At 39.4% G+C, this 576,716-nt stretch overlaps 4 protein-coding genes and 1 non-coding gene across 8 annotated transcripts; 3 read left to right on the forward strand and 2 right to left on the reverse strand.

Moving 5' to 3' along the window:
- Positions 1-75,859: 75,859 nt before the first annotated feature.
- On the reverse strand, positions 75,860-79,084 carry TIGD2 (tigger transposable element derived 2). The gene is made up of 2 exons (XM_068975314.1): positions 78,838-79,084; positions 75,860-78,656 (listed from the first exon to the last, which is right to left on the reverse strand). Exon 2 carries the CDS (start codon positions 77,725-77,727, stop codon positions 76,153-76,155), a length of 1,575 nt encoding a protein of 524 aa, XP_068831415.1. The 5' UTR covers positions 77,728-78,656; positions 78,838-79,084; the 3' UTR covers positions 75,860-76,152.
- A 675-nt stretch (positions 79,085-79,759) lies between these two features.
- On the forward strand, positions 79,760-414,247 carry FAM13A (family with sequence similarity 13 member A). Its single transcript, XM_068974938.1, has 24 exons — positions 79,760-79,849; positions 117,776-117,965; positions 125,560-125,769; positions 144,193-144,370; positions 205,287-205,440; positions 244,570-244,644; positions 290,505-290,668; positions 330,313-330,354; positions 348,967-349,008; positions 351,950-352,126; positions 358,258-358,444; positions 370,253-370,329; positions 370,690-370,732; positions 380,481-380,628; positions 389,423-389,636; positions 390,105-390,243; positions 390,975-391,056; positions 391,915-392,135; positions 392,786-392,869; positions 401,783-401,878; positions 403,216-403,299; positions 408,423-408,619; positions 409,148-409,249; positions 411,574-414,247. Exons 1-24 carry the CDS (start codon positions 79,760-79,762, stop codon positions 411,698-411,700), a joined length of 3,123 nt encoding a protein of 1,040 aa, XP_068831039.1. The 3' UTR covers positions 411,701-414,247.
- A 21,828-nt stretch (positions 414,248-436,075) lies between these two features.
- HERC3 (HECT and RLD domain containing E3 ubiquitin protein ligase 3) lies at positions 436,076-559,590 on the reverse strand. 4 transcript variants are annotated; one of them, XM_068975363.1, is made up of 24 exons: positions 559,365-559,590; positions 524,203-524,362; positions 518,848-518,924; positions 517,779-518,000; positions 516,111-516,202; positions 514,439-514,569; positions 513,706-513,866; positions 511,304-511,380; positions 504,772-504,896; positions 503,168-503,227; positions 496,586-496,697; positions 495,996-496,185; positions 494,043-494,206; positions 493,797-493,910; positions 483,978-483,998; positions 483,797-483,886; positions 482,478-482,648; positions 480,427-480,570; positions 479,009-479,175; positions 476,531-476,597; positions 475,122-475,204; positions 440,339-440,522; positions 440,015-440,117; positions 436,076-437,551 (listed from the first exon to the last, which is right to left on the reverse strand). In XM_068975363.1, the coding sequence occupies exons 1-24, from the start codon at positions 559,588-559,590 to the stop codon at positions 437,343-437,345; spliced, it is 3,150 nt and encodes a 1,049-aa protein (XP_068831464.1). In that variant the 3' UTR covers positions 436,076-437,342. The 4 variants fall into 4 exon arrangements, with proteins under 4 accessions (XP_068831464.1, XP_068831463.1, XP_068831465.1 ...); XM_068975362.1 differs by having other exon boundaries at positions 483,978-484,001; XM_068975364.1 differs by lacking the exon at positions 483,978-483,998.
- Positions 442,707-442,778, forward strand: TRNAQ-CUG (transfer RNA glutamine (anticodon CUG)). Its single transcript has one exon. It is a non-coding gene; the product is annotated as a tRNA-Gln (tRNA).
- Positions 458,332-460,094, forward strand: NAP1L5 (nucleosome assembly protein 1 like 5). The gene has a single exon (XM_068975519.1). The coding sequence runs from the start codon at positions 458,407-458,409 to the stop codon at positions 458,980-458,982; it is 576 nt and encodes a 191-aa protein (XP_068831620.1). The 5' UTR covers positions 458,332-458,406; the 3' UTR covers positions 458,983-460,094.
- Positions 559,591-576,716: the final 17,126 nt, after the last annotated feature.

The raw sequence follows: 576,716 nt of genomic DNA on the forward strand, positions 1-576,716 counted from the left end.
AGCTGCAGTCCATGGAGTCACAAAGAGTCGGACACAACTGACGTGGCTGAGCCCACGGCACGCACACCAAGATGTGAACAGGGTAGCTGTCCTGAGCCCTGTCACCGTCCGAGGAAACTGTCCTGCTGCTGTATCCCACCCTTGCCACAGAAATAGAGGGACTCGGGCACCGCAGAGAGGAAGAGGAAAGGAGGGGGAGGGCGATGGGGGGCCGAAAGGAAGAGGAAGGAATAAACAGTAAGGGTTCCTTCCTGCTGATTTCTATACCATAAGGAGAACAGCTATAAATTAGTGTCTTATGCCCTGTATCTCATTTAAGATTCACAGTAACCCTATGAGACAGGTGCGTTGTAATGTTCACTCTACAAATGAGCCAGCTGAGCCTTAAACAGTCTGTGTCCTGCTCTAGGTTGTACAATTAGTAAATGATGAAGCCTGAATTAAAAACCAGCTCCACCTGATTCTAGAGGGTAGTTTATTAACCACAAGAAATACACCTCTTTAGCACAAACATCATATCATTCTGTGACTACAGCAGTGTATCTATCCAACTCCTAGAAGGGACTCAATAAGCATTTACCAGCCGAGCAACACGTAGGCTGTAGTTTCTTAACACAATTTCATTTTCCTAAAATGTATTTGCCCTCAATGTGATTTCCAAAAACAGTTTACCCAAAGTAATATTTTGTCAGAGAACACACCTTTTCCTAAAATTTGAGCACTTTTATCACCATCAACTAAGGGTCAAAAGATTGTCCTGTATATTCTTTTTGTCTGCTGAAAAGGGCACCAAAAAAGTAGTCATTTGCCAGAGGTCACTGCAAAGTTGGCCAGAATGAAAGCAGAATTGAGTTCAAAGCTATATTTACCTGTGCACTATGCGATGAAGTGAGGATTTTGTTTATTCAGAGAGAGAATGGTTCCTCTCTTGTGATAGCTACGATATGGTTCCATAGCTATGGATATGGAATGGTTCCAGACTTATGGTAGCTAATTTCTTTATTCCTTGTTTAATAGGGCTAAAAGGAAACTTGATAATTTTATGTATTAAAAAAGGTAAGGACTGAAAGGAAAAGTAGACCCTTGCTGTTTGAATTTTCTGTTAATTTGTACTGTCTTGGGAGAAAGTAAGAAACATAAATTTATGCTGTTCATCGGTTGTTACTCCTTTCTATGAATTGAGTGCCTGTCCAAGCAGGAAGATTCCTTCTCCCTTGGCTCTACTGAGACCACTAAAGTCCAGGTGGTACTCGGGACAGTCGGTCATCATTTCAGTGGCCACTCCTGATGTGTAAGCAAAGTCTGAAATTGTTAAATGTAGGTAAATTTACAAGGCATAGCCTACAAATTTCTCAGAAATTCTCAGTACATATTCCAAGAGTTGCTGTGTCAGACACATTCAGAGGATCATATTTGGTCCTGCCAATACTGTGCAGCACTTAAACCAAAGTGCTTAGCACCTTCTGTAGCACTTTTTAAATTTCAGTCTTGCTTTCAGCAAAAGATGGAAACCAAGTACAAAATGTTAATAAGAGCTCACTAGTTTTCAAGACAACTCTGGGGCTTAAGCCTAAACTTATGCAAGAAAGGAATTAGCAATAATCTACCCTTTGAGAAAGGAGTTTGGGGGTTTTGTTGTGTTGGCTATCTAGATTGAGAGAATTCACTCCGATTTTTTTAAAATTAATACTTATCAAATAGTTAACACACCACAGTAACACAGATTATAGTGCTGCCATATTCAGTTAGCTCCAGCCAGAGCTAAAATTTATCCTTAATTAATCTGATATTCTTCAAGTTACTATAAAAAAATTAGAATGACCATTAGAATTACTGAATGGACCATGACCTTTATGCAATTTATTATTATATCGATTTTGAATATGTTTTAGGCTGTGTACTATAAAGCACTAAGAAAGCAGTGTAGTTCTGGTATTAATTTCCAGTCTTGTGTCATAAGGATGTTGGAGGAATCCTTTGAGACCAAGTTTAGGAGATTTATGTCTATCTCTGATTCCTGTATTCGTCCATGTAGTCATGGCTGCTGATATAGATCCAGATCCAGATTTGGAGACATAGTTGGTGATGTTTTTTGTTTTACTGTCCTACGGTATTTTACTGATCTTCTCGTGACTCTTGTTCATAGAACCTGATGCCTATTTTGGATTATTATTTCTTTGCATCTCTCTGATAGCAGTTTCTCAAAGTTCAGTTTATCAACCTTACCTCCAAAAGTGCTTGATTTCCTTTTTTTTTAATAGTCCAGTTATTACTGTTACCCGGGAATTCTCACTCTGTCTCAGCTGTGATGAAGTTATAAAAGGCCTATGTGGGGAAACAGTAATTGTCCAAACACCCAAGAATTATGCCTACTACTCAAAATCACTGGAGTCTAATTTACACTATTAGAAAGTTAGATTGGTTGAAGATCCTGGGTTTTTAACTGGTTAACTGTTTCATATTACTTTTGTAGGTTGCATGTGTTAACACATATTTTAATTCTTGTTATTTAAGATTAAAAAAAAACAAAATTAAGAATTACTCTATTTCCTTCTATGCATAGTAGGACTCCACTATTGACAATTTTTCTCCTAGTTTTGAGAAAGCTGTGAAATTGGGGATTCATGGAATATGGTTTATATAGTTTTTAAGAAGCAAGGAGAAGAAATATGGCAGTGGTTTGTTTTCATTCCAGTGATGAAAATCCCATTGCCAGAATTCTCAAAGCTCTTTCTAAACATATCTTACTAAGCAATTCAATTTCCATTCTCCAAATATTGTACCAAGCACAGTACCAGGGACTTGTAAAAGAAAAATGAATAAGACTCAGTTCTTCTCTTCAAGGAGATAAGAATCTAATAAAAGAGAAAACACATCAATAATAAAAGATCACTTATCTCGGAAAAATTAATGTGTAAGGGAGTATTTCTAGAAAGAGTTATATTTTATTATATATGAACATATTTATAAAACAAAAATGACTTATTTTCAATTTCTTCAAAGCTTTGCGCACATGAGGCCTACATTGACCCCTCTATTTAAGAACAGCATCTCCCTCATGTTTTATGCTGCCCTAATTGTTCTGCTTTCCAATAGCACTTGTTACCTTCTGCCATACGATGTAATTTGGTCTTTTCTTTTGCTTGTTTATCATCTCCTTCTACTAAAATACAAGCTCCATTAGACAAGGTTTTTTATTTGTTCCTTGATGCATCTCAAAAACCTAGACACAACCTGTGTTTTGTAGTGTTCAATAAGTGATTATTGAATGATTGAATAAGCTTGTGATTTGGATTATACAACGTATTTATATTGGAGAAGGCAATGGCAACCCACTCCAGTATTCTTGCCTGGTGAATCCCCTGGACAGAGGAGCCTAGAAAGCTACAGTCCACAGGGTCACAAAGAGTCGGACACAACTGAAGCGACTTAGCATGAATGCATCCATGTATTTATATAAATGACTAGCATATATATGAGTATATATGACTAGTTTATGATTTGGATTAGATAATTCATCTGTTATATATTAATTGCCAAGTATTCATCATAAATTCTTATATGATTCTATATTATAAAACTAGTTTGTTTCCTGGTTCAGATTTTCTCAGGAATTAAAAAACTGAGAAAAGCTCTATCAGAAGGATAAAAATGAAATAGATGTATTTTCAGGCAAGTAAAGGCTAATTTTTCATGTATTAAATGGAATCAGGATATTATGTTCAAATTATTGCTAATTTGAATTAGGTATCAAAATTAATTTTAATGTGAATAGAGCTAGGTATCCATTGCTACTGATAGTAATAATAATCTTATGAAGTAATTAATCAGTTGGTAGTTGTGACTCTTCAGGAAGAGTTTAAGATTTCCACTAAAATATTGTACCTTTAAGTTTCTTTTTTTTAATAAGAAATTTGGATTATTGAATTTTAAAGTTGCTACATAACCTGGATTGTTTGTAACCTGGTTAAATTTTTAGAAGTCAAAAGTCTAAATTTTATATCACGTTACTCTTTGTATATATCACCAATCTGAAGAAGCTGTATGTTTTCCTGAATCATCCTGGTTTTGTTTTATTTTGATTTTATTAGAATGAGACAAAGAAATGTATTTTTAGGAACTTTCGGAACATATTAGTAGATGCAGCCTATATAAATAAATAGTTTAACAAATTTGGCATTTGAAAGAAACATAAAAGGCATATTGGTCTTTGTGAGATATCATATATGGTATAAGAAAAAAACTAGAAAATAATGAAAATCTTCCACCTTTAAAGATAATATAATAAGCAAAGACTTTAAAAATACTATTCATACTGAGAAAATAATTTTTGAGATAATGTAAAAGTATTCTAAGTGCATGAAGATAGGATGTTAAATTGAAAATTTAACATTGGAATTGTGCCTTTTTATATAGTGTTTTGATATGTCTATACATTGCAAAATGATCACCATGATAAGTCTGGTACCATCAGTCACCATACAAAGATTTTACAATATAATTAATTGGGTGTACATTTCATCCTCATGACTCATTTATTTTGTAACTAGAGGTTTGTACCTCTTATATCCCTTGCCCATTTCATGTATCTCCTCTCCCCACCCCTCCCCTACTCCCCCTCCCAGCAACCACCTATTTGTTCTTTTTAGTTATGTTTGTCCATTTGTTTTATTTTTTTAGATTACACATATAAGTGAAATTCTGTGGTATTTATCTTTGGCTTTGCATCTTTGAATTAAGATTCTATATAGAAGATAGTAGGTTGTATGGTTTTGGTCAAGGTAGGGTGTTGTGGGTTTATTTTTTACCTTTGGTCAACTTGTTTTCCTTTTTTAAAAAGAAAATTATTTTAAAATAACTCTTGATAAGAGAGTTAGTATGACCAAATACAAAATTACTATGGGGATTGTCAAATGTTCATGTGCCTAAGAATCTGCTATGGAGCTGGTTTCAAATGCAGATCCCTAGACAGGCATTGCTAAGGATGTATGAAATGAGGCCTAACTTCCTAACAGGCTCCCCAAATGAGTCAGAGGATATGCTGAGAAATATGGGTTCAGTTAAAAAATAATCATAAGCCTGAGACCAATGACATGAACTTATATTGATTTTGTCTAGTTTAAGTGATATAATCCAAATTCTCAATATTTAGTTACATACTAAATATAATATATATATATAATTTATAAATAAATAGGCCTATATGTTGATTGGCATATTTCATTTATTAAATGGTTATTTAATTATTTTTATATCTGAAATAATAGAGCATAGGAGTCTGACAGAGCTTGGTTCAAACCTTGGTTTCGTTGCTTAATTAAGTAAATAATTTGGGGAAAATTATTTAATCTCTCTGATCCTTTTCTGTTTTGTATGATAATTGTGCCTAAATCTTTGCTGAGAATAAAAGAATTAGTGGATAGAAAGTAATTAACTTAGTATCTGAAGCAGTAAAATACTGGAAGACATTCAACTGGGCTATGATAATTCTCTTTTATGAAGTGTTTCATTAAATACCCCTACTCTGGCTAAAGAAGCCTTTTTTTTTTTTTGTATTTTTGAGAACTATTTTGTAATTTTTAGCTTTATTGAGATATAATTGACAAATATATACTAAGATTTTTAAAGTACACACTGTGAGCAATTTGATATATATTTTGAAAAGATCCCCCCATCTAGTTAATTAAGACATCCTTCACCTCACATATTTATCTATTTTTGTGTGTGTGAGAACATTTAAGTGCCACACTCTTAGCAAATTTCAGTTTTATAATGTTATCAGCTATCGTCACCATGTCTTACATTAGGTCCTCAGATCTTAATTATCTTACAGCCGGCAGTTCATACTATTTACCAACCTCTCCCTGGTGGCTCAGATGGTAAAGAATCCGCCTGCAATGCAGGAGACTGGGATTTGATCCCTGGGTTGGGAAGATCCCTTGGAGAAGGGAACAGCTACTCACTTCAGTATCCTTGCCTGGAAAAATCCCATGGACAGAGGAGCCTGGCAGGCTACCGTTCATGGGGTCACGAAGAGTCGTACATGACTGAGGGACTCACTGTCACTTTCCCTATTTCCCCACTATACCATAGGATCCAGCGATCCCACCTCTGGGTGTTTATCACCAAAGGGAATGGAAACATTATATCAAAGAGATATCTGTACTCCCACATTCATTGCAAAGTTATTCACAGTAGCCAAGATATAGAAAGAAATAAGTGTTCTGATAATGGATAAATTGATAAAGAAGATTTGATAGATTTTTCAGCCATGGAAAAGAAGGAAATCTTGCCATTTGCAACAAATGAATGGACCTTGAAGGCATTCTGTTAAGTGAAATAATCCTGATAGATAAAGACAAAAAAACTGTAAGGTATCACTTGTATATGCAATCTGGAAGAAAGAAAAAGTCAGATTCATAGAAACAGACTATATTATGTGTTTCAGCTGAGAAACTGCTTTGTGCTATGACTTTGCCAGTCATACCTATTTGCTCTCAGATCTTTTCGCCTTCCCTCCCAAGCTCTGTTCTGAGCAAAGGGAGTTAACCCCTGCAAACAGTTTCCTAGAACCCCTTGCTACCCGGCTTCTTCAGACTGTGAGAGACACTAAAGGCAGATTGAAAGAAGAGAGAGGGGAGATAGGGAGATGGCAGTTTTTGCAGGATCTCCTCTGGGCGCCAGCTTCTGAGACTGCTGGTCTGGGTTCTGGTAGAATACCTCTTCCCAGTCCCCTCACCCCTACAGGCTGCCTCACCTTTCCCTATGTACTCTTTCCAGTTTAATAGACTAAAGTGTTTCTACTATAAATTATTCTGATTTGGGGACTCAGAAGTACATTTAAAATTTTAAAGTAGCTTTTTAATAGTAATCAAGTTTTCCACATATAATGTTTTGTCCTATTATGATTTCAAAAATAAATCATTCTTTAAGACAGAGAAAGTCTTTATAGGCACAGTCACTCCAATCCCTCAAATCAAACTTTGGTTTTCCATCACATGAGATGGTATAGTCTTTGTTTTAATGTAGAAATAAAACACTAGACAAATAATTTTCTAACTTCATATACTATAATCTTTTAAGCATATGTAGGGGGAGGTTTGGGAGAAGGAAATGGCAACCCACTCCAGTATTCTTGCCTAAAGAATCCTGTGGACAGAAGAGCCTGGTAGGCTGCCATCTATGGGGTCGCACGGAGCCGGACATGACTGAAGCGACTTAGCAGCAGCAGCAGCAGGAGTAGGTTTAAAAAGATACAAAATTGAATAGATATATCTTGCATGCTCAGTCACTCAGTTATGTCTGACTCTGTATTCCCATGAACTGCGGCCCCCCAGGCTTCTCCATCCATGGGACTTTTCAGGCAAGAATACTAGAGTGGGTCGCCCTTTCCTACTTCAGGGGATCTTCCTGACTCAGGGATCAAATCCTTGTCTTTTATGTCTCCTACGATGACAGGTGGATTCTTTACCACCAAGCTACCTGGGAAGCCCACATAAATATATCATCATAATGTTGATTAGATTATGCTGATTTTTCAAACTTGTGCACTCTGTACAGTCTTGGAAGTTTTATATCACTTTCTGGCTGCCAGACTTAGCTTACGGATTGTGTATTGAACTGCAGCCAAGACTGCTATCTACTGAGTTGCCTTCCATTGTGGCATCCAAACACTCACAGTTTGATCCTTGTATCGTTGTTGTTGTTGTTTAGTCACTAAGTCGTGTCTGACTCTTTGCAACCCCATGGACTGCAACACACCAGCCTTCCTTTTCCTTCACTATCTCCTGGAGTTTGCTCAAACTCATCTCAGTTGAGTCAGTGATGCCATCCAACCATCTTATCCTCTGTCGTCCCCTTCTCCTGTCCTCAATCTTTCCCACCATCAGGGTCTTTTCCAGTGCGTTGGCTCTTTGTATCAGGTGGCCAAAGTATTGGAGCTTTAGCTTCAGGATCAGTTCTTCCAATGAATATTCAGGATTGATTTCCTTTAGGATTGACTGGTTGGATCTCCTTGCAGTCCAAGGGACTCTCAAGAGTCTTCTCCAGCACCACACTTTGAAAGCATCAATTCTTCAGCACTCAGCCTTCTTTATGGTCCAACTTGCATTAGCCCAGTTTTAACTGAAATTGCTACTATCCAGATTTGAGATGAAATTTCCAATATTTTAGAACATTTGAAAAGTAACCCAACATATTCAAGAAGGAAAGTAAACATACTTCCCATAAACTTGTCCTGCAAAAAGCATTATAGGTTCCAAACCAAGACTCCTGATGAATTTTTCATAAATTTTCATAATTTCATAGTTAACTAATATTAAGAAAAAAACAAAAATAAAATAAGCATTTACACTACCCCAATAGTTTGAAAACCTGTGAACTTATATAATTTCATAAAGTAGGTATTCTTATTCACGTTTTTAAATGAAATAGTTTAGAGAATTTAATTAACTTGGTTGTCACACTATTTGTAAAAGGAGTAAAGATATAAATTTAGATCTCTGAAGGAATTCATGCTTTTTATCACTATATGGTTTCTGGTACAGTAAATTCCCTTAAAAAAATACGTTAGCATTGCCTAAGTCAAGATCATCCACCCTGGTCCTGGTGTCACCAAGGTTTTTGCTGAAGGCTCTAATAGGTTAGGTTTTCTCTGAGTTCAGACCTCTTGTCACTGCTTCCACTGTTTCCCCTTCTATTTGCTATGAAGTGATAGGACCGGATACCATGATCTTAGTTTTTTAAATATTGAGTGTCAAGCCAGCTTTTTCACTCTCCTTTTTCACCCTTATCAAGAGGCTCTTTAGTTCCTCTTAACTTTCTGCCATCTGCATATCTGAGAATGTTGATATTTCTCCCAGTAATCTTGATTCCTTCTTGTGATTTATCCAGCCTGGCATTACACATGATGTACTTTGCATATGAATTAAATAAGCAAGGTGACAATATACAGCCTTGTCGTGCTCCTTTCTCAATTTTGAACCAATCTGTGTTTCATGTCAGGTTCTAACTGTTGCTTCTTGACCCACATACAGGTTTCTCAGCATATAAGTAAGGGAGTCTGGTACTCTTAGATCTTTAAGACTTTTCCACTGTTTGTCATGATTCAGAGTCGAACAGTTTAGCGTAGTCAGTAAAGCAGAAGTAGATGTTTTTCTGGAATTCTCTTACTTTTTCTATGATCCAAATGATGCTGGAAATTTAATCTCTGGTTCCTCCCTCTTTGAAACCCAGCTTATACATCTGAAAGTTCTTGGTTCACATAGTGCTGAGGCCTAGCCTGAAGGATTTCCAGCATAACCATGCTAACATGTGAAATGAGTGCAAATGTATAGTAGTTTGAATGTTCCTTGGCATTGCCCTTTTTTGAGATTGGAATGAAAACTGACCTTTTCCTGTGCCCACTGCTGAGTTTTCCAAATTTGCTGGCATATTGAGTGCAGCACGTTCACAGCATCATCTTTTAGGATTTGAAATAGCTCAGCTGGAATTCCATCACCTCCACTAGCTTTGTTCATAGTAATGTTTCCTAAGGCCCACTTGACTTCACACTCCAGGATGTCTGGCTTTAGGTGAGTTAACACACCATCATGGTTATCTGGGTCATTAAGACCTTTTTTGTACAGTTCTTCCGTGTATTCTTGCCACCTCTTCTTAATCTCTTGTGCTTCTGTTAGGTCTTCGCCGTTTCTGTCCTTTATCATGCCCATCCTTACATGAAATGCTCCCTTGCTATCTCCGGTTTTCCTGAAGAGATGTCTGGTCTTCCCGTTCTATTGTTTTCTTGTATTTCTTTTCAGTGTTCATTTACTAAAATGTTCTTATCCTCCTTGCTATTCTGGAACTCTGTATTCAGTTGAGTGTGTCTTCCTTTCTCCCTTGCCTTTTGCTTCTCTTCTTTCCTCAGCTATTTGTAAAGCCTCTTCAGACAACCACTTTGCCTTCTTGCATTTCTTTTTCTTTGGGATGGTTTTGGTCACTGCCTCCTATACAATGTTGTGAACCTCCATCCATAGTTCATCAGGCACCCGGTCTATCAGATCTAATCCCATGAATCTATTTGTCACCCTCACTGTATAATCATGAGGGATTTGATTTAAGTCATACCTTAATGGCCTAGTGGTTTTCCCTCCTTTCTTCAATTTAAGCCTGAAATTTGCATTAAGGAACTCATGATCTGAACCACAATCAGCTCCAGGTCTTGTTTTTACTGACTATGTAGAACTTCTCCATCTTCAGCTGCAAAGAGCATAATCAGTTGGATTTTGATATTGACCATCTGGGGATGTCCATGTGTCGAGCCGTCTCTTGGGTTGTTGGAAAAGGGTGTTTGCTATGACCCATGTGTTCTCTCTTTATAAAACTCTGTTAGCCTTTGCCCTACTTCATTTTGTACTCTGAGGCTAACCTTGCCTGTTATTCCAGGTATCTCTTGCTCTCCTACTTTTGTATTCCAGTCCTTTATGATGAAAAGGACATCTTTTTTTCAGTGTTAGTTCTAGAAGGTGTTTTAGAACAACCCTTCTGAGAACAACAGTAATCCAAAACTAACAACATCAAATGCCAGCAAGACTGTAGAGCAACAGGAACTCTTTGTTCATTGCCAGAAGAAGTGTAAAATGGCACAGCCACTTTGGAAGACAATATGTCAGATTCTTACAAAACTAATATTTAACCTTACAAAACTAACATATAATCCAGGAATCACACTCCTTGATATTTACCCAATGAATTTAAAATTTTTATCTCCACAAAAAATTGTGCATGGATATTTATAGCCATTTTGTTCATAATTGTTAAAACTTGGAAGCAACCAAGATACCCTTAAATGCATATCAATAAGTGAAAGATGCAAATCTGAAAAGACTACATATTATATGATTGCAGCTATATGGCATTCTGATGGCAAAACTATGGAGACAATGAAAAGGTCATTGGTTGCTATGGGAAGTGGGGGAAAGTATAAATAGGTGAAGCACAGAGGATTTTTAGGGCAGAACTACTCTGTATGATATTATAATTGTAACTACATGTGAAAACCTAGAAAATGGACAACTCCAAGAGTAAACCTTGGTGTAAAATATAGATTCTGGGTGATAATGAAGTGTCAATTTAGATTCATTGATTAAAACAAATGCACCACTCTGGTGGGATATCAATGGTGGGAGAGACGGTGCCTATATGATGACAGTGGGTATATGTAGACTCTATACTTTCTGCTTAGTTTTGCTGTGAACTTAAAACTACTCTAAAAACTAAATTCTGTTGATTTTTATACATAAGAATGCAGTGCTAAGTTGCTTCAGTCATATCTGACTATTTGTGACCCCATGGACTATAGCCCATCAGTCTCCTCTGTCCATGGGATTCTCCAGGCAAGAATACTGGAATAGGTTGCCATTTCCTTCTCCAGGGGATCTTCCCAACCCAGAGACAGAACCCATATCTCCTATATCTGCTGAATTGGCAGGCAGGTTCTTTACCACTTGCCATCTGGGAAGATATATATGTGTGTGTGTATACACACACACACACACACACACATGCTAGAGAAGCCAAATCAAATGAAAGGAAATATTTGAAGCTCTTATTTTGAAATAGGAAAACAGACCAAAGTTATGTTGCATAGGAAGAGAAAGAAATTAACCCTTATGAAAATCTGCTTACATAATAACTCTCTGTACTATTTTTACAACCTTTCTGTAAGTATTCAGTTCAGTTGCTCAGTCATGTCCAACTCTTTGCAACCCCATGGGCTGCAGCATGCCAGGTTTCCCTGTCCATCACCAACTCCCAGAACTTGCTCAGACTCATGTGCATTGATTCAGTGATGCCATCCAACTATTTCATCTGTCATCCTCTTCTCCTCCCACCTTCAATCTTCCCCAGCATCAGGGTCTTTTCAAATGAGTCAGTTCTTCACATCAGGTGGCCAAAGTATTGGAGTTTCAGCTTCAGCATCAGTCCTTCCAATGAACACTCAGGACTGATTTCCTTTAGGATTGACTGGTTTGATCTCCTTGAAGTCCAAGGGACTCTCAAGAGTCTTCTCCAATACCTCAGTTCAAAAGCATCAATTCAGCATTCAGCTTTCTTTATAGCCCAGGTCTCACATCCATACGTGAATACTGGAAAAAGCATAGCTTTGACTAGATGGACTTTTGTTGACAAAGTAATGTCATGACTTTTTAATATGCTGTCTAGACTGGTCATAGCTTTTTTCCCAAGGAGTAAGTGTCTTTTAATTTCATGGCTGTGGTCACCATCTGCAGTGATTTTGGAGCCCAAGAAAATAAAGTCTGTCACTGTTTCCATTGTTTCCCCATCTATTTGCCATGAAGTGATGGGACCGGATGCCATGATCTTCGTTTTTTGAATGTTGAGTTTTAAGCCAGCTTTTTCACTCTCCTCTTTCACTTTCATCAAGAGGCTTTTTAGTTCCTCTTTGCTTTCTGCTGTAAGGATGGTGTCATTTGCATTTCTGAGGTTATTGATATTTCTCCCAGCAGTCTTGATGCCAGTCTAATATTAGTTCAAAATAAAAAGCTTTCAAAAATCTGCATGCTAGGTAATGCATGTAATAAGTCTATGGTCTAAATATTATTCCCATTTACAAAGAGTCATGGAGGCCTAGCCGGTTGCTTAACACACCTGAGGCCTGCTGGTAAATGGCTGGGCCAGAACTGCAGCTATGATGTCTACTGCTGAAGCCACAGTTCTCTCCCCTAGACTACACCATGATCTTAAAGCAGCATCATAGACACCGCGCTGAAAACTGTGGGAGCCTGGGAAAGAGGTAATGGAGTTTCTGTTTTCATGTTTATCTCTTTTCTTTCTCATTCAGATAGCTGATCAATAGAAAAAGAAAACGTTCTAAAAGTGTTCATAGAATTTCATGCTCTGTTGAACAGACATCATGAAAATATGGGCCCAGTACCTTGAATCCCAGAAAGCTGCATATCATGGGCATTTTATGTGAGTGGGCATCAAGTTGTTCTCTAAAGATAAAACTTCCCTGGTGGCTCAGTTGGTAAAGAAACCGCCTGCAATGCAGGAATCTTGGGTTCAATCCCTGGGTCAGGAAGATCCCCTGGAGAAGGAAATGGCAACACAATCCAGTATTCTTGCCTGGAGAATTCCATGGACAGGGGAGCCTGACAGGCTATAGTCCATGCTGTCACAAAGCATCAGACATGACTGAGCAACTAACACTTTCACTTTCTAAAGATAAAACAGATTTATGTATCTTTTCAGAAACATTGAGCCCAAAGATATATATGTAAAAGATATGAATATGAAAATCTTCCATTTATTTTATCTATAAAGCAAAAAATCTACTTTCATCTTCAACATTTCTTAACCTACTTATGCAGAATTAGAGTATACATTAATTACATCCTCTTTATTAATATGTGTCCAATTTGAAGTGTCTTTTATGACAACCATTAACTGTGAATACTCCTCCTTTTGTATCTCAAATGTTACCTTTGACCTAATCCAGTAACTTTTTCCCTATTATCTCTAAACTAAATCTGTCAAACTTTAACAAATTCATTCAAATACTATTCTGTGAACCCTACTGAGGGTAAAGCATGGTATGTTTCATACTTCTTAAAATAACCACCAAGCTACTTCATGTATCTAACAGTTTGAATGATACCAAGCCCTCTCCAAATTTTTAGATGGTTGATAATAAAGTAGATACAAGAAAAGGAGTCAACAGAAGAGGCTCTTCCAAGATTTGTGAATGTTAAAAGGATTGGCAGTTGAGTATTTCAAGAAATCTTCATTTCAGTAGACAATCCATTACAGAAGAATGATGTATCTTTGAAGGCACAATGAGTTACTCAAAGAATGCTCCAGTGACTGAAGAGTATGCTTGCTTGTGTGGAGGAAGGTCCCTGGGGAAATTCTGGAGCCTGTTTCAACATTTGGTATAAAAGCCAACAGTGCCTTCCATGATGTGGGTGTTCAGTAATCAGAGTCAGAATCTTACAGATACAAAGAACTTTTGAGATCAAAGTAACTAATTATGATTGACATTCCCTCCTGAAAACACACTGAGAGCACATATTAGCAACATGAGTTTTCACACATTTTTACTATCAGAGTAAAATCTGCTTTGGGACACAGAGCAGTGGTTTTCAGGATATTCCTGTAATTCAAAAAAAATGAAGCCTCTTCATTTCATGGTCCATTAACTGGAATCTATTTTGCACAAGTCTAGCATCACTTTCTATAACTTTAGCTAATGCATACAGATAAGTTATATCACAGAAGATACTTGACTTTTTAATCTGTACTATGAATCTCCATCTCCCTGAAATCACTGTTAAAATCTCTCATTTCACTAATCAGAGATACTCAAATTTAATGTTCTTCACCGAAAGACTTATATTGTATGGAAAAAGACCTAACATTTTGTTCTAACTCAACCATAAAACAAGATCAGATAATGAGGTATAGATCTCTGCTGGCTTGTGTGAGTCACATATTTTCCAGTAAATGGAAAATCAAGAGCATTTCTGAAGAGATGCAGACGGGAAAGGGCAGAACTTCATTGTAAAAGCCCTGAGCTCAAAGACTATATGTGAAATGTCACAAAATTCATTTGCTATAATATTTCAGTTATTATTTTATTAGCACAAAGGCAGCTAATTTCATCTCATAGTTTCATGTCATGCTGGAAAGAATGCATACTAATCAGAGATAAAATTCACCAGCCAGGAGTTCAGAGCCAGTTACCACTGACTCCTTGGAGGATGTAGTGTCTAAAGAGACACCATTGCCCCCACCCACAAATTGATGACATTTGAGTGCCTGTAAAAGACAAATACTTGTGTGAATGAGTTTAAACAGAAGATGCTTAAAGTAATTACACTTTAGGCTGCTAATTTTAAAAAAAATTTTGTTTGCTTAAATATGTTCCGGCTCCAGCTTCCAATTAGTAGTTGATCTGAGTATTTTATTTAGCATCTCCCTCAAACTGGATATTGTTTTAAGTGTTTTCAATGTTAACTATTTTACACCTCCCAAGGATTCCCCTAAGAATGGCTAAGAAACGACAGAGAAGAATTTGAACCCGAGAAGTCTTGCTCTGGAGTCCATGCACTTACCCGTTGCTGCTGCTACTGCTGCTAAGTCACTTCAGTCATGTCCGACTCTGTGTGACCCCAGAGACAGCAGCCCACCAGGCTCCCCCGTCCCTGAGATTCTCCAGGCAAGAATACTGGAGTGGGTTGCCATTTCCTTCTCCAATGCATGAAAGTGAAAAGTGAAAGTGAAGTCACTCAGTCATGCCCGACTCATAGCAACCCCGTGAACTGCAGCCTTATGCCAACTCTTTCAAACAGTTTGCCTATTATAGATGCAATTGTAGAATGCCGTGGAGAAGGAAATGGCAACCCACTCCAGTATTCTGGCCTGGAGAATCCCATTTGCGAAGGGACCTGGCAGGATACAGTCCGTGGGGTCGCAAGAGTCATACGACTTGGTGACTAAACCGCCACCACCTTAACTGGGCTTCCCTGATGGCTCAGACTGCAAAGAATCTGCCTGCAATGTGGGAGACCCAGGTTCAATCCCTGGGTCAGGAAGATCCTCTGGAGAAGGGAATGGCTACCCACTCCAGTATTCTGGCCTGGAGAAGTCCATGGACAGAGGAATCTGGTGGGCTACAGTCCATGGGGTTGCAAAGAATATGACTGAGTGACTAACACGCATAAAATGCCTACTAATCAGAGATAAAATTCACCAGCCAGGAGTTTAGAGCCAGTTACCACTGACTTAAGGAGCTCCACTGACTCATTAGAGGATGAAGTGTCTAAATGACATTTCAGCGCCTGTAGAAGACAAATGTTTGTGTAAAAGAGTTGACATAGTTTATAAAGTTTATAATAATTTATACGGTTTATAATATATCACTTCTGTACTCATTGAGTGTCAGGTGCTGTGCTGAGCTCTTTATGTGATTAATAGCTTTTTATTCCTCTATCAACCCTATGGGATAAGACTACATTTAACTGATGAGGAAGTGAGCCCAGAGAGGCATGGTCCTTTGTTGATCATCACACTGCCAGGGAGTGACAGAAATGAGACCAATCCCAGGGCTGGCTGTGGCCGAAGTCCACAGTGTAACTAACAAGTTCTGCTGGTTATCTTTAAGAAAGGGGCCAAGGAAGCCCTTGAGGAAATTTGGACAGGAAAAATGCCAGAATTTTAGGCTAATTGTGCTTTTACAATACTTTCTGTATAAATCTTGACAGTGAAGTAATTCTAGAGCAGGAAGGACTTTGATAATATCTAAGCTTCAGGCCCCTCCTTTTATTGATGAGGGCCTTAGACTCAAGAACTCTTGCAAAGTCACAGAAATACAAAGCTAGAACCACATATAGCAATTTGGATTATAAGTGGAAACATCTATATCTAATTCCAAACTATTACTTCTATTATCTGTGTGGAGCTCAATAAACCTTCCTTTGCTGAAATTATCCTTTGGGGCTGTATTATGATAGCTTAAAGGTCACTTATTCATGCTTGCTGAAACATTTTCAATGATTGGATGAAAATATTTATGCTTACACCGTTTCCTGATTTTTAATGTATCCTTTGGGTTTAAAAAAAATTCACTTGTCATCCTGTTTGTCTTTAAAGATACTGTTTTTTTAAAGGGAAAAAAGAGATGTACTTCTTAAAAGCCTATAAATCCTCCATGCTTTTAGTTGTGATTATTACTGTAACAAAAGAAAGACAAGAGCTTTTAACCTGAGACAATGATTTCTGTGCCAATTCCCTGCACACCTCTGAAGTCTCTACTTCCTGCTTATATCCTTTGTGAGTCTGAGGTTGTCGCCTCCTTGTTCCCAGTCGTTTCTGGGCCCTCTGCCATGTTCTTCCTTACCTTGACCTGGTGTTCTTGCCTAGGTGGAGAGAGTGGATGTGGGGAGCAGCGTGCTCCTTTTCTCAGTGTGGAGATTTCTCAAGTCCTTCAGCACTAAACAAAGATAGAGGCAACAATGATGGAAATGCTAGGGCTACTGTAAAAAGAGACAGAATCCTCCCAGGTCCACTGCCTGACCACTTAGCTGGTTTTCTTAAGATTTAAAAATATAGACCGGTGCTCCCTTTGTGGAAATTTGGTTTATTATGAGTGACACAGTGGAGTTTAAGTTTCTAGATTAAAGAAGTTATAGTCTGAGCCCAGGTGGTATATCACCATTTAAAACCCCCAGATGTCAAAATGACACATAACTGGAGGTGGGTGGGAAGGTGAGGTTGAGAAAAGGGGTCGGTGCATAAACAGGAACAGTTTCCTCAGGGCAAATGACTCAGTTATTAAGACCTCCAGAAGTTTTCTGGACAGAAAAGAGAGAAATTGAAGGAGAGGTTGCTCAAGGGGAAAGAGGTGGGGTGAGGGGAGAGGGCACCGCATCACTTGTGCTCACTTAGTCATGTCCCACTGTTTGGGACCCCATGGACTGTAACCCACCAGGCTCCTCTGTCCATGGAATTTTCCAGGCTAGAATACTGGAGAGGGTTGCCATCTCCTCCTCCGGGGAATTCTTCTGTCCCAGGGTTCGAACCCGCATCTCTTGCACCTCCTGCATTGGCAGGTGGGTTCTTTACCACTGCGCCAGCAGGGAAGGCGTCACATCACTACTCGAGGCGAATGTGGTCCTATCTGCTTCTGTGCCTACAGTGTACCTGGGGAGCTCACTGGTGTCTCCCATCAGTGGCCAGTCTCAGGGAGAGGGTGCTTCTGTTCTGGGCCCCTTGCAGCACCAGTGGAAAAGGAGCTGGAGGGCATGGGAGGTTCTGTTCCCTTTGTTATTTCATAAGTGAACTTGGGTTTGGATGACACTGTCTTCTGTGCATCTCTGACTGCCTGAAGTGGGAGAGGTGGGGCCATCAGTCAGATGGCACTTGTCATTGTCACCAGTTACCAGCGCAGTGGCTCACAAGAGGAGCTTCCTGTTCCCTCTGGAGAGGTGTCCCCGTTTAGGAAATGTGAACTGAAGTAACCTCGCATGATAAAGTTCTCACATAAAACAGATATTTGATCCTTTTTTCCTTTGGAAAACTTCAGGGAAATTTTTTTATCCTTCACATATTCTTATCTATTACTAAGTAAGTGAGACTTTTGAAATGTCATTGTCAGCATTTTCAGGCTATGATTTTCCTGTCTGATTAACAAAGGCCTCTTGTACTTTCTCTCCCTGCTTTCAGAAAGGTGAGTGCACTTGATTTATTCATGATGTTCACAGGGAGCTTGCAGTCTCAGCCTCCTACTGCTGACTTTCTGAACTTGACCTTGGGATGGTCCAGAAATTACATGTATCTATTTAGATAAGGTAGTGATAAGTACCTTTATGGTGTGTTGGTTTTATTGAGCACATTCATATACAAGCTGGATAATTTCTCCTACATTCTTTATTTTATTTTATTTTGAAAGCAACTCTCCATCACCCTTCAGCGTTGACATATATTGACATTCACCAAATGGTTTTCTTGCTTTAGTTTGGAGCTAAAACACTGGCAAGGAATAGCCAGCAACTGAAAATTTCAACTAAAGCTAGTGTATGGGATACTTATAAAAAAGGAAATGGCAACTCACTCTAGTATTCTTGCCTGGAGAATTCCATGGAAGAGGAGCCTGGCAGGCTACAGTCCATGCAGTCACATAGAATCAGACACGACTGAGTGACTAACACACACATGGAATAGTTTACAATAATCACAGCTCACTTCTTTGAGTACTTACTATTCAAAGTCAGTGAAATCACGTTTTACATATATTATCCCAGTTAATCCTCACAACACCATGAGGTGGGTAGCCCATTTTACAGGTGAAAAACTGAAGCTCATGGACTATTTTTGGTTCATCATAGTCTCACAAGTAATATGTGAGGGAATAAGACTCAAATTTAAAACTGATTCCAAAGCGTTTTACTGCCAAACACTTGATTCTACCTCAAGTAGAATGTAGTTAAATAATATTTTAGGATTATAAAAAGGCAATTCAGTAGTTAAATGTGTCCTTTCTTCACACAGCAATACTTCCTTTCAGAGGAGAAAAATTAAAAAGCAAATTGGCAAGATTTCCCGATTTGTTGAACATGAGTCTCCGATTAGAGAACTATATAAAATCACTTTGAAAATTCAGTCTCTCCTTGGTATTACGTAGATATTCCAGAGCAGCATCAAGAGCCATGGGAACTAAAGACTTTTCCATTAACAAAATACTTCCTCTTTCTGTCCAGCTTGATTTAGCCTGTGTAGAAAATGCCAAAGCTGAAGGAAAGGCACTTCCCCTGTTAGACCCACTTTTTTCTTTGCTTTTTCCCCCTCGACTTCTAAGAAAGCCGTATGAGTGTGTCTCGTGAGAGTGAGTGCGGGTGTGCCACTGGAACGGGATGAGAGAGGGCAAGCGGGGTTCATCAGCATCCACCTTGTACTGAGCACTGTTTCTCTTGTGGGCATGCTAAGTTGCTTCAGTTGTGTTGGACTCTTTGTGACCTAAGGGACTGTAGCCCACGAGGCTCCTCTGTCACTGGGATTCTCCAGGCAAGAACAGTGGCGTGGGTTACCATGCCCCCTCCAGGGGATCTTCCCAGCCCAGGGAGCAAAACTCCATCTCTCATGTGTCCTGCATTGGCAGGCAGGTTCTTTACCACTAGCGCCACATGGGAAGCCCTACATTTTCTCAGTTAAACTCTGCATCAGCCCCATGAGCTAAGTGATGTTCCTATTTTATAGCTGAAGAAACTCAGGCTCAGAGAAGTCTCATAGCTTCTAAGTGTCAGCACTGGAAATCAAACCTAGGGTTAATCTGATGCTGATCAAATAAATAAGTAAATACAAAATGTGGTTTATGACATACAATTTTAGATCAGTAATTACACAAGACTTTCAGAATGAAGGATCTATAATATCAGGCAAGATGTCATAGACTTTTATTATCTGACATATGGAGGCCATAATTATTTTTTTTTACAATTCATTACCTGGTTTTCTAATATAATGCTTTACTATTAAGGCTCTGAAGACCCTTGCTTAAGCTTTAATTAAGCAGTTTACTTGAAATATGAGTATAAGACTTTAAGCTTGGCACAGAATAATACAAATTGAAATACCACTCAATATGTCATTATAAACCAGGCTGTTTGTTTTGGAGTGATGTTGATATTTATAAACCACTTGCCGAAAAAAAGAAAGACTGTTTTATGTGAAAACATTGAAATATGTGCAATCGAGATTTCTACTCTAATTGTCTATTTCCAGTAAATGAAAGGCTCTGTTCATTTATTCATGCTTGATAGTTGCAGAAAAAAGTCATTCCCATCCAACTCTCAAGCAACACAGCGACAGAATAATTGCCAGTTTCAAGAACAAAAGAGCAGTTTGAAACCATCTGTTTGAGAGTGGACTTGCTGTATCAAAGATTTCCTACTGGACAAATTTCTAGACAAGACAAAGCCTCCAGAAGGAGATAGAAAGTATGTATTTTGCATTAATACATCATTCCAAAATTTGTCCTTAGGCCTTGAAAAGTAACAAAAGCTGATTTTTCTATTGCTGTTTTTTGTTATCTCTGACTTATAGGAAGCAATTTTGCTATTTCTGGGGTTATTTCTTTTGAGTTCTCCTCAGCTATATTATACACAGATATGAGAATAAATGTGGCAAGACAGAAAAGCTCAGGCCTGAAGGTGCGAAGACAGTTGTAATCTTAGATTTTTGTGAAATTTCAAATGTAAGACATTCTGTTTCCTTAGGTATCAACTCAGACTTCTTCCTTCCCCAGTTTCAAGTAAAGAAGAAACCAGAAAAAGTATTTTCATAGGAAGAAGAGTTAGGTATTCTTTACTCTTTTTTTCCAAACATATTAAATGATCTGTCTAAGGTCCTAGAGTTATGAAAGAGTTAAAGAAAACTTACCTGATTTCAGTATCCTTACATTTTCCCCATTAAATTATCCTCCATCTCTTAAGATTTTAGTATGTGAGAGGTTTCAATTGTGCCTCTTTTTAGCCATGGACTAGATTTGCTGTAAATCATAGAAATTTTAGAGCTGGAATAATTTGTGTTGTAAATTTGAGATGGAAAGAAACCCGTGAAGCTGTGTTAGATCTTGGATACTCATTTCTGCATCAAGGACAGAACTGAAAAAACACGAACACTGAAACTTTGCTTCTTCAATAATTGGGCAAAGTTACTTGTGGTATATCCACATTTGTTTTTCCAACCTAATCTGAGTTTCTTCCATTCTGTAACTGGAGAGTTTGGCTGGTTAGTTTGACTCCTCACTGCAAAGCAAAAAAATGGACTTTGGGAATCACGCAAGACTAGGAGTGACGTTGAAGCTGAAACTCCAATACTTTGGCCAGCTAATGGGAAGAGCTGACTCATTTGAAAAAATTCTGATGCTGGGAAAGATTGGGGGAGGGAGGAGAAAGGGATGACAGAGGATGAGATGGTTGGATGGCATCACCGACTCAATGGACATGGGTTTGGGTAAACTTCGGGAGTTGGTGATGGACAGGGAGGCCTGGCGTGCTGCAGTTCATGGGGCTGCAAAGAGTTGGACACGACCGAGTGACTGAACTGAACTGAACTGAGGCCCAAGACTAGGTGTGATAGGAGCAACCAGCCTAATCTGTTTGAGAGATGTTAATACCTACTTCATAGTTGTTGAGAGAGATTAATACCTACTTCATAGTTGTTGAGATATTAATACCTACATCATAGTTACATTTAGTGATGTAATACTTGTCAAAAATCTAGCATAGGGTTCTGGGTCATTCTAGGCACATCTGTTACTAACTCCCTTTCTTATTTCTCCTGAGTATGAAACAAATCTATCATTTAATCTGTTTGCATTTGTTTACCTCTGTCTTTGTTTTTGAGGCTTCTCTTATCATGTGAGTGTTTTATATCTCAGCTCACTGGGAGCTCCCACTCTTTAAGGGCAGGAACCACGACTCTCTCATTGAGCCGTAAGGTCTCTGGATATGAGGGTTGTTTTTTTCTGAAAGAAAGGGTGGGGCTTGTAGTAATATCAGGTGGTAACTATCTGAATGTTCCTGTCTTGTCCTCCAATAAACTCTTTTTTTGGTAGTATCTGCTATAAGAGCTGTATTAAGAAGGATTCTGAAGTCATTGGAAAGACTCTCTGGTCCACTGTTGCCATTGGCACAAAGGGTAAAGGCAAAGATGGCACTCTTGTCATGAATGAGTCATCCTTGTTATGAACCCGCGGGGGAAGGCAGTTGGGCTAAGTTAGTCTCTGAAGTCCTGTCCCTGCACCAATAGCTACTGGAGGCCTTCATATGCAGTAGGTCCTCAATCTGTATTTCTTCACTTCATGTATAAATAAATACAAAGCAAACAGTATGTGCCTGAAAGTGATGAACCAATAAGAAAAATCTAGACAAAAGTGAATACAAATGCTTTAAAGCCATTATCTGTCAAGTGGATCAGCAAAATTCAAGTATTTAAAGAGAAAGGAATACCTGTGTGATTTTCTTTAAAATGTGTTGGACTGGGAACTCCCTCTTCTAGTAACACAGGAACACAATGTTAAATCATGCATTGCATAAAATGCCGTTTATGTGTGGCATTAATTCCTCCCACTGTGATGCAGATCACTTCCATTTGTTATGTCCAAGTTGAAATATTAACTCTGAGAATATGTTCCCTATAGTAATCCTTCCAGGATACTCCCAACTACATCTCCTGGTACTGCTTTAGTGATGGGATAATGTGTGGGGATGTAATAGGACCACATAAAATTTAAGAACTCTCTAGAAGTGTTCTCCTAAATGAGCTATTCAGATCAGCCAACTAAGGAAAATCAGGTGGATATTTGTTATTGAAAAGACTCTGTACATAAATAGGGAGAAAGGAAATGGGGGAAGGAATAAAAATATTCCTTTGTTTTGTTCTTGAATAGAACTTTGGTGTATCACAATATGAATTTTCTGTAACCTGAGGTTATGCAGTGTAAAGGGTCTTTTTTTTTTTTTAAGTTGTCTCAGTGGGTGGCATACATGAGTCGATTAGAATCCATGTGGAAAATTCCATGTCGATTCTAATCTAGTTGATTAGAAAATCTTCACCTGATGTTCTCTGTCTGCCCTTTCACTTTGGCACAGCCAAAAACAATAGTATGCTGTTTGTGTCCATGGGGACTTAACTCTGTGATATAACTGTTTTTGGCCAGAGTTTCAAAACCGAGCTTCTATACACATGTTGAGTAACACAAGAGTGCCACCTATAAACTGATAATAAATTACATGAATACCTGTGATTCTTATTCTTTCAGGATCATACATTTAAGGAATCTATAGTCCAATTAACATCAACAAGGAAAACTTGGTTATTGCAGTCACTTATCACAGGTACAGGTAGTTAGTGGAAAAGAAGGACTGGAATCCACATATCCTCAGTTCAGTTCAGTTCAGTCACTCAGTCGTGTCCAGCTCTTTGCAACGCCATGAACCGCAGCACGCCAGGCCTCCTTGTCCATCACCAAATCCCGGAGTCCACCCAAACTCATGTCCATTGAGTCAGTGATGCCATCCAACCATGTCATACTCTGTCGTCCCCTTCTCCTTCTGCCTTCAATCTTTCCCAGCCTCAGGGTCTTTTCTAATGAGTCAGTTCTTTGCATCAGGTGGCCAAAGTATTGGAGTTTCAGCTTCAACATCATTCCTTCAATGAATATCCAGGGCTGATCTCCTTTAGTATGGTCTGGTTGGATCTCTTTGCAGTCCAAGGAACTCTCAAGAGTCTTCTCCAACACCACAGTTCAAAAGCATCAGTTCGATGCTCAGCTTTCTTTATAATCCAAGTTTCACATCCATACATGACTATTGGAAAAACCATAGACTTGACTAGACAGAACTTTGTTGATAATGTCTCTGCTTTTTAATATGCTGTCTACGTTGGTCATAACATTCCTTACAAGGAGTAAGCGTCTTTTAATTTCATGGCTGCAATCACCGTCTGCAGTGATTTTGGAGCCTCCCAAAAATAGAGTCAGCCACTGTTTCCACTGTTTCCCCATCTATTTGCCATGAAGTGATAGGACCAGATGCCATGATCTTAGTTTTCTGAATGTTGAGCTTTAAGTCAACATTTTCACTGTCCTCTTTCTCTTTCATCAAGAGGTTCTTTAGTTCTTCTTCACTTTCTGCCATGAGGGTAGTGTCATCTGCATATCTGAGGTTTTTTATATTTCTCCCAGCAATCTTGATTTCAGCTTGTGCTTCATCCAGCCCAGCGTTTCTCACGATGTACTCTGCATATAAATTAAATAAGCAGGGTGACAGTATACAGCCTTGACATACTCCTTTTCCTATTTGGAACCAGTCTGTTGTTCCATGTCTGGTTCTAACTGTTGCTTCCTGACCTGCATACAGGTTTCTCAAGAGGCAGGTCAGGCGGTCTGGTATTCCCATCTCTTTCAGAATTTTCCACAGTTTATTGTGAGCCACACAGTCAAAGGCTTTAGATAGTCAATAAAGCAGAAATAGATGTTTTTCTGGAACTCTCTTGCTTTTTCAATGATCCAGCAGATGTTGGCAATTTGATCTCTGGTTCCTCTGCCCACATATCCTAACACCTGACAAACTCAATTTAGACCATCTCTATCTCTCTGCCTATTTACTCTGTGTGAACTTACTCAAAGCTTTTCTGAACCTGTTTCTTTATATGTGTCATTATGAATGATAAAATCATTGATCTCATATCTCAAGATGCTATATAATTTAGAAATGTTATCTTAAATACTTATTTTTGTGCCCAGCACAAATTAGACACTCAAAAAATAATAGTAGCTATTGTGCTTTTATCATCATTATTATTCTTTCTCAGTCAAGTAGGAACAAAATGTTAATAGTTGTATAGGATTTGTCTTTCAGGACTGTATTTTGAAGCAATAATTCATACTTTTCAAAGTTAGGTAAGAGTCATTTAAAAATGGTATGGTAGCCAGCCTCCAGAATGGTCCCCAGTGATCCCAATCTGCTGATATTCACATGCATAAGTAATCTCCTCCTGCATTGTACCAGGGTTAGTCTGTGTGCCCACTATAATATAGCAAAAGGGATGGTATGTATGGTAGGTGGACTGCTGGCTCCTGAAATACATCTACACCCTAACTCCCACATCCCAAACCCATGACCATATTGAATAAATTACCTTACATGGAAAAAGGGGCTTTGCAGAGGTGATTAATTCAAAGAAATTTGAGATGCAATTATCCTGGATTATCTGGGAGGGTCCAATGTAATGAAAAAGATTCTTACAAGATAAAAGAGGCAGTCAGAGATTTGAGGATGCTATGTTGAGGACTTTGAAGATAGAGAAAGGGCTATGAGCTAAGGAGTGCAGATGGCCTCTAGAAGCTGAAACAAGGCAAGGCCAAGAAGTGGATTCTCCTCTCAAAGGAACACAGACCTTGTCCACACCTTGATTTTCACTCAGAGAAACTCATTTCGGGCTTCTGGTCTCCAGAACTGTAATATCATAAATTTTGTGTTGTTTAAGTGACTGCTGCTGCTGCTGCTGCTGTTGCTAAGTCGCTTAGTCGTGTCCAACTCTGTGTGACCCCATAGACCGCAGCCCACCATGCTCCCCAGTCCCTGGGATTCTCCAGGTAAGAACATTGGAGTGGGTTGCCATTTCCTTCTCCAATGCATGAAAGTGAAAAGTGAAAGTGAAGTCACTCAGTCGTGTCCGACTCTTCGCGACCTCATGGACTGCAGCCTACCAGGCTCCGCCGTCCATGGGATTTTCCAGGCAAGAGTACTGGAGTGGGGTGCCATTGCCTTCTCCTTAAGCGACTGAGTTTGCGGTAATTTGTCACAGCCACAATAGGAAACTAATACAGTACGTCACTTCCAAGATTAGGTCATAAAAGACTATGGCTTCCATCTTGGGTTCCATCTGTCTGTCTTTGGCATGGCTCACTCTGGGGGAAACCAGTACAGTGTCGTAAGGACACCTAGGTAGCCTCAGGAGAGGCCCACATGCAAGGAAATGAAACCTACCCACGATCAGAAGCAGATTCTCGAGTCTAACCTCAGATGACTGCAACCCCAGGAGACAGCTTCATGAGACACTGAGTCAGAACCACCCAGTTCAACTACTCCTATATTCCTGATCTATAGAAACTGTGAATAATGAATGCTTACTGCTTTAAACTGCCAATTTTCAGGGTAATTTTTACTACTTCAACAGATAACTAATACAATATCCTATGTAGTTGCCTCCCACACACAATCAGGTTGCCTCGTGTGACCAGTAGACGACTGCAGAAGTGATGGTGTGAGACTTCTGAAGAACAGCTTCTAAAAATGAGTGCAACTTCTTTAAACCTATGGAGAGTCAATTCTCGGGAAAGACAGATGCTATGTCATGAGGATACTCATGCAGCCCATGGAGGAACCAGCTCTCCCACACCACCTTGTCACCATCTGAGAGCCAACTAGGAAGTATATCCTCCGGCTTTCAAAGATTCCAGCCCTTCTGTCTTTAAGTCTTTGATCCGAGGCCTCAGACATTGCTGAGCAGAGAGCAGACACACCAGCTGTGCCCTCACTGAATTCTGGACCCACAGAAACTATGAGATAGGAAATGTTGTTTTAACCCAATTTGTTTTGAGTGCTTTGTTATGTAGCAATGGATACCTAGTACACTTATATTAAATATTTAATATTTCCCACTGCATTTTGGGCTTCCCTTGTGGCTCAGCTGGTAAAGAATCTGCCTGCAATGTGGGAGACCTGGGTTCAATCCCTGGGTTGCGAAGACCCTCTGGAGAAGGGAAAGACTACCCAGTCCAGTGTTCTGGCCTGAAGTCCATGGGGTCACAAAGAGTCGGACATGACTGAGCAACTTTCGCCTCACCTCACTGCATTTTGGGATTCTTTCGTGACTCAGATGGTAAAGAATCTGCCTGCAATGCTGAAGACCTGAGTTCGATTCCTGGGTCTGGAAGATCCCCTGGGGGAAGAAATGGCCACCCACTCCAGTATTGTTGCCTGAAGCCTGGCCAGAGGAGCTATATGGACAGAGGAGCCTGGTGGGCTATAGTCCATGGGGTCACAAAGAGTCAGATATGACTGAGTGACTAACACTTTCACTCTTTCACTGCATTTTAGAAAAATACTTTTTCATGTCTATAATGTAAGTATATAAGTACCTTTTCAAAATGGCAAATTAGATGTGCAGACAACTATTCTCACACTCCTTTTCCTATAATCAGAATCTCTATTGATATTGTGTAAGGTGGAAGTGAAAGAGAAGGAGTGAAAAAGTTGGCTTGAAAGCTCAACATTCAGAAAACTAAGATCATGGCATTCGGTCCCATCACTTCATGGGAAATAGATGGGGAAACAGTGGAAACAGTGTCAGACTTTATTTTGGGGGGCTCCAGAATCACTGCAGATGGTGATTGCAGCCATGAAATTAAAATATGCTTACTCCTTGGAAGGAAAGTTATGACCACCCTAGATAGCATATTCAGACGCAGAGACATTACTTTGCCAACAAAGATCCATCTAGTCAAGGCTATGGTTTTTCCTGTGGTCATGTATGCATGTGAGAGTTGGACTGTGAAGAAAGCTGAGCACCAAAGAATTGATGCTTTTGAACTGTGGAGTTGGAGAAGACTCTTGAGAGTCCCTTGGACTGCAAGGAGACCCAACCAGTCCATTCTGAAGGAGATCAGTCCTGAGTGTTCTTTGGAAGGACTGATGCTAAAGCTGAAATTCCAATACTTTGGCCACCTCATGCAAAGAATTGACTCATTGGAAAAGACTCTGATGCTGGGAGGAATTGGGGACAGGAGGAGAAGGGGACAACAGAGGATGAGATGGCTGGATGGCATCACTGACTCGATGGACGTGAGTTTAAGTGAACTCCAGGAGTTGGTGATGGACAGGGAGGCCTGGCGTGCTGCGATTCATGGGGTCGCAAAGAGTCAGACACGACTGAGCAACTGAACTGAACTGAACTGAAGGTGGATATCAGAACTGATAACATGTAGCAGAATCGATTCTTGCTATATGTTTTGGACATATAACAGCTTTATTTTTATAGCCACAACTCACAAAGGCAGAAATTTCCATAGCTGATTTCACTTTGCTCACATATTCCTTATTTCACGTGATTTCGATGTGTTGAAGGGATGCAAGAAATGAGGCTTATTGACAGTAGCTAATTAAAAACAATGTTTAAGCATAAGTCCTGCTCTCTTGGGAATTCAGTTGGTCTATTTAAACTCCAAACTTCATTTCTAGACAGCAGCCCTTTTACATGTTTTCTCTTTCCCTCATTCTCCCAAGAAGAGAGGCTGGACCCTTTCCCTCATTCTCCCAAGAAGAGGGGCTGGACCCTTTCCCTCATTCTCCCAAGAGGAAGAAGCTTATTTAATGTCTTGAAATGGGGCTGAGGAGACCCATCTGATCTGTGCATTGGCCTCTTGTCTTTACTCATCTTCTCTAAGCTGCAGTTCGTCCAGCCTCACCTTGGGATGTTCTCTGTTCTCATTTCACTGGCTGCTGAAAATTCTGAGGCTAATGTAGCTACACAATAATAGCTACAACTGCCTCTTCCACAGGCAGTTCATGGTCTTCCCACTTTCCACACTGTCCCCACCTTGCTCTTGCCCCTGACTTATGTTAGAGCTGCTAATCCACTGAAACTTTGCCATATTATCAAGTCACCCTGCAATCTCACAAACAGCATCTACTTTCTCCCCGGAATAGAGACCCTCAAGCAGGCACAGTGGCTCTCAATTCTCAGAACCTCCTCAGGCATCACAGTGAGTATGGGAATTGACCCGTTCTTCTTTCTATATGCTCTGGGACCGAGGGTCACTGGGGGGATGGGAACTAATTTTCTCAGTGAGCCTAGCTTCTCCAGCTGCTCTGTCAGAGTGCTACAGAATTTTATCATGCCTTCTTACTTACATGAAGACAGGAACAACTCTTTATCTGTCTGGCCAAGAGGAAGCCTGGGAAATTGTTGTTGTTGTTGTTGTTTTTACATGCTCTATGTAACCAATTAAATATGGGAGACCTAATCATCAGCAAGTTAATCTTCTAACTTTTAGGTAGAATTAACATGAGTGATTTGTAAATTCATTCTATATGTATTCAACATGGAGCAATGCTAGATAAATGCATTTAAAGACCTTCTTATTCATGCCTACATGTGTCCATAGAATTTTGTTTTATTATAGTAAACATGCCTATTCATACCTTCCACAAAACAGCATGCTGTATGGGGCACTGTGTCGTGTACCAGACCACACATCATTTATCATCAAGTCTAGCAAGACTGACATGATCCTGTTTCAACCCAAGGGCAGCTTTTGGTGTTAAGGGCCAAGGAGTCCTAAAAAAATTTAGCAATTTAGTCTATAAAAACAACAGAAGAAGAGAATGGGGAACATAATTATGTGTGCATCTCCATAAACAAGGTCTCACACTGGGCTGGGCCTCCGTGGATACCCAGCCTTAAGCTGTATCTCTCAGGGGTAAACTCTCAGTCAGGAAAAGCCTGGGAGACAAGAGTTTCTGACCTCTATCACTGAGCTCATCCTATAAACCGCTTTATCTTGCCCCTTTCTTTCCCTGCCTTCACTTGCCACTGCTTATGCCTTCTTAGCAGTATAAAGAATGACAACGATTAAGAGCACAGCTTCTAGAGACAGACATCTTGATTCCAGTTCCAGCTTGACCGCTTATTAGCTATGAGAACTGGTCATGTTACTTAGTTTTCCTTTGTGTTTTCTCATCTGTGAATAAAATGAGGATGCTATCCACCCCATTGGGCTATTGTGGGGGACTAAGTAAAATCCATATGTTAAGTCCTAATGCTGGGAAACAATAATTATTACTTATCATTATTTTCCCTCTATTTTGTCTTCCCACTCTCTATTAGTTAGCTCAGCTACCAGAACAAAACACCGCAGGCTTGGTGGCTTAAACAATAGACATTTACTTCTCATAGTTCTGGAGGCTGGAAGTCTAAGATCATGGTGTCAGCAGGGTAGGTTTCATTCTGAAGTGCTTTCTCTTGTCTTGTCAGCAGCTGGTCTTGTGTGTTTTCCCATGACCTCTTCTTTGCGTGCACACTGGGTCAAGTGAGAAAGTGATTGATCCCTGATATTTCTCCTTATAGACAGTCCTATGAGAGCACCACCCTTATGACCTCATTTAACTGTAATTGGTTCCTGAGAGGCCTTCTCTCCAAGACAGACACACTGGTGTTAGAGTGTCAACATATGGATTTGAGGGGCACACAAACATTCATATATAACTATTCCTCCCCATGTCCACACTCAATTTCTTCGTTTACCCCCACTTCCTATACCTAAAGTCACAACTAATTTACTAAACGGCTAGAAACTCTTGGTAAAAATTACACAGGTCAAAATCTCTGATGCAATAGAAAGCTAGGTATTTCACAGTTTCTACCTTTTGTTAAAAGATGTCCTCTGGGTTGGTCATGAGCTTGTGTCTAGTTAGTAATGAAGAATCGTTAGCAACACTTACCTATTTTGCAAACAACGCTGCCTAAAACACTACCCCAAAACTCAGTGGCTACAAATGATAAGTGTGTCTTGTTCATACAGCTGGAATCAGGTACAGCTCAGAGACTTAGCCCGTGTGATTCTCCTGGCCTCAACTGGCCTCTCTTTTCTGCCTGGGAGTAGATTGCCTCTTGGCTGGGGTGTCTTTCTGGGCTTCATCTGGCTGGAGCAACTCATCTCTCCAGGTCTCATTTTCCATGTCTCTCACATCCTCCCAGCAGGTTTCCCCAGACATTTTCTTCCCGGAGGTGCAGCAGTAAGCCCATCTCCAGTCCTGGGGACAGACAACAGAAGGAAACACTTGCCGTGTCCTGGGAAGAATGAGGCATTATAGCCATTTTGCAACCAACCCCACCAGAGAGCATTTCACTACCTCTACCACTCTGCTCCTTTTCACTTTAAAAATTCACAAGTTTACATTAGAGAGGGTATGTGATTACACATCGTGTGTGTTGGTGGAAAAAGTTTTATGTAACTCACCAATTACCTTTTGAACACATAGACCGTATTTTTGTAAATGAGACCATGGTGCCTATAAGAAAAAAGTCTTTCTTCATAAGGGTCGTGTGTATTTTGGATCTTTGAGTTTGGGTGGGTTTTTTTGTTAGGAAACATATTTAGAGAAAGAGAATAATTTAACTTCATTTCTTACTGTTTCTCAAACTGAGAAACTTTTTTCTGTATGCTGTATATCTCACAGAAGAGAGTATACGAATATATATTATATGGCTGAAAAGTATCAAAAGCTCTTCTTGATGTATTATTAATACATTCTAATTATCTTCTAGTTTAACTTAGTATCCAGTTGTGGCTGTGAGGGAATATGATTTGGGGAAATTGAACTGTGAGGTGCTGCCACCTTGTGTGCTGTGCCTATCAGCATCGTTAGTTCCCATTCTCATCTCTAGAATACTAACCGGAAAAAAAAATAAATACTGCAATGGAGACATATTGTCCTTTTTAAAGGAGGGGTTTTTTAATTCTTTTTGTGCTCGTGGGACTCTTCAGGAACCTATGGACCTCTCTTTAGAATAATGTTTTTAAATTATGAAATAAAATAATAGACTTAGAAACTCTAAATATAGGATTAATGAAAAATGTGTAATAAACTAGCATGTATACTTCATTAATAGGGCTTCCGTGGTGGCTCAGACGGTAAAGAATCTGCCAGCAATGCCGAAGACCCAGGTTTGATCCCTGGGTCAGGAAGATCATAGTAACCAGAAGATTTATATGGCAAAACCAATACAATATTATAAAGTAATTAGCCTCCAATTAAAATAAATAAATTTAAACTTTAAAAAATAAATAAATAAAATAAATGCTCCCACGAAGTAAAAAAAAGAGAAAGAAAATGACAAATGTACCATAAACCAGCATGTATACTTCTTCATTAATAAGTAAATCTAGTGGCCAGTCTAATAACTACTGTGATCTCAAATAAGTAAATAGAGTAAATATATTTGAGATATTGACAACATGTAATGTGATTTGAAAATGTGTGTCACAGGCTAATGCTATTATGGTTTGTTGCTTGTATTCATACTTGAAGGAAATGCTAAACTATAGTTAAAAATTATTAGAAAAATATTTTTATTTTTTCCTAAGTTGACAGACCACTTGAGTTCAAGCCATGGCCCGTTTTGGGATACAGAGACCCCAAATTAATCATTCCTGACTCTTAATACAGTTAATATTTGATCACTAAATAAGGAAATATTAGACATCAAAACTTCCAAAAACAAATTTTCATTAAGAACCTACAAGTCTATAGAAGTCTTCTTTGAATAAGGTATTTTTAAAGAACAAAGCGTTATTTTTTTCCTCATAAGTATTATTTTCCTACACCATGCTATAATCCACATTTATATGGTATAGGATATTTCTAATACTTTTATGCATGCAGTTGTGTCTGATTCTTTGTGACCCTATGGACTGTAGCCTGCCAGGTTCCTCTGTCCATGGGATTTTTCAGGCAGGAATACTAGAGTTGGATGCTATTTCCTCATCCAGGGCATCTTCCCGACCCAGGAATCGAACCTGTGTCTCCCACTTCTCCTGCATTACAGGTGGATTCTTTTCCTATAGGTCTACAAAATAGATGCTAGGTTTTATTTGATTTCGTAAGAAACTGACTACCTGGATTCTGATCCAAGACTTGTCTTTAATTGATTCAATGACCTTGCGCATTTCTCTCCTTTGCCTCCCTCTTTCCTTCCTCCATTCCTCCCTTTCTTGTTCTCTGCTACCTTCCTTCCTTCCTTTTTTCTTCCCTCCTTACTTTTCCCTGTTTCTTTGCTCATCTCTCCCTCCTCCCTCTTCCTTTTTCTTTCTCTCTCCTCTTTATTTTGCCTTCAACGAACTTTTAATAAGAGACAAACAGGTGCTAAGAATTGGGCTAAGCAGTGTGTGATGATCTAAGGGGCTTCACAGTTAATTATAACAGAGCATGATCCAGAGACAGATTAACCACACACCTAAAGCAGCTTACGCTTCCGTGTACAGCCACTCTCCTCTATATCTGCAAGGTCTGCGTCTGTAGATTGAACTCAGAGCAGATTGAAAATATTCAGGAGAAAAGTCTCTTCAGAACGTTCCAAAAAGCATAACTTGAATTTGCCATACTCTGCCAACTAATGATATAGTATTTGCAATCTATTTACAAGTATTTACATGGTATTTATATTTCATTAGGTATTATAAATAATCTGGAGATGATTTAAAGTATACAGGAGGATGTGTGCAGGTTATATGCAAATGCTACACCATTTTATATAAGGAACTTGAGCGTCTGTGGATTTTGGCATCTGTCAGGGGTTCTATAATTTGTCCCCCTCAGACACAGAAGGATGGCTGTCCTACTTTCATGGTTCCAAGGAGACTTGGCAGTGATTTTACATGTTTCTATAGTTTTATAAAATTTATAAAGTGAGAAATTTAAACCACAATCAGTTAAGACCACTGTCTCTTTGAATCTCTACTTCCACTCATGTTCATTGCTTTTAGAGTGCCTAGGCATTCTGAGATCCTGTTAAGCAGAAGCTGAGCAAGGGATACATTTAGATTGGGCTTAGTGAGATACATTTATGTGGTTCATACTCATTTTCATGTACAGGGAAGATTCCCAAGGGTACTGTCAGTCAATACCTAAGAATTTTATCTAGTCAGTTTCTTCTGTTTAATTAGTTTTTGCATACTTATGAAGAAGTCTACATATAATTTGTTATTTTAACCCTCAAGAAGGAGGTAGCCAGGTCTGTGTGGCTATGAAGGTTAACATTACAAAGGCCTTTCCTCACCAAGATGAAGTGATATTTGATCTGTTTTTGCCCACTTGAAACACTAGACTCAAGTAGAATAGTTAGAATCTATTCCATTTAGTGTCTCTCTGTAAATACTTTCTCTAAGACAGTTTTTGGTTGTTTTAACACATGGTTCCATGAAGTTAACCAAAGATTGTTGCCTATGACCAAAACACCATTTCCTAACGAGACTGCTGCTTTTGCAATGTGCCAGCTTGGCTGGGCTAAACTCTTTTTCCTAGAACTCTCTTTCTTCTGTGTCTGGTTCAGCCCTCAGAAGATTCTTGTGTGAGACTTGAAGGATGGAAGTGAAGCCACAGACATTTTTATAACTCACACACATTGTCATTTATCTGCTTTTTTGCCTCGTTGGTGGAAAGCAGCTGCTCCGTCTTTTCCAGGACCCTCTTCATTACTTCCAGAGAAGGCAATGGCACCCCACTCCAGTACTCTTGCCTGGAAAATCCCATGGACGAAAGAGCCTGGTAGGCTACAGTCCATGGGGTTGTGAAGAGTTAGACATGACTGAGCGGCTTCACTTTCACTTTTCATTTTCATGCATTGGAGAAGGAAATGGCAACCCACTCCAGTGTTCTTGCCAGGAGAATCCCAGGGACGAGGGAGCCTGGTGGGCTGCCGTCTGTGGCGTCGCACAGAGTTGGACATGATGAAGCGACTTAGCAGCAGCAGCAGCTCCATTACTTCCAGCTCCTAGGCCTGGAGTGTTTTTATAATAGCTGCGTGATGAAGGCTCCTAGCTTCTGCAAGACTCCCATCCCCCCAACATCAGACATGAAACACAGGTTTTGGTCTCTCCTCCTGAACTCCAGCTCTTGCTCATGGGTCAAGCTTGTTCTCTCGCTCCCCCACTTACCATCCATCTTCTCCTCCCAATGACCTGCCCCATGAACTTGAAACTCCAGCAACAAGAATGATAGCTTTACAGAAACTGTTTTACCAGCTCCCACCATTGCATAAAATCCAGTCCCTATCACAAATGACTGGTTGTCACAGATCTATTTCCTAATGGTTCTGCTTCTCTGACTGAACCTTGACTGATACAAAGACATACACATATTTACATAAATATACTGTTGTGGCTAATTAACTCCCAATCTTTCTCACTGAAGGAGCTGATGGCTGTGCTTAACCAGCATAGCTCAAGCGTAGGCACTGTTCTGATTCTGTCTGGACCCCTCAGCCCACCCCAGGATTCCCGTGTCCCCATGCTCCAGTCCTGCGGTGTCTGTGCTGGAAGGTCATCAGAGACAGTGATGCTCAGTGCTCTCAGCCTTAGCCCACCACTCTTTTGTTCTCCTGATCCACATTCTCTGGGGTGTTATCCACATTCTCTCAAGCAGTAGTGTCGGGAGGGTCACTTAAAAGCCTAGAAGTGTCACACTGAGGATGGAGCCACCCTCTCTGCAGCCTTGGACCTTCTCTGTATGTGTTATACCATTCATCATGGCCTGGCAGCAGGAGCTTGGAAATGTGTAGGCTTTACTATTTAATCTCTTCATGTCCATCATCCTTTGAGTTATAGTAGTGCTAGTTGTTACCTTAGCATTTCCTCCAAAAAACTATACACTAGGCCAAGTTGGGCTTCCTTGGCAGTGCAGAGGTAAAGAATCCACCTGCAGTGTAGCAGATGCGGGTTAGATTCCTGCATTGGAAAGATCCACTGGAGAAGGCAATGGCAGCCCACTCCAGTACTCTTGCCTGGGAAATCCCAGGGACGGAGGAGCCTGGTGGGCTGCAGTCCATGGGGTCGTGAAGAGTCAGACACAATTGAGCGACTTCACTTTCACTTTTCACTTTCGTGCACTGGAGAAGGCAATGGCAACCCACTCCAGTGTTCTTGCCTGGAGAATCCCAGGGATAGAGAAGCCTGGCGGGCTGCCGTCTATGGGGTCGCACAGAGTCGGACACGACTGACGTGACTTAGCAGGAGCAGCCAGTATTTTTGCCTGGGAAATACTATGGATACTGGAGCATGGCGGGCTACAGTCCATGGCGTGGCAAAGAGCTGGACATAACTTAGCAACTAAACAACAACAACACAGCCAAGTTACATCCCTAAAGTTCAGTTTATGGCTCTAGAATAGTATTCAGCGGACATAGATTCCCAAGGGAGTGGCTATAGCATGTTGGGTTGCCTCAGAGTCATTCCCAAATTTACTTATTCAGACATCAGAAGAGATTAAGCCTTTTATTTCATATTTTGCACACTTTTCACATCCTTTAAAAATAGCTTTTAAATGTAATAGCTCAACTATCAACTTTTATTTGAGGTCTTCCTGAATTCCTCCAGACAGAGCTAATATCTTCTTTGTATGATTATAGCAAAACTCACATTGTATAGTGATCAGATATTTGTCCAGCTTATCCACAAGTCTACAATCATTTAAGGTTAAAAAAAAAATCACACTTTTTTCACCTTTGCCTAACTAGTGCCTAGCATATTAATGAATTTTATTAAAATTTTGATAAATGAATACTTAAGTTTTTGTCATCTCTAAATTTAGTCTACTCTATATTAGGAAAAATAACTCTTAATTACTTTTTAATGTTACCAAATATCTGGATGTATCAATATATTAATAAGCTATCTTAAAATTAAAATGTTACTACTACTTATGACCCTCTGCAGCAGTGTTATCCAGTAGAACTTTCTGCAATGGTGGCAGAAATTTCCTTCTGCAGTTATGAACTTGAAATGTGGCCAGCACAGCTCTGGATATTTGAAAATATATAGGCATTTCTACAAAGATAATCTATATTATAATTTTGAGTCTTTTAAAAATGCTACAAAGTTCTATTGGTTTCCTCCCTCTGAGAGTCAGTTTTTTGAACTTGAACTCACTGTAGATATAAAAGGGAAATATATCATGTGAGAATAAATATTGATAAGATAATCTTTTCCTCCCAAAATGGTCTTTCAGTTGAATAACATCTTTGATTTTTAGCTGTTATTGATAACTTTCAAAATGTTTCCTATTCACTCATGATATTTTCTGTTCAATTTTTTAAAGATTTTTTTTTTAATTCTTAAAGAATCCAGCAGCGTAAAAGATAAGCCTGTCAGACCAATGTCATCTGTGTTATGAGCTCGCAGCGGTTTTTCAAGGAGATGTATGACTATGAGTAGACAGCCGTTTGGGGCTTCCCTCGTGCCTGAGTAGTGAGGAGTCTGGCTGCCAGTGCGGGAGACGTGGATCAGGTCGAGACAATCCCGTAGAGAAGGAAATGACAACCTACTCCAATATTCTTGCCTGGAAAATCCCATAGACAGAGGAGCCTGGTGGGCCACAGTGTGTGGAGTGACAAAGAGTGGGACACGGCTTAACGACTGAACAACTGAGGCCCATTTTATGCAGTACATATTTTTACTGTAAAATGAATATACTATTGTTGGCCAATAATCTGCATTTTAATCTCTGATTAAAAAAAATTTTCCCTGAAATTATAGAACCATTCTGTCAAAATAACTATGCATAGTTTACTAAATGTTTTTATATAGAGCTGTCTATTAAACACAAGTATTGAGCTCAGAAGTTTTGATTTGGGGTTGGGGAGGGGCATTTTTGCTCTTTACTTCAAAAAGAGACGACAGAAAAAAAACAAAATCTATAAAAATTATTAATTCATTCAGTATTCTTGGATTAAATACATACAAAAGACACTTAACAGCCGTAAGAAGGTTTCAACTGGTAAAGTTTATAAGAGAGGACTATAAAATTGATGATATATCTGAAGTTTTATCATATATGTGTAATGTATTTATATTTATCAAGGAATCCAAAAGACAAATGGCATGTGAACATTTTTTTTAAATGGCTTTTATTCAGAGATTGTATTAATTTAAACCAAGGATCTCAAAAGAATTAGCTAACCAACTAGACTCACAATTGCTAAATTTAAAAAATTCACATTTACAAAGCATTGCATCTATTATTTAACTGTAGAATTTTTTTAAGTAAAATGAGATCCACTTTTCAAAAGCATCAAGTGATGCTGCAAGTGTGAAGGCCATTTAAGATTCAAAGGAATTGCAGGATAGGAAATACAAAAAATGAAATCTATTCCTTACATAATACTCAGGATGTGTATTTATATACTACATTTTTGAGAATCGATGCATTTGTTTATACAGACCTGGGTTTAGATATAGGCTCATCACTTAGTGTTCTTGAACAGATTCTGTGCTTCAATTTCTCCATCAGGAAACTGTAGATAATCATTATCATGACTTTTATATAAGAAGCATTTAGAAATTAAGTACTCAATAAATATTAGTCCCAGAAAAGGCAAAGTTGGCTAATAGAAGTGCTTTTTCTGAAATTCCACATATTCAGGTCTCTCATCTTTAGTTTATTTCTTAAAATGTAAATTTTCATAATATAATCTTCAATAATGCTTTTTATTATCTTTCAAGTATAAGCTATAGCAAGATAAATCAGGGCAGTTGTAAGCCTGCAGAAAGAGCAAAGGTTAAGAAATTGCAAATGAGTCAAACTAAAATTCTACATACTGCCTTTTTAGTGTCTAAGACCATATGTGAAAATAATTATGAATAGTAAATTTAACAGCAGTAGCAAAAGTAACCTTTTGCAAGTGAATCACAGAAACAGTTGTATATCATTACATTACAACTTGAAGTTGCTAGTGGGATTCTCAATCTTTTTGAAAAAAATCAGAAGTAACAGAGAGGGGGAAAAAAAGCAATCTTTATTCTATTCCAGAATTCTAGTACGAGATGAATCACAAGAGGGTGAATCAGTAGTGACAGCTGGGGAAAAAAGAAAAGTAAGCAGATCAAATCCCTAGGGCCTGAAAGAAGAAAAGATTATACTGAAAACTGACCTCAGATGAAGAGATGACCCAGTGCTTAACCAGCAGGAAGGCCCATATGCTACCTAGCAGCAGGGAGACGGGAAAGATGCCCAGTCAGGGATTCTATCAAGCCTCTGATTAGATAATGAATGGAAATATCACTGGAGTTAGATCTAAGTCTAAATCTTGGCTCAGTTGTTTGTTAGCGATGCAGCGTTAGGCAAGTTGTTTAAACTCTCTAAGCCTCATTTTCATTCCTGTAAGATGAGGATAATATTTGTAGTTTCTTACAGTTTTATTGCATTAAAAAACACAACATCTGTGAAGCAATTAGCATGATTTCTGGTAGAAAGTAACTTTGATAATATTATTTGAAGATGAAGCAAGATCCCTAAGTAACTGTAGACTACTAGATATCACACTATTAACCACCAGGTTGGGTCTTTGAGCTATGAATTGACTGATAGCTCTACACTAAGTTTTTTATTAAAGATGTTATGTCTTTTTTCAATTTGGGAAGTTTTTCTTAGGTTATTTTATGTTTTGGATTGTTGATCTTTCTCATGACCTCCTAACCCAGTGCTTCCAAAGTCAGCTATAATGGGATATGAGGTCAGACCAAAAATGTCTCTATGCTTCTGAAAGTCAGAACCAGTCTTGTTATCTCATTTAGAAATATTCCTACTGAATTAACCACCCTAAGGAAGGCTTCTGTGTTTAGAAAACAGTATAGACCTCACATGTACTGGCTTCAAGGTGTTACACCTATCACAAAGACAGGGAAGGCATATATAAGCATGTTTTATATAACTATTAATAGTATGTTGAATTGGTTATTTTGAAATATAAAAAATATCATTGAGGTAAAACAATTCTATTAGCTGGAATTTAACTTTTATTTCAGATGTAAGTTTATTCAGATGTTTATTTCAGATGTAGCAGCAATGTTAAAATCAACAAGTTTAATCTTAACTGCACCAAATAAACAGCTATTTAAGTAGTTTTAAAATTATTCCCTCCAAAAAGCTTTTCTTTCTAACCAACATACCACAGTTTTCCAATAGTTCTATTTTTGAAGGATTTTCAGTTGATGAATAAACTGCTTTGGGGATATTTTAAAACTTCTTTCCTCGAAAGAAAAGTAATCTGGACAAATTATATATTGCATAGATTTCCCTGCAGATTCTTTTCTTTAGAACCTAAATGTAATTACCATACAATATAATTTTTACCTATTTACCCTACAGAAAAAAAAAAAAAACTGAATGCCCTAAAATATACAATGGATATATCCTGTGATCTTCCAGCTAATAGAATTGTGGATAATGAAGTCACAAAGTTTTCTGGACATCAAGGTAAGAATTTTTCTCAAAATATATCTGGATTCAGAATCACGCTAATTTAATAGTGCTATTTCCTAGACTGAAACTTAAAGGAGTTATTAGGACTATTTTTAAAGTGCCCAGTTTTATATCAACTTTATCACTTCAGTTCAGTCGCTCAGTCGTGTCCGACTCTTTGTGACCGCATGAATCGTAGCATGCCACGCCTCCCTGTCCATCACTATCTCCCAGAGTTCACTCAAACTCACGTCCATAGAGTCAGTGATGGCATCCAGCCATCTCATCCTCTGTCGTCCCCTTCTCCTCCTGCCCCCAATCCCTCCCAGCATCGGAGTTTTTTCCAATGAGTCAACTCTTCGCATGAGGTGGCCAAAGTATTGGAGTTTCAGCTTTAGCATCATTCCTTCCAAAGAACACCCAGGGCTGATCTCCTTTAGAATGGACTGGTTGGATCTCCTTGCAGTCCAAGGGACTCTCAAGAGTCTTCTCCAACACCACACTTCAAAAGCATCAATTCTTCAGCGCTCAGCTTTCTTCACAGTCCAACTCTCACATCCATACATGACCACTAGAAAAACTAAAGCCTTGACTAGACAGACCTTTGTTGGCAAAGTAATGTCTCCGCTTTTCAATATGCTATTTAGGTTGGCATAGCTTTTCTTCCAAGGAGTAAGTGTCGTTTAATTTCATGGCTGCAATCACCATCTGCAGTGGTTTTGGAGCCCCAAAAAATAAAGTCTGACACTGTTTCCACTGTTTCCCCATCTATTTCCCATGAAGTGATGGGACCAGATGCCATGATCTTAGTTTTCTGAATGTTGAGCTTTCAGCCAACTTTTTCACTCTCCTCTTTCACTTTCATCAAGTGGCTTTTGAATTCCTCTTCACTTTCTGCCATAAGGGTGGTGTCATCTGCATTTCTGAGGTTATTGTTATTTCTCCCAGCAATCTTGATTCCAGCTTGTGTTTTACCAGCCCATCGTTTCTCATGATGTACTCTGCATAGAAGTTAAATAAGCAGGGTGACAATGTACAGCCTTGACGTACTCCTTTTCCTATTTGGAACCAGTCTGTTGTTCCATGTCCAGTTCTAACTGTTGCTTCCTGACCTGCATACAGATTTCTCAAGAGGTAGGTCAGGTGGTCTAGTATTCCCATCTCTTTCAGAATTTTCCACAGTTTATTGTGGTCCACACAGTCAAAGGCTTTGGCATAGTCACTATAGCAGAAATAGATGTTTTTCTGGAACTCTTGCTTTTTCGATGATCCAGCGGATGTTGGCAATTTGATCTCTGGTTCCTCTGCCTTTTCTAAAACCAGCTTGAACATCTGGAAGTTCACGGTTCATGGTTCAACTTTATAATGCCTTATATTTATCCATACTAATGAAAACCATTTTGCACACTAGCAATCTATTCTAAAACTACTTACCTAAAAATGTGAGTGCCTTCCCTGACAGTCCAGTGGTTAAGACTTCACCTTCCAGTGCAGGGGTTGCAGGTTCAATCCCTAGTCAGGTAACTAAGAATCCACGTGTCTTGGGGCCAAAAACCCAAAGCATAAAACAGAAGTAATATTGTAACAAATTCAATAAACACTTGAAAAATGGTCCATATGAAAAAAATCTTTAAAAATCCTAAATCTGCCCATGATGATCATATTATTACTAATTTTCTCACTTAATAATAGCCTTTCCTCCCTTCTTCCATATCGGGTCCAACATTACTTTAAGATTTAAGTTTATGTTTTCAGACTATATTTGCTATCAGATATAGAAAAATGAAAGACCCCAAACCTCAAGTGATATTCAGACCAGCTATCATGTGTAATGAACACATTTTTATAAGCTGGCCTTTATATATTTCTAGCTGACAGAAAACTGTTTTATGAAAAAAAATCAATAATTTAAAAATAGTTTAATCTACATGAAGGCTTGTATAATAATCCTATATTGTGATTACCTCATACTGTTACTGTTAATGAAACAGGATGATTTTTCCTGAAATAAAATAGCACTTGTTTGGGAATCAAGTAATAAAGGTATTTCACTCAGGAAATCACTAACTGGCTTAACTGGGTTAATATACAATGATCAGTTTCATTATGTAATACTTTTTTGACACATATACATGTTTTAATGTCAGAAATATAATAATAAAATAACGATAATGAGCTATTGAAAAAAATCAGAGTGCACTGTGAGGTATATCCTTTGAGTATAATTCAGAACGCACGTGTGGACTTAAAATATTGCTTCTCTAAAAGTATTCCTCAGCATGCATATTTAGTTAGAAAAAAATATTATAAATCGTTTGGCGATTTTGACACTTGACAGTTCCTAAAAGTGGTATCTGGCAGTAATGTCCTGGTGCCTTCAAGGACAAGGGCCATCGAAGATTTCTCTCTTCACCTACAGCATCACTGTTGCATGTAAAATTTAACTATCATCCACTTATGGATATTACTTTTTACACATGAATTATCATTGCTTATGAAACATATATGGAAAAAATTCCATTAAAGTGAAAAGTTAAACAACACTTACCATAGAATAAACAATGAAATTAAAAGATTAGCACAATTAAATTTAATCTAGTTCAGTCCAGTTCAGTTCAGTCACTCAGTTGTGTCTGACTCTTTGCGACCCCATGAATTGCAGCACGCCAGGCCTCCCTGTCCATCACCAACTCCTGGAGTTCACTCAAACTCATGTCCATCAAGTCGGGGATGCCATCCAGCCATCTCATCCTCAGTCGTCCCTTTCTACTCCTGCCCCCAATCCCTCCCAGCAGAGTCTTTTCCAATGAGTCAACTCGTCACATGAGGTGGCCAAAGAATTGGAGCTTCAGTTTCAGCATCAGTCCTTCCTAAGGACTGCTTAAAATTTAGCAGTTTGCAAAGCAATATGGTAATTCATTGCTTTTGGGACTCTCAGTTCTAGACTCAGATAGAACCTTTAAACATATGGGCTAAAAATTGATCCTAACATCATAAGTGCTAAGGATTTTTCTATCTTAACATGTTTTTGTTCAATTTTAAAATAAGGGCCCAATTGTAAACAAACAAGCTCAACAGAGTTGTGACCAAAATTTTAAGATTTAATAACTATTTAAAGTATTGACATTAAAATGACACATCCATTTTTTAAAGGCCTCTTAAAAGGGCTATTTAAATCAACAAATAGTGATGTTTATGCTAAAAGTATATAAATATTTTTAAAATAATTAAAAACTGTTTATTGAGGGGATATTGGTCTATAACATTACATATATTTCATGCGTACAACATTGTATATTTTAACTTTGGTATACACCACAGCATATACCACATTCACCACTAAAAGTTTAGTTTTCATCTGTTACCATGCTACTGCTAAGTCACTTCAATCGTGTCCAATTCTGTGCGACCCCATAGACAGCAGCCCACCAGGCTCCCCTGTCCCTGGGACTCTCCAGGCAAGAACACTGGAGTGGGTTGCCATTTCCTTCTCCAGTGCATGAAAGTGAAAAGTGAAAGTGAAGTCTCTCAGTCGTGTCCGACCCTTAGCGACCCCATGGACTGCAGCCTACCAGGCTCCTCCATCCATGGGATTTCCCAGGCAAGAGTACTGGAGTGGGGTGCCATTGCCTTCTCCGTCTGTTACCATACAGTTACCTATTTGGTCTTCTCATTCCCTTCCCTCCCCTCTGGTAACCACTACTCTTTTCTCTGCAACTATGTGTTTGGTTTGGTTTGTTCACATCTTATTTACTTATTTTCCATATATGAGTGAAATCAGATGGTATTTGTCTTTCTCCACATTGTCTTTATGCATTCATCTGTAGATGGACTTTTAGCAAGGACAATAGCCAGGAAATCCATATCCTGGCTATTGTAAATAATACTGAGATGAACATATGGGTACATATAGTTTTTTAAAACTTATTGTTTTTAAATAACTACCTGGAAGTGGAATAGCTGGATCACATGGCAGTTCTATTCTTAACTTTTTGAGGCATCTGTATACTGTTCTCGTCATGTATGGATGTGAGAGTTGAACTATAAAGAAAGCTGAGCACTGAAGAATTGATGCTTTTGAACTGTGGTGTTAGAGAAGATTCTTGAGAGTCCCTTGAACTTCAAGGAGATCAAACCAGTCAATCCTAAAGGAAATAAATCTTGAATATTCATTGGAAGGACCGATGCTGAAGTTGAAACTCCAGTACCACCTGATGCGAAGAACTGACTCAATGTAACAGACCCTGATGCTGGGAAAGATTGAAGGCAGGAGGAGAAGGGGACAACAGAGGATGAGAGGGTTGGATGGCATCACTGACTCAAGGGACATGAGTTTAAGTGGGCTCTAGGAGTTGGTAATGGAGAGGGAAGCCAGGAAGGCTGCAGTCCATGGAGTCACAAAGAGTCAGACACAACTTAGTGACTGAACTGAACTGAGTGACTTAGTAGCTTCACAGCAAGGTACTTGGGCCTAAATTTTTCTTCATTTTATACTGATATACTCTCCAATGGATATCTTTGTTAATAAGCGTTTTTTAAAAATTACCACTGCTATCTTCTAAGTTGATTTATATTCTGGAGACACATGTAGCTATTAAGTAAACTGTCTTTAACTCCTCAAGTGGCCATCACAGTCAGAATCACAATGTGGTTGATTTAGCAGGGAATTAGATCAGGTAGTTGAACTGCTTTATCTCTCAGAGGTGGAAACTGATGTCAAGTGCGGTTAAGTAACTCAGACTTCTGATGCATAGTCTAAAGGTTATATTACAACCTTTCTTCTGCTTCACATCACTACTCAATTTAAATCACATTTAAAAGGTCAGATTTTTCTGGATCAGTTTTATATCCTCTTAATAACCTATAGCATTCATAGCCTACTAAGGAGGAAGTTGTTGTTCAGTCATTAAGTCGTGTCCAACTCTTTGAGATCCCATGGAATGCACCATGCCAGGCTTCCCTGTCCTTCACTATCTTCTGGAGTTTGCTCAAATTCATCTTCATTGAGTTGGTGATGGTATCTAACCATATCATCCTTTGCCACCCTCTTTTCCCTTTTGCCTTCAATCTTTCCCAGCATCAGTCTTTTCCAATGAGTCAGCTGTTCACATCAGGTGGCCTAAGTATTGGGGCTTCAGCTTCAGCATCAGCCCTTCCAATGAATATTCAGGGTTGATTTCCTTTAGGATTGACTGATTTGTTCTCCCTGCCATCCAAGGGACTCTCAAGAGTCTTCTCCAGCACCACAATTCGAAAGCATCAACTCTTGGGCACTCAGAGTTCTTATGGTTCAACTATCACATCCATACAAATGCTGTTTATTAGGGCAAATACTTATTTGCCAATTATCTTGAATCTGTAAACAAACTTGCTATTTTTTTTAACCAGAACATCACATGTAACAGCAGATTTTTTTTCTCCCCTAAATCTGTAAAGTCTAGTTTTATAATGCCTTTGAACATGAATTTTGTCTTAATAACCTTGCAAAATTTTGTAGTCCCTCTAGGACTCAACTCTTGTCTTTTAACTCTGCAGTACAGCTAGACATTAGCATAGCCTTTATAAATCACATGAAGGGAGAGGAAATAGGAAATGGCATTTAGGATGACTTCTGTGTTGGCAAGAATTTGGACTCAGCTACTTTGAGCTGCAAAGTGGGAGCAAAGTATTTCAGCTTCAACACAAAATACAACACACAGAGGATCAAGGAATAAAATGAATTGAGTTGAAGCCTGTCAGAAGTAGGCTAGAGTACTTGTTTTTACTCTGTTTACCCCAGAGGAATTCTTGAAATAATTTTCAAGTCTCAAGGAATTTCCACATAAATACTCTTATACCTACAAATCACAGAATGTTAACGTGATCACAGAATTATAGATTTTATTATTTAGTCACTAAGTCATGTCTGACTCTTTTGTGACCCTATGGACTGTAGCCCACCAGGCTTTTCTGTTCATGGGGTTTCCCAGGCAAGAATACTGGTGTCAGTTGCCATTTCCTTCTCCAGGGGATCTTTCCAACACAGGGATCGAACCTGCATCTCCTGTAGTGACAGGCGGATTCTTTACCACTGAGCCACACCAGGGAAGTCCTAATTTATAGTAATCCAAAAATGATTGTCAATCATTTGACTACTGGGGATATTTATTAGCCAAAGTGTGTTTCTCTCTCTCCACAAAAGACACCAACTCTAATGTAAGTTGTTAGTGTAGGCAGAGAAATTTAGCTTCCTTTTTATTTCATACCTGATTTTTAAACCATATCCAGTGTATTAGTGCAAGTTCTCTAAGACACCAAGACAGGATTCAACATGCAAGGATTTTATGAGAGAAATACCTTCGAGGGAAAGAGCCTGAGAAGACTAGGAGAGCCATCGGGCCATGAAGGCACACACGAGCTTGCATGAAGGCGAGAGGAAGGAAGGCTGGGTGGAAATGGTCTCCATGGCTGTGAAGTCCAACGAAGGGTCTGCAATGCTCTCAGCAAGTCTCTGAAGCAGAGTCAGCTTTCAGAAGGGTCTGATGCTATCAAGGTATAGGCCTGCCACTGTGCTTCTGTCTGGGGTGTGACCTTAGCACCAACACAGCCACGGAGTTCAGAGCCCAGCAGCTGGGGTCTTGGTCAATTAGGTTCCCTGTAGCTAAAGGTCTGCAAAGCACATTCTCATGGCCATCACACCTAAGATGGCCAAAACCTTTGTCATAAATGTCCACTCTAAAGTAGCTAATGAGATTTAGACTATGTGATTCCTCCCCCCGCCCCGTTTAAAACTAAAATGACTATTTACCAAACTTTCTTGAAAAAGAAGTTACAGTTAGCTTACTTTTCCTGAAATTAACACCTTTCCTTTTCATAATTTTTTATAGTAGGTCCTTGTTGGTTACCTATTTTAAATATAGCAGTATATGTATGTCAAGAACCATATAAAACAAACATAATAAATTTCCATTAAATAGTTGGTTTATACCAAAAAATGTGATTTATTTTTCTTAAGATAGACTTAGTTGATTTAAATTTATAGATTGATTTAGCCAATGTTATTTGCAACTTGAAAATTATTGACAGTACAATCAGTATAGCTACTAAACCATAAGATAAGAGAATATGAATAAAAGTATCTCTTAAGATAGTTTTTTAGACAAAACTTTGAAACAATTATTTTTTTCCTGAGTAACACTTATTAGGTGCCTAGGCCTAGCAGTTATGAAATTATTATACATATATGTTAGCTTTTAAAATCCTCTTTTATATACGTACTTATGCATAAAATGGTCATTTTTGAAACTAGGAGTATACAATAAAATAAACGAAACTTCTACCTGTTTTTCTAATGCACAGTTACTCACTTCTGGAGTTAACAAGGAAAACACATGTGGATTTAATTTTCAACTAAAAGGAGATGATTTTAATCCCTGCTCATAATGATTGTTACACAATCCAAAGCTTGCTCACATATGTAATGAGTAGAAAACTGCAACAAAATGTTCTCTGCCTTCCTATGAATGACAGAATACTCTTCTTTCCCAGAAATCCAGAACTTGTCTAGGGGAAGATCAGTAAGCCTCATCTTGACTGCATGATCAGACCACAGCTTACCAAGCTCTTACTCTTCTCTCAAAGTCAAGTTCTCAAGCTGAGCAAAAGATTCAAAGAAAGGGTCTCTCTCCCCATTGGAAGAAAGAGATAATACTGTTCCATTTTGTTCTGTGGTTCTTCCGTGCTAAGTCGCTTCAGTCATGTCCACCTCTGTGTGACCCAAAGGACTTACCCCACCAGGCTCCTCTGTCCATGGGATTCTCCAGGCAGGAATACTGGGGTAGGTAGCCATTTCCTTCTCCAGGGGATGTTCCTTACCCAGGGATCTAACCCATGTCTCTTATGTTTCCTTCATTGGCAAGCAAATTCTTTGTAACTAGCGTCACTTGGAAAGCCCCATGGTTCTTCTGGGTGATTTCAGTGCCTCAGACAGTAAAGAGTCTGCCTGCAGTGCAGGAGACCCAGGTTAAATCCCAGGGTTGGGAAGATCCCCTGGAGAAGGAAATGGCAGCCCACTTCAGTATCCTTGCCTGGAAAATCCCATGGACGGAGGAGCCTAGCAGGCTACAGTCCCTGGGGTCGCAGAGTCAGACACAACTAAGTGACTTCACTTTCACTTTAAGTCTGGCTAATAATCGCTACTCTCAAACCCCAGCAGCAGTGAGAGAATTTCAAAATTTCCTATTGCACTATAATTTTTCCAGAGATTCAGATTGTTTTAAATCAAAGAATCTTGTTACTTGAAACAAAACTTTATTTGTGGGTCTTGTGACTACTTGTTCAGCAGGTTCATGTGACGAAAAATGCCTGCTAAGTAGCTAGTTGCTGTAACCTCCCTTCATCAAAACACCCCACATAATCTGGCTTACTGTTTCTTGAAAACCCTCCTATAATTCACATTTTAGCTAAAACACACATTTCAAACTCTTCCTCTGCTTAGTCACATATTTTTATATATAATAGGTCTATGTGATCCTCTTAGATATGATAACACAATTTTAAGATATTTTGGAATGAGATGATCTTTAATAAAATTAATCATTTTGTACCATCATTTGGAAAATTTTCATTTCATCTATAAGAGTTTTTTGACATTAGTCCCTCTCTGAAGAAAGCCCTGTGTTGTAATAACTTCAGATCCAAGAAACTCAACAAACCCAAGCACAAGAACTAAGAAGAAAATTATGTCAAGGTACATCAGACTTCTCCAAACTGGTGGTAAACAAAAGATCCTAGCAACTAGAGAAAAGGCTTGTTAGATACAGAGAAACAAAGGTACATATGACATTAGATTTCTCATCAGAAACTATACAAGTGAGAAGTGAGTAGAGTAAAATCTTTAAAGCAGGGAAAGAAAAAGCCATCAGAATACTATAGCTCCCAAAATATCTTTTAAAAATGAAGACAAAACACTTTTCACATGTATAAAAACCAACCAATTGCATCAGTAACAGGACCACATTACAAGAAATGGTAAAGGAAGTTCTTTGGCCAGAAGGAAAATGATATCAGACAGACATATGAATCTATACAAAGAAATAGAGTATTAGAAAATGTAACTCTGTGTTTAAACATATAAGAATTTTTTCTTTTAATTAAATGTTCTTATTGTTAAAATCTGTAATTAAAACTAATTACAAAGTAACGTGGTTTATAACATTGGTGAAAGTAAACTATATTACAACAATAAGTACAAAGGTAGAGAAGGGAGAAATGGAAGTAAACTATTGAAATGTTCTTATACTATACATGAGGTGGGATAACATCATTTGAAGATATACTGTGATAAATTAAAAATACATATGTATACCCTAAAGCAAAAACTAACCTAACAGAACAGTTATAGCTTAAGAGCAACCAATGAGATAAAATAGAATCAGAAAAGGTCTAATCTAAAAAAAATCAGGAAAAGCAGAAAAGGTAAAAAAAAAAAAAAAAGTTCTTGTTAGAAAACAAATAGCAAAATTATATGTTTAAACTTAACCACATTAATAAACACATTAAATGAAAATGATCTCAATACCCCAATTAAAAAATACAGATATATTGATTTTGAAAATACTATCCAATTATATGCTACTTATAAGAAGTCTACTTCAAATATAAAGACACAAGTAAAGAAAAAGAGATACCGTGCTAACACTAATCAAAAGAAAGTATCAGAGAAAACAAATTTAGGGGCAGAGAATACTACTAGAGATAAAAAGGTCATTTCCTATGGATAATGGGGTCAGTTCATCAAGATCACATAGCAATCCTAACTGTTTTTGTATACAATAACAGAACTTTGATTACATGGAGCAAAACTTGACAGAACTGAACAGATAAATCAACAAATCCAGAGTTATTATGAGAGATTTCAGTATGTCTTTTTGAATTATTGAGAGACCAAGTCGATAGAAAATCAGTAAAGATATAGAAAATGTGGACAGTACTATCAAACAGCTTGACATTTATAAAACACTCTACCCAACAGAAAAATAGATATTATTTTCAAGTGCACACAGAACATCTACCAAGACATACCATATTCTGGGCTAGAAAACAAGTCTCAATAAGGTTTGTTATTTAGTCATAAAGTTGTGTCCGACTCTTTTGTGACCCCATGGACTATAGGCCACCAAGCTCCTCTGTCCACGGGGAAAAATACTGGAGTGGGTTGCCATTTCCTTCTCTAGGGTATCTCCCTGACCCAGAGATTGAACCCACATATCCTGCATTAGCAGGCGAGTTCTTTACCACTGAGCCATAAGATGAATCAATTCATTCAAAGCAAGTTTTTTGAACAAAATAGAATTAAATTAGAAATCAATAGCAGAAAAATCTGCAAAATCACCAAGTATTTTGAAATTAAGTAATATACTCCAAGATGACTCGTGGATCTGGAGAAGGAAATGGCAACCCACTCCAGTACTCTTGCCTGGAGAATCCCACGGACGGGGGCGCCCTGGTGGGCTGCTGTCTATGGGGTCGCACAGAGTCAGACATGACTGAAGCAACTTAGCAGCAGCAGCAGCAACTCATGGATCAAGAATAAAAATTCAGAATAAAGTTAGAAAGTAGTTTAAATGAAATGAAAATTGAAAACATAAAAATTTCTGGGATGCCACTAAAGTGGTGCCTAGGCAAAACACAGTGCTAAATGCTTATATTAGAAAAGAAGGTCTCAAATCAATAACCTCAGTTTCCACATTAAGAAAACAGAAAAAGAAAAGCAAATTAAGCCCCAAGTAAGTAGAAGAAAGGGAATAATAAAGATCAAGGTGGAAGTCAATGAAGTAGAAAAACAATAGAAAAAAAAATTCCATAAGACTAAAAGCTAGGTTTTTGAGATCAATAAAATTGATAAACCTCTAATCAGACTGATAACAAAAAGTAAGCACAAACTGGCAGTTACAGGAATGGAAGGAGTGACATTATTAGGGATTTTACAGATATGTAAAGGAAAATGAGAGAATATTATTGACAACTTTATGCGTAAATTTAACACATTAGAAAAAACACCTTGCAAGACATAAGTTACAAGGCTCAGTCAAAAAGGAATAGCTTAGGTGAAAGGCCATAAATCTACTTTTTAAATTAAATTTCTAGTTAAAAACCTTCCCACAAAGAAAATCCCAGGCCCAGATGGCTTCTGGAGTGAATTCTACCAAATGTTTAAGGAAGAAATAATATCAAGTCTACACATATTCTTCCAGAAATTGAAAAATAGGGACTATTTCCCAACTCATTCTATGAAGCCAGCATTAATCTGAGATAAAAACTAGACAAAGACATTAAAGGAAAACAAAACTATGGCCTGATGGTCCTCTTGAACACAGGTGAAGAAATTCTAAACAAACCTTTAGCAAACCAAATACAAAATATATAAAGGATAATACATAATGACCAAATGGATTTTATCTCATCCTCTAGGATGCTTTCTCCACTTGAGACTATGTTCTCAACGTCACATGCAGGCAATCCAGTTGACAGACCATCTGAGCACCTAGCCAAAGGGCAACATTAACTGTCAGCCAAGGGAGTTAACTAGTTTAGACTCCAGCCCAAATGAGCCACATTAGAACCGTATTCCAACTGATACCTAACTGCAAATGCATGAGATACCCCATTTGAAAACTGCCCAACTGAGCTTATCCTGAATTATTGACCACAAAAGTGCTCAAGAATTAAAAATAAAATAATATTATCATTTTAACCCACAAAAACAGGAAGAGAAATAGAGAGCTTTCAGTGAAACAGCTTTTTGCCTGAAGAATTCTATGGACAGAGGACCCTGGTGGGCTACAGTCCATGGGATCACAAAGAGCTGGATATGACTGAGTGACTTTCACTTTCTCTAACCTAAACAAGTAAAGTTCTCCTAGGGATAAACCTACTCATTTAGATAATGCTTCCTCACAGATTTTTGGGATTTCACTCTTAAATATAAATGTCTAGCCAAAGACGATAAAACAATAAAATGAGGAAAACAAACCAGAAGAGAACCCCCTAAATCAGAGACAATGTGAATAATAGGTAAATTCAGTTCAGTTTATTTCAGTTCAGTCGCTCAGTCGTGTCCGACTCTTTGCGATCCCATGAATCGCAGCACGCCAGGCCTCCCTGTCCATCACCAACTCCTGGAGTTCACTCAGACTCACGTCCATCGAGTCCGTGATGCTATCCAACCATCTCATCCTCTGTCGTCCCCTTCTCCTCCTGCCCCCAATCCCTGCCAGCATCAGAGTCTTTTCCAATGAGTCAACTCTTCGCATGAGGTGTCCAAAGTACTGGAGCTTCAGCTTCAGCATCATTCCTTCCAAAGAACACCCAGGACTGATCTCCTTCAGAATGGATTGGTTGGATCTCCTTGCAGTCCAAGGGACTCTCAAGAGTCTTCTCCAACACCACAGTTCAAAAGCATCAATTCTTCAGTGCTCAGCCTTCTTCACGGTCCAACCCTCACATCCATACATGACCACAGGAAAGTTAATTTATATTAAAAAAAAATCTTCAGAGAGATAAGAGGATACTCAACACATTAAAAAAACAAACAAAGACAGTTCTATGAAAAAAAAAAAAAATAACAGTATGTATGTTTCCTATTGCTGCTAAGACAAATTATCACACCCCTAGTGGTTTCAGTTCAGTTTAGTCTCTCAGTTGTGTTTGACTCTTTGTGACCTCATGAACCACAGCACACCAGGCCTCCCTGTCCATCGTGGAGTTCACCCAACCCCATGTCCATTGAGTCAGTGATGCCATCCAACCATCTCATCCTCTTTTGTCGCCTTCTCCTCCTGCCCTCAATCTTTCCCAGCATCAGGGTCTTTTCAAATAAGTCAGCTCTTCACATCAGGTGGCCAAAGTATTGGAGTTTCAGCTTCAACATCAGTCCTTCCAGTGAACACCCAGGACTGATCTCCTTTAGGATGGACTGGTTGGATCTCCTTGCAGTCCAAGGGACTCTCAAGAGTCTTCTCCAACACCACAGTTCAAAAGCATCAATTCTTCAGTGCTCAGCCTTCTTCACGGTCCAACCCTCACATCCATACATGACCACAGGAAAGTTAACTTATATTAAAAAAAAATCTTCAGAGAGATAAGAGGATACTCAACACATTAAAAAAACAAACAAAGACAGTTCTATGAAAAAAAAAAAAATAACAGTATGTATGTTTCCTATTGCTGCTAAGACAAATTATCACACCCCTAGTGGTTTCAGTTCAGTTTAGTCTCTCAGTTGTGTTTGACTCTTTGTGACCTCATGAACCACAGCACACCAGGCCTCCCTGTCCATCGTGGAGTTCACCCAACCCCATGTCCATTGAGTCAGTGATGCCATCCAACCATCTCATCCTCTTTTGTCGCCTTCTCCTCCTGCCCTCAATCTTTCCCAGCATCAGGGTCTTTTCAAATAAGTCAGCTCTTCACATCAGGTGGCCAAAGTATTGGAGTTTCAGCTTCAACATCAGTCCTTCCAGTGAACACCCAGGACTGATCTCCTTTAGGATGGACTGGTTGGATCTCCTTGCAGTCCAAGGGACTCTCAAGAGTCTTCTCCAACACCACAGTTCAAAAGCATCAATTCTTCAGTGCTCAGCTTTCTTTATAGTCCAACTCTCACATCCATACATGACCACTGGAAAAACTATAGCCTTGACTAGATGAACCTTTGTTGGCAAAGTAATGTCTCTGCTTTTTAATATGCTGTCTAGGTTGGTCATAACTTTCCTTCCAAGAAGTAAGTGTCTTTTAATTTCTTGGCTGCAGTCACCATCTGCAGTGATTTTGGAACCCAAAAAAATAAAGTCTGACACTGTTTCCACTGTTTCCCTGTCTATTTGCCATGAAATGATGGGACCAGATGCCATGATCTTAGTTTTCTGAATGTTGAGCTTCAAGCCAACTTTTTCACTCTGCTCTTTCACTTTCATCAAGAGGCTTTTTAGTTCTTCTTCACTTTCTGCCGTAAGGGTGGTGTCATCTGCATATCTGAGGTTATTGATATTTCTCCCGGCAATCTTGATTCCGGCTTGTGCTTCTTCCAGCCCAGCATTTCTCATGATGTACTCTGCATATAAATTAAATAAGCAGGGTGACAATGTACAGCCTTGACGTACTCCTTTTCCTATTTGGAACCAGTCTGTTGTTCCATGTCCAGTTCTAACTGTTGTTTCCTGACTTGCATATAGGTTTCTCAAGAGGCAGGTCAGGTGGTCTGGTATTCCCATCCCTTTCAGAATTTTCCATAGTTTATTGTGATCCACACAGTCAAAGGCAAAGTGGCTTAAAACAACACAAATATATGAGCTCATTGTTCTGGAGGTCAGAAGTTCAAAATCAGTCTGACTGGGCTGAAGTCAAGGTGTCAGAAGGGCTGCATCTTCCAGGAGGCTCCGTGGAGAGAATTCATTTCCTTGCCTTTTTCACCATGTAAAAAACACTACATTCTTTGGCTCATGACCCCTTCCTTGCATCACCCCAACCTCTTGCTTCTGTCATTGCATTTCCTACTACTGACTCTGATTCCCCTACCTACCTTTTATACGGCCTCTTGTGATTATATCACTAGACCCATTCAGGTAGCCCAGGACAATCTTCCCATCTGAGAAACCGAACCTTAGAATCTACAAGTCCCTTTTACCATGTAAGGTCACATGTTCACAAGTTCCAGAAATTAGGTTGTGGATATCTTTGAATGTGGAGATAATATTTGAAACCACATAAAAAGTATTGAAAATAATTGTTGGGTCTGGGGATAGAGACTTAGGGATAGGAAAGGGATTTGCTGTTACTAATCTTATAGTATTCTTTGACTTTAAAACTATGCCCATTTTTCGTTTGTATCAGTATATATTATTTCATGAATAAATTTTTTTAAGTATTAAATGTATATATACCAAAATGTTAACTATGGTTTTCATTACATACTTTTCTTAATTTTGTCTTTATTATTATCCAAAGTTTTATAATAAGCACACAATTAATTTATAATGGGAAAAATCAACCATTTAAAATTTATATAATTTTTAACTTTTCAAAGTAAATTAAGTTTATGATGTAAATGAATAGCCACATGTTGATATCTGCCATATAAAAGGTACTTTAAAAGCTGAGGTAGCTATGACTACTAGACTATGTTTTTCTTTTTTAATTTTTTCTTTTTTTTGGCCTTGCTACAAAGCATGTGGGATCTGAGTTCCCCTAAAGTGGAAGCATGGTATGTTTTTTATATTTCTTGAGAGAAGATTTTTTTTTTAAATTTTAGTGTTTCCAGTGAAGGATATGACTGATAGTATCAATTGTTAGAAATAACTATTGATCAAGGCATAAAGAATTATTAGAAGTTAGAGTTTTAAAAGACTTGTGAAGAAGAGATACTTTATTCCAATAAAAAGGAATTTACTTTCCTACAAAGTAAGCAAAACAAATGAAAAACCCTTTCATAAATTCTTTTCTCTCTCTTATGGAAAGTGCATGCTTAATAGTACCATGGAGTAAAAAGATCACTGGATGATGAAGAAATGACTTTAGTTATTTTGATTAATTTGCCACAAACACTTTGTTGTTGTAGTAGGTCCAATCAGGAACTCAAAATTTAGAGAATTTTTTTAAAAATTTATTTTGGATCAGAATTGGCCAATTGTCCTTCAGGAATGGCCCTTTTTGCAATGCAGGAGACCTACATTAGATCCCTGGGTTGGGAAGATCCCCTGGAGGAGGGCATGGCAACCCATTCCAGTATTCTTGCTGCAGAATCCCATGGACAAAGGAGCCTAGTGGGCTATAGTCCATGTGGTCTCAAAGAGTCAACACGACTGAGCGACCAAGCACTGCATGGCACAGCAATGGCTTTTATGGGGTTTATTCTGGGTCACAAAATGAAACTGCAAAGCCAGGACAGATGAGTGACTCTGTTAGAATGGATTGAGTGTCTGTGTGCAGAGCACTTGAGGCGCCTCTCAACTAAAAGTGGGAAAAATACTTTCTCAAGGAACTGGTCTCAGAAGAGTTTACCAAGCCCATTTTCACACAGAAGCTTGCATAATATTGACAACCAACTTCCTTTAAGAGGAAAAATATTATGTGGAAACCTTTTCATGCTTTGTTGTTGTTCAGTTGCTCAGTCATGACTGACTCTTTGTGACCCCATGGACTGCTGCACGCCAGGCTTCCCTGTCCTTCACCATCTCCTGGAGCTTGCTCAAAATCCTGGCCATTGAGTCACTGACGCCATCCAACCATCTCATCCTCTGTCATCGCCTTCTCCTTCTGCCTTCAATCTTTCCCAGCATGAGGGTCTTTTCTAATGAGTCAGCTCTTTGCATCAGGTGGCCAAAGTACTGGAGTTTCAGCTTCAGCATCAGTCCTTCCAGTTAATATTCAGGACTGATTTCCTTTCAGATTGACTCATTTGATCTTCTTGCAGGCCAAGGGACTTCAGCACCACAGTTTAAAAGCATCAATTCTTCAATGCTCAGCTTTCTATATAGTCCAACTCTCACATCCATACATGACCACTGGAAAAACCATAGCTTTGACTAGACGAACTTTATCAGCATAGAAATGTCTCTGCTTTTTAATATTCTGTCTAGGTTGGTCATAGCTTTTCTTCCAAGGAGCAAGCATCTTGTAATTTCGTGGCTGCATTCAATATCTGCAATGATTTGGAGCCCAAGAAAAAAAAGTCTGTCATTGTTTCCGTTGTTTCCCTGTCTGTTTGCCATGAAGTGGTGGGACTGGAGGCCATGATCTTAGTTTTTTGAATGTTGAGTTTTAAGCCAGTTTTTTCACTCTCCTATTTCACCTTCATCAAGAGGCTCTTTAGTTCCTCTTTGCTTTCTGTCATAAGGGTGGTGTCATCTGCCTGAGGTTATTGATATTTCTCCCAATCTTGATTCTAGCTTGGGCTTCATCCAGCCAAGCATTTTGCATGATATACTCTGCATGTAAGTTAAATAAGCAGAGTAACAATATACAACCTTGATATACTCCTTTCCCTATTTGGAACCAGTCTATTGTTCCATGTGTGGTTCTGACTGTTGCTTCTTGACCTGCATACAGGTTTCTCAGGAGGCAGATAAGGTGATCTAGTATTTCCATTTCTTGAAGAATTTTCCACAGTTTGTTGTGATCCACACTGTCAAAGGTTTTAGCATAGTCAATGAAGCAGAAATAGATGTTTTTCTGGAATTCTCTTGCTTTTTCAATGATCGAACAGATGTTGGCAATTTGATCTCTGGTTCCTCTGCCTTTTCTAAATCCAGATTGAACATCTGGAAGTTCTTGGATCATCTTGAAGCCTGGCTTGGAGAGTTTTGAGCATTTCTTTGCTAGTGTGTGAGATAAGTGCAATTGTGCAGTAATTTGAACGTTGTTTGGCATTGCTCTTCTTTGGGACTGGAATTAAAACTGACCTTTTCCAGTCCTGTGGCCACTACTGAGTATTTCATATTTGCTGGCATACTGAGTGCAGCACTTTCATAGCATCATCTTTTAGGATTTGAAATAGCTCAGCTGGAATTCCAGCACATCCACTAGCTTTGTTCCTAGTGATGCTTCCTAAGGCCGACTTGACTTTGCACTCCAAGAAGTATGGCTCTAGATGAGTTATCATACCATCACGGTTATCTGGATGATTAAGATTTTTCTGTATGGTTCCTCCATGTATTCTCGCCACCTCTTCTTAATATCTTTTTTTTCTGTTAGGTCAATACCGTTTTGTCCTTTATTGTGCCTGTGTTTGCATGAAATGTTCCCTTGGTATCTCTAATTTTCTTGAAGAGATCTTTAGTCTTTCCTACTCTATTGTTTTCCTCTATTTCTTTGGATTGTTCACTTAGGAAGGCTTTCTTCTGTCTCCTTGCTATTCTTTCGAACTCTGCATTCAGATGCTTATATCTTTCCTTTTCTCCTTTGCTTTTCAATTCTCTTTTCTCAGCTATTTGTAAAGTCTCCTTAGACAGTCTTTTTGCATTTCTTCTTCTTGAGGATGGTATTGATCACTGCCTCCTGTACAATGTTATGAACCTCTGTCCATAGTTCTTCAGGCACTCTGTTGAATCTCATCCCTTCAATCTATTTGTAACTTCCACTGTATAATCATAAGGGATTTGATTTAGGTCAAACCTGAATGGTCCAGTGGTTTTCCCTACTTTCTTCCAATCTGATTTCAGTATTAACCATCTGGTAATGTCCACGTGTAGAGTCATCACTTGTGTTGTTGGAAGAGGGTGTTTGCTATGACCAGTGCATTCTCTTGGCAAAACTCTGTTAGCCTTTGCCCTGCTTCATTGTATATAAGGCCAAACTTGCCTGTTAATTGCAAGTATCTTTTGACTTCCTACTTTGGCATGCTAGTCCCCTATGATGTAAAGGACATCTTTTTTGGTGTCCTTGCATCCTTAGGCTTTAGCAAAGCAAAAGCAGAGTATATTGGATTAGATTTCTTTCTTATTCAGTTCAGTTCAGCTCAGTCACTCAGTCCAACTCTTTGCGACCCCATGAATTGCAGCACGCCAGGCCTCCCTGTCCATCACCAACTCCTGGAGTTCACTCAAACCCACGTCCATCAATTCGGTGATGCCATCCAGCCATCTCATCCTCTGTCATCCCCTTCTCCTCCTGCCCCCAATCCCTCCCAGCATCAGAGTCTTTTCCAATGAGTCAACTCTTCCCATGAGGTGGCCAAAGTACTGGAGTTTCAACTTTAGCATCATTCCTTCCAAAGAACACCCAGGGCTGATCTCCTTTAGAATGGACTGGTTGGATCTCCTTGCAGTCCAAGGGACTCTCAAGAGTCTTCTCCAACACCACACTTCAAAAGCATCAATTCTTTGGTGGTCAGCCTTCTTCACAGTCCAACTCTCACATCCATACATGAGCACAGGAAAAACCATAGCCTTGACTAGACAGACCTTTGTGGGCAAAGTAATGTCTCTGCTTTTGAATATGCTGTCTAGGTTGGTCATAACTTTTCTTCCAAGGAGTAAGTGTCTTTTAATTTCATGGCTGCAGTCAACATCTGCAGTGATTTTGGAGCCCCCCAAAAATAAAGTCTCACACTGTTTCCACTGTTTCCCCATCTATTTCCCATGAAGTGATGGGATCAGATGCCATGATCTTAGTTTTCTGAATGTTGAGCTTTAAGACAACTTTTTCACTCTCCTCTTTCACTTTCATCAAGAGGCTTTTTAGTTCCTCTTCACTTTCTGCCATAATTAACATCAATTTTTAACAAATGTTCACTTTATATAGAATTAACCTAGTTACACAATAAAAATATGTAGTTATATAATAAGAACTTTGAGTGGTCACAATATAAATGTATTTAAAGGATATGCTATACATCAGGCAACTCTTTATTAGAAGTTTCAGATTTAACATAATAACTTTGTGTGAGTTATAGTTATTATGTTGAAGATAAAAATTAAAATTGATCAACTCTAAATATTTTCAGAATTTGGTGAATAATTTTATTTATAAAGGAGATTATTAAATTTACTTGTTAAATAGGCATTTTCTTATCATGTGCATTATTTAATATTCATGAAAAGGAGAAATGTAATATTAAAACTATTTTTGGAAGCAGCTTTCTGTTTTGGTGTTGCATAGGAACAGATTGAAATATAAGATAAGATCTGTCAAATTAGAGCATAGTTATATTCTCACATTAAATATTGAATTCAAATTTGTTAAACTTTTTTACTCCAGTGAAAACTAAATATTTTTGTTAAAGACTTCTTGGAATATTTAAAGGGCAATATTTTGCATACAGTGTGGCTTCAAATGAGTTTACATCATGTCATTGTGTTACTGGGAGAGGATATTATTAAAATGTAAAGTTATTGCTAAACAAGAAGACAAAGTAATCGTCTTTAGACTTTTAAAGAAATAGTGGTGACTTCCATTATTATACTTACAAGAGGATGAAATTCAGAGTGATTCCAGGACTTCCACAAGGTCATGTACCTCGTTGTGGGTTAAAGCAGGTATATGATGTATGCCTCCTATTTAGAGGCCAGAGTTGTTTCTCGTACAGCATTCTTTGTGAGCATGAATGCAGGAAGATCACGTACTACTAGCATTTTGAGCATTTCAGTTTGTGATCTGCAGGACTCTCTCCCTCTTTGCAATCTGTCTAGCATTCCAATACCAAGCCCATTAAATGCTAGTAGCACCTCCACATTCCCCTAGCTTTACATAGATGTAATTGATAGATAACACTATGGCAAGTTTATAGTACCTGTGCTGTGCTAAGTCACTTCAGTCATATCTAACTCTTTGAGACCCCATGGACAGTAGCCTGGCAGGCTCGTCTGTCCTCTGTCCATGGGATTCTCCAGGCAAGAATACTGGAGTGGGTTGCCATTTCCTACTTCATTATTTCCAACTCCATTATAGTATCTGCACATTCTTAAGTGCTTCTCCTAAAACAGTCCTGCCCTGGCTAAGAAATACTGCATATATCAAAAGCTCATGTATTAGGAGGAAATGATTAATAATAAGACTGCCAGATGTCTTATGAAATTGTTTTACTTTCACTCTGTAATTCCTTAAGTGTGCAGTGGCTCTTCTTGAAGCCTAGTGGAAGAGCTTCTGATCTTTATACTTCCATTGCCAATGTGTGTTCAGAAATGAACAATGAACACCACTAGGAGCTATAACTAGAAGTGAGACCTTTTTACACCTCTTTGGTTTTCACCTTGTGGATTTTTATACCTATTGTGGATTTGTTGAGAAATGCACACAAAGATGACATTATTTATCACCTATTAAATATAATCCAATCCCAAAGAATTCCAATCCCAAAGAATGGCAATGCCAAAGAATGCTCAAACTACCGCACAATTGCACTTATCTCACACGCTAGTAAAGTAATGCTCAAAATTCTCCAAGCCAGGCTTCAGCAATACGTGAACCATGAACTTCCAAATGTTCAAGCTGGTTTTAGAAAAGGCAGAGGAACCAGAGATCAAATTGCCAACATCCGCTGGATCATCGAAAAAGCAAGAGTTCCAGAAAAACATCTATTTCTGCTTTATTGACTATGCCAAAGCCTCTGACTGTGCGGATCACAATAAACTGTGGAAAATTCTGAAACAGATGGGAATGCCAGACCACCTGACCTGCCTCTTGAGAAATCTGTATGCAGGCCAGGAAGCGACAGTTAGAACTGGACATGGAACAACAGACTGGTTCCAAATAGGAAAAGGAGTACGCCAAGGCTTATTAAAGTTTTATGCAGAGTACATCATGAGAAACGCTGGGCTGGAAGAAGCACAAGCTGGAATCAAGATTGCCGGGAGAAATGTCAATAGCCTCAGATATGCAGATGACACCACCCTTATGGCAGAAAGTGAAGAGGAACTAAAAAGCCTCTTGATGAAAGTGAAAGAGGAGAGTGACAAAGTTGGCTGAAAGCTCAACATTCAGAAAACGAAGATCATGGTATCCAGTCCCATTACTTCATGGGAAATAGATGGGGAAACAGTGGAAACAGTCAGACTTTATTTTTTGGGGCTCCAAAATCACTGCAGATGTTGACTGCAGCCATGAAATTAAAAGACACTTACTCCTTGGAAGAAAAGTTATGACCAACCTAGATAGCATATTCAAAAGCAGAGACATTACTTTGCCAACAAAGGTCCGTCTAGGCAAGGCTATGGTTTTTCCAGTGGTCATGTATGGATGTGAGAGTTGGACTGTGAAGAAGGCTGAGCACTGAAGAACTGATGCTTTTGAAGTGTGGTGTTGGAGAAGACTCTTGAGAGTCCCTTGGACTGCAAGAGGACCCAACCAGTCCATTCTAAAGGAGATCAGCCCTGGGTGTTCTTTGGAAGGAATGATGCTAAAGCTGAAACTCCAGTACTTTGGCCACCTCATACGAAGAGTTGACTCATTGGAAAAAGACTCTGATGCTGGGAGGGATTGGGGGCAGGAGGAGAAGGGGACGACCGAGGATGAGATGGCTGGATGGCATCACGGACTCGATGGAAGTGAGTTTGAGAGAATTCCAGGAGATGGTGATGGACAGGGAGGCCTGGTGTGTTGCGATTCATGGGGTCGCAAAGAGTCGGACACAACTGAGCAACTGAAATGAACTGAACTGAAATATAATCCGGACATGAATTTGACCAAACTCTTGGAGACAGTGGAGGACAGAGGAGTGTGGTGTGCTGCAGTCCATAAGGTTGCAAAAAGTGGGACACGACTTAGTGATTGAACAACAATGACCATTAATATAAATACATTTAATGGTTCTGATAAGAGATCTTAAGTGGAAGAGTTGGAAAATTCATTTGTATGTTAGATATCCCATGTTATCCTTTGACAGTCCTCGGTGAATAAGCTAAGTCAAGTAAGAAAATGTTTCTTTATAGTTATATAAGGGTATTGTAAAGTCATAATCCCAGTTTTATTACACAAAATGTGAGAAATTACTGTATATGTGAGTGTGTTTATTTAACCAAATACCTACCACCTTCTATGTGCTAGGCATTGTTCTAAGCACTTTACACATATTTATTCAGCTAATCCTCACAGCATCCTAAGGTAGATCTAGTCCCCAAATAAGATCTGTTTCCTCATCTATAAAATGAGGAAACAGAAATGGAGAGTGAAATCACACAGCCAGCATACAACAGAGTAAGAATTCCCACCCAGGTAGGCAGGACCCATAGTCATTTTCTTCACCACCTCATTATTATTCTGCTTCTCTACAACACAGGGATAACAAGGAAACAGAACACTGTGAAAACCAAGTTTAGGATTTGGGCCAACCAGAAAAAAACCCAAAGCTGCCACTTGCAAATCAGATGTTGTTTTGCTGCATCTGAAACAACAAGGCTTCTCAACATCTTTTTGTAGGAATTTCATGAAAATCTCGTTTTCCCAGGCCCTGGTTTTATAACCTAAATATCCAAGAGAAAAAATATATTAGTCAAAAGAGCTATATATTTGCCTTTTCTTTTTTATTAATATAAGATGGTCTCACATATGTGAATTTTAACAGTTAAGCTTAAACAATAAGTAATAGCAAAGTTAGAATTTTTTTCTTTCAACAAACCTGTTCCACATTTTAGGAAAACCCTGTTTAGAGGTGCCATATCCTCTTTATCAACCAGTGGTTTGAGCAGCTTCACTAGGAATAGAGAATGGTGATGGAGAAAACTAAGAATACCATTCTAGTCCCAAACAGAAAAATTTTCCTTTCAGATTGAGATTTTATGTGTGTAAATAAAATTAGTTCCTTCTCCTGGAAGCCAGAATATTACCCTTGCTATACTGGAAATGATAGCAATTTTATGTTCATTTTCATATCTGTAACTCCTCTTTCCTTATAATCCATCAAAACAAAATTACTTTTATTGTGGGTATATGACTGGGATTCCACTGTGAGTGATATAATAGAGCATTTAACCTTGTATTCCCAGTTCCTAAAAGAGTACCTGGAATTTAGGAAGTACTTGATTTATGTGCTGAATAAATAAATTATAGGAAAATGGCAAAAAAAGGGAAAATATGTCTTGATCAAAATATAGAAGTAAAATATGCTTGGATACTTATTATATTTATCATTTAAACTGGTTTATATAAAAATAAAATTCTTATTGGTGACATTAGATTTCACATTTCAATTTTCTATTTTGGTGGATAGGAATGAGCATGAAAAGATCATCCCAATTTATAACTGATAAATAATTAAAGCTGTTTTGTTCTCTAACATTTTATATTGAGTAACATTTTACTTAAGTCAGCATTATTCTACATAGACCTTACATTTAATACTTTCTTCTTCTAAAATTTTAGGGTCAATTACTGACTGACAATATATTTGCCATTGTAGGTTGATGTCAAATATATATGAACAATGAGCCTTGCTTTAGAAAGCAAGGTCTTGCTATGCAAGAGTAAAGTAATAACTGAACATGGAGGGGAAGGGTGTGAATGTGGAAAATCTCAAAATGAGAGAAAATATCAAAGTTTACTTTTTCAATATTTTTTTCAGAGCAAACTTTAGCATCCATTCCTCCTCCTAAAATATCAAGTTAATTGTCATCCCAGTTTTATTTGAAAATCATCTCTCTTCCACACTTAGCAATGCTATTTAGAAAGGACAGTCCCTGCCCTAAGCTTGAGAGATGTGGGCACTGATTGGGTTAAGCCAGGCAGTGGGGCCCTTCTGTTGGCCACAGTTCAAGCTTAGGCACACACCATAAGCTATCAGAGACAATTAGGGATGCGGAGACATTTGCTGGAGGTGGATTTGATGCTATGAGAGCATGGGTCTTGGAGCTCAACAACAGGTTTCTGTGATGAGAGAAGCTATCACAGAAATGGGGGTGAAGCTGACTTACAGGATGCTGATCACAAAGATGGACACTATGAACATGGGTAGAGTCCTTAATCAAGCCACATCTAAAGCCAAGCTCCCCCCTGGACTTTCAAATCTAATACCTAATAACCTACTGCATTCCTCCTTTTAAACCAGTATGGGTTGAATTATGACGCTTGCATTATGAAGAGTCATAAGGAATATAACAATGCAAGTCAGGCTACTTTTCAGGCAGAAGCACAATATGGAGAAAATGTGATGGTCATTCTAAAGTACTTTGTAAAATAAAGTGGGAGAATGATCATCCAAATTGAGAAATATTGCTTCTAATTTTAGTTATATTGTTATCTTTTTATTTGAAAAATGCTTTGACTTGCTGTTTTGTAAAGAATTGAAATGGACATATCTGTTTGATTTGTCTAACAATTGTTGTGCTTTTCAATATTGTTGTTTAGTTGTTAAGTCAAGTCCAACTCTGTGCAACACCATGGATTGTAGCCTGCCAGGCTCCTCTGTCCATGGGATTTTCTAAGCAAGAATACTGGAGTTGGTTACCACTTCCTTCTCCAGGGGGTCTTCCCGACCCGGGAATCAAACTTGTGTCTTCTGCATATTCTTTACCACTGAGCCACCTGGGAAGCCCTGTTTCAATATTACCTGACTTTAAACTACATTCAAAGTAGTTGGAGAGAATAAATGTTTAATCCTTTGCCCTACAAAATCAAGAAGATGAATTGTTTCGATAGATCTATGAACTCTAACAGTGGGCTTCCTCTCTTTCCCCTCACCCTAGGCCTGCCTCTGAGAGACACAAAGTGTAGTGTTTTAAAACAAAAAAAAAAAAGGAAAAGTAATTTATGTTGACAACTGAATGTCCTACTTTACGCTTTTTATTTTTAAGAGGTAGGGATGTTTCAAGGTTTGCAGAGTGGAGCTAGTCACTTTCAGTTAGGTTCAAATCCAGCATAGTAGGCTGAAAAGGAAATTTAGATTAGCATTAACATTTTTAAGTGAAATTTATGATTTACAGTGGTAAAAACTGTCCTAATGTTAATTTTCAAGGCAGTCGCTTTAGAATGTGCTTCACATGTTCCTCACGTCTTCCACAACTTTGGAGACATTGTCACGAAGTCCAGCACCGGGCCAAGGGGCTCACTCGGTGTGGCCACATGGGTCTCGCCTTCCTGCATATACCCCTCAATTCCCTTTTGTTTTCATTCCTATTCTTTTTCCCCTTTCCCTCATCTTTTCGTTCTTCCTCCCTTTTGACCAACTCCCATTTTCCTTTAGTTAAAAAGAAGGAAATAGACTTGGTATCTGGGAATAATGAGATATACTGATGGAGGAAGAGATTCCCCTCCTCACCATCAGTGTTCTGCCACCACTGAAAGATACTGGAATTAGTTTGTACTTACCATTCTAATTTTTCTTCTCTCATTATCACCTATTTAATGTTTTTAAACTGTAAAATATCACACACACACAGAAAATCACGTGTGTATGTTTGCTCAGTCATTTCCAACTGTTTGCCACCCCATGGATGGTAGCCCACCAGGCTCCTCTGTCCATGGGATTCTCCAGGCAAGAATACTGCAGTGGGTTGCCATTTTCTTCACTAGTGTATCTTCCTTACCCAGGGATTGAACTCTCTTCTCCTCCATCTCCTGCACTGATTGGCAAGTGGATTCTTTACCACTGAGCCACCTGGAAGCCCCACATAACACATTTACTGTGTTACTGGATTCTGCCTCCATCCCTCAGTGATCCTGCTCTGCTAAGGGTAACCATGACTTACCTGTAAATATTATATTGATAACTATATTTTAGTTTTCAAAGTTCTCTTTAGTTCCTTTCCAAATCTGCTTGATCTTTAAGTCTCCTATTTCTTGCTCATAGTTTAAAGCCTCTCTTTGTATAAGCTAAAGTTTGCTATGTTTGCATTCTATAGTGATTCCCATAAGTAGAGTCTCAGTGAGTCTGCTGCTGGCCTTGGTTGTTTCTGCTGGCTCTTACTTAAAAGTGCCTTGTGAGATCTTGTTCTTTGGAACTTTATCCATGGAAATTTTTTGAGGATGGTGTTAAAGTTGTATCCCTTCAGAGGGGATTTATGTTCATTCCTACCAACATTCTGCAACCCACACTACCTAAATTAAATTGTCAGCTGGATGGTCTAGATAGACAGAGTAAATTCATACTGGAAACCTACACAAAGTCAGGCTCATGTTTATAGATTCTCAGAAAAGATATTTCTGTTCCTCTCACCCAGTAACAGGGTCAGCGCAGGAGAGTTTTCTTGTTGCTCCTCCTGTGCCACAAAGTGAAAAGTGAACGTGAAAGTTGTGCAGTCGTGTCTGACTTTTTGCGACCCCATGGACTATACAGTCCATGAAATTCTCTAGGCCAGAATACTGGGTTGCCTTTCCCTTCTCTAGGGGATCTTCCCAACCCAGGGATTGAATCTGTCTTCTGCATTGCAGGTGGATTCTTTACCAGTTGAGCCACAATGGAAGCCCCCTGTGCCACAAGTTTATTTCTAATTTCTTTTCACTGAAGATGTAAGTCTTTTGTAGTCCCAACTTTATGGGACCTTTTCTCCTCTCTCTCTGGCTTTTATTAAATAATTTTTTTACCGTAGTTATTTGAGTGGATGATGCTGCCCCATATCTTTATTGTGAAATGCTCGAGAACAGAACTTTTATCTTAATCATAAGTATAGTGCTCTGTATGGTATTGATTCATTCTTTCAGCCAATCTTTATTGAACACTTTCATGCCAGGACTGTTTTGTATTCTGGATATACAAAAATTGTCAAGGCTTTCAAAGTCCTTGCTGTCCTGGAGCTTAAAGTTGTTAGGTTTCATTGGAGGTGTTACAGAAAAAGCACTAGTGAAACAAATTATCCAGTGATGAGTAGTAAGAGGAAAGAAGATATAACTGTCAGCCACAAAAGAGGGTAAGGTTACATTTACAGAAATAGCAGCAAAAAGGACCGAGAGAGTTAAAATCAGCTACCTAAGGAGGCATTCTAGAACCAAATTTAGATTCAGAGTGTCGGGTAGGGCTCAAAAGGAGAACAAACTGGCTTAACTGGAATAGAAAAGTCTGCAAGTCGAAAGCTAAGCAATAGCCCAACACCACTTGTAGTGTTCTTGAATGTCTTGCTTTTTACCACAGCTCTGCCATGTATACATACACCATTTAAGAGCACTTGCAAATAAGATGATGACAATGGTTCTGAGGGGTACCTCCTTCTCCAAGCTTCTCCCTCAAAAGACGGGGACCTGCTCATCTCTGCCTGCATTTCAGTCCCCTATTTTTAGTCTTACTCCTTCAAACATTTACACGTGCTTCTCTACTTTTGTGTGTCTTTTCATTCTCTATTTTTCCTCTATTCTTTTAGATTTCCTAATTATTCTAAAGAGATGACTCTTTGGGGGCCCCTAGATAGCTTCAGGGTGGGGGTTGCTTTTATTAGCAGCTTGGGACTTTCAGACCCATCTCCCAACCTTGGGGTAAATGAAGGCACTGGAGATTAAATTAATCATCTATGGTCACTGATTTAACCAGCCATGCCTGTTTATAGGATTAAAGCTCCATTGAAAGCCCCTAAGCAACAGGGTTTAGGAAGCTTTCAACCTGGGAACACATCCATGTACCAGGAGGGTGGCCCACCCACCTCCACAGGGACAGAGGCCCCTATTCTTAGGACCCTTCTGGACCTGACCCTACTTGTCACTACATCTGACTGTTCATTTGTATCCTTTAAAATAAAGTGTAATAGTACTTGGGGGCTTGTGGGAACCCCCAGTTTTGTAGTCAAGTCAGACAGAAGTGAGAGTAACCTGGGGTCCTGATACTTGCCACTAACATCATAAGTGAGGGCAGTCTTGTGGAGCTGAGCCCTTAACCCTGTGGGGTCTGGCTCCATTAGTTAGGTCAGAACTGCAGGACATCTAGTTAGTGTCAGTTATTTTGGTTTCAGGAGGGGAAAATACCCTCCAGGCCCCTACCAAACTTGATACCAATACTGTAATCACACCTTTAATAAACATCATGTTGGAATCATATTCATTTGTTACTAGAAGGTAATCTGCATTCCTCGTATTTATTCCCCCAATCCCACTGAAGACTCAACTAACTGTTTCAATGGCAAGAACCCTTCCCAGTCCTCATCAGAATTTATCTTTCTCTCATATTTTATTTCTCTATAATTTATCTTTAATCAGACACTTTTACAATCTGCTTTGTGTTAGAATAGGAAAGGAATGCACAAAGAACAACAAATTATGGAATAGGTACAGGGTATAGGGACAGCATACAACATACCTGATCACTACTCCTCAAAACTGTCAATGTCATCAAAACAAGTACATTCTGAGAAACTGTTACAGCCAAAAGGAGCCTAGAGAGATATGAAAACTAAATGTAATGTGATGAGATCCAGGAATAGAAAACAATATTAGGTTAAAACTAAGGAAATATGAATTAGTTACAGAAAAACAAACAAAAACCTATTAAGTTACATGGATAGAACATATAAACAAACAAAATGTGTTATTCTTAAATAATGTATAAATTTAACATAATTAATTCACATATAAATTAATTTTTAAATGATTTATTTTTATATATTTTTAAAATACATAAATTTTATATAATTTAATCTTTAAATGATTAATTCACATATAAATCACTAGAAGTTTGACCAGTAAAAATCACTATTTGGCTACACTCTGATAGCTCTACAATTTACTTAAATGAAATAAACAAAATAAAGTAGTATGCATTTAAAAAACATGCAATAGTGAAAAGGATTACCCTATCTTTACTCCTAACTTAGTAAAACACAAGTCTATGCAAGAGCAATCAACAGCATTATGAAAAAAACATTTCTAAAGTTAGATTACCTTTTAAATATCTAACTTTTGTATGTTCATATGCTTTTATAAAAACATATCTATTAATGGCAGTTTTTATGTACACCATTAGCTCTAGTTCTATTTTCCAAAAAAAAGGCGATTTACAAAAAAATTTGTATTTCATACAACCTAAAAGATATAATTATTTTACATACCACTAAGAAAGACAAATGCTGTCAACTAACTGTAAGACATGATTGATTGTAAGAAGTATCCCAGTTTTGCAGGTATTAAAATGTTCATCTTTAGAATCAGTGAAATACAGTAGTTTTTCTCATGGTGGAAACATTTTTATTACATATTGTGCCAATTTAATTGGAGAGTATAGTTTATGGTACTGAATATTTGTGTAGTGCAGGAGAAAACCCTTCATTCTCTAGTTTTTATAGAAAAGTAATTTAGGTATTTCATATGGTAAGGTAAAATATCTTATTAATGCAATGAGGGGAGACACAAACTCCCCTAACACTAAAATAAGTTAGCAAATGGCCCCCAAAATCTGATTTTTGGGGAAATAAAAATCAAAAAATGGAAATACTGTTCCCTACAAATTGTCCAACAATAACATAATTTAAAAAAAAAAACAACTTTGTGAGTTAGCTTTGTGTCATGATTATTACACTGAAACAGCTTACAATATGTTAGTTTGGATTAGATCACATAGATTATCAACACTCCTAATGAATTCATCTTTTAAGTTACATTTTTAAAGCCAAAAAAGTAATCTAAAAAATCTGGGTTCTCCATCAAAATAAATTAACACAGCAAGTGTATATGCATTTCTCATTTAGAAAAAAAGAGTATCTTTAAGATTTTATTCTGTTATATGACTTTTTTTAAAAAATCAATTGCTTCAATGGATTGAAAAAAAAGAACTTTTTCTTAGGCTTTCTTTTCTTAGGTTCCAAGGTAATTGTGTTTTCTTGGTAAGTAAGTTCCAGATGATCAACATATTCTGAAATGTAGGAAAGAATTGGGTATCTGTTGGTCTTAGAAGAAATTACACATGATTTGGTTTTAAGTTCAGCTATTAAGGTTTCTCTTGAGAATAAAAGCACTCTTGATAGTTACTTCACACATTAATGAGGCTGAGTGTTACAGGCAATTTTTTCTCTTCAAGAAAAAAGTTAAATGTTCCAAAATTTCACTGATTTCTTTAATATCTGTATAGTAAGTCTAATATATCATATCCCCCAGTGATTTAATTAGCTACAGTGATATTAGCCATTCATTACAGAGTCACTATGGACATACAAACACCCAAACTTCTATGTTTGAAGTTCGAGGGATATTCATAAATTACACCTAAAATTCCACAAAGGAATTACACTAAGTATGTTCACATCCATCTTTAGGATAACCAAAAAATGTGGAAGACAGTATGCCTTACACATTTCATTATGCATTTATAGCACCTTTTGTTTCTGACTTTCTAAATATCCTAAACAAGTACTCTCTTGACATGGGTACACAAACCAGACAAGTTTGGGGCAACCTAGACCAGGAGGAAGAGTAGAGTCAGGAACAAGGATGGGCTCCAGTGCCCTCCACCCCCAGTGATTTCCATGTAGAAAGGATGTTGGCCACCCTGGTAACAAGAGGAAGGAGGCATGGTTGGACCTACTTCTTCCCCCAGATCTGATCTTTTGGTCAGAAGAAAATTTAAAAGATGCCCTCATGATGACTGTGCCTGTCAGTTGCATGGAGCTACACTGAAGGATTTTTCTGAGCCTGATAGATTTACAGTGATATGCAGCTGCCTGGGGACTGATGCTGGTGGATGCATTCTCTGGAATGACACACACTCAGTTAAAGGTGGTTTTAAGGAAGACCTTGGCAGAGAGCCTCATAGATTCCTGCAATCTGCATATCCGAGGGGGTAGGGGGGTGTAAAGAGGACCTCCACTTCCTGCAAGTGCTGTGATCCCTGTCCTTGTCTCAGATAGCAGTGTTTGGTTGGGTCTCTGCCAGCTTCCTGTGGGAACTCCCTCTGAAAGGGGTATTATACATCCCCAAATTGGTATTAAGGATCACACATGCCTGGTACATAGTAGACATTCAGGACATGAACTGGGAATACTCCTGTCCTCCAGGAGACAGAATCTCAGTAAGGGTCCTCCCACCTGTATCAAGCAAGCAGGTGCTGGGTTGGACTCCAGCACGGAGTGGGATTGGGATTGCCATCCAGCCCTCGGAGGTGCAGTCTGGAGGAAGCCCCTACCTGTGGCCACTAGGCCACACTGTCGGAGCTAAGAGAAGCAGCTTCTACTTCCTTCTTGGCCGCCTAGTGACTGTGTGACCTGGGGCAGATGAAAACCCCTTCTCAGGGTCTTGGTAGGGAAACCATCTAATTTCTCTTCTAAGCTGGGACATTTGAGAGTAAAAAGGGCATTGTAACACACCGGACAATCACATAAACCAGGGATGCTGCTGAGCAAAGCAGGCCCGGTGACCTTGGACTCATCGTTACATGGGGAACTGTGCTGATAATGCTGCTTCCTGACCGGGTGCCACTCTGCTCCTCCAGTTCCCCCCCATTTACACAAGCATTTTGCATTTCTGCCTTTAGCATACAAGCTCATCATCTCACAAGGATGCCTTCAGCTGCCTGGAAGAACCCGTTTCTCTGTGAGCCCTGTTATCCCAGAACACTGCTAAAGCAGGGACTCCCCCGCCACCCCCATGTTTTGACTGCTGGATAAGGCCTTATGGTGACTGATGGCACACACTGTATTTTTAAGGTTCTGAGGAATTCAGCACTGCCCTCTCACTTGTGCAGGCACCCCACTGAACATTCCCCGTGATAAGGCAGTGCCCTAGACCTCAACAAGGATGCTCAGGCCTCCTGGAGGTCTGCACAGAGCCACCATTCTCCAGGCCAAGCCTCAAGACCAGGGGTTGTCAATGAACAGCCCTAGGTGCCTAATAGTGATGTTTATGCATGCTTGGAGTGTGCCCATTTAACCTGCAACCCTTTTACATATGAAGAAACTTGGGGTTCAGAGAGGTCTGGAAGTTGTCAAGGTTATCTAAGGAGAAGACAGAGAAGCTGGTATTTGGACAGAAGACCCTGGTGGGCTACACAGTCCATGGGGTCACAGTCGGACACAACTTAGCTACTGTGTAACAACAATCACCCTCATTCTGCTTGGCCAGAGTTTCACAGTTGTTGTTGCTCAGTCGCTAAGTCATATCTAATTCTTTGCGACCCCATGGACTGTAGCCCACCAGGCTCCTCTGTCCATGGGATTTCCCAGGCAAGGATACTGAGGTGCGTTGCCATTTCCTTCTCCAGGGAATCTTCCTGGATCAGGGATGGAACCCACATCTCCTTCAGTGGCAGAAGATTCTTTACCACTGAGCCACCAGGGAAGCTCTTCACAAAGTGTGCCAATGATATATATAAGATAATCTGGGGTTACAGATGGTTATTTTTTTAAAAGTTTATATTTATCTGAACTAGAAAGAAACTGCAACTGACACATAAGACCTATGATTTTGCTTAGGATGGAGCTAAAGCATATGTTTAAATGAGAAAAGGTCAACTTTGTGAAAGTATTAGTAAGTGGACCTAGTATTCCTGAAGGCAGGCTAAATTTGGAATGCAGGTCCTAGCTTTGATTTGTAGTATGTTGTGTGGCTCTGGCCACAGCACTGGAGGCAGAGGGTCTCTGAGATCGTGACCTAAATAGCTGTGCCCTGCTTCATGTCTGGAGAAGGTAATGGCACCCCGCTCCAGTACTCTTGCCTGGAAAATCCCATGGACAGAGAAGCCTGGTAGGCTACAGTCCGTGGGGTTGCGAAGAGTCGGACACGACTGAGCGACTACACTTTCACTTTCCACTTGCATGCACTGGAGAAGGAAATGGCAACCCACTCCAGTGTTCTTGCCTGGAGAATCCCAGGGACGGCAGAGCCTGGTGGGCTGCCATCTATGGGGTCGCACAGAGTCAGACACGACTGAAGCGACTTAGCAGCAGCAGCAGCAGCAGCAGCTTCATGTCTGCTGTGCCACTTAGTCCATGATCTTACTAAGCCGGGAAATGCATAATGAAGTGACCAGAGAGTTCAGTCTGAAGCTAGATTGAAAACAAAAAAGAATCCCAGAACAAGAGTGCCATTATAATCCTATAATTCTGCTTGAATTGACTGTGGCACTGATCTGGGTCTTGCCAACTCTATTATATTTACCGAGCACTCAAAGGTTTCCCGTCAACTCCTATATTATTCTCTGAAATTGAATTATGAAATAGTAAATATTACCACTACACAATTTTTTTTAAAGTATACTCACAGTTGCCAAACACTTTCCATTTGGTCTGAGTTCTGTTAGTCTTACAAATCCTCTAAAAAAATAAGCACTTTTATAAATGGAAAATATATCAACTTCCATTTATAAATTTATTTTAAAATAAATTTGTGGATATTTTTCTTTACAGAGCACAAAGTCAAACGAGAGCACATTATTTCTGGGCTTCTTAAACTAGGATACATATTAGGAGCAAGGGGTGAACCAAGATAACACAATGTGTTGTCCTAGAGGATATAATTAATACAACAATACCTGCTAAAGGAAAAACTTTTTTGAATTACAATTAATTATGGAATTAGAATGTACCATTTATATCATTATTATGATAAAACAGAATTAAACCATTTCAATGTCATGACTGAAAGAAGTTTGAGAAGTTTTTGTTAGCAAAAAAGCTGTGTGTGTGAAAAATGCAAAGCAGTATTCAAACATGTCATTTCCAGGTTTCAGAATCTGTTCGCCTCCACGAAGACAAACAGCTTCAGGGCTTATCTGCATAAAGTTTCATTTCCTCAGGCCTTTTTAGAAGATGAAATATGTATTAATAATAATGTATGAATTCTCTCAAAGAAAATATCTTCTTAGAGGTTTTCTGAAAAGGCTTCTCTCGAACTTAAAATTTCTGCTTTGTCAAAAGGCAGAATTCTGAGCTCTAACAGTCCTCATGACGGACTGTCAGAGCTTCTAAAATCTCAAATCAATCACAACAAACCTCCCTACATATGGCTGAACCTGATTACTGTAAAGTCTCCTGTGACATTTCTTTTGCTCTGATGTTCTACTGATCTGCTAGGTTAGTTTGATATTTTAAGTCTTCTGCTAACTGCTATTTTATCTGCTTTAGAGATATTTTATTACTTCAGTGAATGAGGCCAGTATTAGTAACAGATTCTATGAACAAAACCACTATGTATGTTATTAGCAGGCCTGGAGCAAAGAAACTATAATTCCATTCCCATTTCCTTTTATAATTCAAACTAAGATGTCTTAAATATGCCTGCATACCCCATTGTGCCTAGCAGTAGATGGTCAGGAAATGACTTCTAAATTGGATTAACCTTCCAGTTTTCACTGAAATACATTATGATTGTATTTCACCTGAATCTAGTCACTTGCATCTCTTTAACTCACCTCTTTAAAATGTAGCTACATTGACATGAATCCGCCACGAGTGTATACGAGCATCAAATCAATGTATGGCAAAACCAATACAGTATTGTAAAGAAAAATAAAGTAAAAATAAAATTAAAAATAATAATCAAAATAAAAAAATGTAGCTACATAAGGGATCCGCTGAGCACACTTCTGAAACTCATTTTTTCTGCAACTCAGTAACAGTAGCTAACACTCCGAGAACTTATTCTGAGCCAGGTTCTTTTCTAAGTCTCTATGACTTTAAAATCCATTTATTAACTCATGGACTCCTCACAAAAACTCCTGCAGGCAGGTATTATTCCTGTTTTACAGATGGGTTAAGTAACTTGCCCATGGTCCCTCAGCAGTGTAGGCTGTTTCTCAGGTTTGATTTAATGTCAATCCATTGTTCATGTGATGGTCCCACAAATGCGATGTTTGCTTATATTCCCAGTATTAATTCTTATGGGGAATGTAAATGATGTACTGGGAAGCTTTAAAGTGTTATATCAAATAGCTTATTAAAAACTACTGCCATATCTCTAATAAAGGATCAAAATGACAGCTAATACAATTTAACCCTCACTCTCTCCTAATAGCAATGATTTTGAAAATGAAATCTATTTTTCTGGAAGAGTGATGGCATTCTTTCCACAACTATGAAGGAACTCTCCCTACTGTCACATGAAATGAAAGTGAAGTGCAAGCCCTTTCCCTGAGGATGTTTTAACCTGATTTTCTTCTTCCCTCATTACATTCAGAGACAGCTAATCTGAACTGCTGGCTGTCCAAATACTGTCGGTACAGAATGCCATATTTCAGGCTTTAAACTATTTTCCTTAAGTTCTCTGCTTTCATAGTGAAATACATGTACTTCAAGTATAATCTTTGCTGAGTTCTACAATTTTCAGCAGGTAGAAAAAAATCATAGACATGGAAACTTACCCCCCACACACACAACGTATTTCAGTTTGGAAACTGAAGTTCAGAGAAAGTCATAAAAATTCAATTTAAGAAAGATTTATTGATTGCCTATAGTGTGAGAGGTCCTCTATTAGACAATGACATTCAGGCACAAAACAGACACAGGCGCCCTGGCCTCAGGTACCTTATGATCTAAATTAGTACAATACAGATTAGGAACAGTAGACAAACAAGGTACATGTCAACTTCCTAGAATCGACATTCAAGTGCAGTAATTTATGTAATCCAAAATGGCATCTAATTCTAAAGTCATTTATAAAATGCATTTGGCTTTGAAATCCACAGCACTTCAAATAAGAAATTAAGTTCCACTGCAGATAAAGTCACAAAGATGCAAATACATGGAAACTCTTAAGAGCCTTATTAATGACTTTTGTTATTCTGGATCTTCTGTTTTCTTCTTATTATGGTTCGAAGCCTTCGCAATACCAGTTTATCAGACAGAAGCATGTCATCTTGTTGTTCTAAATAATCTAGTAAATTTTCGGTCCATTCAAGTGCAGCTTTATGGCTAATATGCTTCTCTGGATTCAGTTCTGTTTTTCTAGTCTTACTGGAAGGCTTGGTCTCAGCAGGCCTGGCCTGGTCCTCCACACCTTCACTGTCAGTTAGGACCTGACAGCTTGAATCATTACTCCGAGAGTCAAACCACTGATCAATATTTTCAAGGTCAACATGTTCACAGTCTTCTGTGTTCTGTAAAACTGTTGCTAAGTTAGCTGCTAAAATGGCTCCTTCATCAATGTTCATGCCTGAATTCTCTTCAGTGCCAGGGAAAAGTTTTTTCCACGCTTTGGTTATGGTACTTGACTTTATCATGTTCCAAGCTCTTGACACTTCATAAATTGCATCTAACACTGTCAAGTTCTTCCAGAACATTCTGGGGTCAATTCCTTCATCCATGTATTTCTGGAGAAGTCCTGCTCGGTAGTATCTTTTTACTGTGGCTAGAACTCCTTGGCTCATAGGTTGAATGAGACTTGTGACATTTGGTGGTAAATATTTCACAATTATTCTGCCATCATTTGAACTCAACAATTCTTCATTTGGATGTGCTGGAGGAAAGTCCAAAAGGAGCACTGCTTTTTCTAGAAGCCCCTTGGATTTCAAATGCTTCTGTACCTGTGGCACAAAGTATTTTTCAAACCACTGTCTGAAAACAGAATGTTCTATCCATGCACTTTTTTGACTGAAATAAGTGACAGGAAGGTTTGAAAGGTCAGCTCCTTTGAATGCACGAGGTTTTTTTGCTTTTCCCACAACACAAAGATTAAGTTTGTGTAAACCAGTGGCATTTGCACAACACATAATGATGATTCTCTCTCTGCTTGATCTATAACCAGAACTCTGCTCAGTTTCAAGAGCTAATGTCCTTGATGGCAGACATTTCCAGAACAATCCAGTTTGATCAGCACCATAAATTTGTTCTGGTTGTAGATTCTCTCTCTCAACGAATGCCTGAAAGTTACCACAAAACTCACTGGCAGCAGTTTCATCTCCTTTTAATTTTGTTCCTTTACCAGCTGCCTTTGGAATACCATGGCGCTGCTTGAATCGAGTCAGCCAGCCAGAGGATGCATTAAAATCACCTTCCATCCCCAGAGCATCAAAAAAGAACTTGGCTTGTTTTGCACAAATCGTTCCTGACACTGGAATTCCATCTGTTTTCTGTTGGTTAAACCACTCTATCATAACTCTGTCAAGTTCTTCATATGTGGATGACTTCATAGATTTACGTTTGGATACCCCACTTGTAGGATCTGAACTGTTGGCATAGTTTATTATCCTTTCTTTGTTCTTTTTAATATCACGAACTGTGGATTCACCAATTCCATATACCACAGAAAGCTTTTTGAAAGAGATGCCCTCCTCCAATTTCTTAATAATGTCAAGCTTGTCCTTAATTGTCAACACCACACGCTTTCGTTTCCCCAACATTGTATCTAATATTTTAGAGGATTACTACAAGATCTTTAACAAGTTAGATTTGGACACAATGAGATTTAAAAAATGGTGTTTTAAGATCCCTTTCCTGCCCCACTAGGACCTAGATGGACAGTATGTTGGCCAATTTCCAGGCCAAGCCTATGCGACTCTCTTCAGTTTGCTCTTTTAAAATTTACAAACTTAAAACAACAAAGACTAGCTCCAATTAATCCTATCTTCTATCTTGCTTCTCCTAAGTTTAAGATCTTTTCATGAACTGTGATCTCAATGGTGATGACAAGCCATACTGTATCAGCAAGGTCTCTAAAACAGTCCTATTGTGTACCTAATTGTTTTTGCCATCCTATGGGTGAGACTCTATGTTAAAGGAACTAAGACACTGGTGGACGAATTTGGAGAAACGTGCTAGGGAACAAAGTTTTTAAGACAGGACTTGCAAACTTAATAAGAAATTATAATGGGAAAACTCACCCCCTGACTGCTGTCCTTGTCAGGCAGTGCACTGTATGGAATGCTGCCTCCCCGGGCAAGGACTGCTACAGGTTACGCAAGAGAGTGATTATGGAAATCATAGGCAAGCAGGAGAAGGCAAGCTGAACAGAAGTGAGCAGTGCAAACAAGGCTGAGAGTGGACAAGCAAGAAACTCTGTACTTTAACAGGACACAAACTTCTACCTAATGTGTTTGGCAACTGAAAAGGGAAAAGGCTGACCAGAAGTGGTGTCACATGATTAAAACAGAAAGCATTAAAAAAAAAAAAAAAAAACAACTTCATTGGCAGAAGCCAGGACTCATGGTAGAGTATGGGGTGGAAGGCTCAGTGAAGATGTTACGATAATCCTGGTGAAAGATGATCCTCGATGGGCCAACAGAAGCAGTTCCTGTCGGGGGCTGTATAGGCATTCCAAGTCTCCGAAAACCTAAAGGAAAATACCAAAAACATTTTTCGTTCAATATCAGGGTCTGTGGCATTACCCACACCTATCTTGCAACTGTGTTGAGAAAATTAACGCCTCCTACGAATGTGATAGCTAAATACAACAAACACTGCTTTGGGGCATTACACACACAGTGTCAAGGAGCGGGACCTGAATTGCCTACCTCCTGAAATTAAGAGGTCAGAGAGCAGCCGTGTTAGCGAGGGCCTTTCCCCGCAGAAACGCGGGACGTCTTTGCTCATGGAGAGGGAGCCCGGATTCCTCCGTGGTCGCCAGCAACCAGGATGTCACCACCGAAGCCAGCCAGCGAGGGAGAAGGCGCTTGGCCCGGGGGACACCAGTCCGCGGGCCGGGGGCATCGCTCTCCGCCTGAGACCAGACCAATCTGGGAGCAAATGGAGTCTCCCGAGGGAGGCTGACACCGGCAGCGCGGCGGCGGCAAGCAGCGAGCGTCGCCGCCGGAGCCGGAAGGCGGGGGATTAGGGGGCACGCGCGCGCCCCCGCAGGAACGTTGTGTCGGCGAGGAGGCGGGGCCTGCGCGAGCGAGCGCGCGCGGCCCGGGGGCGGGGTCTCAGGGGGCGGGGTCTCGGGCGGGCGGGTGGGAGGAGGCGGGCCCAACCTCCTCGGAGTCTCAGGGCGTCGCGTGGCTTCTGCTAAGGGCCGGGCTGCTCCAACCTGCAGACTGCTTCGCCCGCCAGCAGGGAGCGGTGCAAGCTCACCTTGTCTTAGCCCTTTTCCCAGTGTCCCGGCTCTGTGGGCGAGGCTTCCCCCCACTCTTACGGGGAATAAAAATCGCACCCTCGGAGGGCTCGCGGGAAAGCTGCGCCGCCTCGGGTGCCTTGAGCGGGATGCGAATGGGGCAGGGCGAGCGCACGTGGAGCTTGTTTACAAATAGCGACCCGGGCGTCCGCGCCTCGCAGCGGACTCCCGAGAGTCCCCAGCCTGCCCTCCAGGACAGGACGAGCCGGAGCAAGAATCCCGAGTCAAGGTATAAGCGGGGGGACGCGGCTGCTGGCCGAAGGCAGGGAGGCTGGCTCCCCGTGGGGAAAGGGGTCAGGCGAGGACGTAGGGCTTAGCTCGGCAACATGCATCCGAGCGAGCCCCGGAGAGGTGGGGCCGCCGCCGAGGGCGGTCAAACTGCGTATCGGGTCCCCTTCCTGCTGGGTTGCTCGTGGGTGCTCAGTCTCTGTAGAAGCGACTCTGTGCGAAGCTGACGCAGCTCGGGAGACGCGAGAGCCTGTGGGAAGCTCCCTTGTGAATTTCATGCCGCTCCCTTCACTCTCTCTGCTTCTAGGTAGTAGTAAGAGAATCGCAATTTAACAAAGACTCCCTTGGTTGGTTTGAATCCGAGATACACTTCGTTTCTATTTGGGCGTTTTAAATGGATCAGTTGCGGGCACCTGTGCCGTTATAACCGCTGCGAGGGACCATGCCTTGCCGGACTCGCTTCCCCGCAGGGCCGGTAGCCTTCCCTAGAGAAGTGAGCAGCTACACAATGCTGCAGCACCTGTTTACCGAGAGCACGCCTGTAGTCTGTCCTTTACTACTCTTTTTTTGTACAAATTTGAAAAAAATGCAAGTCTTTTAGTTAAGCCTCTCGAATTTCTGAACATAAATGTCTAATCTTTTTCGTTAACATAAAGTAACATAGTAATTAGTCATTTATTTGCAAAGGCCACTTTGTTGCCAGAATATTTCAAAAGGGATCTGACCTGAGCGGTCTTACTGCGGAGATGATTTTAAGGCTTCTAACTCTCTGACTTCCTCGCCCAAACTGCTCATTTTCCTTCCTCAAAATCACAGCTTTGCCCCATCTGACATGTTGGAGAATCTTTGATCTCCTAGTTATACTGAAGTTGTAAGTGGTTTTTGACAAATGTCTGCTTTTCCTCCCCCTCTCCACATCAACCAGTCTTGGTCCACTATATTGGATAAAATGAAACATCGTGCTAGTTTAGTATCATTTTAAAAAGTTAGCCTCTTTTCTGTGATAGTTGTGGTGGAGGTGTTTTAATCACTAAGTCGTGTCCGACTCTTGCGACCCCATGGACTAGACTGTAGCCTTGCCAGGTTTCTCTGTCCATGGGATCCCCCAGGGTAGAGTGCTGGAGTGGGTTGTCATTCCCTTCTCCAGTGATAGTTATAAGAAGAGTTTCCGAAAACAGGTTAATGAAACGTTATTCATTCCTCAGAAGGAAAGGGAGCTGACATTACATGTAGCCAGAAGTTAGCCTGGTTTTTCCCCCTCACAGCCTACTGGTCCCATAATATTCAAATAAAATGAACTCTGCCTTTTACCTCTATCCCCCTCTATCTCTGGGGTTTCATTTCCTTCCAGACACCTCTGGGATCGTCTCTGTTTCTGCTGAATTCTCCAGCTTGCTGGTTTCTTATCTCTCATAACTGTTCCCTTTTCATCACCTTGTGTAAGTTCAAACTTGGAACATAGCCCACATTTCTTGTTTTCCTCAAAACATTACTTCATAGGAGACCCTTGTCTGCCCAAGACAGCTTTAGACAAGATTTTTTTCATCCAACAGACTTGTTCCTTTTTGTTGGGGGGAAGGGCCACTAATTGCAGCAGATACATCAATACATTAGCTATAAGAGTAGGGAGACCTTAAAATAGAAAGCATGCTAGCCTTGTTTTATTAAGCGACTGGCTGGCCACAGGGACCTTCTTACTGCCACTTCTTTCCATTGGGTGTCACAGCCTTGCTCTGTCTTGCTGTGTCGTCCTTCCCTTTTCTCTCCAGCGTTTCTCTGCCTCAGGGTCCCTTCTGTCCTTCGCTCTCAGCCACCTGTGAAATCAATTCTTCTTCCTTTATTACACAGAGCAATTTTATATTCTGTATCTGTTTTCCAGTTGTCCCTTACTCTAATCAAAAGACATGTCACTCCTTGTGGAATTTTGCCACCAGTATTTCTTCCTTCTGCATATATGCAGTCTCTCCTAAATCCTTCTGATAGTACTTCTAATAGTAAAGTTTGTGTTACCTCTGTTTTATGTACAAGGATGCAAAGCCTAAAGAAATATATGAATGTATCAAATGTAGGTTGTTGAATGGAGGTTAATCTGACTTTGAAGTGTGTTCTGCCCACACTATCACAATTGAAGTATTAACTCAAACACATGAAAAGAGGAAAGTATACCGGTGGGTTTTTTTTTTTTTTGAAAAATTAAAGTCTCAGTTTATTAAAATGAAACTTTTGACAATAACCTACCAAAAAGGCATTCTTGCTTGAGAGTACTTCTAAGTGTGCAACTGAGTTCATCAGACACAGCATTTGGTTTATGGAATGTGACTTTTCTTAAAACTACTCCAAATCACCTGAAAGTGGCTTATGTTTCTGACCATTTACAAGCCCTAAATTTATTCGTTATGCATAATAGTATTGCAGTGGAATAGGAAACCTCTAGAGTAAATTCTTGATTTTATAGAAACTGCATTTTAGGTTTCCATTTAGTTCATCGCTAACCTTGTGCACTTGGAAGTTTTTGTTTGATACCTGAAATTAACTACTCCAGTAAGCTTAGGATGAGGACATGTTAACATCCTTCCATGTGTATTAAACTGATTTAATATCAAGTAGTATTTCTCTGTTAATTGAAAATTTTACTGCCAATGGGACATCTGTCACTTAAAAAAAATGTACTGTTACCTATTTTAAGGGACATAAAATATTAAGGGGAATTTTCAGCTAAAAAATAATTTAGGGGTATGTTTTAGTGCTAACAAGCAGTGAAACAAGCTCAAGCTGGGAGTCAGGTAGAGCCTATTATAGGATTTGGGTAAGATGATTTTTAGAGACATTTAAAGAAAGCGAAGGGTCTGTTCTTGGTTGGGTGCTGTGAGAAAGCAGAGGCAATTTGGCTATTAGACATCTTCATTTTTACCCCAAAAGCCAGAGGAACAGGCTAGAGTCCTCATTGAAGAAGCAGTCATCAATAAAATGAAAGTTTGTACTTTGAAGTCTCTTTTAGCTATAAAGTTATTTTACTGTATATTTTAGACAAAAGCTTAAATTATTCATTTTGATTATAAACGTTTTCTTTTAAATAGTTAAAGGTGGGAACACTTTCCCACTTAAATTTCTTGACACAAGTGTGAGGTCAGATTGCTCATCGGAAAGTCCTTTTCCTTAAAAAAAAGAAAAGGTTATGATCTTGAAAGGTGACTTATACTCTTGTGTTGTATAGATGCTCAGCAGGCTTTTGTGGCTTCCCTTGTGACTCAGCTGGTAAAGAATCTACCTGCAATGCGGGAGACCTCGGTTCAATCCCTGGGTTGGCCAGATCATCTGGAGAAGGGAAAGGCTACCCACTCCAGTATTCTGGCCTAGAGAATTCCATAGACTATATAGGCATGGGGTCACAAAGAGTCGGACATGACTGAGCGACTTCCACTTTCGAGGGGCTTTTAAACTTAATTTTGTTTTCCATGTTTTTTTTGTTGGCTGGTGGTAGATTTTCAGCTGATAGGCAGGATGGGCACAGATACGAGAATGATTTCCTGGGAGGGTAGAAAAGATTTAATAGGGTCAGAAGAGGGAAGATTGCTGGTGGAAATGTTAAAAGTTAGGAAAACAGGTGGATATAAATTGAAGAACCAGTGAATTGCTGATTGATGTCAACAATGTGGGTGGGGAATTTGAGTGAAATTACATACTGCCCACCTTATGTTTCCAAACTTGCCCAGTGTCCAGCTGTTTGTAAAGGAGCCCACAGTTTTGTCACGTGGATCAAAATCAGGTTTACTGAGAGCATCTGGTGCCTCCCTCTCCCTCTCCCTGGCAAATGAAGCTTCATGGTTTCAGGCTCCTCATTCTCCTTCTTTAGCCTACGTAGTCTTCTCCTTCTTCTGTTAATCTGTACATCTTTCAAGTTCTAGTTTGTCCCCAAAGCTGAGTTTTTCAAGGTTCCTCAGACCTTATGAATGAGAATCACCTGGTGTGTGACTTATAAATTCTGGCGCCCACTCCAAGGATGAAGCTCGGGAATCCTTATTTTCAGTGAGCATCACAAGTGTTTGTAATAGGCTAAAGATTGAAAGCCTTATACATTGACAACCACTGTGAATGAGATTCCTCTCTTAAAACATTCTTTTGGGAGAGTTTTTCTTTTCTCTTCCCCTCCTACCTTCTTAAATTATGTGCAATATTTGAAGGAAAATATAAAATACAGAAAAACAAAAAGGGAAACAGTCATACCAATATTCAGAAATAACTACACTTAATATTGTGGTGTGTATCCATCCTCTTTTATCAGTGTAATATTATATATGTAATGTGTGTATGTGTATGCATATTTTAGTAAGAATTTCAGTAAATTATATACATGTGTTTATTAACACATTGTAAATATTTTAGATATGTTGATTCTAATCAACCAAATACCATCAGAAACATATCTTTGCCCATTTGGGCTTACTACTGAACAGAGAGTCTCAGAAAAGAGGGACTCAGGTAGAGCTTATTATAGGATTTGGGTAAGGTGATTTTTAGAGAGGTTTAAAGGAATTGAGGGTTTGTTTTTGGATGGGTGCTGTTAGAAAGCAGAGGCCATTTGGCTATTAGGCATCTTAATTTTTACTCCAGAAGCCAGAGGAACTGGCGAGAGTCCTTGGAGAAGAAGCGCTAGTCACTCTTGCTAACCTGGAGAGGAGGGTGTTTGGTCGTTTTTGTGGTCACATAGCTTTCCCCTTCTTTCCTGGTAAGATTTTCTGTTCAGGCAGAGTTAAAGAGTGATCTTGTTTTTGTCTTGTTTGATTGCAGTCATAGAGAATCCTTCTCTCATGTCTATGAAATTAATTACATTCCTTACGGTAACACCATACTTACCTTGTTCAAAGCTTTCAACACATACTTGAAGGCTCCAAGATTCAAAAAAGTTTAACTAATAATTATTAATTCGTTCAACCTTGAAGCTATCCCTAACACAACTGGGTAGTCATTGCAGTTCCACCTTATGAGACTCCCTGATGCTTGAAGATGATGGTTATTAACGCCTCGTGATGGTGTTCCTGAAACTCAGTTTTGATCAATTCTAGAAGTTTTTATCACCCAAAAAGGATGCCCCCTTTCCCTCCATCCCTCTGTCCTCTTCCTCAGCCCTTGGCAACCACTCGTCTTTATGGATTTGCCTATTCTAGGTATTTCATATAAATGGAATCATACAGTATGTGTCCTTTGTGACTGGCTTCTTTTCCTTTAACCAAATGTTTGCAAGTTTAATCCTGTTGTAGCGTGCATCACTACATCAACTTCTTACTAATTGTTATATGGATACACTATGTTTCATCTCTCTATCAATTGACGGGCATTTAGCTTGTTTCCACTGTTTGACTATTATGAATAATGCTGTTGTGAGCATCCAAGTACAAGTTTCTGTGTGCACATATGTATTCATTTCTCTGAGGTGTACCACAGACTGGAGTTGCTAGTTCATGTGGTAACTTTATGTATAACCCTTTGAGGAGCTATTTTCTAAAGCAATTCACCATCTTATAGTATGTGAGGACTCAATCTTATTCAGACTGCTATAACAAAGTACCACAGATCAGGTAGCTTATACACAACAGAAAGTTATTTCTCACAGTTGTGGAGGCTGAGAGGTCTCGAACCATGGTGCCAGCAGATTTGGCCTGATGGCTGGTTGGGACCGACTTCCTGGCTGACAGACGCCTTCTTGTCATGTCACCACTTGGTGGAAGGGGTGGGGAATCTCTGTGGGTCTCTTCTATTAGAACCTATTAGTGAGAGCTCCACCCTCACAACCTAAGCACACCCTGAAGGTCTTGCCACTCAGGCTGTAACGTTGGGCATTAGGATTTCAGCGTAGGAATTATGAAGGGACGTGGACCATCACACCACAGCAGGTTCCAGTGTCTCCACGTCTTCACCAACACTTGGTACTGTCTTTTCTGTTCTCAGCATCCCAGCAGATGTAAAGTGGTATCCGGTTGTGGAATTGCCTTGTATTTCCCTTATGGCTCATTGGAGCATCACTTGATGAGCTTATTTACCAATTTGTATCTTTTTTTTGCAGTGCCATCTATTCAGATCCTTAGTTCAGTTTTTTATTAAATCATAATAGAGTTACAATAATAAGTTTAAAGTGTTACAATTTACTGTTCTTCCACTGGCTTTCCTGGTTGTCCTTAGTCGCTCAGTCGTGTCTGACTCTCTGTGAGTCCATGGACTGTAGCCCTCCAGCCTCCTCTGTCCATAGGATTCCTCAGGCAAGAATACTGGAGTGGGTTGCCAGGCCCTTCTCCAGGGGATCTTCCCAACCCAGGAATCGAACCCAGCTCTCCAACATTGCAGGTGGATTCTTTACCATCTGAGCCCCCAGGGAAGCCCATGAATACTGGAGTGGGTAACCTATCCCTTCTCCAGGGGATCTTCCTGACCCAATAATCGAACCTGGATCTCCTGCATTGCAGGTGGATTCTTTACTAGCTGAGCTACCAAGGAAACCTGGCTTTCCTAGAGGGGAGAATTAAAACACTTGCTGAGGAACATCTCTATATATAGCCCAACTGATGTGGACAATATTTCTCATGATATGCAGTCACTTAAGGATTCTTGTGATAAATTCTGGCCATCTAGTCAGAAGAAAAAATTATGACTTCTGGAAGAAATTAGGCGTCCTTTTATCTGACACAAGAACTAGATATGTCCATTTCAGCATTGACTTAAACAAATCTATGAGCTTTGGTTTGTGCTAAATTGCTATGGCTAACTCCTTTTGAATTTCTTGTATTTTTCTTTCTCTTATTCATTCATTGTGTTCTTTTTAGTTTTGTTTCAGTGGTAACTCTTTCTATATTACAGTTATCTCAAACATTGTTTTAGAAGCATGTAAACAATAAAATTAAGAGATCAGACAGGCAGTACATCTTAGTGGTAAACCTTATGTATTCTGGAAACAGTCTCTGGTTTGCCCCCTACCAGTCCTGGAATCTCCAGCTGGTTATGTATAGGTTCTTTCACGTATGCAAAATAAGACTAAAAATCATACTGCCTTTGGTTTTTTTGTAAGCATGAACTGAAATAGAAATTGCTTTGCAAAGTATCACACTGTGCACTAAGCACTAAGTATCAATACTAGCTGTGATTTTATTATTTCTTAAATCTTTTGACTAAAAGGAAATACTTGCACTCTTTTAACTTCTTAAGAGACTTTGAAAGAAACTAAAAGACAGCAACAGTGCAAAAGGCCAAATTAATTTGTACACATAGAATGATATTGTAAAATATTTGCAAGAGTGGATTGTGTCTCTATGATTGTCATTATAAGGGGATTCACAAAACTACTGTTCATGAAAATTCTCATTTCATGAATCTAAACAGTTGTACATTTTCTTTCTTTGATTTAATCCTATTGAATAAATCACAGCATATACTACGTTTTGGGCAGATTTTTAGCCTGATTCTAGTTATCTGAAGGGTGTGGTAAACATATATTAATAAAATGTGGGTATGGTGCAATTGACAGTCTTCAAAGAGTCATCCTTTTGGCGATCTGTTTGAAATATACTTTATTATTATCTTTTTCTCCTTTGTGAAATAGTGGCAGAGCCTAACTCTGCCCTTCCTATTAATATTTATTTTATCTCTCAACTTAAACCCTGACACTAACATTCTGAAAGGTGTTGATAGGTGATAATTATCTCTTTTCCTTGGCTTTTCATATTTTTCCTTTTTTGCTTTGTTTCATATGGGTGTGTATTCACATATATCAATTTATATATGTGTGTGTGTATATGTATATATTTTTCCCTACCCTTTTCTTTATAATGATGCTTGTAGATCTCACAAATTTCTGTTTCCCCCTTTTTCTTTATCGTCTACCTTGTGTTCTTTTCCTTTGGGGATGTAATAGTGAAACTAGCTAACAATTTGGAAAGCCCCTGTCAACAGTGTGCTGAATTGATGTGCAATTATATGATTGCTTCTTTTAGAAAAAATTTATGGATTTATTAAATCTATCATTATAATGCTGACTGGACTTTTAAAATTTCTCACTTCAATTGGTAGTTTGTTTCCAGTCATGTTGAAAAGAAACAGGCTGATAAATTTAACAATAATCTCTGTTACCATAACACAGGAATTATTTTGCACTGACCTTGTTCTGAAGTTGTTGGAATTTTTTTTTGTAACCAGTAGACAACTTTAATTTATTTTTGCTACAGTCCCTGAAGAGCAAGTTTTTAGGTAGTTTTTTCTGACGTACCTTTCATATGCAGTATTGAGACTTCAACCTACCAAGTTTCCTCCCTCCCTCCCTTCCTTACACTTTTTATCTTTTTACTTTTGAGTAGAAGGATTCCCTTTTGCATATTTTGAGAGTCTTTGCACATGACTATGAAATTGATTTTTCTCAGTTCAGTGGCTCAGTAGTGTTCAACTCTTGCAACTCCATGGACTGCAGCACACCAGGCTCCCCTGTCCATCACCAACTCCCAGAGCTTACTCAAACTCACTTCCATCGAGGTGGTGATGCCATCCAACCATCTCATCCTCTGTCATTCCCTTCTCCTCCCGCCTTCAATCCCTCCCAGCATCAGGGTCTTTTCCAGTGAGTCAGTTCTTCACATCAGGTGCCAAAGTTTCAGAGTTTCAGCTTCAGCATCAGTCCTTCCAGTGAATATGCAGGACTGATCTCCTTTAGGATTGACTGGTTGGATCTCCTTGCACTCCAAGGGACTCTCAAGAGTCTTCTCCAACACCACAGTTCAAAAGCATCAATTCTTCAGTGCTCAGCTTTCTTTATAGTCCAACTCTCACATCCATACATGACTACTGGAAAAACTATAGCTTTGACTAGATGGATCTTTGTTGGCAAAGTAATGTCTCTGCTTTTTAATATGCTGTCTAGGTTGGTCATAGCTTTTCTTCCAAGGAGCAAGTGTCTTTTAATTTCAAGGCTGCAGTCACCATCTGCAGTGATTTATCTCACCACTGACAGAATGTGGTCCACTGGAGAAGGGAATGGCAAGCCACTTCAGTATTCTTGCCTTGAGAACCCCATGAACAGTAGGAAAAGGCAAAATGATAGGATACCAAAAGAGGAACTCCCCAGGTCATTAGGTGCCCAATATGCTACTGGAGATCAGTGGAGAAATAACTCCAGAAAGAATGAAGGGATGGAGCCAAAGCAAAAACAATACCCAGTTGTGGATGTGACTGGTGATAGAAGCAAGATCCGATGCTGTAAAGAGCAATATTGCATAGGAACCTGGAATGTCAGGTCCATGAATCAAGGCAAATTGGAAGTGGTCAAACAAGAGATGGCAAGGGTGAATGTTGACATTCTAGGAATCAGCAAACTAAAATGGACTGGAATGGGTGAATTTAACTCAGATGACCATTACGTCTACTACTGCAGGCAGGAATCCCTCAGAAGAAATGGAGTAGCCATCATGGTCAACAAAAGAGTCCGAAATGCAATACTTGGATGCAATCTCAAAAATGACAATGATCTCTGTTCGTCTCCAAGGCAAACCATTCAATATCACAGTAATCCAAGTCTATGCCCCAACCAGTAACGCTGAAGAAGCTGAAGTTGAACGGTTTTATGAAGACTTACAAGATCTTTTAGAACTAACACCCAAAAAAGATGTCCTTTTCATTATAGGGGACTGGAATGCAAAAGTAGGAACTCAAGAAACACCTGGAGTAACAGGCAAATTTGGCCTTGGAATGCAGAATGAAGCAGGGCAAAGACTAATAGAGTTTTGCCAAGAAAATGCACTGGTCATAGCAAACACCCTCTTCCAACAACACAAGAGAAGACTCTACACGTGGACATCACCAGATGGTCAACACCGAAATCAGCTTGATTATATTCTTTGCAGCCAAAGATGGAGAAGCGCTTTATAGTCAACAAAAACAAGACCAGGAGCTGACTGTGGCTCAGATCATGAACTCCTTATTGCCAAATTCAGACTTAAATTGAAGAAAGCAGGGAAAACCGCTAGACCATTCAGGTATGACCTAAATCAAATCCCTTATGATTATACAGTGGAAGTGAGAAATAGATTTAAGGATTTAGATCTATTAAAATCTGATTCCTAGAATGTCTAGATCTGATAGATAGAGTGCCCGATGAACTATGGAATGAGGTTTGTGACATTGTACAGGAGACAGGGATCAAGACCATCCCCATGGAAAAGAAAGGCAAAAAAGCAAAATGGCTGTCTGGGGAGGCATTACAAATAGCTGTGAAAATAAGAGAGGCGAAAAGCAAAGGAGAAAAGGAAAGATATAAGCATCTGAATGCAGAGTTCCAAAGAATAGCAAGAAGAGATAAGAAAGCCTTCTTCAGCGATCAATGCAAAGAAATGGAGGAAAAGAACAGAATGGGAAAGACTAGAGATCTCTTCAAGAAAATTAGAGCTACCAAGGGAACATTTCATGCAAAGATGGGCTCGATAAAGGACAGAAATGGTCTGGACCTAACAGAAGCAGAAGATATTAAGAAGAGGTGGCAAGAATACATGGAAGAACTGTACAAAAAAGATCTTCATGACCCAGATAATCATGATGATGTGATCACTAATCTAGAGCCAGACATCTTGGAATGTGAAGTCAAGTGGGCCTTAGAAAGCATCACTACCAACAAAGCTAGTGGAGGTGATGGCATTCCAGTTGAGCTATTTCAAATCCTGAAAGATGATGCTGTGAAAGTGCTCCACTCAATATGTCAGCAAGTTTGGAAAACTCAGCAGTGGCCACAGGACTGGAAAAGGTCAGTTTTCATTCCAATGCCAAAGAATGCTCAAACTACCGCACAATTGCACTCATCTCACATGCTAGTAAAGTAATGCTCAAAATTCTCCAAGCCAGACTTCAGCAATACATGAACTGTGAACTCCCTGATGTTCAAGCTGGTTTTAGAAAAGGCAGAGGAACCAGAGATCACATTGCCAACATCTGCTGGATCATTGAAAAAGCAAGAGTTCCAGAAAAACATCTATTTCTGCTATAGTGACTATGCCAAAGCATTTGACTGTGTGGATCACAATAAACTGTGGAAAATTCCAAGAGAGAGGAATACCAGACCACCTGACCTGCCTCTTGAGAAATCTGTATGGAGGTCAGGAAGCAACAGTTAGAACTGGACATGGAACAACAGACTGGTTCCAAATAGGAAAAGGAGTACGTCAAGGCTGTGCATTGTCACCCTGCTTATTTAACTTCTATGCAGAGTACATCATGAGAAACGCTGGACTGGAAGAAACACAAGCTGGAATCAAGATTGCTGGGAGAAATATCAATAACCTCAGATATGCAGGTGACACCACCCTTATGGCAGAATGTGAAGAGGAGGTAAAAAGCCTCTTGATGAAAGTGAAAGAGGAGAGTGAAAAAGTTGGCTTAAAGCTCAACATTCAGAAAATGAAGATCATGGCATCTGGTCCCATCGCTTCATGGGAAATAGATGAGGAAACAGTAGAAACAGTGTCAGACTTTATTTTGGGGGGGCTCCAAAATCACTGCAGATGGTGACTGCAGCCATGAAATTAAAAGACGCTTACTCCTTGGAAGAAAAGTTATGACCAACCTAGATAGTGTATTCAAAAGCAGGGACATTACTTTTCTGACAAAGGTCCCTCTAGTCAAGGCTATGGTTTTTCCTGTGGTCATGTATGGATGTGAGAGTTTGACTGGAAGAAGGCTGAGCGATGAAGAATTGATGCTTTTGAAGTGTGGTGTTGGAGAAGACTCTTGAGGGTCCCATGGACTGCAAGGAGATCCAACTAGTCCATTCTGAAGGAGATCAACCCTGGGATTTCTTTGGAAGGAATGATGCTAAAGCTGAACCTCTAGTACTTTGGCCACCTCATGCGAAGAGTAGACTCATTGGAAAAGACTCTGATGCTGGGAGAAATTGGGAGCAGGAGGAGAAAGGAATGACCCAGGATGAGATGGCTGGATGGCATCACGAACTCGATAGACGTGAGTCTGGGTGAACTCCGGGAGATGGTGATGGACAGGGAGGCCTGGCGTGCTGCGATTCATGGGGTCGCAAAGAGTCAGACATGACTGAGCGACTAAACTGAACTGACAGCAGTTAATTGCTTGACCACTAGGCATTTTGTGCTCAGTCACTAAATTGTGTCCAACTCTTTGTGACCCCATGGACGATAGCCCATGTGTCCATGGGATTCTCCAGGCAAGAATACTGGAGTGGGTTGCCATTTCCTCTTCCAGGGGATCTTCCCAACCCAGGGACTGAACCCACATCTCTTAAGTCTTCTACATTGGCAGGTGGATTTTTTTTTTTTTAATCACTAGTGCCACCTGGGAAGTCCACTAGGCATTTTACCATATTCCAGTGAAGGGAAACACACATTGTTATATATAAAGTGGGGATTTAATAGCAATTCATATCTGTAAATAGTGATTAAATTTTTGTTGTGGTTATTTTAATCACTAAGTTGTGTCTCACTCTCCTGCGTCCCCATGGACTGTAACCCGCCAGGCTCCTCTGTCCATGGGATTTCCCAGGCAAAAATATTGGAGCAGGTTGCCATTTTCTTCTCCAGAGGATCTTCTCAACCCAGGAATCAAACCAGCGTCTCCTGCATTGCCAGACAGATTCTTTACCTCTAAGCCACCCAGGAAGCCAAAACAAACAAATAGAGCTATAGTATTGTGAGATATTCCTACTGAACAGTTACCTGCCACATGAATGTACAATAATCTTATAGTAATGCTCTTTCCGTCTTTCCTAACAGTCCATAATAGTCTAGCATATTCATGCATTTTAATGCTTTATAATTATAAATTATATCCATAAAAAGTCCACTGTTTGCAATAATGTTTTCTTAGCAATTACCTTATTGTTAAATAAGTGACATTTTGAGCTTCAATTCTGTTTGTACATCTTTCCAGCAGTGGTTGGGCAAGTAATTTGATTTCTGAGTTTCAAATATTTTTTCATTATAAAATGGGAATGATGGCATTTGCATCCTATGTTTTTTTTATGTTGGTTGGATGAGATAATACAGGTAAATACGCTTAGTAATTTTTTAAAATCTCTTTTGCTTTAGTATTTCTCAGTTGGAATATTGGTTTACTGTTTATTCCTTGTAATTAGCAATAATATTCATAATACACCTTTACTGTTAGTCTTGTCACAACTGGAAATCAGATGTGTTCTAAAAAGGGATTTTCTGATTGTAATTTATTGCATTTGTGAGAACACTAATCTCAGAGAAGCCTAGGTTTGAAATGTAGCTTTGTCCATTGTTGGCTGTGTAAGTCTGAACCTTTGTTGATCTTCAGTCTCTCATTAGATAAACATGCATATTACCTATATTGTGGAATTGTTACAGTAACCAAATGAGAGCATGTGTGAAAGACTTTGGCAATAAACAGACATTAGTGATTGTTTCGGAGAAGGCAATGGCTCCCCACTCCAGTACTGTTGCCTGGAAAATCCCATGGACGGAGGAGCCTGGTGGGCTGCAGTCCATGGGGTCGCTGAGTCACACATGACTGAAGCGACTTAGCTGGAGCAGCAGCAGTGATTGTTCCCTATACCCCCTCACAAGTTAAAACAACCTTTAATTCTAGTTCTGGGAGTTATTATTCAGTTGATATTTTCTTACTAGCATGTCATTTATTTTTTTACTTTTCTGGATTTTTAAAAATATTTATTTATACCATGTTATTTATTATAGTCTCACAATGAGTTAGGTACTGTGCTGGCCACAGGTCATATATTTTAAAACATTTTTAATAAAAAAGGTGTTTAGGTAACTAAATTCTTATTTTTTAAAAAATCTGAAGTTACTGCTTTAAGGATTTTAACTTAAGGGTTAAGATTTGAAAAATTCAGTGGAATCTTCCTGATTGAGGTTGAAAATGAGGAACTCAGATATTAAAGACCACAAACATATTTTCCATAAGCACTGTACTCCTTGTTTCTTCTGTTAGAGATTTTATATGCTTGCAGATATAATTATAGAACATAATTTTATGTTCTAATTTTTTATAAAAAGATAAGTATTATTTTTCCCGTGGTCTTGAGATATAAACGATGTAAACATTGTGTAAGTTTAAAGTACACAGCTTGATGACTTGATATAGGGGTATATTGTCGAATGGTCACCACAGTAAGTTGAGCCATCATCACCTCACATAGTTGCATTTTTTTTTCTTGTGATGAGGACTTTTAAGATCTACTTTCTAGAAATTTTCAAATATGCAACAATATTACAACTAAAGTTGCCATTGCTATATATTACATCCCCAGGACTTACTTATCTCACAACTGAAAGTTTGCACCTTCTAACTACCTGTTTACTTCATCACATATTTATTATTCTTGACTCTTTTTCCTCCTTCAGATCTCCAAACTTTTTCTCTGAAATCCCTTAGAAGCTGTATTCATGTTCACACTTTTCAGTTCTTTGTCTGATGACTCTCACGTAATCCCTATTTCTTTCAACTTTTAAATGATCCCAGAGTGCTTGCAGGGGCAACCCAAGATTTTGCTACACATTTAATACATTAATTGTGCAAATATTTATGTTATGAAACTTAACAGGAAATTGAATAAGATAATACCCTATCCCTCAAGGAGTTCTCAATCTGGAAAAATATGTTTGCAAACAAGGGCAATGTCATGTGTAAATGTTATACTAGTGGTTGAAATCAGACATGGGTCCACCAAAGTGATAACTTTCATCAGGAATGCTAATGACACTGGTGCCAGGCATTGAAGTGTGTGTGTTACTTCCCCAAGTGGAAAGAGGAGACAAGGACGTTCTGGAGAACAAAGGTTCTGAAGTAGGAAAATATAAGCCTTACTTAATTCCTGGGCAACAATGTATTCGTTTCCTATTGCTGCTGTGACAAACTACCACCAATTTAGTGACTTAACATAATTTTATTTACTGTTCAAAAGGTCCGAGGTCTGCAGTGAGTTTCACTGGGTTAAAATCAAGGTCATTCCTGTCCCTCTAGAGGCCACCTTCCTTCCTTGGCTGTGGCCTCTTCCTCTCTCTGCAAGCCAGTACCTTCAAATCTGAGTACAGTTCCTCCAGCTCTGACCCTCCTGTCTTTTTGTAACTCATGTTATTAGAGGTGTCACAGTGGTAAAGAATCTGCCCATGATGCGGGAGATGTAGGTTCAATCCCTGGGTGGGGATCCTCTGGAGAAGGGCATGGCAACCCACTCCACTATTCTGGCCTGGAGAATTCCACAGACAGAGGAGCCTGGTGGGCTACAGTCCATGGGGTTGCAAAGAGTTGGACATGACTGAGTGACTAACACTGCCACTACCACCTTGCGATTAGGTGATGCAGGATAACCTTCTCCCCATCTCAAGATCCTGAATTTAATTACATCTGCAAAATCCTTTGCCATGCAAGGTTACATATTCACAGTGGGTATTAGGATGTGAACATGTTTGGGTGGTTATTATCCAGCCTACCATGATCACTAGACTAAGGTATATAATAGCAATAGCAATTTAAAAAAGAAAAATGGCAATTGAAAAAAAAGTAAATGGCAATCCACTCCAGTATTCTTGCCTGGAGAATTCCATGGACAGAGGAGGCTGGCAGGCTACAGTCTATGGGGTCACAAAGAGTTGGAAACGACTGAGAATTTAATTTTGAAAAACCTTGAAGTTGTATTAAGGAGTTTGGCATTTCATCTATAGGCCTGCATTTTTTATTCTTACAAAAGTTAAAAGTATTGGATGCTCACTTCACTGTGTACACACTCAGAATCCAAATACAATTAGATGGATGAACACAGAACCCTTGAACCCCATCTGTGGAGCCCTTAGACCTAAAAAGAAGAAGCAGGAGAGGAACGCAGTAAAGCCTGTTTCAGAAGTATAGGGATGTAGTTGTACCAGAGGGATACTGATGAGATCCACTTTTAAAATATTTAAATTTTTTAAATGGTTGTTGGAACAGAGGAAATTGATTTGAAAAACTTTGAAGAGGTAGAATAAATAGACTGTGGAGATTTTCTAGGGAGGGATTAAAAGAAGCCAGAGAAGGCTGAAGCAACCTTTGAGATGTTTATGAAAATGATCCTACTGAACATTTCCTGCTGAAATTTTTTCCTACTTCTTGCTGACTTCTGGAGTCTACCTGAAATCTAATGCAACTTTCTGTTCAAACATGTTGTTTGCCAGGTAATTAATATCTCCTTTTAGTAGGGTCACTGTATAACAAATAGTCCCAACTAGGACAATGATTTTTAGAACCATTTTTAAAATATTAAGTCAAACTTACTTTAAAACACCAAGCTAAAATTTTTTATTTCTTTATAGCTTCCGAGGCCAAAGGTATAATTCGCTTCACTAATACAGTTACTTAAACCAAAGGTGAGAAAGAATTCAAAATTACTTTTGAAGAGAGACAAAAAGCCTCAAGTTTCTTGTGGTTCTGGATTTATACAGCAAATTTGAAGACTGAATCAACACTGGCAGTGACTCACATTATTTTCAGTGCATGGAGATGATGAAAGAAAATTCAGCACATGAGAGGAAGATAAGAAAACCCCCTTCATGGACAGACAGTTTTTTCTTACTGCTACTTAAGGCTGTAGTCCAGAAAGTCCCCCGGTAGATGGAGTGTGCTGGGGTGGTCAACAAAGCCCTCCTTAATTCCCATTTCATGAATTGGCCCATGGTACTTTGCCCTGGTGTTAGTGCAGAGGGAAGTGAAAAGATCTTTTCCAGTGCAAGACAGACTTTGGTGGGTCTGGGTTCTTAGGACCCTCGGGGAGAGGATCCTTCTGATACCCTGGCAATAGGCTTTGCTGGTACCTCCCTTAGCCTCAGCTTTCCCAGAGCACTTTTAAGAGTAAAAGAGGATCTGATTAATAATTACATTAAGTCAGCAAACATAAATTGAAACTCTCCCAGGCAAACTGGAGTACCCACATTATTAGGTACTGCTCCAGTGTCCTGGAAAACAAAACTTTTAAATCATTTTTCATACCTCTCTTGACTAGGATGATATGTTTTTTGCCTCTTAAGTTAATTATCCATGGTGGCTCAGAGGTTAAAGCATCTGCCCGCAGTGCGGAAGACCTGGGTTCGATCCCTGGGTTGGGAAGATCCCCTGGAGAAGGAAATGGCAACCCACTCCAGTATTCTTGCCTGGAGAATCCCATGGATGGAGGAGCCTGGTGGGCTACAGTCCACAGGGTTGCAAAGAGTCGGACACGACTGAGCGACTTCACTCACTTCACTTAATTATCCATCTTAAGAGTTCTTTCTACAAAATTCATGTGACTTATCCTTCACTACATGAATTCAAGACCTGTTCATCTCAGCTGGATTATCACTAACAGAGTCCATTTATCTGTAAGGAGTCTCCTTCCTATCCTAGCACCTTCTCATCAGATGTGCAGGTGAACATGACACTAGGTGAATAGCCACCCTGGTGGCTCCGATGGTAAAGAATCCACCTGCAGGAGACCTGGGTTCGATCCCTGGGTTGGGAAGATCCCCTGGAGGATGGCCTGGCAACCCACTCCGGTATTCTTGCCTGGAGAATCCCCATGGACAGAGGAGCCTGTGGGCTACAGTCCATAGGGTCACAAAGAGTGTGACATGACACAAGTTTACTCAAGCTACTCATTCTACTTAAGAGCTTAGAGTAGTTTCTCATCATTTATGAGGTCAGGCCAATGTTTCTTTGCTTTTCCGGTTAGTGTCAGTTCCCCTGCTCATCACACAGACCCACGTTAGATGCTATCTCTTTCCCCTTCCATCCTAGTTAGTGACCTGTGTTTAAGTCAGCTCAACACCTGCCTTCTTGATGGTCTAGCTCCAATCACTTTCGTCCAACCCATCTTTTTCTGTCTTCCAATTTTAGACTTTTCTCAAAGACTAAGTGCTCACATTTCAAATTTGATTATACAATTTAGTGTATTATATTTGGTAATTGAAGAATTAAGACTCAAGTGCCTTCAGGAGCCATGAAATAGTTGTAAACTGAAGCTGGCAGAATGATGGACAGTAGGTATTGAGTGCCTGGATAATCCTATGGGTAGAGAAGCCTGGCAAACTACAGTCTGTGGGGTCGCAAAGAGTTGGACACAACTGAGCAACTGAGCATGCACACACATGTTGATTGCTAGCAATAGTAATGTTCACCCATGTACAGGTCCATGGCCTTTCAAATCACTATGGAAGTGATACAAAATGGTCAAACAGAATACCTTCACAAATTGTGCAATTGATGTCCTAAATATTTTTACATATACTTCATAGTTCAAGTAATACACCATTTCCTGTACATCTCTTTAGCCATAATTCCTAGAATATTAATAAGGTACACATTGTGCATTGTATATACATGCTTGTGAAATTGAAAAGGTAAATTATGGCTTTAACAAATTTATTGGGAAAGTAAAACTTTTCCAAAAAATTGAGTATTAAATAAAGAAGCTATGAGGATATATTGTACAACACAGGGAATATAGCCAATATTTCATAGTAGCTATAAATGGAGTACAACCTTTAGAGTTGTGAATCATTTTGTTGTACACTTGAAACATATAATGTCGTAAATCATCTATACCTCAATTTAAAAGAAAATGTGACTTGTTTCCCAGGTCTGAGGCTTGGAAGATTACCATAGATATTTAGTGCTTCCTGTTCCCAAATCAGCCCTCTTGTCAACTTCGTAGCGGGCTAGGCCCTGACTTTCTCCTGCTATGGATATTGGTGTGGTGGATCTGCTTTGGCTTCCAGGCAAGAAGGAAATTATGTCAAGCAGTCTAGCCTCAGCCAAGAGGCATGCTGAGAGTTGCAGCAGAGCTATAAATAGGACTAGAAGAAGGGGCAGTAGGAAGCTAGTGAGGAAGTAATAGAAATGCAGGTCAAACAATGCAGCTTAAAGAATGACCCCCAGATTCGGGGTTTCTAAACTTTGGGTTGCGTCCAAGAGTAATGAGATCAATACTCAAAACCTGAAAAGACAGCTGAATTTTTTACTATTGTAGTAAGGGAAGCTATGCTGGTCAGGCAGTCTTGTGAGCAGAGCAGACTGCTATCTTACTTAAGAAGTGTGGAATTAGAATTGGTGCAGTTTTGGGGGGTGTTGGCATCATCCGAAGGAGAGTGGTTATTCCAATAAGGTGTTTATTGATTGGTTGGCACTCAGAGGCATGTTTATTAGAACTTTCTTCGTTGGCCAGAAGTGATGGATTGGCTTAAAAAACCAGTTTACTGAAGCAGGTTACCAGTTGCTGCTGCTGCTGCTAAGTCACTTCTGTCGTGTCCGACTCTGTGCGACCCCATAGACGGCAGCCCACCAGGCTCCCCTGTCCCTGGGATTCTCCAGGCAAGAACACTGGAGTGGGTTGCCATTTCCTTCTCCAATGCATGAAAGTGAAAAGTGAAAGGGAAGCCGCTCAGTCGTGTCCGACTCCTAGTGACCCCATGGACTGCAGCCTACCAGGCTCCTCCGTCCATGGGATTTTCCAGGCAAGAGTACTGGAGTGGGGTGCCAGTGCCTTCTCTGGGTTACCAGTTGAACAGGTTTAAATTGGTTGTTTTGGTTATTGGTTTCCCTGGCTACAAAGTAATCAATCTTTTCCTAGGACCATGGTAATTTTTTTTCTCCTGAAGTGGAATGGAAATGCATCTAAATTCAGAACAGAGAGGAGATCATCAACTTTAAACTGGTCTTTTTTCAGGGAAACCTTTCAGAAAATACATAGGAGAAGGTCCAAGGTCTGATCCCACATAATGTAGCTGTTGTCACAAAGCAGATTAACTCACCCAATAAAGACTGCATTCCTGCTGTTTTGTAAGGAACCAGAGTCCATAGACTGGTCTTTCAGTAGGTATATGAGGACTGTAATGCCCAGTAATGAGCAAGGGTCAGTGAACTTTATAAAGGGTCAGATGTAAATATTTTAGGCTTTTGGGTCATGTGTTCTGTGTTCAGCTACTCAGTTCTGCCGCTGTACTGCTACTGCCCGAGTATCCATATGCATATGTAAACAGATGCGTGTGCCCAGATTTGGTCTAGAGTAGCTGCATTTGGCAGGGCTTTCCTGGTGGCTCAGTGGTAAAGAATCCACCTGCCAGTGCAATAAACTCAGGAGACACAGGTTCAATCACCGGAAGAAGGAAATGGCAACCCACTCCAGTATTCTTGCCTGGGAAATCCCACGGATAGGAGCTGGGCAGGCTACAGTCCTTGGGCTCACGAAAGAGTTGGACACAGTTTAGCAACTAAACAATGACAACAACAAAGCTGTATTTGGCACTCAGGCTAGTTTGCTGACCCTGATATAGAGCAAGTGCATCCACTCTGAGGGATCCAAACACCAAAATATCTGAACCCTTCTGTCTGACAGAGAGTATTTAAAGACGAAATAGTAGCTGACTGGCTGACTTCTGATATCCTGTCTAGCTGAATGTCATTGATTCTGGGCCAGGTTGGGAGTCTCATTGAGAAATAGCTGGGATAGGGCAGGAGCTGGAGTAACGACTCCAGCTTGGAGTCTTTTTGGACCCCAAAAAAGTCTCCACTGTCCCACCTCTAATGGGCCACCAGTGCTTCATGCTACAGTTGCCAGCTACCACCACAAGCCACCCTGATATTTGCTGGTCTCTGCTACATGGCTGATGGTACTGTGTCTACAGGCTACTGCTCTTCTTCTGGCATCTGTTATAGCTACTACCGGTAAAGAGATTGTGCCCTTTGATATCCATTAGCTCTGCCATCTGACATTAGAGGGATTGGCTTCAAAGCATTTTTTTACATGTTGTGGAGGCTGGAGGATGACCTGGTCCTTTTAACTTCATGAATCTTCCTGGGTCAAAGGGTGATTTAAATGACAGTGTCCAAAGGGCCTGACCATCCATTGTGAAATAACCTTGACATCTTTCTCCAGAGTGCCCAGGGATCTTCCTGCAAATAGGACATCTTTTGTCCTGGCCGTGCTCTTTCAGCATTTTTGGAAGTCGTCATGGAGGTAGCCCACCAGAGCAGACTCTTCAGTAAAGCACTTTAAAAAATCCCTCTGTCCTTTCTAGGGAGAATCAGTAATTCATATAAGCAAATCTCTTGACTGTGGCTTGTGTATCTTAAGTTCTTTTTAAATCGATAATCAGGAATATACATATATGACAGCTCAGAGAGCTTTCTGGAGTTAATTGAACTCTACTATTGCTTTCATTCATTTGAGGGCCAGGAAAATAGTAGTATTTCAGGCTATGATAACAGATATATTCCACGAAGAAACAAACTTTGTAGTCAAGAGAGTCTTCTGGTGCTTTTTGTTAAATGGCCTATTCAGGGTTTCTTTTAACAAATGATATCTAGTCACTGCAGGAAAATAAGGATAAAAATCTGTTATCACAGTACCAATTTTACTTTATAATGGTATTTAAGAAGTTATGGAAATTAGGAGTAAATTTTTTCCCTCCTTACATCGTCCTTCTATAGTATTATCCAAAAATAGAAAAAAGATAAACATATACCTATTAGAAACAATAACAGGAAGTATAATTTTTGATCTGATATTGCAGAATGCTTTTGAAATTCATCATTAAAAATTGGAAGAAGAGCAATAATTTTGAAAGAGATGGAGAATGAAAAAAGACTATTTTTGTTTGCTATTTAAATCAACTATAAAGTTAAATTATTCAAATATTATAAAAGGGATATAGAACTAGGATAAATAACTAGATAGAATATACTAGCCTGAAAAATACACCCTAGTATGTACATGTATATGTGTGTGTGTGTGTTTATGAATTTAATATTAGTATACATAGTATCACAAGTGGGAAATGAAAAATTTGCCCAATAAATGGGACTGAGTCCTTTTATTGAGTATATGAGTTAGGCTAAAGACAAACTTGTTTTATATACATACATGTATATTCACATATAGGACTTTCAAATATAGTATCTTACCAGGAGTCTTATTCCATCCCCACTTAAATTTTATTTGGTCTAGTCTTATATGAATGCTGTACTCCTCAAGGCCATTCAAACCCTAGGTCCTTCCCAGGGTGTGTTCCATCAAGTTACTCTGTCATCTTCTGGGACATCGTCCGTCTTCTCCGTGGTCGAAGCTAGGTTTCTGGTGCATCCTCATTCCAGCTGGTGATGAAGGGGAGGGGATTTGTGATGAAAGGGAGGGAGGGTAAATGTGAAGCAAGGGATTTCCTATTAAGCACAGGACCCAGAAGGTGCACATATCCTATTCGTACACATTCTGCTGATGCAAATCTGATCCCTTGGCCCTGTCTACCTGTGTGAATGGTTAGGAAATGTAGTCTCCAGCTGGGTAGCTGTGGGCTCAGCCACAACTCGGGAGAAGAAAGAGCGCCAATATTATTAGGAAGAGAGATTATATATTGGAAAGAGTTAACAATCTGGACCATAGTAGTTATATGAAAATAAAACATCAATTTAGATCCTCATCTTTTACCATACTTTGAAATAATTCCAAGTAGATATATATAGTCAAACCATATGATAAGCATCCAAAATTGTTAGCATAGCGTATAACCGGGCAAATGGTAATAAAAATAAGTGCTTTTTATGGAGTATATCATTGATCTTTACAGTGACCCTATAAAAGAGACTACAATGGAAAAGGCTCCATTTGGTAAACAAAACAGATCAAAGAGAGTTCACAGAATAAGAAGTGCAAATGACTAATAAGGATTTTTCATATCTTTAATGTTATGATAGAAATGTAAGTTTGAAAATGAGAAATCATTTTCACTAAATTAGGAAATACTTCACAAAATATTCAGACCTTGGATAGGGTAAGTTGAAGAATATAAACTGCCAGAGCCAGTGTGTGTCAGGAGCCTTGATACTTGTTCATATTCTCTGTGATCCAGAAACTTCATTTTCAGGAGTCTTTACCAGAAAGAAAAAAATCAGACTGAGAACAATGCATTATTTAAAATCATACACACATAAAATTGGAAACCATATAAATGTCTAAAAACATTTTAGGAAAAGTGACTGAATGGTTATATGTATAGAATATAGTATTATGCATGATTAAAATAGTTTATAGCACTAACAATATGGGATCTGATGAGATGTTAAGTAAAAATATTAGGATTTAAAATGATCAGAAATTGTATTTAAGTTACATTTTTTAAGAAGCATAGAAAAGATCCTGGAAGTAAATGTTAAATGTTTCTGGGTGTCCTCTGTTATTCTTTGGCTACATCTTGGCTTCTTTATTAGCATTTATTAATTTATTAATAAATTTATTAATCATTTATTAATCAAAAGGTTTCTTTACTTACTCCTCCCTCCCACCGTTGGATGACCTAGGAGAAAAGGTACATACATTGTCGGTAAGGTATATAGCGCCTGGCCCAGTGTAGGTAATGCATATTGATTGGGTAACATTGGATGAGGGGCCTTGAGATGACCTAATTTTTTTATTTTTCCCCATGGACCAGCAATATTTATATAATCAGAAAAGAAGACAAATTTTGTGTTAGAAGAAGTTTATGTTACGATTTTCTTTAGTAATCAGCCTAGTTTTCTAATGGTTGAACAGGAAGCAGAGTGATTAAAATCTAGATTAATGTAGAAGTGAAAAAAAAATGTATTCTGTGCAATAGAGAGGATTCTGTCCATTGTCCCACTGCCATTCCCTTGTATGGCCTTGGGACTGTGTTGCTCTGCCTTGTGAAAGTAGAATCTGTGCAGGGTTACATGTGCACCTATGGAAATAAAACATAGTTGGTCAAATCTTATGGATTGCTTAATACGATTTGCTATCTTGGCTCCTCTGCAGGTACTCTTGGTTGGCTGCTGTTAAACAATACTATATTTGGAGAAAAGAATTGTAATGGGATCTGATTTCATTTTTCCCTTTTCCTCCCACCTCCTCCCCTTAAGAGTAAATATTAATATGTTTTGTAGTTGGGGGCAATTAAAGTCTTTTAAAGTTGGGTCAGGTGAAACTTCCCATGTAATATTTGTTACCATTCTCTTAAATGTGCCAGTTTAAAAGATTTGACAGAAAAGCAGTAATTAAAAAAAAAAAATTAGAAGCAGTATGTAACAGTTAAATAGAGCGTTCTCATTTGGAACAATGCTGACAGAATAAAGGTGGAAGGAAGAAAATTTTGATAAACTGATTCTGCCTTAGAAAAGTGAGGAATATGCCTTCAGATTTAATCCTGAGTGTAAATAGGTGAATTTTTCTTAGAGATGAGTATCGATGGAAGCAAATACGCCTTTGCTTTCCGCACTTAGTTAAATCCGTTAATGAATGAACGCCACCTGTTAAGGTAATTGGTGTTTTCTGAACCGAAGAAGCCTGTGTGTGGCATCTAACAAGTCAGGTTTAAGAAAAAGATGTCAGCGACTTAAGACCCAGGTCACGTGACTCGGTCAGTCACCAGTCCTAGAAGCTGTGGGTCCGATTTCAACTCCAGGCAGTCCTCCCAGCCACGTGGGTTTAGCCAAATTAGAAGCAAACCCACACTTCCGAAAATGTTAGGAGCTGCCCTGGGCTCTCTGTGGGGCCTCTGGACCTGGAGCTGTGTTTTACATCAGAGCATATCGACCAAATGGAATTTTAGTGTTTTGCTGCTCTTTTGATCGTTTCATCCAGTCTTCGTCAGATCTGCCAGGCGAGATGGGGGCGGGAGCTCTCGCCATCTGTGTGAGTACAGGCCGCCTCTCTCGGTGGACGCTGCCAGGGCCCAGGAGAGGCCTCTGCCCTCCTGGTTTGGAGGAGATGTCTGTGTGACTTTGTTTTTCCTTCTTAGGAGGTGTGGGGAGATTTGTTCAGTTAAATTCCTAACTATTCACATGGACATTCAGCAGTATTCGGGGTGGTATTCCATATTATCGTCCAGTTTCCTTTTCCACATGAAGGAAGATGTATGCTGAGTTTACTCAGTTAAGTAAACTTACATACTGTATGTAAATCACTCTCCAGTGTTTTAGACTTTCTTGTTCTGAGTTAGGTATGAGTTAAATTGTAGTTATTGGAAATGTCTTGTACTTAGATTGAGAGCAAATTAAAAGAATTAAAATAACCATCAATTTCTTTGCTTCCAAGAATGTGTGTAACAAATTTTTGTTTCACATTTTTGTTTTCATTTAGTAATTCTAGAAGTTTTGTTTTAGCATGGTTGCTAAAAGTGATGGTGAAAGAGCTAAGTTGATAAACATGTTTAAATCCTTAACCAACCATACAAACTTCTGGTTATAATACAGTAGCACTAATAAATAAAATCCACGGAGAAAGGTGTGTATTTCTAGGGCTGAAATTCATGAATTTTCAAAAAAAGCAATTCTCTTGGTGCTTACATGTAACCTTTTGCAGTAAACCAAGTATATCTACAATTACATAAATTATAGAGTGCTGTAATTACATATTTTTAAATAATACACAGAAAATACATCTATCTCAAATTGGCACTGTATTCCAAGAGGCATTTTATTTGTCCTGGAGGTTTACTAAATGAGAAATATCTTACTCTGTATTATCATCTTTAACTGCTCTCTAGTGTTTCATCACATTTTGATCAGATCCTGTGAAGTGTCAGAATGAACTGTGTTTTTGTTGGAGTTCTGGTGGCATCCTAAATTATCTAGAAACATCTGGGAAATTTTTGACACGTAGGCCCAGAATGGCCACCAGATGGTGCACTAGCCCCACAGATTGAATTTTCTTAGTAAAACTGTAGGATAACTCCTTGGTTTTCAGCTCAGAACTTCTCAGCATCCTGTGTTCCTGTCTTCCTAACTCTTTTCCTTTCACCCCGATGCTTGGATGCCTGTAGCATCTAGGTGTGCAGCCGGTAGTCTTTTTTATCACTCCAAAGAGTTTCCTTCAAGATTCCTATTTTTCTTTGTGGAAAATACCGAGCTTATATTTGACCACACAGGTATACATTTTTCCAGCTTTATGAAAGAAAGACTTTAGAGCTGGAAATGTGTAAAGCAGCAGATTGACCTATTAGTCCTGACTTTTGCAAACATCTGATTGTTTGATTGGATCTTTGCTACTTGCTCTTAGTCTGCATATATTGGTCTCTACCTTGACTAAAATGCAGAGTAACCCATGTATGAAGTTCCATATTTTTCCTTAATTTATATCCAGTATATACAAAATTTCATTTAAGGTTGATATAGAAATCGTACAATTTAAGAGATTATTTGCTCCCAGGAGAAATAATTCTTAATCATTCCTACTCTTTAACTTTAGCTTGGTCTTTGATTGTGCTGTGTCCCAATTTTACTGTAGGAGGAAGCACATGTTTAGGAATCGAAGCATAATATTTCTGGAAATACAGCTATTGAAGATCAAAACACTTTATGTTTCTGACAGAAAAGTGAGAACTTCAAGTAAACATAAATGAATGCATGTGGGCTCATAAACTTAATCGTTTGGAACTTTGCTACTTAGACATATGTGTAGTAACTGCTCAGTATCCTGTTACTGAAGATAGTTGTTCTTCAGACAAAATAATTGAGTACCAAATGTTTGTAAAGTGTGTGTATGGGTGTGTGTGCATGAATTCTTGAAGTGGGAAGAGAGGTTTAAAGATTTTAAATTCCTGGTTCCTTTGACTTTCCCGTCCTCGTTTCCTGTTGATATCTTCTGTTTCCCAAATTGCCAGTGCTGTTAGTAAAACTGTAATGGACTCACAAACTTACTTAAATTACATAGAAGAGGTTGAGTATTTACTGGGGCATACTTACTTTTCCTCAGTAATCACCCCCAGGCAGAACAGGAAACTTATACTTGCCAACTGGCATTATCTTAGTTTCTTCTAGTTTTTAATACACTTTTGGATGATGACTCAGGCCTTCTCAGGTGAATCCTGAGTCTTTCAGATTCCCTGCCCTTCCAGTTCTTCTGTCCAAGGTGCCATGTGGTCATTTTGAGGTTAGGTGGGCTGAGACTAGGGAGTGGATGTTCTAATGGATGAATAAAGGAGGGACCTTGAGTGCCTATGTGTAGGTTCTTATACTCTTGACTGTTCTGCTGTGTGAGTGAGTTTAGGGACTGAGTCAGTGACTGGTGAATTTGGGGCTCAGTTCCCTTGGTATTGTCAGGCCCCAGCTATCATTCTGTCCTGACTTAGCCCCAACTCTTGGTGGTGCTGGCTACAATTTGAGGGGTATCCCAGGCTTTATAGCCTTTGTCCCTAATGTGAGCACATCCACTCCTGTAGCTTCACCATCTGGTGCTATCAGCTACCTTATTATACACATAGCACAGACAGGCCACAGTACAAAAAGGCTCGCAGACCAAATCAGGATACTCTTGTAGATTTATTGCACCAACCTAAGACACCACTCACAGAGAAGGTGATGACACCCCACTCCAGTATTCTTGCCTGGAAAATCCTATGGAGGGAGGAGCCTGGTGGGCTGCAGTCCATGGGATCACTAAGAGTCGGACACGACTGAGCGAGTTCACTTTCACTTTTCACTTTCATGCACTGGAGAAGGAAATGGCAGCCTACTCCAGTGTTCTTGCCTGGAGAATCCTAGGGACTGCAGAGCCTGGTGGGCTGCCTGCCGTCGCACAGAGTCGGATACAAATGCAGCGACTTAGCAGCAACAGCAAGACACCGCACACAGAGATGGCGATGGCACCTGACTCCAGTATTCTTGCCTGGAAAATCCCATGGAGGGAGGAGCCTGGTAGGCTGCAGTCCATGAGGTTGTGAAGAGTTGGACAGGACTGAGCGACTTCCCTTTCACTTTTCACTTTCATTCATTGGAGAAGGAAATGGCAACCCACTCCAGTGTTCTTGCCTGGAGAATCCCAGGGATGGGGGAGCCGGATGGGCTGCCGTCTATGGGGTTGCACAGAGTCGGACACGACTGAAGTGACTTAGCAGCAGCAGCAGCAGCAAGACACCGCACAAAGTAAGGGGGAAATGATGAGGTAGGTTTACCTACTTGGAAAGGGTTTAAATGGGACAAAAAGACCACCCTCCCCATGTTACATAATGTTCATCTTTCCTGTCTTTCTTGCCTTCTTGGCCGTATCAACCTTCTTTGATCGTGTTACATTTTTGAAGACCAGTATTGAGTGTGAGCTGGCTCAGCAGATGGAGTGTATCTGGAGCCAGCACAACTTGCTCTGTCGTCAGGGGCAAGTGTGCCTAGGTGTAAGTGTAACTTACTAAGACACCACTGCACAGCTATGAATTTTTATGTGCATATCTCAGGCAGAAAGCGCATGGGGCCAGAACGGGTAAAATCAATGGGCGACTTAGTAAAGACATAAATATTTGGTGTCTCATAAATGTCTGGTGCTTAACTTGGTTCTTTCATCTCTTTTTAATCATCTTCATCTTTTTCTTTGTAGAATATGTCTACCAAGCTAGCCTATGTCCTTATGTACTGTCAATACTTAGTTCTATCTGTTCTCCTTACAGTTTCTCTTGTTCTCAATTTAGCTGAACCAAATCTTCCTAAATAATACAGCAAACAAATATTATGTAAGAGCAGAGTTTCGAGACCATCAGAGATATCCTCTTGGTAGTTTCTAGTTTGATTATTTGGTACCAATTTCCTCCCATGCAGACTACATTTAGGTTTTTTAAATGCCATAATGAATTTAATTTCTTTAAGCTTTATTTGAGATTTTTGAAAAGCATGGGCTTTGTTTGGAGCCTGGCATACCTGAGTTTAAATATTGGTTATGTTACTATACTCTGATCTCAGACATTATTGAGCAGTATGCTACCTTGATAGTAGATTTTGGGGACTATTTGACCATCTGTTTAACTTCTTAGCATAATTTCTGTCATCTAGTAGGCAACCCTGGTGGCTCAGATGGTAAAGAATCTGCCTGCAATCCAGGAGACCTGCGTTTGGTCCCTGGGTTGGGAAAATCCCCTGGAGGTGGGCATAGCAACCCATTCCAGTATTCTTGCCTGGAGAATCCTCACAAACAGAGGAACCTGGTGGGCTACAGTCCAGGGGGTCTCAAAGAGCTGGACACAACTGAGCAACTAAGCACAGCACACAGCACAGTACATAGCAGTTTGGACAGAAGGGATCATGTCTTATTTGCATTACTTGCTTTTTGCTCAGGACTGGGCAGTAGTAGTTGTTCAGTAAACATTTGCACAGACAGGTCAGTCATGGCCTAGGTTTTGCAGTTCCCTGGGTATATTTTATTTTTGAACATCTTCCAGAATCTGAGAGTGTATCTGCAAAGGCATCTGTCTTCTTGGTGGTGTCTTTTTGTGTAAATGCACAGTTTTCTATTAACAAGAATTAGCAGGACAATTATAAATGTTTTGTACTTTTAACTGTTTGAGTCTCCAATTGAATATCTCAGGAATTCTTACTGTGAAGTTACATGTAGTGAAAAGATCTCACACATCCATTCCATCTCAGATGATGTTCAGTCTGGTCAATGCATAGCTTTCCCTCAGGTGGGCATGTAATCTGCTTCGATCAAGGTAACTAGCACTGCATGTTCCAGTAGATAAACCTTGAAATCTCAGTAGGTTGAGGCATGAAAATTAAACGACTCAGAGTCTCATGCAAGTTGTCAGAACCTCTCTCCCATCTGGTGGCTCTGGTATGTAGGCTTCCTCCATTCTGTGATCTATTAATTATCTTAGCATATTAGCATGTATCCCCTAAGTTATATCAGGGAAAGAAATGGAGGAGTCACACATGCTTTTTATCTGTCTCACTCTGGACGCGACTCATTACTCTTCTCATGATTCATTGCTTTGAACTAGTCACATGTTCCCACCTAAATGCAAAGATAGTTGGGACATGTGTAAACAAAAAGTCTCCCTGGCCGTAACCTAAATTGTTCAAACCAAACAAAGAGAAGGACATATGGTCCATGATTAGGGTAGCAGTCTGAATGTAAACAATGAATTAAGTACACGAAGTGCTGCTGGCAGATACGAAGAGAGGAGGCAGCCTAAAGATCTGCTTTTAGTTAATTGATCAGTAAATGGCAAGTACTGGTGACATTCACAAGCCATTGCATCTACCAAGTTAGGCTTCCATTCCTCTCAACGCCTTAGTAGTAGTTTAATGTGTTAGTAAATGTCATTGTTATTTCAGCTAGTTCAAGCTGGAATTTCAGTTGCTTGCATCAGAAACAACTAATACACCTCATCATTTGGTGGCTTACTGTTCTGTGGTTTGGGGAAGCTCATCATGCGTTGGAATGAGGCAAGATTTGAAAGGCTGGAGATACGGCTTTGAGTCTTGGCTCAGCCACTTCCTGGCTTGCCTAACATGACCCTGAGCAAGATGTTTAACCTCTCACTTTCCATCTGTCACAAGGGGGTATTAGTAGTTGAACTGGGTTGTTGTGAGAAACCAAACAAACACTAATGTGAAAATACATTGTGAATAGCACAGCATCATAAAATATTATCTTTGTTACATGGCTATCTGCTTGCCTTAAGGTGGTTTCCTTAATACTATCATTATCTGTTTTAAATAATACAAAAGGAACTCTATAATCTGAAGGGACTATTTATATTATTGGATTTAGGTCAAATTTCAAACAGGATTAAACATTTAATTTTGTTTTTTTTAAACAATAAACCAAGTACTGAAGAAGACTAGATTAATAGTCAAACAAAGATGTCTCTGTCTTCACATTTAAATTGTGTTGCAAGGAGAATTTTCATCTTTGCCCTTCAGAATCAGAAGTCAAAATAGGTCAATAGCAGAGTGATAGATAAATGTATCTACTCAGTGTGGATAAAGTCAGTAGTATCTAGGTTATTTCAGGTTTGTTTTTTTTTTAAATGGTTGGCTATGTGGATGGGTTTAATTTGTTAATACTTGTGCAGAAGATTTTGGGGAAATTTTAGTTACAGTGGTGGAAAGTGCAAACTAGCATGGAAGAATTAGGCCAGTTAAGTAGGGAAGACTATACTATAATGATAACGTTGATTAACTCTGTTTCATATCTTGAAGCTGTTGTGTCCAGTGGTTTCTGAAATAGAGATCATAAGAAAGCATATTTGAGTTGTTCTCTGTAACGATGAATTGACAATAGTTGATGAAGCGGTAGTATGGCAAGTCATAGCATAATTGTTTATGTGTCATATAACTAAATATAAGTTTATTTATCATATAGGTAACAGGCAGTTTGGAGATTTTTGTTTAAATTTATCATTCAAAATGAGTGTTCTATGGAAAGATTCTATATGACTTTATTTTATGACAATTCTAAAATATTACAGTTACTCCTTTAAGACTAAGTTGGGGGAGTTTAGCGTATCAGATATTAAAATAACAGGAATTAAATCAGTTTAATAGTGACTAGCTACTTGAAGAAAGATAATTGCTGTATTTCTTCCTCTTTCAACTAGAGATGGATCAAAGATAGAAATATCAAAGTAAAATCATAAAAATACTAGAATAACACATGTGTGAATTTAAAGATTAATTTTGGATCAAGGAATGTGTTTCAAAGGAAACCCAGCCCTGAAGAAAAAGATGGGTTAAGTTTTCTGCCAAATAGCCAAAATGTCTGTGCAACACAAATATCATAAGTTAAATGCCAGAAGGAAACTGCTGCTGCTAAGTCACTTCAGTCATGTCTGACTCTGTGCGACCCCATAGACGGCAGCCCACCAGGCTCCCCCGTCCTTGGGATTCTCCAGGCAAGAACACTGGAGTGGGTTGTAGTCTCCTTCTCCAGTGCATGAAAGTGAAAGGAAAGTCACTCAGTCATGTCCGACTCTTCGCGACCCCATGGACTGCAGCCTACCAGGCTCCTCCGCCCATGGGATTTTCCAGGCAAGAGTACTGGAGTGGGGTGCCATTGCCTTCTAGAACAGATATTTAAAACGCACATGACTCAAACAAGATGAATTATTTTAATATAAAAAAATTCCTACAAATCAGTAGGAAAAAGAAAACCACCGAATTAAAATTAGGCAGAGCTTATGATAGGAGGCTCACAAACAAGAAACATAAATGCAAATTCACAAAGAAAATTGCTCAATCTCATTCATAGTTAATTCATGAAATTTTTTAATACTCGTGGTTTATAAAATGGGAAACAGGCACTCTCATATGCTGTGAATCAAGCTGTAAACCATGAAAACATTTTTGTAGGGCAATGTGGCAATACTTATTAAAATTTATGATTTATACAGTAAGTTAAAGGGAAATTTATTTTGCTTTCATATAATCTAGTAGCAGGAAGCTCCTCTTAACTCTTAGAGGTAGTATTAAAAAAATTACAGCTTCATAAGCCTGTCCATCTAGCAATTGTGCCTCTAAGAATTTACCTTATAGGTATCTGTACAATTATGTAGAAATGTTTGTGTGATTGCTTATTGCTGAAATACTTGTAATATCAAGAACTGTAAATAACCTAAACATCAGTAAATAAGATTGGTTAAGTCAGTTATAGTGTCTTTATAGTATAATATTAGCAAATATATGTGCTAATATGGAAAGGCCTCCAAAATAAGCAAAAGCAAGGTAAATATACAAATGGTATAGTTACATTTGCCTTTATATATGTGTGTGTGTGTATATACACACACCCCACATTTTGTTTATTCATCTTTTGACAAGCTTTTGAATGGTAATCTTTACTTTTTGACTGTTGTGAATAATGCTACTATGAACATTGGTCTACAGGTACCTGTTTTAGTTCCTGACTTTACGGTATATACTCGAAGTGTAATTGATGGATCATACAGTAATTCTATATTTAACTTTTTGAGGAACCTCTATTTGCCATAGTGCTATATCATTTTACATCATCACCAGCAATGCATTAAGGGTTCCAATTTTTCTACATCCTATGCCAAAGCCTTTGACTGTGTGGATCACAATAAACTGTGGAAAATTCCGAAAGAGATGGGAATACCAGACCACCTGACCTGTCTCTTGAGAAACCTGTATGCAGGTCAGGAAGCAACAGTTAGAACTGGACATGGAACAACAGACTGGTTCCAGATAGGAAAAGGAGTACGTCAAGGCTGTATATTGTCACCCTGCTTATTTAACCTATATGCAGAGTACATCATGAGAAACACTGGGCTGGATGAAGCACAAGCTGGAATCAGGATTGCCAGAGAAATATCAATAACCTCAGATATGCAGATGACACCACCCTTATGGCAGAAAATGAAGAAGAACTAAAGAACCTCTTGATGACAGTGAAAAAGGAGAGTAAAAAAGTTGGCTTAAAGCTCAACATTCAGAAAACGAAGATCATGGCATCTGGTCCCATCACTTCATGGCAGATAGATGGGGAAACAGTGGAAACAGTGACTGACTTTATTTTTGGGGGCTCCAAAATCCCTGCAGATGGTGATTGTAGCCATGAAATTAAAAGATGCTTACTTCTTGGAAGGAAAGTTATGACCAACCTAGATAGCATATTCAAAAGCAGAGACATTACTTTGCCAACAAGGTCAGTCTAGTCAAGGCTATGGTTTTTCCAGTGGTCATGTATGGATGTGAGAGTTGGACTATAAAGAAAGCTGAGTGCCGAAGAATTGATGCTTTTGAACTGTGGTGTTGGAGAAGACTCTTGAGAGTCCCTTGGACTGCAAGGAGATCCAACCAGTCCATTCTGAAGGAGATCAGCCCTGGGTGTTCATTGGAAGGACTAATGCTGAAGCTGAAACGCCAATACTTTGGCCACCTGATGTGAAGAACTGACTCCTTTGAAAAGACCCTGATGCTGGGAAAGATTGAGGACAGGAGGAGAAGGGGACGACAGAGGATGAGATGGTTGGATGGCATCACTGACTCAATGGACATGGGTTTGGGTGGACTTCAGAAGTTGGTGATGGACAGGGAGGCCTGGCGTGCTGCATTTCATGGGGTTGCACAGAGTTGGAAACGACTGAGTGACTGAACTGAACTGAACCCAGCTCTTTATTTTCTGAATTTTTTGATAGTAACTATCTTAATGGGGGGACTGCGTGGTGGTTCAGGCAGTAAAGGGTCTGTCCACAATGCAGGAGACCCAGATTTAATCCCTGGGTCAGGAGAGTCTCCTGGAGAAGAGAAAGGATGGAGTTGCAAAGACCCAACTGAGCGACTAGCACTTTCACTTTCACTTTTCATCTTGATGGGTGTGAAGTGTATCTAATTGTGGTTCTGATTTGCATATGGTTAGTGAGTAGTGAAATCGAGCCTTTTTTGTGCTTATTAGCCACTTGTCTATCATTTTTGGAGAAGTGTTTATTCATTTTTGAAATGGGTTTGGTTGTGTTGAGCTGTATATGTTCTTAAACATATTTTGGACATTAAACTTGTATCAGATATATGATTTGCTAATCCTTTTTCCTGTTCTGTGGATTGTCTTTTCACTCTGCTGATAGTATCTTTAATGTACAAAAGTTTTTCATTTTAATGAAATAGTTTCTTTGTCTTTGTTACATGTGCTTTTTGGTATCTGTATTAACTTTGGTTATTTTCTTAGGTTACAGCTATTACTTGTTTCTTGGCAACATTTTTCTAATGAGTTATTTCAAGAAAATTGCGATGTTCCTTTATTCTTTTAAAAATACTGTCAGTTTAGTTGCTATGTTCCTTTTTCCTTACTCACATTTCAATGAGATGGATTTTTGTACTTCAGTATGTAGAGGGTCCTGTGGGGTGTAGTGATGAGAGGTCAAGGTAGCTTTTCAAATTTTCAACAGTGAGACACCCTCCTGTATTGCTACCAAAGGACTGTTTTCTTGAATGTGGGCCTTCTATTTGCCCATTGCTCTGCCTTCTCTCAGAAGCTCACCTGGTCAGGAGAGCTCTACTGACTTTTCTTCATAAACTTGCTCTCCAAGGTCATGAACTGACTATTAGGCAGTGAATTTTCCTGGTGCTTCCTGATAACTGCCTCTTGGGATGCCTGTAGATATTTTCTGTACCTTTTTCCTCTATGCAGTTGAGCCCTGTTCAAGCTCCCAGAGTGTGCTCTATCTTTAAAGTAATACATATTTGTAGGAGATTTTAAAGAACGTCCAGTCCTGGGCTCCTACTGATCCTCCCCAGACTCCTCCTAGAGCTGGTGTGATGTCTGCGATGTTTCCCGTCCCATCTTTGCCTTTAGCAGCAATAAGACACAAATTGGACCTTATAGCTTCTCTGTCTTCTGTTGATTTACTTTCCTGCTTAATCTGCTTTGTATGTCTCTGAAAATATAGCTGTTTTGTTTCATAGTGTTTTCTTTAAAACAGTATTTATCTTTTTAAAAGTATTAACCTAAAATAACCAATTAAAAAAGATGAATCAAGTGTTCCTTTATTGCTTTGATTATATATAAACTTGCTGTGTAGTAGGGGTCTATATTGAGTAAACAGCTTAATTTGTAATCAGTTCTTAATGTGTGAGGTTAATTACATGTCTCATCCTTGAAAATATTGAGCTGTAATGCCAAGATTGCCTATTTACACTATCTGTTAATAGACGCAACATACTGACTGTACTGAGTAAAAGACAGAATAAAGAAAAGGACTGTTAGCAGAAAGAATGTTAATTTAGGTTTTAAACATATAGACAGGATTTCTAAGAAAACTTTGAATTTCTAATAAAAATTTTATAAATTTTGATACTAATGTGCAAAATGATTTTGTCTTTATCTTTCAAAAGTCATACCTGTATATTTTAAGAAATTGAGATACTTGGAGAATAATTAGATTATTAGGCTATCTACCAACCACAAGGTTTGACCATGGTGCCTTTTTCAACCTCAGTCGTTAGTTCACACAAACATTTGAGTACAGAAGTGGTTAAGGATCTCTGAATTGTTTTGAGAAGAAATCAGAGTAATTTCCTGGAAGAAGGATGATAATGATGATGACTGTAACAATTGGTACTTACTAAGTGTGCCAGACACTCTTCTCATTCTTACATATATATGAGCTCCTTCCAACTTCATTTATTGCTATATTGCAGGAACTCCTGGTATCCCCATTTCATAGATGGGGAATCTGAGTGTAAGTGACTTGTTCAGGTTTGCATGGCTAATGATATTGGAATGGGATTCAAAACAGAGTCTGGTTCCACAGTCCATGCTCTAAACCAGTATGCTATGTTATGTCTGTAAGAAAATGATAAAATTTGTGTAATCTGATCTCTTTGTCAGCGGTTTTTGATGCTACATTTAAGGCTGCTTTCAAAGTTTCATTATTATAGGTTACTTTTTGGCTGCTTACTCACCAGATAAACCTGGTTGACTGAAATTTTCCATGTATTCTTTTGAAAGATAGTTACAGATTTTTAAACTCACACCAAAATAGTAGTGGTTACAGATCTGACTTAATAACTTCCTTGGTAACAGAAGTGACAGTTCTTGCCCATACTACTCTGTAGTAGCTAACACTATGCCTTATTTAGAATATTAATAGATACTAAATCTATGTTACAACTTTATTGTTGTTCAGTCGCTCAGTCGTGTTTGACTTTTTGCGACCCCATGAAGGGCAGCATGCCAGGCTTCTCAGTCCTTTACTATCTCCTGGAGTTTGCTCAAACTCGTTTATAACTTTATACATTTGCTGAATTTTACTAGGGAAATCTGGCTTTCAAATATGACCTATTAAGAGATGTCTGTGAAAGTGGGTGTGATTCTGTAGACTGTAAGATTCAAAATCAAAATGAAACTACAGAAATCCTACTAAAAATCACAATTGTAGAATTTTCTTTGTGTAGCTGTCATGTGTCACATGTAGTAGTTGTCATAGTTTGTTACTATAATTATATACAAACTACTTTAATGTTAATATAACTTTACATTAAGGAGAGGAACATGGAGTATGGTGAAACTCTTACCAGCTCCATGCTGCTGCTAAGTCACTTCAGTCGTGTCCGACTCTGTGCGACCCCATAGACGGCAGCCCACCAGGCTCTGCCGTCCTTGGGGTTCTCCAGGCAACAACACTGGAGTGGGTTGCCATTTCCTTCTCCAGTGCATGAAAGTGAAAAGTGAAAGTGAAGTTGCTCAGTCGTGTCCGACTCTTAGCGACCCCATGGACTGCAGCCTACCAGGCTCCTCCCTCCATGGGATTTTCCAGGCAAGAGGACTGGAGTGGCTCCATGACGTTTACCAAATCACTTCTTAACTCTTTGATCTTTGTTTCCTCATCTCTATGATGGAGATAGTGTTTCTCTTTTTAGATTGTAAGATCTACGTAAACCTGCACGTACAATATCGACACTTCGGTTAGTTTCATTCATTCTCAAAAGGGTGTATTTCCCCTAATCTGCTTCCCCTGTCCTCAAATAAAATTTTTTGCTTTTTGCCATCTTTTTAGTGTTTAGAGTCACAGATCCATACATTTACATAGGACATATGCTTTATTAAAAACAACCCTCAGTTAATTATGTTAAACCATATTAAAATTTATCTTTTAAATTACTTCCTTGGGGACAATTTTTCTGTTACAAGGAAGAAACAAACCTATATGAGGTTTTCACTGTGATAACGTGAATGAACTGTAAATTGCATTTTTCTTTATAACATGTACAGTCTTGTTGAAATTGCTTAAGTTGTGATTACCTGAAACTTTGCTATTTCAGAGATTATAGCATTTTGAATGTCAAAGAGAATTAGTTGATTTTATGTGCCAATATATCAGTGAGATATTCAGATAAAATCAAATCAGAGAAACAAGTGTTCCTTCTACATATTTATATTTCTAGTCCTTCAAATTAAAGCTGCCTTAAGATGACATCTAGATAAATCTTCATTTTCAGTAGCATCTTACTATTACAGGATCTGCATGGGATTTCAGTGTTCTGACAAATGTTTTATTTTCCTGTTAACCAGGTACTTGTGAGTCACACCCCCGGTTACTGTAGTAATCTGTCTTAGATACTGCCGTGTATTGCTCCCTCTCTTAGTTACGGTTAAGTTGTGGCTTTAGGTTTCTCATTATCTTTCACTTCTTTTAATCATTATATCCGTGTATGCCATTCCTAACACTGAGCAGCATTTGCGAGTTGTTAGGGATTGAGGTTTGAGCTGACATAAAAACAAGTGAAGACCACTCCTCTACAGCCTCCAGTCCTTAGCCTTCAGCTCAGGTGATTGTGTAGTAAGCATGCAGCCTCCTGTGGTAAATATAACTGACTGCTCTTTTTTCTCACGCTATTTTAAGCAAAGTAAAACAGCGGTGCGGCTGAAAGAAGACATGAAAAGGATGGTGGCGGTGCCACTACACGCGCAGAGCAGTCCCACCTACACCAAGCTGTTCGGAGTCAGTCTCCAGGACCTCCACCGGCAGGGGCTGACCGAGAACGGTGTTCCAGCGATCGTGGGGAGCATAGTGGAGTACCTGACCGCGCACGGTAAGTCCAGTCGTGTCGGGTAACTCTGCTATTTTTACAAAAGAACGTTTCAGTGTGAATTCATCATGCATTACCTGAATCTTCCCTAAAACACCTTAATCAGAATATTGAATTATGGCAAAATATACCCTGCCCTTATAAAAGGATGTTGAGAGCATTTGGACTGTTTAACATTATTTGGAAAATACTTCATTCAGCTTACCATGGAGAAATCACTTTAGTTATTGAGGTTTCTAGTTTGGAATGATTCCTAGTGTAAAGTACTGAAAGACACTGTTTTAATATTAATGCTGAATTCTCTTTGACTCATTCCCTCTGAGAGTCAATACTTTTTAATGGAACAGAATACTTTGAGTATCTCTTTCTTGTTTGAGGTCAGTCATGAACTTACTGAATATGTTGATTGCTTTCAAAACTCAGCAGAAATAGCAAAAGAAAGTATTATGTATAGCCTACTGTGGTGTTGGGAGGGGACATAAACTTTTGGAATGATGAAATTGTGTAAAATAATTGCAGACTGCCATAGAACATTGAATGATAAAAAGAAAGCCATATCCTCTCTTTGTTAGTGAGAGCAAGTATGTTTTACAGCTTTTTAAATTATTTTATTTAAAATAGGACTTAAAAACCTGGATGACTTGAGAGAATGTTGTTGTTGCTGTTTAGTCGCTTAGTCCTGTCCGAATTTTTGTGACCCCATGGACTGTAGCACACCAGGGTTCCCTTCCTGCCTGTTTCCCACAGTTTATTCAAACTCATGTCCATCGAGTCGGTGATGCCATCCAACCATCTCATCCTCTGTCGCCCCCTTCTCCTCCTGCCTTCAATCTTTCCCAGCATCAGGGTCTGTTCCAGTGAGTCAGTTCTTCACATCAGGTGGCCAGAGTACTGGAGCTTCAGCTTCAGCATCAGTCCTTCAGTGAATATTCAGGGTTGATTTCCTTTAGGATTGACTGGTTTGACCTCCTTGCTTTCCAAGAGACCCTCAAGAGTTTGAGAGAATGATGCTTATCAAATGAGGGCAGGGTGATGGGAGGGCTCCAAACTATAATAAATATCAGTAAACTTTAAGAGATTTGGAAAGAAGCTGTTCTGAGGGAAGAGCTTTGTAATCTTCATTTTCTATGCTGAAACAAACATTTCTATACTAAAACAAAACTCTTTGCAGAGTAGAATATGAAACTTGTGGATATTTTTAAAGATAAAACTTGAGAGTTGGAAGATAGTCTATACTTTGTGCAGTTTGCGTCCCCTGACTCTTGGCATGATTGTAAGTCAGTTGCCCCTGCCGAGGAGGAGGCTGCAGGGAAATGTTCCACTTTTCCTCTGTAGGAACATGTATGTGCTGTGACAGGGACTGAATGGCAGCAGTTCCGGCCTTAGAAGGAATTTTGTGTTAATTGAAAAACAGCCATTTGCTCAGGTTATTTGGTATGTAGATGAGAAAATATTATAGTATTTTGCTTTGAAAACTGAAGAGCCAGGGACTCACTGCATTCTTACCTCCTAGGAGTTAGTGTTTGGAGAGGAAGATAGCTGCAGGAGGGTGAGATTCTTAGAGAACAGTTCTAGGTTTGTTCGAACACTTGAAGCAGGTTAAACACAACGGTGCTATATGCAGCATGGCAGGAAGATGGGCCCTTGGCCTACAAAATCTTGAAGCCAGGTGTTGTAGTGTTAAAGGTTTGACAGGACTTAGTTACACACTCACTATTGAGCAAAACTGTAACCTCTGACTTAGATACAAGACAATCACTAGATAATTCATTTAATATCTTAAATAGGATTGTTTGGTATTTCTCATTTGGATGCCAAACTGTGACCACCTAAGATAATATTTTCATTATGGCATCACCAATATTCTGACCTTTTACCCAACAATGATTAAGTAATAGCCTTTTGAGGTTACTCTTATGTAAAATTGGGCTTCCCTGGTGGCTCAGATTGTAAATAATCTGCCTGCAATGGGGGAGACCTGGGTTTGATCTCTGGGTCAGGAAGATCCCCTGGAGAACGGAATGTCATCCCACAACAATATTCTTGCCTGGAGAATTCTATGAACAGAGAAGCCTGACTGGCTTCCATGGGGTCACAAAGAGTTGGATACAACTGAGCGATTAACACTTTATGTGAAATCATTTTTATTTTTAATCTTTTAAAACAATATTGAATAACTACTAAATTTATGTGGTTTGAAATTCAGAAAGGTATACAGTGAAAAGTCTCTCCCTCCAAACCCTGTCCCCTGATCATTCATCTTGCCCTCCCCAAAACAATACTACTAAACTATTTTTTGCTATGTTCTTGCAAAGATATTTGAATATATAAGCAAATTTGTGTATTTTCCTTTTCCTTTTTAATGTTAGCACATCATGCACACTGTTTATGAATCTTCTTTAAAAAAAATCACTCAACGGTATATTTTGAAGACTCATTTTGCATAAGGAGCTTTCCTCATTTAATCCTTTATTCCTCTGCATGCTGTTACACTTTATGTATATGTGTGTCACTGTGTTAACTTGTCACATCCTGATCAGCATTGAATTATTCCAGTCTTTCGATGTTTGCAGACAATGATTCAGTGACCGACCTTTACCATGTATCAAGCACTGTGATGTGCCTATAGACTAACCTTCTGAAAGTAGGCTTATGGATCAAAAGATACGTGCACTAATAATCTTAGGAGTTGAGCTAGTTTACCTTCACACCATCAGTGTATGAAAATCTGGGCAAATTTTGAATTAGAGATTGCGTTCTTCTATTTCTCCTTAGTGTACCCTTCATTGTACTTTAATAGGGTGTATTCAGGTAATACAAAACTAAATGTTTTAGTGGGCTCAGTCAGCTATCAAACACATGGCCCCTGCCCTGGAAACACTGCCCTGGAGTCTTAACTACTAGACCACCAGGGAAGTCCTTCAGTCAATCATTCTTAGCCAGGGTTAAGAATACCCTGGTTAAGAATATGTGTTCAAAATACACATTCATTGACAGTACCTCGGATCTACTGAATCAGAGTCTTGACAGGCACCTGCCCTTTATTTTGAAAAGCTATGTAGTTAATTACACTGTAGACAACCAGGAGCCGCCTTCTGTATTTGGAACTATTAGTTAATAAACCATAGGGCCCGTGTAAGTCTGAAGTGTGGTATGGAGTTTGAGGAGCTTCCCTGGTGGCTCAGTGGTTAAGAATTCCATCTGCCAATGCAGGAGACTTGGGTTCAATCCTCAGGTCGAGAAGAACTTCTGGAGAAGGAAATGACAACCCACTCCAGTATTCTTGCCTGGGAAATCCCACGGATAGAGGAGCCTGGTGGGCTACAGTCCATGGGGTCACAAAAGCGTCGGACATGACTTAGTCACTAAACAACAAAAACAAAATGGAGTTTGAGGGCAAGACACTTCAGTTGGTTTTGTTTAACTGTTTTATAGCTTAAGTCAACAAGTATTTATTATGCACCTGTGAGACAGTAGGCACTCTGTCAGATATGGGATTAGGGATGATTGGTTGTATAATTAACTGTATTTAGATATTATGGTCATACTTTGTTGTTTAATGTAAATGTAGATATCTAACAACTTGCTGTGAGGGAAACCTTTTACTATTATCAAGGAATTTTAGAACAGAAAGTGTGTATAAGGCACTCTATTAAGACCTTTTAAATAGACTTTTATTTGGCCACCTAATGCAAAGATGCGACTCATTGGAAAAGACCCTGATGCTGGGAAAGATTGAGGGCAAGAGAAGGGGGCAACAGAGGATGAGATGGTTGGATGGCATCAGCGACTCAGTGGATATGAGTTTGAGCAAACTTCTGGAGATAGTGAAGGACAGGGAAGCCTGGCGTGCTGCAGTCTATGGGGTCGCAAAGAGTCAGACACAACTGAGCAACTGAACAACAAAAATAGACTTTGGATTTTTATAAAAACAAAAAAAAACCACAAAATTTACATGTATTTTTCCATTCAAAGGAAAATCTTGAAGTTATGAGTCATATCATGTTTATACTGATCAGTTATTTTAAAATAACTAATCTTGTTTACTGTGTTACTAGATTGCTTCTACTTGAACATGAAGATGCTGTGCGATATTTAAATAGTGTAGGATTCTCTACTTACCACCAGATGTCAGAATATGCATACATATTGTCATATGACTGTCTGGACCAGTGTGCTAATAAGAAAAATTCTGACTTCTGGCATGTTCGGTTTCTGTTGATGGATTCATACGATCATACATGTATTCATTAGATTTTTAAATAAATACTTCAGTTGTAGCTGTCAGTGCTGTATACTGTTATTTTTTGGCATTGCTAATCCATTAAATTGATGTTTCATTATGATTAATCTACATCTCATGAAATCAAATGTGACAGAATCTCAAATGTACGAGAGTAACTCCATGAAGCTTTCTAAACATCTCCTCCCTCTGAATGTTTCTGTTGTAATCATTTCCTAAAAATTTATAATAGGAAACATTAGAGACTGTATAGTCTGGTAAGTTTCATATGGGTATAGTATATAAGTTCATAAGGGACTTTAAAAAACTATATGGATTCTTTTTGCCAGAGTAAATTAGCCGTGTCCTGATTGGAAAGTCACTAAGTATCCTTCGAGTTGTTTGGGTGAGAAAAGTTCCTGAGGGGAGAGTTCTGCAAATAAGTAGAATCAGGGCAGAAAAAATGGTTGAGAAGCATTGACTTTGGTGATTTCTATTTGTAGCTTCTCTGTCCTTTATTAAGGTCCACAGGGATCAGGAATGTTTAAGACTAAAGCCAGTTCTTGGAGCTGGCTAGTTATTTTTTACTAACTGAAAGTACATTTATTTGAGGAAGGGGTCAGAAAACCTTGTTGGAAGAGGAAACCTCAGGTCAAAGCTAGAAAATTACTGTGAAATCAGATCCAGGGGCATTTGCTGGGCCAAAAGCAGGCTCTCGAGCTGGGTAGATAGAGGACTATATTGTCAAGTTATGTATCTTCAGAATTTGGGCCTTGACCAGGAATGGGATTCTCTTTTTTGGGGCGCTATCTGCTTGATGCCAGAATATGTTTCTGAAGTTATAAATGAAGCTTTGTAGAGGAAACAGACTTTGAAAACTTTAAAAATGACTAAGCTGAAGTCTCCCTGTAGTAACTGATCCTCTGCAGCATTAAAGCAAGTGGCACATCACATGAGTTATCTGTTGGTGCAAAACAGATGACCCCAAAACATAGTAGCTTAAAACTGTTTATTATCCCACAGTTCCTATGGGTTAGAAATTCGGACACAGCTTAGTCATGTCCTCTGTTTTAAGGTCTCTTTTAAGGCTGCAGTCATGGTGTTGGCTGAGGTTACCATTCATATCAGGACTTGACTGGGTAAAAGTTCACGTCCAAGCTCATTCATGTGGCTGTTGGCAGGATCCGGTTCCTTGTGGCCTGTTGACCTGAGGGTCTGGGTTACTCACTGACTTGTCCAGAAACTGCCCTCAGTTCCTTGCCACGTGGACCTTTCTGTAAGGGAGCTCACAAAATAACAGCTGATTCATCATAGTGAGCAAACAAGAACAGTCAGAGAGAGAACGCAAGCAAGCAATGTAGACATCACAGTCTTATAACCTAATCTCAGAAGTGAGGTTGCAACCTCATCACTTTCTCTTGTTCAGAAGCTAATCACTAGGTCCAGACCACACTCGAGGAGGGGAGAGGATTCCACACAGTATGAATACCAAGAGGTGAGGGTCAGTCACTAGGGCCTGTTGAGAAGCTGCCTAGCTCACAAACAGCCTGGTGTCTCCTCTATTACATGGTGGCCTAGCCATACCAATTGTGAAATATTTTAAATATCATCTCCGGTTCCACAAATTTTTGTCAAAATTGAGCTAAAATTCATATCAATTTTTGATACTTGTGTTCTTCGTAATCCAATAATACATGTATATGTAGAAGTACAAAAACATCTTACCAGATGACAAATTCCATAAGGATCCTGGTGGTATTTGAAGTTTTTTTCTCAGAGTTGGTTTTTTGTTTTAGTACCTAACATACTGCAGGGCACTTTGCTGAATTAAAGGATTCATAAATGTCTTATCAAATTACAAAGCAAAATGAAATTAGCTCTCTTTTTCTTTAGAAAGAGAAATACAGTTAGAGGAAAGAGAGACACTAAGGCTGACAGGCACAGACACCTGCCGTCTAAGTAATTCAGACAGGCTTCGGTGCTTAGGTTGTTGGCTGAAATTCACCACTGGACTCTCAGAAAGACAGTGGCGAGTTGAGTCCATGGGTTACTCTTGGATTGTTTCTCACACCTCCAGCATTCCTCCACCATCTGACTCACTTGCTTTCATGGTACTTTGTCTCCTTGAACCCAGCACACTGAGCTGGAAATCATTGTCCTCTACCTCAAACCAGCTGCCACCCTTCCACCACAACCCCCTCCCCACCTCATTCTTTACAGTACTTTTCCCTGAATCCCTAGTTTTCAAATATTAAAGTTCCTTTTCAGCCTTCCCCACATCTCTGTTTTCTTCGTATGTACCAAGTTCCCAAATAATCTTTATTCTCTCCTTGCCACTCCCTTCCCACCATAGTCTCTGTCTTACTGCCTTATGTAGACTGTAGTCACCCTAAGGCAAGCTCTCTGTCCCCTGCGTTCTCTACTACTAGCTAGGTCTTCTTTCAACCTTGTTTATGTTGTCTCCCACAGTCAAGCACACATTTAATGCTCCATTGATAAATTATGATAAAGTCTTTGCCCTTGTCTTGACATGCATTACCCTATACTTACCATTTCTTCCATTTTATTAACCCATGACTCTTTGCCTTAAACACTTCATATTTTCACCTGCCTACCTTTCTCTCCTCCTCTCTCAGCTTCTCTATTCATATATTGGTTTCTCTTTGTCAGGGATCGATTACGTTTTTTGGGGTTGTGAGGCTTAATCCTTTTGTGGCCCTCTTTAAGAGAAAGAATACAGAATTAAGAGTACAGAAAAAGGGTAGAGCACTGGAGAAGGCCCCAATAAATGCGAGGCTTCTCCGTGAAGCCTTCTCGGCTGACCCCAACTAACACTAATAATCACAGATCAATAGGCTAAAGGCCAAGATCTTTTCTTAACTATTTTACAGTCTCTAAGCCTTACAGTTTGTATTTATTGATTACTAAAGAAGTAAGAGTTCTTTATCAAATAATTTCAAAGGTAATCACATACAGGGAAGAAGTTTCTTACATACATGTTATTCTTTTTTACATAGTTGTTCTCAAAATGATAAGCTGTTTTTGGAGCCCAGAGGAAATTTCTGTCGTATACTGTAGAAGATGATATGAATGACATTTCTTTGTAGAGTAGTGTGTGATCTGTGTTTGTTGTGTCCTGACCTTATTTTTAGAGGTCAGCTTTCACAGCAATCATATATGATGTTTCGGGTTGATATATAGTAAATGGGAAAACTTATTATTCTAAGAAAACATTTTTGTAAAATGTGAAAACCTTCCAGTGCTTGATAATTATTCAGGAAATTTTATACTGAGGTTTGATTGTTACTGTCCTTTCGAGTTTGTATTTGTGAGAGACCTCTGTTTATTTTCTGTGTGTCGTCTTGGCTGTTTCAGGACTCACCCAGGAAGGCCTTTTCCGGGTGAATGGCAACGTCAAGGTGGTGGAACAGCTTCGATGGAAGTTTGAGAGCGGGGTGCCCGTGGAGCTAGGGCGAGATGGGGACGTGTGTGCGGCGGCCAGCCTGTTGAAGCTCTTCCTGAGGGAGCTGCCTGAGAGTGTGATCACCTCCACGCTGCAGCCTCGTTTCCTTCAGCTCTTACAGGGTCAGTACACCAAATCCTTCTAGGAATTAAAGCAATTTTATTTTTCACCTAACAGATTTTAAATATTTGCAATTTCTCCATTACTGTCACCTTGTATCTTATTCTAGATCTTTACCTTCTACCCTAAAATAATACTAAATTAATTATGAAATGCTATTATTAAATATAATTTCTAAGACTGTTGGCATATGAATATATAAATAACATAGTAGTTAAAAGCCCTGGTGCTTTTGGGCCAAAGAAATTCTTTTCTGACTAGTGACTGCCATCAAAGTACTAAGACTGAGGCATTAAATTCTGTGTAGGGAATATTGATTAAATTGTGTTTGCTTAGTGTCCTTTGAGACTGAAAAGTCACTAGTGTGCTTTCTCATAAGCAATATTGAGTCCTAAAATAGTATTTGTTTTATATAGTTGAAGTTAAAATTGATTGTTTAGAGGTTCTTAAGCATCTGTTTTTCTTTGAGGTAGCATTCATTTGCAATATTATGTTGGTTTCAGGTATACAACATAGTGATTCAAAATGAAATGTTTATATGTTATACTTCATTTAAAGTTATTATAAAATGTTGGCTATATTCCCTGTGCTGTCCAATATATCCTTGTACCTTGTTTATTTTATCTGTAATAATCTGTGCCTCTTAATCCCCTACCCCCACCTGTCTTGCCCCTTATCTCTTCCTTCTTCTCATTGGTAGCTACTGGGATGTCCTCTATTTCTCCAAGTCTGTTTCTGTTCTGTTATGTGTATTCATTTGTTTTATGTTTTTCAATTTCACATTTAAGTGATAAGACAATATTTGTCTTTTTCTATCTGACTTATTTCACTAAGCATAATATTGTCCAGGCTCATCCATGTTGTTGCAAATGTCAAAATTTCATTTTATGGCTGAGATATGTATATACACACACACACATATATATGTATATACATATTTATCTATCAAAGGACACTTAGTTGGCTTACATATTTTGGCTATAGTAAATAGTGCCACTGTTAACATTGGGCTATATGTTGTGTATTTTCAAATTAGTGTTTACATTTTTTTGGATATACGTATATCTAGAACTGAAATTGCTGGATCATAATGGTAATTCTATTTTTAGTTTTTTGAAAAAACTATACTCTTTTTCGTAGTGGTTGCACCAGTTCTCATCAATATTGTACAAGGCTTCCCTTTTCTCCACATCCTCAGCAACGTTTGTTGTTTGTGGTCTTTTTCATGATAGCCATTATAACAAGTATGAGGTGGTAGCATATTGTGGTTTTGATTTGCACTTCTCTAATGATGAGTGATGTTGAACATCTTTCATATTCCTGTTAGCCATATGTTTGTTTTCTTTGGAAAAATGTCTGTCTATTCAGGTCTTTTTGCCCATTTTTTAAATTGATTTGGTTTTTATTGATAATGAATTGTATGAGCTATTTATATATTGTGGATGTTAACCCCTTACTGGTCATATCTTTTACAGATATTTTATCCCATTTAATAGGTTGTCTTTTCATTTTTTTTCAGTGGTTTGCTTTGCTATGCTGAAGCTTTTACGTTTAATTAGACCCCATTTGTTTGTTTTTTCTTTTATTTCCTTTGCTTTAGGAGATAGATCCAAAACAATACTGCTGCAGTTTGTGTCTTGCCTGTGTTTTCTCCTAGGAGTTTTATGGTTTTGGTCTTAGATTTATGTTTTTAATCAATTTGAGTTTATTTTTTGTATGGTGTGAGAAAATGATCTGATTTTATTCTTCTAGATATAACTGTCTAGATTTCCCAGCACCAGTTATAGAAGCAACCATCCTTTCCCATTACATAGTCTTGCATCTTTTGTCATAGATTAGTTGATAAGTGTGCGAGTTTATTTCTGGGCTCTCTGTTCTGTTACACTGATCTGTGTGTCTGCTCTTGTGCTGATACCATACTGTTTTAATGACTGTAGCTTTGTTATAAAGTCTGAAGTCAGAGAGCCTGATTTCTCCAGCTCCATTTTTCTTTTTCAAGATTTCTGTGGCTATTTGGGGCCTTGTGTTTAGCCATACAGATTTCAAGACTTTTTTGTTCTAGTTCTGTGAAAAATGCCATAATAATTTGATAAGATTGCATTGAATCTGAAGAGGGTCTTGGTACCTTTATGACCTCGTGTAACCTTAATTACCCCTTCCAAATATTGGAGTTTAGGGCTTTCAGTTCAGTTCAGTCACTCAGTCGTGTCCAACTCTTTGCAACCCCATGAATCACAGCACGCCAGGCCTCCCTGTCCATCACCAACTCTTGGAGTTCATTCAGACTCACGTCCATCGAGTCAGTGATGCCATCCAGCCATCACATCCTCTGTCATCCCCTTCTCCTCCTGCCTCCAATCCCTCCCAGCATCAAAGTCTTTTCCAATGAGTCAACTCTTCGCATGAGGTGGCCAAAGTACTGGAGTTTCAGCTTTAGCATCATTCCTTCCAAAGAAATCCCAGGGCTTTAACCTGTGACTTTGTAGGGACAGAATTCAGTCCATAGCACTGCTTTTTAAAAAAAAAAAATTATCACAATTTGGTGTATGTATTATTAAAAATTAATTAGTAAAAAAAATAAAATAAAAATAAAAATTAATTAGTAAAATGCCTACAGAGGATGCTAATTAAATACTGTCTAGAATAGAAATCATTAATTACTATGGAACTGATTTTTTTTTTTCCTTAGAAATCTTTAATGACTAGCAGAGATAGGAATAAGGAATGAGTTTAAAATAAATGATATGCTGTCTAAAAAATACTACTGGGTATTATTTTTTTTGTATAATTTTCCATAAATTATTTGTATTTTAATATTGATTCTCTGTAAGAATTTATTCCTTCTAGTGATGATAGGCGCTAGTTAGTGACTACTCACTGTGTAATACCTAGAAGATACTTTATTTATATAATCCCTTTTGATTCGAGCATCAACTCTAATGAGATACAGAGAAAATAAGATTCATTTTGGAGGAGGAAATTACAGCCTGTGGTTTAGAGCATGGGCTCTGGGTCCATTCTGACTAATTTGCCTGCTGCCAGCTGCATTAGTATGGACGGTTACTTAACCTTTCTGTGTCTTAGTATATTAGGTATCTATTGCTATGTAGCAGTTGTCTGAAAACTGCATTAAACATGTATTTTCTGTCAGGAAGTTGCTCTCAAGAGTTGTCCAAGGGCTGCAGTTATCTGAACGCTTGACTGGAGCTGGAAGATCTGCTTCCGGGGTGGTTTGTTCATATGGCTGACAGTGTAGTGCTGGCTCTTGGTGAGACGCCTCAGTTCTTTTCTCTGTGAGCACCTCCTGATGGCTACTTGAGTGTTCTCGTAACATGTAGCTGGCTTCCCCCAGAGTGTGAGCACATCAGGAGAGATGGAAGCCATCCTTTCTGGGACCTAGCCCCAGAAATCAAATAGCATCATTTGTACTACATTATATTCACTAGGAGCATATTCAGGAGGAGAGGAATTGGGCACCATCTTTTGAAGAAAGAAGTATCAGACTTTGTGGACACTGTAAAAACCACCACACATAGTTTTACTACTATGGAGTGCACTTCCTGAGCTTGTTGTGGATACTGAGTTTATCCACTGAAGCAGTTAAAACAGTGTTGGTCATGTACCATATATTTAATAAACATTAAGTTGTGCGTCTCAATTGTGGCAGCCCATAAGAATTGTCTGGGAAGCTTTGAAAAATCCCAGAGATCACTACATCCTAGACAGATTAAATCATCATCTCTAGAGGTGACACACAGGGATCCAGAGTTTTAATGCGACCTTCCATCCCCATGCTTATGTACCAGTTTATCCTCAGCCCTTGCTCCCACCGCTTGGTTTCCTGGTTATATAAAGATGAACCATTTAGTGTGATTTCCTTCAAGTTTTTAACTTTTAACCTCAAAGTTAACCCCTTTATTCTACTGTCCCTGTTTCCTAAATAAAAAATTACAAAAGTTACAGAAGAGTGAATGCACCTACCTGCCTAATGATTAAGGAGAAGGAAGGAAAGGGGGGAAAGTGAGTTCCAGTTTGGAGTTAAATGAAAATTTCAAAATTCTTGCCCAAATTAATTGAAACTGCTTGAACTTTTGGTTGTTGTTCTGCCTGGTAAATCACACAAAATGGACCAAATCTTCTAGAAATTCATCAGGAATATTTTTGGAATAGCTATCAATTATCAATTTTTATTTTTTGAAATGTTTTATATAATTTTAATGAAAGTGTGAGCCTGCAAATATTGCATATTACAAATAGTACAGGACTCTTTTATATGAAATCAGTGATTAAAAATTTTTTAATCATAAATTGAGGTAAAGGCATTGTTTCCTCCCAGCTGGCACGGTGGTAAAGAATCTGCCTGCTACTGCAGGAGCTGCAGGAGACATAGGCTCGATCCCTAGATCAGGAAGATTCCCTGGAGGAGGAAATGGCAACCCACTCTAGTGCTCTTGTCTGGAAAATCCCATGAACAAGAGGAGCCTGGCAGGCCACAGTCCATGGGGTCTCAAAGAGTCGGACATGACTGAGCAACTGAGCATACACACACGCAAAGGCATTGTTTGATATTTTATTGCTCACATAGAAAAGTAAGATACTGTCTTGTGAACAGTGAGCTTTCAGGTTTATTAGAGGAATAGAGCAGGTACACAGAAAGCCAGGATATAGAAAACAAAGTGAGTTTGAGGGGAAGAATCCTTACTAAATCAGATGATAAGAAGGGTTTATGAAAGAAGGAAGTGATACTTGAACTGGGACTTTTGGAGGGCTGGTAGAATTACCACAAATGATGTGTGCTTTAGGAAGAAAGGATTACAAAAACAAAGGTGTTTGGAAAACAGAGGTACGTGATTGCAACAGTGAACATAGTGTGTGTTAGGGAAGAGGGGGGAATGAGTGGTTAACGCAATGGGTTTGGTGGTTTGTCAGTAACATTTTTAATCAAATACTGAAGTGACACGTTCTTAAGTAATTTTATTACTTGATAAAATTCATCATATTGCTTTTTAACATTTTCCTTTATTTAAAGAAATATTTTTGTCAGACTAATATGTGCATATGGTTTTATTAAAAAATTAAATAAAGGAGAAAGATTTACATAGTAAATCCCTAAACATGCTTTGGCTGCCCTAAATTTTCTTTCCCAGAGGAAATCAGTTTTCACTAGTCTAGCTGTTCTTTTGATATTTCCTTCCATTTGATAATATAATGTTTTATCTTGATTACTTCCAGATGTTATCTCTTTGTTTCTGCTTAAGAAATGTGCAAAATTAGCTGTGTTACTCTGTTATTTACTCCATTATCATTCTACCACAATTTTAGCTGATAATTTTTGTATGTATTTAATTAAGGTATGCCTTGTTAGCACTACATAAGGGTGTGTACTTGTGTGAAGTGTATTGCCTGATGTTAATATCTCTTAGATTTATAGGGAATTGTCTGAATGAAAATAAGCTGCATTTTTTAGATTGTTCCAATGCATCCACCATTGCCTGTTTTTTTCAAAATGTGAAATAATTTGTCAATTGTTTATTTCTGGGGAGATTGCTCTTGGACCCTTTTTCTTCTTCTCTCATCTGAACCCCAGTAGTAGGTGTCACCCTGAGCCTCCTTCCCCGAAATCTTCCCAGACCTGCCCTTCCTGGCAGTCTTTTCTCTCTATTGTGTTGGACACTCAGCAGATCCCTTCAGCCTGGAAAATATTGTCTTTTGGTCTTGGAAATGTACCTGTATTATCTTTTATTTTTCCTGTAGAGGTTTGATTATTGTCTTTAAATTCTGTTTTCTATGAAATTTAATCAATTTTATTTTCTAACTGTATTTTAAAATTTTAGCCTTTGACTTTAATATCGAACATATTCATGCTCTATTATTTTTTCAAAGTACTTTGTTTTTCTTTCTGAGATACAAATAAGGCTTTTGGGGATGTTTGTTTATGTGGCTTTGGCGTGGTCTTCCTCCCCCCTATATTTCTGTTTGCGGGATTTCTTTTTCTCTCTTTACTCAAACATATGAGGATCTTTGGCTGTCGAGATTTAGGAGTAGCATTTTGTACGTGGACCAGTGGGCTTGTCTACTGGTGTACTTCACTTCAGGAGGATTAGATGGTGGGGATAGAGGAAAATCTAGCTGTTTCATTGGGGAACCACAAATGTCAATATGTGCGCATATTTTTCTCTTCAGCTATTGAGTTACTTGAGCAGGAATAGGAGGGAGATGGGAAGTATGCTAATGGGCCTGTTATTTATTAGCACATTTTCACTCATCTTCACGTTTTCAGCTGTTTCCTCACTGTAGACCTTATCTGTTTCAGATGTCCAAGAATCCACTGACGTTATGCAGAGCCTAAACCTCAGCACTCTTGCCTGCTGGCTCACTTGCCTGGGTGCTGGGGTGGTGGAGGCTGCCTGAAGCTTGACAGGCTTTCATGCAGTCTGTTTTCAGTCGCTTGCATTCACTTCCAAATGGCTTTGAAATCTTCTCTCCTTCTGTCTTCTCTGCTGTTCTTTTTTTGCCCATGGGCGCTTACACTTTTTAAGCATCATTTTACTGTCATTTAAGTAGGGTTTTGGGAAGAATATGTGATCAGTTTGTCTCTTTAAATGGACATTCTCCTTTACCTTTCACCCATCCCATGCTTGATTTTAAATGGGGAGAATTTTATAATAGCAGCTGTGTAAACAATGTGTGAGAGTTAAGTGCCTCTGAATTTTAGCTTATGAACTTTGATAATTTAGATTGTATCTGTTTTTCGTAAGAAAACCACTCTAGTAACACTATCTTAATCAGCGTAATGCCTGATTGTAAAGAAAGCTTATTTCATTTGCTGACTTGGTGCTTGAGCCTTTCACTATTTTTTTTTTCCTTACATGAGGAATTCACTAGGTAGGTTTGAGTTAAGGCTGTCTTTTGTCTATTCTATATCATAGTGTCTCTGGCATTGTTTGATGTGAGCTGAATGGTTTTGCCTTGCAAATTATAATGTACTAGTTATTAAGTCATTACCCCTTGGGGTAGTAAGAGCACCATAGGAAAAATGAAATATTTCCTTCCCTAGGTTCATTCCTTCTTACTGAGAAGTTCCTTTCCTTTCAAAATTATTAAACTCACACATTTGTTTCTATGAAAAACAATCATTATATTAAACTCCAAGTCTAAGCCCTTTGCATTTTCAGTGTGTGCCTTTTAGGTTTTCTATAAGCAATGCTAAATATATAAATTATGCATTTTGTCCTGGGTAAAGACCTAAACACAGAGCAGAATTAAAGCATTGCCATCTGCCCAAGCTGCCAGTCACTCAGATGTGTGAAACCTCTACTGGAATAAATTGAAAATGTGGTGCCAGGAAACGCAGGTTTCCACACATGACTTTATACATTTTTATGATATTCCAGTTAGTTCTGCTTCCATCCAGATCCACATGACAGGAAAAAAAGCCTTTCTTATTTGTAATTCCCTGTGATCTCTAAGGTTGTAGATCCTAATAGCTAGATGATTTTTGGTTTACTAAGTACATATAAATATTTTCCTCTTAATGGCCTTTGACATTGTGAGATAGTGTTAAGTAATGCGTGGGATTATGCAAATTTGGAAAGGTCAAGACTGAGCAAAATTATTCTGCATTAGAACAACTGGTCTTGAGGTATGTATGTGTTGTGAATGTGCATGTATGTAAATTTGCTGAAATCTTCATTTACTCTTGTCTTTTCAGCTGTGTTCTCTTTATCCTTGATGACTTACACCTTTAAAAATTTCTGTCATCTTAGCAAGATATGAAGAGGAAAAGTAGATAAACTCATCTTTAATGGAAAGTTCTCTTCTAACCTTTTCCTACACTGGATTTTAAAGTCAATAGAATTGCCTTATTCTTTCTTGAGATACAATGTACATACCATAAAACTGACCTTTTTAACGTGTACAATTTAAAGTGGTATTTAATGTATTCAGAGAGGGCGATCATCACTACTTTCTGGTTTTAAAATATTTTTATCATTTCAAAAGAAACTCCAAGCCTATTAGCATATACTCCCCATTCCTTCCCAACTCCTCCCCTCCTCTCCTACTAGTCATAGGCAAACAGTAATCTACTTTCCACCTATATAGGTTTGTCTGTTATGGCCATTTCTTATAAATGGAATCAGACAATATATTGTCTTTTGTGACTGTCCTCTTTCACTTAGCATAAGTTTCAAAATTCATCCATCTTGGAACGTAAGCAGTGTGTTGTTCTTTTATGGCTAGGTAGTATTTTATTGAATGACTATACTACACTGTATTTATTCATTCACCAATTGATGGGCATTTGGGTTGTTTTCACCTGTTGGCTCATAGGAATAATGCTGCTATGAACGTTTATGTACAAGTTCTTATATGGACATATGTGTTAATTTCTCTGCAGTATCTACCTAGGAGTGAAACTACTGAGCCAAATGGTGACTTTAACATTTTAAGAAACAAGTTTCCAAAGTAGCTGTACGATTTTGCATTCTCATCAGCAATTAATGGAAGTTTCTTTACATCATCAACAATACCTGTTATTGTCTGTGTTTTTCATTTTCATTATCCTCATAGTACAGGCAGTAGTTTTGTAATAACATGAAAATTATAGGCTTGAAGGGGAAAAAGAGATCCAGAAGCTCCAGGGCCATGAAAATAATGTCTGTTGGGGGTTTTGGAAATGAATTATCACAAACTGAGTGAAATCTTCAGTAAATTCTGCACTCTTCGTGAATGCTTTCATGAAGAAGTCTTATTTAGATTGAGCTGGAAGAGGAAAAGAGAGAACAGCCAACAAGAGACTTACTGAAAAAAAAAAAAAAGGGTAAAACAACCTGTATCAATAGAATCAATTCATAAAATGCTGAAAATTTGTTTATTGTTTAAATGGTATCAGTTTGAAGGGATGCCAAGTGACCAGCTTGCTAGCCACCTCCAGCTCTACCTGAACCATGGTAAGCTTTGCCTTGAGCCCCTGCTTTGCTGAGCCCATGAGCATAGTCAACTTTTACACTGAGTCCATAAACAATTTGAAGACTTCAGGGGAAGAAGAGGACATCCAAAACAACCTTAAATAACTGTGGGTAATGGTTTAAGTCACAGGACATTACATAAGTCCAGTCCACTTACAGCTGAGCAATAGTGTCAGCTGGCTCAGTAGTGGGGATTAGGTAGAACAGTAGTAACACTATTTGCACTGAAACTACATACTTACTGTACTTTGCCCACTTACTATAGCACTAGCTTTATGGAGAAAGCCAAGTTTTATTGGCAGCAATATTGCCAGTAGTTTTGAAGATTAGCGTCATTGTGGGAGGCTGCCCTCCTATATTGGAATGATAGCTTTTCCCATTCTCTGGTGTGTAGACGTTCCTACATTATAAAGAAAATCTTCAGCTGTTACACCCTTGTGTCTCACATTTAACCTAGATGTGAGCTCCCAGTTTTGCTATATGGATCGATTATTTAAATGCTTGCTATGTTTTTAATTGATGTCTTCATCCCCACTGACAGGCATTCAGTGAATGTCTGCAGCATAGATTTGCTGATGTACTACTTGGTGTCACTGAGCATTAGTTTTTGGTTATAGGACTGAAATGTAAAGCATCATCTAGTTCTTGTTTTTCCTGTACCCTTTGCCTTTGCTTTCACATGCAGGTCCATTCTGGGAGTGGCAGTGTCAGTCTAGATACAGGCTAATTTAGCAATAAACATAACTCTACATCTTGCAGGAGCTAATCAGAATGATAAGATTTGTAGTTTTATTAATAACGTCTAAGAACAGGTTGTCACTTATTAATTTTTATTAGTTACTTTATCATTCTGCCCTTTGAGAAATTTGTGTGAGGATTTGAGAACTTGGTCATGGGCAAGGGTTGTAAGAGAACTGTAAAAATATAACTTCTCCTTTCACATGGAAAAATACCAATTGCATTAATCATAAGATAGAATTTTGTATATAAACTTCTCATCACTCTAAAAAGACATGGTTCCACTCATGAGAAATGAAATGCAGAGGTAAAACTCAGTCTAGTCCAGGATAGCTGGCATATTATGATAATTTTCCCCATTCTTCTGTATGTTTAGAAAGAAACAGAATTCGTGTTTTGTTTATTCTTAGTTGTTTTATGAAGCATTTTGTGCCCAGAAATTAAGTCTTTTATTAAAATGCTGTTCCCCACATATACCCCGGGACCTAAGATGTTATATTTGATTGTAAATAAATGGAGATTCCTACTCCCAGTAGTAGTTTCCTGCTACTCCTCACCAGTTCTGCTTATTTATTTGTTGATTCAAGAAACATTTGTTAAGTATTGACATATTTGAGACAGTGCTAGGTTCTGTGTGATAGTGATACTCATAAGGGAGCTTTGTAGGCATGCACTGGTCAGACTGTGCTCTGAGGTCAGACTGCCAGGATTTGAGTTGCAGCTTGGCTGCTTGGTAGTTGTATGAACATGGAAAAGTTACTGAATGTCTCTGTTTCAGTCTAGTCATCTCTAGCTGGGGATGTGTGAGATTGCTACTGCTGTTGCTGCTGCTGTGACACATTACCAGAAATATAGTGGCTTAAAACATCACATACTTGCCATCTCATTGTTCTATGAGAACTGTGTAGGCTCAGCTGGTTTCTCTTCTCCAGCTCTCACAAGGTCAAAACCAAGGTGTCAGCCTGAGTTCTTGCTTCCAGGCTCATTGAGTTTTGGGGAGCTTTCAATTCTAAGTGGCTGTGAGGCTGTGGTCCCTGATTTCTTGCTGGCTTCTCTTTCTGGAGGCGGTCCACATTCCTGAGCTAGTGGCCTTTCTCCAGCTTCAGAGTCAGCAGCAACTCACTGTTCTAATAGATTAGCAAATTTTCATAAATCCTTGTGTGAGCATTAATGAGGAAATAAAAAGCTACTGCAATAATCTGGCGCCATGAAGCTAAATATTTTGGTTCTTTTAATAGCTGACCTTCCCATGGCCCTGAGATATATTGTAGTAGAGATTAACATTTTGCCAATTGTTTTTTTTGTTTTTTTTTTCTATTTGAGGCTAAGATTGTATACGGTATATCTTCCTGGCCATCAAAAAGTCAAAGCACATGACAAGCACTTGGATGAATGTCTAGATAAGAGTAGGGTGCCATCCCGTGATTAGGTCCATTATTGCTGATTATGATTGTAATCTCTTTTTAATGAGAGCAAATACTTGTCACATGCTTCAGTGTTTGCTACCTAATCTGGAACAGAAGTTCTGGTTGTACAGTTTTCTTCAGCTGCTGAGTCATTTACCTGTATACCACACATACTGTGTGCTAGTTTTTTGTTCATGGTTTAGCTTAAAAAAAGGGGGGGAGGGTCACATTCAGCCAATAATGAAAATCTTGTAAGAAACATGAAAATTTGAAATGGCACTTTCACTAATAGAAAAAGTTAGTTCTTCTCCTAGGAAAAGATTGATATTAAGGAAAATGATGACTGTTTCAATTATTAACCATTATTCCATGTACAAAGTTTTTTTAAGCTCTTTGGGTTCATAAATTATACACATCCTGATTTTTATTCCAATTTAGTTCTAGAAGTAACCACACTTTTCTGAAATGGTTAAAATATTTTAATATATCTGCATTGTGCAGTGCATAGTCGCTCAGTCGTGTCCCTCTTTCCCCAAATAGAATATGCTTAATGAAAACATGATGTTTATTTTTTTTAGTGCTATATCCCTGGTATTAGAGATAGTCAGACACACAGAAAGCAGGTGATCAACATCACACATAGTATGGATAAGTATACATTAGGAATAAGTGTGCCCAAGATAGAAGCACTGCTCATTCTTATTTATGATGTGAGACCTTGAGACATTGTCATAACCAATATCAATGTAAGGATGTGAATGAATACAATACTCTTTTTTATATTTAGGTATCAGTGAATCAAAAAGTAATGCAAACAATGGTAGTTATTATGAACGTTGTTTCTAGAAAACATCAAAAGGCATCTTCTTAGGCACATTTGCACTCATACTTGCCTACTCAGTGCTAGGTTGGACATTATAAATGTGTGGAGCAGTTATTAATCTTATATGGAGAAAGTCTTATCTGTGGGATAGCTGCAGGTGGGCAGATTTCTGGAAAAGCAGTATAAATTGGAGATTCTCAGTATTATTGTGGGTGCTAAGGTGCTTGAGTCGTGTCTGACTGTAACCTGCCAGGCTCCTCTGTCCACGGCATTCTCTAGGCAAGAATGATCGAGTGGGTTGCCATGCCCTCCTCCAGGGAATCTTCCCAACTCAGGGATCTTAACTCACATCTCATGTAATTATTTGGTATGAAAATAAATGTTATGCTAATAAAGTCTTTACTTCACTGCTGATATGTTTAAACGAAGATTCAGGAGGTAAATTATGACTCTTAAGGTCCAAGTGTGGTGCACTGCTGTCAGAGCCGCTGAAGTAGAGTGAACCAGTGAATCTGTCTTCCATCAGAGGAAGCGGGAATGCTTGTGGGCAGGAGGAGATAGATATATTTTCCCCATCATACTTATTTTTGCTTTTGGAGACCATATTTAGTGATTTTTTTCATTCATGCCATGAAGGATTTCATGGTATTTTGTTAAGTTGGATATTCTCTGAATAGATGTCTCCCTTCCCATTTTTTGGTCAGCTTTATTTCCTGGGAAATTACTCGTTATATTTCAAAATAGTGGAAGTAAATCATCAAAGTACTGCTGCTTTTCAAAGATGTCATAAATTCCTAACTATTTTAAATATATATTTTTTTGATCTAGTGTCTTCACACATTGCCTGCCATAGGGTTTGAAGTTTCATTTCAGAGCCAGAAGGGCGGCCAGATGTCCATTGTCAACACTGTTGGAAAGCCGTTGCTTATACCCTGAAATGCTGGGAATTAATCCACATTTTAGAAAGAGAGCACACACCCATGAAAACATCCAGACTCACTTTGCCTTAGTCACCATAAGGAAAAAAAGGCCAATAGGAGTACATTTTGTGTTAGTTTCTTTTTTAAATTTTATTTTATGTATGTATTTTGACTGTGCTGCCTCTTCCTTGCTATGCAGGCTTTTCTTTAGCTGCAGCCAGCAGGGTCTACTCTCTAGTTGTAGAGCACATGCTTCTTAACGTGGCGGCTGCTTCGTGGATCACAGGCTTTAGGGCATGTGGGCTCCAGTACTGTGGCTCTCGAGCTCTAGAGCCGAGGCTCAGTAGCTGTGGTGCATGGGCTCAGTTGCTCAGCAGCATGTGGAATCTTTCCAGATCAGGGGTCAAACCTGTGTCTCCTACATTGGCAGGTAGATTCTTTACCCTAAACCACCAGGGAAGCGCCTCTTAGTTCATATTTATCTTTATAATATCAAGGTGTGAGAAATGGATAGTTATCAATTTATTTTTAATCACTCCAAACAATTATTTCCATTTCTTATGTATTCCTACTAGGCAAGATCATCAGTCAGCTCAATTCAGTTCAGTCGCTCAGTCGTGTCCAACTCTTTGGGACCCCATGAATGGCAGCACGCCAGGCCTCCCTGTCCATCACCATCTCCCGGAGTTCACTCAGACTCATGTCCATCGAGTCAGTGATGCCATCCAGCCATCTCATCCTCTGTCGTCCCCTTCTCCTCCTCCCCCAATCTCTCCCAGCATCAAAGTCTTTTCCAATGAGTCAATTCTTCCCATGAGGTGGCCAAAGTACTGGAGTTTCAGCTTTAGCATCATTCCTTCCAAAGAAATCCCAGGATTGATCTCCTTCAGAATGGACTGGTTGGATCTCCTTGCAGTCCAAGGGACTCTCAAGAGTCTTCTCCAACACCACACTTCAAAAGCATCAATTCTTTGGTGCTCAGCCTTCTTCACAGTCCAACTCTCACATCCATACATGAGCACAGGAAAAACCATAGCCTTGACTAGATGGAACTTAGTCAGCAAAGTAATGTCTCTGCTTTTGAATATGCTATCTAGGTTGGTCATAACTTTTCTTCCAAGGAGTAAGCATCTTTTAATTTCATGGCTACAGTCACCATCTGCAGTGATTTTGGAGCCCAGAAAAATAAAGTCTGACACTGTTTCCACTGTTTCCCCATCTATTTCCCATGAAGTGATGGGACCAGATGCCATGATCTTCATTTTCTGAATGTTGAGCTTTAAGCCAGCTTTTTCACTCTCCTCTTTCACTTTCATCAAGAGGTTTTTTAGTTCCTCTTCACTTTCTGCCATAAGGGTGGTGTCATCTGCATATCCGAGGTTATTGATATTTCTCCCAGCAAGATCATAGTACAATGGAAAATGACACAATAATATGCAACATACCACATCTTTATGGATTATCAAAATATTTGGATATGATTTTTTTTTAGAAGTATTTTCCCAGTGGTTCAGTATAAAGAATCTGCCTGCCATTGCAGAAGACACAGGTTCAATCCCTGGTCCAGGAAGATTTCACATATCACTGAGCAACTAAGTCCCATGTGCCACAGCTTTTGAGCCTATGCTCTGGAGCCAGGAAGCCACAACTGCTGAGCCCACGTGAAACGGCTACTGAAGCCCTCATGCCCTAGAGCCTGTGCTCTGCAACAAGAGAAACCACTGCAATGAGAAGCCTGAGCACCCCAGTTAGAGAGTAGCCCCTGCTCACTGCAACTAGAGAAAAAAACAGCCAGCACAGCCAAAACACAATTAATATGAGTAATTTCTAGTATCAAGAGATCTGTTTGCCCTGAAATTATAGTTTACTGGATTACATTATTTGTGATCAATAAGAAATAGAGTTATTCCAATTATAAATAGAATGTTCTCCAATATGATTCTACCAAAGATGGAACATCTATACACTTTCAGAATTGCTATTTTTGACAGCATCACTTATTCTAACATTCATAAGGCTCAAATGGGTTCTTATTAAAAGACATTTCATGGAAACCTTACTGTATTCATAAAACCAAGGTAATGAAGGTGAAGCAAAACATTACTTTGCTTATTTAGCAAACACTTAACATAGCACTTAGTATGTGCCACTTACTTTGTTTTAAATACTCTGCAACTGTCAACTCACTTAATCCTCATCACAACCCTGTTTCATAGTTGGTATTACCCTTAAAAATAAGGAAACAGTGCAGTGAAGAGTCTGAGGTCACAAAAGTAGTAGGTAGCAAACCCTGCTTCCTAGCCTGCATTCTTATCCTGTGATCTGCAGCTGCTGTCAGTGGCCATCTATGACTTTCTGTGTTTTCACTTCCTGACATTGACATTACCTATGTATCTGTAACGCTGACACTCCTCTTCCTTTGCATCTTACTTGCCTCACTTTTCTGTCTCTTACACCATTGAATTGCTGGAGCAGCTGGCCTATTTTAATTAAAGAATCCAATGTGTGTTAAATACTCAGTTCAGTTCAGTCGCTCAGTCATGTCTGACTCTTTGCAACCCCATGAACCACAGTATGCCAGGCCTCCCTGTCCATCACCAATTCCCAGAGTCCACGCAAACCCGTGTTCATTGAATCAGTGATGCCATCCAACCATCTCATCCTCTGTTGTCCCCTTGTCCTCCCGCCCTCAATCTTTCCCAGCATCAGGGTCTTTGCCAATGAGTCAGCTCTTCGCATCAGGTGGCCAAAGTATTGGAGTTTCAGCTTCAACATCAGTCCTTCCAATGAACACTCAGGACTGATCTCCTTTAGGATGGACTGGTTGGATCTCCTTGCAGTCCAAGGGACTCTCAAGAGTCTTCTCCAACACCACAGTTCAAAAGCATCAATTCTTCGGCGCTCAGCTTTCTTCACAGTCCAACTCTCACATCCATACATGACCACAGGAAAAACCATAGCCTTGACTAGACGGACCTTAGTCGGCAAAGTAATGTCTCTGCTTTTTAAGAAGCTGGCTAGGTTGGTCATAATTTTCCTTCCAAAGAGTAAGCGTCTTCTAATTTCATGGCTGCAATCACCATCTGCAGTGATTTTGGAGCCCAGAATAATAAAGTCAGCCACTGTTTCCCCATCTATTTCCCATGAAGTGATGAAACCAGATGCCATGATCTTCGTTTTCTGAATGTTGAGCTTTAAGCCAACTTTTTCACTCTCTTCTTTCACTTTCATCAAGAGGCTCTTTAGTTCTTTTCACTTTTTGCCGTAAGGGTGGTATCATCTGCATATCTGAGGTTATTGATATTTCTCCCGGCAATCTTGATTCCAGCTTGTACTTCTTCCAGCCCAGCGTTTCTCATGATGTACTCTGCATATAAGTTAAATAAGCAGGGTGACAATATACAGCCTTGACATTCTCCTTTTCCTATTTGGAACCAGTCTCTTGTTCCATTTCCAGTTCTAACTGTTGCTTCCTGTTCTGCATACAGATTTCTCAAGAGGCAGGTCAGATGGTCTGATATTTCCAGCTCTTTCAGAATTTTCCAGTTTATTGTGATCCACACAATCAAAGGCTTTGGCATAGTCAATAAAGCAGAAATAAATGTTTTTCTGGAACTCTCTTGCTTTTTCGATGATCCAACAGATGTTGACAATTTATCTCTGATAGATTGTCATTATTCCCTGGAAGTATTTTCTGTAAAAAGATTTGTTTGTCCCTCTGATAGAAAGTAGTATACAGAATTACTTAAGATAGCAACTTTACTATTTAAATATCGACAAAACAAATCTCTGAGAATTGAGGGAAACATTTCACATGTCTGCCTGTGAATTTTGGCACATTGCTGGATGTTTTTGGCTTCATACAAGGTTATTGGGGCTTCCCCAGTGGCTTAGTGGGTAAAGAATCTGCCTGCAATGCAGGAGACATAGAAGACTAGGGTTTAATCACTGGGTCAGGGAGATCTCCTGGAGGAGGAAATGGCAACCCATTCCAGTATTCTTGCCTAGAAAATCCTGTAGGTAGAGGATCCTGGCAGGCTACAGTCCAAAGGGTTAAAGAGTCGGATACGCTCAATCCAACTGAGCAACTAGGCACACACAAAGTTATTAGACTTTTGTTTGAAGCATATATCAAATTCTAAACTCTGTGACAAGTGGGTGATTAAAAAGCTGCTTAAAAATTTAAAGATTCTTTCCATTTAGTTTGGTGTCACTCATGGTGATCTGGGTAGGTCTTTTACATCCAGTGTTTTCAACCAAGAGATTCTTGTTTTTAACAGACTTGAACAACAGACTGGTTCCAAATAGGAAAAGGAGTATGTCAAGGCTGTATATTGTCACCCTGCTTATTTAACTTATATGCAGAATACATCATGAGAAACACTGGACTGGAAGAAGCACAAGCTGGAATCAAGATTGCTGGGAGAAATATCAATAACCTCAGTATGCAGATGACACCACCCTTATGGCAGAAAGTGAAGAGGAACTAAAAAGCCTCTTGATGAAAGTGAAAGAGGAGAGTGAAAAAGTTGGCTTAAAGCTCAACATTCAGAAAACTAAAATCATGGCATCCGCTCCCATCACTTCATGGGAAATAGATAGAGAAACAGTAGAAATAGTGTCAGACTTTATTTTTTTGGGCTCCAAAATCACTGCAGATGGTGATTGCAGCCATGAAATTAAATGATGCTTACTCTTTGGAAGAAAAGTTATGACCAACCTAGATAGTATATTCAAAAGCAGAGACATTACTTTGCCGACTAAGGTCCGTCTAGTCAAGGCTATGATTTTTCCTGTGGTCATGTATGGATGTGAGAGTTGGACTGTGAAGAAAGCTGAGCACCGAAGAATTGATGCTTTTGAAGTGTGGTGTTGGAGAAGACTCTTGAGAGTCCCTTGGACTGCAAGGAGATCCAACCAGTCCATTCTGAAGGAGATCAGCCCTGGGATTTCTTTGGAAGGAATGATGTTGAAGCTGAAGCTCCAGTACTTTGGCCACCTCATGGGAAGAATTGACTCATTGGAAAAGACTTTGATGCTGGGAGGGAATGGGGGCAGGAGGAGAAAGGGACAACAGAGGATGAGATGGCTGGATGGCATCACTGACTGAATGGACGTGAGTCCGAGTGAACTCCGGGAGATGGTGATGGACAGGGAGGCCTGGCGTGCTGCGATTCATGGGTTTGCAAAGAGTCGGACATGACTGAACGAATGGACTGAACTGAACTGAAAGCAAAAATGAAATGGAAGATCTGCTATGGATAAAAGTCCAGCCATTATCTTAATTTGTGGCAAGAAAACACAGAATTGAAATAGCAACCTATTTTATTCACTGAATAAAAAGCTTGTGGTTTTTAGGATGTCTTGAATAAGTCAGTTATTCTTGAAAATTAAAATCAAATGCTTGAGGATCAAAGAAAAAGCAGAAATACCTCTTTATAATGTCACATCTCAGTCCCTGGGAATGATTTCTGAATTAAATGTTGGGATGTATTGTACTTGTGTATCTTTTCTACTACTGTAAAATATACCTGAGAACAATTTTTCTTCTTCTTCTTTTTTTTTCCAGATGAGAGAAATGATGCTGAAGAGAGTAATTTAAGAGCCTTAATAGAAGAGCTGCCAGATACCCACTACTGCCTTCTCAAGTACCTTTGCCAGTTCTTGAGTAAAGTAGCCAAGCACCATGTGCAGAACCGCATGAATGTTCACAATCTTGCCACTGTATTTGGGCCAAATTGCTTTCAGTAAGTTGGTGAACTTTTGCTGTTAGTTTCATCACATGTTCCCTTTTCTTTACAACTGCCTAAAATTATTGCGATGTAGAAGCATATTTCGGACTAAGAAGTCAACCAGTTTATATTGGAGAAATAAATACCAGTTTTTGAGAAGGAAGCTATGCCTTTTTACGAAACCATAATTTTTAATGTTTCAAACAACTTTTTTAAAATTCTGGGAATTAGTATTACTTTCACTAAAAACATTTAAAAATCAGTTTTAAAAATTGATTAGAAAAAGAGGGAATTAATTTGATATAGTATGTAATTTTTTATGAATCATTGCTAATGGGTGGAAAGTAACAAGTGGAATATGTCAGTGGCAGAAAAATGTAACTTCAGCTACATTTGTTTTCTAGGAATAGATTAGAAATAAACTAATCTCCTTGGTAGGTGCTATATCACTAGGCACAAGAACTTTTCATAAAGCTTTATATTTTCCCTGTTATTCCTCAAAGGTGTTTAATCATTAATACACGAAATATGATCTTGAAAACCGGAGACTTTGCTTTTAGCTTTCCTATCAGTATTTCTGATATCAAACGCATTTCTTCCACTTATAAGGAAAGAGAAAGAACATTCACAGTTTAAAGCTCTGAGAAACTGTCATCAGGTTTTTTTTTTTTAATAGTATATCTGCTTATCCACTCCATTAATTTACAGACTCATTCAGCTGCGTGGAACTAGTAATAGTACAATCTTCAGAATGACTCTAAATATAAACTAGTTTAGATCATAGTGACTACAGGGTTGCAAGATATTTACAGTCTTCTGTGGAGAAAAGTTCCACCTAAAACAACTATCTCCTTTGTAATGTTAGAGAGTACAGTGTTTATTGAGTATAGTATTAAGTGCTGTACTCATTTATCTGATTGAGTCCAAAGATGCAGAAGTGGTTTGTTTTGAAGTTCCCTTATTTAGGATAAGAAAAAAGTAGTTAGTTCAGTTCCTGTGACCACAGTTAGGTCAGTGACTATAGTCCATAAATGTTAATAAAAATCATTGGTAGAAAGTCTGCCATTTAAGGACAGTTGAAATACTTTTCTTAATAACTTAGGCGAATACAAATGTTTACATTGTATGGTCAGTAGAATGAGATGGTCAGTAGATGAGGAGGATTTTTTTTCCAAAGGGGAAATCCTCATTAAAGGCTGTAAATTTTAGATAAAAGGTGATATTTTTAAGAAATCTACAATCATAAAGCTGGAAGAAAATATACCAGTAATATATGATTGGTGTTCTGGATACTAGACTTCTAGGTGACTCTTAATTACTATGTTTTCACATGTAATTCCAGTTACAGGTTATTAAATTTGGTTGACTAGGTCATATTATCATTGTAAAATACTCAAACAGTATAGAGGTATATTGAATAAAAAATATCCTCCCATTCCAACCTCTTCTCTCTAGAGAGAAAATTAGTAGCCGGGTGTGTATCCTTTTTGAACACAGCCATAAATCTATTTTAAAATATGAATGGGATCAAGGTGTGTATACTGTGAAGCTTGATTGTTTTTATGGTAACACTAGAACTTTTAATGTCAAAAGATCTATATACCTCATTCTTTTAACTGTTAGATAATGGGAATTTATTCTAACTTAGCTCTACCTCAGTTGATGAAGGTTGAGGTTGTCAACTTTTGGTATTTAAACAGAATTATAGTGTACATCCTGAGAGTGATTCTTTATGTACATCTCTCTTACTGCTTTGTGGGAGTTCTTTAGGTCTTCTGGAAAATAATCTTTTGTCTGTTATAAACATTGCAAATGTTTTCTCCTATTCTGTTGTTTGTCATTTAGTTTTATTTATGGTGCTTTATAAATTTTTAAAATTTTAATTTAATGTATCAACTCTTCCTCTTTTTGCTTATTAGGATTTATGTCTTAATAATATTTCTAAATAATATTAATTATGTTCTCTTGCTTAATAGTGATATAGCATAAAAATATTATAACATATTTTTCTTTTGTCACATTTATAGACTTTTTATGCTTAGGTTTTTGCTTTCTCTAGAATTATTTTTGTATGTATTGCGTATGGATCCAGTTTGATTTTTCTTCACATAGATAGCTAATTGTTACCAGATCATTCATTGAGTAGTACATCTCTTTGCTAGCTTACCATACCAACTCAATCACATATTACTTTCCTGCATATATGAGTTTGTTTCTGGTGTTTGTATGGCTCCTTCCTGTTCTCCATATCTATACAGTTACCCTTTAAGAGGAATTTTGGAGTCTCCATGGTAAGTGGTATCTCATTGTGGTTTTGATTTGCATTTCTCTGATGACTAATGACATTGAATATTTTCTTATATGCTTATTGATCATTTGTATATCTTTGGAAAAATGTCTGTTCAGATCCTCAGACCCTTTTTAGTTAGATTTTTGTCTTTATGATTCAACTGTAAGAGTCCTTTGTATATTTTAGATATTAGTCCCTTATCAGATGTGGGATATGCATATATTTTCTCCTATGTTGTCTTCTCATTTTCTTAATTGTATCCTTTCAAACAGAAAATGTTTAATTTTGATAAAGTCCAATATATTTAATTTTTCTATTGTTACATATGCTTTTGGTATTGTATCTAAGGTTTTGCCTAACTTGTTAAGATTTTTTAAAAGAGCTTTATTGTTTTAACTCTTACACTTAAGTCTATGGAGCTAATTTGGAATTAGTTTTTGTGTGGTATAAGGAAGGAGTCCAGTTCCGTTCTTTTGCCTGTGGGTGTGCAGTTGTTTTAGTACCACTTGTTGAAAAGTGAATTGTCTTGGCACTCTTGTCAGAAATTGGTTAACTATATTGTTAGGGCTTATTTATGCACTTACAGTTTTATTCCATTGATATATGTCTATCCTTATGTGGTTACCACTCTGTCTTGATTCCTGTCACTTTTTAGTAAGTTTTGAATTCAAATAGTGTCCATCTTCCAACTTTGTTCTTTTTCAAGATTGCCCCTTTCGTTTCCATAATTGTAGGGTCATATTGTAAATTTCTAAAAAAAAAAAAATTGCCAGCTTGGATTTTGATAGGAATTCTGTTGACTCTGTAGGTCAATTTGGGGAGTATTATTGCTAGGTTCAGAGAAGGCACTGGCGACCCACTCCAGTACCCTTGCCTGGAAAATCCCATGGATGGAGGAGCCTGGTGGCTGCAGTCCATGGGGTCACTAAGAGTCGGACACGACTGAGCAACTTCACTTTCACTTTTCACTTTCATGCCTTGGAGAAGGAAATGGCCAGTGTTCTTGCCTGGAGAATCCCAGGGATGGGGGATCCTGGCGGGCTGCCGTCTGTGGGGTTGCACAGAGTCGGACATGACTGAAGTGACTTAGCATTGCTAGGTTAAGAATATTAAATCATCCAATCCATGAACATGGGATGTCTTTCTTTTTTATTTATTTTAATTGGAGGCTAATTACTTTACAATATTGTAGTAGTTTTTGCCATACATTCACATGAATCAGCCATGGGTGTACATGTGTTCCCCATCTTGATCCTCCCTCCCCTCTCCTTTACCATCCTATCCCTCAGGGTCATCCCAGTGCACCAGCCCTGAGAACCCTGTCTCATGCATCGAACCTGGACTGGCAATCTATTTCACATATGGTAATATACATGTTTCAATGCTATTCTCTTATATCATCCCACCCTGGCCTTCTCCCACAAAGTCCAAAAATCTGTTCTTTACATCTGTGTCTCTTTTCCTGTCTCACATATAGGATCATCGTCACCATCTTTCTAAGTTCCATGTATATGCGTCAATATACTGTATTGATGTTTTTCTTTCTGACTTGCTTTGCTCTGTATAATAGGCTCCAGCTTCATCCACCTCATTAGAACTGATTCTAATGAGTTCTTTTTAATAACTGAGTAATAGTCCATTGTGTAAATGTACCATAGCTTTCTTTTTTTTTTTTTTTTTTGGAGGCTAATTACTTTACAATATTGTAGTGGTTTTTGCCATACATAAACATGAATCAGCCATGGGTTTACATGTGTTCCCCATCCTGAACTCCCCTCCCACCTCCCTCCCCATCCCATCCCTCTGGGATATCCCAGTGCACCAGCCTTGAGCACCCTGTCTCAGGCATCAAACCTAGCCTGGTGATCTGTTTCAGATATCATAATATACATGTTTCAATGCTATTCTCTCAGATTATTGCTTTCTCCCTCAGAGTCCAAAAGACTGTTCTGTACATCTGAGTCTCTTTTGCTGTCTCACATACAGGGTTATCGTTACCCTCTTTCTAAATTCCATATATATGTGTTAGTATACTGTATTGGTGTTTTTCTTTCTGGTTAACTTCACTCTGTAAAATCGGCTCCAGTTTCACCCACCTCATTAGAACTGATCCAAATGTGTTCTTTTTAATGGCTGAGTAATACTCCATTGTGTGTATGTACCACAGCTTTCTTATCCATTCATCTGCTGATGGACATCTAGCTTGCTTCCATGTCCTGGCTATTATAAACAGTGCTGCGATGAACATTGGGGTACACGTGTCTCTTTCAGTTCTCGGTGTGTATGCCCAGAAGTGGGATTGCTGGGTCATACGGCAGTTCTATTTCCAGTTTTTTAAGGAATCTTCACACTGTTCTCCACAGTGGCTGTACTAGTTTGCATTCCCATGAACAGTGTAAGAGGGTTCCCTTTTCTCCACACCCTCTCCAGCATTTATTGTTTGCAGATTTTTGGATGGCAGCCATTCTGACTGGGATGAGATGGTACCTCATCATGGTTTTGACTTGTATTTCTCTGATAATGAGTGATGTTGAGCATCTTTTCATGTGTTTGTTAGCCATCTGTAGGTCTTCTTTGGAGAAATGTCTAAACAGTTCTTTGGGCCATTTTTTGATTGGGTTGTTTATTTTTCTGGAATTGAGCTGCAGGAGTTGCTTGTATATTTTTGAGATTAATTCTTTGTCAGTAGCTTCATTTCCTATTATTTTCTCCCATTTTCACCTTGCTTATAGTTTCCTTCTTGTGCAAAAGCTTTTGAGTTTAATTAGGTCCCATTTGTTTATTTTTGCTTTTATTTCCATTATTCCAGGAGTTGGGTGATAGAGGATCCTGCTATGATACATCAGAGAGTGTTTTGCCTGTTTTCCTATAGGAGTTTTATAGTTTCTGGTCTTATGTTTAGATCTTTAATCCATTTTAAGTTTATTTTTGTGTATGGTGTTAGAAAGTGTTCTAGTTTCATTCTTTTACAAGTGGTTGACCAGTTTTCCCAGCACCACTTGTTAAAGAGATTGTCTTTTCTCCATTGCATATTCTTGCCTTCTTTGTCAAATATAAGGTGTCCATAGGTGCGTGGATTTATCTCTGGGCTTTCTATTTTGTTCTATTGATCTATATTTCTGTCTTTGTGCCAGTACCATACTGTCTTGATGACTGTGGCTTTGTAGTAGAGCCTGAAGTCAAGCAGGTTGATTCCTCCAGTTCCATTCTTCTTTCTCAAGATTGCTTTGGCTATTTGAGGTTTTTTGTATTTCCATACAAATTGTGAAATTGTTTGTTCTAATTCTCTGAAAAATACTGTTGGTAGCTTGATAGGGATTGCATTGAATTTGTAGATTGCTTTGGTAGTATACTCATTTTCACTGTATTGATTCATCCAATCCATGAGCATGGTATATTTCTCTGTCTATTAGTATCCTCTTTGATTTCTTTCATCAGTGTTTTATAGTTTTCTATATATAGGTCTTTTGTTTCTTTAGGCAGAATTATTCCTAAGTATTTTATTCTTTTTGTTACAATGGTGAATGGAATTTTTCCCTTAATTTCTCTTTCTGTTTTTCTCATTGTTAGTGTATAGGAATGCAAGGGATTTCTGTTTGTTAATTTTATATCCTGAAACTTTACTATATTCATTGATTAGCTCTAGTAATTTTCTGGTAGTCTTTAGGGTTTTCTATGTAGAGGATCATGTCATCTGCAAACAGTGAGAGTTTTACTTCTTCTTCTTTTCCAATCTGACTTCCTTTTATTTCTTTATCTTCTCTAATTGCTGTGGCTAAAACTTCGAAAACTATGTTGAATAGTAGTGGTACCCTTGTCTTGTTCCTGACTTCAGGGGAAATGCTTTCAGTTTTTCACCATTGAGGATAATGTTTGCTGTGGGTTTGTCACATATGGCTTTTATTATGTTGAGGTATGTTCCTTCTATTCCTGCTTTCTGGAGGGTTTTTATCTTAAATCGATCTTGAATTTTGTCAAAGGCTTTCTCTGCATCTATTGAGATAATCATATGATTTTTATCTTTCAGTTTGTTAATGTGGTGTATCACATTGATTGATTTGCAAATCTTGAAGATTCGCATCCCTGGGATAAAGCCCACTTGGTCATGACGTATGATCTTTTTAACATGTTGTTGGATTCTGTTTGCTAGAATTTTGTTAAGGATTTTTGCATTTATGTTCATCAGTGATATTGGCCTGTAGTTTTCTCTTTTTTTGGCGTCTTTGTCTGGTTTTGGTATCAGGGTGATGGTGGCCTCATAGAATGAGTTTGGAAGTTTACCTTGCTCTGCAATTTTCTAAGAGTTTGAGTAGGATAGGTGTTGGCTCCTCTCTAAATTTTTGGTAGAATTCATCTGTGAAGCCATCTGGTCCTGGGCTTTTGTTTGCTGGAAGATTTCTGATTACAGTTTCAATTTCTGTGCTTGTCATGGGTCTGTTAAGATTTTCTATTTCTTCCTGGTTCAGTTTTGGAAAGTTGTACTTTTCTAAGTATTTGTCCATTTCTTCCAAGTTGTCCATTTTATTGGCATATAGTTGCTGATAGTAGTCTTTTATGATCCTTTGTATTTCTGTGTTGTCTGTTGTGATCTCTCCATTTTCATTTCTAATTTTGTTGATCTGATTCTCCTCCCTTTGTTTCTTGATAAGTCTGGCTAATGGTTTGTCTATTTTATTTATCTTCTGAAAGAACCAGCTTTAGGCTTTGTTGATTTTGGCTATGGTCTCCTTTGTTTCTTTTGCGTTTATTTCTAACCTATTTTTTAGAATTTCTTTCCTTCTACTAACCCTGGGGTGCTTCATTTCTTCCTTTTCTAGTTGCTTTAGGTGTAGAGTTAGGTTATTTATTTGATTTCTCTCCTGTTTCTTGAGGTAGGCTTATATTGCTATGATCCTTCCCTTAGCACTGCTTTTACTGAATCTATAGGTTTTGGGTTGTTGTGTTTTCATTTTCATTCGTTTCTATACATATTTTGATTTCTTTTTTGATTTCTTCTGTGATTTGTTGGTTATTCAGAAGTGTGTTGTTTAGCCTCCATATGTTGGAATTTTTAATAGTTTTTTTCCTGTAGTTGATATCTAATCTTACTGCATTGTGATAAGAAAAGATGCTTGAGATGATTTCAATTTTTTTGAATTTGCCAAGGCTAGATTTATGGCCCAGGATGTGATCTATCTTGGAGAAGGTTCTGTGTGCACTTCAGAAAAAGGTGAAATTCATTGTTTTAGGGTGAAATGTCCTATGGATATCAATTCAGTCTGACTGGTCCATTGTATCATTTAAAGTTTGTGTTTCCTTGCTAATTTTCTGTTTAGTTGATCTATCCATAGGTGTGAGTGGGGTATTAAAGTCTCCCACTATTATTGTGTTATTGTTAATTTCTCCTTTCATACTTGTCAGCATTTGCCTCACATATTGCGGTGCTCCTATGTTGGGTGCATATATATTTATAATTGTTATATCTTCTTCTTGGAGTGATCCTTTGATCATTATGTAGTGTCCTTCTTTTTCTCTTTTCACAGCCTATATTTCAATGTCTATTTTATCTGATATGGGTATTGCTACTCCTGCTTTCTTTTGGTCTCCATTTGCTTGGAATATCTTTTTCCAGCCCTTCATTTCAGTCCATATGCATCTCTAGGTTTGCGGTGGGTCTCTTGTAGACAACATATAGGGATCTTGTTTTTTGTATCCATTCAGCCAGTCTTTGTCTTTTGGTTGGGGCATTCAACCCATTTACATTTAAGGTAATTATTGATAAGTATGATCCCATTGCCATTTACTTTGTTTTTTGGGGGGTTCAAGTTTATACATCTTTCCTGTGTTTCTTATCTAGAGAAGATCCTTTAAGATTTGTTGAAGAGCTGATTTGGTGGTGCTGAATTCTCTCAACATTTTTTGTCTGTAAAGCTTTTGATTTCTCCTTCATATCTGAGTGAGATCCTTGCTGGGTACAGTAATCTGGGCTGTAGGTTATTTTCTTTCATCACATACTTAAAAGTATGTCCTGCCATTCCCTCCAGGCCTGAAGAGTTTCTATTGAAAGACCAGCTGTTATTCTTATGGGAATCCCTTGTGTGTTATTTGTTGTTTTTCCCTTGCTGCTTTGTTTGATCTTTGTTAATTTAGTTAATATATGTCTTGGGGTGTTTCACCTTGGGTTTATCCTGTTTGGGGCTCTCTGGGTTTCTTGGACTTGGGTGGCTACCTTCCCCATTTTAGGGAAGTTTTCAACTATTATCTCCTCATGTATTTTCTCATGGCCTTTCTTTTTGTCTTCTTCTTCTGGGACTCCTATGATTCAAATGTTGGGGCATTTAACATTGTCCCAGAGGTCTCTGAGGTTGTCCTCATTTCTTTTAATTCTTTTTTCCTCTCTACTTCATTTATTTCCACCATTCTATCTTCTACCTCACTTATCTTATCTTCTGCCTCAGTATTATACTGTTGTTGCCCTCCAGAGTATTTTTAATCTCATTTGTTGCATTATTCGTTATTGATTGACTCTTTTTTATTTCTTCTCGGTCCTTGTTAAACTTTTCCTGCATCTCCTCAATCCTTGTTTCCAAGCTATTTATCTGTAAGTCCATTTTGTTTTCAAGATTTTGGATCATTTCTACTATCGTTATTCTGAATTCTTTTTCAGGTAGACTCCCTATTGCCTCCTCCTTTGTTTGGTTTGGTGGGCATTTATCATGTTCCTTTACCTGCTGAGTATTTCTCTGCCTTTTCATCTTGTTTAGATTTCTGTGTTTGGAGTGGCCTTTCTGTATTCTGGCAGTTTGTGGTTTTTCTTTATTGCGGAGATTCCTCTGTTTGGGTGGGGTTGGATGAGTGGCTTATCAAGGTTTCCTGGTTAGGGAAGCTTGTGTCAGTGTTCTGGTGGGTGGAGCTGGATTTCTTCTCTCTGGAGTGCAATGACGTGTCCAGTAGTGAGTTTTGAGATGTTTAGGGGTTTGGTGTGACTTTGGGCAGCCTGTATATTAAAGCTCAGGGCTATGTTCCTGCTTTGCTGGAAAATTTGCATGGTATGTCTTGCTCTGGAACTTGTTGGCTCTTGAGTGGAGCTTGGTTTCACTGTTAGGTATGGCTGCTTTTGAATGAGCTCTTATCAATTAATGTTCCCTGGAGTCAGGGGCTCTCTGGTTTTCTCAGATTTGGGACTTAAGCCTCCTATCTCTGGTTTTCAGACTTATCCTTACAGTAGCCTCAAGACTTCTCCATCCATACAGCACTGATGATAAAACATCTAGGTTAATGGGCAAAAGATTCTCCACAATGAGGGACACCCAGAAAGGTTTGCTGAGTTACATGGAGAAGAGAAGAGGGAGGAGGGAGATAGAGGTGACCAGGAGGAGAAGAGGGGGAATCAAAAGGGGCGAGAGCCATCTAGCCAGTAATCAAATCCATGTGTGCTCTCCACAGCCTGGAACACCCAGAGAGGTTCATGGAGTTACACAGAGAAAAGAAGAGGGAGGAAGGAGATAGAGGTGACCAGGAGGAGAAGAGGGGGGTCAAAAGGAGAGAGACAGATCTAGTTAGTAATCAGTTACCTAAGTGTTCTCCACAGCCTGGAATACCCAAAGAGATTCACAGAGTTAAGTAGAGAAGAGAAGGGGAGGGAGGAGATAGAGGTGACCTAGGGGAGAAAAAGAAGAGTCAAAAGGGGGAGAGGGCAATCAAGCCAGTAATCACACTCCTAAGTAAAAATGGGTACTGAAGATTGGATTCTTAAAGGTACAAAATTACTAACAAATACCAAAAAATGAAGATTAAAAATCTAAAATTGAGGTTAGACTCTCAAAAATACATTAAAAAACAAAATCACAAAAATTATAAAAGATATATGTGAAGTTTGCTTTTAAAATAGGGTATTTTTTTTGCAAGGTAATAGTAGGTTATAAAAATGAATATTAAAGAAGTAATAGAATACTTAAAAATTTAAAAAGTAAACATTTAAAAAATGATAATAGTAAAAATATACCTATGAATTTCTCTGGAGCTGTTGCAGGCAGTGTGGGATCAGTTCAGTTTCAGATAGTTCCTTGTTCTAGCGTATACTTCTCAAGATCTATAGGCCCCTTCCAATGTACTCAGTGCTAACTACAGGGTTTTAGCTGTTGCACCTGTCACTTCCAAAGCGGTTCCCTCTGTTTATTTTGGCTTCTTCTGTTTGCAAGTCTCTTCAGTGTCTAATTTCCGCACTGACACAAGGGGGCAAAGGTGGTCACTTATTTAGGCTCACTTGTTCAGTCGTGCTATGGGGAGGGAGGAACACAGCAAACAAATATCACTGGCATGTGTGGGGAGTGCTCACAGTGTCTCAGCTACACTGGGTTTGCCCCCAGCGTGTGTGCTTTCCCAGTCTACACTGCTCAGGCTCCAGGTTGCTCTGCCGGGGAACTGTCTATGGCGGGCCCCGGCTTGCGTGCACTTCGCATATCTACGCCACTAAGGTTCAGATTCTCAGGTACTCCAAAGGGCACAGACTTCGTTGGGCCTGCATTTTGTGCCCTTCCCAGGTCCGAGCAGCTCAGGCAGCCAGGTATTTAGCGAGCGCACACTCCCCAGGTGTGGTGTGTCTTATCACCTCCCCTGTCCCAGCTACTCAGTTTCCTGGGAAGGCCATCTCAGGTGTGCCCTGTGTCTCCTCTGGGGAGCTGACCTCTGGCTGCAACCAGAGGGGGGGATGTCAACCGTCCAGGATCCAGGAAGACTTGATTAGCAACTGGGAGCCTGCCTGCAGTTTGGTAGAGGATGCTGTCTCTTGAGGCCCAGATGCCAGTCGCCTGCCTCTCTGCCTCCGGTGGGGCATGGGCCAGTCCCCAGCCAGCTTGCTCTCCTCTGGTATTCGCTCAGTCCTTTGTTCTGTGAGCGGGCCCGGCAGTGCTTTAGGTTAGGGCTTTTTTCGGGAAAGTTCTCTGTCTGTCTCTGTCTGTCTCTGTCTGTCTCTGTCTGTCTCTGTCTGTCTCTGTCTGTCTCTCTGTCTGTCTCTCTGTCTGTCTGTCTCTCTCTCTCTCTCTCCCTCTCTCTCTCTCTCTCTCTCTCTCTCTCTCTCTCTCTCTCTCTCTCTCTCTCTCTCTCTCTCTCTCTCTCAGGTATTTCCATCTCTCTCAGAATTTTCCACAGTTTATTGTGATCCACACAGTCAAAGGCTTTGGCGTAGTCAATAAAGCAGAAATAGATGTTTTTCTGGAACCCTCTTGCTTTTTCAATGATCCAGTGGATGTCGGCAATTTGATCTCTGGTTCCTCTGCCTTTTCTAAATCCAGCTTGAACATCTGGAAGTTCATGGTTAACATACTGTTGAAACCTGGCTTGGAGAATTTTGAGCATTACTTTACTAGTGTGTGAGATGAGCACAACTGTGCAGTAGTTTGAATATTCTTTGGCATTGCCTTTCTTTGGAATTGGAATGAAAACTGACCTTTTCCAGCCCTGTGGCCACTGCTGAGTTTTCCAATTTTGCCGGCATGTTGAGTACACCACTTTCACAGCATCATCTTTTAGGATTTGAAATAGCTCAGCTGTAATTCCATCATCTCCACTAACTTTATAGTGATGCTTCCTAAGGCCCACTTGACTTCGCATCCCAGGATGTCTGGCTCTAGGTGAGTATTGCACCATCATGGTTAGCTGGGTCATGAGAATCTTTTTTGTATACTTCTGTGTATTCTTGCCACCTCTTCTTAATATTGTCTGCTTCTGTTAGGTCCATACTATTTCTGTCCTTTATTGTCCATTTTTGCATGAAATGTTCCTTTGGTATCTCTAATTTTCTTGAAGACATCTCTAGTCTTTCCCGTTTTATTGTTTTCCTCTTTCTTTGCACTGATCACTGAGGAAGGCTTTCTTATCTCTCCTTGCTATTCTTTGGAACTCTGCATTCAAATGTGTATATCTTTCTTTTTCTCCTTTGCTTTTCACTTCTCTTCTTTTCACAGCTATTTGTAAGGCCTCCTCAGACAGCCATTTTGCTTTTTTGTATTTCTTTTTCTTGGGGATGGTCTTGATTCCTCTCTCCTGTACAATGTCACAAACCTCTGTCTATACTTCATCAGGCACTCTGTCTATCAGATCTAATCCCTTGAATCTATTTGTCACTTCCACTGTATAATTGTAAGGGATTTGATACCTGAATGGTCTAATGGTTTTCCCTACTTTCTTCAACTTAAGTCTGAGTTTGGCAATAAGGAGTTAATCATCTAAGCCATAGTCAGCTCCCAGTCTTGTTGATGCTGACTGTATAGAACTTCCCCATCTTTCTGCAAAGAATATAATCAATCTGATTTCAGTATTGACCATCTGGTGATGTCCATGTGTAGAGTCTTCTCTTGTGCCATTGGAAGAGGGTGTTTGCTATGACCAGTGCGTTCTCTTGGCAAAACTCTATTAACCTTTGTCCTGGTGCTTTCTGTACTCCAAGGCCAAATTTGCCTGTTACTCCAGGTATCTCTTGACTTCCTACTTTTGCACTGCAGTTCCCTGTAATGAAAAGCACATCTGTTTGGGGTGTTAATTCTAGAAGGTCTTCATAGAAGTCTTCAACTTCAGCTTCAGCATTACTCGTTGGGGCATAGACTTGGATTACTGTGATATTGAATGGTTTGCCTTGGAAATGAACAGAGATCATTCTGTCATTTTTGAGATTGTATCCAAGTACTGCATTTTGGACTCTTTTGTTGACCATGATGGCTACCCCATTTCTTCTAAGGGGTTCTTGCCCACAGTAGTAGATATAATGGTCATCTGAGTTAAATTCACCCATTCCAGTCCATTTTAGTTCTCTGATTCCTAAAGTGTCAGCATTCGCTCTTGCCATCTCCTGTTTGACCACTTCCAATTTGTCTTGATTCATGGACCCAGCATTCCAGGTTCCTATGTAATACTGCTCTTTACAGCATTGGACTTTGCTTCTATCACCAGTCACATCCACAACTGGGCAGTGTTTTTGCTTTGGCTCCGTCTCTTCATTCTTTTTTGGAGTTATTTTTCCATTGATCTCCAGTAGCATACTGGGGCACCTACCAACCTGGGGAATTCATCTTTCAGTGTCCTATCTTTTTGCCTTTTCATACTGTTCATGGGGTTCTCAAGGCAAGAATGCTGAAGTGGTTTGTCATTCCCTTCTCCAGTGGACCACATTTTGTCAGAACTGTCCACCATGACCTGTCCGTCTTGGGTGGCCCTACAGGGCATGGCTCATAGTTTCATTGAGTTACACAAGGCTGTGTTCCATGTGATCAGATTAGTTAGTTTTCTATGATTGTGATTTTCATTCTGTCTGCCCACTGATGGAGAAGGATAAGAGGCTTATGGCAGCTTCCTGATGGGAGACAATGACTGAGGGGGAAACTGGGTCTTGTTCTGATGGGCAGGGCCATGCTCAGTAAATCTTTAATCCAATTTTCTGTTGATAGTTGGAACTGTGTTCCCTCCCTCCTATTTACCTGGGGCCAAACTATTGGTGGAAGTAATGAAGATAATGGTGACCTCCTTTGAAAGGTCCTATGCATGTAATGCTACACTCAGTACCCCCAACCCTGCAGCAGGCCACCACCGACCCACACCTCCGCCAGAGACTCCTGGACAGTTTCGGGCAAATCTGGGTCAGTCTCTTGTGGGGTCACTGCTCCTTTCTCCTAGGTCCTCATGTGCACAAGCTTTTGTTTGTGCCCTCCAAGAGTCTATTTCCCAGTCCTGTGTAAGTTCTGGCACCTCTATGGTGGGGTTAATGGCAACCTCTTCCAAGACAGCTTATGCCATACCCAAGTCTGCTGTACCCAGAGCCCCTGCCTCTGCAGCAGCCCGCTGCTGACCTGTACCTCAGCAGGAGACACGCAAACACAGGTCTGTCCCACTCTCTGTGGGGACTCTGGGTCCTGGTGTGCAAAAGGTTTGTTTGAGCCCTCTGAACGTCTCTGGCTGGAATGGGGTTTGATTCTAAATGCAAATTGCCCCTCCTACCATCTTGCTGGGGCTTCTCCTTGACCTCTTTCAAATCTTTCAGAAAAATAACACAGTAAGTTAGTGGTACCAAGTCAATAACTCGTAACCTATGGTTACATGATGTGTGTGTGCATATGTGTGTTTAATAGGTATTTGGACTGCATCAATTAATATTATATGAGTTCAGCTAAATTTGTAGACATAAAGAGATAAGCCTAACAATATTGCCACCATCCTATCTTCTACTGCTACTAAGCAACTTTGGTTGGTTGGTGGCCTAAATGTTACTTTTGGGAAATTGGTAATTCGGATTGAAAAATGTAGATAGTTGATCTTTTGAAAAATTAAGCCCAAGCCCTAGTCTTATATATTCATAGCCTGTTAACATATCTGTTTGTAAAATCCAAGCCATTCATATAATTTTTAGCACAATTGTGTATATCATCATCATCTATAAACATGTTTTTTAGCAATTAAAGAGTGGATAATTGGAAAATTTGGTCTTCCTCTGATGAAACCTGAACCTGCCCCTTCCCTGGTTATTTCATTGCCTGAACTTCAGTATTATCAATCCCTCATCACTTCTAATTGTGATAATTAACTTTCCAGTTCCCTTTTTTTCCAAAATGGGTATGTTCATTTTATATTATGAAGGTAACATATATTAGTTAAAAAAAAACTTTTTCATACCCCAAAGCCACAAATACAGGGATGAAAATGAAAATCATCCATAATCTATACCTAGATTCAGTCACTGTTCATACTTTGGTTTACATGCTTCCATATTCTTTTCTCTGCATGCTCACATATGTATTTGTGTTTGGTTAAAGATGGGGTCATATATTAATACTTTATAACCTTTATTTAAAAACTTAATGTCATCTATGGTGGCATTCTTCCATACTTGTAATTTTACCTCATCATTTCTAAGGACCACATAGTGTTCTGATCTTTTGATCAATACGCTTTACTTAAGCCATCCCTATAAATGGCATTTCAGAATTTTTTTCTCAGCAAAAATAATAATAGGTAACATTTATTGAATGCTTACTAAGTTCCTGGCAATGTTCTGGGTGCTTTTTTTTGTTTGCCTATTTTATTCTTAAAATGGTATGAGGCAATTACTATTATTGTTTCTGCTCATGAAGAAACTGAAGCACAGAAAGTTTAACTTGCCGAAGATCACATGGATAGGAAGAGGATTGCGTCAGAAGTCTAAATCCAGACAGTCTGGCTCCTCGATTCCAAGCTCTTAATCACCACTCAGTAACTCTTTCCCCTATAAACAGCATTGCAGAGACTATTCTTGAACATAAATTTTTCACACTTCACTAATTATTTTCTTTGAATGTACTTTTGGAAGTGGACTTGCCTAGTCAAAGAATATTTGTATCTTCAAAATTTTTTTTCATTGAGAGGTTGTACTAGTTCACGCTGGAGCAGCCACCTCCAAATGTGTTCCCATTCCCACACCTTCTCCAATACTGATGTTATTATTCTTTTTCATATTTTTCAATATAATAAGTGAATATTATTTCTCATAAAGACTTTTATGTGTTTATTGTGAGGTTTAACCTATTTAAGCTTGATTCCCCATACAGCTTTTCTTCTGTGAATTGTCTTTTTTTCAGTTTTTATAAGCTAGTGGGAGTTTTCTTTCAGGTAACTGATTTGTAAGAGTTCCTTTTGTAGTACAGCTATTACTCTATTGTTATGTATTAAAAATACTCACACCTTATAATTCACATTTGAACCTCATAATTCTCTTTGCCATAAAGAAGTTTAAAATTTTTATTAATCCTGTATGTCAATTTGTATTGTTTGGGTTTGGTGTTATCCATAAAAGACCTTCTACATCAAAGTTATAAGAATATTTGCTTATATTGTCTCAATATTTTTGCAGTATTGTATTTTCATAATTAAATCTTGAATATATTTGGATATTAGAAATGATATGGTATGGGAATCTAAAGTTATTAAATATTCTCCTATATTTTATCTCAACATATTTATAATTTTTAAGATATTTAGGTACTGAATTTACTTTTAATAGTTAAATGGATGAGTAATATAAACATTTTTAATTTAAAAATGGTATTCTTCCACTTCAGTTTTCTTTTGCAGGATTTTCCTGGGTAATTATAAGCATATATTCTCCCATAATGTCAGAATATTTTTCTAGATTAAGAAATTTCCATTGATTTTTAAGTTTAATCAGGTATAGTTGAGATATTTAATGTTGAGCCATTAATTCAGTAAAGTGACATATCTCCCCATTTAGTCCAATTTTTACTTACATATTTTTTCCTAAAATTGTTGATGCATGGAAAAAATATGTAAAGTTGTCAAATACACAGTGAAAAATCCAGTAATCCCAGGTAAAACCAGAAATGCTAACTTTAAATGTTTTACTTAATTTTCATACCTCTAAAAGAAAATTCAATTTATTAATGCCATAGCTGCTGTCTGTAAGGTTTCAAGTAAAAACTAGTACCATATGTCTTGCTTGAGTATAATCTTAAAAATAACTATTGACCTTTTAAACTTTTGTCATCATCTTTCAGTAATGACAAGCGACAGATTTAGACACACATGCAAAAATATATAAATATCTGCATTGAGGCATATTTCCTAGCTGTTGACAAAATTCAGTGACAAATTTATATTCTCAGCATTACATGTGGGTGTGTGTTTGTACACTTATATAATAATCTCCAGAATTATCTTATACCCCCAAATCTACCTTCTGTATATTCAGGTTCTTTTTTTCCCCTTTAGTCATAGAGGAGCAGAATTCTATGAGTCCCTCTGTTATTAACTTAGCTTTGTGACTTGAAACAGTCATTTAACTTTTCTCACCTTCTATTTGCTATTAGGTGATACATGAATTTCTTTTCAGCATTATGATTTTGTTGTGACTTTAGGTTTCTAGAATTTTTATATATTTGGCAAATTTATTAATTTACCAAATATCTTTGAGTACATACTATGTACTAGCAGACCATGTGCCAGCTCTTGGCAAAACAACATGGTTCAGGCCCTCAGGGAGCTTGTACTCTCTGGGGGAACAGAGAGAGTCCTTAAATAATTATGGAATTACAGTTGTGATAAGTGTTGCAGTGGGGTTTGTAATAGAGATCCCAATCATGTGAATATATGAGTGTGTATGCCAGGGCAGTGGCTTGTGACTCATTCAAATTTAGCTGACTTAGAGTTCTCTCTCCCTTTTAGTGTTCTCAGCATCCTCCACGTTCTCTTCATTTCCTCTTTGACTGATTTTGATAACTTAACTGGTTTTCCTTTTCCCTCTCACTCATACAGTCCAAATCCACACTGTTACTAAATTACCTATTTGAAATATAAATCAGATCCCCTCTCTTATTTCCAAGACTTTAATTCAAGGATATTTCTTTTCTCCACCATGACATTCAGTCTTTAAGTGATTTGGTCCATAATTTCTTGTACAGCCTCTCTTCTTCTCCTACTGCTTCCCAAGAATTATCCATTAGGGATCAAGAACTAAGCAGCTGTAGTTAGATAAGAGTAAAATCTGGGTGAGCTGGAGTTTGGAAGTCATTCATTGTCTTCTTGAAGACAAACTGGACAGACTCTTCAAGAACAGTGGCATGCTGGGAAATTTCTATACTAAATGATGAGAAAAAACATTTTGGAGAGATAAGAGGAATATAAGCTAGTGAAGCATCACCAAAGCCAAAGAAAATGGAATTTCAGGAAATAATGAACTATAGAAAGGGATCAAGGAGAAAGAGAACTGAGAAAAGTATCCTGGATATGCAGATATAGTGATCATTTGCTTCATTCATTGTTTACACATAATGACACTTCTTACTGTTTACAAAAGAACAATCTTCAGAATAACACTATTAAGAAAATATTATGAGAAGCATAAAAATAAGTCTACCTCTGGAATGAAGGGAAAAACCCTCTGTTTGTAGAATGAGTAGTCATTTTAAGATGTATTAATATAAATTATGACCGGCTGAATTTTTCAACTTGGATTTTCAAAATTAAAATTTTTAAGCTTCTCAGCTTTTTACTGTAACTTACAGTCTTTGTTAAATTTGTCATGCCTCCTCTAAAGTTTCTATTAGATAACAAAAGTGGGGGAATGCAGGTAGGTTTGTTGTCAAAGTAGAATGTAAATGATGGAGGACTTAGCTTTTGATGAGTTCTCTAGAATCTGTGATGGGATAACATGTTGATTGGAATGTATTTGTTTCAGATTGAGCTCAGGGAGAATGTCACATCACTTTGGTTTTTAAAGATTTAACAGTTACTGTTGGAAAAAAACAGAGACCCTGTTCATCATTAAAGACCAACTGGTGATATGATATCTCATTCTTCTTAATGTAGCTAGTGAGCAAAAATTTGTCCCTTGGTAAGCCTAAAGAATTATCTTGATGGGTCATGGGAACTATTCTGTGGTAAATCAAGATGCAATAAGACATGGTTCAAGTTTTATGTAATTTGGCATAGAAAGACAGTGTAAGGTGGGAGGAAGGTTCTAGAGAGAGGCATATGTATACCTATGGCCAGTTCACATTGAATGAAGAAACTATCACATGCAAAAACCATCACAATATTATAAAGTAATTAACTTCTAATTAGAAATAAAAATTAAAACGGTGACATAGCCAGAATGTCTTGGTTTAAACTTTTCTTCATTACTTTCTAAAAGTAGGATCTTGGACAAGTTATTTAACCTCTCATTTCTTCTGTTACAAACTAGAAATAATAGTATTAGCTATCTTATTTAGTGGTTGTTAGTATATGTGAATATATATGTATATATAGCTATACATGTATAATGCATATAAAGCTTAAAACAGTTCTTGGAACCTGTTGATATTATATGATTACAGTTTAGTGATTTTCTAGAAAAGCAGATTCTCTTTAGTTTGTAAATTTCCCCATGGTAGGGCTTCAAGTCAATTGACAGTATTGTAGCAGGAAATTTGCCCTAAAAGTAGGAAAAAAGTGTATATTTTGGAAGAAAGAAAAATGTCCAGGGACATATAAAAAGTTGCTGCTGCTGCTGCTGCTAAGTCGCTTCAGTCATGTCTGACTGTGTGTGACCCCATAGACAGCAGCCCACCAGGCTCCCCCATCCCTGGGATTCTCTAGGCAAGAATACTGGAGTGGGTTGCCATTTCCTTCTCCAATGCATGAAAGTGAAAAGTCAAAGTGAAGTCGCTCAGTCGTGTCCAACTCTTAGCGACCCCATGGACTGCAGCCTACCAGACTCCTCCGTCCATGGGATTTTCCAGGCAAGAGTACTGAAGTGGGGTGCCATTGCCTTTTAGGTGCTATTATTTCCTAAATATAATTATGATATTCATTTCTAATATAAACCAATGTAATTTCTTTGTGCATGGATTAATCTAGGGGATTAATCTTACTTTATAGATGTACTTTTAAACATTTTTTAAAATGTTGCTTACATATATTTTAATATATTGCTTTTCTAGACCTTTTTTGTTTTCAAAGAATTTCCTAGGTCTTTTAAACTCCTTTTTAACAGCCCCACACCCCATCACATCAAACATATTAAAATGTACTGACAACCCATACCATTGTACTTTATTTTAAAAATTGATTTCTGTTGAACTCTAATTGAATAATTCATATAATACTATAATCTGTTGAGTTTTCTTTTTGCATTTTGGAATCCTGAGATCTCATACATTTTCATTGTTTCATGAAAACTCATCATCCGTCTGTAGGCTATAGTGGAAATAATGGCCCTATTTCAAATTTTGTAAAGCCCACTGCAACTCAGTTAAATAGTAGCTCATCTTCAGCTCTGCCCTGAGTTCCTTCTTCTTTATATTGTGTAATTAGTTGGATACCTGTTCTCATTCTGTATACATAAAGACAGCTTTTCCTGAAGAAATTAAAGCCAGCAGTAGTGCTTTTCTTATTAGAGTTCATGTGCACCCTGAGACAGGACAGGGTCAGATTTAGTGATAGGAATATACTGATAGTATTGACCATGTGAAGCCTAGTCTGCAGCATTTAGCTTGAGTTTTGCTTAGCTGCACCCTACTGTCTGAACAATAGGAACGTTGGGCGCACTGGGAGGTTCAGTTCAGTCACTCAGTCGTGTCCAACTCTTTGTGGCCCCATGAACTGCAGTACACCAGGCTTCCCTGACCGTCACCAACTCCCAGAGCTTACTCAAACTCATGTCCATCGAGTCGGTGATACCATCCAACCATCTCATCCTCTGTTGTCTCCTTCTCCTTCTGCCCTCAGCAGCTGCCCTTTCCCAGCATCAGGGTTTTTTCTAATGAGTCACTTCCTCACATCAGGCAGCCAAAGTATTAGAGCTTCAGCTTCAGCATTAGTCCTTCCAATGAACATTCAGGACTTATTTCCTTTCAGATTGACCGATTTGATCTGCTTGTAGTCCAAGGGACTCTCAAGAGTCTTCTCCAACACCACAGCTCAAAAGCATCAATTCTTTGGCTTTGGGGAGTTTAAACTGGAAGTTTAAAGACTGAGTTTTTGGTGGGGTTTTTTTTGAGATAGATTGACTTCTTAGTTAGTAAAGAGCTGAAATTCTCACCTAGAAGTATGGTAGCCATTTATATGGCCAGAATTTTTAGAAATAATAACATTATGAATTAGAGGATATAATTTTATTATTTTAAAGAAATCTTTGAACAAATATTCAGCATTAATTCTCATTTTAAAATATTTATTGGAGTATAGTTAACTGCTGTATGAGTTTCTTCTATATTGCAAAGTGAATAAGTTATACATATATCTACTCTTTTTCATTTCTATTCCCATATAGGTCATGACAGAGTATGGAATAGAGTTACCTGTGCTATACAGTAGATTCTTATTAGTTACCTTTTTTTATATAGTGATGTATATATGTCTATCCCAATCTCTCAGTTTATCCCTCCCCACCCTTTCCCCCCCTTGATAACTGTAAGTCTGTTTTCCACATCTGTGACTATTTCTCTTTTGTAAACAGATTCTTTGTATGCTTTTTTTTAGGTTCCACATATAAGCAGTATCATCTGATATTTATCTTTCTGTGTCTGACTTACTTCACTCACTATGACAGTCTCTAGGTTCCTCCATGTCGCCTCAAACAGCACTATGTCATTCCTTTTTATGGCTGAGTAATATTTCATTGTATATGTATGTACCATATCTTTCTTATCCATTCCTCTTTCCATGGACATTTAGGCTGCTTCCATGTCTGGCTATTGTAAATAGTGCTGCAGTAAACATTAGAGTGTGTGTATCTTCAAATTATGATTTTCTTTGGGTATATATCCAGGAGTAGGAATTCTGGATTATATGGTGCTTCTGTTTTAAGTTTTTAAGGAAACTCCATATGGTTGTCCATAGTGCCCATACCAGTTTACATTCCCACCAACAGTATAGAAGTGTTCCCATCACTTCATACCCTTCCAACATTTATTGTTGTATACTTTTTGATGATGGTGATATTGACTAGTGTGAGGATATACCTCATGGTAATTTTGATTTGCATTTCCCTAATACTGTGGAAAATTCTGAAAAAGATGGGAATGCCAGACCACCTGACCTGCCTTTTGAGAAACCTCTATGCAGGTCAGGAAGCAACAGTTAGAACTGGACATGGAACAACAGACTGGTTCCAAATAGGAAAAGCAGTACGTCAAGGCTGTATATTGTCACCCTGCTTATTTAACTTCTATGCAGAGTACATCATGAGAAACGCTGGGCTGGAAGAAGCACAAGCTGGAATCAAGATTGCTGGGAGAAATATCAGTAACCTCAGATATGCAGATGACACCACCCTTATGGCAGAAAGTGAAGAGGAACTAAACAGCCTCTTGATGAAAGTGAAAGAGCAGAGTGAAAAAGTTGGCTTAAAGCTCAACATTCAGAAAAAGAAGATCATGGCATCTGGTCCCATCACTTCATGGCAAATAGATGGGGAACCAGTGGAAACAGTGTCAGACTTTATTTTTCTGGGCTCCAAAATCACTGCAGATGGTGACTATAGCCATGAAATTAAAAGACGCTTACTCCTTGGAAGGAAAGTTATGACCAACCTAGATAGCATATTCAAAAGCAGAGACATTACTTTGCCGACTAAGGTCCGTCTAGTCAAGGCTATGATTTTTCCTTTGGTCATGTATGGATGTGAGAGTTGGACTGTGAAGAAAGCTGAGCGTGAAGAATTGATGCTTTTGAAGTGTGGTGTTGGAGAAGACTCTTGAGCGTCCCTTGGACTGCAAAGAGATCCAACCAGTCCATCCTAAAGAAGATCAGTCCTAGGTGTTCATTGGAAAGACTGATGCTGAAGCTGAAACTCCAATATTTTGGCCACCTCATGTGAAGAGTTGACTCATTGTAAAAGACTCTGATGCTGGGAGGGATTGGGGGCAGGAGGAGAAGGGGATGACAGAGGATGAGATGACTGGATGGCATCACTGACTCGATGGACATGAGTCTGGGTAAACTCCAAGAGTTGGTGATGGACAGGGAGGCCTGGCGTGCTGCGATTCCTGGGGTCACAAAGAGTCGGACACGACTGAGCAACTTCACTTTGACTTTCATGTGCATTTTGACCATCTGTATAAGAATGGCATTGTGTTTTTAACAGCTCTTCTTGAATATAAAAAAGGATGTTGAAATTATTATTTCAAATGTGCTTTGCAACTCCAAAATTCTCATAATGGTAATAAACTTTCTTAATCTTCATTCATTCAGCAAATATTTATTGAGTGCCACAGTGAGTGAATTCAGGTCCAAACTCTGCCATTTACAATTCAATCTATAGCCCATTGGACTGTTTCCTTAACTTTTCTGAGTCTCTGTTTCCCCATCTGTAAAATAGATTTTTTTGGTGACTTATACTTACATATATATATATATATATATATATATATATATGTATGTATGTATATGTACACACACACTTATAGATGCACACATATATATATATACATTTTAGTTTTATTGAAGTATAGTTGATTACAGTGTTGTGTAAATTTCTGCTGTATAGCACAGTGATTTCATTTTACATATATATATTATTAATATCCTTTTCTGTTATGGTTTATCGCAGGGTATTGAATATGTTTCCATGGGGTCGCAAAGAGTCAGACAGGACTGAGCGACTTCACTTTCATGCATTGGAGAAGGAAATCGCAACCCACTCCAGTGTTGTTGCCTGGAGAATCCCAAGGACGGCAGAGCCTGGTGGGCTGCCGCCTATGGGGTCGCACAGAGTCGGACACGACTGAAGCAACTTAGCAGCAGCAGCAGCAGTGCTATATAGTAGGACCTTGTGCTTTATCCATCCTATGTATACTAGTTTGCTGCTAACCCCAAACCTTGGTCCTTGCCTCCCCGACCCCTTCACACTTGGCGTCGTAAGTCTTTTCTCTGTGTCTGTGAGCCTTTCTTTTTCGTAGGTTTGTTCATTTGTTTCACTTTTCAGATTCTACATATCAGTGATTGCATATATTTGTCTTTCCGTCTCTGACCCACTTTACTGAATATGATAATCTCTAGGTCCATCCATGTTGCTGCAAATAGTATTATTTTGTTCTTTCTTTATGGCTGAGTAGTTGAGTAGTATTCCATTATGTAAATTTACCATATCTTCTTTATCCATTTATCTGTCAGTGGACATTTAGGTTGTTTCCATATCTTGGCTATCGTGACTAGTGCTGCTGTGAATATTGAGGTGCATTTATCTTTTCAAATTATAGTTTTTTCAAGATATATCCCCAGATGTGGGGTTTCTGGATCATATGTCAACTCTGTAAAATAGATCTAATATCAAGATTTACCTTACATAGAGATAGGATTGAGTTAAGATACTAACAATGCATGTACATAGCAAGGACTCAGGAAGTGTTATCTATTTTTCCCCCAGTTAAAGGAAATACCTAGTGCAAAGGCTCAAAGATGAGGATAAGGTTGGCATGGTCCAGAAATGGGGAGTAGGTCTTTGTTTCTGGAACACGATAGGAGATGATGACATGAAGGGAAGCTGGGCCAAATTATGTAGAGCTTCCTCTATGTAATTATGTAGAGCTCAGACTGAGTTCTCTGCACAATGGCAGGTAGTTGGGAGGTTCTAAGCAGGGTAGTGGGAGGCTTGTGTGTAGGACTGTAGATGAGCCATCAGAGTGGTTCCAGTGAGGCAGGGATGGTGGTGGAGACAGAGTGCCCAGCAGATTTGAAAATGCTCTGAGCACTCAAAATGATCTGGAGGAGACCCCTGAGGGAGCAGGTGAACCAGGATCAAGAAAAGAAGGTCCAGGCCTAAATCTCCACCACTGGCCTTGCCCCCTCCCTTTCCTGTTTCATTACTGTGTGCCTGATGTTCATTTTTACTTGTCCAGAAATCTAATTTGCCCCCTTGCCCTGCTTCCCAGTCTTCCATCAATTCCTGTTTCTGCCATTCTCTGTTCAGGCACTATATACCTCCTCCTTCCTTAGCAATCCTAATGATAAAAATCAGTTATAATACTGTTCCAATCCTGAACACTACCATACTTAAGTTTTTCCTACCATCACCCTACCTCAGACTCTCATCATCTTCTCTGAACACTACCATACGTAGCAGTTGAAGTCTCTGCCTTAAGACTGTTCCCACTCTCATTCTGCTTGTGTAGCACATTCTGATTTTAAAAGTGCTTTCATGTCTGCTATTCAATTTGAAACTATAAAGAAAGCTTTACATCCCCTCTTCTGATGCAGAAGCTGCGGCAGTGAGGGACTGTGACTTTCAAATCATACAACTAGTAAGTGGTTAAACAGAGATCTGGCCCGGCCTTTAATTCTCTATGCTCCTTCTTCAATATTGCAGTCATTTCTGTTTTCTCCAACATCGATAGTAATACACTTAGAATGCAGTCTTTGTCTTATCATTTATTTGCTCAAAGCCTGATATTGCCTAGGAAAATATGCACCTCTTGTGGGCAAGACTTTCCCCAGTCAGGCTTGGCCTCTACTACTGTGTGTCCCTCTGTTCTTGCCTTGAACCCTCAGCTCAATGTAAACTGTCCCACTGTGTTCCTGCTTATATACGTTGTTCAGACCTTTCTTCCGGTCTTCTTTTCCCATCCCTGCCTTCCACCTGAACCATCCTGTGAGTTTGCTGGGGAGCCGGCTTGTTCCCCAGCATCCTCCAGGAAGCCTTTCCTGGCCACTTGTACCCACAAGCTCTGCATCCTGTGCTAGCAGTTTGGAGCCTGGAGTTAAGCCTGGGGTGGAGACCCATCTCTGCTACTTAAAAACTATGCCTTCTGGATGAGCCATGTAACCTTTCTAATCCACAATTCCCCATATTTAACATAGAACTTATGAAAATTATTGCAGAGACTTGCCATAAGGATAAAATGTAATGAACTCATGTGGAAATGGTATGTCTTTAAATGTTACTACTGTCACTAATAACTTGTGGCATTCAATTATATGACCTCCTTGAAACATATTTTATATTAATAACATTATTTTAATTTCCTCACAAATATTTCTTTTCTCCTTAGTTAAAATGTATGCCGTGTTGATGGAGGAGGTTGGTTATACTTCTTTGTGTGTGTTAGTCACTCAGTCATGTTCAACTCTTTGCGACTCATGGACTGTGGCCCACCAGGCTCCTCTGCCCATGGAATTCTCCAGGAAAGAATGCTGGAGTGGGTAGTCATTCCCTTCTCCAGGGGATCTTCCTGACCCAGGGATTGAACCTGGATCTGCTGCATTGCAAGCAGATTCTTTACCATCTAAGCCATATGTAACCCCAAAGCCCTTAATAGTGTTATTTATAGATTTCTGTTGAATAAATATAGTCCTGTGAAGATGCAGAGGTGAAGTAAATGCCACTGATTCTTTGAAAAAAAAAAAAAACATTAAAGCAATTACTTCACTGGAATTTAAATACTCATTATGCCAGATAGGGTGAAAAGGGCAAGAACAAGAAAAATATGAGAAGAAAAGGGGAAAAGATGGGGACAGAATAAAAGCCTCTAAATACCTTTGGAAATTAAGTCAGTGATTAATCTGCTATTAAGAAAAGTACAGCATATATCCTCTCCTGCATTTAGGGCAGAAAAAGATTGAGAACAAATGTCAAGTGTTCTAAAGTCAAAATGTTTCATTGTGGAATAAGTAATTATTGCATCCTACTTCATCAGAGCTTGATTCCAGGTCAGGGCCAAGAGAAAATCCAAAAGGTTTTTTTTTTTTTAAAGAATCAAATTTACCTTGCTTCTGATCCTACCATTTATATACTTGGTATGTTGGGAACAGTGATTGTCCCCACTTCCCCATTACTTAGAACAGAAGTGGTGTGAAGTTGAAGCTTTAGAAAGGTGTGTCCTGCATGTGTGTTGTTATCAGGTAATGCAGATAATTCTTGTTACCCACCCTTCTTGGCCATTGGAGCCAGACAGCCTCCCACCTTGAGTCAACAAACCTTCAGTCAGTAAGCACAAGCATAATGGCAGGTCCTCTGTGAAAAGGATAAACAGGGAAAGTAAATATGCAGTGGACTTAATTGTGGAGAACAGAGATCTGGCTCTATCACTCAGCCAGTCCCCTCCATTTGGCAGCCTAAAACTCCTGGTAACAACGGAGTATCAGCTAAATTACCGTCTCCAAAGGAATTTTCCTTCCTTCTGCCCCATTACACACCCCCTGCCCACAGTAGAACTCACTGTTGATTGAAGTTTGGTTTGCTTTTCCTAAAGTTATGTTGGCATAATGCTTGTCCCCCTGATTTTTCTTTCCATTGTTCTCTCCCACATCACAAGTCAGATGGAAATGTTTCTCATTTCTATAGTGAGGAAAGAAAAGGCACTCCTTAGGCATCATCTCACACAGGGCTTGTACTATAAATTAAGATAAATATAAAGGTGACAGTTTTTGTAGCTGAACTTCTAGAACAGTTAAAATGCTAACATCAGTTCAGTTCAGTTCAGTCGCTCAGTGGTGTCCAGCTCTTTGCGACCCCATGAATCGCAGCACACCAGGCCTCCCTGTCCATCACCAATTCCCGGAGTCTACTCAAACTCATGTCCATCAAGTCGGTGATGCCATCCAGCCATCTCATCCTCTGTCGTCCCCTTCTCCTGCTGCCCCCAGTCGCTAGCATCAGGGTCTTTTCTGATGAGTCAACTCTTCACACGAGGTGGCCAAAGTAGATTGTACTAATAAAAGCTCCAGTACAGTAATTTGGTACATTCCATCTAAACTGGAGATAATTGCATATGAAATACTGGTAGTATTGGAGAAAGTACCATTAGAAAACCACTTGATTATGGAAGGGAGTGAGATTATTTGTTCTCTCGTGTTTATTGAACAAATTCTCTGTCATGGGCACCATACTATGTATCAGATACACAGTGGGTGAACTGGAGAGGCATGCCTGCTACCCTTAGTGAGCTTATGTTCTTGTGGAAAGAGACAGACAAAACTACTTTACAAATAGATAATAATTACAATACAAATAAATGGTAATTACAATATAAAATAATAATTACAGTAATAGTCACAGTTAGCCGTGTTAAATAGGTGTCAGGCACTGTTCTATCCAATTTGCATATATTAGTTCATTTAATCCTAGCAACAACGCCATAAATTAGGTAATACTCTCCCAAATTTACAAATGAGGAAAGAGACATATGTAGGTTAAGTAACTTTTCTACAGGATCATGGAGCTAGTAATATAAAGAGCCAGGATTTAAACGTGGATACAATGCTCAAAGTCTGAATTCTTGACTTCCACACTGTAACTACAGAACACAAGGGCTCTAGAATGAAAAACAAGATACTGACTTAGAGAATACTGAAGAGAAAGCATGATGATTTTCTAGTAGGTTAAAAGTTTAGATTCTACTTTAAGTAATTGCAGTGTTTAGTTTTGCATATGTTAAGAGATACATCAGTGGTGTTTAATTCAATATAAAATTTCTGATTAACCTTATGAGCATTTTTTCTTTGTAATTCATTGGAAGAAGTACTAATGTGGTTCCTTTTAACATAAAATATGAGGAGTCAGGATGGACTGAAAGTAATGAATATTGTAATTGAATGTCAGAGTCAACTTTAGTTGAATCCTATAATTAATCCTATATCCTGTAATTAATAATAAAGTAGAAAATAAATTAGATGGAAAAAATAGGTTGTTGTTGGGCATATTAAGATATAGCTCAGGTTCTAGGCAGATGGGTTATTCATGGTCCCCCTAATGCTGTAATTCTTTAACAATTACAGGAAAAAGGCCAGATGTGAGAGGGCACAGTGAAAATTTCACTTTTGTCTTGTTTGCTTAGCACACAATGCCCAGTGCCCAACATGTAGTGCTCTCAGTATAAATTTTGTTTCTAATTCTATAGATAAAGGAGGGGAGGAATGGAGCCCACCCAAGTTTAATTATTTGGGGAAAAGTAAGCACCCAGAATTAATCTGAATTGTACTAATAATCTGTTTAACTCAAGTTTAATAACTAGGAGTCCAGTTTGCAAACCACTTGAATTGTCCAAAAGCATACACAGTTTTCAAACTGTTCTTCAAAAGATTAAGAATAAAGTTATCATGTGATCCAGTAATCCCACTTCTAGGTATTTATCTAAACATTGAAAGCAAGGTCTCAAAGAGATATTTGCAAATCCATGTTTATAGCATTATTCACAATAGCCAAGAAATAGAAACAACCCACGTGTCTATTCATGGTATGTGGTATATACATAAAAGGAATATTATCAGCCCTAAAAAGGAAGGAAGTACTGTTACAAGCTTCATACTAAGTGAAGAAAGTCAAAGAAAGACAAATACTATATGATTCAACTTATATGAGGTATCTATTCAAATTCATAGTAGCAAAAGGTAGAAAGGTAGTTGCCAGTGGCTGGCTGATGAGGGAAATGGAGTGCTGTTGTTTAATGGCTATAGAATTTGTTTTGCAAGGTGAAAATGGTTTGACATCTGCTCCACAGCAATGTGAATATGCTTAACCCTACTGAACACTACACTTAAAAATGGTTAAGATAGTCAATTTTATGTGACATGGGTTTTTTTAGCCACAATTTTTTTATGACAGTCTTTACATAAGATAGTTTGTAGAAACTAACAACATTGTAAAGCAAATATATTCCAATTTAAAAATAAGTGATATGGAATATTTTTAAAAGGTAGCTTTCCGTATATTCATCTTCTTTTTTGGTGTTTTAGGTAGCTACAACAAACATTTGCACATTTTTCCTTCATTTGTAATGTTCTAAGAGGATTGCTGTTTACTTTCCATTCTGCCCCAATATCTGATCTTTGTAATGTAGAGAGAGACATTTTGTTTGGGAGAGAAATCTACTGTCTGTCTTTGATAGAGGAATATTCTGAAGATAGAAGCACGGTGTGTGCTCACAAGCGGCCAATTCAGAGTCCACTTTGGATCACCTTGTGGTTCATGAATAATGCGAGACATCTTTCCTTTTTAGGTTTCTCCCTCAGTGAAAGGCCTTGTTTTTCTCCCTGAAGGTGAGGAATGACCTAGGGCTCACCTCATAGAGGAACAGAAATGTTATAGCTGTTCCAATGATAGCGTGAGTTATATAAGGCCAGGTCTAAAGCAAAGAGTCAGACACAACTTAACAGCTGAGCACACACACACAAAGCAGCCTTAGTGTTACTGGTCTGATTGTAACAGCAAGGCAGGTATAGAAGATGCCGAGTTGTACCGTGTTATTCTTTTCCCGTTACGTTAGAGACGACAGTAAGAAAACTGATACCACTATGAGAATACATCTTTCTGGATATTCTGTAAAATATTTTGTTGAAAGCAGAGTGCATGTTAGTTTTGTGGTTCACTGTGCTTACTTGCTGGTGCTTTCTTATTAAAGAGATTCTGGAAGAATGTAGTTGTATTAACTGTGCTACTCAGACTTCAAGGTCTTGTGTCAAATGCTACCTCCCCTAGAAGACCTTTCTGAATAATACTTCTTAGTCCCTAGACAAACCAGTCCCCCAAATACAGGATTCTTCACTCCTGTTTGTACCATATGCCAGCTAGTACCAGTTTGTACATTTCTTATGGAAACATTCTATTAATTATGATAATTACATAATTTTCTTCTCCTTCATCCCATTATATAAGCTTCTTTAGGGCAGGGGCTGTCTTGCCTTTTATCTTGGTCTTATCTGAAGCACTTCCCACCAACAAAGAAAACACTAAGTGCTTAGTAAATATTTGTTGGATCGAACTGAGCTGACTGTTCACATATTCATTCAGTTAACTGTTCTGGGTGTTCTTAGTCGGCTGAAAGATATGCAAGTCCAGTCCATCACTGCCTTCTGTTGCCTAACCTAGGCAGATTGCAGCTACTTTTATTTCTTGTTGACTCTTCAGGAAGTTTTTGTTTGTGTTGAATGGAAGTCAAACCTATCGAGTTTTCTGGTGAACGGAAAGTTGTTTATAGCATCTCTTCTTCAGTGGGACCTGCCCAGAAGTGTACTGTACACCAAACAGTTTACACCCAGCACTCACTTATTAATTAGCTTGTCATCAGATTACTCATCTACTGCTTGTCCCTATTAAGTAAATATGGATGTCTCCATGCTTGAAATACCCTTCATGTCGGTACAGTCTGTTTCAAATAAGTAACCTACCATATTATTTATGAGCTTCCCAAGTGGCGCTAGTGGTAAAGAACCTGCCCACCAGTGCAGGAGATATAACAGACATGGATTTGATCCCTGGGTCGGAAAGATCCCCTGGAGGAAGGTATGGCAACCCACTCCAATATTCTTGCCTGGAAAATCCTGTGGAAAGAGGAGCCTGGTGGGTCCATAGGGTCGCAAAAGTCAGACACAACTGGAGTGACTTAACCCGCATATTATTCATACATTTTTAACATCAACTAACAAGACTGTCTGGTCCCTCAAACATTTAACAAGGAGCTATGAAATATAATTATTATTAAAAACTTTGAAAAATAACCCTGCTCATCGCCTTGTTAGTCTAGGGAAATTTATTATCACCTTACGGAGGTAGAAAGATTACAGTCACCCATCAACATTACTTACTCAGTAGAGAGATATTTTTTAAGGTTAAACATACTGTGTTATGAAACTCTGGTATAAAATTAATTTTCAGTACTATCAGGGAAGTGATTTTAATTCAATTCACCTAAGAATATGCCAGGTAAATATGTTCCAAAAGAGTCACCTTTGGAATGCCATTTGTTACTCATAGGTAGAAGAGGCTTTCTTATCTTTCATTAGTATATTTTTGTTTACTTTTTCATAAAAATTATTTCTGTAAAGTATATAGTTTGATGTTTGATAATGCCTTTTTACTAATGAAATTTGTTTTTGTAAATGTAATACCGAGGTGCAGTTATCTCATCTTTAAGGAAAAGGTTTCAGATGAAACTGTCTGGTGTTAGTAATGTCTTTCTGGGTGGCCAAACTATTGCTGTAGAATAAGGGAACATCTTATTAAATGTTGTTTGTTTGGTCTGGGTGAGGTAACGATACTTTTATCAGATTGCTAACCTTCACTGAAGTGTATACTCTCATCACTTTTAAATGTTTTTAATTAACATTATTCCATTATAATGATACTTGCTCCTTGTTAAGTAACTAAAATAATACCCAAAAGGGCAAAAAGAAAAAGTAAAAATTACCGAGTGACCCACTGCTCTCCACATTTTTCTGAACATCCTTTTAGAAATCTCTACAGAGAAAAATAAAGGCATTGTACGTAAAAGAGTTATTCATGTTTGCTGTTCTGTTACTAACTTTATCATTTGGGTAACATGCCATGAATATCTGTATGTCAGCAAATATTAATCTATATACTAGTTGTAATAGCTATTATAGTATTTCTTTATGCTGCATAATTTGCTGTATTCTCTCTTGATGAATATTGAGGTAGTTTTCAATTTTAGAATAATAGCCACCCATGCTTCAGTTTCCAGAAGAGCCCAGAAAGTTTGTTTACTCTGAGTGACTGGTGCACATCCCATAAATATTTTACTCACTTCTAGCTGTGTCACAAAGTTAAAATCTAGTTTTTCGATAACTCTTTCATGACTTGATACATACAGACATATATATGTATGTACACACACAGTCAAATAAACAACTCTTTGATGATAACAACCCAGTAACCCCTTGTTCCCTCCACTCTGGAGCCTCCCCCAGCAGCCCACCCCCTGCACAGATTGCATCTAAACTCCCTAACTTGGAAATTCTGATTCCCAGTGTTTTTACCACCTCCTTTCTTTCCCCTCTGAAAAGCTGTACAAATGCTGAATTCGTCTTATTCTTCCATTTTCACAGGCAAAAGATTGGTTTGTTGTCCTTTAGAAAATCCTTTGTCTTCTAAATGCCTGTTCCAAATCTTAATCTCTCTCACCCTTTCCTCCTCTCTTCTCCCAGTCACCTCCTTTCCCTGCTTCTCCTCTTCCACTTCTCTCTCCCATCTCTCTTCCTCTTTCCCTAACCTGTTCTTTTCCCCTTCCACTTTCCATGACGTGATAAAATATCTATCATGTGTAAAAGAATAAGGTTCCATAAATTCTGAGGTGGAATTAAGCGTCACTGAAGTAGAAAGCTATATTTACAGCCCTTCAAATGGACCAAATCCAGAAGTTTCCATTTAAATTAGTCCTTCAAGTACCCACATTTGAGACACGATACATCATGCATCATACATTGATCTATTCCTGTGTTCCCCACTGCCTCCTCCCCATACCACTGAAGTTCCACTAAGGCAATAATTTGTTTTTATATTTCTCTTTTCTTGGCAGATACAGGTACAGCTTCTTAAATGAAGGCGTGAGTTTTCTGTAAAACATAACTTACACTCTTTCATTTTTAAACTGGGTGCTTCGTTTTCAAGCTTTCATTCCCACTATGTTGTTTCCTGTTTTTTGGTTTTTCTATTTCAAGTGTATAGTATTATATTTCAAAACTTTTCTGGAGTATATTGGTTGCTCTAGGCTAACTTGGAAAATCACTGCTTGATCACTGTGTTTATCAGAATTATCAGATAATTCTAATTATCAGAAAGTGTCTCCTGAATTCTAAAACTGGCTTACGGTGAACTTTGGAATACAACTTAAGAGGGAGCCTCCTTAAAGAAGTATTAATAATTAGTACAGATGTACTTTTGTGCTACTTAATGAGGTAGTTCATCAGTTTCCATAAGAAGTACAATTTTGTTATAGTTTCTTCATGAGTTTTCTTCTCATTAAATTTGTGTTTTTAAATTAGAAACTGTTCTTTGTGTTACAGTTTGCACAAGCCTTCTGCTTTACAATATAAATTGTTACATATGTGTTCCACAGTAATCCTGTAAATTTTTTCAGAAAGCAGTTTTACAAGAGACAATGCCTCCACTTAGGAAGAGACCCTACACTTGATTGGAGGCTGAAAAGGGAATTTGGAAAGCCATGTTGGGGAAAAAAAATTCAGAAAATCAACAGTGACAGGATCAGAGATAGGTTTGGCCAGGCAACTGATTAAAGAATGTGATAAAATTCAAGATATATCGAGATGAGTATTGTGCTTTTAAGATGTTCTAGTAATCAAGATAAAGAAAATGAATGGAGAACCTTTCTTGTGCTTTTTCCTACCTGTTCTCTCCTTGAGAGTGCTCAGTTAGTCATCTTAGTACCTTTGTTATTGTAGAAAAGAAGTTGTTTATTGTTCTACTCTTTTGTATATTTTCTCTTCCTTTGAAGCAGATGATGTTCAAGGAGTAGAAGCAAAGGATTGTTTCTGATCAGCTGGGCAAACTGGCTTTTATCCCTCTGTTTTTCTCTGCTGTTTTATTTTTGAACTTATTATCTTTTTTTTTTTTTTCAGTTTTGCTTCCACTCAGAACTCGTATAAAATTTTTTAAACTGCCTTTCTCACACAAAAATAAGCCTTGGGATATTGAAAATTATGTTGTTTATTAAAAAAAGAGAGAGACAGAAGGACAGTAGCTGACAGTTTATTTTCCTAAAGGATTTCCTGCAGCATTTTCACTTATGTCCTGCAGAGAAGTGGGAGATAGCACTTGTCTTGTGTAGATACTTCCATGCGTGTGATTCGCAACCATTTTGAATTTGAGATGACCACCCCTAGAACTTTGGGCAGTGAGTATGTTTTTAAGATCCCGGAATCATTTCTCTCTGAGTGTCCAGGGTATTTTGAGGAGACATTTCAGAGCTGTCTTGGGGCCTGCCTGCCTTTACTGTGCTCAGCCAGGGTAGGAATATGGGGCTCAAGCAAGAGGGGACTCAGATGCCTGAGTGTGGATTTGCTTTTAAATCTGCCGGAAAAGTGAGCACAGTGGACAGAAGACCTAGCCCCCCAAAAGGTCCCAATGCTAATCCTGGGGCCCGTGTTTGTGTTGCTTTATATGGGGAAAGGAGAGGTCAGTGTACACAGGGAGAGGCCACCAGCTGAGAGATGCAAGTGGCCTCTAGAAGCTCAAGGGTAAGGAAGCTGATTCTGCCCTGGAAGGAACGCAGCCCTGTGGACGCCTTGATTTTAGCTCAGTGAGACCCATCTTGGACTTCTGGCCTCCAGAACTGTAAGATAATAAATTTGTGTTGTTTTAAACCACTAAGTCTATGGTAATTTGTTACAGCAATAGGAAACTAACATAGTAACCTTGGGAAAATTCCTTAAACTTTAAGCCTATGTTTTTCCATCATTTGTTTTTCTCTATAAGAAAGCTTCTTTGAGGTATATTTTACATTATCATAAAACTCCCCCTTTTCACACATATAATTTAATGATTCTTGGTCATTTTTCTGAGTGGTATAACCATCATCAAATCAGATTTACAGCATGTTTTCACTCCTCCCATGAGACCTTTCATGCCCACTTTACAGTTAACCCAACCTCTAGGCAACCATTAATTCGCTCTCTCTTTAAAAATCTTCCTTTTTTTGACATTCCATATAAATAGAATCATACCGTATGTGCTGTCCTGTGTTTCTTTCACTGTGAATAATATTCCTTGATGTCTGACAGAGATTAGAGCAGTACCCTTCTTCCAGAATTGTTGTGAGGGTAAAATTACATCCTGAATACAAACTGTTTTGCATTCAGTTCAGTTCAGTCGCTTAGTCGTGTCCGACTCTTTGCGACCCCATGAATTGCAGCACGCCAGGCCTCCTTGTCCATCACCAACTCCTGGAGTTCACTCAGACTTATGTCCATCAAGTCGGTGATGCCATCCAGCCATCTCATCCTCTGTCATTCCCTTCTCCTCCTGCCCCCAATCCCTCCCAGCATCAGAGTCTTTTCCAATGAGTCAACTCTTCCCATGAGGTGGCCAAAGTACTGGAGTTTCAGCTTTAGCATCATTCCTTCCAAAGAACACCCAGAGCTGATCTCCTTCAGAATGGACTGGTTGGATCTCCTTGCAGTCCAAGGGACTCTCAAGAGTCTTCTCTAACACTGCAGTTCAAAAGCATCAATTCTTCGGCGCTCAGCTTTCTTCACAGTCCAACTCTCGCATCCACACATGACCACTGGAAAAACCATAGCCTTGACTAGACGGACCTTAGTCGGCAAAGTAATGTCTCTGCTTTTGAATATGCTATCTAGGTTGCTCAAAACTTTTCTTCCAAGGAGTAAGCGTCTTTTAATTTCATGGCTGCAATTACCATGTGCATTGATTTTGGAGCCCCAAAAAATAAAGTCAGCCCCTGTTTTCACTGTTTCCCCATTTATTTCCCATGAAGTGATGGGACCAGATGCCATGATCTTCGTTTTCTGAATGTTGAGCTTTAAGCCAACTTTTTCACTCTTCTCTTTCACTTTCATCAAGAGGCTTTTTAGTTCCTCTTCACTTTCTGCCATGAGGGTGATGTCATCTGCATATCTGAGGTTATTGATATTTCTCCTGGCAATCCTGATTCCAGCTTGTGCTTCTTCCAGCCCCAGCATTTCTCATGATGCACTCTGCATAGAAGTTAAATAAGCAGGGTGACAATATACAGCCTTGACATACTGCTTTTCCTATTTGGAACCAGTCTGTTGTTCCATGTCCAGTTCTAACTGTTGCTTCCTGACCTGCATAGAGGTTTCTCAAGAGGCAGGTTAGGTGGTCTGGTATTCCCATCTCTTTCAGAATTTTCCACAATTTGTGATGATCCACACAGTCAAAGGCTTTGGCATAGTCAATAAAGCAGAAGTAGATGTTTTTCTGGAAGTCTCTTGCTTTTTCCATGATCCAGCGGATGTTGGCAATTTGATCTCTGGTTCCTCTGCCTTTTCTAAGACCAGCTTGAGCATCTGGAAGTTCACGGTTCACGTATTGCTGAAGCCTGGCTTGGGGAGTTTTGAGCATTACTTTACTAGCGTGTGAGATGAGTGCAACTGTGTGGTAGTTTGAGCATTCTTTGGCATTGCCTTTCTTTGGGATTGGAATGAAAACTGACCTTTTCCAGTCCTGTGGCCAGGACTGCTGAGTTTTCCAAATTTGCTGGCATATTGAGTGCAGCACTTTCACAGCATCATCTTTCAGGATTTGAAGTAGCTCAACTGAAATTCCATCACCTCCACTAGCTTTGTTCATAGTGATGCTTTCTAAGGCCCACTTGACTTCACATTCCAGGATGTCTGGCTCTAGGTGAGTGATCACACCATCATGATTATCTGGGTCCTGAAGATCTTTTTTGTACAGTTCTTCTGTGTATTCTTGCCACCTCTAGATGGAGAAGCTCTATACAGTCTGCAAAAACAAGACTGGGAGCTGACTGTGGTGAGCTGCTTATTGCCAAATTCAGACTTAAATTGAAAAAAGTGGGGAAAACCACTAGACCATTCAGATATGACCTAAATCAAATCCCTTATGATTAAGCAGTGGAAGTGAGAAATAGATTTAAGGGACTAGATCTGATAGATAGAGTTGCAGATGAACTATGGACTGAGGTTTGTGACATTGTACAGGAGACAAGGATCAAGACTATCCCCATGGCAAAGAAATGCAAAAAAGCAAAATGGCTGTCTGGGGAGGCCTTACAAATAGCTGTGAAAAGAAGAGAAGTGAAAAGCAAAGGAGAAAAGGAAAGATATAAACATCTGAATGCAGAGTTCCAAAGAATAGCAGGAAGAGATAAGAAAGCCTTCCTCAGTGATCAATGCAAAGAAATAAAGGAAAACAACAGAATGGGAAAGACTAGAGATCTCTTCAAGAAAATTAGAGATACCAAGGGAACATTTCATGCAAAAATGGGCTCGATAAAGGACAGAAATGGTATGGACCTAACAGTAGCAGAAGATATTAAGAAGAGGTGTTTTGCACAGTGTCCAGCATATAGTAAATGTTCAATAAATGTTCTTTTTCTGCTACTTATTATTCTTTTTGTTACTTTTTTCAGATTTCTGAAAAAATTCACAAAAGCATATTTTGACACACAGTACTACTGCTGCTCTTCTAGTCTTATTTATGTTGTGAGTAATGTGAATTTAATTTGTATTAAATTAATTTTGGGGAGTGGCCTAAGAGCTTAAATACCACGCTTACTTTTCTTTCCTTTTGAGATTATGTTCTGTATACTGGGTGACTGATTTACAGTGTGAATTTTTGGAGCAAAATTATTTACTACTTAGGAACTGCCTGTGTTCAGATGGATTATATGAGTATTCTGAACCTACCTTGGATTTGAGAGGTGTTTTAGATGATGCTCTGCTGCCACAAAACTGAAAGGAACGAGAAAGAGTAAGCAGCGTCTGATCTTAAGAAAATCTTTGTGAAAGTCATAAATCTTTGAGGGATATTAAAGAAGCACTTTGGAGTTTCTTGAATTTTGACTGGCAGACCGCGATCCTGATGGGATTCGAATCAAGAAAATAGTCAGAAAAGGTGAAAATGTTGGAGATGGGAAAAGCAAGTAACAGCCTCTGTTCCAGAGTTGTCATAGCCTAAGAAAGTTGTAAAGCCTGAGAAAACTAAAGCGGAAGAGAATTACCTTATACAAATGGCACAATATGGACAACTAAGTGGGAAGGTATCAGAACAAACTTTAATAGAAATTCTCGAAAAAGTAAGCCAACAAACAGAAAAGAAAACAGGTAAATTCAACAGAAGAAAAGTAATGGACTCTGATGAAGATGGTGATTATTGAATTTGTCTAGAGACTGGAACTTAACAAAATAACTCTAGGACAGATAATGCTTGTCAGAAATTAAGATCTGGTGGTGTGTTTACTTTGTTTATTGTCTATATACCTTTTAAAAATAAATTTGTTATGCAAAATGGAAAAAAAAAAACCACAACTGCTTTTGAAAGCAGTTTGAAACTGCTTCTGTTTTGCATCCCATTCTGTTAGTTGTTTAAGCCTATTGAACTTTGCTTCTTCCTGACTCTTCACCCCAGCCCACCTGTAAATGGCCTTAGGGCAGGAATCTGATTTGTCCATCTTAGAAGTGTCACTGACTTGCCTAGCTTCCAATACTTTGATTGCTAATTGGATGAATGGTTGGCTTTATGGATGGGCATCATTCTTATTTTGTTCTTTCTTTCTTGCTATTTAAACCCTTGGTTGCTGCTTAACACTTCTGTATAGAAGGAGGCAAGGCACAATAGCCAACAGGTGGAAGCAACCCAGGTGTCCATTGATGGATGAATGGATAAACAAAATGTGGTGTATACATGCATACAAGGGAACAGTCAGCCTTAAAAAGGAAGGGTGTTCTGTCATTTCTGATAACATGGAATACACATATGGTTACAGTTACATGAGGTACTTAAAATAGTCAAATTTATAGAAATAGAAAGTAGAACATTGGTTACTAAGGGCTGGGGGCACGCACAGGAAGAGAGGAGTTGTTTAATGGCTGTAGAGTTTAGTTTTGCAGGATGAAAGAGTTTGGGAGATCTGTTTCACAATAACGTGAATATGCTTATACTCAACCTCTACACTTAAAAATGATTAACATGGTAAATTTTACATTATCTGTTTTTACCACAATTTAAAAAAAGAAGAGGAAGCAGGGAGCTGAAATTTCAGTTAGTCAGGTTTGCTTCTTGAAGAAAGTTTTCTGGAGTATTCAGTGGGCTAAGGTTTAGAAGAAAGCACACATATCTACACGTGTATGCATGCATGCTAAGTTGCTTCAGTCATGTCCGACTCTGTCCGACCCCATGGACAGCAGCCCACCAGGCTCCTCTGTCCATGGGATTCTCTAGGCAAGAATACTGGAGTAGGTTGCCATTTCCTTCTCCAATATCTGCACATACTGCAGGGTAAAACAAGATGAGGGTGGTCATCATTTCCTCTACTTTTTACCATGTTTTAGCTAAAATTCATGAGACTTTTTGGGGCTTCCCTGGTGACTCATGGGAAAGGAAATGGCAACCCACTCCGGTACTTTTGCCTGGAAAATCCCATGTATGAAGAAGCCCGGTAAACTACAATCCATGGGGTCGCAAAGAGTTGGACAAAACTGAGTGACTTCACTTTCACTTTCTTTCTGGTGATTCAGATGGTAAAGACTCCGCATGCAGTGCAGGAGACCTGGGTTTGATCCCTGGCTGGGGAAGATCCTCTGGAGAAGGAAATGGCTACCCACTTCAGTATTCTTGCCTGAAAAACTCCATGGACAGAGGAGCCTGGCACGCTGAGACAGTCCATGTGGTCGCAAAGACTTGGACACAACTGAGTGACTAACACTTTCTTTCACTTTCGCTGTCATGAGACTTTTGCCAGTTTATAACTAGACAGATACCATGACGCTCAGCAGAAGATGGAAACAGTTTATTTCAAACTATTTTAAAGGTGATTTTGAGACTCTGAGAAGTTTTCTTACTCTTTTGATAATCAAAATTGTGCATCCCTAGTGGGTTCAGAAAATGCCCTGATACTATAGCAACAAAGGATTCAAGTTTCATGTTTCAGTAACATTACAGAATGAGCTCTTGGTAAAGACCATGTGTTTCTTGGTATTTATTTCCCTGTAATCCTTGCCAATGTTTCTTTAGCTTATTTGGAAGCATTCCAGTTCCAGTCCAGGTGTTATCTAAGTCAAAGATGGCTACTTTTGCTATGAGTTGCTGATTTGAGGAGTACCTCTTCTCATAGGAAATGAAATACGTTCTGAATGCTATTTATTCTGATGCTAACAAGAACATTGGGTGTATTCTTTACACTATGTACTATACACTACAAGCATATAGTATACATATACACAAAGAAGAAAATTTTGTGATGCCATTAACACTTTATTTTTGTCAGTTATATTGAGATGTACTGGCATGTAACATTTGTAAATTTAAGATATACAATGTGTTGATTTGATATATTTAAATATTGCAAAATCATTACCACCATAACATTCTTTAATGTGTCTATCATGTCACATAATTCCATTTTTTGTGATGAAAACATTTAAGATCTACTGTCAGCAATATAGTGTATATAGTATAGTATTTTATAATAATAATCACCATGATATACCTTAGATGGAATTCCATTTGAGCTATTTCAAATCCTAAAAGATAATGCTGTGAAAATGCTGCACTCAATATGCCAGCAAATTTGGAAAACTCAGCAGTCCTGGCCACAGGACTGGAAAAGGTCAGTTTTCATTCCAATCCCAAAGAAAGGCAATGCCAAAGAATGTTCAAGCTACCACACAATTGCACTCATCTTACACACTAGCAAAGTAATGCTCACAATTCTCAAGCCAAGCTTAAACAGTACGTGAACCATGAACTTACAGATGTTCAAGCTGGATTTAGAAAAGGCAGAGGAACCAGAGATCAAATTGCCAACATCTGCTGGATCATCGAAAAAGCAAGAGAGTTCCAGAAAAATATCTACTTCTGCTTTATTGACTACACCAAAGCTGTTGACTGTGTGGATCACCACAAATTGTGGAAAATTCTGAAAGAGATGGGAATACCAGACCACCTGACTTGCCTCTTGAGAAACCTGTATGCAGGTCAGGAAGCAACAGTTAGAACTGCACTGGAACAACAGACTGATTCCAGATTGGGAAAGGAGTACATCAAGGCTGCATCTTGTCACCCTGCTTATTTAACTTATATGCAGAGTAGATTATGTGAAATACAGGCTGGATCAAGCCCAGTCAAGATTGCTGGGAGAAATATCAATAACCTCAGATATGCAGATGACACCACCCTTATGGCAGAAAGTGAAGAGGAACTAAAAAGCCTCTTGATGAAAGTGAAAGAGGAGAGTGAGAAAGTTGGCTTAAAGTTCAACATTCAGAAAACTAAGATCATGGCATCTGATCCCATCACTTTGTGGCAAATAGATAGAGAGACAGTGTAAACAATGAAAGACTTTATTTTGAGGGACTCCAAAATCACTGCTAATTTAAAAGATGATTGCTCCTTAATAGCAAAAGCTATGATCAACCTAGACAGCATATTTAAAAAGCAGAGACATTATTTTGCCAACAAAGGTCTATCTAGTCAAAGCTATGATTTTTCCAGTACTCATATATGGATGAGAGAATTGGACTATGAAGAAAGCTGAGCACCAAAGAATTGATGCTTTTGAACTGTGACGTTAGAGAAGACACTTGAGAGTCCCTTGGACTCCAAGGAGATCCAACAAGTCCATCCTAAAGGAAATCAGTCCTGAATATTCATTGAAAGGACTGACACTGAAGCTGAAACTCCAGTACATAGGCCATGTGATGCAAAGAGCTGACTCACTAGAAAAGACCCTGATGCTTGAAGGAAAGATTGAAGGCGGGAGAAGAAGGGGACGACAGAGGATGAGATGTTGGATGGCATCACCAACTAGATGGACATGAGTTTGAGTAGGCTCTGGGAGTTGGTGATGGACTGGGAAGTCTGGCGTGCTACAGTCCATGGGGTTGTAAAGAATCAGACATGAGTGAATGACTGACCTGAACTGATGCATTAGATTCCTGGAACTTATTCATCTTATAACTGAAAGTGGAAAGTAACTTTTAATTAAATTGAAAGTACACTATAAAGATCAGTTCTGCTTCTTGGAGTAGGTAAGAAGCCATGTGTAGTAGTAGTCTCTGTTGGAAATTTAAGATGATTTAGATAACTGCTCACCCTTAAGATATTAGTACTTACAGTCTAATGTAGAGAAATACCTTCATAGCAAATTGAGATATAAAACAGACACTTTTAAGTGTTATAATAGAAGATTAAATGAATTCCTTGAAAATAAGCAGAAGCAGCTAATTTTGATGGGGGTAGAGATACAACTTAGTTGAAACTTGGAAGATAAGTAGATTTACTAGGTGAAAACGGAGAGGAAAGACTCTCCAGGAAAATATATATATATATATATATCATGAATAGAAGCTCTGAGATGGAAAATGTGTTGTTATGTCATAGGACCCTAAGGAGCAGGGGAGAAAATGATGAAAAATGACTAAAAGTGACATGAGGTATTCAAACTACTAACATTCTGATCCTGATCACTTTTAGTTGGTATAAAATTTAATACCAAGCTGAGAACCGAGTGATGTTCTCTGCTAATAATGAGAAGTTTATTAGGTAAGGCATTGAAGTTAATCCTTTAAAGGAAAAATGAGGTTTTCCCCGTCTTCTGCGCTAAAATGAGAACTTGTTGTAAAGTTGAGTTTCTACAAAATCCCCATGTTTTGTTAATGTTGGTAGAACTCCTGTGCATGCCTGTTCTTCTGTTCCACCACTGGCATTCTAAAGCCATCAGGAGTTGACACTCACCTCACCTCACGTCACCAGGGTACCTCTTCAGAAAAGTAGAATTACAGAAATGGAAAGGATCCAAATACCATTAGGACAAAACTCAGTTTGAGAGTGAGGGGGTTTCCACAGTGGTTCAGTGCCCAGGTGACAAGTGTAAAACGGCAGTGGCAGCCCAGGACCGCGGTAGCTCTGACTTTGAGCCGAGGGCTCTTCCCAGCCTCCAGCACAGCAGAGGGGCCGGCAGAGGGCTTCCACCACTGTGCAGGGGCCCCGCTTACCTCCCTGTTCCCTGACGTGTTTTAGCTCTTCTGTCTAAAGCTGGTCATCTGAAATGCAGTGGATACCCTGACTGCTTCTGCTGGCAATTTAATAAGAGCTGAATGGAGTTACTAACCCATCATTCTTAATCTGCTGCTTTAACATCAGCCACATCCTTGTATAAAAATGAGAGTCATGGAAAATTTCCCTCAGATTTTAGATTGGGGCCCCCCTAAAATCTGGGCCCCCCTCTCCACCCAAAATCTATTAGATCTTTTCTGACTGTGAACCTTTCACAGTGTCTTTGAGACACCAGCACTTAATCTCCCTTAATTCTGGTAGAGGTTTGGAAGACGGCATCTACACCTTTGGCTTTACCTCAGTTTTCTCCTTGTGTCCCCACTATAAACAGATTTTCTATAAAATATTTAAGAAGATATTTTGTTTTAGTATAATATGGCAAATTTTTGAGGACTCTTGAAAGTGGCTATAACAGTACCCCAATCTTCATGTTTAAGTATATCAATTCTATCTGAATTTTTCATTGTATATTTAATAATAACTATCTTTAAAAACAGTTACTTATTACTTTTTCACTATTTTAGTTGAAGCCATGTGTATAAAATAGATTGAAACATACCTAGTACAATTTTTTTTTTAATTTTTCACTCTAATGATTGGTAACTGGATTTTGAACATCTGGATATGTTAAAACATCTAAATTCATGTAAAATTTTCTAATTGCTAAAACATTGATTAAATATTATATAGATTTGATTGTGTACAGGTTGATACAGTAGTCTAGAATTTTCATTTAGAAAATTTTATATTCATCTAGTGCTTTAAAGTAGAAAAGATTGAATTATCAATCGGATGAACAGTAAATAATACTGTTTATAAAATCTGCAATATGAGAGGAAAAAACGGAAGCTGAGGTGCATAATATAAATTGAATACCTAGAAACATGAACGTCTTAGTTCTTAAGGGAAACATTCTAGGGAGTGGGTGGAGAAGTTCAGGTACAAGAACAGTAAATTTTGTTTCCATTCAGTTCAGTTCAGTTGCTCAGTCGTGTCCGACTCTTTGCGACCCCATGAATCGCAGCACTCTAGGCCTCCCTGTCCGTCACCAACTCCTGGAGTTTATCAAAACTCATATCCATCGAGTCGGTGATGCCATCCAGCCATCTCATCCTCTGTCGTCCCCTTCTCCTCCTGCCCCCAATCCCTACCAGCATCAGGGTCTTTATCAGTGAGTCAACTCTTTGCATGATGTAGCCAAAATATTGGACTTTCAGCTTCAGCATCATTCTTTCCAATAAACACCCAGGACTGATCTCTTTTAGGATGGACTGGCTGGATCTCCTTGCAGTCCAAGAGACTCTCAAGAGTCTCCAACACCACAGTTCAAAAGCATCAATTCTTTGGCGCTCAGCTTTCTTCACAGTCCAACTCTCGCATCCATACATGACCACTGGAAAAACCATAGCCTCGACTAGATGGACCTTTGTTGGCAAAGAGATGTCTCCTGATTTTCAATATGCTATCTAGGTTTGTCATAATTTTCCTTCCAAGGAGTAAGCGTTTTTTAATTTCATGGCTGCCGTCACCATCTGCAGTGACTTTGGAGCCCAAAAAAATAAAGTCTGACACTGTTTACACTGTTTCCCCATCTATTTCCCATGAAGTGATGGGACCAGATGCCATGACCTTAGTTTTTTGAATGTTGAGCTTTAAGCCAACTTTTTCACTCTCCTCTTTCACTTTCATCAAGAGGCTGCTTAGTTCCTCTTCACTTTCTGCCATAATGGTAGTGTCATCTGCATATCTGAGGTTATTGATATTTCTCCTGGCAATCTTGATTCCAGCTTGTGTTTCTTCCAATCCAGTGTTTCTCATGATGTACTCTGCATATAAGTTAAATAAACAGGGTGACAGTATACAGTCTTGCTGCTACTGCTGCTGCTAAGTCGCTTCAGTCGTGTCCGACTGTGCGACCCCATAGACGGGAGCCCACCAGGCTCCCCCGTCCCTGGGATTCTCCAGGCAAGAACACTGGAGTGGGTTGCCATTTCCTTCTCCAATGCATGAAAGTGAAAAGTGAAAGTGAAGTCGCTCAGATGTATCCAACTCTTAGCGACCCCTTGGACTGCAGCCCACCAGGCTCCTTGGTACATGGGATTTTCCAGGCAAGAGTACTGGAGTGGGGTGCCATTGCCTTCTCCATACGGTCTTGACATACTCCTTTTCCTATCTGGAACCAGTCTGTTGTTCCATGTCCAGTTCTAACTGTTGCTTCCTGACCTGCATAGAGGTTTCTCAAGAGGCAGGTCAGGTGGTCTGGTATTTCCATCTCTTTCAGAATTTTCCACAGTTTATTGTGATCCACACAGTCAAAGGCTTTGGCATAGTCAATAAAGCAGAAATAGATGTTTTTTGGAACTCTCTTGCTTTTTCTATGATCCAGCGGATGTTGGCAATTTGATCTCTGGTTCCTCTGCCTTTTCTAAAACCAGCTTGAACATCAGGAAGTTCACAGTTCACGTATTGCTGAAGCCTGGCTTGGAGAATTTTGAGCATTACTTTACTAGCATGTGAGATGAGTGCAATTGTGTGGTAGTTTGAGCATCCTTTGGCATTGCCTTTCTTTGGAATTGGAACAAAAACTGACCTTTTCCAATCCTGCAGCTACTGCTGAGTTTTCCAAACTTGCTGGCATATTGAGTGCAGCATTTTCACAGCAACATCTTTCAGGATTTGAAATAGCCCATCACCTCCGCTAGCTTTGTTTGTAGTGATGCTTTCTAAGGCCCACTTGACTTCACATTCCAGGATGTCTGGCTCTAGGTGAGTGATCACGCCATCATGATTATCCGGATCATGACGATCTTTTTTGTACAGTTCTTCTGTGTATTCTTGCCACCCGTTCTTAATATCTTCTGCTTCTGTTAGATCCATACCATTTCTGTCCTTTATCGAGCTCATCTTTGCATGAAATGTTCCCTTGGTATCTCTAATTTTCTTGAAGAGATCTCTGCTCTTTCCCATTCTGTTGTTTTCCTCTATTTCTTTGCATTGATCACTGAGGAAGGCTTTCTTGCTGTTCTTTGGAACTCTGCTTTCTCTTTCCTTTTCTCCTTTGCTTTTCACCTCTCTTCTTTTCACAGCTATTTGTAAGGCCTCCTCAGACAGCCATTTTGCTTTTTTGCATTTCTTTTCCATGGGAATGGTCTTGATCTCTGTCTCCTGTACAGTGTCACAAACTTCTGTCTATAGTTCATCAGGAACTCTGTCTATCAGATCCAGTCCCTTAAAGCTATTTCTCACTTCCACTGTATAATCATAAGGGATTTGATTTAGGTCATACCTGAATGGTCTAGTGGTTTTCCCTACTTTCTTCAATTTAAGTCTGACTTTGGCGATTAAGAGTTCATGATCTGAGCCACAGTCAGCTCCCGGTCTTGTTTTTGCTGACTGTATAGAGCTTCTCCATCTTTGGCTGCAAAGAATATAATCAATTTGATTTCAGAGTTGACCATCTGTTGATTTCCATGTGTAGAGTCTTCTCTTGTGTTGTTGGAAGAGGGTGTTTGCTATGACCAGTGCGTTCTCTTGGCAGAACTCTAACCTTTGCCCTGCTTCATTCCGTATTCCAAGGCCAAATTTGCATGTTACTCCAGGTGTTTCTTGACTTCCTACTTTTGCATTCCAGTCCCCTATAATGAAAAGGACATCTTTTTTGGGTGTTAGTTCTAAAAGGTCTCAATAGAACCGTTCAACTTCAGCTTCTTCAGTGTTACTGGTTGAGGCATAGGCTTGGAATACCGTGATATTGAATGGTTTGCCTTGGAAACGAACCGAGATCATTCTGTCGTTTTGTTTCCATTGCCTCACTTCAATTCCAAGGAGCATTATTGAAGTGAAAGTTGTTCAGTTGTGTCTGACTCTTTGTGACCCCATGGGCTATATAGTCCTTGGAATTCTCCAGGCCAGAATTCTGGAGTGGGTAGCCGGTCCCTTCTCCAGGGATCTTCCCAAGAAGCATTAGGAGCTTCATTATTGAATGTGATCTTTTAAAACAGTCTTTCAGCTCTTCATTTATACTAATATTTTATTTGTAGCATGTAAACATAGTACAATCACAGTAGTCATTAATAGGACAGTATTGGAGAAGGAAATGGCAACCCACTCCAGTGTTCTTGTCTGGAGAATCCCAGGGATAGAAGAGCCTGGTGGGCTGCTGTGTGTGGGACCGCACAGAGTTGGACACATTTGAAGCAACTTAGCAGCAGCATACATGGTTATTAGCCCTGACCTCCAGTGATTGCTTTTAATAATAGATTTTTTTAAATAGAAAACTAAATAAGGGGGAATATTATTTATTGCAAAACTATTAGTTGAGGATGTAATATTTGTAGTATATGTGAATGAGATTGGCTGATATGATCTGATGATAATACAATTAGGTACATTCAGCCCTCAGTAAACAATCATATTCTTAGGTTATTCATGAATCAAACAATAAAGGTCCAGAGAGAGTTTACAAATGAAGCATTTCATCACTCACTGCCTCCTTAAGCCATTTGTTAATGACTTAGTTTAAGATATAGAAGACTTTATGCGTATGAAAGTAGTCAATGAAACAAAGCTGAGAAGGATAATTAATTTGTCGACTAGCAAGGCTAAAAATAAAAGATTGAAGACCACTACCAAAATGTTAGATGTTTCTTTCTATCTTATCATAAGTGGAAAAATGGATGGAGACTTAGCAGATTGATACTTAAATTTCTAGTCTGGAACTCTGACTCTCAAATCCGAACTAGAAAGACCTAGTTTAATAGCAATTCCTATGAAAAAGAGTAAAGAATTTTAGGCAACTGCAAGTTCAGTGTAGACCTACACTGTTACTTTGAAAGCTAGAGTGTTACTCTGCATGATAAAAAGCACTGGTATGGTTATTTATAGTTTGCAAGGCACTTAAAATTTTTTTGTATTATTGACATACAATTTATATAGTGTGAAATATCCACTTTGGTATAATGTTCTGAGTTTCAACAAAGTCATACAGTCATATCACCACCCCCACAATTAAGATATGGACCATTTCCTTCGCTGCAGACAGTTCCCTCATGTCCCCTTTAGCCCACCCTTCCCTTTACTCAAGCCTCTAGTAACCACTGATTATTTTCTGACCCCCATAGGTTTGCAAAGCATTTTTCACATCACTTTTTAAAGTTCTCCTAATGTCCCTACAGCATTTAATATTACCAACATGTCTGTTGTAAAAATGAAGTAACTAGGGTTCAGTCAAGTGATTTTCTGAAAGCTGCACTCCATAAATAGTGGACCCAGGACCTGAACCTTCATTTTCTAACTCAGAATCCCAAACACTTCTTTGATCCTTGCATCTAGCCCTTTGCTCCAAGAGTCCCACCCTCCTTTACATTGTTCAGTTACCTCTGTATTGTGCTGTGCTTAGTTAACACTCAGTTGTGTCCAGCTCTTTGTGATCCTGTGGACTGTATCCCGCCTGTCTCCTCTGTCCATGGGGATTCTTCAGGCAAGGATACTGAAGTGGGTTGCCATGCCCTCCTCTAGGGGATCTTCCCAACCCAGGGATCGAACCCAGGTCTTTCCCACTGCAGGCAGTGGCATCTGAACCACGAGGGAAGTCCTTAGTTACCTCTAGGTGGCTCCTATATTAGGAGCCAAGATTTAACATTCACAGTAATGAGCTATGTTTCTCAATCTTTTTTTCATTATCATTCCCATAAGGAGTCTTTTTAGAATTTTTTTCCTAATCACATGTCCTCCACAATTAATTTTTAACATCTTAGATGTACTGTGTATCTATGTGTATACTTAGATGTACTGTGTATCCATGTGTATACTGAAAATGTCTCTGCTTTTTGTGTGTTAGTTGCTCAGTCGTGTCCGACTCTGCGACTCCATGACTGTAACCCACTAGGCTCTTCTGTCCATGGAATTCTCCAGGCAGGAGTACTGGAGTGGGTAGTCATTCTCTTCTCTAGGGAATCTTCCTGACCCAGGGGCCAAACCTGGGTTTCCTGTATTTCAGGGAGATTCTTTACTGTCTGAGCCACACAATTTTTTTTTTTGCGCATCCCTCAAGAACCAGTGTGCCTCACTGGGGACAATATAGCCCCCACTGAGAACGCTCAGACTGAAACTAAACTAAAATGATCTTCAACCATTGTCCCATGTCCCATTGTCCCCTGCATGGCACATGACCCCTGAATGAGTATGAGACACATTCACAGTCACACCCAAATTTTCATCACACTGAAGATTTAGCAAATAGCAGAACAGACTTTTGGCAGGATGTTCATGAAGGTGCCTTAAGAACATGTAGGTAAGTGAAATCAGTCATTAGACATGATCTTCAAATATTATTTAATGTGAAAAGTTAAAATATGGCTAACCTAATTTTTAAAAATAACTTTTTAAATGTTAGCTTTTAACTTAGATCCAGACGTCAGCATATATGTGACAAAGTAGTTCTGCTGAAGAGTAAATATTAATCTTATTTTTATTAAGTGCCCCAGTGGATATAATATATAGCTTTAACATGTTATTAATGTGAATATAATTATTGCAAAATGTATCTTGTGTCATCATTTTATCTGCCTTTCATCATGCATAGCTGAAGAGGAATCTTAGAGGAAAAGCCTTCAGTCTTTCACCACTGAATATGATGTTTGCTGTGGGGTTTTCATATGTGGCTTTTATTGTGTTGAGGTAACTACCTTCCATTCCTAGTTTTTGAGTGGGTCATGAAAAAATGTTGAATTTTGTCAAATTCTTTCTCTGCATCAATTAAGATAATCATGTGGCTTTTTTCCCCCTTCATTCTGTTGATGTGGCATATTATATTGATCAATGTTTCTATGTTGAAACATCTGTGCAAGAATGAATCCTACTTGGTCATGTACAAACCCTTTTAATAGGCTGATGATTTCTGTACCTAATTTCTGATGAGAATTTTTGCATCAGTGTTCATAAGAAATTTAGGTCTATAGTTTTTGGGGGGGATGTTTGTTTGCTTTGGGGTCTGAAGTTTTATTGTAGTCTCTGTCTGGCTTTGGTATTGTTGTAATGCTCCTCTCATACCATGAGTTACAAACTGTTCTCTGTTCAGTTTTTTAAAAATGCTTGAAAAAACAATATTACTAATTTTTCTCTAAATGTTTGATAGAATTCATCAGTGAAGCCATCAGGTTCAGTATTAGTTTTAGGTTTATTAAGATTATCTATTTCTTCATGATTTAGTATTTATAGGTTTTCTGTTCTTAAGAATTTGTCCATTTCATCTAGGTTATTCAGTCTGTTGCTGTTTAAATATTCCTAATATACTCACCCTTTTTATTTCTGTAGCTGCTGCTGCTGCTAAGTCACTTCAGTCGTGTCTGACTCTGTGCGACCCGATAGACGGTAGCCCACCAGGCTCCCCCATCCCTGGGATTCTCCAGGCAAGAACACTGGAGTGGGTTGCCGTTTCCTTCTCCAATGCATGAAAGTGAGAAGTGAAAGTAAAGTCGCTCAGTCGTGTCCAACTCTTAGCGACCCCATGGATTCCAGCCCACCAAGTTCCTCCATCCATGGGATTTTCCAGGCAAGAGTACTGGAGTGGGGTGCCATTGCCTTCTCCGTTATTTCTGTAGAATTGATATTAATATCCCCATTCTCATTTCTGACTTTAGCCATTTGAACCTCCTTTTATTTTTCTTAATCCATCTAGCTGAATATTTGTTAATTTTGTTGATCATTTCAAATAAGCATCTTTTGGTTTCATTGATTTTCTTTTTTGTTTTCTATTCTCTAGTTCATTTCTTCACTGTAAGCTTTATTATTTCCTTCCTTCTGCTAGCTTTGGATTTTTTTTTTAAAATCTTGGGCTGAAAGGAGATCCAACCAGTCCATCCTAAAGGAAATCAGTCCTGGGTGTTCATTGGAAGGACTGATGTTGAAGCTGAAACTCCAATACTTTGGCCACCTGATGCGAAGAGCTGACTCATTTGAAAAGACCCTGATGCTGGGAAAGATTGAAGGCAGGAGGAGAAGGGGACGACAGAGGATTAGATGGTTGGATGGCATCACTGGCTCAATGAACATGAGTTTGGGTGGGTTCCGGAAGTTGGTGATGGACAGGGACACCTGGCGTGCTACAGTTCATGAGGTCGCAAAGAGTGGGATACGACTGAGCAACTGAACTGAACTGAGTTCCTTAAATTGTAAAGTTAGGTTTTGGATTTGAGGTCTTTTTTGTTTTTTAATGTGTTTATAGTTGTTAATAGTTATAAGCTCCCTCCTTAGCTCTACTTTGCTGCATCCCATAAGTTTCAGTTTGTTGTGGTTTGTTTTCATTCACCTCTACGTATTTTCTAATTTTTTTGACAATTTTTCTTTGATCCACTGACTGCTTAAGTATGTGTTGTGTAATCCCACAATTTTGTGAATTTTCCAATTTTCCTTATGTTACTGATTTCTAACTTTATCCCATTACAGTCAGAGAAGGAACATTGTATGATTTCTTTTAAAATGTATGTGGACTTAATTTGTGGCCTAACACATAGTCTATCCTGAAAAACGTCACATAGACACTTCAGAAAAGTGGGCATTCTGTTGTTGGATAGAATATTCTATATACGTCAATAGATCTATTTTATTTGTTTTTTGAGGCCTCTATTTCCTCGTTTCTCTGTGGTTATTCTGTCTGTGGTTCTACATGGGGCATCGAACTCTTTCCAGCTACTATTAAATGATCTATTTCTCCCTTCCGTTCTGTCCATTTGTCCTTCATATACTTTGATGGTCTGTCATTAGAAACATAAATATTTTTAATTATATCTTCTTGCTGAATCGAAGTCTTCATTACTATATGATAACCTTCTTTTTTCTTGAAACCTCTTTTGCTTTAGAGTCTATTATGTCAGATATTTTGCTATTACTGTATGAATGGGATATCTTTTTCCATCCTTTTTATTCCTAACCTGTGTCTTTAGATCTCAAGTCTCTTGTAGACAACATATGGTTGGATCATGTATTTTTATCCATTCTACCAATCTCTATCTTTTGATTGGAGAGTTCAATCCATTTATATTTAAGTACTGATATGGAAGGACTTTCTGTCATTGTGGTGTTTATTTGCTATCCTCCTTATAGCTTTTTTCTTCCAGTGTTACGGAGATGTAATTGACATATAGTGCTGCATAAATTTAAAGTATACAGCATAATGGTTTGACTTATATACTATATACATTATGATTACCATAGTAAGTTTAATAACATTCATCTCATATAGATAAAAAATAAAAATAATTTTTCCTTGAGATAAGAGCTCTTAGGATTTATTCTGTTAAAATATTTTTATATAACACACAGCAGTGTTAATTATATTTAACATGTTTTACATTGGGCTTCCCTTGTGGCTCAAACAGTAAAAAATCTGCCTGCAATGCCAGAGACCTGAGTTCAATCCCTGAGTCAGGAAGATCCCCTGGAGAAGGAAATGGCAACCCACTCCAGTATTCTTGCCTGGAGAATCTCATGGACTGAGGAGCCTGGAGGGCTACACTCCATGGGATCACAGAGAATCAGACATGGCAGAGTGACTAACACTTGAATTTTTGTTGTATATTATATCCCAAGTACTTACATATCTTAGACATGGAAGCTTTTTTTTTTTTAAATTCATTTCCTACATTAGTATTCTCTTTTGTGTTAAGTTGTTGTCTTTTTTTCTTTCTACTGAAATGTCTCAGTTCTTTTCTCATTTCCTTTTTTTGAACATCCTATGGCTCTTTTCCTTGTGGTTGCCATAGGAATTACATTTACTGTCCTAAAGTTTTAATACTCTAATTTGAATAAATACCAGCTTTACTCCAGTAAAATACAAAAGTCTGCTCCTTTACAGCTCCAGTTTTGGTGGAGTCCTTAAGATTTTCTCTATGTGATATCATGTCATCTGCAAAGAGAGACAGCTTTACTTCTCTTCCGTTTCAGTGTCTTTTATTTCTTTTTCTTGACTAATTGTTCTGGTTAAGACTTCCAATACTATTTGAATAAAAGTGGTGAGAGTGGGCATCCTTGTCTTGTTCCTGATCTTAGAGGAAAAATCTTTCAGCTTTTGCCCATTGAATATGTTGTTAACTGCATGCTTATCATATATGGCCTTTCTTATTTTGTGGTACCTTTGCTCTGTGCCCACTTTATTGTGAATTTTTATCATAAATGAATGTTGAATTTTGTCAAATGGTTTATCAGCATCTGTTGAAATGATTGTTATTTTTGTCTTTCATTCTGTTAGCGTGGTGTTTCTCATTGATTTGCAGGTGTTACACCATCTTTCAGTGTCTGGAATAAATCTCATTGTATGATCTTTTTAATGTATTGTTGAATTCAGCTTACAAATACCTTGTTAAAGATTTTTGCATTTATGTTAATCAAGGATATTGGCCTGTAGTTTTCTTTTCTTGTGTCCTTCCTTGTTTTGATATTGGGGTTACTGATAATTCTTTTGAATCACTAGTCTCTTAGGTTTGCAATTACAAACCAAAGTTACAGTAAAAAAACTTTTAAACTAATATTTTTTTTGTACTCTAAGTGTAATTTAAGTCTCTTAAATTAGAAAACAGAAAGTATAGTTCCAGATCATTGTTACAATAACACAAGCTCTTAAAAGTGCCCATGTATTTAGCTTTATTGAAATATTTATTTCTCCATATAGCTCTATTTACTGCCTTGTGTCCTTCCATTTCTCTGTGCAGGATTTTCTTGAGCATTTTTGCAGGGCAGGTTTGTTGGTCACCAACACTCTTAGTCTTTGTTTATCTGGGAATGTCTTAATTTCTCTGTGACTTTTGAAGGATATTTTTGCTACATATAGGTTTACTAGTTGACAGTTTCTTTCTTTAGCATTTTGAGTATATCAGTCTCTGGCCTCCAAAGTTTCTGATGAGATATCTATTGATAATCTAATTGAGGATCTCTTGTATGTGATCATTCACTTCTCTCTCATTGCTTTCTAGATTCTGTCTTTGCCTTTTCAAAGCTTGAGTATAATGTGTCTCTGTAGGTCTTTGAGTCCTTAGCGCTTCTTAGATATTCATATGCATTTCTTTCATCTTGGAATTTTCAGTCATTATTTTTCAAATATTTTCTCTTTTCTTCTCCTGGGACTCTTATGTTGTGTATATTGACCCACTCACTGGTGTCCCATAGGTTTGTTAGGTTCTGTTTGCTTTTCTTAGGTCTTTTTCTTTAATTCCTGTTCCTCAGACTCACTAGTTTACATTGTCCTATCCTCATGTTCACTGATTCTTTGTTCTGCCTACTGAAATCTGCCTTTGAATCCTTTTAGTGAATTTCTCATTGCAGTTACTGTATTTTTCATCCCTAGAATTTCTTTTGGTCTCCTTTTTGGGTTTTCTCTCTCTTTATCGATACTTCCATTTTGTTCACACATTATTTTCTTGACATTTTCGACATCTTCCTTTGGTTTTTTGATCCTCTTTAAGACAGTTGTTTTACAATCTTTATCTAGTATATCTTCCATCAATTCTTTTCCTAGCACATTTTCTGTTGATTTATTTTTTCCTTGAATGAGCCATATTTTCCTGTCTCTGTATACTTTCTGATATTTTTGTTGAACAGAGGTCCTTTAAATCAAATAATGTAGTAACTTTGAAATTCAGATTCTCTTCCTTCCCCAGGTTTGCTGTTTCTAAAGTTCTTGTTGACTGGTTTTTGTTTTTATTGTTACAGACTGTCTTTTTACCAAGATCAACCGTATGTGTGACCTTAAGGTCTTTTCAGGTCTGTTTTGAGCCTTTCCCTGGGCACGCACCATCACTTTCTGATTTCCCCCATATATACGGATGTTTTTGAATGTCCTGATTTTTAATGTCGGATTCCCAAAAGTGTAAAAAGGAAAAAAAAATCTTAAGTGTCAGAAAAAAAGGGTGCAAGCCCTTTAAATCTCCTAGAAGTCACTTCAGCTAAGAAGGAGGGCTTTACAACAAGGGAGAAAGACGCAGCAGCAACAGCTGCCCACGTTTTTGCACCTTAGATGCAACAGTCAACATTCAGAGCACAGATCCCCAGTATTTGGAAGACAAGATCCTTTTTGCTTATCCTGGCTCCCACAATCTATATGCAGGCTGCTTAAGGAATATGAGAATATCTTCCCGCCACATGAATGGGGTGGGGAAGAGTGGCTACTCTGCTAAGAACTAAAATTGACCAGAATTAACTGTAGTTTACTGTCTGCACCTTCCCCAGATGTTGTAAACCTTGAGTTCCAGAAAATCTTGAGTTTCAAAATATTTCATCAGACAAATTCTGCTGGGGTAATTGTTGGTTAGGTAGTGAGACAGATTTCTGGTGCTTTCTACTCCACTATCTTTCCAGAATCCTCCCCTTAACATTTTTTTTCTCATTTGCTTTTGCCTGGGATATTTAAAGACTGGTAAGTGTAAAATTGATAAGCTTTTATCAATGGAAATAACCATATGGCAGAAAGTTATAATTGCCAAAACTATTTCTAACAGACTGGTGCATTATTGGTGCAGAGGGTCTTAAGGAATGCATGTATCCTGTTACTTAACTGAAGCTTTAGCCTTACATCTGACTAAAGAAAAGATACTGCAATAAAATGATTGAGAGTAAGTATATCATATAGAACACCTTGAACCTAATTTCAGAATAAGACAAAATGTGCAAAAGTTTCTTTTGTTGCAACTGATGACTGTCCACTAGCATATCTCAAGACTGGCTGTGACTTTCTGATTGAGAAAGGCATCCTGAGAGGATGAAGTTGAAGAGAGGTTATTTGCCCCAACATGCTTAACATATAATGATGGAACAAACACAGGAGAATAACAATAGATGTTCTGGTTCAAACAGGATAAAATTCAAGATTAAGAATCTAAAAAGTCACTGGCTAATGACATTTCTGATATCCAGCCCAGCCAATATTGGGAATCTAATGACTAAGTTTCAAAGCCTGGGAATACTTCTCCATGGTTTTCAACTTCACGCTCTTGGTTCTTGGTTCTGTTTTCTGAGACATCATTCATTTTTGATGAAAGGCAGCACATGTTTGTAGCTGAGTAACTTATCAGCCTGCTTCCTGCCAACTGAATTTTGGAAATCTAATGGCCTCTTTTCATTTTAGACCCATTTTTTCCCTTTCATTCCAAGTTGGCAGTGTTTTTGCTGAAATAGGTTTCTCAAAAACTTACAAGTCTTCTGTGAATTTCATTGGTATTCACTCTGTTAGAAAAGAGACATATTCTCAGATCTTTCCAAGATAATCCTTTCTCTATTTAAGGCTCATGCTAAAATGACTTGACAGGCAATGCCTTTAAATTCCTGGAGGCTCTCTGGTTTAATTGAAAGGATTGGTGAGACACACCCTTACTCACCTTTGTCTAATGGAATAATCTGAACTTTTCATGTTTCTGAGGTTTTAGCAAAGGTTCTCATCATCACACACTCAGCCTTTTTCATTGAGCTTACTTTCCTGACAGTGAATCTCTTAATTTCAGTGTCTTTTGCCATCTGTGTGGCCTCCCTGGTGGCTCAGATGGTAAAGAGTCTGCCTGCAATGCAGGAGACCCAGGTTTGATCCCTGGATTGGGAAGATATCCTGGAGAAGGGAATGGCAACCCACCCCAATATTCTTGCCTGAAGAATTAATTCCAAGGACAGAGGAGCCTGGCAGGCTACTGTCCATGGAGTCACAAAGAGTTGGACATGACTGAGCGACTAACACTTTCACTTTCTTTGTCATCTGTCAAGTTGATTTTTAAATCCAGCCTTATTTTCTTTTTGGGTTTCCCTTGTGGCTCAGCTGCTAAAGAATCCACCTGCAATGCGGGAGACCTGGGTTCAATCCCTGGGTTGGGAAGATCCCCTGGAGAAGGGAAAGGCTACTCACTCCAGTAGTCTGACCTGGAGAATTCCATGGACTGTGTAGTCCATGGGGTCGCAAACAGTTGGACATGACTGAGCAACTTTCGCTTCACTTCATTTATTTTCTTTTTAGTTGGCAGTTTGCACCTCAGTTTCCCTCCTTTCCCCTGACCCCCTCTTTCCCCTGCCTCTGATTTACCATAAGTGGCAAAGAGAAATCAGGTGGCACTTTTACAGCATCGCTTGGAAATTTCTTGCACTGTCTATACAAACTTGTTGCTCAAAACTGTGCTTCCCACATAACTGCAGAATACAATTAATTGCACTTTGCTTTCTGCCAGCAAGTGAGGATCTCCCTTCCTCCAGTTTCCAATAGCATGTTTCTTATTGTCTTCTGTTAATGGACACAGTGGGTCAGTCCATCATCCCTTAAAGTGCTTAGGCAATGAATACACCAAGTGCTTTTGATTAAAACAGAAGTATTTATTATTTCTGACAAGTTAAGAGACAGAGAGATGGCTCGCAAAACATTGTCTCCCAAAACAGGAAAATGAGTGACATTTACAGCTGTGAGTGCATACATTTTCATGACAGAGTGAGTGTAACCTTCTGTTTACAGGTGGAGTTCTAGATGGGCTTGCACAATGCAACAACATCTCAAACATAGTCACATGTTCAAAAATGGCAGCAATCCCAGCCCTTGAGGTAGAGATTTTAACATTAAAATGAAGCAAAAATCACTCTAGGTTGACAAAATTCAGGTACCTAGTTGAGTGAGGTCATGAGGGTCAGCAGAGGTCACCATCATTCCTTATGCTCCAGTTAATCTGGTGGCTCAGTGCTCGAGGGGATTTGGATCCTACAAAACAGTTCAAGAGTGTGCTTCAGACTCTGATCTGTACCTTTGGAATAGAAATGGTAGTCTTTATGACTAGTTTATTATCTTTCCTGTGATTACTTCTCCTCCTTAATAACAGTCATTTGTTCCTGCCTTCTTTCTTCTACTTAAAAATCATTATTTACCAAGACCTAGCCCTTGTTTCCATATGAAGCCCCAGGAGGCCATAGTTCATCTTTTTCCCAGTCATCAGTAAACAGAACACAAATGGCTTCTAAAATCCATGCTCCAGTTCTCAACCTAAATTTGTCTAGTGTATGTTTCAGCTTCTTTCATTGCCTATTACTTGACCTCACTCCTTCCTTATTACTGTCTGACTAGTACTTCTGAACTCTCACCACCAGTGTCTGTAAAGTCCAGATTTCAATGAAAACTCTGTTGAAGGCATTTAGGCTTTCTCTGTCATGCCAGTCAAATTCTTACAGTCTCCCCTCACTATCCAGTTCCAAAGACATTCCACATTTTAGATATTTGTTATAGCAGCAACCCACTTCCAGGTATCAAACTCTGTATTAGTTTTCAATTGTTGTACAATGAATCACCACAAATGTGGTGTCTTAGAACAACAAAAATTTGCTATCTCATGCTTTCCATGGCTCAGGTGTCCAGGCACAACCTAGCTGGGTCCCCTGCATTTGGTGTCACAAGGCTGAAATCAAGGTAACAGCTGGGCTGCATTTTTATAAGGAGACTTGAGTTTAGGTGGCTTCCCTGGTGGCTCAGACAGTAAAGCGTCTGCCTACAATGCGGGAGACCCAGGTTCGATTCCTGGGTCAGGAGGATCCTCTGGAGAAGGAAATGGCAAGCCACTCTAGTACTCTTGCCTGGAAAAATCCATGGACGGAGGATCCTGGTAGGCCACAGTCCATGGGGTCACAGAGTCTAACATGACTGAGCGACTTCACTTTTCACTGACTTTAGGAAATTACTCACTTTGAAGCTCATGAGAGTTGTTCACAGACTCATTTTCTTGCAGCTGTACAAGGACCCCAGCTTCTTACTGGCTGTGAGCTAGAGGCCTCAGGTCCACATTAGGCCCCTGGTATGTGGCACTCTCACGGGCCCTCTCTGAATGTGCAGCATATTTCTGCAAGAGCAGAGAAGAATCCTCACTCCAGTCTGCTAATATTGAGTCTTAAATAATGTAATGTAATCATGGGAGTGACATGATATGACTTTTGCCATATTCTCTTGGTCAGAGGCAAATCACAGGTACTGCCTACACCTGAGAGGAGTACAAGAGTATGACTCATTGGGAGTCACCTTAGGGTATGTACCCCAAAGGATGTATAGGAGGCTGAACAATGTCCCCTCAAGAGAGCAAGTTTAGAAGCCTTGGAAACTGTGAATGTTACTTTATTGGGGGTAAAAGAGGGAATTTGCAGTTATAATTAAGATAGAGACCTTCGTAGTGTGTGCTCAGCTAGTCATGTCTGATTCTTGCAACTCCATGGACTGTAGCCCACCAGGATACTCTGTTCATGGAATTTCCCAGGCAAGAATACTGAAGTTGGTTGCCATGCCCTCCTCCAGGGAATCTTCCCAAGCCAGGGATCAAACTAGAATCTCCTGAATTTTCTGCATTGGCAGACAGATTCTTTACTACCTGTCACCTCAGAGATCTTCAGATAGAGATTATCCTGTATTATTTATGTGGGCAGTGAGAATCAGACAATACTGAAGTGTCTTAGCCCCAGCCCAAATGCAATCTCATGTATTCTTATAAGGGGGCAGAAAGAGATTGGACATGTACACAGAGGAGAAGGTCATGTAAAGGTGGAGTAAAGAGAAATTTGAAGATGTTGGCCTTGATTAAAGATTAAAGTGATGTGGCCACAGCCAAGTAATGCTGCCAGCCATATTCTCTCCTTGAGCTTCTGTGGAGTGTATGATTTCTTTCCAGTAATACTGATGTTACTCTTCTGGCCTCCAGAACTGTGACAGAATAAATTTCTTTTTCAAGCCACCCAATTGGTCATAGCTTTGTTGCAGCAGCTGTAGGAGATTAATACAGATGGATATTAATTGATACATCTTTGTTGCTTTTTTATGTATTTCACTCAATCAGGTTAAGTATCTTAAGATTCTTGACTGTCCATGTGTTTTCTTCTATATGAGTTTGTCAGTTTGTCTTTTCTCTCTCTTTTTAAAAATAATTATTCATTTTCTTATTGATTAGTAAGAATTCTTTAGATAGTGTACTTACTAAATCCTATACCCATTACCTATGTTACTGAAGAGCTATTTCTTTCAATCTATAGCTTGTCTTTCCTCTCTCTCTCTCTCTATGTATATACATGTATGTATATAGTGTCTTCTGCATTCAGATTTGTATACTTTTTTTTAAATTATGGAAAAATTTAACATACCCCAAAGAAGAGCAAATAGTAATAATACATCTTCCATGTGCATAGTCTTCAACAACTACCAGTAATTTTCCCAGAAGTATCTTATCCTTTCAAGTTTTGTGCCTTTTGTGAATTATCTAAGAAGTCCTTAAATAAAGATCATATTGCTATTATTTGTATAACTGAGTGTTTCTAACATGATAAAACTCATTCTTTTTGTCGTAACACTTATTCTTTCTAGCTTTTGCTTTTTTAAAAAATAAATGTGAATATTTTATGTGTAACAGTTTCTAATATATACAAAGCATTATTGATTGTACCCATGTTAACCTATACCTTCTTCCTGAACAGCATGTACTTTTATTATTCAGCACAAGCTATTAATTCAGATCTTGGAAACTTGCCAGTTGTCCCAACAATACCTGTGTGTCACCACAGAGCTTATTGAAAATCCTATGTGTCCTTTTAAGAAGGCTGATCAATGATTCAGGAAATGTATAAGCATGAGTCAGCTGTGCTGGCATTGTGCTATTATAAAGTAATTGCTCTCAATTTTTTCCCCTTATTTCTAGTGTGCCACCTGGGCTTGAAGGTGTGAAAGAACAAGATCTCTGCAACAAGATAATGGCTAAAATACTAGAAAATTATAATACCCTGTTTGAAGTAGAGTATATGGAAAATGATAACCAGAGGTGTGAAAACCTGGCAAGGCTTATCGTAGTAAAAGTAAGTCAACTTTGATATTTAATTTTTAGTATTGCCAATTTTGAATGGTAATCATTCTGTCATAAAAATTCCTTATGAATATACCTTCAGATGATTATTCCTATGTTTATTGAGTCCTTTTTATGAAATCTGTTCTTTGTATTATTTGTTAAACTGATACATGTTCTTCCAAGACTGAAGAATAATTGTGGTTTGATGTTTCCTTACTGCTGTAAAATCATCTCAAAAGCACTTCCGTGAGCCCAGTGCTGTGGTTAGTTGTGTGCACCAGATTTTTATGGAAGTCTGATGTTACAACAGGGGTACGTGCTTAAGTCTGTATCCACCAGTGTTAGCTTACTGAGTAAGCTGCAGATTCCTGAAGACAATATTATTCTGTATTTTTGTCTCTCTTGTGCCTGGCGCACTTCCAAGTTCAACTTCAGATTGAAAGTCCCATATATATGGTCCTTGGTAACTATCACCAGTACCAAGAGTAGTTTTAAAACTGATAAAGGAATCTTGACAATAGTCTCTAAATCTTTTTATATGTTGGCTGATAATTTATATCTTTTTCACATTAGGTAAATTCATGTAAGTCTCTACAGACTTACTATTGAGAGTCAAAGGATAATCATCCAAGCCAAGTGCTTTAGGTAGGGACTAGAGGGAGGGCATCTTATTTCTTTCTCATTCATACTGAGGTAAATCCTGATGGAACTGATAGGGGAGGTTCCCCAGGAGGTATCCTGAGACTTAGCACATTACAGACCACACTATACTCTTGCTGATTCCCATGGCCTTCAGTGATAAAACTGGAGGCACTTGGTTTGGGCACCGAACGGATATTTTCATCTCTTCTTCCAGCTGAGGCATGACTTTGAAGAAAAAATGAAAAAACAAAGGGTATCATGTGGCACTCAACCAAAACAGCTAAAAGAAGGCCAAAGTGAGCTTTTCTTAACGAGGACTTATGTGTGAATACAACAGACTCCCTGTAAGAAATGGTGTACATATGAGAGGAATGCATTTGATGGGAATCTTGCCAACCTGATAAAGAGAACTTTAAACTGAAATTTATGGGAAGGGAAGAACAGTGCCCAGATACAAGGAGCTGCTTTGGAGAATATCAAGTGTAGCCTAAGATGAAAGTAACACGGTAGCTGAGAAAATATCAGGGATTCACAAAAGAATATTTAAAAAAAATAAAAACCTGTATCAATTTTGCTATGAAAAATAATTTTAAATAGAAAAAAATATACCTCAAATATGTTTCTCTAATTCCAATAATGCTTTCTAGAGGGTCTTTTTTTTAAATATTAAAAAATGATTGACATTGTTTCTGCTGTATCTCTGATAAACACTTTTTAACATACATATGTTTTAACTACAGCTGATAAGATAATATAGTAAACCTAAAATAGAATAAAAATAAATTAGTATGATTTTGTAGGCAAGACAAAATTATTGCTAAGATACCAACAGTCACTAGAATATGTCAACAGGAGCTTAAATGTTGTGTAAATAAAATAACACCTGTTGAGATCTTTGGAAGAGAGCCCTGTTTGGAAATCCTTGAGCTGCTAGGTTTAAATATGAGCACACAAGAAAGATAAACTAATAATACTGAATGACCAAATATGGATATCTCAGGTGGATGAATATGACTGCTACTCTCCTAATACAAGTTTCACATCTGGCCTAGAAGCAGATAAGTGTCCTCGTTGGAAACTCCATGTCTATATGTTGAAGCATCATTCTGTTAAAGCAGAATATTTAATGCGTTTTTTTTGCTGATCTTGCTAATAGTCTTATCTCTCATATGGTAAATAAAGCAACAAGGGAGTGTGGTTTTCTGGACTTAATTATAGCCAATACAGATGTAGTGGAAGTTATGGAAACTAGTTTAATGGGATGGACCAGGGCCATTTTAAGATCCATAACAATAAAGAATACATTAACTATGGTTAGATATGTATACCTGGACATTGTTTAGAAAGCAGATTTTTCTAAAATTCCTAAGATCATAGAAACATTTGGAATAAGCCAAAAAGAAGCTGGATTGAAAAGGGATTGGGAGGTTCAGAGTGGTATCATTAACATACTGGTAAATGGAAGAGCAACAAAGAAAAACAAGGTTTCATTCTCATGAGCGTAGGTTTTAGGATATAGCCAAAAAGAGGAAATGGGCACAGAACAAGTGATAAATACACTGAAGTGAATGAGACATGAAACATCTGAGCTGAAAATAAACTGAGGCTCATGAAAAGTACTGAGACAGAGAAAAGGGTTTTTAAGGAGGAAAAGTACTAAACATACCCACTGACACACTTCTGTGTGCCCCAGGGTAGGACACAAAGTCTTAGATGTTCTCATGTCCCTTGTGGGCTAAATGAAAATGGGGGCCCAGACAAATATAAATTTGGATTCATTTGGACCTGGATGAAGAACTTTTTCTGAATGTTGGAATGTAGATTGCTGTTTTGTTCAGGGGTGGTCTCTATAATTGTTTGTGTCATTCTCAATATTTTAATAATTGGATTGAACAAGTGCATACTTAGCCCTTTTGAGAGTGAAATAAAGCTGGAAGAATAGGTGAGACACTGGATGGCTGGATATGTAGACCAAGAAAGTGTGTGTGTGTGTGTGTGTGTGTGTGTGTGTGTACAGCCCTTCCCCTATTCTTTCTTGCTTAACAAGAAAAAATCACCTGCTTTATTTGAGCCTGCAGCAGGTCAGACAGGCCCCTCCCTCAGCCCCAACTGTTGGATAAATCATAAATGGTTCATAATACTATCCTCTTTAGTCAGTGATTGGCTAAATTGTGTCAACTGTGACACAATTCAGGTCAAAGAGATGAAAGGGAAAGTGTGCTGGGGGCAGATGGCTTCTAAGAAGTATTTTCATCCCTGATTACAGAAAAGAGATTGCCTCTGGGTGGAGTTATCCTGCTTTCAGATGTTCTCATGAGAAGACAGAAAGCAGGGTGCCGTTGCCCCCTCCTTTTCCCCTGATGAATGTGCTGCTGATTCACTGAAGTTGGCAGCTAAAAGAGAAAAAAGCCTCAGTTCCTCATCATTGCTCATCTGCTGAGCCAACCCTCAATACACATACCTCTGAACTTTCAGTTACACGAGGGAAGTAAATGCCCATATAAGATGAACTACTTTTAGTTTACCTGTCTGTCTCTTGCAAGAAAAACATCATGTCTCACGGAATCAGTACAGTTGGACAGTCCTAGGGTTAGTTTCATAGCCAAAAGGAGACCAAAATTTTTATTAATAGTTCAATTAAAAGTCATACATGGATTTTACCTAATGTCTAACACAGTATGAAATGTCAGTATGACATGATTGCCAAAATTTGAAAAACAAAAACCCACAGACTGATTTACTGTATGTACCAATAGTACTTAGAATAAAGAATGTAGGTCTCCTTGAGCTTGGTATACGTCAGGCAGTATCTGTAGTATTAATTTTATTTTGAACACTACATTCACACTGTCCTGACAATCACCACTGGCCATCATTTATCCTCACTAAATACGTATTTGCCATGGTGACTATCGTTTACTTTACTTGTCCTACTGATGACTTCAAAATCATAACTAGCCCCAACCTATCAGAAGAACAATTGAGCCGTATTTCTCACTACCTATAAAACACCATATGGTGCCTGAAGTTTCTCACACCCACAACATCATCTCTAAAACTTTGTCTACATTCTGCCCTCTCCAGCCTTAGTTCCTCAGCCTGTAGCCATCCGAGCTAGAAACCTTAGTTTGCCCTTACTTCCTTTCCCTTTACCATTCCCACAGGGACTAACATTCTGCCTTAGACGTCTCCCTTGAAATGGGTGACTTGTGTCCACCCCCTACCACTGTTTTAGATTAGGCCCTTTTCTTTTTTTTTCCTTTTTTTTGTTAGTCGCTCAGTTGTGTCTGACTCTTTGCGATCCATGGACTGTAGCCCACCAGACTCCTCCGTTCGTGGGATTTTCCAGGCAAGAATACTGGAGTGGGTTGCCATTTCCTCCTCCAGGGGATCTTCCTGGCCCAAGGATCGAACCCAGGTCTCCCGCACTGCAGGCAGGCTCTTCACTGTCTGAGCCACCAAGGAAGCCCCTTGTTACTGCCACACAATTTCAAACTTCTGCCACTTCTAGACTCACCCTCTCCCATCTCCTTTCTACCAGTGATAGAATGATGTTCCCTCAAAACAAATCTTACTATATCATAGTCTTGGCTTAAGTAAATAAACCCTTTGCTATTATTGTTTTGCCCTCCCCCACTTTTGCTGACAGTAGACCATCAAGATTTCTTTACATGGACTTTAGACCCTTTATACTTTGTCCCGAAGTCAAACTTTCCCTGTTAAATGCTTGAGTCAATTTTGAATTTTACTTGTCTTCCTCCTATTTCTCTGACTTCTCTTCCATCTCCTTTGAGAATTCTTCCTTCTCTTAGTCAAAATTAAACATTATTTCCTGAGTTCATCCTTAGGTCTTCAACCTAGAGCTCTCCCTGGCCCACCATGCGTCTATATCTACCTACCTAGTGCTCACCTGTGCCTGCATGCCCCATGGATTGTCTCATCATCTTCTTTGCCTTTGAAGGTCTGAATGCTCCATTTGATGGGCGTAATGAATGGCCTATCCATCCACATAATCACTCCAGGTTGATGTCCATCAGTCACTCAAACTTGTTTATTCTATTGCTTAAGTATCTCATAAATCTCTCCCACCCTCACTGGTGCTTCCTTATTGCCGCTCATCCAGCCAGGAGAATTCTACACCTGGACCATGAGCACATACACCTGGTGACCCAGATTGAGTCAGAAAACTCGTGGCAGGCCTCCAAAATCTGGCATTTTAAAAGGCTTCCTTGACAATTTTAGTACTCAGCCAGATTTGGGAACTGATTCTCAGGAGTCTGCTGCAGTAGCCTCCTTGCTGGTTTTCCTGACTACTCTGCCCCTTGACAGGGTCTTCCCTCTTCTGCTGCCTAAGGCACTTCCTGTCGTGCACATATGACCATGCTGCTTCCCATATCAAAATTCTTCAGTGGATCCTCTTCACCTATCCCTATTCTATACTTCTCAATCTTCGTATAACAAAGCTTTCCTTGACTTGAACCCACCCTGCCTCTCCCCACTGTTTTCCCACCACTCTCACTCATACATTTTATGTGCCGACAGTCATTGGTAGATGAAAATGTAGGAACCATGTCATTTCAGGCCTTGGGCTTGTGAAACTGGTGAGCACAGTGCCTGACACTGAAAACTCCTTGATCGATGACTGGACTCATTATATTACTGAAAATAGTGTCTATGATCATAATTTCTATATAATATGAAAGTAATAACAATGAATGTCTTCAAATCTGAATGAAACTGGGCAGCACGACAGTTCACTGAATACTTCATTATTTTCATATCTAAGAAAAGATCTCAGATACTTCTAAAGTCTTTAGCTGTTCTGGAAGCAACACTGATAATAGGCTTAAAAAGCTTATGTCTGTATCCTGGCTACTTAGCAGTGTGACTGTGTGATTTATAGTATCTCTGTACCTCCCTCCTCTATATAAAATGGTGTGAGTCTTGCAGATTTGCTATGTAATTTAAGCCATTAATGCTTGTGAAAGTATTTTCAAAGCGAGTTAGGTATAATAGGGATGAAAAGTATTGCCCTTTTTTATTTTTGGCTGGAATCAGAGAGGGGGTGGCTTAGGTGAAGTATTACAGACAGGGTGAAGTATTAGAGATGAAGCCATTGGCTTATTTTGAAATGATTTGTGCAGAGATACTTCAGTAAGTATATTGATAAGTTTAGGATACAGAGGTAAGTAAGAATTCTAGTTTTGGAATCACAGTGACTTAGAACTTGGTTGCTGTGACTCTGGGGGAAATTATTTAATCTCTCCTTTAGCACTGGTTTCCTCATCTGTAAAATATGGAAAATATCTCTAATTTAGCTGTTGTTTACTATGATTAAATTAGATAATGATGGCAATGTTTTGATAAATTTTAGCTTTAAAATAAATAATTAGAGTCAGATCACATTACTGCCCTTTGCATTAAAGGAATCAGGCTTGATCATAGAAGGAAAACAGCCAAAAGCAGAAAAATAAGGTTGCCAACTAGATGTGTTACTCATGAGAGAGCACTTGCTACTTCTAGACATTACTTGCTCTTCAGTATTTCTACTTTTATCTGTATGCTTAACTTAGTCTTTGGGAAGCAAGAATCTGCTTGCATCCTAAATGGACAGTTCAGTTCAGTTCAGTCGCTCAGTTGTGTCTGACTCTTTGCAACTCCATGGACCGCAACACGCCAAGACTCCCTGTCCATCACCAATCCCCAGACTTTACCCAAACTCATGTCCATTGAGTCGGTGATGCCATCCACCCATCTCATCCTCTGTTGTCCCCTTCTCCTCCTGCCCTCAATCTTTCCCAGCATCAAGGTCTTTTCAAATGAGTCAGCTCTTCACATCAAGTGGCCAGATTATTGGAGTTCCAGCTTCAGCGTCTGTCCTTCCAATGAACACCCAGGACTGATCTCCTTTAGGATGGACTGGTTGGATATCCTTGCAGTCCAAGGGACTCTCCAGAGTCTTCTCCAGTACCACAGTTCAAAAGCATCAATTCTTCAGCGCTTAGATTTCTTTACAGTCCAACTTTCTCATCCATACATGACCACTGGAAAAACCATAGCCTTGACTAGATGGACTTTGTTGGCAAAGTAATGTCTCTGCTTTTGAATATACTATCTAGGTTGGTCATAACTTCCCTTCCAAGGAGTAAAAGTCTTTTACTTTCATGGCTGCACTCACCATCTGCAGTGATTTTAGAGCCCCCAAAATAAAGTCAGCCCCTGTTTCCACTGTTTCCCCATCTATATGCCATGAAGTGATGGGACCTCATGCCATGATCTTCGTTATCTGAATGTTGAGCTTTAAGTGGACATTTTCACTCTCCTCTTTCACTTTCATCAGGAGGCTCTTTTGTTCTTTGATTTCTGCATATCTGAGGTAATTGATACTTCTCTCAGCAATCTTGATTCCAGCTTGTACTTCATCCAGCCCAGCATTTCTCATTTTGTACTCTGCATTTAAGTTAAATAAGCAGGGTGACAATATACAGCCTTGACGTACTCCTTTTCCTATTTTGAACCAGTCTGTTCCATGTCCAGTTCCACCTGTTGCTTCCTGACCTGCATACAGATTTCTCAAGAGACAGGTCAGGTGATCTGGTATTCCCATCTCTTTCAGAATTTTCCACAGTTTATCATGATCCACATAGTCACATTTAGATGGCATATTAAAAAGCAGAGACATTACTTTGCCAATAAATGTCCATCTAGTCAAGACTATGGTTTTTCCAGTAGTTATGTATGGATGTGAGAGTTGCACTATAAAGAAAGCTGAGCACAGAAGAATTGATACTTTTGAACTGTGGTGTTGGAGAAGACTCTTGAGAGTCCCTTGGACTGCAAGGAGATCCAACCAGTCCATCCTAAAGATCAGTCCTGAGTGTTCACTGGAGGGACTGATGTTGAAGCTGAAACTCTAATACTTTGGCCACCTGACGTGCAGAGCTGGCTCATTTGAAAAGACCCTGCTTTGGGAAAGATTGAGGGCAGGAGGAGAAGGGGACTCAAATGATGAGATGGTTGGATGGCATCTCTGACACAATGGATGTGGGTTTGGGTGGACTCCAGGAGTTGTTGATGGACAGGGAGGCCTGGTGTGCTGTGGTTCATGGTGTCACAAAGAGTTCAACACAACTGAGCGACTGAACTGAACTGATACAGTCAAAGGCTTTGGCATAGTCAGTAAAGCAGAAATAGATGTTTTTCTGGAACTCTCTTGCTTTTTCATTGATCTAGAGGATGTTGGCAATTTGATCTCTGGTTCCTCTGCCTTTTCCAAATCCATCTTGAACATCTGAAGTTCACGGTTCACATACAACTGAAGCCTAGCTTGGAGAGTTTTGAGTATTACTTTGCTACTGTGTGAGATGAATGCAATTGTGAGGTAGTGTGAGCATTTTTTGACATTGCCTTTCTTTGGGATTGGAATGAAAATTGACCTTTTCCAGGCTGATCGTTGCTGCTGAGTTTTCCAAATTTGCTGGCATAGTGAGTGTAGCACTTTCATAGCATCATCTTTCAGGATTTGAAATAGCTCAACTGGAATTCCATCACCTCCACTAGCTTTGTTCATAGTGATGCTTCCTACGGCCCACTTGATTTCACATTCCAGGATATCTGGCTCTAAGTGAGTGATTTTAGTGTTTAAGGTATATCTCCAGATATGCTTTTTTAAAATGAATTATTTCATAAACTAGAGAACTATTTTAAGTGGAGGGTTTTTGATGATTGGGTTATTAAGTGGCCCTGTGAAAAATGACAAGGAATTTCAACAAGTTAGTGGGGAGGGGAAGCAAGGTGGGGAACAGAAGCCCTTCTAGGTAGAAGCATATGCTTTAGGTTGAAGTTTCATGTAGTGGTGACTGGACATTTCAGGCTAGACCATAGGAAGTAGCAGGAGAAAATTAGAGACTAGTGTTAAATTAGGATAGAGTTCAGCTAAGTAGTTAAAACTTGTAGGAGTCAGAGAATAATGAAAGATTTTAAGAACAGGATGAATTTGATCTTAGCTGTTCTTTAGATTTTTATTTTATCCCTTTGACATGAGTAGGAAGTTGACGTGACTCAGTAAGGCATTTTTGTAATAGGCTGTCAGTGCAGTCACCTAATACCTATTTTCTCTCAGCTGACTCTGGTCAAAGCTGACCATGGCTTCTGCAACACTTTCATCAGCCTCACTTCCAGACAGGCTTCCTCTACCAGGAAGTCAAAGCAAAGGTAAGGACAAAGGTTCACCTGCATGCTTCCTCCTTCAATTCCCTTTTCCCTGTCATTCTCTGGAAGTGAACCTTGGGCCCTTCAGGGTTTTTCTAGATTCATTTTTCTTTTAATGGTTTGGCCATGTTCACCAGATCTAGTTACTTCAGTCAAAGGAATTTTGAATAAACCTCTTGGGACTATGATATTTGGAAAAATGTGTAGTCCACTGGAGGTCTGAGAGTTTGTATGTTGGCTGTTGGCCTTTTGGTCCACATTTTGTTGAATCTGATAAGTAGTATTCATGATTGGCTACCTATAGTTACGGCCATTTCTTACTCACGGTGAAGCTTTATTTTCTTCTTCATTATTTTTATTGTGGTTTCTCAAGAAGAACCTAGATGGAAGTCACTTTTTTTTTTGGTATGCTTTATTAGTTAATAAATGCCAAAGCCTTTGAGGGAAACTGGAAAATTCTTAAAGAAATGGGAATACCAGACCATCTGACCTGCCTCTTGAGAAATCTGTATGCAGATCAGGAAGCAACAGTTAGAACTGGACATGGAACAACAGACTGGTTCAAAATAGGAAAAGGAGTACGTCAAGGCTATATATTGTAACCCTGCTTGTTTAACTTATATGCAGAGTACATCATGAGAAACGCTGGGCTGGAAGAAGCACAAGCTGGAATCAAGATTGCTGGGAGAAATATCAATAACCTCAGATGTACAGATGACACCACCCTTATGACAGAAAGTGAAGAAGAACTAAAGAGCCTCTTGATGAAAATGAAAGAGGAGAGTGAAAAAGTTCACTTAAAACTTAACAATCAGAAAACTAAGATCATGGCATCTGGTCCCATCACTTCAGTCAAATAGATGGAGAAACAGTGGAAACAGTGACAGACTTTATCTTTTGGGGTTACAAAAATCACTACAGCTGGTGACTGCAACCATGAAATTTTAAAAATGCTTGCTCCTTGAAAGAAAAGTTATGACCAACCTAGTTCAGTTCAGTTCAGTCGCTCAGTCATGTCTGACTCTTTGAGACCCCATGAACTGCAGCACACCAGGCCTCCCTGTCCATCACCAACTCCCAGAGTTTACCCAAACTCATGTCCATCGAGTTGGTAATGCCATCCTCATCCTTTGTCATCCCATTCCCCTCCTGCCCCCAATCCCTCCCAGCATCAGGGTCTTTTCCAATGAGTCAACTCTTCACATGAGGTGGCCAAAGTATTGGAGTTTCAGCCTTAGCATCAGTCCTTCCAATGAACACCCAGGACTGATCTCCTTTAGGATGGACAGTTGGATCTTCTTGAAGTCCAGCAGATTCTCAAGAGTCTTCTCCAACACCGCAGTTCAAAAGCATCAATTCTTCGGCACTCAGCTTTCTTCACATTCCAACTCTGGCATCCATACATGACCACTGGAAAAACCATAGCCTTGACTAGACGGATCTTTGTTGGCAAAGTAATGTCTCTGCTTTTTAATATGCTATCTATGTTGGTCATAATTTTCCTTCCAAGGAGTAAGAGTCTTTTCATTTCATGGCTGCAATCACCATCTGCACTGATTTCGGAGCCCAAAAAAATAATCTGACACTGTTTCCACTGTCTCCCCATCTATTTCCCATGAAGTGATGAGACCAAATGCCATGATCTTTGTTTTCTGAATGTTGAGCTTTAAGCCAACTTTTTCACTCTCCTCTTTCACTTTCATCAAGAGGCTTTTGAGTTCCTCTTCACTTTCTGCCATAAGGGTGGTGTCATCTGCATATCTGAGGTTATTGATATTTCTCCCAGCAATCTTGATTCCAGCTTGTGCTTCTTCTAGCCCAGCGTTTCTCATGATATACTCTGCACAGAAGTTAACTAAGCAGGATAATATACAGCCTTAACGTACTCCTTTTCCTATTTTGAACCAGCCTGTTGTTCCATGTCCAGTTCTAACTGTTGCTTCCTGACCTGCATATAGGTTTCTCAAGAGGCAGGTCAGGTGGTCTGGTATTCCCATCTCTTTCAAAATCTTTCAGTTTATTTTGAACCACACAGTCAAATGCTTTGGATAGTCAGTAAAGCAGAAATAGATGTTTTTCTGGAACTCTCTTGCTTTTATGATGATCCAGCAGATGTTGGCAATTTGATCTCTGGTTCCTCTGCCTTTTCTAAATCCAGCTTGAATATATGGAAGTTAATGGTTCATGTACTGTTGAAGGCTGGCTTTGAAAATTTTGAGCTTTACTTTGCTAGTGTGTGAGATGAGTGCAATTGTGCGGTAGTTTGAGCATACTTTGGCATTGCCTTTCTTCGGGATTGGAATGAAAACTGACCTTTTCCAGTCCTGTGGCCACGCTGAGTTTTCCAGATTTGCTGGCATATTGAGTGTAGCACTTTCACAGCATCATCTTTCAGGATTTGAAATAGCTCAACTGGAATTCCATCACCTCTACTACCTTTGTTCATAGTGATGCTTTCTAAGGCCCACTTGACTTCACATTCCAGGATGTCTGGCTCTAGGTGAGTGATCACACCATCATGATTATCTTGGTCGTGAAGATCTTTTTTGTACAGTTCTTCTGTGTATTCTTGCCACCTCTTCTTAATATCTTCTGCTTCTGTTAGGTCCATACCATTTCTGTCCTTTATCGAGCCCATCTTTGCATGAAATGTTCCCTTGGTATCTCTAATTTTCTTGAAGAGATCTCTAATCTTTCCCATTTTGTTGTTTTCCTCTATTTTTTTGCATTGAGAACTGAGAAAGGCTTTCTTATCTCTCCTTGCTATTCTTTGCAACTCTGCATTCAAATGCTTATATCTTTCCTTTTCTCCTTTGCTTTTGCTTCCCATCTTTTCACAACTATTTGTAAGGCCTCCTCAGACAGTCATTTTGCTTTTCTGCATTTCTTTTCCATGGGGATGGTCTTGATCCCTGTCTCCTGTACAATGTCACGAAATTCCATCCATAGTTCATCAGACACTCTGTCTATCAGATCTAGCCCCTTAAATCTATTTCTCACTTCTACTGTATAATCATAAGGGATTTGATTTAGGTCATATATGAATGGTCTAATGGTTTTCCCCACTTTCTTCAGTTTAAACCTGAATTTGGCAATAAGGAGTTTATGATCTGAGCCACAGTCAGCTCCTGGTCTTGTTTTTGCTGATTATATAGAGCTTCTCCATCTTTCGCTATGAAGAATATAATCAGTCTGATTTCGGAGTTGACCATCTGTTGATGTTCATGTGTAGAGTCTTCTTTTGTGTTGTTGGACGAGGGTGTTTGCTATGACCAGTGCGTCCTCTTGGCAAAACTCTATTAGACTTTGCCCTGCTTCATTCCGTACTCCAAGGCCAAATTTTCCTGTTACTCCAGGTGTTTCTAGACTTCCTACTTTTGCATTCCAGTCCCCTATAATGAAAAGGACATCTTTTTTGGGTGTTAGTTCTAAAAGGTCTTGTAGATCTTCACAGAACCATTCAACTTCAGCTTCTTCAGCATTACTGGTTGGGGCATAGGCTTGGAATACCATGATATTGAATGGTTTGCCTTGGAATACCATGCTGTGTGGGGCTACCCAAGACGGATGGGTCATGGTGGAGATCTGACAGAAAGTGGTCCACTGGAGAAGGGAATGGCAAACCACTTCAGTATTTTTGCCTTGAGAACCCCATGAACAGTAGGAAAAGGCAAAATGATAGTATACTGAAAGAGGAACTCCCCAGGTCAGAAAGTGCCCAGGATGCTACTGGAGATCAGTGGAGAAATAACTCCAGAAAGAATGAAGCGATGGAGCCAAAGCAATAACAATACCCAGTTGTGGATGTGACTGGTGATAGAAGCAAGGCCTCATGTTGTAAAGAGCAATATTACATAGGAACCTGGAATGTTAGGTCCATGAATCAAGGCAAATTGGAAGTGGTCAAACAGGAGATGGCAAGAGTGAACGTCGACATTCTAGGCATCAGCGAACTAAAATGTCCTGGAATGGGTGAATTTAACTCGGATGATCATTGTATCTATTACTGTGGGCAGGAATCCCTTAAAAGAAATGGAGTAGCCATCATGGTCAACAAAAGAGTCTGAAATGCAGTAGTTGGATGCAATCTCAAAAACGACAGAATGATCTCTGTTCGTTTCCAAGGCAAACCATGACCAACCTAAATAGCATATTAAAGAGCAGAGACATTACTTTGACAACAAAGGTCCACCTAGTCAAGGTATGGTTTTTCCGGTAGTCGTGTATGGATGTGAGAGTTGGACTATAAAGAAAGCTGAGCACCGAAGAATTGTTGATTTTGAATTGTGGTGTTGGAAAAGACTCTTGAGAGTCCCTTGGACTGCAAGGAGATCCAACTAGCCGATCCTAAAGGAGATTAGTCCTGGGTGTTCACTGGAAGGACTGATGTTGAAGTTGAAATTCCAGTATTTTGGCCACCTGGTGTGAAGAACTGCCTCATTGGAAAATACCCTGATCCTGGGAAAGATTGATGGCGGGAGAAGAAGGGGACCACAGAGGATGAGATGATTGAATAGCATCACTGACTCACTAGACATGAGTTTGAGTAGGCTCCAGGAGTTGATGATGGACAGGGAAGCCTGGCATGCTGCAGTCTATGGCATCGCAAAGAGTTGGAGACAACTGAATGACTGAACTGAACTTGAACTGGAAGGTCAAAGCTGTATTTCTGATAAACTGGGTTAAGAGAATCACATCTCTCAAGTAGGCATCTAATAGCCATAGTTTATAAGGGCTTTCCTCGTCGTTCAATGGTAAAGAACCTGCCAGCCAGTGCAGAATACACGGGTTCAATCCTTGATTTAGTTTCTCTAGCTTCAGAAGAATTTTGGAGTTCCCTCATAAGATGATTTAAATCCCAACTTGAATGAAACTTTTCCTTTATTGCCTTCAAGAATTAACTTAATCATCTAGACATTTATATACACAAATTTGGTGGCAAAAAAAATACAGTTGAAATAATAGACCATGAAATCTAAGCATCATTTATTAAATAATCATCAGGTGCCTACCATGTCCAAAGCATTGTTCTAGTAATACGGACTATATCAGTAAGTGAGAGAAAAAAGTCTCTGCCCTTATGAATCTTATATTTTAATGAGAATTCAGTAAACAATGGGCGATACAAAAAATTAAGGGAATGTAGTCTGTCAGATGGTAATATGTCTGTAGGAAAAAAGCAGAGAAAGAGTATAGTGCTGGTGAGGTAGGGGAATGTTATTTGCTCCTTGAAACAGGATGGTCAAAATGTTTCATTGACAAGGAACGTTTGGGCAGAAACTTAAAGGAGGTGAAGGAGTAAACCATGAAGACCCTGGCGAGAACAGTACTGCCTGCAAGAAGAAGAGCAGTTCAGTGTGTCTGTACCATGTTCCGAGTAGCGTTGAGAAGGCTGTGGTTGGATTACAGTTAGCAAGGGGAAAGTGAAAAGAAATGAAGTCACATAGGCAACAAGGGACCAGATCATGTATGCTTTTACAGGTCATTATTAGGACTTTGATCTTTATTCTAACAGTATTTTATTAGATAGTACCGAGCAGGAGAGTTCCCCTACAGGATTTATCTGTTCCAAGAATTACTCTAACTGCTCGGCCAAGAATAGACTCAGTAGACTGTTGAGGACAAGCAGAAGCAGGGAGATCCATTGGGAGTTCACAATAGACACATTAACTAACTATGGTAGCTTAGACCTGGGTAGTAGCAGTGAAGGTGGGGAGAGGAGCTGAAAGGTAAGTTAGGATATAAAAGAGCAATACCATAGGAGGTCCTGGAGACTCCAATTAGGCTGAAGAATGTTTAAAATGAAAGTAGATAAGCAAGCAAGCTAGAAGAGTAGGAGACTGTGAACAGAGTGGGATGTTCGCATTAGTCATTTTCGAGGTGGAGTGATCTGGAGTGATGATAAGGTTTAAGTTGTGTTTATGAGAATGAGTAACTGACATGGAGGAAAGAGACCACTGGGAAAGAGACGGTAGGGATGATTAAGCTGATAGTTTTTCATTGTATTTACCTACGAGGGTGGCCGATACTGAAGTGGACAGGAAAGCTGTGACTTTGGTCTAGCCATATTATTTGTATATTTTGTGCATATATAAATATATATATATTTAACAGGGTTAATGTAGAGCCTCTTATATATACATTCACAAAATAATGTGATTAAAGTGTTACTAAACATCTCTCTAGAAGTAGTTAGATAAATCTCACTATATTCCAAATAAATATCTTGTGAAACTGTCTTTACTAGCCAGTGTTGCTATTACTCAGTATATCTTTGGGAATTTATTTTATTTTACTTATTTATTTTTTAATTTTTATTTTTACTTTATTTTGCTTTACAATACTGTATTGGTTTTGCCATACATTGACATGAATCAGCCACGGGTGAACTGTCTTCAAATATATGTCATTCATGTGTCATGTTTTTCTATGTATTATTAGACTGAGAAATCTTTGTACTTTTAATGTTCATCTGCTTATAGATAATAGTCAGTAGTCCTTTCGAGCTACAGCAGATCACTAAGTTTGGGAGTAGTAATTAAATACCTACTTTTGGTTTTAAAACTGAAATCTGGCTATAAAATATTATGCTCATTTTCCCTTGTGATTCATATGCAAACTCTCAAAGCAATTATTTAAAATGTCATGAGCAAAAGGAAAATCTTAGAACAGCCTTCCAAGATGATTAGTTCAAGGGACTTGCTCACTTATCAATATATGTTTTGGCAGTTTGATTACAAAGTTTATTTCTAAAGAGTCATTTCTCATATAAACTCTTATATTTCTCAAACATCACGTAAACTTCCTAGAATATTTCCCATGTCTTTTCCATGCTCAAAAACATTGCATGTCTCCATTTTTCATTTAGAACTATAATCTAAAATTAGCTTCAATACATGTTTGTTCACTTTTAAAAAAAATCTAATGCCTACCCTGTGTAAAGATCAGGACTATGTGCTGGGCCTCTTCAGAAAATAAATAAGATATATCTCTGTCCCTAAGGGAATTTACAGTCTACAAAACACAAATAAAATCAGTGCAGGAACAGAGGAATGAAAAGAAGGGGGACTTCATGGCAGACACTGTGCTAAGATCTTCTGTACGTATGATCTCATTTACTTCTCAAAGTAATCCTGAAAAGTAAGTGATCGTAATCTTGTTTTGCAGATGAGGAAATCTAAAGAGTAAATTATTCAAGGTGAGTAGCAGTAAATGACAGCTGGATTTTGAATTCAAAGTACTAATCATATGCAAAATATAGAAATAATCAAAATTACAGTTTTTAATTGGAATATCAATACCATGAACATTTATACATTATTCATTCTATACCTATTACAGCAATTTTTTGTCGGGGAGGACTTGAACTCTGTTCTTCTGACTCCAGTTCTACATGTTTTTACTACTTCTAGCCTTTTCTATAGCCCTTCAAGAAAACTCCAAATAGGTAGCAGTCAAGTCATAATAGGAAAAAAAAAAAGTTTTGGTTTTTATGTTGTTATTTGATATTTTGTGTTTAGCTGTGTTGTCTCTTTGTGTAGGTGGACTTACATAGTGAAGATGACCTACCAAAATCTGTAGGTTATCATTGTGAGCAGTAGGAAACTCAGAGGTAGCACTAAATTCATTTGCTCATTTCATCAAATCAAACCTTTCTTTGGATTGTGAGCTATGCCTTCCAAGGTATAGATTGTTTCCAAGTTTGAAGGATAAAAAATATTCAATGATGGTTAATAAAAGCAGAGATAATAGAGCATGACAGAATGTTTGCTTGCATGACTCAAATGGGCGCTTTGCAGGAGTGGAAACTGATTAGATTATCAATACGCATAAAGCCTTAAGTAATAAAAACAGTTTTAAAAGTTATTATTTAGCTTGGCATACTATTATGGCTACAGTTTTTAGATCACAGTCACGTGTTTACAATTCAGATTACTATGAATTTCTTCTCCCCAGACATTTCATTTTATGGAACTCTTACAGAAAAACATTAGAAGGTCATGTCTGCTCAGGAATCATTGGAATAGATTAGATATATGTGTGCCAGGTGTTAAATTCCTTCTTTCCTATTCTGAGGAATGTTTGACAGAAGATAGACTAAGTTGCTTTTGGTTATGAAAACATTATTATACTGGGTAATCTTTAAGCTACTTATAGTGAGACAGCAATACTTTGGCACTGCCACCTCAGAAGTTGCCTACTTTAAATCACTGTATTGTGTGTATTTGGCAAATAGAGGCATTCAATAAATAGCAAGAGAGTATTTGAAGATTTTCAGAGATTACTTGTATTTGCTTTAGAACTGAATTTCTCGTTTTCTTCAGTTGGCCTCCTAGGGATAGAAGCTATTCTTCTGTGGACCAGAAGTGCTTAGAAAGTAATATCCCTCTAGGAGCAACCCTTAACCAATGACTGAGAGATATGGGGGTATAAATTCCCAACTATGTACTCCTTGGTCGGAATAATTCTGGGATGTGTATTTTATAGAGTGTTCTAGAGCTTCTCCCCAGGTTGCAGCTACAGAACCACTGAAAAAGCTCTAGTAGCTTAATAATTGTACCCCCTTGTTGACTCTATTTTCCCTCAGTTATTGTCCCATTCCCCTGCTGGACTACTCGCGTCAACCACCTGCTCTCAATACTTCTTGCAAAGTCTACTTTTGCTTGGGTGAGTGGAGGCCCAACTAAGACATCTCAAATTCTCCTTCTTCTAGGAAACCCTCTCTCATGCTCCAGGTACATTTAATCCCCATCTCTGTTGTCCTAGGGTACTCTCTCTCTCCTTCTGTGAGAACACATCTTACATTCTGCCTGGAACAGTTAGTTTTTTCTCTTATATTACAATGTAGCTTAAGAAAATAGCTCATATTTATCTGTACGTTGGGTTTTCTCTAAAAGTGGAGTAACTCATGTATTCCTGTGTCTTCGAGAGCACTTATTCTAGTCCCTTATGTTTAATCAGCAATATCCATTGAATTGTACCATCTATGTATAAATAAAAGCTGACTCAAATTTATTTCAGGAAAGCCACAGATAGACAACATAATCTGGAAAACAGTACATGGACAAAATGGGAACTTCATCAGAGATAGGAATTATAAAATAAAAGAACTGCATTGAAATTCTGGAGCTGAAGGATACAAGAAATGAAATTTTTAAAAAATGCAATAGAGAGCAACTGCAGACTCAGTCAAGTGGAAGAAAGAATCATCTAACTCATACATAGGTTATTTGAAATGATCCAATCAAAAGAGAAAATAATGAAAGCCTATAGAATTTTATGACATCAACTGAACCATATTTGCATTATGGGAGTCCTAGGAGAAGAGAGAGAAAGGGGCAGAAAGCATTTTTTTTTTTAAAGTAATGACTGAAAACTCCTGGAATCTAATGAGGGAAATAGACATCCAGATTTATGAATGGTCTTAAATACGAGCAAACCAAAGAACACTACACCAAGACACATAATCAAATTGTCAAAAGTCAAAGACAAAGAGAAAAATTTGAAAGTAGGAAGAAGAAAATAACTTACATATATAAGACCCACACTCCCACCTTTCAGGAAGACTGAGTGGATTTCTCAACAGAAACCTTGTAGGCCAGGAGAGAGTGGAATGACATATTTCAAAATGCCAAAGGAAAAAAAAAAGAAAAATCTATGAAATAAGAACATTTTACCTGAAAAAATTATTTAAGAATAAAAGAGAGAAAAGTAAACTGAAAGACAAAACACAAAGTAGGCAAGAAAACAAAAATGAAGGGAGTTTGTCACCTCTACCCCTGCTTTGCAAAAAAAAAAAAAATGCTTAAGGGAGTTCTTCAAATCAAAATTAAAAATATGGTAAACTGCAAGGCAGAACTGTATGAATGCATAGATCTTACTAGTAAAGGAAAAATAGACACAAACAGAGAATAATGTTACACTTGTAATAGTAATATGTAAATTACTTTTCACCCTAATATAAAAGTAAAAGATAAATTGTTAATGGATACACAATTTTAAAAGCAAATTCTGACTACAGAAACACACAGTGTTTGAGTTGGTAAAAAAAAAAAAGTGTGATGGCAGTTGTTATCAACTTAAGTGATTATAACTACAAAATATTTTATGCTCAAGGTAACCACAAAGAAAAAAAACTTATATTCAATATACAAAAGATAAAGAGAAGAGATCCAAAGCAATTCACTTCCAAAAATTATCAAATAACAAAAAGAGCAAGAGAGGAAGATGGGAACAAAAAATGCAAAACAAACAAAACAATGAAAAGCAATGTTAAGTCTTCACCTGCCAGTACTTTAAATGTAAACGCATTGAGCTCTCCAATTAAAAAGGCATAGTATGGCAAATAGGTTAAAAAACAAAATCCAGCTATATGCTGTCTACAAAGGATTCACATTAGATGCAAGGACACACAGAGGCAGAAAGTGAAGGGGTAGGAAAATATAGTCCATGAAAATGGTGACAAGAAAATGGTCCAAGAAAGCAAGTCTGGCTGTGCTAATATCAGGGGGAAAAAAAGTAAACTTTAAGTCAAAAACTGTCTCTAAGACAAAGAACATTATATTATAATGATAAAATGGTCAATCCAATGGGAAGGTTTAACAGTTATATATGTACCCAACATCAGAGAACTTAAATATATCAAGAAATATTTACACATGTGAAGGGGAAAAGTGACAACAGCACAGTAGTTTTCAGTAGTGGATACAACATCCAAACAGAAAATTAATAAACAACCACCTGGAAGAACACTATATACCAAATGAGCCTAAAAGGCATATTCAGGACTTTCAACCCAACAACAAAAGAGTATGCATTCTTAGCTGCACACACAACATTCCCCAGAACAGATCACATCTTAGGTCACAAAACAATCTTACCAATTCAAAATTGAAACCATCTCAAGTATCTTTTTTTTACCTCAGTTGAATGAAACTAGAAATCAGTAGCAGTAAGAAAATGGGAAAATTCACAAATTCATGGAAACTAGTATGTGGAAACTAAACAACTGATTCTTGATCCATTGAGCCAAAAAGAAAATAGAAAATGAGTTTAGAAGGCATCTCAAGAGAAACAAAACAAAACACAGCATATCAAGACTTAAGGAATACTACAAAACCAATATTAAGAGAAAAGTTTATAGAATTTCTCAAACAACCTAACTTTACAACTCAAGGAACAAGAAAAAGAAGAACATATTAAGTCCAAAGTTAACAGAAGGAAAAGAAGTAATAAAGATTAGAACAGAAATAAATCAAGCACAAAACAGAAAAAAAATTTTTTTTAACCTGTGAAAGTTAGCTTTTTGAGATTTTTTCTTTTTAAAAAAGTTATTTATTTTTAATTGAAGGATAATTGCCTTATAGTATTGCATTGGTTTCTACCAAACATCAGCATAAATCAGCTGAGAAGTTTTTAAAATCAACAGGACCTTAACCAGATTTACTAAGAGAAAACTCAATATTAGAAGTAAAGATGAGACATTACAGTAGATACCTTAAAAATAAATAGATCATAAGGGATTATTTTGACCACCTGTGTGTCAAAAAATTGGATAAGCTGGAAGAAATTAATAAATTCCTAGAAACATACAGCCGGCCAGAACTAAATCAAGAAGCAATAGAAAACCAGAACAGACACATAAATAAGTAGATTGAATCAGTAATCAAATATCTTCCAGCAACAAAAAAGCAGGTACATGAGAAAGTGCTCAGCATCACTAATCATCAGAGAAATGCAAATCGAAACTAAGATAAGTGGGACATAGACAAGTATTGTATAATCTCACTTATATATGGAATCTAAAAAAGATGAACTCATGAATGCAGAGAGTAGATCAGTGGTTGGCAGAAACTGGCAAAAGAGGGAATGGAGAGATGTTATTCAAGGGGTACAAAGTTTCAATTTTGCAAAATAAGTTCTGGAAAGCTAATGTATAGCAGTATAACTGTAGTTTAAAATATGTGTTGTATCCTTGAAATTTGCTAGGAGTATACATCTGAAGTGTTCTTATCACACACACAAAAAAGGAAAAAGTAATTATGTGAGGACTGGATATGTTAATTAGCTTGATTTAATGCTCATTTCACAATGAATATGTATTTCAGAACATTAAATTGCCTACCTTTAAATATATGCAGTTTTCATTTGTCAATTATACCTCATTAAAGCTGGAAAATAAAGTAAATAGAGATGACAACTAGACTTCCCATAGAACGTTAATCTAGGCACCCTGCAGTGTAAGAGCAGGACAGTCTGTTCACAGAGCTGCCATTGGGATAAATTAGCTTCAGCTGTTCTCAGTTCTTGAGTCTTTGCATTCCTGGTATGACAAGAAATGAATATCTAATTGATAGTTGGAAATATCTTGGAAGACATGCCCATTTAACTGGAACAGGGAGGCCAACAGGAAAAGGACAGTTTCCTGAAACTCTTTCCCTAAAGAAAGGAGAATGGATACTAGGAATGCCAAAACATCAGTTGTCTACCCTGGTGCTATTGAGACAGGAAAGATTGAAACACTCATTATATTTTTAGAGTCCAGGATGGGAAATGAGACACGTAACTAACACAAGCAACAAGTCATCCAGGTTATATTGTTCATGGGAAGTAAATATGACAGGAAGATGGGTTGAAGGGCTTTGGATAGCAGGATAAGTGCAAATGTAATCTGTCATTGGAGGCGATTAAGACTTTTAGGAAAGGAGTGACTCAGAGTCATAAATTAGAAACATTAATGGGACGTTAATGTGAAGGTAAATTGAAGGAGAAGCAATTTCAAAAGTTTATTTTTTAAAATCAGTCTGATCATTGAACTACCATTGATTTATTTTTTAATTTTATTGAAGTATAGTTGATACACACTGCTGTTTTAATTTCTGCTATACAGCAAAATGATTTACATTATTTTCACAAATTATTGAATATAGTCCCTTGTGCTATGGAATACGACCTTGTTGTTTATCCATCTTATATGGATAAACACCCTACACTCCTTCCCCCTTGGCAACCACAAGTCTGTTCTCTTTATCTGTGAGTCTGTTTCTATTTCATAGATAAGTTCATTTGTGCCATATTTTAGATTTTACATGTAAGTGATATAATATGATATTTTTTTCTTTCTGACTTACTTTGCTTAGTGTGATAATTTCTGGGTCCATCTACACTGCAGCTAATGACATTATTTCATATTTTTACAGCTGAGTAATATTCTACTGAGCTTTCCTGGTGGCTCAGTGGTAAAGAATCTGCCTGCCAGTGCAGAAAATGTGGGTTCATTCTCTGGATCAGGAGGATCCCTGGAAAAGGAAATAGCAACCCCCTCCAGTATTCTTGCCTGGGAAATCCCATGAACAGAGAAGCCTTGTGGGCTATAGTTCATGTGGTTGCAAAGAGTTGATCTTGACTTAGTGACTAAATACCAACAAATATTCCACTGTACATATAAATATACACTTCATCTTCTTTATCCATTCATATGTCAGTGGACATTTAGGTTATTTCCCTGTTTTGGCTATTATAAGTAGTGGTGCTATGGACATAGAGTTGTATGTATTTTTTTGAATTACAGTTTTATTTGGATATATGCCCAGGAGTGGGATTGCTGGAATCTATGGCAACTCTATTTTAGTTTTTTGAGGAACCCCCAAACTGTTTTCCATAATAGCTGCACCAACACACATTCCCACATTCTCCTTACAGTGTAGTAGGATTCTCTTGTCTCCACACCCCTTCCAGCGTTTGTTATTTGTAGACTTTTTAATAATGGACATTCTGACCAGTGTGAGATTCTACCTCATTGTAGTTTTCATTTGCATTTCTCTAATAATTAGGAATATTGAGCATCTTTTCATGTGCCTATTGGTCATCGGTATTTCTTCTTTGGAGACATGTCTATTTAGGCCTTCTGCTTAGCAGCAGCAGCCAGTTATTTTGACTGAGTTGTTTGGTTTTTTTTTTTTCTATTAGTCTTCCCCAGTGATTCAGCAGTAAAGAACCTGCCTGCAATGCAAGAGAAGCAGGAGACCAGGTTCAGTCTCTAGGTTGGGAAGATCCCCTGGAGGAGGGCACAGCAACCCACACCAGTATACTTGCCAGGAAAATCCCATGGACAGAGGAGGCTGACAGGCTACAGTCCATAGGGTGGCAAAGAGCTGGGCATGACTGAAATGACTGAGCAGGAGCACAACACAGAGATGTATGAGCTGTTTGCATATTTTGAAAATTAACCACTTGTCAGTCGCATTAGTTACAAATATCTACTCCCAGTCCATAGGTTGTCTTTTTTTGCTGTTTATGATTTCTTTTGCTGTGCAAAAACTTAAAAATTTGATTAGATACCACTTATTTTTGCTTTTATTTCTGTTGTCTAGGAATACTGACCATAGAAAATACTGATGCAGTTTATGTCCAATAATGATTTGCCTGTGTTCTCTTTTGGGAGCTTTATGGTGTCATGCCTTATATTTAAGTTTTTAAGCCATTTTGAATGGATTTTTATGTATTCTGTAAGGGTGTGTTCTAACTTGATTAATTTGCTTAGAGATCTCTTCAAGAAAATTAGAGATACCAAGGGAACATTTCATGCAAAGATCGGCTTGATAAAGGACAGAAATGGTATGGACCTAACAGAAGCAGAAGATATTAAGAAGAGATGGCAAGAACACACAGAAGAACTGTACAAAAAGAATCTTCACGACCAAGATAATCACGATGGTGTGATCACTCATCTAGAGCCAGACATCCTGGAATGTGAAGTCAAGTGTGCCTTAGAAAGCATCACTATGAACAAAGCTAGTGGAGGTGATGGAATTCCAGTTGAGCTGTTTCGAATCCTAGAAGATGATGCTGTGAAAGTGCTGCACTCAATATGCCAGCAAATCTGGAAAACTCAGCGTGGCCACAGGACTGGAAAAGGTCAGTTTCCATTCCAATCCCAAAGAAAGGCAATGCCAAAGAATGCTCCAACTACCGAACAATTGCCCTCATCTCACACGCTAATAAAGTAATGCTCAAAATTCTCCAAGCCAGGCTTTAGCAATACGTGAACCATGAACTTCCTGATGTTCAAGCTGGTTTTAGAAAAGGCAGAGGAACCAGAGATCAAATTGCCAACATCCACTGGATCATGGAAAAAGCAAGAGAGTTCCAGAAAAACATCTATTTCTGCTCTATTGACTATGCCGAAGCCTTTGACTATGTGGATCACAATAAACTGTGGAAAATTCTGAGAGATGGGAATACGAGACCACCTAACCTGCCTCTTGAGAAATCTGTATGCAGGCCAGGAAGCAACAGGTAGAACTGGACATGGAACAACAGACTGGTTCCAAATAGGAAAAGGAGTATGTCAAGGCTGTATATTGTCACCCTGCTTATTTAACTTATATGCAGAGTACATCATGAGAAACGCTGGACTGGAAGAAACACAAGCTGGAATCAAGATTGCCAGGAAAAATATCAATAACCTCAGATATGCAGATGACACCACCCTTATGGCAGAAAGTGAAGAGGAGCTAAAAAGCCTCTTGATGAAAGTGAAAGAGGAGAGTGACAAAGTTGGCTTAAAGCTCAGCATTCAGAAAACAAAGATCACGGCATCTGGTCCCATCACTCCATGGGAAATAGATGGCGAAACTGTGGAAACAGTGTCAGACTTTATTTTTCGGGGCTCCAAAATCACTGCAGATGGTGACTGCAGCCATGAAATTAAAAGATGCTTACTCCTTGGAAGAAAAGTTATGACCAACCTAGATAGTATATTCAAAAGCAGAGACATTACCTTGCCGACTAAGGTCCACCTAGTCAAGGCTATGGTTTTTCCAGTAGTCATGTATGGATGTGAGAGTTGGACTGTGAAGAAGGCTGAGCACTGAAGAATTGATGCTTTTGAACTGTGGTATTGGAGAAGACTCTTGAGAGTCCTTGGACTGCAAGGAGATCCAACCAGTCCATCCTAAAGGAGATCAGCCCTGGGATTTCTTTGGAAGGAATGATGCTAAAGCTGAAACTCCAGTACTTTGGCCACCTCATGCGAAGAGTTGACTCATTGGAAAAGACTCTGATGCTGGAAGGGATTGGGGGCAAGAAGAGAAGGGGACAACAGAGGATGAGATGGCTGGATGGCATCACGGACTCAATGGACGTGAGTCTGAGTGAACTCCGGGAGATGGTGATGGACAGGGAGGCCTGGTGTGCTGTGATTCATGGGGTCGCAAAGATTCGGACATGACTGAGCAACTGAACTGAAATGAACTTTCCCAACACCACTCGTTGAAGAGACTGTCTTTTTTCCATTTTATATTATTGTCTCCTTTGTCAAACTTCAGTTGACCATAGATGTATGGGTTTACTTCTGGGCTCTCTGTTCTGTTCTGTTGATCCATATGTCTATATTTTTGCCAGTACCATGCTGTTTTGATTACTGTAGTTTTATATTATCTGAAGTCTGGGAGCATTATGCCTCTTACTTTGTCATTTTCCCTCAGGATTGCTTTGGCAATTCTGAGTCTTTCATGGTGCCATATAAATTTTAAGATTATTCGTTCTAGTTCTGTGAAAAATATCATGGGTAATTTAATAGGGATCACATTAAATCTGTAGATTGCTTTGGGTAGCATGGCCATTTAAACAGTATTAATTCTTTCAGTTCAAGACCATGGGACATCTTTCCATTTGTTTAAATTATCTTCAGTTTAATTTTTGTTTTAATTATCTTGCTGTTTTGTAGTTCTCAACATATAAGTCTTTTACCTTTTTGATGAGATTTATTCCTAAGAATTTTTTTCTTGCAATATTAAAAGAATTTCTAATTCAAAGGAAGTTTGATGCAAAATTAAAATAATTTTTGATGCAATTAAAATTGATGTTTATTTATATTCCTTTTCCTGTATGGTATTTCATTGTTAGTGTAAAGAAATGCAGCAAATTTCTTTGTTAATCTTGTACCTGCTACCTTGCTGAATTCTGTATCAGTTCTAGTTGGGTTTGTATGGCGTCTTTATGTTATATATATGTAGTATTGTATCATCTGCATATCATGACAGTTTTATCTCTTCCCTACCAGTTTGAATACCTTTTATTTCTTGTTTGATTGCTGTGGCTAGGACTTCCAGTACTATGTTGAACAGAACTTAAGAGAGTGAGCATCCTTGTCTTGTTCCAAATTTTAGTGGGAAGGCTTTCAGCTTTTCACCATTGAGTTTTATACTGACCATGAATTTGTCATAAATAGCTTTTATTTTGTTGAGGTATATTCCCTCTATACCAACTTTCCTAAGGGTTTTTATCATGAATGAATATTGAATTTTATCAAGTATTTTTTCTGCATCTATTGAGATGATCATATGGTTTTTGGCTTTTTTGTTGTTGATGGAGTGTATCACATTGATGGATTTGTGTATGTTGAATGATCCTTGTGACTCTGGGATGAATCCAATTAAGAGTGCTGTGTATGATCTTTTTATGTGTTGTTAGATTCCATTTGTTAATATTTTTTGAGAATTTTTCTTATTCATCAAAGAGATTAGCCTTTAATTTTTTTTTTTTTTTTGGTGGTATCTTTGTCTGCTTTTGGCATCAGGGTGATGATGTCTTCATAGAATGTCTGTGGGAGTGTTCCTTCCCTTTAAATATTTTGGAAGAGTTTGAGAAGGATCAGGTTTTTCTTTGTATGTTTAGTCAAATTTGCCTACAAAGCTAAGTGATCCTGGACTTTTTTTTGTAAGGAGTTTTTAAGTTACAGATTCTATTTCACTACCAGTGATTGGTCTGTTCAGGTTATCTATTTCTTCTTGATTCAGTTTTGATATGTTTCTAGAAACTTGTCCATTTTTTCTAGGTTATGTAATTTTTTGGCATATAATTGTTGATAGTATCTGTTATGTTTAGGGGGGGATTGGTTGGTTGGTTGTATTTCTGCGATAGCAGGTGTGATTTCTCCTTTTTTCATTTCTCAGTTTATTCATTTGGGTCTTTGCTCTTTTCTTCTTGGTGAGCCTGGCCAGAGGTTTGTCAATTTTGTTTGCTGTTTCAAAGAACCAACTCTTGATTTTATTAATTTTTTTTTCTGCTTTTTAAATCTCTATTCTATTAACATTTATTTCCTCTTGATCTTTATTATTTCCTTCCTTCTGCTGACTTTAAGTTTTCTTTGTTTTTCTTTTTCTAATTGTTTTAGGTGGTAGATTATGTTGGATTGGTTGTTTATTTGAGATTTTTCTTGTTTCTTGAAGGCCTGTATTGCTATGAACTTCCCCCTAAGAATTTATTTTGCTGCACCCATAGATTTTTTTATGCTTATGTTTTCATTGTCATTTGCTTCAAGATATTTTTTAATTTCTTCTTTCATGTTATCATTGATCCATTGGGTATTTTCTTTTTCTTTTTTTGTAGTTTGCTATTTTGTGTTTATGTAATCATTTTTCCTCATTTCTTTTTCTGTGGTTAATTTCTAGTCTCATGCCATTGTGATCAGAAAAGATGCTTGAAATAATTTCTGTACTCTTAAATTTGTTGAGACTTGTTTTGTGCCCTAATATGTGATCAATCCTAGATAATATACCATCTGCACTTGAAAAAAGTCTGTCTTCTGCTTTTTTTTGAATGTAATGTCCTGAAAATATCAATTAAGCCTAATTTGAACTACCATTTATTAAACACCTACTATGTTACAGGCAGTATTCTGTGAACTAGAGCTGTAGGTTTAATTGAAAAAAAAAAAAATCTCTGCCCTCACAGAGTTTGCCTCTTTAGTAAGGGGACACAAACAGTAAACAATTAAGGAAATTAACTTGGTATTTAATGATATAGTCTGTGAAGAAAATTAAACCATGGGAGGGGGGTTCAGGATTGGGAACTCAGGTACACCCATGGCTGATTCATGTCAGTGTATAGCAAAACCAATACAGTATTATAAAGCAAAATAAAGTAAAAATAAAAAATTGTTTTAAATAAATAAAATAAATAAAAACAAAGGTAAACTAAAAATGGAAATAAATGCACATTATCATAATGTGCATTTAATCACTTTTATTGCATGTACTTCCAAATTTAATTGGCAAAAAAAATAAAGATGCTATAGAAAGAACAACAACAAAAAAAGAAAATTAAACCATGATAAGGACTTGAGATTAATGGTGTATGAGAGGAGAGAAGGAAAGTGAAGTCACTATTTTCTATAGAGAATTGAGGGAGACCTCTCTGAGGTGAGTGGAGATCACAGTGATTTGGTGGAGTAAGTCATGTATATAGATATGAGGAAGAAGAGCATAACTTAGGCAGAAAGGCCAGCAAATAAAAAAGGCTTGAGTCTGGGCTTTGCTTGGTCACTTATGACAACAGATTCAAACCCCTGTGCAAATCAGTAAAAAAGTTAGAGCTTCTTCAAGTCAAGACTGTGAAACAATAAAACATGGTGGACTAACTTAACAAAGAAATGCACAGATATTGAGAATAGATCTGAAATATCCAGCATGATATATGGACACACAAACCAATCTTAAACCACAAGGCACCATGACAGAAATAAAGTAAGTTGTGAGTAACTGGGGAGAGCTCTTTTTGATGAGATTATTACAAAAAACTTCTCTATAAGAGATGACAGAGCAAAAGGAAGAGAAAACTATAATGGATTGTAATAATACAATCACAAGTCTAGATTCTAATGTTTAGAGGAAAGAAAACATTAGTCACTCAGTAATGTCTGACTCTGTGAGTCCATGGACTGTATCCTGCCAGGCTCCTCTGTCCATGAGATTTTCCAGGCAAGAATACTGGAATTGGTTGCCATATCATTCTCCAGGGGATCATCCTCATCCAGGGATTGAACTCGGGTCTCCTGCATTGCAGCCAGATTCTTTACTGTGTGAGCTACCAGGGAAGTCCAAATTCTAATGTTTAGTGATGTTTCAATCTTTAATTTCACCATCCCTTGCTATATTCATTCTCATTCCTTTTTCTTTAATTAGAAATGACTGGCTGCCATTCTCTATAAAGCAATTTCCAAGAGACTTAAAAGACAGTTAAGGTTGTACCTGTGAATATTATAGTTGCAGTTTATAAAGTAATGAGTTCAAAATATATCTGAAACTTTATTACTTCTCATCTCCTCCATTTATATTTCCTTGGTCCAAGCCCAAGAACTACAGATTTCTTCCCAAATATTTATATGATGAAAATCTGTTAAATGCTAGTTTAATTCAATTTGCTCCATTTATTTATGTAAAGATAACATCATACTGCTTTTGAGTTTTAATAAAACATCTTGTTCATTTGTTATAGTCAGTCAAATTAACATTCATTTTGCAGATGCAGATGAATTAAAGAGGAGACATTTATGGTATTGTAAGGAATGGTCTGCAATCTGCCAGTGACATTTATTGCATTCTGGTTGTGTGCAAAGTAGCAGTGTTCTTTGTATCTCCTTCCTGTAGGAGGCCTTAGGCTTTGACTGTTATACCCACTTATATCAGCATTGCTGTCTGTCCTCTGATCTCCAAGTCACTAAATTCAACCAAATCACCTGTTGTGGTTTGACCCCAGCCTACCATCTACAGCTCTCTGACAACTGCCTGTCATAACAGTAGCTTCTTTGCCACTTGCCCTCACTCATCATCATATTATCCAAGTAATAAAAAAGTGTATTATTATCTGATTCTCAATATCAAGGAGATTCATCACATTTCTTTAGTGGTTAGAAATTAACACTAAAGGGAAGGGAAATGTAGGAGTTGGCATTGTTCTCTTTATTCATTCAAAAAATATTTATAAAATACTAATGAATACTCAAGACTCCATGCCCTTCTCTAGGGGATCTTCCAACCCAGGAATCGAACCCAGGTCTCCCACATTGCAGGCAGATTCTTTACTGTATGAGCCACCAGGGAAGCTCTACTGAATACTGGGGATACACTAAACAAATCTCTATCCACATGAAACTTTAAAGTCTACTGAAGTTAATATTAACCTGACTTCCTTAGGGTCACTGGTGGTAAAGATCCCATCTACCAGTGCAGGAGACATAAGAGACATGGATTCAATCCCTGGGTCAGGAAAATCCCCTGGAGAAGGGCATGGCAACCCTTTAGTATTCTTGCCTGGAAAATCTCATGGACAGAGAAGCCTGGCCAGGCTATAGTCCATAGGGTCGCAAAGAGTTGTCCATAGGGACACAACTGAAGTGACTTAGCATGCAAGAAATTAGTGTTTGATGCAGGATACAGGATGCTTGGGGCGGGTGCACTGGGATGACCCAAGAGGGATGGTATGGGGAGGGAGGTGGGAGGCGGGTTCAGGATGGGGAACATGTGTACACCCGTGGCAGATTCATGTTGATATAGCAAAACCAATACAATATTATAAAGTTAAAGTGAACAAAAATTTAATACAAACCTCAAATAAAAATAGATAACACCAAAAATAAAAAATAAAAAGAAATTAATGTATGATAAATCAAATATAAAGTAAAATTGTGAATTACAAATTAGAATAAGTACCATGATTGAATTAAAGCAGATTAATGATTAATAAGAGTGTTGGGGCTTCCCTAATATTTCAGTTGGTAAAAGAATCCATCCACCTATAATGCAGGAGACCCCGGTTTGGTTCCTGGATCGGGAAGATCCACTGGAGAAGGGATAGGCTACCCACTCTAGTATTCTTGGGCTTCCCTTATGGCTCAGCTGGTAAAGAATCTGCCTGCAATGAGGGAGATCTGGGTTCAGTCTCTTGGTTGGGAAGATCCCCTGGAGAAGGGAAAGGCTACCCACTCCAGTATTCTGGCCTGGAGAGTTTCATGGACTGTATAGTCCATAGTGTCGCAAAGAGTCAGACATGACTGTGCAACTTTCAGTAAGAGTGTAACCAGGGAAGCCACTTTAAATGAGATTGTTAAAGCAGGCATCTCTGAGGGGATGACATAGGAGCTGAAAAATGAGAATACACCAGCCATGTAAGAAAATGGTGGAGAGGCATTCCAGGAAGAGGGAACATGGGGCAAATGCTTGAAGGCATGAAGGGTCTTGGAGTATTTGAAGGTTGAAAAAGAAGGCCACTATGGCTGAGGAAGGAAGGGGGCAAGTGGTGTGAGTAAGGAAGGGGGCAAGTGGTGTGAATGAGGTCAGAGAAATATGATTGGGCTAGAACTTGCAAGGCTATGTAGATAATGATAAAAAGTTTAGATTTTATTCCAGGAGTAATAGGACATTGCTTGTGGAGTGACCTCGTTTGATTTATGTACGTAAAGTTTGTAGAAGGCAGGATGATTGAAGTAATTTAGGTGAACAATGATGGCTATGACTGAGGTGGCCATGTACATAGAAGTGAATTAATCCCAGTTTACCTTGGAGAGTGCTGACTAGACTTGATGGTATGTTGATGGTGGGAGATATGGGAAAGAAAGGCATCAAAGTCAATACCTAAGACCTTGACTTAAGTCACAGGGTACCATTTGATAATCTGGCAAAGACACTCAGGACTGAAATAATATGTTTTTGCTGATAAATCAAAAGCTCAGGTTTGGACATACTAAATTTAGGTGCTTATTAGACAGCAAGGTGGAGTTGCCAAGTAGACAGAAATAAGTAGCTTAGGAGAAATGTCAAAGATAATGATACAAATTTAGAGCCACTAGATATTGTTTGTATGTAAAAGCAGTTAAAATGCTCTGAGATCATTGTATCATCTGGGAAAAGACTTCTCTGCATCAACCCTTAAGTCACTCCATTTTCATTCAACTATTTATTCAACACATATTTATTGCGCTCCTGCTATATGAGGAACTTTCAGTGGCATGTAGTTTTAATAATAAGTAAGAAAGACCCTAATAGGTGACTCAGACAGTAAAGAATGTGCCTGCAATATGGGAGACCCAGGTTTGATCCCTGGGTGGGGTAGGTCCCCTGGAGAAGGGAATGGCAATCCACTCCAGTATTCTTGCCTGGAGAATTCCATGGACAGAGGAGCTTGGCAGACTACAGTCCATGGGGTCACAAAGAGTCAACACGACTGAGCAACTGAAACACACACATGGGAAAGACAAGTTATTTGCTTTCATGGAACTTCTATTTAGTAGAGGAATGGCTCAAATGGTAAAGAATCTGCCTGCAATGCTGGAGACCATGATTCAGTTCCTGGGTTGGGACAATCGCCTGGAGAAGGAAATGGCAACTCACTCAAGTATTCTTGCCTGGAGAATTCCATGGACAGGGGAGCCTGGCAGTCTATAGTCCGTGGGTCGAAAGAAGTCGGACACAACTGACTGACTAATACACAAAAAACAAACCAATAACTAGTGGGTATGTAACTTTATTGTATAGAGGAGAAGCAGAATCCAAAGAGATCATGTAAAGTTAGTCAGTGAGTTAGGCAACTTTTTTTCCCTACCCGTGATGATGTGGCAGCTATTAGAAGTAGTCACCTGGGTCACATGCTGCCAAGAACCTGAGTAAATGGAGACCAAACTGTGAATGTTTTCAGTACTTTCTGTGGAGTAGTGATTACTTAAAAAATAAAAAATTTAAAAAAATAGAACAACAACAAAACAGATTTGGGGGCATCAAAGCTAAAGAAGTAGAGATCATGAAAACAGCTATTTTGAAGGAATGGGTTATAAAGGAAAGAAAAAAACTTGGAACCACCACTAGTGGAAGAAGTAAGATTAAGGAAGTGAGTTTTGTTTGATTATTTAGGATAATTACGGAGAGTGCCTGTGATTATGGGAATTGTCTAATAGAGAGGGAGTGGGAGGGTAGAATTGGCAGAGTGATGTCCTTGAGAAGATGAGAGGAGATAGGATTGAGGGTGGCATTAAAGGAATGGTTGATTAGGACCAGAATCTTCTATCGTAACTGGAGGAATGGAGAGTGGCTTGTAAATTTGATGGGGGGGGGGGGGGGGTGGAGGGGTTGGGGAGAAGGGTGATGAGAACTTTATATGATGCATCTCTTTTTCCAGTGAAGCAAAAATGGAAGGAAAGGGGTTTGAGAAAAGAGGAGGAGACATGATATAGCACGTTGGAGAATAGAAACCTTACTAAAGAAATATAGCAGGACTGTTGTGAAGATTTATGTTAATACATTTAACATGGCAGTCAACCAATTCTATAATTTTTTTTTCCCCAGCCACTTTCAGTTGCTCCATTCTCAACACAGAGAAGGCATATCACTGGATTCTTCCTTTTATGAGATAAATGCAGTGATTAAAGACCAGAGGAAGGAAATGGAGGGCATTAGAAAAGGAATGAAAGGTCCTGAAGTGTAAGCTGATTAAGGAGGGAATTAAAAACAAGAGGAATGCATAAAAGATTGCAAAAAATTAGAAAGGGATATTGTTCATTGATTTGGTTTACTCATTCACTACACTTGAGCTTCTGCTGTGTGCCAAACTGTACTGGGTCCTGTGAATATATTCATAAGTGATAGGATATAGGTCTTCTCACGTTGTGAGTGATATAGGTCTTCTCATGGAGTAGGGTAAGATGGATAGTGAAGAATTGAAACCACTCAGTATTAAAGTCATATATTGCTGAGTGCAGTGAAGAAATAGACAGCATCAGCAGGTGGGGAGAGCAGTAGTGACACAGAGGAGGTGTTCAGGGAGGGTGTCCTCTCCAGTAAAAACTGAGCAGAGACCTGGGTGAAGTGCAGGCACATGCTGTGAATATCTGGGATCCGTGGGCTCGGCTGAGGGAACAGCAACTGTGTTTATATTTTTTAATGTCATTAATAGGTGAATGGTAAAGCCAACAAAGTCGTGACAAACAAGGTATTGTTTTCTTCCCCTATTGTGTTTTAAAGTGGTGTTTTCATGATACCAAATGACACAGCAGGTTTAAACAACTGATTGTTGCTCAGTCATTAGAATGGGCAATCAGTTCAGTCAGAAGTCTCATTCAAACAGCTGAAATGTTTAAAATAAATATAAATATACCCTGTGTAATATATTCGTGTCTAATTTATCATTCCATCCCCCAGTGACCAGCGTTGGAATGCCACACATAATAGTGTTCAGTTAATATTTGAGAGAATTTCCGTGCACACATATAGTTTAATACTTACAAACAAAAACATTCCCCCTTCAAACCTTTACAAAGAAGTTCTTCTAAGGGGAGAGTTTAAACACAAACCTTCCTTCTCTTTGCCCTGAGAATTGGGGATTAGCTTTAAAAGTCTTGCTTTTTAAATGTAGATACAGTTTAGGTACCATACAGTTCACTTGTTTACAGTGTGCAGTTTATTGAGTTTTAGCATGTTTACAAAGTTGTACAACCATTCAGTTCAGTTCAGTCGCTCAGTCGTGTCCGACTCTGCGACCCCATGAATCGCAGCACGCCAACCATTACCATTACCTAATTCCAGAATATCTTTGTCACTCCCAAGACCCTGACAGCCCCTAATCCACTCCTGTTGCTGTTTGCCTATTCTGGACATTCCATATACGTGGAATCACACAATATGTCTGTCATTTGTATTTGGCTTCTTTCACTTGGCATATTGTTTTCATGATGTTATTAGCAGATATTAGTTCTTTTCCTTTTAATAGCTGGACAATATTCCATTGTGTGACTGCACCATTTTTTAAAATTTGATCATCAGTTGATAGACATTTGGGTTGTTTACATTTATGGATTATTATGAATAATGCTACTGTGAGCACTCATGTAAAAAGTTTTGTGTGGACATATGTTTTTAATTCTCAGGTATATGCCTACAAGTATAAATGGCTTTTTAAAAGCACAAATTTAAAAAGGCTTAATCTTTAAGCTGTTTCTCATAATATATTACTGAGTTTCCATACTATATCTGATTTAAAACAATAAATTAAGTTATTACCAGTTACTGATTTAAGCTACTAGTTGAATTACTTAATTTTTCTTTAGAAATCTGAGTAACACTACCCTGCAGGGAATGTTGCTGGTGTTATATAGCTCACTGCCACTGCTGGGGTGCCCACACCTCTGCAGCATTCTGATGGCACTCTGGGAATGCAGCTCTGAAGAGGACATGGCTTACCTTTTAGTCAAGAAATACTGTTTCCTGGAAGAATCATGAAATCTTGAAATTTAAGACAAGATAGGATTCTTGGAGCACATATAATCAATCCCTTTGTTTTATAGATCTTTAAACTGAGGGAGACATCCAAGAGGTTAAAATGCTTGCCTGGCTTCCTAGAGATGATTAGTTCAAGAACTAGGATGAGAAAACAGATCTCTTGACTGCATTTTGTGCTGTGACTACTAAACTTCACAATGACTCTGTTGTCTGAATTTGAAGTCATAAAACAAAAAATAAAAGAATGTATGTAGGTGGCATTTTCAGTTAAAAGTTTACAGAAAGCACTTTCAGAGTCTTTTAGGGAAAAGCTGACTCTCAGCTTTATATTTATTAATTCACAGGGGCAAGGAGGCAAAATAAGGGTGATACCATCACTTTTAAAGGGAATACCGTCACTTCTAGTTTATGCCTGAGGAAGAAAGAATTATAGGCATTTATAAACCCAGGCAGACATAAACAAAGGTCAGTTATTCCTATTAACTTCCCTTACCAATCAGTCTGTTTTCTTCTCGTCACATTCTAACATTTACGTACTAGCAGTTCCAGTTTAAAAAGAGGTATAAGGATTATACCTAATTATATTACCCAAGTGTAGCCAAATTACACAACAGATTATGCAGCTAATAACTTGGACCTTTTAAATGTCATTCTGGTTATAGTTTATTCCTCTCACAGTGAGTCAGAAACAGGAATGGGTTCATTCACTATTTCCAGTAAACAGCTTCCCACCAGCAGGTGTTGTGACTGGTGGGAATGGGTAGGACTGGAAGGCACACTTACTTGGACATCTCAGAACTGTACCCTTGATCCATACATAGGTCTGTGCATGAGGCCACAGGCAGCTGAGTGTGTTGGCAGCACTGCAGTGACCCTCCCCCCACACCCCCTACTCCAGCTCACAAGAAGCTCTGATCTCCTCCGAGTCTGGGAATACTGCTCCCTACAAAGCAGAGAACAGGTGCCGTGTGCAGACCTGTGGCCCAGGCCCCATGCTCTGTGTGATTTCGGTCACATCACCTCAGGATCCACATCTCTCACTTGTAAAATCAGAGGAGGGTAGCTGAGCACTGGTTCTTTAAAAATTCTCTTGGCTTTCAAATGCTATAGTTCTACAACCTACTCTTTGAAGATGTTGAGTATATTGGATGATAAGTAGTATCTATAGATGATAAGAGCTCAGGCTTTAAAGTAATTGAAAACCATCTTTGAATCCTGTGTGACATTAGGCAATTTACTTAACTTCTGTACACTTTTATTGTGTAATGTTAATAGTTCAAAGGGGAATAATGATAATACAATTATAGTACTTAACTCATAGACTGTTGAGGTGGAAATGGTATTATAAATGCAAAGTCTTTAGCACCATGTCTGATATATCCTATAATTTAGTAATTATTTATTAGTAGTGAGTAGCAGTATTATTTCCTTTAGGGATGTTTTATACTAATAATATACTGTTTTCTTTAGAAACAAAATAATCCCAGCAAATTTTAGAAAGGTATGTTCAGTTCAGTTCAGTTGCTCAGTCGTGTCCGACTCTTTGCGACCCCATGAATCGCAGCACACCAGGCCTCCCTGTCCATCACCAACTCCCAGAGTTCACTCAGACTCACGTCCATCGAGTCAGTGATGCCATCCAGCCATCTCATCCTCTGTCGTCCCCTTCTCCTCCTGCCCCTAATCCCTCCCAGCCTCAGAGTCTTTTCCAATGAGTCAACTCTTCACATGAGGTGGCCAAAGTACTGGAGTTTCAGCTTTAGCATCATTCCTTCCAAAGAAATCCCAGGGTTGATCTCCTTCAGAATGGACTGGTTGGATCTCCTTGCAGTCCAAGGGACTCTCAAGAGTCTTCTCCAACACCACAGTTCAAAAGCATCAATTCTTCAGCGCTCAGCCTTCTTCACAGTCCAACTCTCACATCCATACATGACCACAGGAAAAACCATATTAATAACCTCAGATATGCAGATGACACCACCCTTATGGCAGAAAGTGAAGAGGAACTAAAAAGCCTCTTGATGAAAGTAAAAGTGGAGAGTAAAAAAGTTGGCTTAAAGCTCAACATTCAGAAAACGAAGATCATGGCATCCGGTCTCATCACTTCATGGCAAATAGATGGGGAAACAGTGGAAACAGTGGCAAACTTTATTTTGGGGGGCTCCAAAATCACTGCAGATGGTGATTGCAGCCATGAAATTAAAAGTTGTTTACTCCTTGGAAGGAAAGTTATGACCAACCTAGACAGCATATTCAAAAGCAGAGACATTACTTTGCCGACTAAGGTCTGTCTAGTCAAGGCTATGGTTTTTCCTGTGGTCATGTAGACTGTAGTTTTGTTTAAAAGATGATGATCTTAAAAAAGGATGATAATTACTTAGCTGTGAGATGAACTTGAAAAAAGCTCATTATTTAGGTGATTGAATGGTAGGCATGATGGGAAAAGAAATGAGATGCAGAGGTAAAGGTTATGGAGCGAGTAAAAGAAATCTGACTTATTCTTAGCATTTTTGTCAACTATCATCTTCCTGTTACATAGTTTTGTTCTATCTTAATCTAGAGATAGAATCATCTATGCAAAATTTACTAAACTTAATGGCTATTCAGAAGTGAATTCCTGTATTATTTTTAAAACAACAAGATTATTCTTTTCATGTATTCAGTTCAGTTCAGTTGCTCAGTTGTGTCCGACTCTTTGCAACCCCAACTGCAGCACGCCAGGCCTCTCTGTCCATCGCCAACTCCCGGAGTCCACCCAAACCCATGTCCATGGAGTCGGTGATGCCATCCAACCATCTCATCCTCTGTCATCCCCTTCTCCTCCTGCCCTCAATCTTTCCCAGCATTAGGTCTTTTCAAATGAGTCAGCTCTTTGCATCAGGTGGCCAAATTATTGGAGTTTCAGCTTCAACATCTGTCCTTCCAATGAACACCCAGGACTGATCTCCTTTAGGATGGACTGGTTGGATCTCCTTGAAGTCCAAGGGACCCTCAAGAGTCTTCTCCAACACCACAGTTCAAAAGCATCAGTTCTTTGGCACTCAGCTTTCTTTATAGTCCAACTCTCACATCCATACATGACCACTGGAAAAACCATAGCCTTGACTAGACGGACCTTTGTTGGCAAAGTAATGTCTCTGCTTTTGAATATGCTATCTCAGTTGGTTATAACTTTCCTTCCAAGGAGTAAGTGTCTTTTAATTTCACGCCTGCAATCACCATCTGCCGTGGTTTTGGAGCCCGAAAAAATAAAATCAGCCCCTCTTTCCACTGTTTCCCCATCTATTTGCCATGAAGTGATGGGACTGGATGCCATGATATTCGTTTTCTGAATGTTGAGCTTTAAGCCAACTTTTTCACTCTCCTCTTTCATCAAGAGGCTGTTTAGTTCTTCTTCAATTTTTACCATAAGGGTGGTGTCATCTGCACATCTGAAATTATTGATATTTCTCCCAGCAATCTTGATTCCAGCTTGTGCTTCCTCCAGCCCAGCGATTCTCATGATGTACTCTGCATTTAAGTTAAATAAGCAGGGTGACAATATACAGCCTTGATGTACTCCTTTTCCTATTTGGAACCAGTCTGTTGTTCTGTGTCCAGTTCTAACTGTTGCTTCCTGATCTGCATATAGGTATTATATAGAAATAAATAGTAAATCTATCCAACCCCAAGCAAGCTGCCACCCGTAATCTCTGCTCTTATTTTTGCGTGTACTATATTGACATGAACCAGGGACTTAGAAGCTGAATTATTTTGTAAACAGATACTCTGATATCTTTCTCAGGATTTTGATATTGTCACTATTCAGTAGCAGTTTGCTAGATAATATGAAGGAATTTGTTTTATGATAAAATATTTATAGAATCAGAACCCATTTGTGAAATACTTGGAGAAAGTTGGAAACTCAAAGTTTGGTGTTGATGTCTTGGAAAATTACTCTTTAGTTCTCCAAAGGAGAGATGAGCTATCTGTGAATATGTAAGTGACATGATATATCATCTTAGAATATCTATGTCCTATAGGTACCAAAGTGATTCTGTCACTGTCTTATGTTACTTCACTGTTGTATGTGGTGAAGAAAAGAAATGTTTTGGCTTCTCACTGCAATCTCACTAGCTTCTGGTGTGAACAACTCAATCCAGAAATGATTTTCACTGATTAGGGTAGTGAATTAGGGTAATTTCTGATTCGGGCAGTGTTCTTCCATCTCTAATGTTTCTTTCATACTTCTTTTATAGGAGGCCAATTGTAAGAACATCCTTCTAACAAAAGATTTCGAAAGAGACGCACAAAAGCCATCTCCAAAAACCAAGGTAGGCTATCTCTGCTCTTTATGCAGAAACATTTAGGAATACTCTTTATCTTCTTGTGTTTCCATGTTCTGTTGCTTGTATTTCCCTCAGCACCACCACCCCACCTTATTTGGACCTTGTGGTCTTAAATATAACATATACTTTATATGTCATATTTACTGTGTAATCCAGGATTATAGTCATCTAAAAATGCTCAACACACTCATTATTTAACAGTGATATTTTTATTTTTGTATTGCCCACTATTTTTTTGTATTTTACACTGATGTACAGTTGATTTACAGTGTTGTATTAGTTTCAAATGTGCAGCAAAGTGATTCAGTTGTACCTATACGTACATCTACTATTTTTCCGATTCTTTTTCCAGGTAGATTATTACAGAGTACTGAGTAGAGTTCCCTGTACTATGCAGTAGGTCCTTGCTGATTATCTTTTGTACGTATCGTAGTGTGTATATGTTACCTCCAGCCTCCTTATCCTCACCCCTACCTTTCCCCTTTGGTAGCCATAAGTGGTTTTCTAAGTCTCTGAGTCTGTTTGTGTTCTGTAAATAAATTCATTTGTATCGTTTTTTAGATACCACACATAAGTGATATCACATATTATTTGCCTTTCTGTTGTATGACTTACTTGACTTAGTATGATAAGCTCCACATCCATCCATGTGCTTCAAATGGCAATATTGATGACTAATATTCTGCTGTATGTGTATGTGTATACATACACACACACGTCTTTATTCATTCCCCTGTCAATGGACATTTAGGTTGCTTCTGTGTCTTGGCTGTTGTAAATTGGGGTGCATGTATGTTTTTGAATTATGATTTTCTCCAGACATATGCCCAGGAATGGGAATGCTGAATCATATGATAGCTCTATTTTTAGTTTTTTGAGGAACCTCCATACTGTTCTCTATAATGTCTGTACCAGTTTACATTCCTACCAACAGTGTAGGAGGGTTCCCTTTCCTCCATACCCTCTCCAGCATGTATTGTTTTAAGACTTTTTGATATGAACTATCATACATATGATAGAATAAAGGGTATAATGTGTAAAATTTTGTTTTCCTTATTAAGACAATTTCAAAATGCACATATTTGTTTTGCTACTGAGAAGAAAAACTCATTTGACTGAAAATATATTGCAAGAATTTATTTGATACACCCAGAAGAGTGATTGCATTAATTTTAGAGCCCCTTTCCAAATCTTACATCTTTTAAGTAGAACTTCTTCTATATGCTGGGCTTCCCTGGTGGCTCAGAGGGTAAAGCGTCTGCCTGCAATGTGGGAGACCCAGGTTTGATCCCTGGGTTAGGAAGACCCCCTGGAGAAGGAAATGGCAACCCACTCCAGTATTCTTGCCTGGAGAATCCCATGGACAGAGCAGCCTGGTAGGCTACAGTCCATGGGGTTGCAAAGAGTCAGACACGACTGAGCAACTTCACTCACTCATTCACTCTCGTATATACTAGGTGTATATGATATTCCTAATTGGCCACTGTATATTTTAAATTTTTATCTATTTTTGACTATTTTGGATCTTCTTAGCCGTGCACAGCCTTTCTCTAGTTGTGGTGAGCAGAGTCTACTCTCTAGTTGTGGTCCACAGGCTTCTCACCGCAGTGGCTTGTTTCAGAGCCCAGGCTCTAGAACACATGGGCTTCAGTAGTTGTACACAGGTTCAGCAGCTGTGGTGTGTGGTGCACGGGCTTAGTTACCCTGAGGCATGTGGAATCTTCCCAGATTAAGGATCAAACCTGTGTCCCCTGCATTGGCAGGAGAATTCTTAACCACTGGATCACCAAGGAAGTCCTGTGATATTTATAGAGCTACCTTTTGGTTTTCTCCAATTCTAAGACAAAATTTTCTCCAAATTTTCTTGAGTACATTGTGGGCAAAATTTTATTTTATTTATTATTATTTTTTTCTGAGTGTGTATCTCCCCATTTATTTAGATTTTCTTGATTTTTCACCATTTTGCAATTTTCTTGTCTTCAGTTTTAATTGCACGTTATTATAAAAATGATTTAAAAAAAAGAAAAAAAATGATTTTGACTTTAATTTTAAAGGCAAATCAAGTTAAGTGTGAGTCATTACTTAGCATCTTACAGTAAGAGTCTACAATTTTTTTTTTAATTTTTAAAAAATCTTTCTTATGAAACTTTTTCCACCTTTTTTTCTGGAAAATTGTTTTAATTTTTATGCTTTTCTTTCCAGATCAGACTATTTTAAAAATCTTTTTCATTAATATATTTTCTATACAAACTTACATAACTTCAGTTCTCTAGAAGAAATCTTGTTTACTGTCAAAAATATGCTCACCAAAACAAATGCATTGAAAAATATAGGATTTGAAAAACATTTTTAGGTAACATTTGCTCGTTATCTTCATTTTTATTGATACACCTACTTTTAGGTGAAGAGACCTTAGATGAATCACTTTCTAAACGTAAGATAATCTTGAAACCTGTCATAAAAATTGTTTGAAGGGATTCTTTTATTCTTATGAAATTAATCCAGTTTGGAATATTTCAGGCATATAGAGAATCAGTAGTTAATATGCATTGATTATCCTCTGTGAGTCTCACTGTATTGTTCATGACCAAGCTAATTAAACAGAGAAATTGCTTCATTGGTTAATCTGCAGTTTGTGACTTTAGCTTTTTTGTGGTCTTACATGGGCAAGTTTAAATTTACATGAGCACGCTAATCTTTGCCTAGCGTTGCTTACTTTAGACGTGATTAAAATCCTTGTAGTTTCAAATCCCCAGAAATGAGGCAGAGCATGTGAGCTGCACAAGATTATAAGGCACCAACTCTTTCACCCAGATCGTATTAAAGAACTTTTTTCCAGCAGTTGATCTTTGAAAGCTGAAGCTGAAAACACCTTCAAAATGTAGTTGATATAAAAAACAAAATGTGGATGGTATGTCCTTTCTAGAATGACTTAGGGAGCCGTGAGAATGATGTGTATCCTCGGTACTAATGTTACTTCATTTGGCCTCCATAGCGGTCTTTCTCAGACAGCTCTAGTTACAGCTGTATGTGCCTTGGACAGCTAAATATTTCTGATCCCTATATGGCTGGAGATGTAAAATGGTAATCCAGAAATGGCATGTGTCCCATTGGCTCTGGAGATGTCTCTCTAGTCTAAGCCATCTGTCCCCATCTGTGTTCCCTCTGCTAGCTGTTGTCTCTGCTCTTAGGCAATGGGGAGGATTGTATTTCTCTCCCTTACTTAGGAGAACCTCTTCTTGACCTGAGTCTGCTGGAAAAAATAAATGATACCTTCATTACACAGTGCCATGATACTTCCTGGATGAGCAATGATCACCAGCCCTGTTAGTTCAAGGACATGCTCATATAACCATTTCATGCCCCATACTGGATAGACTACATATGCAAACAAGTAACTGGAATAGATGAATAGAAGAGAACATTAAACAGATTTTTAAAGAGGCGTAAAATGTAAACATAGCTTCTTGTAACCTAGTATGATCATGATTTGAGGAGAAGAGACAAAATCTTCTTCTGCCTAATATAAATGCCAGTGGCTCTAAATAAGCCTCATAGCTCATATTCATTGGTCACAGTATAAACCCTGAAGAGGATCCAGGAACTGAGGGGAAAAAAAAACTCTTTCTTCTCTCTCTCCTTGGTGTATGACCTAGACTTCCCACTTAACTTGCTATGTTCTTGTTGACCTTGGTTAAAAAAAGTTCAGGCCATTGTATAAGAAGGACTATCCAGTTAATTCAGTGCTGGGGGAAGGTATAAAATACAAGATAACCTGTTTCCTTTCTGATTCTCTGATAGCTCAGTTGGTAAAACTAGAATTACAAGCACATAATAGTTTTAGTCACTAAATTCTCCTAGTGCTTTTATAAATGTTTCTTTTAGTAAACCAAGTCATATTAACTATAAAATGTGTGATAAAAATAGTGCAGTTATCAAGTAAACAGTTATGTAGTAGAAGCAACTGTTAAATTATTTTTATTTTCAGAGGTTAATGACTTCAGGGATCATGCATCATTTATGAAGGAGGTTTTATTCAAAAGGAAACCAGTTGTCACATTTGTAGTTTCTTAAATAATTTTTTAAATGCCTATGCCTATTAGCAAAGTAAACTAGAAACTTAGAATAATGTAGAATTTTGGGAAATTTTAGTGACAGTATAATTAAATTTACAAATTAAGTCATTTAATAAACATTTAATTTTACCAAGATTCAAAGTTATTTTAAAGTCACTGTTAATGGATGTGAATGTATTTTGTGGTTGCTTTAATTTATAAAACATTCTAATTAGTATTCTGCTTTTCCACTGAATGTTGTTTCAGTATGTGTTTCCATGTATCAGCTTAGCTTGTGTGCTTATTTAATAAAAGTAATAGTGATGATTGCTAATACTGATCAATGCCAGACACTATAGTTAATATATATATGTTATCTAATAATCATAACATTTCATACATTGTCATACCATATTCAACTATTCTGAAATTTTGAAACTGCTTCTAATTATCATTAATATAAAAAGCCTTACTTGATAAATGTTAACCAAAGAGTAATTTTTAAACACTTTTATTTTTTAGGTTTTATGACCTATAATAGAATTAAAGATAAAAATTGTTTTATGATTAATATACCCTAACATACCATCTCTCCTCCCTGTTTTGAAATTGTTTACAATTTCAACACATTATTATAGATTAATTGAATGCCTGTATGTATATATAATAGATATCATAATTTTGTAGGTTTTACAATTGTATATTAAAATGTAGTCTATCACCTTTTGCAGTTTTCTTTTGCCTGTTCAATAAAATGTGTCCTATCAATATTCACTTTCAGTAAGAATATATAATGCAGTTTACTTAGATATTCTAGATTTTTCTATTTGGGTTGTCTCCAATATTTAGATGACTTCCAGTGTTTTGCTATTACAGATCCATTTTAAGTGAGTAATTTTAACATGATACCTTTTGCACCTATAGAAATAGGATCATATGTAGGTACATCTTTGTCCAGGTATTACAAATGCTCTTAAAATGGGCCAGTTTGCATGTTCAGCGGCTGTGTGTGACTGTTTCCATTTTTCACATTCTCTCAAATCCTTGGTAATATCAGAGTTCTTGTGGTCGTCTCCCCCAGTCAAATGAGTGTAGGAAACAACTTGCTGTTGCCTTAGTTGGAGTTTCTCTAATTACTTGTCATCACAGAGACAATTATTTTTCACTGAATATCCTGCGTTTCTCCATTTCCCAGCCCCACTGCAGGTAGGTGAGGCCAGCCAACTACTTTTGACAGTAGGCTGCGAGCAGTATGACAACTCTCAAAGGCTTTTTCAGCCCTTTTTCATAGCATATTGGAGAAGGCAATGGCACCCCACTCCAGTACTCTTGCCTGGAAAATCCCATGGATGGGAGAGCCTGGTGGGCTGCCGTCTATGGGGTCGCACAGAGTTGGACATGACTGAGCGCCTTCACTTTCACTTTTCACTTTCCTGCATTGGAGAAGGAAATGGCACCCCACTCCAGTGTTCTTGCCTGGAGAATCCCAGGGACGGGGGAGCCTGGTGGGCTGCCGTCTACGGGGTCGCACAGGGTCAGACACGACTGAAGTGACTGAGCATCGTAGCACATTAACTAGACAGTGGAACATACGGCTACGGAGCTGCCTGTCTACTTGCACTGGATCTGGGTCATGATAAACCTCTGGTTTGTTACACCACTGAGATTTCTGAGTTAATTTGTACCTCCACTGTGATATAGCCTACCACATGGGCAGTGTGTTTTTCATGTGTTTATGTTTTCATATGTTTATTAAACTTTGATCATATTTTTGATTATTAATCTATGTGCTGTTTCTCCTACCAATGCAAATTTTGCTATTTGGTTGTTTTAATTTTTTCTTAATGATTTATGAGAGTTTGCTCTCTATTGTCAGTTATATGTATTCCAGATACTTCCACCCAATTTTCTGTTTTTTTTTTTTTTTTCCATATTGAATATAGTGTCGTTTAATGTTTGAAAGCTTTTTATTTCAGTGGACTTAGATTCATCAGTTTTGGAGTTTTGTGCTTTTTTTACATCTTGTTTAAGAAATCCTCACCTACTTTGAGATCAGTTCAAAAATCTTTTTTATTATTTTCCAAAAGTTTTAAAGTTTGCTTTGCATATATATAGGTCTTAGTTCATTTGAAATTGAATTTTGTGTATAGCATAAAGTAAGATCCTCATTTTATAGATGAAAATCAGTCAACTCAGTGTATTTGTTCAACAGTTTCATCTTTTGTCCACTTTTTGAAATAGTATTTCCATTATATGTCAAATGTTTTTATGTCTGTTTCTGTACTGTATTATTTGTTGCTTTTTCTATGTGTTTCTTTTATTTCATTACCCCAATGTCTTAATTAGTGATATCTGGTAGTATATATTTCTTCAACTTTTTCTTCTTGAAAATTATCTTTACCATTCTTGGTCCTTTGCTTTTGCAATTAAATATTGTCAAGTTTTATGAGAAATTTTATTTAGAATTTAAAGTGAATTAATCTCATGAACATGGTGTTCTATCCATGACCATCACGTAACTTTCTATTTACTCAGATCCTCTTTAATGTCTTTGATTTTAAAAAAATTATAATTGTCTTCTAACTATTCCCCAAGTTATAATTTTTATTCTAGATCTCCTTTTTGTAGATATTATAAATGGAGCACTTATTATATCTTCAAACTTTGTTGCTGATGTCTTCAAACTTTGTTGCTGATGTCTTCAAACTTTGTTGCTGATGTTTAGTGTTGAAACTGATTTTTATTGTTGACTTTATATCTGAAAATCTTGTCAAATTTTTATTAGTTCTAATATTTTGTTGAGCAATTCTCTTTGACTTCCTTTGTAGACAATCATATCATCTGGAAATAATGAGAGTGGTTTATTCCCTTTCAAGCCTCTTATCATTTAATTTCTCTTCTCTTGTGCTATGTTCCAGGACTGCCAGTATAAGGTTAAATAGAAATGCTTCTTGCATTGCTTCCTAAGGGAAAGTTTCTACATTTGATTTTTATATATTATCATGGCATTTTTCCTTTTGTTTTGGGGAGGTGAGGGACGGGGGTCATTCTTTCACAATACCAGGCACATAGCAGACCTCTGATAAAATCTTGAAAATGAACATGTAAATTATTTGCTTCTTGTTTTTTGTTTCACATGGAAGTAATTAGTGTCCATATGTTTTCATGTGTTTCTCTTCATACATACAGTCATTAGGTTTATGATGTTTGCTTTCAGTGCTTTGTAGGTATGTTTTATAAACATGTTTTGCTAAGAATTTTATTTTGAGTGAATGTTAAATTTTAGCAAATGTTCCTTCACATCGGTTACAATTATTGCCTGTTTTTTCTCCCATATTCATTTGTTGTGGAGAGCTATATTCATAGATTTTCTAATCTTAAAGCAACAGTGCCTCAGTGGAATAAACCAATTCTGAACCTGACCTTGATACATGTTTTTAAATACCTTGAAAGTTTTGGATAACTGATATTTTACTTAGTATTTTTACATCTAAGTTAATAAAATGTTTTGTTTCATCAATTTTTGGTATAAAGGTTGTGCTAGCCTAATCAAATGGACCAAGGAGAATCTTTTCTATTCTGTGAAACAGTTTAAGATGAGGGTTATCAGTGCCTTCATTATTTGATAGAATATATCTATAAACATGTCTGGGTCTAGTGAGGTTTACTGATTTATCTGTTTTTAATTTTGTTTTGCTTTTTAAATTTGTTTGGCAAGTTGTTTTTTTAGCTGCTTATTCAATTTATTTTGGGCTTGTAGTCCTATTCATGTTTTTGTTAATTCTTAATTATTAGTTTTTTATTAAAATATAGTTGATTTCTAATATTATATTACCTCCAGGTACATAATATAGTAATTCAAAAGTTGTATAGATTGTATTCCATCTGTAAAGTTATAAAATGTTGGCTATATTCCTTGTGCTGAACAAAATATCCTTGTAGTATATTTATTTTATATGTAGTAGTTTGTACCTCTTAATCCCCTATCCACAGCTTTTCTTCTCTCCCTTCCCTCTCCCCACTAGTAACCACTAGTTTGTTCTACAGATCTGTGAGTCTGTTTCCGTTTTGTTGTATTTATTCATTTATTTTTTAGATTCCACATACAAGCGATAAGAGAGTATTTGTCTTTCTCTGTATGACATTTCATTAAGCATAATACTCTTAGGTCCATCCATGTTGTTACAAATGGCAAGATTTCATTCTTTATTATGGTTGAATAGTATTCCATTATAGGTGCGTGTGTGTGTGTGTACACACACCTTCTTTATCCATTCATCTGGTGAAGGGCTCTTAGGTCGTTTCCATGTCTTGGCTGTTGTAAATAATGCTGCTATGAACATTAAGGTGCATGTGTCTTTTCAAATTAGTGTTTTTATTTTCTTAGGGTATATACCCAGAAGTAGAATTGCTGGATCATATAGTAGTTCTATTTTTAATTTTTTGATGTTATACTTTCTAGAAAATAGTCTATTTTAATTAGCATAAAATTTTTAATGTTTCCTCTTATTTTTAAAATATTTATTATAGTCTTTACAAAATCTTTGTCTGTTGTCTTTTTTCATTTTTGCTATTATCTTGGGGCATTTTCTTGTTTGTTTTTGATTAGGATTGCTAGAAATTTGTTTGTTTTCTTAGACTCTGCAGCTTTTAGTTTTGCTCATTCTCTGTTGTATTTGTTTCCCTGATTCATTAACCTCTGCTACTATTTACTCTATATCTATTATTCTTAAGGTAGATCTTTTTTCTTAATGTTTATCACTTTTTCCTCCACAGACATATATTTTAAATACGTTTTCTGTGATGTGATACTGAAGCTTAACGACCAATTCTTTTAAATACATTTGCTTTGCTTATTAACGGCCTCTTCTGATGTGTCGAGTGTCTTTATTACATTAGAGAATTCTTTTAGAATCATGTAATTTTCTTCCTTCCTTTTATTTTGGTAATACTTTCACAATGCCAGGACATAGCAAACCCTAAAGAAATAATCAAGAACAAATAAATCAATCAGTTTTAAAATTTTTATCATATAAAAGCAGTGTCATTTGTGTGTGTGATTATAGAGAATTTGTGCTTGTAAAAATCTAGTAAAATTTAGTACATTTTCCTGTGGAAAGAGTTCAGTAACCACTAAAAACAATTATTTCTGGAATTTAAGATTCTGGGCTTTGTTTCTTTTCCTTATTTGTTCCTTTAGAGCTTTTCATCTAATAATTTCCCATCTGCTTTGTCTGCCCCCGTATGCTTGTACATACAGATATATGTTTATTTCACCAGATAGAAAGTGTGCTATATTTTTCCATCTTCCCTATATAGGTACTAGATAATAAAATTCTCTTTGCCTCTTTCATTATCTTGGGAAATCACTTTGCAAACCTGTCTCTTCAGTGCTAAGTAGTATAAAATTTTGAAAAGTGAATACCTTTGTTCATTTATTACTAATTATATCTATGATTGAATATTTTATTTTTTGCAAGCATATTCTTTATTTAGTTTCATAAGTCATCACTAATCAATTTGAAGAATTCCTGGATCTCTTTATGATTAATGACATATCAGTTCAGTTCAGTGGCTCAGTCGTGTCCAACTCTTTGCAACCCCATGAATCGCAGCACACCAGGTCTACCTGTCCATCACCAACTCCCAGAGTTCACTCAGACTCACATCCATCGAGTCCGTGATGCCATCCAGCCATCTCATCCTCTGTCGTCCCCTTCTCCTCCTGCCCCCAATCCCTCCCAGCATCAGAGTCTTTTCCAATGAGTCAACTCTTCGCATGAGGTGGCCAGAGTACTGGAGTTTCAGCTTTAGCAGCATTCCTTCCAAAGAAATCCCAGGGCTAATCTCCTTCAGAATGGATTGGTTGGATCTCCTTGCAGTCCAAAGGACTCTCAAGAGTCTTCTCCAACACCACAGTTCAAAAGCATCAATTCTTCGGTGCTCAGCCTTTTTCACAGTCCAACTCTCATATCCATACATGACCACAGGAAAAACCATAGATTCAGTTATTTAGGTAGCATTCTCCTATGTTTTATGATATTTTAAAACATATATATGCATGCATGCTAAGTCACATACATATGTTATCAAGTAAAAAATAATACAAAGTTAAATAGTCATTTTAAAAGATAATACAAATACGGTATATCTGGGTGTACCTGCATAATCTCTTAATCTAATAACTCGGCTAACGTAACCTCTATACTTAGCCTCTTTCCATCAGATGTTACAACCTGTTGTGACCCCAGGCCAAGGAATGGAGGGACCTCTGTGAAATGTCTCTTGATTAGCACTGCTGTGGCATGCAGAGCATAGCTGGCCTGGTCTCACTGGTCCTGAGAACCCAGCTTCCTAAGTCTGGGTCTAGATACTTGCTCACCAACTTTCTGCAATCACTTCTCCTCTTGCATATCTGCTCTGCTTTGAGAAACAGCCTGAAGCTCATGCTCAGTTTGGACATTTCATCTCATCTCTTCTGCACTGTGTTCCTGGGATGCAAAGTTGAAAAGACTCTGTTTCTTACCTGAAGGAACTGGAGCCCAGACATATATACTAGCAACTAAATTAAGACATCACTATGCCAGACCGGTTTTCTGATCTCAGATCTATGTTTGAGTTTACTGTCGTATTTGGCAAACAACCAAATCTTAACCTGATTGCCATGATTGCTTATTAGCCCTAAAGATCTCACTGACCTTTTTGTTCCAATATCCCCTGGTTTGTCCTCTTCAATAAGTAAGTATGACCAGTCCAATCACAATCATTAGTGACAACTTTTGTAACAGCCCCATAATATTAATGCCTTCATTTAAAAAGTTTATTTCTCACTCCTGTCACAGTCCAATGCAGCTGGAGGAGGATTTATAGGTAGAAATGTCCAAACAGTGATTCAGGTCTCAGGCTGCTTCCATCTTTCAACTATGTCATCTCAAAGGTGGCTTCTAATCTCAGGAGTGAAAAAGAAAAAAAAGTGTGTGCAGAGTTCATAGATATTTAATTGCCTTAGCAACAGAAGCAACTCTTGTCCCTTCTGCTCACATTCCAGAACTCAGTAACATCTGTGGGAGTCTGTAAATGTAGTTTTCCAGTGTGCCCAGGAAAAGGAAGATGAACTAGGAATTGATGAGTACATAACATTGTTCTTTCTACAGCATGCCCTTCTGTTTGCCAAATACATTTTCTTTCCATTTCTCTTACCCTACAGAAAACACACTCAGCCCTTCTGCATGGATGAAAATCCAAAGAACCAGCCAGTCATTACAACCAACTCAATCTCCAAAATATCTAGGAGACACATCGATGCTCCATCAGTTCTAGGCATGGTTCTCCTTGTTCTGAGACTCTGTGAAATTAAAAGACAAATTGTCCATCCCTCCACACACATCCATCCCATGTACAAACAGTACTGTTTGTACTAAACAGTCTCACTCGCACTCCAGGACACACACATACACGTGCACAGAAGTCATGGAGGCACTTTCTGTGAGGAATTGCGTTTCCTTTTTCTCTCTGAAAGCTGCCTTCACCTTTTAGAATTTCCTCCTTGTCATTACTCCCCTGTTAGTGAGTGCAGTGATTGTATCTTCCTTAAACTACATCTTGCCTCCTGTTCGTGGAAGTTTGGTGTCTCAGGAATTGTTTTACCTCTTGCACAGCAAAGACTTCTTTAGTTTGGCCTGATATTTTTTTGTAGTAATGGTAGTGGTTTGTTGATTCTTTTGCTGTGGTGTGAGGCAAGGTTTATACTAAACTCCCTCCAAATGTAAAAACATGATTAACATCCAATCTGTTTGCTTTCAGTCATTTCCATGAGGCAGTTAAAATCCTCAGAGTATGTTGTTTTCTCCTCTGCCTTCAAAGCTCATGGGAATGCCTCCTCAGAAGAAATTAACCAGAATTCTACTGGCAAGGGATTCTGGGAAATGCCGTTTCCTTTCTTTATGCCCCATGCCATACACAGTTGTCTTATAAAATCACATGAAATTATGTTTCAAATAAGTACAATGGACTGTCTGCAATTAAGTTGATCCCAACTGACTTGTGGAAGAAATAGAGGTTAAGTCAAACTTTTGTGTAACAGAAAGAGGGTTTTAGAACAATAACAAAAAAGGCACATGTATGAACAAAAAGGTAATAATTATTAGAGGGATTTGTTTTGGCCAGGTTTGATGACAAGAGGAGAGTGAGATGACTTTAGAAAGAAACAGATCTTTGGTGTACATGTTACAGAAGCAACTCTTTCACTCAACAGCAGTGTGGCCTGAGGCACATTACAGAAGATTTTACAACCTCAGTATTCTAACTTATAAAAGATAATAATGTATAATAATCATCTTATAGATGTCACTTTTTGAGTATTTACTGTTTGCTGTTGCTAAGTCACTTTAGTAGTGTCTGACTCCTTGTGACCCCAATGGACTGTAGCCTGCCAGGCTTCTCTGTCCATGGGGTTTTCCAGGCAAGAATACTGGAGTGGGTTGCCATTTCCTCCTCCGGAGGATCTTCCCAACCCAGGGATCGAACCAGTGTCTCTTAGTTCTCCTGCATTGGCAGGCAGGTTCTTTACCACTAGAGCCACCTGGGAACCGTTTGCTAGACACTGTGAAAAATACTTCTGATACTACCTTATTAAACCTTCATGACACTATAAGATAAAAATTACCTTTATCAATCTATATTGCCCAGGTTACACTTCAGTAATAAAGCAATCCCATAATCCTAGTGGCTTAAAACTACATTTATTTCTTGCTCATGCTACCCGTCCAATTTAGATTGACAGGTGGGCTCTGTTTACTCTGGTTGCTTGAGGATCTTTTCTGGCAGAGTAACCCATCTCAAATGTGGCCCTTGTGGTGCCAGAGGAAAAAGAGTTCTGTGGGATCTTGCATTGACAGTTAAATGCCTTGCGTGCGTGCATGCTAAGTCACGTCCATGCTAAGTCAGAGTAACCCATCTCAAATGTGGCCATTGTGGTGCCAGAGGAAAAAGAGTTCTGTGGGATCTTGCATTGACAGTTAAATGCCTTGCATGCGTGCACACTAAGTCACAAAGAGTTGTGTCTGACTCTTTGCAATCCCGTGGACTGTAGCCTGCCAGTCTCCTCTTTCCTTGACTCAAAACTATTTCTTCGCTTCTGGTCATAACTCATTTAACCAGAACTAATCATATTGCATCACCCACTGACAATGAAAACAGGAAATACAACTCTATTATGTGCTTGGAAGAAACTTTAACAGTACTTACCAATATCTTCATTTTTCTTCTTTCTTTATAGATGAAGGACTTCCCTATAGCTCAGACGGCAAAAAAATCTGCCTGCAATGCAGGATACCTGGGTTTGACCCCTGGATCAGAAAAACCTTCTGGAGAAGGGAATGGCAATCCACTCCAGTATTCTTGCCTGGAGAATCCTATGGACAGAGGAGACTGGAGGGCAGTTGGTGGGATCAAAAAGAGTCAGATACGAGTAAGTGACCAACATTTCTACTACTAGTTTAATAGTACTTACCCATACCTTCATTTTTCTTCTTTCCTTATACATGAGAAAATGGAAGCTTAAGAGAAGCTAGTTAATTTTCCCAAGGTTGTATGGATAATAAGGGCCAGACATATTTGAACCTAGAGATCAAACTCTTTACCGTCATAGCGCCTCCCCCATTTCTGGAGTCCTGCATGGCGTATTGCATTTTTCTGCCTCCATGGCACAGAAGTTGCGAGAATTAAAGTGTTCTAAGTAATTGATGTACTGCCTAAGACATGGAGTGAGCATGCAGGGCCTTGTGGTTATCTTTCTTCATTTTTTAAAAATTTCTTTACCCATAACTTCAAGTCCTTCTTAACTGCAAAAGCTCTGAACTGTTTTTGTAGTGACTTTATTTTCTCCAGGATGACAGCAGCTCTTCTCAGTTATCCACATTGGACATGTCTTGTGTGTAAAGGTGTCCTGTTGCGCATGACTTCATATTCTCATCACCCATTCTGAAAACCATTCTATATGTCAACTAAACTTTTAGGATACAGGACTTTCTCAGACTGTCCTACCGAACTCTCAATGTAATAAGATAATTCTCAATGTAAAGATAGGCTTTAGAGGGGTATCCTAGGAATCCAACAACTTTACCAATACTGTGGATATTGCTATGGAAGATTATAGGTTAAGTTGCATATTAGGCCACAAAGTTTGGACTTTTTCCTCAATGTGATAAATATGTATTTACTGTTTCACATTATCAGATGCAGATGTAAAATGTACTTGTTTGTTAAGGCCTCTCATACCCAGAATTTATAGGCATTGAATAACTATAAATGCTAAAGAACTTTCTTAAATCCATCACTAAATACTACCTCAGTTCTTATAATCCTGTCCTTAGCTTTACCTAGTTATTATATTGAAAAATCAATATTGAATGTTTGTCTGCTTTGCCTCTTAAAATTTTAATGGAATGAATATTAAATAAGAGAACAAAATTCTAGATGTGAAATGTACCTCAACTCCTTTAAACTGATTAATTGAAGCAACTTTACTTCCTATTTTGATATATATGGTACCTTGGAAATAAAATGAATTACTCTTCTGCCCACAAAATAAAAAAAAAAAATTACTGATGTAGTGATAGTGATACTAGTACAGAGCTTTCTATTTCCACATCAAATAGATTACTGGTTTCATAAACAATCTTTTTATGGGAAGAGAACTTTTCGTAAAAGTTCCACATTGCATCACCTAAAATATATCTCCATCCCACAGAGAGTGGGTCAGGAAATGTTCGAAAAGAAAAAAAAGTGTCTACTCAACTAAGTAAACTTAAAATGAGTACCACTGTTGGACTCACTGGGAAGGAACATGTTAAGGGAGGGATGCAACTAGGGAGTAAGATTCGAGTGAAAGCAGAGGTGAACTGAAGAGGACCTTGAATAGGAGATGGCACTCATAAATTTAACCTTATTAAACAAAGTGGGGAGCCACTGAAGATTTCTTTTGTTAATTTCATTATAAAAGGAAAATTACATTGAAAAAGACAGTAAAGGAAAATAGCAAAAATCTAGCTCTTCCCTTTCTACTTCTATTAATATAATCACTATTAGAATTTTAGTAAATAATTTTTGCCTCTTTTCTTACATATATGTGAATGGATTTGAAAAATATATAAGCAATTTTATTTTCTACTATTTTCCCTTAATATATTTTATAACCATTTTCTTTGTTAGTACAGACTTCATAATAACAGTGATAATCATTCTCACATTATTGTATTTCAGGTTTTCGGTGATTATAAATACTGTGAGTTAAACACTTTCTAGCACAAAGTTTATTTCTTAGCAAGAATTATGTCTTCAGGATAGATTGGTAAACGTGGACTTACCAGTTCAAAAGATAAAAATATTTTTATGGCCCTTAAAACCTATTGCTAAGTTAAATTTTTACTAAAGAGTTATAAAAATTTACACAGCCACTGGAAAATATGAGAGTGCCAATTGCATACAACTTCATCAGCATTAGGTATTATGACTTGGTTTTTGTCTATGAGCCAAAAGGACTAAAACTGAGACTTTGTTCTAAATTGCTTACTTCATATATTGCTAATGAAATTCCATGTATTTCCGCTTGTGTGCATGCCAAGTGGCTTCAGTCATGTGTGACTGTTTGCGATGCTGTGGACTGTAGCTTGACAAGCTCCTCTGTCCATGAGATTCTTCAGGCAAGAACACTGGAGTGGATTGCCATGGCCTCCTCCAGTGGATCTTCTTGACCCAGGGATCGAACTTGTGTCTGTTATGTCTGCTGCATTGGCAGATGGGTACTTCACCACTAGTGCCACCTGGGAATCCCATATTTCTGTATACAGGCTTACTGTTGTTTACATTTCCTCTTTTGGTATCTTTCATTTCAACGTACTTATCCATTTAGCTCTCAGTTGCAATCTTAGTGTCTTTCTTAAGAAGCTTTGAGAATTAATTGTATATTAAAAATACTAGCAGTGAATGTTTGTGATAAAAGAAGTGAGGGGACCAGACATAAGTGTATATTGATTAATCTGCATATGGTCTACTGAATAGATTTTAGAACAGAATCATCAGTGAGAAAAATTCTGTATTATTTTTTTAAATGATGCTGGTCTGACACTAGGCAGAGTTGTTTTTTATTCTCTCATTTCATTCATATTACAGTATGATAATGCTATACTTTTCAAACTATTTTCCCCTTTAAATGTTCATCATTACAGTAAATTTTCATGACATAAGTGTTACCTGTTGTTAGGGAAGAAAGAAGCATAGAGAAATAGTTTCTTTAGATCACAAGCTCAGGATGGAAGCATAAATTTATACTGCCAAAGTCTCAGTTTAATCTTGAGTTCTGAAAATTGGCAGAATCAGAGAGAATGTAAATACATGAATTATGCATATTATTGCAAGTAGTTCTATTTTATCTTGGCCCATAGTGATTTTGCTTACGTATTCTGAGTTTTGCTCACCTTCTGAGGTTAGTCCTTTTGGTCATTTCATGCTGAGTCATGTCTATTGTGATTATTGCTTCTCTTTGTCTTTACCAGACATTTAGCCTCTATTGTTTTGCCTTGCATCATTTACTTATTTCTTTAAAATAATAATTGTCTATATTATGACAGGCACTGAACTAGAAGATAAGCCCTTAGATTTTAAACTTGGTAGTGGAGTTTTCAATCCAGTGAGGAACAGAGACTAACTCTCAAATATTTAGTTGCAAATTGAATGACTTGCTAAGAAGGAAAATAGCCTGCACCGACAGCCTGTAGCTGTTTTAAAGGGATGCATCCAGAGAACTCTTAAAGGAGGTTACATTTCTTCTGAGACCAAGTAGGAGTGAAAGCAGGTGAGGAAGGAAGGAGGTTGGGGGTAGAGAATTTTTAAACATTGTAGCAACATGTGGCAAGGAAGGAGCTGGGGGAGACAACTGAGCCAAGGCTGCCTGAGGGGAGGCTGCCTGAGGGGAGGCTGCAGGCCACTGAGAGCAACCGGGAGCACCTTCACCTGAGGCTGAAGAAGGGTTTTGTAGGCTGTTGAGAATTGGGGCATTTTGCCAAGACAAAATGAGAAACCACTGGAGAGTGACAGTAGCTCGGGCGTGTCTGACCCCATGAGCTGTCGCCTGCCAGGCTCCTCTGTCCACGGAGTTCTCCAAGCAAGAATGCTGGAGTGGGTTGCCCTCTGTCCACGGAGTTCTCCAAGCAAGAATGCTGGAGTGGGTTGCCCTCTGTCCACAGAGTTCTCCAAGCAAGAATGCTGGAGTGGGTTGCCCTCTGTCCACGGAGTTCTCCAAGCAAGAATGCTGGAGTGGGTTGCCCTCTGTCCACGGAGTTCTCCAAGCAAGAATGCTGGAGTGGGTTGCCGTTTCCTGCTCCAGGGGATCATCCTGACCCAGGGATTGAACCCGGGTCTCCCACATTGCAGGCAGATTCTTCACTGTCTGAGTCACAAGAGAAGCTTTAGATAAAGAAAACTGCAACAATATTTATGTTTAGAAAATGTAAATCTGGTTCCTATGTGGTGAATAAAGTCAGGAGAGAGCAAAAATGAAAGTAGGAAAATCAGTCGGGCAGCAGTTGCAGTTATTGGAGCCTGGAATGGCTAGAGATGAGGAAGGCGGACTTACTTGGGATCTTTCTTAATGACCTAACTAGAACTGGGGGATGGATTTGGTGTCAGAAGTGAAGGAAAGGCAATTGGCAAAGATGGCTCTCAGGTCCCTGGTCCGGGGAACCAGCTGCCTGGAGACCATGTACCTGGTGGTTTGAACCCCAGACCTGCTGCATGCTCTGCCAGCTTTCTGCTCTAGCGTCTCAAGCTTCCAAATAGGTCATGGTTGGATATAGGTTTGGAGCTCAGGAGCGGTCTGAACAAAGGTGCAAGATTAAGATTCATTAGCGTAGTTTTGGAATATGGTGCATACATGAGGTGTCAAAAGCCTCCCTCTATAATAATATGAAAACTAAGGAAAGCCTAGTGTGATCAATTTAAAAATTTATTCTTCGCTGAAAATGTCAACACTGCTCTGCCTGTGGTACCGAGTAACCAAGATAGAACTTGGATTGTAAGAGGGTGTGTTGAGCAGAGGCAACAGCACGTACAAAGGGAAGGAGAGAGCATGCATGTTTATAGTCTTGCAGTTTAGAGGATATAGTATGTCTAGGGAAGTGGCAAGAGATGGACGTGCAGAAATAGTTTGCTGCAATTTATATGATGTCAGAGAGTTTGGATTATAGACTATAGGAAGCAGAACGCCATAGAACAGTTTTGTCAGGGAATAGATCAGGTCAACAGAGAGAGAGAATTAAAAAGGAGGAGACTCATGAGGAAGCTACAGTCCAAATGAGAACTGGGAAGGGCCTGACTAATGTGATAGGTAGGGAAGGAAAGTAAATAGATAAAAAGCCTCAGGACTTGGTACAAGGCAAGGAAACAGAGGAATACCTTCCAGATGGACATTTTCTTCCAGATGGACATTTCAAATGGACATTTTCTGCCTTAATCAAGGTGAGAACTGAAAGAAAAGGAGCTTACTTGAGGGCTGGGAAGCTGATGAATTTAGTTTGGGTCTTGTAGAGTTGTGGCTATTTGGGGAAAATGTAGAGGGGTTCTCTCATAAAATGCTAAGACTAACAAAAACATGTTTTGATTGAACATTCATACAGGCCTTGACAGGGCAGATACAAGCATAACATCATGCTTATTGATTAGGCCTTAGCAAAAAATTAAAAGACTGCCTGTGAATTATTTTTTCAAGATCAGGAAATGGAGACAAGACAACCAATTTGGTGTTGGCATTTTAACATACCTGGCAAAATCTATCTTACCTTCTATGTTTGGAAATTTTGAACTGATTCTTGGTACGATAAAATGTAATTATATTCCTTAAAGTTTCAAAAAGTTGGTTTTCCAGAAAATCTCCATTATGTGTTGTCCATTGAGACATCAGTTTTCTTTTCTGTTAACTGTTATGGTTTGTTTTTCACCTGTAGACCCATAATATTGATGGGTGCAGATTAGTAGGTAGCTTATTTTGTTTTTAACATTTTGTCTCATCTACTTTCTCCTTTTTGAAAATAATTTTCATACATCATGTTTTCAACATATATCTCATAAAAACCAAGGACATCTTAATTCCATTATTGCACTGAAGAGACATAGCATTGATAAAATAAATATAGGATAATTTTTAGTCCTTCAAATTTCTTCCGTGGTACCCCAGATGACTTTAAAGGCCACGACCTGATCAAGGAGCCAGCATTGAGTTTATTGTCATATATAGTGTTAGATCCCTTTAATCTAGAACAGTCATCCTGCCTTTTTTTTTTTTTTCTTTCATGATATTGGCATTTTTGAAATTTTTGAAAGACTCTTGAACAGTTGTCATGGGACAGAACAAAGGTGGGCAAACCAGTTCTTTGGTCAAGACCCACCACCTGTTTTTGTAAATAAAGTTGGATTGAACACAGCCACACCAGTTCACACAACAGAAAGGTGCATAGCTGCAACAGAGACTTTATAGCCTGCAAAGCCTAACATGTTTACCATCTGGGCCTGTACAGAAAACATTTGCCAAGTGTTATTGCGGAATGTCCCGTAGTTTAGTTTTATCTCGGTTTCTTCTTCTGGATCGAGGGTAGCCTTTTGGTTGTGTGCTCTCCACTGTGTACCAGAAGCATAGAATGTCTGTTTCGTTATTTGGTGCTGTTTGATCACTTGGTTTAGGTGGTGTCTTGCCAGATCTCAAGCTAATCTGCCAGTTTCATGGTTGCTACTAGGAGACATGAGACTCCTAAGTTTGAGATGAAGGACACCTTCTTATTCCCTGCAGCAGCAATGTTGTTATTGTTCAGTCACTAAGTCTTGTCCAACTCTTTGTGACCCCATATACTGCAGCACGCTTACCTTCCTTGTTTTTCACTATCTGACAGAGTTTGCTCAAACTCATGTCCATTGAGTCCAGTGATGCCATCCAACCATCTCATCCTCTGTCACCCCCTTCCCCTCCTACCCTTAATCTTTCCCAACATCAGGGCCTCTTCCAATGAGAATAGCCAGCATTTTTTTATGCTGTTTACCCAAACTCCAATTCCCACACAGTGATATGAAGAGGTTCAGAGGGATGATACCTTAGCAGTCAACTGTGTTACCAGAGAGGTGTTCTGAATTTAGGGAACCTGACTCTTTTATAACAGGCAGTAAGCATGACTGCCCTTTACTCCAGAGGGAAAAGCTATCTCTGACTTCCAAGGCTTTAAGGAAACCAGCTTTTGATCCAGATGCAAAATCTATCTAATCTTCCAAGACTATTCATTATACAGACACCTTGAAAAGACAGTTTAGAACAAAGGCAGTCAGTGCTTTTGTTTAAGACATGCAGGAACATGAGAGACTTATAGAGAATTCTCTCCTTGCATTACTCTGTTCACTGAAATGAGAGAGAACCTTTTGTTGTAACATTCCCAGGAAAATTCCTGAGGTTCACCGTCATAAATTACTGTGGCTGGAAAATAGGAATATACTAATTGACTCAGTCTAGGTCACATGATTCACCCCAAGCCAGGAGAGAAGTCACCTTCTTGGGAACCCCATGGCACACCAATAGAAATTGGGGACATTGGCAGAGGAGAAATGGGGATATGAGCATTGTAGAGGCAACCCCAAATTACTCATTCCACATACTCTACTGAATATCACAGTTAAAATGTGAAAAAGATATGAATGTAATCTGGGGCATTTTATTATCAGCAAAGGTTAGTGTCTGAAGGAGTTTTGGCCCAACACTGTTTATCACCCAAGTCTTTCTTCCGCCACTGTAGCTGGAATAAGTATTATAAAATGCTTTGTTCAACACTGTGTACTGAATAATAGTCAGACCCTTTAGCACAGTACACATGCCTTTAGCAGTGTGACTTCAACACAGTCCTTCAGCCTCAGCTCTTGCCCCCACTTCTTTGTATGTGCTCCATGCCCAGGCATTTCAGGTTCCTAGTTTTGTACCATTGTTCCTGTTCCTATTACCCTGTGAAAGGCCTTCTCTCCTCACCACTATCTGCCTGATTGTGTGCCCTGTATATACTCTCAAATAATATTGTATATATTATACATCCTTTATAGCTCACGTGATAAAAAAAAATCCGCCTGCAATGCAGGAGACCCCGGTTCAATTCATGGGTCGGAAAGATCTGCTGGAAAAGGGATAGGCTACCCACTCCAGTATTCTCGGGCTGCCCTTGTGACTCAGCTGGTAAAGAATCCGCCTGCAATGTGGGAAACCTGGATTCGATCCCTGGGTTGGGAAGATCCCCTGGAGAAGGGAAAAGCTACCCACTCCATTATGCTGGCCTGGAGAATTCCACGGACTATATATATAGTTCATGGGGTTGCAAAGAGTCGGACACGACTGAGCGACCTTCACTTCACTTCACACAATTTTTTCTAACATTTATCATAGCTCGTATGTATATATTCATGCAGTTATATGATTAGCATTTGTCTTTCCTACTATACCACAAGCTCCAGGGTGCAGAAATAGGTCTGATTTATTCCCCCTCAACTTACAGGTGGTAAGTTGCTCAGTAAATATCTGTTACTATTGTATGTATTTAAAAACATAAGAGGCAGGGTGGCATAATAGTTAAGATTGCTGGCTCCTTTTTAAGACTGCCAGAAATTCAAATCCTAGATTCTTCGCTTTGTTAGCAAGGTGACCTTGCTAATGAATCTTAGCAAGTTTAAGTTCTCTGTATCTCAGTTCTCACCTTGATAACTTGAGAATAACCATACCTAATTCATAGGGTTGTTTTTTAATTTAAAAGGGGAACTATACATGCAGTGCTTAAATATTATGCCTCCTATTCAGTAAACATAGCAGTTAGCTCTTACTGCAGTTATGCTCATTACTGGAGGTAGGAGTCTGTGTGTCTGTCTCCCTGCTAGATACTCCACTTCTTTAAGACAGCAGCCAGCATCACTAATAATGCCAGGACTCAGCCCGAGGCCCAGCATGTTGTAATTGTTCAATAAACACTCACTGAATTGCATTGTTGTCAAATTTGAAGAATGCTATCTGAGATTAAATCACGAGGTTAATTTGGTAATAGTGACATGTTGTCCCAAGTCCTGCAGTCCTTTATTATATCTGGTAATTGTTAAAATTAATAGCTCTCACTTCTCTCATTTATTATGTGCTGATTCTGTTCTCAGCGCTAATGGAATGCGAATTATGTCATTTAATTTCCATCACGTCTTAGGAGGTGTAGGTTTTCGATTATACAGATGAGGCAGTGCAGCTTTGGAAAGTAGACTTACCCCAAATCATGCAGCCAGCAACAGGAAGAAATACGTAGAATTCAAAGCCAGTTTCTTCCCCAGAAATGAATATGATGTAAAAGAAAATACTTATATTTATGACAATGAAAATAGTTTATAATGTATTGAGAATAGGTATTTTACTAAAACCAAACAACCCAGTGACGTCTTACAGTTTGTTGCATTGAGCTGGGCTGTAATGGAGACTTCTTCCAAAAGGAAAGAAACTCCACTGACTAGACCTTGTTATTCCCAGGTGGCTTTGCGGATTAGGGTTCATTAGTTTCAGAGTTTGGCAAAAGGAGTACAAAACATTCCATCAGCTTTCCTTGTTTATAGTAAGAATTCTGTTTAAAGAAAGCTTGGACTACAAAGAGCATTTTTTTTTTATCCCTTTAATCATTTTTTGGCAGTCATGCTCACAACACACATTGACAAATACGTGCAGATAGAAGTTGCTGCCCTGCTCACCAAAACAGCACCTTCAGAAAGAGCCTTAAAAGCAATATTCTATTCCTTCACTGTTTTTGATGTGGGAGGTGCTTTCCCTCCCTTGAAAAATGAACCTTTAATTACGAATTTGGATTGCTCTATAGTTACTGTTCACAGACATGGAAGAAAGAATTATACTAGAAGTTTCCAGAGAAGGAAGCTCATCTGTTGCTGGACAGTATGAGAAGTCTTATAACCAGGTATCCTGCAAATACGTATCTTTCCCTGGGGAGTTAGCTCTCATTTTTTTGGAGACACCTAGGCTGGGTTGGGTTACATGCCCCCATATTTATGCTTAGGAGAATAAGCTAATATTTTTTAACAACTCACCCATGACATTATCAGAAGACATTTTGTGTTTGATTAGTATTTTTGGTGAACTCATCTGATTAGTTTTCAGAAAAGGGACTACTTTTGAAAAGTAACTACTTCCTGAAAATATTACTTTTTTCCATTTAAATATAAAGAACCTATAGGGGAAAACTGTAGTCTTAAATAGTTTATAAGTAAATCTGTCTAACTAATTCATTGGCTGTGTTTCAGAGAGGGAGAATAATCAACAAAATAGTTTATACAATGTTTTCAGAAAGAAAATACTATATTAAACATTTATTATTTATTATATTAGTATATACATATACAATATAATATTATAAACATTAATATTATATTAAACATTTATTAATTACCTATTATATGTCAGAGTTATAGGCAGAGGAGGCAATAGTGTCAAAGACACGCATTCAGGTGTCACTGAAGTAATGAGACTGATAGCAGGTAAAGAAGCTAATATCTGCTTCCTTAAAATCTCAACCCTCTCTGAAATCAGCAGGCTGCTCAGTCCTTACCTACCCCAGCAGCTGAACAGAGCTAGAGAAACCTGCAAAACTAAGCTGATACTTCACTTAATTTTTTGTTGAGATTTGTTGACACATAACACTGTACTAGTTTTAGGTGTACAGCATTATGATTTGAGGTATGTGCTGTTTGACCCTGAACAGCACAGGGTTGAACTGCTCAGGTTCACTTGTCCATGGATTTTTTTTTTCCCAGTAAATACCGACAACAGTACTGCATGACCCACGGTGTGTCGAATAACTCATGCAGTACTGCAGATAGAGAGGGCATATGGTAAAGTAAAACTTGAATTTTCATCAGCATCTCTAATCCTCTGTGTTTGTTTGTTGTTCAAGAGTCAGCTATATGTGTTATGAAATGATTACCACAATAAGTTTAATTAACATCCATCATCACACATAATTACAACTTTTTTTGTTTATTGTGATAAAAACTTTGATCCGGAGGGATGATGTGGGGTGGGAGGTGGGAGGGGGGTTCATGTTTGGGAGCTCATGTACACCCGTGGCGGATTCATGTCAATGTATGCCAAAACCAATACAGTATTGTAAGGTAAAATAAATAAAAATTAAAATTAAAAAAATAAAGTAAAATAAAATCTGCTTTTTTAGCAACATTCAAACATACAGCACAGTATTAACTATTGTCAGCATGTTGCACATAAAATCCTCAGGACTTACTTGTCGTATCCCTGGAAGTTTGTATCTTTGACCACATTAATTAATTTTACCTATTTCACCCACCTGCTTCCCCATTTCTCTGGCAACCAACAGTCTATTCTCGGTTTCTTTTTTTGTGTTTAGATTCCACATGTAAATGAGATCATGTAGTATTTATCTTTCTCTAACTTATTTCACATAGCATAATGCTCTCAAGGGTTCATCCAGTTTGGTGAAAAGGCAAGATTTCCCTTTCTTGGCTGAATAACATTTCATTGTGTGTCTCTGTATCACATTTTATTTATGTGTTTATTTGTCTATGGACACTTGCATTGTTTCCATATCTTAATTTTTAATATTATAAGTAATGTTACAATGAACATGGGTTTGAAGGTATCTTTTTGAAATAGTGACTTCATTCTCTTTGGATACAGGCTCAGCAGTGGAATTGTTAGGTCATATAGTAGTTCTGTTTTTTAGTTTCCTGAGAAACCTTCATATAGTTCTCCATAGCGGCTGTACCAATTTACATTCCCACCAACAATACACAGGGTTCCCTTTTTTCCACATCCTTGAAACTTACTTATTGTTTTTTTGATAATGGTCATTCTAATAGATATGAGATGATATGTTACTTTTGATTTTGATCTGTATTTCTCTGATGATGATTGATATTGAGCACCTTTTCATGTACCTGTTGTGGACCACCTGTCTTCTTTGGAAAAATGCAGATCCTCATTTTCGAACTGGATTCTTTTTTTATTGAGTTGAATGAGTTCTTTAGATAATTTGGATATTAACCTCTTATCAGATACATGACCTGCAAATATTTTTTTCTGTTCAGTAGGTTACTTTTTTATTTTGTTGGAATCCTATGCTATGCAGAAAGCTTTTTAGACTGATATACTCCTACTTGTCTTGTTGTTGTTGCCTTTGCTTTTGATGTCAAATCCAAAAAACATTTTCAAGACTAATGTTCATGTGCTTACCTCCTATTTTCTTCTAGGAGTTTTATGGTTTCAGATCTTACATTCAAGTCTTTTGATGAGTTTTGAATTTATTCTTGTGTATGGGGTAAGATAATGGTCCAGTTTCTTTTCCATGTGGCTGCTCAGTTTTCCCAACACCACTTACTGAAGATACTATTCTTTCCCCATCGTATATTCTTATCTCTCCTTTGTCATAAGTTAATTTACCAGATATGCTTGAGTTTATTTCTGAGTTTTCTATTTTGTTCTATTGATCTGAGTCTGTTTTTTTTCTGCCAATACCATATTATTTTATTTAGCTTTGTAATGTAGTTTGAGTTCAGGAAGTACGATGCCTTCAGCTTTGTTCTTCCTTCTCAAGTTTGCTTTGGCTATTTTGGAGTCTTGTGTGTTTTCATACATATTTTAGGACCGTTTATTCTATTTCTGTGAAAAATGAAAGTGGAATTTTTATAAGAATTGCATTGATCTATTTATTGTTTTGAGTATTATATAGAACATTTTAACAATATTAATTCTTCCAACCCATGAGCATGGAGTATCTTTCTATTTATTTGTTTCTTCTTCAGTTTCTTTCATCACTGTCTCCCAGTGTTCATTGTACATGTCTTTCACTTCCTGGTTAAATTTATACCTAGATATCTTATTCTTTAGATACAATTATACATGGAGTTATTTTCTTAATTTCACTTTCTGATAGTTTATTATTAGTTACAGAAACAACAGATTTTTGAATACTGATTTTAACTGAATCTATTTGTTCTAATAGTTATTTATGGTGGCATCTTTAGGGTTTCCTATACAGAAGACCATGTCATTTGCAAGCAAATGTTCTTCCTTTTTGATTTGTTAACTTTTATTAACAATATGTTAACTTTTATTTTGCCAAATTGAAGGAAAGTTATGACCAACCTAGACAGCATATTAAAAAGCAGAGACATTAGTTGTCAACAAAGGTCTGTCTAGTCAAGGTTATGGTTTTTCCAGTGGTCATGTGTGGATGTGAGAGTTGGACTGTGAAGAAAGCTGAGCACTGAAGAATTGATGCCTTTGAACTGTGGTGTTGGAGAAGACTCTTGAGAGTTCCTTGGACTGCAAGGAGATCCAACCAGTCCATCCTAAAGGAGATCAGTCCTAGGTGTTCATTGGAAGGACTGATGTTGAAGCTGAAACTCCAATACTTTGGCCACCTGATGCAAAGAGCTGACTCATTTGAAAAGACCCTGATGCTGGGAAGTATTGAGGGCAGGAGGAGTAGGGGATGACAGAGGATAAGATGACTGGATGGCATCACCAACTCAATAGGCATGGGTTTCGGTGGACTTCGGGAGTTGGTGATGGACAGGGAGGCCTGGCGTGCTGCGGTTCACGGGGTCGCAGAGTCAGACACGACTGAGCGACTGAACTGAACTGAATTGCTCTGGCAACACTGTGTTGAATAAAAGTCACAGGAGTGGCCATCATTGTCTTTTTCCTGATCTCAGAGGAAAAGCTTTATGCTTTTCACTGTTGAGTATCATGTTAACTGTGGCCTGATCATATATGACATTTATTATGCTGAATTGCATTCTTTCTATACCCATTTTGTTGAAAGGGTCTTTTTTTTTTGTCTTGACTGTAGGTTGAATTTTTGACAAATGCTTTTTCTTTATTGAGAATATTATGATTTTTATCCTTCATTTTGTTAATACAGTGTTTCACATTCATTGATTTTCTGATATTGAACCATCACAGCATCATTGGATTCAATCCCATGTGATTATAGTATGTGATCCTTTTAATGTATTTTTTAATTTAATGTATCATTGCTAATATTTTGTTGAGAGTGTTTACATGTGTGTTCATTAAGCTTCCCAGGTGGCTCAGTGATAAAGAATCTGCGTGCAATGCAGGTGACCCAGGTTTGATCCCTGGGTCAAGATGCCTCAGAGAAGGAAATGGCAAGCCTCTCCACTGTTCTTGCCTGGAAAATCCAATGGACAGAGGAGCCTGATGGGCTGTAGTCCATGGGATCACAAAAGTGTTGGACACAACTTAGCAACTAAATAACAGCAGTGTTCATTAAGGACTTGTTGTTGTTCAGTTGCTCAGTCCTGTCCATCTCTTTGCAACCTCATGAACTGCAGCACACCAGGCTTCCCTGTCCTTCACTGTTTCCTGGATTTTGCTCAAACTCATGTCACTGAATCAGTGATGCCATCCAACCATCTCATGCTGTCTTCCCCTTCTCCTCCTGCCTGCAATCTTTCCTAGCATCAGGGTCTTTTCCAATGAATCGGCTCTTTGCATTAGATAGCCAAATTATTGGAACTTCAGCTTCAGCATCAGTCTTTCCAATGAATATTCAGGATGGATTTCCTTTAGGATAGACTGGTTGGATCTCCCTGAAGTTCAAGGGACTCAAGAATCTTCTCCAACACCACAGTTCAAAAGCATCAGTTGTTCAGCACTCAGCCTTCTTTATGGTCCAGCTCTCACATCTGTATGTGACTACTGGAAAAACCATAGCTTTGCCTATACCAGCCTTTGTCATTAGATACATCTGTCTGGGTTTGTCATAGCTTTTCTTCCAAGGAGAAGGCGTCTTTTAATTTCATAGCTGAAGTCACCAGCCACGGTGATTTTGGAGCCCAAGAAAATAAAGTCTGCCACTGTTTCCATTGTTTCCCCATCTATTTGCCATGAAGTGATGGGGCCAGATGCTGTGAACTTCGTTTTTTGAATGTTGAGTTTTAAACCAACTTTTTTAACTCTCCTCTTTCACCTTCAACAAGAGGCTCTTCAGTTCCTCTTTGTTTCCTACCATTAGGGTTGTGTTTTCTACATATCTGAGGTTATTGATATTTCTCCCAGGAATCTTGTTTCCAGCTTGAGCTTCATCCAGCCTGGCATTTTGCATGATGTACTCTGCATATACATTAAACTATAAATTGTAATTATCATCAAGAATATTGGCCTGTAATTTTCTTTTCTTCTAGTGTCCATATCTGGTTGGTATTAGGGTTTACTGACCTGTAAAATGAGTCTGGAAGTGTTGGCTTCTCTTTTCTCTTTTGTAAGAGTTTGAGATTTAGTATTAATTCTTTGAATGTTTAGTAGACTCCATCAGTGAAACCATCTGATTCTGGACTTTCGTTTGTTCAGAAGATTCTGATTACTGATTCAATCCCCTTACTAGTAACTGGTCTGTTCAGAATGTGTTTCTTCAGTCTTGATTCAGTCTTGAATCAAGTCTTGGTAGATTGTATACTTCTAGGAATTTATCTGTTTCTTCTAGGTTATCCAATTTGTTAGGGTATAACAGTTCTTAGTAACCTATGATATTTCTGTTGTGTCATTTGTAACACTTCCTCCTTCACTTCTGTTTATTTGAATCCTCTCTCTCTTTTTTCATTGTGAATCTAGCTAAAAGTTTGTGTGTTTTGCTTATCTTTTCTAAAATCTAGTTCTTAGTTTCATTTTTAGTTGTCTTTTTAGCCTCTGGTTTATTTAATTCTACCCTGATCTTTGTTGTTACCTTTTGTCTACTAATTCTGGGCCTGATGTCTCACTTTAAATGTGTGACTACCGTCCTCAAATGGGCCTTCATTCTGCTGGCAGTCCAACTGCTTTCTCCGGTCCTTTCACTTTACTCTCTTTTAAACACTGTTGCATACCTTCTTCTTTGTCCTTAACCTGCAACATCCCCCTTCTCGTTGTTCACTCTCGGATGATGACCTTACTTCCATTTGAGAACATCAAAAGAGAGTGTCCACCTGCTCTCACCTGCATCCACTCTCTGCACCTGTGCTGTGTTCTCGCCTGCCTTCCACTCGCAGGAGATGTGCCCTGTTTGCTTCTTTCCTAGAGCAGCCCTCCCCTGTGGCTAAGATCCCATACCCTCTACCCCCTCCTTCTTCCTGGGGTCATCAGTTTTTTTATCTCTCTACCAAATCAATCCCATTAGTGCAGAAATGTGCTGTATTTCCAAACTTAGTTGTGGGGGTGGAGGAGGACCTCTCCTTTTGAGAGCTTCTCTGGTGGCTCAGATGGTAAAGAATCTGCGACTGAGGTTCAATCCCTGGGTCAGGAAGATCCTCTGGAGAAGAGAATGGCTGGCTACCCACTGCAGTATTCTTGCTTGGAGAATCCCATGGACAGAGGAGCCCAGTGGGCTACAGTCCATGGAGTTGCAAAGACTTGGACGTGACTGAGCGACTAACATTTCCAACCTCTTCCTTGACTCCAACATGACCCTCGTCATTTAACCTTCACCCATTTGCTCTGCTGTTTCTCACAACAGAAGTCCTCAGTGACTTATATAAGCTTGCTGTTTCACTTCTTCTCTGTTCTCTTTGTAACTCAAACTAATCTGTCCTGCCAGAATGAAATGGTTTTGTCAAATGATGCCACTTTGCAAAAATCAGTGGCCAGTTCTTAATTTTCATCTTATTCACCCTGTCAGAAGCACTTGATACACTTGGTCACACATTCTTTTTTAAAGATGTGACTTTTTGATGTATAATAGAACTTTTTGAGATATAATTTGTGTACCATAATACGTGAAAGTGAAAGTCACTCAGTCGTGTCTGACTCTTTGCAACCTCATGGACTATACAGTCTGTGGAATTCTCCAGGCCAGAATCCTGGAGTGGGTAGCCTTTCCCTTCTCCAGGGGATCTTCCCAACCCAGGGATCAAATCCAGGTCTTCCGCACTGCAGGAGGATTTTTTACCAGCTGAGCCACAAAGGAAGCCCGAGAATACTGGAGTGAGTAGCCTATCCCTTCTCCAGTGGATCTTCCTGATCCCGGAATTGAACCAGGGTCTCCTGCATTGCAGGCAGATTCTTTACCAACTGAGCTAATTATAAATTTTCAATTCAATGATTTTTAATATATTCACATACGTATGCAATTCCCAGACATTTCATCACTTCAGAAAGTAACCCCATAGTCATTTGCAGTCACTTCCCATCGCTCAGTCCCTTGTAGCCAGTGATTTACTTTTTGTCTCTCCAGATGTGTGTGTTCTGGACATTTTATATAAATGGAATAATCCAGTATATTTCCTTTGCATCTGCCTTCTTTCACTGAATGTGATGTTTTCAAGATTCATCTCTGTTATAGCATGTATCATTGCTTCATCCCTTTTTACTGCTGAGTAATATACCATGATATGGATATACACATTTAGTTGTCCATTCATCTGGTGATGGATATTTGAGTTGTTTCCATTCTTTGACTCTAGTGAGTAATGGTGCTATGAACATTCACATACAAGTCTTTATGTGGACCAGTGTTTTCAAATTGCTGGGTTCTATGGTAACTGAATTTATTCCTTCCCTGTTGATACCCTTTTCCCTTGCCTTTCAGGACACTGTTGGTTTCCCCCTGCTTTACTGTCCACACTGTCTGTCTAACCTTGGAGTGCTCTTGAGGTCAGTTCTTAGTCTTCTTCCCTTCTCTGTCTAGATTCACTCTCTAGGTGATCTCTTCCGATTACTTGGCTTTTGAATACCATCTATATACAGATAATTTCCAAACTTGTATTTGCAGTTCAAGCCTCTCAGCTCTTAACTCCTGTATCTAACTGCCTCCGTGACATCTCTACTTGTCTATCTTATGTGCCTCTCAATTTTAGCATGTCTAGAGCTATAAACTCCTGATTTACCCACCAGAATCTGTACCTCATGCTGTCTTGTCCAGCTCCATGATGGCGGTTCCTTTTTTTCAATGCTCAGGCCAAAACCTTTGGAGTCATCCTTGAATCCTTCCTCCTGTCCATGGCATCAGCAGATCCTGTTGACTCCACATTCAGAGCATGTCCAAAATCTGGTCTTCTCTCAACGTCTCCCTGATCCAATCCACAAACTTCTCAGTTACTTCCTAGCTGGTCTCCTTTAATCACTCTAACCAGTCTTTTCTTGATGTAGCAGTAAGGATCCTTTTAAAATGAAAGACCTGTTTCTTCTCTGTTCAACACTTTATCAAAGTTTTTTCCCCTTAAGGTGAAAACCAAAGTCTCAAAAATGCCCACAGGTCTCCATGATCTGAGCCCTCTGCTGCTTCAGTGACTGCACCTCCTGCCACTTCTCTTCTCACTCCGTTGTCTTCAGCCACAGTGGCCTCCTTGCTGTTCCGCAGACTTGCAAATCATGCTTCCTCCTCAGGATCTTTGCACTGCTCTGCATCTGAAATGCTCCTCCCCAGACAGTCTTCTGAGACCTCACTTTATTTCTTTAGGTCTGTGGTCACGACTGCCAGTGGCCTCTCAATATCTAATCTTCTCTCTCTTGGCTGGGTACATGGATGCACAGCCATAAGACCACTTTCCCTAATTTCCCTGGCAGCTGTGTGTCACCATGAGACTAAATTTTGGCCAATAAAAGTAAGCCGTGGGATTTCTCTTTAAGCTGGGGGGGGGGGGGTGTTGCCCTTCCTTCACTCTCCCTTCACTCTCCCTTCACTCTCCCTTCACTCTCCCTTCACTCTCCCTTCACTCTCCCTTCACTCTCTCTCTATCCCACAGTGTTTGCAACACAAACCAAAGTTTCTGCCCTCATGGAACTTATTTCTGCTTGGGGGAAAAGACAAAAAATTAACAAAAGTAGATACACAATGTGTTTGATGGTACTGGATGCAGTGGAAATAAATAAAGTTCATTTCAAGTCACTCAGTTGTGTCTGATTCTTCGTGACCCCATGGACTGCAGCACACCAGGCTTCCCTGTCCATCACCAACTCCTGGAGCTTACCCAAACTCATGTCCATCGAGTCGGTGATGCCATCCAACCATCTCATCCTCTGTTGTCCCCTTCTCCTCCTGCCCTCAATCTTTCCCAGCATCAGGGTCTTTTCAAATGAGTCAGTTCTTCACATCAGGTGGCCAAATTGGAGTTTCAGCTTCAGCATCAGTCCTTCCAATGAATATTCAGGACTGATTTAATAGGGTCATGTTAATAGGGTGTGGGGCATTTTGCTCTTTATTCTGTACTGTCAGAGATAGCTCCACTGATAAAGCAGAATTTGAGGAAAATCTTACATCAGTTTGGATTAGGTGGTCTTTTTGTTGTTGTTTGTTTGTTTTTTTACATGAAAGACCCTGACGCTGGGAAAGGTTGAAAGCAGGAAGAGAAGGGGACGACAGAGGATGAGATGGTTGGATGGCATCACCAGCTCAATGGACATAGGTTTGAGCAAGCTCTGGGAGTTGGTGATGGACAGGGAAGCCAGGCATGCTGCAGCCCATGGAGTCGCAAAACGCCAGATACGACTGAATGACTGAACTGACTGACTGACTGAAAGAATCTGCCTGCAACATGGGAGACCTGGGTTCAATCCCTGGGTTGGGAAGATATCCTGGAGGAGAGCATGGCAACCCACTCCAGTTTTCTTGCCTGGAGAATCCCCATGAACAGAGGAGCCTGGAGGGTTACAGTCCATGAGGTTGCAAAAAGTTGGACACGACTGAGTGACTAAGCGCACAAACCCCAAACAACATTGACTTTAACAGGATAGAAATGTATTTCAGGACTTCCCTTGCATTCCAGTAGTTAAGACTCTGCATTCCCAATACAGGGAGCATGGGTTCAGTCCCTGGTCAGAGAACTAAGATCCTCCATGCCACACAGCACAGCCAGAAGAAACAGAGCTATAAAAATATATTTCCTTCAAGTAAGCAAAATCTGTAAGTCAGGCTAGGAGGGGTAATGAGGCTGTCGGAGGTCACTACAGAGCCAAGACCCTTTAGCTTACAGCTCCTCAAAGCTGCAGTGCAGGGCTCCCTGCCTAGGTGTTGCCATCTGCTTTCCCACCAGGCCGCAGAAGACGTGTTGCCGCCCTGCACTTACATTAATCATTTAGTTTGCCCTGAATTTGACAGTTCGTTTCTTCATTTCTCACCTTCATTTTGGTCAGGAGAAGGGGGTTTTAATAGTCAAGTTTCCAATTCTCTGTACAATCCTGGACAAATCATTTCAGTTCTGTGAGCCCTGTACATTATTTCTGGGATGATGGGATTAGAACAGACCTCTCATCAGCTTTAAAACTAAGTGATTCTAAAATAGTCATTTAATTTCTGACTATTCCACCTATTTTTCTTGCATGAACATGAAACTTGTGTGACCAGCCATAATCAAGCAATTCAGTTAATGTTAAGTTTATTTTTCCATTTTAACACTTACCTTCAAAACCTTGAAGAGAAATTATTTACTTCTTGATAATTTTTTTAATTCTGAATCAGCATACGTTATTCTAAGGATTTTTTAAAAATTCACCTGCCCAGGATCTTGGAAGTGGGAATGGGAAATGAGGTGGTAGGATGAATTTTGGCAAGTGTACCACTTTTTTAAAATCTCCAAAGGATATTCTGATGTGCACCCCTGGGTAAGAAGCACTGCTTCCTGGCATTCCATCTAGTGTCAGTAGCATCCCTCTGGATCCCTGAGCATCCAGAGAACATTTGTTTTAAGGCCCCATCACCCTGTGTAATCCTGTCCTCTTAAGTTCACAAGAACTTGAGGCCAAAGGATTGCATTTAGGGTTGGATGGTAAACATTGCCATTGATTGATCATTGATTTTGATTATAGATAAATGATCAAAATTTTCAAAGCAGATTTTTATATTACTAATAGAGTGAGATGTTCAAGCTGGTTTTAGAAAAGGCAGAGGAACCAGAGATCAAATTGCCAACACCCGCTGGATCATGGAAAAAGCAAGAGACTTCCAGAAAAACATCTATTTCTGCTTTATTGACTATGCCAAAGCCTTTGACTGTGTGGATCACAATCAACTGTGGAAAATTCTGAAAGAGATGGGAATACCAGACTACCTAACCTGCCTCTTGAGAAACCTGTATGCAGGTCAGGAAGCAACAGTTAGAACTGGACATGGAACAACAGACTGGTTCCAAATAGGAAAAGGAGTACGTTAAGACTGTATATTGTCACCCTGCTTATTTAACTTCTATGCAGAGTACATCATGAGAAACGCTGGACCAGAAGAAATACAAGCTGGAATCAAGATTGCTGGGAGAAATATCAATAACCTCAGATATGCAGATGACACCACCCTTATGGCAGAAAGTGAAGAGGAACTAAAAAGCCTCTTGATGAAAGTGAAAGAGAGCGAAAAAGTTGGCTTAAAGTTCAACATTCAGAAAACAAAGATCATGGCATCTGGTCCCATCACTTCATGGGAAATAGATGGGGAAACAGTGGAAACAGTGTCAGACTTTATTTTTTGGGGCACCAAAATCACTGCAGATGGTGACTGCAGCCATGAAATTAAAAGACGCTTACTCCTTGGAAGAAAAGTTATGACCAACCTAGATAGTATATTGAAAAGCAGGGACATTACTTTGCCGACTAAGGTCCATCTAGTCAAGGCTATGGTTTTTCCTGTGGTCATGTATGGATGTGAGAGCTGGACTGTGAAGAAGGCTGAGCACCAAAGAACTGATGCTTTTGAACTGTGGTGTTGGAGAAGACTCTTGAGAGTCCCCTGGACTGCAAGGAGATCCAACCAATCCATTCTGAAGGAGATCAGCCCTGGGATTTCTTTGGAAGGAATGATGCTAAAGCTGAAACTCCAGTACTTTGGCCACCTCATGGGAAGAGTTGACTCATTGGAAAAGACTCTGATGCTGGGAGGGATTGCGGGCAGGAGGAGAAGGGGACGACAGAGGATGAGATGGCTAGATGGCATCACGGACTCAATGGACGTGAGTCTGAGTGAACTCTGGGAGATGGTGATGGACAGGGAGGCCTGGCGTGCTGCGATTCATGGGGTCGCAAAGAGTCGGACACAACTGAGCAACTGAACTGAACTGAACTGAATAGAATGAGAATTTGTAGAAATCTTACATTTAAATTCCTAAACTACTCAGTTTACACACCTGAATTTTTTTCTGATGAAAGACCTAAAGTCAGAAACTTGAACAAATGACTTTATAATAGCAGATGGAACTGTGTTGATGCTAGTGAGAGGGCTCACCTTATTGCCATGTACAGATTTTTCTATGAGCAGCCCCTAAAAGATGAGACTTGCTTGAGCCTAAGTCCCAGGCCAGATGGCTCTACTACGGGGCTGCTTAGTCCAACTAAATGCAGTTTCCCACTCCTGGTGTTGCATTAATAATCCTCATGCTCTGTAAATTTAGATTCTACCCATTTCTTTACCATAGCTAGTTTTTCAACTGACTTAATTTTGAAACTGAATATAGATGGCACTTTTAAACTAAGAATAATGCTTACACAGTGGAATTAATCTGCTTTATGGTATCAATGTTTGTGAAAGAAAGGTAGATACTATCAGTTCGTTCTGTTATTCATTTATTCATTATAGGAATATTTAACAGTCTTCTACTATTTACCAAGTGCAACTCTAGGATGCAAGGCAACAGCAATTAACAAAACAGACAAAAAATTCTGCTGTGATAGCCTGTAGCTTTTACAGAGGAGAGATGAGGTGTGAGAAGAGTTAACCAAGTTCTAAGAGATGTGTTACTTACTTGAGCCACACTGTGAAACCGTAACTAATCTGATCTATTACATTTCAAGATGAACTTTTTATATTGTGAATTTTTTGTTTTTTCACATATGAGTAATTTTTCTAACCAACTTAGTTAAGATGATTTTATACCAAGTATGGATTCACTCTAAAATTTAGATCAAGACGAGATTTTAATTAGTTATAATTTTACCATTGACCCATTTATACCAAAAAAAAGAGAGAAAAAAAGCAGCTACCTTGCAAATTTTCCTAAAGCATGTTAATAACTTACTTAAAAAAAAAAAAAACACCTGGAACATTAATTAGCTTGCACTGTCAGTTCAGTTCAGTCGCTCAGTCATGTCCGACTCTTTGCGACCCTATGGACTGCAGCACGCCAGGCTTCCCTATCCATCACCAACTCTCAGAGCTTGTTCAAACTCATGTTCATTGAGTTGATGATGCCATCCAACCATCTCATCCTCTGTCATCCCCTTCTCCTCCTGCCTTCAATCTTTCCCAGCATTGGGGTCTTTTCCAGTGAGTTGGTTCTTTGCATCAGGTGGCCAGAGTATTGGAGCTTCAGCTTTACCATCAGTCCTTCCAATGACTATTCAAGACTTATTTCCATTAGGATTAACTGGTTTGATATCCTTGCAGTCCAAGGGACTCTCAACAGACTTCTCCAACATCACAGTTCAAAAGCATCAATTCTTAGGTGCTGAGCTTTCTTTATGGTCCAACTCTCACATCCATACATGACTACTGGAAAAACCATAGCTTTGACTAGATAGATCTTTCTCAGCAAAGTAATGATGTGGTCTGACAAAACATGGTCCACTGGAGAAGGGAATGGCAAACCACTTCAGTATTCTTGCCTTGAGAACCCCATGAACAGTATGAAAAGGCTTGCACTGTAGCTGGCTCATAAAAGATTGATCAAATTATTTACCAGGAGAATTGATAGTTGCTATTTAATAAATCTCACTTCTGAAAAGCAAATTTTAAATCATTTTTGAGCAAAATCAAAGGCTTTAAATTTTTTTCTAATTTAGGAGGCTTTAAAAAATGTTTAAGCTAAAAATGCCTTTTATAAAAAAACTAGAGCAAAGCATCTGTTTCCTGGTACTTATTTCACCATTTCTTCTTCTGAAGGTGCTAAGTTTAATGAACATGAAGAAAAAGGAAGAGGCTTTGTCCTTTTTCAACAAATGACAAGTGCAGGACAGAAAAGGTCAAGGATATTGAGAAGGTCCAGTGAACTTTATTTAGAAAGTCTAAATGTTAAATATTAACTTTTCTGCTTTCATCCTGCTATCACAGTTTTCCTTCATCATTGAGCCTTGAGTGTAATTTTCTGCCCTGTTCTAATCTCCTCTTGAAGTACCTGATGATGGAATGAATAGACTTTTACCATTCCAAAATTCAAGCACAGCACCTGACCAGTGCTTAGAGTGACTCCTAAGACCAAAACATTAAAGTTTGTGAGACTTAAACTTTTAAAAATTAGGCATTAATAATACAGTTTCATAATAGTGTGCCAAATTGTTATAAATTTTTCTACAGTTGACTCACATGCCTATCCCTTTTCTAGCAAGAAGCATAATAATCAGGAAATATTCACCTATAAAAGGAAAGGGGGCTACAAGTTTCAGAGAGATTGGTCCCCGTCCACTAAACTGAGTCCCACCTGTTTCTGAACTCACCTGCCATCGCTCGGTTTCAGAGCGGACGGCTCCTACCCCACACCTGTGCACGGCACAGAGGGCACTGTTGTGTCCTCACGGTGACAGATTTTCTATGGATAAACATCAAGACAAATGTAATTTTTTTCATGTCTTTTCTTTTCAGTCACATCAGTGTTTCAGGGTAAATCAGATTGTGGCATCACAGACTGCATCAGGGGCTGGATTCTTTGTTCAGATTTTTAAAGATTAGACCATGTTAAAAAAACCTTTGTAGTACTGATTAAGGCTGAATTTGGTTTTGGACCTTTGAAATTTATTCATGTATGTTTTATTTTTTGTTTGTTTTTAATTTTGTTAGTACAGTTTATTTACAGCATTGTGTTAATTTCAGGTATACAGCAAAATGATTCAGATATATAGATACTCATTTTCAGTTTCTTTTGCCTTATAGGTTATTACAAAATATTGAGTAGATTTCCCTGTGCTTTACAGTAGGTCCTTGTTATCTATGTTATATGTAGTAGTGTGTATATGTTAATCCCAAATTCCTAATTTATCCATCCTTCCACCATCCCCTTTGGTAACCATAAGTTTATTTCATGTATATTTTAGATATAGTATACCTACATAACACAAGTATTATAGGAGATCCAACCAGTCCATTCTGAAGGAGATCAGCCCTGGGATTTCTTTGGAGGGAATGATGCTGAAGCTGAAACTCCAGTACTTTGGCCACCTCATGCAAAGAGTTGACTCATTGGAAAAGACTCTGATGCTGGGAGGGATTGGGGGCAGGAGGAACAGGGGACGACTGAGGATGAGATGGCTGGATGGCATCACTGACTCGATGGACGTGAGTCTGAGTGAACTCCAGGAGTTGGTGATGGACAGGGAGGCCTGGCGTGCTGCAATTCACAGGGTCACAAAGAATCGGACACGACTGAGCAACTGAACTGAACTGATGCTTGTGTTAAGTCGCTTCAGTCATGTCCGACTCTGCAACCCTATGGACTGTAGCTCACCAGACTTTTCTGTTCATGGGAATTCTCCAGGCTAGAACACTGGAGCAGGTTGCCATGCCCTCCTCCAGGGGATCTTCCTGACACAGGGATCAAGCTCGTGTCCTCGTGTCTCCTGTGGTTCATGCATTGTGGGTGGATTCTTTACCACTGAGCCACAGGGAAACCTATACATATGTGTGTACACACACACACATTTACACACATTTTTATTTGCTAACTCACACTTATATATCATAGCACACTGTATTATCTATCGTAACAAAACTTTTTCACAGTCCCATTAAACCTTTGTAGATATTTTAATGACTAAATATTCTTTCATCATATAAATGGGCCATAATTACCTATTATAGTAATTTGTCTATTTAGAATGATTTTATTTGGAGCGTATTATAAATAAAAATATGATGAACACATTTTCCAAATGGTTTCCTCATATCTGATTTCTTTCCGCTAAGATCATATTGCTAGAATAGTTAAGTGGGTGCCACAGAGATAAATTTAAAGAAAGTTTTAATTATTAATGCCCCTTAAAAAAGAGGAAAATGGGTTGCATTATGGGATATAATGTGACTTTTATCCAAAAATACCTTTTTTTCTTGTAATTTAGCATTTAACGTATGAACAAATATACAGGGTAGTGGTAAGCACAGGCCCTGTGGCCTGGCTCCCTGGGTTATAACTGTGTCTCTGCCACTTCCTCACTGGACAGACAACTCAAAGTATGCCTCAGTTTCCTCAGCTGTGAAATGGTGATAATAATAGTCCCTGCCTCTTTGGGTTGTTGTAAGAATTAAATGGGTTAATTTATGTAAATCTCTTGGAACCATGGTAGCATGGTGTCACTAAATATTTATAACAGTAACAGCAATAGCATCTAAAAATATTTCTTGATTTCACATTTTCAAAGGTTTTTCTTCTATTTCCCTGGCATCTCAAATACTAACATATTTCAAATGACTTCTTAGTTAGATTCTTTCATACCTACAAGTACATGCACAGAATGCGCCTTCCTAAAGATTCCTAGAATTTTTAGTGTTTGAGTTGTAGACATAAATCACGCGGCACATGCCTAGATCCTTATCTCAAACAGCCAATGGCAGAATTCTTAGCAAAATCTTTTTCATAGATGGTTGGGGGGCTTTGATAGTTTCCACCTTCAAGTACAAAAGTTATCACAAAGATCACTAAAAGAAAGGAGCAAAAGTAGTGTGAATTCATGGATATCTTCAATGGAAAAAGAAAGCTGTCTACCCCAGTTAGTATCCCAAACTCTTGGCCATTTTTCTACTGCAGTCACGTGCTCTGAAACTGCAGGTGGGTCTCTTCAAAGGCATTCACTCTATTTATTACAATAAGACATTTATCTTTTATTTTTTGCAGTAAATCTGTGCCCCACAGGGCTTGCCTGAACCTCGTGGAAAGTGAAAGTGAAGATCACTCAGTCATATCCACCTCTTTGCAACCCCATGGACAATACAGTCCATGGAATTGTCCAGGCCAGAATACTGGCGTAGGTAGCCTTTCCCTTCTCCAGAACATCTTCCCAACCCAGGTATCAAACCCAGGTCTCCCACATTGCGGGCAGATTTTTTCGCAGCTGAGCCACAAGGGAAGTCCAGAACCTCACTGAGTCACTAGCAGTTTTTGCATAGATAAGGCAGGGCTGTGTGGCCTCCTTGACCCAATCTTGCTAAGCTCAGAGCTGTTCTTGGCCCGTTATATGATAACATGCCAATGACAAAAAGGGAGGACACAACCAGAAGAAAAGCGTAGAGAAATGGCCTCCATATAGATTTCATCTTCCTGTTCCCTCTGAAGCAGGGTTCCTAAAAGTCAGCTGTAATGATGTTTTGGAGCAGACAACTGTTTCATGGCAGGCTGTCCTGTGCACTGTAGAATGTTTAGTCACGTCTCTGGCTTCTACTCACTAGTTTGCAGTGTCACATACCCTCGCCCCTATCATGTAGTTGCTGGTATCTGAATCCTAGTATGGCCTTCTGTTCTGTTGAGTTCAGTCACTCAGTCATATCTGACTCTTTGTGACCCCATGAACTGCAGCATGCCAGGCCTCCCTGTCCATCACCAACCCCTGGAGGCCACTCAAACCCATGTCCATGGAGTCAGTGATGCCATCCAACCATCTCATCCTCTGTCATCCCCTTCTCCTCCTGCCCTCAATCTGTCCCAGCATCAGGGTCCTTTCAAATGAGTCAGCTCTTCATATCAGGTGGCTAAAGTATTGGAGTTTTAGCTTCAACATCAGTCCTTCCAATGAACACCCAGGACTGATCTCCTTTAGGATGGACTGGTTGGATCTCCTTGAAGTCCAAAGGACTCTCAAGAGTCTCCAACACCACAGTTCAAAAGCATCAATTCTTCAGCGCTCGGCTTTCTTTATAATCCAGCTCTCACATCCATACATGACTACTGGAAAAACCATAGCCTTGACTAGACGGACCTTTGTTGGCAAAGTAATGTCTCTGCTTTTCAATATGCTATCTATGTTGGTCATAACTTTCCTTCCAAGGAGTAAGTGTCTTATAATTTCATGGCTGCAATCACCATCTGCAGTGATTTTGGAGCCCCCCAAAATAAGGTCTGACACTGTTTCCACTGTTTCGCCATCTATTTCCCATGAAGTGATGGGACCAGATGCCATGATCTTATATTTCTGAATGTTGAGCTTTAAACCAACTTTTTCACTCGCCTCTTTCACTTTCTTCAAAGGCTCTTTAGTTCTTCTTCACTTTCTGCCATAAGGGTGGTGTCATCTGCATATCTGAGGTTATTGATATTTCTCCCAGCAATCTTGATTCCAGCTTGTGCTTCCTCCAGCCCAGCGATCCTCATGATGTACTCTGCATTTAAGTTAAATAGGCAGTGACAATATACAGCCTTGACGGACTCCTTTTCCTATTTGGAACCAGTCTGTTATTCCATGTCCAGTTCTAACTGTTGCTTCCTGACCTGCATACAGGTTTCTCAAGAGGCAGGTCAGGTGGTCTGATATTCCCATCTCTTTCAGAATTTTCCACAGTTTATTGTGATCCACATAGTCAAAGGCTTTGGCATAATCAGTAAAGCAGAAATTGGTGTTTTTCTGGAACTCTTTTGCTTTTTCCATGATCCAGCGGATGTTGGCAATTTGATCTCTGGTTCCTCTGCCTTTTCTAAAACCAGCTTGAACATCTGGAAGTTCATGGTTCACGTATTGCTGAAGCCTGGCTTGGAGAATTTTAAGCATTACTTTAATAGCGTGTGAGATGAGTGCAATCGTGTGGTAGTTTGAGCATTGTTTGGCATTGCCTTTCTTTGGGATTGGAATGAAAACTGACCTTTTCCAGTCCTGTGGCCACTGCTGAGTTTTCCAGATTTGCTGGCATCTTGAGTGCAGCACTTTCACAGCATCATCTTTCAGGATTTGAAATAGCTCTACTGGAATTCCATCACCTCCACTAGCTTTGTTCATAGTGATGCTTCCTAAGGGCCACTTGACTTCACATTCCAGGATGTCTGGCTCTAGGTAAGTGATCACACCATTGTGATTATCTGGGTCATGAAGATCTTTTTTGTACAGTTCTTCTGGGTATTCTTGCCACCTCTTCTTAATATCTCCTGCTTCTGTTAGGTCCATACCATTTCTGTCCTTTATTGAGCCCACGTTTGCATGAAATGTTCCCTTGGTATCTCTAATTATTTTGAAGAGATCTTTACTCTTTCCCATTCTGTTGTTTTCCTCTAATTCTTTGCATTGATCTCTGAGCAAGGCTTTCTTATCTCTCCTTGCTATTCTTTGGAACTCTGCATTCAGATGGTTATGTCTTTCCTTTTCTCCTTTGCTTTTTGCTTCCCTTCTTTTCACAGCTATATGCAAGGCCTCCTCAGAGAACCATTTTGCTTTTTTGCATTTCTTTTTCTTGTGGATGGTCTTGATTCCTGTCTCTTGTACAGTGTCACAAACCTCCACCCATAGTTCATCAGGCACTCTGTCTATCAGATCTAGTCCCTTGAATCTATTTCTCACTTCCACTGTATAGTCATAAGGGATTTGAATTAGGTCATACCTGAATGGTCTGTTGGTTTTCTCCACTTTCTTCAATTTAAGTCTGACTTTGGCAATAAGGAGTTCATAACCCAAGCCACAGTCAGCTCCTGGTCTTGTTTTTGCTGACTGTATAGAGCTTCTCCATCTTCAGCTACAAAGAATATAATCAATCTGATTTCAGTGTCGACCACCTGGTGATGTCCATGTGTAGAGTCTTCTCTTGTGTTGTTGGAAGAGGGTGTTTGCTATGTCCTGGGTGTTTTCTTGGCAGAACTCTATTAGCCTTTGCCCTGCTTCATTCTGTACTCCAAGGCCAAATTTGCCTGTTACTCCAGGTGTTTCTTGACTTCCTACTTTTGCATTCCAGTCCCCTATAATGAAAAGGACATCTTTTTTGTGTGTTAGTTCTAGAAGGTCTTGTAGGTCTTCATAGAACTGTTCAGCTTCTTCAGCATTCCTGGTCAGGGCGTAGACTTGAATTACCATGATATTGAATGTTTTGCCTTGGAAACAAACAGAGATCATTCTGCCGTTTTTGAGACTGCCTTTCGGACTCTTTTGTTGACTATAATGGCTACTCCATTTCTTCTAAGGGATTCCTGCCCACAGTAATAGATATAATGGTCATCTGAGTTAAGTTCACCCATTCCAGTCCATCTTATTTCGCTGATTCCTAGAATATCGATATTCACTCTTGTCATCTCCTGTTTGACCACTTCCAATTTGCCTTGATTCATAGACCTAACATTCCAGGTTCCTATGCAATATTGCTCTTTACAGCATCGAACCCTGCTTCCATCACCAGTCCCATTCACAACTGGGTTTTGTTTTTGCTTTGGCTCCGTCCGTTCATTCTTTCTGGAGTTATTTCTTCACTGATCTCCAGTTGCATATTGGGCACCTACCAACCTGGGGAGTTCATCTTTCAGTGTCCTATCTTTTTGCCTTTTCATACTGTTCATTATGTAGTCTATTTTAATGTAAACTGGCAAATGGAATAAGCTGCATGTTACCTTTTTGTACCTTAGAATATTTTTTTTGTATAAATTTTTGAATCAAATTTAGAACCCAAATTTTCACTGAACCTACATTCATTTCAATATTGACAGAAAATACACTACTTTCTCAGTGTTTTTTAACTGATATTTCATGTTTATTCTTAATGAAAAGTCACATGAAAAAGGAGCCCCGTATGAAAAATATAATCACATGTATTTATACTTTTGTATTCTTTTGCTGCTCGCGTATTTCTCTTGAAAGTACATATTGTTGGCTAATACAGCTATGAGTTATAGTTAATTCATAATTTTTTAGAATTTTTCTTTGATTTTCATGAACTTATGAATATTCTGCAGATAAATGCAACTGAAGAGTTGATTGATAATCATCAGATTTGGGAAGATATTACATAACTACTATACTAGTAAAGCCTAGCTTTATTTAGTGTTTATTTTGTGTTAAATGTCACTCTTTGCTAAATTAGTTTCATGTAGTCCTCATAGTGGTATAAATGTATTAAATATTTATGTTCATAATTGTCCCCATGTTATTGTTTTAAACATTAAGCCTAATATTTAATTTTTTATTGGCATATAATTGTTTGCAATGTGCTAATTTCTGCTGTACAACAACATGAATCAGCTGTGTGTACACATGTATTCCGTCCCTCCCTCACACCCCTGTCCCACCCCTCCAGGTCATCAAATCTCTGCGCTGAGTTCCCCTGTGCTATACAGCAGGTTCCCACTAGGTACCTATTTTGCACGTGGTAGTGTATATATATGTCAATGCTGCTCTCCTGTTACTCTTTTTAATTGTCCGTAATCTATCCTCTTGTTCACTCAGTGTCTTGGGAATATCTTGTAGTTGAGTGTTTGTCTGACAATAAGTGTTTATTAATGGGTTCAAAACTTTGCCAGACTTTTTGGTAAAAATGTTGTTGTTCAGTCACGAAGTCATGTCCCACTCTTTTGTGACCCCGTGGACTGCCTGCCAGGCTCCTTTTTCCATGGGATTTTCCCAGGCAAGAATACTAGAGTGGGTTGCCATTTCCTTCTCCATGGCATCTTCCCAACCCAGGGACCAAATTTGTGTCTCCTGCATTGGCAGGAGGATTCTTTACCATTGAGCCACCAAGGAAGCCCAGTAAAAATGTTACAAATAATATAAAGAAGAAGAAGGGGAAATCTGGTTGAGACCATGTGACCTAGAAACTCGAGATAACTAAGATTATGCTATTAGATGACATGCAATGAAGTGTAGTTTGTGTGGTGGTGAGTTAACAGGAATTCAGAATTGGGAAAGGTTATTTAGACCTGACAGTAGTTAGTGAAGCTCTGTGGTCAGTGGATTCTTATCTGAACTTCATAGGAAGTTAAGATTTGGTTTGGTTGGTGATTGGTCAGTGATCATCAGATGACATTCTAGGTGAATGGACAAGCAAGAGACAGTCCTCAAGGCGAGAAAGAGCTTCCAGAGTAACAAATACAATGGATCCAAGTTTTGAAAATTTCCTGCAATTCTGACATGATTTTTACACATTTTTAGGAAAAGAATATTGATCATATTCTCATTTTTTTTCTGACTTAAGACAATGTGAGAGTATTTCTGGGGTTAGAGAGACCTCAGGTATAAAAAGTCTGTACTCTGAGTATTCATTTGGCATTTGTGTTGTCCATGATTCAGGAGACAGAAGAAAAGTAAATCGTATTTATTTCCTTAATTCAAAATTTATTACACCATGCTTTGCCCTACAAAAGATTACAATGGAAACTTGCAAACTGGTGTATATTTTGCTTGTTGATAGTGAATATTTCTGGATAACTTTCCCACACTGGAATTCTTTATTTCACGGGTTCTCAGACTTATTTCCTTCTGCTTCTTTCTAGCTCTTTATTCTCTTCTTCTAGGTTGCTGCCTTATATACTCTCTTAATCTTTCATTACATAGAATAGTTATTCTAAGGAGGCGTTAGGCCTGGGGAAGATTGGTTTGAGAGTCCAGGAGAGGTGTGTGGATCATATATGGTTTGAAAGTTCCCCTCAGAAATACTGGTATCTCCCCTTTACTGTGCCCTTTGCTATAAAAGAAGTTTTATACACATTTTTATTTCTGTATCTCAGTTGATATTTTTCTGGGGTATGATTAATTCATTATTAATGAATTCAAATAAACTGTCTTCAGTGTCTTAACTGGAAAGTTTTTGAAGATTCCTTTCTCTCTCTTTTTAAAATTTTGTATTTTAGATCCGCAAATCCAGTAGTGAGGGATCTATTTGGACCCACGGGGTACCACACCCAGAGCTGTCTGAGGGTGTTCCTCAGGCCAGCCTGCAGCTGAGTCGGAGAAAATCCTGCTGGGATGACATGAGTTCAGTGGAGGATGCTAATGCTGCGAAGTTGCTGTCCAGGTTGGCATGTTTCTTTTGTTTATGTGCCATGTATTGCCATCTGAGCTAATGTAAAAGGCCCTCATATGTAGGTGTGTTTACACCAGGGTCATCAGGATACAGATCAGTAAAACTGTTTAAAATTTACTGTAACTTTTGAAAATGTTCTGATCTTATCACAGAAGCATTCCTGGTTTGTTACATTCTATTTTCTGGATTAAAACAAATTATTTAGTCAGTCAATCTATGCTAGCCTCACATTAAATGTTGGAAGAGTTATTTTGGGGGGATGCCTTTTCATAGTATGTTCAGTGGCCAATATTATCTGCAGTGGGGATTTCACAGTTGTTACTAGAACCAACTCTCACTAACACATTGTGAATATTGCCTTTTAAGCATTAGGTTGCATGCTAACCTAAAAGCAAACTTCGTTGATATACTTGAGGAAAAAGGTATATAATTTTCTTAAAATAGGTAAAATGGAATCTGAATCTTATTTACTCCTAACATATAGAATTTTTCCTTAAAAAAAATTTTTTTTTTTGTAACTTACAAACTATTTCTATAATTTAAAAAAATCATTACAATAAATTTCACTAAAAATAAAATTTAAATCCTTCCTATGTCTTTGTAGTAACAGAATAGATAGTGTGCCAATTTTTATTTCAAAAATGAACTTATGGAGCTGTTTTCATTTGCAGTTGCTTTCTAGAACAAGTTATTGTTTAGTTCATAAATTTGAACCAGGAAAAAATAGTGTGTGTTTTGTACACATACACAGGTTTCTCTAAAATTTTTCTTAGAGAAGTTTCCATTTTTCTCCTTAACAATTTATTGGTTACCTCAGTCTTAACCACAAGGTGTGGCATTGTCTATTAAATATATTGCTTGCCCTTATTCTCTAAATACAGTATTCATTTTGGTTTTCCAACTCTTTTCCAAAGAATTGTCAAGATGCATTTCATCAGGGCTTTTCATAGTATTGATTTATTTTTTAGTTGCTCCTACTAAAGAAAAAAAAAAAAGGCAATTCAGCAAAATCTATTTTTGTCGGCCCTATCTGATAAGCTTGATTGACTTTACAAAGCAGTGAATAAAGTCATTCTGTTTGCACTTATTAAAATCATTGCAACATATTTATACCTAACAGTTTGATTTGCAACAAAATTATAGTATCACTTAACAACAAAGATAACACTAAGAAAGAACCTTTGGTTCTGAAATGTCCAGAATGAGGAAGTGTCCTGTGATTCTTCAGCAATAAGTTTGATTTCTAGAGCTTTGAGAGTTGGTTTTTGGCTAACAGCATGTTCTTGATAACTTGAAATTTTGAGTTTAGACCTTGTTCAGTAGTTTTTCCCAGATTGGCTGACTTTGATCATTTTTCTTCTTAGTTTCAAATCTTAAACATAGCCCCATTGCTTCTTGAGATGTAACAGAAGTGTGAATTTTTGTCAGCAAGAGTTCATTGTTTTTCTACTCTTCAGATAGTGGCAGTAAAAATAAAAGCATAAGGAAATAACACACTTTAAAATGTGATGTTTTGAGAGTTCAGAGAGTTCGCTATCATTTATTGCTTATTGACTGACTTATATCTTGAAAATTTATTTATTTATATGAATAACATTTTTCTGTATTTCTGTAATTGTCTAAAACTGGCTTTGAGGATGTTCAGTTCAGTTCAGTTGCTCAATTGTGTCAGACTCTTTGCAACCCCATGGACTGCAGCATGCCAGGCCTCCCTATCCATCACCAATTCCCAGAGTTTACTCAAACCCATGTCCATTGAGTCAGTGATGCCATCCAACCATCTCATCTTCTGTTGACCCCTCTCCTCCCGCCTTCAATCTTTCCCAGCATCAGGGTCTTTTCAAATGAGTCAGTTCTTCTCACCAGGTGCCAAAGTATTGGAGCTTCAGCATCAATATCAGTCCTTCCAGTGAATATTCAGGGTTGATCTCCTTTAGGATGGACTGGTTGGATCTCCTTGCAGTCCAAGGGACTCTCAAGAGTCTTCTCCAACACAACAGTTCAAATCCTATTAAAAAAAAAAAAAACGATAATTTTTCTAGTCTTCATAGAATTTTTCTCTCAGAATGGCATGAGAAAAGCTTAGAAATAAACTATCTCTTGATTTTGTTAGAGCTCAGTGGAGCTGTTTTGTACTGACTTCCCAGCCAAAGACAGAGGTGCATAGTGATAGGTTCACTTCATTCAGTAAAGACATTTAGCTAGTCCATTTATATCTTCTAAAACTGACAGCAGCAATTCCTAAAATATTGTCAAAAATTCTTTTTTTTTTTTTGGTAATCCAGTTGCTTGCATTAACAAAATTCACAGTAGCCTGAAAGGCATAACCTCTACTCTGACATGCCAACTCTGAAAGAATAAATGTCATCATTCTCCACGTTGTAAGTACAGTGCTTAAATTTGGCAGGTCAGAGGTACACACAGAAATGAGGATGTTATTGGACAGGTGCCTCCCTTAAGCAAGGCTGGAACATTCCAGTTCTTCTCCCTACGTGGTAGTAATCTTATTTTGCTCCTTTTAAAAATATCAAGAACAGTACTTGTTTTGTCATTTACACAAAAACTAAACTATAAGTATTAACTTGTATGTTAGTAAGCAGGCTGTTGAAAAATTCTTCTGGAAGAGAAAGTCACACATCCATCCTAAAAAGAGAAAGGAAAAATACATAGTAAATGTTAAGTTTAAGATGTTAAAATGATTAACATTTCAGGGATAGCTATATTATTATCTATTTCAACATGTGACATAGATAAATGATCATTTTTCATGTTTCTAACACTGTACTATATTATTTTCAGAATTTAATTTTAGAACTTAAGAGGATTAATATTTTTAGTCTTTTAGATGTTTAACAGTATTTATTGTAATGTTTCATTTGAAAGGTTATGCATTTCCTTGAATGTGTGATTTTTCTTAAAGGCCAAAAAAAATTTCTAGTTTTGTTCTGCAAAGTCAAAGTGTAGAGTCAAGAAACTGTATGTATATTGTATGATTCCCTTTATATGAGATGGCCAGAAAAGGCAAATTTATAGAAACAGAGGTAGATTTGTGATTGTCTGGAAGCCAGGAGGGGACTGTGAATGTATAGGAGACTAGCTATACACGCCTGCTGCTGCTGCTAAGTTGCATCAGTCGTGTCCAACTCTTTGCGACCCCATGGACTGTACCCACCAGGCTCCTCTGTCCATGGGATTCTCCAGGCAAGAGTACTGGAGTGGGTTGCCATTAGAGGGGCCTTATTTAAGGCAGTGAAAATGTTCTGAAACTCTTATGCTGATAGCTATACCACTTGGTAAAACAACTAAAAATCACTGAACTGTGTACTTGAAAAGGTAGATTTTAGGATATGTAAAATACACCTCAGTCACATTGTTTTGAAAAATACAAATACAAAAAAAAAAAACGGAGTGAGGAGAAGTGGATGTGTTTTAACAAGAAATGAAACACATGAAAAGATGCTCAATGTTGCTCATTTTTAGAGAAATACAAATCAAAACTACAATGAGGTATCATTGCACACTGGTCAGAATGCCCACCATGGAAAAGTCTACAATCAATGCTGAAGAGGCTTTGGAGAAAAGGGAACCCTCTAACACTGTTGGTTGGAATGCAAACTGATACAGCCACTATGGAGAACAGTGTGAGGATTACTTTAAAAACTAGGAGTAAAACTGCCATATGATCCAGTAATCCCACTACTGGGCATATACCCGAGGAAACCATAATTGAAATGACCTGGCTTTAATTCTGCTTCACTGAAATCCCAGAGGCAATTCTGTCAGCCCAGGAACCCAACAGAAGAATGTGTTTACTTGCCAAAACCAATCTATAAAGACCAGAAGATGTGTTTGCTCCTTCAAATGCACAGATACCAATACATGGCTACACAGATCACAGAGAATCAGGCAAACATATCACAAAAGGAAACTAGTAAAGCCCCGATAACCAAACCAAGTAGATGGAAATAGACAAGTTTTCTAAAAAGAATTTTTAAAATTATGTTTTAAAAGCTTATTGAGATGCAAGAGAACATTGGTAGACAACTAAATAACATTTACAAAACAGTACTTAATAGATCAAGGAGTATAATAGAGAAATAGAAACCATGAAAGGAGTCAAACAGAAATCCTGGAGCTGAAGACTACAATGACAGAACCAAAAATTTGATAGAGAGTTTCAACAGTGCAGACTCAGTTGTGAAGAATAAAGAATCAGCCAACTTGAAAATAGGTTATTTAGCTTTAGTTGTAGGAACAAAAAAAAAAAGAATGCGAAAGAGTGACAAAATCATGCAAGACCTAGAGAACACCATTAAACAAATGAATATACATGACTTAGAAGTCCAAACAGGAGAAAGAAGAAGAAAGAAGAAAACTTGGTTTAAAAATAATGGCTGAAAATTTTCTGAATCTTAAAAAGGATATGGATATCCAGGTGAAGCTAAAAGGACCCCAAACAAGGTTACTTTGGAACATGTTATACAAATTGTCAGAAGTCAAAGGCCAAAAGAGACTCTTGAAAGGAGTATGACAGAAAACAACTGACCACATACAAAGCAACCCATAAGGCTATAAGTGGATTTTTTGGCATGACCCTCTTAGGCAGGGAGGGAATAGGATGATATATTTTTCTTGTGGAAAAAAAAAAAATACCAACCAGGATACTCTGTCTGACAAAACTATCCTTCATAAAAAGGGTTAAAATATTCAGTTATAAGATAAGTAAGTTCTGGGCATCTAATGCTCTGCATGATGATGGTAGTTAACAGTACTGTGTTGTATACTTGAAATTTGCTAAGAGAGTCTCACCAGAAAAGCTAAATTGTAGCCATGAGATGATGGATATGTTAATTTGCCTATTTGTGGTAATCAGCTTACAGTGTATACATATATTAAATCATCACACTTAGATACCGTAAAGATATACAATCTGTATTTGTCGATTATACCTCAGTAATGTTAAAAAAAAAAAAAAAAAACCTTCCTGATGTTCAAGCTGGTTTTAGAAAAGGCAGAGGAACCAGAGATCAAATTGCCAACATCCACTGGATCATGGAAAAAGCAACAGAGTTCCAGAAAAACATCTATTTCTGCTTTATTGACTATGCCAAAGCCTTTGACTGTGTGGATCACAATAAACTGTGGAAAATTCTGAAAGAGATGGGAATACCAGACCACCTGACCTGCCTTTTGATAAATCTGTATGCAGGTCAGGAAGCAACAGTTAGAACTGGACATGGAACAACAGACTGGTTCCAAATAGGAAAAGGAGTACGTCAAGGCTGTATATTGTCACCCTGCTCATTTAACTTCTATGCAGAGTACATCATGAGAAACTCTGGACTAGAAGAAGCACAAATTGGAATCAAGATTGCCAGGAGAAATATCAATAACCTCAGATATGCAGATGACACCACCCTTATGGCGGAAAGTGAAGAGGAACTCAAAAGCCTCCTGATGAAAGTGAAAGTGGAGAGTGAAAAAGTTGGCTTGAAACTCAACATTCAGAAAACGAAGATCATGGCATCCAGTCCCATCACTTCATGGGAAATAGATGGGGAAACAGTGGAAACAGTGTCAGACTTTATTTTTGGGGGCTCCAAAATCACTGCAGATGGTGATTGCAGCCATGAAATTAAAAGACGCTTACTCCTTGGAAGAAAAGTTATAACCAACCTAGATAGCATATTCAAAAGCAGAGACATTACTTTGCCAACTAAGGTCTGTCTAGTCAAGGCTATGGTTTTTCCAGTAGTCATGTATGGATGTGAGAGTTGGACTGTTGAAGAAGGCTGAACGCCAAAGAATTGATGCTTTTGAAGTGTGGTGTTGGAGAAGACTCTTGAGAGTCCCTTGGACTGCAAGGAGATCCAACCACTCCATCCTAAAGGAGATCAACCCTGGGATTTCTTTGGAAGGAATGATGCTAAAGCTGAAGCTCCAGTACTTTGCCACCTCATGCGAAGAGTTGACTCATTGGAAAAGACCCTGATGCTGGGAGGGATTGGGGGAGGAGGAACAGGGAACGACCGAGGATGAGATGGCTGGATGGCATCACTGACTCGATGGACATGAGTCTGAGTGAACTCCGGGAGATGGTGATGGACAGGGAGGCCTGGCGTGCTGCGATTCATGGGGTCGCAAAGAGTTGGACACAACTGAGCGACTGAATTGAACTGAACTGAACATTAGAAAAAATTACATAGCATTCATTGTTACAAGGTGACCTTGTAAAAATATTTCAGGTCTGAAAAGTAACCTTGGATGAAGAAACCATGATTCTGAAAAGGTTGTTCATTTAGCAGGTATTCATTGAGTTAGGTGAATTATTGAAGATCACCTTGTTAGTTGACAGGCTGAGATTAATATATGTCTTCTGATTTTTTTGCAGTCATTTCCCACCTATCTTCTCCCTTGATTTACTTCACCTTTCATGTCTTTATAGTTCTTTCTTCAACCTGATTGTAACTTTCTGAATTAGAGGGACTGAGTCTTATTAGTTTTTTTTTTTTGCATTCATGATGGTACCTACTAGTCATACACTTAGCTGCTCCTGCCATAGTCATTATTCTTATAACATTATTACAGGTGCTCAATTTGAAGTTAAATTCTACTATCTTTATCTTGACTGACTTAAACTTCTCTGAGATTGAGGTCTGATTCTAAAATGGTAGAATTTTATGTGTCAGTTCTTTTTCTTGTGGTCTTTGGAAAGTGTTCCTTGGGAAAGGTTCCCAGGGGAACCCTGTACTGCCCACTCTTGAAGATGCCACAGAATTCCAGACAGCTGTACTTTCTCATCATCCTCACTAACTCTCTGTGCAGTCTTCCCATGGGATGGGTCTCTGACCCTGAGGTTGCATTTCTATCAGTGATGTGCTGCTTATTTATGTACGAGAAGTTCATTGTTTTATGAGTCTCATTACCTCTATGTGCAGCTCTCCACCCTTGTGGCAGAAATTGTGTCTTGTGATGTTTGCTAAATGATTCTTCATATTTTAGTCACGTTACAATAGTAGATTTCATAAGATTCAGATGTCTAATGATTAATAATGAATCAGTATTCAACAATATTCGCTGTACCCATTGTCCTTCAAGATAGCTTATCTATTCTGGCAGTTAGCTATGACTTTCTTCATTTCTGAAGTCCCGCCAGCCCCAGAAAGCAGCCATAATTATCCTGTGTTTGTACTTCATAAAGGGCACTCCAGTTACTTCCTGAATGTCTGTCTGTTCCCTGGAATGTTTCACTCTCTGCTACTTGGAAAAAATGTTTCCAAATTTTTAACTGACAAGTAAGGCTGAAATAAAATTGGGATTCTTAGCTACAAGATTCATAACCATATCATGTACAGTGTAACTTGAAAAACTACCAAATATAAATGTGGGGCTGACTCTGCAAGGTTTCCTGCGGTAAGTCCCATATGAAGAAAGGAAAGTCTAAAAACCACTTTGTGAAAAGCATAGTGGTAAGCCTAACCACACAGTTCACTTACAGAGTTACTATTTTCTGAAGTATTCAGACTCCCTGGCCTTCATAACAAAGCTTTATAGAAAAGTAGGTTTGAAATGTCCCCAAGGTCCCAGGCTGTATTAGAAAAAAATATCTAACTCTATTTCTAAAGATAGTTCCCTAATCTATTCTTTACCGCCACTGGCTCCCATGATAAATATTCCAGGGTCATCTTAGATAAACTCTCTCATATACATTGAATAACTATTAAACATATTTCTAGTATTTTTAATATCCTTTTTTCCTATAATTTAAAATGAAAGTCTCTAATACTTCTCTAGTTATTTTGATGATTAAAAAAGCAATTTATCCATTCACCAAGCCTGCCACTCAATACAGTTGCTCTATTCAAATTTTTGCATTTCACTAGAATGCAAATTTCAATTTGAATTTTTTTTCTTTTTAACTAAACTCTATTTATAGTATGAGTGGTTGGTGAAAGGGAAGGTAAGTAATGGTAAAGAAATTTATTATGATGTTTGCAGATCATTCCCAGTAGCATGTAAATCACCAGAGTATATCAGGACTGCTGAGGTGTTAGTTGAAATTATTTTAGTAATTCAAAGTCTATAAACTTTTATTGGGCACATTCTTTATACTGCATTTTGCACTGGGCCCTGAGAAGTCAAAGAGAACTAGGGAACAGTCTCTATCCTTCAGGGTCTCCTAGTCCATTAAGTGAGGCAACTTATATGTGGTTAACAATGGTATGAAATGCAGGTTTAAAACTGACATAATAGATATGTTATAAAAGCAAAGGGGACTTCTCATTGAATAAATGTCAAGTCATTCAAGGCCTTTAGAAATCTGGCTCATCCTTTCTTCCTGACTTACTCTTTAACAGTTCTTTATTCTACTAAACCCAGGTTACATTGCAACTACATTGACCATATATCCCAGTGGATTTGTATCTTTCTTAATGTGTTCTCTTTATCTGGAGTGTCCTTATTCCACTTTGTCAGTGGTCAATTTTCATCTCCTCTAGGAAGCTCCCATTAACTCTTGCTATTTTGTGTAAGTAGAATCACAGAACACATGCCCTTTTGGATATACCTTGTTTCACTTATCATATGCTTTAGAGGGTCATTCATATGCATGAAATATCAGTATGTCATTCCTTTTATGACTTAAATAATATCCCATTGTATTAATATGTGTAGACCACATTTTCAGTTCATCAGTTGATGGACATTTGGATTGGTTTTACTTTGGGGCTATTACAGATAATGCTAGTATGAATATTTGTGTGCAAGTCTTTCTCTGGACATATTTTCAGTTCTCTTGAGTATATGCCTAGGGATGGGATTTCTGGATCATATGGTAAGTCTGTTTGATTTCTTGAAGAACTGATAAGCAGTTTCTCAAAGTGACTGCTTCATTTTGCATTCCCATCGGCAATGTATGATGTTTCCAGTTTCTTCACATTCTTACCAACACCTGTAATTGTCTTTTTATTGTAATCATTCGGATGGGTGTGGAATGGTCTCTCATTGTGGTTTTGATTTGTGTTTCCCTAATGACTAATGATGTTGAGCACTTTTTTCATGTGTTTGTTAGCCATTTGTATATCTTCTTTGGAGAAATGGCCATTCAAATTCCTTGTCCATTTTTAACAGTTGGGTTATTTGTCATTTTATTGTTGAGTTGGAAAAATTCTTTATATGTTCTGAATACTAACCTTTATCAGATACATGATTTTCAAATATTTTCTCATTCTGTGGGTTGTGTTTTCACTTTTTTGATAGTATCATTTGAAGGACAAAAGTTTTTTTGTCTTTATTGTCCAGTTAATCTGTTTTTTCTTTTGTTGTTTATGATTTTGATGTCCTATCCAAGAAACCATTGCCTAATCCAATAACAAAGATTTACATCTATGATTTCTTCTAAGAGTTTTATAGTTTTGCTGTTATATTTAGGTATTTCATTCCTTTTGAGTTAATTTTTAGATACAGTGTGAAGCACAGGTCCAGTTTCATTATTTCACATGTGGATATTTGTTTGTCCCCACCACCATTTGTTGAAAAGATTATTCCTTTCCCATTAAATTGTCTTTTTGGTTTCTTTGTCAAACATTAAAGTCTGATGTTAGAATAACAAAAAACAAAGCTAAACATAGTAGCTCTTCTCTCACCACATTTGTTTTCTGAAAACATGAATTTCACTTTAGTAGAGAAATAAGCATGGCTTAGATTTATAAAATGTTACAGCACAATCCAAAGATTTTGCCCTATTTCACACAGCAAGACTGTTATCTCATGCCTCCCCAGTCTACCAGTGTATCCATAGCTATACCCTTACACTCTGCCTTCTCTTCTTTCTCAGTGGGTGAACTGAACTTGTACCTCTCTGGGGTCAACCCTGTGCTGGTACTCTGAACCCCACTCTCTCTCACTCACTCAAGGACTAAGTTAGAATAATCACTTCCTTTCTCTATGACATCAATTTCGCCCTTCCAGAGTTTTCCCATCAGCATAGAAGCATTTTATAATAGCTCTCAGTATTTTTTAATCCACCCTAGGAACAATATCCCTCTTCATTTTTAGAGCTCTGGTAAAGGATTATATGTACTTGCTGTCTCCATAGCCTTTCCTCCCATTTCTTTCTTCAGCCCACACACCACTGAAATTGTGCTTGTCAAGAACACCAACGATCTCCATCTTGCCAAGTCCAAAGGTCGGTCCACTGTTCTCATTTTACTCTTATCTCTCAGCAGGATTTGGCCGAACTGATGACTGTTTTGAAGCACTGTCTTCACTTTGCTTCTGCAGTACTACACTGTCCTGACTTTCCTCTGATCTTATTAGACACCCTTTATTAGTCCTGTTTGCAAAATCTGTCTTTTCCAGACCTCTCAAAGTTGGAACACAGAAAGGCTCAGTCCTACGACCTCTTCTCAAGCTATGCTCATTGTGGGTACGTTCATCCAGGCCCACAGTTTTGAATACCATCTTGAGGCCTATGACCTCCAAAATTATACTTCCAGCTCCAGCCTCTCAATATAATTATATTCCAAATTATTATATCCATTTGGTAGGAAAAGCTACTTAACCTTGGGGTACCCCCCAGTGCAAAGCGAAAATGTGGAACCCTCTGTTAAAAAATGTGAATTTTAAGATGGCAGCAGCAAAGCATAAAACCAGATATGGGGCTTTGTGTGCATCGTTCATGAGAAACTGCATATGTCATATGCCCATGAAGTCAGCCCTGCCTATTGGCCACCTGATAAATGTACTTGGATATTGAATGAGCATATCACGCTCAGTCTATATAAAGCAAAACTCCTCGTTTACACTTCTGCCTAAAAAAAGACAATCTCATTTCTACCCAGGTTTTCCCCCATCTTAATAATTTGTACCATTCACCGAGTTGTGATCAGTCGCTTCAGTTGTGTCCAAGTCTTTACAGTCCCATGAACTATAGCCCACCAGGCTCCTCTGACCATGGGATTTTCCAAGCAAGAATACTGGCTTAGATTGCCGTTTCTTCTTCTGGGCGATCTTCCCAACCCCAGGATCAAACCTGTGTCTCTTTTGTCTCCTGCATTGGCAGGCAGGCTCTTTACCACTAGCACTACCTGGGAAGCCCCACTAAATGCATGGTAGACTTTAAAATTATTGTTTAACCGATAAGTTGTATCCGACTCTTTGTGACCCTATGGACTGTAGCCTGCTGGGTTCCACTGTCCATGGGATTATCCAGGCAAGAGCAGTGAAGTAGGTTGCCATTTCCTTCTCCAATTCACCCAGTTACTGAGGCCAAAACTTTGTTATTCCTCTATTTTTCTCAACCAATTCATCAGCAAGTTCTGTTGCCTCTACCTTTGAGGTATATGCTCAAACATCTGGCATCTAAATTTTCAGTCTCAAATCATCATCTCACAGATAATTTTTCATTACAAAGAGAAAACATTCTTTTATAGTGGAAAAATCCAGCAATCACTACTTGAATCAAATGATTAAACTTGTCATTGTGGATAGAAATATAAGAAGCATAAAAATATTTTTGAGGAGTAGAAATGTTATAGAAATATTTGACTGGTTATTAAATGTAATGTTATAAAATAGGACATACTGCATAATCCTTATCTTTTATTGTAAAATTTACCATTTCATCCATTTTTACGTACATGGTTTGCTGGCATTAAATACTTTGCATTGTCCCATCTTTATGTAATTTTATAAATTATATCTAAATAGAGAAAAATGAAAGGACATAGAATCATATTAAATAATGCTTATGTAAGTAATGGGATTGTGTTTGACTTTTATATTCTTTTTTCTCTGTATTTTCTAAATTTTCTGTGTGAGTATAGACTATATAATTTGCAACAAGAAATAATATCTGTTGTATTTTAAATAAAGGATGACAAATGTTTCAAGAGAGATATAGATTGTCAGATATAAATTGTTAGATTTTAGAGAAATGATATAGAGCTACAGCTGAACTGACTTTGGACTTAACAATTATGGCTTCATTCATTTAACAGGATAAAATCCCTTGAGTGGTGGAATTGGAAAGAGCAGTGATGAGAAGCCCAAACAGGCTGAGTTGTATTTGGATTAGTGGATATGGGTTCAGAAGGGGGATTCCAGGCTAAGAGAAATGCCTGAACGGGAACAAATGGACAGCAGAGCACATCTGTGGCCATGTGCAGTTCAGCCAACCTGGACCCGCCATTCATGTGAAGGAGAGGGTAATAATAATATATGTGGATATGGAGAAGCAAAAGGGCCCTCTTGTATCTGTGAATCAGTTCAGTTCAGTCACGCAATCATGTCCGACTCTCTGTGACCCCATGGACTGCAGCACTCCAGGCTTCCCTGCCCATCACCAACTCCTGGAGCTTGCTCAAATTCATGTCCGTTGAGGCAGTGATGCCATCCAACCATCTCATCCTTGTCATACCCTTTTCCTCCTGCCTTCAATCTTTTTAAGCATTGGGATCTTTTCAGTGAGTCAGTTCTTCGCATCAGGTGACCAAAGTATTGGAGTTTCAGCTTCAGCATCAGTCCTTCCAATGAATATTCAGGGTTGATTTCCTTTAGGATTGATTGGTTTGATTTCCTTGCTATCCATGGGACTCTCAAGAGTCTTCTCCAACACCACAGTTCAAAAGCATCAATTCCTTGGCACTCAGCCTTCTTTATGGTCCAACTCTCACATCCATACATGACTACTGGAAAAACCACACCTTTGACTAGACAGACCTTTCTCAGCAAAGTAATGTCTCTGCTTTTGAATATGCTGTCTAAGTTGGTCATAGCTTTTCTTCCAAGGAGTAATCATCTTTTAATTTCATGGCTGCAGTCACCATCCGCAGTGATGTTGGAGCCCCAGGAAATTAAGTCTCTCACCGTTTCCATTGTTTCCCTCTCTATTTGCCATGCAGTGATGGGACCAGATGCCATGATCTTTGTTTTCTGAATGTTGAGTTTTAAGCCAGCTTTTCCACTCTCCTCTCTCACTTTCAGGGCTTCCCTGGTGGCTCAGAGGGTAAAGCATCTGCCTGCAGTGTGGAGACCCAGGTTCGATCGCTGGGTTGGGAAGATCCCCTGGAGAAGGAAATGGCAACCCACTCCAGTACTCTTGCTTGGAAAATTCCATGGATGGAAGAGCCTGGTAGGCTACAGTCCATGGGGTCGCAAAGAGTCGGACACAACTGAGCGACTTCACTTTCACTTTCATCAAGAGTCTCTTCAGTTCCTCTTTACTTTCTGCCATAAGAATGGTGTCATCTGCCTATCTGAGGTTATTAATATTTCTCCTGGCAATTTTGATTCCAGTTTGTGCTTCACCCAGTCTAGCATTTCGCATGATGTACTCTGCATGTAAGTTAAATAAGCAGGGTGACAATATACAGCCTTGACATACTCCTTTCCCAATTTGGAACCGGTCCATTGTTCCATGTCTGGTTCTAGCTGTTGCTTGTTGACCTGAATACAGATTTCTCAGGAGGCAGGTAAGGTGGTCTGGTATTCCCGTATCTTGAAGAATTTTCCACAGTTTGTGTGTGTGAGTAGAATTTCAGTTATACTTTGTTAAGCTATGAAAAGCAGTTAAAGCTTTTTGATATTACAGTAGTGTTTTGGGAAGATCAGTTCTGTATAACAGTTTTTACCTACTGTGAAAGCTGTCATCCAGAGGTTCTGTGTGTGCGTGTTCAGGCAGTCAGTCGTGTCTGACTCTGCAGCCCCATAGACTATAGCCTGCCAGGCTCCTCTGTCCATGGGATTTTACAGGCAAGAATTCTGGAGCAGGTTGCCATTTCCTACTCCAGTGGGTTTTCCCAACCCAAGGCATTGAACAGGATTGAACCTGTGTCTCTGGCATCTCCTGCACTGGCAGGCAGATTCTTTGCTACTAGCACCACCTGGGAAGCCCCCATTCAGAAATTAAGGAATAAAATTTTAACTATGGGGAGGGGTAAGGAGCATGGAAAAGAACAGGTGATGGTAGTAAACTCACCAAAAATGAGAGAGGCAATATTATCTCATTTAAGCTTCTCTTTGTGACAGAATACCCATTCAGTTATCATTTGGTTTGGCCACACTCTACCATTTATCCGTTTCATATAAAGTGATTTGAAGTCTAGGCTAATATTTCTAGAGGTACTCATATTTGTCCAAACGTATTTTACTAGGTTGTTTCCAGACTTTTCAAATTGGATTATTTTACAATTTAGAGTTGTCTTCCTGAAGCAACATTTTGGAAACTTATTATGGAATTAGAACTCACTTTTCAATGCATTTTTTCTTTTTAAATAATGAATTAACTGCATTGCCTATTTGGAGGAGACCGTTGCTTTTATTAACTTTATGTATAGGCCCTAATTTATTTGAAATTTCTTTGTCCAATTATATCTCCATACTAAAATTCAATGAGGAAAAAATTTTTGGATTCATTTATGAATTCTAACAATGCTCTACACATGAATAGAACTAGAAAAAGAAGATATATATGCAGTTATTTAATGCAATGGATCAATTCTCTGAAGTGTTGAATTTAAAATAATTTTTTTTAATCAGATCCTTTAAAATGTTCTAGGGATGTTGACACTTTAGGGCACCACTACTGTGATTTTTTTATTTTATTTTTTTATTAAGGTACAGTTGATTTACAATGTTATACAATTCAAGTGTACAATATAGCAATTCACATCTTTATAGATTATTCTCCATTTAAAGTTATTGTAAAATAGTGGCTATATTCCCTGTGCTGTATAATATTTCCTCCTAACTTATTTCATACCTAACAGTTTGTATCTCTTAATCCCCTACTCCTGTTTTGCCCTTCCCTGCTTTGCTCTCCCCACAGGTAACCACTAATTTGTTCTCTGTATCTGTGAGTCTGTTTCTCTTTTGTTATGTTAATTTGCCTTATTTATGTGATTTTTTTTAATGTGACCTATTATTGGTAAGACAAATGATCTCTATTTCCTTTTATTTTCTTTCTTAATATATTTTTATTTATTCATTTATTGCTTGCTTGAAAGCAAAGCATTCCACTTTATGATAAAATAATTTTGCCAGCTAGTGTATTGCCATTGAGAGATTTTTTTGCTCATGCTCAGTATTTTATGTCCCAGAAAGATGAAGAGTTTATGTCTGAGGGATACAGAATCAGCAGATTACCAATCAGTTACCATATCACAGTAAATAATTTTGGCATTTCTCAAAGGGAGCCCCGCTGAAGTCGGCTTCGCCTCTACAGGAAATATTGTTTAACAGGGTGAAAGGTCACTGGGACAGTCTCAGGCAGCTGATCTCAGGTGTGGTAGCAGCTGTTGTGTGGGGCATGACTTATTTTGTGAGAACAGAAACGCTATTATCGGGCTCCCGAGGGAGATTTGGAGAAAGTCATGCCCAGGGAGTCCCATTCCAGGAAAATGTGCTCAAGCACTTATTTATTGGCAGTGGTCACTAACTGAGATTCCATCTGGCAAAAATATGGATTTTTCCCTGTCCCAGAAAGTTGGAGAACAATTATGTAAGTTGTTTCAAAGAATTTATTTTTAACCACTTTTTATGAAGAGATTGCAGTCCCTCTGTTGTTAGAAGAAATTCACTTTTTTAAAGAAATAGAGCTTATGTATGAATTTCTGTATAATTATGTATTTATATACCATAGATTGCAATTGTCTTTTTTTTATTAATTTTTATACAGTTTTAATGACTGTACTCCATTTTCAGTTTTTATGCAATATTGGCTATATTCCCCTTGAGTAGGTGCTGTAGTTACTTGTCTTTTGATTTGACAGTCTTTCTGGTGAAAGTTTTGATTCTTGTATTGAGAATGCTGGAACCAGTTAGTGAAGTCAAGGTGTCAGTGGGGTGGAAAGGGGAACCCGGAGTGGTGCCTCTGCAGCTGTGGAGGCCTTGCAGCCTTGCCTCACTGTTTGCAGCCTTGTCCTCTACCCACTATGGCAGCTCTACAGGAGCCTAAAACCCAAATAAGTGAGCTGTGTGTGCCACTGTAGGCTCCACCAAGGCCTCAGGTGTGTTTTAATGAAATAACTCCATACACCATTTTAAAAGCAAGGTCTATCATTAGAATTAAAGAGGTGTGTCTTTGGAAAAAGGGGCTTCTCCTGTGGCTCTGTGGTATAGAATCCACCTGCAGTGCAGGAGACGCAGGTTCGATTCTTCGGTCAGAAAGATCCCCTGGAAGAGGAAATGGTGACCCACTCCAGTATTCTTGCCTGGAGAATTCCATGGACAGAGGAGCCTGGCTGGCTATAGCCCATAGGGCTGCAAAGAGTCAGACACAACTGAAGCGACTTGCATGCAACTTGTCTTTGAAAAAACAATTACATAATTTCTATCCCCATGGGATTTTTCCCAGCAATCTTTAATTATATACTAAACAATTCTAATAAGTAATGAAATATTTTAATTATGTTGATTTTATTAATTATTTTTATTTGGGCCTTAAGTAAAGCAAACATCTTTGTTTTCGCTGTAACTAAAGAAAATTAGTTTACCTAACTAGAAATTCCTTATTCCTATTAGCATGAGCCTGTTTTAAATGTCACTGTTTTGTTTTCTAAAGTAAATCTTTTATGAGGCTTTATAATCATTCTTTGAGTTAAGAAATGCTGTGGTTTTTTGTGTTTAACATAAAAACAGTTGATAGTCTACCTGTCATTTCCATGTATTTATTTCTTAGAGGAATACAACTTAAAGTTTAATTTTCCATCTTTTCTGTTTCTTCCTCTTCCCCTCAACACCCCATGCCAACCACTTCCTTCACCTACTGCAACAAAGCTGTCTTTTACCATTACACAACACACACACACACAAACACACATACTCTCCCTCTCTCCCTCTCTCCCTCTCTCCCTCTCTCCCTCTCTCCCTCTCTCCCTCTCTCCCTCTCTCTCTCTCTCTCTCTCTCTCTCTCTCTCTCTCTCTCTCTCTCTCTCATACTCTGTCGACTCAGAGTAGCAAAAGAGGTTTGTTCTGGTCCACTGTCTGTCTTTGGTTCAGACAGCCATTATTAGACTGTATGTTGTTTTTGCTTAGTCACTAAGTCATGTCCGACTCTCTTGTGACCCCAGGGACTGTAGCCCTCCAGGCTCCTCTGTCCATGGTATTTCCCAGGCAAAAATACTGGAGTAGGTTGCTGTTTCCTTCTGCAAGGGATCTTCCCGACTCAGGAATTGAACCTGCGTCTCCTGCATTGCAGGAGGATTCTTTAGCACTGAGCCACCTGGGAACCCCTTATTTAATATATTTGCACTCATCTAAATATAAAACTCAGACCAAAAGAAAGGATTCTTTCTTTCCTGCAGCCAGTTGATAATGTGTGTTATTGATGAGTAAATATAATCCTTTATCATCTTTAAAAGCTTTCATATCATGGAAATGCTGTGGCATTCAGATGCCAGCTTCATATCGGGCGCTTACTATCTGCGTGCTGAAGATAACTTCTTCATTTCCACATCTATTAAAATGAACACAGCATAACTTCTCAGTGCATGCTGATTACCTTCATGCACCACCCCTTCAGTTTCTTCTCTCTTCACTGGCTGTGGTCGATAATAATACTATCTGCTGATGAGCCCTGGACTTCACTAGTGTTCTCACCCCGATTGCTGGAGAGCAAGTTTAGTCCGAATCCTGTGCAGTGGCACCAGTTCAGTTCAGTTCAGTCGCTCAGTCGTGCCCGACTCTTTGCGACCCCCATGAATCGCAGCATGCCAGGCCTCCCTGTCCATCACCATCTCCCGGAGTTCACTCAGACTCACGTCCATCGAGTCCGTGATGCCATCCGGCCATCTCATCCTCTGTCATCCCCTTCTCCTCCTGCCCCCAATCTCTCCCAGCATCAGAATCTTTTCCAATGAGTCAGCTCTTCACATGAGGTGTCCAAAGTACTGGAGCTTCAGCTTTAGCATCATTCCTTCCAAAGTACACCCAGGACTGATCTTCAGAATGGACTGGTTGGATCTCCTTGCAGTCCAAGGGACCCTCAAGAGTCTTCTCTAACACCACAGTTCAAAAGCATCCATTCTTCGGCGCTCAGCTTTCTTCACAGTCCAACTCTCACATCCATACATGACCACTGGAAAAACCATAGCTTTGACTAGACGGATCTTAGTCGGTAAAGTAATGTCTCTGCTTTTGAAAATACTGTCTAGGTTGGTCATAACTTTTCTTCCAAGGAGTAAGCGTCTTTTAATTTCATGGCTGCAGTCACCATCTGCAGTGATTTTGGAGCCCCAAAAAATAAAGTCTGACACTGTTTCCACTGTTTCCCCATCTATTTCCCATGAAGTGATGGGACCTGATGCCATGATCTTCGTTTTCTGAATGTTGAGCTTTAAGCCAACTTTTTCACTCTCCTCTTTCACTTTCATCAAGAGGCTTTTGAGTTCCTCTTCACTTTTTGCCATAAGGATGGTGTCATCTGCATATCTGAGGTTATTGATATTTCTCCCGGCAATCTTGATTCCAGCTTGTGTTTCTTCCAGTCCAGTGTTTCTTCCAGTCCAGTGTTTCTCATGATGTACTCTGCATATAAGTTAAATAAGCAGGGTGACAATATACAGCCTTGACGTACTCCTTTTCCTATCTGGAACCAGTCTGTTGTTCCATGTCCAGTTCTAACTGTTGCTTTCTGACCTGCATACAGATTCCTCAAGAGGCATGTTAGGTGGTCTGGTATTCCCATCTCTTTCAGAATTTTCCACAGTTTATTGTGATCCACACAGTCAAAGGCTTTGGCATAGTCAACAAAGCAGAAGTAGATGTTTTTCTGGAACTCTGTCGCTTTTTCCATGATCCAGCAGATGTTGGCAATTTGATCTCTGCTTCCTCTGCTTTTTCTAAAACCAGCTTGAACATCAGGGAGTTCACGGTTCACGTATTGCTGAAGCCTGGCTTGGAGAATTTTGAGCATTACTTTACTAGCATGTGAGATGAGTGCAATTGTGTGGTAGTTTGAGCATTCTTTGACATTGCCTTTCTTTGGGATTGGAATGAAAACTGACCTTTTCCAGTCCTGTGGCCACTGCTGAATTTTCCAAACTTGCTGGCATATTGAGTGGAGCACTTTCACAGCATCATCTTTCAGGATTTGAAATAGCTCATCTGGAATGCCATCACCTCCACTAGCTTTGTTCGTAGTGATGCTTTCTAAGGCCCACTTGACTTCACATTCCAAGATGTCTGGCTCTAGATTAGTGATCACACCATCATGATTATCTGGGTCATGAAGATCTTTTTTGTATAGTTCTTCCATGTATTCTTGCCACCAGGGTATCTAAATTATATGTACCCTAAAAATCCTGGCTTCATAATTACAAAGACTCCTGTCAGATTTAGTCATTACCATTTTTGAATACTGCGTGAGCATCTTGTGGAAGATTTTGCTCCTTAGTGCAATTTATAAAGATTGATACAAATATGAGGAAGAAACCTTGCCTGAGAAGTACTTTTTTACCAAACCTGTAAGAAAGAAATTATTTCAACATATTTTTTCTTAGGAAGCAAATCAATCTGATGTTAAAACAACATATGAAAACAAAATAATGTGGCCAAGAAATGTTCTCAGTTCTTCAGTTGCTTCAAATTGATGTTGAAATTAAAACAAATGAAGCCACATCATTTTTGGAGCAGTTGTTGCTCTTGATATCACAAGTGCAAACAAACCTATTGCCAAACACTTGGAATCTGCTGAAGAAGTTATGTAAGAAAATTAGAAGTCTGCAAGCCAGCTGAAATGTAGAAAAGGAAATAGACAGCTTGGGAGAGATTGGGTAATGTAAAGTGCTTAAAAGATTTTGAAAGTTTTGGAAAGAATCTTAATTTATGCATCTCTGAAATTGTACACCAGTGTATAACCCCACTAGTTTATTTCTTTAACTAGTTATTGGTTATCATTAACCTTCATTTGAATCTAAAAGAGCTGTCTACTTTATCTCTGATGCAAACCTGGAGAAAGGAAAGGCTACCCACTCCAGTATTCTTGCCCAGAGAGTTCCTTGGACAGAGAAGCCTGGCAGGCTACAGTCCATGGGGTTGCAAAGAGTCGGCCGTGACTGAGTGACTTACAAAAAAAACAAACAAAAAGCCTAAAATAGGAAATGTTTAAAAAGTAGGTAGTATCATTGCTTGATAAGTGAAAATCTAATCAAAGGAGCTATGCTCAGACTCTGAAGAGAGTTTGATATATTAGTTCACTCATCCATTCAGCACTATTGGATGTCTGTTCTGTGTAATGGCTGCAGGAAAAATCCAGTCCTTACCTGGTGAACTTTCTTTCCAATAGGGAGAAAATATTTAAGTTCAAATATTAACGAAACATTGTGGTGGGCAAAGGGCTGTCTGAGTTAAAATGGGTAAGAGATTTGTTTCATCTTGCCTAATTCTGAGAGTGCCCAGAATTTTGCCAGGAGAAAATGGCATGGGAAAATAGTCTAGACAAAGGGTAAATGTTTGACATAGATTCAGAAGAGATTTGAAAATGGTGTCCAGGTAAATCTGGATTGGGTTCCTTAGGTGATATAAGCAGCTCATCTGGAGGAGAGTATTGAGGTTAATCAGCAGTCTTAATCATCATATTAAAAGAATTGGAGTTCATTTAAAAGGAGCTCCTAAAGCTTTTGAGAAGAGCAGTGAGTATCCAGTTCACAACCACAGTAGGAAATTCACTCTAATAGTGACATGTATTCACTGGAGATAGAATGAATGGAGGCAAAAGATCATCTTGAAGGTTGCCATGATACTGTAGATGACCAAGACCCACTGAGTTAAAGAGGCATGACAGAACAATCAACAGATTTGGTTAAGGAGAGGAAAGGGAGGAGTAAAGATGACTCATGCTCTGAGTCTGATTCATAGAGAGAATCATAACATCATTAACAAGAGGGGCCAGGAGGAGGAGAATTTGGGGAATCAGATAATATGAAGCTTTGAACGTGTTGATTAGGGTGATAATTCTAATAATTATTGAGCACTTATTTGCCAGGAACTATTTTACATGTTTTATATGCATGATCTCATTTATTCCTCAGAGCAACTTCAGAGGTTTTAAACAGCTGGCCGAAGTTCACGCTGCCTGTCTGTGGTAGAGCTGGAATCCAATCCCTAGGAGCGTAATTCCAGAGTGCACTTTATTAAACTCTAATGGAGTGCCTGTATTGAAAGATGTGGGGCTGCAAGATGAGGCGGAAAGGGTGCAAGAGAGGAGGGAAGACAGATGAAATAAAAGGAGGATCAGGACACTTGGAGAATGCCCAGGAAAGATCACAGAGAACCAAAGACTTTCAGAAAACTGAAGGTGGCTGTTTCTGTAAAAGTTAAGAGGAGAAAGAGATCTAAGACAAGGCATTTAGATTTAGTGACCAAAAGAGCATTGGTGGCTTCAAAAGCAGTTTCAGAAATGTGGTGACGTCTGAAGTACATCGGTGTGAGGCAGAGGAGTAATTTTGGGGGAAGTGGGAGGAGCAGAAGCAGGTTTTGGGCAGCCTGTCAGTAGGAAGGGGAGGCAAATGGCATTGCATCACCAGAGGGTAGGAATGCTGAGGAGAAGCTTTCAAGGCTAGGGGCACTCGCTAGGGTGCCTGTCGGACTGGGGACAGACTTAAGGTGGGGGAGAAGAGAAAATGATGAGATTCAATACATGGATAAGAAGTTTGAGTCCTGTGTGTGTGGATGTGTTCCCCTACACTAGGAAGACGTCAAAAAGAACCAAGCAAGGTGTACGTGTATGTGTGTGTGTGGATGTGTGTGGATGTGTTCCCCTAGACTAGGAAGACGTCAAAAGGAACCAAGCAAGGGGCATGTGTGTGTGTGTGTTAGGTGTTGGTGGTGGTACTTCAACACTTAATGCAAAAGAGACCAAAGGAATTCACTCATATTTGATTATCTTGACTTTCTTCGTAAATTTAGGAAGCAAAGTACTTAGTGACATAAGAGAGGTTCAGATTTGTAGTACTGGAAATCAGCAGCAGTTTCTTTGGGAAATCAAAGACAGCTACAATCTTGACACATAGTACTGAGGTTCAGGCCAAGATTAAATAGGACTTTTTAATCTGCCCAGTTGCCAGGGTTCTGTGACTTGCTTTTGCAATGTTTAGCAGCCTGGCAGTAGGTCACCCAGCTGGCAGAATGTATACAGGGTGAAGAAGCAGAGGATGCTAGTGAACCTGTTTTGGAAAAACTAAATGCTAAGGACAGCCAGCAACGCATCTTTTTTTAAAGCTGTGTGCTCGTCGGTTTGGGTGCAGGTTGTCCTCTGCAGATGTAGACAAACAGGTGGAGCTGAAGAGAGAGCTCAGGAGGAGGAGGAGGGATGGGGGAAGCCGCGCTATGCTGGTCATGAGAGGTGCGCCTCGTAGGGCGTGGGAGGAAGTGTGGTCTGGGAGTCCAGGTCTGAGAAACTGGCACTGGCAGGGTTCAGAGAGTGGAGCTGCTGCTACCTGACAATGAAGAACTGGCGTGAGGATGAGGGGCGTGGAGTAATAAAGCTGTCCCAGTGATCCAGGACTCTGGTGTGGTTTGAAAGGAGGAGCCGCGGTCCAAGTATAAATTCAAAAATGATCATCTAGTCATGCCCTGAAAATCAACCAAAAGTGAAAGGAGGAATTATTATAAATAAATAATGGAGACTTGAAAGGGCAGGTAATTACTGAGTTACAGTGTTAGGTGATTTTCAGAAATGACCACTGACATCTCACTAGTAATATGGCATGTTAGAGGGATATTGATAGGCAGATTTAATTATCAGGAAATGTATGTGGAATCAGATGTTAAAATTTGAATGTTCCTATTCAGTATTTTACATCTAGTGTGTATTGAATGTAAATTATTATATGATTGAACATATTTTTTGTAATACTGGGTCCTTTATTATTGGTTTCATGTCTCTTTTAGCCATATAGGATTGATATATTCATAAAATTAGAAGATATTGTTTCTATCACCTGAATTTTAACTATTTCTAAAAATATGTTATCCTGTAAATATTTTAAAAACTCATGTAGAATGGATTAAGCACTATGCTATACAGCAGAGATCTGAAGCAGACCTGAGCAATCCTGAAACCAGTTTCTGTTCGGCCACTAACTTTCCATGTGAAGTTTCCAAATTGCTTCATTTTCTAGTACCAAGTTTACTTATCAGTGAAATGATATCATGATATGTAACAGTGATTTCCTATCTCCAGAAATGAAGTGTTAAGCAAGGTATAGAGATGCATTTTTGAAAGGTAAAAAACTTAAGAAATACGTAAAACAAGGTTATTCTTACTGGAGAATGATTAGAATTTCTAAGTCTAGAATCAAAACACTATACTGATACCTTCAATAAAAGTAGGTTCTGAATTTACTTTGAAACACTTAAAACTTCTATTGTTTTAAATGGCTGATTTTAGTTATTGATTCTATCATAATGTCTGAATATAAATTTTAGGATAACTAATCCATCGTCATAAATATGATGGAGCATTTAGTCAGACAGTGAATATTTTTATTAGTAGATATAGCAAAGGAGAGTGGATGCTTACAGTAGGGCTTTGTGTTCTAAATTCAGAATTATGAGTGATCTGTAAGAAATCTGGGGAAAACTACAGGGGAGAAGGATACCTTTTTGGTCATACAAGCCCCCTCTGTTTCTGAATGTTGTGGACTCTGGCCCTCTGCCCTTGTGCTAAAAGCGATGTTCTGGGCTTTGTTGTAACTCTCAGCAAGTCCTATGCTGTGAAGGAAAGCTTAATAAAATATATTTCTAGATTTGTTCTGCAGTGTTTGAAACCTATGGATTAACCGTTATGTTCCTAAAACAACACATTAGTATTCCCCACTGAAGAGGAAAATAAGGGAAAGTTAGGTAACTAACAGGCATTTAGCAGCCTTTATGAGAAATTGATTTGGTGTTACCTGTAAAAAAAAAAAAAAAAAAAAAGATCAATAAATAACCAACCTACCAAAAATATGCTGGTGATATTCTTAGAGGAAAATGGGTATTTAAATAAACACATTCACTTTATAAGGATAAAATGCAGAAATAATAAGTTGAAATATTTCCATGGGAAATAGTCACATTGATCCCTTGAGACCCTGAGCAGTCAGTCTTAGGACGTGTGTTCTCCCCAGAAATGAGCGCTACGTGCCTTGGGAGATGTCACCAGTGACTAGTAGCCACCGCAATGTAAACATCAGCAGGAAATAAATATGGGTAGGGCAGGGCTCTAGAAGAGTGCCTGCGTGCCTTCTAGAAGAGTATTACGCCTTTCAGTGTTAGTGGTTTGATTTTTTTTTCTTTGTTCTTTTTTAAGAAGAAAAGAGACAGGACGCAGCTTATGCCTTCTGTCACAGAAACCTTCAGTTTCAGAGGCAGTGTCTTTCCTTGACAAATGGATTTCCTTGTTGGCAGTCTCAGTACTGAGAGGTCAAGGGGACTCTGCTCTTGCCGCAGTTATTGGTTGTTTCCCCAGACTGACAAGCCCGTCTGTGGAAGGGCTCCGAGGAAAGTTTCGTGTTACCAGAATAAGGCAAGCCCGCTGAGGAGCCAGGGGAGGAGCAGCAGCCGCCGCAAAAGAAGCAGCGCATTTAAGCCCTGCAGCAGCTGCTCCTCTGATTGGCTGGGCGGTTCAGTTGCTTCCCTGGAACAAAGGTCAAAGTGGACTGCGGTGGAAATGTAAGAGAGGCAGCGATCAAATAGCACTGCTGGAGAAGTTTGGAGGCAGAGAGCGGCGGGACGCTGGCAGACTGCAGAGCAAGCTGCTTCTCTGGCGGTGAGGTGCAACCTCCCGCCCCCAGCCTGGCCCAGCCGCTGTGAGCAGCCGGTCCCTGCACAGACGCCCCCACTAGGCGCGGAAGAAACAGTTGTGAGGGTCCCTTGCCAATTTCCAGACAAGGATGGCTTGTGAAATCATGCCTCTGCAAAGGTAGTATTCTTTCCTATTTGGGTTTTTTCTTCCGTATTTTCTGAGTGGTGTAAAACTATATAACTTTGCCAATACTTGGCATCTTTCAGTAATATGCTGCAAACTCAAGACCAGAAAAATGTAAACATATTGCTTCTTATACTGACACTTATGCCCAACTTCTTATCTTCTTCACTGTTCGGTGAAGAAGAATTAAAATAAATATAACAAAATAGCTTTGACATCTGAGGAAAAAAACAGAAACTGAAGAATATATTGAGCAGGTTTAAAATAAAACTGAATTAGAAACTGAATGAGTTTCTAAGTGATGTTATGAAGCTGCAGTGAGCTCTAATCTCATTTTGAAGGATGGCGACAGGAGAAAGACCTTTTAAAAATGCATTTTAGGAGCCCTCTGCGTTGAATTTTATATCTAGACAAGGATTTTCTATCAATAAGTACTTTATAATACATGGACATAGATGCTAAGGATATTATTTCCCCATGAATAATTCTAGATAGGTTGATTACACAGATGACACCTTTAAGCAAACAAACCAAACTGCTCTGTAAGAATGATTGAGCACAAGGCTCTGTTTTGTTCATTAATGATTGTAATATGGATTGGGGGTTGGGGCGGAGGAGTTATACTAAAGCAGAGAAAAGTAAGTTTAAACAAAAGGCATGTCAAAAAGATCACTGTTGGTAAATTAAGTGAATAAGATGTCCCAGAATGTTGAAGCTGGAAGTCACCTCTGAGGTGACGGAGTCCAGCCCTCCAGTTTCACAACTAGAAAATGAGGCTTGGAGTAAATCCTCAGTTGCCCAAGGTCATGTTTTAGGATTTTTAGAATTTCTTTTGCAAATCATGTTATACTATTTCAGCTACAACTGCTATACATGCAGTGACATTTGATTCTATGTAAATGCTTCCTCCAAGAAAACTATAGAGAGTTTTATTAATGGAAGTGATTTTAAAAGTTACATAGTAAATACGGTTTACCCATAAGAGGAAAACCTAGACAAAAAATGAATTTCTTTTTTAAAAACCATTTTACCAGACGGTCATGTTGTAATATGAAAATAAGGTAAACCAAAGTTGAGTGTTCATTTGCAAAATGGTTCCTGCAGATGTACCCTGTGAGATAAAATGGTATAAGTGTTTTTCTTTCACCGTAATGACAGCTGCACTGTAATGGAACTTGATGCGGATGTCCCTGGAATTCCTCTTCTAAAATTGATAACCCAAGGGAGCAGAAAGTGATCAATGGATAGATCTAAAATTTGTCTGTATTAATTCAGTGGGAAGGGCATGCATTTTGAAGACTAAAAACGAATGTACAATTTTTGGACTCTTGATGTGGTTTCCAGCTTTAAAGCTGGGGGCTTATTTTTTCTTATAATGGTGTCAGTTCTTAAGTGTCTTAAGCACATCCTTTCTAGAACTGAACTCTGTAATAAGCTGCACAATGATATAATAACTGTTAAGAAAATAGATCTGTATTCTGCTAAAATATTGTTTAGGGAGTTAAGTTGATGAAAGCTAAAATAGAATCAGCGTAATTTCTTCCAAAATTATTAGTCCTTAGTTCTAAATTATTAGTCCTTATAAATAAACCTATGTAAGAAGAATAATGTGAATTTGCATTCAAGATTGCTGATCACTTTATTCACTGTCTCCCTATGTCTGCGGATTTAATTTGGTTGACTTGCAATCCTCACGTCAGCCTGTGCCTGCCTGTGATCAAACACATCTTGAAGGCAAGGAACAGGTAGGCTTGTGTGGTTCTCTTTGTTAAGGGAAGTTAAGCGCTTGTGTAGAAAGCTTTCTGGTTCCTACACACAACTGCTTCTTCCAAGCCCAGTACAGTGTCTTTGACTAAGGATTTCTGTGACCTCTAGTGGAGATGACTGTTGGCAGCCACCCCCACTGTTATCCTGCCTGGAGCAGGAAAGTTGCAGAGTCTTGAGTTGTGGGCTGAATGCATTGCTCCATTCTATTTAAGAACACTGAGGGGCTAGAAGTTGAATTAACAGTGGATGAGGGAAAGAATAGCTTTAAATACCAGTTAAGAGAAACTCATGCTCACTCATGTTTGCATTGAGCAGAGAGCCCAGTGCTTCTCATACTTTAGCTGCATGAGAATTACCTAGGGAACTTATTTTAAAATCAATGTCTTGTTGCTCCTCTCTTTCCCTAGACTTACTGAATCTGAATCTGGGTGTGACAGGGAAGTATCAACATTCTAACAAGCTTCCTGAAAGTAAATATGGTACAAATGGTCCACACACTCAGAGAAACACTGATCTAAACTCTAGTTAATGATTATAACTTATATAAAGCCATTGACAGCAGGTATATAGAAGATACTAACACTATACTACTCAACATCCCCAAATAACACATTGAATATCAGGACCTTATGTGAAGTGTCTTTGTCTTAACTGATGTTTTCATTTACTAGACTGTCAGTGTTACCTATTAAAAGATACTTACAGTGCTTTTTAATGTTTTCTTTATGACCAAATACTACTCTGTATTGCCAGTGATACTAAGGGAATGAAGACACAGGTCTGCTTCAGAGAGCTCACATGCTAGTGAGGTTGCAGACACATTACCAGACAATTACAATACATGTGGTGAATTTGGTAATGGACATTATAATTAACATAATAATAGAGATGTGCCTGCATGGATAATATTACCCTATGTTTTATTTAACCTCATATAAGTGTATGGTCTTTTTAGAGGGCATGTTTGTTCCCCAATGTCTACTTAGCTTATAATTCCCATGAGGGACTTTTTAGCCTTTCTTAGCATGTTGTGAAAGTGTATAGAAGATAAATTTGTTACTGCAAATCAGTAACTAAGATGAGAATAACAGATTGAAGGCTAAGAATGAAGTAAAATACTTTGGTTCCCTTTAATGTATTTTACTATCTGTTTATAACTTAACATAATTTGCAGACTTTCTCCAGGATGGAAGTGACTATGTTGAAACTCACCATTTTTAGAAAAACTACAAAGGCTGAATGTTTAAAATTTGATCCCCTGTAAAGAACTCAGTTCTTAAAGTTCACTTCAAAATGACTTAGACTAATGATAGAACTTATAATACATCTATTGAGATGGTTAAATTATTCTAGTTATTTTTAGAAATACTAAAATATTTGTACTGTATAGCATTGTATTGAGATTCTTGCCAGCTAAAAAAGTGCTCCCAAGGAAATAGAATAATATTAGAATTAAGTAGAGAAACTATATAAAGAATTGAAAGAAGTTTTTTCTCAGGTACTAAATTTACCTTCAGGGTTTACCTGGTGGCTCAGTGCTAAAGACACTTACCTGGTGAGCTCAGTGGTAAAGAATTCGCCTACCAATGCAGGAGATGCGAGTTCAGTTCCTTGGTTGGGAAGATCCCCTGGAGAAAGAAGTGGCAATCTACTTCAGTATTCTTGCCTGGAAAATCTTCTGGACCGAGGAGCCTGGAAGGCTACAATCCATGGGGTCACAAAAGAATCAGACAAGACTTAGCGACTAAACAACAACAAATTTACTTTCTATCACTAAAGAGATAGTTTATTAGGCTCTAGACTTTACTTATACCTCAACCTCCTTTCATGATTCATATTCCATTGTATTTTTTTCCTTGGATGTTGTGGAGCTGTAGGTGAGGATCTCCATTTTATATGTAGAAGATTTCAATGGGCTAAGAAATAGCCTTTACTCACTCTTATGTCCATGACAAAGCTCTCAACTTTACAGCAGTATTTTGATTTGCTAGGTTAACTTTCAGATAGTCACTAACTCATCTTATGGCCACAAAAACTAATGATGGAAGGTGAAGTTAAGTGCACTAATGACTAGTCTAGATTCCTTTGATTTTAATGCTTTCACATCTCTTTTTCCATTTGATTTATTTATAAAAGTGGGAAACTGAGATGAGTAATGTCAGTATAACTCTCTTTTCATTAGTTCATCAAGCAAATTAAATATGTATTTCATGATGGTGAAACATACCAAATTGCAAATTGCAATGGCTCTTTAAGATTTATAGCGACTGTATTAATTAACATATATTAGTGACCCAGCATGGGAAAATTTCACTGAACCTCTTATCAACAGACTCCATCTGGCCTTTTTAAGTATTGGTTTTTGGAATATTCTTTTGCAAACAAGTAAACGTTGGTCACTTGGGAGGATGGGGGACTTAACCAGGGAACAACCCCGGCAATAATGGGCCAGCTTGTGAATCTCCTGTGTGATGTTAGAGAGCCCTCTACTGTTTGTGGTGGTGACGCCTTAGGTTAATTTATCTGAAAACTCATGCTATTCCAAACTTGTTTGCACTTTGATAGCACTCAGCCTCCCCAACCTTCCCTTCTATGACCCACCTCAGTCTCAGAGGGAGTTAAAAGCTGCCTTACCTCCAGTCTGGGTTAACCCTTCCGGGGTTGAGTATCTGAACTTTGATTTCATCACCAGTGTGGTCTGCATTTGGTAGTAATGAGAACGAGTGAGAACAAGGGAGACCTCCATGGGCTCTGCTGTCATGAGATGGTTGCAGTAGCTCTGAAGTCTAAATATTTGCTGTTTACGCCAAACCAAGAAGCTAGTGTGAATTAAAGTGACGGTTATTCTTAAGTTTTAGAGAGATCACCCTATCTAAAGTACTGGGTAAAAAAGGAGAGGTACTAGAGAGTCACCAGACAACAGTGGGGAAAGCAATGAAAGATAGTAAACGTGCCGTCAAGAAACATATCCAGATATCCAGACACTGACAGTGAGTTAGCCATGTGAATTTGGGCAAGTCATTTTCTTTACCTATGAAGTAGGGGTGATAATGCCTAACATACTTACTTAGAGGGGAAATTTTGTAGTTAAAGAATATTATAGTTCTTTGTAAATGATAAAACTATTCAAATTCATATACTGGAGCTTTAGTCCCTAGGGTGATGGTATGTTAAAGTGGGACCTTTGGGAATAATTAGGTTTGCATGAGCTCATGGATGTGGGACTCCCATGATAGGATCGGTGCCCTTACGAGGAGATAAAGGTACCAGGGCACAGTCTCCCCGTCCACCAACCCCATCCAGGTGGAGGTACAGCAAGAAGATGGCAGTCTGCAAGCCAGAGAGAGCTCTCAGCAGAACCTGACCATGCTGGCACCCTGATCTCAGGCTTCCAATCTCTGGAAATGTGAGAAGTCAGTGTTTCTGTTGTTGAAGCCACCCCATCTGTGGCACCTTGTTATAGCAAGCCATTAAGAATGGTTGTAAAGTGAAAGTGTTAGTTGCTAAGTTGTGTCTGAGTCTTTGCAACCCCATGGGCTGTAGCCTGCCAGGCTCCTCTGTCCTTGGGATTCTCCTGGCAATAATACTAGAGTGGGTAGCCATTCCCTTCTCCAAGGGATCTTCCCAACCCAGGGATTGAACCCAGATCTCCTGCACTGCAGGCAGATTCTTTACCGTCTGAGCTACCAGGGTAATAATTGAAAAAAGTTAGTAAAAAAAAAAAAATTTCCTATTCCCTCTGGCAGGTATCACCTATTCCTTTGCTTTTGTTTCAGAGCCAAAGATTAGGAAATATTTCAATGTGTTTGCTAATGTTCTAAAAATATTCTCTTATCCATTAATATCAACCCACTCAAAAAAGAAACTTACTGTATATTATGTTCTAAATTGCTGCCTCGCAAAGGCGATCTTGCTATATCTATAATAATGATAAACAGCACTTTGCTGAACAAGAATCTCAGAGACAAACGAAAGCTTCCAGCTGCCTTGAAAACAGCTTGGTGACTAAACCAAAAATTTCTTTAAGCTCCACACAAAGCTTTGGGTTTGCAATGAAGTGAAAAAAATTTCTTTTCCTGCTCTCAAGCCAGAACAAACAGATAGAGTATGTGGCAAGCCTGTATTCAAACATTGCCTTGCCCGAACATATCCTTTTCTGGGTTCACAGTACCCTACAGAAAGTGTAGTGTTTACATTACTGGCACAGTGGCAGCACTCCCACCTCTAACTGTGCAGTGGGAGAAAATAAATTCTCTAAATAAGGGTGGGAGAAAGCCCATGGCACAGTTGCAGTTCCATTAAGTTTGGAATAACAGGGAACAAGATAACTTAAAATAATCAACATACAGCTATCTGAGAATGCATCCAGTTGGGAAACTTAATTTTACAAATTATAAACGGGGTATGTTTTCAAAATGCATAATCACACGGTCATGTCAGGATTCAGCATGGTCTGAGCGATGCTGATTTTATTCCTGACAGAATACCCAGAATGTTCTGGGTACCTTGCAAGGTGCTGCAGGGGACAAAGATAAAGAGCAGTCCAGGAGGTGAAGCCAGCTTCCAAACTCTGGAATCTGTGGCATCATGTGCTGGGCACTGGTTTATGGTTGTGGACAGAGTGTCTGGGAAGCTGCATGGAGAAGTCTCTCCCCTCTCCAGGGTGATGGAGATGGCCTCCCAGATTAGATGACATTTGAACTGAGAGATGAAGTATTTACCAGACAGAGAGAGAAGTGCCGGAAGCATTCAAGACAGAGGGAACGGCACGTACAGACAGGGTTACGAAAGTGCAGTGCGAGGTTGATGGAAGCTCGCTGCCCTTGTGTGCCAGGTTCGGACATCTGGACTTCACCCCAAAGACAAAGAGGAAACAGGAGAGGCTTTCAGGTTAGGAAGATAAATCTGATGGGAGTATTAAGGATAAACTGGTCTGGGTGGCAGGGGAAAATGAGTATTGCCACTGTGATGGACTAAAGCAGTGGAAATGGAAAGGAAAGGTCAGATTCAAGAGATTTGTCTCTTTTTGAGATAGAATCAGTGCAGTTTGGTGACCGACCATGAGTAGGAGTGAGGGATTTTTTTTTTTTTTTTTTAAGGAGAGCAGTTGGCTGTTAATGCAACTGAAATTATTATAACAGGAATGAGGACTCTGTCCAGTGACTTCTAAACGCATCTCCAGCCAGGATCCCCTGTAAAGTACGATGTGAGACTCTCAGCTGTGTCAGCCGGTCCACAGGTAGTAATAGTTTCCTTTTGACTTTCTCACTGTAGGAAAAGATTGAAGAGACAGAAGGTAAAGCAGCCCCACCCCTCCCTGCTTAAAAGCTTTGCATCCTGTTGCTGGCAGGCACACACCCTCACCAGTCCCCTCCCGTTCCCTAGAGATTGAACAGTGTTCATTAGAAGGGCATCCAGGGACAGAACTAGCTGGGTAGAGGGACGGAAACAGAGTAAGGTGCTCCCTAGTTCCTTCCAAGTATACTAGTTCTTTGAATCGAAGAGATAGAATATAGGTGATAAAGAATGTCATGGTCATTAGTAATCTCTAGAAGCTCCCAGTTGTGTCTGACTCTTTTCGACCCTATGGACTGTAGACCGCCAGGCTCCTCTGCCCATGGAAGTTTCTAGGCAAGAATACTGGAGTGGGTAGCCATTTCCTACCCCAGGGAATCTTTCCAGCCAAGAAATTGAACTCACATCTCTTGTGTCTTCTGCATTGACAAGTAGATTCTTGACCACTAGCGCAACCTGGGAAGCCCAGGTCAGTGAGGAAGGCGAAATCAAAAAAGACCATGGGTCCCTGAGTCTCCTTCTTGACACCATCCTGTGGTATAAGCAGGAAAAGAATATTGAAGAGACCTGGAAATCCTCTATCAGCTCCCCCATGCTCACCTAGAATGACTTTCTCACATCTATATTGCTAGGTGTATCTGGACCTGCTTTCTCTCTGATTTCCTCTGTGATCCAGGCTCAACAAAATCTGTACTTTGTTTGGCCCAGAGCTGATTCTCACAGTGGAGCAGAGAAGAAAAGAGTGTTTGCTGTCTGTCCTATGAGAATGTTGATATTAATTCAGCAGCATTCATTGTGTATTAATTATGCCTCAAGCCAGGGAGATGTGTTTTTAGCATAACATTTTTCAACTGTGGATCATGACCTTTTGGCGGTCATAAAACCAATTTAGCAGATTGTGACCAGTGTTTTATATAATTTTATATCAGTGAAATATGACAAAATAGAAAATATCCAAAGTAAGAATAATGCTATGAAGTGTTTGTCTCTTTTATGTGTCTGTGTACTGTCACAATGTAAAATGTGTTTCTAACTGGGTCGTGGCCAAAGTTTTTCAAAACACTGACTCTGGAGTGCTTATTGAGGATACTTTATTTGAATGAGAGGTTAGTACAGGCCTGGAAGTCAAATCCCCATGTCAGTGTGGGAAACCGATTCTAGTCTTAGCCATCCTACAAATGAAATTCCAGAGTATAACCTATGTTAAGGTAAGATGGAGACACTTTTGTTAGGCAGGTTCTTAATTCTGGATTTGGGGAGGCGGAATATTTTTAGTAGAATTGTTAGTTTCCCAGCACGGCTGTGACAAAACACCACCAACAGGGTAGCTGAGAAAAACAAAAATTTATTGTCTCAGTGTCCTCAGTTCAGTTCAGTTCAGTCACTCAGTCGTGTCCGACTCTTTGCGACCCCATGAATCGCAGCACGCCAGGCCTCCCTGTCCATCACCAACTCCCAGAGTTCACTCAGACTCACGTCCATCGAGTCAGTGACGCCATCCAGCCATCTCATCCTCTGTCGTCCCCTTCTCCTCCTGCCCCCAATCCCTCTCAGCATCAGAGTCTTTTCCAATGAGTCAACTCTTCGCATGAGGTGGTCAAAGTACTGGAGTTTCAGCTTTAGCATCATTCCTTCCAAAGAAATCCCAGGGCTGATCTCCTTCAGAATGGACTGGTTGGATCTCCTTGCAGTCTCACTGTTCTAGAGGCCAGAAATCCCAAATTAACATGTTGGCAGGGCTGGGCTCCCTCAAAAGACACTGGGAAATGAGTTATCTCTCCTTACTTCCAGGAGTTTTTGGTTGGTGGCAACACAATTCCAGTGTTCACACGGTGTGCTACCTGTGTGTGTATCCACCTCTGTCTGCTCTATAAGGGTGCTGGTTGTATGCGTTAGAGCCCATTATGGTAACTTTAACTTGATCACCTCTGTAAAGGCTATTTTCAAACATGATCATATCCTGAGTTTCTTAGGATTAGGGGATACTGTTTTTGAGGAGATACTATTCAGCCCCAAACAATATATTTCAAATTTGTACTAAGCAATCAAGAAAAAAATTGAATTATTTCCCTACCTTATTGGGGGGAAGGTTGCAAAGTTTTGGAAGCCTTTTGTTTGTTTTGCTTCCAAAGCATAATACCTCTTCATGTTCGCTAAACGAAGTTAGTTCTAGTCTTGTGAACATTAGCAGTTTCAGCTCATTAACAGTTTTTGGATTTACCCATTGGTCAGGAAAACCTATTTGCTCTTGAAGTTAAGTGGTTTGTTTTTATTTCTCCTGGCGGCTAGGTGTTGCTTTCTTAGTTAACAGCATACAAATAATAAAACTGTAAGCGAAGTTGCTTGGGTTTATAATAAAGAAGTATACATATATCTACAAAAATGTCCCCCTGAACTTACAGGGGCAAACAGTTGGCTAGAAGTTGATCTGAAAACTCTTGGCATTTGTTTTCCAAAAGTAACAGGGAGAATGTTTTCTACTGTGTTCCTGAATGGAGCAGAACCAAAAATCTGAGCGGCAGAACACCAGCTGCTCCATCACACCCCAACTGGAGGGTTATAAATGCTAATGCCTGAGACTGTGGATAAATCAAAAAGGCACAAGTATGGCACTTTATTTTTTACAGAAGAAGGAAGAAAAGAAAATGTGCTAATTTTCACTCACCTCATTATCCTTGAAGAAATCTCATCTAAGAAAATTCTTCCATTTAGCACATTTGTTGCAACATGAGGGGGAAAACCTGAATTCCAGAGAAAATGTTTACTTAATACTTTTAATTTTGTCTTTTCACTTGTCCCTCCCTTTTTCTCCTCCTTTGGCTATTTGCATTTTTTAAGCCCCAGTAGATTTTTTTTTCTGATTTTTCAATGAATGGAACTAATCCTTACCTATTTTGCTGTGCTTTTCAATACCCAAGGAACACTTCCAAACTGTTTCGTCTAGCTCAAATCACTTGAAAATGTAGTTAAAGTGTGTAGCTAAATATGCAGATTATGTTAATTTTGGAGGTAGCCAGCCACATTAACCAATTAGTAAGTTGGACTAATTGGAACATTTATCGTGACAGTTCAAAAGGGAATTGAATGGAATGGTGGTTTGATCCAGTAATTGAGGGTCCATTCTGAATACCTCAGTCTGGGAATTCTCCCAACAGTACTTGGTTTTTCTTAGGCATAGAAAGCACCACGCTTTTCGCAGTTTCAGTTAGCTTGCTGTGTAATTAAATCGATAGGCATTGCACTCTGTGGCTTCAGTTTAGAAATGAGTGCAGCTCAGCAAGAGATCTTAAGTCTAGGTGTCATCCATTTATGTGCATTTGCCAATGTTGAGTCACATGAAAAGATAAGTTAGTACAGCACAGGAAACTCGACTCAATATTTTGTAATGATCTTTATGGGAAAGAATCTGAAAAAGAAAGGATATATTTATATGTGTAAATGAATCCCTTTACTGTATATCTGAAACTTACACAACATTGTAAGTCAATTATACTCCAAGATAAACTGAAAATTAAATGTAAAAAAAGGTAAGTTAGATAGGCCCCCACTAAAACCCTTCTATCTTTGTTATTGCCCTTCTCAGCTGTAGCTTCTCAGATTTGGACTATTACTTGGGTCTATTTGATAAATGTTCTTCCCACAGGCAGCTGTTGTAAGAGAATATAACACCACATGTCTAAGGACATTAAGCACTCAATGGCCTGATGAACATGAGATGATTGCTCAAATCTCTCAATGTATTTGAAGTTTTTAAAAAGCAAAGCAATTGGCTGCTTAAACTTGGCTATTATTCAGAGTCAGCAAACAAGAAATAATTAAAATACGGCGTTTTTACTAGTAACCAAGGAAGACATTGAATGAATTCCAAGTTGTTACAGTTTGTCATTGGCCTCATTTCATGACACACACTCCCCTTTTCATTCACAGTACATGTGCTTATTTTTAAAAATTGAAAGTATGTCTGAATTAATTCTCAACCTAAAATTTAGGCAAAAAATTACAACTCAACATCACTGGACATGCCTGAGATTGATGTAAAGCTAGCAACAGGCGTAAATAACTATAAATAGGTGCTTGAGGGCATATAATAATAGTTCAATGTTCCTTTTGCACAGAGGTGGAAATGGTGATCTTTTCAAATGTTTTACATTCCAATGTGTAAATTTTGTGGAAAAGTTTATTTTTTCTGTTCAATTGGAAGAATTGTCCTTGGCCATTTTTCCTTGAACTTGCTTTTAAAATCTGTGCATAAAATTGATTTTTTGAATTAATAGACTTTATCTGAAATCAATGTTTTAGTTGTTTCAGAATTTATACTGTAGTCAAGATTACATTACTTTTATGAAAGGGAAAATAAAAATAGGCTAATTAGCTATCAAAATTAATTATTTTCCTCATTTTCTTTTCAAATTTTATGTTTATTCTTGGGTACTGTGCATAGATTGCTGTCCCACTGACTGCTACTGACTAAGCAAATCTAATATACTGAGTTAATACTGAGTCTGGTTCATTTCATTTAAATAACAGTGCTTAAACACTGCTCAGAATTTAAGGACATATCCAAATTAAGAATTTCTGATTTTGTCTTTCATTGACAAGCTTACCTTGTGCAAATGCAGCCTGAAAAAATAAGTAGAGGTGTGAATGTAGGGAGCGGACATATGGATGGGATGGGGGAGGGAAGGGGGTGATGAATTAGGAGATTGGTGTTGATATATGTGCACTGCTAAGTATAAAATAGATAACTAACGAGAACCTAGTGTCTAGAACAGGGAACTGCACTGTGGTGACCTCGGTAGGTTTAGTCGCTCAGTCTTGCGAACCCATGGACCGTAGCCTGCCAGGCTCCTTTGTCCATTGAATTTTCCAAGCAAGAATTCTGGAGTAGATTGCCATTTCTTTCTCCAGATCTTCCCGGCCCAGGGATCAAACTTAGGTCTCCTGCATTGCAGGCAGACACTTTTTACCAGCTGAGCCACCAGGGAAGCACTGTGGTGACCTAAATGGGAAGGAAATACAAAGAGGGGATATATGTATACATATAGCTGATTCACTATTTTGTACAGCAGAAACTAATACAACATTGTAAAGCAATTATACTCCAAAAAAATAATTTAAAATGTATTTGCTCATGATTTAAAAACTCATGTTTCTGTGAAGAGGCATTCTTGACATAGTACCAATGCATTTTAACAAATTAATCACCTTGTACGTGCTATCAGGCATAAAGCATTATGAGTGGACTTTGACTAAGGTTTGGTGTAGAGTTGCTATAATCAGAAGCGTGGCACAAAGCTTATAAAGTCCACAAGATATTGTGCCAGAATGAGGACATTCATCCCATCATATTTTGATAAATTAAAATTGAAGGCAAAAAGTATGTTTGTTGTTTGCACGTCACTAGCCGTGTGACCTGGGAGAAGGCAATGGCACCCCACTCCAGTACTTTCGCCTCCTCCTCCCAAGGACGGAGGAGCCTGGTAGGCTGCAGTCCATGGGGTCTCAAAGAGTTGGACACAACTGAGTGACTTCACTTTCACTTTTTACTTTCATGCACTGGAGAAGGAAATGGCAACCCACTCCAGTGTTCTTGCCTGGAGAATCTCGGGGACGGGGGAGGGGAGCCTGGTGGGCTGCCGTCTATGGGATCACACAGGGTCGGACACGGCTGAAGCGACTGAGCAGCAGCAGCCGTGTGACCTGGATAAGTTATGTGCCTGCTCTGAGCCTGCTGTTCTCAAGAGAGGGGCAAGTACCAGGGAAGTTTTGGTGAGGATTTACATGAGATAATTAATGTTAAGCACAAGATAGTGCCTCACTGATGAATAGATGTGTGAAGGAGAGAAGATGTAAAGGAGGAAATTTGATTGTGATTGCCTCTTTTGACTACAAGGACATTTTCATGCATGCACACAAAATATTAGCCAAAGCACATGAACAACTATGTTCAGAACTCTGCATCATTAACTTATCTCCCAAGGCACTTCTGAATTTTAAGAAAACCAACCATATTGTTAACTGAATGTTTACTAAAGAAACTTTGTTAATTTCCTTTAATATTTGTTACATGTTAGAGTTAAGGATCTGTTCTGGGCAAAAATGTGTTTAGTACACTGCTCACACGTTCCTATCTTTTCCATAGTGTCAGTTATACTTACTGTTTTTGACACCAAACCCTTGGTTAGGAAACAAACCCAATTCTAACATGTTTATAATTTGTTAAGTGTTTTCAAGGACTATTTTAATGTCAAATATGTAAGCCCCTTGTGTTGGTCTGGCTTAAAGTAATCACTCCTGTAAAGCACGGCTTCAGGGGTTTCTTCCCAAGACGCCAGGAGGTTTCCCAGGTGTTAGTGTCTGTAACTCATCAAGCCTTGCCCTCAGCGCATCAATATTAGAGTCAAGAATAAAGCTGATCTATCCATTTACCTTTCACTTGAGAAGAACTGGCATGATCAATTACAAACAGCAAAATCTTTGACAAGATAAACACTAAGATTCCTAAGTGATATTGACATTGGAAATCAAAATCATGAGAGAGTGAAAAATAATGTCATTTTTTATATGTCATCTTGTAGCCAGACCTTTTCTACTTCCACGGCAGGGTTGATGGGTGTGTGGGTGTGGGTATGGGTGTGTGTGTGGGTGGGTGGGTGGGTGTGTTACACTAGTAATAAGATTTGTGTGTATGTGTCTCTCCTATACTACGACTTGTAATAAGATTTTTGGTGATTGCCAAGATAACATTATGAAGAAAACTTTTCTCTTTTCATCAGTGATGTTTGTCGTGTACCACAAGGGTACAAGAAGATTGATTGTATTAGATTAACTTTATCTAATATATTTATAGTTTTTTCTGTTTAATGCTGAACACATTTAACATAGATACCTAGTCATATATTCAGGGGAATGGCTACTTAAAAGCAAATTTTGCACAAGTGCATAATCAAAACATTTCAAAGACCACTCTAGTAGGCCTGAAGGGGAGAGACTCGTTATTTGTTTTGAGGTCATTTATCAAAAGAGAAAAGCAGGTAAAAGAAAGAAAAAATATTTCACTGTAGTATGCATTTTATATTTTTAATTAAATACTTTTGATTAAGCTTCATGTTGTTTCTGTGTTGTTTGAGGAACTTACACTATTTTTATAGTAGTTTCATTTGTGTCCTTTCATGTTACTTACCTTCATTAATACCTTGGGTGTAGCTGCAGAAGGCAAAGAGCAAGAGTGTTGTGTACTGGTGCCTGGGCATTGCTAGAGTATCATACACTTAGGAATATTTTGTTGACTCTTTCTTATTTTCATATCATGTTAATGAGCTGTAATTAACTTTATTGAGATAATTGAGTTTGTAATCATCTTAAGAGTTTGTGTAATATATGGGCTTGGGCTTTTAGAATGAGGTAGTTAAACACTTCCTCTTGAAAGTATGATGTGAATTACTTTCGCCTTAGGCTAATCTTGAAAGAAACCTCTCTTGGTCTCCCTTGAAGAAGTAATTGGTCTTGGCTGGGTCCAAGGTAGAGTGTACTCTGCTAACTTTACTCCATGGTGAGATTAAATGTGTCAAAACAAAATTTTTGATAGGGGGAATAGAGTTTTAGTAAAACTGAGATGTTATGATGTTAACAGCAATTAATTCAAATTTCATTTTCCTTTTAGTTCGCAGGAAGATGAAAGACCTATGTCACCTTTCTATTTGAGGTATTTATTTGATTCTTATTGGTCTGTTACAGGGAATTGGGGGAGGGTTAAGAATTCTTTGGTTTTGTTTACATTAATTCTTTTCAATAGAATATTCTGTCCTGTAGCCAGACTAAGCTTATTAGAATCCCTTACCATAATGTTCATGCTATATTTTTCCTCTTTTAAGAAATCTTAAAAATGTTTTAATATAGCTGAAAAGACTAAAATAAGATATTTGGTTTTAAATTCAAAGATGTCAAAATAGCCATTTTAATTTTAAAGTCTGCCTAATGATCAGGCTGTAACCTAAATTTTAAAAACTCCGTTCTACACATATATGCAAGTAGGGAGGGCTCTGAGACTAAGGCTCACTTGCTGAAGTAGTCTTGGGTGATATCAGATCATTTTCTATATTGTAGTAAAGTATGAAACTAATATTCGGCAAGCTCATGGAGTTCGGGATTATTTTCTAAAGTTTACGAAGTCAGAATGATAACTCTTGAAACAGGTAAGTTTACATCAAAGTAGATGTTAGATGAGATCACTTCCCTCCAGACTAAAAAGTTTTTGTATTGATGTGATTATCAGTGAACCACTTCATTTAGGTAATGACCTAGAGCCAGGTTTTTCTTACTTTTGCATTTCTTTCCTCACTACCTACTTACTTCAAAGGCTTAGAAAATATCTTTGATTCAGGATTGGGAACACGTGTACACCCGTAGTGGATTCATGTTTATGTATGGCAAAACCAATACAGTATTGTAAAGTAAAATTAAAAAAAGAAAAGAAAACATATTTGAAAAAAATATGACTGTATAAATTCAAGTTTAAATTGCTGAAGTTTTCTTTAACTTTCCCTCAATTTTGAATTCTGCTTTTTAAAAAGTATGAGGATATGACATCCATATTTTGTTTGTTTTTGAATCTAATTTGTTGCAATAGTCTTAGAGTTAGATTTTAATTCAATCATCATAGTTCTGAAATGTGTCGTAGGACATCAGGCTTGGCCAAGTAACTGGTTTACAGTAGTGTTCTGCCCTTCAGAGACTTGAAGCAAGTCACTTTGCGGCAAGAGAGGGAACATTTAGGGTATCAGTTTGAGACAGCATGGTGGTCCATTTGATTCATTCTGGTTTCCTGCCAGTCAAACCAGCACATTCTGGTTTATAAGCTGTCTTGACTGGGCAATTGCTATAAACCCATGAGGAAGTTGCTGGGTACACAGGGATGCTAGTATTCATTATGTAAATATACACAGTAATATCAAGCAAATGATTATCATATATTAATGAAAATTAAGTTCTACACAGTACAGAAGACTGTAGCACCAGATCCTGATGAGTAATGAGAACTATTCTCTGATTTACCTTATTTTTATTACTATGGGTAGCATCAATCTGTGTTTTGCATAGTATTGAATTTTATTTTTTACCACTCTTTTAAAAAGCAGGTGGGGAAAATGGGCTTATAAAAATCATAAGCCCTCAGATACATATTATTGTGTTTTATAGTGTAGGTTTTGTAATTACCTAGAGTAATACTGTAGTCTTGAAAAAGAAATTCTGTAGTGCCAAAACGAAAGCAAAAGAATGTAAAGTTAGCATATTTATTGAACTCATGATTGACCCTATTTGGCCTTTGAATGTTAAGAGTAATAAAAACTAAAATATGATGGAAGTGGGGTGGGGGACATGCGTACTGCCCACATTTACAGTAGAGATAAAGTTGTAGAAAAAGGAAACATTACCAACAGGCCTTCTTTTCACATGAGGGGAATTTAAACTAAGTGGAGATAGTTCATAAATGCAAAACTAGCAATTATTTGGCCCAAAATTAAAATTTTCAAATACAGCTTCCTTTGCTGAAAAACACTACATGGTAATCTTAGAAATTATGTAAGAATTAGATTGGTCCAAGCTAATCTAGATTGTTTTTTGCCTACTTGACATGAAACAGGAAGAATCTGTTGATAAAACATGAGTCTTGTTTTCCAAATTATTTTCATGGCTGGTTTGAGGTTGACTTTTCCTGGGTTACTCTAGCATGCAGAATTCAAGTAGAAAAAATGTTATGTGATTATTAATTATGATTAGGTTCTTCTAGATTTTTGGACTAGAACCATTAACATGTCCAATGATAATTTAATTTATAAATCAATGCACCTTTTTTGGTACTACCTCAAGTAAGAGCAAACGAATGCTTAAATGTTTTAAGTATATTTAAAGAAATTTTTCTAGCGTCCTGTCTTCCATTCCTTTCTCTCCCACTTTATTACAATTCCTTTGCTGCAGTGTTAGGAAAGGGGCGTTATTGTATGACTAATGAATTTCATAAAGATTTGTTAACATGTTGAAAAACAAAATTGGCTCCTTTAAATCCAAAATAATTTTTTCTGTGCCTTTAAAAAGTAAAACATGATTGGTAGTTGCAAAAAGGTGTCTTCCCTGGCTAGGGGTATTAAATACTAAATATTGTATATCAACAGTATTGATTGGTCAGCTTTTTCAGAGGAGGAAAAGGCCAAATCAAGAGATGAGATACATCTAAGATATGTATTCATCAAAAGTTGGTTCAACCACAAGCAGCCTGGTAGCGGGGGATGGGTATTTAATGGTTGGATATTCCATTTGGTGGTTTGTTCTGAAAGGTCTAACGTGAAGTAGAACAGCAGATCTCAGTGGCTGCAAGTTTGGGAGTGGGCAGTCTTCAGGTAGACCAGGTCAGAACAGAGGGAAGATAAGGGCAAAGCAGGCCTCCCATTTCAGAGGAAGGAGAATAGATGATCCATAAAGGAACTCAGATACAAGAGATTAGGTTGGCATTCGGCCATTGCAGTGGACACAAGATGCATTATCTACAACAAGAGAGAATCTAGAATAGAAACGAAGAGCAGATTGAGAGGCTACAGTGCACTAGTGGAGGTTCCAGGACTTCCCTGTGGCTGGGGGAAGGTGATGGAATACAGGGACAGAGAATGAGAGGGGCCGTTTCATTTGCTACCTTGCTCTACCTTTCACCTTGTAGAACTGCAGTTTCTGCAATTGCTCTTCTATCATGGTTAAACCGCTTGTAAATCTACTGGACATTTCCCTTGTCTTCAAGCCTTTCTGTAGTAAGGTAGGGCTTTTATAAATAGACATACACTCAGATATTCTCATTCTGGGTTAATAATTTTCTCTGATAAGAATTGTCTTGTCTAACTCCAGTACTTCTCCAGCCTAACCTAACTCACCATAGAACCATTTGTCCTTTTTTGCCAAAGAAAGAAATAGTAGCTACAAATTTACACCTGTCACTGTCCCATGTGGCAAGTTTATTGCAGCTTGTTGTTATTCACTTGCTAAGTCCTGTCTGACTCTTTGTAACCCCATGGACTATAGCACGCCAGGCTCCTCTGTCCTCCAGTGTCCCCTTGAGTTTGCTCAAATTCATCTCCATTGAATTGATGCTATATAACCATCTCATCCTCTGTTGCCCCCTTCTCCTCCTGCCTTCAATCTTTCCCAGCATCAGTGTCTTTTCCAATGAGTCAGCACTTTGCATCACGTGGCCAAAGTATTGGAGCTTCAGCATCAGTCCTTCCAATGAGTATTCAGGATTGATTTCCTTTAGGATTGACTGGTTTGATCTCCTTGCAGTCCAGGGGACTCTCACGACTCTTCTCTAGCATCACAGTTTGAAAGCATCAATTCTTCAACACTGAGCCTTCTCTATGGTCAAACTCTCAAATCCGTTATGTGACTACCAGAAAAACCATACTTTTTACTATATAGATCTTTGTTGGCAAAATGATGTCTCTGCTTTTCAATATGCTGTCCAAGTTTGTCCTAGCTTTCCTTTCAAGGAGCAAGAGTGTTTTAATTTCATGGTTGCAGTCACCATCTGCAGTGATTTTTTTTTTTTAATTGCAGCTACAGTAGCTCAAACAGTAGGTGTCATTGTTCCCCAGGTGCTTATTAGAGATTACCTGCCCTGTTGAAGTGATTAAGGAAATGAAAGAAAGGGACAGTCTATGCCAAACCCTTAGTGAGATTGCTGCAAAATAAACACAGACCCGTACACTAAAGGTACAGAACATACTTGGCAAAGACACCCGTACCCTGACTTGTTTCCTAGTCTAGGCTGGAATCCCAGAAAAGGAGCTCTTACCTCAACTGCTCAGATTAGTGTGAAAGCAACTTGGAGTAGATGTTCTCTGGGCCACTTGCAGCCTGTTGTTTGAATTCTTTTGGTAACGTCCAGTCCAATCTGATTGGGATCTGTTGGGAGTGCTGTTTATCGAAGTCTTGAGCGTCCACAAGCCCAGGCTTTGATTTCTCTGGTCATTCCCACTAGGAGTAGAGTGCTTGATGTCTGCTTTCTGTTCCTCCTCATCTGTACCTGCTGGCATCCCCCTTCACTGCCTTCGCCTTCCTTAGGGGCTACGGTCAGGTCCTGTCTTCATCCCAACCCGCTCAATTTTGACCCATGAATTCCTTCTTTCTTACAAATTCCTGGATTATGCACATACCTAGAACCCATCTTTGCCTGTGCCTTAGCAAAACCCTGACTATATGGTTCAGATTGCACACCTATAACCAGTCTTATGCAGTGGGATCTAAACAGCTCACCTGGCCTCTAAATGTTGGCTCCTCACTTACCTAACACTTGTTTTTTAGCATCTTGATCCTCCTCTGCTCTCCCCTTCTCATATTGTGCTTCAGTAAAACCCTTAAATTAACAGTTATTATCAAGTTCAGCCCTAGTTTTAATACTCATGGTGCAAATTGAAGCTAAATTACTGTTTTAGCAGATTTGGAATTGCTTAGGGTCAGTTTCAGAATTTCAGATGTTTTCTTGTTTTCCTGAATCAGGAACATCAGTTAGATTTATTTCTAAACTAGTTGTTTGGTATACAAACTCAATATTTAGGATTTTGTTTTTATTCCTAGATTCTAGGAACCATCAGTTTTATGAAAGTCTTTTAACTGCAGAATTTATGTTGAAGAAAAAAATTTAGCTTTGGATAAATTCAGATTTAAATAGACACTGGATGAGATCTGGAAAGTATACCACTCTTATCTTGATATGCGGAAAAATTCTTTCTAACTCACCTTTAATAGCTTCTGGGGGATTACTTTTCCAAACAACTTGTGCTATGCTAGAATTTCAATGTTTGTGATTTGGGGGAGTAACATTTATTAAATTTTTAATCATTTACTTTTCTCCTTAAGCATAATACATGTTTTCTAAATTATCATTTTAAGGTAAAAAGTTCTTATTATTGGGTTTCCTGGGTTGATCATGATAAGGAATCTGCCTGCCAATGCAAGATACATGGGTTTGATCCCCGGGTCAAGATGAACCCCTGAAGAAGGAAATGGCAACCCACAGAGGAGCCTGGTAGGCTACAGTCCATGGGGTTGCAAAAAAAAAAGGATTAAACACAACTTAGTGACTAAACAACAACAGACAGCTTCATGGGGGCTACTTTTCCAGACACCTTATGCTAGAATTCCTGTGTTTGTGATTTTGTAAGGGGGGATGGTGTATGTGGTAATATTTATTAAATTCTTAATAGTTTATTTTTCTAAGCATAATATAGTGCTTAAAATTATCATTATTATCTGGTGTGATAACTTGGCGATATGTATTACCAGACATTGTATTTGTTCATAAGCCTATTTCAGGGTACTAACTAGAAGGTAGAACAAATAAGCAGGCTGTTTATTTAATTATCTGCTTGATATTTTACCCAAGATGATAAAGTCAGCTAGGTATTTTGGGTGTCCTTAGACCCAGATACCTGTATACTTAAAATTGTTTTTTCCTTGTCCTTTTTGACTAGAACAGTATCTCTAAATTGAGGTACATCACCTCTGCTTATGAAGGTTTTTCTTTTTTTTCTTTGTGGTAAAATAGAAATAAAACTTGCCATTTTAACAATGTAAAAGTTTTTAATTGTGATAAAATACACATAATATAAATTTTACCACCTTAAGCATTTTTAAGTACATTTCTACTAGTAATACACAAGAGTACAGTTTTTTCACATTCTTGTCAGCATTTGTTATTTTTCTGTTCTTTAATAATACTATCTTTATAGTATGAAGTATGTGGAACTCATTAGAGATGCCAGGATCTCACTGGCCAAGACCCTGAGTCTCAAGAGGGCTGGTTTTTCATATTTTCAAAAAGTGCCATAGAGTAGTCTTTTCAAAAAATAGTTCTGAGAAAACTGAATATCCACATGAAAAAGCATCAAGCTGAACCCTTACCTAACACTATATACAAAAATTAACTCAAAGTAGATCAAAGATCTACATGTAAGAGTTAAAACTATACAATTCTTAGAAGAAAACATTGGCCAAAAGTTACGTGATATTGGATTTGGCAATGATTTCTTAGATGTAACACCAAAGGCACAGGAAAAAGGAAAAAAATTGACAAATTGGACTTCTTTAAATTTTTTTAATTTTGTGATTTGAAAAACCACACTGTCAACAGAATAAAAAGGCAACTCACAAAATGGGAGGAAATATTTGCAAATCATGTCTCTGATAAGGAATTAATATCTAGAGCAGATAGAGAACTCTTAAAACTCAGCAACAAAAATAACCAAATTAGAAAATGAGTTAAAGACTTGAATAGGCATTTCTCCGAAGCACATACACAAATGGCCAATCGTCACATGAAAAGTTGCTCCACAACATTAATCATCTGCAAAGTAAAAGTGAAAGTCGCTCAGTTGTGCCCAACTCTTTGCAACCCCATAGACTATCAAGTCCATGGAATTCTCCAGGCCAGAATATTGGAGTAAGTAGTCTTTCCCTTCTCCAGGGGATCTTCCCAACCCAGGAATCGAAGTGGGATCTCCTACATTGCAAGCAGATTCTTTACCAACTGAGCTATCAGGGAAGCCCCCAATCATCAGCAAAATACAAATCAAATCTACAGGGAGATGCCACTTCATACCCATTAGGATGGCTACTATAAAAAAAAAATAATAGCCAGTATTGGTGAAGATGACAAGAAACTGAAACACTTGTGCATTCCTGGTTGAAATGTAAAATAGTACAGCCACTACTGAAATTAGTTATGGTGATTCCTCAAAAAATTGAACTTAGAATTACCATATGACCCAGTAGTTCCATTTCTGAGTATATACTCAAAAGAACTGAAGGTAAGGTCCAAAAGTGATGTTTGTGCACTCATAGTCATAGTAGTATTATTCACAATAGCCAAAAGGTAGAAGATAACCAAATGTTCATCAGTGAGTTAATGGATAAACAAAGTGCAGAATATCCTTACAGTGGAGTATTATTCAGCCTTTAAAAAGGAAGGACCTTTTGACACATGCGCAATATGGATTAACCTTGAGGACATTTATATTATGATGGTGCAAATGTAATTGCAGTTTAGGACTGTGGATTTTAAATCATTAAAACTAGGCTCAAGGATATCTTTATTAATCAAAATAGGAACCATTACAATCAACACATTTTTGCCAATGGGAAATAAGTTTGTTTATTCCTGTAGCATAAAAATCCATGATGCTGTGAACTCTTGGAAATCATTTTCTGCATCCTTCTGGTTGTGGAAGCATTTTCCCTGCAGAAAGTTGTCGAGATGCTTGAAGAAGTGGTAGTTGGTAGGCGAAAGGTCAGGTGAATATGGCAGATGAGGTAAAACTTCATAGACCAATTTGTTCAACTTCTGATGTATTACTTGTGCAACTTTCCGTGGGGAGTTGTTTTCCAAAGAATTGGGCCCTTTCTGTTGACCAATGTCAGCTGCGGGCATTGCAGTTTTCAGTGTATCTCATCGATTTGCTGAGCATATTTCTCAGATGTAGTGGTTTCGCTGGGATTCAGAAAGCTGTAGAAGATCAGAATGGCAGCAGACTACCAGACAGTGACCATGATCTTTTTTGGTACAAGTTTGGCTTTGGGAAGTGCTTTGGAGCTGCTTCTTGGTCCAACCACTGAGCTGTCGTTGCCAGTTGTCATATAAAATCCACTTTTCCTTGCATGTCACAATCCAATCAAGAAATGGTTTGTTGTTGTTGCATAGAATAAGAGAAGACAACACTTCAAAATGACAATTCTTTTGATTTTCGGTCAGCTCATAAGGCACCAACTTATTGAGCTTTTCCATCTTTCCAGCTTGCTTCCAATGCCGAATGACCATAGAATGGTCAACATTGAGTCCTTTGGCAACTTCTCATGTAATTGTAAGTGGCTCAGCTTCAGTGATGCTCTCAGTTGTTATTGTTCAGTCACTCAGTTGTGTCTGAATCTTTGAGACCCCATGGACTGCAGCATGCCAGGCTTTTCTGTCACTCCCTATCCCCTGGAGTTTGCTCAAACTCATGTCCATTGAGTTGGTGATGCCATCCAACCATCTCATCCTCTGACATCCCCTTATCCCCCTGCCTTCACTCTTTCCCAGCATCAGGGTCTTTTCTAGTGAGTTGGCTCTTCACTAGGTGGCCTAAGTATTGGAGCTTCAACATCAGTCCTTCCAATGAACATTCTGGGTTGATTTTCTTTAGGATTGATCAGTTAGATCTCCTTGCAATCCAAGGGACTCTCAAGAGTCTTCTCCAACACCACAATTCAAAAGCACCAATTCTTCAATGCTCAGGCTTCTTTATGGTCCAGCTCTCACATCCATACATGACTACTGGAAAAACCATACCTTTGACTAGATAGACCTTTATTGGCAAAGTGATGTCTCTGCTTTTGAATATGTTGTCTAGGTTTGTCATAGCTTTTCTTCCAAGGAGCAACCATCTTTTAATTTCATGGCTGCAATCACCATCTGCAGTGATGTTGGAACCCAAAGAAATAAAGTGTGTCTCTGTTTCCATTATTTTCCTATTTGCCATGAAGTGAACGAACCAGATGCCATGATCTTAATTTTTTGAATGCTGAGTTTTAAGCCAGCTTTTTCACTCTCCTCTTTCATCTTTATCAAGAGGCTCTTTAGTTCATCTTCACTTTCTGCCGTTAGAGTGGTATCATCTGCATATCTGAGGTTATTGATGTTTCTCCTGGCAATCTTGATTCCTGCTTGTGATTGATCCAACCTGGCATTTCCCATGATGTATTCTGCATATAAGTTAAATAAGTAGGGTGATAATATAAAGCTTTGACGTATTCCTTTGCCAATTTCCAACCAGTCCATTGTTCCATGTCTGGTTCTGACTGTTGCTTCTTGACATGCATACAGGCTTCTCAGGTCAGGTATTCCCATCTCCTCAAGAATTTTCCACAGTTTGTTGCGATCCACACAGTCATAGGCTTTAGTGTAGTCAATGAAGCAGAAATAGATGTTTTTCTGGAATTCTCTTGCTTTTTCTATGATGCAATGGATATTGGCAGTTTGATCCCTGGTTCCTCTGCCTTTTCGAAATCTAGGTTGTGCATCTGAAAGTTCTCAATTTACATAATATTGAAGCCTAGCTTGAATGATTTTGAGCATTACCTTACTAGCATGTGAAAAGGGTTCAATTGTGCGGTAGTTTGAACATTGTTTGGCATTGCCTTTCTTTGGGATTGGAATGAAAACTGACCTTTTCCAGTCCTGTGGCCACTGCTGAGTTCCCGAAATTTGCTGGCATATTGAGTGCAGCACTTTCACAGCATCATCTTTTAGGATCTGAAATAGCTCAGCTGGAATTCCATCGCTTCCACTAGCTTTGTTCATAGTGATGCTTCCTAAGACCCATTTGATTTCACACTCCAGGATGTCTGGCTCTAGGTGAGTGATCACACCATCGTGATTATCTGGGTCATTAAGATCTTTTTTGTACAGTTCTTCTGTGTATGCTCTCAGTTGGTCGTTGTCAGCTTCTGATGACCAACCACTACACTCCTCATCTTCAAATGTCTCGTCTCCTTTGCAAAACTTCTTGAACCACCACGGTATTATACATTCAGTAGCAGTTCCTTGGCCAAATGTTGATGTTGCGAGTTGTCTCCACTGCTCTATGACCCATTTTGTACTCAAACAAGAAAATTGCTTGAATTTGCTTTTGGTCTAGCATCATTTCCTGGTCTAAAATAAATATAAACACCAAGTAATAAGTCATTACAAATAATATAAAGCAATAAATACACATTAAAATGATGTATAATATAACCACATTTAAGAATGCATTCCAATATCAAACAACAAAGTTCAACAGTGCAAAACTGCAATTACTTTTGCACCAACCTAAGTATAAAGACCCAAACTAGAGACAGTGTTATAACAATGATAAAGAAGAAAGACATTTGTCAAAGATCACACCATCAATGGGGATGGACTGAGAAATGTTCTCTGGCCTTGCGAGCTTCATATTGCACCATCTGAACAACACAGTGACCACAAAAAGAGAAGGAAGGCAAAAACACTGACTTGGATTCCTTCCAGTGTTTACCGCTGACCAGAAAAGCAAGTGACATTTCCCCCAGCTGAACACAAACTTATTTTCTAAACCATCCAGATCTGAGTTGTGTATTCTTTTTCATCTCCTATTTAGAGACTAGAACATTAAGTCCACAAAACAATAGAGAGGAGGGGGCATCCCCCTGAAGTGCTCAGTTACCTAACAAAGGCATTTGAGAAAGGGAGATTATTGGATTTAATGCATTCTTTCAAATGTACACTGCTCAAAGACAAAGTACAAATTTGTTTCTGATTCTCCAGCTTAATCATAAATTGGACAAGTCCAAACAGCAAGTCCACTCAAATATGCATTGTAGATTGTCCAAGGGTAGACTCATATCCTGGCTTTTAAAGTCTACATCCAAGAGGAGGCATCTGCCCATAGCCAAGGGACAGTGAAGTAAACTCAGAACAATATGCCCAGCCAGGTTTTTGATAAGGGCTCTGCCTGAGTTGATTGTTTCCCCTTACGAACCACTAAGCAGAAGGAACTATTTGGGACCTATTAAGAGAAATTACAAACTAAGGGAAAGGATGATTTGCTCTGAGGACTCAAGAGTAGAAACAGATTTCAGAGAATTGCTTTTTGTGTGATTCAGAGGAAAACTTGGGAAGTAGTATTTGCTACTGCTATTCTCAAAAATGCTCAAGGATATAACCAACCTCTCTGAAACACGAGTAGGAACCTGTACGGGGAGAATAAGTTTAGAATTAAAAGGCTAGAGATACAGAAGAACAGCTGAAATAAGGGAGAGGGTAGCCTAGAAATGTATTTGCAGATATTTTTAAAACTGGAAGGCAGTAAAGAGCAGAGAGTATTTGAAATAAATCAAGTTCATGATGAGAGAGAAACTTGAGAAGTTCTTCCAAAATGAAGAAAAAGATAAAGAAAAAAAACTATGAGAGAAATTATGTTAGATATGAAAATCAGAGATTGGAAAGCCAACCTGAAAATTGTGATTCTAAGAAGGAAACCATACTAATAGAAATAGAAGTTAATATATACTTCTATTATTGGAAGTATATCTGTTCAGGCTCAGCAATATCCGACTCTTCACAACCCCACAGACTGTAGCCCTCCAGGCTCCTCTGCCCATGGAATTTCCCAGGCAAGAATATTGGAGTTGGTTGCCATTTACTTCTCCAGGGGATCTTCCTGACCCAGGGATCAAACCATGAGAAGTATGCATACTTCTATTAATAGAAGTGGAAATCAGTGTCAATATATACCCAGTTACCGGCTTCCCTGGTGGCTCAGCTGGTAAAGAATCTGCCTGCAATGCAGGAGACCCAGGTTCAATTCCTGGTTCGGGAAGATCCCCTGGAGAAGGGAATGGCAATCCACTCCAGTATTCTTGTCTGGGAAATCCCATGAACAGAGGAGCCTGGCAGTCTATACAGTCCATGGAATTGTAGAGAGTTGGGCATGACTGAACAAAAGACATTGTACTATTTATTATATACCTAGCTAAATGCGAGGTGAATCTAAAAAAAATATTTTTTAATTAAGAAGTAGAAACCTGATTATAATCATTAGTGGAGGACCAAAGACAGTAATGAAATTCTCAGTTTCTTGCATGGAAGTTCGGAGAGTAGAAGCAGGAGTCAGGAGTTGTAGGGGGCTTTTCTGGTTGATTGTGGGTTGGGTTTTTGTTTCAGTTTTGATAGTTATAGATGTGTGGGTATGAGAGACAACAACTAAAATTGTGCATAGGACTCCTATATCTCCAATCACCTCAGAAGAGCAGAGACAGAAATCAAAGGAAAAGAGAGCTCCAAAATTATAAAACATAAATCAAAATGCAAAGCTGTAACAAATATTTCAGTTACAACTGTGTAAGTATATCAAATGCTTTGATAATAGCTAAAAATGCTATTTTTAAATGACTACTTGAACTATGTTTTGTTCAAAAGAGTTATACCTAAAACAAAATAGTGCAGGAAGATTAATAATATAGGATTTATTTGATAAATATGAATAGAAAGAAAACAGCAATATCAATATCAAAACAACTAGAATTTAAAGCCAAATCCATTAAATAGGACAAACCTAGACTTACTTTATTGGGTAAAATTCATACTAAAAATATAAAGGTTATAAATAAGTATGTATAAAATAACTTTGCATCGTCATATAATTTTTTTACTTTTTTAATTAATTTATTTTCATTGGAGTCTAATTACTTTACAATATTGTGGTAAGTCATATAAATTTAAACTCTTAACAGATATAAACATGCAAACACGTTTGAAGTATCAAACTTATACATACCACTCTATGTCTATAACAAAACAAAATTTATAACATGGCACTGAGAATTCAATAAAATTAGTAAGATTTAAAATAAAGGAGCATCACATTCACTAAACTTTGCAACCTACAAATAGGGCTTAGGCATTTCTGCTGCTTCCTAAGAAATTACTCAGCTATCTCTAAAGATTCTTGAAAAGTAGAAATACTATCAGTCATATCTTCTAACCACAGTGTAATTAATAACAAAAAGTTTCCAGTCAACCATGAAAACTCTCCAAAGGGAGGAAGAATTTCCAATAGGAAATAAAAATTTTACGTACAAACTGCTTGGGAAAAAAAAGGGGAAATGTACATATTAAAATCTGTGGAATGAGATCTAAGCTCTTTTTAAGAGGTACCTTCTTAAAAAGATTGAAAATAAATGAGCAGCTACACCTTCAGAATAAGAAGTTATAAAAAGGAAGAAACGCAACCTCTTGGAAACCTGAAAGGATTTAATAATAATAAAAGAAAACAAAAAAAGCAGAACTAAAACTTGAATCCAGGAACTTGTTCTTTGAGAGTAAAGATAAAAATGAAAAGAATGAAATAGAAAACCTCTGGTAAACGTGGAAAAAAGAAAACTGAACAATACTAGTAATCAGAAATGAAGTTTGCTGTGAGGGATATGGTAGTTTTTGAAAGATTGTAGAATACTTCATGCCATTTTATGCTAATAAACATGAAAATAGATGAAATTAAAAGTTTTCTGGAGTGCATAAATTTTGAGAAGAAAATTGCCACACGAATCCAAAAAGTATTTTTAGTAGTCTGTTTTAACTCTAAGGAAATAAATAGATGTGTAGTCAAAGATTTATGTGAATAGTAGCATTATTTGAGACTAAGGATTATGTTCTTATTAAGGACATGTCTGAAGCCCATTACATGAGATGGAATCAGAGCTGTGTAAAGTTGAGTGAGGTACTGAACCTCTTGGAATGTCAATTCCCTCATCTGTAAATGGGTATAGAATATATAGTGACCTCTCTTTTCATTTCTTAATTTTGCTTTATAAAAACCTTAGTCTATAAAACTAAAAAAAGAAGAGACTCTTAATTTCTTTTTATACAAAACATGCCAAATATATAAAATGGAAAACCCCAATAATTAGGGCCTGGCAGAAGCTGTACAAAAGGTATTTTGACATTTTGATTGGCTCAGTTTAATATTAGAAAATACTTAATAGAGAGTCAAAATTTGAATTGAATTTTTTCCTTCAAATCAGCCCTAAAATTTAAAGGAATAGGTTGTGTGTGTTTCCATAAAAATATGTGAGGATAAATATTTTCCTTTTCCTGACTCACATCCAGTGACTCAGTAGTATCTTTTCAGCTTATGTTCTATACTGTATGCACAGTATATAATTTTTTTCAATGAGGCTTTAAAAAAATCCTATAACAAAATAGTGATGTGATTTTTGTCAAATCTAAATATCTATAAATGCTCCTTTAAATTTCTGAATATGATAATGATAACTAAAAGTTAAAGCAAAGGGAATAAATATTGAGGATTGAGTGTATTTGTTTTAACATAAGACACTGTAGAAAATTGAATTAAAATCATGGAACTAATTTAGAAATCCATTATACAGTTACGAGGAAATAATGCTGTAATTATCTTATGATGTTGATACTGTGTATCAACTTTTAGTATTTTCAGATGATACTAAAAATACTGTATTCTGTTAAATAAGCAAATTAAAAGTTTCATTTTATTTTGATGACTAGTTACAGGATCTTCATCCTAAGTTGAAACAGACATCACATAATTGTCTTTTAAATTCTTACTCATTAAAAAAAATTGAGAGAATATAAGTATTATCTTCTAGAGGAAAAGGATAATTCTAACATAGTGAAGTTAAAGGGCAGACAGAAAAAGAGAACACGTGCTTATTCAAGATGTCTGGTTTCAGTAGATTTGGAAGTTTTCTTTATTTCAAGTCAAGAGATCTAATTAATCACTTGTCAACAAGCGTTCTGTGCATCTAATCACATGTACATTTTATAGACTGATATTGCTGAGTATAATCATTTCTCAAGAATGTTTTGCTAATAGAAATAAAGAATAAATATATTTAACTATGTCATAGAATATATTTCAGAGTAGACTTACTATCTGTTTTGAATGACCATACCAGGAGAACATTGACTTGCATTATCACTTAAGTAGACTTGGGTAATGAAATTGACCATAATGCTGGATTTGCGCATGTGCTTATTTTTTTAGTTTTGAATAATTCCTTCATCAACATTAGGAAATGAACTCTTCCATATTCACGAATTTATATTGCATAAATAAAAGATTTTCTTAGCAAATCAGTCAAGGGCTCTGAAGAAAATTCATTATTCTTAGCTCTCTGCAGGAGACAAAAAACAAGCTGCATGTAGATGGAAGTCTTTCACTTTAGCTTATTTGCTTATTGCCTTTTTATTAGTGTCTTAAAATTACCTCCGTGAGCCAATGATAACAATGAAAGCAGTCCCTATTTCTGACATTAATATTCTTAGAAATCTTGCTCTTCATAACTTGTTAAGCATATCCCACAGAAACTGTAGATGTGATTGGATACCTGACCAAAGCCATTTTGGAATCTGATAAACCTTAACTGTGACTGACACTGTCATAAAACTAAATATGCAGTTATAACCTTTTGTAATGTTTTAGACTTTGGGGCAATAAACTGTAAATTGAGATCATCTTATTAACTTTTATAGCTCGAAGAAAATCACAGAGATCACTAGCCAAGGCTTTCATGTTCTGTATGAAGAAACCATCCCAAAAGCAGCCAAGCTAACCAATAATCTGACCATGATTGCCACTAATTAACTACAGATTTACGACCGGAACCTCTCTTTTCTGATTCCCAGTGGAAAACATTCTCTTTTCAGAATATGTTCTTTAGAAAAATTCTGTTTTAAAAAAGCCTGGAAATATGGACACGTTAAGTAATATCAAAAATTCCAAAGGCCTATTACAGAAACACAAAAATATAAATTTTTATAAATTTGACCCAAGAGAAGTGTATTAGCAAAAATCAATATGATTTAATTACTAAGTCATTATTGATTTATTCATTTATTTTGCATCCTGAGAAATGCTCTTTAAAACTAATTTAAATGGCTCTGGTCATTTTTCTTTAAGCTCTGAGGAAAATTTTGATGTATGGCCTTTTATTAACAGAGTAAGTTTTCCAAATCGTATCTAAAGCACTTAGAATGTTTAAAAATACATTACCATGTGTAAAATAGATAACCAACGGGAATTTGCTGTATGGCTCAGGAAACTGAAACAGGGGCGCTATATCAACCTAGTGGGGTGAGATGGGGAGGGAGTTTCAAAAGCCTGTATGTATACCTATGGCTGAGTCATGTTGAGGTTTGCCAGAAAACAGAAAAATTCTGTAAAGCAATTATCCTCCAATAAAAAAAATTTTTTTAATTAAAAAAAATTGTGGTTGTGATATCTAGATCATTGAAGTTTTAATGAATTTTAGTTGCAAGGATCTGGAACCGTGCTAATCAATGTCTTCCACAAATCAACAGCATCATGATCACTGGGGAATTTGTTAAAAATGCAAAATCCCAGCTTCGCCTTCCCTCCACCTAGACTTACTGAATGAGAACCTGTGTGTGAGCAGGGTCCGAGGTGATGCTGATGCACATTAGCGTTGAGAAGCACCTACTCAGAGAGTTACGAATCTCAGAACCTGGTCCCGATTGTTGTCATTCCCTTCTCTGTTTCTTCCCCACAATTTTTCATCTTCTTCCAGCTCACCAAACAGGAATATAAAAATGCCATTGTGTGCTTAAATAAGCAAAAAGAAGATCAGATCAAAAGTGTGCAGAAGGAAGGAGAGGAAATGTATCTTCCTTCTGAGACGGCGTGGCTGGCTGACTGGCTGACTGCACTTACATTGTCTGTCGTGTTTTTAGTATCTTAGCAGATCTATGTTCTTTCCCCTCCTCTAGGTTCTCCCAGAGTCATTATTCACACTGGCCACTGCTCCCAAAAGCAAGGTTGCGTAACTGCATGAGAAGTGGAGTACAGGACTAAATTATACAGTGTTTAATTTACAGAGGGTGACCCACAAAGCATCAAAAGTCAGGACTGCCCGTTCCAGCTGAGGACAGAGAGCAGCAAAGGATTTATTATTGGTTATGTAACCTGGAAACCTCTGTGAATAGCAGACATTGTGAGACAGAAATCGTTGTAATTAAAAGCAAAGTTTAAATACCTAAGTCCATGCTTCCATATACGAAGATGACTCTAGTGAGTGTTTCTTCTAGTGAATGATGGATTGAAAGTCTAGTGTAGTGATTAGGAGCTTAGACTCTTAAGCTAAAACTCTTTTGGTTCAAATTCCAGCTCATCTACTTCTTGACTCTGTGACTGTGAGTGAGTTACTTAACCTCTCTAACCTCTTCATTTGAAAACAGGGAAAAGAAAACAACTGTACCTACCTCCTTCATGGGGTTATTGTAAACAGTAAATGAGAAAAGCGGTGTAAACAATACTTAGCACAATGTCTGAAACATAGTGAGCACTCAGTAATCATTAGGGAATGTTTGTTTGTTCATTGATTCATTTATTAATGAAGATTCTTCTCATAAGTTTCTCATAACTACACGATAGCATTTTTTGTGCAGGTTTTCTGGGATTTGGCTGTGGTCTGTGGCCATGACAAAGAGCTACAGCTTTAGCTAAAGGGATTCTCTGAGGCTGAAGAGTGAGTGTCTGTTGATCACCTCTAGGATAATGACTGCTGTATTGGGTATGCTGCTGGTGGTACTTAGTGTCATGACAGAAAATGAGAAATGTTATAGAGTCCCTTAGATTCTAAATGGAAAGAGATGAGACGTATATGGAAGAAGCAGCACATTCATATGCTGAAAATCCTGTAGTATAAATAATGCCTGGAACGATTGAAAGGCAGCCATGAATATTGATCTTGCTATTAGCAGTTTGTATTCTCTCCAGGTGTCTTTTACAAAGAGGAAATTGAAAGTGGGAGAACTATTAGATTTGTTAGGCAAAACGGTAGTTTGGCATGCACAAAAGATTTTTTTTTAATCTGATACCTTTGAATCTTGATTTACAATGCAAGTAAGCACTACAGGGCAGAATGTGAGAAAGTACTGCCTCTGGTGCAGTTAGAACAGCCACCAGCCTGCACCCTCACTGTGCTAAGGTACAAATCAGTATTCTAGCATTTCACTGTTCCATTTTATATTGACTATTTTTTTTTCTTTTACTACTTTTCGATACTTTCAAAGAATTCAGGATTTGGAGAAAATGAGAAAATTGAGGAAGTTTATAAATGCTCGATAGAAGGGCTATAAATTAGGCATTAAGATGAAACGTTATGGAACTCGAGGTGTTTTTTTCATCGTGAGGAACTTAGGCAGAAGAGGTGGCTCAGGTAGAGTCCTGGAGAAAACAGTGTTTGTTCCCTGTTCCCTGCCTCCCCCTCCACCCCTGCCCAATGCTTAGAGCAGTTTTAAGAAGATGCTCCTGTCTGTAGGTCTGAAGGGAACGGGCAAGAGAGATGGACTTGGGCTGGGGGAGCTAAAAACAGAAAAGCAGTCAGCCGCAATTAACATTTAGGAAAGTGGGAAGACCCCGGACTGAGGACCATGGCAGTAGTCTGAGAGGTAGAGATGGTTTTGCCGAGATCGCTTTTGAAACTATCTGTCGTGGACATCTTAAAATGGAGAAAAAAATGCTGTCTGAAACTAACCACCCAGGGCCATCTCTAATCTAGAGACAGGAGAAACCAGCATCTGTCAGTGGGTGATAAAATGTCACATGAGGGCTGCTCAGGGCCTGGCTAATACTTTCAGCCCAGGATCCCCTCATATGTTTGGTTCGCAGGCTCTGGTCCTCTGCTTAATCTGACTTCCTTTCTTTTGCTTCTTTTTCAGCAGTGCCCACGTATCCCAAGTCAGCAGTGTGTCAACAACTGGAGAGTAAGTGGTCCAGCTTGGGCTTTTTTCCCCTCCTTTCACTTACTAAGCAGTAAAAAAAAAAAAAAAAAAAGCTATTCTAATGGTGTGGTGCATTGGAAGATTAATACAGTACATAACCAGTGATGATTTTTTGACTACCCAGAGGAAAAGACTAAATAAGAAATGTTCCTATTTGAGTTTCTGTGTGGGCGTGGGACTGGATCGAGCTTGGCCATGTGAACATCTGAGATTTTCTGTTTATTTCAGTCAAAATAATGTTAGTCAGTTAATATGTGCAAAGCAGTCTTTGTGATTTAAGAAGTGTCTTGCCACTAAAGGTGAAGATATGAACATATATTTTACTTCTTCCTTCATTTGTTTTAATCAGCCTTCATTTATTGACCACCTGCAATACACTAAGCATAGTGTTAGGTGTCTGAGGTTAAATAAGCCTTGGGCACGGTGTTGGGGACTTCCCAGGCTGATAGAGCACAGAAGAGGAAGGAAGTTAGTGATGGCAACAAGTCCTTTTCCCTCTGGGCAGTGGCAGTACTCGGCTATTAATAATTACATCCATTGCATGTCTTTTTCCTTTTAATTCTACTGCTGCTGCTGCTGCTGCTGCTGCTAAGTCACTTCAGTCGTGTCCGACTCTGTGTGACCCCCATAGACGGCAGCCCACCAGGCTCCCCCGTCCCTGAGATTCTCCAGGCAAGAACACTGGAGTGGGTTGCCATTTCCTTCTCCAGTGCATGAAAGTGAAAAGTGAAAGGGAAGTCGCTCAGTCATGTCCAACTCTTCGCGACCCCATGGACCGCAGCCTACCAGGCTCCTCTGTCCATGGGATTTTCCAGGCAAGAGTACTGGAGCGGGGTGCCTAATTCCACTTTAATTCCACTAGTCACGAAAATCTGAATTCCAGTTATCTACCCCCACCTACTACTCTGACCGCACTGTTCACTGTGCCTCAGCCATATGACACTGCTGGGGCCTGGGTGGGCCATTTGGAGCATCTTCATCAGCAAAGATCAGGGGGAGGAGGAGTGGTGTGATATCAGGTGGTATGATAAGGAGGAAGAGAAAAGAATTAGAAGAAGCACTAATTAGCATACATTTGGATCTAATAGGGCTTCCCCGGTGGCTCAGATGGTAAAGAATCTGCCTGCAGTGCAGGAGACCGGGGTTTGATCCCAGGGATGGAAAGATCCCCTGGAGAAGGGAGTAGTTATCCACTCCAGTGTTCTTGCCTGAGACTTTTATTCTCCTCATTAGACAAGGGAGCAATCAGAGGGCAGATTTGATCTCTCTTATCTTTATGAATTTTAAAGAGATTCTAGAGTTATGCCAAGACAGACGTGTTCTTGCCTGTTTGTTTCGTAACAACTTTTACTTCTTATGTGACTTGTATAGTGTTGGAAAAGGTGTGGGTTTTGTATGTGTGTATATATTAATTTATTTAGATCCTTAGGTACCACTATTAGGTCATGTCAAATTGTTGGGATATGGAGTTCAAGATATTAAAGTTCTTACGCCTAAGTCAGACTATACTTGCTTATTGTCTTAAAATAGTTTTAATGAAATTACTGTAAGTCTATTATAAAACTACCTTTGGAAAATCTAAAAGTTCTTAAACTGTTAAATTTTCAAAACTCATTTTATTTAACTAAATGTATTTCTCAGTCTGACCATTTAAAATTATATTTTTTATTTTAACAGTTTTATTGAGGTGTATATACAAAAACTATACGCATATTTAATGGACACAGAAAAGGAAGCAAATTAGTGATGGCAGCAAGTCCAGCTCAATAATTTGTTGAGTTTAGATGTGATTCTTTTTTCAAGTGAAGGAAAGCACGCTTTGAGGACTGTCTGTTTAGAATTCTTCATGCCTGCTTATTCAGAATTAAATAATGAAGTGATAAGAGTTTAGACACATTGCAAGACTATATAGCTTTAAAAAAGATACCTTATCTGTCTCATTATCACTTTTGTCAGCCCCTGTGCTTACCTGTTTTCTGAATAAAATAAATCTGTCCTTCTCTCTTCAGTAGTATATATTGGGATGTTTGCATGAATACATTTTCAATCATATTGGGATGTTTGTATGAATATAGTTTCAATCATTTATATCACAATTTAACTGAATAGAGATTCAGAAAGTTTTACCCTTCTGTTGTTAAGAGTAATTGCTCTGGTGAGTTGTTCTTTTTTAATAGCATTATTTTCTATGTAATTTTATCTTCAAGAGATTCAGATAGTAGGAATCATAAAATTATTTGTGCCAATTTGCTTTGTAAGTCATACTGTCTTCCCCTGCAGAACCGGTATGAAATCTGGAAGATACTTGCCTTTGTAAGAATAGGTTCATTATTATTCTTTGAGGAAAAAAAAATCTTTCCTCATTCTGCCTTGTATTAAATGATCCTTATTTCCTGAATGCCTCCTATAATTGTTGCTGGATCTGCTGTGAGCATTTCAGTAATTCTGGACCCACAAAGATGGAAAACACAATTATCTGATTGGTGGAATATGTTCCATTTAGTTTTGTTTCTCATTCACAGTGCAAATATTGGAGGATTAATTCCTCATACTGTCTTTGCTCATGAAGTGATAGTAGATATTCCATTGGAAATGCTGATATTTCCAATATTATGGGGACTTTTTATTGAAGAATAGTTGATTTACAATGTTGTGTTAATTTATGATTGTACAGGAAAGTGATTCATTCAGGAAAGTGATTCATTTAAATGTTCTTTTCCACTATGGTTTATCATAGGATACTGAATATAGTCCTCTGTGCTGTACAGTAGGACCTTGTTATTTATCCATTCTGTATCTGTTAACCCCAACCTCCCAGTCCATCCCTCCCCCAACCTCCTCCCCACCTGGCAGCTGCCAGTCTGTTCTCTATGTATGGGACCATATTTTTAAACACAGTTATTGATTTTTTTTTTTTAACCAGGCTCTTAGAAAGAACCATCCGGTCAGCTGTAGAACAACATCTTTTTGATGTTAATAGCTCTGGAGGCCAAAGTTCAGAGGACTCGGAATCTGGGGCATCATCATCTTCCTCCACATCCACCAAACAGCGACGACGCCAGGCTAAGGAGCAGGATGAAGTTCGACACAGCAGAGATGTGTGAGTTGGCATTGATACTCTTGTTTGCATTTGCTCTCTTCCTTTAAAAATATACGATACATGTCCAAATTCATGATTGTTATAGCACTCTCATTTCAGTATTCAGGTTAAAACTTTAAAAGTTTTCATTTTGACCTTTCTAAGCTTAGTTAACATTTGGAAATTCACACGTGATTGAATAAATATTTCATTTTCATCTAGATGTTTCGTATGTGATGGGAAGCTACCTCTGGTTTAATACATTTCATGGCTTTCTTGTCCATATCTTATTTAGAAGGATCCTGCACCATTGGAGGAGAAAATTGCCAGATGCCTGTCTAGAGGTGGTTTTTCCCCTTGTTAGACAACATTCAGCTTGCTGTTAGATTTTCTTATGAGCCAGCAGATTCTTCTACTTATATTGACCTGATTAAATACCAGAACATCCCTGGAATGCTCTGACAGTTGATTATGTTTTCGTATAAGAAAGGCTGAGCTCAAGTCTAACAAAAGAGGAAATGCTTGAGTTCTTTATTATTACAATGGCTCATTTTAAAGCATTCTCTTAGCATGAATTTCAAGAAGAGTATTACAATAAACTCTTTTCTCCATTAAAGGATTTGATAAAATACAAATGAATAATTACCATTCGTGTTATTGAATAATCATGATTTAAGTTAAAGAAAATAAATTTATATATACTAGACTATATTCTCATATTTTTCCTGAAAGTTTTGCCTACTGTATCATTTAGTCTCTATAAAGTTATTTTGTACTTCTTATTAAATGTCAAAGGCTAAACCAAACCCTAGTTCCCAACATTTTTTTCACCCAGACTCATAATCTATGTCAAAATGTTTATGGGGAAAAAGAAACTTAACTTTGCTTAAAGAAAGATATAAATAGTACAAGTAAATTCCATGCTACACATGCACATTATTGAGATATTTAAGAGCTATTTTAGCAAATATAATTTTAAAAATGAAAAAGTGTCAGTTATATAACCCACTGACTTTTCATGTGACAATAAGCAACACTTTTTTGAAAACATTTGTTTTGGAGCTCATGGGTAGGAGGGGGTGCTATAACATTTCCTTTTAAAAAATAGGAAAATTATAATATAGGACATATTTACATTTAAAATTAGTTACTGAGTAAGCTTTATAGAAAATGTTTAGGAATATAATTAGTTTGTATACTGCCTATATTGTGTTATTCAGCAAGCACCAGTTATTCATTTAACACTGATCTTAGTCTCTGCTTTATTTTTTGCCACACTGTATGCAACAGCACTGCGTTTTTAAAATTCTTAGTGTGTCACATCATGCTTTCCACTCTTGTTGTTGGGACAGAGAGGAGCATGTTAGCACAAAGCTGGGCAATAGTCCTGGTGGCGGTAGGTGCATTGGGTGGACCAGGGAGGACCTTGGCAGGGGTAAAGTCAAAAGTGAACAGGGTACTAGACAGAAAGAGAAATATGAAACAGAGCATAACCACTCCTGCAGAATTTAAACACAGTTTCCCACATCTGAGGATGTTTCCGTAGAAGTTACCTTGATTGTTCTCCACTATCAACGTCAAGGGAACAAAAGGAAATGGAGAATGGCAGAGACTAAGTAACCATCTTGTTGCAGGAAGGGGGACCCCTTCCAGAGCCCAAAACCAGGCTCTTGTCTAACACTCAGAAATGAATTGTCTGAGGAGACACATGTGCTGACAAAGCAAGAGACTTTATTAGAAAAGGGCACCCAGGTAGAGAGCAGTAGGGTAAGGGAACCCAGGAGAACAGCTCCGCCATGTGGCTCGGCTCACAGTCTCGGGTTTTATGGTAATGGGATTAGTTTCCAGGTTGTCTTTAACCAATCATTCTGACTCAAGAGTCCTTCCTGGTGGTGCAAGCCTTGTTCAGCCAAGATAGATGCCAGAGAGAAGGATTCTGGGAGGTGGTCGGACATGTGGTATCTCCTTTTGACCTTTCCTGAACTCTTCCGGTTGGTGGTGGCTTATTAGTTCCATGTTCCTTACCAGGACCTCCTGTCGTAAAACAGCTCATGCAAATGGTTACTATGGTGCCTGGCCAGGGTGGGCGGCTTCAGTCAGTGTGCTTCCCCTGACAATCTGAAGAGGTGTCCATGAAGCGCTAGCTTTTTCCTCCTCTGGAGTTCCTGTATTGCTCATCCTTCTCACTCATCATGGTCAACTGTGTGTTGAGTGAGAGAATCTTGGCATGCAGACTGTTTATGGCAGGACAACTTAACAGTCTCACCTGATTCATTTCTGTAGTATGTGGTCTGGGCGATCAGAAGGCCCCTTTCCATGCTCCTTGTTAGTTAGCCTCACCCTCCTGGTCACAAGGCCCCTCCTAACCTGTCACCCTGGTCACCATCATGTCTTGAGAGGCCTTCTCCTTTAGCTTTTGGCCAGTACTGAATGGCTGCTCTGAGCTCCCCACGGCTTTGGGGAGCAAGGCCCTACCCCTCAGAGCTCTAGCTCTGCTGCTTTTGCCCCCACCCAGGGGCCTCTTCAGTATGTCCCAAGCGATGCGCTTAAATGGTGTCAGACCTGAAAATGTTAAGAGTCGCTACTATAACCTATAGCAACTATGTTTTTCTCAGTGTTCACCTATACATAATTGATTTGTTATCTAAGATTTCTGTCAAGCTTTGCTTAAAAAATTAGGAAGAATTAAAGCTACACTTCACTATCTTCTGTTGAAAAATCCATGATATGTTATTTTGCCTGCAACCATTTAGAAAAATATCCCCATGTTTCAGGGTGAGGTTGGAGAGTCAATAAAGTCTGTACTAACACCATTATGACATCTTTTAAAATAAGCAATGCAGAAGACAGACTAGAAATACTTTACTGTACATGATTTCTTATTTGTCTCAGTTTATAAGGAAACATGATCAGGCTTGTATTATTATTTATTACACTAAAAATGTAAAAGTTTAAGGAATATATTCATTATGTGAGAGAGCTCAATTTAATTCTCATTTAAAAATTGGCCATCTACCAGGAGCATGAAAATATCATTGAATCTTGGTGGTGGATATACGGAAGTTCATGGTGATAGTCCCTGTATTTTTCTATGTTTGAAAGTTTTGTAATAAATATTTTTTAAAAAGTAAAGCATGGCTATTGAAAATGATTTCAGTTTTCTAAAACACAATGAACTAAAAAATTATACCCATTTTATTATATAAATAGGTTAAATTCCTACTGCAAACTAAAAATTGTGCTATCTTAGAATATTAAAAAGTTTAGTATTGCCAGAACATTACATGCGCATGCATGTAGGGGAAGGAGGAAACTCTGGAAAAAGAAAACCTGAGATGTGGAGAGTGAGAGTGAGAGGCTGCCAGGATCTAAGTTCAGATTAAATTGCGGTGACGGCAGCTGTGAGAGTCGGGATATTACTGGAAGGATCGTGCTCCTGTGCTCAGGGTTGCGCAGGTACCAACTCACACAAGAGCAAAGAGCATCCTTTGAGGACAGCAGGATTTCCACCTAAGCACAACTGCTCAACTAGATTTGGGAATATTTATTTGAACAGGATTTATTCCAGTCATTCATTCACTATTCAAAAAGATTAGAAAATAAACTTGGTCCTTTAGTTTCTAAAAATAATTTTTAGCTTTTGTATTAATCTGCCCAAGCTGCCATAACAAAGTACCACAGACTTAAACAACAGGAGTGCATTTTCTCACGGTTCAGAGAGGTCGAAGTCCGAGATCAAGGTGCTGACGGGGTGGGTGCTTGTTGAGGCCTCGCCGCCTCGCTGACGGTGCCTGCTCGGTGCGTGTCCTCACACGGCCTTTCCTCTGTGCTCTCCGGTGTCTGCCTCTTATAAGGATGCCTGTCCGCTTGGATTAAGTCCCCACCGTCATGACCTCATGCAACCTTAATTACCTCCTCAGAGGCCCTGTCACACTGGCAGGTAGGGCTTCCTCATATGAACTGGAGAGGTGGGGGGACACAGTTTAGTCCTTCAGTTCAGTTCAGTACCTCAGTTGTGTCTGACTCTTTGTGACCCCATGGACTGCAGCACACCAGGCTTCCCTGTCCATCGCCAACTCCCACAGCTTCAAACCTAAAAATTCCTCCATTAAAAAATTATAATTGGAATTACACCCCTGGAATTAAGAAAATACAAAAACAAAGAAAGAGACATAGTTAAATATTATAAATATTACAGTAAACTCATTGTGAATTTGAGAGAGATTTGAGAGTGTTTGTATATGTCCCTGCATGTTAATCCCTAGCACCTTTTCCTCATGTGTTCGTTTATTTTATACTTGGAATATTTCTTATAAATGTAACATACATCTTTTATATAATTTTACTAAATGTATGTATTTGTACATTAAAGGTATAAAATAAGGCTAGATTAAATATGGAGTATTAAAAATCACCAAGATAGTGTAATGGTGAAAATATTATGACAATATTTAATTCATAATTTTGCCTCCATGATAGCCTAAGACAGGATATGAATTTAAATTACAGAATAAATATTTAATTTACTCTGTTTCATTTGGGGATATGATTGATGTAAAATATGTTCATTTATTTTTACGCTTTGGAGCTCATTTCAAATACAGTTTTAGATGGTTAGGAGTTATCTTTATATATTTTTAAAATTGAATTATAGTTGATTTACAGTGTATTAATTTCTGCTGTACAGCAAAGTGACTCGGTTACACACATATATACATTCGCTTTTATATTCTTTTCCGTTACGCTTTACCCCAGGGTATCGAATGTAGTTGGCAGTGCTATACAGTGGGACCTTGTTGTTTATCCATTGGATATGCCACAGTTTGCGTCTGCCAGCCCCTAACTCCCACTCCACCCCTCCCTCCCATCCCCTTGGCAACCACCAATCTGTCTTCTACGTCCGTGATTCTCTTCCTGTTTTGTAGTTAGGTTCATTTCTCCTATATTGTAGATTCCACACGGAATTGATACCACGTGGTATCTGTCTTTCTCTTCTGACTTAACTTCATTTAGTATGGTAATCTCTAGTTGCAGGGAAGTACCTTTAAGGTTACACCATGACAGAGAGTAAGTCTCATTCACTTGTACCTGACCAAATGGTGCTGCTGCTGCTGCTAAGTTGCTTCAGTCGTGTCCGACTCTGTGCGACCTCATAGACGGCAGCCCACCAGGCTTCGCTGTCCCTGGGATTCTCCAGGCCATTTCCTTCTCCAATGCATGAAAGTGGAAAGTGAAAGTGAAGTCGCTCAGTTGTGTCCGACTCTTTGTAACCCCATGGACTGCAGCCTACCAGGCTCCTCCACCCATGGGATTTTCCAGGCAAGAGTACTGGAGTGGGGTGCCATCGCCTTCTCCGAAATGGTGCTGCACTGATGGTTTAATTTTTTCTGTGATGTAGTAAAAGACAAACATTTCGCCAAGTACTTTAATTTCGTGAAAAACCTCTTAAAAGAGAATGTTAAAATGCTTAAGGGAAGCATTTCAAGAGCATTAAATGAATTAAATTCTGTAATTAAAACTTCTAAAACTAAGTCATGAAGGAACTCTAGTTATAAGCTTACATTCAGAAACTGGTACTGGGAAGTAACGAATCTATATTTCAGTTGAAATGCTTTCTTTGTATTCCATAGTTCTTGTTATATCATTTTTACCAGGATCATCTAATATAGTCAGATTTAGGTATTAATGCATTTATATCGTGATAAAATGTCTTTCACAATTGGAGAAAATCAGTGTCCCATTCTGAAGAAAAAGATGTATTTCCTTTTCAGATTTTTCTTAATATATTTTATTAATTTATAAGATCCATGTATGTGTGTGTATGTATGTGTATAAAACCTATGAATAATGGAAAATATCTTTGCAAGTTTGCACAATTCCCCTGGTTTTGAATACAGATTACTTTCGGTACAAATACAAAAGCTTTTCATTGGCAGAAACACAGCCCTCGCCAGTTTGCCTTTAGGAATAATTTCTCTTTTAATCTGATACATTTGGCACCAAGTGGTCTCAGGAGTAGCACTGTGCTCAGATTTTTATAAAAGATGAAACATGGAATTTCTAGACACTCTTCTTTCTGCATGATGCATTGTCATTAAAACGTCCTTTTTGCCTTTTAAAGTAAAATGAAGCTAATTTTTTTTCAATTCAAGGGGACTTCTCAACAAAGAAAATATTCCTTCTGGCTTCAGCAGTCTTGATGAATGTATGTTGAATGCTTGTGAAGTGGAAAAATTATATGAAAATACTTCTGGTTATATTGGAGAAAGGGGTAAACCTAAACGTCAGAAATCCAGTTCCAAACTTTCTGAGCTCAATGAAAATCAAGATGGTCTTGTGGTAAGTGCATGATTCTATAAAATTTTTACTTGTAGCCAGTTAGGAAATACCACATCTCTTTTCCATGCTTTGTAAAAAATAAATATTAATGTCAAGCTCGAGTTTCACAGAATTATAGGACATGAGTTCTGAAAGAGACCTTAGAGGTACTAAGTATACACACTTTTATTTCATTTTAATAACTATAAAAATCAAGTTACGAAACACTGTATTTTGCCAAAGGAAGCAGAAGCAGCACAAACTTTGATTTCTATGTTATTGAAATTGGTATGACTTTTGTCTCAGTCTTTTGAGCATTTTTAAACTTTATTTTTAGAATAAAATTATCAAATCATATCATTTTTCCTTATTTTCCTCCATTTTATCTGTTCTTATCTATATGAATATAAAAAATTAATGAGTTTAAAGTGAGGTAAAAGGAAAATACATATGGAAATAGGGTCAACTGTCTTTGTGTTCAGAAATCCCTTTGTGTTCAGAAATCCCTGTGTGTTCAGAAATTTAATTTCAAAGATATACTCTATAGTTTTTTTCCCCTATATTAATCAGAAGCAAATTAGTCTCCTAAACAGTTACCTCAGACCTAAATGCTGGTTCATGAATTTGATATATAAGTTATACAAGTGAGTTTAGTCAATAACTCAATATAAATCCAGTTTAACTATAAATATACATCATCCTTTATTGTGTATGTTCAGTTTCTTTGAAAAGTGAGAACCAAAATCTGTCTTCTGATTTCCTTTAGCTTTCAGAAATTTAATCCCCCCAAAAACACTGAAGTTGAATTTTATAACATGAACTGGAGTCCCTAATAAAAATAGGTAATAGCCATTCTCTCACAGTGTTTAAAGCCTCTGTCTGGTCTATCTCAGCAGTTTTTACCTCCATGCTGGGTTTTCTATAAATTTAACAAAACTCATGGGCCACCTGTTTTCCCATTGTCAATTTCTGCATGTGCTCAGAGAAAATTCCCAGTTTAATTCCTTAAAGAAAATATGCATAAATGCAACTCTGGGGAAAGCATGTTTACTCTATTCCCCCCAGATGTCTTGATGCCCTGTTTCTGGAAGCAAACTGAACAACTAGAGTAAACACAGCCACCCACCTCAGACTGGTGACTGACACTGTTCTACACATACAGCTTCCCAGGTGGTACTAGTGGTAAAGAGCCCATCTGCCAGTGCCGGAGACATAAGAGACACAGGTTTGATCCCTGGGTCTCGAAGACCCTCAAGAGGAGGCTGTGGCAGCCCACTCCAGTATTCTCACCTGGAGAATCCCGTGGATAGAGGATCCTGGTGGACTATAGTCCATGATATCGCAAAGAGTTGGACATGACTCAAGCGACTTAGCATGCATGCAAGCTTTGGAACCATTATACATTAAATGGTTTTTAACACTAGCTTAATTCTTATTTGAAGGAAAAGTAAAATTTTTAATAAACTAAATGATACTAACTCCGTTAGCTCTTTATTTGGCCCATGATTTGTTTTCATCAATGTTTTTTCCACCAGGAATAGTATCTTAAATTAGCTAAGTGGTAGTAGCTAATGAAACTGGAAAAGTATATTTACTCCTTAGAATACATATGTGATTGCTAAAACTGTGGACATAGTTGATATTTAAAAAACATTTGGATGAGAGAGCTTAGTTTCATTCTGGGTTTTTTTGTTTTTTTTTTCTGTGAAAGGATTTGTCCCCACCTTAGCTGCCAGTTTCCACATTCCAGGATTGTGCAGGTCACATGTTAACATAAGTGAGCTAAGTGGAACGTGTCTTTGTTGCAATGAATAATTTAAAGCACTGCCAACACAACTCAGACAGAAGCAAAACTTTCTCATCTATGAAGTGAGGGTATCCTCAGAGATATTTCCTGACTCTCATATTCCATTAATGTTAAATCTCATCTTTGCAGGTAACCACAAAGCAAATAGCCAGGGAACATGACAGTGACTGCTGTTTAGACCACGCCCTGAAAGTGAACTTGTGCTTCTTAACTTGCTACTTACTTTTAAACTTCTATTTTTACTTTCCCCCTCTCTCCTCCAAAACCTTCTCTTATTCCTTTACAAGTTCTTTATACACTGACTAAACTTTTGTATCTGGAAAACATATGGAATAGTATACCTTCTCTGTGCCAGGAAATATTTCAGAATCTGGGGACACATCTGTGAGACAAACAGGCAAAAATCACTGCCTTCATGGAGCTTACATTCTAGTGGGGAAAACAGACAAAATCAAGACAAAAAAGTAAACCATAAAATATATTGCATAGTGATAACTATTAGTAAGAAAAATAAGGCAAAAATTGAGGCTAGAAATTATAAATGGGCAGGGGTTGCAATTTTAAATAGAGTTTTTAGAGATGGCCTTCCAAGAATATGATATTTGAGTGTAAAGATCTAGAGGAAGTAAGGAAACAAACCATACTATCACAGCAGGTTTAGAGACGCCAAGAAAATCACTTATATGAAATGTTCAAGAAACTGCAAAGATACCATTATGGTTAGAAGAGAATGAGGACAGTGAAAAAGATAATGGAAGGTGAGGAGAGAACAAATTAAGTAGGGCCTCATAGAACATTGTAAAAACTCTGCCTTTAATCTGGGTGAGATGAGAATCCATGTAAGGGTTCTAGGCAGGGCGGTGGTGTGACTCACTGAAATTTGGTTTGACCACTGTGTTGAGAACAGACAGGGCGCAGCCAAGGGCAGAAGCAGAGAAACCAGTTAGGAAACTATTGCAATAATAGTGCAATAGGTGTGCACTGATGATGGCGTGAACTAAGGTGATCCTCAAGCCTGCGCATATTGCCTTGCAGGATGCACAGGACACTGCTGTAGGGGACATTGTTCACATTGACTAAAATGTCCTCCTTGGGCTTCCCTGGTGGCTCAGAGGTTAAAGCGTCTGCCTGCAATGCAGGAGACCTGGGTTTGATCCCTGGGTTGGGAAGATCCCCTGGAGAAGGAAATGGCAACCCACTAGTATTCTTGCCTAGAGAATCCCATGGACAGAGGAGCCTGGTGGGCTACAGTCCACGGGGTCACAAAGAGTCAGACACGACTGAGTGACTTGACTTGTTCACTAGGGTACTGTACTGCAGTCATCATGAGGTAATAGATGCTTTCTGGATATATTTTGAACATAGAATTGACAAGATTTCCTGATACTACCTGTGTAGTATGAAAGATAACGCCAAGGTTTTTGGCCTGAGCAACTAGAAGTTTTGTGACACCAATTTACCGAGATGGAGAAGAGAGAAGTTTGGGAGATAGTATCATGGTTCAATGTTGGACATGTTTTTTGAGTTTGTTTATTTGGCTATTCTCTGTCTTAGTTGCGGCATGCAAGATCTTTGATCTGCATTGCATCGTTTGAACTCTCAGTTGTGGCATGTGGGATCTAGTTCCCTGACCAAGGAATGAACCCAGAGTATTTTAAGTCAGTATACTAGATGAAGTAATCAAGGGTGTGAGTTTGAACAGACAAGGGGAAGTGACCTCAGGGACCGTGAGCCCTGAGGCCTATGAACGTGTAGAGGATGGGGAGATAACAGGGTACCAGTAGAGGAGACTTAAGAAGGAGAAAACAGCAAAAAAGGAGAAAATGGGGTGTGTTTGATGTTTTGGAAGCCAAGTGAACCAGGTATCTCTAGCTGGAAAGTAGGTCAGCTGGTTAACCAAGTAGAACAGTGGGAGTCTAGCCATTGGGATTAGCAAGCTGGAGATCACCAGTAAGAGCAGTTTTGATGGAGATATGGGAGCAAAGCATTTTCCAGAGAAAATGAGAGGAGAGGAACTGAAGACTTTGAGTGGTAATTTTACAGTGATCTCGCCAGCCCATAACACAGCCAAAGAGACCTAAAAAGAGCATCTTGCAGATTAAGAATCTCTAGAGTGGAAACTGTCTGTGTACTTTGCCTTGTCCTTTGCCCTTTTGAACTGTCACAAGCAGTAGAGACCGAGAGACTGCAGATAGTTCCGCACTCAGAAACTAGTGGTAGTGAGTGGCATTGAGTATCTCTGATTGCTGTGGTCAGAGCCTTCTGCTCTCTTCTTACACCACCAGCTCACATCTGTGCTCTTGAGCCTCTCTCTGATGGAAAGCTTGTGCCCTAATTTGTCTTTGAATAGCTAAGACAGCAAGCTTGTATTTCAGTGATTTCCCTCTTTCCTGCTTCAGAATTCTCTAGATCTCTACCCATTTTCTTACCTGCTCAAATGATAAACGTTTTTCTGAAATCTGAGATTAAGTATCCTTGAAAATTATGTTTTCTGCATCCATCTCTCCACCTCTTGTACATGTGCAAACATACACACGCTTGCTCACTCACTCACTCACTCATGCACTTTCCATTGCTTCCTCACCACTAGCTCATTTCTGTTGGCCTAGAAAATGCCTCTATCTCAGAAACATTCTTTCTAGGGCACAATTTAACAGTTTGAATCAAAAGCCATAATTCAGGCATTTTATCTAATAATCCTACCTCTGCTATTCTGCTCTGGAGACAGCATTGTACATATGGAAAGGACCAGAAGTACTGATTTGCTCACCACATGGTTGTCTATACGCATGGAGAATTAGAAGCAACTTAAATGTTCAAAAGTAGGAGACCAGATAAGTAACACTTGTATGTCAATTCAATAAGATATTATGCGTCAAACAAAAATTATGGTTCTGAAGACTATGTAATAAAGTGAAAAATGTTTAGCAAAGTGTATTTTAAGTGCTTTGCATATATTATCAATTTTAATCCTCCCAGTAACCCATAAAGTGGTAATTATTATTATTAATATTCTCATTTGAACATGAGGAAAATGAAGCAGAGGAGATAAACAGCTGTCCAAGGTCACAAATAAGTGGTGGGGCTCGGGTTTCATGATACTCTCCCTCAAAAGTAGGTATATAAAGAAGCAGTATATATAGTGCATGCATTTATGTGTGAATATATGTATATAAATATGTTCCTAGAAAAACACACGAAGGAAATATACCTAAAATGACTGAACAATAGTATTGTGCCGGTGGTGGTGATGGTGGAAGTATTGGGGCAATTTTTACTCCATCCAAAGACTATTTTTCAAATATTCCTTATGTGATTATACTAATGCCTTAATAAGATTTACATTTTATATATTTTAAAAAACATAGTCTAGTAGCCCTTTTATTCATAAACAGCACCTATTTAATCTCACATACACCCTCTGAAATCATAGGCAGGGATCAAGGAAGCAGCTTAGATCTTACACTCACGCCTGAATTTCAGTTCTAACTTTATCACTTAATAGCTATGGCAAGTGAGCAGTTACTCTGTAACATGGGAGTATTTATCTCTCTGTGTTTTTTTGTGAGATTTAAGTGCAATGAAATGTGCTAAATAATAGAAAAAACTGAAAACAGTACCTATACAAGTTCTTTCTGCTCCCTCTGTTCTGCGGGTCAATCTTTGCCCTTTGTTTTGCCATCAAAAATTTTAAACAGTCTGCAGACATTTCCAGTTCTTTCCTTACTTGCTAATGAACTCCTATAATTCAGATTCTACCCCCACTTCTCTGGAGAAACTCCTTTCTCTGTGTCTCTGGGTGACTCTGTGGTTGTTTCTGGTTTGTTAAGACCTCTGTGCTGTTGTTGACTTGTTCCTTGGCCTCCTGAAGCCCTTGTGGTTCTTGACCCTCTGTCCCTTTTTCTCAGAAATCCTTCTCCCTTGACCTCCGGGATGTTGATCTCTCTTTGTCCTCTTACCACAGTGACACTATTCCTCGTTGCTGTGTCCGTCACTGACTGGTTTTCCACAAGACATGCTTAGATATAAATGTTACACAGATTATCGCCTCATTCCTTGTGCATCAGCACTGCACCTGAGAGCTTCTCTACTTCTGTGGTGTCAGATGTCACCTCTTTGGAAATGACTTCCAAAGCAACACTTCTGTGATGCTCTGTGAAGCTCACCTTAGACAGTACTTTCAGGTCAACATGTGAAAATCAAATCAATCATCTTTTCCTCCTTGGTCTTCTTTTCACTCATCTGATTTCACAGGTCTTCATCTTCTTAATCATTTTCTAAGGCCTTTCCTTTTCCTTACCCCCAATCCTTCTTCCAGTGTTTGTCATATGTCAAATCTAGTTGACTCTACTTTAAAAATATGCCCTCCTTCCCCTTTGTATTGCCATAGCCGAGGCACTTTTTATAACTAGTCTGGAATATCAGGACAGCCACCTAGCACATCTTCATGCCTCCACTGTCTTCTCCACCCCCTCCAAACCATTTTACCTGTTTATAAGAACAACCATATACCTGATGTTGAAAATCTCAACTCTTGGTTTTACTGCAATATAACCCAGCAAGAACTCCTGTCAAAAACCATCTGACAGTGATTCTCTGAGTAGTATCAATATAAGGTAAAAAAAAAAAAAGAAAAAGAAAAAACAAGAACAAAAAACCCACCGTTTGAACCACAGATTGAAACGTATTCATTCCTTCAAACATACAATTAACTATATGACAGGCGCTGCTTTAAGCAGAAAAGACAAAATGGTGACCCGAACAGACACACTGTCTACCATCTGGAAGTCTACATTCTCAAAGGATGAGACAGATAAGAAACAAACCAACACGTAGTCAGATGGCAGCACATGCTGTGGAGAGAAGTGAAGCGGGGTGAGTCAGATGGGGTGTGGGTGGGAAGCTGAGGATGGACATCGAGCAGATTGAGTCTTCAGGCCCGGCGTCGCTGAGAATGGCGCTTATGCAGGGACCTGTGAGGGAGTGAGCCATCGGGATATCTGAGGAGAGACTATCGAGGCAGAGGGAGCACAGCCTTAGCCTTTGGAAGGTGAGCGAAAGGCTCTCCTGGTCAGAGCAGAGCTGAGCGGGGAGTGTTGTAGGAGATGAGGTCAGAGACACAGCAGGGAGCCTGATCCCTGAAGGCTTTGTAGCCATTTTCAGATCTTTAGCATTTACCTTAAGTGAAATGAGAAGCCATCAGAGGATTGAAGAGAAGAAAGCAATTTTCTGAAGTACCTTTTGAAGGGATCACTCTGGCAACTGTATAGCCCAGGAATGGTGAGGGCTGTTCAGATAGAACCTGTTTTTAAAATTGAGACAGTGTTAACAGTGTAACAGACTACAGTTGGAGCAGTAACCAAATACAGAAGTGATGATGGCAAAGACCAATCCCTGTCAGTTCGCCATCCGCCATTGTACCCCAGTGCCCAGCATAGCTCACCACTCACAAAAAAATGTGTTTTAAGAAAAGCGAGCAAATGAACAGTTGCCATATCATTTAGTGTGGTAGCTCAGGTGATAAAGAATCTGTCTGCAGTGCAGGAGACCTGGCTTCCATCCTGGGTTGGGAAGATCCCCACTATCCCCTCTAGGATTCTTGCCTAAAGAATCCCATAGACAGAGGAACCTGCTGGGCTACAGTCCATGGGGTCACAAAGAGCTGGACACAGCTGAGCAACTAGCAATCGTGCTTACACTTTCTTTTTTAGAGTAACTTGGGTAACAAAATGACCCAAAATTCAATGCCTTGAACACCGTCAAAGTTCTTTCTTCTGTGACAATCTAAAGCAGTTTAGGGCTCAGGAGAGGAGTTAGAAGACTTGCTCCACACAGTGTTTCAGAGGACTCAGGCCAACTGCCTCTAGCTTCAGCAACTGGCTTCCAGAGCAGTCGTGTTTTTCATCTGCATTCCAGCTCACAAGAGGGGAGAATAAGTGCGTGTCAAGGCGTGAACCTTGTGAGGCAGCTTATTAGGCAGGCCTGGAAAGCACACATACAGCTTCTCACATCCTACTGAAGACCTATCTACCTGCCTGAGAGGCTTCAGATGTGCTCTCCCTGGGCACGTGGCTCCGTCATCACTGTGCAAGAGAGGTGGAATGGATTTGGGTGGACAGCTAGCAAGCTCTTCCATAGGTGTCCTCTTACAGTACCAGGAAGTCTTTTTGAATATGGATTATACAGTTTTAAGCCATAAAACATGACATGTACAAAAGAATACAAAATATTCAAATGTCATGAATCCTTTGTTAATGAGAATATACCAGATACCTTCTCTTACAACTCAAGGCTAGAATAATGAGCTTGTTTTGCCTAGCAGTGTTCCATGTAGCCTTCAAACTGAATTGTTTGTATATTGAGAGACGTCATCTGTAAAGGCTCGTCGGGCCTCTCTGGTGGCTCAGCGGTAAAGAATCTGCCTGCAATGCAGGAGACAGAGGTTCAGTCCCTGGGTCAGGAAGAGCCCCTGGAGGAAGACATGGTAACCCACTCCAGTATTCTTGCCAGAAAATTCCCGTGGGCGGAGGAGTAACTCAGACACGACTGAAGCGACTAAGCACAGCACACACACAGTATAACGGTTTCGTCAGCATTTTATAGTTTTAGAAGCCAAATTTGTTTGTACTCCAAGTGTTTTCAAATATTTCAGTGATCAAACAGGTTTGAGCTTATCTGTCAATGCCAAAGCAGAGAAGGGGCCAGGGGGAAGAACTGAAAATAAGTTCCACAGTCTAATTTTTTCAAAGCTTTTGCTCTTTATAGATTTTAGGTCATTTTTATAATTGAGGAGAATGGTTCTTAAAATTCAGTTTCTTCTGACACCCCCAAATTGTCCAAGTAAATTATAGAAAATTTGTATGTTTTCAAAAGTCTCTGGTAGTCCTTCTATGAGGCAGAACTAGATTTATCTGTCTTTTTTAGTGCAATTCTAAAAGCAGTTTTATCAAATTATACTTAAAGACATAATCTGCCCTTTGCTATTTCTTAAAATTATCTATTACCTTTAAAAGATACTAACTTTAGAAGACTAAAATTAAATTAATCCAATAAGACATGATGTTTTATAAGAGTTCTTTTACTTCAAACTTTAATAAATGAAAACATTAATGAGCTCCTCTTTTACCACACCTGGAGAAGCATTTGGCACATAAAACAGTTAAAAACCTTCAGAGGTCATTGAGCCGCTATTTTCTCATAAGACCAGCACTGTTAACAACTACAGGGCATTTGAAAGTTCAGTACCATAGTTTCTTACAATGGAAGCTTTCTAAATTTCAGCCATTACTTTGACCTGTCCATTTCATTTTCTCCTTTCCCCATCTCAATGAAGTTGGGGACTGGCTGATCTATTTCTTAATCTTCCCTCTCCAAACCCTTAGGCAAAGAATGGAAGTTAGAATCTATAAAGTGTTTAGCACCCACGGAAAATAGGTACTTTTGTTATGTACTTCTAGATCTTTCCTACCCTTGTTAGTCTCATTCTTTAAAAAATTGCTGTAGGTTGCCAGTTGTAACACGTTCTTCACATATTCCTGTTTCCAAAAGGTATAAGGGCAACCTAATTACTTTAGCAAAGGAACACTGTGTACTCGCATGCTGCTTTGGTGGAAGCAGACTATGAATATTCAGCAGTCTCAGATGTGTGGAAGACAACATGAAAACTGGAATTATTACAAAGCTTTAGAGAGAAATACTGAACAGTTTTGAAAGTCACCCTTTGTCAGTTACATCTATAGAAACTCAGGGCCTTAGAGAGTTGTTAAACATGTAGATCAAACATTTTTTTAAAAGTGGAGTAGGTGAGAGAGTTGAAATTACAACTTGTCTTAACCCTGAAAATCAGCTAAACTTTCTCACATTTCACACCTGCTTTTTGCAAAGCTTTCTGTTGTAAAACGTAACTATATATTTTCTGTAATTCTCAAAGCCTATGTTGATTGTATCTTGGTTCTTTCTGTTTTGGAAAAAAAAAAATCAATCTTCTAACATTCTGCTAACTGAAATATCTTTAAATTTATATTATGGTTTATTTTATGTTCTTTCTGAATGTATCTTAGCCTCCCACCTGAAGATTTTTATTTCTTCTGAAATAGTTATTTGCTTATAATTATAAAGGTATTTCATGGACAGTGTTTTATTTAATGTGATCTGAAGGTAGAGGGTTGTGCTTTCCCTAGGAATTCATCTTTCAGAGCTTCAGGGAAATTTAATACTATTGCTCTAGATCTTACACTAAAGATTTTGATACTCTGTTGAAGATTACCAGCGTGCACAAAGATTCTTTGTTAAAGATGGATTGCTCTTTATCAGGACAATCACATTCCAGTAATAAGAGCAACTATGCTCTGGCTTAATGAGAGCCGTTTTAGAGAAGCCTCTTCTAACTCAAACTTTAGAGGTATAAAAATGCACATATTATTGAATGTTTATATATATATACATATATATATATTTAAATTTCTCAGATCCATTCTAAAATTATCTGTGTAAATTATCTAAATGTGTCAGTGGGTATGCAGTAATGGCAGACACAAACACTGTCTTATCAGTTCCTGGGACATCATCTTAACTGTGGGCAAATAGTAGTAATATATTTTCTTGGAGATTACACAGTTTTAGAAATCATAATAACACCACCAACAGCTAATATTCACTAAATGTATAAGACATTAGCATAGTACTTTACATGTATTACCTTATTTAATCCTTACGACCACCCTATGTTAAGTATTGTTGCCACCCCCATTTCACAGCTGAGGAAACAGAGTCAGTAGGATCTTAACAGTTAATAAATGATGGAGCTACGATTCAAACCCAAACATTCTGACTCCAGAGCCACTATTAATAACTCTTATGGTGTGTTGTCTCCCTTGTTTTTATACTTGATGGAACCTAGGGCTTTAAACTTTTAAGAGTTGCAGACAAGTTGACCATACCACCATAAATGGAAAATAATTTATCCATCTACCAAGCCCGAGACTAGTTATCTACCTTATATGCTTGTTTTGTGGAGAGTTTTGTATATCTCAGTTTCGTAGGATCACTGTAAACCTTAATCAGATGTGTTTTGCAATGGGCTTTTCACAGTGAAGATTATCAATGTGTAGATGAATGCATGTTGCTTCAATGTGTTCTTTATTTTGACAACACAGAATACATGGATTGTACTTAATAGTCTTTTAATGCAGAAATGAATCTTTGAGTTCCATGAAATTCAGGTCCAAATCTCCAAGGCAGCTGTGCGTTTGAGTCCCCCAAATGCAAACGTGCTCTTGTTTGCCTGTTTGCAATCTTCCTGCATGGAGACGGCTTACTTGTGCTCAGTCACCTGGGTTGTATTTAGAAACCGTTGGCTGTTTTCACAGAGGCAATCAAAAAATCTTGCTAATATGCCTCCCGACAAGTGTTAAGCCCTCTCCATCAGTCTGAAATTCATGCTACTTGAAGTAAGTTTCCGTTTATTTTTTTCCATTTGGCTAATATGAAGATGAACATTATATATCACAGAAGAAAAGGCTCTTAAGTTGACGCCATGTCTTTGTGATGGCTATTTTGCAGTTTAGATACAAGCCGCATATCCCCTCAGATCATTTTGACAAGAAACACTGAAAAGATGTTAAACAGGCAATGAATGTGACATTGGCTTCTGATTGCATTAGAAGTCAGATTCCTCAGGTCTAGTTCTAATGCTTCCCTAATATTCTGAGAGTCTGGGTTTTGCTCTATTTAGCTATAAAATGTGGACAGCACCTAACAGGAACACTGTAGGCCATAATGACCATTTCTGTCTGCTGTCAAATGCTTTTGTTAATGGAATGATGAAGTTCGATATACAATTTTATACCAACAGTGTATAATAAAGTATCATAATTTTTACCAATTTTAACAAAGTTGGGAATCTGAGGACTAGAATGAATTAGTATCTACTTATTATCTCATGTGTCTGTCTTAAAGAAGGATCTGTTGTTATGTACTTCTTACCATTACTGCTGGACAACAAGTGGTTTGTTTTGATACAGAACATGGAAAACCTCAGTCCCACATCATCTCATGAGAGGACTGGATCTGATCATGTTGAACTGATGTCGGATGGAAGGTAATTTTAAGAGTTTTCTCCTAACACCATTTATAAGAATGTGAATAAACTTTTTTTCGCTTAGTTCAATGTGCATTCAAAGAACTAAAAAGCATAAAATTAACAAACCCTATATTTCCCAACAGCATTTTACAACAAGGAAAATGCTTTAGGATGGGAAAATCTACTATGGTGCTATTAAAGACAGATAACCATATTCATGTCTTATGTTGTTTCCAGGTTTTAATTTTCTGTTTTGTTTTTTAATTTCATAAGAATTTTATTTAGAGCTACTGAAGTTCTAAAACAAGGAAAAGTATAATTTCAATGAATGAGAAGCATTGTTATAAAACAGAATGACAGTTTATATTTTGTTTGTAGCAAAGAAAATGAAAAGGATGGCAGACAGACCCAGCATTTTGAGGTGAGTAGCTACCAAGTAAGATTGTGACTGTGACAGGACTGTTCTTACATTCTTGAGAGTCCCTGTGAAGATTTATTGGCTTATCAATAAGAGGTGATGAGATTAAGTGACAGTTGTTGAGAAAGGCAAATATTGAGACATAAAAATTCCTTGAGAAATCATAAGAACTCTATTCTTTTGGGCTTTTTTTTAATTCTTTTATTTGACTTGTGAAGATAAACTTTAATACCAGGGAGATTTCTCCTTAGATTTTTTTCCATAAAATAAGACAAAATAAAAGCCAAAGCTACTGGTTTGATTTTCCATGAATTCAAGCATTTTTTTAAGTGATTGAGACAGATAATAGTGAATCATAGTGGATTTGTCACAGAGATAATTTCATTAATTTTCAAATTAACATAAAATCATTTCAAGTTATTAAATTCATTTCCTGAGTTTTGTGTCTTGTTTTAAGTAAACAACAGAGAAAATAATGTCTAACTCCCTTCTATTGTCTGTATCTTAATGTTTCGGTGACTTTCCTAGCTTCCCTGTTGTCCTCTGGTGACATTGCCTTCCTGACCCAAGTTATTTGATTTCCTTTGTCCCAATGCTGGCTTCCATTCAGTGTGCTGAGCTTCATTTTTCATTCATGCTTGTGTATATAATTCACTACTTCCAAATGCTTCCAGCTGCACCTTCAGTCTTACGATCAGCTTTCTTTTTGGCAAGAATTAAAGCTTTTTTCAACCTGTTCTTGGATTCTGACTTGATATGTTAATTATGCATAGAATCCCCCCTCTAACCACTGATTCCTAACCTTTTTTGGGCAATAACCTAACTCACTGATGGGTTGTTCAGTAATATATATACTGAGTCCTACTATGTGCAGGTAATGTGCCAGGAGCTGGGATTTAATAACAGCTGCAGTTCCCACCTCCGTAAAGTTTTCCAATCAAGAAAGTTAAGAACTCGAAAGCTATGGACCCCCTTCTTAGAAAAACGCATACTTATGTTGAATTTGGTATAAAATTGCTGGAAATGAATGGCCACCTGACACGACCACCCCCCAGTTCTCTAGATTCCTCATATTTCCTCTTTGTCATCTGTCATGGGCACTTCTTCATTAACCCACCCAGTCAATAGGAGGGGAGGCTTCTCCCTGACTTCATAGCTTCTGAGCCACTGCTTTCATCCTTTATTTCCAACTCCTTTATGCTTCCTTCCTTGGGACCCAGGCAAATAGCAGCCCTTCTTTCTAGTCTCTAGTCACAGTTTTTCAGAGCACAGTGTTCCCATGATACTGTTTTTAGCTTCCTGCTGTTTCATCCTTTTTCTGCTCCCTTCCTCTTCTCACAGTGAGCACCTACTCATCATGCCATTGAACATTATTTTAAAGAAAATGGCTTTGCCAGCCTCCTGGAGAGGTATTCTCAGTTCTCCCCTTTTCTGCCTCTTATCTTTAGGCGATAAAAGGGTAGACAACAGCCTTTGGGATGAACTATGTAACATTAACTCATAAATTCCAAGTGGCACCCAAACAAATGCGTGCTGAACTCCGTTTGTCTTGGTGTTTTTGTGGACAGCTCTCCCAGCAGATGCATCATAGGGAAAGAATCTCAAGCCTTTCTTCTGTGGGCCAGGAACTATTCTTACATGTGTTGCCCATGTGCGTTTACCAATCAGCACCTAGCCCACCGTTGGCGCTTCTGAAGCACTCACTATTAATAATCATTGCCATCATGGTCGTTTCAGTGAGGAGATAAAATTAGGCAGTGAGTTAAAATCCAGACTAAGCTCTCCGTGTCATCCTTCTTTCACAACTGCACCAACAGAGGGAAAAAAGGCATCACTCCACGAGATGAGGATTCTTTTTCTACTCGTGACCACATGTGTTTCCTTCACTGAAAGATACTTTATGATTGAGGAAGGACTGTGAAAGATCTGACTTCCATTTTTAAACCTCTTTCCCATGCTATTATAACTTCCTATATTTTAATATATGTAGCACTTTCTAAAACTTATGGAACTCAAATTGTCTGATTTTCTGATAATACTGCACTAATTCCTAAATTTCAGAAATGAAAAGTGAGTCTAGAAGTTGGTTACCCCTCCTAGAATTCTGTTTAGCTGGTATTTTTTTTTTCAATTTCCTATAACATCAGATTTACATGCCCACTATGAATGGATATGGTAACGTTCCCAGTTTCATTTCCCATTAAGGCAGATTGTGTCCATCCTAAAGGAGATCAGTCCTGGGTGTTCATTGGAAGGACTGATGATGAAGCTGAAACTCCAATACTTTGGCCACCTGATGCAAAGGGCTGACTCATTAGAAAGGACCCTGATGCTAGGAAAGATTGAGGGCAGGAGGAGAAGGGGACGACAGGGGATGAGATGGTTGGATGGCATCAGCAACTCAGGGGACATGGGTTTGGGTGAACTCCGGGAGTTGGTGATGGACAGGGAGGCCTGGCGTGCTGTGGTTCATGGGGTCACAAAGAGTCAGACACGACTGAGCAACTGAACTGAACTGAACTGTCCTCATTAATGTTGCCCTTTTAATTTTTCCTTGTAAATGCTCAGATTCATAGAAGATAACACAACAAATGACAGCTATTGGAGAAAGGTGATTTGTTTTCTTGTTTGACGAATACCTTTAGTCTCAGAAATGCTCCTCAGAGGGATACACAGGCAGGGAAAGGCCATCTTAGAGTCTGCTGCTCAAAGGCAAATGCAGGCACAACTTTATTTTTTAAATAATCATTTTGAAGCCTTAGGTATGTTTTTGTTTCAAGGCATGTATTGAAAAGTAAACAGATCAATCCTTTCTTGTATGTCTCGTTAATTTCTTTTACCTATACACCTAATTTTACCCAAAAGGAGAGTCTGCTGAGGTCTCAGATGGTCAGTGATGAGAATTATCCTTTTCTATTTCATCTGTATTTCTTAAAGTGGTTTGTATTAAAATTCGTTTAGTGACACATTGGCAATGGGGGAAAAAAAGTTAGAGTCACTTCAGAGTGCCAAAAATTTAATTATGATTTCTTCAGCTAAGTTTTGGAAAGGTTGATGTTTTTATAAAATAGGATGATACGTGCTGGACGAAATAGGATGACACGTGCAAGGGCTGAAGCCCCCTGTTCCCTGAGCATGTGGAGTTCAAAGACTTTGTTCTCTTGTTTGTTTTTAAACTCATTTGACAAGTGGAAGTATCCAGGAGAGAGGTCGTCCTTAAAAACAGAAATTTCTAGATTCTGAAAGATAACCCTGAAAGAACAGGTTTTCAGAGTTCTGTGGAGTTTATGCTTTATGTTTCAGCTTGATTCCTTCTGACAAGCTGTTTTCTATTGTTGAAGTATTTCATGTTTCTGTATAAAATCCAGAACATTAAAATGATAACCTTACATTTAATCCTTTTGTCAGAAAAGCAAAACATGTAAAAGTTTTTAATTATGTGGCAGAGTATGCCATTATCTGGGAGAGGTCATTATAGTCAGAAGTTGAAGTGTTAAATTCCTTCAAGATATTTTTACATTCTTTATGCTTTCTAAGCCTACTACTTAGAAGGGCTTAGAAGCATACCTTTGATAACAAACAGGACATTCATAATAAACAAAAGACTATTTCCCTTTTTCTTATCCTGCTTCAAAAAAAAGGAAGAGAGAAGGAGAAAAGATAAGACTTTCTAATCAAGCATGAGAATTAATATTAGTTATCACAGGAGCTTAAGTGAAGGCTTGTATTTGCATTGAGAAGGTTTGAGATAAATTCTGAAATATCCTCATCAACAAGTATTTATGAAATGGATGACTCTGTTATTTCAGCCTCATTGTATTTCATGGAAGCTTTAGGATTTTGGAGAAGGGAATGGCAACCCACTCCAGTATTCTTGCCTGGAAAATTCCATGGACAGAGGAGCCTTGACGGGCTACAGTCCATGGGGTTGCAGAGTCAGACACGACCTAGTGACTGAGCACAAGTACTGGTTCTGAAACTAGAACCAGAAAGATTTGAAAAGCTCTGTTTGTTTAGATTCGCTTCCAATTCCATCCAGTCTTGAAAGGCTACTGAAGCTTGGTCATTCACATGAATTTGGGGAATTTGTTATGTTTATTTTCCTTTCTTGTCAGGCCAAACAGTAAATGTTTACACTTCATGTGGCTCTTCTGTCAACTTCTCTGGCTCCTTCCTGTGCACACTGCCTTGTGGAGGGCGCTGATACTGTCCTGCCACTTCCTACCCAGACCCTGTGCAGCCAGGGAGAGGGGGTGGAACAAACATTCACCAGTGATTTGAGGCCAGGAAGGGAGTGGAGGACGGCAGAAGATGAGACGGTTAGATAGCATCACCGACTCAGTGGACATGAATCTGAGCAAACTCCGGGAGATAGTGAAGCTCAGGGAAGCCTGGCATGCTGCAAGCCATGGGGTTTCAAAGAGTCAAACGTGGTTGAGCGACTGAAGAACAACAAGAAGGAGCAGAATGAGTGAAGTCCGGCCAGGCCCAGCCAGACAGGGACAAGTCTTAACCGGAGTGAGGTGGATAGACTGGTAGTTAATGGCTCCTTGACCTGACCATGGAGTGTAAAGTGTGGCCCCAGGCTAGGGGAGCTCTCTCTTGTTTGCTCCCTAGCATCCTGTGCTTTTCTTCTATAACATGCGTGTGACTTGGCACTTATACGATCAGTGAATCCCTTCCACTCTGAATCCCCCGTCTCGTTAATTCTTGTAATTCCAGTGCCTAGCACATAGTATGTGTTCAATAAACACTTCCAAATGAATGAAAGGGAAAGGGAGGTAGTGTATAAATGGAATTAGCATCTCTTCTACAGTTATGACAAGCTAGCTCTTTTTACACTACATATTTTTCACTTTATCTTCCCAACTGTTTGAAGTTATGGTCCTGTATTAGAGAAAAAGAATCTCAGATACAAAGTTTACTCATTGAAGATCTTGCTGCTGGTCACCTGTGTTTGAACTCAGATCTCTAACTGTAAAACCCATATCTGCCATGCCATGTTGTCCCTCCTAAGAGCCAGTCACTCAGTTTATTTCATCACATAAATATTTAGCATGTTTTCATACAGTGCCACATTTTTGACGGGGTTTTGTGTGTGACAGCACAAGGATCTCTGAGTTGAAAATTATGAAATGAATGCATTAACCCAGATTTAACTGAAGATACAATTTGTGTAAACAACGAAAGTTGAAACCAAAAGATATTTTTGGTATTTAAGACTGTCCTTGACGTTTGCACATTAATGATCTAATAGGAGAAACAGACAGTCACGTACACAGGCCTGATGCTCCATGATAAGACTACTAGAGGGTGGGAAGCCTGGCAAGGTGCCTCATCAGACTAGGCTGACAGATATTTGAAGTAAGAGGAGTTTTTGGCTCATGTGTTGCTGCAAAGCAGTATCCTTACTCCATGTACATGCATACCTGGGTCCACGCTATCAGCCCCCTCTGCCAACACCAGCAAGGTGACCATGTCAGCAGAAATTGGGAATCAGGTCTTCAGATATAGCAGCAGACGAGAGAAAGAGCACCCTGGGGGACTGATCAGAGCACAGCGGCACAGGGCCACTCCTGTGAATGTGCTGGTGAGCGAGCCCTGCCACGTGTATCCCCGGCTGTGTGAGCTCATGTGGGTTTATGAAGGACACATCTCTCCCTTGCTGTGCAGAAAATCAGCCAGGGAGTCTGGAAGTCCATGTATATCAACCACATGTATGTCTAGGTCTTCAGGGTGAGTGACCCCCTGTTATTTATGGCACAGCGCACATTCTTGACTCCAAATACAGGGACCTCTTTGCTGTTCCTAAACATACACAACATGACCATGCCTCAGGGCGTTTGCACTTGCTTTCCTTCTTCCTGGAATACTCTTCCCTCAAAGAGTGTCTCCTTTGTGTTTCTGCTCACATGCCGCCTTATTGGAAAGGCCTTCCCTGGCTACCCGATACGAGATAGCAGGGCATGGCCCCTACCTTCAGCATCCTCCTTACCCTGCTGTATTTTTCTCTGTAGTCTATGTCACTGCTTGACTTCTTTTTGTTTATCAACTGTCCCCTTCTGTAAGATTGATTAGGGCAGAGATTCATTTGGGCCACTGAAGTTTCTCCAATGTCTAAAAAACTGTCTAGCACGTGATAAGCCCTCAAAATGATTTCTTAGATGAATGACTAAATATATTTTTTCTTTGTATCTCTAGCACCTGATGTATAATAGACAGCCCTATTACATGTATATAACATGTAATATATACTATTATAATTGAATGGTGGGAGTTTAGTCGCTAAGTCGTGTCCAACTCTTTAACAACCCCGTGGACTGTAGCCTTCCAGGCTCCTCTGTCCATGGGACTGTAATTGAATAAACTAGTAAGGTTTAGACCTGATTCTCTTTGTTAGAATAATAGAGTCCTGTCAAGGCCGTCTATTCCAGTGTCCTACCTAGGGTGGTGCTCCCTCTCCTATATCCCTAACTCCCAGACTCTGTGAACACCGTGAAGAGCAGCTCACCAATTCACAAGGTAGTCCGCTGTTGCCTTGCACCAAAATCAGGTTTCCAGAGCTCCACAGAGCACAGTTGAGTCTGTTGCTCTAAATGTCGGCTCCTAAGTGCAGGGAGCTTGCACGTCTCACACAGATCCTGGGACAGAGTGGGTGCACTAAACCATGTTGTTGAAGGAGTGAATAAACCCAGACATTTTAGAGAAAACAAAAACTTAGGAAAATTTTTCTAACTAATTAATTTCTGGTTAATTTTTTTTTACTTTGAAATTGGTGCAAATTCACATGTGGCAATCATAAAAAGTGCACGTTTTAAGTCAGCTTTTTTTGCACGTTTTAAGTCAGCTTTTGTGTCTGCGTAATTTGGGGATTTCCCATGTGTCGTGTCAAGCACTGCAGACTGTCAAGCGCTCTGAGGGGACACGGGGAGCAAAGCCAGCAGCTGGTGTGAGCAGAGGACACAGGTTGCCTCTCAGCCCAGTTCTAAGCCTGCAGGTGTTCCCAGCACTGTGCATTCCCATGCCTAAGACATCAGCCTGGAAAACACACATTTCTCCGTTACTAGTCTTTTTGTTTTGTTTAAGTATTTGTTTGTTTCACTGTGTGGCTTGTAGGATCTAGTTCCCTGACCAGAGATCGAACCCAGGCCCCCTATAATGCAAGTGTGGCGTCTTAGCCACTGGGCCACCAAGGAAGTCCCCAAGGCTGTTTTTTAAAATCCTTCAATGGCTTTCCATTATCTACCACAGGATAAAATCCAAACTTAGCCCAGCGTGCAAGGCCTCTGTCAGCCCAGCCCCTGCTCATCCAGCACGCGTGTCATCTGTGCTGAAGGCTGGCACCCAAGCCTCATCTCCCCTGCACTCGGCATCCCCTGCCCCTGCCCAGCCCTGTGCCCACAGCCTCCCCTCCTCCTTCCCTCTGTGTGGGGTGCCCTCCTCCCCGACCCCCTGACCCACAGGGCCCAAACACCTTTACTGTTGTTGATCAATGATGGGAACACGAGTGCCCCTTTTCTCTAATATCTTTTCCTAATGCATCCAAGACTGCCCTGCCTCTGTTGTAGCACGTTTCTCCTTGAATTGCAGTTGTATAAGCCTCCTCTAACTCCTCTCTTGAGCATTTTGAGAGGTAGCAATATTTTACTCATCTTCCTATGGTGCCTAATAATAGGAAGAGGAATCGCTTCCATTTGTGTGTCTCTGCCCCAGACACCATGCTTAGAGGCCTTTTCTACTTCCTCTCAGATCTTCAAAGGAACCATGCAAGATGGGTGTTATTAATGCCGCTTTATAGTTTAGGAAGTGGAGGCTCAGAGAGGTGAAACGGCTCAGCCAGGGCACCGAGCTACTCAGTTGCTCTTCAATCCCAAGTCTGCCTGGAAGGAAAACCCCCGTCCGCTCCACCGCCTCACAGGGTCAGTGCTTCACAGATGTTCCTGGTGAAGAAAGTGCCATACTTACACCATGGAATCACATTTTTTATATTCTTCCCTTTTTTCTGTCTCTAAGTATAACAGGTATTAGAACTCTTTGTTGAGGAAGTGTTTATTTGCTATATGAGGTTCTGACACACACACAAATGGTTGGTGACTAACTGATGCTGTAACTTTTAAAAAGCTGAGCACCAGATTGGGTCATTCAGCACTGGTCTCATTAGGATTCAGCTCAGGAAACAAATGATTTTTGTGGCATAAATACTTAATGTGTGTGTGTGTGTGTGTGTGTGTGTGTGTGTGTGTGTGTGTGTGGGTTTCCCCCCCGTATAATAGACAAGCAGAGTTTGTAAAGTGTCTTAAAGCCCCAGATTTACTTGGCATTTCCATCTGACTTTCATGAACTGACTGGTGATTTCATTTTATCCCAAATGTGAAGAAAATGCTTCATTTCATGGAAATACAGTAGTAAAAGCCCTGACTATTCCCCTGGTGATATCAAAGTAGGTTGAATAGCTATTAAAAGGAGCTGGAAGTCTTAGTAGTGCTTTATTTTAAGCATAAGAACATTTCTCATACATTAACAGAAACATTTATGATTTCCCAGATGTTTGGGTTTTTTTTTTTTAATTTAATGATGATATATTTGCTCAAATAAATTTCCAGTTATTCTCAAAGAAAATCTTTTGTACAAATCTGTGCTACTGGAGAAATGTTTTTGTGAGGCAGCACTTTTGTTTATAATTTCGTGACGGGGGGAGTATGACAATGGTTGGGTTTACTGGATGCAAAAAGAACAAGGTAAAAAAGACTAAATTGCAGTGCATTTTTAAAAATATAAAATCGCTTAGTTAAGATAGCCTTGTGTTGAGGGGGAGTTTTCCCATTCCTCCGATGTCCTCGCCTGGTGCAGATGCCACCAGTAAATAAAACCAAGGGTGCTGAGTATTTACTATTCAGAGTAGATGAATAGTAGGAAAAGAAGTGACAGTTGCATATTTGTAAGATATAAATTATGCCTTGCTGACTTGCCAGCTCTTGGCTTTTTACTTTAAAAAATAAAAAAATGTCATGCTCCCTGTGTAATTTTGGCTCATTTCCAGAGTCCGTATTCCTTACTGCTAGCTGGTAGCTAGCAAGCCACCCCCTCCACCACCACCACCCGTGCTGTTTGAATTTGCGCAACAATGCTTGAATACCCAGAGCTCCTCCATAAATAGTCTGTTCTCCCCACACCGTGGCGAAAACAGTCACAGGAAATCTGGGAATGTGCAGCTAGCCCCGCTTAATTGCTCTAAGCCTGCAGGGCCAGCAGGAGAGCACGCGTGTGCACAGCCTCTGCTCCTGGCCCTGCAGGACTGTTTACCTAAAGGGCAGAGAAGGCTGCTTGAGAGAGACACCATGTTGCTGCTACAGCCTTAGCAACAACGGTAGCTGAGTTTTGGGTTGTTATTTACAGTCTGGAGAGCCATACTCCTTTAAGGAAACACAAACTCCTTTTCCCTCCTTCCTGGCCCCAGTCAGTTATCATCCAGTCTGTCAGCTGCCAGCAGTTATCAGGAAGAACAGCCCTCGGAAATGATCTTGTCTTTCTCCCATAAGAAAAGTTAAAGGCGCACAGATGGGCAGTTGCTTTCTGCATGCAAGTGACCAGCTAGCATCCAGGGGGCATCAGGCTATGATTTTGGTTTTAGTGCCGGGGACACCAGCAGCTGTGGCTTGGGAGGTTTTGTTCAGCAGGAGTGGAATTGCTGCAGACGTTTTGGGGTCTTGGTGAACAGTAGAGATTTGAGGACGTTGTGCTGTTGTCACAGAACCCCACAATGAAGATCCAGGAGCATCCCAGCCTGCCTGACAGCAAGCTGCAGAGGACTCCGGATGCTGATGACCAGCAGGAGAGCTTTGTGTCCGAAGTGCCTGAGCTGGACCTGGCTGCACTGTGTGACCAGAAGAGCTGGGAAGGTAAGGCTATCAGATATTCGGATGATTTAATACTGGAGAATCACACGTAAATTAGCAGAAAGGAGAAGCATGTTGGGTGCGTGGGTGAGAGCAAGAGCTCTGTGTGCAGAAGTAGCCACATTTCTAAATGACTGAAAATCCTTCCCCTGACATAGGAATGTGTCACGTTCGGTGTTGCCAAGAGTGATTGCAATCTAAGAAGGAAAATGTGCTTGCCCTTTATTCTAGTGTCACCTTGCAGCCCTTTTTTTTTTCTTTCTGACTTACCAGGAGTGCTGAGATGTGAGTGCATTTTCCTTCTAGGAGTACCAAGCTGAGTAACACAGAACCGGTGTGCATTTTGGATGCGCTGTCAGTGTTACTGACCTTCCCCCTGCTACGTGGCGACCCTCTACCTTCCTCATTAAATCTCCTCCTCACTTTTCAAGAAGAATACTTTGATTTGCTTTGCTTCCATGTCTGTTTCTATGGATAAATTTTTAAAATCCAGGTTAGCAAACATAAATAATCTGCTTATCAAAGAGAACACTAAATAAAAGTGCTTCGTATTGAAAGCCCATAATGTACTTATTGAGACTGGTTTTCCTAGAGATCTTTGACATCAGTGTTAGACATTTATCTCTGCAGAAGAGGGTATCCTCATCTTGTCAAACCTGTATTTCAGGGAGGATCTGCAGTAGTTCTCTCAAGCTGCTGTTCTTCCATGATCCATATGTCTGCATCCAGACACGTATCGGGGTGTCTCCATAATAAGTGCCCATCTGCCTCTAGACAGTCTGTGTGTCTGAAGGTAGAGAGAGGGAGAAATTGTGCTCCCAAGTTCAGAGCCGTGGCCTGAGTTAACACAATGACTTAAAGAATCACAATTATTAAAATAAAAAGTCAGTCTTTTTCAAAAGCACCCAAGTTTGCTTGTCTTCTGCCCCCGCCTCTTATTTTTAAACCAAAAAGTATTCATTATGTTAATGATCTTAAGATGATCCAGGAAGACCACAAGGTGAAAAATAGTGGCACCATGATACTTCTCAAATCCAGGGCTTCAGTGAAATGAAATCAAAATGGTTTTTATTCTGATTGTCCCTCTTTGCAATCTAAGAAACACATTCCTTTTTTTTTTTCATGTAATTAGGTGGTGAATCTGAGATTTTGGTCAGATCTTCCCAGCTATCCACTGCGGGGGGGGCGGAATTCAAGGTTTTTTGTTCTAAGTGATACATTCCAGGGTAGTATTTGTTGTTGTTCTTTTGTGTACTTTGAAATAATCAGGTGTGCTTTTAACTCATACATTAAAAACAGCTTACCCCACCAAGGTCCCATGGTAGCCACTGTTGCCCAAATTGAAAAAAAAAAAAAAAAAAAAGCAGTAGCCAAAACAAATGCTCTGTTTGGGCTTCAGGAATATGGTCTCCTTATATCATTAACATACAGCTCTAGATTAAAAGCTGTAGGATTTTTTGGTCAGAATTCAAATTGGCCATATTATCTTGATGATTTAATTATTCATGGAAGGGGCTAATAGAGTCTCCTCCTGTTGAAGCGGACTCAGGTGTTGGATTTTTTTTTTAATCATAAATTTATAGTCCCTTCCAACACACTTAAAGAGGCTAAATATAAAGCAGAAAAAAATCTCTCCAGACTGGTTGAAAGCTAACTTATAATTAGAACTGTTTCATTACTTTATATTAAGAACTTTCTGCCAGATAATAATATGAGGGAAATAACATTTTGTATTGGGAAGGTGGCTGAAATTTTTAAAGCTTATGCCAAGAAAAAGTACATTTTATTAGGATTGTGTTATCCATATAATTTATAAAATGACTTGTTTTAACTTTTTCTTTTTGCCAGTTACTACATTTGTCATTGAACTTGCATACCTCAAAAATCTACATGGTTTCATTTCAAGGGTGTTTTGATTGATTGTTTAGTGCTTTCAGTATATTTATTTTTATTTATTTATTTTAAGTGTCCAAGTTACATTTTAGCAGTAATACAGCTGTAAGTATAGTCCAAATAAAGGAATATTTTGCACGAAGGATAGTTAAGCCAAGAGCAATCATTTAAGCCACTGAAATATCACCTTTTTCTATAGGTTTAGTGAAAAACAAAAATAGTCAGTCCCCAGTAAGGAATAAACTTTGTACTAATTTAAACTGTGCAACCAGTACAACAAAATATATAAACAAAATTAATAGTTACCGAAACCATAAGAACCAGTATCCATCTATAAGTCTCCATCGGTAGTCTCCGGACCCCCTTGCAGTGTAGCCAACTCTTTCTGATTTGTTTGCTTGTTCTCCATCCCCACGCCATGGCTCATACTCTCTCATACGTGTAGAATAAGAGACTGTCAGGTGAGAGAGTACTTAATGGGCAACCTGCAGGTACTGGCCACTACAGTGCATGCTTTCCCATGAAAATGATGTTCTGCAGCTTCTGAAGCATATGGTACTGGGAAAATAAAAAGAAAAATGAAGCTGTTAATAAGTTCCACAGACTATTCAGAGTGGAACCCTCTCAGAGTGAATTGGAGGATCAGAGTCCAGTCCCACTCACTGACAGATAAATAATACACACTTGATCTTTTTTTCCTTTATGTGTAGCTCTGTATTAGGGCATATTATTTGATCTGTCCACGTGAAAGCATCATTATCATCACTATTACTAGAGTTTGCACTCTCCAAAATTAAATGAACACCCAAATCAAATGAACTGTCTTAGTTATTTAAAACCCGTGAAAGTTGCATAATTAAAATGTCCATAATCAGCCAATTCATGTTGATTTAGGACACCCTTGTGGAAGTACTGAGATGTAAATACTCAGCTACTCTATTAGATGTAAATACTCAGTTACTCTATTAGATTTGTCCTGGTGAAATCAAGTTTTATAGAACATTTTAAAGGGTATAAAGTACTTCAGATATCTTATTCATCACTTACTGCTTATCTTATCAAAAATAACTGTGGGCAGGAAATTCTCTTTAAAAAGTACTAGAGAAACGAGGAATCTTAAAGATCTTACAGCTGAACCCTCACATTATACAGCTAAGAAAGTTGAGGCTAAAAGAGGCAAAATGATGATTTAAGATCACAAAGTCTCCTGACTTCCACCTAAATGCCTCTTTTAAGCAATGCTAGTTCAGTATCACAGCAGGCAGTGGACTATGATAGTTAAGAGGCAGACACATGGAGAGGTCAAATTCTGGCTCTGCCACTTAACTAGCTTTGTGGTCGCGTTAGTCAGCAGGTCTCAATAGGAGACATAGTACATAATAACAAATAGTAGGGGCTTCCTGGGTGGCTCCGTGGTAGAGAATCCGCCTGCCAATCCAGGAGTTGCCAGAGATGTGGATTCAATCCCTGAATCTGGAAGATCCCCTGGAGGAGGAAATGGCAACCCACTCCAGTATTCTTACTAGGATAATCCCACGGACAGAGGAGCCTGGTGGGCTTCAGTCCATAGGGTAGCAGAGAGTCAGGCAGGACTGAAACAGCTGAGCACAGCACAGCACAGCTGTAGTAGTATCTACTTAGTATGTTTGTTGCAGGGACTATATGAGCTAATACATACAGAGTGCTCAGCACAACCGTGTGATAGACACTATGTGTTATTTTGGATTGATGAAGCTGGCTAATAAGGTTCTGGTAGTTTGTGGTGAGACTGTTGGAACAATTTAACAGAACAGTCATTCTCAGGTTACATTTTGGAATTCTAAGGAAAATTTTATGAAAGGATTTTCCCAGTGAAGACCCCCCCACCAATGGGGTTTCCATGTCCCTGTATCTGGGATGTAAATGTACCTCCAGCACTGCTGGGTAGCCTCCTTGGAAGACTGTGTGACATCACGCCAAGTAGAAATGACACTGAGCAACACATACGCAGTTAGAAATGAGACACGGAAAACATCAGCTCCCTTAATTCTGTGCAGATTTCTTAGAGAAAAATCATCTCAGTAGCTCGTTTTCTTTTGTGTAGTAAATGGATCCAGCTAGCTAAAGCAGAGAGGAGCTGTGTCCCAGTGATCGTGTTAGCATCAATCAGAGCTGCGTTCTCTCCTCCCGCAGTGAATCTCCTTTATTTCCATGTGTGCTGTAGTGTCTGAACGGGAGCTCCCCAGGGACCTATTCTTATCTGTTACTTAGGTAGCAAGCATACAGCTTTTTTCTCTATTATTTCTGACCTGCTGGGATGTCAGCTAACCTGGGCAGATTAATTTTTAATAGACGTGCCATACTTATGTCCAGAGTTCTTTTCGACCAGACACACGGCTAAAATCAAAACCACAATATCCAGGGAATTCAGGTCCAGAGAGGGAAACACTTTTGTTTTACGGAGTCTTTTAAGATGAAAATCTAATTTGAAGCCTCAAATCTTTTCTCTTGTCCCTTTGAATAATTATCTTGCAATATCCATGTCTGTTTCATTGCTCTCGAATTACTGGTTAAAGTGTAAATTATTTCCCAAGGCCACAATTGGGAATTGTCAGTGAACGCATCCTCAAATTGGCTCTCTATGCAGGCAGGTAATGCATAGGACATACTATCATGGACTGTATTGTTCTTCTCAGTTCAGTCTTGTTATTCTATTTGAGCACCAATCATCAAAACATGAGATTAAAAAAAAAAAAAAACACATGAGATAGCCTTGTATTCTTAGAATATTTCAAAACAGAGGAACAGTTGGTCTTACTGAATCTTTTATATTGAACTATGTATAATTATGTAACTCTTGAATAGAAGCCCTAAGTTGTAAGACTGTATAGAATTAAAGGGAAGAGAAAAGAGAGAGAAAAATCATATAAGCATTTCCAGATGCATAGGTGAAAAACTTCACTTCTGTTCTACCTGCAGCTAATGATGAAATATTTTTACTTTGTTAACATTGAAATTCTTAATGCTATTACATTTCTCTTTTTTAATCTCTTAGAGATTATCATACTAAGAGAAACATCAGACAGAGAAAGACAAACCACTTATATGTGGAATCTGAAAAAATGATGCAAAAGAACTTGTTTATAAAATAGAAATAGACTCACAAACAGAAAACAAACTTATGGTTATCAAAAGGAAAAGGGGGTAGGGAAGAATAAATTAGTAGGAGTTTAGGATTAACAGATACAAACTACTGTATATAAAATAGACAAACAACCAGGATCTACTGTATAGCACAGGAAATTGTATTCAATATCTTATAATAACCTATAATGGAAACAGAAAAAATATTACATATATATATGTAACTAAATTACCTTGCTATACACCTGAAATTAACACAACATTCTAAATCAGCTATGCTTCCATTAAAAAAGAAAGAATCATACAGTAAAAATTAAAAAATGAATTCAAGAGACAGTGCCACCCATTAGCTAGAATTTCTTCAGCTGTGTACTTCATATATACCACTGGTGACACCAGGAACATGACATATCTGGTCTTCTTGTCAGTGGAATGAAGGATCAAGAATGGAGGCCCAGAAGATGGCTGCATTAACAAAAAGGCAGCCTGACAGATGGCCCCATGTTAGTCACAAAGCATCGAACAAGCACAGTTCAGTTCCGTGATTAGTATTTTGTAGTTAACTCAGGATCACAGTTTATTTTTTACCGGAGACACACTTGGTTAATGGTCACAAACACGTATCGTGTTTTGCAGAAATGGTACATAGAGACCACATAGTTCAAAACTCAAAGATTAGTTGTACTATATTTTAAGAGCTATTCTGCTAGATTCAGACAGATTAACGTACTTCAGGACCTAAAATAACACCTTTCAAACTAAGGTTTGATGCGCAGAACTGTCAAACTAGCCAGCACAGCAGCACGCCAGCATCAACATCAGACTTTGTTTTCCCTGTGCCCCTTGTCCCTGTCAACCATCAAAGCCTTCCCCTGGGTGTTACGCTCCTTCACCACTGCCTTCAGCTGGACTGTTCAAGCCGTCTTAACCCTTTCCCTGTCCTGGCTCCACTGATTTTAGTCCTTATGGAAAATTACTGCTGTCCTATGAAATAGATGTCATCTGGTCGGTTTAATAATTCCATTATCTGCAACTGCACATTACATTCTTATTATTTTTTTAGGGATTACTTTCCACTCACCGTTTGCTTCCCTCACCTCCCCTCACTTCTCAGTTACTTTCACTTTTTCTTGTCGACAGTTCCAAGCTGCTCATATCTAAGCCCCGCCACTTAGGAGGAGCCAGCCAACCGCATCAGTTGTTGCTAAGTCGCTTCAGTCGTGTCCGATTCTGTGCGACCCCATAGACGGCAGCCCACCAGGCTCCCCTGTCCCTGGGAGTCTCCAGGCAAGAACACTGGAGTGGGTTGCCATTTCCTTCTCCAATGCATGAAAGTGAAAAGTGAAAGTGAAGTCGCTCAGTCGCGTCTGACTCCTAGCGACCCCATGGACTGCAGCCTACTAGGCTCCTCCGTCCATGGGATTTTCCAGGCAAGAGTACTGGAGTGGGGTGCCATTGCCTTCTCCAAACCGCATCAGTACAGATGGTGAAACAACTCCTGTTTGTCTCCTGCTGTAGCCAGGTCTATTCTCTGCCACTCTTTGAGACTCAGTAGGCAGGACTCTGTCTTTAACATGCTTTGATTGTTTAAAGTATTTATATTGTCATCTGTGTTATAAGATGACTTGGTTGTCTTTCAATTTGGAGAACCCGTGGACCTCATTCCACATGAGGTTAATTTTTTTTTTTAATTAACGTCCTTAAGTCTTACTACACTGTGGGATCTTAACATTTTTAAGATAGTCATCCTTGTTCCTGAAGCGCCTGGCACATTCTAAGTTGAAACAGTATCCAGGAGGGCAGGAGACTTGAGTTTCTAGATCCAACTCTTATCACTGATTAGGTGTCTACTCTTGGATTCCTTGGGTTTCAGTTTCCTTATCTGTCATTGTTGAATCAAAGCAGTAGTTCTCAAACCTGACTGAATTATGATCACTTGAGAAGCTTTTTAAAGACTCTGTGTTTGTGTCTCACAAATCTGGACCCTCACCTACAAATTCTGTCTATTTGGGTGGTGTGACACCTGTATGTTAGAAAAGAAAAAAGTGAAAGTCATTCAGTCATGTCCAACCCTTTGTGACCCCATGGATTATACAGTCCATGGAATTCCCCAGGCCAGAATACTGGAGTGGGTAGCTTTTCCCTTCTCCAGGGGAATCTTCCAACCCAGGGATCGAACCCAGGTCTCCCGCATTGTAGGTGGATTCTTTACCAGCTGAGCCACAAGGGAAGCCCAGGAATATTGGAGTGGGTAGCCTATCCCTTCTCCAGTGGATCTTCCCGACCTAGGAATCAAACTAGGGTCTTCTGCATTGCAGGCACATTCTTTACCGCCTGAGCCATCAGGGAAGTCTGAACCATCAGGGAAGTATGTTAGGAGTTATTTATATTTTCCTCTGTGACCCTGATGTGCAGCCACAGTTGAAAAGTCACTGGATTATTTGTTGTATGAAGTTTCAACCAGCTTTAATGTTCTATGATTACAGTATGATTTTTTAAGTAAAATACTCAGTAAGCCCTTGTTTAAGAAGATTTTGTGGATTTTAGAACTACTTTGATAGCTGAAGGGACAACTGTTCCATGATTCAAACTGAGGGAATCCCAGAATTTAAGATCATGGCCAAATTCCAGCCTTGTGTAAATTACAGTATCCACAAGGGTATTTAAGACATAACCTTTTATAAATGAAGAAAGTATTACAAATGAAATACCATACATCATCTGAGATCTATCCTTAAAATATGTTAGACAGGGTTTTTTTTAATGAGGAGAAGAACACATGAAGGTAGATCTTACAGTAAAAATAAATGCCATCCTATTCCCTCACAAAGTGAAAAATCAGGATTTTGTGCTCTGTTTTTTCTTCAAGCTTGTCTAAAATAACTCATACTGATTTATTCTTTTTTATTTTTGACTATTTTTATACATATTTCTTACTTTAACTACAGTCTAATGTTGCTGTTCAGTCACTCAGTCATGTCTGTCTCTTTACGACCTCATGAACTGCAGCACGCCAGGCTTCCCTGTCCTTCACTGTCTCTCGGAGTTTGCTTAAACTCATGTCCACTGAATTGATGATGCCATCCAACTTAAGTAGCCTCTAAAAGTTCCAAATACAGACCATGCATTTTAGACATGCTAAATCCCAACACGCTAAAGTAAAAGCACACAAAACAGCTTGTCGAATGACCTCAGCAGAGGCATAACCTGAATCAATGGACTCTCCCAAGGTGAATGCAATTCCTTAACCCGATTCCCTAGCTGTATCAGTGAAGGATGTCCAGCCATGATGCCAGACCCCTGGCTCACAGACACATAGGCGTTTCTTTCCATAACACCCTCAGGTGGGGAAGTGCTCCTCAGTGATCTTCCAGGAAAGTTGGAAGCGCACTTTAGTGGCTTTTCCTCAGGGCAGCCCTAGCACATTGACTTTTGAAAGCAGGTGAAGACGGAGATAAGAGAGTAGACGATGGCTATCGGATAGATTCGCTGATTCAGGTCAGGGCATAGCGTCTTGAGTCAGAACCTTCGACCTAAAATGTGAAACTGGGAATTCCCTGGTGGTCCAGTGGTTAGGACTCCATGATTCCACTGCAGGAAACACAGGTTCAATCCCTTCGGGGAGCCAAGAACCTGATTGCCAGGTGGTGCGGCCAAACAAATGAGCTAATAAGTAAGTAAGATGTGAGACCGTCCAGTGCCTCCCAATGCATTCAGAAAACTTGGGAAACAGGCGTGCTTTGAAGAACAATTTTGCCCTCTTGCCCCTGTTCTTTTCCAGAGCCTATCCCTGCCTTCTCCTCGTGGCAACAGGAGAGCGTGGACGCTGACGAAGCGCGCCTCTCCCCGCAGGCCGGGCGCCTGATTCGGCAGCTCCTGGAGGAGGACAGCGACCCCATGCTGTCCCCCCGCTTCTACGCTTACGGGCAGAGCCGGCAGTACCTGGACGACACGGAAGTGCCTCCTTCTCCCCCCAATTCCCACCCTTTCATGAGGTGTGTTTCTTTGTGTTGCTGAGGCACAGAGGTTCCATCCGTGTAACTTTAAAGGGAGAGGAATGTTACCCAGGGCTAGTCATGGTTTTAGCTAGGTTGTAAGTATATCTCCATCCGCGTGCACAAGCTCCGTTGTAACTTTACACGTGACCTGTGACCTGACTACAGCATCACCGACCGAATCTCCGTTGGTGCCCCTTTTCCAAAGCTCTCTCAAATTTAGCTGTGAAGTCCACCGTGCACATTTCAGCCCTAGCTCTGCCCGGTGCTAAGGTGAGCTGGAGAAGACTGGACGTGTTTAAAAGGCAGGACATTCAGAGCTCAAGGTCACAAAATGTAATCGCAGTCTGCTCTCTTTTATTTGAGAGCATAAGCACCCCCTCCATACCACACCCCTTCCCCGCGAGCCCCTCCCAGCAGGCAGTGACCCCTCCTGGGAAGCTGACCCCCACCCTGTGCCCCTCACAGGCGCCGCAGCTCCTCTCTGGGCTCCTACGAAGATGAGCAAGAGGACCTGACTCCTGCCCAGCTCACTCGAAGGATTCAGAGCCTTAAGAAGAAGATCAGGAAATTTGAAGACAAATTTGAAGAAGAGCGGAAGTACAGAGTGAGTGCTCACTGGCTTCTTTCTGGACCCTCCCCCGACACGACGTGTCAGTGCGTGGACTATTCAGAGAAGTGGAGACAGTGCAGGGAGCTTTGTGGGGAATCACGGAAGGCAGTAAACGCTGGGCAGTAAACCCTGATAACTCCAATATGCTGTGTCAGCATTTTCCTTGCACACTGTATCCTTACAAATGAATTGAAGGCATTCGCATTTGTCTTGTAAATTGATCAGTGATTGGAAATGGGGAAAATCATTAAGTGAAGCATTTTGTTTGGCTAAAACTTAATTCAGAATTATCTTCTAAAATTTAACTGGTACTGACCTTATTCTTCTCTCAGCTCTGTCCTTAGTATTTCCTATAAGAATAACAAAAAAGACGTTTTTCACAGTGGTTGTTGTGTAAAATATCATATACCCCACTGCTTTCTATCTTGTTAGGCTGACAGGGTGAACCCTGCAGATAATGGAAAAGAGGTCACAGACTCATGGAAGTCCATGACCCTAACGATCCAGCATTTTGTCTCTGAGGAATTCTTTGAAAGCATCAAAAATAACCAGATATAAAGAAGGATAATGGAATTCCACCTGTGAGGTTGCTCTGATTAATCACAGTTCATTTATTATTCCAGTGGAACTCAGCTTTTCCTTGCTGTTTAAAACAAACTGATCATCAAACTCTTCTGTCTCCCAACCCAATTCCAAAACATTTACTCTACATTTCCTTTTTGCAGCCTTCCCACAGCGACAAAGCAGCCAACCCAGAGGTTCTGAAATGGACAAACGACCTTGCCAAATTCCGGAAACAACTTAAAGGTAGGGATAGCTGTAGACCTATGTCAAGATTTTCAGAGAACAAGCCAAGCACAGAAGCTGTGATCTCACTGTGCTCTGAGAGCCACTTACCACTCAAATATTCCAGGAAAGACAGGTTCCTTGAAGCTGACTCCCAGGACCCTTGGCATTCAGGGCACACTTTCTCTGTATCTTCCCATGACCTCCATCACAGGGAAACCCAGATCAAAGATGCTGAAAATTCTGCAGGGTTGTTTTGGTTTGTTTTTCCCCTAAATAACTAATCTAAGAATGATGGTTTCAATTCAACACTTTTTAAGAACCTATTTAATCCAAGGTGTTATTTGCTATGGAGTTAGGAGAAGATGTAGAGAACCAAACAGCTAATGAAAAAAATTTGGTCCCTGTCCCTCCCAGAGCTCGCTGTCTTTTAGGACACAGAATCATGTAAACAAAGGAATAGAATACAAAGTGAAAATAATTCCAAAATGAGATATATACATCATATGGAAAAGGTTGGCCAACATTTGGGTGCTAGACCTGCAAATACCTGTAAATGCTATGGGATTCAGTGTGGGAAGACATCGGCCTCGCTCTGAGAACAGCCCGCAGGCTGGTGCGGCTAAAGCATGGATGTTAAAGGACTAAAACTTTCTCAGGAATTAGGGTTAGGAAACCATGCCAGATAATACAGGAAAACATTATCATTTTCTTAAGTTTAAGAAATAATAACCCAGGGATCTCAGCTAATAATATAATTAGATGCTTTCTGGGGGCGGAAAAAGACAGGACTAAGCACCTGTTAACAGCAAGAAAAACAATCTGGGTTCAGCAGACGTCAATTCCCATATGTCTCCACCCCCAAATCTTTTCTCCTAGAGTCCAAACTGAAGATATCAGAGGAGGACCTACCCCCCAGAATGCGGCAGCGAAGCAACACACTCCCCAAGAGTTTCGGCTCCCAACTTGAAAAAGAAGATGAGAAAAAGCAAGAGCTGGTGGATAAAGCCATAAAGCCTAGCGTAGAGGCCACGCTGGAATCCATCCAGAGGAAGCTCCAGGAGAAGCGGGCAGAGACCAGCCGTCCGGAAGACATTAAGGTGTGATTCTGTGATGAGCCCGAGAAACTGCTAATCCCAAAGCATTCCAGTCACTGTGGTAGGGTGGCAGGGCATGCCCTGGGGTCCCAGTGGGGAGGGTGATGAGTGACACCTTTTCATAGCTCCCTGACCCTCCCCTTCCACACACACAGACTCCAAAGAAGCAGATGAAACCAGCTCAGAGTGCTTTTTAACTATAGGTCCTTTGGTTTGCACTGCAAATGGAGAGCAGGAAATCCTGTTGTACAGGTTGCAGAATGGAGTTGTTTCAGTTAAGAGACAGTTTGGTGACTCTCTAAGGGAGGAGGATTAGAGGCAAGCCTTTGGGAATGTGTATCCTGTAACCGTGTTCATCGCCGGAGCCATTAGGCTAAGCCCTGTGCACCTCACAGCCTTGCTGACCTCAGTCCAGCATGCCTTTGCCACCACATGGGAGAAAGCAGTACTCGTAGGTGATGATTCTGCTGGGCTGTGTTTCTAGCTGCACATCAGGAACAGCTAATTCCTAGCTTTGGATGAAGCTGGGGAGAGCTGCTGGGTAAACATTCTTTTTAACCTTACTTTGGGAAACTTGTTTAACTAAATAAAGCAGTTGCGATGTTCACAAATGTTTTCCCCACTCTCATTTCTCTGTCCTTGTGTTTATACAGGATATGACCAAAGACCAGATTGCTAATGAGAAAGTGGCCCTGCAGAAGGCTCTGTTATATTATGAAAGCATTCACGGACGGCCGGTATGTGAATGCACTGAATTTTCTTTTTTTTTTTTAAGTTATTTTTTTATTGGAGTATAACTGCTTCACAATGTTGTGTTAGCATCTGCCTGCCATACAACATGAATCGGCTATCTGTACACATATATCCCCTGTCTCTTGAGCCTTCCTTCCACCTGCCCCCTCTTCCTACCTGTCTAGGTCGTCCCAGAACATCAGGCTGAGCTCCCTCTGTTACACAGTAGCTTCCCACGAGCCAGCTGTTTTACACACGGTAGTTTATATGTGTCAGTGCCAGCCTCTCAGTCCATCTCACCTTCTCCTTCCCCGATTGGGTCCACAAGTTCATTCTCTACGTCTGCATCTCGATTCCTGCCCTGCAAATAGGTCCATCAGTACTGAATTTTCTGACTGGGGTAAATTACCAGGCTTTGAAGTGGATCTTCTGTGTTCAGTATTTTGCAGTTGAGGTGTCCAGATACTTAGATTACTATATATTTTCACTGGAACTGAGCTTTTTGAAGCCTAAACCTTTGATAAGAGTTCCACTATCTAGTAAGTGCTAAATTTAATTAAGCTCCAAAGAAAAATCAGTTTGCAAGTAAAATGTAGTCTCTAGTGTCCTGCTTCGAGTAGAAAATAGTGGAGGGGTGTATGAATTGGTACATAAAAGCCTAGAGTGAAGAAACATGCCTGCCCCTGAGTCCGCCCAGTAAGTTGTCATCACTAGCTCTAGGCGTTCTTATCCATAAAAGGAAGGTGCTGAGCTCGAGTGATCTGCCCTAAAATTCAGTTTCTCTTCAGTGCAGTTTGCAACCCATGTTTGCTGAGAAGTTTCAGCTGCCATGCAGAACTAAAACCGAGAGGAATCTAGAATGTGGCTTTAGAAGTGTTTGAGGCAATTTGTTATTCAGCAAGCACATTTATCGTCTGGTTGCTGTTAGTCCTGGGGGAGACAGTAGCTCAGCAGGCCTCCGCTCTATTCCTAAGGGAACTCATAATCTGATCTCCTTGTCAGTGACTCTTAGTAACCTTCTGTTAAGAATGTTGTCAAGAACCCAACAACACAAGTTCTTAAAAGCAGGTGTAAAGAAGCAGGAAGTTTATATTTACAGATGGATTTTTATATCACCAAAATGCATAGACCTCTTTTCCAGTCTCAGTCATAGCTATGCAATGGAGAGAGTCTTTGCATCACAAATATGCTCTTTTAGGTGAAGAAATTTGGAGAATAGAGCACGCGACTACAAGATCTGTGAGAGCAGGGATTCTGAGGTTTTTTTTTTACCTAACAGTAAACCTGGACCTCAGCGTCTAGCATGAGACCTGGTGCAGAACATGTGGCCAGTTATCTGTCTAATGAGCCTACCTGGTATTTTGATTCTGAATTAATTAGGTTTAAATTTTTTTAAAAAAGCTGGAGTTGATGATTGATTTTGCTGGCCTGTCCCTACAATGGAAAAATACTGGCACTCTGGGATAATGGTCATGTTTCAAGCCAACTGTTGTCTTGGATTTTTTTTAAAGGCATTGAACCAAACAGTGAATGCTCTGGAGCTCAGATGTATTGTGAAACTCCGTCCTTCTCTTCCGGGATATTCCGAACTTGCAGAGATAGAACTAATCCTCTTCTAACAGAGAGGAGAAACTCCTTCTCCACTAAAGACTCAGCGCCTTTCAGTGTCAGTCTCCTCACAGCCCCCAGGCAGGCCTCCGTGAAGGAGGTGGGGCCTGTGTGTCTTCCTTCTTTTCATTATATGGATTCAGGGTATGACAGTGATAGGCTCCTTTAAAGACTGTCAGCTGTGTTCTAGCCTTCACCTTGCTGCCGGAGCAGGGGGCTGTGTGCCGTGGTACTTGCTGCTCCGAGTTGAGGACAGTCTCTCCTCCTGCCTAGACTGCGGCCGTCAGCAGGCAGTAGACTCTCAGTGTGTGCTGAGTCGCTCAGACGTGTCGCAGTCTTTGCAACCCCGTGGACTATAGCCCACCAGGCTCCTCTGTCCATGGAATTTTCCAGGCAAGAACACTGTAGTGGGTTGCCATGCCCTCCTCCAGGGGATCTTCCTGACCCGAGGATTGAACCCGACTCTCTCGCATGTCCTGCATTGGAAGGCTGATTCTTTACCATGTGCCGCCTGGGAAGCCCTAGATTCAAACCCCGCTTTGCTGAGACTGGCTCTGTGTCTCTGGGCCGCTTAGGTAACTCCCTGAGCCTCAGCGATTGGTCTGCATAATAGATGTCTGTTACAATAGGTTGTCATGGATACTAAGTGACATTACACACACACACACACATACCTGTAGGCTGTCTGGCACTGACTGAAGAAGCAGGGCAGAGTGGCTTTGCGGGGAGTTAGGTGGGACTCCTCCATAAATGACAGGTGTCTCTTCTGATACAGTTGTAGGTTCTGCCCTCTGTTGTCTGCTGCTGCTGCTAAGTTGCTTCAGTCATGTCCGACTCTGTGTGACCCCATAGACGGCAGCCCACCAGGCTCCCCCATTCCTGGGATCCTCTGCTGTCTACTTCTTATTAAACAATTGGATCAGGAAATGTACATTTTTTAGCTCTCTTAATCCTTGGCCCTTTTTTTAATCATTCTTGCAGATGAAGGAAGAACATTTCTGGGCCTGGATTCTAGCATCTCACAGGTCAGGGGACACATGCTCTGGGAAATTTGAGTGTCATTTATTCCCGGTCCCAGGTCAGGCTCTCTGCCTCTCTCTGGAACCTGATACTCCAGCCTCCTCAGGAGAAACAGAGTTCACTTGATATCTTGCCAGTCCGAAAACCAGAGAGTGAACTTTTCATTCTTACATCTGTGATGTCGCCCTGGACCTTGGACTCACGAGTAACATTTGGGCAACACTCTTCTTAAGGGAAAAATGCAAGTACTCCCAGAGCTATACTTATATTCCAAACCTTCGCTTTTTAGAAAAGCAGGTGCTTAGAGCCTGGTGGTATAAAGAACACCAACAGTCAAAATCACCAGCCAAAATAGTTATCTGCTGCTTCTGTGCATTGTTTAACAAGGTTGTTTGCTTTAACAGGATGCCCACATGTATGAAAAACAAAAACATAGTCGTCTACACACCAGCACATAATTCTCATCAGAAGACCACGTCCCAGAAGTACAGCACGTAGCTGCAGCCCCCCATGACCCTTTGTGCAAACCCAGATGATGGTGTAGAGGGGAGAGCGTGGGTGGGTCCACAGAGCTTCTGGGTTCTCATTGATATATTTCAATCTTGTCTTTTAGAAACTGGGGCACTAAGCGGACACTAAGCATATCGTGTTCAAATTTAAGTACAGATTCTAAAGCCACATATAAATGGTATCATTTGTTTATCTGTTGGTTGGGAAGATCTGATCTTTGCCCAGTCAGCCCACTGTTGTTGCCTGATAATAAAGGAGGGACAGTCACCATTTTCTGAATCAGTGAGGCAAAAATGCAGCAGGTATAAAAATCCATCTCCTTTATCTCCTCCCACTGGCAGTTTTATGACTCAGAGGTACCACCTCCACACACATTCAGAATATTTTTTGTTGTACTAAGGAGATTCTGGAGCAGGGTAGTTTCCTGACTACTGTAATTTCTTGCTACTGCTCAGAACAAGAAATCTCTGTGAACTCAATATGGGCAGAACTCTCAGCTTGGAGGCAGAATTTTTATCTCAAGATGAAAACAAGATTCTTTGTCTTAAGATGTCATCTGTATCTTACAATGACAATTCTTCATCTTAAGATAATCTTGGCCAAACTCTGTTAGGGGAAAGTGCTATACTATGTCATCTTTGGTATGTCTTGTGGTTACTATGTTAAGATCCTCCTTCTGTCTTGCTTATTTGTTAATGTATAGAAAACTGGACTGGGAGTCAGTCCACCTGGGTTCTTGGACCAGCTCAGTTGCCTTGGGCAGATCATTCCTGAGAGCTCTCCAGAGCTTAGTTTTATCATAGTACAAAGTAGGTGAGGTGAGGTGAGGTGGAGTCGCGCAGTCGTGTCCGACTCTTTGTGACCCCATGGGCTGTAACCTGCTAGGCTTCTCTGTCCATGGGATTCTCCAGGCAAGAATACTGGAGTGGATTGCCATTTCCTTCTCCAGGGGATCTTCCCGACCCAGGGATCGAACCCGGGACTCCCTCATTGAAGGCAGATGCTGTAACCTCTGAGCCACCAGGGAAGACTCTTCTAATTTTAATATTCCATGGTGCTAATGTTATCTCTTTCTTCAAGTTAGAAACTTCATTCTTTTTATCTTTCACCTTTGTTACACCGTTCAGCTAACAGCAACCAAATCAGTATTTCTGTAGAGAAGCTTTATATGAGGCTGAGTGGAACACCATCACAAAAGATAAATATGCTCACCTAATCAAGCTTTTGTGATTTCTGTCTGAGACTTGCCCTTACTTAAACATGGATAATATTGGCTGGTGTTCCCACTGTACTTTGATGTATTATCTGAGACTTATACAGCAACTAATTAGAATAGTAAGAGAACAGTAGATGAAGATTTCTTTGCATCAGAAAACAAAGATTTAGTGGAAGGCGCTGCTTTCAAATCGATTAGATCTGCATATCTAGGTTTTGATGTTGTCATGACTTGTGTACAAAAAGACATTTTACTCTTCACCCTATTCCTACACATTGAAAGCCATTCAGAAGTACCCCTTAAATGAAAAATTAAATAATGACTTGAAGCAGGAAGAGTGAAATTATGTTGAAAAGACAGTTTACTGTATGCTTGGCCTAAGGGCATTTTCAAACAATTATGGATCATAAATATTTTCTAATCTGAATTCTACACTTTGCCTATCAAGAAACTGAGGCTCTGAGAACTTCACTGGCTCCTTCTAAGGCCTGTTCCTGGTTTTAGTGGAATCCCTGAGCAGCTGATGACTGGAGAACAAAAGATGTCACCTTCTGAGCAGTTTTCCCATGGTCCACTTAATATCAGCACCCCTTTATAACAGTTCAGCCAAGGTGCTGCTTTGTTTCTCTAAGTGTTGGTTAGGTCTTGGCTCTACTCTCAAATCCAGCACTGATAATTACATGAGACTTGGCTTGATAATGGGTGAAAGTTGTATTGAGTTTCAGTATCACCATGCCTTTGGCTTACAGCATTTATCATGAAAATAATTCTAGTGTAAATCAAGTGGTATTCTTTCCAGACCTAAAGATCATTGATTTTTTTGGTGTTTAGATAGATCTATCAAATGCCAACACTGACTGACGGTATCATGATGAGTTTTGACTCTTCATAGTCAAGAACTGGATTTTATCAGATCTCTCACAGCTGATTAGTTCTAAGCATCATTCATTTTTCTAACTGTTATATTGGCGTATAGCCCGTTAACGATGCTGTGATAGTTTCAGGTGGACAGGAAGGGGACTCCGCTCTACATATACATTTACACGTATCAGTTCTCACCAAACTCCCCTCCCATCCAGGCTGCCGTATAATATTGAGCAGAGTTCTGAGGGTCATTAATTTGTAAAAGGAGCAATTCACAGGAAATGTAAATATCAGTATTATAAGCCAAATATGGGCTTCCCAGGTCGTGCTAGTGGTAAAGAGGCTGCCTGGCAATGCAGGAGATATAAGAGGCGTAGGTTCAATCCCTGGGTCGGGAAGATCCCCGACAGGAGGTCACGGCAACCCACTTGAGTAGTCTTTCCTGAAGAATCCCATGGACAGAGGAGCCTGGCGGGTTACAGTCCATGGGGTCACAGACAGTCAGACACAACTGAGTGACTAAGCAGCACCAAAGCCAAATAGTAATGTAAGCCAGCGATCCTCTTCATCTACGCTAACTAGGAAATTTAGTTTTCGAACAATGAATTAGAAAATTGATTGTGTCGAATTTTCCATGTCGGGCTAATTTTAGCAGTAAGTCTCCTTCCAAAGTCTCCTTTCACAATCCAGAAATGTTTCGGTGAAGCAACTGCAGTTGACCCTTGAAATAATGCAGGATTTGGGAATTGTTCAACACTCAGCATAGTTGAAAATCTGAGTATAACTTAGAGCCAGCCCTCTGTCTCCATGGCTTTGCCATATCCAACATTCTGAATCCATGGATGCAACCATGTGGTAGACTGTGTAGTAATGCAGTATTTACTATTGAAAAAATCTGCATGTAAGTGGACCCATGCAGTTCAAACCCATGTTGTTCTAGAGTCAGATAGTGTAATAGGATGCTATTCCTCGGTGGGGAAATGCTGGCTCCTCATTATTTTTATTTTTCATATGTCTTTTGGTCACTAAATATCTGTTGTTCATCTTACACAGTAATATTTCACCACATGTCATATGTTGACAATTAGGATGTACCTTAATCTCATATGCAGTACATTTGGTGGGTACATCTTGTATTTAAAAAATTATTCCATGTGTTCCACTCCAAAATTTTGTCATTTTACATGTGAGATTATCCAAGTCATTTATTTCTATTTATTTCTCACACTTATTTGTGGCTATTGTTCAACTTCTCTTAAAGTATAAGTACAGAAACAAGTCTAAATTTTAATTATATATCTTGGTAATTTTCACAAGGCAGACAAATCCATGTAATCAACGTCCTGATCAAGAAATTAAAAATGGCCAACCCTCTGAAAGCCCTTATCATGTCCCCTTCTAGTCAGTACCATGACTTTCCACCCCACCAACAAAAACTTGACTTCTAACCTTGTAGATTTGATTTCCTTATTTTTGAACTTTATATAATTAGGACCTTACAATGTATATTCTTAGATGTCTGGCTTGTTTTGCTTGGCTTTATTTTTGTGAGATTAACGCTGCATATAGCCATATTCTTTCATTTTCATGGCTGTGTAGTATTCAGTTTGGGAAACTTAAAATACTTATTCATTCTACCATTGTTGGGCATATGGATGGTTTCCAGTTTGGTGGTGCTATTAATAGTGCTGCTCTGAACATTCTTATATGTGTCTTTTGGTAAAATTTAATCCAGGTTTGTTTGGTGTGTACTTAAGGACGGAATTGATGAGTCATATGTTTAGTTTAGGAGATACTGCCAAATAGTTTTCCACAGTGTTTCAGCCTTGCCAGTACTGAGAGAGAATTCCAGTTGCCCAGCATTATTTCTGACACTGGACACTGTCTTTCACGTTAGCCATTTTGGTAGGTATGTTCTAGTAATACCTGTGGTTTGATCCTCACTCTTTTGTGTGTGTGTGTATGAAATAGTTCTTATGTTCCCTTCCAGTTCTAACCGTCATACTTTATGAAATACCAAATGTAAAACTCCTTTCACTATGACAGATAGTAAAAACAAGAAAATGCCGCCTCTTGATATTTTGGTAGCAGAAAAAGATGGAAATAAGTTATTGCTTATGGCAGAAAATGAATCTGCAAGATGACGGTAAATAAATACCACAAGGTTGGCAGTATCCTATCTTGGCTTGTGAGGTTTATCCAAGGTTCACTTATTGCTGATCACTTTGAGAAAGGCAAATAAAAAACAGGTAGCAAGGGTGCTCAGTTCATGCATTATCCAGACTTGTCTTCAAAGAGGAAGGCCCATGAGAGAGATGGTCAGAGCTAACACTGTTGCCCTTCCTCATATCGGTAAGCCTTGCCTTATGTGTACAATGGAAATAAAATGCGGAAGAGCAACAGCAAACTTGAAACAAAGATACGTCATCTCCTACTCCATTTTAGTAAACAAATGCATACTTATGAATTTGGCATACCTGTCTATTTTTGAAATATTCTTTCACTCATTTTGCAGACATTTATGGGGTATTTTTTTCATATTAGGCACTGAAATAGTTACCAGAACAGTTTACAGTTCTGGAGGCTGGAAGTCCAAGATTAAGGTGCTGGTGTCTGGTGAGGGCCCACTTCCCAGTTCATAGCCAGCCATCTGTTTGCCGTCCTCACATGGCAGAGGGGTGAGGGAGCTCTCTGTGGTCTCTTTTATAAGGGCACTAATCCCATTCATGAGGGCACCATCTTCATGACCTAATCACTCCCTGAAGACCTCACTTCCAAAAACCATCACATCGGGGATTCATTTTCAACTTATGAATTGGGAGTGGGGGCATGGGGGCAGGTGAGTTGAACATAAACATTCCATCCATAGCAAAGCATATGTGAATTATAAGATACACACAGGCTATAGTAGGTGACTCAAAGGAGAGAATGAACAGGTCTCCCAGAATGGGACATGTCAGAAGAAGGCTGCACAGGGAGGGAGGTGGCTCTTGATCTGGAATTTACCAAACTGAAGAGCAGAGAGGAGGCCACTCCAAGACAAAGGGAGCTAGACAAGGAGGCATGACACTCCCTAGTTTCCTTCCGGAGCTTGAGTTATAATGGGGAGGAGGTGATGGGGCTTCAAATACTATGCCAGGGAGCTGGGCTTGATTTCTCCTCACTATTAGAGTCTGTCCTTTAAACATTTTTGGCCCCTGAGCCAGATGTTAGGGACACAGAGATGAGTGAATCCACGTATTCTATCAGCATAGATTCCTTGAAAGCCTGTTTGCTTGCATTTGTCCCTAAAGACACAACACAGTTCCATAGGGAAGAGAGACATTTTTAAAAAATGGTCACAAAACTGCAAGGTGAGTAGTATAATAGAAATATTAATGCATGCTTTCTTCTTCCCAGGACCTAGAAAATAGTGAATCATCTGGAACTCTGAACCTTCCAGAATTTTAAATAGAAAACTAATAATTAATAAGGATCACAGTTTTGAGGAAAAGTAATACTTCTGAGGGAGTGATTTCAAGTGATCTGCAGCCAAAGTAGATATTGTAAATTTTCATTGACTCATGGTATCAGTTTAAATAAATGTTACAAGAGTGGTGAGTCTTCAGTTGAATCTCTTGTTCTTCTCTCAGTCCACAGCATGCTCAGTCAGCCTGGCTAATGGGAGCAGGTTTCTCAGCTCTCCTGTTCTTGCTTTCAGGTGAGCAAGAATGAGCGTCAGGTTATGAAGCCGCTGTACGACAGGTACCGCCTGGTCAAACAGATCCTATCCCGAGCCAGCACCATCCCCATCATTGTGAGTACCCCACGCGCGGTTGTTGACTTCCTGGCTATATTATTAGGGCACTAACTTGCCTTCTCACAAAATAACAGTCTTTCGTAGTTGAACCTGCCATTAATATCAGTGGCCCCTAAACTTGAGGGATGAAAAATTTATCAAAGTCTTCCGAGGTGATGTTTGCCAAAAATGAGCAAATCTGAAGCTGACAGTTTGTTCCCCTCTTAGGTACACAGGCTTTGGCCGTATGCTTCTGTCTGACACGTGCTGGGTCAGCTTCCCCATACTTCCCTTAGAGCATCCGGGAAATGGCTGTGCTTCCCCCAAGGGCCCCTCCACACAGAGTGCCTCTCTGGTCTTGGGGGCCTCGGTTAGTGTCCTTCACTCTGCCTCCAAGACGGAGATGCGCCCTGCTAGAGTCATACCCAGGGAGAAATTCTGTAAGGAACTCAAGAGAGGGAGCTGCTGCTTTTCGGAGATGTAGGAAAGAGCGAGGCAAAGAAAAGGGAGGGCCGCCATCCTTGGACTTTGCTGCTTTTGGCCTCTGAATTGGGATTTTGTCAAGAGTAGGGAGCAGCGACTGGCTCTCAGTTCTGGGAAAAAGCCTTTCGGGCACTGGCCAGCTTGCCCCATCCCTGATGCCAGCCCAGCTGCAGGGGTAGTGGTCGTGCCCTGTCCATCTAGTGGGGGGCCTCTGCCTCGGTTTCAGTGTGCTCATCTCCTGGGACCCTGGGGGCTTCCTCTGTTGGCCTTTAGACTTTCGAGCCAGCAAACACGGCCTCGCTTTTCTGTTGTTGCTGAAATGCGTATTCTTTTTAGCGGCTGCTCTTCTATTCTTGCTTTGTATCTTCTTGTTTATTTCTAGGCCCAAGATGTGGTCCTTATATGTCTTTTAACATTGTATTTGTTCAGACAAACAGAGGCGGGTTCAGGGACCTCAGTCAGGTGTGTTTGGAGAAAGCTACCTTGCTAGAAATTTCCTGCAGAATATATCAGTAAACTAACCAGCAAAAGGATTAAGTTTAAGGAACCCTTTTCCTTCTCCAGTCAGGAGCCTTAGTGGCCTGAAATAGGGTGAATGTACAGCCTGTGTCTGTAAGCTTTTGCATCCCTTGATGAGCCTGCATTATCGTTAGCTGTTCTGGAAGTTATGGTGACCAGGAGGAAGGAGGGAGGAGGCAGCAGTTTTCCTGTGTGTTTGGTTAACATGCTTGCGTGCCATCCTTGCTTCTGTGTGGCCTCTGTGGCTGGTGGGGTGGGTGGGCAGGCTCTGAAGTAAAGCAGCCAGTTGGACAAGAACTTTGGTTTGTTTCTGGTTTTCTGCCATGTAACCTGCCTATTAACACCTGTCGCAGGGTTCCCCCTCCAGCAAGCGGAGAAGCCCTTTGCTGCAGCCAATTATCGAGGGCGAAACTGCTTCCTTCTTCAAGGAGATAAAGGTGAAGACCTCCAGCAGCTAACCGCCTGCTACACCTGCACCAGTGTCCCCCACGCCCCTCCCGGGACCGAAAGGCGCTGTGATTGCGCCCCCTGGTGACGGCTTCCTGCAGCCTCCCCTAAAACTCAGTAGCTGCTTCTAACCAACTTCGAACAGTCCTCTTTATGTTTTAGGCCAGCTGATCTCCTTTGCTTCATTTCATTCCCTCACTGTTTTGTATTGCTGTTTGTTTGCTTTTTACTTTGCTTGTGGGGATCTGTCTTGTTTTACAATGTTTTTCGTTTTGTTTCCCCTCGTTGGAGGAATGGATTTTCTGTACTCTGAAATTTTGTCAAAATAACTCATTGGATAACTTTCTTTAAAAAAAAAAATCTCATTTACTGAGTTTATAGAAAACACAAAATTAACAGAGGCAATATATGTGGCATGTGATTAAAAAAATAATGATTTTATAGACAAAAAACTTACTTTGCTTTGACAGGTTTGCAGGTATAGTTTTACCCACTCTCCTCTGTCCTCTTGCCGTCCCCCCTGGCACATTTCATCCTTGGTGATAATTTCATAATCTGTTCTTGATCTGTGAATGTAGGCTTGTGACAAGCAGTTGACTAGAACATACGCTCTAATATTTTCCCCAGCAGTAATCAAGAATTGTATGCAGATAAACCTTGTCGTCGGTGGCTACTTTTTGCTCGAATGGGGGTACCCTCTGTGTCCAGAGAGTTGTAGAGATCTAACTGGCCTGGACTAGAATCAACCTCTCATAATTTTGTTTCTAGACAATTGAACACACTGACTGCCATACACAGGGCTCTAGAGATGAAAAGACAAAGATTTTTTTTTAAATCAGTGATTGTTTTTTAGCAGTGAAGTCAGAAGGGGGAGTAAAACTCCAAGGAGAAGTGAGTTTTACGAGTTTCACTTTTGTCATATTTCTTTGGCAGCCTCAATCCTGGGGTGTCATTTATTTAATGAACTTAGAAATTATTATTTCAAAATGAGGGGGCCTTGTTCCCATGAGAACCACTCCATTTTCTTGCCTGGTTCTTCCACTGTATTTGAGGTAGGGAACCAGAAGCTACAAAGCCGTCTCTTCTCTTTACTTTGTTCTTTTTTCTTTTTTTTCACCTCTCAGGGGTCTTAACTGCCTCATAGCCCTCACTTTAAGGTGTTAGACAATGATTGTGCTCCCTATCCATATTCTTTTCAACAGAACTTGTTTATAAAAAATTCTGTAAATGTGAAATTTAGGCAAATTTGCTCTATTGTATCTTCAAAATTAGAGCCATTTTCTCACAATAAGACTTGATGTTAGTGAAATAAGACAAATTTTGTCTAGCTGATCGTTTCACACAAGAATTATATCACCATAATTGAAGAAATGTGGGTGATTGTGTGTGTGAAAACCAGCATATTTCTCTTAGAAGCTTGAGCTAAATTGTTCCTAGATAAAACTGTGTTCTTTAACACATCCAAAATATGACACTTAATAATTACCTCATTAAACAAATGGTAGACAAATGAATCAAGCTCTTTTTAAAAGAGGATGTCCTTCCTAATCTTATCCTTAGCTTGGTTTATTTTTTCCACAACTATGTTTTGGCCATGGCTCTTCTGCTGGCCCTCATGATGGTCAAAATTTCAGATAATTTTGCAATGATTACATTGCTCTTGAAAATAGTGTTGTCCTTTAGTTCATTTTGTCCCAGTTGGCCATGTTTATCAGAATGAATTTGGATTGTATTAATTCTCAGCAGTTCTGATACATTTTAGAATTTGGTTGGTTGTATGTGCAGAGAAGATTTATCTAAACTGTTTGAAAACTGTCCCTGGTTTTAAATGCTTATGGGAAGACACCAGCTGTGTGTGAAATAGCTAAAAACTAATTAGATTTTATAACTACCATTTTTTAAATGATCAAAAACAATATGGTAATTATATAATATGTAATTTTAGAATGTATGCATTTAATAACTGTAAAATGTCATAATTAATGAAAATAATTATTATTGTATGACTTTCTGCTTAGGGGCTTAGTTTTCCCTCCAGAGCAATGTGGACTAAGCATACAGCTTCTTCCTTGAGAGCGCTTCCATATTTATAGCCACCTGCCCTGCTCACTCCCACCAACACCCTGTGAACACTCTTCCTCCAGGTTCTTCTTACTCTTGCTCGTGTGATATGGGCTCCAGACCTTCCCACAGTCCTGTGGCTCTGCTCTCTACACACACACACCAGTCTGTCTGTATCCCTCTGAAAAACTGATACCCAGAACTGAATAGTATTCTAGTGGTTTAGCAGGGCAGTGGACCAAGGACCGACCCTGACCTTGATCTAGATGACTAAGGCTCCTCAGTTCTCCAAGTCCATGCCTACGTGACTGTCAGCATGGCATGAGTTCATCTTAGTCTTCCTAGGGCAGGATGTCTCAACCTCAGTACTGTAAACATTTGTCCCAGATAACTCTTGGTTGTGGGGGGGTCTGGCCTCCTCCACCCCAGTCTAGCAACCAAAAATGCCTCCAGACTTTGCCAAAAGTCCCATAGGGGGCAAACCTGCTCCCGGTTGAAAGTCATGGCCTGTGGCCCCATCTCAGTGTTGATTTTTGTAACGCCCAGCTTCCTTTTCCAAGGATTACTTAGTGTCCATACATCCAGATTTTTTATTTTGTAGTCTAATTATAGGACCTTAAAGTTTTCCAGTTTCTTAGTTTTCATCCTATCCCAGACTTATGAAATAGATTACATCTAGGTTTTATATTCTAACACACTTACCCACTGTGTCATCTGCACATTTAGTGACTATCTTTGGTGCCGTATCCAAGTGGTTGATAAATACTGAAAAGGCTGGGTCAGGTAAAGCCTCCTGGCTCGAGGCCTCCCTGCAGATTCACATCAACATTGCAGCGGCACTCTGCATAAATGTTCACAGGCAGCTTTCCTTTCACAATCATTGTCCCTCATTCTTTACTGAAATCCAGATATCCTGCCAATCCTATCAAAGAAGGAAAAACGGCTAGCTTTCCTGATTTGCCTCCAAGAAACCGGTGTTAGTCAACGTTGATCACTGATTCTTTTTCAGTTGCTCATATGTTATCTAGATGTTGATGCCTTCTAGAATCTACTCAGTATCCACAGCAACCTGATGGTCTTCTAATCTGAAGATCCGTTTTGCTGTTTCTTTTTCCCTGTGTTTTCCACAGCTTACTGAGAATGGTTTTGTGTAGCTTTGTCTCTGGAAACATTGATTCTCTCTTCTGTGCAGGAGGTAGTTTCCGTTTGTTGAGCTCTCTCAAGACCTTGGGATCTGATTGGTAAAGCTTGGACCCCTGACTTCATTTCTTATCTGACTCGGGCAATGTAGGAGACCAGGGTTCAATCCCTGGGTTGGGAAGTTCCTCTGGAGAAGGGACTGTCAGTCCACTCTAGTATTTGTGCCTGGAGAATCCCATGGACAGAGAAGCCTGGCAGGCTACAGTCTGTAGGGTCGCAAAGAGTCAGACACGACTGAGCGACTAACACACAACACACACACACACACATAACACACACACACACTATACTCTTAATAGAAATTTGTATTTCTCTTTTAAAGCTGAATTACTGATTCAACAGGCATTTATTGAACACCTAACACAGGCATACATTGGCCGAGTTCGGGGACAGCAGTGAATGATGCCAGATCCCACCCGGTTTCCCTCTCCTGCCAGGGAAGGGAGGGAAAAGAGGCTGGCACTGTCCATGTGGCAGGTGTACCTGGCCAGGTACCCTACATGATTATTTCAATTGTTAGAAAAACAGCATAAATGGGACCTGCCACTTCCTTACCAAAAAAGAGAAACTTTTCAGCTATTAATGGAAAAGCCACTTTTACCCTGTAAATTTTAAAACGATTTTAATTTTTAGAAACTAATAATGAAGCTTTTACTTCCATGGATCAAGAAAAGAGACTGAAGATCCGAAGTGACAGCAGAAAGAATCTAGGAAGGCCGCCTAGTTTTTGCCAACTTTACCTTCCTGTCTTCATAACAGTAGTTTCACTGTAGCTGTGTAACAGTCCTTTGCTTTTGCCTGTTTGTTTATTCATTCACATGATTTCAGAGGCACCACCGTAAACATACCAAACTCTATGATAAGAGAATCACCACGCACAGTTTGAATCGTGTACTTTGCCATGAGCAGTGGCTCCCCCTGACAGCCATTGGCTGCATGGGCCTTAAGCCACTCAGTTTGCCTGACAACTGATGTTATGATCCTGTTGTTCATGTAGCTGAATGCCTAACCAATTTCTTTAATTTCTCAAGATATTCTTTTCTGGTCTGACTGTACATTTTGACAGTGAATTATTTCCTTTAAGAGCTTTCTTTCAGACTCTGACATCATTTCTTAGACTCACGTAGCTTTAAATTGACACCAACATATTGTCATTTGACCTCATTATTTTTCTAACCACATTTTTATCAAGGTAGAGACTATCACATTTTTCTTAAGAGTCTTGGATGCTGAAAAATACAGCTGTGGCCCTTAGAAATTCTTTGAAAAAGAAATGTTTCATGAGTCCAGTAATGGAAACGTAAATGTTTTGATCTTCTCAAAAGTTTCCTAAAATTTTATCAAGCAACCACAAATATTTCATAACCTCACCTTTTATATAGAAAGGATGTATTGTTGAATTTCTGAAATTCTTCCTAGCTTAATAAAAATAATTGAGACACATAAGTAGTGAAATCTCTAAAGCACTGATTTCTGCTGGTGAATTTTAGTATGTATTGTCACAATGCTGAGAATGTTTAGATTCGTTTGCTTCATTTGATTTTGGGTATAAATTCTGATGGTTTTTTTCCTTCCTACCCTCGGTCTTAACAACTGTTAATTCTACTGTATACTAATTTTTTATAGTTTTTTTTCCCCCATTGAGTAGCTGTGTTTAGGGTTTGTCTTAATTTCTGTGTACATATAGATATTCAATAGCATATCCATCATGTGCATATGTGTTGCTAAACATAGATATGTAGAAGAAACTGTATGGGGTCTGGATAATCAAATGACTATGAAATGATACTAGTAATGAAAGAGGGCCTAAAAAAGTCACCAGATTTTTATTAGGGTTGCTGTATATCTCCAGGAAGAAGAAGAGGGTTCAGAAGACGATAACTACACGAAGCCAGACTTCATGGTCACCCTGAAAACCGATTTCAGCGCACGTTGCTTTCTGGACCAATTTGAAGATGACGCTGATGGTTTTATTTCCCCAATGGATGATAAAATACCATCAAAATGCAGCCAGGACACCGGACTTTCAAATCTCCATGCTGCTTCAATGTATGTTGTTTTGGTGGTGTTATTAGAATGTTATGATGAAAATAATTTTCTGAAATACTATTTTACCTTTTGTACTTAACGGCAAAACATAAATGACTTGCCTAGGGTGTATCTCTATGGATGAAACAGAGTTTGTTTGTTTATTTAACTCCTGGCTCAGTGTTTTTAGAAGCTTCATCCCATGTTATCTGAGGGAGCATCTGAGATCTTGCTTAAACAAGGGGAAGGTCTCTTGTAAGGGACCTGTTTCAGTGTGTCACAGCTCGCCATTTAATACACACCGAGTACAGATGGCATTCTTTCTTTCAAAGCAAAACATAACAGAGTGCCCTGGGATTTCACAAGCCTGAAGAATTTATACGTAGCAGAAGCTTTGGCATCCATTTCTGTGACCCATAGCTCCCTCAACAGCTCCTGCATCTATGCGCTTTTCCCATTCTCTACCACCCCTGTCTAGTTGCACAATCACTCTATTTATAACAATTCAGATTTAACTCAATTTTCTTGAAATTTTTCTGCCCCTCTTAGACCAGAACTCTTGGAACACCTTCAGGAAATGAGAGAAGAAAAGAAAAGGATTCGAAAGAAACTTCGTGATTTTGAAGACAATTTTTTCAGGCAAAATGGAAGGTCAGTGCGTGTGTCTTTCTTCCCCTCCCCCTCCTCACGTGCAGCCCTCTTTTTCCTCCGTCACGTCTGTGCAAAGCCTCCCACCTGGGAACCACCCTCCCTGCTTCCTATAACCTGGGCCTTGGCTGTGTGCCCAGGGCTCCTTCAAGGTTTACTGTGAGATGGTGAGGTGTGTGTGGTCCTTCAGGAGGAAACGCTCCTTGGCTAATATCCAAGACTGATACAGATTCAGCTGACATCTCTAAAACTAACCTGTCACATCAAATTCTAATCTAAGAGGAGCAGCGTAAAGCTAAGTTTCTAGTGGACAGCACTGGTTTTGATTTCTGTTTTTGTTTTTTTAACCTTAATAAACTTGAAGGAGGAATAAGGAAAAGGGGAACTCTAGATCTTGCTGTTTTTTAAGCTCATTTTCAAAGCCATGTTGTCAAGTCATGAGAAATACACCAGGAAGCGGCCTGATTGATGGGGTACCAGTGAGTTTTAAGACGTAATGTTATCGTCGTCATAGAGCGTTATGCTGCGGGATAGTCTTCTGTGTTTGCAGAAGTGACCACACGCAGAATGTGTTACTTGGGTCACAGCAGAAGACAGGGTAGAACAGAGAATAGGTTTCCTTCTCTTACACTGCAGCTGAGTTTATCATTTTAAAATGTTTTATTGTAATCCAAATTATTTAAACAGTATAAATACAGTTTCTCTTTAAGTCCCCTTTCATAATTCTCAAAAGAATTGGAAAATAAAAATACCATAAAAATTAATTTTAACATTTAAAATTTACTATATTTCTGTTGATTTCAATTATTGTGTAAATTTATTTTAGGATTTCTGACTTGGATCTGTCCTATAATGACTTTTCAATGAATTTTTATACCTAAATATCTGCTTTTCTTTTTCCGTGAATTGTCGGATATTTTTAAAAACGTAGATAAAATAAATAACATTCAAAATAATCATGCATGCATGCATGCCATATTGCTCAGTCATTTTTTGCAATTTCACTCTTTGCAACTCCTCTCTGTCCATGGAATTTCCCAGTCAAGAACACTGGAGTGGGTTGGCATTTTCTTCTCCAGGGATCGTCCCGACCCAGGGATCAAACTTATGTCTCCTGTGTCTCCTGCATTGCAGGCAAATTCTTTACCCACTGAGCCACTGGGGAAGTCCCAAAATAATATTCTAACACCAAAGACAAACCAAGGATTAACATTTTGATTTGTTTCATTCTAGTCTTCTTTCCAAGCGTATTTTTGGTTTGTCTGTTTTATTTTTTTCCATATATTTATAATCGCATTATGCACAGACATCCTATAATTATGTAACTTGCGCATGTTTTAAGAAAATTGAATTGATGGGAATCAGTAACTATCATACAAGTTTAGAACCGTCAGGGACTTCAGATTTCAGGGTGTGATTCATATCTGACACTAATGAACCCTCTCAAAGGGCATGTCTGGGGTTGAGGTCACATACCCCCTTTCCCTTCCCTGCCCTCTTCTGGGAGTCATCCAGGATCCTTCCTTGAGCAGGCAGAACAGGAATAAAATCAGTTCACCGAGCAAAATTAATGAACCCCAAGCTATCCCGTTTCCCATTTTTGCTCTTGAATAAGAAGGAAAGGAAGCCTGGTGTTTGAATGTTTGATGTGTACATTTCCAAGTGAGATGAGAAGCAGGGCAGCACCACACAGTGGCTGAGGATGTGGGGAAGAGCAGCACTTCTTCACGTCCTCCTGCGGGTTGTGTTAATATTAGATCACAGATGCTCACCCTGTAATCAGCTCTCAATTATAGTCCTTGTGCATATAAAAGTATACATATAAAATTACTCAGTAAACTTTAAAGGCTTATTAGTATTCTCTGATCCAATTGCTGAATTCCAAGACTGATTTTTATAATAAGTAGGAGTATTAACTATTTTTTTGAGTATACCAATTACTAATTAGAAATTGAATGGTTCATTAGGTGAAGTATATGAAAATGAGAAAGCATTAAGTATAAATAAAGGCTTTCGGTATATGGAGACTCTTAGTGTGAATTTACATGTAGCCATAACAGAGAGAGTTTCTACGTTTCTTAGTCCATCCTGTCTTTCTTCAAGATGCCAGAGTAACTCTAAAACTCAGTTGCATGGTGCCACGTGGGGACACTGTCTTTCACTGCTTGTCTAAACACAGCTCCAGTCTTGACACCAGTGATGCTTGGCAATGCTGTTTCTGTGGGGCGATAAACTGCAAATTTCCACATGATGATAACTCACCCAATAAACAGTATCCTCTAGGAAAGACACTGATCATTAGCCCCTTTTCTCTTTGTTTCCATTAGAAATGTCCAGAAGGAAGACCGCACTCCAATGGCCGAAGAATACACCGAGTATAAGCACATTAAGGCAAAACTGAGGCTCTTGGAGGTGCTCATCAGCAAGAGAGACACTGATTCCAAGTCCATGTGAGGAGTCAGCCCCATCCGAGCAAGGGGGTGGGGGGAACGCAGAGGGAATGTGCCCCCTCCCCGCGCCTCTCCTGGTAAATAGCAGCTGGGCAGAAACTGGAAGGCAGCCTTGGAGCTGGACCTGCGCCCTCCTGCCTGCAGGCCCTGGGGGTCAGCCCGTTTCCATTGCCTGCTTGGAAACCATCTAGGTGGAAGGAGGCCACCTACCCCCATGCCAAAATTTTGCAAGGGAAAAATCAAGATCTCTGCACACCCGTGTGCACACAGACACACACATACACTGCAGTGGAAGCTTGCTGACACTGGCAGCGATGAATCACTACGTGAAGACGCACTCATCTACAGAGGATGTACACTGTTCTTCCTTGGATAACTGAGAAACAGCATTCTCTGTCTAACTGTGACAATAACAAGCTCAGGACTTCCTCTGGAGAGCAAACTTGCTGTGCACATTCGTGTTCTCTGTGGATCCCATCCAGTGGGAGCCTGCATCAGAGCCCTGTTTGCTGCCTCGGCCATTCTTGTGACCTTTCCACGGAGCCACGCCTCTCCCCACTTGTGTGAATTGCTTCTCCTTCAGCTCTCGGGTAGATGGAAGCTGCACCTGCCTGGGATAGCAGTGCAGTCCTCTATCTGATGTTGTATTTCTTCGAGACATCCTCAGATGATAGAGAACTGCTCCCTGACTGGGGCTGGACCAGCAGCAGAGGACAGATGGGATAGAGAAGTAGCTAATATCCGTGCTGATTTTTCAGTTAGGCAGCAGTGAAGAGAATTCTTTCCTGAACGTTGACTACACTTATCAGCTTCAGAACTTATCATCAAACAAACACTTAAGCAGGAGGAAGGCCAACAGTCTGTTTGGTTTGGTTTTGGCTCTAGCTAGACAAAAGTGTCTTGCTTGATTCCTAGCTTAAGTGTAGGGGATCATGAGAGAGAAAGAGCCTGTATTTTAAGCCTTCTGTGTACTTACCAGAGTTTAATTTTTTTTTTTTTAAGTAAACCTGCACTAAAAATCTTTTCTAACTGAAGGGTAAGTGTAGCCCTCAGAGCACAGCCCAAGGCAGAACCTAAATCACACGTTTTCAAGATCCTGTATAAAGAGAAAATAATGGTGTGTGGCCAGTTACAATGATAGTTTCTTCAAAGACGGTGTCGCAGAGCTATCTGTATTAGACATTTTGGAGGGACCAGGGAATTTAAGACACCAAATCATCCATCACCTCAGTGTGCTGATGTTATCTGGTGATTGGTTAGTACTTTTTGACCTTCTGTGTCTGCACTAAGGAAAATGAGTTCTGCCTGTATATCCTAGCCCACCTCTGTGCTCTGGGAGGTTGAGCACCAGTATCTGCCCACCAGCCACTGGTTGCCAAGAGAAGGTGTGTGAGCAGGCTCTGCCTTTTGAAGATTATGGCGCAGGGTGAACAAGACAGCAGAGGGTACCATTTTGTTTTCTTTAATAATAATAACAATGGAGAAAAGTCTTCCTGATCAGTTGTCACTTTCCAAGGTGGCTTCTTGAGAAACTGGTCAGATTAGGTTTGTAGCAGCATTTTCCATTTGAGGTAGTGGCTCTCTGTTGGTTAAAAATTGTTCAAGTTAGGAGTAGGGGGAAAATAGCTTGAAGTTTGCTCTTTAATCATCTAGAAGCACGAGCTGTATGTTGAAAGCACCCTGGTTTAATCCACACACTTAAAGACGGTACATAATCCTACAATATAGTTAGTTTGGTATTCTCTGCTCTGCTGTTTACATTGCAGATTGCTATAATTTCAAGGAGTTATATTATAAATGAAATGATGCACTTTAGGATGTTTTCTATTTTTGAAATCTGAACATGAATCATTCACATGACCAAAAATTGTATTTTTTAAAAGAAGTACATGTCTAGTTTGTCCTTTTTAAGTAATTACTCTCTCAAATAAGCTATAATATAAATCACATCATTACCAGTTAACTTTCAAAGCACATCTGTCTAAGTATTGTTTTGAAAATACTAATATGCTACAAAACTTTTAAAGAGAAAAGGCTATATAAATGAGAAGTTACTAAATGTTTTGCAATCTGTTGTTTCTGCCAAAGGTAAATTAAGTAAAAGATTTATTCAGGAATCCCCTTTGAAATTTGTATGATTGAATAAAAGTAGACACCAAGTTAAAGTAAAATAAATTGTGTATGCAATGTCGTCTTTTCCTTTGTAGTTTATAATACACTTCCTAGAATGGTGCCCAAATTACGGGAGGGGAGTCCTGTTTTTACTAGATTCTATCTGGACACGTTAGTCAGTAGGTTCTGGCTCTGCCAGAAATGCTGGGGCAAATTTGTTTCCACAGCAACCGTTTCTGCAGCCTGGAGTCTCAAGGCCCTTGAGGCAGTGTCTTAATTGGCTTCATACAGAGTACACTGGACTGCAGTTTTCCCTTTGCTCTCTCGGGAATGCATATGTGTATTTATTAACACATGCCAACAAAATAAATGTCAAGGGTTATTTAATAACAATGATAAGTAAAAATAAAGCGTGAATAAACTTGATAGTACGATTGTAATAATTAGAGATAGCAGAGACTTATAATTTTCCAAGCAGTTGCTTTTATTGTGTTTTAGTCTGGCGTAAACCTTGAGACAGATGTTTACGTGGGCTATGGTATCATTACTGCATTTCATCTTTGAAGCATTGAGGTTGATCTTACTTTTTAGACAGGTATGTGCAAGGTTTAGGATAATGGCCTACTGTGAAGTGTTTCATACCCGGCAGAGTTTGTCTCATGCCAGTACAAGAAAGTCTGCACCATCTCACTAATCTCTGATTCAGGTCACATTTCCCTGAAAGACCAAATCACATTTCAAACTGGAGAATTTTTTTTTTTAACTTGTTAGCTGTAATTCATTATGAGCTAGTAATTAGACTTCTTTGCTTTGGTTGCCCGTTTGAAGTCCAGTAATTATTATTCAGTGGCAAGGCAGGGATGAGCAGTGCCTCTGTTTGTAACATCAGTGTGATCTGTGTTTTGTCTCGTCCTGACGCAATGCTTGCGTGTGGCAGAAGAGCCTGAGGCAGGGTGTGCCTGCTCCCAGGCGTGGCATTTCTAGCCCAGGACAAATGCTTCAGGGCTGTGCTTGTGCCATAAACACGGGCTGTGGCCAGCCACCTTGGAGCCCCCTGAGGGCTGGGCATCTATTAACGTGGTTGAGCTTAGAATTCCTCTTAAGGTGACGATTAAGGTCTATCATCAGAATCGAAGGGCAGCTGTAGTGCCAGTTAGGTTTGTTCTTTCAGGAGCTGCCTAGTTCTCAGTAGACATAATTGGACCCTCTTTCCTGAATTGATCATAGGTTTACAAGGAAGATCAAAATTTAAAGTTTGTTGATTAATTTTTTAAGAGCTCTTAACCTGATTATGAAGATACCATCTCTCCTAAGGGTATATTTTTAAGCATTTACACTTTATTACCTTTGGTGGTATATTTATAGCTGAATGCCATAAACGCTTAACTGCTTTGTGAAAATCTGATTGTAGTCTAAATTGGCTTTGATCTCAAGACAAGTATTCTTGACATATTGCTTCCCGAGAATTTTTCTTTTGAGAAGAAGAGAGGTGGTTTCTGCACCAAGACTAACACCTCTGTGATATTCTTTCATAGTATCCATTTGTTTAAACCAATAGGGTGGGACAAAAGAAACCCATGGGTTTAGCAGAAGCCAGAATGTGCTTTCTTTTCCTTTGATTAATTCCTTTCCTTTATATTTTTTTCCCCACATGATCCTCAAAATCTACTGAAGAGTACCTTTTGTCAAAACATAGGCTAAATATATTTTCAAATCTGTAGGTACTGAACTTGTGCATCCTGGCACTTCTTCACAGGGTGGCTGAGTCGGCAAGCCCCAAAGATGGGTGTTCTACATGTCAGCCACTGCGCTGGGGCATTAGCGACTTTCCTGAGTAGAGTTCGCTGCCCTTGGAGGCATATGTGCTCCTCCCCCGATCCTTCATAACAGAAGTATGTGGATACACTGGGGTCAGTTAACAGGTCCACACGGATATGTATCAAAATGAAATGTGTATATCTACAACTTCATATTGCTATGAAACTGCACTTATGTCTCTAGAGGATCTCATTTTGCCTGGAATCCAGCCAATCTGATCACATGCGCAGCTCAAGAAACCTGTTTGGCAGATCTGACTCTCAATCTGAAAGCATCTACATGATCATGAAAATCTCCAAGAGTGGATACAATTTTAGTAAATAACATGGGCCCAGAACAATGTTTACATGACATGTAAGCAGAAAGTCTTTGAAACTACCGTTGTTCCTTTTTTAAAATGTAAACTGAATGAAATGTTATGTACATTTTTTAAGTACATGACTGTATTTTGTATAAACGTAAATAAAATATTTTTAATTGTGAGTGTTCCGAAGTTTTTGACAGCGAACCGTCCTGTGGGTGTGACCTTTCCCTTCAGAAAGGAATCAAGCTGCTCCCTTGAGCGCCTCAGAAGCCCACTGAAGATTAAGATGCGTTGTTCTGTCTCCATGGGAGGCACCAGAAGGTGAAGGAAACTGGGCACAAGCAAGACATGCCCGTGATGGTCAGGGGGAAAATGGGCTTGTGCTCTGCTCAACTGCCTTTCAAATCCATGGGAGGGGGGCTGAAGGGATGCAGAAAGAAAGGCACTTAAAACAAAGTCATGTAAGTATATCTCCAAAGTCTAGGAGGCCATCACAGGCAAATACAGGACCCATTCACTCCTCTGAAGCTAACGAGACCAGGAAACGGTGACGGGGGAGAAAAGGCACATTGCAGTTGTGTGAGGTGAGTAGCTGGCGGTCAGTGGAGGTTAGGCCTGCAGGTATCCTTTAGGCTGCACGAGTTATAGACACTCTAAGTGACTCAAGTACACATTCAAAACATACTAAACCTGTTTTGTTTTTTTTTAATTAAGGCTTGGCGTAAGGACCTTGTCACGGTACTGACGCCAGGATTTGAACTGAGATATGACTCGGGAGCACGAAACGGGCAGCGCTGCTGATGGAGCAGTGGCGTGGCATTCTGCCTCAGTTAAACCTCACCCTGAGTAATTCACTTTTTGAAACCGAAGTGGCAGGCAGTATATAGCGACCATCCCATTTTCTTAAATCCTATTTTGATGAGGACCCTGTGAGGGCCCAGAAAGTGATGCTGGTCCAAGTACGCCAGCTTCTGCAGCCTGTTATAAAACCGAAGGTCCTCCACTCTGCCTCGCCCGGCTCCGCTGGAAATGTTTTCGCTCCTGATCCTGTCTGTTTGTAGCACCGTGGGCAACCTGAATGGGAATTTCAGAACAGGGACCAACAGAGGTAGGCTGGGGGAGAGGGACAGTCCTTATCAGGCCTCTTGAAGGCCTCATTATTACCTCTTCTAGAAATGGATTCTGAATTTTGCAAGACAAATGTATCAGGGTTATCCCTAAGCTGGGTCAGCTTATCAAGGCTATAAATACACAGCTGAGTTTCATATTCAGTAAAAGCCAAAAGTCAAAATTCCCAAACGTGTTTTTAGAATGCTGGCTGGCAGGCCAACAATTGGGATTTGGCAGGAACTGGGCTTGTTGACAACTTGCTTCTCACTTTTCCTCTCCATCAACAAGGCTTGTGCCACAGGAGGGATCCTAGAGTTCAGCATCTTCCAGAGAACACGGCCCAATGCAAAACACAGCAAGAACCAACTCCAAGACCTAACAACTTAAATTTCTCAGCTGGGCCTTTGTGTGCATCTATTATTTGTTACTGTGAATTCTGAAACTCATACTCTTCCACATTTGAATCTTTAATTTCTCAAAAACAATTTAAAGTTGCTGAGAAATCCTTTTCATGCTTCTGGTTCTATAGCAGTGAGTATTTCTTGGTAAGATATTCTGAGATACTGTTATCTTTCTGCAACTATTACTCTTTTATTGAAGTATAGTTGATTTACAGTGTCTTGAGTGTACAGCAAAGTGATTCAGTTTCATATCTATATATGCACACACACTTTTTCAGATTATTTTCCATGATAGTTTATTACAAGATATGGAATGTGCTATATAGTAGGTCCTTGATTATTTTACTTTCAAAGAACTTTAAATTCCTGGACAAGATTAGAGGAAGGGGCCGGGGGGAACACAGGAAGAGAGTGAAGGGTATGTTTCTCTCTGGTAGCAGAAGGCAGGGGTTCTCAAATTGGTCAGGGGTCTTTAATACAGTAGCCCTGCGGGAGCTGGCAATCTTCATTTTTCTGACAAGTTTCCAGGTGCTGCGATGCTACTGGGCCAAAGCCTGCACATTAAGTAGAGGGTGCAGACGACATCCTGGGTATTTGCAGGCAAGAGCGGCTCCGATCAATTCAAAATCCTGAGTTGACAGAGACGGCACACGACAGTCCCAGTGGAGACGAAATGCTGCCTGATGCGTTAAGGTCCAGACTGCAGACAGATGGCCCAGCTCCGCAACTTGGGCACCTTCCTTACCCTCCCTGTCTGTTTCTTTACCTTAAAAGAAAATGGGGATAACTGTAGTACCTCCTTATTGTGGTTATTATGGGAATTTACTTGGATGAGCATAAAATGAGCACACAGATAATAGCCCACGTGGTGGGCTATTATCATCAGCATTAAGACAAAGATTCTTTGTGGGCTGAAGTCCAAACAGACATTTTGAATCACTACAAAAAAAGGAATTGTATTTTCTCCCCACTACCACCCTCCTCTTCACCCTCTGGTCCCATGTTTGTATTTAGTCAGCAACAGAGGCTCATGTCCAGCACTTTAAGCACAAGTCAGTGCTAACCAGTGAGCAAGATTTTATGTGAGCACTGACCCATTCTCTTGGTAGGGAAAGTAAAATTCTGATTCTTCTCAAGCAATTTGCATCAAAACCTGCGTGCAGCTTTCTCCAAGAGACTTTTGCTTGCTAAATCCCTTTCCTCTCAGAGCAGGGCAACCCCTCTAAGTCTGCTTCTCCCGAAGGCACTGTGGGAGGTCCCTGCCTGCTCAGACATGTCAAAAGAATTAACTGAGATGACAGTGCCTGTGTCCTGCACAGGAAAGGGACAGAATAACCTTGGAAATAATTTCTAGGTCAGCTGATGTCCTGAAATTTCTGTCTCAGGGTGTATTTTTAAACAACTAAAAATGAAGCATACCCCAGGGAGGAGAGTTGCTCCGATTTCGGCAAGCTCCTAATCAACATGAATATCACCAAGCCTGTGAGCAAGGATGAGACTAGGAGAGGGTCTGGGGTAGTCTTCCATTCCTTCATCAGCCCCGGGGTGGAAGGCTAGGGGTGCGGGGAGTGGAGGTACCCCAGCTCAGGCCAGCAACAGAGCAAGCTGTGGGTTCAAATGACCTTCCGCTCTCACTGAATGAAGCCCTGCTCCCCATTAACTCAAATTTAGAAACTCCAGGTCTCCTCTCTGAACAGACTGCCAGACTTGAACTTGAGAGCCCTTGAGCACAAAAGGGTCAAGAGACCGGTTTTTAACAACAAGAAGCCTTTAGCAGTGGCAGACTGGTTCCTCTGGGACCACAAGCCAGTACCTAGTTGGCACTTGCTGTTGACCTTCGTTCTCAAGAGCTCTGGCCTCTTACGACACCAGAGGGACAGGGGTTGTTTCTGAAGCTGCTTTAGTGTTTGCCTTTATCTGAGAAGTGTGTGTGTTTTAGACCTTATTTAATTTCTCAGGAAGTTCAACATCAACAGGAGCTGAGTCAATAATTCCTAGAGATTGTATCCAGCTGCCCTAGGATTAGGCCCAGGAAAATCAGCTTTTAAAAGATCTAAAGATCGTGTGATTGTGCACCCTGCCAAGCATCTGGCCACTCTTAGAAGAAGAAAAAAAAAAAAGCTGACGTCTGAACTAATTTTCTCCATGCCACACATAACTCAGGGGTACACACTCCATTACTTTTATAAGGAAATAAAGCGCCAAAGCCTGGATCAGCTAATCTGTGGGAGAGACTGTTATTAATAGAGATGCAAAGAATCTTCCCATAGTGGGTAGACGCCTCCTCCAGCTCCTGCGCTGTTGCATATCCTGGTTTCTTGCTCCACGAGTGAGGTTGCGCAGTCTCTCTTGACCTGGGTTGTAAAGGCGTGCTGGTAGCATCTATGTCACATCTAACTGGAGAATCCCCTTATCTCACCCTCAGGAGAGTTTTCATCCTTTCTGAAGACATGAGGACCTGCTGTCTTCCTTACCACAAGCCCCTCCTCAGCTTTGTGAGATGCTGTTCCCCAAGGTGAGTCTGCAGGTGGAGCCTGCCAATGGCTCCTACCAGTGCTGCAGAAAGGCATCTCTCAAAAATGAAGACATTCACAAACCAGAAGACTCATGACTCAAACTAAGTAGTACCAAGGCAACATGGGGATCATGTCCTTAGAGGTTCTAGACAACTGGTTTAAAATCTCCTTGGCTTCATTTTTAAGAGCCAAAGAAAACCAGAGACAGCAAATACTGACATTTCCTTTTGAAAGGAAATGATAAAATCCTGCATGCCAGCCTTGATTTTATTTGCTTTCTCTTCTACGTTTGACCCTAACACAAAATATTCTATTCATTCAGTTGTAGCTCAAATCTGTTTTGATATTCTGTTGTGTGCCCTCCTCCATTCCACTTTTCTCTCCATCACCTGGTCAACTATGATTTGGCTATTTTTTCCTTTACTTTTTCCAGTTTTATTGAGATATGATTGACACTGTATAAGTTTAAGATGTACAACAGGTGGATTTGAAGAGCTAATTTATCGTAAAACAGTCACCATCATCATAGCATTAGCTAACACCTCCATCATGTCATGTAACTATCATTTTTCTTTGTAGTTAGAACATTCAAGATCTACGCTCTTAGCAACATGCAAGTATATAGTACACTATTATAAACTATAACCACTATGGTGTTCATTAGATTCCCAGAATGTATTCATCTTGTAACTGGAAGTTTGACCAACAAGTCCCCTTTCGCCTCACTCTCCAGCCCCTGGTAACTACCTTTCTATTCTGTTCCTATGGGTTAGGCTTTTTAGATTCTACATATAAGTGAGATTTGGTCTTTCTCTGACTTATTTCACCTAGCATAATACTTTCAAGGTCCATCCATGTTGTTACAAACAGCAAGATTTTCTTCTTATAAATAATACTCCACTGTGTATATACACCACAGTTTCTTTCTCCATTCATCCATTAACGGACCCATTGTTTCCATGTCTTGGCTGTTGTGAATAACACAGCAGTGAACACGAGAGTGCAGACATCTCTTCTCAAGATCCTGGTTATATTACACTTTGGGTATGTACCCCCAAGTGGGACTGCTGAATCACATGATAGTTCTATTTTTAATTTTTTAAGGAAACTTCATAATGTTTTCCATAGTGGCTATACCAATTTACATTCCCACCAACAATGCTCAAGGCTTCTCTTCTTTCCACATCCTCACCAACACTTCTCTCTCGTCTTTTGGATAACAGCCACTTTTAAAAGTCTGAGATGAATATCTTCTTGTGGTTTTGATTTGCATTTCCCTAATGTTTAGCAATGTTGAGTACCTCTTCATGCACCTGTTGGCCATTTGTATGTCTTATTTGAAAATGTATTTATTGAGTTCTGCCTATTTTATAAGTCAGATTATTTGGTTACTTTTACTATTGAGTCAGATGAGTTCTTCATGTATTTACGTATTTTCCTTATGTATTTTGGACACTAGCTTATCAGATATGATTCGAAGATATTTTCTCCCATTCCATAGTTTGCATTTTTATTTGTTGTTTCTTTTGCTGGGAAGAAGCTGTTTAGTTTGATATAATCACAATTATGTTGTGTTGCTATGAATTTGGTGTTATATCTCAAAATCATCACAAAAACCAATGTCAAGAAGCCTTTTCTCTGTGTTTTCTTCTAAGAGGTTTAGTTTCAGGTGTTGTGTTCAAGTTTATTAATTTTTGTGAATAATATAAGGTAGTTACAATGCACTGAGATATATGCAATCACATATATGCATTTCATTATGCATTTGGCCATCCAGTGCTGCCAATACCCTTTGTTAAAGAGGCTAGTCTTTCCTCATTAAATATTCTTGGCTCCCTGTCAAATATTAATTAACCATATATTAAAGGTTTATCCTTTTTTATGCCACTATGATGCTATGTTAATTACTATAGATTTGTAGGATAGCTTGAAATAGTTATTAGCTGTAATAGTATTATTTGAAATGAGAAGTGTGATCCCTCCAATGTATTCTTTTTTTCTCATGATAGCTTTGACTATTTGGGACCTCCTTCGGTTCCATACAAATTTTAGGATTATTTTTTCTATTTCTGTGAAAAATGCCATTGGGACTTTGGGAGGGATCACGCTGAATCTATAGATGGCTTGGGGTTATATGGATATTTTTAACAATATTAACTCTTCTGAATCATGAACATAGGATATCTTTCCATTTCTTTGTCTTTTTTTTTTTTTTTTTTTTTTGGTCAAAGTTGTATACCTCACAGTGTACATATCTTTCTCCTTGGTTAAGTTTATTCCTAAATATTTTATTGTTTTTGATGTTATGATGAAGGAGAGTGTTTTCTTTTATCCTTTTTCAGATATTTCATTGTTAGTATATAGAAACACACCTGATTTCTTTTTGTCTTCCACTATCTTCGTTTTTCAGTTTTTCAAACTTTAAATTTTTTATTTTGTATTGGGGTATAGCCAGTTAGCAATGTTGTGGTGAACAGCAAAGGGACTCAGCCATCCAAATACATGTATCCATTCGCCCTCAACTCCCCGCCCCCACCCACATCCAGGCTGACACATAACATTGAGCAGAGGTCCATGTGCTATACAATAGGTCCTTACTGGTTATCCACTTTGAATATAGCAGTGTGTACGTGACATTTCCAAACTCCCTAACTGTCCCTTCCCCCCAGCAACCATATGTTCATTTTCTAAGACCGTGAGTCTCTCTTTGTTTTGTAAGTTCATTTGTATCATTTCTTTTCAGAGTCCAGGTAGAAGAGATGTCATACAATATTTCTAAATCTCTGTCTGACTTAGCTCACTCAGTATGACAGTCTCTACTAGGTCCATCCACGTTGTTGCAAATGTCATTATTTCATTCTTCCTAATAGCTGTGTCAATGAACATTTAGGTTATTTCCATGTCTTGGCTCCATCTCTTCTTTCTTCCTGGAGTTATTTCTCCACTGATCAGTAGCATATTGAGCACCTGCTGACCTGGGGAGTTCATCTTTCAGTGTCCTATCTTTTTGCCTTTTCATACTGTTCATGGGGTTCTCAAGGCAAGAATACTGAAGTGGTTTGCCATTCCCTTCTCCAGTGGACCACGTTTTGTCATAACTCTCCTCTATGACCCGTCCATCTTGGGTGGCCCTGCACGGCATGGCTCACGGTTTCATTGAATTAGACAAGGCTGTGGTCATGTGATCAGACTGCTCAGTTTTCTGTGATGTGCTTTTCATTCTCTCTGCCCTCTGATGGAGAAGGATAAGAGGCTTTTGGAAGTCTCCTCATGGGAGAGACTGACTGGGGGGGAAACTGGTTCTTATTCTGTTGGGTGGAGCCATGCTCAGTAAGTTTTTAATCCACTTTTCTGTGATGGTGGGGCTATGTTCCCTCCTGTTGTTTAACCTGAGGCCAATCTATGGTGGAGATAATGAAGATAATAGCTACTTCCTTCAAAAGGTCCCATGCACACACTGCTGCACTCAGTGCCCCTGACCCTGAAGCAGGCCACCGCCAAGCCACGCCTCCACTGGACACTCCTAGACACAGGCAAGTCTGGGTCAGTCTCTTGTGGGGTCACTGCTCCTTTCTCCTGGGTCCTGATGCGCACAGAGTTCTGTTTGTGCCCTTCAAGAGTCTGTTTCCCAGTCCCGTGTAAGTTCTGGAGCCAAAGCAAAAACAACACCCAGCTGTGGATGTGACTGGTGATTGAAGTAAAGTCTGATGCTGTAAAGAGCAGTATTACATGGAACCTGGAATGTTAGGTCCATGAATCAAGACAAATTGGAAGTGGTCAAATAGGAGATGGCAAGAGTGAACACTGACATTTTAGGAATCAGAGAACAAAAATGAACTGGAATGGGTGAATTTAACTCAGATGACCATTATATCTACTACTGTGGGCAAGAATTCCTTAGAAGAAATGGAGTAGCCATCATGGTCAACAAGAGAGTCCACAATACAGTACTTGGATGCAATTGCAAAAGTGACATAATGACCTCTGTTAGTTTCCAAGGTAAGCCATTCAATATCACAGTAATCCTAGTCTATGCCCCAACCAGTAATGCTGAAGAAGCTGAAGTTGAGCAGTTCTATGAAGACCTACAAGACTTTCTAGGACTAACACCCAAAAAAGAGGTGTTTTTCATTATAGGGGACTGGAATGCAAAAGTAGAAAGTCAAGAGATACTTGGAGTAACAGGCAGATTTTACCTTGGAGTACAGAATGAAGAAGGGCAAAGCCTAAGAGAGTTTTGCCAAGAGAATGCACTGGTCATAGCAAATACCCTCTTCCAACAACACAAGAGAAGACTCTACACATGGACATCACCAGATGATCAATACCAAAATCAGATTGATTATATTCTTTGCAGACAAAGATGGAGAAGCTCTACACAGTCAGCAAAAACAAGACTGGGAGCTGGCTGTGGCTCAGATCATGAATTCCTTATTGCCAAATTCAGACTGTAACTAAAGAAAGTAGGGAAAACCACTAGACCATTCAGGTATGACCTAAATCAGATCCCTTACGATTATACAGTAGAAGTGACAAATACATTGAAGGGATTAGATCGGATAGACAGAGTGCCTCAAGAACTATGGATGGAGGTTCGTGACAATGTACAGGAGGCAATGATCAAAACCATCCCCAAGAAAAGAAATGAAAAAAGACAAAATGGTTGTCTGAGGAGACCTTACAAATAGCTGTGAAAAGAAAAAAAGAGAAAAGCAAAGGAGAAAAGGAAAGATATACCCATTTGAATGCAGTTCCAAAAAATAGCAAGGAGAGATAAGAAAGCCCTCCTCAGTGATCAGTGCAAAGAATTACAGGAAAACAATAGAATAGGAAAGACTAGAGATCTCTTCAAGAAAATTAGAGATACCAAGGGAACATTTCATACAAAAATGGGCACAATAAAGGACAGAAATGGTATGGACCTAACAGAAGCAGAAGATATTAAGAAGAGGTGGCAAGAATACACAGAAGAACTGTACAAAAAAGATCATCAAGACCCAGATAACCATGATGGTGTGATCACTCACCTAGAGCCAGACATCCTGGAATGCAAAGTCAAGTGGGCCTTAGGAAGCATCACTACGAACAAAGCTAGTGGAAGTGACGGAATTCCAGTGGAGCTATTTCAAATCCTGAAAGATGAATGCTGTGAAAGTGCTGCACTCAACATGCCAGCAAATTTGGAAAACTCAGCAGTGGCCATAGGACTGGAAAAGGTGAGTTTTCGTTCCAATCTCAAAGAAAGGCAATGGCAAAGAATGCTCAAACTACCGCACAATTGCACTCATCTCACACACTAGCAAAGTAATGCGCAAAATTCTCAAAGCTAGCCTTCAACAGTACATGAACCGTGAACTACCATATATTCAAGCTGGATTTAGAAAAGGCAGAGGAACCAGAGATCAAATTTCCGACATCTGCTGGATCATCAAACAAGCAAGAGAGTTCCAGAAAAATGTCTACTTCTGCTTTATTGACTATGCCAAAGCCTTTGACTGTGTGGACCACCACAAACTGTGGAAAATTCTTCAAGAGATGGGAATACCAGACCAGACCACCTGACCTGCTTCCTGAGAAATCTGTATGCAGGTCAAGAAGCAACAGTTAGAACCGGACATGGAACAACAGACTGGTTCCAAATCGGGGAAGGAGTACATCAAGGCTATATATTGTCACCCTGCTTTGTAACTTATATGCAGAGTACATCATGAGAAACGCTAGACTGGATGAAGCACAAGCTGGAATCAAGATTGCCGGGAGAAATATCAATAACCTCAGATATGCAGATAACACCACCCTTATGGCAGAAAGTGAAGAATAATTAAAGAGCCTCTTGATGAAAGTGAAAGGGGAGAGTGAAAAAGTTGGCTTGAAACTCAACATTCAGAAAACGAAGATCATGGCGTCTGGTCCCATCACTTCATGGGAAATAGATGGGGAAACAATGCAAACAGTGACTTTATTTTGGGGGGCTCCAAAATCACTGCAGATGGTGACTGCAGCCATGAAATTAAAAGATGCTTGCTCCTTGGAAGAAAAGCTATGACCAACCTAGAAAGCATATTAAAAAAGCAGAGACAATACTTTGCCAACAAAGGCCCATTTAGTCAAAGCTATGGTTTTTCCAGTAGTCATGTATGGATGTGAGAGTTGGACCATAAAGCAAGCTGAGTACTGAAGCACTGATGCTTTTGAACTGTGGTGTTGGAGAAGACTCTTGAGAGTCCCTTAGACAGGAAGAATACCCAAACAGTCCATCCTAAAGGAAATCAGTCCTAAATATTCATTGGAAGGACTGATGCTGAAGCTGAAACTCCAATACTTTGGCTACCTGATGCAAAGAATTGACTCACTGGAAAAGACCCTGATGCTGGGTAAGAATGAAGGCAGAAGGAGAAGGGGATGACAGAGGATGGGATGTTTGGATGGCATCACCAACCCAATGGACCTGAGTTTGAGTAAATTCCAGGAGTTGGTGATGGACAGGGAGGCCTGTCATGCTGCAGTCCATGGGGTCACAAAGAATCGGACATGACTGAGGTACTGAACTGAACTGAATCCCTTATCATTTGCAAATATTTTGTGTTAATAATTTTTGCATTTTTGTCAGGGATATAAACCTATAGTTTTCTTCCTTACAGCGTCCTTTTCTGGCTTTGGTACCACGTTATGCTAGCCCCATAAAATGAGTTTTGGAGTGTTCCTTCCACTTTCATCTTTTGGAACAATTTGAGAAGGACAGGCATTAATTGTTCCTTAAAAGTTTGGTAGAATGTGCTTTGTCACTCAAGTTGTTTCTGACTCTTTGCAACCCCATGGGCTGTAGTCTGTCAGGCTCCTCTGTCCACAGGGATTCTCCAGACAAGAATACTGGAGTGGCTTGCCATGCCCTCCTCCAGGGTATCTTTCCATCCCAGGAATGGAACCCAGGTGTCCTGTATTGCAGGGTGATTCTTTACCATCTGCGCCACCAGGGAAGCCCAGAATTTACAAGAAAAGTGATCTGGTGTATCTTTCCATCCCAGGAATAGAGCCCAGGTGTCCTGTACTGCAGGGGGATTCTTTACCATCTGCGCCACCAGGGAAGCCCAGAATTTCCAAGAGAAGCAACCTGGTCTATGGCTTTTTTTACTGGGAGGTTTTTGATTATTGATTCAATCTCCTTTCTCATAGTTCATTGGTTTTGATTTTCTATTGTTTTCATGATTCAGTCTTGTTAGTTTGTATGTTTCTAAGTGTTTTTTTTGTTTGTTTGTTTTTTAGCTGATGGACATTTGAAGTATTTTTTTCACACAAATTCTGAGCTTTATTGGGGAGCATGATTTTGTAAACATACTTTTTACCTACGTAAGGTTATGAGAAAAACAAGTTTTAAAGAACTTAGCTATTCTTATAAATTATATCATCTGCTCACTTATGGACAAATTTTCTCTAAATGATTCAGGTGATTTTTTTTTTTTTTTTTTTTTTTAGTTCTACCAGCTTATTGCTACCAGCCCATCTCCCTCCACCCTCCTCAGGCATGCGGACTCAGTCATGTAACCCCATGGACTGCAGCCCGCCAGGCTCCTCTGTCCCTGGACTTTTCCAGGCAAGAATACTGGAGTAGATTGCCATTTCCTTCTTCACAAGTGATTTGTTTTTAATACTTGTGACTTATACATCTGGATTTTTTTATTGGCGTATAGTTGATTTGAAATATTGTTTTAGTTTCTAATGTCCAGCAAAGTGAATAAGTAATATATAAGCACATATCACCACTCTTTTTTAGGTCTAGTCCCCATAGAGGCCATGTATATAGAGTATTGTTAGAGTTTCCTGTGCTGTATGGTAAGTCTTATTATTTATCTATTTTATACACAGTAGTCAGTCAATCCCAGTCTCCCAATTTATCCATTTCTTGCCCCTTATCCCCTAGTAACTATAAGTTTGTTTTCTCTATCTGTGACTCTAATTCTGTTTTGTAAATAGGCTCATTCATACCCTTTTTCAAAGATTCCATATACAAGCAACATCACATGATGCTTGTCTTTCTCTGTATGACTTGGGTCACTTGGTATGATGGTCTGTAGGTCCATCCATGTTGCTGCAAATGTAATTATTTCTTTTTTAGCTGCGTAATATTCCATTGTATATATGTACTATATCTTCTTTATCCATTCCTCTGCTGAACAGGTAGATGGCTTCCACATCCTGGCTATTGCAAATAGCTCTGCAATGAACAAAGTGCACGTATCTTTTCAAATTATGGTTCCCTCCTGGTGTATGCTTAGGAGTGGGATTGCTGGGTCATATGGTCGTTCTATTTTTAAGGAACCTCCATACTGTTCTCAATAGTGGCTGTGCCAGTTTACATTCCCACCAACTGGGTGGGAGGGCTCCCTTTTCTCCACCCTCTCTAGCATTTATTGTTTGTAGATTTTTTTTATGATGGCCATTCTGACTAGTGTGAGGTGATATCTCATTGTAGCTTTGATTTGCATTTATTTAATAATTAGTGATGTTGAGCATCTTTTCATGTGCTTCTTGGCCACCTGTTATGTCTTCTTTGAAGAAATGTCTGTTTAAATGTTCTGCCCATTTTTTTTTTTAATATTGAGCTGTATGAGTTGTTTGTATATTTCAAGGATTAATCTGTTCTCAGTTGCTTCATTTGCAAATATTTTCTCCCATCCGGAGGACTGTCTTTTTTTTTTTATGGTTTCCTTTGCTGTGTAAATGCTTTTAAAAGTTGAATTAGATCCCATTTATTTTTGTTTTTGTTTTCATGACTCTAGAAGGTAGGTCAAAAAAAGGATCTTGTTCTAATTTATGTTGAAGAGTGTTCTGCCTGTGTTTTTCTGAGTTCTATAATGTCCTGTTTCTAAGCACTTATCCATTTCTTTTAGATTATCCAATTTGTAGGTATGTGATTGTTCCTAACAGTCTCTGAGGATCCTTTGTATTTCTGTGGTATCCACTGTAATGTCTCCTCTTTTTCATTTATAATATCTATTTAAGTCTTTTTCTTAATCTAGCTGGAAGTTTGTCAATTTTACCATTCAAAAAACCAGCTTTTAATTTCATTGATCGTTTCTGTACTTTTTCTGGTCTCATTTCATTTATTTATGTTACCGCCTTCCTTCTGCTAAATGTGGGCTTAGTTTCTTCTTCTTCTAGTTCCTTAAGGGATAAAGCTAGGCTGCTTGAGGGCTTTCTTTTTAATGCAGACATTTATTGCTATAAACTTTTCTTAAAACTGCTCTTGCTGCATCTCACAGGTTTTGGTACGTTGTGCTTTAATTTGTGTTACATTCAAGGTGGGTTTTTAATTTTCTTTTTGGTTTCTTCTGTGACCCATTGTTTGTTTAGGAGTATGTTTGATTTCCACTTATTTGTGACAATTTCAGCTTTCTTCTTGTTATTGATTTATAGTTTCATACCATGGTTGGGAAAGGTATGATTTCAATCTTAAATTTGCCACGACTTGTTTGCCAAGAGGTCATAAGACCTCTTATGTGACCTGTTGTGGAGAATGTTCTGTGTGCATTTAAGAAGAATGTGTATTCAGTCTGTTGGATGGAATGTTCTGTATGTATCTGTTTGATTAATTGGATCTGAAATATGGTTCACAAAAAAAACCAAGTGTTTCTTTGGTTTTCTGTCTAGATCTATCTTTTGTTAAAAGTGGAACACTGAAGTCCTCAAATATTACTGTACTGTCTGTTTCTCCCTTCAGATCTTTGTTACTATGGCAGTCCCTGCTCTCTTGTGGTTTTCACCTGATGAGTATCTTTTCCCACACCTTCACTTTGAGCCTGTGTGTCCTTAAAGCAGAAGTGAGTCTCTTGTAGGCAGCATACAGTTGAGTCTTGTTTTCTTAATCCCACCAGCCACTCTATTTTTATTTGAGAATTCAAAGATTCATATTTAAAGAAGTTATTGAGAGGTAAAGACTAACTAATGCCATCTTTTTGTTTTCTGGCTGTTTTGAGGTCATTTGTTATTTTCTTCATCTATTGCTACATACCTTTGTGAGATGTGAGATGACTTTCCACCGTGTTATGCTTTAATCTGGGCTTCCCCAGTGGCTCAGATGGTAAAGAATCCTCCTGCAATGCAGGAGACCCAAGAAGATCCCCTGGAGGAAGAAGTGGCAACCCACTCCAGTATTCTTGCCTGGAAATTCCATGCACAGAAGAGCTTGGTGGGCTAGAGTCCATGGGGTTGCAAAGAGTTGGACATGGCTGAGTGATTAACACAACAACAACAATGCGCTAATTTCCTTCTCTTTATGAGGAAACAGTGGAAACAGTGTCAGACTTTATTTTTGGGGGCTCCAAAATCACTGTAGATGGTGACTGCAGCCATTAAATTAAAAGACGCTTACTCCTTGGAAGAAAAATTATGACCAACCTAGATAGCATATTCAAAAGCAAAGACATCACTTCGCCGACTAAGGTCCGTCTAGTCAAGGCTATGGTTTTTCCTGTGGTCGTGTATGTATGTGAGAGTTGGACTGTGAAGAAGGCTGAGTGCCGAAGAATTGATGCTTTTGAACTGTGGTGTTGGAGAAGACTCTTGAGGGTCCCTTGGACTGCAAGGAGATCCAACCAGTCCATTCTGAAGGAGATCAGCCCTGGGATTTCTTTGGAAGGAAGGATGCTAAAGCTGAAACTCCAGTACTTTGGCCACCTCATGCAAAGAGCTGACTCATTGGAAAAGACTCTGATGCTGGGAGGGATTGGGGGCAGGAGGAGAAGGGGACGACAGAGGATGAGATGGCTGGATGGCATCACGGACTTGATGGATGCGAGTCTGAGTGAACTCCGGGAGTTGGTGATGGACAGGGAGGCCTGGCGTGCTGCGATTCATGAGGTCGCGAAGAGTCAGACACGACTGAGCGACTGAACTGCACTGAACTGATGAATCTACTGTAGTCTTTTGCTTTGTTACTACCATGAGGCTTACATAAAGTAACTTATAGATATATTAGTCTACTTTAGGCTGATAATCTGATTGAGTGCAAAACCCTTTTACTTTCCCTGTTTTTATGTCAAAATTTACATATATATTCATTAACAAATTATTATAGCTATAACTTTTTAAAAATACTTTTGTCATTTAACTTTTATACTAGCATTAAGTAACACACCACCATATTAGAGTATTCTGAATCTAACTATATACTTCTCTTGACCAGTATTTTGTGTATTTTTATATGTTTTCAGGTTACTAATTGGCATCCTTCATTTCAGCTTGAGAAATTCCTTTCAGCATTTTCTATAAGTAAAGTCTAGTGGTGGTGAACTTCCTCAGTTTTTCTACGTTAGGCAAAGTATCTCACCTTCATTTCTGAAGGACAACTTTTCATAGGTAAAGTATTCTTGGTTGGCAATTTTTCTTCTTCAGTACCTGAATGTATTATCCTCTTCTCTTCTGGCTTATAAGGTCTCTACTGAGAAATCTGCTGATTTCCTGATGGGGGTTCCCTTTGATGAGACTTTTTTTTCTCTTGCTGCTCTAAAATTCTCTATTTTTTATTTTAGACAATTTTTAATGTATCTTGGGAAGATCATTTTAGATTGAAATTTTGGCATAACCTATTAGTTTTAAGAACTTAGAAGTCCAAATTTCCCCCAGGTTTGAGAAATTCTCAGCCATTGTTTAATTTTTCTACCTCTTTCTCCATGTCTTCTCCTTCTATAACTCCAGCGATACATACACTGTTTCTCTTTCTGGTGTCCCCTGAGTCCTGTAAGTGTTCTTCCATCCTTTTCATTCTTTTTTCTTTCTGCTTCTCTGATTAGATAATTTCAATTGATCTGTCTCATTGATTCTTCGTCTTGTTCAAGTCTGATGTTGAAGGTCTCTGTTGAATTTCTCAATTCAGTCATTGTATCCTTCAGCTCCAAAATTTTTTTTCAGTTTTTCTATTTCTTTATGTACATCTTATTCTTATATTCCAGATACCATTCAATTACCTGCTCTCTTATAGCTCTCCAAGCATCTTTAGACAATTATTTTAAGTTCTTTATCAAGAAATTCCTGGGTCTCCATTTCTTTAGGGCTGGTTACTTGAAATTTACTAGATTCCTTTGGTGGAGACATATTTCCCTGATTCTGTGATTCCCTGTAGTCTCTCCTAGGTGTCTTGTGCCTTTGACGAAGCAGTCACCTCCTATTCCAGACATTATGGATTGATTTGGTAAGTGAAGACTTTCACACCTGGAAGGGTTGGGGGAGAGCACCACACACTGTGACCCCAGGTCAGGGGTGCAGGGTAACAAGGTTATGTGATGGCAGTGTGTCCAGGAGCAGGGCAGAGTCATGGTGGTGATCTCTTTGGTTCAGGTTGCCGACATCTACAGCATCAACAACTGAGTGGTCCTTGATGAATGCTGCAGGCAGTCCCCAAAGGCTGCAGTGGCTGTTGGGGTCCTCAGCAGCACCCCTAGGTCCAAGGAGCAGGACCGGTGGTGGTAAGTGGAACCAGTGGTGTATACACACACAGCTGCGGGGGTCACTTGCAGACGCCTAGGCAGTGGCAGGGGCCAGCTGTAGACACACACCTAGCAATGGGTGCCAGGGCCCGCTGTGAGCACCCTGGCAGCTGCAAGGGTCCCTGGATGTCTGCATGTTCTCCCACGGCTGCACAATCTTGCTGGGTGTGTATATGGCAAGGGAGGTGCCTCCAGCGACAGGAATCAACTGGCAGTGGACACGTGCACAGCTGGAGGATTCAGTACACAAGTACACACATACTGACGGGGCATCGAGGCTGCTGTCGTGTACTCACACAGCGGCCTGGACTGGCTGCTGGTGAGGTCCCTGGGCTCTAGCAGGAGCCAGGCTGAGGGGAAGATAACTCAGGTGGCTGGCGTGAGTGCATGCACATGCCGGTGGAGCCCACGGTGGTCGTGCTGTTGGTTTCTTCAGTGGTGACAGCTGCTGGAGTATCTCTGGAGCAGGCGGCTAGGAACTCCAGTCGCTCCTGCCATGTCCCTGCTTCTGGGAGCCCCTGCTTTTCTTGTTCCTAGCCACATCTCTCAGTATCTCGGCTTTGCCAGTCTCTGAGTAACGTGAAACTAAAGTGGAACCTTCATGAGGTGACCCGAAAGGCTGGGGAAGCTGGTCACTCACCCCACACCCCCTTTCTTCTTTCTAGCTAGGAGCTCCCTCTTGGTGCTGAGCCCTGCTCGCTTTGAGGATGGGATGATGCAGAAAGAATGAAGCTGTCTTCCCTTTCTGAGGGGCTATTCTCAGCTTTGATGTTCACCTGCATCGCTGAAGTTTAAGTGGACTCCAGAGCTGTTTATGTTCATGGACAGACGTCTACATGTTGATTTCTGTGGAAGAATGGAGTCTAGCGATCCTGCACTGCATTTTGGTGGCGTCGCCTCCAGTCCTGCGCCTCAGGAACAGTCAGATAGAAGAGATACACAGAGCAAGGTATGTGGGAATGGGCAGAGAGCTCGGTGCCCCCACCAGGCACACCACTCTTCTGGTACCTCTGCATGTTTACCAACTTGGAATCTACTATTTGACTGTCATTCCAAACTACAGTCTGGGAGAAGTTAAATCCTAGGCTGACCACTCAATGCCAACAGACACCAGCTCCAATGCGACCCACTGCAGATGACATAGCAACGGCACACCCTATCAGTATTTTAATCTATGATCACAGAAGCGCCTTACTGAACTACACAGTGGCAGGAAAACAAAGCACAGGGTATCTCTGCAGATAGATGGTCAGGCAAGTTACCTGCCACATCATTATATCTCTAGCCATCTATGTGCTTCCCACCTTTAACAGCTGGGCACAATACAGATCACAAGTCCACATCCTACCAGTTTAACAGAAAGTAAGTTATTTTCTCTAAGCATTCTTTTTTTCATGTGAAATTAGAATGATAATTATACTTACTGAGAGCTTGTTATGTGCTAGGCACTGTTCTTTGTGCTTCCCATTAATTAATTCATTTAATTCTCATTATAACTCCATGAGAAAGGTACTATTTTTATTCCCATTTTAAACAGGAAGAAAATGAGATACAGAGAGGTTAAGATACTTGCCCAAGGGCAGTGGTGGCATTTAAACTGAATAGTGCATAGATAGGGGCTTCCCTGGTGGCTCAGAGGTTAAAAGCGTCTGCCTGCAATGCGGGAGACCCGGGTTCGATCCCTGGGTCGGGAAGATCCCCTGGAGAAGGAAATGGTAACCCACTCCAGTATTCTTGCCTGGAGAATCCCATGGATGGAGAAGCCTGGTAGGCTACAGTCCATGGGGTCGCAGAGAGTCGGACACGACTGAGCAACTTCACTTTCACTTTCAGTGCGTAGATAATGCTTGCTGCAGGCTCTGGCACACAACCAATACATGATAGTTTTCATTACAGTAAAAATCTGGGTGCGTATTTTTTGGGTTAATCTTAGACAAAGCTTGATTTTCTTACACCGGTGGCAGAAAGTCCCAGATACTTGTTCTCTCGATTCAACATCAACTATGACCAAGTTCCTCCTAAGACTTTAGTAAGTTATCCATGGTTTTATTATGGTTCCTCCAAGTCTCGTCTCAAAAGGGTGGGGCAAATCTCTTTCTATAAAGGGCCAGGTATATGTTAGGCTTTGTAGGCCAGTAATTGCTGTTACATATCCTTTTCGTCCCAACCCTTTTAAAATGTAGAACCCATTTTAGCTCACAGCCTGTAGTTGGTTGGCTCTCTAGGATAATTAATAGAGAACCACTCTAGTCATCACAAAAGGCTTCACATGGAGACAGAATTATCAGAATTGGCTAAACTGCCTGGTTACACTGTCATCGAATCCCACCTACCAAAAGTTGCCTTGTTTTAATGAGATTTTTTCATTAAATTGGTACATTTCTAAAAACAGTGAAGAAGCTTACTAATGTTTTCAGAAAAGGTAGGTAGGTAGGTATATCTAGAAACGCCTACCTAAAGAGTGTTCTAAAGCAATACTTGATAAAGGGGAAAAGAGGAAAACATGCCAGGGGAAAAAAAAGTTTTTAGAAAAGCAGCACAGAATTTCGTTCATGCAACAAATATTTAGAATTTACTGAGCATCTCTATATGCAGGCACTGCTCTTGGTAATGCAATTTTAGAGCTCAAAGGGCCCTTAGAAATTATCTGGTCCAGTTCCCTTATTTCATGGAAAATGAGAATTCTGAGGCCTCCCCAATTTAAAATAACTTGGCTATCTCCATTCAAAATTAAATGTAACAGACTTTTCTGTCCCTTAAATTGAGCACTTATCTATGCTATTAAATGTCTGTTGAAAGCTATTATTCTCTACCACTTTTAAATTGTCTGTTAAGCCTGGTAAAACAATACATGGTAATTGTTTTTAAAACTTATACATAGCGAAAAAACTTTTCTCTAAGTGGGCTAATTAGCATCAGCCATTAGATTAATAAGTCTTACACTCACCTTTAATTTCTCCTCCCATAAGACACCCATCTCTCTTGTCCACACCCCCACTGCTCTCAGTTGCTGTCTTTCTACTCTGACCTTCCCACTCCATTCTTCCACATGTACCCCCCATTCACATTTTCTTTAAAACCAGGGTCAAGTCACATCACTCCTCCTCTCCCTAGCCCCAAGGTTCTGAACATTTTCAAGGTCCAAGGCTTTGCCTGGTCCCTCAGTGCCAAACTTAGCTTCTTTCTCCCCAGTACTATTTGCCGCTATTCGATTTTCTCTGACGCGCCCTTCCTGGCTCTTTCCTAAACATAACCCCATATTCAAGCTCTTGCTAAGGCATTCCCCTCCATGCAGAGTGTCACCCATCATAACCTTCAGAACACTCATCCATCCTGAATGCCGTCAGCCACCCCTGCCCTGTCTTCATTTTCCCAGCAGCCAGCTCTCCTCTATGACAGGAACCATATTCGACCTTCTATCAGATTATGTGGATAGACAACTTAATTCTTCTACTGAAAGCAAGCTACCCATTCTGCAAGTACAAGAAGAAATAGTTATGGTTACATTAAAACACCAAATTTATTGCATAATATTGAACTATATGCACACACATAGAAAATAAACATTTCATATAACTGTATCTTTTTTTTAATCTTGTATTATAAAGACTGAAAAACTACCAATTGGAATAAGTTTTAAAAACAGAAAAAGCAAAAATCTACAGTCCTTCATTGAGATTTGATGCTGTCTCATGGTTCATAAATACTTCATTTTATATAAATAAGTCTTTTCTCTAGTGACTAGGAATTTAAAGTTAGGCGGACATGGATTCTTTGCTCATATAGAATTTTCTTATCTCATGAAGAAGGTTCGGCATGTCGTGGTTTTTTTTAAATACATATATTTGCTTCAAACATAATCCCTAAAATCCCATTGTAAACAAACATTTCAAATGCAATAAACAAAAGTCCCATAATAAAGAATATCCTTGCTGCTGAATATCCTTAAGTCTTAGCAATTAGGGAAGGGGGGTGGAAATCTGAGTAGAAATATTTGCAATTTAAATAGAAATAAAAACTAAAATAGACTGCATGCATCTACTAGAAGGAAAGGAAGGGAGCGTTAAGTTAGGTAACAGAATGTGATGAAAAGTAGCAGGTGGGGAGGAAAGACAAAGTGGTAGAGCTGGAAAGTGATAGTTATAGAAAGAGGCAAGAAATTTATTTTTTCTACTTTTCTAAGAGAAAATACTCCTTAAAAAATTAATGCGACTTGCTCCAAAAGCAACATGATGGAAGAGGGTGGGGACCTGTTACCTCATCTTTTTGTCAGAAGGGCTTGGAGGAGCAACCAGACAAAATTCGGCTCAGCTGCAAAGCTAAGCAGCTTTGCACAGCTTTGAGGAGGGCCGGGAACAGGCAGAGCCACAGGAAGACAGCTAGGCCCTCAAGAACTTTAAAAAAAAGGCATGTTTGTTAAAGGCTCCCATAAATTCTCAAGAGTTCTGCCGAGTCATGGACCCAGACTCAGCTTGTCGGGCTTGGGAATTTCTGAAGCAGTCCTTTCCCCCTCAGTCCTGAGAGTTGGGCTGAAACAAGCCAGGGGCATTTCCAAGGCTGCAGAGAAAGGAGACGCTCTACATGTGTGCAGGAGAGAAAGGACAGGCCAGTCAAATCATTCTGGCAGAGGAATGAGAAGTCAGAAGAAGGACAGTGAAGTGTTAGGAGGAAAGATCGGGGCTGAGAGAGATTTGGGAAATCGTTTAAAAATCTACTGCCATTTTATCCAGTAGAGTGCAACATAGTCACAAGTGCAAGGAACACTGGGGAGTTTGGTTCAGGTTCGGGATTCAAAAGTTCCAACCTGCTGTACAGTAAAAAAAATAGAACTCACTCCCTATGATTTTCTGTATGGGCCTCACTGTGGCTGGAAGGAAGGGAAATCTGGGGCAACCTGGGGTTCTCAGGCCAAACTGAACCCCTCGTAGTTGTCCAGAGCCTGAGTTAGCCGTGCCCGCAGGACCTCTTTGCTGCTGTACTTAGGGAGGTCAAGAAGGTTGTAGCAAGTGTGGGCCACAGGCAGGTACTCCTCTCCGCTGGCTGTGGACTGGATGACGATCTGCAGGCTGGCCATGCCGTAGATGGGAATGCGATCACTGCCCGTCAGGAACACTGTGGAGAAAGACAAGGGGAATTACCAGCCACGCAAATGAGCTCTCGGTGGCCCTGGGAAGTACCGAAGGGAAGGAGTGACACCCTGTGGCTCATGTGAGAAGTGCAACCACTTTTATGTGTGATATATATTATTAAATATGCGCACTCTTACAGAGCAGGAGATTGACTTTCAAATTCTGTTCTTTTGGTTTCATGTGGACTTAGAAGTCTATACTTTTCATTGGCTAATTTCAGACCCTAATTATTACTGACACAAAGAATCCACCCAGTGAAAAAATGCCCTCACATAAAAAAAGACCTTGGACCTAGTCTGTCATACAGAGTGAAGCATGTCAGAAAGAGAAACAAATATCATGTATTAATGCACATATGTGGTATCTGGAAAAATGGTAGAGACGAGCTTAATTCCAAGGCAGGGACAGAGATGCAGAGGATGGCCATGTGGCTATGGGGTAAGGGTGGGGGAAGGTGGGACGAACTGCGAGATCAGCACTGACACATTCACCATGTGTAAAATAGACAGCTAGCGGGAGCCTGCTATACAGCACAGGGCGCTCAGCTCAGTGCTCTGTGATGATGACCCAGGGGGGCAGGGTGGGGGTGGGAGGCAGGTACAAGAGGGAGGCAATATACGTATACATATATAGCTGGTTCACTTTGTTGTACAGCAGAAACTAATATGCCCTTGTAAAGTGATAATATTCCAATAAAACTTTTTAAAAAATCATCCTTCCTTTAAAATGGCCTCCATCAAATATGTGTTCTCATAAATGTTATCAGCCTTCACAAAATCAAAGAGGAAGGGGATTGCTGCCAGAGGAAAAGAGCTGACCTCAGGGAAACCAGGAAGAAGATGACTGATAGTCTATGTGGCCTCAGGGTCTCCTCTCCCCTCAAGTGTCTGCTTCTACCCCCTTTGCTGGTGAATTTCCATTTGGGATCTGTTTGCTTGCCTTTCCCTTAAACCAGGAGATCTGACACCGGCAGTATATGAGACATTTCACTCTTGCGACACACTGTGACTTAGGAAAAAGAGACCAACCCTTCTGTCTTTCCCAGTTTTCCAGCACCAGATAACCTTTGTTGAACTGCTAGAAAATCTACAATGATGTCATTAGTTAAGGAGCACTTTCAAATAACCTGCCACTACCTGAGGCTGTGATATATATAAACATATATAAACGTTTAATAAAGACAATAAATATAATCTAATAAAGTCTAATATTATTAAGACTATATATAGATTTATGAAAGTCTAAAGGTCTCTGAACAGAAAAATGTCTTATTTAAAGGAAACCCCCAGACCAAGAGCAGGCTCTTCTTGATTGTCACAGCTCATCACAGCGCTACAGGTTCCACTGGCAAATCTTATCCTGTCACCTGACTCATACGCCACTGTTTCTCAAGAGCCCATGTAACTGGGCAGAGGGGAAGCAGGGATTTTTTTAAAGAATTCTTCTGTAAGATCTCCACTTCCTCTCATCTTTACTTCCTGTGAGCAGTAGAATTTTGGGGTAAATCTTGCGTTAATACTAATATATGCTTATTCTTATAAAGCAAAAGAGACTGCCTTTCAAATTCTGTTTTTAAATTTTATACTATTCACTGGCTAATTTATGACCCTGATTACAGAATGACACAAAGATTTCTACTATTTTTAAGAGGCTCAGTTTGTTATGTAAACTAGACTTGATTCTCCTTTCTGAATGTATTACCATTCTCAAATGTCATCCAGCCAGTCACAAAGGACCATTTATTGTAGGATTTCATTTATATGAAATGTCTAGCACAGGGGAATCCATAGAGACAGTCCATAGAGACAGCAGATTAGTAAGGGGTAGGAAGCTCGGAGAAAATTGGGAATGATTGCTAATGGGTATACTGTTTCTTCTCGGGGTGATATACATGTTCTAAAATTGATAGTTTCACAACTGTGAGTATACTAAAAACCACTGAATTGTACACTTTAACTTATTTAGTATGTGTGTGTGAATTAAATCTCAATAAAGCTATTATAATTCACATCTGCCCAGTTACACTTAGAGTGGACACTCTAATATTTTTTAAAAGGCTAGAGAAATAAAGGAGGTTAATCCAAACAATTTGATTTCATCAATGTAATACTTCAAGGAATCACATATAAAATACCTAGTATTTCTAGAGCAAAAAAAAAAAAAATCAGTGAAATGCTTTTCTTCCTTTCATTCAACCCATCCTATTAAGCAACAAATAAAGATTAACAACTTCTGCTGTGCCTGAGATATCACTAAGACAAAAAGTGTAAATATATTTCCTTACTGAGCCTTTCCCTGGAGAAGGAAATGGCAAGCCACTCCAGTATTCTTGCCTGGAAAATCCCATGGACAGAGGAGTCTGGTAGGCTATATAGTTCATGGGGTCACAAAGAGTCGGACATAGCTAAATGTGGACAAACACCGTATGGACATTATTGATACTTACACAGAAACTTCTTCTTCTTTTCCAATGGGAACTCATGAAATGTTTCCCAAAATAGTTTCACGGTGGGATGTGTGGCTGAGTAATCACCCTTGTAGATGGCAGTCTGCCCAAAAAAGACAAAAAGAAAAAAAATTATCTTCCAGAAGCAGAAAATTACAAGTGGACATCTGTATACCATTTGCAGTAAGAAATAAACACTGAGATGAAGGAGACCCCCGAATCCAGTTAATCACAGATCACTTAGAAAGAGGCCACGGTCCGGGCGTTCCTGCCCAGGCCGCTGCTACTCGCTCAGAAGTAACAGGCTGCACCTTTCAGGCTTACCTCTTCCAGTTCCTCCCAGTTGTAGCTGCTGTTCCCCACCATCATGGCCCTCAGTTCTGAAGGCTGGAAGAGCTCTAGCACTTTGCCACCACACACCTTTAAGAAGCCGCTGGAGAAAGCTGTGTACCACTCATGAATTGAGATTTGGAAGACATAATTCACATAAGCGTCCACAAATTCCTGCCTGCCAGACCAAAGAAACAGAATACATTTAGCCCAAGGATCTGTAGAATTTATCAAGTTCCCTTTCTACACTGAGGTTGAGAGATGAAAACTCCTCACCAGATTCTCTCAGCAGGAGGCATTCTATAGCATCCTGGAGGTTACCACGCAGCCCTAGGATTTCAACTATGACTCAGGTGATCTGGGGGTAGGGGAGACAGGAAGGAAGGGGAGGGCGGAAGGGAGGTGGAACCATAATATTTTTATTTTTCCTGAGGTGCTCCAGTTTTCATCTTGTTTATGGTCCTACATAATTTAGTTCAGAAAAGACTTTTTCTGCTTAAAAGTCTAAGATGATGGTTCTAGACTACTACTTTTCTTTTCAGAAATTAACAAAGCTAAGCCCACCTATCCTCCCCTACTTTAAAGGTAATTTCCTAAAGTCTCACTCTAAATCCCTTAATCACCTCTGGAAAGAACTGTCTTATACAATGGCTCTATCTCACTAACGATCATTCAAATGCTAATCAAGACAATGCTGTGCTGTGCTTAGTCACTCAGCAGGTCCAACTCTTTGGGACTGTAACCCTCCAGGCTCCTCTGTCCACGGGGGTTCTCCAGGCAAGAATACTGGAGTGGGTTACCATACCTTTCACCAGGGTATCTTCCCAACCCAGGGATCAAACCCAGGTTTCTCACACTGCAGGAGGATTCTTTACCATCTGAGCCACCAAGAAAGCCTGATTAAGACAATAGCTTCCTACAAGCCTGACTCACAGCAAGCTGGCTTCCTGGGCTGTTTATTGTAGGTAAGGAGTTAGTTTTCTGGGCAGGCTTCTGCAGGCTGCAAGTCAGAGTTCTGTTTTGGTTTGTTTTTTTGGCTGTTGGTGATCTTTTTTTTTTTAGGCATAAAAAAAAAACTGAAATACAGTTAATTTTGAATGTTGTGTTAGTTTCAGGTATACATAAAGATGTTACAGAAAAACTCAAACTTTTGGCCAACCCAATATACAGTAGCGTGTATGTTAACCCCAAACTCCTAATTTATCTTTCCCCCACCATCCCCTTTGGTAACCATAAGTTTGTTTTCTATGCCTGTGAGTCTATTTCCTTTTTATAAATAAGTTCATTTATATCATTTTTTTAGACTCCACATATAAGTGATATCATATGATATTTGTCTTTCTCTGTCAGAGTTCTCATATTTTTATATATGGTCTGGCCATTGTCTGCATGTATATTCCACCTCTGACTAGTGAGGATGTGAACTGTGAACTGAGGCATAAACACCTGGGAGAAAAAGTTGCCAACATCTAGAAAGGCTGAAAATGTTAACACCCTTTAACCCAGCTACCGAACTACCAGGTGGTATCCCAGAGGGACTCTTCACATAACGCACAAGAAGCCAAGTACAGGGGTGTTCACTGCAACATTTTCTTATAATACAGAGAATTCAGAGTAACAAAACTGAATACCCAGTAATATGAGAATGGCAAAGAAAAACCAAGTCATATGATGGAAACCATAAAGCATAATAGCACTCTAATGGGATTGTGCATGCATGCTAAGTCGCTTCAGTCATGTCCAACTTTTTGCGACCCCATGGACTGTAGCCCATCAGGTTCCTCTGTCCACAGGATTTCTCCAGGCAACAATACTGGAGTGGGTTGCCATACCATCTCCAGGGGATCTTCCCAAGCCAGGGATCTTCCCAAGCCCCGTCTCTTACATCTCCTGCACTGGCAGGCAGGTTCTTTACCATTAGCACCACCTGGGAAGCCAGGTTAATACAATCAATTAAATCTATAATTCTCCAAAGGAACAGAATCTCCAGAACAATGCTGAGTGAAAACCAAGTTCCTGAATGTTAACTACAATATAATAGCACTTAGCACTTGCCTAAGTTGTTTTCTAACACTTAAAACATTTCTATCTATAGAGCCAGACAGTGGCTTTGCCACTTATGGCTGATGATCCTTGGGCAAGTTATTTAATCTCTCTGTGCCTCATTCTTTTCATCAGTAAAATGGGGAGAATAAGAGAACGTAACTAATCGGACTATTATAAAAATTAAATGAGTTAATAAATGTAAAATTTTTAGAACTGGGGCTGCTTTGTAAATGTTAGTGATTATTATATTGTTTATGGTTAGGAGATTTTGTTTAGGAGTATGAAATTATATATAATGTATATGTAAAATAGGGCTTCCCTGGTGGCTCAGAGGTTAAAGCATCTGCCTCTGATGCGGGAGACCCGGGTTCGATCCCTGGGTTGGGAAGATCCCCTGGAGAAGGAAATGGTAACCCACTCCAGTATTCTTGCCTAGAGAATCCCATGGACAGAGAAGCCTGGTAGGCTACATAGGTCCATGGGGTCGCAAAGAGTCGGACACGACTGAGCGACTTCACTTTCTATATGTAAAATATGTTTAATAAAAGCATTAATGTAAAAATACTTTTGTCTTAAAACACACATTGTAAAAATATAAAAACAGGAAAGAATATGCTTAAAATTCGTAAGGAGGGTAAGAAGAGAGGAATAGGATTAAGAGGATGTACAGCAAGAATGTCAATGGTTTCAGGAATTCTTTTTTTAAAAAAATCTGAAGCATATATTCTCTGTGTTTACTGTGGATCATAGATACAAAGATGTCTGTCATATTAGTTTTGTGCTTTTCTGTATTTATGTCTTTCTCTAAAAATAACAAAACCTGACACTATGAAGACAGATACTTGCCATGTCTCCTTCTCTGTGACACTACACTCCACAGAACTACAATTTGAACACCTTATGTTTCCTCCAGGCAGATCCAGTCACCAAAAACTAAACTATCTACACCAATCACTGTTGTGTGAGCCCTAACAGTTGATTTTTTCCCCCTGTTTTGGAATGCAAGCGCTTTTACTGTGAAAGCATCAACTTCAAAGATAGCTACAGAGAATAAACACATTGCTGGCACATAACCAGAAAACATGAACAGCCAGGCTGCCTACCACACTGAAGTTCCTTTGGTTCAAAGATTTTGGTTGATTTTGATAACTGACCATTTGGGCCACTTGCTTTTTTCTCCTCCCACACATTAAATTCCTCCTCTTATGTTTTAAATTTTTTAATAAAGAATAAGCCCAGAAGGGACTTCCACGGTGGTCCAATGGCTTGAACTCTTCACTCCCACTGCAGGGGCATGGGTTCGACCCCTGGTCAGGGAACTAGATCCCACATGTTGCAACTAACAGTTTGCATGCTGCAACAAAAGTCCCATGTGCCACAACTAACACCCAGCACAGCAAAATATATATTTTTGAAAATATTTTTTTTTGAAGTATGAGCCCATGAAACCCTAGGCCCTCACTGTCAACCTCAATGAAAGTAGAACCCCAGACTCTAACTCACACTCACTTTCTCTGCACCAGCCCCAACCCAACCTTATTATGTGGCCCCAGTAGGCTATGCAATTTCCAGGTCTTGAAGTAATAAACTTTTTTTTCCCTAAAGTGTCCTGATAATTATTTCCAAAGGGCATTTTGCAGTCATAATCATAACCACAAGGGCTGGTTCAATCACAACACTGGTTATTGACAGGCTGAGACCAGCACAAAATACTGACAATAGGCGGTATCATACAGTGGATGGTGGAGTAGACAGGAGTGCAAATCCAGGGTCTGCCATGTCCTTTATCTAGCTACTAAGCTGCTCTTTTCTCATCTTTAAAATGGGGTTAATGTTCAGGTTTTAAAATAAAAGCCACTAATGTAAAAATAGTGTACATCTTAACTACAGATGCTGAAAGTTCTCACAATGCAGACGATGTACTGCTTTCCTGACAAAGACAAAGCCTGTAAAACAAAGAATGTGGCCTGCCTTCCAGTTCTACAAGTATCAGGTCATAAGCCAATGCAGTCACTGAAAGGAATGAAAGAAAGTGAAAGTTGCTCAGTCGTGTCCGACTCTTTGCGACCCCATGGACTATACAGTCCATGAAATTCTCTAAGCCAGAATACTGGAATGGGTAGCCTTTCCCTTCTCCAGGAGATCTTCCCAACCCAGGGATCAAACCCAGGTCTCCGGCATTGCAGGCGGATTCTTTACTAACTGAACTATCAGGGAAGCCCTATACTAAAGGATAAAAAACAAGATTAAATATTCTGTGTTTTTTGGTCCCAAGATAGTTATGATACATGTCAGGAAGAATTTCAGTGACACCAGATTCTTGTTTCTTCCTATACATAAATAAGCACTAAAATCACTTACTCGAGATACTTGATTCTTTTGTGATTAGAAATCTTTCACCAAGATGTATGTTTGACTATATGTATTTCCCAGTCAAAAAAAAAAAAAAAGAAAGAAAAAAAAATTACATATATTGGCTCTTTGTCTACCTCTTAGGAGCAGTTCCTCAGAACTATCTAAGTTCTGTCTCACAGGCTATAGTACTAAGTAAGGCCCCTGAGGGGCTTATAGTCAAAGCTGTGGTTTTTCCAGCTGTCATGTACAGATGTGAGTGGGCCATAAAGAAGGTTGAGCATAAAGGCTGAGTGGACCATAAAGAAGAACTGACGCTTTTAAATGTGCTTCTAGCAAAGACTCTTAAAGAGCCCCCTGAACAGCAAGATCAAACCAGCCAATCCTAAAGGAAATCAACCTGGACTATTCATTGGAAGAACTGTTGCTAAAGCTGAAACTCCAATACTTTGGCCACCTGATGCAAAGAGCCTACTCATTGGAAAAGACCCTAATGCTGGGAAAGATTGAAAGCAAAAGGAGAAAGGGGTAGCAGAGGATAATAAGATGGTTAGATAGCGTCACCAACTCAATGGACATGAATTCGGGCAATTCTGGGAGACAGTGGAAGACAGAGGAGCCTGGGGTGCTGCAGTCCACCAGGTCGCAAAGAGTTGGACCCAGTTTAGCCACTGAACAGCAAGAACAAAGGCCCCTGAATAAATTCAAAAATCGTATCTCTCATACTGTGCATTTTTTATTTCAGTCAGCAGTTGCAGAAACCATGAATGGACCCAGTGCAGACTTTTCTACTTCATCTGAACCCTCCAAGGCACTAGCAAGGGCCCTTGTGCCTGTCCACCTTCCTGGTGAGTCTACACGAATTTGGCTGAGTGTCTCTTGTCTTGGTTGACAATCTTGAGTTTTATTCAGCAGTATGTAAGAAAAGTACCCGACTTTTCATTTGTAAGATACTGAGAAAGTGCCCAGTGGTGATTAGGTAGGAGGTTGATCTTATGTCTTTCCTCAAATAATCTACCTTAACAGGATTTCCTGGATAAAAGTGAAGACACCATATGAGAGCCTTCAGCTCCAAAGATAAGGGACACAGCTCTTCCTGGCCAGTTACAACTTTCTCAGGCAACTGAGGAAATTGAGTTGTGGCAGAGGCAAGTCCTCATACTGTACAGCAGTCCCTAGGGAAACCCACTCATTAATTTATAAATTCATTAATCCAGAGACACATATATAAAAATTGGCCATTCAGTGCTCAGAGCATCCACACCAGTTTTAGACTGCCAGCAGGAGAAAACAAGACACACAGAGGAGCTGAAATAACTCTAGGGTGACACTTAGAAGAATTACCCCCATAAACCACACACTGGCCCGCCAGTTTTCAACAGTGATTTTACTCTGATAAACCAACTTTAAAATGAGAAAGAGCCTCCCAAACAGAAGAAAATAGGGTGTCAGATGACCCCTGACTAATACCCCAAATAGGTTTACATATGTACAGAACTTATACTTGTAAGTACTTAATTAGGAACTAAGGAAATCCTCTCTGAAATGGCCAAGGTGCAGCTCTTTCTGACATTTCAAAACCAGTTTCTGCATAAGCAGTTAGAGAAATGTTACGGTCCATGTATCTTTGTGAGTTATGGTTTTCTCTGATATATACCCAGGAATGGGGTTGCTGGATCATATGATAGCTCTGTTTTTGTTGTTTTAAAGAACCTCTGTACTCCTTTTTCTCTTTCTTGCTTTTTAACCTCTCTTTAGGACAAATTACTCTCTTTTCCCTTAACAGAATGCATTTCTGTTCCTTATAGCTTGTTTTTTTCCCCTTGCATACAAAGATGTTTCTCTTATTAATTTTATTAGTTTCAATTACATATATTAACTAGAATTCTTAACTCTTAAAAACTTAATTTCTAGTGAAAACTAAGAAATAAGCAGTTTTAAACTTTTAGCATTCTGTAGACTGACAAACTTACGAACACTGTTTGTAATTTGTTTAAAAAAAAAGTGCTTTCTTATAGAAAATGTCTCAATGTGGTGCCAAGCATATTTATTAATAGTCCTAAATATCTTTATTTTCTCTGTAAAAGGAAATCTGTGTTCAGTAATTAATGTTTCAGTATCTAATTTTATTTTGGAATGATTTAGATATTCAACCTAAATGTCCACTGACAGAGAATAGATAAAAGATGTGATACACACACACACACACACACACACACACACACACACACAATGGAATACTACTTAGTCATCAAAAAGAATGAAATGCCGTTTGCAGCAACACGGATGGACCCAGAGATTGTCATACTAAGTATTCAGACAAAGAAAATATGATATTGCTTATGCGTGGAATCTAAAAACATAGCACAAATTAACTTATTTACAAAACAGAAACTGAGTCAGACATACAGAAAACAAACTTATGGTTACCAGTGGGAGGATAAATTGGGAGACTGGGATCAACATATAAACACTACATAAAATAGGAAACTATTAACAATAAGGACCTCCTGTACAGCACAGGAAACTCTACTCAATACTCTACAATAACCTACATGAATACAGAATCTAAAAAAGACTGCATATATGTATAACTGACTCACTTTGCAGTACAGCAGAAACTAATACAACCTTGTAAATCAACTACGCTCCATACCATTTTTCAAAGAAAAAGAGAGAAAGTATAGGAAAAAATCTAAAGGTAAAAAAGGAAGTCTTAGAATGATGTAAAAAGAAACAGAGAAAAGAGTTTTGTGTGTGGTCTGGACTGGCTAAGATAAGAATAAACTTAGCTGAGTAAATGAATTACAATGTTAAAGGTAAGATGGTGCAAAACTAGAATTTGGTTCCCTGTTAAGAGGACAAAGTTTTCTTGGAGTTTTGGTATGATTTTGATAACAGATTTTGAAGTGTTTTTTTACTTAAGTAATCTGTTGTAACTTTCTATATTTGCCTTTGAATCTTTGTCACTTTGGTTAAGTGGTAAGTATTGTTTCACAGTGACCTATAATTCTATTTGACCAAGAGTTTTATAAATTCTTGATATCTTTGACAAAATTCCTCATATTGATTCCTAAATGAAGTTCTTTTGACCTGTAGATAACTTTGGGACGCTCCAGAGGGCCCCTGAAACATCTTTGAGAGAAATATTAAACCAACTGGGCTTATTTGATATGTTAAATTACATGGCTAGTGTAATCAAATGAAAACAAATAAAATTTAATATTGTAATAGTGTATAAAAATGCCCAAATTTCCTTGACACGTGCATAACTGCTTTTTGAAAGTCTTCTGTCATCAATATACAATTACTCTTTTACTCTGATGCTTTTACAAAAATGCTTTATCTCCAAGTAGACTTACAGAAAGGACTTTTTGACAATCACAGGTTTCTGGTAACTTTCAGATCATACTGCCTAACTGGGTAAGAAATTAAAGAACATGAATTGAAAACCTGATGGCTTCATAAAACTGTAAACACAGGATCAAGAATTAGTAACATGAGACTGAATGAACTGATGAGGATGGCTATAACTTTTAAGTCTCTGAAAAATTATTGCTGATTCTTTTTAATGTTTTGTTTTCCCAGATTTGAGAAAACTTTTTTCTCTTTCCTCTTAAGCTAATTATGATTTATAGCAGTTTGGTAAATTATACCTTTGTAAGAAGAATTGAAATATTTATCACTTCTCTGATTTCTCCAGAATTTGGAAACTCCTGGTGAGTATTCTTATTTTCATGGCAATATAATTATTTGCACAATTTCAATAAGAATCTGTTCTCTTTATAACAGGAGATAATTGGAAACACTAGCTATATTACCATAACTTTGGATGGGATGTCATATTTGAGACTATACAAAAATCAGACATGGCCAGACAACTTCAAAGATCTGAGGTGGACTTAATGAAACCATAAAGCCCCTTTGAAAAACTACCTAGTACTTTGCTTATAGGATTCCTAGAAGCCTTACCAGGTGAGTAAGGGCGGCTACTTCTTGGCAGGTGCATGGATCTCAAGATTTTTTGTGGACCTGAAGAGGAGAGGAACCTGCCCAAATCTGTAGATTTTGCAGGCAGAATCTGATGCCTAGTCCTTGACATGGCTTTTCTAGCCTAAGGAACCTTTTAAATGTTCAATCTCAGATTCCTTATGAAGAGACTCAGCAAAAGCAATTTCAAAGAGCCTATATGATCTTAATTTGGCCATAATTGGGAGAAATGAGGGTAATTTTAGAAGGAAAAAATTTATTTCAGTGAATATTAATTTCTAGTGTTCTTAACTGTTTTTGTGGTTTGTATTTACTGCCTAAGACTCAACTTCCTAGATGGCTCCTTGTTAATATGTTGTATTATTGTAAGACTTAGTTGAATTATTAAAATGACATTCTAAATTTATTTCTGAAGCTTACCACAGTAATCTATTTTTGCATGCAGATAGATGCCCCATGACCTACAACCAGAAGAATATATACTGGAAAGACATCAATCAAAGGACTCTCTCCAACCTACATAAAAAGACCCCATCAGGTATTCATGACTAGCTTATACACAATGAAACTTAAGGGAAATGATCCTTGGGTTTACATTTCTTACTGAAAAAGAGCCCTGCACCAGACTGGTCTGTAGAGAGGGGCTCCTGACCTCAAAATCCCCTTGAAACAACACTCAGAGGAGAAACTACATCCACACCAGGCCAAGAAGACAGTATCAGGAGTAGACAGCTATATTAAAATGCCAGACCAGACCCATATGATCATTTATAGTGTTTTGTTGATTTCTTGGACCTTTGCATTCAAATCAAATGTTTTTTTTTTTTAATCATGAACAATAATCCTATACAATTTAAAAAATCAATCCAATTTTCAGACTTGTGGTCACTTATCTACATCCAGTACTTCTCGCTTACTTTGGTGGATTTCTTATCTCCAAGGCTTTAACTGGATGGCCCTTAGAAAAATTTATTTTAGAAGAAAGAAGTTACAGGGCCACTAATGATATTACTAGATGGGAATTCCTCATTTGGCTAATCAATCATACTTTTTCTGACCCTGACCATAACATGAATTCCCTTTTAAAGTTACTCAAGCTCAATCAGAACAATGAGCTAAATTTCAAAGAATGTAACTTCCCACTTATTAGAAAAGACCTTCCCTCAATTATGGGATGGATTTATATAGCTAACACTGGGCTACAGTCATTTAAGTTTAAAGGCCTGCCTATGTCGAGAACAATTAAATCATATTAAAGATAACCAGTCAAATAACAATAGAAAATTAAGCTGAGTGCCTTATGAACAATGCCAACATATTATTTCCCTTAAATACAGCAATTAGTATGGAACAGACTGGGTCAGCTGACCAGAAATACTGGCTTCCACCTAATGGAGCTCAGTGGCTCTGTGGCACTAATCTGGGGCCTTGGCTTCCGCCACAATGGATAGGAAGATGTATCCTAGGATTCCCTTGGGCTCAAGACCATGTTGTGTTCCAATTTAGATATGACTTCATCAAATTTACCACGTATACAAGCCTGATGGATCAAGAGATCTGTGTTTCACTGGTCTGACCACTTAGCAGCTATTTCTGTGCCTTTAGTAGGACTGGAAGATGTAACCACCCAGATCAAAGCCTTCACAAAATTCACCCAACAGGCTTTAAATGACAGTAATCAGGCTATGAGCTTATTGAATTATGAGATCTGTATGATGAAAAAAAGAGCAGTATTATAAAACACATGGCCCTCAATATCTTTATAGCATCTCAAAGAGGCAGGCTGCAATTCAAACTGAGTGCTGCCTCCTTATACCAGATGAATCCTCCAATATTACCCATTTAATGACTCACGTGAAGAATCTGATTTCTGCCTTAAGTGATCTACTTCCTAGTCTTGGTGGTCTACCAAGGAGCTGGTTTCATTCTGGGAGCTCATGCACAAATCTCTACTGTGGTCTTATTAATGTTATTAGCTGTATTACTTACATCCTGTATAAGGTGGTTGTTTCTTGCATTACCCAATGTGTCACAAGATTTTCGAGAAAACTAATGATGGCTCAACGTCTTGAGACAACTGATCATATATATATATATTCCTATACAAGGGCTTCCCAGGTGGCTCAGTGGTAAAGAATCTACCTGCAATGCAGGAGATGCAAGTTTGATCTTTGAGTTAAGAAGATCCCCTGGAGAAGGAAACAGCAACCCACTGTAGTATTCTTGCCTGGAAAATTCCATGGAATAAAAAGCCTGGTGGGCTACAGTCCTTGGGCTGGCAAAAGGTGGCCACAACTCAGCAACTAACAACAACACTGCTGCTGCTGCTAAGTCGCTTCAGCTGCGTCTGACTCTGCCCGACCCCATAGACGGCAGCCCACCAGGCTCCCCCGTCCCTGGGATTCTCCAGGCAAGAACACTGGAGTGGCTTGCCATTTCCTTCTCCAATGCATGAAAGTGAAAAGTGAAAGTGAAGCCGCTCAGTCATGTCGGACTCTTAGCGACCCCATGGACTGCAACCTACCAGGCTCCTCCATCCATGGGATTTTCTAGGCAAGAGTACTGGAGTGGGGTGCCATTGCCTTCTCCGCTAATTTAACTATACAAATTTAACTATAATGATGCAACTCTAGATACAGGGGAAGGAACATCCTCGCCTGATCTAGGAATGAACTTTCTTAGCACTGTGGGACAAATTGGTCATGAAATGTCTCCTAAACCTTGGTTCAACCTATGATCTAAAGGGAGGTAGTGGTAAAACAAAGAATATTGCCTGCCATCCAGTTCTACAATGATCAAGTCATTTGCTATTACACTCACTGACCTACAGTACACACTGAAAGGAATTGAGGACAAAAAACAGAATGGGGCGTTTTGTGTTTTGAATGTATGGACCTTTCAATAGTTTTGACACATACTTGAGGAAGAATTTCAGTGGCCCCAGATTGTTTCATCTCCCCATATAAAGATAAGCACTTCTTTGATTATGATTAGCAGTAATCTTTCACTAAGATGTATGCCTGACTCCATGTATTTCCCAGCCAAAAAATTCATATATACTGGCTGCTGCCCTGCCCCTTTCGAGCAACTGCTCAGAGTTAGCTGACGAACTGTCTCCAGAGCTATAGTCCTCTGTAAGGTCCCTGAATAAAACCAGAACTCGCAGCTTTCATGTACTGCATTTTTTAATTCTGTCAACAGTTGGTAACATTTTTCTGGTACAACTATCTAAGAAAAGCACCATCAGCATGATTTTGCATTATAGCCTGCGATGGTTAATTTTATGTGTCAGTTTGGCTTAGCTATCTGTCATGCCCAGCTGTTGATCAAACATCACTCAAGATGTTGCTGGGAAGGAATTTTTTGGATGTGATTCACTTTTAGACTTTGAGTAAAGCAGATTAGTTTTCATAATGTGGATAGCCTCATCCTGTCAGTTGAAGGCCCTAAAAGACTAAAGTTCTCCAAAGAAGGAATCTGGCCTGTAGACTGCCTTCTGACTCAAGACTGTCACATCAACGCCTGCCAGAATTTTCAGCCTAATCCTGCTCTGAAGGTTTCTCATTTGCCAGCCCCACAATCACACACACAGATTCCTTAAAATCAATTTTTATCTTTATGTGCATGTGTGTGTGTTATTAGTTCTCTTTGTCTGGAGAACCCCAAGACAGATTTAGGTACCAGGAAGTGGGGTACTACAATAGCACATACCTAAAAATGTAAAAGTGACTTTGGAATCAGGTAATAAGTAGAGGCTGGAAGGCTTTTGAAGGCATGATAGAAAAAGCCTAGTTTGCCTTGAAGAAACTATTGATGGAAATAAGAACCTTAAAGAAGATTCCAGTGAAGGCTCAGAAAGAAAACAGGAGAGCTACAGTGAAAGCTTCTACTGTCTTAGAAAATACATATAAATCATAAACAGAATATTGATAGAAATATGGATGTTAAAGCACTCTGGTAGAGTCCCAGATGGAGATGAAGAACACATTATTTTTTTGAAACTGGAAACAGGCAATCTTGTTATAAAGTGGCAGAGAACTTGGCCAAATCATGTTCTAATGTTTTATAGAAAGTAGGAATTGTAAGTGATAAACTTGGTTACTTAGTGGATGACATAAGGTGTGACCTGGTTTCTTCTTGCTGCTTATAGTAAAATGCAAGAGAAAAGAGATAAAGAGGGAATTGTTAAGCGAAAAAGAAATATAACTGGAAAGTTTGGAAATCCTCAGCCTATCCAGATAGCATGCTCTGAAAACAAGGCCAAGGATGTGGCTGAACAATGGTCTGCTAAAGAGATCAGGCATGTGACTTATGGATCCAGTCAACCATCTCCGTAGAAGCCAGGGGTAAAGATGTGGCTATCCAGGAAAGATCTGTGGAGGCCTCTCTTCTCTGATGGCATGGACCCCCATGAATTGCCTGGGAGGCCAATAAGTTTTATGAGAATTTTATATAAGCAGGTACACTGCCAGCTTGCACTGAAGGGGCAGAGATGGTTTTTTTAAAAAAAAAAGAAAGACCGCCAGAATTCCACAGGTGTGAAATGAGCCAATAGAATTAACTGGCTGCAAACAGAAGAGCACAGAACCAAAGAGAATTATTCTCCAGGTCTAGAATCCACTTGCCTCAACTAAAGATCCCACATGCCACAACTAAGACCTGGCTCAGTCAAATAAATGCATAAGTATTCTAAAAAATCTAATGAACAACGTGATGTGAAGAACTGACTCAATTATAAGTACTTGGATACACACTATCTCAGTGATACTTAAGACTACCCTTTGAGTAAATTTTATGGTATGAGAATTGTGGCCCAATAAAAACAAATACACAAAAACCCAAGAAAAAACATTTTGAAGTTGATGTTATCATTATTCCAATCTGAGAACTGAATTCAAGACAAACAACTAGTAAATGGGCAGGGGCAGAAAGTGAAGCCAGATGTCTGAATACAGACTTGTGCTCCCAACCACTTCACCAAAGTGCCGTCCCATCATCCACCTTCCTTATTTTTCCCCCAATGTGACAGGTGTGTGAGAAATTACAATAAGCAGAGATAAGGACTTGATGGTATGACAGCTCATCTTGCTACTCCCAACTATGTGTTACTGGCAGCCCCAATAATACGCTAGAGTCCATCAAGCCCACAAAATGAGACAACTCTTAATAACAAGAGTTAAAACTTTTAAACACATAATTCTTAAAAAGCAGGTACTATTTGCATTGCAAACTGTTTTCAGAGTCTGAATCCAAGGGTCTCTTAAAATGCTTGTCAAACCAATTCTGAAATAAACATAGAAAGTCAAAGGAACTAGAAGAGCAAAATAATTTTGAGAAAGAACAGAGTTAACCAACTTGCAGTACCTAATTTCATGACTTACACAGTTACCAAGTGTGGTACTGGTGAAAGGACACATAAATCAATGCAACAGAAAGTCCAGAAATGGATCAACATGTATATGGACAACTGTGCTGTGCTGAGTTGCTCAGTCATGTCTGACTCTTTGTAATCCATGGACTGTAGCCCATCAGGCTCCTCTGTCCATGAGGATTCTCCAGGCAAGAATACTAGAGTGGGTTGCCATCCCCTCCTCTAGGAGACCTTCCCAACCCAGGAATCAAACTGGGGTATCTTGCCCTGCAGGTGATTCTTTACCAGCTGAACTACAGGGTGGCCCTCATATGGACAATTACTTTTTGCCAAATTGAATGAGCAATTCTGTGAATAAAGGATAATATTTTCAAGAAATGGTACCATATCAACAGAAGATTAATATGTAAAAGGTATATATCCCTATAGTAGTAGTAATGTTAGTCACTCAGCCGTGTCCTACTCTTTACGATCCCATAGACTATAGCCCACCAGGCTCCTCTGTCCATGGAATTCTCCAGGCAAGAATACTGGAGTGGGTAGCCATTCCCTTCTCTAGGGGATCTTCCTGACCCAGGGATCGAACCCGAGTCTCTCAAACTGCAGGCAGATTCTTTACTGTCTGAGTCACCAAAGAAGCCCATATACCTCACAACTTATTTAAAAATTAAATCAACTGGATCAGAGTCTAAATGCGAAAATTTAAGTTGTAAAACTTCTGGAAGAAAACTAAGACCAAATCTTTATGGCCTTGAATTTGGCAAAGATTTCTTAAATATGACACCAAAAGCATAATCTACTATGAAAAGATTAATAAATGGATTTATCAAAATTTTAAGTATCTGCTTTTGGAAGACACTATTACAAAAATGAAAGACAAATCACAGACCAAAGAGCCTATTTAAAAAACACATATCTTACCTAAGACTTGTACCCAGGATACATAAAAAACGTTAGAAAAGTAGTCAGAGAACAAAAAATTCAATTTAGAAAATAAGCAAAAGATCTAAACAGACATTTTATCAAAGAAGATATATGAATGACATGTAAGCACACTAGAAGATGATGTCATTAATCATTATGGACCCACATAGAGCTCTTAGATTAGGGGACAAAACTCAACAATATGAAATGGTGAGGATGTGGAGCAACTGCCACTCTCAGATATCGCCAGTGTAAAAGCAAAATAGTATAGCCACTGTGGAAAACACTGTGGAAACTTCCTATAAAATTAAACCTACATTTACCATATGACCTAGCAATTCCACTTCTAGGTATTCACTCAAGAGAAATAAAAACCTTTATTCACATAGAATCTGTTGATGCATGTTCACAGCAGCATTATTCATAATCACAAAGAACTGGAAATAACTCAAATGGGATACTAGTCAGCAAATAAAAAGGAACAGACTACTAATATACATTGCCACCGATGAATCTCCAATTCATTATGCTGAGAGAAAAAGGCCAGACTCAAAAGGCTACACACCTATTCCACTTATACGACATTCTGGGGACTATAGAGACAGATCACAGACCAGTGGTTGCCAGGGTTGACAGTAAGGGAAAGAACGTGAGAGTATTTGAAGAAGATGAGGTCACTGTTCTACAATTCCATTAACGTAGTGTTTACATGACTCTATGTGTTTGTCAAAGTACCCTAAAAAGGGCAAAATTTGTTGTACATGAACTATATCTCAATACAGCCTTTAAAAAAAAAAAAGAGTAGCCTTGAGGTAGGTGGGAGCTGGGACCCTTTGCTGCAGTGCTTGTATCTGGACAAATCTCTCCTCAAACAACAAAACAGGAAGTAACAAGGACTAAAAATAGCTGCATGCACAGGCTCTCTCCTCAATTTATGAGCAAGATACAAAAAGACGGAAAATCCAACTTCCGGGAGCCAACTTGAGGGGCAGGGAGCAAAAGCAGGGTATCAGAAGCAAAAGAAGGGTATTTCACATGCCCCCTGCACACAGTACCACCAAGGGGGTGGTCAGACCACCTAAGCCCCACCCACTGGCCGGAACCCATCCCTCCCCCACCCTTACCCCATATGAGAAATCTGCTTCCCAGTGCCAGCCCCCCTATCCTCACAGGAGGTAAACAGGGAAGTTACTTGTTTTAGCTCCCTTCTGCTGGCAGCAAGAGTCCCAAAAAAGCCTTGCTTGAATTTATCATCTAGTCTCTTATCAATATCCATTTATTAAGGAGTCCAAGAACCCTGGTCAGTAAAGCCTAGCTTAACACTAAGTTTAAAGATTTTTTAAGATGGGAACATAAAAATCCTAAAAGATGGATACACCCTGGTTGTTTCAAGTAATTCAAGTTAGTTAGACTGAGTAACGTCCGAGTTTACTTTCATCTTTTTAGTGTGTCATAGCTTCTATATTACAGGAGTTTGAAGGCCTCGCTTCTGTCTCTGATTCTGCCAACCAGGTGATACATATTGTAAAACAGCATTTCAATTCCTTTTTCTTCACCTAAGTTCCTTATTTTTTAAAATGAGAAAATACAGTCTTAACCTCACAGTAGCTGTACCTATCAAAAGATGGTATATGGAACATTCAGGTGATGTATTAAATATGTATAGCATCAGCCAACGAAATATAGATACATTATTACACCAAATTCAGAGTTAGGATCGAAATTTCAACCTTAACCAAAAAAATCTCATCATTATGAATGGTAACAAGGAAGCAGAAACTAAATAATCTGAGAGATAATTAAGAAAGTAAAATAAATAATAGGAACTACAAGTACAAAAAAACTAAGATAGTTTCTACTGGGGCTACATTGAACCTTTTGTAAAGTTTCTTTGGGGAAGGGCACAAAGATGTCCTTTTCTAAGAGTATATTATTGCAGGTTATCTTTGAGTAATAAATGCAATTTAACTATTTTGTAAACAAAATATCAAGTTCTTGCTAAATGTCAGCACTAAATGCTTTGCATATTATTAACTAACATTTACAAGACCCAAAAAGACACACCAAATGTACTTGGGCAGTTAATTTCCTTACATTCATGTGTTTTATGTAAATACTTCGGCAAGTCCCAATATAATGGGGAAAAAAGCATTTGTGTAAGTAATGCTTAATTTGAAAACATTCCTGAACAAGTCCTACATCGTCTGGCTTCCATACCTAAAATAATGTGCTCTTACCCTTATTCAAGAAGCTCTCACTTTGATTTAATAAACAGGAAACTAAAATGTCTACTCATTTGATTGTTAGAAAACAAGAGGTTAGTATTCGACAGTTTTTTTTTTTAATCGTTCTCATACAAATCACCAGTTAGACCCTCGGAACAGATGCTGAACCATGTCCTGGGGACAACGCCTGTGTGTACGTGTGTGACGGTACATCCCTAGCAAACAGCACTGTTAAACACGCGCCTCAGCCCCGATAAGGCAGGGGGCCCCTTACCCCGGGCCTCCAGCGTTAGAAGGCTTTGCTTTCTTTGGCCTTCCTCCAGCTTTATTCCTCCCCACAGGACAAGGCTATTGAGGAGCCTTCTGGAATATTCCAGGATACCCAGGGTTTCATACATTTCCTGGTCAAATGGCTCCGAAACTGCTTCCAGGGTCCGCCTAACTTAAAGAAGACCGTGCTACCGGTGTACGTGCCACTAGGATGAGAGAGGAGCAAGAGGGGCTGCTGAGGGTGGGACGAGGGGAGAAAGGGCTGAAAACTGTACAGTTCCGCCACAGGTCCCTAAGGGGGTGGAATGGAGGCAGATCCCCCCAGGCCTCTACTCTCTGGCAAGGACTTCAGTGAAATCTGAGGTGACCAAAGCCGAGTCCCCAAGAATAAGCTCGACATGCCAACGCCAGCTACAGAGAGATGGAGACAAATGCCAAGGCAGCTATACTGGCAGATGTATATAAGCACCTGCGTGAGCTAGAGGAGCCAAGTGGCAAAGGCTAAGCCCGTCCACACAGTTCGTGAAAAACTGCCGCGGACACCTGCCGCCACCCCCAGCTCCTCTCTACTGGGGGAGGGATTTGCGCAGGCAGATGTGGGGGTAAGCAGGGTAGCTAGGAAACGGGTCCTGACGTTGCCTGCAGTGCGGGGGAGAGCAGGGTAGCAACAGGAGGCTGCTGGTGCGGTTCGAGGGCCCCACCATCAGCTGATTATGCGGAGCCAGTCAAGGGCCCGCAGGGGGAAAGGGCGGGGCCGCGCGACGTCACCGTCGCGGCCGACGTCAGCGCCTCTTGCCGCTTGCCGCAGCCGCAGGATCGCTGTGGTGCAGCTCGGGCGCAGGTCTCTGTGGGAGCCACCTAGACCTCTGCGCTGCTCCTCGAACATGGCTGACTCGCAGAACCAGGGCTCTGCGGAGCGGAGCCAGGCAGCGGCGGCAGCAGCAGCGGACGCGGCTGCGGCAGCGGAGGAGGTAATGGCGGAAGGCGGTGCGCAGGGGGGAGATTCTGACAGCGCGTCCGGCGACTCCGACGGTGCGGTCGGTCAGATGGCTGAGGAGCCCCAGACTCCTGCAGAGAATGCACCAAAGCCTAGAAATGACTTTATCGAGAGCCTGCCTAACTCGGTGAAATGCCGAGTCCTGGCTCTCAAAAAGCTGCAGAAGCGATGCGATAAGATAGAAGCCAAATTTGACAAGGAATTCCAGGCTCTGGAGAAAAAGTATAACGATATCTATAAGCCCTTACTTGCTAAGATCCAAGAGCTCACCGGTGAGATGGAGGGGTGTGCATGGACCTTAGAGGGTGATGAGGAGGATGATGATGATGACGAGTACGAGGATGAGGAGGAGGGAGAGGAGGAGGACGAGGAGGAAGAAGAGCCTGCAGCAGAGGCTGCCGCGACCGTTGCCGCCAAAGATGAGGGTCCCCACTCTGCAGTGCCTGATGACGCCAAGAAATAAGCGGGGGCAGAGTGCGCAGAGGAGAATGACGACGCAGATTTAAAACCCCGATCACTATTATTTTGTACACATTGGTGGACTTGAACGGCTCAGGTTTTGGACCAAAGTACACTAGGAATCAATTCTGACATTCCTAAAATACTATGAAATTGACGCAATCAGATTATGCCCAGCACGTCTCAAATTTGATTTCCAATCTGAACACAAATATACCAACAGGTGTTGAAAATGAGTTAAATTTAAAATGATTTTTCATGATCTCTTCTGTGAGGACTGGAGTTGAGACTTACTAAGGGTGTCAAGTAGATGTGAATTAAAGAACGTCACTTTGAAAATCCTTTCATCACAGTATCATCGCACTAGGCACGGAATACCCAAGCCGAGATCGAACGTGTTCTCAGTGCCAAATTCTTCAATTTCGTTAGTTTTGCATTTTTTCCAGCGCAGCAGCAGCAGAACTCAAGACAGATCTCATCTTTAAGACTTTGTTTTTGTAACATCAGCTTCAGAGAAGAGAGATGGGAGGAAGGAAGCCGGTGCTGGAGATCATGACAATACTGTTAATGAGGCTCAGAAAACTGCCACTTCAGATTCTAAAGACTGTTCTGAATATTTGGTTCCAAGAAGGAGGGTGTATGACCTGTACAATATTGTCAACGTATGTGTTCATTATTTACAGTCTCATGTTTATGTATTTTCTTGGTAATGTCTATTTACAAAGGTGTAAAACAAATCCCAATTGTTTGAGTATTAAATCCCTTTATCAAGTATTTTAGAAGTATTAATTTACTTGAAAAAAATGTAGATTCTAGTAAAGTCTGTAAAGCATGTGTATCCAATGTTATGTACTTTGAATTGTGTGATGTCTTTCTGTCTTGTAGCTTTTAGAATGTAGCTGTGAAAATTATCAGAACTCTTCACTGAAGCTAATGTTTGGGAAAAAATATATACTTGAAGAACCAATCCAACTGTGTGTCCCCATCCTCAGAAGTAGAAAGGGTTTAAGTTTGCTTGTGTTAGCTGTGCCTTCATTATTTTGCTATGTAAATGTGACATATTAATATAAAATGGTGCATAATCAAATTTTACCGCTTGGGAACAGATTGGCATACAGCAAAGGATTTTTAGGAGGACACATTTAATGTAAAGACTCTTAGCTTCTTTGTGGGTTTTGAACTGTGTAATCTATAAGGAAATTTAAGCATAAAGTTGTTTACCACTGTGGTGTTAATAAAACAGTATTTTCAAAAAACAAAAGGACTCATTTTCTGACTGCCTGGAATGAAATCCCAGATCTGCCTCTTATTAACAATGAATCTCGAGCAATTCAGTTAATCTGTGTTTAGTTTCTCCTTATCTGTAAAAGGGGATAGTAACAGTTCCTTCCTCACAGGTTATTATGGAGAACAAGCTAATTTACATAAAGCTCATAGACCAGCATCTGACACTAAATGCTCAAAGTACTTCAGCTGTTAATATTGTTATTATATAAAAGATAAAAGAGGAAGATTTGAAATTCAGTCCTCTTGTAAGTTACAAAAGGGGAGAAAATACATTATATTCTTATGATTTTTTCATTATATTCTTATGATTTTATTGTTTAAGAATGTGGCCTTTCATTCATAAGTAAATTCAATAAAAGGTCTTCTTCCTCAATATAAAAATGAGTTTGATTTCCTCCCAGAAAGAATAAAAGACATTTCAAGTTTATATCTGGACATTCTAAATTAAGTATAAAATTGAAAGTGGAAAAAAAAAAAAGTGACTCCCCCCAAATTTTAAACACACAGATGTGTTTTTTTTTCATTTCCCTTAAGGGTTAAAATTATTCAGAAGTAACATTAGACAGATTTACCTTAGGAAATGGAAGGAAGCTCTGACCTGTTGCTAATTGCAATAGTTGAGTAAAACCTTAATGTAACAATCCTCCTTAGCGTCAAGACAACAAAAAGAGAAAATCAAAATAATTTATTATAGAAGAAGTAAATGATAATCATACCCATCTGGAACAGAAGCAAAAAAAAAAAAAACCTAAAAATTCAATATTCATTTTTTATCCCTAGGAATAAAAGACTTGTTTTTCTAGGTCCTACAAAAACAAAAATGAGTGAAACAAATAAGGTGTGTAATTAGTGGGGAAAATAAAAAATTTTGGAAGGGATGTGATTTTATATAGAAAGCCCAAGAGAATCAGTTGAAAGCTATCACATTCACTAAGTTTGAGGAACTGATCAGTTACCAGATAAATATATAAAAACCATTAATTATTTCTAGGCACTTTAATAATGGTAAAAATACATGCAAACGGCTCTCATGGTATATAAAATATATTTATAAAAACCTCAAAAATGTATGCAACCTATGAAAAGAAAAAAAATAGAATATCACAAAGAAATGTAAAACAGGCCTTTGGAAGGTAAGACTGAATATCACAAAAGTGTCGATTCTTCCCATATTAACATTTTATTTACTACACTTCAAATCAAAACCCAAACTGTATCTAGAACCATATAACTACCCTAATCTTCACCTAATTGTTTACTAATATGGAAACAAGATTTTTATCTTAAACTACGGACTCAAAATTTTAAATGGAAGAAAATATATTATTACGCATTTATCAATTACTGGACAGGGAAAGGTTAAGTCTAGAGTGTTTTAAGACCAAAAGAAATAATCAACAGACATGACAACACAAAAATTAAGAGGTTATAAACATTTTTAAAGACTTCACATTTTTAAAAGCAAGCAGCAAACAGAATAAAATGTGCAATAAAGTACAAATACAAAAAAAAAGTTCATATAAATCATATGAAAATCATTTTGTCTTAATAGCGAAATATATAAAGGATGTCAGCAGACTACTTTAAAAAAGGGAAATACTGCAATCCTGTTCAGGGCAGCAAGACACATCCTGAAAGGACAGTACTAAGTGGTCCAGGCCTCCAGCAAGGTCTGGATCTTTCTTTCACTTATACATACAACTTCAGCTATGGGGTTTTCTAGCTACCATTCATACCACTGCTGGCCACTTTTCTCAGGATATCGGCACATATGTGATGCCCTTCATAATGTCAAGCAATTTCCACCATTTCCTAACTGGCTTGATCTTTCCCCTCTGTTTCCTGAACTGCTTATTTGATAGTTCCTCAGGCAGCCATAATACTTGCATGTTAATATGTAGCAGAATACCCTCTTTAAGGCAGGTCAAACGCTCTCACTCATAAATCACTTTTAATCCATTATAGACCCAAATTAGTAAGCGACACAGAACACAACTGGCAAAAAGAAAGCCAGCGTGCATTACGCATTCAACTCAGTCTCTATGAGCATTATGCAGAAGACGGCAGCAGGCTGACGCTCACAGCCCACGCACAGTACAGCAGCTCTCCCGGACTCAGAGTTTACCATCAAGCACACACAGGCACTTTTGCACGTGCATACACATGAACACAAACATTTTTTTTATTGACATGAAAGTCACAAAACATAATTAGCCATTAAAAATGAAAAATTCGGTGGCATTTAATTCATTAAAATGTTGAGCAATGATCACGTCTACCTAATTCACTTTTTTTAAGAAAAAATATTTTAAAGGCAAGCATCAGAAAAATAGATCAATGCTATGTAGAATATGTAAAGTAGCTTATATATGGGAGAAATACAAAATTTTACAAGTGAAGTCAAGTTTCTTATTAGACTAGATTTTTTAAAAAAAGAACACTCAGTATTTTTAAGGATTAGATGAAATCCTTACTCTCATACATTGATGATGATGTATAAGTTGGTATAATTCATAAGCAAAATCAATTTAGCAAAAATAGCCACAGGTTCAAAGTGATATACACTAATTCCATTTCACCCTTGGGACCTTATCATTAAAGAGCAATTTTAAAAACAAAGTTTTATACTTAAGATGTCTGATACAGTCTTATTAAAAATGAAGGAAGGGGAAGAGAAAGAAATAAAGGGAAGGAAAAAAACACAGAAACAAGCCAGGCACTCAAAAGGGAAAGTAGGGAAAACACACATTCACATAGCAGGCTGTGCAGTCATTATTAAGACTATCCATGAGGGCTTTTGGAGAAGGCAATGGCACCCCACTCCAGTACTCTTGCCTGAAAAATCCCATGCATGGGGGAGCCTGGTGGGCTGCAGTCCATGGAGTCGCTAAGAGTCGGACACGACTGAGCGAATTCACTTTCACTTTTCACTTTCATGCACTGGAGAAGGAAATGGCAACCTACTCCAGTATTCTTGCCTGGAGAATCCCAGGGACGGCGGAGCCAGGTGGGCTGCCATCTACGGGGTCACACAGAGTCGGACACGACTGAGGTGACTTAGCAGCAGCAGTAGCAGCAGCATGAGGGGTTTATAATAAATTTATAGATATAAGCATTATCTCAACCTAAGTTAAAAAATTCAGACATACAATTTTATACATATATTGTATGTTTTCAACTATGCCAACTTTGTGTTTAAAAAATTGCATAGTCTGTCTGAACTGAAAACAGCAAACTCTTCAAGTTATTTGTCTTCAAGGGATGAAGGGACACAGGGACCCTGAAACTCTGGTCTTGGCCTCTTAGTGGCAATGTGCTGAGAGCCTAAGCTCTCACTCAAACAAAATGGCTCTGAATCTTGGCTCTGGTTTTTGAACTCTGGACTTCTAACCATGTAAACCTGAGCAAGTAACTTATATCTCTCCACGCCTCAGTTTCTTCAACTATGGGAAGCACTCGAGAAATGTGACTAGCATTTTAATTATCTGCTATTCCTGTAGCAGCCCAGCACAAGTACCATGCAGATCTTAAAGATCACACCTCCCATAGACTATCTCAAGAGATCAAGTGAAGTCTCAGCATTCCTAACTTGATTTGATCTTAAGGATCTAGAAGTGTTTGTCATGTGTGGGTTTTATTCTCACATTCCTTTATGGAATCTAGGTGCCTTTTGAACTGTGGTGTTGGAGAAGACTTTTGAGAGTCCCTTGGACTACAAGGAGTTTATATATGATGGTGAAAGATTAATCATTTCCTTTTGACTGTTACATGCCATAATCTTGTCACTGGGTATTTTCATAAATTAGTCTAAGAAAATGAAGTGAAAGAACCAAAAGAATAACACCTGCTGTATTTTTAACTTGAGACCTGATGCTGGGTCTTTTCCAATGAGTCAGCTCTTCACATCAGGTGGCCAAAGTATTGGAGTTTCAGCTTCAACATCAGTCCTTCCACCGACTCGATGGACATGAGTTTGGGTAAACTCTGGAAGTTGGTGATGGACAGGGAGGCCTGGCGTGCTGCGGTTCATGGGGTCGCAAAGAGTCGGACACGACTGAGCAACTGAACTGACTGACTGACTGGAGCACTTACCTTAGAATGACATGTGGGTTTTTTTTAATTGATGGTAATAAACACCATGTTACAGAGTATGAGAAATACTTAAGTTATGTGGTACAGTATTATCCAGATATGACTACCAGTTGTGGCAAGATTTAGCTAAGATGCCAGCGGTCACCAGCAATCACCCAAGGGTGTTCTTTTACCTGGATGCTTGTAATTCATTTGTCTGTCTATAGCTCTTGTCAAAGTAAACAGAGCAATTTTAAGACCAAATGGAATGTAATAAATTATGGATACAGAATTGGTATCCTTCTATCATTTTCCTCCAGGGCAGTGGTGACAGCAAATATCTTACTGTTAGCTCAATAAAAACAGCTTCAATGCCAGCAGCATCTCTATATACAACTGCTCAAGTTAAAAATACAGCAGGTGTTATTCTTTTGGTTCTTTCACTTCATTTTCTTAGGCTAATTTATGAAAATACCCCATGACAAGATTATGGCATGTAACAGTCAAAAGGAAATGATTAATCTTTCACCATCATATACAACTTTTCTTTCCAGGATCTTAACATGCTTTGATGATAACACTTCTACTCTTCACAACATTAACTGAAAATTGCTCAGTTGTGCCTGACTCTTTGTGACCCCATGGACTGTATCAGTTCAGTTCAGTTCAGTCACTCAGTCGTGTCCGACTCTTTGCAACCCCATGAATCGCAGCACGCCAGGCCTCCCTGTCCATCACCATCTCCCAGAGTTCACTCAGACTCACGTCCATCAAGTCCGTGATGCCATCCAGCCATCTCATCCTGGGTTGTCCCCTTCTCCTCCTGCCCCCAATCCCTCCCAGCATCAGAGTCTTTTCCAATGAGTCAACTCTTCACATGAGGTGACCAAAGTATTGGAGCTTCAGCTTTAGCATCATTCCTTCCAAAGAAATCACAGGGTTGATCTCCTTCAGAATGGACTGGTTGGATCTCCTTGCAGTCTAAGGGACTCTCAAGAGTCTTCTCTAACACCACAGTTCAAAAGCATTAATTCTTTGGCACTCAGCCTTCTTCACAGTCCAACTCTCACATCCATACATGACCACAGGAAAAACCATAGCCTTGACTAACAGACCTTAGTCGGCAATGTCTCTGCTTTTGAATATACTATCTAGGTTGGTCATAACTTTCCTTCCAAGGAGTAAGCATCTTTTAATTTCATGGCTGCAGTCACCATCTACAGTGATTTTGGAGCCCAAAAAAATAAACTCTGACAGTTTCCACTGTTTCCCCATCTATTTCCCATGAAGTGATGGGACCGGATGCCATGATCTTCATTTTCTGAATGTTGAGCTTTAAGCCAACTTTTTCACTCTCCACTTTCACTTTCATCAAGAGGCTTTTTAGCTCCTCTTCACTTTCTACCATAAGGGTGGTGTCATCTGCATATCTGAGGTTATTGAGATTTCTCCCGGCAATCTTGATTCCAGCTGGTGTTTCTTCCAGTCCAACGTTTCTCATGATGTACTCTGCATAGAAGTTAAATAAGCAGGGTGACAATATACAGCCTTAATGTACTCCTTTTCCTATTTGGAACCAGTCTGCTGTTCCATGTCCAGTTCTAACTGTTGCTTCCTGACCTCCATACAGATTTCTCAAGAGGCAGGTTAGGTGGTCTGGTATTCCCATCTCTTTCAGAATTTTCCACAGTTTATTGTGATCCACACACTCAAAGGCTTTGGCATAATCAAGAAAGCAGAAATAGATGTTTTTCTGGACCTCTCTTGCTTTTTCCATGATCCAGCGGATGTTGGCAATTTGATCTCTGGTTCCTCTGCCTTTTCTAAAACCAGCTTGAACATCACAGAGTTCACGGTTCACGTATTGCTGAAGCCTGGCTTGGAGAATTTTGAGCATTACTTTACTAGCATGTGAGATGAGTGCAATTGTGCGGTAGTTTGAGCATTCTTTGGCATTGCCTTTCTTTGGAACTGGAATGAAAACTGACCTTTTCCAGTCCTGTGGCCACTGCTGAGTTTTCCAAACTTGCTGATATATTGAGTGGAGCACTTTCACAGCATCATCTTTCAGGATTTGAAACAACTCAACTGGAATTCCATCACCTCCACTAGCTTTGTTCATATTGATGCTTTCTAAGGCCCAGTTGACTTCACATTCCAAGATGTCTGGCTCTAGATTAGTGATCACACCATCGTGATAATCTGGGTCGTGAAGATCTTTTTTGTACAGTTCTTCCGTGTATTCTTGCCACCTCTTCTTAATATCTTCTGCTTCTTTTAGGTCCAGACCATTTCTGTCCTTTATCGAGTCCATCTTTGCATGAAATGTTCCCTTGCTATCTCTAATTTTCTTGAAGAGATCTCTAGTCTTTCCCATTCTGTTGTTTTCCTCTATTTCTTTGCATTGATCGCTGAAGAAGGCTTTCTTATCTCTTCTTGTTACTCTTTGGAACTCGGCATTCAGATGCTTATATCTTTCCTTTTCGCCTCTCTTCTTTTCATAGCTATTTGTAAGTCCTCCCCAGACAGCCATTTTGGTTTTTTGCATTTCTTTTCCATGGGGATGGTCTTGATCCCTGTCTCCTGTACAATGTCACGAACCTCATTCCATAGTTCATCAGGCACTCTTATCTATCAGATCTAGGCCCTTAAATCTATTTCTCACTTCCACTGTATAATCATAAGGGATTTGATTTAGGTCATACCTGAATGGTCTAGCAGTTTTCCCTACTTTCTTCAATTTGAGTCTGAATGTGGTAATAAGGAGTTCATGATCTGAGCCACAGTCAGCTCCTGGTCTTGTTTTTGTTGACTGTATAGAGCTTCTCCATCTTTGGCTGCAGAGAATATAATCAATCTGATTTCGGTGTTGACCATCTGGTGATGTCCATGTGTAGAGTCTTCTCTTGTGTTGTTGGAAGAGGGTGTTTGCTATGACCAGTGCATTTTCTTGGCAAAACTCTATTAGTCTTTTGCCCTGCTTCATTCCGCATTCCGAGGCCAAATTTGCCTGTTACTCCAGGTGTTTCTTGACTTCCTACTTTTGCATTCCAGTCCCCCATAATGAAAAGGACATCTTTTTTGGGTGTTAGTTCTAAAAGGTCTTGTAGGTCTTCATAAAACCGTTCAACTTCAGCTTCTTCAGCGTTACTGGTTGGGGCATAGACTTGGATAACTGTGATATTGAGACGAACAGAGATCATTCTGTTGTTTTTGAGACTGCATCCAAGTACTGCATTTCAGACTCTTTTGTTGACCATGATGGCTACTCCATTTCTTCTGAGGGATTCCTGCCCGCAGTAGTAGATATAATGGTTATCTGAGTTAAATTCACCCATTCCAGTCCATTTTAGTTTGCTGATTCCTAGAATGTTGATGTTCACTCTTGCCATCTCGTTTGACCACTTCCAATTTGCCTTGATTCATGGACCTGACATTCCAGGTTCCTATGCAATATTGCTCTTAACAGCATCGGATCTTGCTTCTATCACCAGTCACATCCACAGCTGGGTATTATTTTTGCTTTGGCTCCATCCCTTCATTCTTTCTGGAGTTATTTCTCCACTGATCTCCAGTAGCATATTGGGCACCTAATGACCTAGGGAGTTCCTCTTTTGGTATCCTATTATTTTGCCTTTTCATACTGTTCATGGGGTTCTCAAGGCAAGAATACTGAAGTGGTTTGCCATTCCCTTCTTCAGTGCACCACATTCTGTATAGTCCATGGAATTCTCCAGGCCAGAATACTGGAGTGGGTAGCCTTTCCCTTCTCTGGGGATCTTCCCTATCCAGGAATCAAAGCGGGGTCTCCTGCATTGCAGGCGGATTCTGTACCAACTGAGCTATGAGGGAAACCCCTCACAACATTAAAGATAAAGGTGAAAAACAATCAAACAAACACTAATTCACGTCTTTTTCTGTCTGTCCCTGGCTATGACAGCAATATTAATAATGTGGCAATAACCACTCTACGTTTTCAGAAGTCTATCCAACAGGCAACTGTGACAGCAAGGGGGTCAGCCTCCTGACATCAAGTACAGAGTCATGGACGGTAGAGTCTAAAGCAGTGTGGATGACCTTACCGTGTGCTCAGTGAGTGTTAGCAACCCAGAAAAGCAAAAAGCCAAACTTCCACCTAACACAGAAGCTATTCCCTATTCTAATTTCAAACACAGTGTCTTGGCAATAAAAATAGGAATCCCCCTCTGCCTGGCATTATTTAAAACAACAGCACATTTTACAACACAAAGATTTAAAAACTTTTTTAGAAAGAGAGAAGCTATTTTTTTTTAAAAAGTCATGGTAACAGAAGAATGGAGTTTTGTAATATAAGTAAAAGAATAATGTAGGTCCCCTTATTACTCCCTTGAAGTTATGTACTCTGTTTCTTTTAAGGAACCTGTGTGTCATCAGAACATCCTAACGGAAAATGTTTTGTAGAAGCAGCCCTGAAGTCAAATAGGGGCAAACAACAACAAAGAAAGAGAAAAGGAACCCACTGACTTTAAACGAAAGCACACTCTCTGCACTGATTTTGAGGACCACTCATGGGATGAGCAATGTCCAGGAGTGAGTGTATGTCAGTGTGTGGTCGGGACACTCAAGAACCCCTCCTCAAACTGTGCCTGCTTCACCCACACCCTACTCATGTAACTGACCTTCCACATATTTGTCCCAGGCCCCAGCTCATGACTAGGTCAGAACATCTCCACTAAGATAGCTTATCAAAGCAGTGTTGAGGGGCATGTTTCCCCCTTGCTGGTTTCCCTGATAACCACGAGCCAATCTCACATCAATTCCCCTGATTACTGGTACCCACCTCCCCATTTTCCCCAGTAGCAGAGATGGTCGCCACGTCCTGCCTGCTATCTACCACACATGGTGGTGTATCACTCCAGGACCTTGCTTCACACATGTAAGAACCTGCATCCATTAAACCACTGACGTCTCTGTTGCTGACTCTGGATTTTTTTCTTCAGTCTCAAGATTGGGCTTGTAGGCCTGCAGGGCCTTTTGCCCAACTGTCAGCAAAAGATAAAAATGGTGGAAAAGGAATAAAAAGATGAAGAAAGAAAGTGTGGCACAGACCCACTTCTATCATGAGACTTCTTTGCTTGCAAACTTTACCGAGCATCTTTCTCTTTTTATTACATTCTTGTCTCTGTTTTCTAGTATCCAGATCTTAGCAGTCCTCCCAAGAGCTCTACCCATATCCATCCCCCCCACCAGATGCCTCTGTCCATGTGGATTTCTCTGAACCCCTTTTGATTCAATTAACTAATTTTGTCTTCATATTTCATTTATGGTTGCAAATGAGAACAGCTTAATACCCTAAACAAACTAGGTTGTATTTCAGTATTCCTGCACAGATTGTGTCTCAACTATTAGGTCAATTCAATTGCTGATTCAAAGAAATACCTACTGAATAAGGAGACAGTGTGAGTGAGAGAAAGCAAAGAGACAGAAAGAAAAAAACTCAGACCCACAAAGAGAAAGAGAACAAAACAGGCAGAGACAAAAAGTCTCTAGGAGAAACAATTTTATAAAGATACAAAAAAAGAGGGTTAAGTCCCAATACCTGCCTCCTCTGCAGACTATATCACAAATTGTCTATGCCCGCACAAGAACACTCTTTCCCCACCACACAGTGCATTTGGAAGACTCACTAGAAAGTGAAGAAATTCTGAATGTGCCCTTCCTCAGGTTGCTTGCCTAGCCTACTGTTAGCTCATAACAAATGATGTGCACACTATATTGTCTGAAACCTGATGCAAAAGCTCAGACATCCTTTGAAAAGTCTAAAAGCTATAGATGTATCTACATATGTAAATATATATATACGTTATAAAGTGATCACCAAAACCAGGAAGGAAGAAGAACTGTCACAGAGAAGAACCAAGTCTGACTCCATGTTGAAACTGTTTCTTTGACTTGTTTTTTGTTGCTGTTGCTGTCATAATCATATATAGTGGCCTGCCTCAAAGGACCCTGCCACTCTGTTAAACTCTTTATTCAGTTCATAGAAAGATAATCTGACCCTGCCCACTTGCGAATGACTGCCCAAAAAAAAACACAAAAAACAGGGAGTAAGAGAGAGAAGGCACTGGCAACCCACTCCAGTACTCTTGCCTGGAGAATCCCAGGGACAGCGGAGCCTGGTGGGCTGCCATCTCTGGGGTCACACAGAGTCAGACACGACTGAGGCGACTTAGCAGCAGCAAAAGAGAGAGAAAGAAGAGATTCAAAGGCTGGCCCTTCCCAGAAATGTTTTGCAAGACTGAAGACCCTTTTCACTTCACTTCCTCATTGCCTCTCCCACTCTACATTCTGCCTTTTGACTTTAGTTCCTCATTGCTTCTCTCTGGTTCTATAAAAGAACCTGAGATCCAGACCCCAACAAGACAGTTATTTTGAGACACAGTCTGCCATCTCTGTCAGCCAGATTTCCAAATAAAGTTGTATTCCTTTTCTCAACACCTCATCTCTCGGATTCACGGGTTTGTTGTTCAGTGAGCAGAGTACTTGGACTCAGTAACAAGATTACCTGGACCCAAAAGCCACTTTATCAGTTCAGTTCAGTTGCTCAGTTATGTCTGACCTTTTGTGACCCCATGGAATGCAGCACGCCCGGATTCCCTGTCCTTCACCAAATCCCGGAGCTGGCTCAAACTCATCTCCAATGAGTAGGTGATGCCATCCAGCCATCTTTTCCTCTGCTATCCCCTTCTCCTCCTGCCTTCAATCTTTTCCAGCATCAACATCTTCTCCAATGAGTCAGTTCTTCACATTAGGTGGCCAGAGTTTGGAGCTTCAGCATCAGTCCTTTCAATGAATATTCAGGACTGATTTCCTTTAGGATTGACTGGTTTGAACTCTTGCTGTCCAAGGAACTCTCAAGAGTCTTCTCCAACACCACAGTTCAAAAGCATCAATTCTTTGGCATTCAGCATTTTTTATGGTCCAACTCTAATATCTATACATGACTACTAGAAAAAACCATAGCTTTGTTGGCAAAGTAATGTCTATGATTTTTAATATGCTGTCTAGGTTTGTCAAAGCTTTTCTTCCAAGGAGCAAGCTTCTTTTAATTTCATGGCTGCAGTCACCATCTGCAGTGATTTTTGGAGCCCAAGAAAATAAAGACTGTCACTGTTATTCTGCCTTTTTTCCTGCCCTTTTGCCACTTTATGATCTGCTGTAAATTTCCCAATTTTAAAAATATTATCACATGCTATGGAATAATACTGTTTTTATTAAACAAATCATTAGCAGTTGATAAAAGTACCAATGTTCTACAGATAAAGAAGGGACAGTGCTTTTAGCTTTGAAACATTCTTATCAAGTAAGAGTTTCAAATGAAACACCTGCTGCAGAGAAGAAATAATTCGGACTCCATGTTGGAACTGTTTCTTTGAGTTGCTTTTTCTTGCAGTTATTATAATCATACTCAATGGCCTGTCTCAAAGAACCCTGCTACTCTGTTAAATTCAAGTGCCTTTGCTCAGCTCATAAAGAGATAATCTGACCCTGCCCATCTGTGAATGACTACAAAAAAGAAGAGACTAACACATTCCACTGATGCTTTTGAACTGTGGTTCTGGAGAAGACTCCTGAGAGTCCCTTGGACAGCAAGATCAAACCAGTCAATCCTAAAGAAAATCAGTTCTGAATATTCACTGGAAGGAGTGATTATGAAGCTGTAGCTCCAATACTTTGGCCACCTGATGCCAAGGGCTGACTCATTAGAAAAAACCCTGATGCTAGGAAAGACTGAAGGTAGGAGAAGAAGGAAACGACAGAGGATGAGATGGTTGGATGGCATCACCAACTCAACGGACATGGGTTTGAGCAAACTCCAGGAGATGGTGAAGGACAGGGAAGCACCGTGTGCCGCAGTCCATGGGGTCACAGAGAGTCGGACAGGATGAGCAATGAGCGACTGAACCGAACACACCCCTTCCAAAGGCTGGCCCTTCTCGGAGATGTTTTGCAAAACCAAAGACCCTTTTTTACTTTACTTCCTCACTGCTTCTCTCTCTCTATTCTGCCTTTTGACTTTAGTTCCTCATTGCTTCTCCCTTCGGTTCTATAAAAGAACCTGACATCTAGGCCCTGACAAGATGGTTATTTTGAGACATCAGTCTGCAATCTTCTCCGTCAGCCAGCTTTCCAAATAAAGTCATATTCCTTGCCTCAGCACCTTGTTTCTAAGATTCACTGGCCTTGCATGCAGTGAACAGAGCGAGCTTGAACTTGGTAACACACCTACTTGAGATAAGATTAGCCTCTATACTAGGTTCCCAGAGTCAAAATCACCTGAAGCCATTTTTGTTGGGTCCTTCACAACTTCTGCATTATTTCAGTTAACTCTGGTATTACAGCTCACTTTCCCCAAAGCTGACGCTTCCTGGGTAGTCTGGAAGGTTTACATGACAAAAAAGATTACTGAATGCTACATTAGGTCACCCTGGCTTCTCGCTATCTTTTAAAATGTAAAAGGATGGAAGAGGAGGCCTGTCAGTTTTTCTGTCACTCCTACTTTCAAAAGAGAAGATTTATGAGAGGAAGCCAATATACATCACTTATATAGGATTTCTGTCTGCATCTTGCAACTAGGTACAGTAAGAAGCCAATTAAAACCCAAAGCTTTCATTTCCCAGCATACCCAAAACAATCCAGCTTCTCTACCTCTGTAACCTTTATCCACAGCATCAACCCTTGCTTCCAGGCTTCCCTCACTCACAGCCCTCCCAAGTGGAGACCACCATTCCCTCACCTTTCTGCAGGAAGATGAGAGACACCTACCTCGTCTTTCTGCACACCCACCACTTCTTCAAGTCAAGAAGTTTTGTCTCTACCCAATGTGTTAATGATCTTTAAGTCCTCATCACAGGAGTCTCCCTTTTCTAATATATATAACTCTTCTAAGAACATACATTTCCCCCATCCTTGCTTTTCTTATTTCACCACGTTTTTCTTTGCGTAGGCAACCTCAGATTCACTGGTGGTTAAGGCTGGCCTAAGTAAGTAAACAAACTACTGACAGTAAGACTTCTAACACAACAGATCCGTGAATATAACAAAAAAAGCAGCACACTCACAGATACAAAGACCAAATCAGTGGTTACCAGTGAGGGTAGGGAGGGGGAACAACACAGGAGCTGGGGAGTGGGAGGCACAAACCACTGGCTGTAAGGTAGGCTCAAGGATGTGCTGTACAATATGGGGAATGTAGCCAATATTTTGTAATAACTGCAAATGCAAAGCAACCTTTAAAAATTGTACTAAAATTTGAAATGCAAAAAAGAAAAAGGAAATATCCTACTTAGAAACTATGACTTGATTTAAAAAAAAACAAGACTTCAAGACATACATAAATCTTCAGCTCTAAACAAAATTACCTAGGTATCACACAGACATGTCAAAATCAACATTTATAAAATGGAACTCTTTAAAAAATAAAAAGGAACTCTTCTTCCTTTCCACCCTGCTCTACAGATTCTGTTTCCTGTTGTTCAAATTGGAAGCCTCAATACATGCATGTTATCGATACATGCCTCTCTAGTAGGATCCACATATAATCAGGCACTAGCGCCTGTTCATTACATAATCGACACATAGCTGACTCTGCATCCCTGCTGCCCTCATTTTGGCCCTCACCACCGAACACCTGAGTTACCTCAGTAGTCTCCTATGGGTCTCCCCACACGCCATCCGTTTCCATATGGCCACCAGTTATCATTCTAAAACAGATCAACCACGTCCCACTCCAAAACCACTTAGGGTCTGACAAGTTTCACCCCAATACTATTGCACCCACCCTTAATCCACACACTGGGCCCCACCCAACAAGCACTCACCATTCTCTATCATGTGTTGAGTTGAGAGTCTGACTCACATTATTCCCTGTGCCTGAAATGTTCTTCCCACTCACACTCTTCGATGGTGAGTGAAAGTGCTGTGGCTTCTCCCTCTGGTTCCATGGCACTTGTCCCATCACTTACCTATCACACGCACCATAATCTACTGCAATTATTCATTACGCTGTCCCTTCCCAGTTAGTACTGAGGATGAAAGTTACTTATTTCCTAAATCCAGCAACAGATTTGGCCCACAGCAGGCACTCAGTGTTTGCAAACTGAATTAATTAACATGCAGATGGCCAAAAACCTCACTCTAATTCAAAAGCAAACAAAATTGAATTTTTTTCTCCTTCAAAGAGATAACACAGAAAATCATACTAAAAAATCAGATGTACTTGAATTAATTTTCATGAGGCACAAAGAACTTAATTTAAAATCTACATTACAAATTCTTCATCAATAAAACCACCACCAATAATAGTAAGCATTTTTATAACATTTGGTTATTCAACACATATTTTTGGGGGCATTTTTATGCCAGTCACTCTGATGGATACTGGAAACCTTCTATAGATGTTGGGAGGTCCTTCATTCTAAAATGTCAAAATATTCTCCTATAAATTATCTCACTTAGTCTCCCATGAGGAAGGCAGAACGGTTATTTTAACCCCCTACTGACAGGATAGGAAACCGAGATCAGGTAGTTTATGTGGTTGACCAGGGTCAAAGCCAGTAGGACAGAGATGCAGAACAGTTACCTTCCGATCCGAGGCCCACTGCTTCCTCCACTATTAAATCTGTAAACTTGCCCTAGCACTCTTATTCCCTCTGAAGAAGGGATGAATAGTTCACTTTAGTCTTGGTCTTAGTAAAAGTGTCGAGAAATGAAGTTACATTTGCACAGCCAAGGGTCAAGACTAACCTGTTCTCCTTGCACACTGCCACTTTGTCTCCTCCTGGTATCAGCTTCTTCTGTTCAATCACACCATAGCTTTCTCGACAAATCTATATTTAAGGGGGAATAAAGAAACGTTTCGATTTTGTTGACTAATTATCTTTCTAGACCCCAAATGACTGAGGAGCCTTAGGAACGAATGTAGCTTAATTACTACTTACATTACCGCAGAAGATTCTTGGGAGGAGAAAGAATCAGAGAACGTCGGCACTTTATAGGATAGTTTTAAGATAGGGAGTTGCCAATAAACGCAATCAAAGAGAAAATATGAACTCTAGAAAATAAATTATATGTATAGGAATAAAGGGGCTTCCCTGGTGGCTCAGTGGTTAAGAATCCACTTGCCAATGCAGGAGACATGGGTTCAGTCCCTGGGTCGGGAAGATCTCCTGGAGCAGGAAATGGCAACCCACTCCAGCACTCTTGCCTGGGAAACCCCATGGACAGAGGAGCCTGGAGGGCTACAGTCCACGGGGTCGCGAAGAGTTGGACACAACTTAGTGACTAAACAACAGCAGCAAACAGCAACATAGGAGTAAAGAGGAATAAAGCTTCAGTAATTTCCTCAAGTGTATAGATTAACCACTCATTCATTCATTTATTCAACACACTTACTGAACTCCAGTAATATTCAGGACACTTTGACTATCATATGATCCACCAATTCCATTTCTGAGTATATATCCGAAAAGAACAAAAATACTAATTCAAAAAGATACACGCACCCCAATGTTGAAAGCAACACTATTTACGATAGCCAAGGTATGGACACAATCTAAGCGTCCGTCAACAGATGAATGGCTTGTGCACACAACGGAATACTACTCAGTCATCAAAAAGAAGGAAACTGTGCCATTCGCAGCAATATGGATGAACTTGAAGGGTATTATGCTAAGTGAAATAAGTCAGACCAAGGAAGACAAGTACTGTACGATGTCACCTACAGGTAGAATCTAAAAGACACAACACACTAGTGAATATAACAAAAAGAAGCAGACTCACAGATTTAACCAAAGAATAAACTAGTGGTTACCACTGGGGAAAGGAAGAGGGAAGGGACAATATACGGGTAGGGGACTAAGACACAAACCATTAGGTATAAAATAAGCTATAAAGATATATTGTACAACACAGGAAATACCTTATAATAACTATAAATGGAGTTTAACCTTTAAAAATTGTGAATCACTGTACTGTACACTTGTAACTAATATTCTATAACTATACATTGGTGAAAAAAAGATACTATGACTAAAATAGTTTGGTTCAGAGAAGTCTCTGAATTTGTTCTTTGATTTGGAGAAAAATTATGCTAGTTATGACTTGTAAGCATGATAAAAGAGACAGCTACTGTTCTAAGTAAAGAAAATCCTTACCGTGAAGTTGAGACAGAAAGTCTCCTCAATATCTTCCCCGGGGTAATCTAACAGTTCTTGAAGACTCCTAATCACAGTGTGACAGAGAAAAGAAAAGAGGTACATCACACATGGCAATAGTGTTTCTATCCCAGTCACACGTCCAGATTATTTGCAAGGAAATGCTACAAAAGAACAGTCTTGAATGAACATAAATCTAGACTGAAAGTCACGTTAAACATATTTTGAAAAAAATGGCTTAAAGCAGTTGACTTGTAAGATGCTCACTAATTGTTCTCTGTTCCTACTGACAAACCTGACTGAATTTATGAAGAAAATCAGACAGCTTTGTATCTGACACACTTATGTCAACCCTAGTAAACTTTGGAAGTAGATAAGTGAGGAGATGATCCTGCAGTGGTCCTACAGATTGGCTTTATCTGTATGCATTAGAAGGATAATCCGCCCATCGTAAAATAAAAGCTTCAAAGTCACTGTGTCCACTTAGGAATCTAGTCTTACTTGTTAATGCAAGGGGCTCTGTGTGCAAAGAACTCTATTAGCTGCCACACTGAAGAACACTGGAGCCTGTTTATGCCAGCAATGGTCGTATCGCAGCTGTCACGAGGATACATCCTTATAACTAGACTTCATTCACACTTCTTCAGTGAGCTCAGAGTCTGGCAGTTCCATAACGGGTTGCCCAGAAAGAAAATTTTTCATGCAGAATTTAAATCTTTTTTCACTTAACCAGCCAAAATCATTACTTCAAATACATCATTCTCAGCCAGGCTGGCAAAGAAAACAGCACACATTTCTGTCACTCTCAGTTACCAAAAAAGTAACCCTGCCTGGTCTCCTCTGCCATTTTTTAATATTCCTTCTAAATTTTCTTTACCTGTTTCTGTGCCTCGCTCCCCTGCCCCATGTCCTTTGTGATTTCTCTGTACTGATGTCCTATACTGGTGGTGTGACCATCTCCTCTCTAGAGAGCACCTTAGAGACTACCCTTTCTCCATCTCCATCTTAAAATCAGTATTCCTTCTCTATATAAAAAAAAGGGGATGTTACCTCCTGCTGAAGTCAAAAGAACTGTCGTGTTTCCACAAAGCCAAGGATATGGTATCTTTTTATAAATTAAATTTCACCTTATGCTACCTAAAATCAATACACAGAAACTCAAAATAAAAGGAGTTTTTTAGAGACAGAAAGAAAATGACTAAAAACATGTCTCTACTGTCCTGGAAAACAGTATGGAGGTTCCTCAAAAGGCTAAACATAGAGTTACCATTTGACCTAGCAATTCTACTCCTAAACGAAAACTTATGTCTACACGAAAGCATGTAAAAATATCCGTAACAGCACTATTGGTAACAGTCAAAATGTAGAAACAACCCAAATGTCCATCAGCTGATGAATGGATAGACAAAGTTTGGTATATCCATACAATGAAATATAATTTGACAATAAAAAGAAATGAAACACTGATACACGTTACAGCTCAGATGAACCTTGAAAACATGCTGTGTGAAGGAAGCCAGATACCGAAAACCACATATTGTATGATTCCATTTATGCGAAACATTCAGAAGAGGCAAGTCTACAGAGACAGAAAGTAGATTAACGGTTGCCTAGGGCTCAGGGGATGAAGAAGTTGGGAATGTCGACTAAAGAATACCAGGTTTCTTTTTCAGGTGATGAAAACATCCTAAAATTGATGGAGTAAAGGCTGCAAAACTCTGTGGATACACTAAAAGTCACTGAATTATTTACTCTAACTGGGTGAACTGTGCAGAATGCAAATTATATCCCAATTAAACTACTTTCTAAAAAAGGCTCCATAAGATAACAGAAAAAATACATATACTGGTCTCTGCCCCCAGTTCCTTAGCACAAAGCTCCCCAAATCCTTGTAAATTCCTCTGGGATGAGGGCAACAGAAACCCTTAACCTGTGGGATCCAACTCTATCTCCAGGTAGATGGTGTCAGAACTGAGATAAGTTGCAGGACACCCAGCTGGCATCATGCAGAATTACTTGGACATGTGGGTGAGAACCCCACACACATTTGGTGACCAGAAGTCCTGCACGTGTGGTCACAGTGTGAAATTCAAGGAGACAGAGAAAACAGAAACACAAAAGGATGGGGAAATCTGTAACTTAAAAAAAAAAAAACAGGCTCTCTTTTCAATACTTTCTCCCCTGCTATTTACGGACCATGACAAATCTCAAAGTCCTTATATTCTGTTCAGGATAAGAAAAGCAGAGATTGTTTGGATTCCTGGGCAGCTATGGCTTCCCTTTTCCTTTTTCTCCTTCTGTCCCTAGAGTGACCCAGGAATTGTTTCAAGCCAGCAGCTGTGGACCCCCGTCTTAAGACAAAGCATACACAGCACAATCGAATGAGAAACTCTAACTTATACACGTGATGTTTTCAACCTTTAATCTCAGTGCCAAGAGCAGTTCTCCACGCCAGGCTCCCATCTTTCAGCTCTGTACCTTCCTTCCGTGGGTGACAATTCCTTCAAGTCTTCTAGGCCAGGCTTCACGTTCAGTAGCTTCTTGTAGAGTGCCAGTGGGAAGTGCAGGTCCACCACAGTGGAGTTGTAAATGGCGAGTCCGCAGGTTATGCCAATCAAGTGAAACCAGTTGTGCTCTACAAAACACTTTCAGCACATGTGCAAATGTGTTAAAAAGAAAAGCAGTGCTCGCACTCTCAAAACCATCTGTGATTTACCTTAAAATATTTTCAGAATGAAAGAATAAAGATCTATAATATTGTTACCTTCTGAAACAGAGAAATATCCCTAACAAAAGTTTAACTGTGTATGTTTGTGAAATGATATAAAAGAGGTTAAAAAAAAAGATATCCCTAGAAATTACTAGAATACTGTTACAAAATTAATATATGCTCATTGTTGAACATAAACACGAGCACAAATACAGAGTAATGATCTGTTTTATAACAGTGATTTTTATTGGAGGTAGATGAGAACTGCAATATTTAGAATAAAATATTAAAAAACAAAAGTTCAACTGTCCCCCAAAGATGCAATGTAGACAAAGTTAAGCATTTACAGCTCACCTATGATACAGAGAACAGCTTATGTTCATTTAGAGCACTGGTGTCCAACAGAACTTCCTGCAGTGATGGAAACATTCTATTCTGTTCTGTCCCAGATGTCAGCCACTGTGTGTGTCTACTGAGCACCTGAATGGTGGTTAGTACAACTGAGGGAATGTGAAATGCTCCAGGCAAGAATACTGGAGTGGGTTGCCATTCCCTTCTCCTGGGGATCTTCCCAACCCAGGAATCAAATCAAGGTCTCCTGCACTGCAGGTGGATTCCTACCATCTGAGACACCGGGGAAGTGCAAGTATTATTTAATTTAACTAAATAAAATTGAAATTTAAATAGCCACAAGAGGCTAATGGCAGGACAGTGCAGATATAGGGAGAGAAGTCTGGTAGAAAAATAAATAAACTATAGTCTGCTTAAAATGGGAATGCCTTTTAGAACTTAGCTCTCCTACTGCATTTTCAAAAATAAACTGTGTACATCTGTGGGAGTATCCATGCACATACTATCGTTGTTATTAAAATAAGATATATTTGACAGTTATTTTTTATATGTCATAAAACCAATTTCTTTATCATACTCTTTTTACCCTTCGAGGATTTACAAAGCTTGGAGCTTACCTACTAGGAATGGAAATGGGACTGATGGGCAACAAAATGCAACTATGAGGTCTTGGTAACAGGTGAAACATGAAGACTGCATCCACTCTTTATACACACTAAATGATTATCTTTGATAGAGCTCCCCTTTGCAAACGTCAGAAAGCTAGAGACTGGTCTGACAACAAAAAGGAAGTTTAGTTCAATCCATCTGTTGAATGATGACATCACTAACTTACCGTATCCGAAAACCATAAGAGATTTGAATCCTGGTAGTAGGTGAACATTCCATAGATGGGATTCAACAATTCTTTTAACAGTAAAAGAAAGAACTCCTTTGTGACGCCACCTGCATCCACTGCTTCTTCACCATCAAAAATGACCTTAAAATAATGAAAGTAGAATTAGTACTTCAGGGAAATCATTGTCATTTTCTGGTTTTTGGTTTTTTCACAAATTCTTTCCAAAGTCAGGACAAAGAAAGGAAGATGTAACAGAATACACTGCTGCAATCAAACTGCGAGGTGTTAACTACTGATTATTAACAAGACACTTCACAATCACACAGAATTTTACTGGGCACTTCAAGGGATATAGACAAAGTGAGAATTTTACCAGATGTCCACAGAAAGTTGACCATCAATTTGGGGCAGAGAGGCAAACATTAAAAAAAAAGCCAATTCAAGAATACATTTTCAAAGAGTCAGATACACTGAGAGGTAAATGTTCTGGCACACAGAGTAAAGCAATGACTAACCTGAGTTAAGACAGAAGTCTCTCTCAGTAGGGGTCTTAAACTAACTGATGAATATGAAAGGGAAGAGAGTAGTTCAAGCAGACACATCTGTGAGGGGCTATAAAGAGACCCATTACAGATCTGTATGGAGCACACTGGACGCAACCACAGTAACAACTACAGCAAACCAAAGGACGAGACTTATTAAGAGTTTTCTACATGCCAGCCACTTAAACTCTATTAACCTAATCCTCAGAATAGTCCTACACACAGAAATTACTATTATCATCCCCACTTTACTGGAAGGGCTCAGGCACAGAGATAAAAATAAAAAGCACTTAAAAAAGCTTATCCTGGGAAATTCCCTGGCAGTCCAGTGGTTAAGACTCTGCACTTCCACTGCAGGGGCACAGGTCTGATACCTGATCAGGGAACTAAGATCCCACATGCCACACAGAGTGGCTAAAAAAGAAAGAAAAATTATCTTGAACACTGTGCTCAAGGTTGCCTAGAGCAGGAAGAGAGTAGGATTCCGATTACATGGGTGCCAGTAGAAGACTTAACTCAGACATGCTACCAAGCAAAGAGTCTCATCTGAATTAGTGACTGAAAACAGGCGGCAAAGAGAGCACCTTCTGTTTGCAATATCAAAAATCTATCCCAGAAGTTCTAGGGAGAACTCCCAGGCAGACTGATGGGACTGATGCTACCCACTGAAATTCTGAAAAGGATGACAGTATCATGGAAACCATCAGTTTCTTGTCTATTACATTTCAGGAGTTTACAACAGGACTGCAAACAGGAAAAGTCTTCTGAAGGGAAAGGTAAATGATCTAAAACTTCAATAATTCACTAAATATTTACTGACCAGCTGCTGTGTTCCAAGCATTGTGCTAAGCCCCAAGAATACATTAAATGGTAATACAAACATGCATAGTTTATGAGGAAAGACAATTTCTTAACCATTTCAGAGTACTAAAAAGGGCCTATCAGGACAGACGACCAGCTGCCCAGAAAATTTCACTACTTTTCTGTTTTCTTTTTTACCTTCTTTCTCTTAAATTTTTGACATCCAAAGACTTCCTAGATGCTGGCTTGGTAGTTTTACCCAATTGAAGCTTTAGCAGTGCTACCGTTTGCATGGTTTTGGTAGAGTGGGAACAGGTACACGGAAAAAAGCAGACAAAGAAGGTCCTCTGCTGCTGCTGCTGCTGCTGCTGCCGCCAAGTCGCTTCAGTCGTGTCTGCCTCTGTGCGACCCCATAGACGGCAGCCCACCAGGCTGCCCCGTCCCTGGGATTCTCCAGGCAAGAACACTGGAGTGGGTTGCCATTTCCTTCTCCAATAATAATCCACTGGCATTTTTATCTGATGTCATGTTGAGATGGTCTCTTTGGTGACTGGACAGAAGGAGGTGAGTAAATTCTTGTAAAATGAATGAAAGAAATAATGAATGGCTATACTCCAAGATTTTAGTAAGATCTTTGCTGCTTCATCTGACACTGTTTAAAGAAACCCAGGAAGGTTATTTAGATAAATATACTGAAGGGCTCACTTTGAGAGGCTTTTTCAAATCAATATCAGAATGAATGCTCAGCTCTCTTAGGGCATCTCCAACAAGGTTGCTCCTGCGAACATGAAGGACCAGGAAGGGGCTTCTGGCCAGCAGAGGCTCCAAGGTGAGCAGCATGAAGACGTTCTGCAGATTGGCCCCGTTGACCGCCACCTGGAACAGCACACCCAAGAACACAGTTATCACCCAAGAGTGCATCTGTAAGTGGAGATGGCTGTCAGCCTTGCCTTTGGACCACGGTTGGGTACAGGGTAGGGCAGACACACTGCATCTCCACCTCGTTCTTTATTCTCCTAACTCTTCCAGTAGATTTTCTCAGTCATGTTTACAAAACACACAAATCTTTCTAATAGGAACCGAAAGAGATTAACTGAAACACTTTATTAACCATATGATCCATAACTCATTCCAGGAAAATGATTTGGACTAAGCAGATTAAGACTGAAATGATATCTTAGTAGAAGAAAGTGACGATGGACAGTGGGTAAAAATGGTGACTTTCGAATTAGCAGGAAAAGAAACCCAATAACCACTTGCTAAACAGCTTTACTTCTTTGAAAAATGTCCATTTTCTCTGGAAAAGCTTTAAATTGTCAATACGATGGCTATATCACTGTGAAAACAGATATACAGAGATAAATGTAAATAAGAGCTAGAGACAAAGTCAGAAAGATGGGGAGAGGGGGAGAGAGATGAATGAAGTTACATATCCACCAGCAGTAGGAATTGATAGGTTTGGATTGCCAGTTCACAAACATCTTTGCAGGCTTGCCAAAACCAATTATACTTTACAATAAAAACAAATTTAAATTCAACAAATCTCTCTAATTTAAGTTTTGGCTCAATAAAGAACTGCCAAGCTCCATTTAATAATGTATCAAGGGTCAGCAAACAATGGCCCATTGACTGAATCCAACCTGCTGCCTGTTTTTATACAGCTCTTGAGCTACTAATAGTTTTAACATTTTTAAATGGTTAAACAAAAATTTAAAAAAAGAATATTTCACACATGTGAAAATTATGCAAAATTAAAATCTTGTGCTACAACAGAGTTTTATACTTGAGACCATACGGCCCACAAAGGCAAATATTTACTATATGATACTTTATGAAGACACCTGTCAACCCTCGGTTTATCTAAATGTCCCTTCATTTATATTTGCTTTATTCAATAGAGAATTGCTGAAAAGTTTTCTATAGGTTCTAAAAGTTATACTACAACTTTACCCAAATGAACCTTCTCCTACGTATAAGATGAAAGAAACCCATAATAGGAAAAAATAATTTTTAAAATATGTTACCTGCATCTGTAGTTCAGCATCAGTTTGTAACATTTTGGTCTTGGCTTGGGCATCAAAGATAAAAGGGTAGGAACAAAGCGTTACAGCATCCTAGAATGAAACACATTATTGGCAATATTACAGTATTCCACAGAGAATACTGCTGGAAAAATACATTAATAAATTTTAAAGTTTCACTTACCTGCATTATAGATGGTCGAGCCTTCTGTGTAAAGAAAAATAAAGTATCTTAGTTGGATTACAAAACTTGAACTTTTTATCCCCTACAAATAACAAAACAAATAACAAAATAGATAACCTATCTGACTATTTGGCCATGGAACTAACACCATTTAAACAGCTGACTGGAGTTATGATGGAATAGACCAATTGTTTTGATAAATATAGACTGAGAAAAACACTGAAAACAACTTCAGAAAAATTTAAAGGACCTTTACAAAAACAACATTTCACTAACTCCATAATTTACAGCATTAATAGAATTTTCGTTTATAAGAAATCTAATACCAAACAGGAGCTTTACAACCATGACTTCAGAGGTTCATCTTGTTAGGTAAAGTGGATAATGCAATTCATTTGTCAGCATGTTACGTCTACCTCTTACAAACATACACGTACACACAGTTACTCTTGGGAGAAATCAAATATTTAGAAAGTTGTCCATAACTAGGTATTTAGAAAGTTGTCCCTGGCTTGGCCTACAGAAGATATTCCATCAATATGTAAATGAAATCTGAATAAACTTTTAAAGAAGGGAATAACAGATAAGCATACTACATTGTATTGCTCTTCACTTTACTGCATTCCACAGATACTCTTTTTTTTTAAATAAACTGAAGTTCTGTGGCAACGCTTAGTCTTACACCACGATCAGCACCATTTTCCCAGCAGCATTTCCTTTGTCTCTGTGTCACATTTTGGTAATCCTCGCAATATTTCATACTTTCTTATATCATTTGTTATGGTGACCTGATCAGTGACCTTTGATGCTACTGCTGCAAAAAGATTACAACTTGCTGAAGGCCCAGATGATGGCTAGCATTCTTGTTTAGCAATACAGTATTTTTTAGTTAAGGTTTGTACATTGTTTTTCTAAACATAATTCTATTGCACATTTAATAGAATACAGTATAAACATAACTTTTATATGCACTGGTTAACAAAAAAAATTGTGTGACTTGTTTTATTGCAATATTTGCTTTACTGTGGTGGTCTGGAACCAAACCCACAATATCCCCAAAGTACGCCTGCAAATAAAAACAACCACAAACATATCTAATAGGTAGGTTACAAACATATCTAAGAGGTACATTAGTTTATCAGGAGCAAAAAGGAAATCTCTCCTGAAAGATTAAGCTAATGAATACTGTTTGCTACATAACCCAACAGAAGCAATCAAACAAAAAATCAACAGTATGGATCATGCTGACCTGGAGCAGTATTTCACAAACAGAAAACCATGGATTTATTCCCAGAAATCTGAGAGTGTTCTATGCAATTTTTTAAATTTTGTGTTTTTTCTAAAAAAAAGAAAAAAATGATATCCTAAACAAAATAAAAACACATTCTGAATGAACTCCTTATAATTATGTGTTACCATATAATTTGCATTTATTTTGATGATTGCACTGGTGCCACGGTATACTGAAGTGTCCAAGGAAAGGGAAAAAAGCAGTCTTCCTTTGTAAGTGATGCATTTGTGCCCAAGAAAAGGCCACAGCAGTCCTGACTAGCTGCATGAATGAAGGTTTAATAGCAGCTGAAAGGACAAAAGAGAATTGAGTCATCCCTGGGTGCACAGGACAAGCCACAGAACTCAAGTCCCCAGGCCTGGCAGCCTGCAGTCCTAATCACAATGCAAGAGGGGTCTCGCTTCAGGAAGGCATTTGTGTTTTAGAGTTTTGTTAATATTTAATTTGCAAATCTGCTTTGGTTTTCTAATGTGTAAATGCTATGTGAATAATAAGTGTATATATACTTCCTTTTGTATTCGTGTATATTTCGATGAAAGCACTGAAAAGAAATTCTTAAAAAAAATCACCCTGTTTATCCTTTAGAACAGGTTCCTTCTCTAGACTGAGAAACTCTAATTAGAGAAGAGAGTCCAGTCCAGGGAGACAAGGTGTAGAGTCTTACATATAGAACCCAGGCTGACTTGATTCATTCTCATGGCGGCTTCTCTAATTACTCTGACTTTTGGAATTGAAACAACTAAAACACACACACCATAAAACAGCACTCTACAAAGTTATCTTGTACTCTAGATACCTACAAAAGGTACAAATATCCTGGGGAAGTGTGTGCTAATATTTAAAATTTTCTATCCTCCTTCTTAGAAGAGATTTTATTCTAGGCATTATTTGTCTGTTCTCAAGACAAAAGATAGATCTTTATCATGTGTCTTGTTCTATAAAGCAAAATAAAGTTTTGAACACCTCAAAAAAATTTTAACAGTGACCATAAAAACAGTTGTTGGCTTTATAGCCTCCCAGTATACAGTGAGCCCTCCTTATCCATGTGTTCCACGTCTGCAGATTATACCTAGCTCAGATAGAAAATGCTTGGAGAAAAATGACAATTCCAGAAGATTCCAGCAAGCACAACTTGAATTTGTCACACACTGGCAACTATTTACATAGCATTCACACTGTATCAGGTATCACAAGTAATCAAGAGATGATTTAAAGTTCTTGGGAGGATGTTCTTAGGTTATATGTAACTAATATATCATTTTATATGAGGGACCGACGACAGAGGATGAGATGGCTGGATGGCATCACCGACTCGATGGACATGAGTTTGGGTGAACTCCGGGAGTTGGTGATGGACAGGGAGGCCTGGCATGCTGCGATTCATGGGGTTGCAGAGAGTCGGACATGACTGAGCGACTGAACTGAACTGAACTGAGCATGGAGAGTTTTGATATGGGGATGGGGACTCCTGGAACCAATCCTCCATGGATATGGAGGGACAACTATACCTAGTAAATACTAGTATTTTTGTTGGTACAATGTAGTTATTTCAGACATCAATCAGCAGCTCTGTCTGTATTTCTTAGCTCTCTCCCACTCTAGTTCTCTAATTCTTTCCTACCATCCTCTCCCTGCAACCCCCAGCACATACCCTGAAAAAGCTCAGTTTTGAAGGTTAAGCTGATCTCCCTTCTGGAGGGTAGGGTTATCATGCTTTCAGCAGGGTACGATGGCTGGAAATTACTGTTGGGAACCAGAGCCAAAGCAAGAGAGTTGGTGGTGCAGAAGACCCCCACCGCAGGGGAGGACTGAGGTGCTGGCTCTGTGGAAGGTGAACAAGGGAAGGGTGTTCAGTCAAAAGAAGCAGCAGGCCTATAAGAAAGTCTGTTTATGTGTCTACAAATTTTATTTTTTTTTACAAGTCTGAGATTTTGTATTTAAAATATAACGGTTTAATTTCACTGATTTTTATTTTGTAGATGCTGAATATTTTAGAAGTGGTATTAGTACTGGCGCTTCCAGATTACATGAACTAAATACTGAAACAGCAATATTATGATTCTGCTTCCTGACTGTTCTCCCTAGCCTGGAAAGATGTATATTAACTGGTAAGATATGTGACCCTCTCCTGAGAGGCTACTTGGCCTGGGCCGTTTATTCCCCAAAAGTGAGTCTCCCAAACCTAAAACTAGCAAAGTACTACTGGTGGATCACATTTCAAGTGTTCCTGCTTGAAATGGGGTGGCACTGTCACCTTAAGTCATTTTTCCTAAGGATATGAAACAGGAGCAATGAATAAATACACGATACAGAACTGGAGAGCTGGGGAACTGGGAATATCTTTTTATCTTTCAAGCCAGTCTTTCCCAACTGTGGCTGTGACTGGGGACAAGAGTCACCGCACGAGCGCCTATAGTGCAGGAAGGGAGCACGGGAGCCTCTGCCTCAGGGCCCGCCTGCCACCAGGCGCTCCTGAACCCTCAGCGGGCGCGCCTGGCCCCCAGTGCCACTGGCGTGCAGGCAAATACAGCTGTGCACCATCCTGGCACCAGGGACCGAAACACAGCCCCGGACAACACATACAGCCAATGTGTCGAAGACTCTAGTCCTTATTTTTGAAGCATTTCCTTTGTATCACTGACTTTCTCACTTGTGCTGCCCCACGGGAGCCCACGGCATCACTCATTCTGTGCTCTGTTTATCTGGTTTCCAAGTGTAGATGATGGCAGTTTATTAGTTGAAATAAATAAGCCACTACCCTCTCTTCTTTAAAATAAACAAGTCAGTCACTTTAGAATGTTTCTTTGGTACACCACAGCTCTTTGCACACACGTGTTGTGTCCCTTTATAATTCCTTTTTCACTAGGAGAATCCCAGGGACGGAGGAGCCTGTTGGGTGCCATCTAAGGGGTCGCACAGAGTCAGACATGACTGACGTGACTTAGCAGCAGTAGCAGCAGCAAGCATATCACAGAGGCAGCCACCATATCCCATAGGTGTCGCCATTCCCAGTGACTAGCAGGCATGTGAAATACATTAGGTCCCCAAGACTGAAAAACAGCTACTAAGGCTTATGACCAGGCTTCCCTGGTAGTTCAGCTGGTAAAGAATCTGCCTGCAATTCAGGAGACCTAGGTTCAATCCCTGAGTTGGGAAGATCCCCTGGAGAAGGGCATGGCAACCCACTCCAGTATTCTTGCCTGGAGAATTCCCATGGACAAAGGAGCCTGGCAGGCTACCGTCTATGGGGTTGCACAGGGCTGACACAACTGAGCGACTAACACTTCACTTCAGCACTTATTAAGTACTTGGCAAAGTAAGGCCTTTCCATGCTTTTTCCCATTTAATTCTCATAATACTGCTAGAATTCACATTTCTAAATGAGGATGCTAGGCTTACAGAAATTATGGAACTTGTGTAAGGTCACATAGGTAGTAGGCCTGAGCCAAGACTGAAACCAGTTCTTTCTGACTACAGTAAAGCACGTGCTCTGAACTGTAAACTACACAGCCTTGGCTACTACACCAAGCTAAAAAATTTAACACGTAAAACTCACGTAGTGTGAGATACACACACGGTAAAATATTATTCAGTCACAAAAAAAGAAGTAATCCTGCCATTTACAAAAATATGGGTGAAACTAAAGGACATTATGCTAACTGAAATAAGCCAGACAGAGAAAGATAAATACCGTACGGTGTCATTTATATGTGGTATCTTAAAAAAAAAACCCAATCTCATAGAAATAGAATAAGAATGATGGTTGCTAGACGATGGGTGGAGAGAGGTGGGTGGAGGAGGAGATGGGGAAATGTAGGTCAAAGGGTACAATCGCTTCAGTTACAAGTAAGTTCTAAGGAACTAAAGTACAGCAGAGTGACTACAGTCACACAGTATGATACACTGGAAACCTGATGAGAATACCTCTTAAGCATTCTTAAGACACACAGGAAACAAGTTAACTCTGTGAGGTAATGGATGTGATAATCAACTTGATCTTTGTAATCATTTCACAATGTATATGTGCATCAAATCATCACATTGTACACTTCAAATATTTACAATTTTGTTTGTTAATTATACCTCAATAAGGCTGGGAAAAATCCACTTATTGTGCATTACTATCATTTAAAAGTGTTTAAGCCCATAAATAAGCCTATGAATATATGGTCAATCAAAAGGAGGCAAGATCACACAATGGGAAAAGGACATTCTCTTCAATAAATGGTGTTGAGAAAACTGGACAGGCATGTACAAATGAACAAAATGATCATCATCTTACTTACTATACATAAAAATTAGCTGAAAATGGATCAAAGTCTAGAATGTAAGATATGAAATCATAAACGCATAGATGAAAACATAGGTAGTAAGCAACTTGGTATCAGTCTTGGCAGTGATGTTTTGGATCTGACTTCAAAAATCAAAGACAAAAAAAGCAAAAATAAATAAGGGAATTAGATCAAACTAAAAAGTTTTCTGTACAGCAAAGGAAACCATCAACAATATGAAAAGGCAGCCTACAGAATGGGAGAGGTATTGGCAAACAATATGTCTGATAAGGTGTTAACAAAATACACAAAGAATTCATACAACTCAATATAAAAAAAAAATTAAACAATGGGCAGAGAACCTTAACATTTTTCCAAAGTCAACACACAGATAGTTAATAGGCACATGCAAAGATGCTCAACTTCATTAATCATCAGGAAAATGCAAATCAAAACCATACTGAGATATCACCTCACATCTGTCCAAATTGCTATGAACAAAAAATACTATTTGGGGCAAGGATATACAGAAATGAGACTCCTCATGCATTGCTGGCAGGAATTTAAACTGGTATAGCCACTATGGAAAATTGTATGAAGGATCCTCAAAAAATTAAAAATAGAATTACCATATGATCCAGCTGTTCTACTTCTGGATATTTATCCAAAGAATACAAAAAACACTAATTCAAAAAGATATATGTACCCCCACATTCAGAGCAACCTTATTACATTAGCCAAGATATGGAAACAACCTAAACATCCATAGATATGTGGATGGAGAAAGAAGATAAGGCACACACAGTGCAATATTACTCATGTAACCAAGCATGACGTTATGGGGCCTTTCTCGAACAGACCACTCCCACCATCCTCTGTTTTAGCTCCTTTCTGAAGGACCTAGATAACGGTACCTGGAGCACATTTCCTGAGCTGTGCAGCAGATACTAAAATCCCCACCAAATGCAAGAAATTACTACCTGACGACCATGAGCACACAGCCCCAGACGTACTGGAGTCCAAGGATTGACAACGACACTGCCCTCTTACCTCACCATCAGTGAGATTTGTGCATGGGCTGATTACATACCCTGCAACCCCCATCCCTCCTGTGGCCATTCAAACGCTTTCCTGAAGCCCACTGGGGAGTTCAGGTGTTCTGAACACTAGCTGCCCTGGGCTCCTTGCTTGGCACTCTGCAATAAATGCTGTATTTTCCTTCCTACAACCTGGTGTCAGAAACTGGCTTTACTGAGTGAACGAACAGTAATACTCAGACAAAAAGAATGGAATATTGCCATTTCCAACAACTTGGATGGACCTTGAAGTGAGTCAGATGAAGAGAAGCTCAATACAATTTCACTCATATTTGGAAGTGAATATATTCCAAGATTTGCTTGGAATCTAAACAAGCAAAACCACAGCAAACTCACAGATAAGAGACAGGTTAGGAGACTGCCAGAGGGAAGAAGAGATGGAGGGTGGGCAAAATGGGTGAAGAGGGTCAAAGGTACAGACTTTTAGTCATAAAACAAGTCACAGTAATACAATGTACAGCATGGTGACTACAGATGGTAGAACAGTACTGCATATTTTAGATGCTAAAGTTGCTAAGAGAGTAATTCTTAAAAGTTATCTAAGAAAAAAATTTGCAACTATGTGTGGTGAGGCAGCTCACAGTGATCATTTCAGTGTGTGTAAATATCAAGTCATTATGGTATACACTTGAAATAATAAAATGTGACATGTCAATTATACCTCAAAAAATTTAAAAAACAAATACATGAAAAAGCTTTAGCATTTTAGGTTAAAATCCAAGGTATCAAGAAATTTAAACTTTAATTTCTAATAGTATTATGTAACAGAAAAAATTCCACAGAAATCACAAAAGGTCAAGTTATTTTACCCAATTTTGTATCTTTCTTTAATAACCTTAATTATTGAAGAGGAGATGAGCAGCTGGTATTTAAGGCTTATATTTGTTTATCAAATATTAAGAGAATGGAACAATAAAAAAAGTTATAGAAGTTGCTCACTTAAGTACTCCATTCAGAGACCACAGTCATGATAACCTATATTTTTAACACCAACAACTTCTTTTGTAGGGTCAAAGTAAATTAGAGTCCATTAGAATTCAGTAGGAAGTCACAGAAAGAGTAGATTAGAAGTCAGAACAATTGGCTTTTAAGCTAACTGAGTTGGTGGAAAAATTGTTTAGCTTCTCTGAGACTCCAATTTCTCACCTAGAAACAAAGCAGCTGGCTAAATAATTCATAAGACTTACTGCAGCTCTTAACATTTTATGAGTCAATGAATATTTATTCATGAATTCATAAAACAGAGAAGTTTGTCTTCTTACAACGTCTATATTAGCAGATGAAAACAGAGTTCATTGCTAGCTTCCATGCCTACGTAAACCCATTTAGAAGATTTATCCACTTTTTTGAAAAGTATTTTGGCTTTTTAAGGTAATCAAAACCCTTATTAAAACACTCTATAGTCTCCAGCATTGATCATCTGGTATTTGACAAAGAAAAAAATCTTCCTTAAAGAAACCTATTTAAATGACTTGCTTTTAGAAACCACTACTGACCTCTAAAGGACTTCCCTGGTAGTTCAGTGGTTAAGAATCCACCTGCCAATGCAGGAGTCTTGGGTTCAATCCCTGGGTTAGGGAAGATCCCCCTGAGAAGGAAATGCAACCCACTCCAGTATTTTTGCCTGGGAAATCCCATGAACAGAAGAGCCTGGTAGGCTACAGTCCACGGGGTCAAAAAAAGAGCTGGACACAACTTAGTGACTAAACAACAACAACTGACCTCCAAAATCCCTGCAGTGTATAGGAAAATACTGCCTAAATGTCAGTGATGAAACTGTTAAATTGGCAAGGACTCATCTCAAACGTGTCTGCTCTGCACAGCTTCACTAAATAACCATATTATCACTCTGTTTTCTGACATCACTCAAATTTATACATAATCCACAGATGGGTGATCCTAAAAAGCCTTGCATATATCCCAAGCCAGTCTACAAACAAACTGTAGAGCCAACTGAAGGGTGGCAGGCAAACCCACAGTTGTAATGTAAGCGAGAACTAGGTCAGGGATATGTGACATTTTCACACACATAATCCCAAACCAGGCATCCTGTAGGGTTCAGGCAGCTGACATGACTCAAGCTGACTAGCTGTTAGACGAAGATAACAGCAAATGATCCTTTCCTCAATGTCAAAATCAAACTGCAGTGGGGACTCTGGCATGTATAAGCCACATCTAAAGAGCCCCTATTGAACTCCAGCCAGCTGGCACCATCTGGGAGACAGGTCATGTTGCCAGGTCTTCCAGGTCTCAAGAAAGGCCAGAAATTCATTTTATGTTCCTTGACTTTTTAAATTGTGGTAAAAGACACAAAGTTTACCATCTTTACCGTGTTAGATTCATTAGTCTCAAATACATTTCCATTATTGTGCAATGAATCTCCAGAATTTTTTCATCCTGCAAAACTGAAAGTCCTAGAGATTATTATACTAAGTAAGCCACACAGAAAAAGACAAATATCAAGTGATTTCACTTACATGTGGAATCTAAAAACTGATACAAATGAACATATTTATAACTCACACTCACAGACTTAGAAAACAAATTCATGGTTACCAAAGGGCCATGGTAGGGGAAAGATAAATTAGGAGTTTGAGATTAACATGTACACACCACTATATACAAAACAGACAACAAGGACCTACTGTAATAGCACATGGAACTATACTCAATATTTTGTAATATTCTATAAGGGAAAAGAATCTGAAAAGGAACATAAAGTTATAGATATAGAAAGACGAATCACTTTGCTGTGTACCTGAAACTAACATAATATTGTAAATCAACTATACTTAATTTCTTAAAAAAGTCTAAACCCATTCAGAAAACTCTCCAATTTCTCCTCACCAGACCCTGGCAACCACTTTTCTGCTTTATGTTTCTATGAGTTTGACTACTTCAGATACCTTGATTTTTTTAATGTTGGCAACTAATTAAAATTATGTCATTCGGGTGACTACCCATTTGTGACTGCTTATGAGTACTTATGATTGCTCAAAGTACTTCAGTGTTTTAAGAATGCAAAAGCCAGTCAATAAAGCACAGGTGTGACACTAACATCAAAGTCAAGGACAAATTATAGAACTCAGAAGTTTTTTTCTTGTCCTTGTGCTCTGAGAAAAGAGTAAAGCTTTAAGATATGCTTCACGTGAATTCTTACCATTCCTGCTTGATGCAAGAACCACATGAGGTAGTCTTCCTGAATGTCCACGAGACTGGAAATCTCAGGAATGTAAAATGCATCATATTCCACATGTTTCACTTTAAGATTTACCTGATGAAGAACGAAACGAGGACAGTTAAGACCCAGATGCCTGGAAAATGGCTTTCCACTGAACATGTGGGTTGATCATTTTATCCTACTCTCTCTCCACCCCTCTCCCCTCTGGGTCTTCTCTATGCTTACCTTGTATAACTTCTCCAAGAGCTTGAGAGCTGCTGTAATATAATTGTTAAACAGTACAGGGATTAAGAATGTCTTTCTTCCTCTCAGCAGATAAACAACTGCACCTTTATAGAGGTTTACCAGTTTTGTGAAGTATTTCGGGCATACCTGAGACCACCAGTTATCTTTAGAAAAGAAAAAAAAGATATATTTCAACATGTGATCTTGATCAAGTATTTATGTCTTCTGTCTACTAACTAAAATCTGCTCCAGCTAGAAGATAAGCATTAGTCTAAAACATAGTTTCCCAAAACTGACTTTAAAAAGAATCCATTAAAGCATTTCTGGAGAGAGTGGTGGCTGCAGGAGAACCTTGGAGCTTTTTTATAAAGCTTCATGTGACTGTTTCCCTCAAAGACTCAATCAGAAGGCTAATCTAAAATTTCAGTCTCGAGGACATATGTGGTCAAGACGCTCAGGCATATACTTTAGGCAGGAGCATCCACACATCCTAGTCCTTTCAGCCCCCTTCTCAGCCACCACCTAAGTCCTGTACCAGGGATGCCGAGGACCACACACCCCAGATGCAGCACCGATATGGCAACCAGTCCTTCCTTTCAAGAGGCATCATTAGTTGAAAAACTACATATTTCTGTTTCTTAACAAACAATACTTTCTCATGACCAGACAAGAAGACTATACCACTGGTTTTACTTTGTCAGAAACAAACTCAAGTCACACTGACATACTTCTAGGATGAAGTAATAGAATGTCCAAGATTTTTCAAGTGTATTCCAGAAAAGATTACAAGGTAGTGGTAGGGAGAATGGAGAAAACTAAAAGGGCAAAATATTGATCATTGTGAATTTGTGTGATGGTTACTTGCAGTGTTCTCTCTTCTTTGAAGTATTCTTTTCAATTTCTATGATTAGAATTTAAAAACAAATTAAGTGTAAAACTGAACTACTCTGATCTTTTTGTGCTATTCTCTCTGAGAAAATTAAAATAATAAATAATAAAATAATTTTTAAAAAAACTTAAAAGTGAGGTAATATTCCTTCAGAGATTGCCATCTCTATCTCACAGTCTACTAGAATACCTGAGAAAAGATACCCCAAAGAGCTCGTGAGCTTAAAAAACAATTAAGGACTAACATATTCATGATTATTTCTGTGTTTATATCTTCTACAAAGATGGGAGCAATACGGAAAAGACAGTATTCCATCCTGAGCAATACAGGTCTCTACTCGCGGGGAGACCACACTCAAGTAACGGCCTAGTCCATACGGAACACAGAAGTTACTGAGCTGTAGTGAACACCTAAAAAAAATTACCAGGAAAAAAAAATAAATGAAAAGAAAAAGCCAGGTGACAGATTTTCTGCATTTGATTAATAAAAACATCTCAGGCGCTACTCCCATGAGAGACACTCTCCAATTCACTGAGGAACGGAAGGTTCTTATCTCAGCAAAGTGTCCGTAGCCTGCAAAAATCAGTGTGGACTCAACTGTCCTAAAAAAGAAAAACAAAACAAACATTTGGTAAGTCTCCACTAGGTCATTTTCTTCCTCTCCTTTTCTGGAGACCTGTGTATCACACCACAATGTTCATTTCACTCCCACCCCCTAAATTAATTATAAGAGAAAGAACAACAGATGGACACTAATAGTTGAGACACTATTAACCACCAGCAAGCACAGGAGGAAAAAAAAATTAAGTCAAATAATCTAACTTTGTGAATATTTAAAAATCAAGATAAGTCTGGCGTAAACTGTTTCAAACAACCAAAATAATGGCTCAATTTGTTTAAACTGAAAATATGGCTTGAAATTAGAAATTAACAGCAAAGAAAGAAAAGTTTAAGTGTTAAGCATATTAAATGATAACAAATCTTGGATCTCAATCCAACAGGAGCCAATGATCACACCAATAAACTATAAAGCAGAAACTTCCAGTGCTGTGCAGCAAATTCACCTAAGACTTTGCTGGGGTTTGTATCCAGCCGCAGAATGGCCATAGCCAGGGGGATAGTCAACGTTATGTAATACTTGGAATCCTGGAGCAGGGGAAACTCTGGGAGTATTAAGTAGATTCTCATTGCTTCAACATCTGGTGGTGAACTCGATAACTGAGGAATCAGGCAACTTTCAAAGCTATTTAAGATCTGTATGAGAGAAAAGAGTAATGAGAAATTCAATCTAGTTACCTGATCTCTAAACTCATAAATTATTTGAGAGACTCAACTCTTATTCATTCAGTATGCACTCAGGGCCATCTACGAGCCAGGCGCCAGTCTGGGCAATCAGGATACATCAGTGAAAAGAAAAGCCAAAGGTCCCTGCCCTTGCCAACCTTATACTCTAGGGGGCGGGGATTTCCTTAGAAAAATTTAAACTAAATAGAAAAGTTAAAGTTAAGACAAATCCCTAATGTATTTTACACAGTTAACATTTATTCAAGACTTTTGCCTTTTCATCTTACTTTTTTTTCCTCTTGAAAGTTGACTTATTTCAATGCAAAAATGCATTTTAAGCATGTACTTTATATAAGTAAAAAAAAAATACCTGTTCTAGAATCATGGAGTGCTGAGAGTTCATCAACTTTTCAAATAACACTCTCGTTGAGTTCAGATCAATTCCAGGGATTTTGGGACTTGTTTTAAAATGCTCATCAATTCTAAACAAAAAGAAAATAAAACATGTAATAAAAGAAAAACAAAGCAAACACTCTGATAGGGATGAATTAGGAAAAGGTCAACATATAGTTTGCACATACTGATCCAACTTAAATTTCACCTGGCAGACAAGATGCATGAAAACATGAACTTTGGGGAAACCCAACAGAATAAATCTCTCTGAATCCCTTTTTCAAGATGATCTTACAATTTAAGTCATTAAAGTGAGACTCTCTTGAAACTTATAGGCAGAATATTATTTTTCTGATTAACTCTTGTATTTTTGCCTCTTTCTGTCATTGTGGTACTTTGAACCAAAGGCAGATGCTGTGCCTAGGTACAACAAAATCCCTTGTGCAATGTGGCCCACTCATCAACAAATACCAAGTTTAAAGCAAGTTTTTTAATATCGGATTTATAATAAATGCAAAGTTAGTGTATTACTCAGTTAACATAAGGGATACAATTACATTCAATCCAGGACTAATTTTATCCTGAATATTCCTTGGACTGATGCTGAAGCTCCAATACTTTGGCCACCTGATGAGAACAGCCAACTCATTGGGAAAGACCCTGATACTGGGAAAGATTGATGGAGGGAGGAGAAGGGGACGACAGAGGACAAGATGGTTGGATGGCATCACCAATTCAATGGACTTGAGTTTGAGCAAGTTCTGGGAGATGGTGAAGGACAGGGCAGCCTGGCTTGCTGCAAGCCATGGGGTCGCAAAAAGTCAAACACGGCTGAACAACTGTTTTTAACTTCCTAACAACTAATCATTTTTCTGTTTTAAATAAACTTTCAGCCTTTTATAGACTTAAAGAATGTCTCTTAAATTTCCACTCTTAAACATACCACATCTACTAATTACAAAAGAACTATTTGCAAAACAGACTTCTGCTTATGTGTAACAAACATATTCAGATAGTTTTACAGTCATCTGATGGCAATATTACATTTTATAAAAACATAAGCAGAGTTCCTAATGTGAAAAAAGTTTAATTATATAATTATATGCATTGGAACCTAACTGGTCAATCAAGAGGAGTTACTTGGGCTTTCTCTGTTTGTTGAATCTTTTGCACTGTTGTTCTAAAAATAAATTTGCCAAAACATAGAAATTGTTTCTGCTATCCCATATGCAGCCTTCCATATGCTTAGAAGTACCTTCTGCTATACTGCTAAGAAAAATAAAAAGACTTTCTCTACATGTATTTATGCTTTGTTAAACTGGTCTTTGGGAATTCCCAGGTGGCTCAGTGGTAAAGAATCTGCCCGCCAATTCAGGAGACACAGGAGATGTGGGTTCGATCTCTGGATGGGGAAGATCCCCTGGAGAAGGAAATGGCAACCCACTCCAGTACTCTTGCCTGGAAAATCTCATGGACAGAGGAGCCTGGTGGGCCACAGGCCATACAGTCACAAAGAGTCAGACCTGATACCACTGAGCAACTAACAAATTAAGGCTGGATAATCTAACAAATCTAACGAGAGCCATTCCCAACTTTCGTAAAAATTGTCCTTCTAGAATAAGGTTTCTCAACCTTGGGATCACTGACTTTTGTGGTTGTCAGATAATTCTTTGTTGGGTGGGTGGGATTGTAAGATGCTTAGCAGCGCCCGTGGCCTTTGCCCACTAGATTCCAGTAGTATACTCACCACCACAGTAACAACCAAAACATGTCACGAGACAATGCTGAATGTCCCCTGGGAAACAAATCAGCCTGGTTGAGAATCAGTGTTCTAAAAGACCAACATCAACACAAAATTTTTTCCCTGGAGGAAAAGGCTAAGTATTGATTCTGAAATTAGTTGGATGAGCTCATTTCAGTTGCCCTAATGATACAAATGACTTTGCAATCTTTAATTGTAACTGAACAGTTCCTGAAGCAACCTCTTACAACCCAGTTAGGAACAGAATTGGGGGTGGGGTAGGGGGTGCAACTGACATACAGAACTGAAATCTAAGTCTTCATGGGATTTCATTAGCCTTGCCATGGACAGAAAAAGGATGGTGAGAAGGTTGGGACTTCTTGGATCACCAAAGATCAAAACCCATGACGAGACCCTTCTGTGGCCACAATATCTGCGGACAGGATAAGGCCTAGCAAGGAAACACTATTTACAACCTGGGAGTTTAGGCCAAATGCAATTTTCTGGTGGGCTGGGCTGGCCCTGGAACCTTCTTGAAACTTTCCCTAAATTCCAACAATGGGAAAGGAGTCAAAGAAACAGAGAGATTATTTAAAGAAATAAGAATTTAAGAACAGAATTGTCCGCTTCCAGTTCAAGATGGCAGAGTAGAAGGACGTGTGCTCATCTCCTCCTGCGAGATCACCAAAATTTCAACTAGCTGTTGAACAACCATTTTAACAGGAGGACACTGGAACCCACCAAAAAAAGATACCCCATGTCCAAAGACAAAGAAGCTGCCACAGCAAGATGGTAGGTGGGGATGCAATCATAATAAAATCAAATCTCATACCTGCCAGGTGGTGACCCACAGACTGGAGAACAACAATAAAAAAGAAAGTCTCACACGATTGTGAAGGCTGTGAACTCCAGGTTAGGCTTCCCAGCCTGGAAATCCAACTAAGGGACTAGGAATCCCCATGGAATATGGCCTTCAGGGCCAGTAGGATTTGATTATAGGCCTTCCAGATGACTGGGGGAAACAGACTCTGGTCTTGGAGGGCACAAACAAAATGCGTGCCCTCCAAGACTCAGAGGAGAGGAGGAGTGACCCCACCAGAGACTGAACCAAAACTACCTGCTAGTGTTGGAGGGCCTCCGGTGGAGGCGTGGGTCAGCAGGGGCTCACCACAGGGACAAGGGCACTGGAAGGTCCCCCTTGGTGTAAACCTTCATGGAGTCCACCATTAACCCTACCATACAGCCTTTAGACCCCGGGGATAAGTTGCCACAGGTGAAAAAATTACAAGGATGGAAGTGCAACCCCACCCATCAGCAGATAATTGGATTAAAGCTTTACTGAGCAAGGTCCTTTTCATACTGTTCATGGGGTTCTCAAGGCAAGACTACTGAAGTGGCTTGCCATTCCCTTCTCCAGTGGACCACATTCTGTATGCAGGTCAGGAAGCAACAGTTAGAACTGGACATGAAACAACAGAATGCTTCCAAATAGGAAAAGGAGTACCTCAAGGCTATATATTGTCACCCTGCTTATTTAACTTCTATGCAGAGTACATCATGAGAAATGCTGGACTGGAAGAAACACAAGCTGGAATCAAGATTGCTAGGAGATATATCAATAACCTCAGATATGCAGATGACACTACCCTTATGGCAGAAAGTGAAGAGGAGCTAAAAAGCCTCTTGATGAAAGTGAAAGAGGAGAGTGAAAAAGTTGGCTTAAAGCTCAACATTCAGAAAACGAAGATCATGGCATCCGGTCCCATCACTTTATGGGAAATAGATGGGGAAACAGTGGAAACAGTGTCAGACTTTATTTTTTTGGGCTCCAAAATCACTGCAGATGGTGACTGCAGGAATGAAATTAAAAGACGCTTACTCCTTGGAAGGAAAGTTATGACCAACCTAGATAGCATATTCAAAAGCAGAGACATTACTTTGCCAACTAAGGTCCGTCTAGTCAAGGCTATGGTTCTTCCCGTGGTCATGTATGGATGTGAGAGTTGGACTGTGAAGAAGGCTGAGTGCCAAAGAATTGATGCTTTTGAACTGTGGTGTTGGAGAAGATTCTTGAGAGTTCCTTGGACTGCAAGGAGATCCAACCAGTCCATTCTGAAGGAGATCAGCCCTGGGATTTCTTTGGAAGGAATGATGCTAAAGCTGAAGCTCCAGTACTTTGATCACCTCATGCGAAGAGTTGACTCATTGGAAAAGACTCTGATGCTGGGAGGGATTGGGGGCAGGAGGAGAAGGGGACGACCGAGGACAAGATGGCTAGATGGCATCACGGACTCGATGGACGTGAGTCTGAGTGAACTCCGGGAGATGGTGATGGACAGGGAGGCCTGGCGTGCTGCGATTCATGGGGTCACAAAGAGTTAGACACGACTGAGTGACTGAACTGAACTGAACTGAACTGAACTGAGCTAGGTCCTGGCCACCAGAGCAAGACCCAGTTTTTCCCATCACAAGTCCCTACCATCAAGAAGCTTACACAAGCCTCTTAGCCTCATCCATCAGAGCGCAGACAGAAGAAGCAAGAAGAAGCAGTCTCACAGCAGCTAAAACAAAAACCATGTTACAGAAAGTTAATCACCATGAAAGAGCAGAAAGTTATATCCCAGATGAAGGGACAAAGTAAAATCTCAGAAAAACAACTAAATGAAGTGGAGATAGGCAATCTTCCAGAAAAAGAATTCAGAATAACAATAGTGAATATGATCCAGGATCTCGGGAAAAGAATGGAGGCAAAGACTGAGAAGATGCAAGAAATGTTTACCAAAGACCTACAAGAACTAAAGAACAAGAAAGAGAGATGAATAATACACTAGAAGGAATCAATTGCAGAATAATGAGGCAGAATAATAAACGGCCCGGAGGACAGAATGGTAGAAATCATTGCCACAGAACAGAATATAGACGAACGAAAAGAAATGAAGACAGCCTAAGAGATCTCTGGAACAACATTAAGCACACCAACATTTGCATTATAGGGGTCCCAGAAGGAGTAGAGAAAGGATCTGAGAAAATATTTGAAGAGATAATAGCTAAAAACTTCCCAAACATGGGAAAGGAAATAGTCACCAAGTCCAGGAAGCACAGAGAGTCCCAGGGAGGATAAACCCAGGGAGGAGCACACCCAGACACATAGTAATCAAACTGACAAAAATTAAAGACCAGAGATAAAATATTAAAAGCAACAAGGGAAAAACGACAAATAACATACAAGGGAACTCCCATCAGGCTATCTGCTGATTTGAAACTCTACAAGCCAGAAGGGAATGGCATGATATATTTAAAGTGATAAAAGGGAAGAACCTCAACCAAGAATACTCTACCCCACAAGACTCTCCTTCAGATTTGATAGAGAAATCAAAACCTTTCAGACAAGCAAAAGTTAAGAGAATTCAGCATCAGCAAACCAGCTTTACAACAAATGCCAAAGGAATTTCTCTAGGCAGCAAACACAAGAGAAGGAAAGGACCTACAGAAAATAAATCCAAAATAATTAAGAAAATGGGAATAGGATCATACATATCAATAATTACCTTAAATGTAAATAGATTAAAAGCACCAACTAAAAGACGTACACTAGCTGGGTGGATGAAAACAAGTGCATGTATGCACTTTCACCTACCACATCCTTCTGCTTGATACTCCCCTCAAATTGTAATTATTTATATTGTTAAGTTACTCATGCTCCCATTATGGCTTGCAGTTGTAATTATCTTTTATTTTTGTTTGGCTACTAATTGTGAAAACCGATTAACATCTTTTGCTATTGTGACTATGTAACTATCACTCACTTAATACCACTGTATCATGACTGGTCAATAGAAAAATAATAGAATTCTATATCAGCAAAACTAGGATCTAATAGAAAACCCTGTAATCACTTTTTAAAATCCAGAGGCGTATCAGAATTAGCTTGAAACTTTTTGGAAAACTACAAATCCTCAGGTATCGCTTTTTTCTCCAGGGCTCCAGATGTTTCTAATGAGCAGTCATGTTTATAAACAACTGGACTATATGATGATCTTTTTACTTTTATCTAGTTTATTTCACTTTTTCTATTACATAATCAATGCTCCCATTTCATTTATGTTCTCCAACTTCTCCATCTCCTCTCTTTTTTTTTATGTTCTTTCTCAAGCCCTTATTTAGTATAGTAGAAGAGCTTTTGTATACATATACATATAAATATGTATAATATATATTTTAGAAAACTTATGAATTCTTGCCTAAAAAATTTTTGATATTTTGATTTGACTTGTCTGACTTAGTATGAACAGAATGTTAGATTTCTAATTAAAAAATGGATATGCAACAAGCAAGAAAGGTCTACTGTATACCATAGGGAACTATAGTCAATATCTTTTAATAACCGATGATGGAAAATAATTCCAAAAATAATATATGTGTATCTGTATAACTGAATCACCTTGCTGTGTACCTGAAACATTGCAAAGTCAACTATACTTCAATAAAATATATATATTTTTAAAAAAAGAATTTAAGAACAAATATTATCAATATTTTGGAATAGCCTGAAAAATCTTACTTTTGATTACACCAACCCTTTCTGAGATACTGTCTCTCTTTTGGTAATCTGCTTCTCTGCCAACTAGGCATGAATCAGCACTGCCCTTCCTGGTGTCCTCTCACTCATCATCATTTGGCACTTCCATTTCTGTGCAAATCATAAGCTTACCCACTGAGTTAAAGCCAACCACCATCAAAGAGAACATAAGTCTTTCTCAGCCTTTGCTGAGTGAGCACCTGCATCACATGTGGGTATTTTAAGACTAAGTCACTTACTTTTTCTCAAGAAAACTTCCATTCCAACAGGCTGCAGAAGATAATATCTGAACAACACCACTGCTCAGAAAGAAAAATGGGAAAGAAGTCTTTAATAAGTATAAATAAATGGTTATTTAAGCATCAGCAATAGATTACTCCTCTATTCCAGAGTTTCCTTAATAGCTGCTTCTTCTTACGCAGGTGAAGCCTTGGAAAACACTGTGTCCTGTCTCAAAACAGACAAGAACTTACATTTTCCGTAAATCATGTTAAAATAAAGAGTATTAAAGCTGCCAAAAGAAAACTCTCAGGCCTAATAATAATGACCTTGGACTTTCCTCCCACCAACCGTCTAAGACACTTTCCCCCTCACCTCCAAACACGAACCCAAAATAAAACCAAAAAAGATAAGCTGAGCTGTTATTTACCAACACAGAAAGTATCTCTGCAAATTAATAACTGAACAAATACTTCCTTCTGTTTTGTTGCCCATCTTAGAAAGAAACTACAAATGAGTGAAGTAAGTTTTTATTTCTATTACCTAGATCTTCTGGGGGGAAATTGCTAGTTTCTGAGGACCCACAGTGATACCACATGTCAGGAAGCTTGAACCCTCTTATTTAGTATAAGGGAAAGGGAAGGAACCAAACAAATACTCAGTCGAGGAGGGGGTCACAGTAACTTCTGTTAATCACAGGATCCAGGTCAGGAAGGGGAGATCACTGCTTATATCCTATCGCTTATAAATAAGAAAACTGAGAACTAGTCAAGTGTCAAAGTCCCAGCCAAGGGAGTCTTGTGCCCCAAAACCCCTATCCTCCTAGTGAGTCTAGTCCCCCCAGCCTGTTCCCTGCCCCTTCCCGACTGAACTCCCTGGCAGAGTCACCAAGCTTCGAGGGCTTCTGAGCACTGTCACAGAGGTGCTCCAGGGCATTCCCAATGATCCCCCACTCAAAAAGCTGGTGTGTCCAAAGGGCTCAGGGAATTTGCCCCTCTACAATCTATTTCATAAAGTAAAATGCTTTATATACTTATCTGGGAACAACTATCACCTAGTACACAATCTGATTCATTCATCCCCAAGAATCAGCTTCTGTTGAAAAATGGAAAAACTGAGGAAAGCCAATACAATGTGTAAAACTATAAAAATTTAAAAAAAAAAAAAACTTTGAAGAATGAAATACACTTGCTGAAAGGACTCAGTCCTTTATACTTTTTTCTCTATCTCAACTAATCATTTTGAATATGAAAATGCTAAATTATTCTGATTAGGTAGAATAAGCTTAGATTGGAATGCTTTGGAAGAAGCATATGAAGAAAACTCTTGGAGTTAAACAACAATAACACTAAGCTTTCTTGGCAGAAAGACCAACTCAGGTCTTCATCAGTTAGGATTTTTAAGGTCCAAACAAAGCAGGTTAAGGAATACACCTTGTAAGAAAATAGGGGAACAACTTACTATGCTATTTCAGGCTAAGGACACCAGATGTGTGCCCAAAAAATGACCCCTCGAATGCAAAACCCCATTTATATTCACAACCTCAAGATGGAAGTAGGGGGAAATCACTAAGTTAGAAATTCCAATACACTTTAAAAAGAACTGGAAACAAACAACCACGTACTTGATTGTATTTGCATTGTTGTGTTCTGAGAGCTTTTGTCTCCAAACTGCTATGGTTTCATCATTTATTAAACTGGTGTAATGTGCTTGGTTCATTGTCCTGAAGTCAACAGCAGGAGAAGAATTCTGAAGGATTAAATATGACAGCAAAAAAAAAAAATTACGGAACAGCAGGGACTTTTTCTCATCTCCCGCTCCCTATATGTCTCCCACTTTGTGTCTCACTTATGTACAGGAGCGGGGGGTGCGCCGCCCAGATCCTCTCTCCCTTCAGAGCGGACCACTCACCCTGCCAGCTGCCTCAGTGTAAGCTCTGGACTGGCCCCAGCTGCACTGACCTCCAGAACTGCCCTGGGCAGGTGGGGATGTGGTGCCAGGCCCCAGCCCCCCTGCCTCCAGAAGGATTTACACCTGGGAAACAGACTCTGAACCTGAGATTTATGTTTAAAGTCTGGGGTTGGGAGGAGTTCTAGAACATTTCCTCAGGATGAAGGAGGCAGGATCGGGCAGAAGGAGAAGCTGAACTGCAGCTCAATGCCTCAGCCGACCTCATGGGGCGCTGTGGAGCCGCGATGGCCCTTCAGTACCCTCCCCAGAGAAACCAAACCAAGAAGACTGCTTCAGATTTCTTTCTCCCTCTGCTTTCAATCACCATAACATCAAGGTTTTTAAATTACTAATCATTTTGCCTTAACTGTTCACCAAACTCCAACAATATGCATTATAAAAAGTCTATACAATCCATATTGTAAATAATCTATGAAAATGTAATGCCTCTTAAAATCCTGCTCAAAGTATACAGCTATAAATTTATAAGAAAGATAAAAGACATATCAATAATGGCCTTTAAAACCCCAAATGCTGCACAGTGCTATATAATAAGCACTTTTCCTAAAACTGCTATTTTTCAACTTATTTTCCCCAAATCTAATCATGATCTAGAACTAGAGAAAAATTTAAAGTGCTTTATGTCTCCTGTACTTGTCACTAGAAGAGAGGGAAAAAAGCAGTATTAAAACATTAACCAGACGATCATAAAAACACAACTTTGAAAGTAAATTTTCTTGATTATTTTCTCAGAGTGATGAGTTAAGACAGCATTATAAGGGGAAAGGAAGAGGGCATGTAACAGACAAGAGACGTTCGCCAGAGTTGATGACCATCTGGTTTTTGATAAGTATTTTAACAAAAATGACCACAGAAATCTATTAAGAGAACAAAAGCCATCTTGAACTGCATAGAGAAAAACTGGAAGACAAAACAGACACTTGAGAACTCACAAACAAGACTGTCTCTGCACCATGGTCTTAAAACCAGTCATTATGTAAATTTTAATTGCTTCCCCCATTCCAAGGAGCAGCTGAACACAGACACAAACACAGACATAAAATATAAACATGTTACTATTTTCTCATTCTTCACCCCAAGTCCAACAAACCACAGATGCCTTGGATAAACTACAATCACAGAATCAAACAGAAAGACCCAAGAAAAAGCACTGATTTTCCATGCCTTAGAATTACGTACAGCCTCAAAAGAAAAAATTGGTGTAGGTCAGTGTATCCAACTTTGGCTGCACTTTGGATCACCAGAGCTTTCAAAAATCCTGACGGCCAAGTTACACTCTAAACAAGTTAAATCAGAATCTCTGGAATACTGGTGTCTTTTATTTAAGACTCCTAGGTCTTAGTCATTAATTATGTAGTATATTTGTGTGGTGACAGATGATAGCGAGACTCATTGTGGTGATCATTTCAAAATTACAGAAATATTAATCACTAAGTTGTGTACCAGGAATTAAAAGTGTTGTATGTTAATATACTTTAAAATAAAAAAAGCTCATAAATAAAGAGATCGATTTGTGATTACCAGAGGCAGGGGGTGGGGGGATGGGTGATTGGCAATAGGCAGTCAGAAAGCACATAATTCAAGTTATAAGATAAATAAATATTAGACGTGTAATATAAAACATGATAAATATAATTAACGCTCAATTTAGTTGCTCAGTCATGTCCGACTCTTTGCAACCCCAATAATTAACAAAAGAGTCCAAAATGCAGTACTTGGGTGCAATCTCAAAAACGACAGAATAATCTCTGTTCAATTCCAAGGCAAACCATTCAGTATCACAGTAATCCAAGTCTATGTCCAAATCAGTAATGCTGAAGAGACTGAAATTGAACGGTTCCATGAAGACCCACCAGATCTACAAGACCAACCTTCCAGAACTAACATCCAAAACAGATGTTCTCTTCATCATAGGGGACTGGAATGCAAAAGTAGGAAGTCACGAATTACCTGGACTAACAGGGAAATTTGGCCTTGGAGTAAAAAATGCAGCAGGGCAAAGGCTAACAGAGTTTTCCCAAGAGAATGCACTGGTCATAGCAAACACCCTCTTCCAACAACACAAGAGAAGACTCTACACATGGCCATCACCAGATGGTCAATACTGAAATCAGATTGATTATATTCTTTGCAGCCAAAGATGGAAAAGATACGTAAGAGTCAGCAAAAACAAGACCGGGAGATGACTGTGGCTCAGATCATGAACTCCTTATTGCCAAATTCAGACTTAAATTGAAGACAGTAGAGAAAACCACTAGACCATTCAGGTATGACCTAAATCAAATCCCTTTCGATTATACAGTGGAAGTGAAAAATAGATTCAAGAGATTAGATCTGATAGACAGAGTACCTGAAGAACTATTGACTGAGGTTCATGACACTGTACAGGAGGCAGGGATCAAGACCATCCCCAAGAAAAAGAAGTGTAAAAAGGCAAAATGGTGGTCTGATGAGGCCTTACAAATAGCTGTGAAGAGAAGAGATGCAAAAGGCAAAGGAGAAAAGGAAAAATATACCCATATAAACGTAGAGTTCCAAAGAATAGCAAGGAGAGATAAGGCAGCCTTCCTCAGTGATCAATGCACAGAAATAGAGGAAAACAATAGAATGGAAAAGACTAGAGATCTCTTCAAGAAAATTAGAGCTACCAAGAGAACATTTCATGCAAAGATGACCACAATAAAGGACAGAAATGGTATGGATTTATCAGAAGCAGAAAAGATTAAAAATAGATGGCAAGAATACACGGAAGAGCTATACAAAATAGATCTTCATGACCCATATAAGCACGATGATGTGATCACTCACCTAGAGCCAGACATCCCTGAATGTGAAGTCAAGTGGGCGTTAGGAAGCATCAGTACAAACAAAGCTAGTAGAGGTGAATGAGTTCCAGTTGGGCTATTTCAAATCCTAAAAGATGATGCTGTGAAAGTGCTGCACTCAATAAGCCAGCAAATTTGGAAAACTCAGCAGTGGCCACAGGACTGGAAAAGGTCAGTTTTCATTCCAATCCCAAAGAAAGGCAATGCAAAAGAATGTTCAAACTACTGCACAACTGCACTCATCTCACATGCTAGTAAAGTAATGCTCAAAATTCTCCAAGGCAGGCTTCAACAATAAGTGAACCGTGAACTTCCAGATGTTCAAGCTGGTTTTAGAAAAAACAGAGGAACCAGAGATCAAATTGCCAACATCCACTGGATCATGGAAAAAGCAAGAGAGTTCCAGAAAAACATCTATTTCTGTTTTACTGACTGTGCCAAAGCCTTTGAGTGTGTGGATCACAATAAACTGTGGAAAATTCTGAAAGAGACCATACCAGACCACCTGACCTGCCTCTTGAGAAACCTGTATGCAGGTCAGGAAACAACAGTTAGAACTGGACATGGAACAACAGACTGGTTCCAAATCAGGAAAGGAGTACATCAAAGCTGCATATTGTCACTCTGCTTATTTAACTTATATGCAGAGTACATTATGTGAAATGCCGGGCTGGATGAAGCACAAATTGGAATCAAGATTGCAGGGAGAAATATCAATAACCTCAGATATGCAGATGACACCACCCTTATGGCAGAAAGTGAAGAGGAACTAAAAAGCCTCTTGATGACAGGGAAGGAGGAGAGTGAAAAAGTTGGCTTAAAGCTCAACATTCAGAAAACGAAGATCGGGGCATCTGGTCTCATCACTTCATGGCAAATAGATGGGGAAACAGTGACAGACTTTATTTTGGGGTAGGCTCCAAAACCACTGCAGATGGTGACTGCAGCCATGAAATTAAAAGATGCTTGCTCCTTGGAAGAAAAGCTATGACCAATCTAGATAGCTTATTAAAAAACAGAGACATTACTTCACCAACGAAGGTCCATCTAGTCAAAGCTATGGTTTTTCCAGTAGTCATGTATGGATGTGAGAGTTGGATTATAAAGAGAGGTGAGCGCCAAGGAACTGATGCTTTTGAACTGTGGTGCTGGTGAAGACTCTTAAGAGTCCCATGGACTGCAAGGAGATCAAAACAGTCAATCCTAAAGGAAATCAGTCCTGAATATTCACTGGAAGGACTGAGGCAGAAGCAGAAACTCCAATACTTTGGCCACCTGATGCAAAGAACCAACTCGTTGGAAAAGACCCTTATGCTGGGAAAGATTGAAGGCAGGAGGAGAAGCGGACGAGAGAGGATGAGATGGTTGGATGGCATCACTGACTCAATGGACACGAGTTCAAGTAGGCTCTGGGAGTTGGTGATGGACAGGGAAGCCTGGCATGCTGTAGTCCATGGGGTCACAAAGTGTCGGACACCACTGAGGACTGAACTGAAGTAAATCTTAGGAGTGTCTTATAAATATGGAGTATGTCACTACACAGATGCTTTTTCTTGGGTCATTAAGAGATTCTTTATGTGTCATGGTAACAGAGGAAACACATATTTTGACCAATCTCTGTATCTAAACAAATACCTAGGCTTAATAGCTTAAATAAAAGTGTACAGGTTTCAGTGTTTTAAAAGAAAGGGCAATACCTTTCTAAGTCATATTCTATTTTCAGTTGCTTTTTTCTTTATCTTACACTTTTAATGCATACTACTCTTCCAGTTGTTTAAACTTTAACCTACCCTGTTTCTACAACAATACGCTACTTTCACTTCCTTCTCATCAATGTTTTGTTTTCCGGTTCCAACAATGTTAATTACAGTAAATTTAAAATTCAACTTCATATATCAGATACCGTATTTACAAAAGGAATGAAACTAAGTTTTATGCTGAATTTCACAGGAAAATTAAATTTGGTTAATCCAACCACTTTCTTAGAGAAAGGAATACTTCAGACTGTACTACTTGTGGACACAAAGTAACTATCCTACAGAGATTCAGGGCTTTTCATATTTTGCTTTATTGGCACGTTAAAGAAACAAAGATTAGTTTCAGTTTTTCTCAAGGTTTCTCTGTGAAACACTGAAGCTGGGCCTAAAATAGGTCTGAAGCAACAGCTCCAAATCAGCCCAGATGGCTGCACTCAACAGAACCTTCTGCAGCATCCTGACCTGGATAATATCTAACGTCAGTATCAGCTATCCAACCTGCAGCCTCAGACTCCACCACAACCTTTTCTATCAAAGTCAGAGAATGATACTGACTAGAAGGCAAGAATATCGTGTGTTAAGAGATGGCATGGTATCAGAGTAATGGGGACGGTTTCCAGCACCAACAGGGCATCTTGTGTCCACAGAACTTCATTTTTCTTCCCAACCTACTCGAATTCCTTTGTCATCACCACGAGCCCTTCCCTGCTCCTCCAGGGCAGGATGACGATCAATGCACTACAATATGGCTAATCCTCGCCAAGAGCTGACTGAATAAAAGAAGGGTCAGCGGAAGGGAAGGGAGGGAGAGAGGAGAGGAGCATAAGAGCAGCAGGATGTAGAGGACAAAACAAACCTGTGGTGCTCACTTCAGGATGATTTTTCTCATCCAGAAAGAGGGGAATGAATTAAAGCCCTGTCACAGATAGCATCGCCGACTCAACGGACATGAGTCTGAGCAAACTTTGGGAGATACTGAAGGACAGGGGAGCCTGGTGTGCTGAGGTCCACTTGGTCGCAGTCGGACATAACTTAGCAACTGAACAACAACACAGATACTTAGCCCACATTCTCTTCCACCCCCAACCCTAAGAGAATGTCATTTGCCCACCACAGGGATGCAGGAGACAACCTGAGGGAAATTTCAGTGTGGTTTTATAAGCAGATGATAAATAATAAAGGATATCTGAATGGCATCTCTTATATTCAGTATACACTCAATCACATCAAACAAGCACAGTGAGTTCTCAAATACCTAGCATTTGTTGCTACTTAACAGGGAAGGAAACAATAGAAAGTCAAATAACCCCAAAGTTAGTATGAATTCTCTGAGGCCTCCTTAAATCTCTTTTGGGACAAATCCAGATATAAATAAATGATTTTCAATTATAAAGTAGAACTCTGTGATTAAATACCAAGAAAATTATTGGCACTTCAAGGAAACAAAATGGAGATTACTTCAAAGTTTAGTCAGCTTATTTTAATAATATAAAATTGGGAGAAACAAAGAATAATGCTGCTCTCATGTAATTATTATTTATTAAAATAAATATTGGTTCACCATTATTCCACCCCCAAGATAACAGTCAAAAGAAAATTTTACCTCATATTTGGAGCAAAGTACAAAAGTCTGGTCTCCTCCAGAGAAGATCTGCTTAACAATATGATATTTAAAGCGATCTGTCAAAAAATTTTCAAGAGCATGTTTTTCAACAATTAAACTTTTTCCTTGACCCCCTTTTCTAACATTCCAAATCTGTTTCCGAGTGGTTTCCTATCCATTTAATTATGTCAGAAAAGTAAGAAACCTGCTCTCCTGGCTCTTCCCAGGACTTTTTACTTCAGTTAAAACTAAACATATAAAACTGTACCTTCCACTCTAACCCGCTCTTCCTCCTGCCAACTGCCAGCTAGTCCTGACCTCGTTTCTATTTATTCTAACTCTGTCAAGACACTGAAGTTTAAAACAGTCACTACTATAAACCGTAACGTCAGCTAAGACACCACTTACAGCATCTGAGTGTGGAAGTCTGCAGCCACTTGCGGATGAAGCTCGCCAGATAGAGGGACCTCCAAGTCCTGCTTCCGCTTTGCCTCCCATCACACTGTGCCCACAGCGACACTCTCACACCACCGTCTCACTCAATTCTAATACGCCACACTACCTCATAGCTCCATGCCTTTCCCTTCTACCACGCCCAGAGCACACTCTGTTCTCCAGCAGTGGCGCCCCCTAGAGCATGATGGAAAGGTGCTCCTGGAATCGCGCAGTTCCATGGTACTCACCACAGCCTACCCCTTCATTGTCCTCTACCTGGCTAACTCCAAACCATCCCTTAAGACACAGCTCAAACTTCCTCTCTCGGGAACACTGTGCTCCCAAATTACCATGAAGCTTCCTAAAACCAGCATTTATATAACAAATTGAAATTCACCTACTTACACTATAAGTCTTATCCTGTAATTAAACTTTGAAAACTTTGTGGTTTGAAATTAACCTACATGCGTTCCCAAACATGAACCCCCTCCATGTCAATGTATGGCAAAACCAATACATTATTGTAAAGTAAAATAAAGTAAAAATTTAAAAAAAAAAAGTATATTTACCAGACAGTATTCTAAAAGCAAATAAAATAAAATTAACCTACATACTGGAGTTTTTAAAAATTGGTGTATTTCTTAAATATATGCTTCCCTAACATGAGTACAATGCCTTAGAGAAAAAGAAATTTACAAATGATAGATAAGGGGACACCTAGCCATTTTCCCAATTTGGGGAACATGATCAAAACAAAATCTTGTTTATTTTACATTTCAAGTTCCACAACATTCTTAGATGCTCATATATTCATTCCATGAATATTTAGAGTGAAAAGTCTGTGCCAGACCCTGTGCTATATGCAAGGTTTACAAACGGGAAATGACTCTGAACCGGGGTCTCCTGCATTGCAGGTGGACTCTTTACCAACTGAGTTGTCAGGGAGGCCCTCCCTGTACTTAAGTTTCTCATACTCCAGAAGGGTTCTTATGGTTGTTATCGTTAAAATTCTGATTAAGCCATAACTGTGCCACTTTATAGTCTTCAAAATCGAAATCAGTTATTAAATCACACTTCTTTGTAATGACTCTCCATCTCCATTTAAGCTTCTGGATTTATTGCTTCAAGTTATTCTTACTGAACGACTGCCTTATTTTGATTTCCAGTGAAAGGAACAGTGTGTTACTTAACTATTCTTTAAGAGAAGAAATAGAAATGGCATGAAAAAACATCATGTCATATTGTGGCCAAAACAGCAATCATAAAGGGAAGGTAACAAGAGCTCAAGCATTAAAAGCACTGGCTTTAAAGTTCACAGAGAACAACCTAGTGGTTACCAGAGACAGGCAGTGGGGGGAGGGGCAATACGGAGTTGGGGGGCGGTAGGTACAATCTACTGGGTGTGAGACAGCCTACAAGGATGCTTTGTACAACACAGGGAATATAGCCAATATTTTGTGATACCTGTAAATGGAGTGCAACTTTCTTAAACTGGAAAATTTTAAAAAATTAAGAACACAGGTTGTAGAAAGAAGTGGGCCTGGGTTTAAATTCTGCTCCCAGAATCTACATCATTTTGGGCAAGCTACTTAACCTCAGTAAGATTCAGTTTCCTCCTCTGCAACACAGGGATAAGAACTACTAGTTCTTAAGGTTGTTTTCAGTGCTTAGCATGATAATGGAACTTGCTTAAGCCTTCAATAAATAAGGACTTTAATTATCAGCAACAATAGTAAATAAAATGGCTACACCACAATCAAAATCCTTATGGCCAAAATAGAATTTTTGCTTTATTCTTTAGAATCTCAACTGTACATAGTAAGTGCTCAAATATTTGTTGACTTTTAGAATACCTCGTATTTATTCCCCCCAAAAGACCTCAAGGTAAAAAAAAAAAAATACATGCTGTATAACAAGTGTTTTTAGCACTTAAAACACCATTAAATTCCAATAAGCATCACTCTTACCAGCTCTGGCCGAAAGCTGGCCACTGTGGGCGGCCCAGTAACCTTTCACAGGAGAAGGGCACTTGACGTTACAAGTGTGTCCAGTTCCTAACTGACCTCTGGCTCCACAACCAAATGCATAGATGAGTCCAGAAGAAGGCACAAAGGCTAGGGTGTGTTGTCTAGGGGAAAATAATGTGAATTAACCCAACAGCATTGTTTCTACTGATAATGAATGAATACACACACTGACTTTTAACAACCATATGTGAGCACAGCAATTGCTACAGATGACCCCAGAAGGCCATCCTCTCGTGTTTACACGTGCTTGTTTTTGCACTGCTGGATCTTCATCATACTGCCCTTCACTGATACCCTAGGTCATTGGGATGGTGGTAAGACCTGGAAAGAATTTAAGGCCCTGCTGCATTTGGGATGAACAGAAAGAGGCAGGGAAAATTAGCAAAATTTTCAAGATTTCTTTGAGGCTCTCTCACTTTCCTTTCTACATGTCTCCCTCATGTCATGCTGTTCTTTATCCCCAAAGAACTACACTGGCCCCATGCAGCTCTGCTTCTCTAAAACCCTTCCTTGCCACACCCTGCTCAGATTGAACTCCCTCCAAATTTTCACCATAGGTATGCATGCAGTTGCTTTCTTAGAACAACACTGGTTAGGAGTAGCCACATCACTATAAAGACAAGATCCATTTCTGAGTCTTAACAGATCTGAGGAAGTTCTTAGGAGCACTCACCTGCCACAAGCAATTTGAGTGACTTCACTGCCCATCAGCTCCAGAACTCTTCTTGGATTGACCTCATCATTCATGGAATCATGTCCAAGTTGCCCACAAGAACCAGCACCAAAGGTAAACACACCTCCACTCTAACAAGGAGCAAACATCACATAAGTGCACTGTGTCTCTGAGTTTGGATACACTCCTCTAACTTCTGTATACAAAATTCATATCACAACAGTCTGTACAAGAACACTATGCCCACTTGACTCTTAGACAAATCACTTCTTTGGAATGTTCTCTAAATAGAAAAGAGAATTTTTAAAAAGAATTTAAGACTACATCTTTATGGAACAAAGACAGTATTGCTCAAGAGAATGTGTGTCATCTATATATAAATTTTAAAAGTAGTTTAAAAATACAGCAATGTTAATAAACAGGAATACAAAAAAAAGAAGAAACAGGTAGATGAAATGAGATGAACTTTACATGACCATTCGTATGTAAGAAATTAAATGCTCCACAGATTCCTTAGGAAGATTTTTTTTTTAGCAGCTGTACTTGCAACAAATACTAAAGCATTTTATTAAAGTGAATCTATAACAGTTTGTTTAACACAAAAATACTTTTTCATTCTCTCCAGATGTGACTGTCTTAGAAGCAAAAGAAATAGGTTGAATAATTTTAAAACATTAATTACATTGCTCTTTCTTTTTCGTCATTCAGTTGCTCAGTCATGTCCAATTCTTTGTGACCCCATGGACTGCAGCCCTCCAAGCTTCCCTATCCTTCACCATCTTCCAGGGTTTGCTCAAACTCATGTTCATTGAGTCAGTGATACCATCCAACCATCTCACCCTGCCTTCAATCGTTCCCAGCATCAGGATCTTTTCCAATGATTTGGCTCTTCCCATCAGGTGGTCAAAGTATTGGAACTGCAGCATCAGGATCAGTCCTTTAAGTGAATATTCCGGGCTGATTTCCTTTACAATTGACTACTTTGATCTCTCTACTGTCAAAGGGAGTCTCAAGAGTCCTCTCCAGCACAACAGTTGGAAGGCATCAATTCTTCAGTGCTCAGCTTTATTTATGGTCCAACTCTCACATGCATACATGACTACTGGAAAAACCATAGCTTTGACTAGACAGATCTTTGTTGGCAAAGTAATATCTCTGCTTTTTAATATGCTGGCTAGCTTTGTCATTGCTTTTCTTTCAAGGAGCAAGTGTCTTTTAATTTCATGGCTGCAGTCACCATCCACAGTGATTTTGGAGCCCCCAAAAATAAAAGTCTCTCACTGTTTCCATTGTATCCCCATCTATTTACCATGAAGTGATGGGACCAGATGCCATGATCTTCATTTTTTAAATGTTGAGTTTTAAGACAGTGTTTTCACTCTCCTCTTTCACCTTCCTCAAGAGGCTCTTTAATTCCTCTTCACTTTCTTCCATAAGGGTAGTGTCATCTGCACATCTGAGGTTATTGGTATTTCTACCTGCAATGTTGATTCCAGCTTAGGAACACAGAATATCGCTATATGTATTTCAAGGTTATATATATTGAACTATTTTTATTTTTATACACTATTCCTACTCTCTATAAAAGACCTTATCAAAAATAATCAAGCAATGATAATCATCCTTATTATAACAGTACCACAGAGCAAACCAGCATACTGAAGTTGCTTACTTTTGTAAGAACTGCTGTATGTTCTTCTCCACAGCTGATATAGACAACTTTCTGTGTTCGCAAGAGCTTCACATGGCAAGGAGACTCTCGATCTAGAAAAAGAGAAATATCAAAAAGTCAGTATCATCTGTCTTTGAGATGAAGTATGCACAGTTCTCTTAGCCTCAATTTTGGGCCCCCCTTGATTCCTGATTCTCCTCTTTAGCTTGCTGCTTGAACCTCCGCTTGGATATCTAATAGACATCTCATTTTTAACATATTTAAAGCCTAAATCCCCATAATCCCCGACTCTGCCCACCTTCCTCCCTACCTCCCCATACAGTTTTCCTCATTTCACAAATGCAGCTTTACCCTTCCACTTTTTCCTCTCTTTATTTCAAAGTACATCCGACAATGAGGAAAACCAACTGGCCCCACCTTCAGAATATATTCAAAATCCATCTTTATTCCCATTGCCTCAAAAGCGGTCTGCTAGCTTCCCCATGGACCGATTCTAGGCAAAGTCAAGTCAGATTACTCTTCTCCTCAACACCCTCAGTGTCTTCCTCTTTCACTGAGAGAAGCCAAAATCCTCACCCTGCCCTTCAGGGCCCTACACCGCAGGGCCTCCCTTCCTCTCGGAGCTCCGGCTCTGCTACTCCCCTCCCTGCTGATCCCCAAGCCTACCATGATTCCTCCCACTTCAGAGCCTCTGCACACCTGTTCCCTGACTGGAACAGTTTTCACCCAGCTCCTCTAAACACCTCCTCTTCTACTGGACTTCCTACAGGGCTCTGCTGAACATCTTATTCAAGATGCCCTCCCTGAGTACCTTATATAAAATAGGAAACTTTCCTCTCAAAGCCTCTGACATACTGCATACATTTGTTGCTGTTGTTCAGTCGTCAGTCCTGTCTGACTCCTTGAGACCCCATGGACTGCAGCACGCCAGGCTTCCCTGTCCATCACCATCTCCTGGAGCTTGCTCAAACTCATGTCCATTGAGTCAGTGATGCCATCCAACCATTTCATCCTCTGTCACCCCCTTCTCCCCCTGCCTTCAATGTTTCCCAGCATCAGAGTCTTTTCCAGTGACTCAGTTCTTCGCATCAGGTGGCCAAAGTATTGGAGCTTCAGCTTCAGCATCAGTCCTTCCAATGAATATTCAGGGTTGATTTCCTTTATAATTCACTGGTTTGATCTCTTTGCTGTCAAAGGGAGTCTCAAGAGTCTTCTCCAACATTGCAGTTCAAAAGCATCAATTCTTCAGTGTTCAGCCTTCTTTATGGTCCAACTCTCACATCCATACATGACTACTGGAAAAACCATAGCTTTGACTAGACGGATCTTTGTCGGCAAAGTAATGTCTCTGCTTTTTAATATGCTGTCTAGGTTGGTCATAGCTTTTCTTCCAAGGAGTAAGCATCTTTTAATTTCATGGCTGCAGTCACCATCCACAGTGATTTTGGAGCCCAAGAAAACAAAATCTGTCACTGTTTCCACTGTATACATACTGGTTTGTTGTCTGTGTCTGCCCATTAGCATGCAGTCTCCACTAAGTCAAGGGTATTATCTGCTCTGGTCCTTGCTGCACCCTTAGTGCCTGACACGGGGGAGGACACAGAAGCTCCTCAGGAAGCATGCACTAAACAAATGAAGTTAAGAGGGCCATGTGAAGACTTCACCCACCTTTCTCATCACTGAGCCCGAGCTGCCCTGCATTATTCATCCCCCAGCCAAATACAGCTCCTGAGAGTGACAGGGCAAAGCTGTGGGCCCCTCCTGCGACCACCTGTGCCAGCGGGATCCCCTCCAGGGACCTCACCCTCTGTGGACTGGCTTGGGAAGGGAACTCCTTCCCCAGGCCCAACTGCCCGTGGCTGTTTCTCCCCCACGTGAAGAACTGGCCATCTGAAATCAAAAAAGATAACTGGCATTACCAGAAAGATACAACTTTCATTCACAAATATAAACTTATTAGAACAATGGAGATCCCGCAGGGATCATTTGTTAGTTGCCCACCCCCCAACCCCCCTCCCCCCGCCACAACACACACCCAAGAACAAGGAAGCTGACACACTTCATGGTGAGAGACTCACAATCAGAACTCCCACTTGTCATGACAACACAGAGATCAACACCCTTCAAAGGCTATTAATGTTTATGCAAAGAAAAAATTAAATGTTTAAATCAGTTCAGTATTGAATAGGCCAATTATCAGGCTTAGATCCACTAACCAAACGGAACTAGTTCTGACCACACCAGGACTACAAGAGACCCAGGACTTCAAAGGGTCCAGCTATGACCCAGACAACACCATAGAGAATCAAGCAGGATGTATTAGTGCTGACTTCCCCACAAATTTATCCTAACAGAATATAGCACCATATGTTGGCTTATGTTTTCCTAACTTCATCTTCTTCATTTATTTGGGTGCTTTATGGTGGAATAGCCATATGAGTTGTAGCTAAAAAAAACACCAATCCTCTGTTCAAGTACACTGATGAACAGTCTTGCCTCCTGCTGATTTTCCCTGAGAGAGGTGGAATAGCAGTGGTAACCATCTTTTTCATCATCCACACCCTAGAAAAGTATGAGCTACACAAGGGCTATCTTACAACTGTCGCTGTCCAACAGGAATGCATAGACCCTAACTAGTTAGTTCAATGTATCTGGTTACATAACATCACATAAAAATATGAAGAGAAATGGTTCCCAAATTAACACAACACTAGCATAGATTTTAATGTTACATTACCAGCTGCAAGAGCCAAGCAATGCCAGTTGCCACAGGAAACTTGTAATATTGTCTGCTGGTTCAGCTTTTGTATTAACCTAAAACAGAAAACACTTTCCTTTTAAGAAGGGCATTCACAATGATTGGAAATATTCCCAACTAAATAAAATAGTTGTAATAAATAACATGTTTCACAAAACACTTTTTAAAATCAAATATATGATCTTACATGATAAAGTTCTATCAAGTCTTTCATTAACCTCCTGCATCTTTGGTGAAAGTGAAAGTGAAGTCGCTCAGTCATGTCTGACTCTTTGCGACTCTTTGGACTGTAACCTACCAGGCTCCTCTGTCCATGGGATTTTCTAGGCAATAGTACTGGAGTAGATTGCCATTCCCTTCTCCAGGGGATCTCGCCGACCCAGGGATTGAACCCAGGTCTCCTGCATTGCAGACATACGCTTTACCGTCTGAGCCACCAGGGAAGTCTTTGGTAGTTACCACTTAAAAGAAAGAAACCCTGCTCTGCACTTAAACCCATTACCACAACCCTGTGTTAATTTCTACCTTGTCATATCCAATTCAGAGACAAAAGGAGTCAGCTGCCAAAGACATACCCTAAGAACATGGCTGATATCTAAATGGCTTTCAAATGAGAGCGATGGCATGATCTAGCAATCTCACTCCCAGGTACATAACCAAATGAACTGAAAGCAGGGTCCCAAAGAGATATTTGTACACCCACATTTATATTTACAAAGGCTATCAGGTGGAAGCAACCCAACTGTCCATCAACCGATGGCCAGAAAAACAAATGTGGTATATACATTTGGAATATGTATACAATGGAATATTCATCACTCTTTAAGAATGGAAATTCTGACACATGCTACAACGTGGATGAAACCTGAAATTATGCCTAGTGAAATAAGCCAGTAGCAAAAAGACAAATAGTCTATGGTTTCATTTATGTGACGTATCTAGACTAGCCAAATTCATACAAATCAAAAGTCTAATGGTGCCTGCCAGGGGCTAGATGAGGAGAAATGAGGAGTTTTCATTTAATGAGTGTCGAGTTCTATTTCTACAAGAAAAACAGTTCTGGAGATTGGTCACCCAACAGTGTGAATATATATAACACTATTAAACTGTACACTTAAAATGGTTAGGATGGTAAGCTCTTTTAATTTTTTATTGATGTGTTTTTGGCTGTGTTGGGTCTTTGTTGCTGCGAGAGCTCTTCTCTGCTTGCAGTGAACAGGGGCTACTCTTCATAGCCTTGCATGGGCTTCTCATTATAGTGGCTTCTCTTATTGCGGAGCATGGGCTCTAGACGCACAGACTTCAGTACTTACAGTGCACGGGCTCAGCAGCTGCAGCTCCTGGGCTCTAAGCACAGGCTCAGCAGGTGTGGCCCCTGGGCTTAGCTGCTCCATGGCATGTAGATTCTTCCACTGGCAGGTGGACTCCTTACCACTGAGCCACCAAGGAAGCCCAAGATGGCAAATTTTATGTTATGTGTGAAAGTGAAAGTGAAGTCGCTCAGTCGTGCCCGACTCTTTGCGACCCCGTGGACTGTAGCCCACCAGGCTCCTCTGTCCATGGGATTCTCTAGGCAGGAATACTGGAGTGGCTTGTCATTTCCTTCTCCAGGGGATCTTCCCGACCCAGGGATTGAACCCAAGTCTCCCGCCTTGCAGGCAGATGCTTTAGTCTCTGAGCCGCCAGGGAAGCCCAAGATGGTAAAGTTTATGTTGTGTGTATTTCGCCACAGTTTTTAAAAATTACTAAGGGCAATGCTTCTAAAGCTCTTGATTCCCTAGAATGATAAAGAGGAAGATCATATGATCACTTTTTAAAACTCAATCCTCTGCTTGCTTATGTGAAAGAGATTAAGAACAGTACCTATTCACAGGGTTGTGGTGAGAATTAAGTGAAAACAATGTTTGGCACTGCCCAATAGAGTTGGACAGCCTGAGAAATATCTCCTGCTTCCTATTTTAATAATTCATAGGTTGCCATGTTCCTCTTCATTAAGTGTATGCCATGGGAACAAATGACTCAGAGGGGCATTTTACAAGATAGGTGTCCAACAGGGAAGTCGGGGGTTATTTAGAGTAACAGGTAATGTTGCTTTAACAGTTTATTTTCTCGGATATAAAAAAAGTTTATAAAATAGAGTTCACATACACATTTAGTACCAAACAGAACCCAACTATTTTTTATGGAGATAATTGTAAATTCACACGCAGTTGTAAGAAATAATACAGAGATCCCTTGCAGGCTTTATCCAGTCTCCCCCAGTGATGACGTTTTGCAAAACTATAGGAAAAAAAAAAATCATAACAGGGATACTGACAAAAATACACACTACCAATCTCACTTCTTTGTCCCCAGTTTGATTTGCCCTTATTTCTGTGTTTGTAGTATTTCTGTCATCTATGCAGGCTCATGCAACCACCACCATATTCAACGTTCCCAACACGAGGATTCCTTGTGTTTACAACCACCCCTCCCCTCCTCCATCACAGACCCTGGCAATCATTATTCTACCCGCCATTTCCAAAATGTTGTCACTCCAAGAATGTTATGTAAATGGAACCATATAGTAGGTAGCCTTTTAGGATTGGGTTCTTTTTCACTCAGAATAATTCCCTGGACATTTGATATATACACAGCAATTTTTTCGCGGCATATATCAATAGCTTGTAGAATTTCACTATTTTAAAAAATATTTATTTTATTTACGGCTGTGCTGGGTCTTCGGTGCTATGCAGGCTCTTCTCTAGAGGGGGCCAGCAGGGGCTCGTGTCCAGTCGTGGTGTGGAGGCTTCTTACTGTGCTGGCTTCTCCTGCCGCAGGGCACAGGCTCGAGGACACGCATGGGTTCAACAGTGTGACCCCCAGGCTCCAGGGCAGAGGCTCAGCAGCAGTAGCACAGGGCTCACTTGCTCTGCAGATGTGGCATCTTCCCAGACCAGGGGTCGAATCCTTGTCTCCTGCACTAGCAGGAAGGTTCTTTACCACTGAGCCATCAGGGAAGCCCAGAAACCCACTATTTTTTAAAAGTGAAAAAAGTCATCCCGTCTTACAGACCAATGTTTCAGAACTTTATGCAATAAGAGTCCTTTTACTGGCCAGTTACCACTCAAATTCCCCACACTTCTCCCTTTGTGGGCCACCATTATCCTTATCACAACCTTCACAATCACAGTTTAAAAAAAAACAAAACAGCAGGTCAAAAGAAAGAAGACAGTATGAAATTGTACCATAAGATGGAGAAAAGGGGATATATACGCACAAGCATACACTGTGTTTTACCTACTCATCTTACTCCATCCTCCCAACAACAATACTAGAAACTGAGGCTCAGATAAGTTAAAACAATTTGCCCAAAGCAACTCACCTAATACAAAATAGAGCCGATGCTGGAATCTGAGGCTGTCTGACATCAAAGCTATGTTACTTCCCACAATACTAAGATAGGAATTGATGAATTTATCTTAATTAACATAAAATTATATACAAACTAAAGCCTCAGAAGTCATCCACAGTTTAGGCATGACTAATAGAAATAATAATAAATTGCTACTCTAACACAGACTACTTCATTTTTTGAAATGAAATGCCACTAATGACTTGAGCATTTGTTCATCAACAAATGAAATTTTTTTGTCATGAATGTTATAAATCTTTTCCTTAATATCACATGCAATTTCACTAAAATAAGCCATCCCTTTTTCAAAATTTCCACTCACCCTCTTCTCCAAAAATTAAATTAATTTTTGAAAGTAATGAACCCAAGACATTACCTGTTCTAACTCAGGAAATGAATCAAATTACTCTTACCTCCGTGTTTCTCTTTTCCCTAAAACAGCTTTTGATTAAAGAGACAAAAATCTAAGAAGGGCAAAACGGAGGAGGAGGAAGAATGTATTGTGCTTTAAAAGGGACAATACTTGGTCAGGGGAGGAGAGGCCATTTACTAACCAGATCTACATTGAGCAATGCATGTGCTGGAGCACCCTTAGCAATGGTAATGCTAAAATAAATAATCCAGTTCTCCTGGCATCCAGAGCTCCCAGCTTTGTACTAAAATTAGTAAATTAAAATTGCAATGAATGTGACGAGTACTGCAACAGGAGAACGTTGTACATTTGAAGTACAAAGGAATAGCAATTAAATGACGGAAATAAACCAGTGGCCTCTTTGATCATTAAGAACCCTCAACAAAAGAGACGCTACCCCTAAAATGTCTACTTGAAAGTAACTTCAATACTACAGACATTTTCTTAGTGGTGAAGCATCTGTTAGATACTTAGCCAAATCGTCTAAGATTTTGTTGTTGTTGTTTAGTCGCTAAGTGGTGTCTGACTCTTTTGTGACCCCATGGGCTGTAGCCCGCCAGGCTCCTCAGTCCATGGGATTCTCCAAGCAAGGATACTGGAGTGGGTTGCCATTTCCTTTTCCAGGGGAACTTCCTGACCCAGGGATCAAACTTGAGTCTTCTGTACTGGCAGATGGATTCTTTACCACTGAGCCACTGGTGAAACCCTTCATCTAAGATTTAGAATTAAGTAAACACTTAAGGGACTAAAAACCATTGTATTAGTACTTCTGTATTAAAGAACTTATGTATATTTGGTATATTAGCTGTTGATAATGCTCAAGGTAATCTGGCCTATTATAAAATGACAGGTCAGGTTAGTGACTGAACTTTAAAGTGTCTAACTGAATAATTGATTTAGGCTTGCAATTTTAAGTTAAAGGTTAATAAGTGCAGCATGTGAAAAGAGGTTTTTTAATTCAAACATTTAATGAGCTCCAAACACTACCAGCAACAGGCTATTGGAATAAATGAAGTATAGTTCCCGAACAACTCACTTTTTTTTTAACTGGAGATAAACACTTCTATCAGGCTTCCCTTGTGGCTCAGCTGGTAAAGAATCCGCCTGCAACCTGGGAGACCTGGGTTCGATCCCTCGGTTGGGAAGGATCTGCCTGCAACTCAGGAGACCTGGGTTCAATCCCTGGGTTGGGAAGGATCTGCCTGCACCTCAGGAGACCTGGGTTCAATCCCTGGGTTGGGAAGATCCCCTTGTGAAGGGAAAGGCTACCCTCTCCAGTATTCTGGCCTGGAGAATTCCATGGACTGTGTAGTCCATGGGCTCGCAGAGTTGGACACAGCTAAGTGACTTTCACTTTCAAACACTTCTACAATTACAATTCTGGGGACAAGTGTTATAATAGTATAAGGCATGACAGTGACTCAAAGGAAACAACAATTATTAATTAAAGAAGAAAGCAGAACCCAAACCAAGGAGTCTAACAAAGAAACCAGCAGGAAATAACCTTTACAGCCACTGACATTCTCACCTGGGCACTGCCACAGAATCCTCAGTAGTCATGAGTCCCAGCTGACCGTCACTACCTGCACCCCAGGAAAACAGCTGGCCCTGGTCACTGAGGGCCAGACTGTGGGACTCGCCACAGGCCACATGGACAATGTGCTGATCTGCCAAAGCTCCAATTTGCTCTGAAAAAAAGAAAAAAAATCAAAGGAGGAAAATGTAAAACCCAGAAACAGGAATTACACAGAATGAGCATCCTAGGCAGTTGTGTTTTTAAGAGAACCACTACATCTGTTCAGAGAATATAAATTTCCTACGTTTCTGAAAGCTGTCGATCCAGACCCCAGTTATGCTAGGCCGTACACAGACCTGGAGCAGCGACCACACTCAGACGTTCTCTCCGGTGTCTGGTGCTTCTCCCTAGAGAGATGCCTTAAACGTTCAGTATTTGGAGGTGTGGGACCAGAGAGGACTCAGTGTAAATAGGAGTGAGGCTTGTTACTAAAAGCAGTGGGACTGAGGGAGAGTCTGCCTGGGAGCAATGAGCCCTTCCCCATCCACAAAAACACTCTTCTCTCCTCAATTCTATAACACAAGTCTGTCTATATATCTAGCCAGGAGGATTTCTCTGAGAAAACTGGCCCCAAAGAAAAGACCCACAGCTACTGGCAATCCTGGGTCCCCCTAGGAAACGTCCAGCTTCCCACTAGTTAACAAAACTTGCCCGTACACTGTTCTGCTTACTTTTTAGTACCTCACTTTTAAAAATAAAAGGCTGGACGAGGACCATCACGTATGTGAAGACAATTTAACATAAAACTTAAACAGCAAAGAGCAAAGAAAACAGAAGGAAGGAAACTCTGAAGAAAATGATCAAGCAAGGAACAGGAAAAAAAAAATCTTTAGATCATTAGCAATATAAGACAAGAAGATTCCAACCTTCAGAAAACAAACAAAATTACCTTGGAAAATGAAAACATAACGGCACAAATTTAAAGGAAAAAGCTTCAGAAGCAGGATGGGGAATAATAACTGAAATTTTCTAAGAAATAGAACAAGAAGTCAAAGAGCAAAACAGGGGGGAAAAGAAGAAAGAAATGAGACTATTTCAAGAATCTCAACAATGGAAAAATAAGAATCCCCAAAACATAATGGAAAAAAAACAAAGTAGAAAGTTTCAAAGACAGGATTGCTCATAACTGAAAGACATGAGTTTCACACTGAAAACATTGATTTAAAACCTCAGAATAAAGAGAATAAGGACTGAATTTTAAAAAGAAGAAGAACTACTTCAGAACACTACCGCTTGAAATTTCACACCACCAAAAAAGATTCTAAAACAGTTTATATACAATTGAACAGCGATCAGAATGGCATATTTCTCAGAAGCAATAATGAAAGCTAGAAAGACACTAGAGCAATGCCTTCATAATTCTGAAGGAAAATGACTTCTAACAGAGAATTTCATATCTAGCCCACTAAAAGGCCTTCCCTGGTGGCTCAGTGGTAAAGAATCTGCCTGGCAATGCAGGAGACACGGGTTTGATCCCACAGAAAAAGAAATGGGAACCCACTCCAGTATTCTTGTCTAGGAAATCCCATGGATGGAAGAGCCTGATGGGCTGCAGTTAATGGGACTGCAAAAGAATTGGACATGACTTAGCGACTAAACAAGAACAATAGCCAACCAAAAATCTGAGAGGAGAGGGGAAAGAAGAACAATTTTCAGGGATGTAAGGTACTCAAAATATTTTACCTCCCATGCCTATCTCAGTTACATAATATCACGCCTCCAGAACAACAACAACAAAAAGATTTCAGATTCAGGAAAGGGTAAAAACTATTTCCATGACAGCTATGTAGCAGTCAATGAAGGAAAATTGGAAGGAATGTCTCCAAAGTGAAAAATGACATACAATCTGATGAGTTTATATTAAATGAGTTTTACAGTTCTGTCAGAGAATAAAGATTACATGCAAATGAAAAAAAATGAAATAATTAACTCCAGGAAACACTAAACACTTTACCAGAAATAAGAACAATCATGGCACACAAAGTCATAATAACCAAATAAATATAATTTATTAATTTACATAGTTAAATCTGTCAATCAATTGAAAAAATCAACTGTATGGAAAAAGATGAGCATCTAGGAGTAAGAAAGAGGAAAGGCTGGGCGGAGAATATAAAGCAGAGTAATCTTCCCCAGTATGAAGCCTCTAGATGATGTCCAATATTGAAAAAAATCAAGAAATAGCATTATAAGCATGTTATTTATAAATATAAAGGCAAACTCCCCCCAAAAAGTTTCAAGAATTGAAAGTGATGGCCTTTGCAAGTGAGACTCAAGGATGGGGACGCAAGAGGTAAGGAGGTGTTATTTGACCTAAACAGAGGTCAAATAACATATAATTTTTCTTTTCAATTAAGCAGCTGAAAACATGCTCATGTCAGAGAAATCTCCTGAATTATCTCAACTCCTTTCATTCCCATGACCATCTCCTTTACCCTCTACTTGCCATTAGGCCCTAACTCCCAACTCAGCCTTGTGCCCCACACTAAGAACAGTCCTGTATTTACTTTGGGAAAACTAAGAAACTCCTACCAAAGTAGCTCAGGTGCGTCAGATTCTTTCTTCCTTCCCCAAATTTCCACATTGCACTATAGTTCTAGGACTTCGGCAGCTTTTACGTTCTCTTGTGCCTGAGTGCCAGGCCTGATACCTCAGCCAGAACCAAGACCTGCGCCCCTGATACCTGACCTCCTGCGCCAACCATTAGCCTTTCCTGCCTAGATGTTAATGTACAGCGTTGTTACGGTTGTTGTTCAGTCACCAAGTCACGCCTGACTCTTTGCAACCCCATGGACTACAGCACACCAGCCTTTCCTGTCCTTCACCATCTCCCAGAGTTTGCTCAGACTCATGTCCATTGAATTGGTGATGCCATCCAATCATCTCATCCTTTATTGCTCCCTTCTCCTCCTGCCCTCAATCTTTCCCAGCATCAGGGTGGGTCTTTTCCAATGAGTTGGACTTCGCATGAGGGGGCCAAAGTATTGGAGCTTCAGCATCAGTCCCTCAGATGAATATTCAGGATTACATTCCTTTAGGATTGACTGGCTTGATCTCTTTGCTATCCAGGAGACTCTCGAGTCTTCAATTAGCTGCCAATCCTGATGAAACTGGAAACTTTACTGATGAAGTAAGCAAGCAAAGTCAAGTAAAGGGACAACAGACTCTTCTTTAAACTTGGAAAGGAGCAACTGTGTCAGCCTTCTTTCTGGTCCAACTCTCACACCCGTACATGATTACTGGGAAAACCATAGCTTTGACTACACAGACCTTTGTTGGCAGTGATGTCTCTTCTTTTTTAATATGCTGTCTAGGTCTTGTCACAGCTTTTATTCCAAGAAGCAAGCCCTAGGCAAACCAATTCCTGTCTCATCACACATCAGCCACCAAAACAGACATGGAACCCCTATTTCACCACAACACAACTTGCAGCCCCAAAGGCAGAGGTTCCATTCAATAACGCAAAGATTTGTAGAGAATTAAATCCTAGTTGTATCAAGTCCAATTTAACACCCCACTCCAGTACTCTTGCCTGGAAAATCCCACGGATGGAGGAGACTGGTAGGCTGCAGTCCATGGGGTCGCGAAGAGTCGGACGTGACTAAGCGACTTCCCTTTCACTTTTCACTTTCATGCATTGGAGAAGGAAACAGCAACCCACTCCAGTGTGCTTGCCTGGAGAATCCCAGGGACGGGGGAGCCTGGTGGGCTGCCGTCTATGGGGTCACACAGAGTCGGACACGACTGAAGTGACTTAGCAGCCAGAAAACTAAGCTCATCTGATTCATACTAGGAATCTGTTACAGTAACATTTTTATTGCTCTTCTAGAATCTACTCCATGGGTTAACTGGGAATGCTTCGTTCACAGCTCTCATACACCCCTGCCCCAGCTGGGAACATTCAGGCTGCAGTGCACATGTTCACACGTAATCTCTTCTGATTCCTTCTGTCAAGACTGTATGCTATATTTTGCAGATCATGACAGAAACTCAACCCACACATTTAGATAATTAAACACACTACGGAAATATTTGGCATTTTTTGACAATAAAAGTATATTTTATTTCTGATCCTTTCACAAGGAGCAATTTAAGATCTTTAGAAGTCTTCAGCAAGGTTAGCGACTCTGAATGAGCCAAGGTAATAGGGCAGAACAGCAGCAAATGTGGAATGATGCTTAGGGCAAGGCAGCAATTCAACTGCACTCAGTTTTTTAGGATTACTGCTAGTTGGCTTTTGAGCCCATCATAATTTTTTAATGTGTTTTCAAACTAACAGTAAGTTGGGCAGTGAACCATCACAGAGTGGTAATAAAGCAGGATGTTATGTGCCTGGAGGGTAGATGGATGCTGCTCAAGTGAACTTAATCCTTGCAACAATCCTGTAAGGTTCCACCTCTCTAACAACCCCTGCTGAGAAAAACTGGGTTATCTGGTCAGAGTACACAACTAAATGAGTGGTGGAGCTAGGACTGGATCCCAGGTCTTCCTGACTTCCAAGCCCATTATACCCACGAGTCTGTATCATCTTCCCTCATGGAAAAGAACTAGGTGATTTTAATCAGTAACAGTCCCTACTCTTACTGTCTGTCCCAGTGAGAAATGTTATCGAGTAGTTTACAATTAACAGTATGAGCAGTTTGGGCGAAAGGTATACAGAATATATAAAACTAGGAATCAATATTTGGTACTCAATTTTTTCATAAAACTTAAAGTCAAGTAAGTTAAATGTCAGCAGTTAGCATGACAAAAGGGATTAAACTTTCATCACTTAGATGTCTCCTGAGTTGCCCCAAACTATCTACACTTTCTTTTTAACAGTGGTCAACAAAGACAGAACCACACTGTAGGAAACGCACGCTCCAAGCTGCCATTCTGTGGATTCCAAGTCCTCATATTCACCCCAACTCTGATTTTCATTTCCCACTGAACTCTCACTCTAGTTCACATCTTGCCTTCTGCTGCTATACTCTGTTCTCCCTGGACAGTTTTTCTCCAAAGAACTATCAACCTAGTCTGAGGGGTACAGCAGGCTTTTACTGAAAGTTTGGGATAATGGAAATGAACTCAGCAAACCACTCAAAATAGAATATAACCAAGTTCCCTGCAGATCCCAACAAAGAGAATTTCCTAGTGCCCATCTGTCCTCCTAGGGGCCCCTGGCTCCCTACAACGTGGCAAGATTTGCCCTCATTTTCTTTGCTTCTGTGTCTGAAAGTTCTTATTTCCAAGCTATATTCCAACTACTTTCTAATCTTCATCTAAACATTTTAGGGCGATCTGGGCTATGCTTAGTGGGATCTCAATGCTAACAAAACTCACTTTCAAGTGACCACTCCCTTCCATAAGAGTGTTATTACCATAGAAGAAATTCTACCTTGTTCCTGAGCCAAAGCACTCAAACTAGAGCCAACTTTTTAAAACCTTTTTATATTGTCATACAGTAAAATGAACCATTTTTAGTGTACAATTCTATGAATTTAAGCACATGTAATCAGTGCCACAATCAAGACACAGAACAGTACCATCACCCAGGAAAGTCCCTTAAAGTGTTATCTCTAAAGGACAAAGAGTTTTATCCCTTAGTCATTCTCTCCTCATCCCTAACTCCTGGTGACTACTGATCTACTTTCAATCACTACAGTTTTATATTTTCAATATAACAGAATCACAGAATTCACATAATAGAATCATATAGTATCTAACCTTTTGAAATTATTTCTTTCACTCAATATGACAACTCTGGGATCCATCCAAGTTGTCATATGGATCAACAGTTTGTTCCTTTTTATTAATATTAGTCAGCAGTATTCTACTGTATTATGGATGTACCACAAAAGACTTTTTCCCATTTTAAGCAATTATAGAGATGGAATTAACATTTGTGCACAGGTTATTGTATGAAAATAAGTTTTCATTTCTCTGGAGTAAATACTCAGGAGTGGATATTTTAACTTTCCTGTACAGTGTTGGGTTATTTTAAAAATCAAATATGATGATCTCTACACTGACTGTTTTGCTTAGACTATTTAGATTTAAATAATTATTGGTATGTTTGATTTTGTGATCTTTTTAAATTTGCCATTCTTCCCTGTTTTTCACCCTTTTACCTCACTTCTCCCTCTATCTGTATTAAACATTTTCTAGTGTTCCATTTTTATTTATTGTGTTTTTATTATATCTCTTGGATTAGTTACTTGTGATTGCTCTAGAGATTACAGCGTAAAAATTTAGCTTTCCAAAGTGTAATTAGAATCAATCATTTACCATTTAAAGTGGAATTGAGAAACTTTATCACAATATAGCTCTCTTTACCTCTCTTTCCTTTAAGTTACAGCCATCTGAAATATACTCTATATACTGAAATATCTGTATATACTGAAATCTCTGTAACAATTTGATAATTTTTTATTTTAATCATCAAGACATTTTTAAAGAATTCAAGAATAGTCTATTATGTTTATTGAGATATCTACTATTTCTGTTGCTCTTCCTTCATTCAGCTCAGTTCAGTCGCTCAGTCATGTTCAACTCTTTGTGACCCCATGGACTGCAGCATGCCAGGCCTCCCTGTCCATCACCAACTCCTGAAACTTGCTCAAACTCATGTCCATCGAGTCGGTGATGCCATCCAACCGTTTCATCCTGTCACCCCCTTCTACTGCCTTCAATTTTCCCAGCATCAGGGTCTTTTCCAGTGAGTCAGTTCTTCGCATCAGGTAGCCAAAGTATTGGAGCTTCAGCAGTCCTTCTAATAAATATTCAGGACTGATTTCCTTTAGGATTGACTGGTTTGATGCCCTTGCTGTCCAAGGGACTCTCAAGACTCTTCTCCACCACCACAATTCAAAAGCATCAATTCTTCAGTGCTCAGCTTTCTTTATAGTCTAACTCTCACATCCATATTAGACTACTGGAAAAATTGTAACTTTGACTATGTGGACCTTTGTTGGCAATGTCTTTGCTTTCTAATATGCTTTTCTAATACGGTCTAATATAGTCATAGCTTTTCTTCCAAGGAACAAGCGTCTTTTAATTTCATGCCTGCAGTCATTATCTGCAGTGATCTTGGAGCCCCCAAAAATAAAGTCTGTCACTGTTTCCACTGTTTCCCCATCTATTTGAAATGAAGTGATGGGACCAGATCCCAACTTTTTCACTGTCATCAAGAGGCTCTTTAGTTCTTCTTCACTTTCTGCCATAAGGGTGGTGTTATCTGCATATCTGAGGCTATTGATATTTCTCCCAGCAATCTTGATTCCAGCTTGTGCTTCATCCAGTCTGGCATTTCACATGATGTACTCTGCATGTAAGTTAAATAAGCAAGGTGACAATATACAGCCTTGATGTACTCCTTTCCCTATTTGGAACCAGTCTGTTGGTCCATGTCTGGTTCTAACTGTTGCTTCTTGACCAGCATACTGATTTCTTAGGAGGCAGGTAAGGTGGTCTGATATTCCAGTCTCTTTAAGAATTTTCCATTTTGTTGTGATCCATACAGTCAAAGGCTTTAGCGCAGTCAACCAAGCAGATGTTTTTCTGGAATTCTCTTGCTTTTTCAATGATCCAACGAATGTTGATAATTTGATCTCTGGTTTCTCTGCCTTTTCCAAATTCAGCTTGAACATCTTGAAGTTCACGGTTCACGTACTGTTGAGGGCTGGCTTGGAGAATTTTGAACATTACTTTGCTAGCATGTGAGATGAGTGCACTTGTGCAATAATTTGAACATTATTTGACACTGCCTTTCTTTGGGACTAGAATGAAAATTGACCTTTTCCAGTCCTGTGGCTACTGCTGAGTTTTCCAAACTTGCTGGCATATTGAGTGAAGCACTGTCACAGCATCATCTTTTAGGATTTTAACTAGTTCAGCTGGAATTCCATCACCTCCACTAGCTTTTTCATAGTGATGCTTCCTAAGTCTCACTTGACTTGGCATGCCAGAATGTCTGGCTCTAGGTGAGCGATCATACCATCGGGGTTACCTGGGTCATTAAGATCATTTTAGTACAGTTCTTCTGTGTATACTTCCCACCTCTTCTTAATATCTTCTGCTTCTGTTAGGTCCATACCATTTCTGTCCTTTATCGAGCCCATATCTGCATGAAATGTTCCCTTGGTACCTCTAATTTTCTTGAAGAGATCTCTAGTCTTTCCCATTCTAGTGTTTTCCTCTATTTCTTTGCACTGAACACTGAAGAAGGCTTTATCTCTCCTTGCTATTTTTTTAAACTCTGCATTCAAATGGGTATATCTTTCCTTTTCTCCTTTGCCTTTTGCTTCTCTTCTTTTCACAGCTATTTGTACGGCCTCGTCAGACAACCGTTTTGCCTTTTGCATTTCTTTTTCCTGGGGATGGTCTTGATCACTAGCTCCTGTACAATGTCACGAACTTCTGTCCATAATTCTTCAGGCACTCTATCAGATCTAATCCCTTTAATCTATTTACCAATTCCACTGTATAATTGTAAGGGATTTAAGTCATACCTGAACGGTCTACTGGTTTTCCCTACTTTCTTTAAGTCTGAATTTTTCAATAAGGAGTTCATGATCTGAGCCACAGTCAGCTCCCAGTCTTGTTTTTGCTGACTGTATAGAGCTTCTCCATCTTTGTCTGCAAAGAATATAAACACTTGGATTTCGGTATTGACCATCTGGTGATGTCTATGTGTAGAATCTTCCTTCATTACTGATGTAACAATATTCCCTCTGGTATCATTTCACTTCTGTCAAAGAGCTTCCATTAACTATTATTCAATAAAGGTCTACTGGCTGTGAATTTTCTGCCTTTTCTTTTGTCTGAAAATGACTTTGTTCTACCTGATTTTTCGTTTTTTTTTTTTTTTTTTTTTTGGTTGAGTGTAGAATTCTGGGTTGATTTCATTTGTTTCAGCACTTAAAACACTGAAACACTTATGGCCTCCATAGTTTCTGGGGTGAAATCCACATTCCCCTCTAAATAATACGTTGTTTTTCTTTGGCTTCTTTCAAGTATTTTCTTTGTAGTTTTCAGAAGTTTGATTGTGGTCTGTTGTCATATGGATTTTTTGGATTTATCTTGCTGGTTTACTGACTTCTTGAATCTGCGTATTTATGCCTTTCACCAAATTTGGAAATTTTTCAGCCATATTATTTTTAGCACTACCTTCTTTCTCTCATCTCCTGCTAGGATTCCAATGACATGAATGTCAGACTTTCTGCTCTTGTCCCAAAAGCCCCTGAAATTCTGTTGATTTTTTTCTCTGCCTTTTCAATCGTTGTTACTCAGTTTGCATAACTTCTATTGATCTTCAACGTCACTGATTCTTTCCTCTGTCATCTTCATTCTGCTACTGAAACCATTCGGTTTTTCATTTTTCTTATGGTACTGGTTCTTCTTTATATCTATTTCTTAGCAAACAATTTCATTTGTCCATTTGTTTCCCAACAGTGTGAGCCAACTTCTTGGAAAATCTGTACCATAGCTACTCTAAATAAGTCTTCGGATAGTCCCAATATCTATGTCATTTCAGCATCTGTTTTCTCTCATGTTTGTGGAGATTTTCCTGGGTTTTCCGATGCTGCATATGATTATATTATGAACATTCTGAATATTATAAGATTCTGGGTCTCATTTAAATCTTCTGGAGAATGTTAACAATTTTGCTTTAATTTTCAAAGTCTTTGCATGCTAACTGGGTTTGTGTCCTGCGTGTGCCACATAGTGGCCAGCCTGAAACCTGAGTGGTTGTCTACTTGCTAGGTAAGTTCTCAAAGTCATTTATATGCTAAGCAGGATCAGATTCACACATGTACCTCAGGGATGAGCCCAAGAGTTCATAGATAACTATGTGAAGTTGCTTTCCCATGCTCCTCCTCGTCTGCTGTCTCTCAGATACTTTCAGGTTTCCTGAGGCTCTCTTTTTAGCTCTCCAGCCTACATACTGTCCTTCCACAGCTGGGCTTACCTCGGGCCAAATGGCAAGGGGACCAGAGGGGGAAAATGGTAAACTCATTGCCAATTCAATGGCACTTTAAATTCTGGTCTTCTTTCCCAATCCACCTGCCACTGTTTGCTTTTCAGAGTCCTCAAAAGGCTGTTCCATGCATTCTATCCAGGTTTTACAGTTGCATTCAGTAGGAGCAACAGGAAAGAAGGTGCTTAGCTTGTGAACTGGAACTGGAAACCCAGAGTGTGATGTTTAAAATAATATATTTTTTTTTCCCTACTATGTGTGTGTGTCCATAAACTGATTTGTTCCCTTGGCTAGGAAAAAAAAAAAAATCAAAGGGACAGCTCTCCCACAAACGCTCCAACTACTATTGTGTTTAACCTAAAAGCTTGATTCCCAGTGGCAGGCAGTATCTTTGAGCAGTTGACGCTTCCATTTAAATTATCTGAGTATATCAAACACTTTTTTGCATAATCTTATGTTTGCCCAAGTTTAAACAATCATTCAACCAAATATTTTCAACTAAAGAATTAGAGAAAAGATTAATTACTATTGTAATTAGTCTATTGTAATTAAAGTCTATTGACTTTAGAGCAGTAGGTCTCAGTTCAGGATCAGATGACTTTAATCCTGGGCTTTAATGCTCACATACAAAGCCTGAAAACATTTATACACTATGAAACATGTTTGAGAATAGTTTCTTTTTAAAGCCATAAATCTAAGTTTACCATGTATGTTTTTAGATGCAATAAGCCAAAATCACTGACTAAGTCAATTAAAACATATGGAGAAAAATAAATAAAACATATGGAGGCCTGTCACAGGCCATGGGAGGGGAGAAGACTTTGTGAGTCTGAGTCATTAGCACTTCACTAGTCAGAATAATATCAGCTGCAGCCTGTGACTCAGTTACTTTCAAGAACTCGGAATTGCCAACTATGGCATAATGTAATGCTGTAAGACAATTTTAATAGAGAAAGATTATACATTAGGAAACTACCTGAGAGCTCCAATAGAGGAAATCCTAAAAGCAGAAGTTCAGTTCAGTTCAGTTGCTCAGTCATGTCCAACTCTTTGCGACCCCATGAATCGCAGCACGCCAGGTCTCCCTGTCCATCACCATCTCCCGGAGTTCACTCAGACTCACGTCCATCGAGTCCGTGATGCCATCCAGCCATCTCATCCTCTGTTGTCCCCTTCTCCTCCTGCCCCCAATCCCTCCCAGCATCAGAGTCTTTTCCAATGAGTCAACTCTTCACATGAGGTGACCAAAGTATTGGAGCTTCAGCTTTAGCATCATTCCTTCCAAAGAAATCCCAGGGTTGATCTCCTTCAGAATGGACTGGTTGGATCTCCTTGCAGTCCAAGGGACTCTCAAGAGTCTTCTCCAACACCACAGTTCAAAAGCATCAATTCTTCGGCGCTCAGCTTTCTTCACAGTCCAACTCTCACATCCATACATGACCACAGGAAAAACCATACCCTTGACTAGACGGACCTTAGTCGGCAAAGTAATGTCTCTGCTTTTGAATATACTATCTAGGGACCACTGAAATAGTGAGACAATACATATAACATTGTGTAGTTAAATGCCTAAGTCCTCCAGGTGATAATTTAAGATCACTCCAAGAAGACTGAAATCTTAATCCTCAGTTCAAAATATTAATGGTCTCTCAAAGTTCAGCTCAAAGCTTACCATGGGTGCTTTCTCTCTCACAAAGCATTTTGGCACCACAGCATCCGTTTGGGTACCTACAAGAATTAGAATGTAAGCTCCAAGAAGTCTGTCTCTCATTAAAGAAATGCTAGGGAACACCTGTTGAATATAAAGTCTCAGGTAGCAAAATGCAAAGTCAGGCTTTAAGATGTCTCAAATGACCAAAAAAAAAAAAAAAAGTTACAAATTCTGGTGCTATAGTTCCTATTAAAGGAGAGGAAAACAAACAAGCTTGCTCCTTGGAAGAAAAGTTATGTCAAAACTAGACAATGTATTACAAAGCAGAAACATCACTTTCCCAACAAAGGTTCATACAGTCAAAGCTATGGTTTTTCCAGTAGTCATGTATGGATACAAGACTCAAACCATAAAGAAGGCTGAGCATCAAAGAATTGATGCTTTCAAACTTTTGTGCTGGAGAAGACTTCTGAGAGTCCCTTGGAAGGACTGGTGCTGAAGGTTCAATACTTTGGCCGCTTGATGGAAGAGCCGACTCATTGGAAAAGACCCTGATGCTGGGAAAGATTGAACGCAGGAGGAGAAGCAGGTGACAGAGGATGAGATGGCTGGATGGCATCATCATCGACTCAATGAACATGAGTTTGAGCAAACTCTGGGAGCTGGTGATGGACAGGGAAGCCTGACGTGCTGCAGTCCATGGGGCTGCAAAGAGTTGGACACAACTGAGCAACTGAATAACAAGGTGAGTAAGGGATATCATCATCACCACCCTTTATGGGGGAATGGAAAAAATATAGTATTTTCAAAAGATACATGAATCAGAGAAGTGACAGAACCATGACAGATCCATTCAGAAAAAATAAATTAATAAAATTAATAAATTAATCTGCACCAGATTCACTAAATAGAAGATTGTTAAGAAAACCCAGCACCATCCCCACCCTGGGCCCACTGCCCTCCCCCAAGACTTTTCTGTATGTCTTCTTTACTACGTGAGGCTTCCTCACATAAGTGTGATCAATTATGACCTCCATTTCCAGCCCTTCTCCCCTCTGGAGAATACGGGGTCGGCTAAAAATTCCAAGCCTCTAATCACCGCTGGGCCATTCTGGTGACCCATCCCGGCCTGGAAGCCCAACCAAAGTTACCACATTAGAACTAAAGATGTGAGTTCCCTGGTATCCTATTGGTTAGGATTCCAGGGAGCCCAGGTTCAATCCCTTGTCAGGGAACTGAGATCCTTCAAGCCCCGCAGCATGTCCCCTCCTCCACCAAAAAGATGCTCCTAGTATCATAGTACTCTATTATCACTTAGAAATTTACAAGAGTTTTAGGAGCCCTGTGCCAAGGAACAGGTATATATATAAAAAGCATTCTTACATATATATTTCCTATTGTCTCACATATATATTCTCATCCTCCCAATTTTCACTACATACTACACTTAACACTAGCTATTTTTACTCCTTAGAGCTCAAATATTTTAACTCCCTGCAAGGCAGCCAAAACCCATGGATGATCCAAAAGAGAATTTAAAAACCCTCTATAGGAAATCACAAAATACACTGAGAAGCTGACATGTTTTACCTGTGCAACCACAACAAAATACTTTCCACTCCCTTTCTTTTCCAAGACGCTGTATTAAAAGTCTCTCTTTTTTACTCATCATTTAAACTGTGGTAGATGTAAAAACTGTCTTTGATTAAATCAAAATAATAGAAACAAGTTGATCAGCTTTTAGGGGAAAAAATGAAGGACCAGAAAATCAAATTTATGATACAAATCCAATTTATATCTCCCAAAAAAGTAACCAGTAGACTCCTATGTTAGTATGGGCTTCCCAGGTGGCGCTAGCAGTAAAGAACCCATGGGCCAGTGCAGGAGACACAAGAGACACACGTTAGGACCCCTGGGTCGGGAAGATATCCTGGAGGAGGGCATGGCAACCCATTCCAATATTCTTGCCTGGAAAATCCCATGGAAAGAGGAGCCTGGCGGGCTACAGACCATGGGGTCGCAAAGAACTGGACATGACTGAGCGACTAACACTAAGACACTACCAATCAGTATAAACTTTAAGGCAAGCATTTTGACAATACGCCAGAAACTTTAGAATTTTGCATGTTCCTTAATCCGACAGTCAAACTTCTAAATGTATTCTAAAGAAATACTATATACTGCATTGCTATTAACAAAAAATATAGAAATCAATTGGGATTATACACTATAAGTTGAAATATGCAGCCATTAAAAAGAGTGATATAGATCAGTATGAACCTCCAACATGGAAAAACATTCTTATTAAATGGAAAAGAAAGTTACAAAGAAGTATTACAAAGTGACTTCATTTGAAAATTACATTGATGTTTAAAAAATATTGGAAAGATATATTTCAAAGTAATGTTTTGTCATTCAGAGTGATAGAATTAAAGAGTAAAACACTCTTATTTGCTTCTCCTTGCTGACGGGTATTTGAACTGTGTGCAATATGCAGGTATTATTTTTGTAATATGGAAAAATTTAAAGCTTTCATAAAACGACTTTTTACCACTTCCCTTTCTTATTCACATCTTTTTTCAACAACTCAAATCTTTTTCATTCAATGTGATATAGCAACAGGAGACCATTTCCAAGACTGCCACTGCTTACTATTTTAGACTATATGCCACCTTATAAACAGTATCACTGTGTAATCACAACACAAGACAAGCTGCTTCTGGAGAGGCTTCATAAACACACTTAATCCCACTTGCTTTTATAGACTGAGTAAAGTTTTATCACAGCAGGCAAATCGTCCCTGCACTGAGATCAACCTATGGAATTATAGCCCTCTGTCCATTATCTCTTAGAAACATATGTGTATATAAACTCACAAATCAGAATATAGAGATAGATTGATTACAAGACCTAACTCAATGTAGTCTTTAAAAAAGAAAAAAAAAACCCTCTAAATATAAACACATAGAAAAATAAAAAATAAACAAACAGATGGAGGAAGATATGCCATGCTAACACCAATCAAAAGAAAGCTAAACTGCTATATTCATACCAGGCAAGGTGGATTTGAAAACAATGAATATCATCAGGGATAAAGTATGATATTTCATGATGTTAAAAGGAACAATTCCTCAAGAAGATCTCACGATCTTAATTGTGTACACACCTAACAAAGCTTTAAAATGCATATAGCAAAATTCAAAGAGTCAGAAGAAATAAGCAAATCAGTAATGATAATCAAAGATTTCACCACTATTCTCTCAGTAAATTATAACAAGTAAACACAAAATCAATAAATATACAAATCTTAACACTATCACCCAACTTGATCTAATTGACATTATAAAACATTATCCATCAACAGCAAAATACACTTTTTTTTTCAAATGTACACACAGTATTTTACCAAGATAGACCATATTCTGGGCCATAAAACAAATCTGAATAAATTTAAGAGGCCTGAAATCATATAAAGTATGTACTCTGACCACAGAATATTCAACTAAGTGAAAAATATCAGTAAAATACCTATATATTTGGATGTTAAAACTACCCACTTCTAAATAACCCATAGGTCAAATAACGAAAACTATGACAAAATATTTTGAACTGAATAAAATAAAAAACATCCAATGAAAATTTGTGGAATACACCTAAAGTGATGCTTAAAGGGAAATTTTTAGCATGAAATGCTTCTTAAAATAGAAATGGCACATTACTGATTTAAATTCCTACACTAAGAAACTAGACAAATACAGCTAATTAAGCACAAAGTAAACAAAAGGAAATATTAAGAATATAAAAGCACAAATCAATGAAACAGAAAACCAAGAAAAATTAAAAACAATGACTGAAATAAAAACTATTTCTTTGAAAATATTAATAAAACAGGTTAACCTCTAGCCAGTCTAATCAAGAAACAGAGAAGACACAAACTACCCATATCAGAAAAGCAAATCTTACAGACATAAAGGATAGTAAGGGAACATTATGAACTATTTTTGCCAATAAATTTGACTACTTAGGTGAAGTGGACAAATTCCTTTAAAGACATAAACTATGAAAACTCATCTAAGGTGAAACAGATAATCTAACTAGTCCTGCATCTTTTATAATTGAAATTGCAACTAAAAAATGTCCACACAAGAAAACTGTAGCCTCAGATGCTTTTACTAGTGCTTCTATCAATCATTTAAGTAAAAGATAATAACCTATAATAAACCCATATATAGACAAACTCTTCCAGAAAACAGAAGACGGAACATTTCCCAACTCATTTTATAAGGCTACCATGACCCACAAAACAATACTGTTACAACCTCACCAGAGCCATGACAGGCTCAGAGAGATGGTAACTCTGGCCAATCAGAGAGATGAGATGATTGGCCAATCAGTAAATACCAGGAAACCCCTGCAGCCAATCAACCCTTGCCAACTCCCTGTCTTTGTTCTAAACTTATAAATACTGCTGTAAATCTGGGCTCCGGGCTCTCGTCAAGACTCCACTGCGCTGGATGAGACGGGAGCCCTGGCTCGAGCTGGCAATAAAACCCCTTTATGCTTTTGCATTGCTGTGGACGTCTTATTCTCTCAGTTTTGGGGACTCGGACTCTGGGCATAACACTACAAAAAAGGAAACAATAATACTTATGAACAAAAATCCTTATCAAATTTTTAGAAATCAAATGCAACCAAGTGGGATTTATTCCATGACTCCAAGGTTGGTTTAACGCTCAAAAATAATCAATACAATTTACCACTTAAAAGTCTAAAAATGAAAAGAAAAAAAGAGAAAAAAGAAAAATAATACAATCACCTCAATAGATTCAGTATAGCATTTAACAAAATTCAACAGTCATATTTTTTAAAATAGAACATCATTATAGTTAATGGTAAAACTAATGCTTTCCCTCTAAAATAAGGAACAAGGTAAAAGGATGTTCTCTTTTATAACCTCTATCACTGACTAGAGTCCATTCAGTAAAATAAGGCAAGAAAGTAAAAGACATACAGACTGGGAAGAAAGAAATAAAATTGACTTGATTTATAGACATTATCATTTATGTAGAAATTTCTAAGGAGCTTACAGAAAACATAACCAGGACTATTAAGAGAATTTAGAGCAGTGATTCAAGACCAATACACAAACAATTAACCATATTTCTATAAACTACAAAAAAATTAGAAGTTATTTCAAAATACTTCAAAATATTATAAATTTAGGAACAAACTATGTGCAAGAGCTGTATAGAGAAGTACAAAACATTACCAAGAAAATTAAAGACCCCCAAAATGGAAAATATACCATGTACATAAATCACAACAGTCAGTATCATTAAGATGTCAATTCTCCCCCCAAATTGAGCGACAGATTCAATGTAATCCTAATGAAAATCCCAGCAGCCTTTTTGATAGGAATTGGAAAGCTGATTCTCAAGTTTATATGTAAAAGCCAAGGACCTAGCATGGCCAAAACAGTTCAGAAGAAGAAAAATAAAGTTAGAAGATTTATATTATTGCACTACATACCCTGAAGATTTACCAAAAAGATACAGTAGTCAACACAGTGTAGAACTAAGGATAGACATATAAAGAATAAAACGTCTCAAGATAGGCTACCACACGTACGACCAATTGGTTTTCAAAGGTGCCAAACTAATTCAGAGTAGGATACAGTCTTTTCAACAGTGGTCCTGAAAACTGGATATCCACAAGCAAAAAACGAACACTGACCATATTAAAATGGATCACAGGCCTACATGTAAGAGCTAAACAATAAAATCCAAATTAGAAAACTTACGAGAAAAATCACTATAATCCTGAGTTAGGCAAAAGTCTTAGGTCTCAGAAAGCATGAATCATAAAAGCTAAAACTAGTAACTGGATTTCACTAAAATAAAATTTTTGCTCTTCAAAAGACACTATTGAGAAAATGAAAAGGAAAACCACTGACTGAAAGAGAAAATTGCAAAATATCTCTTTGATAGAAGACTTGCATACTGAATAAAGAATGATTACAGCTCAAAAGAAAGACAAGCAATTTGATTTTTCTGTAGTGACTATTAAAGTGAATTTATTCAAGTAAAACTCTTAAAAGAATGCCTGGTAGGTAGAAAATGCAATGTGACTCTTTATTACTCTCCCCCACTGGCAATTTTATATTTTTTTAAACAGGCAAAATATCTGAACACATACTTTGCCAAAAAATAAGACATCAGTTAAGTCGCTCAGTCGTGTCCGACTCTTTGCGACCCTATGAACCGCAGCACGCCAGGCCACCCTGTTCATCACCAACTCCCAGAGTTCACCCAAACTCATGTACATTGAGTCGGTGAGGCCATCCAGCCATCTCACCCTCTGTCGTCCCCTTCTCCTCCTGCCCCCAATCCGTCCCAGCATCAGGGTCTTTTCCAATGAGTCAAACTCTTCACATGAGGTGGCCAAAGTATTGGAGCTTCAGCCTCAGCATCAGTCCTTCCAATGAACACCCAGGACTGGTCTCCTTTAGGATGGACTGGTTGGATCTCCTTGCAGTCCAAGGGACTCTCAATACAAACGGCTAAAAACAGGCTCATGAGAAGTTGCTCAAGACTGTTATTCATTAGCAAAATGCATATTAAAACCATAAGATTTCATTATATATCAATTTGAATGGCTGAAATTAAAATGACTGATGGCACCAAGTGATGGGGAGAAATCAGAGCAACTAAAACTCTTATAAACTATGAGGATAAATGAAAATCACAGTCACTGGAAATCTGAGTTTCTTATAAAGTCAAACATACACCTACTATATGAACCAGCAATCCCAGATCTAGGAAATTGCTCAAGAAAAATGAAAACACATGTCTATACAAAGACTTGCACTCAAATGTTCATAGTAATTTTACTCAAAAGAGCCCAAACCTGGGAAAAAAAACCAAATGTCCATCAACTGGTTAACGGATAAACAATGTCATATGTCCATAACAAAGAATATCCAGCAAACAAAACAAAGAATCTCAAAAGCATTATTCTAACAAGCCAGACACAAAGCCTACTTTATGCATGATTTCATTTACATAAAATTCTCAAAGTGTCAAAACTATGGGGACAAAAAGCAGATACAGGGAAAGTAGCTGGTGTGGAAATGGAATAGACTACACAGGGCATAAGAGAAGTTTTGGTGGATGAAGAAACGTTCTGTGTGATGACCGCAGCGGCGGTTATTTGATTCTCATGACTTCAAAACTCATTAAACTGCACACTTAAAATGGGTTAATCCTACTGTATGTAAATTATAGCTGTAGAGCTGTTAAAAATACAGTACACCAGAAAAAGTACGAGTTTTTCAAAGTTTTTTTAGATATCAGGGATCAGAAAATAAACAAGATTGGTTCTGCACTCACGTTCACTCTGACTAGAGGCAAGCAAGGGATATGAACTGATGTTACAGCAGTGTGATGAAAGACACACGCACAGACTGCTAAAAAGCAGCCCACATGAGAGGCATCTAATGCAGCCTCAGTGCAGGCGCGAGTCAGGAAAGGCTCACTGGAAGAGGTAACACCCAAGATGTGCCCTGAGTAATAAAGAGCTAGTTCCTTATTCACTCACCTACCCATTCCAAGTGACCCCAAGTCTATAAAAGTGGATGTAAAGATTACATTGTAGTGTGTGAGTCCAAAGACAGAAATGTGCAAAGCATGTGATGAGAGGACAAAGGCTGAGGGACAAGATCAGCCTGGGAGGGCCTAGGGACAGCTTCTTGAAGTACGCAGTCAGAGTCGAGTCTATACAGCAGGGGTTCACAACAGAAAATGAGCAGCAGAAGCCCTCAGGAAGTTCAGTATATGCTTCTAAATACATACACCTGCATCAATGCCAGCTTCCAGAATCAGAAAATTTAGGGAAGAAGAACTGACATCTGTTGTTGTTGTTTTTTCCCTTTTTAAATCGCCCATGTGATTCTGATATTAAGAAACGCACTGAAAAGCTTCACAACACCGGGTTTGACAACAAAACAGAAAAAAGAGACAAATTTAAATATTTTGTGCATCAAAAGATACTATCAACAGAGTCAAAAAGAAACCCACAAAATGAGAGAAAAATTTTCCAACTGACATATTTAATGAGGGAATAATATCCAAAATATATACAGAACTTCTGAAATTCAACAAAAAACAGCCCAATACAAAAATTGGCAAAGGACTTTGATATTTCTCCAAAGAACATACACAAATGGCCAGTGAACATATGAAAAGATTCTCAGTATCACTAGTCATTGCATATATGCTAAGCTGCTAAATCGTGTCTGACTCTGAAACCTGCAGACTGTAAGTCCCCCAGGCTCCTCTGTCCACGGGATTTTTCAGGCGAGAATACTGGAGTGGGTTGCCATTTCCTCCTCCAGGGGATCTGCCCGACCCAGGGACCGCATCCATGTCTCCTGCGCTAGCAAGCAGACTCGTTAGCACCGAGCCACCCAGGAAGCCCTCACTAGTCATTATAGTGAAATACAGTGAAGTCGCTCAGTCGTGTCCGACTCTTTGCGACCCCATGGACTGTAGCCTACCGGCTCCTCTGTCCATGGGATTTTCCAGGCAATAGTCCTGGAGTGGATTGCCATTTCCTTCTCCAGGGGATCTTCCCAACCCAGGGATCGAACCCGGGTTTCCCGCATTGTAGACAGACGCTTTACCGTCTGAGCCACCAGGGAAGTCCTTAGGACTTCACTAGTCATTAGGGAAATATACATCAAAAGGACAATGAGATACCACCTCACATTCATTAGGACAGCTACTTTCAGGAAAATTAAAAAATAACAAGTGTTGGTAAGGATATGGAGCAATCGGAATCCTCGCGCAGTACTGGTGAGAATGTAAAATGGGACAGCCCCTACAGAAGACAGTATGGCAGCCCCCATCAAAATTAAATATCTACCAAGTCCACGTGCAGGTATATACCAAAGAGAAATGAAAGCAAGGTCTCCAAGAGATTGGTATATCCATGCTCTCGGAGGTATCACAGTAGCTAAAACGAGGAAGCAACTTAAATGTCCATTGATGGATGTATGGATAAAAAAATGCAGTATATCATAGACTGACTATTTTTCAGCTTTAACGAACTTCTGACACATGCTACAACATAGATCATATGAAGTATGTAGTTACAGCATTCAAATTCATAGAGACAGAAAATAGTGTGGTGGTTGGGGGCAGGTGGCTTGGGAAGGAAATGAGGAGCTACTGTTTGAGTTTTACAAAAGAAAGAGTTTTGGAGATAGATGGTGGCGATAACAGAACAACATTATGAATGTATTTAATACCACCAAACTGTATACTTAAAAATGGCTAAGATGGTAAAATTCATGTTATGTATATTTTACCACAATTTAAAAAAAAGGAATCACTGCATTGATTCTGAACTTGTTATACACATGGAGTACCCACTGTATCAGTAACAGTAAAACAGCCAGCACTTACTGCTTCCTATGTGCCAGGAACTGTTTTAAGTGCCTTATATGTTTTCTCTCCACAACAATCCTATTAGGCAGGCACTCTTAGGAACAGATTTGCATTTTAAAAAACTCTCAAACCCTCATACACTACTGGCAAGAATGTAGAATGGGTTCAACCACCACTGTGGACAATATAGATAATTGGCAGCTCCTCAAAAGGTTAAACATCAAGTTACCTTGCTGCTGCTACTGCTCAGTCACTTCAGTCGTGTCCGACTCTGTGCGACCCCAGAGACAGCAGCCCACCAGACTCCCCCGTCCCTGGGATTCTCCAGGCAAGAACACTGGAGTGGGTTGCCATTTCCTTCTCCAAGGCATGAAAGTGAAAAGTGAAAGGGAAGTCGCTCAGTCGTGTCCGACCCTTAGCGTGGACTGCAGCCTACCAGGCTCCTCCATCCATGGGATTTTCCAGGCAAGAGTACTGCAGTGGGGTGCCACTTATAACTCAACAATTTCACTCCAAAGTATGTATCTAAGAGAAATGAAAACATATACTAACACAAAAACTTCTGCACAAATGTCCATAGCATCAACCAACTGATGAAACAAAATGTGGTATATTTATACAATGGAATATTACTTGGCAATAAAAAGGAATAGAGTACAGATACATGCTAAAGCACTGACGAACCTTGTTAACAAGATGCTAAAAGAAACCAATGATAAAAGACCATATACTGAATGATTCCATTATATTTACACGAAAAGTCCAGAACAGGAAAATCTAGAGAGACAGAAAAGTAAATTAGTGGTTGCCCAGGGCTAAGGGTTGGGGGAAAAGAGCTGTGTGACTGCTAATGAGTATGGGATTTCTTTATGGAGTGATGAAAATGTTCTAAACGTGACTGTACAACTCTGTGAACATAATTTAAAAAAAAAAAAAAAACCTCCTGAACTGCATGCTTTAAGTAGGCAAACTGTTTAACATGTGAATTATATCTCAATAAAGCTATTATTAAAGAACAAAAATACCTCAGGGTGGGGAATGGTTCCAAACTTTAGTCAGCAGGCTGTCATAGCAATGACCTACTACTGATGTAATCACATGGGCTTCTCATTCTGGAATACTTACAATTTTAGCGTTACCAAAGAAGCTTCAGACATACTTGGGTAGAGGAGCTAACACGCTGCAGCATATCCGTGCTCAATATATTTACGTCCCTAGCATAGCACCAACAATGTACTTGCAACTGACTTACAAACACTGCAGACCCCAAAAGCAAACCCAATGAACCTGATGCAGAAGAGCAGGCCAGATTTCTAGGGGAGACCTTTCCATCTCAGGTCCTTCACATGTGAAGACATGCAGATCATCGCAGCCACCAAGTAAAGGTCTGATAGCTGCAGCTGTCTACAAATGAATCCCACATACCAGCCATAGGAAGGAAAAACGAGGGGTATACAGTTCATTAAAATAAAGTTTGGGTTTGATTTTATTTATACAAAAAAGAGATTCTATACTCAATTAGTAACTTCTTTCTTGTCACAGTATAGTCATTTATTCAAAAAATAATTGGTAAAGATTGCATTTATTATGTGCAATACATTTTTATATATTTAATATAATATTTGATATAAAAGTATATTTATTATGTGCAATTATTCTAGATAATGGGGATACAAAACAAAGTCATGACCCTCATGGACCCTAAACAAATATGAGGGGGGATATAAATGAATTCTGAATATAGTATATCAGATAAGGATAAACTGCGAAGCAAAACAAAGCAGGGAATACAAATAAGAAGTGCTGGGGGGAGAGGGGAGGTGTAGGAAATACACAGGGTAGTGAGAGGAAAGGAGGCAGGAGCAGGGAATTGAAGACGACTTTCAAGTTTTTCGCCTGAAGAATGGAACTGCCATTTACAAACAGAAAAACAAGGTGAGCAAGAGGTTTAAGGGGAAAAAATCAGTTTGGTTTGGATATTTAAGAATTTAAGATGGCAATTATACATCTAAGTGAAGATTTCAAGTGGACATAAAGCTTGAAATTCAGTAAAGTTGAGGCTGGAAATAATTAGTGAGTCAACAGTGTAAAGACAGTACTTACAGCTTTATCTCGTGACTATCCATAATTCAAGCTATTCCCTAGAGGATGAATAAGCTGATACTGATGTTTTGACATTAAAAACACTGCTGCAATAAGCATCCTAGAAATATTTCCTTATGCTGTATATTGACATTTTCGAGTAAGGAAGCCTCCTAAAAATGGAATTGCTGATTCAAAAGGTATGACCATGTTAAATTTTATTAAAAACAGCCAGTTGATTTACAAAAGGGTTATAGAAGCTCATACTCCCTCAATTAGGACACAACTGCCCCTTTTCCAAGACCAGTAAGCAGTGGATATTACTCTTAAATTTTTGGCCAATCAAATGGCTGAAAAAAAATGGTATCTTGTTTTAATTTCTCTGAACATATCTGCATATATTCGTTGGCTATCTGCAAGTGCTCCTCTGTAAAATGTTCATTTTATTACAGGGTGGTTTATCTTTTCAATTTGAAGATGCCCTGATATATCAGAAATATGAAATCTTTATCTGGTAGTTTGTGGTAATTGTTTCTCCCAGTCTATCCCTTGCCATTTTGTTTACAAATGCCTTACAGAAAAAATTTTATGTTCATACAAATCATTCACTTTATGGCTTCTAAACCACCTGTCTCACTTTAGAAGTCCCAAGGTTCTAAATACATTCCCCTATTATTTTTGTACTTTGACATTTATGTCTTTCATACATCTGGAAGTTACTTTTGATTACAGAGTGAGCTAAGGCGTCTAGGTGTGTTTGGAGGTGAACTGCCAATTTGATCGACAGCATTTATTAAGGAGACCGTCCATTCATTCCCACAGGGTAAGTGCTTGATCATAGGCCTGACTTGCCTGCGTAGTCATGCAATCTCAACCAGAGAAAAATTCTGCATAAAAGCATAAGGGAAGTCAAAGCGCCCCAGTACTTTATATAAATATGCAAATTACACAGAGCAGTGGCATAAAATTCCAAGTCAAGAAGGCAGTAAGGGAAGGAGAACAGCAGCAAAAGTGAACAAGCACGGCTTCTTCTTGTCTTGTTGGCTCTGGCCTCACTGTGATGATCCAAGCAAAGGAAGGGACATGAGACAGGCAATTAAACTAAAAACAGAAAAAGAGATTCCCTCTATCTTGGAAGTCTTTGACTCCTTCCAGTCTGCCCTGTCAAAATGCTTTCACCAGTCGGTTTCATCCATAGGCACTAAAGCCTGAAGCCCTCCTCAGCTAGACACCTAAGGAGGAGTTCTAAGAAAGCTCCAGACAGCAGTGTTTGGCTGCCACATGTGTCTTCTCAACATTGCCAAAGCTAACTGCTCCTTTTAATTGTGGACAAACCTGAAACAGAGGTTTTTCTGACACAAAATGTCTAAATCAGGTCAGTTAAATGGTATTCATTACATGCTTTAACAAAGAGACAGCAGTGAGATGAAATAAGAGTTTGGTTTTTCTTGAGCTCATGAAATAAAGAAGAGAAAACTCTGTAGGTCAGGGGTCCTGCCCAACGCTGGGTGAAATGAACTGGCACTCTCCCCTCCATTCAACCTATGTCTGGTAATTGTGTGTGTGCATGTGTGAAAGAGGGAGAGAGACAGAGAGGGAGAGAGAGGAAAAGAGAGACAAGAGGGAAAGAGAGACAGAGGGGGAAGGGAAGAAAGGAAAAGAAGGCAGAGGGAAAGAGAAAAATCGTTCATTGCTCTAGTCCACCCCTTCCCACTCCTTATCACATTCTGTCAATTTAGATATATAAAAAGCAGCTATGGGGAATTCCCTGGCAGTGCAGTGGTTAGGAGTCTATGCTTTCACTACTGAAGCCCCAACTGCAATCCTTGTTCGGGCAACTAAGATCCTACAAGTCATGCAGCATGGGAAAAAAAAAAAAAACCAGCTATTTACAAAACCTGTAGAAAACCTAAAGATGAATTCCCCTCCATGTGAAATGCTTCATAATGATTCAGAACAGTCAAGAAGAAAGAAGACAGGCACGTAGCCAGTCTGAGCGATACCCTCAGTGACCAACGGGAAAGCGTGGAGCAGAATGACAAGACACTGTTCATCACGGATGCCTCTGCACTACATACACTAAAGGCTTCACCAAAGCACTTCCGTTACTTTCAGGGAAGAATGAAAAATAGAAGGGTGGGTAAAACATTCAAGTCAACTCTTCTATCCTTCATCCTTGAAATTCAGCGAATTTCTTTAAACACAAATCACTCTATCTTCGTTGACCTAACCCTAGCAATCTCCCAGAGCTCACACAGAGCATGGTAAAGTAACTAAATAATAAAACTCATGAAGCACTGCATATATTTAGTAAATTACCTACACTATGTGCCTTACCACATGATGCTTAGCACTAAAATACATAGGTGGATAAAATACTAATTCTTCAGAAATACACAATTTTGCATCATATATCGTATAATAAATACTGCAGAGAAAGCCCTGCCTCATGATAGTAGCCATTTCTGTCCTAAAAGCAGCTGTGAAGGTGTTGAGTTCATAAAAGGAACTATAGATCCTAACATGGAGCAAAACACAGACTTAATGGTCCAAAGAAATAAGTTTGCACGCAATATGAAATCAGACACTATGTATTGCTTACTTGTCAGCCACTGTCCCCCTCTTCCTTGCACCAGAACCCTCACAGCTACTGGGCCCCTCCCCAGGCCCAGCAGATGAGCCCTACACCAATCAAACGATTCTTATTTCACTTATCAGGCCTGGCCCATAAGACTACAGAAGATGCATGCTGGGGGTTCCTGAGAAAGATTTTCGCCATTGTGAAAGGGGACACAAACAACTCCCCTCCCTGTCTGTCTCTGAACACAGCTGTGTGGGGATGTGATGCCTAGAGCTGTGGCAGTCACCTTGTGACCATGAGGGGACAAGCCCAGGTATGATTAACACAGTTAATGAAGATGGCAGAAGAGCAAGGTGCGAAGCAGCCTGATGCTTGGGTGGCTTGATGGTGTACTGACACCATCAAGTGCCCTTGCTCTAACCAACCCTGCACCTCTCTATAGACTTTTTGGGTTTGAGATCAGAAATTTTACACATTGTTTAGCCACATTTAGTTTAGTATTCTGCTGCTGCTACTGCTGCTGCTAAGTGGCTCCAGTCGTGCCCAACTCTGTGCGACTCCATAGATGGCAGCCCACCAGGATCCCCTATCCCTGGGATTCTCCAGGCAAGAATACTGGAGTGGGTTGCCATTTCCTTCTCCAATGCATGAAAGTGAAAATTGAAAGTGAAGACGCTCAGTCATGTCCGATTCTTAGCGACCCCATGGACTGCAGCCTACTTGCAGATAGAATCATCCTGAGTGACAGAGGCTCATTAAAAAAATAAGTAAAACAAGGATCAGATAAATTCAGACTCCAGGGTGATTGCTTCTTAGGCAACTGCAGAATGCAGAAAGAAAACCACTTACCTTTCCTCAGGTCATGTATATTCTTGCCCAAAGATTCACCTCCATCAAAGCTAACCAGAAGCCTAAAGTGACAGCCCACAAAATTCAACTGGGCTCAGTATCAATGGATTGCAGTCTATTTTCTGAAACTGTGGTAAGATCATATCACCTGTCCACTTGTTGGCAAACCACTTCAAGTCCTCTAGGAGCATCAGTAAGTACCCCTGGTATGCCACAATGTCCACTGCGGCCTCATTTGTTTCCCTCATCTTTGCAATTTTGAACCAGAATGCTGGAGGCAATGTAAACCATGGTGTAGAGATAAGATACATGTATATATCTCCACATGTGGAAAAGCAGCTTTTACCTGAATGTATCTAAGGTACTTTTCTTGGGACCAGTAAGGTAAAATACGCCCCCCCCCCCCAAAAATGAAAAATAAAACAGACTGTCCTTTAAAACTCAAAATAAGTCTCTCTTAACATCCCTAACCTACATCACCTCCCTCCCCTGGATATATGTAGCATTTATTAGATCCTACAGAGTTAAGAGAACCTATAAAAATGATTAACAGTTATTTATATATGTATACATGCCAAAGAATGTTCAAACTACAGCACAACTGCACTCATCTCACATGCTACCAAAGTAAGGCTCAAAATTCTCCAAGTTAGGCTTCAACAATATATGAAGTGAGAACTTACAGATGTTTAAGCTAAATTTAGGAAAGGCAAAGGAACCAGAGATCAAACTGCCAACATTCACTGGATCATTGTAAAAGCAAGGGAACTCCAGAAAAACATCTACTACTACTGACTACACTAAAGCCTTTGACTGTGTGGATCACAACAAACTGTCGAACATTCTTCAAGAGATGGGAATACCAGACCACCTGACCTGCCTCCTGAGAAATCTGTATGCAGGCCAGAACTGGACATGGAACAATGGACTGGTTCCAAATTGGGAAAGGAGTACATCAAGGCTGTATGTTGTCACCCTGCTTATTAACTTATATGCAGAGTACATCATGAGAAATGCCAGGCTGGATGAAGCACAAGCTAGAATCAAGATTGCTGGGAGAAATATCAATAACCTCAGATATGCAGATGATACCACCCTTATGGCAGAAAGTGAAGAGGAACCAAAGAGCCTCCTGATGAAAGTGAAAGAGGAAGAGTGAAAAAGGTGGCTTAAAACTCAACATTCAAAAGACGTAGATCACGGCATCCGGTCCCATCACTTCATGGCAAATAGATAGGGAAACGATGGAAAGCGTGACAGACTCTATTTCCTTGGGCTCCAAAATCACTGCAGATGGTGACTGCAGCCATGAAATTAAAAGACACTTGCTCCTTGGAAGGAAAGCTATGACCAACCTAGACAGCATATTAAAAAGCAGAGATATTACTTTGTCAACAAAGGTCCATCTAGTCAAAGCTATGGTTTTTCCAGTATCCATGTATAGAAGGGAGAGTTGGACTATAAAGAAAGCTAAGTACCAAAGAATTGATGCGTTTGAACTGTGGCGTTGGAGAAGACTCTTGAGAGTCCCTTGGACTGCAAGGAGATCCAACCAGTCCATCCTAAAGAAAATCAGTCCTGAATATTCATCGGAAGGACTGATGCTGAAGCTGAAACTCCAATACTTTGGCCACTTGATGGGAAGAACAGACCCATCAGAAAAGACCCTGATGCTGGGAAATACTGGAGACAGGAGGAGAAGGGGATGACAGAGAACAAGATGGTTGGATGGCATCACCGACTCAATGGACGTGAATTTGAGCAAGCTCAGGGAGCTGGTGATGGATAGGGAAGCCTGGTGTGCTACACTCCATGGGTCATAAAGAGTAGGACACAACTGAGCAACTGAACTGAAGATATATATAATTAATTTATGCATTTATTTATATGCTGGAATAGCAGGATCAAAAAAGTTTTCTAATAGAAAATGTTAAGATAAATTACTACTACCAGCAGTAATAATGTTATTGTTGTTTAGTCACTAAGTCACGTCCAACTTTGGCAGTCCCATGGACAGAGGAGCCTGGTGGGCTACAGGCCATGGGATTTCCCAGGTAAGAATACTGGAGTGGGTTGCCATTTTCTTCTCCAAGGGATATTCCTGGCCCAGGGATCAAATCCACGTCTTTTGTGTCTCCTGCACTGGCAGGCAAATTCTTTACCACTGAGTCACCTGGGAGGCCTAGCAGTAATAATAGCTAGGACAAATTCAGTGCTTACTTTCAGCCAGACATTATTCCAAACATTTGACTGACATACAGCTTACTAAATCCTTACAACAGTCCTAATAGGTAGATGTTATTAACATTGTCCACACTTTAGAACTAAGAAAACTGAGACACAAAGAGAATAAGTGACTTGCTCAGAGTCACACAGCCAACGAGTTGATTCCAACCCATAAGTCACTCCAGAGTCCATGCTCTTATTCATTATATTGTCTGCACAGTTAGCTAACACTCTAAAATGACTCACATAACAACTTCAATTGCTCTTAGTTAATAATTATGTATAAAAGAAATTGAAAAACATATCTGAATTACAGAAAAATTATTTTAAATTTGTAAGGATATGAGACCATATCCGTTGCAGAATTGCCACAGATTTCAACATTACATGCCATCAAAGGGCATTTACTCAAAGATTTCAGTAGTTCCTAAATCACTGAAATATCAGCTGACTAGATATACCCCATCCAGACTGATAAATTTAGAACCATTTACCTACCCTTGATCAGTCCAGATCACACATCACCAAGCCAGACAAGAGTCCATCAAGCCAGACAAGGGAAGTCATTGTTACAACATAAACATTCAAGGGTGGACTTACTAAAATCACAAAACATCCCTGGAGCGCTGACGCCGTTACCAAAGGTGGCCTGTCTCTGGACTTGTAAAGCTCACTCCTCCTGTAAGCTCACAAATCTGCAGTAAACTTGAACTTTATATGTGTGTTGGTGGAAAAAAATTCTTAGGAATCAGAATTCAGCACTGTTGGTGACCTGACTTAGACCTAACTCTCCACCACAATTCTAAGTTTGACACACTTGGGACCTCGATCACTCGCTTGGCACAAGGTGAACTGCGTTGGGAAACCTTCACAGGAACACACCTTATTCCCACCTGGCCTATAAACTGCCAAAAGGCAGCTGTGCACTGAGCATGCTGTGTCCTGGCAGTGTCTAGAACAATCGTGGGACCTAGTAGTCTAACCACTCCGTAAATACCTGCTAACTCCATGACTTCATGAGAAGTAAGTAATTCAAGGAAATAAAGGAACAAAGAACAAGAGGTAAATTCAAGGCAAAACAATGTATCTTCCAATTACCATGTGTTCTTTTTCCCCAGATTATGATACCCAAAAAAGCACAAAAGCTTTTTTGTCAGCTAACAAACAGTCATTTAATGATTTTAAAGATGAAAAGGAACTGCTTCTCCACACCTTTAATCAAAACACCTTGATCAGATGTGGTATTCAACCTGTAAATGAAAGATACATGCTTCTTGGTGGCCAACTTATCTTTTTGTTTCTTTTTACAAGGACTAAGTGGAAATTAAATATAAACAAGAAAGACACCTTGGAAATAAAATTCTACTGGGCCTTCCCAAACAGCCTGAGGTTAAAAAGATGTCCGTGAACAAAATTCTAGGATTATTAAAACCAAATTGTTGGTACCCGACCATGATTCACACTCAACTCTCTTTCCTCTTCTTTACATACACCGGAGATAATACTACTAACCTACTCTACAGGACTATCATGAGAATTATCAGCTTAAAAATACTCAGCATGTTGAGATGAAGAGCGCTTGTAGTATGTATACTTAATTACTTTTAAAATTGACATGAACTGAGACTTATGTCATGATGCAAACCACTGTTTTAATTACTTAAAAGTAAACTGCAAATACTTAGAACAGAAACATTATCTCACATGAAAGAATACACTCATTAGTAAGTATGTATTTTCTAAAACATTCAAAATGTCTTTCAAGAAAGTAGGCAGAGTACTTTAGACAGAAAAAAAGGGACTTTGCATTAACCACACCAGGAAATATAAAGTATTAATTGACATTTGCTCCTGATCCCTAGGCCTCTGGACCAGAAAGCTGTCCACTCAGCTATGAAAGCAGTCTACAATGAACACACCCTACGGGGCTTGATAACTACCCTTCTCCTCCTTATCAGAGAGGGCTGTGCAGCCCCGCTCCCAGCCCCAGCCACCTGCAATTCCTAATGAGAAAGAGATGGGCTCCTAACAAGGGCAGAGTTGAGATCTGAATATTTGCTACAGCACCTTCTGCTTTCTATGTCAGAGTTATGCCCACTGAAACACGTGTTTCAATATTACAGAGTCACTACAGGATTTCTTCTATTTCCTTTCAGCTCAGTTAGTTTGCTTTTCGGCAAAAGCTGATTAACATGACAGAGTTATTGCGTCCTTCAGATGCCCTCGAGCAACCTGATAAGCTGGTTCAAAGTGCTACTTCTCCGGGGTTAGCAGCAACTACAGCTCTGGGAACTGGGGCTTTTGAGATGCTCTGCTTTATAAACCTCATTTATCAAACAGCGGGAGAGCTGTTACATATGGTGATGGGCATTATGGAAATACTGATTGAATACAAAATGTGAACTGGATTAAAGTACCTACAAGAAGGAGAGAAACTAAGGAGGAGGTAAAAGGAACCAGTCACAAGTATGAATCAAATACTGCTGCACAGAAATGTTAGTCTGTTTATAATCAGTTACCCTTTGGGTTTGCTATGGAAAGGTTTCCTGGGATATCTATGCAGAATTTTTTTTAATTTAACATAGGTTAAACTAAATAATTACATCTACCATAGTTTTTGCCTACTCAAGACAGGAGGAAAGGTTAGAGGAGGTTAACATAAATTCAGACATCCCTGATAACACAAGGATTTGCTTATGCTAAAAATCCCAGCATGGGGTATCACTATGTGCGGGAAAAGAACTCTCCCTTACAACGTGGATGGGTGGGAGTAAGAGAAGCACAGAAAACTGAGGCAAAATTTTTGAACATTTTTCTGTGGGCAACTAATTTCTACTTTAATTTAGTAAAATACTTCAAGAGTTGTTTAATGTTCAGTTACGGATTAATCACTTAAAAAATCATTTAGAAGAAAACTCATGTTTTGTTTGCTTGCTTTATTTAAAAAAAACAAGGAGGCACACGTATCTTCCCGTAACATAGCTCTCAAGTTGCAATGACTTCATGGACAAAACATGAGGAAATTAGTAATCATCCTATGCTGTCCTAAGCACTGAAACTCCTTGATTTGGGGGAGGAGACAGGCTGATACAATGTGAGGGAGAGAATAAAGGAGAAAAAAGTCCTATGGGAGACGAGTACGCACCACAGTAATAAGCCCAACACTTATTTTTAAAAGTTGGACATTGAGTTTAGATGGGGCTTTGAGATCTTGCTGATAAAAAATGCTTCTGGGAAACGCAGGCCTCTACCTTTGGCCGAAGAACAGATGAATGATTCATGGACACATCTGAGCTAGAACCCCAGGCCATCTGACACACTGGGAAGACATCTGGGCCTGCATAACCTGGAGTTCCAGTATCTGAGGTGGCCTGGAAACACCCTCCCTGCACCAGGCACAGAGACATAACTGACAGGTCACACAAGGGCAGCATCAAGGAGGAAAGAAATCCGAGTACAAAGAAAGCACAGCAGCCTCAGAAACAGTGAAAGCAACAGGAAACAATCAGATGTTCTCAAGGGTGGCGGGGGGGGGGGACTTTCAAATTGTCATGGAGGGCTTTATGCCACTGCTCTGCTGACAAGGACAGAATTCCTCCTCCCCCCAAAAAGTGAATTCAGGTACCCTGCAACTTTGCCAGCTAGAGACAAAGTGTAGGAACTGGTATCTCACAACTGGCAGGACAGACTCATGGCACACGTTCACATGGAAGGGTTCTGTCCCTGTGCATCCCCAAGAGCACCACCTTCTCCCACCTTTCCTGCCCCTCGCTCTTTCTAACCCTTCCTACTGCTAAACCCTTTGAACTGGGCACTGATGCTGACCTGAAATCACAGACCTGCCCGCTGTGCCCAGAAGCAGACTCTCCGGGGAGGTGGCCTTCTCTCAGGCTCCCTCCCGAAGGTCGCAGGGGTGACTCGGGGACAGCATTCCTGTGGGCCCGGCCAGCCCAGGCTTCCCGAAACAGGGCCCCTCTGTCACTGACATCCCTTCTGTGCCTAGCAGCACCCCAGGTCATTCTCAATAAACACATATAGAAAACAAGCTCAAGCTCTATTTCCCACCCCTTAAAAATAAACCCAACGGCACCCAGATTTAGAGCACACCTACCGAAGAAAAAATTAAAGAAAGGGAGGTGCCCACCCACAGAATCTTTCCATTCAAAGAGGCACTATTCTGCAGCTGCCTCGGAGTTTATAATTAAGAGGCGAGCTTAACCAGCAACAGAAATTTCTGGAGTCCATTGTAATTTACACTAGAACCTGGCTTATTCCAAATCTGGATTACAAACACGGGCTGGATTCCATGATTTAATCCGAAAGCTTTCTTGGCACACCTCTAGCTCAAGTCTCTCGCCATCACTTAGCCTAGCCTCCAGGGAGTGGGTGGAGGCCAAGCCAAGTGCAGGAGGATGCAGGCTGACCGCTCCCAGGTCACCCACCAGCTTCCAGAGCCCTGCCAGCCGCCCAGTGCCAGCCCCGGGGGCTCTGGCCAGAGGGTTGGCTAGAAGAATGGCAGATGGCACTCAGGTGTATTCACCAGGGTGCCATCTGCAGATTTTTGCTATCGCTGGCCTGCAAGGGTTTCATTTCCTTTTTCAGCTGCCACTGCAGGTCCAATCCTCCAGCTCCAGGTCCTAGGACCAAGGTGTGCAGTGAGGCACCCCTGAGTGCCGGTGGCCTGACAGAAGGCAGTCACAGAGAAAACAGACAAGAGCGGGGATTAGGAGGAGACGGAGGAGACAGAAACCTTCACAGGCTAAAGTGGCTTTGGGGAGACTTCTTTATCATTAGAATCTACTTCATCAAGAGCCACAGAACGGTAAAAGTCTCCTTTTAAAGGAAAAGAGCCTGGGCTCAGAGAGTCAGAGAGGGGTAATGCCTCCTGCACGAGGTGTGTCTGACTCCAGGGTTCACACTCACCATGGTGTCTCTGCAGGAGTTACTGGAAAGATCTCCTCCTGGTCCCAAAACACACCCTTCACAGGCTGGCCAGGGTGAGCACAAGTCTGTGCAGGTTCACTGGTACAAAGGCGGCCTTACGAATCTTTTAATGTGTATGTGTGCTCAGCCATGCCCAACTCTCAACTCTTTGCGGCCCCATGGACCGTAGCCCACCAGGCTTCTCTGCCCATGGAATTTTCCAGGCAAGAATACTGGAGTGGTCTTAATATTCTCCTCCTCCAGGGAATCTTCCCAACCCAGAGATAAAGTGGGTCCTAAATGTAGACATTCCCCCACGAAGGAGCACGCCTTTGGGTTGGGACCGCCCATCAACCCCTCTGCAGGTGTTAGCTGTTAGATACTGGCCCTCACCTGGGAACAGGGTAAGCAGAGAAGCTTCATGTAAAAAACAAAAGTTATTACAGGAAGAGGGGGGAAAAAGACCTCTGTTTTTTTCCAACATGAAAAGTGTTTTTAAAAGTCAAAAACCTTACCACCACCATAATAGCTATATATTATGATTCTGTATTATATTAATTGGTTGAACACGTAATGATTAGGATTCACTAACTCAAATAATGAACTGGTAGCATTGTTAATTGAATTATTTCAGTGAACAACAGGATTTACTTCCATTTGAAAATATGTAGTTATCAGGTGGGCTGTACACATAAAGGTGTACATAGGCACGGTCCATGCTACAAACCCCTTCCCTGAACTCCCCCGAGTCCAGGCTCCCCTGGTTAGGAACCCCTGCAGAACGCTGGGTGTTGCTCCAGGTGGGCAGGCCTAGGGGTTGGAGGGTGGTTCTCAGGGAGGTTCTAATGAGGGAACCTGGAGGCAAAGAATGGGGAAAGAGCCCAGAAACCATGCTTCACACACTTCATAATTTATCCTTAAGACCAGCCTTGCAGCCCTTTAACCAAGGGTCAACAAAAAAATTAACAAATGTAAATTAATACTAACACTTGAACAGGGGAATTATAGAACATAGCCACTTTGCCGTGGGAGGGAATAAATATGCAAAAAGAGGGAAGCAGTCACAGGGAAAGAAGAAAAAAAAGCTCATCCTGATGCCAAACTGACTTTCCTAAAAGAACACAAAAGAGAAAAAGCATCTAGACTAAAAACAGCAAGGCTCTTCTTTCAGGAAGCTTTGGAATCTTGATTTGGATTGAATAAAAAAAGACAGCAAATAATAAAACAGCACATGCTATCGTGAAAAATACTACCAAGTCACAATTTAAGACCCTCCCTCACCATTTCTCACCAGGAGAGCCTCCCTGAAAGGTCAACACTTGGTAAGAAAATCTTCAACCAGCTCCTCAGGTCCTCAGCCTGACTCCCCAGTCATCGAGGCCGACGAGGGCCACTTACCCGGCTTGTTTCCTTCCCTCTCGTGGCCCAGCTGCCCCTTGGTGTTCACACCGCACGTGTAAACTTCGCCATCCTCCAGCAGGAACACGGAGTGGTTTCCTCCACAGGCCACTTCCTTGACGCTTCTGTCAGATATAAATCCACACACTTGTGGCTCAGCCACAATGCCCTGCAGGTTAGGGCTGATCCCAGGTTGGCCCAGAGACCAATATCCCCAACATAACATTGTTCTCGTTGTTCAGGAAGTCATGTAGCCTAGAAGAAAGCTTTAAAAAAAAAAACGGATGGAGGGTCAGAAAAAAGTCACTTTAAGGAATAAACGTCATCAATTTTAAAAAGCTTTCCTCTTAATAGTCTTCATGTACCTTGGATCTCAAAATAAAATGTATTAATATTGCTTCAGTAGTTATAGTAATAATGCTATTTTGTGTTTTGATAACAGTTTTTAAAATTTCTAAATAAATTTTGCTTTCTGTCAAGGAACAGTGAACACAGAATGTGGTTTTCGGATCACTGATGAAGAACTGAGTTCAGGTGACTTGCTGAAACAATCTTTGCAAAGCTCGATGGCATTACCTATTTTAAAATTACCCTCATGACTTCATCTTGCCATTTCTTGTTGTACCTTTCCTTTGAGTTTTCTGGCGGAGGGTAGGAGAGGGTCTTTGTTTTTAAATTAAGTTTGAACTAATTCCTTTATGGAGCCAATTGTTAGCTTGCAATAATTCACCACTCAAACATGAGCAATGAGAAAAAAAAATGTTATCTTCTCTGCCATTCCCTCTCACATATCCTTCAGGATGTGGGTCAAGCTTCACTTCCTACCTGAGAGCCTCTGGGGACCATTCCAGCCACAGTCAGCCTGCATCCCTCTGACACATTTACTATACTGCCTTGATGAACTCTTTCCCTATCTTTTACAACTGAACTCCTCAGCCAGATTTTAACTGCCTCAGGCACAGACCACAGCACAACATATATCTCTCTGATTTAGCAGGTATTCAACCTTTGGCTGATTATAGCTGACTACCCCCAAAGTTTTGCTACCGTTTAAAAATTCATGTTTCCCTTGTATACAAGCAAAAACAAAAGCTCATCTCTCTCTCGCTACCAGTTTGCACCCACTAGGAGGGCTTTAGGGCTTCCCTGGTGATTCAGTGGTAAAGAATCCACCTGCAATGCAGGAGACTCGGGTTCGATTCTTAGGTAGAGAAGATCCCTTGGAGAAGGAAATGGCAACCCACTCCAGTATTCTTGCCTGGGAAATCCCATGGACAGAGGAGCCTGGTGGGCTACAGTCCAAGGAGTCGTAAAAGAGTCAGACATGACTAACTTCTAAACAAACAGCAACAGGAGGGCTATCATCAGAAAAGAACAGATAATAACAAATGCTGGTGAAGATGTGGATAAATTAGAACCCTCCCACATTGCTGGTAGGAATGTTAAATAGAAAACAGTCTCAAAGTTCCTCAAAAGGCTAAACACAGTTACCTTCAGTTCAGTTCAGTCGCTCAGTCGTGTCCAACTCTTTGCAACCCCATGAATTGCAGCACACCAGGCCTCCCTGTCCATCACCAACTCCTGGAGTTCACTCAAACTCACGTCCATCGAGTTAGTGATGCCATCCATCCATCTCATCCTCTGTCGTGCCCTTCTCCTCCTGCCCCCAATCCCTCCCAGCATCAGAGTCTTTTCCAATGAGTCAACTCTTTGCATGAGGTGGCCAAAGTATTGGAGTTTCAGCTTTAGCATCATTCCTTCCAAAGAACACCCAGGACTGATCTTTAGAATGGACTGGTTGGATCTCTTTGCAGTCCAAGGGACTCTCAAGAGTCTTCTCCAACACCACTTAGGATCCAATAATTTCACTCTGAGATATATATACAAGAGAATTATAAACATATTTCCACAAAAAAAATTGGTACATGAATGCTCACAGCAGCACTGCTCATAGTATCAAAAGGTGAAAATAACAAAAATTCCCATCAATTGGTGAAATGAAGTGTGGGGTTTCCAAACGATGGAATGTTATCTGACTACCTATATAATACTATATGACTGTTTGAACTCTTCAGGCTTTCCGGAAAGGCATAAAAAGGCCCAAAATAAAATATAAAACTGCATCTTAATTTACTGTCTTAATCAGGAAGCTCTGCTTCTGTTTTTTATTTCTGTGTAGAGACTAAAACTAAAATAAAATCTTCAATATTATTCTCTGAGTTAAATGTAGTGATGGGAAAGATGGGAGGAGAGATAAAATGCAAACTAGGGAGGGAATGGGGGTTGAGCGGAGGTAGGATAGACATTTTAAACGAGAAGCAAGATCATATAATCTAGTCATTAATTTAATTTTCCCAGTCTGCTCAGCTGCTGTATTTATACTAATTTCTTTCTTCATTTTTAATGTTTCATGAGTTTATCTTCTCTCTCCTACCAATAATTATATAAACAATCATGCTGCTGCCCATACCACAGTCACTGTGCTAATAAGCCTTTCATATCATTATCTCTTTTCATCTTAACAACCCTGCCCTAAGCACTATTTTTAGCTTCATTTTCAGATAAAGCAAGGCTCAGAGAGATTAAGAAGCATTCCCAAGGTCACAGAGCTGGAAGGAACAGAACCAGGCTCTGAATCTAGGCCTGATGCTAATGTGCACACTCTTACCCACTGGGTTACACTGCCACCCAAGCAGATTTATATGTCACCTAAAGAAGCAAGAACGCATACAAAAACATATGGAGTGATGCAGTCAGCACACAACACAAGGTGTCTTAGAATTGAAAATAAAATTGCCCTCTGAGAGTGAAAGTACTCTGCATCGAGAGATACAGGATGAGATTAGGCAGCAGCAGCATTAACCCATCCCCTTGACCAGCCAAGTACAATATGTCTAGAAATATGGAAGCATGACTGTATGTCTATATATGACTGTATGTCTATATAGGCATGACTGTTATGTCTATATATGCAAAGATCTATAAACAATGCTCACAGCAGCTTTATTCATATGAAACTAAAACAGCAACAACCCACATATCCATCAGCATACACTACTCATCAATAAAATATAAAGGAACATTTTTCATCAAATAAAAAGGGGATAGAGGCCATGACTGAAAAGTAAATTAAGAGAAAGCTGCAACCCAAGATGGTACAACCTTTCTGAAGAAGGAAGCTTTGCACAAAATAAATTCCTCAAAGGTATTATCGACTGCCCTTTTGTCTAATCTCTATCTCTCTTTGAGAACCCCATGAACAGTATGAAAAGGCAAAAAGAGAGGACATTGAAAGATGAACTCCCCAGGTCGGTAGGTACCCAACATGCTACTGGAGATCAGTGGAGAAATAACTCCAGAAAGAATGAAGAGACGGAATAAAAGCAAAAACAACACCCAGTTGTGTACGTGACTGGTGCTGGAAGTAAAGTTCAATGCTGTAAAGAACAATACTGCATAGGAACCTGAAATGTTAGGTCCATAAATCAAGGTAAATTGGAAGTGATCAAACAGGAGATGGCAAGAGTGAACATCAACATTTTAGGAATCAGTGAACTAAGATGGACTGGAATGGGTGAATTTACCTCAGATGACCATTATATCTACTACTGTGGGCAAGAATCCCTTAAAAGAAATGGAGTAGCTATCATAGTCAACAAAAGAGTCCAAAATTCAGTACTTGGATGCAGTCTCAAAAATGGCAGAATGATCTCTATTCATTTCCAAGGCAAACCATTCAATATCACAGTAATCCAAGTCTATGCTCCGACCAGTAATGCTGAAGAAGCTGAACTTGAACGGTTCTATGAAGACCTACAAGACTTTCTAGGACTAACACCCAAAAATGATGTCCTTTTCATTATAAGGGACTGAAATGCAAAAGTAGGAAGTCAAGAGATACCTGGAGTAACAGGGAAATTTGGCCTTGGAGTACAGAATGAAGCAGGGCAAAGGCTAATAGAGTTTTGCCAAGAGAACACACTGGTCAGAGCAAACACCCTCTTCCAACAACACAAGAGAAGACTCTATACATGGACATCACCAGATGGTCAATACCCAATTCAGATTGTTTATATTCTTTGCAGCCAAAGATGGAGAAGCTACACACAGTTAGCAAAAACAAGACTGGGAGCTGACTGTGGCTCAGATCATGAACTCCTTATTGCCAAATTCAGACTTAAATTGAACAAAGTAGGGAAAACCACTAGACCATTCAGGTATAACCTAAATAAAATCCCTTACAATTATAGAGTGGAGGTGACAAATTGATTCAAGGGATTATATCTGATAGAGTGCCTGAAGCTCTATGGACAGGTGTTCATGACATTGTACAGGAAACAGGAATCAAGACCATCCCCAAGAAAAGGAAATGCAAAAAAGCAAAACGGCTGTCTGAGGAGGCCTTACAAATAGCTGTGACAAGAAGAGAAGCGAAAAGCAAAGGAGAAAAGGAAAGATATACCCATTTGAATGTAGAGTTCCAAAGAATAGCAAGGAGAGGTAAGAAAGCCTTCCTTAGTGATCAGTGCAAAGAAATAGAGGAAAACAATAGAATGGGAAAGACTAGAGATCTCTTCGTGAAAATTAGAGATATCAAGAGAAGATTTCATGCAAGAATAGGCACAATAAAGGACAGAAATGGTCTGGACCTAACAGAAGCAGAAGATATTAAGAAGAGGTGGCAACAACACACAGAAGAAATATACAAAAAAGATCTTCATGATCCAGATAACCATGATGGTGTGATCACTCACCTAGAGCCAAACATCTTGGAATGTGAAGTCAAGGGGGCCTAAGGAAGCATCACTACAAAAAAGCTAGTGGAGGTGATGAAATACCAGTTGAGCTATATCAAATCTTAAAAGATGATGCTGTGAAAGTGCTACACTCAATACACCAGCAAATCTGAAAAACTCAGCAGTGGCCACAGGACTGGAAAAGGTCAGTTTCATTCCAATGTCAAAGAAAGGCGATGCCAAAGAATGTTCAAACTACCACACAATTGTACTCATCTCACACGCTAGCAAAGTAATCCTCAAAATTCTCCAAGCCAGGCTTCAACAGTATGTGAAACATGAACTTCAGATGTTCAAGCTGTACTTAGAAAAGGCAGAGGAATCAGAGATCAAATTCCCAACATCTGTTGGATCATCAAAAAAGCAAGAGAGTTCCAGAAAAACATCGACTTCTCCTTTATTGAGTATGCCAAAGCCTTTGACTATGTGGATCACCACAAACTTTGGAAAATTCTTAAAAGAGAGGGGAATACCAAACCACCTGACCTGCCTCCTAAGAATTCTGTATGCAGGTCAAGAAGCAACAGTTAGAACTGGACATGGAACAACAGACTGGTTCCAAATAGGAAAAGGAGTACATCATGGCTATATATTGTCACCCTGCTTATTTAACTTATATGCAGAGTACATCATGCAAAACCCCAGGCTGGATGAAGCACAAGCTGGAATCAAGATTGCTGGAAGAAATATCAATAACCTCAGATATGCAGATGACATCACCCTTATGGCAGAAAGTGAAGAGGAACTAAAGAGCCTCTTGATGAAAGTGAAACAGGAGAGTGAAAAAGTTGGCTTAAAATTCAGCATTTAAAAATGAAGATCATGGCATCTGGTCCCATCACTTCATGGCAAATAGATGGGGAAACAATGGCAACATTGAGAGACTTTATTTTTGGGGCTCCAAAATCACTGCAGATGGTGACTGCAGCCATGAAATTAAAAGATGCTTGTGCCTTGGAAGAAAAGCTATGACTAATCTAGACAGCATATTAAAAAGCAGAGACATTACTTTGCAACAAAGGTCCGTCTAGTCAAAGCTATGGTGTTTCCAGTAGCCATGTATGGAAGTGAGAGTTGGACTATAGAGAAAGCTGAGCGCCGAAGAATTGATGCTTTTGAACTGTGGTGTTGGAGAAGACGCTTGAGAGTTCCTTGGACTGAAGGAGGTCAAACCAGTCCATCCCAAAGGAAATCAGTCCTGAATATTCATGGGAAAGACTGATGCTGAAGCTGAAACTCTAATATTTTGGCCACCTGATGCAAAGAACTGATTCATTGGTAAAGACCCTGATGCTGGGAAATATTGAAGGCCGGAGGAGAAGGGGAAGACAGAGAATGAGATGGCTGGATGGCATCACCGACTCAATGGACATGAGTTTGAGTAAGTTCCAGGAATTGGTGATGGACAGGGTAGCCTGACGTGCTGCAGTCCATGGGGTTGCAAAGAGTTGGGCACAACTGAGCAACTGAACTGAACTGAACTGTCTCTCTTTATTTGATAACAACCCTATGTCCTCCTGCACAGAGGTGAATATGACCCTGGCCAAAACACTCAGAGAAGGCCAAAGAAAATATATGTGATAGATGAGCTCTGTTCATGCATGAGTTCCAGTGCTGCTGCCTGTGAGTCCAGGGCTAATTTAAAAAAAAAGAAAGAGGAAATTCACTGATCTGTACATGTGACCATTTAGGAACGTGCTAAAGTAACATCTATAGTGCATAATGAAGCCACAGAAGTGATAGAAAAGCAACTTAATCTGTAGATTCATGAGATGATGCCCGATCATAGAGTGTATTAGACAGCAGCGCTGCAAGGCTGAAACCCAAAGAAATTTACCCAGCGTTCAGGAAAACGTTTTTACAAAAAGAAACAAAAACTCTTCCTGACTAGTGTTTTATTATAAAGAAGTACTGTATAGAGTTAATCATTTGTAAGAAATATTCATCGAATAAGATATCTAAACAGAAATCCCCCCACCCCCACCACTGGCCATACCAAGAGACTGTGGGATCTTAGTTCCCCAACCAGGGATTAAACCTGGGCAGTGAAACCACACAGTCCTAACCACTAGATTGCTAGGGAATTCTCCCCAGAAACACACTCAGATTCACATAATACAAAGTTATGTATTGATCTCTGACATAGAGGCTCTCAGCAGGAAACTAACCCTGTGTCTCCCTAGGAGCAAAACGGCTCAGTCTTCACTAATTTGGTCTTTGCAGCAACTTCATAGAAGTTAACTACTACAAGAATCAACTCTATACAGTTTAATGAGACCCTTCTTTGTTTGCTTAAGTTTGTTTGAATTGGATCTATGTCACTTGAGGAAAAAAAAAAAAAAACTCCTGACTGATTGATAGTAGAAAAATTATACTTTAATAATAATAGCAGATAACACTTCATCTGAGCTTATGCAGAGTCCAGCACTTTTCTACATGATTCACAGGTATTCAATCATTTAATCTTCTATGAGGTAGGTACTACCATTATCAACTCAAATTTGTAGATGAAGAAAGTGAAGACAAAAAAAGAATGAAGATAAAGAAAGTGAGACAGAAAATACTGAAGCGACTTGCCTAAATCACAAAACAAGGTAGTGGCAGAACTAGAATTTAAGTCCGAGAACATGCTCTTGACTAGCATGCTAGAGCCTAGAAAAAGGGCAGCCAGACAGTCAGAACTCCCCAGTATCTCCGGCACTGTCCAGGGAAAAAGGTACCATACTCAGTCAAGCTGACTGATCTGCTAAGTAATTACTGCCCAGTAGTGGAGATGGGCTCCGCCACCCCTGGGATTCTCCAGGCAAGAACACTGGAGTGGGTTGCCATTTCCTTCTCCAGGCTGCCACCTCTGGGGTCACAAAGGGTCGGACACGACCAAAGCGACTTAGCAGCAACAGCAGCAGCAGTAGAGATGGGTAGACGAGACTCCATAACACTAATCAATAAATTTACCCAGCCACTTGCCCTACATAGATCTCATGATTAATAAGCAAGCTCAAATAACTGACTTCCAAAGCAGATTCTAGTATGGGAAAAGAATACCATGAGTAGCTGACCAAAGCAGCCCAGCCTTCATGAAGTTTCTACTTTTCACTATTAATTTGGCATCCTGTATCCATCAGTCTCTTACAAGTTTGTTTAAAAGTATGAAAGTAAGAGTGTTAGTTCCTCAGTCATGTCCAACTCTTTGAGACCCCACAGACTATAGCCCACCAGGCTACTCCTCTGGTCCACAGGAGTCTCCAGGCAAGAATACTGGAGTGTATAGCCATTCTCTTCTCCAGGGTATCTTCCTCACCCAGGGACTGAATCAGGTCTCCTGCATTGCTGGTGGATTCTTTACCATCTGAGCCACCAGAGATTCAATCCTTGAGAGTCAGCTGAACTCTGGGTGCTCTGAACAACTGCAAGCCTCGGTAAACAGCCTGAGGTATGGCCTCATCCCTTACTGACTAGTAGAAACCATTTATGGAAAAAGATGAATAGGGCTATTGTTAAAATTTTTCCCACCTGAGTTATAGTAATGCAATCTTCAAGTAGTCAAATGAAAACTACTAATTCAGGGGTAACTAAATAGCAACCACAGATAAGACATATTTCTATGAATGAATTATTAACCTTCATTGGAGATACAGTCCAGCTTATCACAATGCTTTGCCAAACCAGAGCAGGAGGTACTGAAGTCCTCTAGCTGTCAGGAGAGAAGTTCACTGTGTCCAAGAGATGCCAGACATTAACACAGCTTTCACTTAAAGTACACTGTGGTGGAGCCCCCATATCTAGTAGCTACTGGTGTCCCTGAATTTAAAGGTCTGCCTTTGGTAATGTTCTTCGTAAATTAGCATTTTGATCTCCTGTATCCTTCCTCCCATTTTTCCTCACTCATTGTCTCTCCCTTGCTTCTAGAGGAGTAGAATCTTTTACTTCTCTACAAAACACACCATTACAAAAGGTGCTGCTGGAGAAAAAAAGGGGGGTGTGGGCGTTCCCTGGCTGTCCACTGGTTAAGACTCTGCACTTTCACTTCTACAGACTCGGGCTTGACCCCTGGTTAGGAATCTAAGATCCTGCATGCCCCGCAGTCAGAAAAAAACAAAAGGTGCTGCAGAAGAATATAAGACAACACGCTGGCTCAGCACCCGAACCAGCCACCTTGGCTGTCCTGTGCCACTTCAGCCTGGCCTCTCACCTCTCTCTATCACAAAACAAAAGGAAGCAAGATGAACCTTCTGTTCCCTCCACATCACACCTCCTACTTTTCCCAGTGCCTCTCCTCATCTATTCTTGGTTAAGGTGGCTCAGACAGTAAAGAATCCGCCTGCAGTGCAGGAGACCTGGGTTTGATTCCTGGGTTGGGAAGATCCCCTAAAGAAAAGAAAGGCTACCCACTCAGGTATCCTGGCCTGGAGAATTCCATGGATTATACAGTCCATGGGGTCACAGAGAGTCAGACACGATTGAGCAGCTTTCACAAGGGTCAAAAGGACTAAAGTTCAAGTCCTGAATTAACCATGTGCTAGCTGAGAAACTTTGGGGAAGATGTTTAAACACTCTAAGCCCATTTCCTGTCCCTAAAATGGCAAAAAGAGAAACGGGGCTGTAGCGAGCACTCAGGGTAACTGTCAGAGGCTGCAGGCACCGTGACTCCTACCCCACGTGCTCTTCGGAGGCCTCAGGACACAGGGCAGCTCCCCAGTGGGCTGGGGTTGTGACTGCCTTCTTCCTGTGGTTAGCATCTGCTGTTCCGCCAAGGCTGAACTACCGCTGGCAGGCAGAACTTTCACGTGGGAAATCTGAGGTTGCAAGGACAAAGTTTTTACATGTTTCTTCTCTGCGCTTCCACTGCACGGGGCTCAAAGTAGGTAAATAAATCTCCTTTTATCAGTCTTAGAGAGTTGAACACTAAAAGACAAGCTGCAACTCCTAAACTCTGTCTTACTAATCAGACTATACAAACATCAACCTAAAAACTGATTCTTGGTTCTTTGAAAATCACTAAAATCTAAATATAAATAACACTCAGGCAGGACTTCTAATCTCATTTATGGCAGGGATAAGCTCCATTTCAAATAAACTCAGGAGCCCTGTCCTGAATGATGTGTGGGAAAGGGAGGGTCTTTTCCAATAGCAGGAAAAGGCAATGTCCCAGTCTTCAGTGTTCTGCAGGCACTCCCCAGATCCAAGCTTTAAATAAATCTGGAGCCAAAACTCAAAAGAAGAATTAACTCCAGCAACAAAGATTTATTCTAATGACATACTTCACTGTCAGAAAGTTTACCACCACAGGCAGAAACAGCCCAGAAGGCAGAGAGAAGTTTTCAACAACGTGAATCCACTCCTGGCTTGTTTCCGACTTCAACTAGACTTTGGTCTTCTGACCCTTTTAGCCGACACAGGAAACACTCCTACCCCTCCCCGGATGACTTTGCCCCAGGTGGCACCTTCTTTATTACCTGGTGCTGGGCTTCGTACTAGAAGGATGATCTTTCCATTGTGTACATAAGCCATAAGCTGCCTTCAGAAAAAGACACTTGACCAGACAGGCAAGCATTAAAAAGTCTAACAGTGCCAAGTCAAGGACACAAAGCAACCAGGACTCTGACCCTCAGCTGGTGGGAGTATAAGTTGGCAGACCCACCTTGGAAAACAAGTGTGCGTTATTACCTAGCGAAGATGAATATGTAAACACCCCATGGCACAGTAATTAAATTCCTAGATATATGACCAGCACTCTCCAACTTACCAAAGACCTACAGTGTCCCTTCACAATGCTGAGAACTGGAGATCAAAAATGGGGTAAAACCTGGAAACTGGGAATTTTGTGATGGAAATGTTATGGATCTGTCCTGTCCAATATGGGAGCCACCAGCCATATGTGACTACTGAGCACTTGAAATGTGGCTAATGATGAGCTGAAATTTTAATTTCATTTAATTTTAATAATTTTAATATAAGCAGTCACATATGGCTAGTGGCTATCCCAATATATAATGCAGCAAGAAACTCATAATATATGCCCCAAGATATAAGCACAAGAATGCTCATTTCAGGATTGTTTGAGATACATAGAACAGAGACAACCCAGAAGTCTACCTATAATAAATGGATAAGCTGCAGCACATGCATAAGACAGAATACTGCACATCAGTGGAAAAGAAATTAACTCCATCTATAAGCATCAGTTCTGCTACATCTAAAAAATGGTGCTGAGGCAGGGAAAAAGTCACAGAAGAATTCAGAATCCAGAATGTGATGCATTTTTACAAGGTCCAAACACAAGTGTAACAAGTATTTGAAGAAAAACATTAGTGGAGCTAAAGTTAAAAAAATTTTAAAAAGTCAATATTAATACAAAGACCAAGAGAGATTTTTGTATTAATATATGCAGCAATGGAGGGTACCATCTGGAAGGAGCATAGAGGGAGCTTCAGTGACGTGGCTGATGTTCTGCTTCTGCCCTTTTATTGTTGTTTGCAGCACATATATTACACATATTGCTTTATGCTTTCAGATACGTCACAATATAATAAGAAGAAAAGTACTATTAAGGTAGGATCACTGCTTCCTGCATCTCACCCACCAATTCCCCATCCATGTGCAGACTGAGAGCTACTCCATGAAGGGAACCAGGTTTCACGCATCTGTACATCTCCAGTACCCAGCATAACAAAGGTGAGGTGAGGTGAGGTGAAATCGCTCAGTCATGTCCGACTCTTTGCGACCCCGTGGACTGTAACCTACTAGGCTTCTCTGTCCATGGGATTCTCCAGGGAAGAATACTGGAGTGGATTGCCATTTCCTTCTCCAGGGGATCTTCCCGACCCAGGGATCGAACCCGGGTCTCCTGCATTGAAGGCAGATGCTTTAACCTCTGAGCCACCAGGGAAGCCCGAGGAGCACAGCAGATGCTACTTAAGTGCCTAAAGAACAGAACCCAGATCTGAGAAAACCAGAATTCTCACAATCTAAAGTTGCTAGGTTTTGTCTGCCAGGTAACATCAGATACACATTCCCTAAGCTGTAACCAAAAAAATGTATTTCCTCCATTCTAAATGTGCTTTCCCTCACAGATCTGAAAGCATAATGCCTTTTACAATCCAAGCTGTCTTTAAAAAGTGGTGTTTCTCAATGCTAAAGCTGAGGAATGGAAGCTCCATTAAGGAAGGACGGAGTCCCTCCGTTCATTTCTCTACCCCCAGAAGCTAGAATGGTGTTTGGCACACAGGAAGAGCTTGATAAGTAGCTGTTGAATGAAGAAAAAGCAATAGTTACCACTACTGCAAGCCTACTGTGTGTCTGAGTCTGTGCTAAAAAACTTCACATAGATTATTTAATCTGTCCTTTACAATAATCTCAACACTTAGCAAAGTTAAGTCACTTGCCCAGGAACATACAGGTAAGTACTAGCTGTGGTAGATAAGTACTAGCTGTGGTGGCAACTTACTTAAAGTGGCAAAGGCAGGATTCAAATATCATCTCCCAGACTCCAAACCCCATGCTCTTATTAAACACAATGCTATATCACCACTCAAATAAAACAAAGTCAAGCTATCTTCCTTCTCCGATTTAAAAACAAACATTAAAAGAAGATGTTGCACACAGCAAGTGAGTTCGTATTAGCTGACTCATATTAGCTGACGGTGATGTTTACAGGCAACGTGAATTAGAACTTGTGTCAGCCAGAGACAGAAGGGATGAGGGAGGCCATCCCAACAGAGTTAGCCAGGCTTCTCTCCATGTCCACCCAACCTCATAATAAAATTAGTTCACTTACTGGCTCATACACATAAACACACGCCCTTGACACCAGCAAGTACTACTTCTAAATGTTATAAATGTCTAAAGGGGACAGAGTTATCCCATAAAAGAGATCATCTTATTATAGAGAACTCAAAAGTCCATTTGATCCAACCTCTAGGCAAGAGACTGACATTTTTAACCTCATTTTAATGGCAGCTGAAGTTAACTTCAGTCCTCTGAGAAGTAACTGGTTGAAGCTGAGACCAGAAACTAGGTCTCCTACTTCCTGGGTTCACCTTGTTCTCTTCTCTCAATCACAGTGGAAGAAGCCAGTAAGGATTTGTTAAGGTTCCTCTCTAGGCAGCTATATTAATCTAAGTCCTTTACGTAGATTATCCTCTTTAATCCTCTTACCCGTTCTGGGAGTTAGATATTATCCCAAGTACAAGATGAGGAAACTGAGTTTCAGAAAAATAAAGTAACTTACCACGGGTAACACACTTGGCATCAGTTACTTAAGCCAGACTGGTTCCACCTCACCCTGCAGATCTGCGAAGTAAAGAAAAAAACGAACATCAATATATTAACAGAATGCTATGAAGCGCTTTCAAGTTACTGAAAACAAAAAGGAATGTAAACTTCTGAAAAGAAAATATCTTTAAATTATGCAAGCTTGAATATGCACCAAATATCTTAACTCAGGACCGGAGTTTGGTTAAATGCTAATAAGATAACCACTAACCAACTATGAAGATGTCACCTCTAAAAGCGAACTTACAGGTAACTGGACTGTTAGCTCAGGTGGTTAGAGCACGATGCTAAAAGTGAACCTAGAGACACAGATTTAAAAATTCCTAGCATTTGCAAGTAGATGTAAAAGTAAAAATAGTTATTTTTAAATCTCCCATTTAGGTTTAAAAAGATAATTTTTGAAAAATAATTCAATTTTTTCCTCCATTTTTCCATGTACCACACATATTTTGCCACAACTGTTTTGAAGCCGTCCTTATTTTTCCTTCCTTCTCATCACCACATCCTCTTTCATGCAAAACAAGATGGGACTATCTGAGAGGCACCTTAGCCTCTCAAAAAAAAAAAAAAAAAGTGCTGTATGATTTCAAGATAGTGTAATCATAACTTTATTTCTACATAATGTAAGAAACTGCCATGAAATTTGGAGAATATTACTTTTATTTCTGAAATGGAAACAAAACTATCCTGTATCTCTGATAGTGATGCAACTCTCATTATGTACAGGGAAAAAAGCTTTTATTATGCGGATTTTAAGAAATTTAAATTTGTTACTCAGAATGAAATGCTATAACCAATGGCTCCAACCACACCATTTGGAACGTTCTGAAATCTCGCTTCTGAAAAATAAAATCCCAACTACTTACTGAAAAAGTAAAACTGCCTGCTAACCAACTGTGTTTCTTTCTTTAATGCCAGAGGAGTTCTGTCAAAGAGTTTTCTAGTCTTTCTCTTTGATTCCTGCATCCTTTCTCCAGAAGGTTCCTAGCCTCCAAGCGGTCATACAATGATGTGTAATTTTTCTATTTTGCTTTAAAAGCGGGTTAAACATATTACTCCCTTTTTCTAACATACAATGCCGCCCCCCGTAAAAGAAAGTAGGCAAAGAGACAGCTTCACAATAATCGCCTACTAAAACAAGACAGCATCTCTCTTCAGAGTCACTGCATTTTAAAAGTGGTAATTCTCATTTTATTTTGCTTTTCTTTCTCCTCAGTCTGGAGTTTAAAAAGCAGCCCACTTGATGTTATCAAATCATCAGATGAAAAAGGTTCTAGAAATAGCTTCCTATTTGTGGAAAGAGTCAGGAGGCACAAAAATGGAAGAGAGCGCTTGAATCGTCCTTCCTAAAGCATTTCGTGCGTAATGAATGCAAGCAAAATCCTGGAAGGCTTAGCTCTGAATTTAAGACACTTCCAAACGGGGCTGACTTAAAAGCTAAAGTAAAGTGCAATCAGAAAACAATCAGAAACACTGAGACACCAAAAGCAAAGTTCAAATACACATTTTCCCGGTGCCACGGAGCATACCCCGAATCAAACCACAGTTGCTTTAGGTGCGGTCTCTACAGCAGCTCCGGGTTGGTCTGTTTCAGGTTACACCTGCCCTTATGTCAGCTGTCCCGGTGTGCCCACTCCACACATTCATAAATGACTCAAAGTGCCACCTGCCCCCGAACGTCCCAGTTCCTGACACCCCCGCGACCGTCCGCGCACTTACGTGTCCGCACACACACACGCACACACACGTGTCCACACACACCCTCGGCCCAGCTCCGCCCAGGAGGCGGACTCCGACCAGGCGAACCCGGCACGGAATCAGCGAAGTGGGTGGTGCCGGGAACCGCGGCCGCCGAGCCCCCAGACCGCAGAGCAAACTCCTCGCGGAAGCCGGAGTCCCTCAAAACGCAGAGACCTCGGCGGCTCCCATTTCGCCGGGAAGCTTCCGGGCCCTTCACCGCAACGGTGTCACCCGAGCCCCGGAATTTAAATAGGGGCAGGCGAGAAGGAAGGGGAGGATCCTCTTTTTGACTTTCTGCGTCGCAATTCCTCCCAGTTTGCAGGCAGCCTAGTCGGGGTGGGGGGAGCTCCCGTCTTTAAAGCGGCTTCCGGCCTCTCCGGGCGCCTGGGCGCTTCAGGTCAGAAGAAGAGCTCTGAAAACGCCTGGCAGCGTACACGAGGCGGAGGGGCACCCTGGCCGCCCCGCCCCGGCGCAGCCCCGCCGCCCGCGTCCTGCAGGCACCGACCTCCCCGCGCGCCCGGCTCCGGGTCGCCGCGGAAAGCGCCCGGCAGCCGCAGCCGCCCCTCCGGGAGCCAAGCGCTGACAGCTGAGCCGCGCCGAACGCGGCGGGCGCGCGGCTGCAGCCCCGCGGTGCCCTCCTTCCTAGAACCCCAGCCCCCGCCCCGCGCACCTCGGCAGCAGCCGAACCGCCGCTCGGGATTCCGGCGTGACAGCTCCACCGACCCGGCTCTGGGTTTCTCCAATTTCGGCGTCACAATAATAAGGAAGTTTCCTCGCAAGCCTACGGGCGGCGGAATGCGCTGGGTAAAGGACGGCCCGGCCGGCCAATGGGCTTCCTTCTGGGGCGGACCTACACCAATGGTGGCAGCGGCGGAGCCGGAGGCGGGGCGGCGAGATCCGCGGGCTGGAGGCCCGGAGAGGCCCAGGCCCTGGAGGGAGGCGGGGGCTGCCCACGGTGACAAGACCGCCGCGGGCTCGGCGAGGGAACAGCCGCGTCGGTTTGTGTCGGCGAAGATCTGACTGCAAGATACAGAGCATTAGCGCTGGAACTGGATTGCTTTTCACTAGTGGGGAAGGGAGGGACACTAATCAGCGGTTGGTTTTTCAGGTTCTGAGCTCTGTCTTATTACTTGCGCAGAGGTGGTCAGAAGCCTTGGGCATAGAGGGGAAAGCTAGAGGTGACAATTGAGGGTGCGTTGTTAAGCATCGTATTCCATCCACAATGGAGGAGTCTTGTTTCACTCTCCTTCGGAGGGCTGGAGGAAGCGCCAAGCCGAAAGCCGGGCTGCGCGATGGGACAGGCGGGAAGGAGGTCGGCGCTTTCCTGGGAACCTCGCAGAGAGTTGGGGTGGAAGAGAAAAGCGGCGCAGCAGCAGCAGCAACGGACTTGGGGAAGACTACGGGGGTTGCTGAGAAGCATGAAAAGAAATCAGTGAGCGGGAAATCTGAGAGACACTAAGTGGCCTAAAACCCAGTAATAAAGAAGTTTGTCCTCCCCTACTTTCCCTGGAGCTGAATCTCAGAGCTTCCGTCTCCTCCCCAAGGTCACAGTGCTGATCCACAGATAATCTTGTGAAGAAAACATTCTCACAAAAGTGACTTCATGAGTCTACCGCACCACCTCCCATACCCCTAAATATGCAACACAGAACAGAAATACAGGGAAAGTACTATTTTAACTCAAAGGAATGACTTAACTCCTGGAAGAATTTCTGTAACCTGCCATTTGAACTGGGAAGGTCCTGTGAGGCCAGATCCAAGGACATTCAAATCAGGTCAGGTCTGCAGTTATCTTTGAGAATTAACTAGATTGACCAAGCAGAAAAGAAGTTTTCGGGAATAATACATCCTGGGGATGGGGCACTGTCGGCTGGCATATAAGCTGTCACTGACATATGGCAAGTTGTCATACGCTGCTGTGACAAGGCAAGAAAGCAAGATCGCAGATACCAAGTAGCTAACTGTCATCTATGAAAATGATTCCCACCTTTGACGTTTGAATCACACTGGATACCTTTAGAAACGCCAGGGACAAGGTTAACACAATTCCCTTATGCTCCAGAGATGTGGCGGTTTCACAAAAGTCCAGGTCTCTTACAAAGACATAATCCCAATTCAGTGATGGTATCACCAGAAAGAATTGGAGGAATAGCAAAAAGAAATCACTGTAGGAAGGAGGTTTCCCCATGGTCGAGAAGGAAAGAATAAGAGTCTGTTTACATGTCCTGTATATGAGGTTTGTTGTCAGTTAGCATTTAGGTCAATATCTCTGGCTCATGGCTTTTCATATTAAATTTTATCTTGAAAAAAAAGTTGGTTACCTGAGGCTCAAGTATGGAGTTGGGACAGAAGTCAGAATTACAAACTGAGGTACTATAAAGGTCCTTACCAAATAAACATCCAGAACCCTGGGAACTTACTCTTATAGAATAATCAGTGACTGTACACACTCCATTGTAATTTCTTAACTGAACCAACGTAAAATAGCAGTTTCCTCAATAAGCATGTCCTGCTCCATGTACCAAAATGGCTTTAAATGACC

The sequence above is a fragment of the Capricornis sumatraensis genome, chromosome 7 (genome assembly GCF_032405125.1).
Source record: "Capricornis sumatraensis isolate serow.1 chromosome 7, serow.2, whole genome shotgun sequence".
Lineage (NCBI taxonomy): Eukaryota > Metazoa > Chordata > Mammalia > Artiodactyla > Bovidae > Capricornis > Capricornis sumatraensis.

Excerpts from the sequence above, each read along its gene's own strand:
- FAM13A (XM_068974938.1), top strand. The coding sequence starts at position 79,760 with ATGCATCCGAGCGAGCCCCGGAGAGGTGGGGCCGCCGCCGAGGGCGGT. Across the intron at positions 144,371-205,286 it reads TTTGGGCCAAATTGCTTTCA|TGTGCCACCTGGGCTTGAAG; the intron begins GTAAGTTGGTGA and ends CCTTATTTCTAG. Across the intron at positions 358,445-370,252 it reads AAAATCAAGATGGTCTTGTG|AACATGGAAAACCTCAGTCC; the intron begins GTAAGTGCATGA and ends GTTTTGATACAG.
- NAP1L5 (XM_068975519.1), top strand. The coding sequence starts at position 458,407 with ATGGCTGACTCGCAGAACCAGGGCTCTGCGGAGCGGAGCCAGGCAGCG.
- TIGD2 (XM_068975314.1), bottom strand. The coding sequence starts at position 77,727 with ATGTTGGGGAAACGAAAGCGTGTGGTGTTGACAATTAAGGACAAGCTT.
- HERC3 (XM_068975362.1), bottom strand. The coding sequence starts at position 559,590 with ATGTTATGTTGGGGATATTGGTCTCTGGGCCAACCTGGGATCAGCCCT. Across the intron at positions 513,867-514,438 it reads ACTCAAATTGCTTGTGGCAG|ACAACACACCCTAGCCTTTG; the intron begins GTGAGTGCTCCT and ends ATTTTCCCCTAG. Across the intron at positions 482,649-483,796 it reads ATGCTGAACTACAGATGCAG|GTGGCGGTCAACGGGGCCAA; the intron begins GTAACATATTTT and ends GTGCTGTTCCAG.